The sequence below is a fragment of the Periplaneta americana genome, chromosome 4 (genome assembly GCF_040183065.1).
Source record: "Periplaneta americana isolate PAMFEO1 chromosome 4, P.americana_PAMFEO1_priV1, whole genome shotgun sequence".
Classification (NCBI taxonomy): Eukaryota; Metazoa; Arthropoda; class Insecta; order Blattodea; family Blattidae; genus Periplaneta; species Periplaneta americana.
This window is the reverse complement of record NC_091120.1, coordinates 4,651,021-5,145,681: the sequence shown is the minus strand read 5'-3', so window position 1 is coordinate 5,145,681 and position 494,661 is coordinate 4,651,021. Positions and strand designations below refer to the sequence as shown.

General features: G+C 45.1%; 2 protein-coding genes and 1 long non-coding RNA gene across 6 annotated transcripts in view; all 3 read left to right on the top strand.

Annotated features, from left to right (window-relative positions):
• The window catches only part of LOC138697507 (sulfotransferase 1 family member D1-like), a 56,476-nt gene extending 50,939 nt beyond the window's left edge, over nt 1-5,537 (top strand). For 2 of the 3 annotated variants that reach the window (XM_069822806.1, XM_069822807.1), the window contains exon 7: nt 1-1,698. This exon is cut by the window's left edge and continues 163 nt beyond it. In XM_069822806.1, coding sequence (XP_069678907.1) covers nt 1-137 — 137 coding nt within the window. In that variant the 3' untranslated portion in view covers nt 138-1,698. Of the gene's footprint in view, nt 1,699-4,166 lie in introns of those variants that run through there. The other variant, XM_069822808.1, reaches the window with a different exon arrangement.
• Nucleotides 5,538-8,618: 3,081 nt separating this feature from the next.
• Nucleotides 8,619-22,954, top strand: LOC138697506 (golgin subfamily A member 7). Of its 2 annotated transcripts, XM_069822804.1 has the most exons (6): nt 8,619-8,809; nt 8,901-8,927; nt 9,021-9,173; nt 13,698-13,850; nt 19,611-19,712; nt 22,496-22,954. In XM_069822804.1, the coding sequence occupies exons 1-6, from the start codon at nt 8,801-8,803 to the stop codon at nt 22,538-22,540; spliced, it is 489 nt and encodes a 162-aa protein (XP_069678905.1). In that variant the 5' UTR covers nt 8,619-8,800; the 3' UTR covers nt 22,541-22,954. The 2 variants fall into 2 exon arrangements, with proteins under 2 accessions (XP_069678905.1, XP_069678906.1); XM_069822805.1 differs by lacking the exon at nt 8,901-8,927.
• Nucleotides 22,955-42,518: 19,564 nt separating this feature from the next.
• On the top strand, nt 42,519-458,412 carry LOC138697505 (uncharacterized). Its single transcript, XR_011331580.1, has 6 exons — nt 42,519-43,780; nt 44,747-44,834; nt 46,984-47,071; nt 47,445-47,532; nt 47,847-47,934; nt 458,259-458,412. It is a non-coding gene; the product is annotated as an uncharacterized lncRNA (long non-coding RNA).
• Nucleotides 458,413-494,661: the final 36,249 nt, after the last annotated feature.

The following is a 494,661-nucleotide window of genomic DNA, read 5'->3' as shown; positions in this document are numbered from 1 at the left end:
TCGGCGATGTTCAGCCACTTATAAGAAAGGGAAAAGTGGGAGGATGGAAGGAAGATATGACGCCCTATTTGGCAAATGAGATGGATAGATGGACAATGGAAAAATTGAAGGGCACAGACTTCGTTGTTCCTTCTTAGGTAGTATTGTGAAGCTGAAATATTTTACAGAACATCTCGTAGTATTGTCATTAATTTTGATATTTATTTCATAACTAACAACTCTAGCTTTAAATAAAATTAGATGCAGAGAAATTTTAACGACATCGTAACATCGACTGTAGCGGTTTTAAGAAAAATGTTGGATGTTTCAGATTTGAAGCGATCTTACAATTTTATTCTTAAGTATGTGTGACGTAAAAGCAGCAAAAGATTGTTAATTGAAATTATAATTCAATTCAAAGTTTGCAGGAAAACACCTTTTAATATTAAGTTTAATCGATTTTTCTTCTAGTCTCTAACTTACTATGTGTAACGGAAAACCTAGGTAAAACCTCAGGTATAGATTTCTCATATACGTACACAAGAAAAAATGGTTATATCAAGATGAGTCCGGATGCTTGGTTTCTGAGTAGGGCTTGCAAGTATGATCGTAGTGCACTCCAGTAGGTTTGTTTGCTGGAATTATTACATTTTCCTTAGATGAACTATTCAAAATGTCCACCTCCTGCATGAATACAGGCCGCAGTTCGTCGTGTCATTTAGACCCGAACATGATTGGCCTCCATGCTCACCAGATTTCAACTTAAAGTCGTTGATGTATTCCACTTCTGTATTCAAGTAGGAGGTGGACATTTTGAACAGTTTATGTAAGACATTGGTGTGCGCAAAATTTTGTTAAGGGGTTTCATTATTAAAATTGTTTACAATTTACATTATCGGTAATTTAAATTTTGTGTATTATTATTATTATTATTATTATTATTATTATTATTATTATTACTATTATTATTATTATCAGCTGAGTTTTCAGAGGGGGATGTGAGACTGGTTCCAAGTAAACAATGCACCAACTCATTAGATTGTTGAAGTTTTCAAGATTTGTATGTAGATCTAGTATTTAATTTCAAAATCTCAAAAGCTTCATAGTATAAAATATGCATTTTCCTATATGTCCGAAATCAAATTCATAATATTACAATATTGCCGCTATACTTCAGAGTACCACATATGTACTTATGTACTTACTGTCCAAATTAACACACCTATTTTTTATTGATGGCATAAGGATAGATAAATAAATAAGTACATAAAAAATATGTCCTCTGGACGAAACAATAAATCATTCAATAGAGCAATAACGACATAAGTACTTACGCTGTATTCTGAAGTGAATTGAATACCGATACTTTTTAAAATGCTTGACTTAAATTAAGTAATTATAAATATTAGAATATCGAAAGTCATTTTCAGAAATAGGATGGCCTATATCCAAGGAAAAGTAAACTTCTGGCCACCAGATTTATCTAAATGCATATTTCTATAATGAATCTCATGTGTAATTCTGGAGAAAGTTGTTCTTTATCGTACAGATAAGAACAATAATTGTGAATACTATGTTATCTTGTTTGTTTGTTACTTTTTTATATGTATCTATGTATGTATGTAAAAAGTGCGAATTTTGTTACTGCTGTTTATGTCTGTTCTTTGTTATTGTATCGAGATGTGTTGCTTTGTGACTTAAAATATATCGTTATGCCAATTCTTCAACTTGTTTCTACCCAACAATATATACTTCCTTTTCTTTCCTTCAGTTATCAGTATTTTTACTATAGTTTCAAGAATTATCATAAGTTAAAATTAAGAAAACACTAACGGTAAGTTACTACTTTTTACCGTATAATTACATACGTGTAGTTAGGGTGACCAGACGTTCTCTTTTTTCCAGACATGCCCTCCATTTTAGACCTTTGTCCGGGGTCCGGACGGATTTTTAAAAAATCAAGAAATGCCCCCCTTTTCGTAACTTGTATGCCTGACATTTTTTAATTATCTGATTTGACTCCTTTTTCCAGTAAATTGTCTGTAGGTGGCAGCAGCATCGACGAAATATACTCTTTGCCAACGCTCATAACTCTCTTTGCTCCTCCTTGTTATGATCGTTGCACAGAGGTTCGAGAGATCGAGGTGCGAATGTAAAAATCTAAATAGATATTTCTGTCCTTTTTAATAATTATATTATAGTTTCCTTGACTGTCATAGCTACGTAACTGTAAAATCATCATCATTATTATTATTATTATTATTATTATTATTATTATTATTATTATTATTATTAAGTTTTTTCATGATTATTTTCTAATAAAACAGATATTAACATGCTTTTAAGTATGATATAAAATCTGTACTATAAATATTCTGTAATAGATATTAACGTAATTTAAAGTGTAATATAGGCCTATATCTAAGTACATATTTTCTGTCCTCTTTTTTTGAAACTTTGTGGCCTCTCTTTTATCGATGTGAATCTGGTCACTCTACGTATAGCTGACAGTCCAAGGAGTATCATGACCCTTGTGCTTGTTTATAATACAATCCATATAAGACTTTACCATTTTATTGTGTTATAATTTCTCTTTGGGAGATAGTATAAACTTGGAATTAAATATTATGATCTCTGTGATGCTGGGAGAATTTATATTGGTACCCCTGGCAGAATTGTTGTCCATTGTTGATATTGATATTGGTTATTATTGCAGAACGTATCTAGTGATTTGTTCGCCATAATATCGAAAACGTGCAGTATTCACTTCCACAGCGTGTTTTTGTACTCAAAACGTACTGGATGACAAATTCTCTGGTTAACGGACATTTTGAATAGAATTGGGTGTGCGCAATGTTCCGACCAAGCCAACAAATTTTCGATAGTGAGGAAGCTGGAGGTAACTGGGTCGCTTCTTAGCGAGAGTGGAAAACAGATATTTGAGACAGGTACTCAATGGCACATGTCAGAGAACAGCAAGGAAATCGCGTTTGCGAGCTTATCGAGTGCATGTAGTGCAGAAATTGAAGGAACCAAACTTCCAAAAGCTCGCCAGACAGTGTGTACCCCGGTGGTTAGCGGAATGTTAGTCCATTATGTTTTCGTCCATTCGTAATTTGGTTCTAATTTTACGTTTATCCAGTTATATGTTCGTCCTGCAACAAATTTTGTCCATAAATCTTTCGTCCATGTCATTTTACATAGTATTATGTGACATTTCGTCCTATATCTATTTTGTCCTTACCTGATTTAATCCAAATTTACTTGACATTTTCGTTGCTGTGTTTATTACAAAAAAAAATCACTGAAATAAAACATGAGACTTATTTTCAGTTATTTCAAAAAACAAAAATCATGCATTCATTGCAGCTATTTCTTAGAGAGTGTAATTTCCGTCTTCGGTGTTCTGCGGGTTGCCGTGTAATTTCATTACAGGTTGACCGATTCTCCATCGTCAATATAGCCTATCCTGGTTCGATCCTTATTATAAGAGTGGTGTTGATAACAGTAGCCGTCCTTTATGAGCAGGGGTTTGTACGTTTTTGAAGTAATTACTTTGGGATCCGTACCTGATAATTTTAAGTAAAACTGTATGAATTTCCCTAGCAACATCTGTCCATTTTTTAGTTATCCATTATTTGTATTATATTGTTGGCATCTGTTTAAAATGTGCTTCTAGTATATGAATATCCAAAATCAATCACGATTGGACAATATGTATATTGGACTAAATTTTTGTGGACTAAATAATTTCTGGACGAAAATGCTATGGACTTATTCCACTGGACTTAAATGTGTTGCTCGCAGAAATTTGGACGAAATATTGTATTGGACGAAAATGTTTGGACAAACATTCCTGAAAGCACCCCGGTATACGCGCCATATGACCTGGACAATATGACGTAATTTCAAGTCAAAATGTAGGGGAAAGCATCGACAAGAGAGGAACTGTAAGTTTCAGCTGACACGACATTTGTAAGTAGTTCACCCAAACTTGCTCTGTGTCGATGATATGCCTAAACTAAAAGACAACGCTTATAGGCCTACAAACTTTGATCACCGTGACAGACTGATAAATTACCGAACACCCAATTTACCACGTATTGAGAACGTAGCAATTTTCTTTCTGTGAAAGTAGAACATCAATTCATATCTTTTGAATCTTTTTCCGAGCACATATTTTTCAGGACCTGCGAGGTGTTGTGCAGCGCACAGCAAAGTTCCTGAACCGGCCGCTAAAATATGAAGACTTGAGATGTCTCTGCGATCACTTATATTTTGACTCCATGAAGATCAACCCATCAGTCAACGTGGATGTACCAGCGCACAAAGATTTGGAAGGCGAGATTCAGCCGTTTATGAGAAAAGGCATTGTGGGAAGTTGGAAAGACGACTTATCAACAGAGATGGCTGACAGGATAGATCGTTGGACAGAGGAGAAACTGAAAGGCACAGGTTACGTTGTCGTACAGTAAATAATTATTCAAATCTTCTGTTCATTTGTTCTGGATTTATCAGAAAAAAAGTTTATTAGTCTTCAGTATTTTGTAATGAAACACAAATTTATGTCGTAGCTATCCGGTGTTGGGCTCTATATACCCCATTGCCCCATTTCATATTATTCAAACTCTAGAATTCACATGTAAGTATTCTTGGTATCTCCTTCAATCTATCATTTTAGAAGATTCATAGGAACCAATTATTTGTAAACATTTGCTATTTTTTATTCGTTTTACCCCAGATCACATAATATAGATTGCTCATTCCTACGTTAAAATTGGTTGCATTTTGAAGAGAACAACCACCAGGATCGCCACCCGTCCGCCATGAACGAACACGAGACGGCAGTACAATCGCTAATGCAATTCAAATGAAGTTATGACGTGACTCCTTATGTAATAACTAGATGGCAGCATAGTAAACCTGACAAAAGTTGTTACCGTCAAAGCCTATAACGCAGAGCAATCTGGGTATATATGATCTAGGGTTTCACATATTAAGCTTCCTTTATACAGGAGTGATCATAAATAGACCAAGAATTTATGCACTAAAACTGTCAAAATATTCATGCAACTATGCACTAAAATGTTAGGAATATGCACTTAAATATGCACTAAAATTTAAAAAGAGCTAACTTAGCAACGTTACGCTCCAAGCCTGAAAGATTGAGTGATGCCTCTGAGGCAAAAGGTGGCTACACTATTGATGTGGAATATGTGTAAAAATTAATAATAATTAAAGAAGTTATAATAGCGAAGGATGTTTATATGAGTTTGCTTTTACATAGGAGCCCTATGCAAAGATTATGAAGTTTTGACCAGCTCCTTAGGCTATATCAATCCCAACATCCTGACATTACCCAGAGATAGCAAGTTCTGCAGAACATTATGTTATGACTGCCCATATTATCCTACCTCCATACTTATCAACCTCATCATAAAAATCATTGTCATTTTAATTAAATTCATGTTCATGTTTTATAAGCTACTAGGCAAACCCATCTTTTATAAGCTAATATGTGTTTTCTATTACGTTTTCAGGTTGGCAACATAATCATGTGATCTGTCTATTCCTTCTATTGTATGACTATTATGTTTTGAATTTAAAATAAAGTAAAATGCCAAATGCAATTCAGTATATCCATTTCCTTGGAATTTATTAATTTACATTAGATTAGATAAGAACAGGATAAAAAGAAATTTGACAGTATTTGTTCGTGTAAGTGTGGCTTCTTTAGTTATTACTCCTATGAATAGATGGCGGAGGCAACAGTCAGCGTCGCCAATACATAAATATACCCGCATTATGGAATTCAAAATGTTATACCCCTATAATGATTGTAAAAAGTATTAGATTTAGCAAAAATCCGCTTGATACTCTCAATTATGAGAATAATTTATACTCAATATTCTACATCACTCATAAAACGTCTCTGACATCATTATTTTCTCCAATATCTGTTACCTGTCCCAATAATTTTGCTACCTAATGAGAACTAACGGAACTACGTCAAAGTTTCTCAGTTTGTTGTATCTTTGGTTCGCTTACACGATCATAATATTGGATATCATATATTAATTTTTAAGCTATCAACAGTAATTTCCTTATTAAGACATTTAAAACTTTAATACAAAAATTCTACATCATAAATTCTTATTGTGCCTATTTCAATAGTATATTATCATATAGCAATTGTATTTGGGAAAATAGCAGTAGCATATCCAAGATTCTCATACTACAAAAAAAGGTTTACGCTTTTTAACAGGGTCTGCATAATATGACGCTCACTGTAGACCACTACTAATTCAAGAAAAAATGTTAACCGTCATAAATTTATATATATTCCAATGTCTAATAAAAATTAAGAAAAACCTAATTACTTATCATCCTAAAAGAGAAGTTCACCACTATAATACAAGATACAATATTATTGCCTTTCAGAACCTAGAGTTAGATTAAATAAGTCAAAAAAATTGTTCAATTCTATTGCTATGACATTGTTTAATAAGTTACCACAAAAAGCACTTGATGCAAGACATACAATTTAAATCTGTTTTGTATAACTGATTAATCAACAATCCATTCTATAATATTGGTGAATTTCTTTACACCACGGTAAATGTATTCTAAATTTCTGAGCTGCATTGCTCTGTATTATTACGATTATTATTAGTATTTGTTGTTGTTATTATTATTATTATTGTTTATTGTTAATAAAATAACATTGACAGAAATACAATCTTAGTTCTTCCCTGAAGGAGTAAATACACTCAGGGACAAAAAAAACCGGACACTTTAATATTTGCTGGTATTTTGCAAAACATTATCTTCTCATACAATATTATGGTAGCCGTCTGTTGTTATGGAGACGTGTATACATTTTTGATTGTTTTTTGTTTTATAAACAAGCCATTACAACCAAATATTCCAATTTTGCTTTCGGAGTCTCAGCCATAACAATTTTGTCTCAACCGTTTTGTGCTTCATTATCGTTATCATTCGTTATTTCTTTATTTTTACATTTTCTGAGTTTAAGTGGGGTTGTAACATTTGTCTTAAAACAAGATGCGACCTGAAGATGTGGCTCGAGCTGTAGCCCTTTACGATGATGGACGCAGTGTACGTTACATTGCAAATGTTATGAATATGGGTAGAAGCACAACCCATGATGGCATAAACGGTATAGAGAGACCCTAGAATATACCAGAAGACCAGGTTCGGGTCGTCCAAGAGCTACAAATCCAAATGAAGACAGGTATATGGTGTTGAGAGTTCTTAGGGAGCGCAACCTGCCAGCTACTAGTGTAGCCCAGCAATTTGTTAACACGCATGGACGCCCAATTTCGGCCAAAACAGTTAGAAGGAGGTTGAAAGCAAGTGGACTCATATCAAGTAGACCTGCAACTGGTCCCAGACTTCTCAGGATGCATCGAGTTGAACGACTGCGTTTTGCAAATGATCACAGGGATTGGAGAAATGGACAGTGGAGCTGTGTTTTGTTCACCCATGAGTCCCGTTTCAATCTGTGCTCTCCTGATGGACGTGAAAGAGTTTGGAGAAGGAGGGGAGAACGATTTTCACAGTGTTGCATTTCCGAAAATGTGCCGTATGGAGGTGGTGGAGTGATGGTTTGGACAGGAGTGTGTACGGATGCTCGTACAGAGTTGGTTTTTGTTGAAAATGGAAGACTAACAGCTGATAGGTATATAAATGAATGTTTGGCTGATCATGTTGTGCCATTTGGCCAATTTGTAGGCGATAATTTTGTTTTAATGCATGATAATGCACGGCCGCATATTGCCCATGCGGTCGGAGATTATTTCCAAGAAGTGGGAATCCATGTTCTTCCATGGCCAACAAGGAGTCCAGACATGAACCGAATTGAACACGTGTGGGACATGCTGGGACTGCGTGTTAAGAATAGACACCGAGACCAGAATCGTTACAAGAGTTGAGGCGAGCACTTGGCGAAGAATGGGAACTTATTCCTCAAGAAGACATTGCTAATCAAATTGAGAGCATGCCAAGACGTATGGATGCAGTTATTCAAGCCAGAGGGGGTAATATCCGTTACTAAAAAGAGTTTTTAATGTTTAAGGCACCATAAAATGAAAAAAACAGTTAGACCAAACGATGCCATAGTTATACGCCCTCTGTAATTTTTTGTAAATTTTCTCATCAGAGACTTTTATTTTTTTCAAATGTTGTCGTATAAGGTGCTAAATGGAACATTATTTTGTTTAAATGGGTTTTGTTTCATTTTGAAATAATTGGCAACAAAATAAAAGCAAATATAGAAGTGTCCGGTTTTTTTTGTCCCTGAGTGTATTATTATTATTATTATTATTATTATTATTATTATTATTATTATTATTATTATTGTTATTGTTAGTTCATTAATTTGTATTGTTTGTATTCATTTGTTTCACATTTTAATTCAAATATTGTTTATCTCTTGTAACTTAGTATATTTTATGTCTATTGCAGCGAACTGTTGCTCAGTCATGACATTAATAAACTAACCGTACTCTTTCAGCGCCATCATGTGGCAGGCTTTGGAAGTACACAATGTACTCTCTGGCTCAGTATACCAACTTAACCACAGAGTTGTTTATTTGGATTGATATTGTTGGCAGTAGTGAGCATTTTATTAATGTAGGTTGGATTTGTTGCAAGTTGTCAAAATAAAATACAGAAATATATTGTTTTATTTATACAAATTAATAGTAGACCGCCAAGTGAAGAAATTCGCTAAGATTTCTTTTTGTGTACAAGTGTAAATAAAGGCGTCAAAATTTGTCGAAAGAAAGCAGAAAAGGCCATGCCTATGGTATGTCAAACTTTGATTTTATCAGATTTTATCTACATGTCGTGCCTTGTATTTATTTTTATAACTGAAAATCATTTTTGTTACTCTGTAGCCCCACACTGGCATAATCCAAGGGAAGGTAATATATATTTTTGTACAATGTGTATAAAAAGTGAAACAATTCATATCAAGTTTGATCATGGTTATATTGACCCTAACGTTTGTTTTTCAGAACCACACAAGTACGACCCCACTGGAAGATATGGCTGCTGCACGAGCAGTCAATACTAATAACCAGTGTTTGAAAGTGTTTGTGCAACGAGATTATAGTGAAGGAACCTTAGTGAAATTCCAGACTCGATTTCCAACGGAACTGGAGGATAGGGTGGGTAGTACAAAAGTGTTTAAGGAATTATTTAATTTTTAAGTGTACAGCACTTCAAGATTTGTGTTCTCAGAGGACCAGTTTCTAGTTTGAAAGGTACAAACACAACTAGAGTAAATGTAAGTTAACAAGCCATTTCAGTTCTTTTCAGAAGTCAGAAGTGAAATGAAAATTTGAAATGTGCTGTCCAAGAGTAAATTTATTTATTTATTTACAGCGTCTTAAAATAACTTGTGATATATCCTGCTTAGGTACATAAGCTTTTTGAGAACTATAACCACACAATCAGAGAGAATAATTTAATATTTTGTAGGAGAAAAATTCGCTCCGGCGCCGGGGATCGAACCCGGGTCCTTGGTTCTACGTACCAATCGCTCTGACCACTGAGCTACGCCGAATTCAATCCATAGCACCGGATCGAATTCTCCTCCTTCGATGATTCCCTTTGTGGCCTGACTCCAAGTTAGGCGTATATATGTTGACGTGTATCCAATATGTATGCTATTATACCATTATACTAGGAGCGCACTCAGCTGAGTGACTTGTTGGCCGGGAATCCGCAGTTGACATTGGATACACGTCATTGGATATGGGAACTTATACATTCTATATTTAATACTCTCCCAGAGATTAAGTTTGGCGGTCGAGGTGGCAATAGATTTTTATTTATTAATTTGTTATTAAAGACGTATATCCTACTGCCTGCAGTTGTGTTACGAATGAATTTTCATTCACTGTGTATATTGCTTACGATCAAGACCTGTGATAACACAGGATATACTGGGCTTAAGCAGTCCTAAGGGAGAGAGTTAAATTTCCTGCTCAGTTTCACATTCGGTACAAACGAAAATTTCTTTTGTGGCCACTGTATGATAGAAATGCATGTTACTTGATTTACTGTAAAACAATGAGTGTTTATGTTTCTAATGTGTTCACTAACTCTGCAAAGAATGTTTGTAGGTCTAAACAATTTTTCAGGCTTATTCTTAGTTGTCCTACACTGGGTAATCTTTGTTAGAAAAAAAAAAGACTGACAGTGTGCAAAACAAAAGATGTATAAAAAGGTGTCGTATTTTGTCTCATGAAATATTAGACATTACATGAAGAATGGTTTTAAGTAAAACGTTGCCTTTTACTTTCATTTTTAATGTATAGTAGAATGTTCTCCTTCGAAGAGGTGGAAAAATTCAAATATCTTGGAGCAACAGTAACAAATATAAATGACACTCGGGAGGAAATTAAACGCAGAATAAATATGGGAAATGCGTGTTATTATTCGGTTGAGAAGCTCTTATCATCCAGTCTGCTGTCAAAAAATCTGAAAGTTAGAATTTATAAAACAGTTATATTACTGGTTGTTCTGTATGGTTGTGAAACTTGGACTCTCACTTTGAGAGAGGAACATAGGTTAAGGGTGTTTGAGAATAAGGTGCTTAGGAAAATATTTGGGGCTAAGCGGGATGAAGTTACAGGAGAATGGAGAAAGTTACACAACACAGAACTGCACGCATTGTATTCTTCACCTGACATAATTAGGAACATTAAATCCAGACGTTTGAGATGGGCAGGGCATGTAGCACGTATGGGCGAATCCAGAAATGCATATAGAGTGTTAGTTGGGAGGCCAGAGGGAAAAGACCTTTAGGAAGGCCGAGACGTACATGGGAGGATAATATTAAAATGGATTTGAGGGAGGTGGGGTATGATGATAGAGACTGGATTAATCTTGCACAGGATAGGGACCGCTGGCGGGCTCATGTGAGGGCGGCAATGAACCTTCGGGTTCCTTAAAAGCCATTTGTAAGTAAGTAAGTAAGAATGTTGATTATCTAAAGTAATTGGGATCAGCTATAGTTCAGATATTCTAGTGTTCGAATAACTGGATGTACAAACTATAGAGTGCATAAAATTGGAAGGTTTTTGTAGCTATTTTGTTTCATTTGACTGGCAGATGCACCATGGACTTGACAGGGTTTGTCCTTCAATCTGCAACTCCCTTGTGCCATGCTGCGACTTAAAAACTTTAACCAGCCAGTCTGCAATCTGAAGAGCCATCCAATTTATTATTAAGCTGTACAACCATTTTATTCATTGACTCACCACTAGATAGCCCATATGGAATTACTAGTTCACAGATTTCACTTTCACTTAAAGCCAATTAAAAATTTTATTCATTTAAAGGGTTTTTACAAGCTGAACTAAAGGGAGGGGCTACTCATCAATTAGCACTGGTCAGCTTGATGAGTTATTGACCGAATTTGCTATAATTTTCCTCTATTCAATACCTAATTCCCTCTTTACCCTTTCCTATCCAGTCCTCTGACTGAATTCTTACTTTCTTCGACCCCAACAGCATTAGAGCATTCGAGGCCTAGGGGTTCATTTCCCTTTCCTCCCTCCTCTTTCTACTTTTCTGTTCCTAGTGCTGACCTGCTATGGCACTAAAATCGTCCTCCAGTGGCTTAAGGAGGGAAAGCTGGTGATCAACAAGATCTCCCAGCTAGATCCAATGGACCCGTCGACCAACAGCAGGTGTGGTCCTCCAGACATTCTGGGGGTTGTGTGTGTGAATGAAATAGCCACCAAAACATTAAAATATGGTGTTCACTTAAATCGGCTACAACTTGCCATTTGTCACTGTTTTGCCAAACACCTGCATAGAATTGGAATATATCAGTCCCCTAACTTCCCATTGTGCAACTCAAACCAAGAAATGGATTCGGAACATCTCAAAATCTGTGCTTCAGTGGCTGACCATGATAATATCTTTGAAAAATATTGGAGTGCAAGAGGTCAAATGACTTTATTGTCAAACGCCTGGCATTAGAAAACAACAACAACATTTTTCAAGCTATGTCCTTGATATTTTAATAAAATTTATATATGTTTATTTTATTACATTATTAGACATATCTGAAAATATAAAATGAATTGTAAATTCCTTGATATTTTGTACACATAATCACAGTGTGATAGATAATGATGTGATGAAGTTTCATTTCTGAGAGTCAATTAGTTTCTGAGTTACTAATAAAAATATTCTGAAAAATTAGCATATTTCGAAATGAAATGTGTTGCTCAGTTTTGAGTAAAATGTTTGATTTGTTTTTTTTTTTTTTTTTTTTGCATGACTAGTGGTATATTTGGAAAAAGATCACACATTACTTTTCCTGTATCTTTACTACAAAAGGGGGAAAACATTTTTATAACCACTGCATACCTGAAAATATAAATTTTTCTTTGCTACTATAAATATTTAATTTTTTATTTCAAAAAGTATTCATAAAACGCATGCGCTATTTTGTTAACCATCGGTGTATAGAACACGCAGTAAAATTTGATGTTCCTAGCATCAATGTTGTAAGAGCCTTTACACTTCGAACCTGACGAAATATGCTTTTGAGCACTGCAAAGCATTCAAACTTGCTCTCAACATATAAATAAGAGATTGCTGATTAATTTTTTTTTTAAAGAAAACGAAAATGCGATTTTTGACTGAAAATGACCAATATTTCACCCATTACCCCCCCCCCCCCCCTTAATGCAACAGATGCAATTTCCAGTGACTTCTCAACACGTCCTTTCTTTTTAAGAAAAGTAAACAGTGTCTCTTGTTTTGCCATTGTCCACTGAAATGTTTATGTATATGGTACAACTATTTTAATAAACAAAACTAGCATTGAAAACTACGCCAATAAAATCACAGCACACCTGACTTCTTTAACAGTAATAATCAAGGCTGAAAATTCATAAGGTTTCAATTTCAACCAATCAAGATCAGCTCGTAGCTATGTAAATTGTGCTGCCAACTAGTTTTTCTGAAAATCTCCTACATTAAAGAAAGAAAAAAAAAAACAAGTTACAAGAAAACAAGTACTACCTGAAGATCTACACAACAGAATTTATTTTAATTACTGAAAAGTCATGTCAACTTGAAATATAATGTTGTCTAAATTATACTTTTAGTTTAAAAAATCTGAAATCTCTGGAAAGGACATCCTGGAATCCGGAGGGTGGATTCCCCCTGAATTCATCACTGCATTGGACGTCTTGTAGCTTTCAATGTTTTCCCAAATATATTAAAAATTGAAGCTACATCGTTCCTTTTATGTAAAAACAAATTACACTAGTGCTTTTTTGTGTACAGTTGAAAAAGAGAAAATTCATCTTGTTATTTGTGTGTGTAGTAGATGATTTCATTCATGCATTTCTTTTGATTGATAATAATAATCCTTGGCTGGACAACTCATAGAGGACCAGTTGGCTTTTGAGCTCATGTCCACATGCTTTAGCAGAGGTGAATGATCATTCATCCAAAATATCTTGAAAAAATTTCTTTCCTCATGAGAACACGAATCAGTACTCATTCTGTAACACTTGTCACAATCAATTGTAATATCATTGGCATTATTTTTGTGGTATTCACTTTTATTCTTGTTTCCAGAGGTTTTTAATAAAATGCGAAGTGTAGTAAAAATTATGTTTGTTCTTATTTTAATTAAATGACTGTCTCTTGTATTTCAGATAGAACGACAAGCATTTGAATACACAGTAAATCAGTTGAATGCAATATATGCAGAAGCAGAGAAGGCTGGCTGCAGTACGTACTGTGAAGGATGCATGGCGTGCCTCACAGCGTACCTCATCTACATTTGTACAGAAACACATTATGAGAAGGTAATTAATTCTTAAAAAATGCAAACAGATTTATTTATGCCTATAACTTGACGGTCTTACTAATAAACCGTGTATAGTTTTTATACGAGACTTATGCAGCGTTGAGACAGAAAACGTTACTAATAAACCGTGAATAAGCTATGGACGTATAAACAGGCTGTAACTATACAATGGGAATTGGTTTGCAGTAGTTATGTATACGAAACCCCTTGTTTAAGCGTTGTGTACAGAGAAAAAAATGGCCGCCCCTCTAACAGCTGTTCATATTGTGAATTTTATTAGTAACAACAATGTAATTTATTCGTCACAACAATAATTCCTTTCTACAATTCGCCTTAAACGCTCTCGTCAACAATTGGATTTTCACTCAACACAGTATTCGTTATAGCACTCCACCGACGACAATGACAATTTACTTGGACTATTACGAACAACAATGAACTGTTAATCTTAACTAATATTTACAAAGCACTATTTACAAATCAGAACTGTCAGTTTTCAGTTCACAGTTCTTCTAGTACAGTCCCTCGAGTTCACAGTATCTCGAACCACAGACCTTCAGAGACAGTCCACTGTACTCGAACTCAGGCCCCTCCAACTGCGGTCCACTGCACTCGAACTCAGGTCCCTCCAACTGCGGTCCACTGCACTCGAACTCAGGCCTTCGGATGCTGACGCAGTTGCGGACGCACACTCGAGCCGAACTCCGGTACACAAGACTGGCTTGCTTGCTCTCACTTACTCACTGACTGAATAACTGAAAAACTGCCCGAGTTCGCTGGCGCTTCTTCTTTTATAGCAAAATCATAGTTGCGAGAAATTTCTACAGGTGTGTAGAGAATTATCTGGATATCTCCACTTCGACGCACTTCTGGAAGAGTCGGGAAGGTCCGTTCCCCATTCACTGCGTTAAGTAGCAGCTGCGCGCGCAGCCTCCCCTCGCGTGTAGGCCCCTTTCCCCACTACTCCGCCGCGCGCCGTCCCTCCGTGCTCCGCGCGATCTGCTTTCTTGCGGGACGCTGGTCGTGAGTTCGAATCTCACGTCGCTGTCACAATATCGACTGTCATTTTATGATGATGGATGCCTTGTAACCACAGAAGAACACACCAAAGAGCACAGAATAAGTAGAATAATATTGCTGTAACTTGTGCTCTTTGGCCAAAATATAGTGTAGTAATCGATTAGAGCTAGTTGTACTATCGATATTTCACACTCCACAGTAGAGCGCTCTACTGGATGTAATAGAGAACCTCAGATATTCTATTACCTTTCGTAACGAAGTAATGACGAAACTATGACGTAGCTGTGTAACAGTTATACCTACTGTTATACACGACGTATGTAGTGATTATTAGTAAGGAATTTACACACGACTTATAAACGAGCTACTCATTGTATAAGTGTAAGACAGTTAAACGTCTGTATATAGAGTTTTTATTAGTATGACCGTGAGAGTACAATGTTCTGGACATTTGCTACAAAATCTACAAATGCACTGTTTAACATGTTTTACAAAGTTTTTATTCTCAAAATAAATTTCCACTAGACTAGACGGCATTTCGGAAGGCGGTTAGCTTCTATATGCGCCGTAGCATTTCTGGTATGTGACGTCACATGCTTGTACAGTAGAACCAGTCAGAATCAGTCTATAACAAGCACTTCCCGAGTTCGTTTGTTCATGTGCGAGTGTTTCAATACATTGAATAAGTAAAACTAACATTTACTGTGTGTGTGTAAGGTAAATAAATGGAAGAAGAGACTGTAAAAAGACAAGCATTACACAAGCAGGCGCGGAAAATAGTGTTTAAGGTGTATAATTATTTTAAAAACGTTGACGAGCAGAATGCTGCCGGCCATCTTGCTGCTGGCAGCAACGTTGCCAACATGCGAGAAACGACTGCAGAAGCATGTGGTGTGGGATTGAGAACCGTGCAAAGAATATTGTTAGTGAAGGAAAGAGGGTTTGTTTGGTGTCATGCTTACAGTAATCAACGGCTAAGGTCATTATTGTCTTTTGATAATTTAAATTCTCTCCTGCGCTATTTGTATTGCACGTGCGTGAAGTACGAAGTACGCTGCCTTGCTCTCTCTCTATCTGTCTCTCTCGACACAAACGCTAACAGACAACCGCTTTCCGAATTGCCATCGACTCCAGGAAACTTTTCTGCCTAATACCCTAGATCATATATGTAACAGATAACTCATCGCTATGTTAAAATCGGCAGCACTTTGAAGAGAACAATCTCCAGGATCGCCACCCGTCCGCCGTAAACGAACACGAGATGGCAGTACAGTCGCAAATGCAATTCAAATGGGAATTATGACGTGACTCCTTATGTAACAACTAGATGGCAGCATAGTAAACCTGACAAAAGTTATTAACCTCAAAGCCTGTAAGGCCGACCTATCTGGATATATATGATCTAGGCTAATACACACCAAATCATTCCCTTACAGTGACAGACACTTTTCATTTTTGTTGTTCTAAATTGTTCAGCAATGCGATAATAGAGTAACTTAAAAATATAGAATTTACACAACAAAATACATAAAACCGTGTACAATCTTATTATAAAACAGAATCACTTTGCCATATGCTGCGGTACAGATCAATCAATCTTCTTAATGTATCCAGCTGTTTGCTGACAACATAAAGTCCACTGTAGTCTATTCAGTTGTTGTTTTTCACGAGAAATGAGGGGTATTTTGATTGGTGTTCATTATAGATGCCTGTTGCTAGTAGCCAGAGCTGGGGTGTAGTCAATATATAGGGGAGACTGTTGTACCTTCAGCATAGTGTACCTTTGAACATTTTTTGTTTTTTAATTTTTCTACTATCTAGAGGACTCAAACTGAAGCAGATTGTAGGGAAAGCCACTAAGTAGTTCTGGTCATAGTTTTGGTTTGATTTATTGCAAAGTATGACTTTTGTGAACGAAAGAATTTTTTTAGTACCAAAAGTAAACATTTCGTTCATTGATATATGTTATCTAACATAAAACCAGATTGTATTTTTTACCATCCATTAAGTACAATGTGTTCCGTATCATCTGGTGAGTAATAACATATTTTAATTTCCATGATTTATTCGAATGTCTAGTTTTGGGAGCCATATTTGTTTAAACGTGCACCCTCTTGTACCTTTGAACACAAAACATCTTGTACCATGGAACACAAGGTATACAATACTATTGGTTTTTGTCTTTCTTTCATTTTAAGATCATGTCGCGAAGTAAGTCTGAAATTAAGAGGTCCCCCAGTTGATCCGGATGCCTTGAAGAAAGCTGTTGAAGCAATTCTTGCTCCTCCAGGAAATAAAATCTCAATCAGAGAAGCCTGCTCTGGTTTATGATTGCAAATAAATTTTAAATATGATTGTCAGTTCTTACAACTGTATTCCCACCTATATGCCATGTGTTGCAACTTACAAGAGGGTATGTTCTAAGGTACATGAACCTGTTGTATTTTTTCCATCCTTAATAGATGTGTAGAACAGGAAAATGTATACACGAAGTTGCAAAGGAATCTTCATTAATTATTTAAATTATTTTTTAATTTATAAAATATCATTTCCCAAAATTAAAAAGAAATAAAATGTGAAAAGTGTTTAAAAGTACAACAGTCTCCCCTACTGCAGGACTGTGTCTTCTGCAGCTGCGGTACAGATAAAAATATTTAATTAAAATAATTATCCATGTACTTTTTTTGCACACTATAACAGTTTTTATTTAACAAAAGTGTTGTAACATTGTGTTTGAAAGTCTTCAGATTTTTAATTCTCTTAATATTTTTAGGGAGTTTACTAAATTTCCAAAATAATATGACTATCCAACATTTTATTTAATCTGCACTTTGGAACAACTAAATTAATGTTGAATCTTTTGTACACTACTTTTAACACTTGAATATAAATAATTGTCCACACCTGTGGAGTAACAGTCAGCGCGTCTGGCCGCGAAACCAGGTGGCCCGGGTTCGAATCCCGGTCGAGGTACGTTAACTGGTTGAGGTTTTTTCCGGGGTTTTCCCTCAACCCAATACGAGCAAATGCTGGGTAACTTTCGGTGCTGGACCCCGGACTCATTTCACCGGCATTATCATCTTCATATCATTCAGATGCTGAATAACCTAGATGTTGATACAGCGTCGTAAAATAACCCAATAAAATAAAAGTATAAATAATTGATTAAATGGCGATCTTACTCGCGTTAATTATGTAAGCCGCACATGCTTACATAATTAACACAAGTAAGATCGGCATTTAATCAATTATTAACTAAATTCAGAATTACCTCTCGTATTGTAATTGTGGTCTGGCTCACCATATGAGAAGACTTGAGCCACCCTACACTATAAGAGGCCCTTGCCTTTCAGGGATTATGTGGGCTCATATCATCGTAATTGTGAACGTGAATCACATCTACTCTCATATCAGCATTCTCATAAACAGACAAGAACACAGAGAGAATAGAGTGTTAATATCTTTAAATCTTAAAAAATTCGTTTACAGTGTTCTCTAAGACCACACCCATTAATGATATGCAATTTCTTCTTTTTAAGTATAAAAATATCTTTAACACTAATACTATTACCCATAGAAGTACACCATAGTTCAAGTGAGTCTGAAAAGAAGCATATTATGAGTTTAATAAAAGACAGCATAAGCTTTTTCAAGAACAGTTGGAGGAAGATCAGTTTGGTTTCAGGAAGGGAAAAGGTGCGAGAGATGCAATTGGACTGCTACGAACAATCGGTGAAAGATACCTAGAGAAGAATAAAGAAGTCTAGGTAGTATTTGTGGACCTAGAATAGGCTTTTGACAGAGTGGTTTGGAATAAACTGCTGGGGATTCTAAATGAAATAAGAGTGGATTGGAAAGAGAGGAGGCTGTTCAGTAACCTTTATATGAAACGAGTCAAAGTGGGGATAGGAGAAGAAATGTCAGAAGAAAGTGAAATTGGGAGAGGAGTACGTCAACAATGCCCTCTATCACCTACCCTGTTCAACATCTACTTGGAGGATTTAGTGAAGAACTGTTTTCAGAACATGGAAGGAGTGATAGTAGGAGGAAGAAGAATAAAATACATAAGATTTGCTGATGATACAGCATTGTTAGCAGAAGAGGAGATGATACTGAGGAGTATGCTTTTCGACATATGAAGTTCAAATTTGATATGATATCACTTGTTAACTGTGTCAGAATATAATAAAAATTTGATAAAGGTTGCTTCAAAAATATCAAAGATGAAAATTTCAGCCCTCATTCATTCAGTGTTCTCAAATGATCCATATATTTTAATATTGTCTATCATCTGATTACTTCTTCTGCTCTGAACTCTTCTCCCGTTCACCATTCCTTCCAGTGCATCCTTCAGTAGGCAGTTTCTTCTCAGCCATTGACCTAACCAATTCCTTTTCCTCTTCCTGATCGGTTTCAGCATCATTCTTTCTTCACCCACTCTTTCTAGCATGGCTTCATTTCTTATTTTGTCTGTCCATTTCACATGCTCCATTCATCCATATTTCAAATGCTTCTAGCCAATTCTCTTCACTTCATAACAGGACATCTAGCACACCAAGTATATCATGTGAACTTCAATTTAATCTTTGTTGTGCATTTTCTGTGTTTCATAAAACTTTGGGAATACACTGGAGACTACATGAAGGAGAAGAAAGTTTTATATCCCATTGATTAAATCTCTCTCAGTTACTTCTTATGATATGCTTTGACTCATTGCAATGCTTTATTTTTCTTATAGTGCCTGCGGAAAGTAGCAAAGTTCATAGTGGAGCAAAATGAGCGAGTATACGCACCCCGGGGTCTTCTCATCACAGATCCAACTGAGAGAGGTCTTAGAGTTGTATCCTTTTCATGAAATTGTACGTGGTTATCCATTTTGTGAAATTAATTTGATATTTCGATGATGATGATGGTTGTTATTATTATTATTATTATTATTATTATTATCAGCGCTTTTTTTCAGCCGGAACGGTCTGGAACGCGTTCTGGTAAACTTTTTGCCATTACAAATTCCAACGAGATATATTTTATAAGCGAAATTGAAAATTAAAATTGCTGCCACTGCCGAGTCCAAGAGTTTACATTTTCTCATTATTATCGTTAGTGCAAAAGTAACTCATGCAATCTAGTGCTGCCATCTTCCGTTATTGATCCTGAAACTATAGCTTGAAATCGCAAAATTTCCGTTATTTTTATAATCGATGAGCTCCATTTGGAATTGTAATATAAGGTATGTAGGCCTAATATTTTTAAACCTGAGTTTTTGTTGTATAATGTGATCAAGTGATAGAGTTCCGGTAAACTTTTTTCCAGAAAAAAAGCACTGATTATTATTATTATTATTATTATTATTATTATTATTATTATTATTATTATTATTATTATTATTATTATTATTATTATTATTATTATTATAACGATTAGGGAAAACGCGAAAATTCTACTTGAAGCAGGTAAAGAGATAGGGTTGGAAGTAAATCCCGAAAAGACTAAGTATATGATTATGTCTCGTGATCAGAATATTGTACGAAATGGAACTATAAAAATTGGAGATTTATCCTTCGAAGAGGTGGAAAAATTAAAATATCTTGGAGCAACAGTAACAAATGTAAATGACACTCGGGAGGAAATTAAACGCTGAATAAATATGGGAAATGCCTGTTATTATTCGGTTGAGAAGCTTTTATCATCCAGTCTGCTGTCAAAAATCTGAAAGTTAGAATTTATAAAACAGTTATATTACCGGTTGTTCTGTATGGCTGTGAAACTTGGACTCTCACTTTGAGAGAGGAACAGAGATTGAGGGTTTTTGAGAATAAGGTTCTTAGGAAAATATTTGGGGCTAAGCGGGATGAAGTTACAGGAGAATGGAGAAAGTTACACAACGCAGAACTGCACGCATTGTATTCTTCACCTGACATAATTAGGAACATTAAATCCAGACGTTTGAGATGGGCAGGGCATGTAGCACGTATGGGCGAATCCAAAAATGCATTAGAGTGTTAGTTGGGAGACCGGAGGGAAAAAGACCTTTAGGGAGGCCGAGACGTAGATGGGAGGATTATATTAAAATGGATTTGAGGGAGGTGGGATATGATGATAGAGACTGGATTAATCTTGCACAGGATAGGGACCGATGGCGGGCTTATGTGAGGGCGGCAATGAACCTCCGGGTTCCTTAAAAGCCAGTAAGTAAGTAAGTTATATCACGTACAAAGAATGGAATCAACTTGTTTACTAAAGAAGACATTCCAGATCAGCCCAAAGGACATTGAGCAAAGGAAGACATAAATACCTCCGGTCACATCAAGAGCATCTTGTATTGTATTGTATTTATTAACATTCCATGGTATTCATACTTGCTTACAGCTAGAATATGGAACAAGTCAAAAAACTTAATACTATTATAAAATCTTAATTTATAGTCACAGTCTAGATGAAATATATACAGACGAGATTTACAATATAGTCTACTAGTACAACACATAGTTTTAGTATCAATTTCATGAAGCGTTATTGAATGTCATGAATTCACCCACAGAATAGAAGGCGTGAGAAATTAGGTACTTCTTTAATTTGGCCCTAAATAATCTTATGTTTTGAGTTTCATTTTCTATATCGATAGGGAGGCTATTAAAAATTTTTACTGTCATATAACGCACTCCTTTTTGATAGCACGATAGACTTGCCGATGGAGTATGAAAGTCATTTTTTGACGTGTATTTATGCTATGAACTGTTGAATTAGTTACAAAGTTTTCACGATTACATACGAGGAAGATTATTATTGAAAAGATATACTGACAAACCATGGGCATTATTTGTAGTTTTTTTAAAATAGTCTTACACGATTCCCTAGATTTGGCACCTACTATTATTCTAATTACTCTTTTTTGTAATAGAAATATATTGTTACTATCTGTGGAATTTCCCCAGAATATTATTCCAAAACTCATTACCGAGTGGAAGTATGCAAAGTATATTGTTTTTAAGGTATTGATATTTACTATCTTTTGCATAGATCTAATAGCAAAACAAGCTGAATTTAGTTTGGGGGTAATTTCTTTAATATGATTTTTCCAATTTAACACATGATCGATTTTTAAGCCAAGAAATTTGGTTGTTGTTTTTTCTAATAGGGATCTATTATTAATTATTGCGCTAGAAATTTGCGATGTTGAATTTGGACAGGATTTAAATTGAATTATGTTAGTTTTGTTACAATTTAATACTAATTTATTGACTGAGAACCAGTCACATATTTTGAAGAGAATTTCCTCTGTTGAAGATTGGAATGTGTTGGAGTTATTGGCTGTAATTACTATACTTGTGTCATCTGCAAATAATATGGGATGACCTACATCTTTTATTAGGGGGGCAAGATCATTTGAGACAGAAACAGGCTCAACTGGACCTAAATCTAAACTGTTCGTGATGATGATGATGATGATGATGATTATTATTATTATTATTATTATTATTATTATTATTATACTTAACCTCCACATCATCATCATCATCATCATCACCATAGAATAAATAATAATGACAGCTTCTTTCCCTTTAATAATAATAATAATGTATGTTATTTCTGGATAGTCTGTTAGCCTTAACTTTTGCACAGATAGAAATTTCAATACTAAATGAACCAGCTGCTACTCGGACGTGACTCTCCCTTTCTGAGTCTACAGAAGAATTTTTCATGTGAAATATGTGTGTCGTTCTAAGCCTTTACAACAGAGACATGACATTGTGCTAATAATATGCCCGAGCTCCTTTGTAAGAAGCTCCAGATTCTGTCATGAAAATGGGATATCTGTATTACACCCTTATCCAGAAAATGGAAAAAAAAAAAAAAAGAAAAAAAAGAAACAAAAATATTGATACTGAAAACTTAATAGCTGATTTAAGACCTCCAGTTTGGTCCCAGACAAGAAGTGTATCTTTAGAATTTGCCTGAATGATACTTTCGAAAAGAAATTTTAGGAATTGTTTAATATTCTTCTTCAGAAATGTGAATGAATGCCAATCTTATGTAATCATTTGAGTTTGTAACTACGTGGAAAAATTGAATGGGGGGGGGGGGGGGGAACAAACAAACTTGTGTTCATTTTAATGTTACTATCAATGGCATTTTGAACGTCCTTGTCTGTTTTTACATAAGTCCAGCACATTTATAAAAAAAAATAAACATCTACTTAAATTTATCGAAAGCCTCAAAATGTCTCTACTGGAAACCTTGGAAAACAGGGATGAGAGGTGAAAGTTTGCTTCAGGAAATGTAATGTTAAATACATGAGGAAGGTGTGTGACGTGATTGTAACTATGCCTCCTCTTTTTTGTACCTCAAGGTTGACTGATGCTATGAAATGTGTTTAGATGTCAAATAGTACTGTGTATGGTTGTAGGTACTTGAGCAGTGCAATCATTTCTTAGCACAACCAGGCACTGTTGAACGTAAGATGAAGTCTTAGTTGTATTGAACAAGTTGCACATGTGAAGAAGTTGTACGTGGAGTAAGAAGTTTGGTAGATGTAACCTTCAGGGTTTTAATTTTTTGAGCTTCCTGTGAGGAAAATGTACTTTACTAAGCTAACTCTATTACTCGAAGCTTAGTTTTATTCCCTCCAGCATTTTTGTAACATATCAGTTTGGAAACTTCAAACTGAAGTTATACTTTTTGTGACAAACTTGTTTATTTTAACCGTGAATCAGCCTCTCTTTGTATTTACACTGAAAGTCTGTTATAGCAAAGATGGTTTATAGTGTGAAGTTTACCGGTAAATTAGGTGAAATATTTTTACATACTTTTTACTAACGGTGGGTACTTGATTGTTTATCGTTCACCCATAAGAAGTCAGTTCTGTAGAACAATTTACCGACTGAGTCGTTGCCCAAGGTGCGCCATAGGAGGCTGGTCTGCACTGTACCTGTGATGAGATGATAGAGATTTATTGGGATGCCAAGGGGGAACCAGAGCTCCAGAGAAAACCCCTGTTTCCTGGATTTTGAGCTTCCCCACCCAACACAAGATACAAATCAGGGGTACACCTGACATCAAACCCAGATCCACAAGATTATAAGCCCAGTGCTCTAGCCATTAGGCCACTGTGGTGGCTCATACGATTCTTATATTCATTTTAAATTTGTAACAATATTTATTAATATAAAATTACTCTTAATTTTTATCTTAAAAAATAAATAAGTTAGTATTGTAAAGTTCAAAGATGTTATTTTTTTATTTTACAGAAATATGTATATTTGCATTCTTTGTGCTTCTTTTGAATGTCATAATATGTGTTGAGATGTAGTTAATTATCAGAATTTTTGTATTTTATTTTTAAATGACCTTTGCTAATGTATACAGTTTCATGGAGTTTATTATTGTAAAACTTTGCTCAGAAAATGATTTCTGTTCATTTATCTTTTATCTTTCCACTTCAGATCAATAATATTTAGAATATAATCCAAAAACATGTTTCAATTTCGTGTTGGAACATTCCATTAGTGAAAAAAACCTGTCTAGACAAAAATATTGTAAAACAATAAATAATAATCGAGTAATATTCCTTTGATATAAATTTATAAAGTGCAATATGAGAAATACAATTTCAGATCACAGAATATGCATTAATTTTAATGTATTTTAAAAACAAATTTAAATATTCCTTGAAGATTTGCGTAAGATGATAGGTTTAGTTCTTAGTCTTTAGACAGGCAAACAGTGTGCCACAATTGCCATATACCAGAAGTGTTAGCCTAAATTAATTCTAATATTACTAAGTCATTGTTAATTTTTTCTCTGAAATCGTGAAATTTGTAGGGATGTTTTTAACAATACACGAGAAGTTACTCCAGTGTGAACAGAAAACTAAACTGGAATAATGTACGAAGATTTATTAGATACTTAAGTACAATTGTTAACGTGTAACTATTTGGAAAAAAAAAAAATTGCGTCAATAAGATCGAGGAATTAAATTTATTTGATCTTGAATATCTTCATTTATCATCCATTGGCCATTGGCATAAGCTTGGGGTATTGAGTGGGACTCTTGACCCGAGACTGAATTTGAGCATGGGTTACAGTTCTGTTTGAGTCCATTTCTTAGTTTTTTTTTTTTTTTTTTTTTCAGAGGTTTTCCACCTGTAAGATGAATGTCTGTTAATCCTATGGCGAATCAGCCTCATGTTGCCAAATACATCATTATCACAAATTCAATTAATGCTAAATAACCTAGTAGTTGATACATCATGATGTGGTGTTTAGAAGCTTGCATTAGTGCCTGACATTTTTCAGGAATAAAGCTACTATAAATCGAAAACTAAATAAAATAGAACTTTTGTTTGTGTGGGCATTTTTGCGTGTTTTGAAGTGTTTCGTAAAGATGCAGGTGTGAAGCTTTGTGGAGGACTGATTGAAATGTATCATTTCAACTAGCATAGCTACATTATAAAACTACATATTGCTCTTAAATGATTACCCTGATTTCAGATTGTTATTGCTTTCCACTGATTTCTGATTTTCCTTCATAAGTGATGTGTCACACTCTTTTAAAGTTTTGGTGGATATGTGCTTTAATTTCCAATTCCGCTGCTAGGAGTGCTGTAGCTCCTGCATATATGAAATGGCTTCGCTACAAGAAATGGTACAGTGTGTGCTGTACAGATGTCACGAAAGGATCCCTGCGAGTTCAGGACTATCAGCCTGATATCACACTTGGCGAAGATTCTCCTGCAAATACTGATTCTAAGATGGAAGGACAGTTGGAAAAAGAGTAGTTTTACTTCAGGAAGGGAAAAGGTATGAGCGATGCAATTGGATTGCTACAAACAGCAAAAGATACCTAGAGAATAATAATAATAATAATAATAATAATAATAATAATAATGTTTTATTTTCGCTGGCAGAGTTAAGGCCATAAGGCCTTCTCTTCCACTCAACCAGCCTTAATCAATACAATACATAAATTTAAATTACAAATATTTTCACTACACTTAAAAGGTTCTCCAGCAATAATCTTCACTACACATTTATTTAAAATTAGATAAATCTATAAGGTAAAGTAGTAACTTAATTTATGAGCTAATTTAATTCAATGAATTATAATTAATTTAATATTTGAGATAGCTAGTAAAATGATGAAAATTAATTTAATATAAGCTTACTAGGACTATGTTACAGGGAGAATATATATATTTCTATTTCTATAATGAGAATATTAATGTAATTGCCATTAGAGGTTTTCTAAATCTATTTAGAGAAATTAAAGATAATAATAATAAGAATGGACAGATGTTAGTTTCATTATAAGTAACAAATATTAATCAGCAATTCATCTGTTAAGTAAGAATTTATGTAATTTTGACCTAAATGAAGTTATTGTCCAACAACCCCTTACATCACTCGGAAGCGAGTTCCAATTTCTAGCAACTGAAACTGTATAGGATGAAGAATATAAAGATGTCTTGTGGTAGGGTATAATGAGTAAATTGTTATAATGAGATCTTGTACTTAGCTGATGATATGCGGATAAATTTTGAAAACGAGAAGCCAAATATATTGGGATAGCGGTGCGCAGAATTTGAAATAAGAAATAAGAATAAAGAAGTGTATGTAGTATTTGGAGATCCTAAAGAAAATTGGTGTGGATTGGAAAGAGAAGGCTTTATAAGAAAACGAGTCAAAGTCAGGACAGAAGAAGAAATGTCGGAAGAAAGTGAAATAAGGAGAGGAGTACGACAAGAATGATCTTTACCATCTACCCTGTTCAACATCTGCTTGGAGGATTTAATGAAAAAAAAAAAAACTGTTTTCAAAACATGGGAGGGATGATAGTAGGAGGAAGAATAAAATATATAAGATTTGCTGCTGATATGGCGTTGTTAGCAGAAGAAGAGATGATACTAAGGGATATGCTACTGGAGCTAAATGACAGCTGTGAGCAGTATGGGATGGAGATAAATGCAAACAAGACGAAGACCATGGTCATAGGGAGAAAAATAAAGAAGGTAAACTTGCGAATTCTAAATGAGGCAGTAGAGCAAGTGGACAGCTTCAAATACTTGGGGTGTACTATAAGCAGTAACATGAGCTGCTGCCAGGAAGTCAAAAGGAGGATAGCAATGGCCAACGAAGCTTTTGATGGAAAAAGGAGCATCTTCTGCGGACTTCTGGAAAAAGAAGTAAGGAAGAAAGTAGTGAAGTGCTTTGTGTGGAGTGTGGCATTGTACAGAACAAAAACATGGATAGTATGACGAAGTGAAGAGGAGCATTTTAAAGAGAAGAATGGAGCATGTGAAATGGACAGACAGAAAAGAAATGAGGCTGTGTTGGAAAGAGTGGGTGAAGAAAGAATGATGCTGAAACTGATCAGGAAGAGGAACAGGAATTGGTTGGGTCACTGGCTGAGAAGAAACTGCCTGCTGAAAGATGCACTGGAAGAAATGGAGATTGTGGGTTCGGTCCTGACCCAGGTCGATGGCATTTAAGTGTGTTTAAATGCGACAGGGTCATGTCAGTAGATTTACTGGCATGTAAAAGTACTCGTACGGAACAAAATTCTGGTACACTGGCGATGCTGATATAATCTTGGTAGTTGCGAGTGTCGTTAAATAAACTATGATTTCTTTTTTTTTTTACAAAGAGAAATCAGAAACCAGTGACCAAAGCAATTAAAGTCCGAAATCAGGGTAATAATTTCGGGACACTGCATATGCTACATTTCATCATCTTGGTATCACAGGTATTGAAAATAAACAAAGAAATTGTCACTTCACTGAAACAATATTTTCTCATTAGAAGTACCATAGCTGCCATCATTAGCGTTATTAACGGCATGGAACTCAGTTTGGTATTTAAGGCATTGTGCGTTGTGAATATTCGTTTCACAAACGTTTTAAGTATGGATTCCAGACTTGAATTATGGGCCATAAATAAGATTTATAGATCATTTCACTCATAAAGATGTCAGTCATGCTGATATATTTCAATAACATTAACATTACGATAAAGATTGCTTTCACTGTAATTGTCATTTCTAAAATGCATGGGGAGGCAAGGCACTTTCTGCCCCTTCAGCTTATACAGCCAGGGGCGTCGACCTACCAATGAAATTAATAGAGGAACCTCGCCCCTCTAAATGAACCGGGGATTGCAGAAACAGCTTATGTTACTTAAGTGTGGCATATTGATATATGCTGTTTCTGCAATCCTCGATTCAAATAATTTGAAGAGAAATTCCTCATAATAAAAAAAAAAATAAATTTGTTTGAAAGATAACTAGGATATAAGCCAAAAATGATTATTTCAGTACCATAGAGGGAATGAGTGAACATGTTAGTGATGCAACTCACAATGTCCCCTCCCCTTCTTTCCTTCTGCATTTGAGATCCGTGAATCCCCACACATGATGCAACTTTGTCTATGATCCACAGTAGTTCAAACTCAACAGTAACAGTCATACGTATTACCAAGCAGAAATAATAATAATAATAATAATAATAATAATACGGAATTACCAGCTCATTTAACAATGGATTAGACTGTATTTTTGCCTAATATCAGTTTACAAATTATTAATATTTAACATTTTTTTCATAAACAATTAAATTCACGGAATTTAAAAGTACGGTACTCATCAGCATTCATTTTCCATGATCGTTTTTGTGATGATCGTCATCACAGATATGTGCTTGTTGTGGGATCAGTGATTGCAGTGTAACTATTCATAATGGTTAAATTCTTAAATAATGGTGAAAAAATTAAAAAAATACATTCTTTTTTTGTTTTTACGTTCATAATTATATTTTAACCTTCTACTTTCATTTTATGGTTTCATTTCCTATTTGAGACCTTCAGACTGTGTCACATGAAATATATATATTTTAATGGAGAAAAAAGAAATTGCAAAAAAATTACGGAATGCTCCCTCTTTCTATACAGACGAACCCCATCCTAATCCAAAACCTTCACCGTTCTAAGATACCATCCTATGTAATCAAATGTGGCCAAACTTACGTTGTGAGAATGGGTTGAGACAAATGTCTTTTTTTTTTTTTTTTTTAATGCCGTTTTCTCGACTTTAAAATTTAAAGTAGTTTCTTGAATGTAGGAAAGCTCCTTGCACAACATTTATTGTCAGATTGATCTGAAACTTCTCACAGAAATCAATTAAGTGTTGCAAATCAAGATTTTCAGGTATAACTCCCTGTAAAGTTGATTTGAATAATTTCGAGGGAAAAATTGTTCCGGAGCCGGGTATCGAACCCGGGACCTTTGGTTTAACGTACCAACGCTCTACCACTGAGCTACTCGGGAACTCTAACCGACACTGATCCAATTTTTCCCTCTATATCCACAGACCTCAAAGTGGGCTGACAACCGTCAAGCAACCAACTTCGAGTTAGTGTGCACTCGAAGTTGGTTGCGTGACGGTTGTCAGCCCACTTTGAGGTCTGTGGATATAGAGGGAAAAATTGGATCGGTGTCGGTTAGAGTTCCCAAGTAGCTCAGTGGTAGAGCGTTGGTACGTTAAACCAAAGGTCCCGGGTTCGATACCCGGCTCCGGAACAATTTTTCCCTCGAAATTATTCAATTAAGTGTTGCTAAATAAAATTTAATTACTATTTGTATGAAATATTAATATTAAGTTCCTTCAGAGCAAATTCATATTACACTTAGATTAAAACATTCTGTAGTGGTAAATTCATGAAATTGAAACATTTATTGTGACTCTCTGTTTAGGCTGGCCTCAAGAAGGTAATTTTTATTCCTATTACTATTCGCAACTTTTGAGCAAATATGAACCGAAAATTTTGAAAACTTTGTCATTGCCTTTTTACTGCTGTCAATATAAAATATATTAAAAAAAAATATATAATTTCAAAACTATTATCCACAATGGCACCAAATTTTTACAGATGATAGTATTGTAGGTATGTTTATATAGTTTAAAATTCGTCAATTTTGGATGAAAATTGTAGAAGTTTTAGAAGTGTTCCCTTAATAAAGTGAACTGTCCAAAATAAAACTGCAATGAATGGGAAGACTGCCTCCGTGGTCTGTTGGTCAGCATGCTGGCTTGCAGATCCGAAGGTTCCGGGTTCTATTCCCGGGCTAGGCTTCCGGTGAATTTTTCTTGAAGAAGAAAAATTACCTGGATGTCTAGAGTCTGGAAAATTGTATGAATGTGAGTTTGATTGTGAGAGTGCCGGGTTAATATTAATTAACCAATCATCAAAATATAAAATACATCAGGACTGTTGCTGGGCAGTAACCTGAACACACGTTTCAGCATCACATTGCTGACAAGTAACTCCATCTGTTAGCACAACCATAAAGCATCTAATAGAAGCTATAGAGTTACCAACAACGGAAAAAAAAAAAAAAGAAAAAAAATGAATGGGAACAGAATGTTTTCAGTTGTTGTAGTTGCTGTCAAACTAATAGCTCATGTTCAACTTTGCTGCAGGATCAACAAAGGCCGAACAAAGCAGCGAAAGCAAAAAGGTGGCACATAAGGGCCATAGTTTTCAACAATCTTGGGTTAAGCAGTTTTCATAGGTATTGTATGAAAATTCAAACGATGTTATTTTCTGTAAAATAAGTAAGGAATTTTTTTTGAAACAGCAGTTGAAGTTTTTTTTTCCTACTTTTGCTAAGAGTCCTGTCACCGCCCCCACCCCCATTATTTCAAAGAAGTCGGTGCTTAATATGTATTCAGTCGTAAACTTCATAACCTCTTCCTTAATATGGCATCTAAGACCAGAGATCTGTTTATGAAAGCTACAGTGTGCGTGAGAAAGATAGTGCTATCAAGTTTATTAATGTGACTAAGTACAGTGAAACCTGTTCAAGACGGAAGTGACACGGTCCTAATTTTTGTGTTATTCAGGTGTGAAGTGTGAAGTTAAATGGAATATTTTATCATTTGTTTAAATGAAAAACAAAATGGCATGCCGCAAATTGTAGGAATTACAAAATATTCCATTTAACACTGCTCACATTAAATCAGCTTCCTGTCACTTATTTAATTGGTGAATGATCTTGATGAAAATCTCATTTCCTGTATAAATTGTATCGTAACTCACTCATTAAACACTATAAAGTTTATTAATTACACTAAATTTAATATCTGAGACTATAATACTGTACTGTATATCACAGCACATTATTTAATTGGACTAGGAGCCTAGAAGCCTTGAATTCTGGATTATCTAATTTCTTTGCCAGCTCAAGGGTTTGCTTTGCAGAATAGGTCCAGAAATTGGCATGATCTTTGAAAGGGCAAGAAGAATCCACTCCAACAGTTCATTTATTTCTATGTAACCAGTTGTTTTCTGTTTCCTTTTATGTTTTATATCACGAAATCACTAATACGCTTGCATTCTACCCAGCTACGACAGTATACAGGAGTGAAGCATTGAACATCTTTGAAGGGACTCGTCTGCCTAGTCAATAGGGTAATAAAATTTATGACCATCAGGCCAACACACCCTCGCACCCTCAAAAATTTTGCAAAGAAAACTTGTTTTTATCTTAGTGACCTACATATTTTGTACATTCCTTGAAAGCACATACTGTTTCAAAATATAGTTTACATTAAAGTAGTGTGTCCAAAATATTATTTCCGTTTTGAACAGTAGCAGACAGTTTCCGTTTTATTCAGAAAAAATTACACACAACACACATGAATTTCGCCAGGACCAATAAATTGTTCCGAAATAGACAGGATTCCGGATTATTCAGGTTCCAATTTGAACAGGTTTCACTGTAGTAGCATAAGCCGAAATTAATAAAGTTATGGAAGACGTTGTGACATGTAAGTTGGTAACAGTGTGAGCTCATGTTATAGCAGACTTTTACTGTATGCAAGTGAGGCTGTCTTATGGATAACATTCACCTGTTCTGTTTCAGACGCACAATGTGTTGTCGTTCGATATGTCGTCAGCTTAGTTGAAATTGTAACAATTATCCATTGATATAATCATTGACACGTTGCTGTATTACATTCAGTGTAATATAAGCTTGATGGTGAAGGTTGGAGCTCCAGTTGTGGATGTATTCTATTGTAGAGAAATTGATATACAGGTATCAGGATGATGATTTCGGCATTCTGCCAGTTGCCTTGTTAGTTGGAACAGCTAGTTTCTTACATGTACACGGCTTTCTTCAACTAATGGGTGCATATTTTCTATGAAGACTTGTTTTTTTTTTAACATAAACATCTTTAATTGTGAATTATGTATACAGACATTCTGTGTTTTATTTGAAAAACTCCTAATGGATATTTAATTTTTTTAACTGAAAGTTATTCTGTTAAGCATGTAAGAAGTGTATGACATAGGTTGTATGGAATTGACGTAATCCTAATATACATTTTTTAATGTCTAAACAAGATTGTTGTTATTTATCTTTTGAAAATGTTCCCTGCATGCATTTATCCTCATTAATGCAAAACCTCACTACTGGTTTTACACGTATTCTATTTTATTCTTTCATTGATTTATAACATACCATAGAATGGGAATACTTGCAATAATGTGAAGGTATATTTAATTTCTTATGTTTGTCAACATTTATTACTTTCAACCTTAACTTTTTCATTTGTCATTTGTTTAGCAGAGTGTGTTCTATCTCAAATATGTTGTTTCAAGTGACAATTCTGATTTTTATGAGATTATTTGTAAACTTAAAAGCCATTGTTGTGAAGTGGTGAAACTCAAATTACGATAAACTTCTGCTGTGTATACTTCAGATTACACCTGGAGAACATTTATGAGGTAATAATGGCTGAAATATAATGTAAAGAAAATTTTCTTGTATTTGTGTTGAATAATGAGGTACCATTTTTTTTCTGTAAATTTATAGTTTTATGGATTACTGCTGCTGATGGGGTAACTTGCAACACTGCACACCCACTTTCTTAGCATTTAAAAAGTAACAAAAACAGCTTTCATTCAGAGTTTTACCATAATAATGCATGTTGTAATATGGAAGTGTTATTAATTATATATAAGGCTTAAGTTTTTACATTAGGATGCCAAAGAAACATAAAAACATTCCAGTTTCACTGTACAAATTCTATGAACTTATCATAATGTGAAATTTTGTGTTTTTTCATTATCCACTTTGCGTAAATATAAAAAAGGTATTAAGTGTTGCAAGTGACATAATTTAGCTGCTAATTTGACATTACAGTATTATTTAATTACTTTTGCAATTTACTTCACCAGCAGGGCATCTTGCAACATTTATGTTTTTCCCTTATTTCTAAAAAACCAAAATGAAGAAACAAAATTTGTATATATCGTATTATTCTAGTGATGTGGACTAAATTTTGGGCATGTAGACTTTTTTTTTAAACTAGTTCCAGTATTGTGTAACATGCTGTTGAATCTTACATGTGTTACAAGCATCCCCATTCTACGGTAGCCTTTATACACATTCTATTTTATGAGAACACAGTAACTTATTCGTAAGATCTACTGGTTTCTTTGGTTATGCCTACTCTTCTCAAAATTTTTTTTTGAGAAATATTTATTTACGTTTGTCATAGGAAGAAGGGATTTGTATTTGCAAGAGTTTTCATTCTTTTTCTTTTTCGTCTTCAGCTATAGCCCATTTCAGTTTCACTGTTTCCAACTTTTGCATTGTCTTCTTTGGTCTCTCTGTTCCTCGGTTTTGTGTTTCATATCGTTTTCCGTATTTGATTTTGATGCAATTTGTTGTGATGTAATACCATTGAAATGACATTTTAAAATCACGTGTAAAATTTTTATGTTTTATTTTCAGTTTAATTTTTAAAAATTACAAAAGTAAAGGACAACTCTTGTGTCAATACTATACCATTACGTTCATTATTGACGAGATTATTTTCAGTCCTAGTGTGCTTACAGGATACATTTAACAGTACATTTTTTAAAAATCCCACCATCTCAAGGAGAGTGTTTTAAATTTTGTTGAAACTAGTTCAACCAAATTAAATTGCGTGATCAGGGATACCAGCAGTGTTTACAACTTACCAAGTTCGTAGCTAGGTCTAGTAGGAGGTTTTTTAGTTATCTATTTAACTACTACAATCAGGGTTTCCAGATTGAGTAATTTGTCACATTTTAGGCAACATGAGAGGGGCAATCAGTGAGTAATAAAATTGTGTTTTCACCGTGTCATCCTTTAGGCTAATTCAGAAATCGAATGAGGGAATTTAGGCTAAATGTTATTTCCTTGTACTTGTTTCATCATCATCATCATCATCATCATCATCATCATCATCATCATCATCATCATCATCATCATTGGCGCTACAGCCCTTGGTGGGCCTGGGCCTCCCTTAGTAATTGTCGCCATCCATCTCTATCTTGTGTAGCAGCCTTCCAATTCTTGCACCCCAACTTTCTGGCATCCTCTTCCACTCCATCAATCCACCGCAAGTGCGGTCGACCTCGTCTTCTCTGACCTCCTGGATTTGTTATTACAATTTTTTTGCAAGGTTCACTTGGGTCCATGCGTATTACATGTCCTGCCCACCTCAATCTGCTAGTTTTAACTGTACCTATTGATTATATTTGGCTCTCCTAGAAGTCTATATAATTCATAGTTGCATCTCCTCCTCCAGAGACCTTCCTCAAATGTTGGGCCATAGATCCTTCGCAGAATCTTTCTTTCGAAAATCTCCAGTCTTTTTTCATCATTTTTGGAGATTGACCACGTTTCTGCCGCATATGTCAAAACTGGTCTCACTAATGTTTTGTAAAGAATAACTTTTACTTTCCTGGATAGAGCATGCAAACTAAAGTGATATTTCAAGCCGAAATATGCTCTGTTTGCTGTCATTAATCGATTAGAGATTTCTTTGGACATGTTATTATCGCTAGTGACCACTGATCCTAAATATGTAAAGTTGTCAACTTTCTCAAAATTATAATCTGATATCTGCAGGCTGTCTATTTTGTCACCTATCTTTCCATTATCTGCCAACATATATTTTGTTTTCCTCTCGTTGATGATGAGGCCTATTTCTTTTCCAGCCTGTTCCAAGGAAAGGAACATTTTACTTGTTTACAATATATTTTTCAAAGGTTTTCAGACCATTTTTTAAAACCTTGTTCACTGTTGACAATATCATTGCAACATGATTTAAATTCTCTTCATCTGCGACACATCAGACAAACACACAAAAATTAAATTAATACTGGAGTATGTTCTGTACAGTACATTTTAAATAATTGGAAATTACTTCAAAATTATAACACACTGTGGTCACGGACAGAGGTATAGGCAACAGTTCTGTATAGTGCACAACACTTCATACTGGATAATTAGCAAAGTAACATATTTAGCATGACTTGTGGCTTTTGGGCCATCCCAATCCCCGATCTCCACTACAAGTGTGCGAGTCTTTATATGCTCCATTAGTTATGGACTACAATTATGGTAACAATATGTATCTCAGCCGTAATAACCTCATACAATAGGAAGTGAAACTATAAAGTAATTACATAATTAAAATATGACATTTGATTTATGAAGCATCCGTTTTTGGTACAAGGATAAATCGTTTAACATGTTTCTTACTTGTTATTGTATTTAAATAATTAAAATACAAAAAATTTCGTTGAGCCCCAAATCCCCCTTGAATCAACATTTTAACAAGACGGTGCTCCACCACATTATCACCATTATGTCACCAGTTTCCTTCATAGAAATTTTTTTCTTCGTTGGATTGGAAGAGGTGGACCCAAAGCATGGCCACCAAGATCTCCTGATCTGACTCCGTTGGATTTCTTCGCCTGGGGTTTCTTCAAGGACTTTGTGTATCAACAACATGCAATCCAAAATTTGTTACAATTGGGACAATACATCAGGTTAGGAATTGACTGCATAATGCCTTAAATGTTGCAAAACACTTGGAAGTATTTGGAATATCGTTTGGACATTTGCAGAGCAACAAGAGGTGCTCACATTGAGATATACTGAACTTCATGTAAAACTTGGAGAATTTTATATAACATTACATTTTTCATTTAATTACTCATGGTTAAGCCAGGTTTTTCTTTTATTTCTTGATACCCTAGCCCGGACACGTATATACACATCTAGGCCTATAACCGGTAGCATAAATACAAACTTTAAATAAAACTCGTAGAATACACCCCAAATTCTGAAGACAACGAGCAATGCAAAGAAACATGAGAGACTTTATATTATTACCGGTCATACTAATTTAAGAGTGCTTTCATTTACACCAGTAGCTGCTTCTAGCACAGGGCCAGCATGAGAGCGGCTCCATATAGCAGACCAGAGCTGCTTTCGCTCCGCAAGGTACTTCAATTCCAAGCCAGAGCAGAACGCTCACGCAGTGGCGGACTCGCATTACAGCTACCTCCCCTGCATTAATGTAACAAGAGCCACGGTTGTTCTATTCATTCAGTCTGTCAGTACATAATAGTTTATAAGGATATTACATCAATTCATTGTACATTACAGAATTTATAACACTCTTATTAATTTAATGAAATAAACTTCGATCCATGCACACACACAAATCATTAGGCTTATTTACAAAACCCATACGCACATATTGCAATCTCCTCACCACGGTTCTACGAGAAGGCGTATGGCTTCCACTTCCCCTACTTGCTGTGGACAGAGTTCATCTGCCAATATAATTAAACATCGCTTGATGAATTCACCTTCGTTGAATGTTTTCAATTCCTTTGCAATTTCGTGGCAAATTTTGTAGCTAATTCTCATAGCCGATTCACTAAGTGCATTATTGTCATCCTGTTAATACATAATATATGATGTGATATATGATATGATATGACATGATATGATATGATATGATATGATATGATATATGATATGATATGATATATCATGAACTTTAATATTCTATACTATGATATATCATAATACTTGTATAATTTAAAATTATATATTACTAAATGCATAATAACTTATAATGCAATGTAAATATCAAATAGATACTCTAATATAATGTACCTGAGAAACATTTTCTTTAAGTTGTATTAATTTATGGCGTTCATTACCAACATATTTGTCATATTCAGTAGCATGTTGTAAAGAATAATGTCGTTGCATATTGAACCTCTTAATCAGTTGGGGTGTTTTATGCCAAATTAAACCCTTTGCTAATCCACTGCTCTCTACCAAAAAGAACTCCTCCTCCCATGATACATTAAAGAACCAAGCAAAGCACATTGTAAACCACTGTTCATACAGGAGTCCATCTTAACAGTTGTTAATGAATATATTCTGGAACTCCTTCTTTACATCAAGAAAAATCTTTATGGCTTCACCAGTAGGATGGATAAACATGAGTATAATACTCGGAATAAAGAAAAACTGGACATACCATTTTGCAGACTATCCAAAGTTAAAAGTAGTCCTAACATGTTGGGCTGTAGGATGTTCAACATGTTACCACAGGAAGTGTCACTTGACATATTCAAAGTCAAAGTGAAAACGTGGCTTCTTAGAAACCCATTCTATTCTGTACAAGAATATTTTGAATCAGAAAAGCAAGCTGTTGATATTTTTTAGGTTTCTTTCTCTGAATTGTATTATTATTCTGTAATATATTAGGAAATTCTCATAAATTGTTAATCAAATCAATATCTGTGATCAGTGTGTTACAATTTTCATCTAGATATTAGCCTAATTTTGATAATCTTGACTCTCAATTGTAAACTCTAAGGAGTATTTGTGATCATTTTGTTTTATGTTTAGTGTTGTAATAGAATAATTTTCATTTTGCACTATAATTTCACACGTGTAATTTGACAATGTCATTAGCTTTTGCTATAACGACAGCTAATAAATACTATACTATACTAAAAGCATTGGGAGTAGCGGGACGCTTTAGTGTATGAGCGGAAGCTCCGTCTTCAAAGTTCGCCATCATTCTGCAGAGTCCACCACTGCACCGACACTGAATGACGTACAGTATGCATACGACACAGCGCTCGCAAGACCCGCTCTTTAAAGCTCACAACGCTCATTTCTCAGAATCACATAATGTGCCCAGCCCTGTTCTAGCAGATTCAAATAATTTTCTCATTTTTTAACTTGCATACATTATTGATGAGAAGTTCTGCTTTGGTCAAATCAACAGAACAATAACACCTAATGCCAGGGGCGGCTTGTCATGTGCTACTGTGCTATATGTCACACTCATAATTTTGTCAAAATTATGTTGATGATGTAAACGCGAGTAATATTATTCTGTAAAAACATTACGAATTGGCTCAGTTTTGAGATGACGTTAAGTTGCAAACAATTATACAGTGTCCTGAGTCTCCCTGTATCGAGAGCTGCGCGTGCATTGAATGTTGACGGAGGTTAAAATACCCTTGGGCGAATGGCATTAACACCAGAAACTGGTCAGCAGTGCGCTATTTTCCCAGTATAACCCCAAACCTGTGGTTATACTGAGTGAAATATTCTTGATCTGCCAGCAATTCAATGAGCAGATGCGAACTTACATTAAGTTTAAAAATAAAGAATGTTTAGAAGTGGCTACATTGTAAGTATATAGTTTGTAGAATAATTTTTTCTCTCTGACAATTCAAGGTATGTATCCACGTTTAAAATGGGGTTTCTGGTAAAAATTTCCCATTTTTCGGGTTTTTTTTTTTTTCCATAATATGAAAGCCACATTCTTCTAGTTTCCAAATCTGTATCATTTATGCTCATATTCCTTCCAGAAGTGCCCTATTCGGACAGGGACAGGCGCGCACGTGATTTACTAGCAGGAGGCGTGGCGCGAGCTCTGTGTCCAGCACTAATTTCTTAATTTAAGGGGAGGCAGAGGTGAATATTTCAAAATCCGCCCCCTAAAAACCCCTGTTGGGGACTTGGTCTGTATCTGTGTAACCGATCCGTCATCACGACAAATAAAAACTAACATGCCACATAAGTTAGCATTATTTTAAGAAATACAGGAAACAAGCATGGATAATATTCACCATTCTTAATGATCGTGGGATAGAAAAAAAACGTATGGAATAGAAATTACATGCGTGTAATAAACAATAAGCAAACCATCTTCGATTAATCATTTCAAAACAACGTGAATGTAGCGTGCATTGTGTGGGAAAATAATTTCTTATATGTTGCTCCCAATGTGCATCATTGTTAACTTATGAAAACAAATGAAAATTAACATGGCATATAAACACTATTTGAAGAAAGATAGGAGATATTAAGTAATATTCATCATTCTTAATGATCTTCAGATGGAAAATAACAATGAAATATGTATAAAATAGAAATTACATACAGGTGAGCATATAAAAAGCAGTAAGTAGAATAATTTATTTGATTAATAAGTTTAAATTACTCCAGGTTTAGTGTAAGAGTGGCCTATGTAAAGAGTACCGGGTACTAGGAAAATACCGAATTTTCTGTAAACTAATTTTTTTCCTAGAAAGGTGCACGTATCTCAAAAACTATTTGAGTTAGAGGGCTCAAATTTTCAACACTGGTTTATATGTTTGTTTTGATCAAAGTAGACTATTATCGTCCATTTCTAAAAATTTCAATTTTTTTATTGTAAAATTTATGTAAATAAATGATAATTTTAAGTTCTCAAGAAAAAAATTAATAATTCACAAATATTTGAGAAATGAAAGGCTGAAAATAGTCTACTTTGAACGTATGGTTGTCTAGAGCATGCAGTAAAGAGGACAAGCTTCTAAATTTGATAAATTTTGTGTTCTATGCACCAAAACGTTTGCATGTAAAAAATAAATTTTGAGAGAGTATTTGTTCAAATAGCTCTAGGACAGACAGTATGATACATTAGGTGAATTTTTCTGAGCTCAAAATAACCTGTAAATTTCATTTTGATGCATTTAAAACTTTGGATGTGGGAGGAATGAGAACTTTGGTAAATTTGCTATATTACATATCGCCACTCACGTAAAAGTACCCTTAAATCTAGCTTAAATTACGCGGGTTTTGAGCTGATCACGTAGTAGAGCCTACACGGTTTTGGTTTGCAGTGTTGCCAACTGAATGGAAATTCCGTCAAAACTGACGGAATTTCGACGTAACGGACGGGAAAAGAATGGCTTTGACGGGTGACGGATTTTATGACGGAAATTACGATTTACACGGTCTTTTGACTTTTTTAGCTGTTGTCATTTTTAATTGCTTAATTTTTGGGGGAACGCAGACCAACCCAGCACATCAACTGCAGATGATGTGGATGAATTATTATTTCAATCAGGATTGGTAAGTAAGTTGTGTTAAAATGTGTTTTTTATTTATATATAGATATGAGTGGGTATTTTTTTTTTATTTTGACGGATTCTGATGGATTTTCAGGTGTTAGACTGATGGGGATACAATTTATGTGTTGGCAACACTGTCGGTTTCAACAACAAAGATGTCAGGTTCTATAATTTGAAATCGTGTGTTTGTTTGTGTGAAGTTTGGCTGCTAATTTCAGTGTGAAAATGGGTTCTAGTAGTCGAAATGGAAGAAAGAGAAAGATAAGTTTTCATGGTAATCGGTTTACGACGAAAACTGAAACTGTAAATAGTAATATTACTGTACATATTAGCGATAGTACTGTAAATAATAGTTCTAGTATAGGCATAAATAATAGTAGTATAAGTGAGATCTGTGGTTCTTTCCACTCTAAAATTTCGAGTGTGACATAGATAATAGCATTGTTAGTGATAATTATAATGTGATTTTCGATTCAGACTGCCTTCAAAATTTAATATCAGTGTTAGCTTGCCCCTGTTGTTTGACATGTGGATCTGTGACTGTGAATATTTGTGAACGACAAAGATTTGGTTGGGAACTACAGCATTTCCTAACTTGTACTCATTGTGTCTGCAAAATGCTTCCCAACATCAGAACGGCAGGGGCAAGTTCCAGAAATAAACGGAAGATTGGCATATGCCATGAGGTCTGTAGGCTGTGGACATAGTGAGGCTGTTAGATTTTCGTCCATCATGAATTTACCTCCTCCCAATGTGACACCATATCATGAACATACTAAAGCTCTTGCTACTGCCACCACAGAACTTGCAACTGAAAGCATGAAATCTGCTGCTGAAGAAGTGAGAAAATTAAAAGGTATGGAGTGTGGCAGCAATTTCTGTTGACAGTGGTAAAGTGGTAGATGTTGAAGTCATGTCAAGAAGCTGCGTGGGGTGTAAATTCACTCCCATGAAGATAAAACATCACCAGCTTATCTTGCATGGAAAGCAGACCACAACAGGAACTGTGCCAAAGTTATAGTGGTTCAGCACCCAATATGGAACCAGAGGGGGCCAAAAAATTTTTTCTCCTCTCTGAAGAAGAGAGAGGGCTCCAGTATGTGGATTTTTATTGTGATAGAGACTCAAAACGTTATAGGGTAGTGGTAGAAGCAAATCCATACAATGGAAAAACTATGAACAAATTAGAGTGTGTTGGACACTATCAGAAGAGATTAGGGACTGCTCTCCGAAAACTAGCTAAAGAGAAAAAGTTGGGAGGGAAGGGGAAACTCACGAGCAGCCTCAGCGATAAATTGCAAAATTACTTTGGCATAGCCTTGCGAGAAAATACCACTAGTGTGCAAGCTACGTCCAAAGCAATATCGGCAACATTTTTTCATCTGTCAGCAAATAAGAACCAGCCTTTCCATAGCAAGTGTCCAGAGAGTGTTGACATCTGGTGTTCTTTCAATCAGGCCAAAGCAAAATAGTAGATTATGCAACGAGTCTATAATGGTAGTAATTAAGACGCGAGTATGTTTATGAAACGAGCGCAAGCGAGTTTCATAATTTTCATACGATCGTCTTAATTACCATTATAGGCAAGTTTCATACGACTTTTTATGCTTGTATAAATTCTGAATTATAGACATCAGCTCTTGCAGAGTCCGTATAGGCCATTTTCTATCTGATGCTTTTCCAATTCACTGCGGGCTAAAGCAGGGAGATGCACTATCACCTTTACTTTTTTTTTAACTTCGCTCTAGAATATGCCATTAGGAAAGTTCAGGATAACACAGAGGGTTTGGAATTGAACGGGTTACATCAGCTTCTTGTCTATGCGGATGACGTGAATATGTTAGGAGAAAATCCACAAACAATTAGGGAAAACGCGGAAATTCTTGTTGAAGCAAGTAGAGCGATAGGGTTGGAAGTAAATCCCGAAAAGACTAAGTATATGATTATGTCTCGTGACCAGAATATTGTACGAAATGGAAATATAAAAATTGGAGATTTATCCTTCGAAGAGGTGGAAAAATTCAAATATCTTGGAGCAACAGTAACAAATCTAAATGACACTCAGGAGGAAATTAAACGCAGAATAAATATGGGAAATGCCTGTTATTATTCGGTTGAGAAGCTTTTGTCATCTAGCCTTCTGTCAAAAAGTCTGAAAGTTAGAATTTATAAAATAGTTATATTACCGGTTGTTCTGTATGGTTGTGAAACTTGGACTCTCACTTTGAGAGAGGAACAGAGATTAAGGGTGTTTGAGAATAAGGTACTTAGGAAAATATTTGGGGCTAAGCGGGATGAAGTTACAGAAGAATGGAGAAAGTTACACAACGCAGAGCTGCACGCATTGTATACTTCACCTGACATAATTAGGAACATAAATCCAGACGTTTGAGATGGGCAGGGCATGTAGCACGTATGGGCGAATCCAGAAATGCATATAGAGTGTTAGTTGGGAGGCCGGAGGGAAAAAGACCTTTGGGGAGGCCGAGACGTAGATGGGAAGATAATATTAAAATGGATTTGAGGGAGGTAGGATATAATGGTAGAGACTGGATTAATCTTTCTCGGGATAGGGACCAATGGCGGGCTTATGTGAGGGCGGCAATGAACCTACGGGTTCCTTAAAAGCCAGTAAGTAAGTAAGTAAGTAAAACATCAGCTCAAAAAATTTCTAACTTCAAATTATTCATAAGTATTCATGTTATTCTTATCTGACTGGGGAGCGGAACTGACCTTATGCAATATCTCGTAAATTGTGAGACGTGCGCAGACGCGAAAGTATTGATTTTTTCCGAGAAACCATTGTCATTGACCTTGATATAATCTAGAGAGTAAATGAAACATTAATCTTGATATAACCTTGAAATTGATTTAGACATTGAAAAACGAGATGACAAATTGAATTTATTTGAATATTATTTACAGTTAACGCTAATTATTGTAGTAACAGAACATAACCTTCTGCGACAGTATTGGATTTCCAGCCTCCGTGACGTTTCGCTAGTTGTCTTTCGATTGCATATCCGAGAATAATCGATACTTGCGCTTTCATATTGCTACAATGGTGTTTTCTGATTGGTGGAACACCTGAACTTTAATGAATAGGTGTATTTTAATGAGGTCCATTAAAGGGCTGCTACCAGGTGTATAATTACTACATTTCGGCATAGTCGAGCATAAAATTAATTGCTCTTGTACAAGCATAAGCCAGGGTTGCCCATTGAAATTATGAGAGCAATCAAGTCTGTTTATGAAAGGCTGACAGATCAGAAAATGTTGTCCAAATGTCTCGATGGCGTGACTCAGAATTGCAACGAATCATTCAATGGCATGATATGGTGAAGGTGTCCAAAGGATACATATGTAGGCCTCGATACCCTTAGATTAGTAGTAATGGACGACGTTTGCCATTTCAACTATGGCAACAAAACCCAGGTTAATATTCTCAGGAAATTTAATATTAGTCCTGGGAAATATTCTGTTGCTGTTGTAGCTAGGAGATTTGTGAGAATAAGAAAGTGCAAGATTCAAAGTACACCGAAGCAGAAGAATTGGCAGAGAAAACTCAGGGCAGTGAAGAAAACTTATAAAGAAGGTACTACATATGTAGCAGTAGGATTCTGAAACCATGGTGCAGCATGGGGCTTGGGTATGTTGAAATATCACAAATTTTCATTTGTTTTTTAAATCCGCTACAATTTTTCCTCTAGTTAATTGAAAATATAAACAAACAATTTAGTTACAACTTAATTTTTAAGAAAATTGAAGTTTAAAGTAAATAATAATGCTATATTTTGCAAAAAGTTACCTACTCTTAAAATAAGTGATCACATACTAAGACCGTGTCTCAAAGCTCAAATCCACAATACACACTAGTAACTAGCAACTGGATGACTTGTAAACTACACACTAGGGAGCTTTGGACATGTATGCTGGAAACACGGCCTTCTTCATAGATTATTTTTCTAAAAACCATGACATCACGGTGCAGCACTAAATTAAGAAGGCAGTGTCCTAATGCAGTTTCATTACGAGTTATGTGGAAAAGATGAGGGCTTAATATATTACAGTAGTGTTTAAAACATTGTACAGAAGGTACTAACAATATCAGTGTTCAAAGTTAACGTGTTGTTCTACATTATATTTACATTATTTCACTTCCAAAGCATTTTCAGATTTCATAACCCCAATTTAAAATTATATTAGACTAGATATAAATCCTGAAGAACAGTTCACCATTAATTGACATTACGAGTGTGATATTGAAAGAAAATCGTTTAAGTGCTTCTATCAACAATAACCAATATTTAGAACAACAAATCCTTTATATTTCTGCTTCCAAATTGTTTCAAATTGACCAATGATTTTAAAAGAAATTTTGAAGCTACTGTTCTCAACGCAAGGACTACTTGAAGTACCTCCCAAATCTATTTATGGTCAGTATTCGTTAATCCACTCCGCAACAACATAAAATGGATTTTGTGTTATAATACTTTTGGAGAGTTTAAATTCATTTAAAATTTCATAGTAAGGCTATTAAACGTTATAATAATTGTCTTGTTTCTTTATTCTTGAATACACTCTTTTAACACTTATTATTCTATTCACCATGTAGGAACACGAGTTGCTGCACTGAGAGAAACCATCCAAGGCGAGTGAGCACCCAGTGGTTCTGCGAACTAAACTGTTTACCTGCTGTGATTGTGAGTACATTCGTGTTACCTCTATATTCCTGCTGTCAGGGCTGGGCAAAATACTGACATCCAAATACAAATACAAAAGAATTAAAAAAATTGTATTTGAAATACAAATACAAAATACTTTTAAAAAAATTAAACAAAATACATTTGTATTTCAAATACTCGATACACTATATAGATCTAAAGATATAAGAATATTACTGAAAATCTAAAATATTATTTTAACATTAAAAGTATTTTTACCTGGAAGTTTTATATAAACACTGTAACTGAACATTCTTCCTTTATCCAGACAGCAATGAAATTATGTTACATATGAATAATTACTGCTCCCTTTCAAAAAAACCAATTTCTCAAGAAGTTTATCACATAAGGATCCCCTTGCTTGTGAATGACTACATCCTGCAAAACAGAACAGTCTTTCTACAGACGCAGAGGAACAGAAACTTGTATTATACTTTATAAAAGCTTGTTTCACTGTTGGGTAATTCTCTAGAGAGCATAGGGTTGTCTCTTTGCCATTGAAGAATTGTATGAGCTCATACTCCACAGTAGACAAGTGCTTTTCTTTTTGCTTTTCAAAGTCTGTTGTACTTGAGTTGAAAACATAAAAATTGTTTTCGTCTGAACTGACGAAAGGTGTAGCAGACAACTGCTCAGCTGATTTCACGCACATATTCTGTATCCTCTTCTTATCATTTGGTGAGGCAGTGTCAGGCAGCCATCTCATCTTCAATGATGGGTGGAAGCAAGCTGCCAAAATAGCTCAATTTGCTTCTGGGGTCAGATCAAACATCGCTTTAATTCTTGATGAAAGCGAACTTACTAGGATTGGAGTTACTTGGAATAGATGGCGTAGATTGCTAGATAACAGAATATGTAATAATCTGTTTTTGAGGGAAATTAATGTGGACAAAAGTTGGCCGTAACAGCACGTCTTCTCATTTTGTATTAAATCAAGGGCTACAGCAGTGGGTTTCAGAACTGTACAATATTCTTCAAGGTACTGAAACTCAACATCTTTGAAGGTTGACAATCCCAGTTTTTCACATTTACTGTTTATATCATGTTTGAATTCAATATTTGAGAGATTGAGTCATAAAGAGAATTCCATCGAGTTGGGCAAGGAAACTTTAATTAATATTTCAGACATCTGATCTAATTTCTGAGTATTTGAGTCTCCTAGACGCATTCCATAATGCTGAACATGTAGCAAGTGTTGGGTGATGGATCCTTGATGCTGTTGGAGATTTCTTCATGGCATTGAGGAAATCTGTTGTGGCAAGAAACTAAGTGTATGGCTAGCACATCTGAAATGGGTAGGCAAATAAGACAAAAGTTCATTCTTCAAATTCAAATCCAAAACTTGAAGGACAAGAAGAAGAAAAAAATTATTTTGAGTATTTGAAATACAAAATACATCAATTTTATGTATTTAAATACAAAATACTTTCGAAAATCCCTACGAATTACAAAATACAAAATACAAATGTATTTCAAATACTGCCCAGCCCTGCCTGCTGCCAAGTTGTTTCAAATTGACCAATGATTTTAAAAGAAATTATGAAACTACAGTCCTGAACACAAGAACTAGATTAAGTACCTACCAAATTCGGTGTTTGTTGATTCCCTCTGCAAAAACATAAAATAATAATAATAATAATAATAATAATAATAATAATAATAATAATAATAATGATAATAATAATGATAATAATAATAATAATAATAATAATAATAATAATAATAATGATGATTTATTTAACCTGGCAGAGTTAAGGCCATACGGCCTTCTCTAACACTCAACCAGGATTTTGTGTTATAATAACTTTTGGAGAGTTTAAATTTATTTAAAATTTCATAGTAAGGCTATTATAATTTATTTCGGAATATATATGATAAGAACTTTCTTGTGTTAAATTTTAACATACCTTGTTAACATGTTTCGACCTATTTTCGGTCATCTTCGGAACTGATCGTTGTTGGTATTGGCGCCTCTTGTACGTTAAAAATTTAACACAAAGTTCTTATCATATATATTCTGAAGTGATACAGTGTTAAAAGTTGTGTAATCAAGATGTATAATTTATTGTCTTGGTTCTTCATTCTTGAATACACTCTTTTAACACTTTTTATTCTGTTCACCATGTAGGAATGTGAATTGCCGCACTGAGAGAAACCATCCAAGGCGAGTGAGCACCCAGTGGTTCTGCGAACTAAACTGTTTACCTGCTGTGATTGTGAGTACATTCGTGTTACCTCTATATTCCTAAGTAATGGATTTAATAAACACATCGTGTATATTGAGTATTGTGAGTATATTGTATTCCTGCTACCAAGTTGTTTCAAATTGACCGATGATTTTAAAAGAAATTTTGAAGCTACCGTTTTCAACGCAAGGACTAGATTATGTACCTACCAAATTTATTTATGGTTGGTATTCGTTGATTTCCTCTGCAATAATATAAAATGGATTTTGTGTTATAATAACTTGGAGAGTTTAAATTCATTTAAAATTTCATAGTAAGGCTATTAAACAGTTATAATTTATTGTCTTGAGTCTTCATTCTTGAATACACTCTTTTAACACTTATTATTCTGTTCACCATGTAGGAATGTGAGTTGCTGCACTGAGAGAACCCGTCCAAGGCGGGTGAGCACCCAGCGGTTCTGCGAACTAAACTGTTTACCTGCTGCAATTGTGAGTACATTCGTGTTACCTCTATATTTCTGCTGCCTATTATTTCAAATTGACCGATGATTTTAAAAGAAATTATGAAACTATCATTCTCAACGCAAGACCTAGATTAAGTACCTGCCAAATTTATTTATAGTCGGTGTTTGTTGATTCACTGTGCAACAACATAAAATGGATTTTGTGTTATAACTACTTTTGGAAAGTTTAAATTAATTCAAAATTCCATAGTAAGGCTTAGTAAACAGTTATAATAATTGTCTTGATTCTTCATTCTTGAATACACTTTTTTAACACTTATTATTCTGTTCACCGTGTAGGAACGCGAGTTGCCACACTGAGAGAACTCGTCCAAGGCGAGTGAACACCCGGCGGTTCTGCGAACTAAGCTGTTTACCTGCTGCAATTGTGAGTACATTTGTGTTCCTCTCAGTTGGTCTGTACACTAGGGCGTATCGAAAAAAATCCGAAATTGAAAACATAAGAGTGTACAAAAGTTATTTTGTACTCTATACTATAACCAGTAAAAGAACTACGTCTTTGATTACATTTTTCACCAGAGTCGCAGAAGGTCTAAAGATTATCATATAGGCCGACATAAAGTAAAATTTGTGTTAATTTTTTTATTTCCATAATTTTTAGTTGCATGGTCAATGGAGCTCAAGTCACTTCTTTTCTACAATTTTTAGTTTCTGAAAAGCTATTAAAAAGAAAAACGTGAGTGTTCATTTGGTATCATCGACTTGTGTCTTGGTGGAATAATACAGTAAAATGAGCATTTTGCCTTAAATCTTATTTTCTAACATTTTGTCGGTATTAACGGTTTATGTCGACATATGCCCTTAGTATTATCATTTATCAGTATATAATGAATTGGAGGAATAGTCTATTATGTTGACCATTCAAGATTTTTATGCGTCTGTACTTAAACTAACAGATGTCAACACTGTATTAATGAGGAAGCTTGTAAGATTTATATCTCCATTGTTGTTACTTTCTAGAATATGAAAGAACAGCATTAACAAGTTACTGAAAGTGTTGTTAAGATGTTCTATTGTAGAAAGAAAAAGGTTACTTTTGTTGTTGTTGTTTTCTAATGCCAGGCGTTTGACAGTAAAGTCATTTGACCTCTTGCACTTCAATATTTGAAAATGGCAAGTTGTAGCCGATTTAAGTGAATACAATATTTTAACGTTTTGGTGGCTACTTCATTCACACACAACCACTAGAATGTCTGGAGGACCACACCTGCTGTTGGTCGATGGGTCCATTGGACCTAGCTGGGAGATCTTGTTGATCACCAGCTTTTCCTCTTTAAGCCACTGGAGGACGATTTTAGTGCCATAGCAGGTCAGCACTAGGAACAGAAAAATAGAAAGAGGAGGAAGAAAAGGGAAATGAACCCCTAGGCCTCGAATGCTCTAATGCCGTCGGGGTCGAAGAAAGTAAGAGTTCAGTCAGAGGACTGGATAGGAAAGGGTAAAGAGGGAATTAGATATTGAATAGAGGAAAATTATACCAAATTCAGTTATTGACTCATCAAACTGACCAGTGCTAATTGATGAGTAGCCCCTCCCTTTAGTTCAGCTTGTAAAGTTATGCTTACTAACAGCTGCACCACGGGAAGGTAGGGATGGGACATTGGGTATTTGTCCAGATTGGTTCCTTAAGGCCTTCAATAGGAAGGATTATTGGCTCTCCCCCCTGTATCTGACAGATACCCTTTCGCAGCCTTTTTGTACAAAAGCAATAAAAGCATGTAAATGTTTCTAATAGGAGTATTTTCTGAAAGTATTTCTATTTATAAGATAAAATAAGCAAATTGACTCGCTCTATAGATTTGAATCACAGTAAAATCATGATCTTTAGTGACTGATATTATTATTATTATTATTATTATTATTATTATTATTATTATTATTATCATTATTATTACTTGCTTACAAATGGCTTTTAAGGAACCCGAAGGTTCATTGCCACACTCACATAAGCCCGCCAGCGGTCCCTAACCTGTGCAAGATTAATCCAGTCTCTATCATCATACCCCACCTCCCTCAAATCCACTTTAATATTATCTTCCCATCTACGTCTCGGCTCCCTAAAGGTCTTTATCCCTCCGGCCTCCCAACTAACTCTCAGGGCCGCATCCCATTCCTCGGTATGGCCATTATTTCCGGAATTAGAGACTCAAATATTTCAGGTACCCAAAAATTAAGGCTAGAAAAAAGTGCGGCGGATTTGCGGGATTTTTGCGGTGATTACTGGGGAAGATGCGAGGATGCTACAGTAAAAAGGGCGGGCACCTGAGCCGCTTTGTTTTCCTTGTGTAGAAAAAAGTCTGTTTTGGAAGGTCAAAATGATCATTTTTTGAAATTTTGCCGGCCTCTCCCGTCCAAACGTAGGAGGATAGAGAGTTGTCCATTATACTGGAGATTGAGTTCGACGAGCTGTATTCAACGCACTCACCGGCTTTGTTGTGACCACAAGTACTGCGGAGTTATGGTCGCCAGAAAGTCGAAAATCAGAAAGTGTTCGCGATTGCCATTTTGATGCTATCGTGTAATAAGTAAGTCAAGGGGGAATACAGGGCCGCATCCCGTTCCTCGGTATGGCCATTATTTCCGGAATTAGAGACTCAAATATTTCAGGTATCCAAAAATTAAGGCTAGAAAAAAGTGCGGCGGATTTGCGGGATTTTTGCGGTGATTACTGGGGAAGATGCGAGGATGCTACAGTTAAAAGGGCGGGCCCCTGAGCCGCTTCGTTTTCCTTGTGTAGAAAAAAGTCTGTTTTGGAAGGTCAAAATGACCATTTTTTGAAATTTTGCCGGCCTCTCCCGTCCAAACGCAGGGGAATAGAGAGTTGTCCTTTATACTGGAGATAGAGTTCGACGAGCCCCTGAGCCGCTTCGTTTTCCTTGTGTAGAAAAAAGTCTGTTTTGGAAGGTCAAATTGACCATTTTTTGAAATTTTGCCGACCTCTCAATTCCAAACGCAGGGGAATAGAGAGTTGTCCTTTATACTGGAGATAGAGTACGAGCTGTATTCAACGCACTCATCGGCTTTGTTGTGACCACAAGTACTGCGGAGTTATGGCCGCCAAGGGTGGTTTAAACCCTTCCCCTTTGTTTCTCGAAAATCAGAAAGTGTTCGCGATTGCCATTTTAATGCTATCGTGTAATAAGTAAGTCAAGGGGGAATACAGGGCTGCATCCCGTTTCTCGGTATGGCCATTATTTCCGGAATTAGAGACTCAAATATTTCAGGTACCCAAAAATTAAGGCTAGAAAAAAGTGCGGCGGATTTGCGGGACTTTTGCGGTGATTACTGGGGAAGATGCGAGAATGCTACAGTTAAAAGGGCGGGCCCGTGAGCCGCTTCGTTTTCCTTGTGTAGAAAAAAGTCTGTTTTGGAAGGTCAAAATGACTATTTTTTGAAATTTTGCCGGCCTCTCCCGTCCAAACGCAGGGGAATAGAGAGTTGTCCTTTATACTGGAGATAGAGTTCGACGAGCTGTATTCAACGCACTCATCGGCTTTGTTGTGACCACAAGTACTGCGGAGTTATGGCCGACAGAATGTCGGCGGAAGTTTCTCGAAAATCAGAAAGTGTTCGCGTTATCCATTTTGATGCTATCGTGTAATAAGTAAGTCAAGGGGGAATACAAGGCCGCATCCCGTTCCTCGGTATGGCCATTATTTCCGGAATTAGAGACTCAAATATTTCAGGTACCCAAAAATTAAGGCTAGAAAAAGTGCGGCGGATTTGCGGGATTTTTGCGGTGATTACTGGGGAAGATGCGAGGATGCTACAGTTAAAAGGGCGTGCCCCTGAGCCTCTTCGTTATCCTTGTGTAGAAAAAAGTCTGTTTTGGAAGGTCAAAATGACCATTTTTTGAAATTTTGCCGGCGTCTCCCGTCCAAACGCAGGGGAATAGAGAGTTGTCCTTTATACTGGAGATAGAGTTCGACGAGCTGTATTCAACGCACTCATCGGCTGTGTTGTGACCACAACTACAGCGGAGTTATGGCCGCCAGAATGTCTGCGATTTTCCTCGAAAATCAGAAAGTGTTCGCGATTGCCATTTTGATGCTATCGTGTAATAAGTAAGTCAAGGGGGAATACAGGGCCGCATCCCGTTCCTCGGTATGGCCATTATTTCCGGAATTAGAGACTCAAATATTTCAGGTACCCAAAAATTCTGTTTTGGAAGGTCCAAATGACCATTTTTTGAAATTTTGCCGGCCTCTCCCGTCCAAACGCAGGGGAATAGAGAGTTGTCCTTTATACTGGAGATAGAGTTCGACGAGCTGTATTCAACGCACTCATCGGCTGTGTTGTGACCACAACTACAGCGGAGTTATGGCCGCCAGAAGGTCGGCGGAAGGGTGGTTTAAACACTTCCCCTTTTTTTCTCGAAAATCAGAAAGTGTTCGCGATTGCAATTTTGATGCTATCGTGTAATAAGTAAGTCAAGGGGGAATACAGGGCCGCATCCCGTTCCTCGGTATGGCCATTATTTCCGGAATTAGAGACTCAAATATTTCAGGTACCCAAAAATTAAGGCTATAAGAAAGTGCTGCGGATTTGCGGGATTTTTGCGGTGATTACTGGGGAAGATGCGAGGATGCTACAGTTAAAAGGGCGGGCCCCTGAGCCGCTTCGTTTTCCTTGTGTAGAAAAAAGTCTGTTTTGGAAGGTCAAAATGACCATTTTTTGAAATTTTGCCGGCGTCTCCCGTCCAAACGCAGGGGAATAGAGAGTTGTCCTTTATACTGGAGATAGAGTTCGACGAGCTGTATTCAACGCACTCATCGGCTTTGTTGTGACCACAAGTACTGCGGAGTTATGGCCGCCAGAAAGTCGGCGATAGGGGGGTTAGTGTTCGCCATTGCCATTTTGATGGTATCGTGTAATAAGTAAGTCAAGGGGGAATAGATAGCCGCATCACGTTCCTCGGTATGGCCATTATTTCCGGAATTAGAGACTCAAATATTTCAGGTACCCAAAAATTAAGGCTATAAGAAAGTGCTGCGGATTTGCGGGGTTTTTCCGGTGATTACTGGGGAAGATGCGAGGATGGTACAGTTAAAAGGGCGGGCCCCTGAGCCGCTTCGTTTTCCTTGTGTAGAAAAAAGTCTGTTTTGGAAGGTCCAAATGACCATTTTTTGAAATTTTGCCGGCCTCTCCCGTCCAAACGCAGGGGAATAGAGAGTTTTCCTTTATACTGGAGATAGAGTTCTACGAGCTGTATTCAACGCACTCATCGGCTTTGTTGTGACCACAAGTACTGCGGAGTTATGGCCGCCAGAATGTCTGCGATTTTCCTCGAAAATCAGAAAGTGTTCGCGATTGCCATTTTGATGCTATCGTGTAATAAGTAAGTCAAGGGGGAATACAGGGCCGCATCCCGTTCCTCGGTATGGCCATTATTTCCGGAATTAGAGACTCAAATATTTCAGGTACCCAAAAATTAAGGCTAGAAAAAAGTGCGGCGGATTTGCGGGATTTTTGCGGTGATTACTGGGGAAGATGCGAGGATGCTACAGTTAAAAGGGCGGGCCCCTGAGCCGCTTCGTTTTTCTTTGTGTAGAAAAAAGTCTGTTTTGGAAGGTCCAAATGACCATTTTTTGAAATTTTGCCGGCCTCTCCCGTCCAAACGCAGGGGAATAGAGAGTTGTCCTTTATACTGGAGATAGAGTTCGACGAGCTGTATTCAACGCACTCATCGGCTTTGTTGTGACCACAAGTACTGCGGAGTTATGGCCGCCAGAAAGTCGGCTTAAGGGTGGTTTAAACCCTTCCCCTTTTTTTCTCGAAAATCAGAAAGTGTTCGCGATTGCCATTTTGATGCTATCGTGTAATAAGTAAGTCAAGGGGGAATACAGGGCCGCATCCCGTTCCTCGGTATGGCCATTATTTCCGGAATTAGAGACTCAAATATTTCAGGTACCCAAAAATTAAGGCTAGAAAAAAGTGCGGCGGATTTGCGGGATTTTTGCGGTGATTACTGGGGAAGATGCGAGGATGCTACAGTTAAAAGGGCGGGCCCCTGAGCCGCTTCGTTTTCCTTGTGTAGAAAAAAGTCTGTTTTGGAAGGTCAAAATGACCATTTTTTTAAATTTTGCAGGCCTCTCCCGTCCAAACGCAGGGGAATAGAGAGTTGTTCTTTATACTGGAGATAGAGTTCGACGAGCTGTATTCAACGCACTCATCGGCTTTGTTGTGACCACAAGTACTGCGGAGTTATGGCCGCCAGAAAGTCGGCGGAAGGGTGGTTTAAACCCTTCCCCTTTTTTTCTCGAAAATCAGAAAGTGTTCGCGATTGCAATTTTGATGCTATCGTGTAAGAAGTAAGTCAAGGGGGAATACAGGGCCGCATCCCGTTCCTCGGTATGGCCATTATTTCCGGAATTAGAGACTCAAATATTTCAGGTACCCAAAAATTAAGGCTAGAAAAAAGTGCGCGCATTTGCGGGATTTTTGCGGTGATTACTTGGGAAGATGCGAGGATGCTACAGTTAAAAGGGCGGGCCCCTGAGCCGCTTCGATTTCCTTGTGTAGAAAAAAGTCTGTTTTGGAAGGTCAAAATGACCATTTTTTGAAATTGTGCCGGCCTCTCCCGTCCAAACGCAGGGGAATAGAGAGTTGTCCTTTATACTGGAGATAGAGTTCGACGAGCTGTATTCAACGCACTCATCGGCTTTGTTGTGACCACAAGTACTGCGGAGTTATGGCCGCCAGAAAGTCGGCTTAAGGGTGGTTTAAACCCTTCCCCTTTTTTTCTCGAAAATCAGAAAGTGTTCGCGATTGCCATTTTGATGCTATCGTGTAAGAAGTAAGTCAAGGGGGAATACAGGGCCGCATCCCGTTCCTCGGTATGGCCATTATTTCCGGAATTAGAGACTCAAATATTTCAGGTACCCAAAAATTAAGGCTAGAAAAAAGTGCGCGCATTTGCGGGATTTTTGCGGTGATTACTGGGGAAGATGCGAGGATGCTACAGTTAAAAGGGCGGGCCCCTGAGCCGCTTCGTTTTCCTTGTGTAGAAAAAAGTCTGTTTTGGAAGGTCAAAATGACCATTTTTTGAAATTTTGCCGGCCTCTCCCGTCCAAACGCAGGGGAATAGAGAGTTGTCCTTTATACTGGAGATAGAGTTCGACGAGCTGTATTCAACGCACTCATCGGCTTTGTTGTGACCACAAGTACTGCGGAGTTATGGCCGCCAGAAAGTCGGCGGAAGGGTGGTTTAAACCCTTCCCCTTTTTTTCTCGAAAATCAGAAAGTGTTCGCGATTGCCATTTTGATGCTATCGTGTAAGAAGTAAGTCAAGGGGGAATACAGGGCCGCATCCCGTTCCTCGGTATGGCCATAATTTCCGGAATTAGAGACTGAAATATTTCAGGTACCCAAAAATTAAGGCTAGAAAAAAGTGCGGCGGATTTGCGGGATTTTTGCGGTGATTACTGGGGAAGATGCGAGGATGCTACAGTTAAAAGGGCGGGCCCCTGAGCCGCTTCGTTTTCCTTGTGTAGAAAAAAGTCTGTTTTGGAAGGTCAAAATGACCATTTTTTGAAATTTTGCAGGCCTCTCCCGTCCAAACGCAGGGGAATAGAGAGTTGTCCTTTATACTGGAGATAGAGTTCGACGAGCTGTATTCAACGCACTCATCGGCTTTGTTGTGACCACAAGTACTGCGGAGTTATGGCCGCCAGAAAGTCGGCGGAAGGGTGGTTTAGACCCTTCCCCTTTTTTTCTCGAAAATTAGAAACTGTTCGCGATTGCCATTTTGATGCTATCGTGTAAGAAGTAAGTTAAGGGGGAATACAGGGCCGCATCCCGTTCCTCGGTATGGCCATTATTTCCGGAATTAGAGACTCAAATATTTCAGGTACCCAAAAATTAAGGCTAGGAAAAAGTGCGCGCATTTGTGGGATTTTTGCGGTGATTACTGGGGAAGATGCGAGGATGCTACAGTTAAAAGGGCGGGCCTCTGAGCCGCTTCGTTTTCCTTGTGTAGAAAAAAGTCTGTTTTGGAAGGTCCAAATGACCATTTTTTGAAATTTTGCCGACCTCTCCCGTCCAAACGCAGGGGAATAGAGAGTTGTCCTTTATACTGGAGATAGAGTTCGAAGAGCTGTATTCAACGCACTCATCGGCTTTGTTGTGACCACAAGTACTGCGGAGTTATGGCCGCCAGAAAGTCGGCGGAAGGGTGGTTTAAACCCTTCCCCTTTTTTTCTCGAAAATCAGAAAGTGTTCGCGATTGCATTTTGATGCTATAGTGTAAGAAGTAAGTCAAGGGGGAATACAGGGCCGCATCCCGTTCCTCGGTATGGCCATTATTTCCGGAATTAGAGACTCAAATATTTCAGGTACCCAAAAATTAAGGCTAGAAAAAAGTGCGCGCATTTGCGGGATTTTTGCGGTGATTACTGGGGAAGATGCGAGGATGCTACAGTTAAAAGGGCGGGCCCCTGAGCCGCTTCGTTTTCCTTGTGTAGAAAAAAGTCTGTTTTGGAAGGTCAAAATGACCATTTTTTGAAATTTTGCCGGCCTCTCCCGTCCAAACGCAGGGGAATAGAGAGTTGTCCTTTATACTGGAGATAGAGTTCGACGAGCTGTATTCAACGCACTCATCGGCTTTGTTGTAACCACAAGTACTGCGGAGTTATGGTCGCCAGAAAGTCGGCGGAAGGGTGGTTTTAAACCCTTCCCCTTTTTTTCTCGAAAATCAGAAAGTGTTCGCGATTGCCATTTTGATGCTATCGTGTAAGAAGTAAGTCAAGGGGGAATACAGGGCCGCATCCCGTTCCTCGGTATGGCCATTATTTCCGGAATTAGAGACTCAAATATTTCAGGTACCCAAAAATTAAGGCTAGAAAAAAGTGCGGCGGATTTGCGGGATTTTTGCGGTGATTACTGGGGAAGATGCGAGGATGCTACAGTTAAAAGGGCGGGCCCCTGAGCCGCTTCGTTTTCCTTGTGTAGAAAAAAGTCTGTTTTGGAAGGTCAAAATGACCATTTTTTGAAATTTTGCAGGCCTCTCCCGTGCAAACGCAGGGGAATAGAGAGTTGTCCTTTATACTGGAGATAGAGTTCGACGAGCTGTATTCAACGCACTCATCGGCTTTGTTGTGACCACAAGTACTGCGGAGTTATGGCCGCCAGAAAGTCGGCGGAAGGGTGGTTTAAACCCTTCCCCTTTTTTTCTCGTAAATCAGAAAGTGTTCGCGATTGCCACTTTGATGCTATCGTGTAAGAAGTAAGTCAAGGGGGAATACAGGGCCGCATCCCGTTCCTCGGTATGGCCATTATTTCCGGAATTAGAGACTCAAATATTTCAGCTATCCAAAAATTAAGGCTAGAAAAAAGTGCGCGCATTTGCGGGATTTTTGCGGTGATTACTGGGGAAGATGCGAGGATGCTACAGTTAAAAGGGCGGGCCTCTGAGCCGCTTCGTTTTCCTTGTGTAGAAAAAAGTCTGTTTTGGAAGGTCCAAATGACCATTTTTTGAAATTTTGCCGGCCTCTCCCGTCCAAACGCAGGGGAATAGAGAGTTGTCCTTTATACTGGAGATAGAGTTCGAGGAGCTGTATTCAACGCACTCATCGGCTTTGTTGTGACCACAAGTACTGCGGAGTTATGGCCGCCAGAAAGTCGGCGGAAGGGTGGTTCCTTCCCCTTTTTTTCTCGAAAATCAGAAAGTGTTCGCGATTGCCATTTTGATGCTATCGTGTAAGAAGTAAGTCAAGGGGGAATACAGGGCCGCATCCCGTTCCTCGGTATGGCCATTATTTCCGGAATTAGAGACTCAAATATTTCAGGTACCCAAAAATTAAGGCTAGAAAAAAGTGCGGCGGATTTGCGGGATTTTTGCGGTGATTACTGGGGAAGATGCGAGGATGCTACAGTTAAAAGAGCGGGCCCCTGAGCCGCTTCGTTTTCCTTGTGTAGAAAAAAGTCTGTTTTGGAAGGTCAAAATGACCATTTTTTGAAATTTTGCAGGCCTCTCCCGTGCAAACGCAGGGGAATAGAGAGTTGTCCTTTATACTGGAGATAGAATTCGATGAGCTGTATTCAACGCACTCATCGGCTTTGTTGTGACCACAAGTACTGCGGAGTTATGGCCGCCAGAAAGTCGGCGGAAGGGTCCCCTTTTTTTCTCGAAAATCAGAAAGTGTTCGCGATTGCCATTTTGATGCTATCGTGTAAGAAGTAAGTCAAGGGGGAATACAGGGCCGCATCCCGTTCCTCGGTATGGCCATTATTTCCGGAATTAGAGACTCAAATATTTCAGGTACCCAAAAATTAAGGCTAGAAAAAAGTGCGGCGGATTTGCGGGATTTTTGCGGTGATTACTGGGGAAGATGCGAGGATGCTACAGTTAAAAGGGCGGGCCCCTGAGCCGCTTCGTTTTCCTTGTGTAGAAAAAAGTCTGTTTTGGAAGGTCAAAATGACCATTTTTTGAAATTTTGCCGGCCTCTCCCGTCCAAACGCAGGGGAATAGAGAGTTGTCCTTTATACTGGAGATAGAGTTCGACGAGCTGTATTCAACGCACTCATCGGCTTTGTTGTGACCACAAGTACTGCGGAGTTATGGCCGCCAGAAAGTCGGCGGAAGGGTGGTTTAAACCCTTCCCCTTTTTTTCTCGAAAATCAGAAAGTGTTCGCGATTGCCATTTTGATGCTATCGTGTAAGAAGTAAGTCAAGGGGGAATACAGGGCCGCATCCCGTTCCTCGGTATGGCCATTATTTCCGGAATTAGAGACTCAAATATTTCAGGTACCCAAAAATTAAGGCTAGAAAAAAGTGCGGCGGATTTGCGGGATTTTTGCGGTGATTACTGGGGAAGATGCGAGGATGCTACAGTTAAAAGGGCGGGCCCCTGAGCCGCTTCGTTTTCCTTGTGTAGAAAAAAGTCTGTTTTGGAAGGTCAAAATGACCATTTTTTGAAATTTTGCAGGCCTCTCCCGTCCAAACGCAGGGGAATAGAGAGTTGTCCTTTATACTGGAGATAGAGTTCGACGAGCTGTATTCATCGCACTCATCGGCTTTGTTGTGACCACAAGTACTGCGGAGTTATGGCCGCCAGAAAGTCGGCGGAAGGGTGGTTTAAACCCTTCCCCTTTTTTTCTCGTAAATCAGAAAGTGTTCGCGATTGCCATTTTGATGCTATCGTGTAAGAAGTAAGTCAAGGGGGAATACAGGGCCGCATCCCGTTCCTCGGTATGGCCATTATTTCCGGAATTAGAGACTCAAATATTTCAGGTACCCAAAAATTAAGGCTAGAAAAAAGTGCGCGCATTTGCGGGATTTTTGCGGTGATTACTGGGGAAGATGCGAGGATGGTACAGTTAAAAGGGCGGGCCTCTGAGCCGCTTCGTTTTCCTTGTGTAGAAAAAAGTCTGTTTTGGAAGGTCCAAATGACCATTTTTTGAAATTTTGCCGGCCTCTCCCGTCCAAACGCAGGGGAATAGAGAGTTGTCCTTTATACTGGAGATAGAGTTCGACGAGCTGTATTCAACGCACTCATCGGCTTTGTTGTGACCACAAGTACTGCGGAGTTATGGCCGCCAGAAAGTCGGCGGAAGGGTGGTTCCTTCCCCTTTTTTTCTCGAAAATCAGAAAGTGTTCGCGATTGCCATTTTGATGCTATCGTGTAAGAAGTAAGTCAAGGGGGAATACAGGGCCGCATCCCGTTCCTCGGTATGGCCATTATTTCCGGAATTAGAGACTCAAATATTTCAGGTACCCAAAAATTAAGGCTAGAAAAAAGTGCGGCGGATTTGCGGGATTTTTGCGGTGATTACTGGGGAAGATGCGATGATGCTACAGTTAAAAGGGCGGGCCCCTGAGCCGCTTCGTTTTCCTTGTGTAGAAAAAAGTCTGTTTTGGAAGGTCAAAATGACCATTTTTTGAAATTTTGCAGGCCTCTCCCGTGCAAACGCAGGGGAATAGAGAGTTGTCCTTTATACTGGAGATAGAATTCGATGAGCTGTATTCAACGCACTCATCGGCTTTGTTGTGACCACAAGTACTGCGGAGTTATGGCCGCCAGAAAGTCGGCGGAAGGGTGGTTTAAACCCTTCCCCTTTTTTTCTCGAAAATCAGAAAGTGTTCGCGATTGCCATTTTGATGCTATCGTGTAAGAAGTAAGTCAAGGGGGAATACAGGGCCGCATCCCGTTCCTCGGTATGGCCATTATTTCCGGAATTAGAGACTCAAATATTTCAGGTACCCAAAAATTAAGGCTAGAAAAAAGTGCGGCGGATTTGCGGGATTTTTGCGGTGATTACTGGGGAAGATGCGAGGATGCTACAGTTAAAAGGGCGGGCCCCTGAGCCGCTTCGTTTTCCTTGTGTAGAAAAAAGTCTGTTTTGGAAGGTCAAAATGACCATTTTTTGAAATTTTGCCGGCCTCTCCCGTCCAAACGCAGGGGAATAGAGAGTTGTCCTTTATACTGGAGATAGAGTTCGACGAGCTGTATTCAACGCACTCATCGGCTTTGTTGTGACCACAAGTACTGCGGAGTTATGGCCGCCAGAATGTCGGCGGAAGGGTGGTTTAAACCCTTCCCCTTTTTTTCTCGAAAATCAGAAAGTGTTCGCGATTGCCATTTTGATGCTATCGTGTAAGAAGTAAGTCAAGGGGGAATACAGGGCCGCATCCCGTTCCTCGGTATGGCCATTATTTCCGGAATTAGAGACTCAAATATTTCAGGTACCCAAAAATTAAGGCTAGAAAAAAGTGCGGCGGATTTGCGGGATTTTTGCGGTGATTACTGGGGAAGATGCGAGGATGCTACAGTTAAAAGGGCGGGCCTCTGAGCCGCTTCGTTTTCCTTGTGTAGAAAAAAGTCTGTTTTGGAAGGTCCAAATGACCATTTTTTGAAATTTTGCCGACCTCTCCCGTCCAAACGCAGGGGAATAGAGAGTTGTCCTTTATACTGGAGATAGAGTTCGAAGAGCTGTATTCAACGCACTCATCGGCTTTGTTGTGACCACAAGTACTGCGGAGTTATGGCCGCCAGAAAGTCGGCGGAAGGGTGGTTTAAACCCTTCCCCTTTTTTTCTCGTAAATCAGAAAGTGTTCGCGATTGCCATTTTGTTGCTATCGTGTAAGAAGTAAGTCAAGGGGGAATACAGGGCCGCATCCCGTTCCTCGGTATGGCCATTATTTCCGGAATTAGAGACTCAAATATTTCAGGTACCCAAAAATTAAGGCTAGGAAAAAGTGCGGCGGATTTGCGGGATTTTTGCGGTGATTACTGGGGAAGATGCGAGGATGCTACAGTTAAAAGGGCGGGCCCCTGAGCCGCTTCGTTTTCCTTGTGTAGAAAAAAGTCTGTTTTGGAAGGTCAAAATGACCATTTTTTGAAATTTTGCAGGCCTCTCCCGTCCAAACGCAGGGGAATAGAGAGTTGTCCTTTATACTGGAGATAGAGTTCGACGAGCTGTATTCAACGCACTCATCGGCTTTGTTGTGACCACAAGTACTGCGGAGTTATGGCCGCCAGAAAGTCGGCGGAAGGGTGGTTTAAACCCTTCCCCTTTTTTTCTCGTAAATCAGAAAGTGTTCGCGATTGCCATTTTGATGCTATCGTGTAAGAAGTAAGTCAAGGGGGAATACAGGGCCGCATTCCGTTCCTCGGTATGGCCATTATTTCCGGAATTAGAGACTCAAATATTTCAGGTACCAAAAATTAAGGCTAGAAAAAAGTGCGCGCATTTGCGGGATTTTTGCGGTGATTACTGGGGAAGATGCGAGGATGCTACAGTTAAAAGGGCGGGCCTCTGAGCCGCTTCGTTTTCCTTGTGTAGAAAAAAGTCTGTTTTGGAAGGTCCAAATGACCATTTTTTGAAATTTTGCCGGCCTCTCCCGTCCAAACGCAGGGGAATAGAGAGTTGTGCTTTATACTGGAGATAGAGTTCGACGAGCTGTATTCAACGCACTCATCGGCTTTGTTGTGACCACAAGTACTGCGGAGTTATGGCCGCCAGAAAGTCGGCGGAAGGGTGGTTTAAACCCTTCCCCTTTTTTTCTCGAAAATCAGAAAGTGTTCGCGATTGCCATTTTGATGCTATCGTGTAAGAAGTAAGTCAAGGGGGAATACAGGGCCGCATCCCGTTCCTCGGTTTGGCCATTATTTGCGGAATTAAAGACTCAAATATTTCAGGTACCCAAAAATTAAGGCTAGAAAAAAGTGCGGCGGATTTGCGTGATTTTTGCGGTGATTACTGGGGAAGATGCGAGGATGCTACAGTTAAAAGGGCGGGCCCCTGAGCCGCTTCGTTTTCCTTGTGTAGAAAAAAGTCTGTTTTGGAAGGTCAAAATGACCATTTTTTGAAATTTTGCAGGCCTCTCCCGTGCAAACGCAGGGGAATAGAGAGTTGTCCTTTATACTGGAGATAGAGTTCGACGAGCTGTATTCAACGCACTCATCGGCTTTGTTGTGACCACAAGTACTGCGGAGTTATGGCCGCCAGAAAGTCGGCGGAAGGGTGGTTTAAACCCTTCCCCTTTTTTTCTCGTAAATCAGAAAGTGTTCGCGATTGCCATTTTGATGCTATCGTGTAAGAAGTAAGTCAAGGGGGAATACAGGGCCGCATCCCGTTCCTCGGTATGGCCATTATTTCCGGAATTAGAGACTCAAATATTTCAGGTACCCAAAAATTAAGGCTAGAAAAAAGTGCGGCGGATTTGCGGGATTTTTGCGGTGATTACTGGGGAAGATGCGAGGATGCTACAGTTAAAAGGGCGGGCCCCTGAGCCGCTTCGTTTTCCTTGTGTAGAAAAAAGTCTGTTTTGGAAGGTCAAAATGACCATTTTTTTTAATTTTGCCGGCCTCTCCCGTCCAAACGCAGGGGAATAGAGAGTTGTCCTTTATACTGGAGATAGAGTTCGACGAGCTGTATTCAACGCACTCATCGGCTTTGTTGTGACCACAAGTACTGCGGAGTTATGGCCGCCAGAAAGTCGGCGGAAGGGTGGTTTAAACCCTTCCCCTTTTTTTCTCGAAAATCAGAAAGTGTTCGCGATTGCCATTTTGATGCTATCGTGTAATAAGTAAGTCAAGGGGCAATACAGGGCCGCATCCCGTTCCTCGGTATGGCCATTATTTCCGGAATTAGTGACTCAAATATTTCAGGTACCCAAAAATTAAGGCTAGAAAAAAGTGCGGCGGATTTGCGGGATTTTTGCGGTGATTACTGGGGAAGATGCGAGGATGCTACAGTTAAAAGGGCGGGCCCCTGAGCCGCTTCGTTTTCCTTGTGTAGAAAAAAGTCTGTTTTGGAAGGTCAAAATGACCATTTTTTGAAATTTTGCCGGCCTCTCCCGTCCAAACGCAGGGGAATAGAGAGTTGTCCTTTATACTGGAGATAGAGTTCGACGAGCTGTATTCAACGCACTCATCGGCTTTGTTGTGACCACAAGTACTGCGGAGTTATGGCCGCCAGAAAGTCGGCGGAAGGGTGGTTTACCCTTCCCCTTTTTTTCTCGAAAATCAGAAAGTGTTCGCGATTGCCATTTTGATGCTATCGTGTAAGAAGTAAGTCAAGGGGGAATACAGGGCCGCATCCCGTTCCTCGGTATGGCCATTATTTCCGGAATTAGAGACTCAAATATTTCAGGTACCCAAAAATTAAGGCTAGAAAAAAGTGCGGCGGATTTGCGGGATTTTTGCGGTGATTACTGGGGAAGATGCGAGGATGCTACAGTTAAAAGGGCGGGCCCCTGAGCCGCTTCGTTTTCCTTGTGTAGAAAAAAGTCTGTTTTGGAAGGTCAAAATGACCATTTTTTGAAATTTTGCAGGCCTCTCCCGTCCAAACGCAGGGGAATAGAGAGTTGTCCTTTATACTGGAGATAGAGTTCGACGAGCTGTATTCAACGCACTCATCGGCTTTGTTGTGACCACAAGTACTGCGGAGTTATGGCCGCCAGAAAGTCGGCGGAAGGGTGGTTTAAACCCTTCCCCTTTTTTTCTCGAAAATCAGAAAGTGTTCGCGATTGCCATTTTGATGCTATCGTGTAAGAAGTAAGTCAAGGGGGAATACAGGGCCGCATCCCGTTCCTCGGTATGGCCATAATTTCCGGAATTAGAGACTCAAATATTTCAGGTACCCAAAAATTAAGGCTAGAAAAAAGTGCGGCGGATTTGCGGGATTTTTGCGGTGATTACTGGGGAAGATGCGAGGATGCTACAGTTAAAAGGGCGGGCCCCTGAGCCGCTTCGTTTTCCTTGTGTAGAAAAAAGTCTGTTTTGGAAGGTCAAAATGACCATTTTTTGAAATTTTCCAGGCCTCTCCCGTGCAAACTCAGGGGAATAGAGAGTTGTCCTTTATACTGGAGATAGAATTCGACGAGCTGTATTCAACGCACTCATCGGCTTTGTTGTGACCACAAGTACTGCGGAGTTATGGCCGCCAGAAAGTCGGCGGAAGGGTGGTTTAAACCCTTCCCCTTTTTTTCTCGAAAATCAGAAAGTGTTCGCGATTGCCATTTTGATGCTATCGTGTAAGAAGTAAGTCAAGGGGGAATACAGGGCCGCATCCCGTTCCTCGGTATGGCCATTATTTCCGGAATTAGAGACTCAAATATTTCAGGTACCCAAAAATTAAGGCTAGAAAAAAGTGCGGCGGATTTGCGGGATTTTTGCGGTGATTACTGGGGAAGATGCGAGGATGCTACAGTTAAAAGGGCGGGCCCCTGAGCCGCTTCGTTTTCCTTGTGTAGAAAAAAGTCTGTTTTGGAATGTCAAAATGACCATTTTTTGAAATTTTGCAGGCCTCTCCCGTCCAAACGCAGGGGAATAGAGAGTTGTCCTTTATACTGGAGATAGAGTTCGACGAGCTGTATTCAACGCACTCATCGGCTTTGTTGTGACCACAAGTACTGCGGAGTTATGGCCGCCAGAAAGTCGGCGGAAGGGTGGTTTAAACCCTTCCCCTTTTTTTCTCGAAAATCAGAAAGTGTTCGCGATTGCCATTTTGATGCTATCGTGTAAGAAGTAAGTCAAGGGGGAATACAGGGCCGCATCCCGTTCCTCGGTATGGCCATAATTTCCGGAATTAGAGACTCAAATATTTCAGGTACCCAAAAATTAAGGCTAGAAAAAAGTGCGGCGGATTTGCGGGATTTTTGCGGTGATTACTGGGGAAGATGCGAGGATGCTACAGTTAAAAGGGCGGGCCCCTGAGCCGCTTCGTTTTCCTTGTGTAGAAAAAAGTCTGTTTTGGAAGGTCAAAATGACCATTTTTTGAAATTTTGCAGGCCTCTCCCGTGCAAACGCAGGGGAATAGAGAGTTGTCCTTTATACTGGAGATAGAGTTCGACGAGCTGTATTCAACGCACTCATCGGCTTTGTTGTGACCACAAGTACTGCGGAGTTATGGCCGCCAGAAAGTCGGCGGAAGGGTGGTTTAAACCCTTCCCCTTTTTTTCTCGTAAATCAGAAAGTGTTCGCGATTGCCATTTTGATGCTATCGTGTAATAAGTAAGTCAAGGGGGAATACAGGGCCGCATCCCGTTCCTCGGTATGGCCATTATTTCCGGAATTAGAGACTCAAATATTTCAGGTACCCAAAAATTAAGGCTAGAAAAAAGTGCGGCGGATTTGCGGGATTTTTGCGGTGATTACTGGGGAAGATGCGAGGATGCTACAGTTAAAAGGGCGGGCCTCTGAGCCGCTTCGTTTTCCTTGTGTAGAAAAAAGTCTGTTTTGGAAGGTCCAAATGACCATTTTTTGAAATTTTGCCGGCCTCTCCCGTCCAAACGCAGGGGAATAGAGAGTTGTGCTTTATACTGGAGATAGAGTTCGACGAGCTGTATTCAACGCACTCATCGGCTTTGTTGTGACCACAAGTACTGCGGAGTTATGGCCGCCAGAAAGTCGGCGGAAGGGTGGTTTAAACCCTTCCCCTTTTTTTCTCGAAAATCAGAAAGTGTTCGCGATTGCCATTTTGATGCTATCGTGTAAGAAGTAAGTCAAGGGGGAATACAGGGCCGCATCCCGTTCCTCGGTTTGGCCATTATTTGCGGAATTAAAGACTCAAATATTTCAGGTACCCAAAAATTAAGGCTAGAAAAAAGTGCGGCGGATTTGCGTGATTTTTGCGGTGATTACTGGGGAAGATGCGAGGATGCTACAGTTAAAAGGGCGGGCCCCTGAGCCGCTTCGTTTTCCTTGTGTAGAAAAAAGTCTGTTTTGGAAGGTCAAAATGACCATTTTTTGAAATTTTGCAGGCCTCTCCCGTGCAAACGCAGGGGAATAGAGAGTTGTCCTTTATACTGGAGATAGAGTTCGACGAGCTGTATTCAACGCACTCATCGGCTTTGTTGTGACCACAAGTACTGCGGAGTTATGGCCGCCAGAAAGTCGGCGGAAGGGTGGTTTAAACCCTTCCCCTTTTTTTCTCGTAAATCAGAAAGTGTTCGCGATTGCCATTTTGATGCTATCGTGTAAGAAGTAAGTCAAGGGGGAATACAGGGCCGCATCCCGTTCCTCGGTATGGCCATTATTTCCGGAATTAGAGACTCAAATATTTCAGGTACCCAAAAATTAAGGCTAGAAAAAAGTGCGGCGGATTTGCGGGATTTTTGCGGTGATTACTGGGGAAGATGCGAGGATGCTACAGTTAAAAGGGCGGGCCCCTGAGCCGCTTCGTTTTCCTTGTGTAGAAAAAAGTCTGTTTTGGAAGGTCAAAATGACCATTTTTTTTAATTTTGCCGGCCTCTCCCGTCCAAACGCAGGGGAATAGAGAGTTGTCCTTTATACTGGAGATAGAGTTCGACGAGCTGTATTCAACGCACTCATCGGCTTTGTTGTGACCACAAGTACTGCGGAGTTATGGCCGCCAGAAAGTCGGCGGAAGGGTGGTTTAAACCCTTCCCCTTTTTTTCTCGAAAATCAGAAAGTGTTCGCGATTGCCATTTTGATGCTATCGTGTAAGAAGTAAGTCAAGGGGGAATACAGGGCCGCATCCCGTTCCTCGGTATGGCCATTATTTCCGGAATTAGAGACTCAAATATTTCAGGTACCCAAAAATTAAGGCTAGAAAAAAGTGCGGCGGATTTGCGGGATTTTTGCGGTGATTACTGGGGAAGATGCGAGGATGCTACAGTTAAAAGGGCGGGCCCCTGAGCCGCTTCGTTTTCCTTGTGTAGAAAAAAGTCTGTTTTGGAATGTCAAAATGACCATTTTTTGAAATTTTGCAGGCCTCTCCCGTCCAAACGCAGGGGAATAGAGAGTTGTCCTTTATACTGGAGATAGAGTTCGACGAGCTGTATTCAACGCACTCATCGGCTTTGTTGTGACCACAAGTACTGCGGAGTTATGGCCGCCAGAAAGTCGGCGGAAGGGTGGTTTAAACCCTTCCCCTTTTTTTCTCGAAAATCAGAAAGTGTTCGCGATTGCCATTTTGATGCTATCGTGTAAGAAGTAAGTCAAGGGGGAATACAGGGCCGCATCCCGTTCCTCGGTATGGCCATAATTTCCGGAATTAGAGACTCAAATATTTCAGGTACCCAAAAATTAAGGCTAGAAAAAAGTGCGGCGGATTTGCGGGATTTTTGCGGTGATTACTGGGGAAGATGCGAGGATGCTACAGTTAAAAGGGCGGGCCCCTGAGCCGCTTCGTTTTCCTTGTGTAGAAAAAAGTCTGTTTTGGAAGGTCAAAATGACCATTTTTTGAAATTTTGCAGGCCTCTCCCGTGCAAACGCAGGGGAATAGAGAGTTGTCCTTTATACTGGAGATAGAGTTCGACGAGCTGTATTCAACGCACTCATCGGCTTTGTTGTGACCACAAGTACTGCGGAGTTATGGCCGCCAGAAAGTCGGCGGAAGGGTGGTTTAAACCCTTCCCCTTTTTTTCTCGTAAATCAGAAAGTGTTCGCGATTGCCATTTTGATGCTATCGTGTAAGAAGTAAGTCAAGGGGGAATACAGGGCCGCATCCCGTTCCTCGGTATGGCCATTATTTCCGGAATTAGAGACTCAAATATTTCAGGTACCCAAAAATTAAGGCTAGAAAAAAGTGCGGCGGATTTGCGGGATTTTTGCGGTGATTACTGGGGAAGATGCGAGGATGCTACAGTTAAAAGGGCGGGCCCCTGAGCCGCTTCGTTTTCCTTGTGTAGAAAAAAGTCTGTTTTGGAAGGTCAAAATGACCATTTTTTTTAATTTTGCCGGCCTCTCCCGTCCAAACGCAGGGGAATAGAGAGTTGTCCTTTATACTGGAGATAGAGTTCGACGAGCTGTATTCAACGCACTCATCGGCTTTGTTGTGACCACAAGTACTGCGGAGTTATGGCCGCCAGAAAGTCGGCGGAAGGGTGGTTTAAACCCTTCCCCTTTTTTTCTCGAAAATCAGAAAGTGTTCGCGATTGCCATTTTGATGCTATCGTGTAATAAGTAAGTCAAGGGGCAATACAGGGCCGCATCCCGTTCCTCGGTATGGCCATTATTTCCGGAATTAGAGACTCAAATATTTCAGGTACCCAAAAATTAAGGCTAGAAAAAAGTGCGGCGGATTTGCGGGATTTTTGCGGTGATTACTGGGGAAGATGCGAGGATGCTACAGTTAAAAGGGCGGGCCCCTGAGCCGCTTCGTTTTCCTTGTGTAGAAAAAAGTCTGTTTTGGAAGGTCAAAATGACCATTTTTTGAAATTTTGACGGCCTCTCCCGTCCAAACGCAGGGGAATAGAGAGTTGTCCTTTATACTGGAGATAGAGTTCGACGAGCTGTATTCAACGCACTCATCGGCTTTGTTGTGACCACAAGTACTGCGGAGTTATGGCCGCCAGAAAGTCGGCGGAAGGGTGGTTTACCCTTCCCCTTTTTTTCTCGAAAATCAGAAAGTGTTCGCGATTGCCATTTTGATGCTATCGTGTAAGAAGTAAGTCAAGGGGGAATACAGGGCCGCATCCCGTTCCTCGGTATGGCCATAATTTCCGGAATTAGAGACTCAAATATTTCAGGTACCCAAAAATTAAGGCTAGAAAAAAGTGCGGCGGATTTGCGGGATTTTTGCGGTGATTACTGGGGAAGATGCGAGGATGCTACAGTTAAAAGGGCGGGCCCCTGAGCCGCTTCGTTTTCCTTGTGTAGAAAAAAGTCTGTTTTGGAAGGTCAAAGTGACCATTTTTTGAAATTTTCCAGGCCTCTCCCGTGCAAACTCAGGGGAATAGAGAGTTGTCCTTTATACTGGAGATAGAATTCGACGAGCTGTATTCAACGCACTCATCGGCTTTGTTGTGACCACAAGTACTGCGGAGTTATGGCCGCCAGAAAGTCGGCGGAAGGGTGGTTTAAACCCTTCCCCTTTTTTTCTCGAAAATCAGAAAGTGTTCGCGATTGCCATTTTGATGCTATCGTGTAAGAAGTAAGTCAAGGGGGAATACAGGGCCGCATCCCGTTCCTCGGTATGGCCATTATTTCCGGAATTAGAGACTCAAATATTTCAGGTACCCAAAAATTAAGGCTAGAAAAAAGTGCGGCGGATTTGCGGGATTTTTGCGGTGATTACTGGGGAAGATGCGAGGATGCTACAGTTAAAAGGGCGGGCCCCTGAGCCGCTTCGTTTTCCTTGTGTAGAAAAAAGTCTGTTTTGGAATGTCAAAATGACCATTTTTTGAAATTTTGCAGGCCTCTCCCGTCCAAACGCAGGGGAATAGAGAGTTGTCCTTTATACTGGAGATAGAGTTCGACGAGCTGTATTCAACGCACTCATCGGCTTTGTTGTGACCACAAGTACTGCGGAGTTATGGCCGCCAGAAAGTCGGCGGAAGGGTGGTTTAAACCCTTCCCCTTTTTTTCTCGAAAATCAGAAAGTGTTCGCGATTGCCATTTTGATGCTATCGTGTAAGAAGTAAGTCAAGGGGGAATACAGGGCCGCATCCCGTTCCTCGGTATGGCCATAATTTCCGGAATTAGAGACTCAAATATTTCAGGTACCCAAAAATTAAGGCTAGAAAAAAGTGCGGCGGATTTGCGGGATTTTTGCGGTGATTACTGGGGAAGATGCGAGGATGCTACAGTTAAAAGGGCGGGCCCCTGAGCCGCTTCGTTTTCCTTGTGTAGAAAAAAGTCTGTTTTGGAAGGTCCAAATGACCATTTTTTGAAATTTTGCCGACCTCTCCCGTCCAAACGCAGGGGAATAGAGAGTTGTCCTTTATACTGGAGATAGAGTTCGAAGAGCTGTATTCAACGCACTCATCGGCTTTGTTGTGACCACAAGTACTGCGGAGTTATGGCCGCCAGAAAGTCGGCGGAAGGGTGGTTTAAACCCTTCCCCTTTTTTTCTCGAAAATCAGAAAGTGTTCGCGATTGCCATTTTGATGCTATCGTGTAAGAAGTAAGTCAAGGGGGAATACAGGGCCGCATCCCGTTCCTCGGTATGGCCATTATTTCCGGAATTAGAGACTCAAATATTTCAGGTACCCAAAAATTAAGGCTAGGAAAAAGTGCGGCGGATTTGCGGGATTTTTGCGGTGATTACTGGGGAAGATGCGAGGATGCTACAGTTAAAAGGGCGGGCCCCTGAGCCGCTTCGTTTTCCTTGTGTAGAAAAAAGTCTGTTTTGGAAGGTCAAAATGACCATTTTTTGAAATTTTCCAGGCCTCTCCCGTGCAAACTCAGGGGAATAGAGAGTTGTCCTTTATACTGGAGATAGAATTCGACGAGCTGTATTCAACGCACTCATCGGCTTTGTTGTGACCACAAGTACTGCGGAGTTATGGCCGCCAGAAAGTCGGCGGAAGGGTGGTTTAAACCCTTCCCCTTTTTTTCTCGAAAATCAGAAAGTGTTCGCGATTGCCATTTTGATGCTATCGTGTAAGAAGTAAGTCAAGGGGGAATACAGGGCCGCATCCCGTTCCTCGGTATGGCCATTATTTCCGGAATTAGAGACTCAAATATTTCAGGTACCCAAAAATTAAGGCTAGAAAAAAGTGCGGCGGATTTGCGGGATTTTTGCGGTGATTACTGGGGAAGATGCGAGGATGCTACAGTTAAAAGGGCGGGCCCCTGAGCCGCTTCGTTTTCCTTGTGTAGAAAAAAGTCTGTTTTGGAAGGTCCAAATGACCATTTTTTGAAATTTTGCAGGCCTCTCCCGTCCAAACGCAGGGGAATAGAGAGTTGTCCTTTATACTGGAGATAGAGTTCGACGAGCTGTATTCAACGCACTCATCGGCTTTGTTGTGACCACAAGTACTGCGGAGTTATGGCCGCCAGAAAGTCGGCGGAAGGGTGGTTTAAACCCTTCCCCTTTTTTTCTCGAAAATCAGAAAGTGTTCGCGATTGCCATTTTGATGCTATCGTGTAAGAAGTAAGTCAAGGGGGAATACAGGGCCGCATCCCGTTCCTCGGTATGGCCATTATTTCCGGAATTAGAGACTCAAATATTTCAGGTACCCAAAAATTAAGGCTAGAAAAAAGTGCGGCGGATTTGCGGGATTTTTGCGGTGATTACTGGGGAAGATGCGAGGATGCTACAGTTAAAAGGGCGGGCCTCTGAGCCGCTTCGTTTTCCTTGTGTAGAAAAAAGTCTGTTTTGGAAGGTCCAAATGACCATTTTTTGAAATTTTGCCGACCTCTCCCGTCCAAACGCAGGGGAATAGAGAGTTGTCCTTTATACTGGAGATAGAGTTCGAAGAGCTGTATTCAACGCACTCATCGGCTTTGTTGTGACCACAAGTACTGCGGAGTTATGGCCGCCAGAAAGTCGGCGGAAGGGTGGTTTAAACCCTTCCCCTTTTTTTCTCGTAAATCAGAAAGTGTTCGCGATTGCCATTTTGATGCTATCGTGTAAGAAGTAAGTCAAGGGGGAATACAGGGCCGCATCCCGTTCCTCGGTATGGCCATTATTTCCGGAATTAGAGACTCAAATATTTCAGGTACCCAAAAATTAAGGCTAGAAAAAAGTGCGGCGGATTTGCGGGATTTTTGCGGTGATTACTGGGGAAGATGCGAGGATGCTACAGTTAAAAGGGCGGGCCCCTGAGCCGCTTCGTTTTCCTTGTGTAGAAAAAAGTCTGTTTTGGAATGTCAAAATGACCATTTTTTGAAATTTTGCAGGCCTCTCCCGTCCAAACGCAGGGGAATAGAGAGTTGTCCTTTATACTGGAGATAGAGTTCGACGAGCTGTATTCAACGCACTCATCGGCTTTGTTGTGACCACAAGTACTGCGGAGTTATGGCCGCCAGAAAGTCGGCGGAAGGGTGGTTTAAACCCTTCCCCTTTTTTTCTCGAAAATCAGAAAGTGTTCGCGATTGCCATTTTGATGCTATCGTGTAAGAAGTAAGTCAAGGGGGAATACAGGGCCGCATCCCGTTCCTCGGTATGGCCATAATTTCCGGAATTAGAGACTCAAATATTTCAGGTACCCAAAAATTAAGGCTAGAAAAAAGTGCGGCGGATTTGCGGGATTTTTGCGGTGATTACTGGGGAAGATGCGAGGATGCTACAGTTAAATGACGGGCCCCTGAGCCGCTTCGTTTTCCTTGTGTAGAAAAAAGTCTGTTTTGGAAGGTCAAAATGACCATTTTTTGAAATTTTGCAGGCCTCTCCCGTCCAAACGCAGGGGAATAGAGAGTTGTCCTTTATACTGGAGATAGAGTTCGACGAGCTGTATTCAACGCACTCATCGGCTTTGTTGTGACCACAAGTACTGCGGAGTTATGGCCGCCAGAAAGTCGGCGGAAGGGTGGTTTAAACCCTTCCCCTTTTTTTCTCGTAAATCAGAAACTGTTCGCGATTGCCATTTTGATGCTATCGTGTAAGAAGTAAGTCAAGGGGGAATACAGGGCCGCATTCCGTTCCTCGGTATGGCCATTATTTCCGGAATTAGAGACTCAAATATTTCAGGTACCCAAAAATTAAGGCTAGAAAAAAGTGCGCGCATTTGCGGGATTTTTGCGGTGATTACTGGGGAAGATGCGAGGATGCTACAGTTAAAAGGGCGGGCCTCTGAGCCGCTTCGTTTTCCTTGTGTAGAAAAAAGTCTGTTTTGGAAGGTCCAAATGACCATTTTTTGAAATTTTACCGGCCTCTCCCGTCCAAACGCAGGGGAATAGAGAGTTGTGCTTTATACTGCAGATAGAGTTCGACGAGCTGTATTCAACGCACTCATCGGCTTTGTTGTGACCACAAGTACTGCGGAGTTATGGCCGCCAGAAAGTCGGCGGAAGGGTGGTTTAAACCCTTCCCCTTTTTTTCTCGAAAATCAGAAAGTGTTCGCGATTGCCATTTTGATGCTATCGTGTAAGAAGTAAGTCAAGGGGGAATACAGGGCCGCATCCCGTTCCTCGGTTTGGCCATTATTTGCGGAATTAAAGACTCAAATATTTCAGGTACCCAAAAATTAAGGCTAGAAAAAAGTGCGGCGGATTTGCGGGATTTTTGCGGTGATTACTGTGGAAGATGCGAGGATGCTACAGTTAAAAGGGCGGGCCCCTGAGCCGCTTCGTTTTCCTTGTGTAGAAAAAAGTCTGTTTTGGAAGGTCAAAATGACCATTTTTTTTAATTTTGCCGGCCTCTCCCGTCCAAACGCAGGGGAATAGAGAGTTGTCCTTTATACTGGAGATAGAGTTCGACGAGCTGTATTCAACGCACTCATCGGCTTTGTTGTGACCACAAGTACTGCGGAGTTATGGCCGCCAGAAAGTCGGCGGAAGGGTGGTTTAAACCCTTCCCCTTTTTTTCTCGAAAATCAGAAAGTGTTCGCGATTGCCATTTTGATGCTATCGTGTAATAAGTAAGTCAAGGGGCAATACAGGGCCGCATCCCGTTCCTCGGTATGGCCATTATTTCCGGAATTAGAGACTCAAATATTTCAGGTACCCAAAAATTAAGGCTAGAAAAAAGTGCGGCGGATTTGCGGGATTTTTGCGGTGATTACTGGGGAAGATGCGAGGATGCTACAGTTAAAAGGGCGGGACCCTGAGCCGCTTCGTTTTCCTTGTGTAGAAAAAAGTCTGTTTTGGAAGGTCAAAATGACCATTTTTTGAAATTTTGCAGGCCTCTCCCGTCCAAACGCAGGGGAATAGAGAGTTGTCCTTTATACTGGAGATAGAGTTCGACGAGCTGTATTCAACGCACTCATCGGCTTTGTTGTGACCACAAGTACTGCGGAGTTATGGCCGCCAGAAAGTCGGCGGAAGGGTGGTTTAAACCCTTCCCCTTTTTTTCTCGTAAATCAGAAAGTGTTCGCGATTGCCATTTTGATGCTATCGTGTAAGAAGTAAGTCAAGGGGGAATACAGGGCCGCATCCCGTTCCTCGGTATGGCCATTATTTCCGGAATTAGAGACTCAAATATTTCAGGTACCCAAAAATTAAGTCTAGAAAAAAGTGCGGCGGATTTGCGGGATTTTTGCGGTGATTACTGGGGAAGATGCGAGGATGCTACAGTTAAAAGGGCGGGCCCCTGAGCCGCTTCGTTTTCCTTGTGTAGAAAAAATAGTCTGTTTTCGAAGGTCAAAATGACCATTTTTTGAAATTTTGCAGGCCTCTCCCGTGCAAACTCAGGGGAATAGAGAGTTGTCCTTTATACTGGAGATAGAATTCGACGAGCTGTATTCAACGCACTCATCGGCTTTGTTGTGACCACAAGTACTGCGGAGTTATGGCCGCCAGAAAGTCGGCGGAAGGGTGGTTTTTTTCTCGAAAATCAGAAAGTGTTCGCGATTGCCATTTTGATGCTATCGTGTAAGAAGTAAGTCAAGGGGGAATACAGGGCCGCATCCCGTTCCTCGTTATGGCCATTATTTCCGGAATTAGAGACTCAAATATTTCAGGTACCCAAAAATTAAGGCTAGAAAAAAGTGCGGTGGATTTGCGGGATTTTTGCGGTGATTACTGGGGAAGATGCGAGGATGCTACAGTTAAAAGGGCGGGCCCCTGAGCCGCTTCGTTTTCCTTGTGTAGAAAAAAGTCTGTTTTGGAAGGTCAAAATGACCATTTTTTGAAATTTTGCCGGCCTCTCCCGTCCAAACGCAGGGGAATAGAGAGTTGTCCTTTATACTGGAGATAGAGTTCGACGAGCTGTATTCAACGCACTCATCGGCTTTGTTGTGACCACAAGTACTGCGGAGTTATGGCCGCCAGAAAGTCGGCGGAAGGGTGGTTTAAACCCTTCCCCTTTTTTTCTCGAAAATCAGAAAGTGTTCGCGATTGCCATTTTGATGCTATCGTGTAAGAAGTAAGTCAAGGGGGAATACAGGGCCGCATCCCGTTCCTCGGTATGGCCATAATTTCCGGAATTAGAGACTCAAATATTTCAGGTACCCAAAAATTAAGGCTAGAAAAAAGTGCGGCGGATTTGCGGGATTTTTGCGGTGATTACTGGGGAAGATGCGAGGATGCTACAGTTAAAAGGGCGGGCCCCTGAGCCGCTTCGTTTTCCTTGTGTAGAAAAAAGTCTGTTTTGGAAGGTCCAAATGACCATTTTTTGAAATTTTGCCGACCTCTCCCGTCCAAACGCAGGGGAATAGAGAGTTGTCCTTTATACTGGAGATAGAGTTCGAAGAGCTGTATTCATCGCACTCATCGGCTTTGTTGTGACCACAAGTACTGCGGAGTTATGGCCGCCAGAAAGTCGGCGGAAGGGTGGTTTAAACCCTTCCCCTTTTTTTCTCGAAAATCAGAAAGTGTTCGCGATTGCCATTTTGATGCTATAGTGTAAGAAGTAAGTCAAGGGGGAATACAGGGCCGCATCCCGTTCCTCGGTATGGCCATTATTTCCGGAATTAGAGACTCAAATATTTCAGGTACCCAAAAATTAAGGCTAGAAAAAAGTGCGGCGGATTTGCGGGATTTTTGCGGTGATTACTGGGGAAGATGCGAGGATGCTACAGTTAAAAGGGCGGGCCCCTGAGCCGCTTCGTTTTCCTTGTGTAGAAAAAAGTCTGTTTTGGAAGGTCAAAATGACCATTTTTTGAAATTTTGCAGGCCTCTCCCGTGCAAACGCAGGGGAATAGAGAGTTGTCCTTTATACTGGAGATAGAGTTCGACGAGCTGTATTCAACGCACTCATCGGCTTTGTTGTGACCACAAGTACTGCGGAGTTATGGCCGCCAGAAAGTCGGCGGAAGGGTGGTTTAAACCCTTCCCCTTTTTTTCTCGTAAATCAGAAAGTGTTCGCGATTGCCATTTTGATGGTATCGTGTAAGAAGTAAGTCAAGGGGGAATACAGGGCCGCATCCCGTTCCTCGGTATGGCCATTATTTCCGGAATTAGAGACTCAAATATTTCAGGTACCCAAAAATTAAGGCTAGAAAAAAGTGCGGCGGATTTGCGGGATTTTTGCGGTGATTACTGGGGAAGATGCGAGGATGCTACAGTTAAAAGGGCGGGCCTCTGAGCCGCTTCGTTTTCCTTGTGTAGAAAAAAGTCTGTTTTGGAAGGTCCAAATGACCATTTTTTGAAATTTTGCCGGCCTCTCCCGTCCAAACGCAGGGGAATAGAGAGTTGTCCTTTATACTGGAGATAGAGTTCGACGAGCTGTATTCAACGCACTCATCGGCTTTGTTGTGACCACAAGTACTGCGGAGTTATGGCCGCCAGAAAGTCGGCGGAAGGGTGGTTCCTTCCCCTTTTTTTCTCGAAAATCAGAAAGTGTTCGCGATTGCCATTTTGATGCTATCGTGTAAGAAGTAAGTCAAGGGGGAATACAGGGCCGCATCCCGTTCCTCGGTATGGCCATTATTTCCGGAATTAGAGACTCAAATATTTCAGGTACCCAAAAATTAAGGCTAGAAAAAAGTGCGGCGGATTTGCGGGATTTTTGCGGTGATTACTGGGGAAGATGCGAGGATGCTACAGTTAAAAGGGCGGGCCCCTGAGCCGCTTCGTTTTCCTTGTGTAGAAAAAAGTCTGTTTTGGAAGGTCAAAATGACCATTTTTTGAAATTTTGCAGGCCTCTCCCGTGCAAACGCAGGGGAATAGAGAGTTGTCCTTTATACTGGAGATAGAATTCGATGAGCTGTATTCAACGCACTCATCGGCTTTGTTGTGACCACAAGTACTGCGGAGTTATGGCCGCCAGAAAGTCGGCGGAAGGGTGGTTTAAACCCTTCCCCTTTTTTTCTCGAAAATCAGAAAGTGTTCGCGATTGCCATTTTGATGCTATCGTGTAAGAAGTAAGTCAAGGGGGAATACAGGGCCGCATCCCGTTCCTCGGTATGGCCATTATTTCCGGAATTAGAGACTCAAATATTTCAGGTACCCAAAAATTAAGGCTAGAAAAAAGTGCGGCGGATTTGCGGGATTTTTGCGGTGATTACTGGGGAAGATGCGAGGATGCTACTGTTAAAAGGGCGGGCCCCTGAGCCGCTTCGTTTTCCTTGTGTAGAAAAAAGTCTGTTTTGGAAGGTCAAAATGACCATTTTTTGAAATTTTGCCGGCCTCTCCCGTCCACACGCAGGGGAATAGAGAGTTGTCCTTTACACTGGAGATAGAGTTCGACGAGCTGTATTCAACGCACTCATCGGCTTTGTTGTGACCACAAGTACTGCGGAGTTATGGCCGCCAGAAAGTCGGCGGAAGGGTGGTTTAAACCCTTCCCCTTTTTTTCTCGAAAATCAGAAAGTGTTCGCGATAGCCATTTTGATGCTATCGTGTAAGAAGTAAGTCAAGGGGGAATACAGGGCCGCATCCCGTTCCTCGGTATGGCCATTATTTCCGGAATTAGAGACTCAAATATTTCAGGTACCCAAAAATTAAGGCTAGAAAAAAGTGCGGCGGATTTGCGGGATTTTTGCGGTGATTACTGGGGAAGATGCGAGGATGCTACAGTTAAAAGGGCGGGCCCCTGAGCCGCTTCGTTTTCCTTGTGTAGAAAAAAGTCTGTTTTGGAAGGTCAAAATGACCATTTTTTGAAATTTTGCAGGCCTCTCCCGTCCAAACGCAGGGGAATAGAGAGTTGTCCTTTATACTGGAGATAGAGTTCGACGAGCTGTATTCAACGCACTCATCGGCTTTGTTGTGACCACAAGTACTGCGGAGTTATGGCCGCCAGAAAGTCGGCGGAAGGGTGGTTTAGACCCTTCCCCTTTTTTTCTCGAAAATCAGAAACTGTTCGCGATTGCCATTTTGATGCTATCGTGTAAGAAGTAAGTTAAGGGGGAATACAGGGCCGCATCCCGTTCCTCGGTATGGCCATTATTTCCGGAATTAGAGACTCAAATATTTCAGGTACCCAAAAATTAAGGCTAGAAAAAAGTGCGCGCATTTGTGGGATTTTTGCGGTGATTACTGGGGAAGATGCGAGGATGCTACAGTTAAAAGGGCGGGCCTCTGAGCCGCTTCGTTTTCCTTGTGTAGAAAAAAGTCTGTTTTGGAAGGTCCAAATGACCATTTTTTGAAATTTTGCCGACCTCTCCCGTCCAAACGCAGGGGAATAGAGAGTTGTCCTTTATACTGGAGATAGAGTTCGAAGAGCTGTATTCAACGCACTCATCGGCTTTGTTGTGACCACAAGTACTGCGGAGTTATGGCCGCCAGAAAGTCGGCGGAAGGGTGGTTTAAACCCTTCCCCTTTTTTTCTCGAAAATCAGAAAGTGTTCGCGATTGCCATTTTGATGCTATAGTGTAAGAAGTAAGTCAAGGGGGAATACAGGGCCGCATCCCGTTCCTCGGTATGGCCATTATTTCCGGAATTAGAGACTCAAATATTTCAGGTACCCAAAAATTAAGGCTAGAAAAAAGTGCGGCGGATTTGCGGGATTTTTGCGGTGATTACTGGGGAAGATGCGAGGATGCTACAGTTAAAAGGGCGGGCCCCTGAGCCGCTTCGTTTTCCTTGTGTAGAAAAAAGTCTGTTTTGGAAGGTCAAAATGACCATTTTTTGAAATTTTGCAGGCCTCTCCCGTGCAAACGCAGGGGAATAGAGAGTTGTCCTTTATACTGGAGATAGAGTTCGACGAGCTGTATTCAACGCACTCATCGGCTTTGTTGTGACCACAAGTACTGCGGAGTTATGGCCGCCAGAAAGTCGGCGGAAGGGTGGTTTAAACCCTTCCCCTTTTTTTCTCGTAAATCAGAAAGTGTTCGCGATTGCCATTTTGATGCTATCGTGTAAGAAGTAAGTCAAGGGGGAATACAGGGCCGCATCCCGTTCCTCGGTATGGCCATTATTTCCGGAATTAGAGACTCAAATATTTCAGGTACCCAAAAATTAAGGCTAGAAAAAAGTGCGGCGGATTTGCGGGATTTTTGCGGTGATTAGTGGGGAAGATGCGAGGATGCTACAGTTAAAAGGGCGGGCCCCTGAGCCGCTTCGTTTTCCTTGTGTAGAAAAAAGTCTGTTTTGGAAGGTCAAAATGACCATTTTTTGAAATTTTGCAGGCCTCTCCCGTCCAAACGCAGGGGAATAGAGAGTTGTCCTTTATACTGGAGATAGAGTTCGACGAGCTGTATTCAACGCACTCATCGGCTTTGTTGTGACCACAAGTACTGCGGAGTTATGGCCGCCAGAAAGTCGGCGGAATTCTCGAAAATCAGAAAGTGTTCGCGATTGCCATTTTGATGCTATCGTGTAAGAAGTAAGTCAAGGGGGAATACAGGGCCGCATCCCGTTCCTCGGTATGGCCATTATTTCCGGAATTAGAGACTCAAATATTTCAGGTACCCAAAAATTAAGGCTAGAAAAAAGTGCGGCGGATTTGCGGGATTTTTGCGGTGATTACTGGGGAAGATGCGAGGATGCTACAGTTACAAGGGCGGGCCCCTGAGCCGCTTCGTTTTCCTTGTGTAGAAAAAAGTCTGTTTTGGAAGGTCAAAATGACCATTTTTTTTAATTTTGCCGGCCTCTCCCGTCCAAACGCAGGGGAATAGAGAGTTGTCCTTTATACTGGAGATAGAGTTCGACGAGCTGTATTCAACGCACTCATCGGCTTTGTTGTGACCACAAGTACTGCGGAGTTATGGCCGCCAGAAAGTCGGCGGAAGGGTGGTTTAAACCCTTCCCCTTTTTTTCTCGAAAATCAGAAAGTGTTCGCGATTGCCATTTTGATGCTATCGTGTAATAAGTAAGTCAAGGGGCAATACAGGGCCGCATCCCGTTCCTCGGTATGGCCATTATTTCCGGAATTAGAGACTCAAATATTTCAGGTACCCAAAAATTAAGGCTAGAAAAAAGTGCGGCGGATTTGCGGGATTGTTGCGGTGATTACTGGGGAAGATGCGAGGATGCTACAGTTAAAAGGGCGGGCCCCTGAGCCGCTTCGTTTTCCTTGTGTAGAAAAAAGTCTGTTTTGGAAGGTCAAAATGACCATTTTTTGAAATTTTGCAGGCCTCTCCCGTGCAAACTCAGGGTATAGAGAGTTGTCCTTTATACTGGAGATAGAATTCGACGAGCTGTATTCAACGCACTCATCGGCTTTGTTGTGACCACAAGTACTGCGGAGTTATGGCCGCCAGAAAGTCGGCGGAAGGGTGGTTTTTTTCTCGAAAATCAGAAAGTGTTCGCGATTGCCATTTTGATGCTATCGTGTAAGAAGTAAGTCAAGGGGGAATACAGGGCCGCATCCCGTTCCTCGTTATGGCCATTATTTCCGGAATTAGAGACTCAAATATTTCAGGTACCCAAAAATTAAGGCTAGAAAAAAGTGCGGTGGATTTGCGGGATTTTTGCGGTGATTACTGGGGAAGATGCGAGGATGCTACAGTTAAAAGGGCGGGCCCCTGAGCCGCTTCGTTTTCCTTGTGTAGAAAAAAGTCTGTTTTGGAAGGTCAAAATGACCATTTTTTGAAATTTTGCCGGCCTCTCCCGTCCAAACGCAGGGGAATAGAGAGTTGTCCTTTATACTGGAGATAGAGTTCGACGAGCTGTATTCAACGCACTCATCGGCTTTGTTGTGACCACAAGTACTGCGGAGTTATGGCCGCCAGAAAGTCGGCGGAAGGGTGGTTTAAACCCTTCCCCTTTTTTTCTCGAAAATCAGAAAGTGTTCGCGATTGCCATTTTGATGCTATCGTGTAAGAAGTAAGTCAAGGGGGAATACAGGGCCGCATCCCGTTCCTCGGTATGGCCATTATTTCCGGAATTAGAGACTCAAATATTTCAGGTACCCAAAAATTAAGGCTAGAAAAAAGTGCGGCGGATTTGCGGGATTTTTGCGGTGATTACTGGGGAAGATGCGAGAATGCTACAGTTAAAAGGGCGGGCCCCTGAGCCGCTTCGTTTTCCTTGTGTAGAAAAAAGTCTGTTTTGGAATGTCAAAATGACCATTTTTTGAAAATTTGCCGGCCTCTCCCGTCCACACGCAGGGGAATAGAGAGTTGTCCTTTACACTGGAGATAGAGTTCGACGAGCTGTATTCAACGCACTCATCGGCTTTGTTGTGACCACAAGTACTGCGGAGTTATGGCCGCCAGAAAGTCGGCGGAAGGGTGGTTTAAACCCTTCCCCTTTTTTTCTCGAAAATCAGAAAGTGTTCGCGATAGCCATTTTGATGCTATCGTGTAAGAAGTAAGTCAAGGGGGAATACAGGGCCGCATCCCGTTCCTCGGTATGGCCATTATTTCCGGAATTAGAGACTCAAATATTTCAGGTACCCAAAAATTAAGGCTAGAAAAAAGTGCGGCGGATTTGCGGGATTTTTGCGGTGATTACTGGGGAAGATGCGAGGATGCTACAGTTAAAAGGGCGGGCCCCTGAGCCGCTTCGTTTTCCTTGTGTAGAAAAAAGTCTGTTTTGGAAGGTCAAAATGACCATTTTTTGAAATTTTGCAGGCCTCTCCCGTCCAAACGCAGGGGAATAGAGAGTTGTCCTTTATACTGGAGATAGAGTTCGACGAGCTGTATTCAACGCACTCATCGGCTTTGTTGTGACCACAAGTACTGCGGAGTTATGGCCGCCAGAAAGTCGGCGGAAGGGTGGTTTAGACCCTTCCCCTTTTTTTCTCGAAAATCAGAAACTGTTCGCGATTGCCATTTTGATGCTATCGTGTAAGAAGTAAGTTAAGGGGGAATACAGGGCCGCATCCCGTTCCTCGGTATGGCCATTATTTCCGGAATTAGAGACTCAAATATTTCAGGTACCCAAAAATTAAGGCTAGAAAAAAGTGCGCGCATTTGTGGGATTTTTGCGGTGATTACTGGGGAAGATGCGAGGATGCTACAGTTAAAAGGGCGGGCCTCTGAGCCGCTTCGTTTTCCTTGTGTAGAAAAAAGTCTTTTTTGGAAGGTCCAAATGACCATTTTTTGAAATTTTGCCGACCTCTCCCGTCCAAACGCAGGGGAATAGAGAGTTGTCCTTTATACTGGAGATAGAGTTCGAAGAGCTGTATTCAACGCACTCATCGGCTTTGTTGTGACCACAAGTACTGCGGAGTTATGGCCGCCAGAAAGTCGGCGGAAGGGTGGTTTAAACCCTTCCCCTTTTTTTCTCGAAAATCAGAAAGTGTTCGCGATTGCCATTTTGATGCTATAGTGTAAGAAGTAAGTCAAGGGGGAATACAGGGCCGCATCCCGTTCCTCTGTATGGCCATTATTTCCGGAATTAGAGACTCAAATATTTCAGGTACCCAAAAATTAAGGCTAGAAAAAAGTGCGGCGGATTTGCGGGATTTTTGCGGTGATTACTGGGGAAGATGCGAGGATGCTACAGTTAAAAGGGCGGGCCCCTGAGCCGCTTCGTTTTCCTTGTGTAGAAAAAAGTCTGTTTTGGAAGGTCAAAATGACCATTTTTTGAAATTTTGCAGGCCTCTCCCGTGCAAACGCAGGGGAATAGAGAGTTGTCCTTTATACTGGAGATAGAGTTCGACGAGCTGTATTCAACGCACTCATCGGCTTTGTTGTGACCACAAGTACTGCGGAGTTATGGCCGCCAGAAAGTCGGCGGAAGGGTGGTTTAAACCCTTCCCCTTTTTTTCTCGTAAATCAGAAAGTGTTCGCGATTGCCATTTTGATGCTATCGTGTAAGAAGTAAGTCAAGGGGGAATACAGGGCCGCATCCCGTTCCTCGGTATGGCCATTATTTCCGGAATTAGAGACTCAAATATTTCAGGTACCCAAAAATTAAGGCTAGAAAAAAGTGCGGCGGATTTGCGGGATTTTTGCGGTGATTACTGGGGAAGATGCGAGGATGCTACAGTTAAAAGGGCGGGCCCCTGAGCCGCTTCGTTTTCCTTGTGTAGAAAAAAGTCTGTTTTGGAAGGTCAAAATGACCATTTTTTGAAATTTTGCAGGCCTCTCCCGTCCAAACGCAGGGGAATAGAGAGTTGTCCTTTATACTGGAGATAGAGTTCGACGAGCTGTATTCAACGCACTCATCGGCTTTGTTGTGACCACAAGTACTGCGGAGTTATGGCCGCCAGAAAGTCGGCGGAAGGGTGGTTTAAACCCTTCCCCTTTTTTTCTCGAAAATCAGAAAGTGTTCGCGATAGCCATTTTGATGCTATCGTGTAAGAAGTAAGTCAAGGGGGAATACAGGGCCGCATCCCGTTCCTCGGTATGGCCATTATTTCCGGAATTAGAGACTCAAATATTTCAGCTACCCAAAAATTAAGGCTAGAAAAAAGTGCGCGCATTTGCGGGATTTTTGCGGTGTTTACTGGGGAAGATGCGAGGATGCTACAGTTAAAAGGGCGGGCCCCTGAGCCGCTTCGTTTTCCTTGTGTAGAAAAAAGTCTGTTTTGGAAGGTCCAAATGACCATTTTTTTAAATTTTGCCGGCCTCTCCCGTCCAAACGCAGGGGAATAGAGAGTTGTCCTTTATACTGGATATAGAGTTCGACGAGCTGTATTCAACGCACTCATCGGCTTTGTTGTGACCACAAGTACTGCGGAGTTATATCCGCCAGAAAGTCGGCGGAAGGGTGGTTTAAACCCTTCCCCTTTTTTTCTCGAAAATCAGAAAGTGTTCGCGATTGCCATTTTGATGCTATCGTGTAAGAAGTAAGTCAAGGGGGAATACAGGGCCGCATCCCGTTCCTCGGTATGGCCATTATTTCCGGAATTAGAGACTCAAATATTTCAGGTACCCAAAAATTAAGGCTAGAAAAAAGTGCGGCGGATTTGCGGGATTTTTGCGATGATTACTGGGGAAGATGCGAGGATGCTACAGTTAAAAGGGCGGGCCTCTGAGCCGCTTCGTTTTCCTTGTTTGGAAAAAAGTCTGTTTTGGAAGGTCCAAATGACCATTTTTTGAAATTTTGCCGACCTCTCCCGTCCAAACGCAGGGGAATAGAGAGTTGTCCTTTATACTGGAGATAGAATTCGACGAGCTGTATTCAACGCACTCATCGGCTTTGTTGTGACCACAAGTACTGCGGAGTTATGGCCGCCAGAAAGTCGGGGGAAGGGTGGTTTTTTACCTTCCCCTTTTTTTCTCGAAAATCAGAAAGTGTTCGCGATTGCCATTTTGATGCTATCGTGTAAGAAGTAAGTCAAGGGGGAATACAGGGCCGCATTCCGTTCCTCGGTATGGCCATTATTTCCGGAATTAGAGACTCAAATATTTCAGGTACCCAAAAATTAAGGCTAGAAAAAAGTGCGCGCATTTGCGGGATTTTTGCGGTGATTACTGGGGAAGATGCGAGGATGCTACAGTTAAAAGGGCGGGCCTCTGAGCCGCTTCGTTTTCCTTGTGTAGAAAAAAGTCTGTTTTGGAAGGTCCAAATGACCATTTTTTGAAATTTTGCCGGCCTCTCCCGTCCAAACGCAGGGGAATAGAGAGTTGTGCTTTATACTGGAGATAGAGTTCGACGAGCTGTATTCAACGCACTCATCGGATTTGTTGTGACCACAAGTACTGCGGAGTTATGGCCGCCAGAAAGTCGGCGGAAGGGTGGTTTAAACCCTTCCCCTTTTTTTCTCGAAAATCAGAAAGTGTTCGCGATTGCCATTTTGATGCTATCGTGTAAGAAGTAAGTCAAGGGGGAATACAGGGCCGCATCCCGTTCCTCGGTTTGGCCATTATTTGCGGAATTAAAGACTCAAATATTTCAGGTACCCAAAAATTAAGGCTAGAAAAAAGTGCGGCGGATTTGCGTGATTTTTGCGGTGATTACTGGGGAAGATGCGAGGATGCTACAGTTAAAAGGGCGGGCCCCTGAGCCGCTTCGTTTTCCTTGTGTAGAAAAAAGTCTGTTTTGGAAGGTCAAAATGACCATTTTTTGAAATTTTGCAGGCCTCTCCCGTGCAAACGCAGGGGAATAGAGAGTTGTCCTTTATACTGGAGATAGAGTTCGACGAGCTGTATTCAACGCACTCATCGGCTTTGTTGTGACCACAAGTACTGCGGAGTTATGGCCGCCAGAAAGTCGGCGGAAGGGTGGTTTAAACCCTTCCCCTTTTTTTCTCGAAAATCAGAAAGTGTTCGCGATTGCCATTTTGATGCTATCGTGTAAGAAGTAAGTCAAGGAGGAATACAGGGCCGCATCCCGTTCCTCGGTATGGCCATTATTTCCGGAATTAGAGACTCAAATATTTCAGGTACCCAAAAATTAAGGCTAGAAAAAAGTGCGGCGGATTTGCGGGATTTTTGCGGTGATTACTGGGGAAGATGCGAGGATGCTACAGTTAAAAGGGCGGGCCCCTGAGCCGCTTCGTTTTCCTTGTGTAGAAAAAAGTCTGTTTTGGAAGGTCCAAATGACCATTTTTTGAAATTTTGCAGGCCTCTCCCGTCCAAACACAGGGGAATAGAGAGTTGTCCTTTATACTGGAGATAGAGTTCGACGAGCTGTATTCAACGCACTCATCGGCTTTGTTGTGACCACAAGTAGTGCGGAGTTATGGCCGCCAGAAAGTCGGCGGAAGGGTGGTTTAAACCCTTCCCCTTTTTTTCTCGTAAATCAGAAAGTGTTCGCGATTGCCATTTTGATGCTATCGTGTAAGAAGTAAGTCAAGGGGGAATACAGGGCCGCATCCCGTTCCTCGGTATGGCCATTATTTCCGGAATTAGAGACTCAAATATTTCAGGTACCCAAAAATTAAGGCTAGAAAAAAGTGCGCGCATTTGCGGGATTTTTGCGGTGATTACTGGGGAAGATGCGAGGATGCTACAGTTAAAAGGGCGGGCCCCTGAGCCGCTTCGTTTTCCTTGTGTAAAAAAAGTCTGTTTTGGAAGGTCAAAATGACCATTTTTTTTAATTTTGCCGGCCTCTCCCGTCCAAACGCAGGGGAATAGAGAGTTGTCCTTTATACTGGAGATAGAGTTCGACGAGCTGTATTCAACGCACTCATCGGCTTTGTTGTGACCACAAGTACTGCGGAGTTATGGCAGCCAGAAAGTCGGCGGAAGGGTGTTTTTTTTCTCGAAAATCAGAAAGTGTTCGCGATTGCCATTTTGATGCTATCGTGTAATAAGTAAGTCAAGGGGGAATACAGGGCCGCATCCCGTTCCTCGGTATGGCCATTATTTCCGGAATTAGAGACTCAAATATTTCAGGTACCCAAAAATTAAGGCTAGAAAAAAGTGCGGCGGATTTGCGGGATTTTTGCGGTGATTACTGGGGAAGATGCGAGGATGCTACAGTTAAAAGGGCGGGCCCCTGAGCCGCTTCGTTTTCCTTGTGTAGAAAAAAGTCTGTTTTGGAAGGTCAAAATGACCATTTTTTGAAATTTTGCCGGCCTCTCCCGTCCAAACGCAGGGGAATAGAGAGTTGTCCTTTATACTGGAGATAGAGTTCGACGAGCTGTATTCAACGCACTCATCGGCTTTGTTGTGACCACAAGTACTGCGGAGTTATGGCCGCCAGAAAGTCGGCGGAAGGGTGGTTTAAACCCTTCCCCTTTTTTTCTCGAAAATCAGAAAGTGTTCGCGATTGCCATTTTGATGCTATCGTGTAAGAAGTAAGTCAAGGGGGAATACAGGGCCGCATCCCGTTCCTCGGTATGGCCATAATTTCCGGAATTAGAGACTCAAATATTTCAGGTACCCAAAAATTAAGGCTAGAAAAAAGTGCGGCGGATTTGCGGGATTTTTGCGGTGATTACTGGGGAAGATGCGAGGATGCTACAGTTAAAAGGGCGGGCCCCTGAGCCGCTTCGTTTTCCTTGTGTAGAAAAAAGTCTGTTTTGGAAGGTCAAAATGACCATTTTTTGAAATTTTGCAGGCCTCTCCCGTCCAAACGCAGGGGAATAGAGAGTTGTCCTTTATACTGGAGATAGAGTTCGACGAGCTGTATTCAACGCACTCATCGGCTTTGTTGTGACCACGAGTACTGCGGAGTTATGGCCGCCAGAAAGTCGGCGGAAGGGTGGTTTAAACCCTTCCCCTTTTTTTCTCGAAAATCAGAAAGTGTTCGCGATTGCCATTTTGATGCTATCGTGTAATAAGTAAGTCAAGGGGGAATACAGGGCCGCATCCCGTTCCTCGGTATGGCCATTATTTCCGGAATTAGAGACTCAAATATTTCAGGTACCCGAAAATTAAGGCTAGAAAAAAGTGCGGCGGATTTGCGGGATTTTTGCGGTGATTACTGGGGAAGATGCGAGGATGCTACAGTTAAAAGGGCGGGCCCCTGAGCCGCTTCGTTTTCCTTGTGTAGAAAAAAGTCTGTTTTGGAAGGTCAAAATGACCATTTTTTTTAATTTTGCCGGCCTCTCCCGTCCAAACGCAGGGGAATAGAGAGTTGTCCTTTATACTGGAGATAGAGTTCGACGAGCTGTATTCAACGCACTCATCGGCTTTGTTGTGACCACAAGTACTGCGGAGTTATGGCCGCCAGAAAGTCGGCGGAAGGGTGGTTTAAACCCTTCCCCTTTTTTTCTCGAAAATCAGAAAGTGTTCGCGATTGCCATTTTGATGCTATCGTGTAAGAAGTAAGTCAAGGGGGAATACAGGGCCGCATCCCGTTCCTCGGTATGGCCATAATTTCCGGAATTAGAGACTCAAATATTTCAGGTACCCAAAAATTAAGGCTAGAAAAAAGTGCGGCGGATTTGCGGGATTTTTGCGGTGATTACTGGGGAAGATGCGAGGATGCTACAGTTAAAAGGGCGGGCCCCTGAGCCGCTTCGTTTTCCTTGTGTAGAAAAAAGTCTGTTTTGGAAGGTCAAAATGACCATTTTTTGAAATTTTGCAGGCCTCTCCCGTGCAAACTCAGGGGAATAGAGAGTTGTCCTTTATACTGGAGATAGAATTCGACGAGCTGTATTCAACGCACTCATCGGCTTTGTTGTGACCACAAGTACTGCGGAGTTATGGCCGCCAGAAAGTCGGCGGAAGGGTGGTTTTTTTCTCGAAAATCAGAAAGTGTTCGCGATTGCCATTTTGATGCTATCGTGTAAGAAGTAAGTCAAGGGGGAATACAGGGCCGCATCCCGTTCCTCGGTATGGCCATTATTTCCGGAATTAGAGACTCAAATATTTCAGGTACCCAAAAATTAAGGCTAGAAAAAAGTGCGGCGGATTTGCGGGATTTTTGCGGTGATTACTGGGGAAGATGCGAGGATGCTACAGTTAAAAGGGCGGGCCCCTGAGCCGCTTCGTTTTCCTTGTGTAGAAAAAAGTCTGTTTTGGAAGGTCAAAATGACCATTTTTTGAAATTTTGCCGGCCTCTCCCGTCCAAACGCAGGGGAATAGAGAGTTGTCCTTTATACTGGAGATAGAGTTCGACGAGCTGTATTCAACGCACTCATCGGCTTTGTTGTGACCACAAGTACTGCGGAGTTATGGCCGCCAGAAAGTCGGCGGAAGGGTGGTTTAAACCCTTCCCCTTTTTTTCTCGAAAATCAGAAAGTGTTCGCGATTGCCATTTTGATGCTATCGTGTAAGAAGTAAGTCAAGGGGGAATACAGGGCCGCATCCCGTTCCTCGGTATGGCCATAATTTCCGGAATTAGAGACTCAAATATTTCAGGTACCCAAAAATTAAGGCTAGAAAAAAGTGCGGCGGATTTGCGGGATTTTTGCGGTGATTACTGGGGAAGATGCGAGGATGCTACAGTTAAAAGGGCGGGCCCCTGAGCCGCTTCGTTTTCCTTGTGTAGAAAAAAGTCTGTTTTGGAAGGTCAAAATGACCATTTTTTGAAATTTTGCAGGCCTCTCCCGTGCAAACTCAGGGGAATAGAGAGTTGTCCTTTATACTGGAGATAGAATTCGACGAGCTGTATTCAACGCACTCATCGGCTTTGTTGTGACCACAAGTACTGCGGAGTTATGGCCGCCAGAAAGTCGGCGGAAGGGTGGTTTAAACCCTTCCCCTTTTTTTCTCGAAAATCAGAAAGTGTTCGCGATTGCCATTTTGATGCTATCGTGTAATAAGTAAGTCAAGGGGCAATACAGGGCCGCATCCCGTTCCTCGGTATGGCCATTATTTCCGGAATTAGAGACTCAAATATTTCAGGTACCCAAAAATTAAGGCTAGAAAAAAGTGCGGCGGATTTGCGGGATTTTTGCGGTGATTACTGGGGAAGATGCGAGGATGCTACAGTTAAAAGGGCGGGCCCCTGAGCCGCTTCGTTTTCCTTGTGTAGAAAAAAGTCTGTTTTGGAAGGTCAAAATGACCATTTTTTGAAATTTTGCAGGCCTCTCCCGTGCAAACTCAGGGGAATAGAGAGTTGTCCTTTATACTGGAGATAGAATTCGACGAGCTGTATTCAACGCACTCATCGGCTTTGTTGTGACCACAAGTACTGCGGAGTTATGGCCGCCAGAAAGTCGGCGGAAGGGTGGTTTTTTTCTCGAAAATCAGAAAGTGTTCGCGATTGCCATTTTGATGCTATCGTGTAAGAAGTAAGTAAAGGGGGAATACAGGGCCGCATCCCGTTCCTCGGTATGGCCATTATTTCCGGAATTAGAGACTCAAATATTTCAGGTACCCAAAAATTAAGGCTAGAAAAAAGTGCGGCGGATTTGCGGGATTTTTGCGGTGATTACTGGGGAAGATGCGAGGATGCTACAGTTAAAAGGGCGGGCCCCTGAGCCGCTTCGTTTTCCTTGTGTAGAAAAAAGTCTCTTTTGGAAGGTCAAAATGACCATTTTTTTTAATTTTGCCGGCCTCTCCCGTCCAAACGCAGGGGAATAGAGAGTTGTCCTTTATACTGGAGATAGAGTTCGACGAGCTGTATTCAACGCACTCATCGGCTTTGTTGTGACCACAAGTACAGCGGAGTTGTGGCCGCCAGAAAGTCGGCGGAAGGGTGGTTTAAACCCTTCCCCTTTTTTTCTCGAAAATCAGAAAGTGTTCGCGATTGCCATTTTGATGCTATCGTGTAATAAGTAAGTCAAGGGGGAATACAGGGCCGCATCCCGTTCCTCGGTATGGCCATTATTTCCGGAATTAGAGACTCAAATATTTCAGGTACCCAAAAATTAAGGCTAGAAAAAAGTGCGGTGGATTTGCGGGATTTTTGCGGTGATTACTGGGGAAGATGCGAGGATGCTACAGTTAAAAGGGCGGGCCCCTGAGCCGCTTCGTTTTCCTTGTGTAGAAAAAAGTCTGTTTTGGAAGGTCCAAATGACCATTTTTTGAAATTTTGCCGGCCTCTCCCGTCCAAACGCAGGGGAATAGAGAGTTGTCCTTTATACTGGAGATAGAGTTCGACGACCTGTATTCAACGCACTCATCGGCTTTGTTGTGACCACAAGTACTGAGGAGTTATGGCCGCCAGAAAGTCGGCGGAAGGGTGGTTTAAACCCTTCCCCTTTTTTTCTCGAAAATCAGAAAGTGTTCGCGATTGCCATTTTGATGCTATCGTGTAATAAGTAAGTCAAGGGGGAATACAGGGCCGCATCCCGTTCCTCGGTATGGCCATTATTTCCGGAATTAGAGACTCAAATATTTCAGGTACCCAAAAATTAAGGCTAGAAAAAAGTGCGGCGGATTTGCGGGATTTTTTCGGTGATTACTGGGGAAGATGCGTGAATGCTACAGTTAAAAGGGCGGGCCCCTGAGCCGCTTCGATTTCCTTGTGTAGAAAAAAGTCTGTTTTGGAAGGTCAAAATGACCATTTTTTGAAATTTTGCCGGCCTCTCCCGTCCAAACGCAGGGGAATAGAGAGTTGTCCTTTATACTGGAGATAGAGTTCGACGAGCTGTATTCAACGCACTCATCGGCTTTGTTGTGACCACAAGTACTGCGGAGTTATGGCCGCCAGAAAGTCGGCGGAAGGGTGGTTTAAACCCTTCCCCTTTTTTTCTCGAAAATCAGAAAGTGTTCGCGATTGCCATTTTGATGCTATCGTGTAAGAAGTAAGTCAAGGGGGAATACAGGGCCGCATCCCGTTCCTCGGTATGGCCATTATTTCCGGAATTAGAGACTCAAATATTTCAGGTACCCAAAAATTAAGGCTAGAAAAAAGTGCGGCGGATTTGCGGGATTTTTGCGGTGATTACTGGGGAAGATGCGAGGATGCTACAGTTAAAAGGGCGGGCCCCTGAGCCGCTTCGTTTTCCTTGTGTAGAAAAAAGTCTGTTTTGGAAGGTCCAAATGACCATTTTTTGAAATATTGCAGGCCTCTCCCGTGCAAACGCAGGGGAATAGAGAGTTGTCCTTTATACTGGAAATAGAATTCGACGAGCTATATCAACGCACTCATCGGCTTTGTTGTGACCACAAGTACTGCGGAGTTATGGCCGCCAGAAAGTCGGCGGAAGGGTGGTTTAAACCCTTCCCCTTTTTTTCTCGAAAATCAGAAAGTTTTCGCGATTGCCATTTTGATGCTATCGTGTAAGAAGTAAGTCAAGGGGGAATACAGGGCCGCATCCCGTTCCTCGGTATGGCCATTATTTCCGGAATTAGAGACTCAAATATTTCAGGTACCCAAAAATTAAGGCTAGAAAAAAGTGCGGCGGATTTGCGGGATTTTTGCGGTGATTACTGGGGAAGATGCGAGGATGCTACAGTTAAAAGGGCGGGCCCCTGAGCCGCTTCGTTTTCCTTGTGTAGAAAAAAGTCTGTTTTGGAAGGTCAAAATGACCATTTTTTGAAATTTTGCAGGCCTCTCCCGTCCAAACGCAGGGGATAGAGAGTTCTCCTTTATACTGGAGATAGAGTTCGACGAGCTGTATTCAACGCAATCATCGGCTTTGTTGTGACCACAAGTACTGCGGAGTTATGGCCGCCAGAATGTCGGCGGAAGGGTGGTTTAAACCCTTCCCCTTTTTTTCTCGTAAATCAGAAAGTGTTCGCGATTGCCATTTTGATGCTATCGTGTAAGAAGTAAGTCAAGGGGGAATACAGGGCCGCATCCCGTTCCTCGGTATGGCCATTATTTCCGGAATTAGAGACTCAAATATTTCAGGTACCCAAAAATTAAGGCTAGAAAAAAGTGCGGCGGATTTGCGGGATTTTTGCGGTGATTACTGGGGAAGATGCGAGGATGCTACAGTTAAAAGGGCGGGCCCCTGAGCCGCTTCGTTTTCCTTGTGTAGAAAAAAGTCTGTTTTGGAAGGTCAAAATGACCATTTTTTGAAATTTTGCAGGCCTCTCCCGTGCAAACGCAGGGGAATAGAGAGTTGTCCTTTATACTGGAGATAGAATTCGACGAGCTGTATTCAACGCACTCATCGGCTTTGTTGTGACCACAAGTACTGCGGAGTTATGGCCGCCAGAAAGTCGGCGGAAGGGTGGTTTAAACCCTTCCCCTTTTTTTCTCGAAAATCAGAAAGTGTTCGCGATTGCCATTTTGATGCTATCGTGTAAGAAGTAAGTCAAGGGGGAATACAGGGCCGCATCCCGTTCCTCGGTATGGCCATTATTTCCGGAATTAGAGACTCAAATATTTCAGGTACCCAAAAATTAAGGCTAGAAAAAAGTGCGCGCATTTGCGGGATTTTTGCGGTGATTACTGGGGAAGATGCGAGGATGCTACAGTTAAAAGGGCGGGCCCCTGAGCCGCTTCGTTTTCCTTGTGTAGAAAAAAGTCTGTTTTGGAAGGTCCAAATGACCATTTTTTGAAATTTTGCCGGCCTCTCCCGTCCAAACGCAGGGGAATAGAGAGTTGTCCTTTATACTGGAGATAGAGTTCGACGAGCTGTATTCAACGCACTCATCGGCTTTGTTGTGACCACAAGTACTGCGGAGTTATGGCCGCCAGAAAGTCGGCGGAAAAGTCTCGAAAATCAGAAAGTGTTCGCGATTGCCATTTTGATGCTATCGTGTAAGAAGTAAGTCAAGGGGGAATACAGGGCCGCATCCCGTTCCTCGGTATGGCCATTATTTCCGGAATTAGAGACTCAAATATTTCAGGTACCCAAAAATTAAGGCTAGAAAAAAGTGCGGCGGATTTCCGGGATTTTTGCGGTGATTACTGGGGAAGATGCGAGGATGCTACAGTTAAAAGGGCGGGCCCCTGAGCCGCTTCGTTTTCCTTGTGTAGAAAAAAGTCTGTTTTGGAAGGTCAAAATGACCATTTTTTGAAATTTTGCCGGCCTCTCCCGTCCAAACGCAGGGGAATAGAGAGTTGTCCTTTATACTCGAAAATCAGAAAGTGTTCGCGATTGCCATTTTGATGCTATCGTGTAAGAAGTAAGTCAAGGGGGAATACAGGGCCGCATCCCGTTCCTCGGTATGGCCATTATTTCCGGAAGTAGAGACTCAAATATTTCAGGTACCCAAAAATTAAGGCTAGAAAAAAGTGCGGCGGATTTGCGGGATTTTTGCGGTGATTACTGGGGAAGATGCGAGGATGCTACAGTTAAAAGGGCGGGCCCCTGAGCCGCTTCGTTTTCCTTGTGTAGAAAAAAGTCTGTTTTGGAAGGTCCAAATGATCATTTTTTTTTAATTTTGCCGGCCTCTCCCGTCCAAACGCAGGGGATAGAGAGTTGTCCTTTATACTGGAGATAGAGTTCGACGAGCTGTATTCAACGCACTCATCGGCTTTGTTGTGACCACAAGTACTACGGAGTTATGGCCGCCAGAATGTCGGCGGAAGGGTGGTTTAAACCCTTCCCCTTTTTTACTCGAAAATCAGAAAGTGTTCGCGATTGCCATTTTGATGCTTTCGTGTAATAAGTAAGTCAAGGGGGAAAACAGGGCCGCATCCCGTTCCTCGGTATGGCCATTATTTCCGGAATTAGATACTCAAATATTTCAGGTACCCAAAAATTAAGGCTAGAAAAAAGTGCGGCGGGTTTGCGGGATTTTTGCGGTGATTACTGGGGAAGATGCGAGGATGCCACAGTTAAAAGGGCGGGCCCCTGAGCCGCTTCGTTTTCCTTGTGTAGAAAAAAGTCTGTTTTGGAATGTCAAAATGACCATTTTTTTTAATTTTGCCGGCCTCTCCCGTCCAAACGCAGGGGAATAGAGAGTTGTCCTTTATACTGGAGATAGAGTTCGACGAGCTGTATTCAACGCACTCATCGGCTTTGTTGTGACCACAAGTACTGCGGAGTTATGGCCGCCAGAATGTCGGCGGAAGGGTGGTTTAAACCCTTCCCCTTTTTTTCTCGTAAATCAGAAAGTGTTCGCGATTGCCATTTTGATGCTATCGTGTAAGAAGTAAGTCAAGGGGGAATACAGGGCCGCATCCCGTTCCTCGGTATGGCCATTATTTCCGGAATTAGAGACTCAAATATTTCAGGTACCCAAAAATTAAGGCTAGAAAAAAGTGCGGCGGATTTGCGGGATTTTTGCGGTGATTACTGGGGAAGATGCGAGGATGCTACAGTTAAAAGGGCGGGCCCCTGAGCCGCTTCGTTTCCTTGTGTAGAAAAAATGTCTGTTTTGGAAGGTCCAAATGACCATTTTTTTTAATTTTGCCCTCCTCTCCCGTCCAAACGCAGGGGAATAGAGAGTTGTCCTTTATACTGGAGATAGAGTTCGACGAGCTGTATTCAACGCAATCATCGGCTTTGTTGTGACCACAAGTACTGCGGAGTTATGGCCGCCAGAATGTTTTTCCTCGAAAATCAGAAAGTGTTCGCGATTGCCATTTTGATGCTATCGTGTAATAAGTAAGTTAAGGGGGAATACAGGGCCGCATCCCGTTCCTCGGTATGGCCATTATTTCCGGAATTAGAGACTCAAATATTTCAGGTACCCAAAAATTAAGGCTAGAAAAAAGTGCGGCGGATTTGCGGGATTTTTGCGGTGATTACTGGGGAAGATGCGAGGATGCTACAGTTAAAAGGGCGGGCCCCTGAGCCGCTTCGTTTTCCTTGTGTAGAAAAAAGTCTGTTTTCCAAGGTCAAAATGACAATTTTTTTTAAATTTTGCCGGCATCTCCCGTCCAAACGCAGGGGAATAGAGAGTTGTCCTTAATACTGGAGATAGAGTTCGACGAGCTGTATTCAACGCACTCATCGGCTTTGTTGTGACCACGAGTACTGCGGAGTTATGGCCGCCAGAATGTCGGCGGAAGGCTGGTTTGAACCCTTCCCATTTTTTCTCGAAAATCAGAAAGTGTTCGCGATTGCCATTTTGATGCTATCGTGTAAGAAGTAAGTCAAGGGGGAATACAGGGCCGCATCCCGTTCCTCGGTATGGCCATTATTTCCGGAATTAGAGACTCAAATATTTCAGGTACCCAAAAATTAAGGCTAGAAAAAAGTGCGGCGGATTTGCGGGATTTTTGCGGTGATTACTGGGGAAGATGCGAGGATGCTACAGTTAAAAGGGCGGGCCCCTGAGCCGCTTCGTTTTCCTTGTGTAGAAAAAAGTCTGTTTTGGAAGGTCCAAATGACCATTTTTTGAAATTTTGCCGGCCTCTCCCGTCCAAACGCAGGGGAATAGAGAGTTGTCCTTTATACTGGAGATAGAGTTCGACGAGCTGTATTCAACGCACTCATCGGCTTTGTTGTGACCACAAGTACTGCGGAGTTATGGCCGCCAGAAAGTCGGCGGAAGAGTGGTTTAAACCCTTCCCCTTTTTTTCTCGTAAATCAGAAAGTGTTCGCGATTGCCATTTTGATGCTTTCGTGTAATAAGTAAGTCAAGGGGGAATACAGGGCCGCATCCCGTTCCTCGGTATGGCCATTATTTCCTTAATTAGAGACTCAAATATTTCAGGTACCCAAAAATTATGGCTAGAAAAAAGTGAGGCGGATTTGCGGGATTTTTGCGGTGATTACTGGGGAAGATGCGAGGATGCTACAGATAAAAGGGCGGGCCCCTGAGCCGCTTCGTTTTCCTTATGTAGAAAAAAGTCTGTTTTGGAAGGTCAAAATGACCATTTTTTTTTATTTTGCCGGCCTCTCCCGTCCAAACGCAGGGGAATAGAGAGTTGTCCTTTATACTCGAATATCAGAAAGTGTTCGCGATTGCCATTTTGATGCTATCGTGTAAGAAGTAAGTCAAGGGGGAATACAGGGCCGCATCCCGTTCCTCGGTATGGCCATTATTTCCGGAAGTAGAGACTCAAATATTTCAGGTACCCAAAAATTAAGGCTAGAAAAAAGTGCGGCGGATTTGCGGGATTTTTGCGGTGATTACTGGGGAAGATGCGAAGATGCTACAGTTAAAAGGGCGGGCCCCTGAGCCGCTTCGTTTTCCTTGTGTAGAAAAAAGTCTGTTTTGGAAGGTCCAAATGATCATTTTTTTTTAATTTTGCCGGCCTCTCCCGTCCAAACGCAGGGGATAGAGAGTTGTCCTTTATACTGGAGATAGAGTTCGACGAGCTGTATTCAACGCACTCATCGGCTTTGTTGTGACCACAAGTACTGCGGAGTTATGGCCGCCAGAATGTCGGCGGAAGGGTGGTTTAAACCCTTCCCCTTTTTTACTCGAAAATCAGAAATTGTTCGCGATTGCCATTTTGATGCTTTCGTGTAATAAGTAAGTCAAGGGGGAAAACAGGGACGCATCCCGTTCCTCGGTATGGCCATTATTTCCGGAATTAGATACTCAAATATTTCAGGTACCCAAAAATTAAGGCTAGAAAAAAGTGCGGCGGGTTTGCGGGATTTTTGCGGTGATTACTGGGGAAGATGCGAGGATGCCACAGTTAAAAGGGCGGGCCCCTGAGCCGCTTCGTTTTCCTTGTGTAGAAAAAAGTCTGTTTTGGAAGGTCAAAATGACCATTTTTTTTAATTTTGCCGGCCTCTCCCGTCCAAACGCAGGGGAATAGAGAGTTGTCCTTTATACTGGAGATAGAGTTCGACGAGCTGTATTCAACGCACTCATCGGCTTTGTTGTGACCACAAGTACTGCGGAGTTATGGCCGCCAGAATGTCGGCGGAAGGGTGGTTTAAACCCTTCCCCTTTTTTTCTCGTAAATCAGAAAGTGTTCGCGATTGCCATTTTGATGCTATCGTGTAAGAAGTAAGTCAAGGGGGAATACAGGGCCGCATCCCGTTCCTCGTTATGGCCATTATTTCCGGAATTAGAGACTCAAATATTTCAGGTACCCAAAAATTAAGGCTAGAAAAAAGTCCGGCGGATTTGCGGGATTTTTGCGGTGATTACTGGGGAAGATCCGAGGATGCTACAGTTAAAAGGGCGGGCCCCTGAGCCGCTTCGTTTCCTTGTGTAGAAAAAATGTCTGTTTTGGAAGGTCCAAATGACCATTTTTTTTAATTTTGCCCTCCTCTCCCGTCCAAACGCAGGGGAATAGAGAGTTGTCCTTTATACTGGAGATAGAGTTCGACGAGCTGTATTCAACGCAATCATCGGCTTAGTTGTGACCACAAGTACTGCGGAGTTATGGCCGCCAGAATGTTTTTCCTCGAAAATCAGAAAGTGTTCGGGATTGCCATTTTGATGCTTTCGTGTAATAGGTAAGTCAAGGGGGAATACAGGGCCGCATCCCGTTCCTCGGTATGGCCATTATTTCCTTAATTAGAGACTCAAATATTTCAGGTACCCAAAAATTATGGCTAGAAAAAAGTGAGGCGGATTTGCGGGATTTTTGCGGTGATTACTGGGGAAGATGCGAGGATGCTACAGATAAAAGGGCGGGCCCCTGAGCCGCTTCGTTTTCCTTATGTAGAAAAAAGTCTGTTTTGGAAGGTCAAAATGACCATTTTTTTAAATTTTGCCGGCCTCTCCCGTCCAAACGCAGGGGAATAGAGAGTTGTCCTTTATACTGGAGATAGAGTTCGACGAGCTGTATTCAACGCACTCATCGGCTTTGTTGTGACCACAAGTACTGCGGAGTTATGGCCGCCAGAAAGTCGGCGGAAGGGTGGTTTAAACCCTTCCCCTTTTTTTCTCGAAAATCAGAAAGTGTTCGCGATTGCCATTTTGATGCTATCGTGTAAGAAGTAAGTCAAGGGGGAATACAGGGCCGCATCCCGTTCCTCGGTATGGCCATTATTTCCGGAATTAGAGACTCAAATATTTCAGGTACCCAAAAATTAAGGCTAGAAAAAAGTGCGGCGGATTTGCGGGATTTTTGCCGCCAGAAAGTCGGCGGAAGGGTGGTTTAAACCCTTCCCCTTTTTCTCTCGAAAATCAGAAAGTGTTCGCGATTGCCATTTTGATGTTATCGTGTAATAAGTAAGTCAAGGGGGAATACAAGGCCGCATCCCGTTCCTCGGTATGGCCATTATTTCCGGAATTAGAGACTCAAATATTTCAGGTACCCAAAAATTAAGGCTAGAAAAAAGTGCGGCGGATTTGCCGGATTTTTGCGGTGATTACTGGGGAAGATGCGAGGATGCTACAGTTAAAAGGGCGGGCCCCTGAGCCGCTTCGTTTTCCTTGTGTAGAAAAAAGTCTGTTTTCCAAGGTCAAAATGACCATTTTTTGAAATTTTGCAGGCCTCTCCCGTCCAAACGCAGGGGAATAGAGAGTTGTCCTTTATACTGGAGATAGAGTTCGACGAGCTGTATTCAACGCACTCATCGGCTTTGTTGTGACCACAAGTACTGCGGAGTTATGGCCGCCAGAAAGTCGTAAATCAGAAAGTGTTCGCGATTGCCATTTTGATGCTATCGTGTAAGAAGTAAGTCAAGGGGGAATACAGGGCCGCATTCCGTTCCTCGGTATGGCCATTATTTCCGGAATTAGAGACTCAAATATTTCAGGTACCCAAAAATTAAGGCTAGAAAAAAGTGCGCGCATTTGCGGGATTTTTGCGGTGATTACTGGGGAAGAGCGAGGATGCTACAGTTAAAAGGGCGGGCCTCTGAGCCGCTTCGTTTTCCTTGTGTAGAAAAAAGTCTGTTTTGGAAGGTCCAAATGACCATTTTTTGAAATTTTGCCGGCCTCTCCCGTCCAAACGCAGGGGAATAGAGAGTTGTGCTTTATACTGGAGATAGAGTTCGACGAGCTGTATTCAACGCACTCATCGGCTTTGTTGTGACCACAAGTACTGCGGAGTTATGGCCGCCAGAAAGTCGGCGGAAGGGTGGTTTAAACCCTTCCCCTTTTGTTCTCGAAAATCAGAAAGTGTTCGCGATTGCCATTTTGATGCTATCGTGTAAGAAGTAAGTCAAGGGGGAATACAGGGCCGCATCCCGTTCCTCGGTTTGGCCATTATTTGCGGAATTAAAGACTCAAATATTTCAGGTACCCAAAAATTAAGGCTAGAAAAAAGTGCGGCGGATTTGCGTGATTTTTGCGGTGATTACTGGGGAAGATGCGAGGATGCTACAGTTAAAAGGGCGGGCCCCTGAGCCGCTTCGTTTTCCTTGTGTAGAAAAAAGTCTGTTCTGGAAGGTCAAAATGACCATTTTTTGAAATTTTGCAGGCCTCTCCCGTGCAAACGCAGGGGAATAGAGAGTTGTCCTTTATACTGGAGATAGAGTTCGACGAGCTGTATTCAACGCACTCATCGGCTTTGTTGTGACCACAAGTACTGCGGAGTTATGGCCGCCAGAAAGTCGGCGGAAGGGTGGTTTAAACCCTTCCCCTTTTTTTCTCGTAAATCAGAAAGTGTTCGCGATTGCCATTTTGATGCTATCGTGTAAGAAGTAAGTCAAGGGGGAATACAGGGCCGCATCCCGTTCCTCGGTATGGCCATTATTTCCGGAATTAGAGACTCAAATATTTCAGGTACCCAAAAATTAAGGCTAGAAAAAAGTGCGGCGGATTTGCGGGATTTTTGCGGTGATTACTGGGGAAGATGCGAGGATGCTACAGTTAAAAGGGCGGGCCCCTGAGCCGCTTCGTTTTCCTTGTGTAGAAAAAAGTCTGTTTTGGAAGGTCAAAATGACCATTTTTTGAAATTTTGCAGGCCTCTCCCGTGCAAACTCAGGGGAATAGAGAGTTGTCCTTTATACTGGAGATAGAATTCGACGAGCTGTATTCAACGCACTCATTGGCTTTGTTGTGACCACAAGTACTGCGGAGTTATGGCCGCCAGAAAGTCGGCGGAAGGGTGGTTTTTTTCTCGAAAATCAGAAAGTGTTCGCGATTGCCATTTTGATGCTATCGTGTAAGAAGTAAGTCAAGGGGGAATACAGGGCCGCATCCCGTTCCTCGGTATGGCCATTATTTCCGGAATTAGAGACTCAAATATTTCAGGTACCCAAAAATTAAGGCTAGAAAAAAGTGCGGCGGATTTGCGGGATTTTTGCGGTGATTACTGGGGAAGATGCGAGAATGCTACAGTTAAAAGGGCGGGCCCCTGAGCCGCTTCGTTTTCCTTGTGTAGAAAAAAGTCTGTTTTGGAATGTCAAAATGACCATTTTTTGAAAATTTGCCGGCCTCTCCCGTCCACACGCAGGGGAATAGAGAGTTGTCCTTTATACTGGAGATAGAGTTCGACGAGCTGTATTCAACGCACTCATCGGCTTTGTTGTGACCACAAGTACTGCGGAGTTATGGCCGCCAGAAAGTCGGCGGAAGGGTGGTTTAAACCCTTCCCCTTTTTTTCTCGAAAATCAGAAAGTGTTCGCGATAGCCATTTTGATGCTATCGTGTAAGAAGTAAGTCAAGGGGGAATACAGGGCCGCATCCCGTTCCTCGGTATGGCCATTATTTCCGGAATTAGAGACTCAAATATTTCAGCTACCCAAAAATTAAGGCTAGAAAAAAGTGCGCGCATTTGCGGGATTTTTGCGGTGTTTACTGGGGAAGATGCGAGGATGCTACAGTTAAAAGGGCGGGCCCCTGAGCCGCTTCGTTTTCCTTGTGTAGAAAAAAGTCTGTTTTGGAAGGTCCAAATGACCATTTTTTTAAATTTTGCCGGCCTCTCCCGTCCAAACGCAGGGGAATAGAGAGTTGTCCTTTATACTGGATATAGAGTTCGACGAGCTGTATTCAACGCACTCATCGGCTTTGTTGTGACCACAAGTACTGCGGAGTTATGGCCGCCAGAAAGTCGGCTTAAGGGTGGTTTAAACCCTTCCCCTTTTTTCTCGAAAATCAGAAAGTGTTCGCGATTGCCATTTTGATGCTATCGTGTAAGAAGTAAGTCAAGGGGGAATACAGGGCCGCATCCCGTTCCTCGGTATGGCCATTATTTCCGGAATTAGAGACTCAAATATTTCAGGTACCCAAAAATTAAGGCTAGAAAAAAGTGCGCGCATTTGCGGGATTTTTGCGGTGATCACTGGGGAAGATGCGAGGATGCTACAGTTAAAAGGGCGGGCCCCTGAGCCGCTTCGTTTTCCTTGTGTAGAAAAAAGTCTGTTTTGGAAGGTCAAAATGACCATTTTTTGAAATTTTGCCGGCCTCTCCCGTCCAAACGCAGGGGAATAGAGAGTTGTCCTTTATACTGGAGATAGAGTTCGACGAGCTGTATTCAACGCACTCATCGGCTTTGTTGTGACCACAAGTACTGCGGAGTTATGGCCGCCAGAAAGTCGGCGGAAGGGTGGTTTAAACTCTTCCTTTTTTTTTCTCGTAAATCAGAAAGTGTTCGCGATTGCCATTTTGATGCTATCGTGTAAGAAGTAAGTCAAGGGGGAATACAGGGCCGCATCCCGTTCCTCGGTATGGCCATTATTTCCGGAATTAGAGACTCAAATATTTCAGGTACCCAAAAATTAAGGCTAGAAAAAAGTGCGGCGGATTTGCGGGATTTTTGCGGTGATTACTGGGGAAGATGCGAGGATGCTACAGTTAAAAGGGCGGGCCCCTGAGCCGCTTCGTTTTCCTTGTGTAGAAAAAAGTCTGTTTTGGAAGGTCAAAATGACCAATTTTTGAAATTTTGCAGGCCTCTCCCGTGCAAACTCAGGGGAATAGAGAGTTGTCCTTTATACTGGAGATAGAATTCGACGAGCTGTATTCAACGCACTCATCGGCTTTGTTGTGACCACAAGTACTGCGGAGTTATGGCCGCCAGAAAGTCGGCGGAAGGGTGGTTTAAACCCTTCCCCTTTTTTTCTCGAAAATCAGAAAGTGTTCGCGATTGCCATTTTGATGCTATCGTGTAAGAAGTAAGTCAAGGGGGAATACAGGGCCGCATCCCGTTCCTCGGTATGGCCATTATTTCCGGAATTAGAGACTCAAATATTTCAGGTACCCAAAAATTAAGGCTAGAAAAAAGTGCGGCGGATTTGCGGGATTTTTGCGGTGATTACTGGGGAAGATGCGAGGATGCTACAGTTAAAAGGGCGGGCCCCTGAGCCGCTTCGTTTTCCTTGTGTAGAAAAAGGTCTGTTTTGGAAGGTCAAAATGACCATTTTTTGAAATTTTGCAGGCCTCTCCCGTCCAAACGCAGGGGAATAGAGAGTTGTCCTTTATACTGGAGATAGAGTTCGACGAGCTGTATTCAACGCACTCATCGGCTTTGTTGTGACCACAAGTACTGCGGAGTTATGGCCGCCAGAAAGTCGCCGGAAGGGTGGTTTAAACCCTTCCCCTTTTTTTCTCGAAAATCAGAAAGTGTTCGCGATTGCCATTTTGATGCTATCGTGTAAGAAGTAAGTCAAGGGGGAATACAGGGCCGCATCCCGTTCCTCGGTATGGCCATAATTTCCGGAATTAGAGACTCAAATATTTCAGGTACCCAAAAATTAAGGCTAGAAAAAAGTGCGGCGGATTTGCGGGATTTTTGCGGTGATTACTGGGGAAGATGCGAGGATGCTACAGTTAAAAGGGCGGGCCCCTGAGCCGCTTCGTTTTCCTTGTGTAGAAAAAAGTCTGTTTTGGAAGGTCAAAATGACCATTTTTTGAAATTTTGCAGGCCTCTCCCGTCCAAACGCAGGGGAATAGAGAGTTGTCCTTTATACTGGAGATAGAGTTCGACGAGCTGTATTCAACGCACTCATCGGCTTTGTTGTGACCACAAGTACTGCGGAGTTATGGCCGCCAGAAAGTCGGCGGAAGGGTGGTTTAGACCCTTCCCCTTTTTTTCTCGAAAATCAGAAACTGTTCGCGATTGCCATTTTGATGCTATCGTGTAAGAAGTAAGTTAAGGGGGAATACAGGGCCGCATCCCGTTCCTCGGTATGGCCATTATTTCCGGAATTAGAGACTCAAATATTTCAGGTACCCAAAAATTAAGGCTAGAAAAAAGTGCGCGCATTTGTGGGATTTTTGCGGTGATTACTGGGGAAGATGCGAGGATGCTACAGTTAAAAGGGCGGGCCTCTGAGCCGCTTCGTTTTCCTTGTGTAGAAAAAAGTCTGTTTTGGAAGGTCCAAATGACCATTTTTTGAAATTTTGCCGACCTCTCCCGTCCAAACGCAGGGGAATAGAGAGTTGTCCTTTATACTGGAGATAGAGTTCGAAGAGCTGTATTCAACGCACTCATCGGCTTTGTTGTGACCACAAGTACTGCGGAGTTATGGCCGCCAGAAAGTCGGCGGAAGGGTGGTTTAAACCCTTCCCCTTTTTTTCTCGAAAATCAGAAAGTGTTCGCGATTGCCATTTTGATGCTGTCGTGTAAGAAGTAAGTCAAGGGGGAATACAGGGCCGCATCCCGTTCCTCGGTATGGCCATTATTTCCGGAATTAGAGACTCAAATATTTCAGGTACCCAAAAATTAAGGCTAGAAAAAAGTGCGGCGGATTTGCGGGATTTTTGCGGTGATTACTGGGGAAGATGCGAGGATGCTACAGTTAAAAGGGCGGGCCCCTGAGCCGCTTCGTTTTCCTTGTGTAGAAAAAAGTCTGTTTTGGAAGGTCAAAATGACCATTTTTTGAAATTTTGCAGGCCTCTCCCGTGCAAACGCAGGGGAATAGAGAGTTGTCCTTTATACTGGAGATAGAGTTCGACGAGCTGTATTCAACGCACTCATCGGCTTTGTTGTGACCACAAGTACTGCGGAGTTATGGCCGCCAGAAAGTCGGCGGAAGGGTGGTTTAAACCCTTCCCCTTTTTTTCTCGTAAATCAGAAAGTGTTCGCGATTGCCATTTTGATGCTATCGTGTAAGAAGTAAGTCAAGGGGGAATACAGGGCCGCATCCCGTTCCTCGGTATGGCCATTATTTCCGGAATTAGAGACTCAAATATTTCAGGTACCCAAAAATTAAGGCTAGAAAAAAGTGCGCGCATTTGCGGGATTTTTGCGGTGATTACTGGGGAAGATGCGAGGATGCTACAGTTAAAAGGGCGGGCCTCTGAGCCGCTTCGTTTTCCTTGTGTAGAAAAAAGTCTGTTTTGGAAGGTCCAAATGACCATTTTTTGAAATTTTGCCGGCCTCTCCCGTCCAAACGCAGGGGAATAGAGAGTTGTCCTTTATGCTGGAGATAGAGTTCGACGAGCTGTATTCAACGCACTCATCGGCTTTGTTGTGACCACAAGTACTGCGGAGTTATGGCCGCCAGAAAGTCGGCGGAAGGGTGGTTCCTTCCCCTTTTTTTCTCGAAAATCAGAAAGTGTTCGCGATTGCCATTTTGATGCTATCGTGTAAGAAGTAAGTCAAGGGGGAATACAGGGCCGCATCCCGTTCCTCGGTATGGCCATTATTTCCGGAATTAGAGACTCAAATATTTCAGGTACCCAAAAATTAAGGCTAGAAAAAAGTGCGGCGGATTTGCGGGATTTTTGCGGTGATTACTGGGGAAGATGCGAGGATGCTACAGTTAAAAGGGCGGGCCCCTGAGCCGCTTCGTTTTCCTTGTGTAGAAAAAAGTCTGTTTTGGAAGGTCAAAATGACCATTTTTTGAAATTTTGCAGGCCTCTCCCGTGCAAACGCAGGGGAATAGAGAGTTGTCCTTTATACTGGAGATAGAATTCGATGAGCTGTATTCAACGCACTCATCGGCTTTGTTGTGACCACAAGTACTGCGGAGTTATGGCCGCCAGAAAGTCGGCGGAAGGGTGGTTTAAACCCTTCCCCTTTTTTTCTCGAAAATCAGAAAGTGTTCGCGATTGCCATTTTGATGCTATCGTGTAAGAAGTAAGTCAAGGGGGAATACAGGGCCGCATCCCGTTCCTCGGTATGGCCATTATTTCCGGAATTAGAGACTCAAATATTTCAGGTACCCAAAAATTAAGGCTAGAAAAAAGTGCGGCGGATTTGCGGGATTTTTGCGGTGATTACTGGGGAAGATGCGAGGATGCTACAGTTAAAAGGGCGGGCCCCTGAGCCGCTTCGTTTTCCTTGTGTAGAAAAAAGTCTGTTTTGGAAGGTCAAAATGACCATTTTTTTAAATTTTGCCGGCCTCTCCCGTCCAAACGCAGGGGAATAGAGAGTTGTCCTTTATACTGGAGATAGAGTTCGACGAGCTGTATTCAACGCACTCATCGGCTTTGTTGTGACCACAAGTACTGCGGAGTTATGGCCGCCAGAAAGTCGGCGGAAGGGTGGTTTAAACCCTTCCCCTTTTTTTCTCGAAAATCAGAAAGTGTTCGCGATTGCCATTTTGATGCTATCGTGTAAGAAGTAAGTCAAGGGGGAATACAGGGCCGCATCCCGTTCCTCGGTATGGCCATTATTTCCGGAATTAGAGACTCAAATATTTCAGGTACCCAAAAATTAAGGCTAGAAAAAAGTGCGGCGGATTTGCGGGATTTTTGCGGTGATTACTGGGGAAGATGCGAGAATGCTACAGTTAAAAGGGCGGGCCCCTGAGCCGCTTCGTTTTCCTTGTGTAGAAAAAAGTCTGTTTTGGAATGTCAAAATGACCATTTTTTGAAAATTTGCCGGCCTCTCCCGTCCACACGCAGGGGAATAGAGAGTTGTCCTTTACACTGGAGATAGAGTTCGACGAGCTGTATTCAACGCACTCATCGGCTTTGTTGTGACCACAAGTACTGCGGAGTTATGGCCGCCAGAAAGTCGGCGGAAGGGTGGTTTAAACCCTTCCCCTTTTTTTTCTCGAAAATCAGAAAGTGTTCGCGATAGCCATTTTGATGCTATCGTGTAAGAAGTAAGTCAAGGGGGAATACAGGGCCGCATCCCGTTCCTCGGTATGGCCATTATTTCCGGAATTAGAGACTCAAATATTTCAGCTACCCAAAAATTAAGGCTAGAAAAAAGTGCGCGCATTTGCGGGATTTTTGCGGTGTTTACTGGGGAAGATGCGAGGATGCTACAGTTAAAAGGGCGGGCCCCTGAGCCGCTTCGTTTTCCTTGTGTAGAAAAAAGTCTGTTTTGGAAGGTCCAAATGACCATTTTTTTTAATTTTGCCGGCCTCTCCCGTCCAAACGCAGGGGAATAGAGAGTTGTCCTTTATACTGGAGATAGAGGTCGACGAGCTGTATTCAACGCACTCATCGGCTTTGTTGTGACCACAAGTACTGCGGAGTTATGGCCGCCAGAAAGTCGGCGGAAGGGTGGTTTAAACCCTTCCCCTTTTTTTCTCGTAAATCAGAAAGTGTTCGCGATTGCCATTTTGATGCTATCGTGTAAGAAGTAAGTCAAGGGGGAATACAGGGCCGCATCCCGTTCCTCGGTATGGCCATTATTTCCGGAATTAGAGACTCAAATATTTCAGGTACCCAAAAATTAAGGCTAGAAAAAAGTGCGGCGGATTTGCGGGATTTTTGCGGTGATTACTGGGGAAGATGCGAGGATGCTACAGTTAAAAGGGCGGGGCCCTGAGCCGCTTCGTTTTCCTTGTGTAGAAAAAAGTCTGTTTTGGAAGGTCAAAATGACCATTTTTTGAAATTTTGCAGGCCTCTCCCGTCCAAACGCAGGGGAATAGAGAGTTGTCCTTTATACTGGAGATAGAGTTCGACGAGCTGTATTCAACGCACTCATCGGCTTTGTTGTGACCACAAGTAGTGCGGAGTTATGGCCGCCAGAAAGTCGGCGGAAGGGTGGTTTAAACCCTTCCCCTTTTTTTCTCGTAAATCAGAAAGTGTTCGCGATTGCCATTTTGATGCTATCGTGTAAGATGTAAGTCAAGGGGGAATACAGGGCCGCATCCCGTTCCTCGGTATGGCCATTATTTCCGGAATTAGAGACTCAAATATTTCAGGTACCCAAAAATTAAGGCTAGAAAAAAGTGCGCGCATTTGCGGGATTTTTGCGGTGATTACTGGGGAAGATGCGAGGATGCTACAGTTAAAAGGGCGGGCCCCTGAGCCGCTTCGTTTTCCTTGTGTAAAAAAAGTCTGTTTTGGAAGGTCAAAATGACCATTTTTTTAAATTTTGCCGGCCTCTCCCGTCCAAACGCAGGGGAATAGAGAGTTGTCCTTTATACTGGAGATAGAGTTCGACGAGCTGTATTCAACGCACTCATCGGCTTTGTTGTGACCACAAGTACTGCGGAGTTATGGCAGCCAGAAAGTCGGCGGAAGGGTGTTTTTTTTCTCGAAAATCAGAAAGTGTTCGCGATTGCCATTTTGATGCTATCGTGTAATAAGTAAGGCAAGGGGGAATACAGGGCCGCATCCCGTTCCTCGGTATGGCCATTATTTCCGGAATTAGAGACTCAAATATTTCAGGTACCCAAAAATTAAGGCTAGAAAAAAGTGCGGCGGATTTGCGGGATTTTTGCGGTGATTACTGGGGAAGATGCGAGGATGCTACAGTTAAAAGGGCGGGCCCCTGAGCCGCTTCGTTTTCCTTGTGTAGAAAAAAGTCTGTTTTGGAAGGTCAAAATGACCATTTTTTTTAATTTTGCCGGCCTCTCCCGTCCAAACGCAGGGGAATAGAGAGTTGTCCTTTATACTGGAGATAGAGTTCGACGAGCTGTATTCAACGCACTCATCGGCTTTGTTGTGACCACAAGTACTGCGGAGTTATGGCCGCCAGAAAGTCGGCGGAAGGGTGGTTTAAACCCTTCCCCTTTTTTTCTCGAAAATCAGAAAGTGTTCGCGATTGCCATTTTGATGCTATCGTGTAAGAAGTAAGTCAAGGGGGAATACAGGGCCGCATCCCGTTCCTCGGTTTGGCCATTATTTGCGGAATTAAAGACTCAAATATTTCAGGTACCCAAAAATTAAGGCTAGAAAAAAGTGCGGCGGATTTGCGTGATTTTTGCGGTGATTACTGGGGAAGATGCGAGGATGCTACAGTTAAAAGGGCGGGCCCCTGAGCCGCTTCGTTTTCCTTGTGTAGAAAAAAGTCTGTTTTGGAAGGTCAAAATGACCATTTTTTGAAATTTTGCAGGCCTCTCCCGTGCAAACGCAGGGGAATAGAGAGTTGTCCTTTATACTGGAGATAGAGGTCGACGAGCTGTATTCAACGCACTCATCGGCTTTGTTGTGACCACAAGTACTGCGGAGTTATGGCCGCCAGAAAGTCGGCGGAAGGGTGGTTTAAACCCTTCCCCTTTTTTTCTCGTAAATCAGAAAGTGTTCGCGATTGCCATTTTGATGCTATCGTGTAAGAAGTAAGTCAAGGGGGAATACAGGGCCGCATCCCGTTCCTCGGTATGGCCATTATTTCCTTAATTAGAGACTCAAATATTTCAGGTACCCAAAAATTAAGGCTAGAAAAAAGTGCGCGCATTTGCGGGATTTTTGCGGTGATTACTGGGGAAGATGCGAGGATGCTACAGTTAAAAGGGCGGGCCCCTGAGCCGCTTCGTTTTCCTTGTGTAAAAAAAGTCTGTTTTGGAAGGTCAAAATGACCATTTTTTTAAATTTTGCCGGCCTCTCCCGTCCAAACGCAGGGGAATAGAGAGTTGTCCTTTATACTGGAGATAGAGTTCGACGAGCTGTATTCAACGCACTCATCGGCTTTGTTGTGACCACAAGTACTGCGGAATTATGGCAGCCAGAAAGTCGGCGGAAGGGTGTTTTTTTTCTCGAAAATCAGAAAGTGTTCGCGATTGCCATTTTGATGCTATCGTGTAATAAGTAAGTCAAGGGGGAATACAGGGCCGCATCCCGTTCCTCGGTATGGCCATTATTTCCGGAATTAGAGACTCAAATATTTCAGGTACCCAAAAATTAAGGCTAGAAAAAAGTGCGGCGGATTTGCGGGATTTTTGCGGTGATTACTGGGGAAGATGCGAGGATGCTACAGTTAAAAGGGCGGGCCCCTGAGCCGCTTCGTTTTCCTTGTGTAGAAAAAAGTCTGTTTTGGAAGGTCAAAATGACCATTTTTTTTAATTTTGCCGGCCTCTCCCGTCCAAACGCAGGGGAATAGAGAGTTGTCCTTTATACTGGAGATAGAGTTCGACGAGCTGTATTCAACGCACTCATCGGCTTTGTTGTGACCACAAGTACTGCGGAGTTATGGCCGCCAGAAAGTCGGCGGAAGGGTGGTTTAAACCCTTCCCCTTTTTTTCTCGAAAATCAGAAAGTGTTCGCGATTGCCATTTTGATGCTATCGTGTAATAAGTAAGTCAAGGGGCAATACAGGGCCGCATCCCGTTCCTCGGTATGGCCATTATTTCCGGAATTAGAGACTCAAATATTTCAGGTACCCAAAAATTAAGGCTAGAAAAAAGTGCGGCGGATTTGCGGGATTTTTGCGGTGATTACTGGGGAAGATGCGAGGATGCTACAGTTAAAAGAGCGGGCCCCTGAGCCGCTTCGTTTTCCTTGTGTAGAAAAAAGTCTGTTTTGGAAGGTCAAAATGACCATTTTTTTTAATTTTGCCGGCCTCTCCCGTCCAAACGCAGGGGAATAGAGAGTTGTCCTTTATACTGGAGATAGAGTTCGACGAGCTGTATTCAACGCACTCATCGGCTTTGTTGTGACCACAAGTACTGCGGAGTTATGGCCGCCAGAAAGTCGGCGGAAGGGTGGTTTTTTTCTCGAAAATCAGAAAGTGTTCGCGATTGCCATTTTGATGCTATCGTGTAAGAAGTAAGTCAAGGGGGAATACAGGGCCGCATCCCGTTCCTCGGTATGGCCATTATTTCCGGAATTAGAGACTCAAATATTTCAGGTACCCAAAAATTAAGGCTAGAAAAAAGTGCGGCGGATTTGCGGGATTTTTGCGGTGATTACTGGGGAAGATGCGAGGATGCTACAGTTAAAAGGGCGGGCCCCTGAGCCGCTTCGTTTTCCTTGTGTAGAAAAAAGTCTCTTTTGGAAGGTCAAAATGACCATTTTTTTTAATTTTGCCGGCCTCTCCCGTCCAAACGCAGGGGAATAGAGAGTTGTCCTTTATACTGGAGATAGAGTTCGACGAGCTGTATTCAACGCACTCATCGGCTTTGTTGTGACCACAAGTACAGCGGAGTTGTGGCCGCCAGAAAGTCGGCGGAAGGGTGGTTTAAACCCTTCCCCTTTTTTTCTCGAAAATCAGAAAGTGTTCGCGATTGCCATTTTGATGCTATCGTGTAATAAGTAAGTCAAGGGGGAATACAGGGCCGCATCCCGTTCCTCGGTATGGCCATTATTTCCGGAATTAGAGACTCAAATATTTCAGGTACCCAAAAATTAAGGCTAGAAAAAAGTGCGGTGGATTTGCGGGATTTTTGCGGTGATTACTGGGGAAGATGCGAGGATGCTACAGTTAAAAGGGCGGGCCCCTGAGCCGCTTCGTTTTCCTTGTGTAGAAAAAAGTCTGTTTTGGAAGGTCCAAATGACCATTTTTTGAAATTTTGCCGGCCTCTCCCGTCCAAACGCAGGGGAATAGAGAGTTGTCCTTTATACTGGAGATAGAGTTCGACGACCTGTATTCAACGCACTCATCGGCTTTGTTGTGACCACAAGTACTGCGGAGTTATGGCCGCCAGAAAGTCGGCGGAAGGGTGGTTTAAACCCTTCCCCTTTTTTTCTCGAAAATCAGAAAGTGTTCGCGATTGCCATTTTGATGCTATCGTGTAATAAGTAAGTCAAGGGGGAATACAGGGCCGCATCCCGTTCCTCGGTATGGCCATTATTTCCGGAATTAGAGACTCAAATATTTCAGGTACCCAAAAATTAAGGCTAGAAAAAAGTGCGGCGGATTTGCGGGATTTTTGCGGTGATTACTGGGGAAGATGCGAGGATGCTACAGTTAAAAGGGCGGGCCCCTGAGCCGCTTCGTTTTCCTTGTGTAGAAAAAAGTCTGTTTTGGAAGGTCAAAATGACCATTTTTTGAAATTTTGCCGGCCTCTCCCGTCCAAACGCAGGGGAATAGAGAGTTGTCCTTTATACTCGAAAATCAGAAAGTGTTCGCGATTGCCATTTTGATGCTATCGTGTAAGAAGTAAGTCAAGGGGGAATACAGGGCCGCATCCCGTTCCTCGGTATGGCCATTATTTCCGGAAGTAGAGACTCTAATATTTCAGGTACCCAAAAATTAAGGCTAGAAAAAAGTGCGGCGGATTTGCGGGGTTTTTGCGGTGATTACTGGGGAAGATGCGAGGATGCTACAGTTAAAAGGGCGGGCCCCTGAGCCGCTTCGTTTTCCTTGTGTAGAAAAAAGTCTGTTTTGGAAGGTCAAAATGACCATTTTTTTTAATTTTGCCGGCCTCTCCCGTCCAAACGCAGGGGAATAGAGAGTTGTCCTTTATACTGGAGATAGAGTTCGACGAGCTGTATTCAACGCACTCATCGGCTTTGTTGTGACCACAAGTACTGCGGAGTTATGGCCGCCAGAATGTCGGCGGAAGGGTGGTTTAAACCCTTCCCCTTTTTTTCTCGTAAATCAGAAAGTGTTCGCGATTGCCATTTTGATGCTATCGTGTAAGAAGTAAGTCAAGGGGGAATACAGGGCCGCATCCCGTTCCTCGGTATGGCCATTATTTCCGGAATTAGAGACTCAAATATTTCAGGTACCCAAAAATTAAGGCTAGAAAAAAGTGCGGCGGATTTGCGGGATTTTTGCGGTGATTACTGGGGAAGATGCGAGGATGCTACAGTTAAAAGGGCGGGCCCCTGAGCCGCTTCGTTTCCTTGTGTAGAAAAAATGTCTGTTTTGGAAGGTCCAAATGACCATTTTTTTTAATTTTGCCCTCCTCTCCCGTCCAAACGCAGGGGAATAGAGAGTTGTCCTTTATACTGGAGATAGAGTTCGACGAGCTGTATTCAACGCAATCATCGGCTTTGTTGTGACCACAAGTACTGCGGAGTTATGGCCGCCAGAATGTTTTTCCTCGAAAATCAGAAAGTGTTCGCGATTGCCATTTTGATGCTTTCGTGTAATAAGTAAGTCAAGGGGGAATACAGGGCCGCATCCCGTTCCTCGGTATGGCCATTATTTCCTTAATTAGAGACTCAAATATTTCAGGTACCCAAAAATTATGGCTAGAAAAAAGTGAGGCGGATTTGCGGGATTTTTGCGCTGATTACTGGGGAAGATGCGAGGATGCTACAGATAAAAGGGCGGGCCCCTGAGCCGCTTCGTTTTCCTTATGTAGAAAAAAGTCTGTTTTGGAAGGTCAAAATGACCATTTTTTTTAATTTTCCCGGCCTCTCCCGTCCAAACGCATGGGAATAGAGAGTTGTCCTTTATACTGGAGATAGAGTTCGACGAGCTGTATTCAACGCACTCATCGGCTTTGTTGTGACCACAAGTACTGCGGAGTTATGGCCGCCAGAAAGTCTCGAAAATCAGAAAGTGTTCGCGATTGCCATTTTGATGCTATCGTGTAAGAAGTAAGTCAAGGGGGAATACAGGGCCGCATCCCGTTCCTCGGTATGGCCATTATTTCCGGAATTAGAGACTCAAATATTTCAGGTACCCAAAAATTAAGGCTAGAAAAAAGTGCGGCGGATTTGCGGGATTTTTGCGGTGATTACTGGGGAAGATGCGAGGATGCTACAGTTAAAATTGCGGGCCCCTGAGCCGCTTCGTTTTCCTTGTGTAGAAAAAAGTCTGTTTTGGAAGGTCAAAATGACCATTTTTTTAAATTTTGCCGGCCTCTCCCGTCCAAACGCAGGGGAATAGAGAGTTGTCCTTTATACTCGAAAATCAGAAAGTGTTCGCGATTGCCATTTTGATGCTATCGTGTAAGAAGTAAGTCAAGGGGGAATACAGGGCCGCATCCCGTTCCTCGGTATGGCCATTATTTCCGGAAGTAGAGACTCAAATATTTCAGGTACCCAAAAATTAAGGCTAGAAAAAAGTGCGGCGGATTTGCGGGATTTTTGCGGTGATTACTGGGGAAGATGCGAGGATGCTACAGTTAAAAGGGCGGGCCCCTGAGCCGCTTCGTTTTCCTTGTGTAGAAAAAAGTCTGTTTTGGAAGGTCCAAATGATCATTTTTTTTTAATTTTGCCGGCCTCTCCCGTCCAAACGCAGGGGATAGAGAGTTGTCCTTTATACTGGAGATAGAGTTCGACGAGCTGTATTCAACGCACTCATCGGCTTTGTTGTGACCACAAGTACTACGGAGTTATGGCCGCCAGAATGTCGGCGGAAGGGTGGTTTAAACCCTTCCCCTTTTTTACTCGAAAATCAGAAAGTGTTCGCGATTGCCATTTTGATGCTTTCGTGTAATAAGTAAGTCAAGGGGGAAAACAGGGCCGCATCCCGTTCCTCGGTATGGCCATTATTTCCGGAATTAGATACTCAAATATTTCAGGTACCCAAAAATTAAGGCTAGAAAAAAGTGCGGCGGGTTTGCGGGATTTTTGCGGTGATTACTGGGGAAGATGCGAGGATACCACAGTTAAAAGGGCGGGCCCCTGAGCCGCTTCGTTTTCCTTGTGTAGAAAAAAGTCTGTTTTGGAAGGTCAAAATGACCATTTTTTTTAATTTTGCCGGCCTCTCCCGTCCAAACGCAGGGGAATAGAGAGTTGTCCTTTATACTGGAGATAGAGTTCGACGAGCTGTATTCAACGCACTCATCGGCTTTGTTGTGACCACAAGTACTGCGGAGTTATGGCCGCCAGAATGTCGGCGGAAGGGTGGTTTAAACCCTTCCCCTTTTTTTCTCGTGAATCAGAAAGTGTTCGCGATTGCCATTTTGATGCTATCGTGTAAGAAGTAAGTCAAGGGGGAATACAGGGCCGCATCCCGTTCCTCGGTATGGCCATTATTTCCGGAATTAGAGACTCAAATATTTCAGGTACCCAAAAATTAAGGCTAGAAAAAAGTGCGGCGGATTTGCGGGATTTTTGCGGTGATTACTGGGGAAGATGCGAGGATGCTACAGTTAAAAGGGCGGGCCCCTGAGCCGCTTCGTTTCCTTGTGTAGAAAAAATGTCTGTTTTGGAAGGTCCAAATGACCATTTTTTTTAATTTTGCCCTCCTCTCCCGTCCAAACGCAGGGGAATAGAGAGTTGTCCTTTATACTGGAGATAGAGTTCGACGAGCTGTATTCAACGCAATCATCGGCTTTGTTGTGACCACAAGTACTGCGGAGTTATGGCCGCCAGAATGTTTTTCCTCGAAAATCAGAAAGTGTTCGCGATTGCCATTTTGATGCTTTCGTGTAATAAGTAAGTCAAGGGGGAATACAGGGCCGCATCCCGTTCCTCGGTATGGCCATTATTTCCTTAATTAGAGACTCAAATATTTCAGGTACCCAAAAATTATGGCTAGAAAAAAGTGAGGCGGATTTGCGGGATTTTTGCGGTGATTACTGGGGAAGATGCGAGGATGCTACAGATAAAAGGGCGGGCCCCTGAGCCGCTTCGTTTTCCTTATGTAGAAAAAAGTCTGTTTTGGAAGGTCAAAATGACCATTTTTTTAAATTTTCCCGGCCTCTCCCGTCCAAACGCATGGGAATAGAGAGTTGTCCTTTATACTGGAGATAGAGTTCGACGAGCTGTATTCAACGCACTCATCGGCTTTGTTGTGACCACAAGTACTGCGGAGTTATGGCCGCCAGAAAGTCGGCGGAAGGGTGGTTTAAACCCTTCCCCTTTTTTTCTCGAAAATCAGAAAGTGTTCGCGATTGCCATTTTGATGCTATCGTGTAAGAAGTAAGTCAAGGGGGAATACAGGGCCGCATCCCGTTGCTCGGTATGGCCATTATTTCCGGAATTAGAGACTCAAATATTTCAGGTACCCAAAAATTAAGGCTAGAAAAAAGTGCGGCGGATTTGCGGGATTTTTGCCGCCAGAAAGTCGGCGGAAGGGTGGTTTAAACCCTTCCCCTTTTTCTCTCGAAAATCAGAAAGTGTTCGCGATTGCCATTTTGATGTTATCGTGTAATAAGTAAGTCAAGGGGGAATACAAGGCCGCATCCCGTTCCTCGGTATGGCCATTATTTCCGGAATTAGAGACTCAAATATTTGAGGTACCCAAAAATTAAGGCTAGAAAAAAGTGCGGCGGATTTGCGGGATTTTTGCGGTGATTACTGGGGAAGATGCGAGGATGCTACAGTTAAAAGGGCGGGCCCCTGAGCCGCTTCGTTTTCCTTGTGTAGAAAAAAGTCTGTTTTCCAAGGTCAAAATGACAATTTTTTTAAATTTTGCCGGCATCTCCCGTCCAAACGCAGGGGAATAGAGAGTTGTCCTTAATACTGGAGATAGAGTTCGACGAGCTGTATTCAACGCACTCATCGGCTTTGTTGTGACCACGAGTACTACGGAGTTATGGCCGCCAGAATGTCGGCGGAAGTCTGGTTTGAACCCTTCCCATTTTTTCTCGAAAATCAGAAAGTGTTCGCGATTGCCATTTTGATGCTATCGTGTAATAAGTAAGTTAAGGGGGAATACAGGGCCGCATCCCGTTCCTCGGTATGGCCATTATTTCCGGAATTAGAGACTCAAATATTTCAGGTACCCAAAAATTAAGGCTAGAAAAAAGTGCGGCGGATTTGCGGGATTTTTGCGGTGATTACTGGGGAAGATGCGAGGATGCTACAGTTAAAAGGGCGGGCCCCTGAGCCGCTTCGTTTTCCTTGTGTAGAAAAAAGTCTGTTTTCCAAGGTCAAAATGACAATTTTTTTTAAATTTTGCCGGCATCTCCCGTCCAAACGCAGGGGAATAGAGAGTTGTCCTTAATACTGGAGATAGAGTTCGACGAGCTGTATTCAACGCACTCATCGGCTTTGTTGTGACCACGAGTACTGCGGAGTTATGGCCGCCAGAATGTCGGCGGAAGGCTGGTTTGAACCCTTCCCATTTTTTCTCGAAAATCAGAAAGTGTTCGCGATTGCCATTTTGATGCTATCGTGTAAGAAGTAAGTCAAGGGGGAATACAGGGCCGCATCCCGTTCCTCGGTATGGCCATTATTTCCGGAATTAGAGACTCAAATATTTCAGGTACCCAAAAATTAAGGCTAGAAAAAAGTGCGGCGGATTTGCGGGATTTTTGCGGTGATTACTGGGGAAGATGCGAGGATGCTACAGTTAAAAGGGCGGGCCCCTGAGCCGCTTCGTTTTCCTTGTGTAGAAAAAAGTCTGTTTTGGAAGGTCAAAATGACCATTTTTTGAAATTTTGCAGGCCTCTCCCGTCCAAACGCAGGGGAATAGAGAGTTGTCCTTTATACTGGAGATAGAGTTCGACGAGCTGTATTGAACGCACTCATCGGCTTTGTTGTGACCACAAGTACTGCGGAGTTATGGCCGCCAGAAAGTCGGCGGAAGAGTGGTTTAAACCCTTCCCCTTTTTTTCTCGTAAATCAGAAAGTGTTCGCGATTGCCATTTTGATGCTATCGTGTAAGAAGTAAGTCAAGGGGGAATACAGGGCCGCATCCCGTTCCTCGGTATGGCCATTATTTCCGGAATTAGAGACTCAAATATTTCAGGTACCCAAAAATTAAGGCTAGAAAAAAGTGCGGCGGATTTGCGGGATTTTTGCGGTGATTACTGGGGAAGATGCGAGATGCTACAGTTAAAAGGGCGGGCCCCTGAGCCGCTTCGTTTTCCTTGTGTAGAAAAAAGTCTGTTTTGGAAGGTCAAAATGACCATTTTTTGAAATTTTGCAGGCCTCTCCCGTCCAAACGCCGGGGAATAGAGAGTTGTCCTTTATACTGGAGATAGAGTTCGACGAGCTGTATTCAACGCACTCATCGGCTTTGTTGTGACCACAAGTACTGCGGAGTTATGGCCGCCAGAAAGTCGGCGGAAGGGTGGTTTAAACCCTTCCCCTTTTTTTCTCGAAAATCAGAAAGTGTTCGCGATTGCCATTTTGATGCTATCGTGTAAGAAGTAAGTCAAGGGGGAATACAGGGCCGCATCCCGTTCCTCGGTATGGCCATTATTTCCGGAATTAGAGACTCAAATATTTCAGGTACCCAAAAATTAAGGCTAGAAAAAAGTGCGGCGGATTTGCGGGATTTTTGCGGTGATTACTGGGGAAGATGCGAGGATGCTACAGTTAAAAGGGCGGGCCCCTGAGCCGCTTCGTTTCCTTGTGTAGAAAAAATGTCTGTTTTGGAAGGTCCAAATGACCATTTTTTTTAATTTTGCCCTCCTCTCCCGTCCAAACGCAGGGGAATAGAGAGTTGTCCTTTATAGTGGAGATAGAGTTCGACGAGCTGTATTCAACGCAATCATCGGCTTTGTTGTGACCACAAGTACTGCGGAGTTATGGCGCCAGAATGTTTTTCCTCGAAAATCAGAAAGTGTTCGCGATTGCCATTTTGATGCTTTCGTGTAATAAGTAAGTCAAGGGGGAATACAGGGCCGCATCCCGTTCCTCGGTATGGCCATTATTTCCTTAATTAGAGACTCAAATATTTCAGGTACCCAAAAATTATGGCTAGAAAAAAGTGAGGCGGATTTGCGGGATTTTTGCGGTGATTACTGGGGAAGATGCGAGGATGCTACAGATAAAAGAGCGGGCCCCTGAGCCGCTTCGTTTTCCTTATGTAGAAAAAAGTCTGTTTTGGAAGGTCAAAATGACCATTTTTTTAAATTTTGCCGGCCTCTCCCGTCCAAACGCAGGGGAATAGAGAGTTGTCCTTTATACTCGAATATCAGAAAGTGTTCGCGATTGCCATTTTGATGCTATCGTGTAAGAAGTAAGTCAAGGGGGAATACAGGGCCGCATCCCGTTCCTCGGTATGGCCATTATTTCCGGAAGTAGAGACTCAAATATTTCAGGTACCCAAAAATTAAGGCTAGAAAAAAGTGCGGCGGATTTGCGGGATTTTTGCGGTGATTACTGGGGAAGATGCGAGGATGCTACAGTTAAAAGGGCGGGCCCCTGTGCCGCTTCGTTTTCCTTGTGTAGAAAAAAGTCTGTTTTGGAAGGTCCAAATGATCATTTTTTTAAATTTTGCCGGCCTCTCCCGTCCAAACGCAGGGGATAGAGAGTTGTCCTTTATACTGGAGATAGAGTTCGACGAGCTGTATTCAACGCACTCATCGGCTTTGTTGTGACCACAAGTACTGCGGAGTTATGGCCGCCAGAATGTCGGCGGAAGGGTGGTTTAAACCCTTCCCCTTTTTTTCTCGAAAATCAGAAAGTGTTCGCGATTGCCATTTTGATGCTATCGTGTAAGAAGTAAGTCAAGGGGGAATACAGGGCCGCATCCCGTTCCTCGGTATGGCCATTATTTCCGGAATTAGAGACTCAAATATTTCAGGTACCCAAAAATTAAGGCTAGAAAAAAGTGCGGCGGATTTGCGGGATTTTTGCCGCCAGAAAGTCGGCGGAAGGGTGGTTTAAACCCTTCCCCTTTTTCTCTCGAAAATCAGAAAGTGTTCGCGATTGCCATTTTGATGTTATCGTGTAATAAGTAAGTCAAGGGGGAATACAAGGCCGCATCCCGTTCCTCGGTATGGCCATTATTTCCGGAATTAGAGACTCAAATATTTCAGGTACCCAAAAATTAAGGCTAGAAAAAAGTGCGGCGGATTTGCCGGATTTTTGCGGTGATTACTGGGGAAGATGCGAGGATGCTACAGTTAAAAGGGCGGGCCCCTGAGCCGCTTCGTTTTCCTTGTGTAGAAAAAAGTCTGTTTTCCAAGGTCAAAATGACAATTTTTTTAAATTTTGCCGGCATCTCCCGTCCAAACGCAGGGGAATAGAGAGTTGTCCTTAATACTGGAGATAGAGTTCCACGAGCTGTATCAACGCACTCATCGTCTTTGTTGTGACCACGAGTACTGCGGAGTTATGGCCGCCAGAATGTCGGCGGAAGTCTGTTTTGAACCCTTCCCATTTTTTCTCGAAAATCAGAAAGTGTTCGCGATTGCCATTTTGATGCTATCGTGTAATATGTAAGTTAAGGGGGAATACAGGGCCGCATCCCGTTCCTCGGTATGGCCATTATTTCCGGAATCAGAGACTCAAATATTTCAGGTACCCAAAAATTAAGGCTAGAAAAAAGTGCGGCGGATTTGCGGGATTTTTGCGGTGATTACTGGGGAAGATGCGAGGATGCTACAGTTAAAAGGGCGGGCCCCTGAGCCGCTTCGTTTTCCTTGTGTAGAAAAAAGTCTGTTTTCCAAGGTCAAAATGACAATTTTTTTAAATTTTGCCGGCATCTCCCGTCCAAACGCAGGGGAATAGAGAGTTGTCCTTAATACTGGAGATAGAGTTCGACGAGCTGTATTCAACGCACTCATCGGCGTTGTTGTGACCACGAGTACTGCGGAGTTATGGCCGCCAGAATGTCGGCGGAAGGCTGGTTTGAACCCTTCCCATTTTTTCTCGAAAATCAGAAAGTGTTCGCGATTGCCATTTTGATGCTATCGTGTAAGAAGTAAGTCAAGGGGGAATACAGGGCCGCATCCCGTTCCTCGGTATGGCCATTATTTCCGGAATTAGAGACTCAAATATTTCAGGTACCCAAAAATTAAGGCTAGAAAAAAGTGCGGCGGATTTGCGGGATTTTTGCGGTGATTACTGGGGAAGATGCGAGGATGCTGCAGTTAAAAGGGCGGGCCCCTGAGCCGCTTCGTTTTCCTTGTGTAGAAAAAAGTCTGTTTTGGAAGGTCAAAATGACCATTTTTTGAAATTTTGCCGGCCTCTCCCGTCCAAACGCAGGGGAATAGAGAGTTGTCCTTTATACTGGAGATAGAGTTCGACGAGCTGTATTCAACGCACTCATCGGCTTTGTTGTGACCACAAGTACTGCGGAGTTATGGCCGCCAGAATGTTTTTCCTCGAAAATCAGAAAGTGTTCGCGATTGCCATTTTGATGCTTTCGTGTAATAAGAAAGTCAAGGGGGAATACAGGGCCGCATCCCGTTCCTCGGTATGGCCATTATTTCCGGAATTAGAGACTCAAATATTTCAGGTACCCAAAAATTAAGGCTAGAAAAAAGTGAGGCGGATTTGCGGGATTTTTGCGGTGATTACTGGGGAAGATGCGAGGATGCTACAGTTAAAAGGGCGGGCCCCTGAGCCGCTTCGTTTTCCTTATGTAGAAAAAAGTCTGTTTTGGAAGGTCAAAATGACCATTTTTTTAAATTTTGCCGGCTTCTCCCGTCCAAACGCAGGGGATTAGAGAGTTGTCCTTTATACTGGAGATAGAGTTCGACGAGCTGTATTCAACGCACTCATCGGCTTTGTTGTCACCACAAGTACTGCGGAGTTATGGCCGCCAGAAAGTCGGCGAAAGGGTGGTTTAAACCCTTCCCCTTTTTTTCTCGAAAATCAGAAAGTGTTCGCGATTGCCATTTTGATGCTATCGTGTAATAAGTTAGTCAAGGGGGAATACAGGGCCGCATCCCGTTCCTCGGTATGGCCATTATTTCCGGAATTAGAGACTCAAATATTTCAGGTACCCAAAAATTAAGGCTAGAAAAAAGTGCGGCGGATTTGCGGGATTTTTGCGGTGATTACTGGGGAAGGTGCGAGGATGCTACAGTTAAAAGGGCGGGCCCCTGAGCCGCTTCGTTTTCCTTGTGTAGAAAAAAGTCTGTTTTGGAAGGTCAAAATGACCATTTTTTTAAATTTTGCCGGCCTTTCCCGTCCAAACGCAGGGGAATAGAGAGTTGTCCTTTATACTGGAGATAGAGTTCGACGAGCTGTATTCAACGCACTCATCGGCTTTGTTGTGACCACGAGTACTGCGGAGTTATGGCCGCCAGAACGTCGGCGGAAGTCTGGTTTGAACCCTTCCCATTTTTTCTCGAAAATCAGAAAGTGTTCGCGATTGCCATTTTGATGCTATCGTGTAAGAAGTAAGTCAAGGGGGAATACAGGGCCGCATCCCGTTCCTCGGTATGGCCATTATTTCCGGAAGTAGAGACTCAAATATTTCAGGTACCCAAAAATTAAGGCTAGAAAAAAGTGCGGCGGATTTGCGGGATTTTTGCGGTGATTACTGGGGAAGATGCGAGGATGCTACAGTTAAAAGGGCGGGCCCCTGAGCCGCTTCGTTTTCCTTGTGTAGAAAAAAGTCTGTTTTGGAAGGTCCAAATGATCATTTTTTTAAATTTTGCCGGCCTCTCCCGTCCAAACGCAGGGGATAGAGAGTTGTCCTTTATACTGGAGATAGAGTTCGACGAGCTGTATTCAACGCACTCATCGGCTTTGTTGTGACCACAAGTACTGCGGAGTTATGGCCGCCAGAATGTCGGCGGAAGGGTGGTTTAAACCCTTCCCCTTTTTTACTCGAAAATCAGAAAGTGTTCGCGATTGCCATTTTGATGCTTTCGTGTAATAAGTAAGTCAAGGGGGAAAACAGGGCCGCATCCCGTTCCTCGGTATGGCCATTATTTCCGGAATTAGATACTCAAATATTTCAGGTACCCAAAAATTAAGGCTAGAAAAAAGTGCGGCGGGTTTGCGGGATTTTTGCGGTGATTACTGGGGAAGATGCGAGGATACCACAGTTAAAAGGGCGGGCCCCTGAGCCGCTTCGTTTTCCTTGTGTAGAAAAAAGTCTGTTTTGGAAGGTCAAAATGACCATTTTTTTTAATTTTGCCGGCCTCTCCCGTCCAAACGCAGGGGAATAGAGAGTTGTCCTTTATACTGGAGATAGAGTTCGACGAGCTGTATTCAACGCACTCATCGGCTTTGTTGTGACCACAAGTACTGCGGAGTTATGGCCGCCAGAATGTCGGCGGAAGGGTGGTTTAAACCCTTCCCCTTTTTTTCTCGTAAATCAGAAAGTGTTCGCGATTGCCATTTTGATGCTATCGTGTAAGAAGTAAGTCAAGGGGGAATACAGGGCCGCATCCCGTTCCTCGGTATGGCCATTATTTCCGGAATTAGAGACTCAAATATTTCAGGTACCCAAAAATTAAGGCTAGAAAAAAGTGCGGCGGATTTGCGGGATTTTTGCGGTGATTACTGGGGAAGATGCGAGGATGCTACAGTTAAAAGGGCGGGCCCCTGAGCCGCTTCGTTTCCTTGTGTAGAAAAAATGTCTGTTTTGGAAGGTCCAAATGACCATTTTTTTTAATTTTGCCCTCCTCTCCCGTCCAAACGCAGGGGAATAGAGAGTTGTCCTTTATACTGGAGATAGAGTTCGACGAGCTGTATTCAACGCAATCATCGGCTTTGTTGTGACCACAAGTACTGCGGAGTTATGGCCGCCAGAATGTTTTTCCTCGAAAATCAGAAAGTGTTCGCGATTGCCATTTTGATGCTTTCGTGTAATAAGTAAGTCAAGGGGGAATACAGGGCCGCATCCCGTTCCTCGGTATGGCCATTATTTCCTTAATTAGAGACTCAAATATTTCAGGTACCCAAAAATTATGGCTAGAAAAAAGTGAGGCGGATTTGCGGGATTTTTGCGGTGATTACTGGGGAAGATGCGAGGATGCTACAGATAAAAGGGCGGGCCCCTGAGCCGCTTCGTTTTCCTTATGTAGAAAAAAGTCTGTTTTGGAAGGTCAAAATGACCATTTTTTTAAATTTTCCCGGCCTCTCCCGTCCAAACGCATGGGAATAGAGAGTTGTCCTTTATACTGGAGATAGAGTTCGACGAGCTGTATTCAACGCACTCATCGGCTTTGTTGTGACCACAAGTACTGCGGAGTTATGGCCGCCAGAAAGTCGGCGGAAGGGTGGTTTAAACCCTTCCCCTTTTTTTCTCGAAAATCAGAAAGTGTTCGCGATTGCCATTTTGATGCTATCGTGTAAGAAGTAAGTCAAGGGGGAATACAGGGCCGCATCCCGTTCCTCGGTATGGCCATTATTTCCGGAATTAGAGACTCAAATATTTCAGGTACCCAAAAATTAAGGCTAGGAAAAAGTGCGGCGGATTTGCGGGATTTTTGCCGCCAGAAAGTCGGCGGAAGGGTGGTTTAAACCCTTCCCCTTTTTCTCTCGAAAATCAGAAAGTGTTCGCGATTGCCATTTTGATGTTATCGTGTAATAAGTAAGTCAAGGGGGAATACAAGGCCGCATCCCGTTCCTCGGTATGGCCATTATTTCCGGAATTAGAGACTCAAATATTTGAGGTACCCAAAAATTAAGGCTAGAAAAAAGTGCGGCGGATTTGCGGGATTTTTGCGGTGATTACTGGGGAAGATGCGAGGATGCTACAGTTAAAAGGGCGGGCCCCTGAGCCGCTTCGTTTTCCTTGTGTAGAAAAAAGTCTGTTTTCCAAGGTCAAAATGACAATTTTTTTAAATTTTGCCGGCATCTCCCGTCCAAACGCAGGGGAATAGAGAGTTGTCCTTAATACTGGAGATAGAGTTCGACGAGCTGTATTCAACGCACTCATCGGCTTTGTTGTGACCACGAGTACTACGGAGTTATGGCCGCCAGAATGTCGGCGGAAGTCTGGTTTGAACCCTTCCCATTTTTTCTCGAAAATCAGAAAGTGTTCGCGATTGCCATTTTGATGCTATCGTGTAATAAGTAAGTTAAGGGGGAATACAGGGCCGCATCCCGTTCCTCGGTATGGCCATTATTTCCGGAATTAGAGACTCAAATATTTCAGGTACCCAAAAATTAAGGCTAGAAAAAAGTGCGGCGGATTTGCGGGATTTTTGCGGTGATTACTGGGGAAGATGCGAGGATGCTACAGTTAAAAGGGCGGGCCCCTGAGCCGCTTCGTTTCCTTGTGTAGAAAAAATGTCTGTTTTGGAAGGTCCAAATGACCATTTTTTTTAATTTTGCCCTCCTCTCCCGTCCAAACGCAGGGGAATAGAGAGTTGTCCTTTATAGTGGAGATAGAGTTCGACGAGCTGTATTCAACGCAATCATCGGCTTTGTTGTGACTACAAGTACTGCGGAGTTATGGCGCCAGAATGTTTTTCCTCGAAAATCAGAAAGTGTTCGCGATTGCCATTTTGATGCTTTCGTGTAATAAGTAAGTCAAGGGGGAATACAGGGCCGCATCCCGTTCCTCGGTATGGCCATTATTTCCTTAATTAGAGACTCAAATATTTCAGGTACCCAAAAATTATGGCCAGAAAAAAGTGAGGCGGATTTGCGGGATTTTTGCGGTGATTACTGGGGAAGATGCGAGGATGCTACAGATAAAAGAGCGGGCCCCTGAGCCGCTTCGTTTTCCTTATGTAGAAAAAAGTCTGTTTTGGAAGGTCAAAATGACCATTTTTTTAAATTTTGCCGGCCTCTCCCGTCCAAACGCAGGGGAATAGAGAGTTGTCCTTTATACTCGAATATCAGAAAGTGTTCGCGATTGCCATTTTGATGCTATCGTGTAAGAAGTAAGTCAAGGGGGAATACAGGGCCGCATCCCGTTCCTCGGTATGGCCATTATTTCCGGAAGTAGAGACTCAAATATTTCAGGTACCCAAAAATTAAGGCTAGAAAAAAGTGCGGCGGATTTGCGGGATTTTTGCGGTGATTACTGGGGAAGATGCGAGGATGCTACAGTTAAAAGGGCGGGCCCCTGTGCCGCTTCGTTTTCCTTGTGTAGAAAAAAGTCTGTTTTGGAAGGTCCAAATGATCATTTTTTTAAATTTTGCCGGCCTCTCCCGTCCAAACGCAGGGGATAGAGAGTTGTCCTTTATACTGGAGATAGAGTTCGACGAGCTGTATTCAACGCACTCATCGGCTTTGTTGTGACCACAAGTACTGCGGAGTTATGGCCGCCAGAATGTCGGCGGAAGGGTGGTTTAAACCCTTCCCCTTTTTTTCTCGAAAATCAGAAAGTGTTCGCGATTGCCATTTTGATGCTATCGTGTAAGAAGTAAGTCAAGGGGGAATACAGGGCCGCATCCCGTTCCTCGGTATGGCCATTATTTCCGGAATTAGAGACTCATATATTTCAGGTACCCAAAAATTAAGGCTAGAAAAAAGTGTGGCGGATTTGCGGGATTTTTGCCGCCAGAAAGTCGGCGGAAGGGTGGTTTAAACCCTTCCCCTTTTTCTCTCGAAAATCAGAAAGTGTTCGCGATTGCCATTTTGATGTTATCGTGTAATAAGTAAGTCAAGGGGGAATACAAGGCCGCATCCCGTTCCTCGGTATGGCCATTATTTCCGGAATTAGAGACTCAAATATTTCAGGTACCCAAAAATTAAGGCTAGAAAAAAGTGCGGCGGATTTGCCGGATTTTTGCGGTGATTACTGGGGAAGATGCGAGGATGCTACAGTTAAAAGGGCGGGCCCCTGAGCCGCTTCGTTTTCCTTGTGTAGAAAAAAGTCTGTTTTCCAAGGTCAAAATGACAATTTTTTTAAATTTTGCCGGCATCTCCCGTCCAAACGCAGGGGAATAGAGAGTTGTCCTTAATACTGGAGATAGAGTTCCACGAGCTGTATCAACGCACTCATCGTCTTTGTTGTGACCACGAGTACTGCGGAGTTATGGCCGCCAGAATGTCGGCGGAAGTCTGTTTTGAACCCTTCCCATTTTTTCTCGAAAATCAGAAAGTGTTCGCGATTGCCATTTTGATGCTATCGTGTAATATGTAAGTTAAGGGGGAATACAGGGCCGCATCCCGTTCCTCGGTATGGCCATTATTTCCGGAATTAGAGACTCAAATATTTCAGGTACCCAAAAATTAAGGCTAGAAAAAAGTGCGGCGGATTTGCGGGATTTTTGCGGTGATTACTGGGGAAGATGCGAGGATGCTACAGTTAAAAGGGCGGGCCCGTGAGCCGCTTCGTTTTCCTTGTGTAGAAAAAAGTCTGTTTTCCAAGGTCAAAATGACAATTTTTTTAAATTTTGCCGGCATCTCCCGTCCAAACGCAGGGGAATAGAGAGTTGTCCTTAATACTGGAGATAGAGTTCGACGAGCTGTATTCAACGCACTCATCGGCGTTGTTGTGACCACGAGTACTGCGGAGTTATGGCCGCCAGAATGTCGGCGGAAGGCTGGTTTGAACCCTTCCCATTTTTTCTCGAAAATCAGAAAGTGTTCGCGATTGCCATTTTGATGCTATCGTGTAAGAAGTAAGTCAAGGGGGAATACAGGGCCGCATCCCGTTCCTCGGTATGGCCATTATTTCCGGAATTAGAGACTCAAATATTTCAGGTACCCAAAAATTAAGGCTAGAAAAAAGTGCGGCGGATTTGCGGGATTTTTGCGGTGATTACTGGGGAAGATGCGAGGATGCTGCAGTTAAAAGGGCGGGCCCCTGAGCCGCTTCGTTTTCCTTGTGTAGAAAAAAGTCTGTTTTGGAAGGTCAAAATGACCATTTTTTGAAATTTTGCCGGCCTCTCCCGTCCAAACGCAGGGGAATAGAGAGTTGTCCTTTATACTGGAGATAGAGTTCGACGAGCTGTATTCAACGCACTCATCGGCTTTGTTGTGACCACAAGTACTGCGGAGTTATGGCCGCCAGAATGTTTTTCCTCGAAAATCAGAAAGTGTTCGCGATTGCCATTTTGATGCTTTCGTGTAATAAGAAAGTCAAGGGGGAATACAGGGCCGCATCCCGTTCCTCGGTATGGCCATTATTTCCGGAATTAGAGACTCAAATATTTCAGGTACCCAAAAATTAAGGCTAGAAAAAAGTGAGGCGGATTTGCGGGATTTTTGCGGTGATTACTGGGGAAGATGCGAGGATGCTACAGTTAAAAGGGCGGGCCCCTGAGCCGCTTCGTTTTCCTTATGTAGAAAAAAGTCTGTTTTGGAAGGTCAAAATGACCATTTTTTTAAATTTTGCCGGCTTCTCCCGTCCAAACGCAGGGGATTAGAGAGTTGTCCTTTATACTGGAGATAGAGTTCGACGAGCTGTATTCAACGCACTCATCGGCTTTGTTGTCACCACAAGTACTGCGGAGTTATGGCCGCCAGAAAGTCGGCGGAAGGGTGGTTTAAACCCTTCCCCTTTTTTTCTCGAAAATCAGAAAGTGTTCGCGATTGCCATTTTGATGCTATCGTGTAAGAAGTAAGTCAAGGGGGAATACAGGGCCGCATCCCGTTCCTCGGTATGGCCATTATTTCCGGAAGTAGAGACTCAAATATTTCAGGTACCCAAAAATTAAGGCTAGAAAAAAGTGCGGCGGATTTGCGGGATTTTTGCGGTGATTACTGGGGAAGATGCGAGGATGCTACAGTTAAAAGGGCGGGCCCCTGAGCCGCTTCGTTTTCCTTGTGTAGAAAAAAGTCTGTTTTGGAAGGTCCAAATGATCATTTTTTTAAATTTTGCCGGCCTCTCCCGTCCAAACGCAGGGGATAGAGAGTTGTCCTTTATACTGGAGATAGAGTTCGACGAGCTGTATTCAACGCACTCATCGGCTTTGTTGTGACCACAAGTACTGCGGAGTTATGGCCGCCAGAATGTCGGCGGAAGGGTGGTTTAAACCCTTCCCCTTTTTTACTCGAAAATCAGAAAGTGTTCGCGATTGCCATTTTGATGCTTTCGTGTAATAAGTAAGTCAAGGGGGAAAACAGGGCCGCATCCCGTTCCTCGGTATGGCCATTATTTCCGGAATTAGATACTCAAATATTTCAGGTACCCAAAAATTAAGGCTAGAAAAAAGTGCGGCGGGTTTGCGGGATTTTTGCGGTGATTACTGGGGAAGATGCGAGGATGCCACAGTTAAAAGGGCGGGCCCCTGAGCCGCTTCGTTTTCCTTGTGTAGAAAAAAGTCTGTTTTGGAAGGTCAAAATGACCATTTTTTTTAATTTTGCCGGCCTCTCCCGTCCAAACGCAGGGGAATAGAGAGTTGTCCTTTATACTGGATATAGAGTTCGACGAGCTGTATTCAACGCACTCATCGGCTTTGTTGTGACCACAAGTACTGCGGAGTTATGGCCGCCAGAATGTCGGCGGAAGGGTGGTTTAAACCCTTCCCCTTTTTTTCTCGTAAATCAGAAAGTGTTCGCGATTGCCATTTTGATGCTATCGTGTAAGAAGTAAGTCAAGGGGGAATACAGGGCCGCATCCCGTTCCTCGGTATGGCCATTATTTCCGGAATTAGAGACTCAAATATTTCAGGTACCCAAAAATTAAGGCTAGAAAAAAGTGCGGCGGATTTGCGGGATTTTTGCGGTGATTACTGGGGAAGATGCGAGGATGCTACAGTTAAAAGGGCGGGCCCCTGAGCCGCTTCGTTTCCCTGTGTAGAAAAAATGTCTGTTTTGGAAGGTCCAAATGACCATTTTTTTTAATTTTGCCCTCCTCTCCCGTCCAAACGCAGGGGAATAGAGAGTTGTCCTTTATACTGGAGATAGAGTTCGACGAGCTGTATTCAACGCAATCATCGGCTTTGTTGTGACCACAAGTACTGCGGAGTTATGGCCGCCAGAATGTTTTTCCTCGACAATCAGAAAGTGTTCGCGATTGCCATTTTGATGCTTTCGTGTAATAAGTAAGTCAAGGGGGAATACAGGGCCGCATCCCGTTCCTCGGTATGGCCATTATTTCCTTAATTAGAGACTCAAATATTTCAGGTACCCAAAAATTATGGCTAGAAAAAAGTGAGGCGGATTTGCGGGATTTTTGCGGTGATTACTGGGGAAGATGCGAGGATGCTACAGATAAAAGGGCGGGCCCCTGAGCCGCTTCGTTTTCCTTATGTAGAAAAAAGTCTGGTTTGGAAGGTCAAAATGACCATTTTTTTAAATTTTGCCGGCCTCTCCCGTCCAAACGCAGGGGAATAGAGAGTTGTCCTTTATACTGGAGATAGAGTTCGACGAGCTGTATTCAACGCACTCATCGGCTTTGTTGTGACCACAAGTACTGCGGAGTTATGGCCGCCAGAATGTCGGCGGAAGGGTGGTTTAAATAAACCCTTCCCCTTTTTTTCTCGAAAATCAGAAAGTGTTCGCAATTGCCATTTTGATGCTATCGTGTAATAAGTAAGTCAAGGGGGAATACAGGGCCGCATCCCGTTCCTCGGTATGGCCATTATTTGCGGAATTAGAGACTCAAATATTTCAGGTACCCAAAAATTAAGGCTAGAAAAAAGTGCGGCGGATTTGCGGGATTTTTGCGGTGATTACTGGGGAAGATGCGAGGATGCTACAGTTAAAAGGGCGGGCCCCTGAGCCGCTTCGTTTTCCTTGTGTAGAAAAAAGTCTGTTTTGGAATGTCAAAATGACCATTTTTTGAAATTTTGCAGGCCTCTCCCGTCCAAATGCAGGGGAATAGAGAGTTGTCCTTTATACTGGAGATAGAGTTCGACGAGCTGTATTCAACGCACTCATCGGCTTTGTTGTGACCACAAGTACTGCGGAGTTATGGCCGCCAGAAAGTCGGCGGAAGGGTGGTTTAAACCCTTCCCCTTTTTTTCTCGTAAATCAGAAAGTGTTCGCGATTGCCATTTTGATGCTATCGTGTAAGAAGTAAGTCAAGGGGGAATACAGGGCCGCATCCCGTTCCTCGGTATGGCCATTATTTCCGGAATTAGAGACTCAAATATTTCTGGTACCCAAAAATTAAGGCTAGAAAAAAGTGCGGCGGATTTGCGGGATTTTTGCGGTGATTACTGGGGAAGATGCGAGGATGCTACAGTTAAAAGGGCGGGCCCCTGAGCCGCTTCGTTTTCCTTGTGTAGAAAAAAGTCTGTTTTGGAAAGTCAAAATGACCATTTTTTTAAATTTTGCCGGCCTCTCCCGTCCAAACGCAGGGGAATAGAGAGTTGTCCTTTATACTGGAGATAGAGTTCGACAAGCTGTATTCAACGCACTCATCGGCTTTGTTGTGACCACAAGTACTGCGGAGTTATGGCCGCCAGAAAGTCGGCGGAGGGGTGGTTTAAACCCTTCCCCTTTTTTTCTCGAAAATCAGAAAGTGTTCGCGATTGCCATTTTGATGCTATCGTGTAATAAGTAAGTCAAGGGGGAATACAGGGCCGCATCCCGTTCCTCGGTATGGCCATTATTTCCGGAATTAAGGACTCAAATATTTCAGGTACCCAAAAATTAAGGCTAGAAAAAAGTGCGGCGGATTTGCGGGATTTTTGCGGTGATTACTGGGGAAGATGCGAGGATGCTACAGTTAAAAGGGCGGGCCCCTGAGCCGCTTCGTTTTCCTTGTGTAGAAAAAAGTCTGTTTTGGAAGGTCCAAATGACCATTTTTTTTAAATTTTGCCGGCCTCTCCCGTCCAAACGCAGGGGAATAGAGAGTTGTCCTTTATACTGGAGATAGAGTTCGACGAGCTGTATTCAACGCACTCATCGGCTTTGTTGTGACCACAAGTACTGCGGAGTTATGGCCGCCAGAAAGTCGGCGGAAGGGTGGTTTAAACCCTTTTTTTCTCGAAAATCAGAAAGTGTTCGCGTTTGCCATTTTGATGCTATCGTGTAATAAGTAAGTCAAGGGGGAATACAGGGCCGCATCCCGTTCCTCGGTATGGCCATTATTTCCGGAATTAGAGACTCAAATATTTCAGGTACCCAAAAATTAAGGCTAGAAGAAAGTGCGGCGGATTTGCGGGATTTTTGCGGTGATTACTGGGGAAGATGCGAGGATGCTACAGTTAAAAGGGCGGGCCCCTGAGCCGCTTCGTTTTCCTTGTGTAGAAAAAAGTCTGTTTTGGAAGGTCAAAATGACCATTTTTTGAAATTTTGCCGGCCTCTCCCGTCCAAACGCAGGGGAATAGAGAGTTGTGCTTTATACTGGAGATAGAGTTCGACGAGCTGTATTCAACGCACTCATCGGCTTTGTTGTGACCACAAGTACTGCGGAGTTATGGCCGCCAGAAAGTCGGCGGAAGGGTGGTTTAAACCCTTCCCCTTTTTTTCTCGAAAATCAGAAAGTGTTCGCGATTGCCATTTTGATGCTATCGTGTAATAAGTAAGTCAAGGGGCAATACAGGGCCGCATCCCGTTCCTCGGTATGGCCATTATTTCCGGAATTAGAGACTCAAATATTTCAGGTACCCAAAAATTAAGGCTAGAAAAGAGTGCGGCGGATTTGCGGGATTTTTGCGGTGATTACTGGGGAAGATGCGAGGATGCTACAGTTAACAGGGCGGGCCCCTGAGCCGCTTCGTTTTCCTTGTGTAGAAAAAAGTCTGTTTTGGAATGTCCAAATGACCATTTTTTTAAATTTTGCCTGCCTCTCCCGTCCAAACGCAGGGGAATAGAGAGTTGTCCTTTATACTGGAGATAGAGTTCGACGAGCTGTATTCAACGCACTCATCGGCTTTGTTGTGACCACAAGTACTGCGGAGTTATGGCCGCCAGAAAGTCGGCGGAAGGGTGGTTTAAACCCTTCCCCTTTTTTTCTCGAAAATCAGAAAGTGTTCGCGATTGCCATTTTGATGCTATCGTGTAATAAGTAAGTCAAGGGGGAATACAGGGCCGCATCCCGTTCCTCGGTATGGCCATTATTTCCGGAATTAGAGACTCAAATATTTCAGGTACCCAAAAATTAAGGCTAGAAAAAAGTGCGGCGGATTTGCGGGATTTTTGCGGTGATTACTGGGGAAGATGCGAGCCCCTGAGCCGCTTCGTTTTCCTTGTGTAGAAAAAAGTCTGTTTTGGAAGGTCCAAATGACCATTTTTTGAAATTTTGCAGGCCTCTCCCGTCCAAACGCAGGGGAATAGAGAGTTGTCCTTTATACTGGAGATAGAGTTCGACGAGCTGTATTCAACGCACTCATCGGCTTTGTTGTGACCACAAGTACTGCGGAGTTATGGCCGCCAGAAAGTCGGCGGAAGGGTGGTTTAAACCCTTCCCCTTTTTTTCTCGAAAATCAGAAAGTGTTCGCGTTTGCCATTTTGATGCTATCGTGTAATAAGTAAGTCAAGGGGGAAAACAGGGCCGCATCCCGTTCCTCGGTATGGCCATTATTTCCGGAATTAGAGACTCAAATATTTCAGGTACCCAAAAATTAAGGCTAGAAAAAAGTGCGGCGGATTTGCGGGATTTTTGCGGTGATTACTGGGGAAGATGCGAGGATGCTACAGTTAAAAGGGCGGGCCCCTGAGCCGCTTCGTTTTCCTTGTGTAGAAAAAAGTCTGTTTTGGAAGGTCAAAATGACCATTTTTTGAAATTTTGCAGGCCTCTCCCGTCCAAACGCAGGGGAATAGAGAGTTGTCCTTTATACTGGAGATAGAGTTCGACGAGCTGTATTCAACGCACTCATCGGCTTTGTTGTGACCACAAGTACTGCGGAGTTATGGCCGCCAGAAAGTCGGCGGAAGGGTGGTTTAAACCCATCCCCTTTTTTTCTCGAAAATCAGAAAGTGTTCGCGATTGCCATTTTGATGCTATCGTGTAATAAGTAAGTCAAGGGGGAATACAGGGCCGCATCCCGTTCCTCGGTATGGCCATTATTTCCTGAATTAGAGACTCAAATATTTCAGGTACCCAAAAATTAAGGCTAGAAAAAAGTGCGGCGGATTTGCGGGATTTTTGCGGTGATTAGTGGGGAAGATGCGAGGATGCTACAGTTAAAAGGGCGGGCCCCTGAGCCGCTTCGTTTTCCTTGTGTAGAAAAAAGTCTGTTTTGGAAGGTCAAAATGACCATTTTTTGAAATTTTGCAGGCCTCTCCCGTCCAAACGCAGGGGAATAGAGAGTTGTCCTTTATACTGGAGATAGAGTTCGACGAGCTGTATTCAACGCACTCATCGGCTTTGTTGTGACCACAAGTACTGCGGAGTTATGGCCGCCAGAAAGTCGGCGGAAGGGTGGTTTAAACCCTTCCCCTTTTTTTCTCGAAAATCAGAAAGTGTTCGCGATTGCCATTTTGATGCTATCGTGTAATAAGTAAGTCAAGGGGGAATACAGGGCCGCATCCCGTTCCTCGGTATGGCCATTATTTCCGGAATTAGAGACTCAAATATTTCAGGTACCCAAAAATTAAGGCTAGAAAAAAGTGCGGCGGATTTGCGGGATTTTTGCGGTGATTACTGGGGAAGATGCGAGCCCCTGAGCCGCTTCGTTTTCCTTGTGTAGAAAAAAGTCTGTTTTGGAAGGTCCAAATGACCATTTTTTGAAATTTTGCAGGCCTCTCCCGTCCAAACGCAGGGGAATAGAGAGTTGTCCTTTATACTGGAGATAGAGTTCGACGAGCTGTATTCAACGCACTCATCGGCTTTGTTGTGACCACAAGTACTGCGGAGTTATGGCCGCCAGAAAGTCGGCGGAAGGGTGGTTTAAACCCTTCCCCTTTTTTTCTCGAAAATCAGAAAGTGTTCGCGTTTGCCATTTTGATGCTATCGTGTAATAAGTAAGTCAAGGGGGAAAACAGGGCCGCATCCCGTTCCTCGGTATGGCCATTATTTCCGGAATTAGAGACTCAAATATTTCAGGTACCCAAAAATTAAGGCTAGAAAAAAGTGCGGCGGATTTGCGGGATTTTTGCGGTGATTACTGGGGAAGATGCGAGGATGCTACAGTTAAAAGGGCGGGCCCCTGAGCCGCTTCGTTTTCCTTGTGTAGAAAAAAGTCTGTTTTGGAAGGTCAAAATGACCATTTTTTGAAATTTTGCAGGCCTCTCCCGTCCAAACGCAGGGGAATAGAGAGTTGTCCTTTATACTGGAGATAGAGTTCGACGAGCTGTATTCAACGCACTCATCGGCTTTGTTGTGACCACAAGTACTGCGGAGTTATGGCCGCCAGAAAGTCGGCGGAAGGGTGGTTTAAACCCATCCCCTTTTTTTCTCGAAAATCAGAAAGTGTTCGCGATTGCCATTTTGATGCTATCGTGTAATAAGTAAGTCAAGGGGGAATACAGGGCCGCATCCCGTTCCTCGGTATGGCCATTATTTCCTGAATTAGAGACTCAAATATTTCAGGTACCCAAAAATTAAGGCTAGAAAAAAGTGCGGCGGATTTGCGGGATTTTTGCGGTGATTAGTGGGGAAGATGCGAGGATGCTACAGTTAAAAGGGCGGGCCCCTGAGCCGCTTCGTTTTCCTTGTGTAGAAAAAAGTCTGTTTTGGAAGGTCAAAATGACCATTTTTTGAAATTTTGCAGGCCTCTCCCGTCCAAACGCAGGGGAATAGAGAGTTGTCCTTTATACTGGAGATAGAGTTCGACGAGCTGTATTCAACGCACTCATCGGCTTTGTTGTGACCACAAGTACTGCGGAGTTATGGCCGCCAGAAAGTCGGCGGAAGGGTGGTTTAAACCCTTCCCCTTTTTTTCTCGAAAATCAGAAAGTGTTCGCGATTGCCATTTCAGGTATATTTCAGGTACCCAAAAATTAAGGCTAGAAAAAAGTGCGGCGGATTTGCGGGATTTTTGCGGTGATTACTGGGGAAGATGCGAGGATGCTACAGTTAAAAGGGCGGGCCCCTGAGCCGCTTCGTTTTCCTTGTGTAGAAAAAAGTCTGTTTTGGAAGGTCAAAATGACCATTTTTTTTAATTTTGCCGGCCTTTCACGTCCAAACGCAGGGGAATAGAGAGTTGTCCTTTATACTGGAGATAGAGTTCGACGAGCTGTATTCAACGCACTCATCGGCTTTGTTGTGACCACAAGTACTGCGGAGTTATGGCCGCCAGAATGTCGGCGGAAGGGTGGTTTAAATAAACCCTTCCCCTTTTTTTCTCGAAAATCAGAAAGTGTTCGCGATTGCCATTTTGATGCTATCGTGTAATAAGTAAGTCAAGGGGGAATACAGGGCCGCATCCCGTTCCTCGGTATGGCCATTATTTCCGGAATTAGAGACTCAAATATTTCAGGTACCCAAAAATTAAGGCTAGAAAAGAGTGCGGCGGATTTGCGGGATTTTTGCGGTGATTACTGGGGAAGATGCGAGGATGCTACAGTTAACAGGGCGGGCCCCTGAGCCGCTTCGTTTTCCTTGTGTAGAAAAAAGTCTGTTTTGGAAGGTCAAAATGACCATTTTTTGAAATTTTGCAGGCCTCTCCCGTCCAAACGCAGGGGAATAGAGAGTTGTCCTTTATACTGGAGATAGAGTTCGACGAGCTGTATTCAACGCACTCATCGGCTTTGTTGTGACCACAAGTACTGCGGAGTTATGGCCGCCAGAAAGTCGGCGGAAGGGTGGTTTAAACCCTTCCCCTTTTTTTCTCGAAAATCAGAAAGTGTTCGCGTTTGCCATTTTGATGCTATCGTGTAATAAGTAAGTCAAGGGGGAATACAGGGCCGCATCCCGTTCCTCGGTATGGCCATTATTTCCGGAATTAGAGACTCAAATATTTCAGGTACCCAAAAATTAAGGCTAGAAAAAAGTGCGGCGGATTTGCGGGATTTTTGCGGTGATTACTGGGGAAGATGCGAGGATGCTACAGTTAAAAGGGCGGGCCCCTGAGCCGCTTCGTTTTCCTTGTGTAGAAAAAAGTCTGTTTTGGAAGGTCAAAATGACCATTTTTTGAAATTTTGCAGGCCTCTCCCGTCCAAACGCAGGGGAATAGAGAGTTGTCCTTTATACTGGAGATAGAGTTCGACGAGCTGTATTCAACGCACTCATCGGCTTTGTTGTGACCACAAGTACTGCGGAGTTATGGCCGCCAGAAAGTCGGCGGAAGGGTGGTTTAAACCCTTCCCCTTTTTTTCTCGAAAATCAGAAAGTGTTCGCGATTGCCATTTTGATGCTATCGTGTAATAAGTAAGTCAAGGGGCAATACAGGGCCGCATCCCGTTCCTCGGTATGGCCATTATTTCCGGAATTAGAGACTCAAATATTTCAGGTACCCAAAAATTAAGGCTAGAAAAGAGTGCGGCGGATTTGCGGGATTTTTGCGGTGATTACTGGGGAAGATGCGAGGATGCTACAGTTAACAGGGCGGGCCCCTGAGCCGCTTCGTTTTCCTTGTGTAGAAAAAAGTCTGTTTTGGAATGTCCAAATGACCATTTTTTTAAATTTTGCCTGCCTCTCCCGTCCAAACGCAGGGGAATAGAGAGTTGTCCTTTATACTGGAGATAGAGTTCGACGAGCTGTATTCAACGCACTCATCGGCTTTGTTGTGACCACAAGTACTGCGGAGTTATGGCCGCCAGAAAGTCGGCGGAAGGGTGGTTTAAACCCTTCCCCTTTTTTTCTCGAAAATCAGAAAGTGTTCGCGATTGCCATTTTGATGCTATCGTGTAATAAGTAAGTCAAGGGGGAATACAGGGCCGCATCCCGTTCCTCGGTATGGCCATTATTTCCGGAATTAGAGACTCAAATATTTCAGGTACCCAAAAATTAAGGCTAGAAAAAAGTGCGGCGGATTTGCGGGATTTTTGCGGTGATTACTGGGGAAGATGCGAGCCCCTGAGCCGCTTCGTTTTCCTTGTGTAGAAAAAAGTCTGTTTTGGAAGGTCCAAATAACCATTTTTTGAAATTTTGCAGGCCTCTCCCGTCCAAACGCAGGGGAATAGAGAGTTGTCCTTTATACTGGAGATAGAGTTCGACGAGCTGTATTCAACGCACTCATCGGCTTTGTTGTGACCACAAGTACTGCGGAGTTATGGCCGCCAGAAAGTCGGCGGAAGGGTGGTTTAAACCCTTCCCCTTTTTTTCTCGAAAATCAGAAAGTGTTCGCGTTTGCCATTTTGATGCTATCGTGTAATAAGTAAGTCAAGGGGGAAAACAGGGCCGCATCCCGTTCCTCGGTATGGCCATTATTTCCGGAATTAGAGACTCAAATATTTCAGGTACCCAAAAATTAAGGCTAGAAAAAAGTGCGGCGGATTTGCGGGATTTTTGCGGTGATTACTGGGGAAGATGCGAGGATGCTACAGTTAAAAGGGCGGGCCCCTGAGCCGCTTCGTTTTCCTTGTGTAGAAAAAAGTCTGTATTGGAAGTTCAAAATGACCATTTTTTGAAATTTTGCAGGCCTCTCCCGTCCAAACGCAGGGGAATAGAGAGTTGTCCTTTATACTGGAGATAGAGTTCGACGAGCTGTATTCAACGCACTCATCGGCTTTGTTGTGACCACAAGTACTGCGGAGTTATGGCCGCCAGAAAGTCGGCGGAAGGGTGGTTTAAACCCTTCCCCTTTTTTTCTCGAAAATCAGAAAGTGTTCGCGATTGCCATTTTGATGCTATCGTGTAATAAGTAAGTCAAGGGGGAATACAGGGCCGCATCCCGTTCCTCGGTATGGCCATTATTTCCTGAATTAGAGACTCAAATATTTCAGGTACCCAAAAATTAAGGCTAGAAAAAAGTGCGGCGGATTTGCGGGATTTTTGCGGTGATTACTGGGGAAGATGCGAGGATGCTACAGTTAAAAGGGCGGGCCCCTGAGCCGCTTCGTTTTCCTTGTGTAGAAAAAAGTCTGTTTTGGAAGGTCAAAATGACCATTTTTTGAAATTTTGCAGGCCTCTCCCGTCCAAACGCAGGGGAATAGAGAGTTGTCCTTTATACTGGAGATAGAGTTCGACGAGCTGTATTCAACGCACTCATCGGCTTTGTTGTGACCACAAGTACTGCGGAGTTATGGCCGCCAGAAAGTCGGCGGAAGGGTGGTTTAAACCCTTCCCCTTTTTTTCTCGAAAATCAGAAAGTGTTCGCGATTGCCATTTCAGGTATATTTCAGGTACCCAAAAATTAAGGCTAGAAAAAAGTGCGGCGGATTTGCGGGATTTTTGCGGTGATTACTGGGGAAGATGCGAGGATGCTACAGTTAAAAGGGCGGGCCCCTGAGCCGCTTCGTTTTCCTTGTGTAGAAAAAAGTCTGTTTTGGAAGGTCAAAATGACCATTTTTTTTAATTTTGCCGGCCTTTCACGTCCAAACGCAGGGGAATAGAGAGTTGTCCTTTATACTGGAGATAGAGTTCGACGAGCTGTATTCAACGCACTCATCGGCTTTGTTGTGACCACAAGTACTGCGGAGTTATGGCCGCCAGAATGTCGGCGGAAGGGTGGTTTAAATAAACCCTTCCCCTTTTTTTCTCGAAAATCAGAAAGTGTTCGCGATTGCCATTTTGATGCTATCGTGTAATAAGTAAGTCAAGGGGGAATACAGGGCCGCATCCCGTTCCTCGGTATGGCAATTATTTCCGGAATTAGAGACTCAAATATTTCAGGTACCCAAAAATTAAGGCTAGAAAAAAGTGCGGCGGATTTGCGGGATTTTTGCGGTGATTACTGGGGAAGATGCCAGGATGCTACAGTTAAAAGGGCGGGCCCCTGAGCCGCTTCGTTTTCCTTGTGTAGAAAAAAGTCTGTTTTGGAAGGTCAAAATGACCATTTTTTGAAATTTTGCAGGCCTCTCCCGTCCAAACGCAGGGGAATAGAGAGTTGTCCTTTATACTGGAGATAGAGTTCGACGAGCTGTATTCAACGCACTCATCGGCTTTGTTGTGACCACAAGTACTGCGGAGTTATGGCCGCCAGAATGTCGGCGGAAGGGTGGTTTAAATAAACCCTTCCCCTTTTTTTCTCGAAAATCAGAAAGTGTTCGCGTTTGCCATTTTGATGCTATCGTGTAATAAGTAAGTCAAGGGGGAATACAGGGCCGCATCCCGTTCCTCGGTATGGCCATTATTTCCGGAATTAGAGACTCAAATATTTCAGGTACCCAAAAATTAAGGCTAGAAAAAAGTGCGGCGGATTTGCGGGATTTTTGCGGTGATTACTGGGGAAGATGCGAGGATGCTACAGTTAAAAGGGCGGGCCCCTGAGCCGCTTCGTTTTCCTTGTGTAGAAAAAAGTCTGTTTTGGAAGGTCAAAATGACCATTTTTTGAAATTTTGCAGGCCTCTCCCGTCCAAACGCAGGGGAATAGAGAGTTGTCCTTTATACTGGAGATAGAGTTCGACGAGCTGTATTCAACGCACTCATCGGCTTTGTTGTGACCACAAGTACTGCGGAGTTATGGCCGCCAGAAAGTCGGCGGAAGGGTGGTTTAAACCCTTCCACTTTTTTTCTCGAAAATCAGAAAGTGTTCGCGATTGCCATTTTGATGCTATCGTGTAATAAGTAAGTCAAGGGGGAATACAGGGCCGCATACCGTTCCTCGGTATGGCCATTATTTCCGGAATTAGAGACTCAAATATTTCAGGTACCCAAAAATTAAGGCTAGAAAAAAGTGCGGCGGATTTGCGGGATTTTTGCGGTGATTACTGGGGAAGATGCGAGGATGCTACAGTTAAAAGGGCGGGCCCCTGAGCCGCTTCGTTTTCCTTGTGTAGAAAAAAGTCTGTTTTGGAAGGTCAAAATGACCATTTTTTGAAATTTTGCAGGCCTCTCCCGTCCAAACGCAGGGGAATAGAGAGTTGTCCTTTATACTGGAGATAGAGTTCGACGAGCTGTATTCAACGCACTCATCGGCTTTGTTGTGACCACAAGTACTGCGGAGTTATGGCCGCCAGAAAGTCGGGGGAAGGGTGGTTTTCACCTTCCCCTTTTTTTCTCGTAAATCAGAAAGTGTTCGCGATTGCCATTTTGATGCTATCGTGTAATAAGTAAGTCAAGGGGGAATACAGGGCCGCATCCCGTTCCTCGGTATGGCCATTATTTCCGGAATTAGAGACTCAAATATTTCAGGTACCCAAGAATTAAGGCTAGAAAAAAGTGCGCGCATTTGCGGGATTTTTGCGGTGATTACTGGGGAAGATGCGAGGATGCTACAGTTAAAAGGGCGGGCCCCTGAGCCGCTTCGTTTTCCTTGTGTAGAAAAAAGTCTGTTTTGGAAGGTCCAAATGACCATTTTTTGAAATTTTGCCGGCCTCTCCCGTCCAAACGCAGGGGAATAGAGAGTTGTCCTTTATACTGGAGATAGAGTTCGACGAGCTGTATTCAACGCACTCATCGGCTTTGTTGTGACCACAAGTACTGCGGAGTTATGGCCGCCAGAAAGTCGGCGGAAGGGTGGTTTAAACCCTTCCCCTTTTTTTCTCGAAAATCAGAAAGTGTTCGCGATTGCCATTTTGATGCTATCGTGTAAGAAGTAAGTCAAGGGGGAATACAGGGCCGCATCCCGTTCCTCGGTATGGCCATTATTTCCGGAATTAGAGACTCAAATATTTCAGGTACCCAAAAATTAAGGCTAGAAAAAAGTGCGGCGGATTTGCGGGATTTTTGCGGTGATTACTGGGGAAGATGCGAGGATGCTACAGTTAAAAGGGCGGGCCCCTGAGCCGCTTCGTTTTCCTTGTGTAGAAAAAAGTCTGTTTTGGAAGGTCAAAATGACCATTTTTTGAAATTTTGCAGGCCTCTCCCGTCCAAACGCAGGGGAATAGAGAGTTGTCCTTTATACTGGAGATAGAGTTCGACGAGCTGTATTCAACGCACTCATCGGCTTTGTTGTGACCACAAGTACTGCGGAGTTATGGCCGCCAGAAAGTCGGCGGAAGGGTGGTTTAAACCCTTCCCCTTTTTTTCTCGAAAATCAGAAAGTGTTCGCGTTTGCCATTTTGATGCTATCGTGTAATAAGTAAGTCAAGGGGGAATACAGGGCCGCATCCCGTTCCTCGGTATGGCCATTATTTCCGGAATTAGAGACTCAAATATTTCAGGTACCCAAAAATTAAGGCTAGAAAAAAGTGCGGCGGATTTGCGGGATTTTTGCGGTGATTACTGGGGAAGATGCGAGGATGCTACAGTTAAAAGGGCGGGCCCCTGAGCCGCTTCGTTTTCCTTGTGTAGAAAAAAGTCTGTTTTGGAAGGTCCAAATAACCATTTTTTGAAATTTTGCAGGCCTCTCCCGTCCAAACGCAGGGGAATAGAGAGTTGTCCTTTATACTGGAGATAGAGTTCGACGAGCTGTATTCAACGCACTCATCGGCTTTGTTGTGACCACAAGTACTGCGGAGTTATGGCCGCCAGAATGTCGGCGGAAGGGTGGTTTAAATAAACCCTTCCCCTTTTTTTCTCGAAAATCAGAAAGTGTTCGCGATTGCCATTTTGATGCTATCGTGTAATAAGTAAGTCAAGGGGGAATAGAGGGCCGCATCCCGTTCCTCGGTATGGCCATTATTTCCGGAATTAGAGACTCAAATATTTCAGGTACCCAAAAATTAAGGCTAGAAAAAAGTGCGGCGGATTTGCGGGATTTTTGCGGTGATTACTGGGGAAGATGCGAGGATGCTACAGTTAAAAGGGCGGGCCCCTGAGCCGCTTCGTTTTCCTTGTGTAGAAAAAAGTCTGTTTTGGAAGGTCAAAATGACCATTTTTTGAAATTTTGCAGGCCTCTCCCGTCCAAACGCAGGGGAATAGAGAGTTGTCCTTTATACTGGAGATAGAGTTCGACGAGCTGTATTCAACGCACTCATCGGCTTTGTTGTGACCACAAGTACTGCGGAGTTATGGCCGCCAGAAAGTCGGCGGAAGGGTGGTTTAAACCCTTCCCCTTTTTTTCTCGAAAATCAGAAAGTGTTCGCGTTTGCCATTTTGATGCTATCGTGTAATAAGTAAGTCAAGGGGGAATACAGGGCCGCATCCCGTTCCTCGGTATGGCCATTATTTCCGGAATTAGAGACTCAAATATTTCAGGTACCCAAAAATTAAGGCTAGAAAAAAGTGCGGCGGATTTGCGGGATTTTTGCGGTGATTACTGGGGAAGATGCGAGGATGCTACAGTTAAAAGGGCGGGCCCCTGAGCCGCTTCGTTTTCCTTGTGTAGAAAAAAGTCTGTTTTGGAAGGTCAAAATGACCATTTTTTGAAATTTTGCAGGCCTCTCCCGTCCAAACGCAGGGGAATAGAGAGTTGTCCTTTATACTGGAGATAGAGTTCGACGAGCTGTATTCAACGCACTCATCGGCTTTGTTGTGACCACAAGTACTGCGGAGTTATGGCCGCCAGAAAGTCGGCGGAAGGGTGGTTTAAACCCTTCCCCTTTTTTTCTCGAAAATCAGAAAGTGTTCGCGATTGCCATTTCAGGTATATTTCAGGTACCCAAAAATTAAGGCTAGAAAAAAGTGCGGCGGATTTGCGGGATTTTTGCGGTGATTACTGGGGAAGATGCGAGGATGCTACAGTTAAAAGGGCGGGCCCCTGAGCCGCTTCGTTTTCCTTGTGTAGAAAAAAGTCTGTTTTGGAAGGTCAAAATGACCATTTTTTTTAATTTTGCCGGCCTTTCACGTCCAAACGCAGGGGAATAGAGAGTTGTCCTTTATACTGGAGATAGAGTTCGACGAGCTGTATTCAACGCACTCATCGGCTTTGTTGTGACCACAAGTACTGCGGAGTTATGGCCGCCAGAATGTCGGCGGAAGGGTGGTTTAAATAAACCCTTCCCCTTTTTTTCTCGAAAATCAGAAAGTGTTCGCGATTGCCATTTTGATGCTATCGTGTAATAAGTAAGTCAAGGGGGAATACAGGGCCGCATCCCGTTCCTCGGTATGGCCATTATTTCCGGAATTAGAGACTCAAATATTTCAGGTACCCAAAAATTAAGGCTAGAAAAAAGTGCGGCGGATTTGCGGGATTTTTGCGGTGATTACTGGGGAAGATGCCAGGATGCTACAGTTAAAAGGGCGGGCCCCTGAGCCGCTTCGTTTTCCTTGTGTAGAAAAAAGTCTGTTTTGGAAGGTCAAAATGACCATTTTTTGAAATTTTGCAGGCCTCTCCCGTCCAAACGCAGGGGAATAGAGAGTTGTCCTTTATACTGGAGATAGAGTTCGACGAGCTGTATTCAACGCACTCATCGGCTTTGTTGTGACCACAAGTACTGCGGAGTTATGGCCGCCAGAATGTCGGCGGAAGGGTGGTTTAAATAAACCCTTCCCCTTTTTTTCTCGAAAATCAGAAAGTGTTCGCGATTGCCATTTTGATGCTATCGTGTAATAAGTAAGTCAAGGGGGAATAGAGGGCCGCATCCCGTTCCTCGGTATGGCCATTATTTCCGGAATTAGAGACTCAAATATTTCAGGTACCCAAAAATTAAGGCTAGAAAAAAGTGCGGCGGATTTGCGGGATTTTTGCGGTGATTACTGGGGAAGATGCGAGGATGCTACAGTTAAAAGGGCGGGCCCCTGAGCCGCTTCGTTTTCCTTGTGTAGAAAAAAGTCTGTTTTGGAAGGTCAAAATGACCATTTTTTGAAATTTTGCAGGCCTCTCCCGTCCAAACGCAGGGGAATAGAGAGTTGTCCTTTATACTGGAGATAGAGTTCGACGAGCTGTATTCAACGCACTCATCGGCTTTGTTGTGACCACAAGTACTGCGGAGTTATGGCCGCCAGAAAGTCGGCGGAAGGGTGGTTTAAACCCTTCCCCTTTTTTTCTCGAAAATCAGAAAGTGTTCGCGTTTGCCATTTTGATGCTATCGTGTAATAAGTAAGTCAAGGGGGAATACAGGGCCGCATCCCGTTCCTCGGTATGGCCATTATTTCCGGAATTAGAGACTCAAATATTTCAGGTACCCAAAAATTAAGGCTAGAAAAAAGTGCGGCGGATTTGCGGGATTTTTGCGGTGATTACTGGGGAAGATGCGAGGATGCTACAGTTAAAAGGGCGGGCCCCTGAGCCGCTTCGTTTTCCTTGTGTAGAAAAAAGTCTGTTTTGGAAGGTCAAAATGACCATTTTTTGAAATTTTGCAGGCCTCTCCCGTCCAAACGCAGGGGAATAGAGAGTTGTCCTTTATACTGGAGATAGAGTTCGACGAGCTGTATTCAACGCACTCATCGGCTTTGTTGTGACCACAAGTACTGCGGAGTTATGGCCGCCAGAAAGTCGGCGGAAGGGTGGTTTAAACCCTTCCACTTTTTTTCTCGAAAATCAGAAAGTGTTCGCGATTGCCATTTTGATGCTATCGTGTAATAAGTAAGTCAAGGGGGAATACAGGGCCGCATCCCGTTCCTCGGTATGGCCATTATTTCCGGAATTAGAGACTCAAATATTTCAGGTACCCAAAAATTAAGGCTAGAAAAAAGTGCGGCGGATTTGCGGGATTTTTGCGGTGATTACTGGGGAAGATGCGAGGATGCTACAGTTAAAAGGGCGGGCCCCTGAGCCGCTTCGTTTTCCTTGTGTAGAAAAAAGTCTGTTTTGGAAGGTCAAAATGACCATTTTTTGAAATTTTGCAGGCCTCTCCCGTCCAAACGCAGGGGAATAGAGAGTTGTCCTTTATACTGGAGATAGAGTTCGACGAGCTGTATTCAACGCACTCATCGGCTTTGTTGTGACCACAAGTACTGCGGAGTTATGGCCGCCAGAAAGTCGGGGGAAGGGTGGTTTTCACCTTCCCCTTTTTTTCTCGTAAATCAGAAAGTGTTCGCGATTGCCATTTTGATGCTATCGTGTAATAAGTAAGTCAAGGGGGAATACAGGGCCGCATCCCGTTCCTCGGTATGGCCATTATTTCCGGAATTAGAGACTCAAATATTTCAGGTACCCAAGAATTAAGGCTAGAAAAAAGTGCGCGCATTTGCGGGATTTTTGCGGTGATTACTGGGGAAGATGCGAGGATGCTACAGTTAAAAGGGCGGGCCCCTGAGCCGCTTCGTTTTCCTTGTGTAGAAAAAAGTCTGTTTTGGAAGGTCCAAATGACCATTTTTTGAAATTTTGCCGGCCTCTCCCGTCCAAACGCAGGGGAATAGAGAGTTGTCCTTTATACTGGAGATAGAGTTCGACGAGCTGTATTCAACGCACTCATCGGCTTTGTTGTGACCACAAGTACTGCGGAGTTATGGCCGCCAGAAAGTCGGCGGAAGGGTGGTTTAAACCCTTCCCCTTTTTTTCTCGAAAATCAGAAAGTGTTCGCGATTGCCATTTTGATGCTATCGTGTAAGAAGTAAGTCAAGGGGGAATACAGGGCCGCATCCCGTTCCTCGGTATGGCCATTATTTCCGGAATTAGAGACTCAAATATTTCAGGTACCCAAAAATTAAGGCTAGAAAAAAGTGCGGCGGATTTGCGGGATTTTTGCGGTGATTACTGGGGAAGATGCGAGGATGCTACAGTTAAAAGGGCGGGCCCCTGAGCCGCTTCGTTTTCCTTGTGTAGAAAAAAGTCTGTTTTGGAAGGTCAAAATGACCATTTTTTGAAATTTTGCAGGCCTCTCCCGTCCAAACGCAGGGGAATAGAGAGTTGTCCTTTATACTGGAGATAGAGTTCGACGAGCTGTATTCAACGCACTCATCGGCTTTGTTGTGACCACAAGTACTGCGGAGTTATGGCCGCCAGAAAGTCTGCGGAAGGGTGGTTTAAACCCTTCCCCTTTTTTTCTCGTAAATCAGAAAGTGTTCGCGATTGCCATTTTGATGCTATCGTGTAAGAAGTAAGTCAAGGGGGAATACAGGGCCGCATCCCGTTCCTCGGTATGGCCATTATTTCCGGAATTAGAGACTCAAATATTTCAGGTACCCAAAAATTAAGGCTAGAAAAAAGTGCGGCGGATTTGCGGGATTTTTGCGGTGATTACTGGGGAAGATGCGAGGATGCTACAGTTAAAAGGGCGGGCCCCTGAGCCGCTTCGTTTTCCTTGTGTAGAAAAAAGTCTGTTTTGGAAGGTCAAAATGACCATTTTTTGAAATTTTGCAGGCCTCTCCCGTCCAAACGCAGGGGAATAGAGAGTTGTCCTTTATACTGGAGATAGAGTTCGACGAGCTGTATTCAACGCACTCATCGGCTTTGTTGTGACCACAAGTACTGCGGAGTTATGGCCGCCAGAAAGTCGGCGGAAGGGTGGTTTAAACCCTTCCCCTTTTTTTCTCGAAAATCAGAAAGTGTTCGCGATTGCCATTTCAGGTATATTTCAGGTACCCAAAAATTAAGGCTAGAAAAAAGTGCGGCGGATTTGCGGGATTTTTGCGGTGATTACTGGGGAAGATGCGAGGATGCTACAGTTAAAAGGGCGGGCCCCTGAGCCGCTTCGTTTTCCTTGTGTAGAAAAAAGTCTGTTTTGGAAGGTCAAAATGACCATTTTTTTTAATTTTGCCGGCCTTTCCCGTCCAAACGCAGGGGAATAGAGAGTTGTCCTTTATACTGGAGATAGAGTTCGACGAGCTGTATTCAACGCACTCATCGGCTTTGTTGTGACCACAAGTACTGCGGAGTTATGGCCGCCAGAATGTCGGCGGAAGGGTGGTTTAAATAAACCCTTCCCCTTTTTTTCTCGAAAATCAGAAAGTGTTCGCGATTGCCATTTTGATGCTATCGTGTAATAAGTAAGTCAAGGGGGAATACAGGGCCGCATCCCGTTCCTCGGTATGGCCATTATTTCCGGAATTAGAGACTCAAATATTTCAGGTACCCAAAAATTAAGGCTAGAAAAAAGTGCGGCGGATTTGCGGGATTTTTGCGGTGATTACTGGGGAAGATGCGAGGATGCTACAGTTAAAAGGGCGGGCCCCTGAGCCGCTTCGTTTTCCTTGTGTAGAAAAAAGTCTGTTTTGGAAGGTCAAAATGACCATTTTTTGAAATTTTGCAGGCCTCTCCCGTCCAAACGCAGGGGAATAGAGAGTTGTCCTTTATACTGGAGATAGAGTTCGACGAGCTGTATTCAACGCACTCATCGGCTTTGTTGTGACCACAAGTACTGCGGAGTTATGGCCGCCAGAATGTCGGCGGAAGGGTGGTTTAAATAAACCCTTCCCCTTTTTTTCTCGAAAATCAGAAAGTGTTCGCGTTTGCCATTTTGATGCTATCGTGTAATAAGTAAGTCAAGGGGGAATACAGGGCCGCAACCCGTTCCTCGGTATGGCCATTATTTCCGGAATTAGAGACTCAAATATTTCAGGTACCCAAAAATTAAGGCTAGAAAAAAGTGCGCGCATTTGCGGGATTTATGCGGTGATTACTGGGGAAGATGCGAGGATGCTACAGTTAAAAGGGCGGGCCCCTGAGCCGCTTCGTTTTCCTTGTGTAGAAAAAAGTCTGTTTTGGAAGGTCAAAATGACCATTTTTTGAAATTTTGCCGGCCTCTCCCGTCCAAACGCAGGGGAATAGAGAGTTGTCCTTTATACTGGAGATAGAGTTCGACGAGCTGTATTCAACGCACTCATCGGCTTTGTTGTGACCACAAGTACTGCGGAGTTATGGCCGCCAGAAAGTCGGCGGAAGGGTGGTTTAAACCCTTCCCCTTTTTTTCTCGAAAATCAGAAAGTGTTCGCGATTGCCATTTTGATGCTATCGTGTAATAAGTAAGTCAAGGGGGAATACAGGGCCGCATCCCGTTCCTCGGTATGGCCATTATTTCCGGAATTAGAGACTCAAATATTTCAGGTACCCAAAAATTAAGGCTAGAAAAAAGTGCGGCGGATTTGCGGGATTTTTGCGGTGATTACTGGGGAAGATGCGAGGATGCTACAGTTAAAAGGGCGGGCCCCTGAGCCGCTTCGTTTTCCTTGTGTAGAAAAAAGTCTGTTTTGGAAGGTCAAAATGACCATTTTTTGAAATTTTGCCGGCCTCTCCCGTCCAAACGTAGGGGAATAGAGAGTTGTCCTTTATACTGGAGATAGAGTTCGACGAGCTGTATTCAACGCACTCATCGGCTTTGTTGTGACCACAAGTACTGCGGAGTTATGGCCGCCAGAAAGTCGGCGGAAGGGTGGTTTACCTTCCCCTTTTTTTCTCGAAAATCAGAAAGTGTTCGCGATTGCCATTTTGATGCTATCGTGTAATAAGTAAGTCAAGGGGGAATACAGGGCCGCATCCCGTTCCTCGGTATGGCCATTATTTCCGGAATTAGAGACTCAAATATTTCAGGTACCCAAAAATTAAGGCTAGAAAAAAGTGCGGCGGATTTGCGGGATATTTGCGGTGATTACTGGGGAAGATGCGAGGATACTACAGTTAAAAGGGCGGGCCCCTGAGCCGCTTCGTTTTCCTTGTGTAGAAAAAAGTCTGTTTTGGAAAGTCAAAATGACCATTTTTTTAAATTTTGCCGGCCTCTCCCGTCCAAACGCAGGGGAATAGAGAGTTGTCCTTTATACTGGAGATAGAGTTCGACGAGCTGTATTCAACGCACTCATCGGCTTTGTTGTGACCACAAGTACTGCGGAGTTATGGCCGCCAGAAAGTCGGCGGAAGGGTGGTTTAAACCCTTCCCCTTTTTTTCTCGAAAATCAGAAAGTGTTCGCGATTGCCATTTTGATGCTATCGTGTAATAAGTAAGTCAAGGGGGAATACAGGGCCGCATCCCGTTCCTCGGTATGGCCATTATTTCCGGAATTAGAGACTCAAATATTTCAGGTACCCAAAAATTAAGGCTAGAAAAAAGTGCGGCGGATTTGCGGGATTTTTGCGGTGATTACTGGGGAAGATGCGAGGATGCTACAGTTAAAAGGGCGGGCCCCTGAGCCGCTTCGTTTTCCTTGTGTAGAAAAAAGTCTGTTTTGGAAGGTCAAAATGACCATTTTTTTTAATTTTGCCGGCCTTTCACGTCCAAACGCAGGGGAATAGAGAGTTGTCCTTTATACTGGAGATAGAGTTCGACGAGCTGTATTCAACGCACTCATCGGCTTTGTTGTGACCACAAGTACTGCGGAGTTATGGCCGCCAGAATGTCGGCGGAAGGGTGGTTTAAATAAACCCTTCCCCTTTTTTTCTCGAAAATCAGAAAGTGTTCGCGATTGCCATTTTGATGCTATCGTGTAATAAGTAAGTCAAGGGGGAATACAGGGCCGCATCCCGTTCCTCGGTATGGCCATTATTTCCGGAATTAGAGACTCAAATATTTCAGGTACCCAAAAATTAAGGCTAGAAAAAAGTGCGGCGGATTTGCGGGATTTTTGCGGTGATTACTGGGGAAGATGCCAGGATGCTACAGTTAAAAGGGCGGGCCCCTGAGCCGCTTCGTTTTCCTTGTGTAGAAAAAAGTCTGTTTCGGAAGGTCAAAATGACCATTTTTTGAAATTTTGCAGGCCTCTCCCGTCCAAACGCAGGGGAATAGAGAGTTGTCCTTTATACTGGAGATAGAGTTCGACGAGCTGTATTCAACGCACTCATCGGCTTTGTTGTGACCACAAGTACTGCGGAGTTATGGCCGCCAGAATGTCGGCGGAAGGGTGGTTTAAATAAACCCTTCCCCTTTTTTTCTCGAAAATCAGAAAGTGTTCGCGATTGCCATTTTGATACTATCGTGTAATAAGTAAGTCAAGGGGGAATAGAGGGCCGCATCCCGTTCCTCGGTATGGCCATTATTTCCGGAATTAGAGACTCAAATATTTCAGGTACCCAAAAATTAAGGCTAGAAAAAAGTGCGGCGGATTTGCGGGATTTTTGCGGTGATTACTGGGGAAGATGCGAGGATGCTACAGTTAAAAGGGCGGGCCCCTGAGCCGCTTCGTTTTCCTTGTGTAGAAAAAAGTCTGTTTTGGAAGGTCAAAATGACCATTTTTTGAAATTTTGCAGGCCTCTCCCGTCCAAACGCAGGGGAATAGAGAGTTGTCCTTTATACTGGAGATAGAGTTCGACGAGCTGTATTCAACGCACTCATCGGCTTTGTTGTGACCACAAGTACTGCGGAGTTATGGCCGCCAGAAAGTCGGCGGAAGGGTGGTTTAAACCCTTCCCCTTTTTTTCTCGAAAATCAGAAAGTGTTCGCGTTTGCCATTTTGATGCTATCGTGTAATAAGTAAGTCAAGGGGGAATACAGGGCCGCATCCCGTTCCTCGGTATGGCCATTATTTCCGGAATTAGAGACTCAAATATTTCAGGTACCCAAAAATTAAGGCTAGAAAAAAGTGCGGCGGATTTGCGGGATTTTTGCGGTGATTACTGGGGAAGATGCGAGGATGCTACAGTTAAAAGGGCGGGCCCCTGAGCCGCTTCGTTTTCCTTGTGTAGAAAAAAGTCTGTTTTGGAAGGTCAAAATGACCATTTTTTGAAATTTTGCAGGCCTCTCCCGTCCAAACGCAGGGGAATAGAGAGTTGTCCTTTATACTGGAGATAGAGTTCGACGAGCTGTATTCAACGCACTCATCGGCTTTGTTGTGACCACAAGTACTGCGGAGTTATGGCCGCCAGAAAGTCGGCGGAAGGGTGGTTTAAACCCTTCCACTTTTTTTCTCGAAAATCAGAAAGTGTTCGCGATTGCCATTTTGATGCTATCGTGTAATAAGTAAGTCAAGGGGGAATACAGGGCCGCATCCCGTTCCTCGGTATGGCCATTATTTCCGGAATTAGAGACTCAAATATTTCAGGTACCCAAAAATTAAGGCTAGAAAAAAGTGCGGCGGATTTGCGGGATTTTTGCGGTGATTACTGGGGAAGATGCGAGGATGCTACAGTTAAAAGGGCGGGCCCCTGAGCCGCTTCGTTTTCCTTGTGTAGAAAAAAGTCTGTTTTGGAAGGTCAAAATGACCATTTTTTGAAATTTTGCAGGCCTCTCCCGTCCAAACGCAGGGGAATAGAGAGTTGTCCTTTATACTGGAGATAGAGTTCGACGAGCTGTATTCAACGCACTCATCGGCTTTGTTGTGACCACAAGTACTGCGGAGTTATGGCCGCCAGAAAGTCGGGGGAAGGGTGGTTTTCACCTTCCCCTTTTTTTCTCGTAAATCAGAAAGTGTTCGCGATTGCCATTTTGATGCTATCGTGTAATAAGTAAGTCAAGGGGGAATACAGGGCCGCATCCCGTTCCTCGGTATGGCCATTATTTCCGGAATTAGAGACTCAAATATTTCAGGTACCCAAGAATTAAGGCTAGAAAAAAGTGCGCGCATTTGCGGGATTTTTGCGGTGATTACTGGGGAAGATGCGAGGATGCTACAGTTAAAAGGGCGGGCCCCTGAGCCGCTTCGTTTTCCTTGTGTAGAAAAAAGTCTGTTTTGGAAGGTCCAAATGACCATTTTTTGAAATTTTTGCCGGCCTCTCCCGTCCAAACGCAGGGGAATAGAGAGTTGTCCTATATACTGGAGATAGAGTTCGACGAGCTGTATTCAACGCACTCATCGGCTTTGTTGTGACCACAAGTACTGCGGAGTTATGGCCGCCAGAAAGTCGGCGGAAGGGTGGTTTAAACCCTTCCCCTTTTTTTCTCGAAAATCAGAAAGTGTTCGCGATTGCCATTTTGATGCTATCGTGTAAGAAGTAAGTCAAGGGGGAATACAGGGCCGCATCCCGTTCCTCGGTATGGCCATTATTTCCGGAATTAGAGACTCAAATATTTCAGGTACCCAAAAATTAAGGCTAGAAAAAAGTGCGGCGGATTTGCGGGATTTTTGCGGTGATTACTGGGGAAGATGCGAGGATGCTACAGTTAAAAGGGCGGGCCCCTGAGCCGCTTCGTTTTCCTTGTGTAGAAAAAAGTCTGTTTTGGAAGGTCAAAATGACCATTTTTTGAAATTTTGCAGGCCTCTCCCGTCCAAACGCAGGGGAATAGAGAGTTGTCCTTTATACTGGAGATAGAGTTCGACGAGCTGTATTCAACGCACTCATCGGCTTTGTTGTGACCACAAGTACTGCGGAGTTATGGCCGCCAGAAAGTCGGCGGAAGGGTGGTTTAAACCCTTCCCCTTTTTTTCTCGAAAATCAGAAAGTGTTCGCGATTGCCATTTCAGGTATATTTCAGGTACCCAAAAATTAAGGCTAGAAAAAAGTGCGGCGGATTTGCGGGATTTTTGCGGTGATTACTGGGGAAGATGCGAGGATGCTACAGTTAAAAGGGCGGGCCCCTGAGCCGCTTCGTTTTCCTTGTGTAGAAAAAAGTCTGTTTTGGAAGGTCAAAATGACCATTTTTTTTAATTTTGCCGGCCTTTCCCGTCCAAACGCAGGGGAATAGAGAGTTGTCCTTTATACTGGAGATAGAGTTCGACGAGCTGTATTCAACGCACTCATCGGCTTTGTTGTGACCACAAGTACTGCGGAGTTATGGCCGCCAGAATGTCGGCGGAAGGGTGGTTTAAATAAACCCTTCCCCTTTTTTTCTCGAAAATCAGAAAGTGTTCGCGATTGCCATTTTGATGCTATCGTGTAATAAGTAAGTCAAGGGGGAATACAGGGCCGCATCCCGTTCCTCGGTATGGCCATTATTTCCGGAATTAGAGACTCAAATATTTCAGGTACCCAAAAATTAAGGCTAGAAAAAAGTGCGGCGGATTTGCGGGATTTTTGCGGTGATTACTGGGGAAGATGCGAGGATGCTACAGTTAAAAGGGCGGGCCCCTGAGCCGCTTCGTTTTCCTTGTGTAGAAAAAAGTCTGTTTTGGAAGGTCAAAATGACCATTTTTTGAAATTTTGCAGGCCTCTCCCGTCGAAACGCAGGGGAATAGAGAGTTGTCCTTTATACTGGAGATAGAGTTCGACGAGCTGTATTCAACGCACTCATCGGCTTTGTTGTGACCACAAGTACTGCGGAGTTATGGCCGCCAGAATGTCGGCGGAAGGGTGGTTTAAATAAACCCTTCCCCTTTTTTTCTCGAAAATCAGAAAGTGTTCGCGATTGCCATTTTGATGCTATCGTGTAATAAGTAAGTCAAGGGGGAATACAGGGCCGCAACCCGTTCCTCGGTATGGCCATTATTTCCGGAATTAGAGACTCAAATATTTCAGGTACCCAAAAATTAAGGCTAGAAAAAAGTGCGCGCATTTGCGGGATTTATGCGGTGATTACTGGGGAAGATGCGAGGATGCTACAGTTAAAAGGGCGGGCCCCTGAGCCGCTTCGTTTTCCTTGTGTAGAAAAAAGTCTGTTTTGGAAGGTCAAAATGACCATTTTTTGAAATTTTGCCGGCCTCTCCCGTCCAAACGCAGGGGAATAGAGAGTTGTCCTTTATACTGGAGATAGAGTTCGACGAGCTGTATTCAACGCACTCATCGGCTTTGTTGTGACCACAAGTACTGCGGAGTTATGGCCGCCAGAAAGTCGGCGGAAGGGTGGTTTAAACCCTTCCCCTTTTTTTCTCGAAAATCAGAAAGTGTTCGCGATTGCCATTTTGATGCTATCGTGTAATAAGTAAGTCAAGGGGGAATACAGGGCCGCATCCCGTTCCTCGGTATGGCCATTATTTCCGGAATTAGAGACTCAAATATTTCAGGTACCCAAAAATTAAGGCTAGAAAAAAGTGCGGCGGATTTGCGGGATTTTTGCGGTGATTACTGGGGAAGATGCGAGGATGCTACAGTTAAAAGGGCGGGCCCCTGAGCCGCTTCGTTTTCCTTGTGTAGAAAAAAGTCTGTTTTGGAAGGTCAAAATGACCATTTTTTGAAATTTTGCCGGCCTCTCCCGTCCAAACGTAGGGGAATAGAGAGTTGTCCTTTATACTGGAGATAGAGTTCGACGAGCTGTATTCAACGCACTCATCGGCTTTGTTGTGACCACAAGTACTGCGGAGTTATGGCCGCCAGAAAGTCGGCGGAAGGGTGGTTTAAACCCTTCCCCTTTTTTTCTCGAAAATCAGAAAGTGTTCGCGATTGCCATTTTGATGCTATCGTGTAATAAGTAAGTCAAGGGGGAATACAGGGCCGCATCCCGTTCCTCGGTATGGCCATTATTTCCGGAATTAGAGACTCAAATATTTCAGGTACCCAAAAATTAAGGCTAGAAAAAAGTGCGGCGGATTTGCGGGATTTTTGCGGTGATTACTGGGGAAGATGCGAGGATACTACAGTTAAAAGGGCGGGCCCCTGAGCCGCTTCGTTTTCCTTGTGTAGAAAAAAGTCTGTTTTGGAAAGTCAAAATGACCATTTTTTTAAATTTTGCCGGCCTCTCCCGTCCAAACGCAGGGGAATAGAGAGTTGTCCTTTATACTGGAGATAGAGTTCGACGAGCTGTATTCAACGCACTCATCGGCTTTGTTGTGACCACAAGTACTGCGGAGTTATGGCCGCCAGAAAGTCGGCGGAAGGGTGGTTTAAACCCTTCCCCTTTTTTTCTCGAAAATCAGAAAGTGTTCGCGATTGCCATTTTGATGCTATCGTGTAATAAGTAAGTCAAGGGGGAATACAGGGCCGCATCCCGTTCCTCGGTATGGCCATTATTTCCGGAATTAGAGACTCAAATATTTCAGGTACCCAAAAATTAAGGCTAGAAAAAAGTGCGGCGGATTTGCGGGATTTTTGCGGTGATTACTGGGGAAGATGCGAGGATGCTACAGTTAAAAGGGCGGGCCCCTGAGCCGCTTCGTTTTCCTTGTGTAGAAAAAAGTCTGTTTTGGAAGGTCCAAATGACCATTTTTTGAAATTTTGCCGGCCTCTCCCGTCCAAACGCATTGGAATAGAGAGTTGTCCTTTATACTGGAGATAGAGTTCGACGAGCTGTATTCAACGCACTCATCGGCTTTGTTGTGACCACAAGTACTGCGGAGTTATGGCCGCCAGAAAGTCGGCGGAAGGGTGGTTTAAACCCTTCCCCTTTTTTTCTCGAAAATCAGAAAGTGTTCGCGTTTGCCATTTTGATGCTATCGTGTAATAAGTAAGTCAAGGGGGAATACAGGGCCGCATCCCGATCCTCGGTATGGCCATTATTTCCGGAATTAGAGACTCAAATATTTCAGGTACCCAAAAATTAAGGCTAGAAAAAGTGCGGCGGATTTGCGGGATTTTTGCGGTGATTACTGGGGAAGATGCGAGGATGCTACAGTTAAAAGGGCGGGCCCCTGAGCCGCTTCGTTTTCCTTGTGTAGAAAAAAGTCTGTTTTGGAAGGTCAAAATGACCATTTTTTGAAATTTTGCAGGCCTCTCCCGTCCAAACGCAGGGGAATAGAGAGTTGTCCTTCATACTGGAGATAGAGTTCGACGAGCTGTATTCAACGCACTCATCGGCTTTGTTGTGACCACAAGTACTGCGGAGTTATGGCCGCCAGAAAGTGTTCGCGATTGCCATTTTGATGCTATCGTGTAATAAGTAAGTCAAGGGGGAATACAGGGCCGCATCCCGTTCCTCGGTATGGCCATTATTTCCGGAATTAGAGACTCAAATATTTCATGTACCCAAAAATTAAGGCTAGAAAAAAGTGCGGCGGATTTGCGGGATTTTTGCGGTGATTACTGGGGAAGATGCGAGGATGCTACAGTTAAAAGGGCGGGCCCCTGAGCCGCTTCGTTTTCCTTGTGTAGAAAAAAGTCTGTTTTGGAAGGTCAAAATGACCATTTTTTGAAATTTTGCAGGCCTCTCCCGTCCAAACGCAGGGGAATAGAGAGTTGTCCTTTATACTGGAGATAGAGTTCGACGAGCTGTATTCAACGCACTCATCGGCTTTGTTGTGACCACAAGTACTGCGGAGTTATGGCCGCCAGAAAGTCGGCGGAAGTGTGGTTTAAACCCTTCCCCTTTTTTTCTCAAAAATCAGAAAGTGTTCGCGATTGCCATTTTGATGCTATCGTGTAATAAGTAAGTCAAGGGGGAATACAGGGCCGCATCCCGTTCCTCGGTATGGCCATTATTTCCGGAATTAGAGACTCAAATATTTCAGGTACCCAAAAATTAAGGCTAGAAAAAAGTGCGGCGGATTTGCGGGATTTTTGCGGTGATTACTGGGGAAGATGCGAGGATGCTACAGTTAAAAGGGCGGGCCCCTGAGCCGCTTCGTTTTCCTTGTGTAGAAAAAAGTCTGTTTTGGAAGGTCAAAATGACCATTTTTTGAAATTTTGCCGGCCTCTCCCGTCCAAACGCAGGGGAAAAGAGAGTTGTCCTTTATACTGGAGATAGAGTTCGACGAGCTGTATTCATCGCACTCATCGGCTTTGTTGTGACCACAAGTACTGCGGAGTTATGGCCGCCAGAAAGTCGGCGGAAGGGTGGTTTAAACCCTTCCCCTTTTTTTCTCGAAAATCAGAAAGTGTTCGCGATTGCCATTTTGATGCTATCGTGTAATAAGTAAGTCAAGGGGGAATACAGGGCCGCATCCCGTTCCTCGGTATGGCCATTATTTCCGGAATTAGAGACTCAAATATTTCAGGTACCCAAAAATTAAGGCTAGAAAAAAGTGCAGCGGATTTGCGGGATTTTTGCGGTGATTACTGGGGAAGATGCGAGGATGCTACAGTTAAAAGGGCGGGCCCCTGAGCCGCTTCGTTTTCCTTGTGTAGAAAAAAGTCTGTTTTGGAAGGTCAAAATGACCATTTTTTGAAATTTTGCCGGCCTCTCCCGTCCAAACGCAGGGCAATAGAGAGTTGTCCTTTATACTGGAGATAGAGTTCGACGAGCTGTATTCAACGCACTCATCGGCTTTGTTGTGACCACAAGTACTGCGGAGTTATGGCCGCCAGAATGTCGGCTGAAGGGTGGTTCCCTTCCCCTTTTTTCCTCGAAAATCAGAAAGTGTTCGCGATTGCCATTTTGATGCTATCGTGTAATAAGTAAGTCAAGGGGGAATACAGGGCCGCATCCCGTTCCTCGGTATGGCCATTATTTCCGGAATTAGAGACTCAAATATTTCAGGTACCCAAAAATTAAGGCTAGAAAAAAGTGCGGCGGATTTGCGGGATTTTTGCGGTGATTACTGGGGAAGATGCGAGGATGCTACAGTTAAAAGGGCGGGCCCCTGAGCCGCTTCGTTTTCCTTGTGTAGAAAAAGGTCTGTTTTGGAAGGTCAAAATGACCATTTTTTTAAATTTTGCCGGCCTCTCCCGTCCAAACGCAGGGGAATAGAGAGTTGTCCTTTATACTGGAGATAGAGTTCGACGAGCTGTATTCAACGCACTCATCGGCTTTGTTGAGACCACAAGTACTGCGGAGTTATGGCCGCCAGAAAGTCGGCGGAAGGGTGGTCTAAACCCTTCCCCTTTTTTCCTCGAAAATCAGAAAGTGTTCGCGATTGCCATTTTGATGCTATCGTGTAATAAGTAAGTCAAGGGGGAATACAGGGCCGCATCCCGTTCCTCGGTATGGCCATTATTTCCGGAATTAGAGACTCAAATATTTCAGGTACCCAAAAATTAAGGCTAGAAAAAAGTGCGGCGGATTTGCGGGATTTTTGCGGTGATTACTGGGGAAGATGCGAGGATGCTACAGTTAAAAGGGCGGGCCCCTGAGCCGCTTCGTTTTCCTTGTGTAGAAAAAAGTCTGTTTTGGAAGGTCAAAATGACCATTTTTTGAAATTTTGCCGGCCTCTCCCGTCCAAACGCAGGGGAATAGAGAGTTGTCCTTTATACTGGAGATAGAGTTCGACGAGCTGTATTCAACGCACTCATCGGCTTTGTTGTGACCACAAGTACTGCGGAGTTATGGCCGCCAGAAAGTCGGCGGAAGGGTGGTTTAAACCCTTCCCCTTTTTTCCTCGAAAATCAGAAAGTGTTCGCGATTGCCATTTTGATGCTATCGTGTAATAAGTAAGTCAAGGGGCAATACAGGGCCGCATCCCGTTCCTCGGTATGGCCATTATTTCCGGAATTAGAGACTCAAATATTTCAGGTACCCAAAAATTAAGGCTAGAAAAAAGTGCGGCGGATTTGCGGGATTTTTGCGGTGATTACTGGGGAAGATGCGAGGATGCTACAGTTAAAAGGGCGGACCCCTGAGCCGCTTCGTTTTCCTTGTGTAGAAAAAAGTCTGTTTTGGAAGGTCAAAATGACCATTTTTTTAAATTTTGCCGGCCTCTCCCGTCCAAACGCAGGGGAACAGAGAGTTGTCCTTTATACTGGAGATAGAGTTCGACGAGCTGTATTCAACGCACTCATCGGCTTTGTTGAGACCACAAGTACTGCGGAGTTATGGCCGCCAGAAAGTCGGCGGAAGGGTGGTCTAAACCCTTCCCCTTTTTTCCTCGAAAATCAGAAAGTGTTCGCGATTGCCATTTTGATGCTATCGTGTAAGAAGTAAGTCAAGGGGGAATACAGGGCCGCATCCCGTTCCTCGGTATGGCCATTATTTCCGGAATTAGAGACTCAAATATTTCAGGTACCCAAAAATTAAGGCTAGAAAAAAGTGCGGCGGATTTGCGGGATTTTTGCGGTGATTACTGGGGAAGATGCGAGGATGCTACAGTTAAAAGGGCGGTCCCCTGAGCCGCTTCGTTTTCCTTGTGTAGAAAAAAGTCTGTTTTGGAAGGTCCAAATGACCATTTTTTTAAATTTTGCTGGCCTCTCCCGTCCAAACGCAGTGGAATAGAGAGTTGTCCTTTATACTGGAGATAGAGTTCGACGAGCTGTATTAAACGCACTCATCGGCATTGTTGTGACCACAAGTACTGCGGAGTTATGGCCGCCAGAAAGTCGGCGGAAGGGTGGTTTAAACCCTTCCCCTTTTTTTCTCGAAAATCAGAAAGTGTTCGCGATTGCCATTTTGATGCTATCGTGTAAGAAGTAAGTCAAGGGGGAATACAGGGCCGCATCCCGTTCCTCGGTATGGCCATTATTTCCGGAATTAGAGACTCAAATATTTCAGGTACCCAAAAATTAAGGCTAGAAAAAAGTGCGGCGGATTTGCGGGATTTTTGCGGTGATTACTGGGGAAGATGCGAGGATGCTACAGTTAAAAGGGCGGGCCCCTGAGCCGCTTCGTTTTCCTTGTGTAGAAAAAAGTCTGTTTTGGAAGGTCAAAATGACCATTTTTTGAAATTTTGCCGGCCTCTCCCGTCCAAACGCAGGGGAATAGAGAGTTGTCCTTTATACTGGAGATAGAGTTCGACGAGCTGTATTCAACGCACTCATCGGCTTTGTTGAGACCACAAGTACTGCGGAGTTATGGCCGCCAGAAAGTCGGCGGAAGGGTGGTTTAAACCTTTCCCCTTTTTTTCTCGAAAATCAGAAAGTGTTCGCGATTGCCATTTTGATGCTATCGTGTAAGAAGTAAGTCAAGGGGGAATACAGGGCCGCATCCCGTTCCTCGGTATGGCCATTATTTCCGGAATTAGAGACTCAAATATTTCAGGTACCCAAAAATTAAGGCTAGAAAAAAGTGCGGCGGATTTGCGGGATTTTTGCGGTGATTACTGGGGAAGATGCGAGGATGCTACAGTTAAAAGGGCGGTCCCCTGAGCCGCTTCGTTTTCCTTGTGTAGAAAAAAGTCTGTTTTGGAAGGTCCAAATGACCATTTTTTTAAATTTTGCTGGCCTCTCCCGTCCAAACGCAGTGGAATAGAGAGTTGTCCTTTATACTGGAGATAGAGTTCGACGAGCTGTATTAAACGCACTCATCGGCATTGTTGTGACCACAAGTACTGCGGAGTTATGGCCGCCAGAAAGTCGGCGGAAGGGTGGTTTAAACCCTTCCCCTTTTTTTCTCGAAAATCAGAAAGTGTTCGCGATTGCCATTTTGATGCTATCGTGTAAGAAGTAAGTCAAGGGGGAATACAGGGCCGCATCCCGTTCCTCGGTATGGCCATTATTTCCGGAATTAGAGACTCAAATATTTCAGGTACCCAAAAATTAAGGCTAGAAAAAAGTGCGGCGGATTTGCGGGATTTTTGCGGTGATTACTGGGGAAGATGCGAGGATGCTACAGTTAAAAGGGCGGGCCCCTGAGCCGCTTCGTTTTCCTTGTGTAGAAAAAAGTCTGTTTTGGAAGGTCAAAATGACCATTTTTTGAAATTTTGCCGGCCTCTCCCGTCCAAACGCAGGGGAATAGAGAGTTGTCCTTTATACTGGAGATAGAGTTCGACGAGCTGTATTCAACGCACTCATCGGCTTTGTTGAGACCACAAGTACTGCGGAGTTATGGCCGCCAGAAAGTCGGCGGAAGGGTGGTTTAAACCTTTCCCCTTTTTTTCTCGAAAATCAGAAAGTGTTCGCGATTGCCATTTTGATGCTATCGTGTAAGAAGTAAGTCAAGGGGGAATACAGGGCCGCATCCCGTTCCTCGGTATGGCCATTATTTCCGGAATTAGAGACTCAAATATTTCAGGTACCCAAAAATTAAGGCTAGAAAAAAGTGCGGCGGATTTGCGGGATTTTTGCGGTGATTACTGGGGAAGATGCGAGGATGCTACAGTTAAAAGGGCGGGCCCCTGAGCCGCTTCGTTTTCCTTGTGTAGAAGAAAGTCTGTTTTGGAAGGTCAAAATGACCATTTTTTGAAATTTTGCCGGCCTCTCCCGTCCAAACGCAGGGGAATAGAGAGTTGTCCTTTATACTGGAGATAGAGTTCGACGAGCTGTATTCAACGCACTCATCGGCTTTGTTGTGACCACAAGTACTGCGGAGTTATGGCCGCCAGAAATTCGGCGGAAGGGTGGTTTAAACCCTTTTTTTCTCGAAAATCAGAAAGTGTTCGCGTTTGCCATTTTGATGCTATCGTGTAATAAGTAAGTCAAGGGGGAATACAGGGCCGCATCCCGTTCCTCGGTATGGCCATTATTTCCGGAATTAGAGACTCAAATATTTCAGGTACCCAAAAATTAAGGCTAGAAAAAAGTGCGGCGGATTTGCGGGATTTTTGCGGTGATTACTGGGGAAGATGCGAGGATGCTACAGTTAAAAGGGCGGGCCCCTGAGCCGCTTCGTTTTCCTTGTGTAGAAAAAAGTCTGTTTTGGAAGGTCCAAATGACCATTTTTTTAAATTTTGCTGGCCTCTCCCGTCCAAACGCAGGGGAATAGAGAGTTGTCCTTTATACTGGAGATAGAGTTCGACGAGCTGTATTAAACGCACTCATCGGCTTTGTTGTGACCACAAGTACTGCGGAGTTATGGCCGCCAGAAAGTCGGCGGAAGGGTGGTTTCAACCCTTCCCCTTTTTTTCTCGAAAATCAGAAAGTGTTCGCGATTGCCATTTTGATGCTATCGTGTAAGAAGTAAGTCAAGGGTCAATACAGGGCCGCATCCCGTTCCTCGGTATGGCCATTATTTCCGGAATTAGAGACTCAAATATTTCAGGTACCCAAAAATTAAGGCTAGAAAAAAGTGCGGCGGATTTGCGGGATTTTTGCGGTGATTACTGGGGAAGATGCGAGGATGCTACAGTTAAAAGGGCGGGCCCCTGAGCCGCTTCGTTTTCTTTGTGTAGAAAAAAGTCTGTTTTGGAAGGTCCAAATGACCATTTTTTGAAATTTTGCCGGCCTCTCCCGTCCAAACGCAGGGGAATAGAGAGTTGTCCTTTATACTGGAGATAGAGTTCGACGAGCTGTATTCAACGCACTCATCGGCTTTGTTGTGACCACAAGTACTGCGGAGTTATGGCCGCCAGAATGTCGGCGGAAGGGTGGTTTAAACCCTTCCCCTTTTTTTCTCGAAAATCAGAAAGTGTTCGCGATTGCCATTTTGATGCTATCGTGTAATAAGTAAGTCAAGGGGGAATACAGGGCCGCATCCCGTTCCTCGGTATGGCCATTATTTCCGGAATTAGAGACTCAAATATTTCAGGTACCCAAAAATTAAGGCTAGAAAAAAGTGCGGCGGATTTGCGGGATTTTTGCGGTGATTACTGGGGAAGATGCGAGGATGCTACAGTTAAAAGGGCGGGCCCCTGAGCCGCTTCGTTTTCCTTGTGTAGAAAAAAGTCTGTTTTGGAAGGTCAAAATGACCATTTTTTGAAATTTTGCCGGCCTCTCCCGTCCAAACGCAGAGGAATAGAGAGTTGTCCTTTATACTGGAGATAGAGTTCGACGAGCTGTATTCAACGCACTCATCGGCTTTGTTGTGACCACAAGTACTGCGGAGTTATGGCCGCCAGAAAGTCGGCGGAAGGGTGGTTTAAACCCTTCCCCTTTTTTCCTCGAAAATCAGAAAGTGTTCGCGATTGCCATTTTGATGCTATCGTGTAATAAGTAAGTCAAGGGGCAATACAGGGCCGCATCCCGTTCCTCGGTATGGCCATTATTTCCGGAATTAGAGACTCAAAAATACAGGTACCCAAAAATTAAGGCTAGAAAAAAGTGCGGCGGATTTGCGGGATTTTTGCGGTGATTACTGGGGAAGATGCGAGGATGCTACAGTTAAAAGGGCGGGCCCCTGAGCCGCTTCGTTTTCCTTGTGTAGAAAAAAGTCTGTTTTGGAAGGTCAAAATGACCATTTTTTTAAATTTTGCCGGCCTCTCCCGTCCAAACGCAGGGGAATAGAGAGTTGTCCTTTATACTGGAGATAGAGTTCGACGAGCTGTATTCAACGCACTCATCGGCTTTGTTGAGACCACAAGTACTGCGGAGTTATGGCCGCCAGAAAGTCGGCGGAAGGGTGGTTTAAACCTTTCCCCTTTTTTTCTCGAAAATCAGAAAGTGTTCGCGATTGCCATTTTGATGCTATCGTGTAAGAAGTAAGTCAAGGGGGAATACAGGGCCGCATCCCGTTCCTCGGTATGGCCATTATTTCCGGAATTAGAGACTCAAATATTTCAGGTACCCAAAAATTAAGGCTAGAAAAAAGTGCGGCGGATTTGCGGGATTTTTGCGGTGATTACTGGGGAAGATGCGAGGATGCTACAGTTAAAAGGGCGGTCCCCTGAGCCGCTTCGTTTTCCTTGTGTAGAAAAAAGTCTGTTTTGGAAGGTCCAAATGACCATTTTTTTAAATTTTGCTGGCCTCTCCCGTCCAAACGCAGTGGAATAGAGAGTTGTCCTTTATACTGGAGATAGAGTTCGACGAGCTGTATTAAACGCACTCATCGGCATTGTTGTGACCACAAGTACTGCGGAGTTATGGCCGCCAGAAAGTCGGCGGAAGGGTGGTTTAAACCCTTCCCCTTTTTTTCTCGAAAATCAGAAAGTGTTCGCGATTGCCATTTTGATGCTATCGTGTAAGAAGTAAGTCAAGGGGGAATACAGGGCCGCATCCCGTTCCTCGGTATGGCCATTATTTCCGGAATTAGAGACTCAAATATTTCAGGTACCCAAAAATTAAGGCTAGAAAAAAGTGCGGCGGATTTGCGGGATTTTTGCGGTGATTACTGGGGAAGATGCGAGGATGCTACAGTTAAAAGGGCGGGCCCCTGAGCCGCTTCGTTTTCCTTGTGTAGAAAAAAGTCTGTTTTGGAAGGTCAAAATGACCATTTTTTGAAATTTTGCCGGCCTCTCCCGTCCAAACGCAGGGGAATAGAGAGTTGTCCTTTATACTGGAGATAGAGTTCGACGAGCTGTATTCAACGCACTCATCGGCTTTGTTGAGACCACAAGTACTGCGGAGTTATGGCCGCCAGAAAGTCGGCGGAAGGGTGGTTTAAACCTTTCCCCTTTTTTTCTCGAAAATCAGAAAGTGTTCGCGATTGCCATTTTGATGCTATCGTGTAAGAAGTAAGTCAAGGGGGAATACAGGGCCGCATCCCGTTCCTCGGTATGGCCATTATTTCCGGAATTAGAGACTCAAATATTTCAGGTACCCAAAAATTAAGGCTAGAAAAAAGTGCGGCGGATTTGCGGGATTTTTGCGGTGATTACTGGGGAAGATGCGAGGATGCTACAGTTAAAAGGGCGGGCCCCTGAGCCGCTTCGTTTTCCTTGTGTAGAAGAAAGTCTGTTTTGGAAGGTCAAAATGACCATTTTTTGAAATTTTGCCGGCCTCTCCCGTCCAAACGCAGGGGAATAGAGAGTTGTCCTTTATACTGGAGATAGAGTTCGACGAGCTGTATTCAACGCACTCATCGGCTTTGTTGTGACCACAAGTACTGCGGAGTTATGGCCGCCAGAAATTCGGCGGAAGGGTGGTTTAAACCCTTTTTTTCTCGAAAATCAGAAAGTGTTCGCGTTTGCCATTTTGATGCTATCGTGTAATAAGTAAGTCAAGGGGGAATACAGGGCCGCATCCCGTTCCTCGGTATGGCCATTATTTCCGGAATTAGAGACTCAAATATTTCAGGTACCCAAAAATTAAGGCTAGAAAAAAGTGCGGCGGATTTGCGGGATTTTTGCGGTGATTACTGGGGAAGATGCGAGGATGCTACAGTTAAAAGGGCGGGCCCCTGAGCCGCTTCGTTTTCCTTGTGTAGAAAAAAGTCTGTTTTGGAAGGTCCAAATGACCATTTTTTTAAATTTTGCTGGCCTCTCCCGTCCAAACGCAGGGGAATAGAGAGTTGTCCTTTATACTGGAGATAGAGTTCGACGAGCTGTATTAAACGCACTCATCGGCTTTGTTGTGACCACAAGTACTGCGGAGTTATGGCCGCCAGAAAGTCGGCGGAAGGGTGGTTTCAACCCTTCCCCTTTTTTTCTCGAAAATCAGAAAGTGTTCGCGATTGCCATTTTGATGCTATCGTGTAAGAAGTAAGTCAAGGGTCAATACAGGGCCGCATCCCGTTCCTCGGTATGGCCATTATTTCCGGAATTAGAGACTCAAATATTTCAGGTACCCAAAAATTAAGGCTAGAAAAAAGTGCGGCGGATTTGCGGGATTTTTGCGGTGATTACTGGGGAAGATGCGAGGATGCTACAGTTAAAAGGGCGGGCCCCTGAGCCGCTTCGTTTTCTTTGTGTAGAAAAAAGTCTGTTTTGGAAGGTCCAAATGACCATTTTTTGAAATTTTGCCGGCCTCTCCCGTCCAAACGCAGGGGAATAGAGAGTTGTCCTTTATACTGGAGATAGAGTTCGACGAGCTGTATTCAACGCACTCATCGGCTTTGTTGTGACCACAAGTACTGCGGAGTTATGGCCGCCAGAATGTCGGCGGAAGGGTGGTTTAAACCCTTCCCCTTTTTTTCTCGAAAATCAGAAAGTGTTCGCGATTGCCATTTTGATGCTATCGTGTAATAAGTAAGTCAAGGGGGAATACAGGGCCGCATCCCGTTCCTCGGTATGGCCATTATTTCCGGAATTAGAGACTCAAATATTTCAGGTACCCAAAAATTAAGGCTAGAAAAAAGTGCGGCGGATTTGCGGGATTTTTGCGGTGATTACTGGGGAAGATGCGAGGATGCTACAGTTAAAAGGGCGGGCCCCTGAGCCGCTTCGTTTTCCTTGTGTAGAAAAAAGTCTGTTTTGGAAGGTCAAAATGACCATTTTTTGAAATTTTGCCGGCCTCTCCCGTCCAAACGCAGAGGAATAGAGAGTTGTCCTTTATACTGGAGATAGAGTTCGACGAGCTGTATTCAACGCACTCATCGGCTTTGTTGTGACCACAAGTACTGCGGAGTTATGGCCGCCAGAAAGTCGGCGGAAGGGTGGTTTAAACCCTTCCCCTTTTTTCCTCGAAAATCAGAAAGTGTTCGCGATTGCCATTTTGATGCTATCGTGTAATAAGTAAGTCAAGGGGCAATACAGGGCCGCATCCCGTTCCTCGGTATGGCCATTATTTCCGGAATTAGAGACTCAAAAATACAGGTACCCAAAAATTAAGGCTAGAAAAAAGTGCGGCGGATTTGCGGGATTTTTGCGGTGATTACTGGGGAAGATGCGAGGATGCTACAGTTAAAAGGGCGGGCCCCTGAGCCGCTTCGTTTTCCTTGTGTAGAAAAAAGTCTGTTTTGGAAGGTCAAAATGACCATTTTTTGAAATTTTGCCGGCCTCTCCCGTCCAAACGCAGGGGAATAGAGAGTTGTCCTTTATACTGGAGATAGAGTTCGACGAGCTGTATTCAACGCACTCATCGGCTTTGTTGTGACCACAAGTACTGCGGAGTTATGGCCGCCAGAAAGTCGGCGGAAGGGTGGTTTAAACCCTTCCCCTTTTTTCCTCGAAAATCAGAAAGTGTTCGCGATTGCCATTTTGATGCTATCGTGTAATAAGTAAGTCAAGGGGGAATACAGGGCCGCATCCCGTTCCTCGGTATGGCCATTATTTCCGGAATTAGAGACTCAAATATTTCAGGTACCCAAAAATTAAGGCTAGAAAAAAGTGCGGCGGATTTGCGGGATTTTTGCGGTGATTACTGGGGAAGATGCGAGGATGCTACAGTTAAAAGGGCGGGCCCCTGAGCCGCTTCGTTTTCCTTGTGTAGAAAAAAGTCTGTTTTGGAAGGTCAAAATGACCATTTTTTGAAATTTTGCCGGCCTCTCCCGTCCAAACGCAGGGGAATAGAGAGTTGTCCTTTATACTGGAGATAGAGTTCGACGAGCTGTATTCAACGCACTCATCGGCTTTGTTGAGACCACAAGTACTGCGGAGTTATGGCCGCCAGAAAGTCGGCGGAAGGGTGGTCTAAACCCTTCCCCTTTTTTCCTCGAAAATCAGAAAGTGTTCGCGATTGCCATTTTGATGCTATCGTGTAATAAGTAAGTCAAGGGGGAATACAGGGCCGCATCCCGTTCCTCGGTATGGCCATTATTTCCGGAAGTAGAGACTCAAATATTTCAGGTACCCAAAAATTAAGGCTAGAAAAAAGTGCAGCGGATTTGCGGGATTTTTGCGGTGATTACTGGGGAAGATGCGAGGATGCTACAGTTAAAAGGGCGGGCCCCTGAGCCGCTTCGTTTTCCTTGTGTAGAAAAAAGTCTGTTTTGGAAGGTCAAAATGACCATTTTTTGAAATTTTGCCGGCCTCTCCCGTCCAAACGCAGGGGAATAGAGAGTTGTCCTTTATACTGGAGATAGAGTTCGACGAGCTGTATTCAACGCACTCATCGGCTTTGTTGTCACCACAAGTACTGCGGAGTTATGGCCGCCAGAAAGTCGGCGGAAGGGTGGTTCCCCTTTTTTCCTCGAAAATCAGAAAGTGTTCGCGATTGCCATTTTGATGCTATCGTGTAATAAGTAAGTCAAGGGGGAATACAGGGCCGCATCCCGTTCCTCGGTATGGCCATTATTTCCGGAATTAGAGACTCAAATATTTCAGGTACCCAAAAATTAAGGCTAGAAAAAAGTGCGGCGGATTTGCGGGATTTTTGCGGTGATTACTGGGGAAGATGCGAGGATGCTACAGTTAAAAGGGCGGGCCCCTGAGCCGCTTCGTTTTCCTTGTGTAGAAAAAAGTCTGTTTTGGAAGGTCAAAATGACCATTTTTTGAAATTTTGCCGGCCTCTCCCGTCCAAACGCAGGGGAATAGAGAGTTGTCCTTTATACTGGAGATAGAGTTCGACGAGCTGTATTCAACGCACTCATCGGCTTTGTTGAGACCACAAGTACTGCGGAGTTATGGCCGCCAGAAAGTCGGCGGAAGGGTGGTTTAAACCTTTCCCCTTTTTTTCTCGAAAATCAGAAAGTGTTCGCGATTGCCATTTTGATGCTATCGTGTAATAAGTAAGTCAAGGGGGAATACAGGGCCGCATCCCGTTCCTCGGTATGGCCATTATTTCCGGAATTAGAGACTCAAATATTTCAGGTACCCAAAAATTAAGGCTAGAAAAAAGTGCGGCGGATTTGCGGGATTTTTGCGGTGATTACTGGGGAAGATGCGAGGATGCTACAGTTAAAAGGGCGGGCCCCTGAGCCGCTTCGTTTTCCTTGTGTAGAAAAAAGTCTGTTTTGGAAGGTCAAAATGACCATTTTTTGAAATTTTGCCGGCCTCTCCCGTCCAAACGCAGGGGAATAGAGAGTTGTCCTTTATACTGGAGATAGAGTTCGACGAGCTGTATTCAACGCACTCATCGGCTTTGTTGAGACCACAAGTACTGCGGAGTTATGGCCGCCAGAAAGTCGGCGGAAGGGTGGTCTAAACCCTTCCCCTTTTTTCCTCGAAAATCAGAAAGTGTTCGCGATTGCCATTTTGATGCTATCGTGTAAGAAGTAAGTCAAGGGGGAATAGAGGGCCGCATCCCGTTCCTCGGTATGGCCATTATTTCCGGAAGTAGAGACTCAAATATTTCAGGTACCCAAAAATTAAGGCTAGAAAAAAGTGCGGCGGATTTGCGGGATTTTTGCGGTGATTACTGGGGAAGATGCGAGGATGCTACAGTTAAAAGGGCGGGCCCCTGAGCCGCTTCGTTTTCCTTGTGTAGAAAAAAGTCTGTTTTGGAAGGTCAAAATGACCATTTTTTGAAATTTTGCCGGCCTCTCCCGTCCAAACGCAGGGGAATAGAGAGTTGTCCTTTATACTGGAGATAGAGTTCGACGAGCTGTATTCAACGCACTCATCGGCTTTGTTGTGACCACAAGTACTGCGGAGTTATGGCCGCCAGAAAGTCGGCGGAAGGGTGGTTTAAACCCTTCCCCTTTTTTCCTCGAAAATCAGAAAGTGTTCGCGATTGCCATTTTGATGCTATCGTGTAATAAGTAAGTCAAGGGGCAATACAGGGCCGCATCCCGTTCCTCGGTATGGCCATTATTTCCGGAATTAGAGACTCAAAAATACAGGTACCCAAAAATTAAGGCTAGAAAAAAGTGCGGCGGATTTGCGGGATTTTTGCGGTGATTCCTGGGGAAGATGCGAGGATGCTACAGTTAAAAGGGCGGGCCCCTGAGCCGCTTCGTTTTCCTTGTGTAGAAAAAAGTCTGTTTTGGAAGGTCAAAATGACCATTTTTTGAAATTTTGCCGGCCTCTCCCGTCCAAACGCAGGGGAATAGAGAGTTGTCCTTTATACTGGAGATAGAGTTCGACGAGCTGTATTCAACGCACTCATCGGCTTTGTTGAGACCACAAGTACTGCGGAGTTATGGCAGCCAGAAAGTCGGCGGAAGGGTGGTTTAAACCCTTCCCCTTTTTTCCTCGAAAATCAGAAAGTGTTCGCGATTGCCATTTTGATGCTATCGTGTAATAAGTAAGTCAAGGGGGAATACAGGGCCGCATCCCGTTCCTCGGTATGGCCATTATTTCCGGAAGTAGAGACTCAAATATTTCAGGTACCCAAAAATTAAGGCTAGAAAAAAGTGCGGCAGATTTGCGGGATTTTTGCGGTGATTACTGGGGAAGATGCGAGGATGCTACAGTTAAAAGGGCGGGCCCCTGAGCCGCTTCGTTTTCCTTGTGTAGAAAAAAGTCTGTTTTGGAAGGTCAAAATGACCATTTTTTGAAATTTTGCCGGCCTCTCCCGTCCAAACGCAGGGGAATAGAGAGTTGTCCTTTATACTGGAGATAGAGTTCGACGAGCTGTATTCAACGCACTCATCGGCTTTGTTGTCACCACAAGTACTGCGGAGTTATGGCCGCCAGAAAGTCGGCGGAAGGGTGGTTCCCCTTTTTTCCTCGAAAATCAGAAAGTGTTCGCGATTGCCATTTTGATGCTATCGTGTAATAAGTAAGTCAAGGGGGAATACAGGGCCGCATCCCGTTCCTCGGTATGGCCATTATTTCCGGAATTAGAGACTCAAATATTTCAGGTACCCAAAAATTAAGGCTAGAAAAAAGTGCGGCGGATTTGCGGGATTTTTGCGGTGATTACTGGGGAAGATGCGAGGATGCTACAGTTAAAAGGGCGGGCCCCTGAGCCGCTTCGTTTTCCTTGTGTAGAAAAAAGTCTGTTTTGGAAGGTCAAAATGACCATTTTTTGAAATTTTGCCGGCCTCTCCCGTCCAAACGCAGGGGAATAGAGAGTTGTCCTTTATACTGGAGATAGAGTTCGACGAGCTGTATTCAACGCACTCATCGGCTTTGTTGAGACCACAAGTACTGCGGAGTTATGGCCGCCAGAAAGTCGGCGGAAGGGTGGTTTAAACCCTTCCCCTTTTTTCCTCGAAAATCAGAAAGTGTTCGCGATTGCCATTTTGATGCTATCGTGTAATAAGTAAGTCAAGGGGGAATACAGGGCCGCATCCCGTTCCTCGGTATGGCCATTATTTCCGGAAGTAGAGACTCAAATATTTCAGGTACCCAAAAATTAAGGCTAGAAAAAAGTGCGGCGGATTTGCGGGATTTTTGCGGTGATTACTGGGGAAGATGCGAGGATGCTACAGTTAAAAGGGCGGGCCCCTGAGCCGCTTCGTTTTCCTTGTGTAGAAAAAAGTCTGTTTTGGAAGGTCAAAATGACCATTTTTTGAAATTTTGCCGGCCTCTCCCGTCCAAACGCAGGGGAATAGAGAGTTGTCCTTTATACTGGAGATAGAGTTCGACGAGCTGTATTCAACGCACTCATCGGCTTTGTTGTGACCACAAGTACTGCGGAGTTATGGCCGCCAGAAAGTCGGCGGAAGGGTGGTTTAAACCCTTCCCCTTTTTTCCTCGAAAATCAGAAAGTGTTCGCGATTGCCATTTTGATGCTATCGTGTAATAAGTAAGTCAAGGGGCAATACAGGGCCGCATCCCGTTCCTCGGTATGGCCATTATTTCCGGAATTAGAGACTCAAAAATACAGGTACCCAAAAATTAAGGCTAGAAAAAAGTGCGGCGGATTTGCGGGATTTTTGCGGTGATTACTGGGGAAGATGCGAGGATGCTACAGTTAAAAGGGCGGGCCCCTGAGCCGCTTCGTTTTCCTTGTGTAGAAAAAAGTCTGTTTTGGAAGGTCAAAATGACCATTTTTTTTAATTTTGCCGGCCTCTCCCGTCCAAACGCAGGGGAATAGAGAGTTGTCCTTTATACTGGAGATAGAGTTCGACGAGCTGTATTCAACGCACTCATCGGCTTTGTTGTGACCACAAGTACTGCGGAGTTATGGCCGCCAGAAAGTCGGCGGAAGGGTGGTTTAAACCCTTCCCCTTTTTTCCTCGAAAATCAGAAAGTATTCGCGATTGCCATTTTGATGCTATCGTGTAAGAAGTAAGTCAAGGGGGAATACAGTGCCGCATCCCGTTCCTCGGTATGGCCATTATTTCCGGAAGTAGAGACTCAAATATTTCAGGTACCCAAAAATTAAGGCTAGAAAAAAGTGCGGCGGATTTGCGGGATTTTTGCGGTGATTACTGGGGAAGATGCGAGGATGCTACAGTTAAAAGGGCGGGCCCCTGAGCCGCTTCGTTTTCCTTGTGTAGAAAAAAGTCTGTTTTGGAAGGTCAAAATGACCATTTTTTGAAATTTTGCCGGCCTCTCCCGTCCAAACGCAGGGGAATAGAGAGTTGTCCTTTATACTGGAGATAGAGTTCGACGAGCTGTATTCAACGCACTCATCGGCTTTGTTGTGACCACAAGTACTGCGGAGTTATGGCCGCCAGAAAGTCGGCGGAAGGGTGGTTTAAACCCTTCCCCTTTTTTCCTCGAAAATCAGAAAGTGTTCGCGATTGCCATTTTGATGCTATCGTGTAATAAGTAAGTCAAGGGGCAATACAGGGCCGCATCCCGTTCCTCGGTATGGCCATTATTTCCGGAATTAGAGACTCAAAAATACAGGTACCCAAAAATTAAGTCTAGAAAAAAGTGCGGCGGATTTGCGGGATTTTTGCGGTGATTCCTGGGGAAGATGCGAGGATGCTACAGTTAAAAGGGCGGGCCCCTGAGCCGCTTCGTTTTCCTTGTGTAGAAAAAAGTCTGTTTTGGAAGGTCAAAATGACCATTTTTTGAAATTTTGCCGGCCTCTCCCGTCCAAACGCAGGGGAATAGAGAGTTGTCCTTTATACTGGAGATAGAGTTCGACGAGCTGTATTCAACGCACTCATCGGCTTTGTTGAGACCACAAGTACTGCGGAGTTATGGCAGCCAGAAAGTCGGCGGAAGGGTGGTTTAAACCCTTCCCCTTTTTTCCTCGAAAATCAGAAAGTGTTCGCGATTGCCATTTTGATGCTATCGTGTAATAAGTAAGTCAAGGGGGAATACAGGGCCGCATCCCGTTCCTCGGTATGGCCATTATTTCCGGAAGTAGAGACTCAAATATTTCAGGTACCCAAAAATTAAGGCTAGAAAAAAGTGCGGCAGATTTGCGGGATTTTTGCGGTGATTACTGGGGAAGATGCGAGGATGCTACAGTTAAAAGGGCGGGCCCCTGAGCCGCTTCGTTTTCCTTGTGTAGAAAAAAGTCTGTTTTGGAAGGTCAAAATGACCATTTTTTGAAATTTTGCCGGCCTCTCCCGTCCAAACGCAGGGGAATAGAGAGTTGTCCTTTATACTGGAGATAGAGTTCGACGAGCTGTATTCAACGCACTCATCGGCTTTGTTGTCACCACAAGTACTGCGGAGTTATGGCCGCCAGAAAGTCGGCGGAAGGGTGGTTCCCCTTTTTTCCTCGAAAATCAGAAAGTGTTCGCGATTGCCATTTTGATGCTATCGTGTAATAAGTAAGTCAAGGGGGAATACAGGGCCGCATCCCGTTCCTCGGTATGGCCATTATTTCCGGAATTAGAGACTCAAATATTTCAGGTACCCAAAAATTAAGGCTAGAAAAAAGTGCGGCGGATTTGCGGGATTTTTGCGGTGATTACTGGGGAAGATGCGAGGATGCTACAGTTAAAAGGGCGGGCCCCTGAGCCGCTTCGTTTTCCTTGTGTAGAAAAAAGTCTGTTTTGGAAGGTCAAAATGACCATTTTTTGAAATTTTGCCGGCCTCTCCCGTCCAAACGCAGGGGAATAGAGAGTTGTCCTTTATACTGGAGATAGAGTTCGACGAGCTGTATTCAACGCACTCATCGGCTTTGTTGAGACCACAAGTACTGCGGAGTTATGGCCGCCAGAAAGTCGGCGGAAGGGTGGTTTAAACCCTTCCCCTTTTTTCCTCGAAAATCAGAAAGTGTTCGCGATTGCCATTTTGATGCTATCGTGTAATAAGTAAGTCAAGGGGGAATACAGGGCCGCATCCCGTTCCTCGGTATGGCCATTATTTCCGGAAGTAGAGACTCAAATATTTCAGGTACCCAAAAATTAAGGCTAGAAAAAAGTGCGGCGGATTTGCGGGATTTTTGCGGTGATTACTGGGGAAGATGCGAGGATGCTACAGTTAAAAGGGCGGGCCCCTGAGCCGCTTCGTTTTCCTTGTGTAGAAAAAAGTCTGTTTTGGAAGGCCAAATGACCATTTTTTGAAATTTTGCCGGCCTCTCCCGTCCAAACGCAGGGGAATAGAGAGTTGTCCTTTATACTGGAGATAGAGTTCGACGAGCTGTATTCAACGCACTCATCGGCTTTGTTGTGACCACAAGTACTGCGGAGTTATGGCCGCCAGAAAGTCGGCGGAAGGGTGGTTTAAACCCTTCCCCTTTTTTCCTCGAAAATCAGAAAGTGTTCGCGATTGCCATTTTGATGCTATCGTGTAATAAGTAAGTCAAGGGGCAATACAGGGCCGCATCCCGTTCCTCGGTATGGCCATTATTTCCGGAATTAGAGACTCAAAAATACAGGTACCCAAAAATTAAGGCTAGAAAAAAGTGCGGCGGATTTGCGGGATTTTTGCGGTGATTACTGGGGAAGATGCGAGGATGCTACAGTTAAAAGGGCGGGCCCCTGAGCCGCTTCGTTTTCCTTGTGTAGAAAAAAGTCTGTTTTGGAAGGTCAAAATGACCATTTTTTTTAATTTTGCCGGCCTCTCCCGTCCAAACGCAGGGGAATAGAGAGTTGTCCTTTATACTGGAGATAGAGTTCGACGAGCTGTATTCAACGCACTCATCGGCTTTGTTGTGACCACAAGTACTGCGGAGTTATGGCCGCCAGAAAGTCGGCGGAAGGGTGGTTTAAACCCTTCCCCTTTTTTCCTCGAAAATCAGAAAGTATTCGCGATTGCCATTTTGATGCTATCGTGTAAGAAGTAAGTCAAGGGGGAATACAGTGCCGCATCCCGTTCCTCGGTATGGCCATTATTTCCGGAAGTAGAGACTCAAATATTTCAGGTACCCAAAAATTAAGGCTAGAAAAAAGTGCGGCGGATTTGCGGGATTTTTGCGGTGATTACTGGGGAAGATGCGAGGATGCTACAGTTAAAAGGGCGGGCCCCTGAGCCGCTTCGTTTTCCTTGTGTAGAAAAAAGTCTGTTTTGGAAGGTCAAAATGACCATTTTTTGAAATTTTGCCGGCCTCTCCCGTCCAAACGCAGGGGAATAGAGAGTTGTCCTTTATACTGGAGATAGAGTTCGACGAGCTGTATTCAACGCACTCATCGGCTTTGTTGTGACCACAAGTACTGCGGAGTTATGGCCGCCAGAAAGTCGGCGGAAGGGTGGTTTAAATCCTTCCCCTTTTTTTCTCGAAAATCAGAAAGTGTTCGCGATTGCCATTTTGATGCTATCGTGTAAGAAGTAAGTCAAGGGGGAATACAGGGCCGCATCCCGTTCCTCGGTATGGCCATTATTTCCGGAATTAGAGACTCAAATATTTCAGGTACCCAAAAATTAAGGCTAGAAAAAAGTGCGGCGGATTTGCGGGATTTTTGCGGTGATTACTGGGGAAGATGCGAGGATGCTACAGTTAAAAGGGCGGGCCCCTGAGCCGCTTCGTTTTCCTTGTGTAGAAAAAAGTCTGTTTTGGAAGGTCAAAATGACCATTTTTTGAAATTTTGCCGGCCTCTCCCGTCCAAACGCAGGGGAATAGAGAGTTGTCCTTTATACTGGAGATAGAGTTCGACGAGCTGTATTCAACGCACTCATCGGATTTGTTGTGACCACAAGTACTGCGGAGTTATGGCCGCCAGAATGTCGGCGGAAGGGTGGTTTAAACCCTTCCCCTTTTTTCCTCGAAAATCAGAAAGTGTTCGCGATTGCCATTTTGATGCTATCGTGTAATAAGTAAGTCAAGGGGCAATACAGGGCCGCATCCCGTTCCTCGGTATGGCCATTATTTCCGGAATTAGAGACTCAAATATTTCAGGTACCCAAAAATTAAGGCTAGAAAAAAGTGCGGCGGATTTGCGGGATTTTTGCGGTGATTACTGGGGAAGATGCGAGGATGCTACAGTTAAAAGGGCGGGCCCCTGAGCCGCTTCGTTTTCCTTGTGTAGAAAAAAGTCTGTTTTGGAAGGTCAAAATGACCATTTTTTGAAATTTTGCCGGCCTCTCCCGTCCAAACGCAGGGGAATAGAGAGTTGTCCTTTATACTGGAGATAGAGTTCGACGAGCTGTATTCAACGCACTCATCGGCTTTGTTGAGACCACAAGTACTGCGGAGTTATGGCCGCCAGAAAGTCGGCGGAAGGGTGGTTTAAACCCTTCCCCTTTTTTCCTCGAAAATCAGAAAGTGTTCGCGATTGCCATTTTGATGTTATCGTGTAATAAGTAAGTCAAGGGGCAATACAGGGCCGCATCCCGTTCCTCGGTATGGCCATTATTTCCGGAATTAGAGACTCAAAAATACAGGTACCCAAAAATTAAGGCTAGAAAAAAGTGCGGCGGATTTGCGGGATTTTTGCGGTGATTACTGGGGAAGATGCGAGGATGCTACAGTTAAAAGGGCGGGCCCCTGAGCCGCTTCGTTTTCCTTGTGTAGAAAAAAGTCTGTTTTGGAAGGTCAAAATGACCATTTTTTTTAATTTTGCCGGCCTCTCCCGTCCAAACGCAGGGGAATAGAGAGTTGTCCTTTATACTGGAGATAGAGTTCGACGAGCTGTATTCAACGCACTCATCGGCTTTGTTGTGACCACAAGTACTGCGGAGTTATGGCCGCCAGAAAGTCGGCGGAAGGGTGGTTTAAACCCTTCCCCTTTTTTTCTCGAAAATCAGAAAGTGTTCGCGATTGCCATTTTGATGCTATCGTGTAATAAGTAAGTCAAGGGGGAATACAGGGCCGCATCCCGTTCCTCGGTATGGCCATTATTTCCGGAAGTAGAGACTCAAATATTTCAGGTACCCAAAAATTAAGGCTAGAAAAAAGTGCGGCGGATTTGCGGGATTTTTGCGGTGATTACTGGGGAAGATGCGAGGATGCTACAGTTAAAAGGGCGGGCCCCTGAGGCGCTTCGTTTTCCTTGTGTAGAAAAAAGTCTGTTTTGGAAGGTCAAAATGACCATTTTTTGAAATTTTGCCGGCCTCTCCCGTCCAAACGCAGGGGAATAGAGAGTTGTCCTTTATACTGGAGATAGAGTTCGACGAGCTGTATTCAACGCACTCATCGGCTTTGTTGAGACCACAAGTACTGCGGAGTTATGGCCGCCAGAAAGTCGGCGGAAGGGTGGTCTAAACCCTTCCCCTTTTTTCCTCGAAAATCAGAAAGTGTTCGCGATTGCCATTTTGATGCTATCGTGTAATAAGTAAGTCAAGGGGCAATACAGGGCCGCATCCCGTTCCTCGGTATGGCCATTATTTCCGGAATTAGAGACTCAAAAATACAGGTACCCAAAAATTAAGGCTAGAAAAAAGTGCGGCGGATTTGCGGGATTTTTGCGGTGATTCCTGGGGAAGATGCGAGGATGCTACAGTTAAAAGGGCGGGCCCCTGAGCCGCTTCGTTTTCCTTGTGTAGAAAAAAGTCTGTTTTGGAAGGTCAAAATGACCATTTTTTGAAATTTTGCCGGCCTCTCCCATCCAAACGCAGGGGAATAGAGAGTTGTCCTTTATACTGGAGATAGAGTTCGACGAGCTGTATTCAACGCACTCATCGGCTTTGTTGAGACCACAAGTACTGCGGAGTTATGGCAGCCAGAAAGTCGGCGGAAGGGTGGTTTAAACCCTTCCCCTTTTTTCCTCGAAAATCAGAAAGTGTTCGCGATTGCCATTTTGATGCTATCGTGTAAGAAGTAAGTCAAGGGGGAATACAGGGCCGCATCCCGTTCCTCGGTATGGCCATTATTTCCGGAAGTAGAGACTCAAATATTTCAGGTACCCAAAAATTAAGGCTAGAAAAAAGTGCGGCAGATTTGCGGGATTTTTGCGGTGATTACTGGGGAAGATGCGAGGATGCTACAGTTAAAAGGGCGGGCCCCTGAGCCGCTTCGTTTTCCTTGTGTAGAAAAAAGTCTGTTTTGGAAGGTCAAAATGACCATTTTTTGAAATTTTGCCGGCCTCTCCCGTCCAAACGCAGGGGAATAGAGAGTTGTCCTTTATACTGGAGATAGAGTTCGACGAGCTGTATTCAACGCACTCATCGGCTTTGTTGTCACCACAAGTACTGCGGAGTTATGGCCGCCAGAAAGTCGGCGGAAGGGTGGTTCCCCTTTTTTCCTCGAAAATCAGAAAGTGTTCGCGATTGCCATTTTGATGCTATCGTGTAATAAGTAAGTCAAGGGGGAATACAGGGCCGCATCCCGTTCCTCGGTATGGCCATTATTTCCGGAATTAGAGACTCAAATATTTCAGGTACCCAAAAATTAAGGCTAGAAAAAAGTGCGGCGGATTTGCGGGATTTTTGCGGTGATTACTGGGGAAGATGCGAGGATGCTACAGTTAAAAGGGCGGGCCCCTGAGCCGCTTCGTTTTCCTTGTGTAGAAAAAAGTCTGTTTTGGAAGGTCAAAATGACCATTTTTTGAAATTTTGCCGGCCTCTCCCGTCCAAACGCAGGGGAATAGAGAGTTGTCCTTTATACTGGAGAAAGAGTTCGACGAGCTGTATTCAACGCACTCATCGGCTTTGTTGAGACCACAAGTACTGCGGAGTTATGGCCGCCAGAATGTCGGCGGATGGGTGGTTTAAACCCTTCCCCTTTTTTTCTCGAAAATCAGAAAGTGTTCGCGATTGCCATTTTGATGCTATCGTGTAATAAGTAAGTCAAGGGGGAATACAGGGCCGCATCCCGTTCCTCGGTATGGCCATTATTTCCGGAATTAGAGACTCAAATATTTCAGGTACCCAAAAATTAAGGCTAGAAAAAAGTGCGGCGGATTTGCGGGATTTTTGCGGTGATTACTGGGGAAGATGCGAGGATGCTACAGTTAAAAGGGCGGGCCCCTGAGCCGCTTCGTTTTCCTTGTGTAGAAAAAAGTCTGTTTTGGAAGGTCAAAATGACCATTTTTTGAAATTTTGCCGGCCTCTCCCGTCCAAACGCAGGGGAATAGAGAGTTGTCCTTTATACTGGAGATAGAGTTCGACGAGCTGTATTCAACGCACTCATCGGCTTTGTTGAGACCACAAGTACTGCGGAGTTATGGCCGCCAGAAAGTCGGCGGAAGGGTGGTTTAAACCCTTCCCCTTTTTTCCTCGAAAATCAGAAAGTGTTCGCGATTGCCATTTTGATGCTATCGTGTAATAAGTAAGTCAAGGGGGAATACAGGGCCGCATCCCGTTCCTCGGTATGGCCATTATTTCCGGAAGTAGAGACTCAAATATTTCAGGTACCCAAAAATTAAGGCTAGAAAAAAGTGCGGCGGATTTGCGGGATTTTTGCGGTGATTACTGGGGAAGATGCGAGGATGCTACAGTTAAAAGGGCGGGCCCCTGAGCCGCTTCGTTTTCCTTGTGTAGAAAAAAGTCTGTTTTGGAAGGTCAAAATGACCATTTTTTGAAATTTTGCCGGCCTCTCCCGTCCAAACGCAGGGGAATAGAGAGTTGTCCTTTATACTGGAGATAGAGTTCGACGAGCTGTATTCAACGCACTCATCGGATTTGTTGTGACCACAAGTACTGCGGAGTTATGGCCGCCAGAATGTCGGCGGAAGGGTGGTTTAAACCCTTCCCCTTTTTTCCTCGCAAATCAGAAAGTGTTCGCGATTGCCATTTTGATGCTATCGTGTAATAAGTAAGTCAAGGGGCAATACAGGGCCGCATCCCGTTCCTCGGTATGGCCATTATTTCCGGAATTAGAGACTCAAATATTTCAGGTACCCAAAAATTAAGGCTAGAAAAAAGTGCGGCGGATTTGCGGGATTTTTGCGGTGATTACTGGGGAAGATGCGAGGATGCTACAGTTAAAAGGGCGGGCCCCTGAGGCGCTTCGTTTTCCTTGTGTAGAAAAAAGTCTGTTTTGGAAGGTCAAAATGACCATTTTTTGAAATTTTGCCGGCCTCTCCCGTCCAAACGCAGGGGAATAGAGAGTTGTCCTTTATACTGGAGATAGAGTTCGACGAGCTGTATTCAACGCACTCATCGGCTTTGTTGAGACCACAAGTACTGCGGAGTTATGGCCGCCAGAAAGTCGGCGGAAGGGTGGTTTAAACCCTTCCCCTTTTTTCCTCGAAAATCAGAAAGTGTTCGCGATTGCCATTTTGATGCTATCGTGTAATAAGTAAGTCAAGGGGGAATACAGGGCCGCATCCCGTTCCTCGGTATGGCCATTCTTTCCGGAAGTAGAGACTCATATATTTCAGGTACCCAAAAATTAAGGCTAGAAAAAAGTGCGGCGGATTTGCGGGATTTTTGCGGTGATTACTGGGGAAGATGCGAGGATGCTACAGTTAAAAGGGCGGGCCCCTGAGCCGCTTCGTTTTCCTTGTGTAGAAAAAAGTCTGTTTTGGAAGGTCAAAATGACCATTTTTTGAAATTTTGCCGGCCTCTCCCGTCCAAACGCAGGGGAATAGAGAGTTGTCCTTTATACTGGAGATAGAGTTCGACGAGCTGTATTCAACGCACTCATCGGCTTTGTTGTGACCACAAGTACTGCGGAGTTATGGCCGCCAGAAAGTCGGCGGAAGGGTGGTTTAAACCCTTCCCCTTTTTTCCTCGAAAATCAGAAAGTGTTCGCGATTGCCATTTTGATGCTATCGTGTAATAAGTAAGTCAAGGGGCAATACAGGGCCGCATCCCGTTCCTCGGTATGGCCATTATTTCCGGAATTAGAGACTCAAAAATACAGGTACCCAAAAATTAAGGCTAGAAAAAAGTGCGGCGGATTTGCGGGATTTTTGCGGTGATTACTGGGGAAGATGCGAGGATGCTACAGTTAAAAGGGCGGGCCCCTGAGCCGCTTCGTTTTCCTTGTGTAGAAAAAAGTCTGTTTTGGAAGGTCAAAATGACCATTTTTTTTAATTTTGCCGGCCTCTCCCGTCCAAACGCAGGGGAATAGAGAGTTGTCCTTTATACTGGAGATAGAGTTCGACGAGCTGTATTCAACGCACTCATCGGCTTTGTTGTGACCACAAGTACTGCGGAGTTATGGCCGCCAGAAAGTCGGCGGAAGGGTGGTTTAAACCCTTCCCCTTTTTTCCTCGAAAATCAGAAAGTATTCGCGATTGCCATTTTGATGCTATCGTGTAAGAAGTAAGTCAAGGGGGAATACAGGGCCGCATCCCGTTCCTCGGTATGGCCATTATTTCCGGAAGTAGAGACTCAAATATTTCAGGTACCCAAAAATTAAGGCTAGAAAAAAGTGCGGCGGATTTGCGGGATTTTTGCGGTGATTACTGGGGAAGATGCGAGGATGCTACAGTTAAAAGGGCGGGCCCCTGAGCCGCTTCGTTTTCCTTGTGTAGAAAAAAGTCTGTTTTGGAAGGTCAAAATGACCATTTTTTGAAATTTTGCCGGCCTCTCCCGTCCAAACGCAGGGGAATAGAGAGTTGTCCTTTATACTGGAGATAGAGTTCGACGAGCTGTATTCAACGCACTCATCGGCTTTGTTGTGACCACAAGTACTGCGGAGTTATGGCCGCCAGAAAGTCGGCGGAAGGGTGGTTTAAATCCTTCCCCTTTTTTTCTCGAAAATCAGAAAGTGTTCGCGATTGCCATTTTGATGCTGTCGTGTAATAAGTAAGTCAAGGGGGAATACAGGGCCGCATCCCGTTCCTCGGTATGGCCATTATTTCCGGAATTAGAGACTCAAATATTTCAGGTACCCAAAAATTAAGGCTAGAAAAAAGTGCGGCGGATTTGCGGGATTTTTGCGGTGATTACTGGGGAAGATGCGAGGATGCTACAGTTAAAAGGGCGGGCCCCTGAGCCGCTTCGTTTTCCTTGTGTAGAAAAAAGTCTGTTTTGGAAGGTCAAAATGACCATTTTTTTTAATTTTGCCGGCCTCTCCCGTCCAAACGCAGGGGAATAGAGAGTTGTCCTTTATACTGGAGATAGAGTTCGACGAGCTGTATTCAACGCACTCATCGGATTTGTTGTGACCACAAGTACTGCGGAGTTATGGCCGCCAGAATGTCGGCGGAAGGGTGGTTTAAACCCTTCCCCTTTTTTCCTCGAAAATCAGAAAGTGTTCGCGATTGCCATTTTGATGCTATCGTGTAATAAGTAAGTCAAGGGGGAATACAGGGCCGCATCCCGTTCCTCGGTATGGCCATTATTTCCGGAAGTAGAGACTCAAATATTTCAGGTACCCAAAAATTAAGGCTAGAAAAAAGTGCGGCGGATTTGCGGGATTTTTGCGGTGATTACTGGGGAAGATGCGAGGATGCAACAGTTAAAAGGGCGGGCCCCTGAGCCGCTTCGTTTTCCTTGTGTAGAAAAAAGTCTGTTTTGGAAGGTCAAAATGACCATTTTTTGAAATTTTGCCGGCCTCTCCCGTCCAAACGCAGGGGAATAGAGAGTTGTCCTTTATACTGGAGATAGAGTTCGACGAGCTGTATTCAACGCACTCATCGGATTTGTTGAGACCACAAGTACTGCGGAGTTATGGCCGCCAGAAAGTCGGCGGAAGGGTGGTTTAAACCCTTCCCCTTTTTTCCTCGAAAATCAGAAAGTGTTCGCGATTGCCATTTTGATGCTATCGTGTAATAAGTAAGTCAAGGGGCAATACAGGGCCGCATCCCGTTCCTCGGTATGGCCATTATTTCCGGAATTAGAGACTCAAATATTTCAGGTACCCAAAAATTAAGGCTAGAAAAAAGTGCGGCGGATTTGCGGGATTTTTGCGGTGATTACTGGGGAAGATGCGAGGATGCTACAGTTAAAAGGGCGGGCCCCTGAGCCGCTTCGTTTTCCTTGTGTAGAAAAAAGTCTGTTTTGGAAGGTCAAAATGACCATTTTTTGAAATTTTGCCGGCCTCTCCCGTCCAAACGCAGGGGAATAGAGAGTTGTCCTTCATACTGGAGATAGAGTTCGACGAGCTGTATTCAACGCACTCATCGGCTTTGTTGTGACCACAAGTACTGCGGATTTATGGCCGCCAGAAAGTCGGCGGAAGGGTGGTTTAAACCCTTCCCCTTTTTTTCTCGAAAATCAGAAAGTTTTCGCGATTGCCATTTTGATGCTATCGTGTAAGAAGTAAGTCAAGGGGGAATACAGGGCCGCATCCCGTTCCTCGGTATGGCCATTATTTCCGGAAGTAGAGACTCAAATATTTCAGGTACCCAAAAATTAAGGCTAGAAAAAAGTGCGGCGGATTTGCGGGATTTTTGCGGTGATTACTGGGGAAGATGCGAGGACGCTACAGTTAAAAGGGCGGGCCCCTGAGCCGTTTCGTTTTCCTTGTGTAGAAAAATGTCTGTTTTGTAAGGTCAAAATGACCATTTTTTGAAATTTTGCCGGCCTCTCCCGTCCAAACGCAGGGGAATAGAGAGTTGTCCTTTATACTGGAGATAGAGTTCGACGAGCTGTATTCAACGCACTCATCGGCTTTGTTGTGACCACAAGTACTGCGGAGTTATGGCCGCCAGAAAGTCGGCGGAAGGGTGGTTTAAACCCTTCCCCTTTTTTCCTCGAAAATCAGAAAGTGTTCGCGATTGCCATTTTGATGCTATCGTGTAATAAGTAAGTCAAGGGGGAATACAGGGCCGCATCCCGTTCCTCGGTATGGCCATTATTTCCGGAATTAGAGACTCAAATATTTCAGGTACCCAAAAATTAAGGCTAGAAAAAAGTGCGGCGGATTTGCGGGATTTTTGCGGTGATTACTGGGGAAGATGCGAGGATGCTACAGTTAAAAGGGCGGGCCCCTGAGCCGCTTCGTTTTCCTTGTGTAGAAAAAAGTCTGTTTTGGAAGGTCAAAATGACCATTTTTTTTAATTTTGCTGGCCTCTCCCGTCCAAACGCAGGGGAATAGAGAGGTGTCCTTTATACTGGAGATAGAGTTCGACGAGCTGTATTCAACGCACTCATCGGCTTTGTTGTGACCACAAGTACTGCGGAGTTATGGCCGCCAGAATGTCGGCGGAAGGGTGGTTTCCCTTTTTTCCTCGAAAATCAGAAAGTGTTCGCGATTGCCATTTTGATGCTATCGTGTAATAAGTAAGTCAAGGGGGAATACAGGGCCGCATCCCGTTCCTCGGTATGGCCATTATTTCCGGAATTAGAGACACAAATATTTCAGGTACCCAAAAATAAAGGCTAGAAAAAAGTGCGGCGGATTTGCGGGATTTTTGCGGTGATTACTGGGGAAGATGCGAGGATGCTACAGTTAAAAGGGCGGGCCCCTGAGCCGCTTCGTTTTCCTTGTGTAGAAAAAAGTCTGTTTTGGAAGGTCAAAATGACCATTTTTTGAAATTTTGCCGGCCTCTCCCGTCCAAACGCAGGGGAATAGAGAGTTGTCCTTTATACTGGAGATAGAGTTCGACGAGCTATATTCAACGCACTCATCGGCTTTGTTGTGACCACAAGTACTGCGGAGTTATGGCCGCCAGAATGTCGGCGGAAGGGTGGTTTAAACCCTTCCCCTTTTTTCCTCGAAAATCAGAAAGTGTTCGCGATTGCCATTTTGATGCTATCATGTAAGAAGTAAGTCAAGGGGGAATACAGGGCCGCATCCCGTTCCTCGGTATGGCCATTATTTCCGGAAGTAGAGACTCAAATATTTCAGGTACCCAAAAATTAAGGCTAGAAAAAAGTGCGGCGGATTTGCGGGATTTTTGCGGTGATTACTAGGGAAGATGCGAGGATGCTACAGTTAAAAGGGCGGGCCCCTGAGCCGCTTCGTTTTCCTTGTGTAGAAAAAAGTCTGTTTTGGAAGGTCAAAATGACCATTTTTTGAAATTTTGCCGGCCTCTCCCGTCCAAACGCAGGGGAATAGAGAGTTGTCCTTTATACTGGAGATAGAGTTCGACGAGCTGTATTCAACGCACTCATCGGCTTTGTTGTGACCACAAGTACTGCGGATTTATTGCCGCCAGAAAGTCGGCGGAAGGGTGGTTTAAACCCTTCCCCTTTTTTCCTCGACAATCAGAAAGTGTTCGCGATTGCCATTTTGATGCTATCGTGTAAGAAGTAAGTCAAGGGGGAATACAGGGCCGCATCCCGTTCCTCGGTATGGCCATTATTTCCGGAAGTAGAGACTCAAATATTTCAGGTACACAAAAATTAAGGCTAGAAAAAAGTGCGGCGGATTTGCGGGATTTTTGCGGTGATTACTGGGGAAGATGCGAGGACGCTACAGTTAAAAGGGCGGGCCCCTGAGCCGCTTCGTTTTCCTTGTGTAGAAAAATGTCTGTTTTGTAAGGTCAAAATGACCTTTTTTTTTAATTTTGCGGGCCTCCCCCGTCCAAACGCAGGGGAATAGAGAGTTGTCCTTTATACTGGAGATAGAGTTCGACGAGCTGTATTTAACGCACTCATCGGCTTTGTTGTGACCACAAGTACTGCGGAGTTATGGCCGCCAGAAAGTCGGCGGAAGTGTGGTTTAAACCCTTCCCCTTTTTTCCTCGAAAATCAGAAAGTGTTCGCGATTGCAATTTTGATGCTATCGTGTAAGAAGTAAGTCAAGGGGGAATACAGGGCCGAATCCCGTTCCTCGGTATGGCCATTATTTCCGGAATTAGAGACTCAAATATTTCAGGTACCCAAAAATTAAGGCTAGAAAAAAGTGCGGCGGATTTGCGGGATTTTTGCGGTGATTACTGGGGAAGATGCGAGGATGCTACAGTTAAAAGGGCGGGCCCCTGAGCCGCTTCGTTTTCCTTGTGTAGAAAAAAGTCTGTTTTGGAAGGTCAAAATGACCATTTTTTGAAATTTTACCGGCCTCTCTAGTCCAAACGCAGGGGAATAGAGAGTTGTCCTTTATACTGGAGATAGAGTTCGACGAGCTGTATTCAACGCACTCATCGGCTTTGTTGTGACCACAAGTACTGCGGAGTTATGGCCGCCAGAATGTCGGCGGAAGGGTGGTTTAAACCCTTCCCCTTTTTTCCTCGAAAATCAGAAAGTGTTCGCGATTGCCATTTTGATGCTATCGTGTAATAAGTAAGTCAAGGGGGAATACAGGGCCGCATCCCGTTCCTCGGTATGGCCATTATTTCCGGAATTAGAGACACAAATATTTCAGGTACCCAAAAATTAAGGCTAGAAAAAAGTGCGGCGGATTTGCGGGATTTTTGCGGTGATTACTGGGGAAGATGCGAGGATGCTACAGTTAAAAGGGCGGGCCCCTGAGCCGCTTCGTTTTCCTTGTGTAGAAAAAAGTCTGTTTTGGAAGGTCAAAATGACCATTTTTTGAAATTTTGCCGGCCTCTCCCGTCCAAACGCAGGGGAATAGAGAGTTGTCCTTTATACTGGAGATAGAGTTCGACGAGCTGTATTCAACGCACTCATCGGCTTTGTTGAGACCACAAGTACTGCGGAGTTATGGCCGCCAGAAAGTCGGCGGAAGGGTGGTTTAAACCCTTCCCCTTTTTTCCTCGAAAATCAGAAAGTGTTCGCGATTGCCATTTTGATGCTATCGTGTAATAAGTAAGTCAAGGGGGAATACAGGGCCGCATCCCGTTCCTCGGTATGGCCATTCTTTCCGGAAGTAGAGACTCATATATTTCAGGTACCCAAAAATTAAGGCTAGAAAAAAGTGCGGCGGATTTGCGGGATTTTTGCGGTGATTACTGGGGAAGATGCGAGGATGCTACAGTTAAAAGGGCGGGCCCCTGAGCCGCTTCGTTTTCCTTGTGTAGAAAAAAGTCTGTTTTGGAAGGTCAAAATGACCATTTTTTGAAATTTTGCCGGCCTCTCCCGTCCAAACGCAGGGGAATAGAGAGTTGTCCTTTATACTGGAGATAGAGTTCGACGAGCTGTATTCAACGCACTCATCGGCTTTGTTGTGACCACAAGTACTGCGGAGTTATGGCCGCCAGAAAGTCGGCGGAAGGGTGGTTTAAACCCTTCCCCTTTTTTCCTCGAAAATCAGAAAGTGTTCGCGATTGCCATTTTGATGCTATCGTGTAATAAGTAAGTCAAGGGGCAATACAGGGCCGCATCCCGTTCCTCGGTATGGCCATTATTTCCGGAATTAGAGACTCAAAAATACAGGTACCCAAAAATTAAGGCTAGAAAAAAGTGCGGCGGATTTGCGGGATTTTTGCGGTGATTACTGGGGAAGATGCGAGGATGCTACAGTTAAAAGGGCGGGCCCCTGAGCCGCTTCGTTTTCCTTGTGTAGAAAAAAGTCTGTTTTGGAAGGTCAAAATGACCATTTTTTTTAATTTTGCCGGCCTCTCCCGTCCAAACGCAGGGGAATAGAGAGTTGTCCTTTATACTGGAGATAGAGTTCGACGAGCTGTATTCAACGCACTCATCGGCTTTGTTGTGACCACAAGTACTGCGGAGTTATGGCCGCCAGAAAGTCGGCGGAAGGGTGGTTTAAACCCTTCCCCTTTTTTCCTCGAAAATCAGAAAGTATTCGCGATTGCCATTTTGATGCTATCGTGTAAGAAGTAAGTCAAGGGGGAATACAGGGCCGCATCCCGTTCCTCGGTATGGCCATTATTTCCGGAAGTAGAGACTCAAATATTTCAGGTACCCAAAAATTAAGGCTAGAAAAAAGTGCGGCGGATTTGCGGGATTTTTGCGGTGATTACTGGGGAAGATGCGAGGATGCAACAGTTAAAAGGGCGGGCCCCTGAGCCGCTTCGTTTTCCTTGTGTAGAAAAAAGTCTGTTTTGGAAGGTCAAAATGACCATTTTTTGAAATTTTGCCGGCCTCTCCCGTCCAAACGCAGGGGAATAGAGAGTTGTCCTTTATACTGGAGATAGAGTTCGACGAGCTGTATTCAACGCACTCATCGGATTTGTTGAGACCACAAGTACTGCGGAGTTATGGCCGCCAGAAAGTCGGCGGAAGGGTGGTTTAAACCCTTCCCCTTTTTTCCTCGAAAATCAGAAAGTGTTCGCGATTGCCATTTTGATGCTATCGTGTAATAAGTAAGTCAAGGGGCAATACAGGGCCGCATCCCGTTCCTCGGTATGGCCATTATTTCCGGAATTAGAGACTCAAATATTTCAGGTACCCAAAAATTAAGGCTAGAAAAAAGTGCGGCGGATTTGCGGGATTTTTGCGGTGATTACTGGGGAAGATGCGAGGATGCTACAGTTAAAAGGGCGGGCCCCTGAGCCGCTTCGTTTTCCTTGTGTAGAAAAAAGTCTGTTTTGGAAGGTCAAAATGACCATTTTTTGAAATTTTGCCGGCCTCTCCCGTCCAAACGCAGGGGAATAGAGAGTTGTCCTTCATACTGGAGATAGAGTTCGACGAGCTGTATTCAACGCACTCATCGGCTTTGTTGTGACCACAAGTACTGCGGATTTATGGCCGCCAGAAAGTCGGCGGAAGGGTGGTTTAAACCCTTCCCCTTTTTTTCTCGAAAATCAGAAAGTTTTCGCGATTGCCATTTTGATGCTATCGTGTAAGAAGTAAGTCAAGGGGGAATACAGGGCCGCATCCCGTTCCTCGGTATGGCCATTATTTCCGGAAGTAGAGACTCAAATATTTCAGGTACCCAAAAATTAAGGCTAGAAAAAAGTGCGGCGGATTTGCGGGATTTTTGCGGTGATTACTGGGGAAGATGCGAGGACGCTACAGTTAAAAGGGCGGGCCCCTGAGCCGTTTCGTTTTCCTTGTGTAGAAAAATGTCTGTTTTGTAAGGTCAAAATGACCATTTTTTGAAATTTTGCCGGCCTCTCCCGTCCAAACGCAGGGGAATAGAGAGTTGTCCTTTATACTGGAGATAGAGTTCGACGAGCTGTATTCAACGCACTCATCGGCTTTGTTGTGACCACAAGTACTGCGGAGTTATGGCCGCCAGAAAGTCGGCGGAAGGGTGGTTTAAACCCTTCCCCTTTTTTCCTCGAAAATCAGAAAGTGTTCGCGATTGCCATTTTGATGCTATCGTGTAATAAGTAAGTCAAGGGGGAATACAGGGCCGCATCCCGTTCCTCGGTATGGCCATTATTTCCGGAATTAGAGACTCAAATATTTCAGGTACCCAAAAATTAAGGCTAGAAAAAAGTGCGGCGGATTTGCGGGATTTTTGCGGTGATTACTGGGGAAGATGCGAGGATGCTACAGTTAAAAGGGCGGGCCCCTGAGCCGCTTCGTTTTCCTTGTGTAGAAAAAAGTCTGTTTTGGAAGGTCAAAATGACCATTTTTTTTAATTTTGCTGGCCTCTCCCGTCCAAACGCAGGGGAATAGAGAGGTGTCCTTTATACTGGAGATAGAGTTCGACGAGCTGTATTCAACGCACTCATCGGCTTTGTTGTGACCACAAGTACTGCGGAGTTATGGCCGCCAGAATGTCGGCGGAAGGGTGGTTTCCCTTTTTTCCTCGAAAATCAGAAAGTGTTCGCGATTGCCATTTTGATGCTATCGTGTAATAAGTAAGTCAAGGGGGAATACAGGGCCGCATCCCGTTCCTCGGTATGGCCATTATTTCCGGAATTAGAGACACAAATATTTCAGGTACCCAAAAATAAAGGCTAGAAAAAAGTGCGGCGGATTTGCGGGATTTTTGCGGTGATTACTGGGGAAGATGCGAGGATGCTACAGTTAAAAGGGCGGGCCCCTGAGCCGCTTCGTTTTCCTTGTGTAGAAAAAAGTCTGTTTTGGAAGGTCAAAATGACCATTTTTTGAAATTTTGCCGGCCTCTCCCGTCCAAACGCAGGGGAATAGAGAGTTGTCCTTTATACTGGAGATAGAGTTCGACGAGCTATATTCAACGCACTCATCGGCTTTGTTGTGACCACAAGTACTGCGGAGTTATGGCCGCCAGAATGTCGGCGGAAGGGTGGTTTAAACCCTTCCCCTTTTTTCCTCGAAAATCAGAAAGTGTTCGCGATTGCCATTTTGATGCTATCATGTAAGAAGTAAGTCAAGGGGGAATACAGGGCCGCATCCCGTTCCTCGGTATGGCCATTATTTCCGGAAGTAGAGACTCAAATATTTCAGGTACCCAAAAATTAAGGCTAGAAAAAAGTGCGGCGGATTTGCGGGATTTTTGCGGTGATTACTAGGGAAGATGCGAGGATGCTACAGTTAAAAGGGCGGGCCCCTGAGCCGCTTCGTTTTCCTTGTGTAGAAAAAAGTCTGTTTTGGAAGGTCAAAATGACCATTTTTTGAAATTTTGCCGGCCTCTCCCGTCCAAACGCAGGGGAATAGAGAGTTGTCCTTTATACTGGAGATAGAGTTCGACGAGCTGTATTCAACGCACTCATCGGCTTTGTTGTGACCACAAGTACTGCGGATTTATTGCCGCCAGAAAGTCGGCGGAAGGGTGGTTTAAACCCTTCCCCTTTTTTCCTCGACAATCAGAAAGTGTTCGCGATTGCCATTTTGATGCTATCGTGTAAGAAGTAAGTCAAGGGGGAATACAGGGCCGCATCCCGTTCCTCGGTATGGCCATTATTTCCGGAAGTAGAGACTCAAATATTTCAGGTACACAAAAATTAAGGCTAGAAAAAAGTGCGGCGGATTTGCGGGATTTTTGCGGTGATTACTGGGGAAGATGCGAGGACGCTACAGTTAAAAGGGCGGGCCCCTGAGCCGCTTCGTTTTCCTTGTGTAGAAAAATGTCTGTTTTGTAAGGTCAAAATGACCTTTTTTTTTAATTTTGCGGGCCTCCCCCGTCCAAACGCAGGGGAATAGAGAGTTGTCCTTTATACTGGAGATAGAGTTCGACGAGCTGTATTCAACGCACTCATCGGCTTTGTTGTGACCACAAGTACTGCGGAGTTATGGCCGCCAGAAAGTCGGCGGAAGTGTGGTTTAAACCCTTCCCCTTTTTTCCTCGAAAATCAGAAAGTGTTCGCGATTGCAATTTTGATGCTATCGTGTAAGAAGTAAGTCAAGGGGGAATACAGGGCCGAATCCCGTTCCTCGGTATGGCCATTATTTCCGGAATTAGAGACTCAAATATTTCAGGTACCCAAAAATTAAGGCTAGAAAAAAGTGCGGCGGATTTGCGGGATTTTTGCGGTGATTACTGGGGAAGATGCGAGGATGCTACAGTTAAAAGGGCGGGCCCCTGAGCCGCTTCGTTTTCCTTGTGTAGAAAAAAGTCTGTTTTGGAAGGTCAAAATGACCATTTTTTGAAATTTTACCGGCCTCTCTAGTCCAAACGCAGGGGAATAGAGAGTTGTCCTTTATACTGGAGATAGAGTTCGACGAGCTGTATTCAACGCACTCATCGGCTTTGTTGTGACCACAAGTACTGCGGAGTTATGGCCGCCAGAATGTCGGCGGAAGGGTGGTTTAAACCCTTCCCCTTTTTTCCTCGAAAATCAGAAAGTGTTCGCGATTGCCATTTTGATGCTATCGTGTAATAAGTAAGTCAAGGGGGAATACAGGGCCGCATCCCGTTCCTCGGTATGGCCATTATTTCCGGAATTAGAGACACAAATATTTCAGGTACCCAAAAATTAAGGCTAGAAAAAAGTGCGGCGGATTTGCGGGATTTTTGCGGTGATTACTGGGGAAGATGCGAGGATGCTACAGTTAAAAGGGCGGGCCCCTGAGCCGCTTCGTTTTCCTTGTGTAGAAAAAAGTCTGTTTTGGAAGGTCAAAATGACCATTTTTTGAAATTTTGCCGGCCTCTCCCGTCCAAACGCAGGGGAATAGAGAGTTGTCCTTTATACTGGAGATAGAGTTCGACGAGCTGTATTCAACGCACTCATCGGCTTTGTTGAGACAACAAGTACTGCGGAGTTATGGCCGCCAGAAAGTCGGCGGAAGGGTGGTTTAAACCCTTCCCCTTTTTTTCTCGAAAATCAGAAAGTGTTCGCGATTGCCATTTTGATGCTATCGTGTAATAAGTAAGTCAAGGGGGAATACAGGGCCGCATCCCGTTCCTCGGTATGGCCATTATTTCCGGAATTAGAGACTCAAATATTTCAGGTACCCAAAAATTAAGGCTAGAAAAAAGTGCGGCGGATTTGCGGGATTTTTGCGGTGATTACTGGGGAAGATGCGAGGATGCTACAGTTAAAAGGGCGGGCCCCTGAGCCGCTTCGTTTTCCTTGTGTAGAAAAAAGTCTGTTTTGGAAGGTCAAAATGACCATTTTTTGAAATTTTGCCGGCCTCTCCCGTCCAAACGCAGGGGAATAGAGAGTTGTCCTTTATACTGGAGATAGAGTTCGACGAGCTGTATTCAACGCACTCATCGGCTTTGTTGTGACCACAAGTACTGCGGATTTATGGCCGCCAGAAAGTCGGCGGAAGGGTGGTTTAAACCCTTCCCCTTTTTTTCTCGAAAATCAGAAAGTTTTCGCGATTGCCATTTTGATGCTATCGTGTAAGAAGTAAGTCAAGGGGGAATACAGGGCCGCATTCCGTTCCTCGGTATGGCCATTATTTCCGGAAGTAGAGACTCAAATATTTCAGGTACCCAAAAATTAAGGCTAGAAAAAAGTGCGGCGGATTTGCGGGATTTTTGCGGTGATTACTGGGGAAGATGCGAGGACGCTACAGTTAAAAGGGCGGGCCCCTGAGCCGTTTCGTTTTCCTTGTGTAGAAAAATGTCTGTTTTGTAAGGTCAAAATGACCATTTTTTGAAATTTTGCCGGCCTCTCCCGTCCAAACGCAGGGGAATAGAGAGTTGTCCTTTATACTGGAGATAGAGTTCGACGAGCTGTATTCAACGCACTCATCGGCTTTGTTGTGACCACAAGTACTGCGGAGTTATGGCCGCCAGAAAGTCGGCGGAAGGGTGGTTTAAACCCTTCCCCTTTTTTTCTCGAAAATCAGAAAGTGTTCGCGATTGCCATTTTGATGCTATCGTGTAAGAAGTAAGTCAAGGGGGAATACAGGGCCGCATCCCGTTCCTCGGTATGGCCATTATTTCCGGAATTAGAGACTCAAATATTTCAGGTACCCAAAAATTAAGGCTAGAAAAAAGTGCGGCGGATTTGCGGGATTTTTGCGGTGATTACTGGGGAAGATGCGAGGATGCTACAGTTAAAAGGGCGGGCCCCTGAGCCGCTTCGTTTTCCTTGTGTAGAAAAAAGTCTGTTTTGGAAGGTCAAAATGACCATTTTTTGAAATTTTCCGGCCTCTCCCGTCCAAACGCAGGGGAATAGAGAGTTGTCCTTTATACTGGAGATAGAGTTCGACGAGCTGTATTCAACGCACTCATCGGCTTTGTTGTGACCACAAGTACTGCGGAGTTATGGCCGCCAGAATGTCGGCGGAAGGGTGGTTTAAACCCTTCCCCTTTTTTCCTCGAAAATCAGAAAGTGTTCGCGATTGCCATTTTGATGCTATCGTGTAATAAGTAAGTCAAGGGGGAATACAGGGCCGCATCCCGTTCCTCGGTATGGCCATTATTTCCGGAATTAGAGACTCAAATATTTCAGGTACCCAAAAATTAAGGCTAGAAAAAAGTGCGGCGGATTTGCGGGATTTTTGCGGTGATTACTGGGGAAGATGCGAGGATGCTACAGTTAAAAGGGCGGGCACCTGAGCCGCTTCGTTTTCCTTGTGTAGAAAAAAGTCTGTTTTGGAAGGTCAAAATGACCATTTTTTGAAATTTTGCCGGCCTCTCCCGTCCAAACGCAGGGGAATAGAGAGTTGTCCTTTATACTGGAGATAGAGTTCGACGAGCTGTATTCAACGCACTCATCGGCTTTGTTGAGACCACAAGTACTGCGGAGTTATGGCCACCAGAATGTCGGCGGAAGGGTGGTTTAAACCCTTCCCCTTTTTTTCTCGAAAATCAGAAAGTGTTCGCGATTGCCATTTTGATGCTATCGTGTAATAAGTAAGTCAAGGGGGAATACAGGGCCGCATCCCGTTCCTCGGTATGGCCATTATTTCCGGAATTAGAGACTCAAATATTTCAGGTACCCAAAAATTAAGGCTAGAAAAAAGTGCGGCGGATTTGCGGGATTTTTGCGGTGATTACTGGGGAAGATGCGAGGATGCTACAGTTAAAAGGGCGGGCCCCTGAGCCGCTTCGTTTTCCTTGTGTAGAAAAAAGTCTGTTTTGGAAGGTCAAAATGACCATTTTTTTTAATTTTGCCGGCCTCTCCCGTCCAAACGCAGGGGAATAGAGAGGTGTCCTTTATACTGGAGATAGAGTTCGACGAGCTGTATTCAACGCACTCATCGGCTTTGTTGTGACCACAAGTACTGCGGAGTTATGGCCGCCAGAATGTCGGCGGAAGGGTGGTTTCCCTTTTTTCCTCGAAAATCAGAAAGTGTTCGCGATTGCCATTTTGATGCTATCGTGTAATAAGTAAGTCAAGGGGGAATACAGGGCCGCATCCCGTTCCTCGGTATGGCCATTATTTCCGGAATTAGAGACACAAATATTTCAGGTACCCAAAAATAAAGGCTAGAAAAAAGTGCGGCGGATTTGCGGGATTTTTGCGGTGATTACTGGGGAAGATGCGAGGATGCTACAGTTAAAAGGGCGGGCCCCTGAGCCGCTTCGTTTTCCTTGTGTAGAAAAAAGTCTGTTTTGGAAGGTCAAAATGACCATTTTTTGAAATTTTGCCGGCCTCTCCCGTCCAAACGCAGGGGAATAGAGAGTTGTCCTTTATACTGGAGATAGAGTTCGACGAGCTGTATTCAACGCACTCATCGGCTTTGTTGTGACCACAAGTACTGCGGAGTTATGGCCGCCAGAATGTCGGCGGAAGGGTGGTTTAAACCCTTCCCCTTTTTTCCTCGAAAATCAGAAAGTGTTCGCGATTGCCATTTTGATGCTATCGTGTAAGAAGTAAGTCAAGGGGGAATACAGGGCCGCATCCCGTTCCTCGGTATGGCCATTATTTCCGGAAGTAGAGACTCAAATATTTCAGGTACCCAAAAATTAAGGCTAGAAAAAAGTGCGGCGGATTTGCGGGATTTTTGCGGTGATTACTAGGGAAGATGCGAGGATGCTACAGTTAAAAGGGCGGGCCCCTGAGCCGCTTCGTTTTCCTTGTGTAGAAAAAAGTCTGTTTTGGAAGGTCAAAATGACCATTTTTTGAAATTTTGCCGGCCTCTCCCGTCCAAACGCAGGGGAATAGAGAGTTGTCCTTTATGCTGGAGATAGAGTTCGACGAGCTGTATTCAACGCACTCATCGGCTTTGTTGTGACCACAAGTACTGCGGATTTATTGCCGCCAGAAAGTCGGCGGAAGGGTGGTTTAAACCCTTCCCCTTTTTTCCTCGACAATCAGAAAGTGTTCGCGATTGCCATTTTGATGCTATCGTGTAAGAAGTAAGTCAAGGGGGAATACAGGGCCGCATCCCGTTCCTCGGTATGGCCATTATTTCCGGAAGTAGAGACTCAAATATTTCAGGTACACAAAAATTAAGGCTAGAAAAAAGTGCGGCGGATTTGCGGGATTTTTGCGGTGATTACTGGGGAAGATGCGAGGACGCTACAGTTAAAAGGGCGGGCCCCTGAGCCGCTTCGTTTTCCTTGTGTAGAAAAATGTCTGTTTTGTAAGGTCAAAATGACCTTTTTTTTAATTTTGCGGGCCTCCCCCGTCCAAACGCAGGGGAATAGAGAGTTGTCCTTTATACTGGAGATAGAGTTCGACGAGCTGTATTCAACGCACTCATCGGCTTTGTTGTGACCACAAGTACTGCGGAGTTATGGCCGCCAGAATGTCGGCGGAAGGGTGGTTTAAACCCTTCCCCTTTTTTCCTCGAAAATCAGAAAGTGTTCGCGATTGCCATTTTGATGCTATCGTGTAATAAGTAAGTCAAGGGGGAATACAGGGCCGCATCCCGTTCCTCGGTATGGCCATTATTTCCGGAATTAGAGACACAAATATTTCAGGTACCCAAAAATTAAGGCTAGAAAAAAGTGCGGCGGATTTGCGGGATTTTTGCGGTGATTACTGGGGAAGATGCGAGGATGCTACAGTTAAAAGGGCGGGCCCCTGAGCCGCTTCGTTTTCCTTGTCTAGAAAAAAGTCTGTTTTGGAAATTCAAAATGACCATTTTTTGAAATTTTGCCGGCCTCTCCCGTCCAAACGCAGGGGAATAGAGAGTTGTCCTTTATACTGGAGATAGAGTTCGACGAGCTGTATTTAACGCACTCATCGGCTTTGTTGTGACCACAAGTACTGCGGAGTTATGGCCGCCAGAATGTCGGCGGAAGGGTGGTTTAAACCCTTCCACTTTTTTCCTCGAAAATCAGAAAGTGTTCGCGATTGCCATTTTGATGCTATCGTGTAAGAAGTAAGTCAAGGGGGAATACAGGGCCGCATCCCGTTCCTCGGTATGGCCATTATTTCCGGAAGTAGAGACTCAAATATTTCAGGTACCCAAAAATTAAGGCTAGAAAAAAGTGCGGCGGATTTGCGGGATTTTTGCGGTGATTACTAGGGAAGATGCGAGGATGCTACAGTTAAAAGGGCGGGCCCCTGAGCCGCTTCGTTTTCCTTGTGTAGAAAAAAGTCTGTTTTGGAAGGTCAAAATGACCATTTTTTGAAATTTTGCCGGCCTCTCCCGTCCAAACGCAGGGGAATAGAGAGTTGTCCTTTATACTGGAGATAGAGTTCGACGAGCTGTATTCAACGCACTCATCGGCTTTGTTGTGACCACAAGTACTGCGGATTTATGGCCGCCAGAAAGTCGGCGGAAGGGTGGTTTAAACCCTTCCCCTTTTTTTCTCGAAAATCAGAAAGTGTTCGCGATTGCCATTTTGATGCTATCGTGTAAGAAGTAAGTCAAGGGGGAATACAGGGCCGCATCCCGTTCCTCGGTATGGCCATTATTTCCGGAAGTAGAGACTCAAATATTTCAGGTACCCAAAAATTAAGGCTAGAAAAAAGTGCGGCGGACTTGCCGGATTTTTGCGGTGATTACTGGGGAAGATGCGAGGACGCTACAGTTATAAGGGCGGGCCCCTGAGCCGCTTCGTTTTCCTTGTGTAGAAAAAAGTCTGTTTTGGAAGGTCAAAATGACCATTTTTTTTTAATTTTGCCGGCCTCTCCCGTCCAAACGCAGGGGAATAGAGAGGTGTCCTTTATACTGGAGATAGAGTTCGACGAGCTGTATTCAACGCACTCATCGGCTTTGTTGTGACCACAAGTACTGCGGAGTTATGGCCGCCAGAATGTCGGCGGAAGGGTGGTTTCCCTTTTTTCCTCGAAAATCAGAAAGTGTTCGCGATTGCCATTTTGATGCTATCGTGTAATAAGTAAGTCAAGGGGGAATACAGGGCCGCATCCCGTTCCTCGGTATGGCCATTATTTCCGGAATTAGAGACACAAATATTTCAGGTACCCAAAAATTAAGGCTAGAAAAAAGTGCGGCGGATTTTCGGGATTTTTGCGGTGATTACTGGGGAAGATGCGAGGATGCTACAGTTAAAAGGGCGGGCCCCTGAGCCGCTTCGTTTTCCTTGTGTAGAAAAAAGTCTGTTTTGGAAGGTGAAAATGACCATTTTTTGAAATTTTCCCGGCCTCCAGTCCAAACGCAGGGGAATAGAGAGTTGTCCTTTATACTGGAGATAGAGTTCGTTGAGCTGTATTCAACGCACTCATCGGCTTTGTTGTGACCACAAGTACTGCGGAGTTATGGCCGCCAGAATGTCGGCGGAAGGGTGGTTTAACCTTCCCCTTTTTTCCTCGAAAATCAGAAAGTGTTCGCGATTGCCATTTTGATGCTATCGTGTAAGAAGTAAGTCAAGGGGGAATACAGGGCCGCATCCCGTTCCTCGGTATGGCCATCATTTCCGGAATTAGAGACACAAATATTTCAGGTACCCAAAAATTAAGGCTAGAAAAAAGTGCGGCGGATTTGCGGGATTTTTGCGGTGATTACTGGGGAAGATGCGAGGATGCTACAGTTAAAAGGGCGGGCCCCTGAGCCGCTTCGTTTTCCTTGTGTAGAAAAGAGTCTGTTTTGGAAATTCAAAATGACCATTTTTTGAAATTTTGCCGGCCTCTCCCGTCCAAACGCAGGGGAATAGAGAGTTGTCCTTTATACTGGAGATAGAGTTCGACGAGCTGTATTCAACGCACTCATCGGCATTGTTGTGACCACAAGTACTGCGGAGTTATGGCCGCCAGAATGTCGGCGGAAGGGTGGTTTAAACCCTTCCACTTTTTTCCTCGAAAATCAGAAAGTGTTCGCGATTGCCATTTTGATGCTATCGTGTAAGAAGTAAGTCAAGGGGGAATACAGGGCCGCATCCCGTTCCTCGGTATGGCCGTTATTTCCGGAAGTAGAGACTCAAATATTTCAGGTACCCAAAAATTAAGGCTAGAAAAAAGTGCGGCGGATTTGCGGGATTTTTGCGGTGATTACTAGGGAAGATGCGAGGATGCTACAGTTAAAAGGGCGGGCCCCTGAGCCGCTTCGTTTTCCTTGTGTAGAAAAAAGTCTGTTTTGGAAGGTCAAAATGACCATTTTTTTAAATTTTGCCGGCCTCTCCCGTCCAAACGCAGGGGAATAGAGAGTTGTCCTTTATACTGGAGATAGAGTTCGACGAGCTGTATTCAACGCACTCATCGGCTTTGTTGAGACCACAAGTACTGCGGAGTTATGGCCGCCAGAATGTCGGCGGAAGGGTGGTTTAAACCCTTCCCCTTTTTTTCTCGAAAATCAGAAAGTGTTCGCGATTGCCATTTTGATGCTATCGTGTAATAAGTAAGTCAAGGGGGAATACAGGGCCGCATCCCGTTCCTCGGTGTGGCCATTATTTCCGGAATTAGAGACACAAATATTTCAGGTACCCAAAAATTAAGGCTAGAAAAAAGTGCGGCGGATTTGCGGGATTTTTGCGGTGATTACTGGGGAAGATGCGAGGACGCTACAGTTAAAAGGGCGGGCCCCTGAGCCGCTTCGTTTTCCTTGTGTAGAAAAAAGTCTGTTTTGGAAATTCAAAATGACCATTTTTTGAAATTTTGCCGGCCTCCCCCGTCCAAACGCAGGGGAATAGAGAGTTGTCCTTTATACTGGAGATAGAGTTCGACGAGCTGTATTCAACGCACTCATCGGCTTTGTTGTGACCACAAGTACTGCGGAGTTATGGCCGCCAGAATGTCGGCGGAAGGGTTTACTTCCCCTTTTTTCCTCGAAAATCAGAAAGTGTTCGCGATTGCCATTTTGATGCTATCGTGTAAGAAGTAAGTCAAGGGGGAATACAGGGCCGCATCCCGTTCCTCGGTATGGCCATTATTTCCGGAAGTAGAGACTCAAATATTTCAGGTACCCAAAAATTAAGGCTAGAAAAAAGTGCGGCGGATATGCGGGATTTTTGCGGTGATTACTAGGGAAGATGCGAGGATGCTACAGTTAAAAGGGCGGGCCCCTGAGCCGCTTCGTTTTCCTTGTGTAGAAAAAAGTCTGTTTTGGAAGGTCAAAATGACCATTTTTTGAAATTTTGCCGGCCTCTCCCGTCCAAACGCAGGGGAATAGAGAGTTGTCCTTTATACTGGAGATAGAGTTCGACGAGCTGTATTCAACGCACTCATCGGCTTTGTTGTGACCACAAGTACTGCGGATTTATTGCCGCCAGAAAGTCGGCGGAAGGGTGGTTTAAACCCTTCCACTTTTTTCCTCGAAAATCAGAAAGTGTTCGCGATTGCCATTTTGATGCTATCGTGTAAGAAGTAAGTCAAGGGGGAATACAGGGCCGCATCCCGTTCCTCGGTATGGCCATTATTTCCGGAAGTAGAGACTCAAATATTTCAGGTACCCAAAAATTAAGGCTAGAAAAAAGTGCGGCGGATTTGCGGGATTTTTGCGGTGATTACTAGGGAAGATGCGAGGATGCTACAGTTAAAAGGGCGGGCCCCTGAGCCGCTTCGTTTTCCTTGTGTAGAAAAAAGTCTGTTTTGGAAGGTCAAAATGACCATTTTTTGAAATTTTGCCGGCCTCTCCCGTCCAAACGCAGGGGAATAGAGAGTTGTCCTTTATACTGGAGATAGAGTTCGACGAGCTGTATTCAACGCACTCATCGGCTTTGTTGTGACCACAAGTACTGCGGATTTATGGCCGCCAGAAAGTCGGCGGAAGGGTGGTTTAAACCCTTCCCCTTTTTTTCTCGAAAATCAGAAAGTGTTCGCGATTGCCATTTTGATGCTATCGTGTAAGAAGTAAGTCAAGGGGGAATACAGGGCCGCATCCCGTTCCTCGGTATGGCCATTATTTCCGGAAGTAGAGACTCAAATATTTCAGGTACCCAAAAATTAAGGCTAGAAAAAAGTGCGGCGGACTTGCCGGATTTTTGCGGTGATTACTGGGGAAGATGCGAGGACGCTACAGTTATAAGGGCGGGCCCCTGAGCCGCTTCGTTTTCCTTGTGTAGAAAAAAGTCTGTTTTGGAAGGTCAAAATGACCATTTTTTTTTAATTTTGCCGGCCTCTCCCGTCCAAACGCAGGGGAATAGAGAGGTGTCCTTTATACTGGAGATAGAGTTCGACGAGCTGTATTCAACGCACTCATCGGCTTTGTTGTGACCACAAGTACTGCGGAGTTATGGCCGCCAGAATGTCGGCTGAAGGGTGGTTTCCCTTTTTTCCTCGAAAATCAGAAAGTGTTCGCGATTGCCATTTTGATGCTATCGTGTAATAAGTAACTCAAGGGGGAATACAGGGCCGCATCCCGTTCCTCGGTATGGCCATTATTTCCGGAATTAGAGACACAAATATTTCAGGTACCCAAAAATTAAGGCTAGAAAAAAGTGCGGCGGATTTTCGGGATTTTTGCGGTGATTACTGGGGAAGATGCGAGGATGCTACAGTTAAAAGGGCGGGCCCCTGAGCCGCTTCGTTTTCCTTGTGTAGAAAAGAGTCTGTTTTGGAAATTCAAAATGACCATTTTTTGAAATTTTGCCGGCCTCTCCCGTCCAAACGCAGGGGAATAGAGAGTTGTCCTTTATACTGGAGATAGAGTTCGACGAGCTGTATTCAACGCACTCATCGGCATTGTTGTGACCACAAGTACTGCGGAGTTATGGCCGCCAGAATGTCGGCGGAAGGGTGGTTTAAACCCTTCCACTTTTTTCCTCGAAAATCAGAAAGTGTTCGCGATTGCCATTTTGATGCTATCGTGTAAGAAGTAAGTCAAGGGGGAATACAGGGCCGCATCCCGTTCCTCGGTATGGCCATTATTTCCGGAAGTAGAGACTCAAATATTTCAGGTACCCAAAAATTAAGGCTAGAAAAAAGTGCGGCGGATTTGCGGGATTTTTGCGGTGATTACTAGGGAAGATGCGAGGATGCTACAGTTAAAAGGGCGGGCCCCTGAGCCGCTTCGTTTTCCTTGTGTAGAAAAAAGTCTGTTTTGGAAGGTCAAAATGACCATTTTTTTAAATTTTGCCGGCCTCTCCCGTCCAAACGCAGGGGAATAGAGAGTTGTCCTTTATACTGGAGATAGAGTTCGACGAGCTGTATTCAACGCACTCATCGGCTTTGTTGAGACCACAAGTACTGCGGAGTTATGGCCGCCAGAATGTCGGCGGAAGGGTGGTTTAAACCCTTCCCCTTTTTTTCTCGAAAATCAGAAAGTGTTCGCGATTGCCATTTTGATGCTATCGTGTAATAAGTAAGTCAAGGGGGAATACAGGGCCGCATCCCGTTCCTCGGTGTGGCCATTATTTCCGGAATTAGAGACACAAATATTTCAGGTACCCAAAAATTAAGGCTAGAAAAAAGTGCGGCGGATTTGCGGGATTTTTGTGGTGATTACTGGGGAAGATGCGAGGATGCTACAGTTAAAAGGGCGGGCCCCTGAGCCGCTTCGTTTTCCTTGTGTAGAAAAAAGTCTGTTTTGGAAATTCAAAATGACCATTTTTTGAAATTTTGCCGGCCTCTCCCGTCCAAACGCAGGGGAATAGAGAGTTGTCCTTTATACTGGAGATAGAGTTCGACGAGCTGTATTCAACGCACTCATCGGCTTTGTTGTGACCACAAGTACTGCGGAGTTATGGCCGCCAGAATGTCGGCGGAAGGGTGGTTTAAACCCTTCCCCTTTTTTCCTCGAAAATCAGAAAGTGTTCGCGATTGCCATTTTGATGCTATCGTGTAAGAAGTAAGTCAAGGGGGAATACAGGGCCGCATCCCGTTCCTCGGTATGGCCATTATTTCCGGAAGTAGAGACTCAAATATTTCAGGTACCCAAAAATTAAGGCTAGAAAAAAGTGTGGCGGATTTGCGGGATTTTTGCGGTGATTACTAGGGAAGACGCGAGGATGCTACAGTTAAAAGGGCGGGCCCCTGAGCCGCTTCGTTTTCCTTGTGTAGAAAAAAGTCTGTTTTGGAAGGTCAAAATGACCATTTTTTGAAATTTTGCCGGCCTCTCCCGTCCAAACGCAGGGGAATAGAGAGTTGTCCTTTATACTGGAGATAGAGTTCGACGAGCTGTATTCAACGCACTCATCGGCTTTGTTGTGACCACAAGTACTGCGGAGTTATGGCCGCCAGAATGTCGGCGGAAGGGTGGTTTTCCTCGAAAATCAGAAAGTGTTCGCGATTGCCATTTTGATGCTATCGTGTAAGAAGTAAGTCAAGGGGGAATACAGGGCCGCATCCCGTTCCTCGGTATGGCCATTATTTCCGGAAGTAGAGACTCAAATATTTCAGGTACCCAAAAATTAAGGCTAGAAAAAAGTGCGGCGGACTTGCCGGATTTTTGCGGTGATTACTGGGGAAGATGCGAGGACGCTACAGTTAAAAGGGCTTGCCCCTGAGCCGCTTCGTTTTCCTTGTGTTGAAAAATGTCTGTTTTGTAAGGTCAAAATGACCTTTTTTTTTAATTTTGCCGCCCTCTCCCGTCCAAACGCAGGGGAATAGAGAGTTGTCCTTTATACTGGAGATAGAGTTCGACGAGCTGTATTCAACGCACTCATCGGCTTTGTTGTGACCACAAGTACTGCGGAGTTATGGCCGCCAGAATGTCGGCGGAAGGGTGGTTTAAACCCTTCCCCTTTTTTTCTCGAAAATCAGAAAGTGTTCGCGATTGCAATTTTGATGCTATCGTGTAATAAGTAAGTCAAGGGGGAATACAGGGCCGCATCCCGTTCCTCGGTATGGCCATTATTTCCGGAATTAGAGACTCAAATATTTCAGGTACCCAAAAATTAATGCTAGAAAAAAGTGCGGCGGATTTGCGGGATTTTTGCGGTGATTACTGGGGAAGATGCGAGGATGCTACAGTTAAAAGGGCGGGCCCCTGAGCCGCTTTGTTTTCCTTGTGTAGAAAAAAGTCTGTTTTGGAAGGTCAAAATGACCATTTTTTTAAATTTTGCAGGCCTCTCCCGTGCAAACGCAGGGGAATAGAGAGTTGTCCTTTATACTGGAGATAGAGTTCGACGAGCTGTATTCAACGCACTCATCGGCTTTGTTGTGACCACAAGTACTGCGGAGTTATGGCCGCCAGAAAGTCGGCGGAAGGGTGGTTTAAACCCTTCCCCTTTTTTTCTCGAAAATCAGAAAGTGTTCGCGATTGCCATTTTGATGCTATCGTGTAAGAAGTAAGTCAAGGGGGAATACAGGGCCGCATCCCGTTCCTCGGTATGGCCATTATTTCCGGAAGTAGAGACTCAAATATTTCAGGTACCCAAAAATTAAGGCTAGAAAAAAGTGCGGCGGATTTGCGGGATTTTTCCGGTGATTACTGGGGAAGATGCGAGCACGCTACAGTTAAAAGGGCGGGCCCCTGAGCCGCTTCGTTTTCCTTGTGTAGAAAAATGTCTGTTTTGTAAGGTCAAAATGACCTTTTTTTTAATTTTGCCGGCCTCTCCCGTCCAAACGCAGGGGAATAGAGAGTTGTCCTTTATACTGGAGATAGAGTTCGACGAGCTGTATTCAACGCTCTCATCGGCTTTGTTGTGACCACAAGTACTGCGGAGTTATGGCCGCCAGAAAGTCGGCGGAAGGGTGGTTTAAACCCTTCCCCTTTTTTTCTCGAAAATCAGAAAGTGTTCGCGATTGCAATTTTGATGCTATCGTGTAAGAAGTAAGTCAAGGGGGAATACAGGGCCGCATCCCGTTCCTCGGTATGGCCATTATTTCCGGAATTAGAGACTCAAATATTTCAGGTACCCAAAAATTAAGGCTAGAAAAAAGTGCGGCGGATTTGCGGGATTTTTGCGGTGATTACTGGGGAAGATGCGAGGATGCTACAGTTAAAAGGGCGGGCCCCTGAGCCGCTTCGTTTTCCTTGTGTAGAAAAAAGTCTGTTTTGGAAGGTCAAAATGACCATTTTTTGAAATTTTGCCGGCCTCTCCCGTCCAAACGCAGGGGAATAGAGAGTTGTCCTTTATACTGGAGATAGAGTTCGACGAGCTGTATTCAACGCACTCATCGGCTTTGTTGTGACCACAAGTACTGCGGAGTTATGGCCGCCAGAAAGTCGGCGGAAGGGTGGTTTAAACCCTTCCCCTTTTTTTCTCGAAAATCAGAAAGTGTTCGCGATTGCCATTTTGATGCTATCGTGTAATAAGTAAGTCAAGGGGGAATACAGGGCCGCATCCCGTTCCTCGGTATGGCCATTATTTCCGGAATTAGAGACTCAAATATTTCAGGTACCCAAAAATTAAGGCTAGAATGTCGGCGGAAGGGTGGTTTTCCTTTTTTCCTCGAAAATCAGAAAGTGTTCGCGATTGCCATTTTGATGCTATCGTGTAAGAAGTAAGTCAAGGGGGAATACAGGGCCGCATCCCGTTCCTCGGTATGGCCATTATTTCCGGAATTAGAGACTCAAATATTTCAGGTACCCAAAAATTAAGGCTAGAAAAAAGTGCGGCGGATTTGCGGGATTTTTGCGGTGATTACTTTGGAAGATGCGAGGATGCTACTGTTAAAAGGGCGGGCCCCTGAGCCGCTTCGTTTTCCTTGTGTAGAAAAAAGTCTGTTTTGGAAGGTCAAAATGACCATTTTTTGAAATTTTGCCGGCCTCTGCCGTCCAAACGCAGGGGAATAGAGAGTTGTCCTTTATACTGGAGATAGAGTTCGACGAGCTGTATTCAACGCACTCATCGGCTTTGTTGTGACCACAAGTACTGCGGAGTTATGGCCGCCAGAATGTCGGCGGAAGGGTGGTTTCCCTTTTTTCCTCGAAAATCAGAAAGTGTTCGCGATTGCCATTTTGATGCTATCGTGTAAGAAGTAAGTCAAGGGGGAATACAGGGCCGCATCCCGTTCCTCGGTATGGCCATTATTTCCGGAATTAGAGACACAAATATTTCAGGTACCCAAAAATTAAGGCTAGAAAAAAGTGCGGCGGATTTGCGGGATTTTTGCGGTGATTACTGGGGAAGATGCGAGGATGCTACAGTTAAAAGGGCGGGCCCCTGAGCCGCTTCGTTTTCCTTGTGTAGAAAAAAGTCTGTTTTGGAAGGTCAAAATGACCATTTTTTGAAATTTTGCCGGCCTCTCCCGTCCAAACGCAGGGGAATAGAGAGTTGTCCTTTATACTGGAGATAGAGTTCGACGAGCTGTATTCAACGCACTCATCGGCTTTGTTGTGACCACAAGTACTGCGGAGTTATGGCCGCCAGAATGTCGGCGGAAGGGTGGTTTAAACCCTTCCCCTTTTTTCCTCGAAAATCAGAAAGTGTTCGCGATTGCCATTTTGATGCTATCGTGTAAGAAGTAAGTCAAGGGGGAATACAGGGCCGCATCCCGTTCCTCGGTATGGCCATTATTTCCGGAATTAGAGACTCAAATATTTCAGGTACCCAAAAATTAAGGCTAGAAAAAAGTGCGGCGGATTTGCGGGATTTTTGCGGTGATTACTGGGGAAGATGCGAGGATGCTACAGTTAAAAGGGCGGGCCCATGAGCCGCTTCGTTTTCCTTGTGTAGAAAAAAGTCTGTTTTGGAAGGTCAAAATGACCATTTTTTGAAATTTTGCCGGCCTCTCCCGTCCAAACGCAGGGGAATAGAGAGTTGTCCTTTGTACTGGAGATAGAGTTAGACGAGCTGTATTCAACGCACTCATCGGCTTTGTTGTGACCACAAGTACTGCGGAGTTATGGCCGCCAGAAAGTCGGCGGAAGGGTGGTTTAAACCCTTCCCCTTTTTTTCTCGAAAATCAGAAAGTGTTCGCGATTGCCATTTTGATGCTATCGTGTAAGAAGTAAGTCAAGGGGGAATACAGGGCCGCATCCCGTTCCTCGGTATGGCCATTATTTCCGGAATTAGAGACTCAAATATATCAGGTACCCAAAAATTAAGGCTAGAAAAAAGTGCGGCGGATTTGCGGGATTTTTGCGGTGATTACTGGGGAAGATGCGACGACGCTACAGTTAAAAGGGCGGGCCCCTGAGCCGCTTCGTTTTCCTTGTGTAGAAAAATGTCCGTTTTGTAAGGTCAAAATGACCATATTTTTAAATTTTGCCGGCCTCTCCCGTCCAAACGCAGGGGAATAGAGAGTTGTCCTTTATACTGGAGATAGAGTTCGACGAGCTGTATTCAACGCACTCATCGGCTTTGTTGTGACCACAAGTACTGCGGAGTTATGGCCGCCAGAAAGTCGGCGGAAGGGTGGTTTAAACCCTTCCCCTTTTTTTCTCGAAAATCAGAAAGTTTTCGCGATTGCCATTTTGATGCTATCGTGTAAGAAGTAAGTCAAGGGGGAATACAGGGCCGCATCCCGTTCCTCGGTATGGCCATTATTTCCGGAATTAGAGACTCAAATATTTCAGGTACCCAAAAATTAAGGCTAGAAAAAAGTGCGGCGGATTTGCGGGATTTTTGCGGTGATTACTGGGGAAGATGCGAGGATGCTACAGTTAAAAGGGCGGGCCCCTGAGCCGCTTCGTTTTCCTTGTGTAGAAAAAAGTCTGTTTTGGAAGGTCAAAATGACCATTTTTTGAAATTTTGCCGGCCTCTCCCGTCCAAACGCAGGGGAATAGAGAGTTGTCCTTTATACTGGAGATAGAGTTCGACGAGCTGTATTCAACGCACTCATCGGCTTTGTTGAGACCACAAGTACTGCGGAATTATGGCCGCCAGAATGTCGGCGGAAGGGTGGTTTAAACCCTTCCCCTTTTTTTCTCGAAAATCAGAAAGTGTTCGCGATTGCCATTTTGATGCTATCGTGTAATAAGTAAGTCAAGGGGGAATACAGGGCCGCATCCCGTTCCTCGGTATGGCCATTATTTCCGGAATTAGAGACTCAAATATTTCAGGTACCCAAAAATTAAGGCTAGAAAAAAGTGCGGCGGATTTGCGGGATTTTTGCGGTGATTACTGGGGAAGATGCGAGGATGCTACAGTTAAAAGGGCGGGCCCCTGAGCCGCTTCGTTTTCCTTGTGTAGAAAAAAGTCTGTTTTGGAAGGTCAAAATGACCATTTTTTGAAATTTTGCCGGCCTCTCCCGTCCAAACGCAGGGGAATAGAGAGTTGTCCTTTATACTGGAGATAGAGTTAGACGAGCTGTATTCAACGCACTCATCGGCTTTGTTGTGACCACAAGTACTGCGGAGTTATGGCCGCCAGAAAGTCGGCGGAAGGGTGGTTTAAACCCTTCCCCTTTTTTTCTCGAAAATCAGAAAGTGTTCGCGATTGCCATTTTGATGCTATCGTGTAAGAAGTAAGTCAAGGGGGAATACAGGGCCGCATCCCGTTCCTCGGTATGGCCATTATTTCCGGAATTAGAGACTCAAATATATCAGGTACCCAAAAATTAAGGCTAGAAAAAAGTGCGGCGGACTTGCCGGATTTTTGCGGTGATTACTGGGGAAGATGCGAGGACGCTACAGTTAAAAGGGCGGGCCCCTGAGCCGCTTCGTTTTCCTTGTGTAGAAAAAAGTCTGTTTTGTAAGGTCAAAATGACCTTTTTTTTAATTTTGCCGGCCTCTCCCGTCCAAACGCAGGGGAATAGAGAGTTGTCCTTTATACTGGAGATAGAGTTCGACGAGCTGTATTCAACGCTCTCATCGGCTTTGTTGTGACCACAAGTACTGCGGAGTTATGGCCGCCAGAAAGTCGGCGGAAGGGTGGTTTAAACCCTTCCCCTTTTTTTCTCGAAAATCAGAAAGTGTTCGCGATTGCAATTTTGATGCTATCGTGTAAGAAGTAAGTCAAGGGGGAATACAGGGCCGCATCCCGTTCCTCGGTATGGCCATTATTTCCGGAATTAGAGACTCAAATATTTCAGGTACCCAAAAATTAAGGCTAGAAAAAAGTGCGGCGGATTTGCGGGATTTTTGCGGTGATTACTGGGGAAGATGCGAGGATGCTACAGTTAAAAGGGCGGGCCCCTGAGCCGCTTCGTTTTCCTTGTGTAGAAAAAAGTCTGTTTTGGAAGGTCAAAGTGACCATTTTTTTAAATTTTGCCGGCCTCTCCCGTCCAAACGCAGGGGAATAGAGAGTTGTCCTTTATACTGGAGATAGAGTTCGACGAGCTGTATTCAACGCACTCATCGGCTTTGTTGTGACCACAAGTACTGCGGAGTTATGGCCGCCAGAAAGTCGGCGGAAGGGTGGTTTAAACCCTTCCCCTTTTTTTCTCGAAAATCAGAAAGTGTTCGCGATTGCAATTTTGATGCTATCGTGTAAGAAGTAAGTCAAGGGGGAATACAGGGCCGCATCCCGTTCCTCGGTATGGCCATTATTTCCGGAATTAGAGACTCAAATATTTCAGGTACCCAAAAATTAAGGCTAGAAAAAAGTGCGGCGGATTTGCGGGATTTTTGCGGTGATTACTGGGGAAGATGCGAGGATGCTACAGTTAAAAGGGCGGGCCCCTGAGCCGCTTCGTTTTCCTTGTGTAGAAAAAAGTCTGTTTTGGAAGGTCAAAATGACCATTTTTTGAAATTTTGCCGGCCTCTCCCGTCCAAACGCAGGGGAATAGAGAGTTGTCCTTTATACTGGAGATAGAGTTCGACGAGCTGTATTCAACGCACTCATCGGCTTTGTTGTGACCACAAGTACTGCGGAGTTATGGCCGCCAGAAAGTCGGCGGAAGGGTGGTTTAAACCCTTCCCCTTTTTTTCTCGAAAATCAGAAAGTGTTCGCGATTGCCATTTTGATGCTATCGTGTAATAAGTAAGTCAAGGGGGAATACAGGGCCGCATCCCGTTCCTCGGTATGGCCATTATTTCCGGAATTAGAGACTCAAATATTTCAGGTACCCAAAAATTAAGGCTAGAATGTCGGCGGAAGGGTGGTTTTCCTTTTTTCCTCGAAATCAGAAAGTGTTCGCGATTGCCATTTTGATGCTATCGTGTAAGAAGTAAGTCAAGGGGGAATACAGGGCCGCATCCCGTTCCTCGGTATGGCCATTATTTCCGGAATTAGAGACTCAAATATTTCAGGTACCCAAAAATTAAGGCTAGAAAAAAGTGCGGCGGATTTGCGGGATTTTTGCGGTGATTACTTTGGAAGATGCGAGGATGCTACAGTTAAAAGGGCGGGCCCCTGAGCCGCTTCGTTTTCCTTGTGTAGAAAAAAGTCTGTTTCGGAAGGTCAAAATGACCATTTTTTGAAATTTTGCCGGCCTCTGCCGTCCAAACGCAGGGGAATAGAGAGTTGTCCTTTATACTGGAGATAGAGTTCGACGAGCTGTATTCAACGCACTCATCGGCTTTGTTGTGACCACAAGTACTGCGGAGTTATGGCCGCCAGAATGTCGGCGGAAGGGTGGTTTCCCTTTTTTCCTCGAAAATCAGAAAGTGTTCGCGATTGCCATTTTGATGCTATCGTGTAAGAAGTAAGTCAAGGGGGAATACAGGGCCGCATCCCGTTCCTCGGTATGGCCATTATTTCCGGAATTAGAGACACAAATATTTCAGGTACCCAAAAATTAAGGCTAGAAAAAAGTGCGGCGGATTTGCGGGATTTTTGCGGTGATTACTGGGGAAGATGCGAGGATGCTACAGTTAAAAGGGCGGGCCCCTGAGCCGCTTCGTTTTCCTTGTGTAGAAAAAAGTCTGTTTTGGAAGGTCAAAATGACCATTTTTTGAAATTTTGCCGGCCTCTCCCGTCCAAACGCAGGGGAATAGAGAGTTGTCCTTTATACTGGAGATAGAGTTCGACGAGCTGTATTCAACGCACTCATCGGCTTTGTTGTGACCACAAGTACTGCGGAGTTATGGCCGCCAGAATGTCGGCGGAAGGGTGGTTTAAACCCTTCCCCTTTTTTCCTCGAAAATCAGAAAGTGTTCGCGATTGCCATTTTGATGCTATCGTGTAAGAAGTAAGTCAAGGGGGAATACAGGGCCGCATCCCGTTCCTCGGTATGGCCATTATTTCCGGAATTAGAGACTCAAATATTTCAGGTACCCAAAAATTAAGGCTAGAAAAAAGTGCGGCGGATTTGCGGGATTTTTGCGGTGATTACTGGGGAAGATGCGAGGATGCTACAGTTAAAAGGGCGGGCCCCTGAGCCGCTTCGTTTTCCTTGTGTAGAAAAAAGTCTGTTTTGGAAGGTCAAAGTGACCATTTTTTTAAATTTTGCCGGCCTCTCCCGTCCAAACGCAGGGGAATAGAGAGTTGTCCTTTATACTGGAGATAGAGTTCGACGAGCTGTATTCAACGCACTCATCGGCTTTGTTGTGACCACAAGTACTGCGGAGTTATGGCCGCCAGAAAGTCGGCGGAAGGGTGGTTTAAACCCTTCCCCTTTTTTTCTCGAAAATCAGAAAGTGTTCGCGATTGCAATTTTGATGCTATCGTGTAAGAAGTAAGTCAAGGGGGAATACAGGGCCGCATCCCGTTCCTCGGTATGGCCATTATTTCCGGAATTAGAGACTCAAATATTTCAGGTACCCAAAAATTAAGGCTAGAAAAAAGTGCGGCGGATTTGCGGGATTTTTGCGGTGATTACTGGGGAAGATGCGAGGATGCTACAGTTAAAAGGGCGGGCCCCTGAGCCGCTTCGTTTTCCTTGTGTAGAAAAAAGTCTGTTTTGGAAGGTCAAAATGACCATTTTTTGAAATTTTGCCGGCCTCTCCCGTCCAAACGCAGGGGAATAGAGAGTTGTCCTTTATACTGGAGATAGAGTTCGACGAGCTGTATTCAACGCACTCATCGGCTTTGTTGTGACCACAAGTACTGCGGAGTTATGGCCGCCAGAAAGTCGGCGGAAGGGTGGTTTAAACCCTTCCCCTTTTTTTCTCGAAAATCAGAAAGTGTTCGCGATTGCCATTTTGATGCTATCGTGTAATAAGTAAGTCAAGGGGGAATACAGGGCCGCATCCCGTTCCTCGGTATGGCCATTATTTCCGGAATTAGAGACTCAAATATTTCAGGTACCCAAAAATTAAGGCTAGAATGTCGGCGGAAGGGTGGTTTTCCTTTTTTCCTCGAAATCAGAAAGTGTTCGCGATTGCCATTTTGATGCTATCGTGTAAGAAGTAAGTCAAGGGGGAATACAGGGCCGCATCCCGTTCCTCGGTATGGCCATTATTTCCGGAATTAGAGACTCAAATATTTCAGGTACCCAAAAATTAAGGCTAGAAAAAAGTGCGGCGGATTTGCGGGATTTTTGCGGTGATTACTTTGGAAGATGCGAGGATGCTACAGTTAAAAGGGCGGGCCCCTGAGCCGCTTCGTTTTCCTTGTGTAGAAAAAAGTCTGTTTCGGAAGGTCAAAATGACCATTTTTTGAAATTTTGCCGGCCTCTGCCGTCCAAACGCAGGGGAATAGAGAGTTGTCCTTTATACTGGAGATAGAGTTCGACGAGCTGTATTCAACGCACTCATCGGCTTTGTTGTGACCACAAGTACTGCGGAGTTATGGCCGCCAGAATGTCGGCGGAAGGGTGGTTTCCCTTTTTTCCTCGAAAATCAGAAAGTGTTCGCGATTGCCATTTTGATGCTATCGTGTAAGAAGTAAGTCAAGGGGGAATACAGGGCCGCATCCCGTTCCTCGGTATGGCCATTATTTCCGGAATTAGAGACACAAATATTTCAGGTACCCAAAAATTAAGGCTAGAAAAAAGTGCGGCGGATTTGCGGGATTTTTGCGGTGATTACTGGGGAAGATGCGAGGATGCTACAGTTAAAAGGGCGGGCCCCTGAGCCGCTTCGTTTTCCTTGTGTAGAAAAAAGTCTGTTTTGGAAGGTCAAAATGACCATTTTTTGAAATTTTGCCGGCCTCTCCCGTCCAAACGCAGGGGAATAGAGAGTTGTCCTTTATACTGGAGATAGAGTTCGACGAGCTGTATTCAACGCACTCATCGGCTTTGTTGTGACCACAAGTACTGCGGAGTTATGGCCGCCAGAATGTCGGCGGAAGGGTGGTTTAAACCCTTCCCCTTTTTTCCTCGAAAATCAGAAAGTGTTCGCGATTGCCATTTTGATGCTATCGTGTAAGAAGTAAGTCAAGGGGGAATACAGGGCCGCATCCCGTTCCTCGGTATGGCCATTATTTCCGGAAGTAGAGACTCAAATATTTCAGGTACCCAAAAATTAAGGCTAGAAAAAAGTGCGGCGGATTTGCGGGATTTTTGCGGTGATTACTGGGGAAGATGCGAGGATGCTACAGTTAAAAGGGCGGGCCCCTGAGCCGCTTCGTTTTCCTTGTGTAGAAAAAAGTCTGTTTTGGAAGGTCAAAATGACCATTTTTTGAAAATTTGCCGGCCTCTCCCGTCCAAACGCAGGGGAATAGAGAGTTGTCCTTTATACTGGAGATAGAGTTCGACGAGCTGTATTCAACGCACTCATCGGCTTTGTTGAGACCACAAGTACTGCGGAATTATGGCCGCCAGAATGTCGGCGGAAGGGTGGTTTAAACCCTTCCCCTTTTTTTCTCGAAAATCAGAAAGTGTTCGCGATTGCCATTTTGATGCTATCGTGTAATAAGTAAGTCAAGGGGGAATACAGGGCCGCATCCCGTTCCTCGGTATGGCCATTATTTCCGGAATTAGAGACTCAAATATTTCAGGTACCCAAAAATTAAGGCTAGAAAAAAGTGCGGCGGATTTGCGGGATTTTTGCGGTGATTACTGGGGAAGATGCGAGGATGCTACAGTTAAAAGGGCGGGCCCATGAGCCGCTTCGTTTTCCTTGTGTAGAAAAAAGTCTCTTTTGGAAGGTCAAAATGACCATTTTTTGAAATTTTGCCGGCCTCTCCCGTCCAAACGCAGGGGAATAGAGAGTTGACCTTTATACTGGAGATAGAGTTAGACGAGCTGTATTCAACGCACTCATCGGCTTTGTTGTGACCACAAGTACTGCGGAGTAATGGCCGCCAGAAAGTCGGCGGAAGGGTTTTTTCTCGAAAATCAGAAAGTGTTCGCGATTGCCATTTTGATGCTATCGTGTAAGAAGTAAGTCAAGGGGGAATACAGGGCCGCATCCCGTTCCTCGGTATGGCCATTATTTCCGGAATTAGAGACTCAAATATATCAGGTACCCAAAAATTAAGGCTAGAAAAAAGTGCGGCGGATTTGCGGGATTTTTGCGGTGATTACTGGGGAAGATGCGACGACGCTACAGTTAAAAGGGCGGGCCCCTGAGCCGCTTCGTTTTCCTTGTGTAGAAAAATGTCCGTTTCGTAAGGTCAAAATGACCATATTTTTAAATTTTGCCGGCCTCTCCCGTCCAAACGCAGGGGAATAGAGAGTTGTCCTTTATACTGGAGATAGAGTTCGACGAGCTGTATTCAACGCACTCATCGGCTTTGTTGTGACCACAAGTACTGCGGAGTTATGGCCGCCAGAAAGTCGGCGGAAGGGTGGTTTAAACCCTTCCCCTTTTTTTCTCGAAAATCAGAAAGTGTTCGCGATTGCAATTTTGATGCTATCGTGTAAGAAGTAAGTCAAGGGGGAATACAGGGCCGCATCCCGTTCCTCGGTATGGCCATTATTTCCGGAATTAGAGACTCAAATATTTCAGGTACCCAAAAATTAAGGCTAGAAAAAAGTGCGGCGGATTTGCGGGATTTTTGCGGTGATTACTGGGGAAGATGCGAGGATGCTACAGTTAAAAGGGCGGGCCCCTGAGCCGCTTCGTTTTCCTTGTGTAGAAAAAAGTCTGTTTTGGAAGGTCAAAATGACCATTTTTTTAAATTTTGCCGGCCTCTCCCGTCCAAACGCAGGGGAATAGAGAGTTGTCCTTTATACTGGAGATAGAGTTCGACGAGCTGTATTCAACGCACTCATCGGCTTTGTTGTGACCACAAGTACTGCGGAGTTATGGCCGCCAGAAAGTCGGCGGAAGGGTGGTTTAAACCCTTCCCCTTTTTTTCTCGAAAATCAGAAAGTGTTCGCGATTGCAATTTTGATGCTATCGTGTAAGAAGTAAGTCAAGGGGGAATACAGGGCCGCATCCCGTTCCTCGGTATGGCCATTATTTCCGGAATTAGAGACTCAAATATTTCAGGTACCCAAAAATTAAGGCTAGAAAAAAGTGCGGCGGATTTGCGGGATTTTTGCGGTGATTACTGGGGAAGATGCGAGGATGCTACAGTTAAAAGGGCGGGCCCCTGAGCCGCTTCGTTTTCCTTGTGTAGAAAAAAGTCTGTTTTGGAAGGTCAAAATGACCATTTTTGGAAATTTTGCCGGCCTCTCCCGTCCAAACGCAGGGGGATAGAGAGTTGTCCTTTATACTGGAGATAGAGTTCGACGAGCTGTATTCAACGCACTCATCGGCTTTGTTGTGACCACAAGTACTGCGGAGTTATGGCCGCCAGAATGTCGGCGGAAGGGTGGTTTAAACCCTTCCCCTTTTTTCCTCGAAAATCAGAAAGTGTTCGCGATTGCCATTTTGATGCTATCGTGTAAGAAGTAAGTCAAGGGGGAATACAGGGCCGCATCCCGTTCCTCGGTATGGCCATTATTTCCGGAATTAGAGACTCAAATATTTCAGGTACCCAAAAATTAAGGCTAGAAAAAAGTGCGGCGGATTTGCGGGATTTTTGCGGTGATTACTGGGGAAGATGCGAGGATGCTACAGTTAAAAGGGCGGGCCCCTGAGCCGCTTCGTTTTCCTTGTGTAGAAAAAAGTCTGTTTTGGAAGGTCAAAGTGACCATTTTTTTAAATTTTGCCGGCCTCTCCCGTCCAAACGCAGGGGAATAGAGAGTTGTCCTTTATACTGGAGATAGAGTTCGACGAGCTGTATTCAACGCACTCATCGGCTTTGTTGTGACCACAAGTACTGCGGAGTTATGGCCGCCAGAAAGTCGGCGGAAGGGTGGTTTAAACCCTTCCCCTTTTTTTCTCGAAAATCAGAAAGTGTTCGCGATTGCAATTTTGATGCTATCGTGTAAGAAGTAAGTCAAGGGGGAATACAGGGCCGCATCCCGTTCCTCGGTATGGCCATTATTTCCGGAATTAGAGACTCAAATATTTCAGGTACCCAAAAATTAAGGCTAGAAAAAAGTGCGGCGGATTTGCGGGATTTTTGCGGTGATTACTGGGGAAGATGCGAGGATGCTACAGTTAAAAGGGCGGGCCCCTGAGCCGCTTCGTTTTCCTTGTGTAGAAAAAAGTCTGTTTTGGAAGGTCAAAATGACCATTTTTTGAAATTTTGCCGGCCTCTCCCGTCCAAACGCAGGGGAATAGAGAGTTGTCCTTTATACTGGAGATAGAGTTCGACGAGCTGTATTCAACGCACTCATCGGCTTTGTTGTGACCACAAGTACTGCGGAGTTATGGCCGCCAGAAAGTCGGCGGAAGGGTGGTTTAAACCCTTCCCCTTTTTTTCTCGAAAATCAGAAAGTGTTCGCGATTGCCATTTTGATGCTATCGTGTAATAAGTAAGTCAAGGGGGAATACAGGGCCGCATCCCGTTCCTCGGTATGGCCATTATTTCCGGAATTAGAGACTCAAATATTTCAGGTACCCAAAAATTAAGGCTAGAATGTCGGCGGAAGGGTGGTTTTCCTTTTTTCCTCGAAATCAGAAAGTGTTCGCGATTGCCATTTTGATGCTATCGTGTAAGAAGTAAGTCAAGGGGGAATACAGGGCCGCATCCCGTTCCTCGGTATGGCCATTATTTCCGGAATTAGAGACTCAAATATTTCAGGTACCCAAAAATTAAGGCTAGAAAAAAGTGCGGCGGATTTGCGGGATTTTTGCGGTGATTACTTTGGAAGATGCGAGGATGCTACAGTTAAAAGGGCGGGCCCCTGAGCCGCTTCGTTTTCCTTGTGTAGAAAAAAGTCTGTTTCGGAAGGTCAAAATGACCATTTTTTGAAATTTTGCCGGCCTCTGCCGTCCAAACGCAGGGGAATAGAGAGTTGTCCTTTATACTGGAGATAGAGTTCGACGAGCTGTATTCAACGCACTCATCGGCTTTGTTGTGACCACAAGTACTGCGGAGTTATGGCCGCCAGAATGTCGGCGGAAGGGTGGTTTCCCTTTTTTCCTCGAAAATCAGAAAGTGTTCGCGATTGCCATTTTGATGCTATCGTGTAAGAAGTAAGTCAAGGGGGAATACAGGGCCGCATCCCGTTCCTCGGTATGGCCATTATTTCCGGAATTAGAGACACAAATATTTCAGGTACCCAAAAATTAAGGCTAGAAAAAAGTGCGGCGGATTTGCGGGATTTTTGCGGTGATTACTGGGGAAGATGCGAGGATGCTACAGTTAAAAGGGCGGGCCCCTGAGCCGCTTCGTTTTCCTTGTGTAGAAAAAAGTCTGTTTTGGAAGGTCAAAATGACCATTTTTTGAAATTTTGCCGGCCTCTCCCGTCCAAACGCAGGGGAATAGAGAGTTGTCCTTTATACTGGAGATAGAGTTCGACGAGCTGTATTCAACGCACTCATCGGCTTTGTTGTGACCACAAGTACTGCGGAGTTATGGCCGCCAGAATGTCGGCGGAAGGGTGGTTTAAACCCTTCCCCTTTTTTCCTCGAAAATCAGAAAGTGTTCGCGATTGCCATTTTGATGCTATCGTGTAAGAAGTAAGTCAAGGGGGAATACAGGGCCGCATCCCGTTCCTCGGTATGGCCATTATTTCCGGAAGTAGAGACTCAAATATTTCAGGTACCCAAAAATTAAGGCTAGAAAAAAGTGCGGCGGATTTGCGGGATTTTTGCGGTGATTACTGGGGAAGATGCGAGGATGCTACAGTTAAAAGGGCGGGCCCCTGAGCCGCTTCGTTTTCCTTGTGTAGAAAAAAGTCTGTTTTGGAAGGTCAAAATGACCATTTTTTGAAAATTTGCCGGCCTCTCCCGTCCAAACGCAGGGGAATAGAGAGTTGTCCTTTATACTGGAGATAGAGTTCGACGAGCTGTATTCAACGCACTCATCGGCTTTGTTGAGACCACAAGTACTGCGGAATTATGGCCGCCAGAATGTCGGCGGAAGGGTGGTTTAAACCCTTCCCCTTTTTTTCTCGAAAATCAGAAAGTGTTCGCGATTGCCATTTTGATGCTATCGTGTAATAAGTAAGTCAAGGGGGAATACAGGGCCGCATCCCGTTCCTCGGTATGGCCATTATTTCCGGAATTAGAGACTCAAATATTTCAGGTACCCAAAAATTAAGGCTAGAAAAAAGTGCGGCGGATTTGCGGGATTTTTGCGGTGATTACTGGGGAAGATGCGAGGATGCTACAGTTAAAAGGGCGGGCCCATGAGCCGCTTCGTTTTCCTTGTGTAGAAAAAAGTCTCTTTTGGAAGGTCAAAATGACCATTTTTTGAAATTTTGCCGGCCTCTCCCGTCCAAACGCAGGGGAATAGAGAGTTGACCTTTATACTGGAGATAGAGTTAGACGAGCTGTATTCAACGCACTCATCGGCTTTGTTGTGACCACAAGTACTGCGGAGTAATGGCCGCCAGAAAGTCGGCGGAAGGGTTTTTTCTCGAAAATCAGAAAGTGTTCGCGATTGCCATTTTGATGCTATCGTGTAAGAAGTAAGTCAAGGGGGAATACAGGGCCGCATCCCGTTCCTCGGTATGGCCATTATTTCCGGAATTAGAGACTCAAATATATCAGGTACCCAAAAATTAAGGCTAGAAAAAAGTGCGGCGGATTTGCGGGATTTTTGCGGTGATTACTGGGGAAGATGCGACGACGCTACAGTTAAAAGGGCGGGCCCCTGAGCCGCTTCGTTTTCCTTGTGTAGAAAAATGTCCGTTTCGTAAGGTCAAAATGACCATATTTTTAAATTTTGCCGGCCTCTCCCGTCCAAACGCAGGGGAATAGAGAGTTGTCCTTTATACTGGAGATAGAGTTCGACGAGCTGTATTCAACGCACTCATCGGCTTTGTTGTGACCACAAGTACTGCGGAGTTATGGCCGCCAGAAAGTCGGCGGAAGGGTGGTTTAAACCCTTCCCCTTTTTTTCTCGAAAATCAGAAAGTGTTCGCGATTGCAATTTTGATGCTATCGTGTAAGAAGTAAGTCAAGGGGGAATACAGGGCCGCATCCCGTTCCTCGGTATGGCCATTATTTCCGGAATTAGAGACTCAAATATTTCAGGTACCCAAAAATTAAGGCTAGAAAAAAGTGCGGCGGATTTGCGGGATTTTTGCGGTGATTACTGGGGAAGATGCGAGGATGCTACAGTTAAAAGGGCGGGCCCCTGAGCCGCTTCGTTTTCCTTGTGTAGAAAAAAGTCTGTTTTGGAAGGTCAAAATGACCATTTTTTTAAATTTTGCCGGCCTCTCCCGTCCAAACGCAGGGGAATAGAGAGTTGTCCTTTATACTGGAGATAGAGTTCGACGAGCTGTATTCAACGCACTCATCGGCTTTGTTGTGACCACAAGTACTGCGGAGTTATGGCCGCCAGAAAGTCGGCGGAAGGGTGGTTTAAACCCTTCCCCTTTTTTTCTCGAAAATCAGAAAGTGTTCGCGATTGCAATTTTGATGCTATCGTGTAAGAAGTAAGTCAAGGGGGAATACAGGGCCGCATCCCGTTCCTCGGTATGGCCATTATTTCCGGAATTAGAGACTCAAATATTTCAGGTACCCAAAAATTAAGGCTAGAAAAAAGTGCGGCGGATTTGCGGGATTTTTGCGGTGATTACTGGGGAAGATGCGAGGATGCTACAGTTAAAAGGGCGGGCCCCTGAGCCGCTTCGTTTTCCTTGTGTAGAAAAAAGTCTGTTTTGGAAGGTCAAAATGACCATTTTTTGAAATTTTGCCGGCCTCTCCCGTCCAAACGCAGGGGAATAGAGAGTTGTCCTTTATACTGGAGATAGAGTTCGACGAGCTGTATTCAACGCACTCATCGGCTTTGTTGTGACCACAAGTACTGCGGAGTTATGGCCGCCAGAAAGTCGGCGGAAGGGTGGTTTAAACCCTTCCCCTTTTTTTCTCGAAAATCAGAAAGTGTTCGCGATTGCCATTTTGATGCTATCGTGTAATAAGTAAGTCAAGGGGGAATACAGGGCCGCATCCCGTTCCTCGGTATGGCCATTATTTCCGGAATTAGAGACTCAAATATTTCAGGTACCCAAAAATTAAGGCTAGAATGTCGGCGGAAGGGTGGTTTTCCTTTTTTCCTCGAAATCAGAAAGTGTTCGCGATTGCCATTTTGATGCTATCGTGTAAGAAGTAAGTCAAGGGGGAATACAGGGCCGCATCCCGTTCCTCGGTATGGCCATTATTTCCGGAATTAGAGACTCAAATATTTCAGGTACCCAAAAATTAAGGCTAGAAAAAAGTGCGGCGGATTTGCGGGATTTTTGCGGTGATTACTTTGGAAGATGCGAGGATGCTACAGTTAAAAGGGCGGGCCCCTGAGCCGCTTCGTTTTCCTTGTGTAGAAAAAAGTCTGTTTTGGAAGGTCAAAATGACCATTTTTTGAAATTTTGCCGGCCTCTGCCGTCCAAACGCAGGGGAATAGAGAGTTGTCCTTTATACTGGAGATAGAGTTCGACGAGCTGTATTCAACGCACTCATCGGCTTTGTTGTGACCACAAGTACTGCGGAGTTATGGCCGCCAGAATGTCGGCGGAAGGGTGGTTTCCCTTTTTTCCTCGAAAATCAGAAAGTGTTCGCGATTGCCATTTTGATGCTATCGTGTAAGAAGTAAGTCAAGGGGGAATACAGGGCCGCATCCCGTTCCTCGGTATGGCCATTATTTCCGGAAGTAGAGACTCAAATATTTCAGGTACCCAAAAATTAAGGCTAGAAAAAAGTGCGGCGGATTTGCGGGATTTTTGCGGTGATTACTGGGGAAGATGCGAGGACGCTACAGTTAAAAGGGCGGGCCCCTGAGCCGCTTCGTTTTCCTTGTGTAGAAAAATGTCTGTTTTGTAAGGTCAAAATGACCTTTTTTTTAATTTTGCCGGCCTCTCCCGTCCAAACGCAGGGGAATAGAGAGTTGTCCTTTATACTGGAGATAGAGTTCGACGAGCTGTATTCAACGCTCTCATCGGCTTTGTTGTGACCACAAGTACTGCGGAGTTATGGCCGCCAGAAAGTCGGCGGAAGTGTGGTTTAAACCCTTCCCCTTTTTTTCTCGAAAATCAGAAAGTGTTCGCGATTGCAATTTTGATGCTATCGTGTAAGAAGTAAGTCAAGGGGGAATACAGGGCCGCATCCCGTTCCTCGGTATGGCCATTATTTCCGGAATTAGAGACTCAAATATTTCAGGTACCCAAAAATTAAGGCTAGAAAAAAGTGCGGCGGATTTGCGGGATTTTTGCGGTGATTACTGGGGAAGATGCGAGGATGCTACAGTTAAAAGGGCGGGCCCCTGAGCCGCTTCGTTTTCCTTGTGTAGAAAAAAGTCTGTTTTGGAAGGTCAAAATGACCATTTTTTGAAATTTTCCCGGCCTCCAGTCCAAACGCAGGGGAATAGAGAGTTGTCCTTTATACTGGAGATAGAGTTCGACGAGCTGTATTGAACGCACTCATCGGCTTTGTTGTGACCACAAGTACTGCGGAGTTATGGCCGCCAGAAAGTCGGCGGAAGGGTGGTTTAAACCCTTCCCCTTTTTTTCTCGAAAATCAGAAAGTGTTCGCGATTGCCATTTTGATGCTATCGTGTAATAAGTAAGTCAAGGGGGAATACAGGGCCGCATCCCGTTCCTCGGTATGGCCATTATTTCCGGAAGTAGAGACTCAAATATTTCAGGTACCCAAAAATTAAGGCTAGAAAAAAGTGCGGCGGATTTGCGGGATTTTTGCGGTGATTACTGGGGAAGATGCGAGGATGCTACAGTTAAAAGGGCGGGCCCCTGAGCCGCTTCGTTTTCCTTGTGTAGAAAAAAGTCTGTTTTGGAAATTCAAAATGACCATTTTTTGAAATTTTGCCGGCCTCTCCCGTCCAAACGCAGGGGAATAGAGAGTTGTCCTTTATACTGGAGATAGAAATCGACGAGCTGTATTCAACGCACTCATCGGCTTTGTTGTGACCACAAGTACTGCGGAGTTATGGCCGCCAGAATGTCGGCGGAAGGGTGGTTTAAACCCTTCCCCTTTTTTCCTCGAAAATCAGAAAGTGTTCGCGATTGCCATTTTGATGCTATCGTGTAAGAAGTAAGTCAAGGGGGAACACAGGGCCGCATCCCGTTCCTCGGTATGGCCATTATTTCCGGAAGTAGAGACTCAAATATTTCAGGTACCCAAAAATTAAGGCTAGAAAAAAGTGCGGCGGATTTGCGGGATTTTTGCGGTGATTACTGGGGAAGATGCGAGGATGCTACAGTTAAAAGGGCGGGCCCCTGAGCCGCTTCGTTTTCCTTGTGTAGAAAAAAGTCTGTTTTGGAAGGTCAAAATGACCATTTTTTGAAATTTTGCCGGCCTCTCCCGTCCAAACGCAGGGGAATAGAGAGTTGTCCTTTATACTGGAGATAGAGTTCGACGAGCTGTATTCAACGCACTCATCGGCTATGTTGTGACCACAAGTACTGCGGATTTATGGCCGCCAGAATGTCGGCGGAAGGGTGGTTTAAACCCTTCCCGTTTTTTCTCGAAAATCAGAAAGTGTTCGCGATTGCCATTTTGATGCTATCGTGTAATAAGTAAGTCAAGGGGGAATACAGGGCCGCATCCCGTTCCTCGGTATGGCCATTATTTCCGGAATTAGAGACTCAAATATTTCAGGTACCCAAAAATTAAGGCTAGAAAAAAGTGCGGCGGATTTGCGGGATTTTTGCGGTGATTACTGGGGAAGATGCGAGGATGCTAGAGTTAAAAGGGCGGGCCCATGAGCCGCTTCGTTTTCCTTGTGTAGAAAAAAGTCTCTTTTGGAAGGTCAAAATGACCATTTTTTGAAATTTTGCCGGCCTCTGCCGTCCAAACGCAGGGGAATAGAGAGTTGTCCTTTATACTGGAGATAGAGTTCGACGAGCTGTATTCAACGCACTCATCGGCTTTGTTGTGACCACAAGTACTGCGGAGTTATGGCCGCCAGAATGTCGGCGGAAGGGTGGTTTCCCTTTTTTCCTCGAAAATCAGAAAGTGTTCGCGATTGCCATTTTGATGCTATCGTGTAAGAAGTAAGTCAAGGGGGAATACAGGGCCGCATCCCGTTCCTCGGTATGGCCATTATTTCCGGAATTAGAGACACAAATATTTCAGGTACCCAAAAATTAAGGCTAGAAAAAAGTGCGGCGGATTTGCGGGATTTTTGCGGTGATTACTGGGGAAGATGCGAGGATGCTACAGTTAAAAGGGCGGGCCCCTGAGCCGCTTCGTTTTCCTTGTGTAGAAAAAAGTCTGTTTTGGAAGGTCAAAATGACCATTTTTTGAAATTTTGCCGGCCTCTCCCGTCCAAACGCAGGGGAATAGAGAGTTGTCCTTTATACTGGAGATAGAGTTCGACGAGCTGTATTCAACGCACTCATCGGCTTTGTTGTGACCACAAGTACTGCGGAGTTATGGCCGCCAGAATGTCGGCGGAAGGGTGGTTTAAACCCTTCCCCTTTTTTCCTCGAAAATCAGAAAGTGTTCGCGATTGCCATTTTGATGCTATCGTGTAAGAAGTAAGTCAAGGGGGAATACAGGGCCGCATCCCGTTCCTCGGTATGGCCATTATTTCCGGAAGTAGAGACTCAAATATTTCAGGTACCCAAAAATTAAGGCTAGAAAAAAGTGCGGCGGATTTGCGGGATTTTTGCGGTGATTACTGGGGAAGATGCGAGGATGCTACAGTTAAAAGGGCGGGCCCCTGAGCCGCTTCGTTTTCCTTGTGTAGAAAAAAGTCTGTTTTGGAAGGTCAAAATGACCATTTTTTGAAAATTTGCCGGCCTCTCCCGTCCAAACGCAGGGGAATAGAGAGTTGTCCTTTATACTGGAGATAGAGTTCGACGAGCTGTATTCAACGCACTCATCGGCTTTGTTGAGACCACAAGTACTGCGGAATTATGGCCGCCAGAATGTCGGCGGAAGGGTGGTTTAAACCCTTCCCCTTTTTTTCTCGAAAATCAGAAAGTGTTCGCGATTGCCATTTTGATGCTATCGTGTAATAAGTAAGTCAAGGGGGAATACAGGGCCGCATCCCGTTCCTCGGTATGGCCATTATTTCCGGAATTAGAGACTCAAATATTTCAGGTACCCAAAAATTAAGGCTAGAAAAAAGTGCGGCGGATTTGCGGGATTTTTGCGGTGATTACTGGGGAAGATGCGAGGATGCTACAGTTAAAAGGGCGGGCCCATGAGCCGCTTCGTTTTCCTTGTGTAGAAAAAAGTCTCTTTTGGAAGGTCAAAATGACCATTTTTTGAAATTTTGCCGGCCTCTCCCGTCCAAACGCAGGGGAATAGAGAGTTGACCTTTATACTGGAGATAGAGTTAGACGAGCTGTATTCAACGCACTCATCGGCTTTGTTGTGACCACAAGTACTGCGGAGTTATGGCCGCCAGAAAGTCGGCGGAAGGGTTTTTTCTCGAAAATCAGAAAGTGTTCGCGATTGCCATTTTGATGCTATCGTGTAAGAAGTAAGTCAAGGGGGAATACAGGGCCGCATCCCGTTCCTCGGTATGGCCATTATTTCCGGAATTAGAGACTCAAATATATCAGGTACCCAAAAATTAAGGCTAGAAAAAAGTGCGGCGGATTTGCGGGATTTTTGCGGTGATTACTGGGGAAGATGCGACGACGCTACAGTTAAAAGGGCGGGCCCCTGAGCCGCTTCGTTTTCCTTGTGTAGAAAAATGTCCGTTTCGTAAGGTCAAAATGACCATATTTTTAAATTTTGCCGGCCTCTCCCGTCCAAACGCAGGGGAATAGAGAGTTGTCCTTTATACTGGAGATAGAGTTCGACGAGCTGTATTCAACGCACTCATCGGCTTTGTTGTGACCACAAGTACTGCGGAGTTATGGCCGCCAGAAAGTCGGCGGAAGGGTGGTTTAAACCCTTCCCCTTTTTTTCTCGAAAATCAGAAAGTGTTCGCGATTGCAATTTTGATGCTATCGTGTAAGAAGTAAGTCAAGGGGGAATACAGGGCCGCATCCCGTTCCTCGGTATGGCCATTATTTCCGGAATTAGAGACTCAAATATTTCAGGTACCCAAAAATTAAGGCTAGAAAAAAGTGCGGCGGATTTGCGGGATTTTTGCGGTGATTACTGGGGAAGATGCGAGGATGCTACAGTTAAAAGGGCGGGCCCCTGAGCCGCTTCGTTTTCCTTGTGTAGAAAAAAGTCTGTTTTGGAAGGTCAAAATGACCATTTTTTTAAATTTTGCCGGCCTCTCCCGTCCAAACGCAGGGGAATAGAGAGTTGTCCTTTATACTGGAGATAGAGTTCGACGAGCTGTATTCAACGCACTCATCGGCTTTGTTGTGACCACAAGTACTGCGGAGTTATGGCCGCCAGAATGTCGGCGGAAGGGTGGTTTAAACCCTTCCCCTTTTTTCCTCGAAAATCAGAAAGTGTTCGCGATTGCCATTTTGATGCTATCGTGTAAGAAGTAAGTCAAGGGGGAATACAGGGCCGCATCCCGTTCCTCGGTATGGCCATTATTTCCGGAAGTAGAGACTCAAATATTTCAGGTACCCAAAAATTAAGGCTAGAAAAAAGTGCGGCGGATTTGCGGGATTTTTGCGGTGATTACTGGGGAAGATGCGAGGATGCTACAGTTAAAAGGGCGGGCCCCTGAGCCGCTTCGTTTTCCTTGTGTAGAAAAAAGTCTGTTTTGGAAGGTCAAAATGACCATTTTTTGAAAATTTGCCGGCCTCTCCCGTCCAAACGCAGGGGAATAGAGAGTTGTCCTTTATACTGGAGATAGAGTTCGACGAGCTGTATTCAACGCACTCATCGGCTTTGTTGAGACCACAAGTACTGCGGAATTATGGCCGCCAGAATGTCGGCGGAAGGGTGGTTTAAACCCTTCCCCTTTTTTTCTCGAAAATCAGAAAGTGTTCGCGATTGCCATTTTGATGCTATCGTGTAATAAGTAAGTCAAGGGGGAATACAGGGCCGCATCCCGTTCCTCGGTATGGCCATTATTTCCGGAATTAGAGACTCAAATATTTCAGGTACCCAAAAATTAAGGCTAGAAAAAAGTGCGGCGGATTTGCGGGATTTTTGCGGTGATTACTGGGGAAGATGCGAGGATGCTACAGTTAAAAGGGCGGGCCCATGAGCCGCTTCGTTTTCCTTGTGTAGAAAAAAGTCTCTTTTGGAAGGTCAAAATGACCATTTTTTGAAATTTTGCCGGCCTCTCCCGTCCAAACGCAGGGGAATAGAGAGTTGACCTTTATACTGGAGATAGAGTTAGACGAGCTGTATTCAACGCACTCATCGGCTTTGTTGTGACCACAAGTACTGCGGAGTTATGGCCGCCAGAAAGTCGGCGGAAGGGTTTTTTCTCGAAAATCAGAAAGTGTTCGCGATTGCCATTTTGATGCTATCGTGTAAGAAGTAAGTCAAGGGGGAATACAGGGCCGCATCCCGTTCCTCGGTATGGCCATTATTTCCGGAATTAGAGACTCAAATATATCAGGTACCCAAAAATTAAGGCTAGAAAAAAGTGCGGCGGATTTGCGGGATTTTTGCGGTGATTACTGGGGAAGATGCGACGACGCTACAGTTAAAAGGGCGGGCCCCTGAGCCGCTTCGTTTTCCTTGTGTAGAAAAATGTCCGTTTCGTAAGGTCAAAATGACCATATTTTTAAATTTTGCCGGCCTCTCCCGTCCAAACGCAGGGGAATAGAGAGTTGTCCTTTATACTGGAGATAGAGTTCGACGAGCTGTATTCAACGCACTCATCGGCTTTGTTGTGACCACAAGTACTGCGGAGTTATGGCCGCCAGAAAGTCGGCGGAAGGGTGGTTTAAACCCTTCCCCTTTTTTTCTCGAAAATCAGAAAGTGTTCGCGATTGCAATTTTGATGCTATCGTGTAAGAAGTAAGTCAAGGGGGAATACAGGGCCGCATCCCGTTCCTCGGTATGGCCATTATTTCCGGAATTAGAGACTCAAATATTTCAGGTACCCAAAAATTAAGGCTAGAAAAAAGTGCGGCGGATTTGCGGGATTTTTGCGGTGATTACTGGGGAAGATGCGAGGATGCTACAGTTAAAAGGGCGGGCCCCTGAGCCGCTTCGTTTTCCTTGTGTAGAAAAAAGTCTGTTTTGGAAGGTCAAAATGACCATTTTTTTAAATTTTGCCGGCCTCTCCCGTCCAAACGCAGGGGAATAGAGAGTTGTCCTTTATACTGGAGATAGAGTTCGACGAGCTGTATTCAACGCACTCATCGGCTTTGTTGTGACCACAAGTACTGCGGAGTTATGGCCGCCAGAAAGTCGGCGGAAGGGTGGTTTAAACCCTTCCCCTTTTTTTCTCGAAAATCAGAAAGTGTTCGCGATTGCAATTTTGATGCTATCGTGTAAGAAGTAAGTCAAGGGGGAATACAGGGCCGCATCCCGTTCCTCGGTATGGCCATTATTTCCGGAATTAGAGACTCAAATATTTCAGGTACCCAAAAATTAAGGCTAGAAAAAAGTGCGGCGGATTTGCGGGATTTTTGCGGTGATTACTGGGGAAGATGCGAGGATGCTACAGTTAAAAGGGCGGGCCCCTGAGCCGCTTCGTTTTCCTTGTGTAGAAAAAAGTCTGTTTTGGAAGGTCAAAATGACCATTTTTTGAAATTTTGCCGGCCTCTCCCGTCCAAACGCAGGGGAATAGAGAGTTGTCCTTTATACTGGAGATAGAGTTCGACGAGCTGTATTCAACGCACTCATCGGCTTTGTTGTGACCACAAGTACTGCGGAGTTATGGCCGCCAGAAAGTCGGCGGAAGGGTGGTTTAAACCCTTCCCCTTTTTTTCTCGAAAATCAGAAAGTGTTCGCGATTGCCATTTTGATGCTATCGTGTAATAAGTAAGTCAAGGGGGAATACAGGGCCGCATCCCGTTCCTCGGTATGGCCATTATTTCCGGAATTAGAGACTCAAATATTTCAGGTACCCAAAAATTAAGGCTAGAATGTCGGCGGAAGGGTGGTTTTCCTTTTTTCCTCGAAATCAGAAAGTGTTCGCGATTGCCATTTTGATGCTATCGTGTAAGAAGTAAGTCAAGGGGGAATACAGGGCCGCATCCCGTTCCTCGGTATGGCCATTATTTCCGGAATTAGAGACTCAAATATTTCAGGTACCCAAAAATTAAGGCTAGAAAAAAGTGCGGCGGATTTGCGGGATTTTTGCGGTGATTACTTTGGAAGATGCGAGGATGCTACAGTTAAAAGGGCGGGCCCCTGAGCCGCTTCGTTTTCCTTGTGTAGAAAAAAGTCTGTTTTGGAAGGTCAAAATGACCATTTTTTGAAATTTTGCCGGCCTCTGCCGTCCAAACGCAGGGGAATAGAGAGTTGTCCTTTATACTGGAGATAGAGTTCGACGAGCTGTATTCAACGCACTCATCGGCTTTGTTGTGACCACAAGTACTGCGGAGTTATGGCCGCCAGAATGTCGGCGGAAGGGTGGTTTCCCTTTTTTCCTCGAAAATCAGAAAGTGTTCGCGATTGCCATTTTGATGCTATCGTGTAAGAAGTAAGTCAAGGGGGAATACAGGGCCGCATCCCGTTCCTCGGTATGGCCATTATTTCCGGAAGTAGAGACTCAAATATTTCAGGTACCCAAAAATTAAGGCTAGAAAAAAGTGCGGCGGATTTGCGGGATTTTTGCGGTGATTACTGGGGAAGATGCGAGGACGCTACAGTTAAAAGGGCGGGCCCCTGAGCCGCTTCGTTTTCCTTGTGTAGAAAAATGTCTGTTTTGTAAGGTCAAAATGACCTTTTTTTTAATTTTGCCGGCCTCTCCCGTCCAAACGCAGGGGAATAGAGAGTTGTCCTTTATACTGGAGATAGAGTTCGACGAGCTGTATTCAACGCTCTCATCGGCTTTGTTGTGACCACAAGTACTGCGGAGTTATGGCCGCCAGAAAGTCGGCGGAAGTGTGGTTTAAACCCTTCCCCTTTTTTTCTCGAAAATCAGAAAGTGTTCGCGATTGCAATTTTGATGCTATCGTGTAAGAAGTAAGTCAAGGGGGAATACAGGGCCGCATCCCGTTCCTCGGTATGGCCATTATTTCCGGAATTAGAGACTCAAATATTTCAGGTACCCAAAAATTAAGGCTAGAAAAAAGTGCGGCGGATTTGCGGGATTTTTGCGGTGATTACTGGGGAAGATGCGAGGATGCTACAGTTAAAAGGGCGGGCCCCTGAGCCGCTTCGTTTTCCTTGTGTAGAAAAAAGTCTGTTTTGGAAGGTCAAAATGACCATTTTTTGAAATTTTCCCGGCCTCTCCAGTCCAAACGCAGGGGAATAGAGAGTTGTCCTTTATACTGGAGATAGAGTTCGACGAGCTGTATTGAACGCACTCATCGGCTTTGTTGTGACCACAAGTACTGCGGAGTTATGGCCGCCAGAAAGTCGGCGGAAGGGTGGTTTAAACCCTTCCCCTTTTTTTCTCGAAAATCAGAAAGTGTTCGCGATTGCCATTTTGATGCTATCGTGTAATAAGTAAGTCAAGGGGGAATACAGGGCCGCATCCCGTTCCTCGGTATGGCCATTATTTCCGGAAGTAGAGACTCAAATATTTCAGGTACCCAAAAATTAAGGCTAGAAAAAAGTGCGGCGGATTTGCGGGATTTTTGCGGTGATTACTGGGGAAGATGCGAGGATGCTACAGTTAAAAGGGCGGGCCCCTGAGCCGCTTCGTTTTCCTTGTGTAGAAAAAAGTCTGTTTTGGAAATTCAAAATGACCATTTTTTGAAATTTTGCCGGCCTCTCCCGTCCAAACGCAGGGGAATAGAGAGTTGTCCTTTATACTGGAGATAGAAATCGACGAGCTGTATTCAACGCACTCATCGGCTTTGTTGTGACCACAAGTACTGCGGAGTTATGGCCGCCAGAATGTCGGCGGAAGGGTGGTTTAAACCCTTCCCCTTTTTTCCTCGAAAATCAGAAAGTGTTCGCGATTGCCATTTTGATGCTATCGTGTAAGAAGTAAGTCAAGGGGGAACACAGGGCCGCATCCCGTTCCTCGGTATGGCCATTATTTCCGGAAGTAGAGACTCAAATATTTCAGGTACCCAAAAATTAAGGCTAGAAAAAAGTGCGGCGGATTTGCGGGATTTTTGCGGTGATTACTGGGGAAGATGCGAGGATGCTACAGTTAAAAGGGCGGGCCCCTGAGCCGCTTCGTTTTCCTTGTGTAGAAAAAAGTCTGTTTTGGAAGGTCAAAATGACCATTTTTTGAAATTTTGCCGGCCTCTCCCGTCCAAACGCAGGGGAATAGAGAGTTGTCCTTTATACTGGAGATAGAGTTCGACGAGCTGTATTCAACGCACTCATCGGCTATGTTGTGACCACAAGTACTGCGGATTTATGGCCGCCAGAATGTCGGCGGAAGGGTGGTTTAAACCCTTCCCGTTTTTTCTCGAAAATCAGAAAGTGTTCGCGATTGCCATTTTGATGCTATCGTGTAAGAAGTAAGTCAAGGGGGAATACAGGGCCGCATCCCGTTCCTCGGTATGGCCATTATTTCCGGAAGTAGAGACTCAAATATTTCAGGTACCCAAAAATTAAGGCTAGAAAAAAGTGCGGCGGATTTGCGGGATTTTTGCGGTGATTACTGGGGAAGATGCGAGGACGCTACAGTTAAAAGGGCGGGCCCCTGAGCCGCTTCGTTTTCCTTGTGTAGAAAAATGTCTGTTTTGTAAGGTCAAAATGACCTTTTTTTTAATTTTGCCGGCCTCTCCCGTCCAAACGCAGGGGAATAGAGAGTTGTCCTTTATACTGGAGATAGAGTTCGACGAGCTGTATTCAACGCTCTCATCGGCTTTGTTGTGACCACAAGTACTGCGGAGTTATGGCCGCCAGAAAGTCGGCGGAAGGGTGGTTTAAACCCTTCCCCTTTTTTTCTCGAAAATCAGAAAGTGTTCGCGATTGCAATTTTGATGCTATCGTGTAAGAAGTAAGTCAAGGGGGAATACAGGGCCGCATCCCGTTCCTCGGTATGGCCATTATTTCCGGAATTAGAGACTCAAATATATCAGGTACCCAAAAATTAAGGCTAGAAAAAAGTGCGGCGGACTTGCCGGATTTTTGCGGTGATTACTGGGGAAGATGCGAGGACGCTACAGTTAAAAGGGCGGGCCCCTGAGCCGCTTCGTTTTCCTTGTGTAGAAAAAAGTCTGTTTTGTAAGGTCAAAATGACCTTTTTTTTAATTTTGCCGGCCTCTCCCGTCCAAACGCAGGGGAATAGAGAGTTGTCCTTTATACTGGAGATAGAGTTCGACGAGCTGTATTCAACGCACTCATCGGCTTTGTTGTGACCACAAGTACTGCGGAGTTATGGCCGCCAGAATGTCGGCGGAAGGGTGGTTTAAACCCTTCCCCTTTTTTTCTCGAAAATCAGAAAGTGTTCGCGATTGCAATTTTGATGCTATCGTGTAATAAGTAAGTCAAGGGGGAATACAGGGCCGCATCCCGTTCCTCGGTATGGCCATTATTTCCGGAATTAGAGACTCAAATATTTCAGGTACCCAAAAATTAATGCTAGAAAAAAGTGCGGCGGATTTGCGGGATTTTTGCGGTTATTACTGGGGAAGATGCGAGGATGCTACAGTTAAAAGGGCGGGCCCCTGAGCCGCTTTGTTTTCCTTGTGTAGAAAAAAGTCTGTTTTGGAAGGTCAAAATGACCATTTTTTTAAATTTTGCAGGCCTCTCCCGTGCAAACGCAGGGGAATAGAGAGTTGTCCTTTATACTGGAGATAGAGTTCGACGAGCTGTATTCAACGCACTCATCGGCTTTGTTGTGACCACAAGTACTGCGGAGTTATGGCCGCCAGAAAGTCGGCGGAAGGGTGGTTTAAACCCTTCCCCTTTTTTTCTCGAAAATCAGAAAGTGTTCGCGATTGCCATTTTGATGCTATCGTGTAAGAAGTAAGTCAAGGGGGAATACAGGGCCGCATCCCGTTCCTCGGTATGGCCATTATTTCCGGAAGTAGAGACTCAAATATTTCAGGTACCCAAAAATTAAGGCTAGAAAAAAGTGCGGCGGATTTGCGGGATTTTTGCGGTGATTACTGGGGAAGATGCGAGGACGCTACAGTTAAAAGGGCGGGCCCCTGAGCCGCTTCGTTTTCCTTGTGTAGAAAAATGTCTGTTTTGTAAGGTCAAAATGACCTTTTTTTTAATTTTGCCGGCCTCTCCCGTCCAAACGCAGGGGAATAGAGAGTTGTCCTTTATACTGGAGATAGAGTTCGACGAGCTGTATTCAACGCTCTCATCGGCTTTGTTGTGACCACAAGTACTGCGGAGTTATGGCCGCCAGAAAGTCGGCGGAAGTGTGGTTTAAACCCTTCCCCTTTTTTTCTCGAAAATCAGAAAGTGTTCGCGATTGCAATTTTGATGCTATCGTGTAAGAAGTAAGTCAAGGGGGAATACAGGGCCGCATCCCGTTCCTCGGTATGGCCATTATTTCCGGAATTAGAGACTCAAATATTTCAGGTACCCAAAAATTAAGGCTAGAAAAAAGTGCGGCGGATTTGCGGGATTTTTGCGGTGATTACTGGGGAAGATGCGAGGATGCTACAGTTAAAAGGGCGGGCCCCTGAGCCGCTTCGTTTTCCTTGTGTAGAAAAAAGTCTGTTTTGGAAGGTCAAAATGACCATTTTTTGAAATTTTCCCGGCCTCTCCAGTCCAAACGCAGGGGAATAGAGAGTTGTCCTTTATACTGGAGATAGAGTTCGACGAGCTGTATTCAACGCACTCATCGGCTTTGTTGTGACCACAAGTACTGCGGAGTTATGGCCGCCAGAAAGTCGGCGGAAGGGTGGTTTAAACCCTTCCCCTTTTTTTCTCGAAAATCAGAAAGTGTTCGCGATTGCCATTTTGATCCTATCGTGTAATAAGTAAGTCAAGGGGGAATACAGGGCCGCATCCCGTTCCTCGGTATGGCCATTATTTCCGGAAGTAGAGACTCAAATATTTCAGGTACCCAAAAATTAAGGCTAGAAAAAAGTGCGGCGGATTTGCGGGATTTTTGCGGTGATTACTGGGGAAGATGCGAGGATGCTACAGTTAAAAGGGCGGGCCCCTGAGCCGCTTCGTTTTCCTTGTGTAGAAAAAAGTCTGTTTTGGAAATTCAAAATGACCATTTTTTGAAATTTTGCCGGCCTCTCCCGTCCAAACGCAGGGGAATAGAGAGTTGTCCTTTATACTGGAGATAGAGATCGACGAGCTGTATTCAACGCACTCATCGGCTTTGTTGTGACCACAAGTACTGCGGAGTTATGGCCGCCAGAATGTCGGCGGAAGGGTGGTTTAAACCCTTCCCCTTTTTTCCTCGAAAATCAGAAAGTGTTCGCGATTGCCATTTTGATGCTATCGTGTAAGAAGTAAGTCAAGGGGGAACACAGGGCCGCATCCCGTTCCTCGGTATGGCCATTATTTCCGGAAGTAGAGACTCAAATATTTCAGGTACCCAAAAATTAAGGCTAGAAAAAAGTGCGGCGGATTTGCGGGATTTTTGCGGTGATTACTGGGGAAGATGCGAGGATGCTACAGTTAAAAGGGCGGGCCCCTGAGCCGCTTCGTTTTCCTTGTGTAGAAAAAAGTCTGTTTTGGAAGGTCAAAATGACCATTTTTTGAAATTTTGCCGGCCTCTCCCGTCCAAACGCAGGGGAATAGAGAGTTGTCCTTTATACTGGAGATAGAGTTCGACGAGCTGTATTCAACGCACTCATCGGCTATGTTGTGACCACAAGTACTGCGGATTTATGGCCGCCAGAATGTCGGCGGAAGGGTGGTTTAAACCCTTCCCGTTTTTTCTCGAAAATCAGAAAGTGTTCGCGATTGCCATTTTGATGCTATCGTGTAAGAAGTAAGTCAAGGGGGAATACAGGGCCGCATCCCGTTCCTCGGTATGGCCATTATTTCCGGAAGTAGAGACTCAAATATTTCAGGTACCCAAAAATTAAGGCTAGAAAAAAGTGCGGCGGATTTGCGGGATTTTTGCGGTGATTACTGGGGAAGATGCGAGGACGCTACAGTTAAAAGGGCGGGCCCCTGAGCCGCTTCGTTTTCCTTGTGTAGAAAAATGTCTGTTTTGTAAGGTCAAAATGACCTTTTTTTTAATTTTGCCGGCCTCTCCCGTCCAAACGCAGGGGAATAGAGAGTTGTCCTTTATACTGGAGATAGAGTTCGACGAGCTGTATTCAACGCTCTCATCGGCTTTGTTGTGACCACAAGTACTGCGGAGTTATGGCCGCCAGAAAGTCGGCGGAAGGGTGGTTTAAACCCTTCCCCTTTTTTTCTCGAAAATCAGAAAGTGTTCGCGATTGCAATTTTGATGCTATCGTGTAAGAAGTAAGTCAAGGGGGAATACAGGGCCGCATCCCGTTCCTCGGTATGGCCATTATTTCCGGAATTAGAGACTCAAATATTTCAGGTACCCAAAAATTAAGGCTAGAAAAAAGTGCGGCGGATTTGCGGGATTTTTGCGGTGATTACTGGGGAAGATGCGAGGATGCTACAGTTAAAAGGGCGGGCCCCTGAGCCGCTTCGTTTTCCTTGTGTAGAAAAAAGTCTGTTTTGGAAGGTCAAAATGACCATTTTTTGAAATTTTGCCGGCCTCTCCCGTCCAAACGCAGGGGAATAGAGAGTTGTCCTTTATACTGGAGATAGAGTTCGACGAGCTGTATTCAACGCACTCATCGGCTTTGTTGTGACCACAAGTACTGCGGAGTTATGGCCGCCAGAAAGTCGGCGGAAGGGTGGTTTAAACCCTTCCCCTTTTTTTCTCGAAAATCAGAAAGTGTTCGCGATTGCCATTTTGATGCTATCGTGTAATAAGTAAGTCAAGGGGGAATACAGGGCCGCATCCCGTTCCTCGGTATGGCCATTATTTCCGGAATTAGAGACTCAAATATTTCAGGTACCCAAAAATTAAGGCTAGAATGTCGGCGGAAGGGTGGTTTTCCTTTTTTCCTCGAAATCAGAAAGTGTTCGCGATTGCCATTTTGATGCTATCGTGTAAGAAGTAAGTCAAGGGGGAATACAGGGCCGCATCCCGTTCCTCGGTATGGCCATTATTTCCGGAATTAGAGACTCAAATATTTCAGGTACCCAAAAATTAAGGCTAGAAAAAAGTGCGGCGGATTTGCGGGATTTTTGCGGTGATTACTTTGGAAGATGCGAGGATGCTACAGTTAAAAGGGCGGGCCCCTGAGCCGCTTCGTTTTCCTTGTGTAGAAAAAAGTCTGTTTTGGAAGGTCAAAATGACCATTTTTTGAAATTTTGCCGGCCTCTGCCGTCCAAACGCAGGGGAATAGAGAGTTGTCCTTTATACTGGAGATAGAGTTCGACGAGCTGTATTCAACGCACTCATCGGCTTTGTTGTGACCACAAGTACTGCGGAGTTATGGCCGCCAGAATGTCGGCGGAAGGGTGGTTTCCCTTTTTTCCTCGAAAATCAGAAAGTGTTCGCGATTGCCATTTTGATGCTATCGTGTAAGAAGTAAGTCAAGGGGGAATACAGGGCCGCATCCCGTTCCTCGGTATGGCCATTATTTCCGGAATTAGAGACACAAATATTTCAGGTACCCAAAAATTAAGGCTAGAAAAAAGTGCGGCGGATTTGCGGGATTTTTGCGGTGATTACTGGGGAAGATGCGAGGATGCTACAGTTAAAAGGGCGGGCCCCTGAGCCGCTTCGTTTTCCTTGTGTAGAAAAAAGTCTGTTTTGGAAGGTCAAAATGACCATTTTTTGAAATTTTGCCGGCCTCTCCCGTCCAAACGCAGGGGAATAGAGAGTTGTCCTTTATACTGGAGATAGAGTTCGACGAGCTGTATTCAACGCACTCATCGGCTTTGTTGTGACCACAAGTACTGCGGAGTTATGGCCGCCAGAATGTCGGCGGAAGGGTGGTTTAAACCCTTCCCCTTTTTTCCTCGAAAATCAGAAAGTGTTCGCGATTGCCATTTTGATGCTATCGTGTAAGAAGTAAGTCAAGGGGGAATACAGGGCCGCATCCCATTCCTCGGTATGGCCATTATTTCCGGAAGTAGAGACTCAAATATTTCAGGTACCCAAAAATTAAGGCTAGAAAAAAGTGCGGCGGATTTGCGGGATTTTTGCGGTGATTACTGGGGAAGATGCGAGGATGCTACAGTTAAAAGGGCGGGCCCCTGAGCCGCTTCGTTTTCCTTGTGTAGAAAAAAGTCTGTTTTGGAAGGTCAAAATGACCATTTTTTGAAAATTTGCCGGCCTCTCCCGTCCAAACGCAGGGGAATAGAGAGTTGTCCTTTATACTGGAGATAGAGTTCGACGAGCTGTATTCAACGCACTCATCGGCTTTGTTGAGACCACAAGTACTGCGGAATTATGGCCGCCAGAATGTCGGCGGAAGGGTGGTTTAAACCCTTCCCCTTTTTTTCTCGAAAATCAGAAAGTGTTCGCGATTGCCATTTTGATGCTATCGTGTAATAAGTAAGTCAAGGGGGAATACAGGGCCGCATCCCGTTCCTCGGTATGGCCATTATTTCCGGAATTAGAGACTCAAATATTTCAGGTACCCAAAAATTAAGGCTAGAAAAAAGTGCGGCGGATTTGCGGGATTTTTGCGGTGATTACTGGGGAAGATGCGAGGATGCTACAGTTAAAAGGGCGGGCCCATGAGCCGCTTCGTTTTCCTTGTGTAGAAAAAAGTCTGTTTTGGAAGGTCAAAATGACCATTTTTTGAAATTTTGCCGGCCTCTCCCGTCCAAACGCAGGGGAATAGAGAGTTGTCCTTTATACTGGAGATAGAGTTAGACGAGCTGTATTCAACGCACTCATCGGCTTTGTTGTGACCACAAGTACTGCGGAGTTATGGCCGCCAGAAAGTCGGCGGAAGGGTGGTTTAAACCCTTCCCCTTTTTTTCTCGAAAATCAGAAAGTGTTCGCGATTGCCATTTTGATGCTATCGTGTAAGAAGTAAGTCAAGGGGGAATACAGGGCCGCATCCCGTTCCTCGGTATGGCCATTATTTCCGGAATTAGAGACTCAAATATATCAGGTACCCAAAAATTAAGGCTAGAAAAAAGTGCGGCGGATTTGCGGGATTTTTGCGGTGATTACTGGGGAAGATGCGACGACGCTACAGTTAAAAGGGCGGGCCCCTGAGCCGCTTCGTTTTCCTTGTGTAGAAAAATGTCCGTTTTGTAAGGTCAAAATGACCATATTTTTAAATTTTGCCGGCCTCTCCCGTCCAAACGCAGGGGAATAGAGAGTTGTCCTTTATACTGGAGATAGAGTTCGACGAGCTGTATTCAACGCACTCATCGGCTTTGTTGTGACCACAAGTACTGCGGAGTTATGGCCGCCAGAAAGTCGGCGGAAGGGTGGTTTAAACCCTTCCCCTTTTTTTCTCGAAAATCAGAAAGTGTTCGCGATTGCAATTTTGATGCTATCGTGTAAGAAGTAAGTCAAGGGGGAATACAGGGCCGCATCCCGTTCCTCGGTATGGCCATTATTTCCGGAATTAGAGACTCAAATATTTCAGGTACCCAAAAATTAAGGCTAGAAAAAAGTGCGGCGGATTTGCGGGATTTTTGCGGTGATTACTGGGGAAGATGCGAGGATGCTACAGTTAAAAGGGCGGGCCCCTGAGCCGCTTCGTTTTCCTTGTGTAGAAAAAAGTCTGTTTTGGAAGGTCAAAATGACCATTTTTTTAAATTTTGCCGGCCTCTCCCGTCCAAACGCAGGGGAATAGAGAGTTGTCCTTTATACTGGAGATAGAGTTCGACGAGCTGTATTCAACGCACTCATCGGCTTTGTTGTGACCACAAGTACTGCGGAGTTATGGCCGCCAGAAAGTCGGCGGAAGGGTGGTTTAAACCCTTCCCCTTTTTTTCTCGAAAATCAGAAAGTGTTCGCGATTGCCATTTTGATGCTATCGTGTAATAAGTAAGTCAAGGGGGAATACAGGGCCGCATCCCGTTCCTCGGTATGGCCATTATTTCCGGAATTAGAGACTCAAATATTTCAGGTACCCAAAAATTAAGGCTAGAATGTCGGCGGAAGGGTGGTTTTCCTTTTTTCCTCGAAATCAGAAAGTGTTCGCGATTGCCATTTTGATGCTATCGTGTAAGAAGTAAGTCAAGGGGGAATACAGGGCCGCATCCCGTTCCTCGGTATGGCCATTATTTCCGGAATTAGAGACTCAAATATTTCAGGTACCCAAAAATTAAGGCTAGAAAAAAGTGCGGCGGATTTGCGGGATTTTTGCGGTGATTACTTTGGAAGATGCGAGGATGCTACAGTTAAAAGGGCGGGCCCCTGAGCCGCTTCGTTTTCCTTGTGTAGAAAAAAGTCTGTTTTGGAAGGTCAAAATGACCATTTTTTGAAATTTTGCCGGCCTCTGCCGTCCAAACGCAGGGGAATAGAGAGTTGTCCTTTATACTGGAGATAGAGTTCGACGAGCTGTATTCAACGCACTCATCGGCTTTGTTGTGACCACAAGTACTGCGGAGTTATGGCCGCCAGAATGTCGGCGGAAGGGTGGTTTCCCTTTTTTCCTCGAAAATCAGAAAGTGTTCGCGATTGCCATTTTGATGCTATCGTGTAAGAAGTAAGTCAAGGGGGAATACAGGGCCGCATCCCGTTCCTCTGTATGGCCATTATTTCCGGAATTAGAGACACAAATATTTCAGGTACCCAAAAATTAAGGCTAGAAAAAAGTGCGGCGGATTTGCGGGATTTTTGCGGTGATTACTGGGGAAGATGCGAGGATGCTACAGTTAAAAGGGCGGGCCCCTGAGCCGCTTCGTTTTCCTTGTGTAGAAAAAAGTCTGTTTTGGAAGATCAAAATGACCATTTTTTGAAATTTTGCCGGCCTCTCCCGTCCAAACGCAGGGGAATAGAGAGTTGTCCTTTATACTGGAGATAGAGTTCGACGAGCTGTATTCAACGCACTCATCGGCTTTGTTGTGACCACAAGTACTGCGGAGTTATGGCCGCCAGAATGTCGGCGGAAGGGTGGTTTAAACCCTTCCCCTTTTTTCCTCGAAAATCAGAAAGTGTTCGCGATTGTCATTTTGATGCTATCGTGTAAGAAGTAAGTCAAGGGGGAATACAGGGCCGCATCCCGTTCCTCGGTATGGCCATTATTTCCGGAAGTAGAGACTCAAATATTTCAGGTACCCAAAAATTAAGGCTAGAAAAAAGTGCGGCGGATTTGCGGGATTGTTGCGGTGATTACTTTGGAAGATGCGAGGATGCTACAGTTAAAAGGGCGGGCCCCTGAGCCGCTTCGTTTTCCTTGTGTAGAAAAAAGTCTGTTTTGGAAGGTCAAAATGACCATTTTTTGAAATTTTGCCGGCCTCTGCCGTCCAAACGCAGGGGAATAGAGAGTTGTCCTTTATACTGGAGATAGAGTTCGACGAGCTGTATTCAACGCACTCATCGGCTTTGTTGTGACCACAAGTACTGCGGAGTTATGGCCGCCAGAATGTCGGCGGAAGGGTGGTTTCCCTTTTTTCCTCGAAAATCAGAAAGTGTTCGCGATTGCCATTTTGATGCTATCGTGTAATAAGTAAGGCAAGGGGGAATACAGGGCCGCATCCCGTTCCTCGGTATGGCCATTATTTCCGGAATTAGAGACTCAAATATTTCAGGTACCCAAAAATTAAGGCTAGAAAAAAGTGCGGCGGATTTGCGGGATTTTTGCGGTGATTACTGGGGAAGATGCGAGGATGCTACAGTTAAAAGGACGGGCCCATGAGCCGCTTCGTTTTCCTTGTGTAGAAAAAAGTCTGTTTTGGAAGGTCAAAATGACCATTTTTTGAAATTTTGCCGGCCTCTCCCGTCCAAACGCAGGCGAATAGAGAGTTGTCCTTTATACTGGAGATAGAGTTAGACGAGCTGTATTCATCGCACTCATCGGCTTTGTTGTGACCACAAGTACTGCGGAGTTATGGCCGCCAGAAAGTCGGCGGAAGGGTGGTTTAAACCCTTCCCCTTTTTTTCTCGAAAATCAGAAAGTGTTCGCGATTGCCATTTTGATGCTATCGTGTAAGAAGTAAGTCAAGGGGGAATACAGGGCCGCATCCCGTTCCTCGGTATGGCCATTATTTCCGGAATTAGAGACTCAAATATATCAGGTACCCAAAAATTAAGGCTAGAAAAAAGTGCGGCGGATTTGCGGGATTTTTGCGGTGATTACTGGGGAAGATGCGACGACGCTACAGTTAAAAGGGCGGGCCCCTGAGCCGCTTCGTTTTCCTTGTGTAGAAAAATGTCCGTTTTGTAAGGTCAAAATGACCATATTTTTAAATTTTGCCGGCCTCTCCCGTCCAAACGCAGGGGAATAGAGAGTTGTCCTTTATACTGGAGATAGAGTTCGACGAGCTGTATTCAACGCACTCATCGGCTTTGTTGTGACCACAAGTACTGCGGAGTTATGGCCGCCAGAAAGTCGGCGGAAGGGTGGTTTAAACCCTTCCCCTTTTTTTCTCGAAAATCAGAAAGTTTTCGCGATTGCCATTTTGATGCTATCGTGTAAGAAGTAAGTCAAGGGGGAATACAGGGCCGCATCCCGTTCCTCGGTATGGCCATTATTTCCGGAATTAGAGACTCAAATATTTCAGGTACCCAAAAATTAAGGCTAGAAAAAAGTGCGGCGGATTTGCGGGATTTTTGCGGTGATTACTGGGGAAGATGCGAGGATGCTACAGTTAAAAGGGCGGGCCCCTGAGCCGCTTCGTTTTCCTTGTGTAGAAAAAAGTCTGTTTTGGAAGGTCAAAATGACCATTTTTTGAAATTTTGCCGGCCTCTCCCGTCCAAACGCAGGGGAATAGAGAGTTGTCCTTTATACTGGAGATAGAGTTCGACGAGCTGTATTCAACGCACTCATCGGCTTTGTTGAGACCACAAGTACTGCGGAATTATGGCCGCCAGAATGTCGGCGGAAGGGTGGTTTAAACCCTTCCCCTTTTTTTCTCGAAAATCAGAAAGTGTTCGCGATTGCCATTTTGATGCTATCGTGTAATAAGTAAGTCAAGGGGGAATACAGGGCCGCATCCCGTTCCTCGGTATGGCCATTATTTCCGGAATTAGAGACTCAAATATTTCAGGTACCCAAAAATTAAGGCTAGAAAAAAGTGCGGCGGATTTGCGGGATTTTTGCGGTGATTACTGGGGAAGATGCGAGGATGCTAAAGTTAAAAGGGCGGGCCCCTGAGCCGCTTCGTTTTCCTTGTGTAGAAAAAAGTCTGTTTTGGAAGGTCAAAATGACCATTTTTTGAAATTTTGCCGGCCTCTCCCGTCCAAAAGCAGGGGAATAGAGAGTTGTCCTTTATACTGGAGATAGAGTTAGACGAGCTGTATTCAACGCACTCATCGGCTTTGTTGTGACCACAAGTACTGCGGAGTTATGGCCGCCAGAAAGTCGGCGGAAGGGTGGTTTAAACCCTTCCACTTTTTTTCTCGAAAATCAGAAGGTGTTCGCGATTGCCATTTTGATGCTATCGTGTAAGAAGTAAGTCAAGGGGGAATACAGGGCCGCATCCCGTTCCTCGGTATGGCCATTATTTCCGGAATTAGAGACTCAAATATATCAGGTACCCAAAAATTAAGGCTAGAAAAAAGTGCGGCGGACTTGCCGGATTTTTGCGGTGATTACTGGGGAAGATGCGAGGACGCTACAGTTAAAAGGGCGGGCCCCTGAGCCGCTTCGTTTTCCTTGTGTAGAAAAATGTCTGTTTTGTAAGGTCAAAATGACCTTTTTTTTAATTTTGCCGGCCTCTCCCGTCCAAACGCAGGGGAATAGAGAGTTGTCCTTTATACTGGAGATAGAGTTCGACGAGCTGTATTCAACGCACTCATCGGCTTTGTTGTGACCACAAGTACTGCGGAGTTATGGCCGCCAGAATGTCGGCGGAAGGGTGGTTTAAACCATTCCCCTTTTTTTCTCGAACATCAGAAAGTGTTCGCGATTGCAATTTTGATGCTATCGTGTAAGAAGTAAGTCAAGGGGGAATACAGGGCCGCATCCCGTTCCTCGGTATGGCCATTATTTCCGGAATTAGAGACTCAAATATTTCAGGTACCCAAAAATTAAGGCTAGAAAAAAGTGCGGCGGATTTGCGGGATTTTTGCGGTGATTACTGGGGAAGATGCGAGGATGCTACAGTTAAAAGGGCGGGCCCCTGAGCCGCTTCGTTTTCCTTGTGTAGAAAAAAGTCTGTTTTGGAAGGTCAAAATGACCATTTTTTTAAATTTTGCAGGCCTCTCCCGTGCAAACGCAGGGGAATAGAGAGTTGTCCTTTATACTGGAGATAGAGTTCGACGAGCTGTATTCAACGCACTCATCGGGTTTGTTGTGACCACAAGTACTGCGGAGTTATGGCCGCCAGAAAGTCGGCGGAAGGGTGGTTTAAACCCTTCCCCTTTTTTTCTCGAAAATCAGAAAGTGTTCGCGATTGCCATTTTGATGCTATCGTGTAATAAGTAAGTCAAGGGGGAATACAGGGCCGCATCCCGTTCCTCGGTATGGCCATTATTTCCGGAAGTAGAGACTCAAATATTTCAGGTACCCAAAAATTAAGGCTAGAAAAAAGTGCGGCGGATTTGCGGGATTTTTGCGGTGATTACTGGGGAAGATGCGAGGATGCTACAGTTAAAAGGGCGGGCCCCTGAGCCGCTTCGTTTTCCTTGTGTAGAAAAATGTCTGTTTTGTAAGGTCAAAATGACCTTTTTTTTAATTTTGCCGGCCTCTCCCGTCCAAACGCAGGGGAATAGAGAGTTGTCCTTTATACTGGAGATAGAGTTCGACGAGCTGTATTCAACGCTCTCATCGGCTTTGTTGTGACCACAAGTACTGCGGAGTTATGGCCGCCAGAAAGTCGGCGGAAGGGTGGTTTAAACCCTTCCCCTTTTTTTCTCGAAAATCAGAAAGTGTTCGCGATTGCAATTTTGATGCTATCGTGTAAGAAGTAAGTCAAGGGGGAATACAGGGCCGCATCCCGTTCCTCGGTATGGCCATTATTTCCGGAATTAGAGACTCAAATATTTCAGGTACCCAAAAATTAAGGCTAGAAAAAAGTGCGGCGGATTTGCGGGATTTTTGCGGTGATTACTGGGGAAGATGCGAGGATGCTACAGTTAAAAGGGCGGGCCCCTGAGCCGCTTCGTTTTCCTTGTGTAGAAAAAAGTCTGTTTTGGAAGGTCAAAATGACCATTTTTTGAAATTTTGCCGGCCTCTCCCGTCCAAACGCAGGGGAATAGAGAGTTGTCCTTTATACTGGAGATAGAGTTCGACGAGCTGTATTCAACGCACTCATCGGCTTTGTTGTGACCACAAGTACTGCGGAGTTATGGCCGCCAGAAAGTCGGCGGAAGGGTGGTTTAAACCCTTCCCCTTTTTTTCTCGAAAATCAGAAAGTGTTCGCGATTGCCATTTTGATGCTATCGTGTAATAAGTAAGTCAAGGGGGAATACAGGGCCGCATCCCGTTCCTCGGTATGGCCATTATTTCCGGAATTAGAGACTCAAATATTTCAGGTACCCAAAAATTAAGGCTAGAATGTCGGCGGAAGGGTGGTTTTCCTTTTTTCCTCGAAATCAGAAAGTGTTCGCGATTGCCATTTTGATGCTATCGTGTAAGAAGTAAGTCAAGGGGGAATACAGGGCCGCATCCCGTTCCTCGGTATGGCCATTATTTCCGGAATTAGAGACTCAAATATTTCAGGTACCCAAAAATTAAGGCTAGAAAAAAGTGCGGCGGATTTGCGGGATTTTTGCGGTGATTACTTTGGAAGATGCGAGGATGCTACAGTTAAAAGGGCGGGCCCCTGAGCCGCTTCGTTTTCCTTGTGTAGAAAAAAGTCTGTTTTGGAAGGTCAAAATGACCATTTTTTGAAATTTTGCCGGCCTCTGCCGTCCAAACGCAGGGGAATAGAGAGTTGTCCTTTATACTGGAGATAGAGTTCGACGAGCTGTATTCAACGCACTCATCGGCTTTGTTGTGACCACAAGTACTGCGGAGTTATGGCCGCCAGAATGTCGGCGGAAGGGTGGTTTCCCTTTTTTCCTCGAAAATCAGAAAGTGTTCGCGATTGCCATTTTGATGCTATCGTGTAAGAAGTAAGTCAAGGGGGAATACAGGGCCGCATCCCGTTCCTCGGTATGGCCATTATTTCCGGAATTAGAGACACAAATATTTCAGGTACCCAAAAATTAAGGCTAGAAAAAAGTGCGGCGGATTTGCGGGATTTTTGCGGTGATTACTGGGGAAGATGCGAGGATGCTACAGTTAAAAGGGCGGGCCCCTGAGCCGCTTCGTTTTCCTTGTGTAGAAAAAAGTCTGTTTTGGAAGGTCAAAATGACCATTTTTTGAAATTTTGCCGGCCTCTCCCGTCCAAACGCAGGGGAATAGAGAGTTGTCCTTTATACTGGAGATAGAGTTCGACGAGCTGTATTCAACGCACTCATCGGCTTTGTTGTGACCACAAGTACTGCGGAGTTATGGCCGCCAGAATGTCGGCGGAAGGGTGGTTTAAACCCTTCCCCTTTTTTCCTCGAAAATCAGAAAGTGTTCGCGATTGCCATTTTGATGCTATCGTGTAAGAAGTAAGTCAAGGGGGAATACAGGGCCGCATCCCATTCCTCGGTATGGCCATTATTTCCGGAAGTAGAGACTCAAATATTTCAGGTACCCAAAAATTAAGGCTAGAAAAAAGTGCGGCGGATTTGCGGGATTTTTGCGGTGATTACTGGGGAAGATGCGAGGATGCTACAGTTAAAAGGGCGGGCCCCTGAGCCGCTTCGTTTTCCTTGTGTAGAAAAAAGTCTGTTTTGGAAGGTCAAAATGACCATTTTTTGAAAATTTGCCGGCCTCTCCCGTCCAAACGCAGGGGAATAGAGAGTTGTCCTTTATACTGGAGATAGAGTTCGACGAGCTGTATTCAACGCACTCATCGGCTTTGTTGAGACCACAAGTACTGCGGAATTATGGCCGCCAGAATGTCGGCGGAAGGGTGGTTTAAACCCTTCCCCTTTTTTTCTCGAAAATCAGAAAGTGTTCGCGATTGCCATTTTGATGCTATCGTGTAATAAGTAAGTCAAGGGGGAATACAGGGCCGCATCCCGTTCCTCGGTATGGCCATTATTTCCGGAATTAGAGACTCAAATATTTCAGGTACCCAAAAATTAAGGCTAGAAAATAGTGCGGCGGATTTGCGGGATTTTTGCGGTGATTACTGGGGAAGATGCGAGGATGCTACAGTTAAAAGGGCGGGCCCATGAGCCGCTTCGTTTTCCTTGTGTAGAAAAAAGTCTGTTTTGGAAGGTCAAAATGACCATTTTTTGAAATTTTGCCGGCCTCTCCCGTCCAAACGCAGGGGAATAGAGAGTTGTCCTTTATACTGGAGATAGAGTTAGACGAGCTGTATTCAACGCACTCATCGGCTTTGTTGTGACCACAAGTACTGCGGAGTTATGGCCGCCAGAAAGTCGGCGGAAGGGTGGTTTAAACCCTTCCCCTTTTTTTCTCGAAAATCAGAAAGTGTTCGCGATTGCCATTTTGATGCTATCGTGTAAGAAGTAAGTCAAGGGGGAATACAGGGCCGCATCCCGTTCCTCGGTATGGCCATTATTTCCGGAATTAGAGACTCAAATATATCAGGTACCCAAAAATTAAGGCTAGAAAAAAGTGCGGCGGATTTGCGGGATTTTTGCGGTGATTACTGGGGAAGATGCGACGACGCTACAGTTAAAAGGGCGGGCCCCTGAGCCGCTTCGTTTTCCTTGTGTAGAAAAATGTCCGTTTTGTAAGGTCAAAATGACCATATTTTTAAATTTTGCCGGCCTCTCCCGTCCAAACGCAGGGGAATAGAGAGTTGTCCTTTATACTGGAGATAGAGTTCGACGAGCTGTATTCAACGCACTCATCGGCTTTGTTGTGACCACAAGTACTGCGGAGTTATGGCCGCCAGAAAGTCGGCGGAAGGGTGGTTTAAACCCTTCCCCTTTTTTTCTCGAAAATCAGAAAGTGTTCGCGATTGCAATTTTGATGCTATCGTGTAAGAAGTAAGTCAAGGGGGAATACAGGGCCGCATCCCGTTCCTCGGTATGGCCATTATTTCCGGAATTAGAGACTCAAATATTTCAGGTACCCAAAAATTAAGGCTAGAAAAAAGTGCGGCGGATTTGCGGGATTTTTGCGGTGATTACTGGGGAAGATGCGAGGATGCTACAGTTAAAAGGGCGGGCCCCTTAGCCGCTTCGTTTTCCTTGTGTAGAAAAAAGTCTGTTTTGGAAGGTCAAAATGACCATTTTTTTAAATTTTGCCTGCCTCTCCCGTCCAAACGCAGGGGAATAGAGAGTTGTCCTTTATACTGGAGATAGAGTTCGACGAGCTGTATTCAACGCACTCATCGGCTTTGTTGTGACCACAAGTACTGCGGAGTTATGGCCGCCAGAAAGTCGGCGGAAGGGTGGTTTAAACCCTTCCCCTTTTTTTCTCGAAAATCAGAAAGTGTTCGCGATTGCAATTTTGATGCTATCGTGTAAGAAGTAAGTCAAGGGGGAATACAGGGCCGCATCCCGTTCCTCGGTATGGCCATTATTTCCGGAATTAGAGACTCAAATATTTCAGGTACCCAAAAATTAAGGCTAGAAAAAAGTGCGGCGGATTTGCGGGATTTTTGCGGTGATTACTGGGGAAGATGCGAGGATGCTACAGTTAAAAGGGCGGGCCCCTGAGCCGCTTCGTTTTCCTTGTGTAGAAAAAAGTCTGTTTTGGAAGGTCAAAATGACCATTTTTTGAAATTTTGCCGGCCTCTCCCGTCCAAACGCAGGGGAATAGAGAGTTGTCCTTTATACTGGAGATAGAGTTCGACGAGCTGTATTCAACGCACTCATCGGCTTTGTTGTGACCACAAGTACTGCGGAGTTATGGCCGCCAGAAAGTCGGCGGAAGGGTGGTTTAAACCCTTCCCCTTTTTTTCTCGAAAATCAGAAAGTGTTCGCGATTGCCATTTTGATGCTATCGTGTAATAAGTAAGTCAAGGGGGAATACAGGGCCGCATCCCGTTCCTCGGTATGGCCATTATTTCCGGAATTAGAGACTCAAATATTTCAGGTACCCAAAAATTAAGGCTAGAATGTCGGCGGAAGGGTGGTTTTCCTTTTTTCCTCGAAATCAGAAAGTGTTCGCGATTGCCATTTTGATGCTATCGTGTAAGAAGTAAGTCAAGGGGGAATACAGGGCCGCATCCCGTTCCTCGGTATGGCCATTATTTCCGGAATTAGAGACTCAAATATTTCAGGTACCCAAAAATTAAGGCTAGAAAAAAGTGCGGCGGATTTGCGGGATTTTTGCGGTGATTACTTTGGAAGATGCGAGGATGCTACAGTTAAAAGGGCGGGCCCCTGAGCCGCTTCGTTTTCCTTGTGTAGAAAAAAGTCTGTTTTGGAAGGTCAAAATGACCATTTTTTGAAATTTTGCCGGCCTCTGCCGTCCAAACGCAGGGGAATAGAGAGTTGTCCTTTATACTGGAGATAGAGTTCGACGAGCTGTATTCAACGCACTCATCGGCTTTGTTGTGACCACAAGTACTGCGGAGTTATGGCCGCCAGAATGTCGGCGGAAGGGTGGTTTCCCTTTTTTCCTCGAAAATCAGAAAGTGTTCGCGATTGCCATTTTGATGCTCTCGTGTAAGAAGTAAGTCAAGGGGGAATACAGGGCCGCATCCCGTTCCTCTGTATGGCCATTATTTCCGGAATTAGAGACACAAATATTTCAGGTACCCAAAAATTAAGGCTAGAAAAAAGTGCGGCGGATTTGCGGGATTTTTGCGGTGATTACTGGGGAAGATGCGAGGATGCTACAGTTAAAAGGGCGGGCCCCTGAGCCGCTTCGTTTTCCTTGTGTAGAAAAAAGTCTGTTTTGGAAGATCAAAATGACCATTTTTTGAAATTTTGCCGGCCTCTCCCGTCCAAACGCAGGGGAATAGAGAGTTGTCCTTTATACTGGAGATAGAGTTCGACGAGCTGTATTCAACGCACTCATCGGCTTTGTTGTGACCACAAGTACTGCGGAGTTATGGCCGCCAGAATGTCGGCGGAAGGGTGGTTTAAACCCTTCCCCTTTTTTCCTCGAAAATCAGAAAGTGTTCGCGATTGTCATTTTGATGCTATCGTGTAAGAAGTAAGTCAAGGGGGAATACAGGGCCGCATCCCGTTCCTCGGTATGGCCATTATTTCCGGAAGTAGAGACTCAAATATTTCAGGTACCCAAAAATTAAGGCTAGAAAAAAGTGCGGCGGATTTGCGGGATTGTTGCGGTGATTACTTTGGAAGATGCGAGGATGCTACAGTTAAAAGGGCGGGCCCCTGAGCCGCTTCGTTTTCCTTGTGTAGAAAAAAGTCTGTTTTGGAAGGTCAAAATGACCATTTTTTGAAATTTTGCCGGCCTCTGCCGTCCAAACGCAGGGGAATAGAGAGTTGTCCTTTATACTGGAGATAGAGTTCGACGAGCTGTATTCAACGCACTCATCGGCTTTGTTGTGACCACAAGTACTGCGGAGTTATGGCCGCCAGAATGTCGGCGGAAGGGTGGTTTCCCTTTTTTCCTCGAAAATCAGAAAGTGTTCGCGATTGCCATTTTGATGCTATCGTGTAATAAGTAAGGCAAGGGGGAATACAGGGCCGCATCCCGTTCCTCGGTATGGCCATTATTTCCGGAATTAGAGACTCAAATATTTCAGGTACCCAAAAATTAAGGCTAGAAAAAAGTGCGGCGGATTTGCGGGATTTTTGCGGTGATTACTGGGGAAGATGCGAGGATGCTACAGTTAAAAGGACGGGCCCATGAGCCGCTTCGTTTTCCTTGTGTAGAAAAAAGTCTGTTTTGGAAGGTCAAAATGACCATTTTTTGAAATTTTGCCGGCCTCTCCCGTCCAAACGCAGGCGAATAGAGAGTTGTCCTTTATACTGGAGATAGAGTTAGACGAGCTGTATTCATCGCACTCATCGGCTTTGTTGTGACCACAAGTACTGCGGAGTTATGGCCGCCAGAAAGTCGGCGGAAGGGTGGTTTAAACCCTTCCCCTTTTTTTCTCGAAAATCAGAAAGTGTTCGCGATTGCCATTTTGATGCTATCGTGTAAGAAGTAAGTCAAGGGGGAATACAGGGCCGCATCCCGTTCCTCGGTATGGCCATTATTTCCGGAATTAGAGACTCAAATATATCAGGTACCCAAAAATTAAGGCTAGAAAAAAGTGCGGCGGATTTGCGGGATTTTTGCGGTGATTACTGGGGAAGATGCGACGACGCTACAGTTAAAAGGGCGGGCCCCTGAGCCGCTTCGTTTTCCTTGTGTAGAAAAATGTCCGTTTTGTAAGGTCAAAATGACCATATTTTTAAATTTTGCCGGCCTCTCCCGTCCAAACGCAGGGGAATAGAGAGTTGTCCTTTATACTGGAGATAGAGTTCGACGAGCTGTATTCAACGCACTCATCGGCTTTGTTGTGACCACAAGTACTGCGGAGTTATGGCCGCCAGAAAGTCGGCGGAAGGGTGGTTTAAACCCTTCCCCTTTTTTTCTCGAAAATCAGAAAGTTTTCGCGATTGCCATTTTGATGCTATCGTGTAAGAAGTAAGTCAAGGGGGAATACAGGGCCGCATCCCGTTCCTCGGTATGGCCATTATTTCCGGAATTAGAGACTCAAATATTTCAGGTACCCAAAAATTAAGGCTAGAAAAAAGTGCGGCGGATTTGCGGGATTTTTGCGGTGATTACTGGGGAAGATGCGAGGATGCTACAGTTAAAAGGGCGGGCCCCTGAGCCGCTTCGTTTTCCTTGTGTAGAAAAAAGTCTGTTTTGGAAGGTCAAAATGACCATTTTTTGAAATTTTGCCGGCCTCTCCCGTCCAAACGCAGGGGAATAGAGAGTTGTCCTTTATACTGGAGATAGAGTTCGACGAGCTGTATTCAACGCACTCATCGGCTTTGTTGAGACCACAAGTACTGCGGAATTATGGCCGCCAGAATGTCGGCGGAAGGGTGGTTTAAACCCTTCCCCTTTTTTTCTCGAAAATCAGAAAGTGTTCGCGATTGCCATTTTGATGCTATCGTGTAATAAGTAAGTCAAGGGGGAATACAGGGCCGCATCCCGTTCCTCGGTATGGCCATTATTTCCGGAATTAGAGACTCAAATATTTCAGGTACCCAAAAATTAAGGCTAGAAAAAAGTGCGGCGGATTTGCGGGATTTTTGCGGTGATTACTGGGGAAGATGCGAGGATGCTAAAGTTAAAAGGGCGGGCCCCTGAGCCGCTTCGTTTTCCTTGTGTAGAAAAAAGTCTGTTTTGGAAGGTCAAAATGACCATTTTTTGAAATTTTGCCGGCCTCTCCCGTCCAAAAGCAGGGGAATAGAGAGTTGTCCTTTATACTGGAGATAGAGTTAGACGAGCTGTATTCAACGCACTCATCGGCTTTGTTGTGACCACAAGTACTGCGGAGTTATGGCCGCCAGAAAGTCGGCGGAAGGGTGGTTTAAACCCTTCCCCTTTTTTTCTCGAAAATCAGAAGGTGTTCGCGATTGCCATTTTGATGCTATCGTGTAAGAAGTAAGTCAAGGGGGAATACAGGGCCGCATCCCGTTCCTCGGTATGGCCATTATTTCCGGAATTAGAGACTCAAATATATCAGGTACCCAAAAATTAAGGCTAGAAAAAAGTGCGGCGGACTTGCCGGATTTTTGCGGTGATTACTGGGGAAGATGCGAGGACGCTACAGTTAAAAGGGCGGGCCCCTGAGCCGCTTCGTTTTCCTTGTGTAGAAAAATGTCTGTTTTGTAAGGTCAAAATGACCTTTTTTTTAATTTTGCCGGCCTCTCCCGTCCAAACGCAGGGGAATAGAGAGTTGTCCTTTATACTGGAGATAGAGTTCGACGAGCTGTATTCAACGCACTCATCGGCTTTGTTGTGACCACAAGTACTGCGGAGTTATGGCCGCCAGAATGTCGGCGGAAGGGTGGTTTAAACCCTTCCCCTTTTTTTCTCGAAAATCAGAAAGTGTTCGCGATTGCAATTTTGATGCTATCGTGTAATAAGTAAGTCAAGGGGGAATACAGGGCCGCATCCCGTTCCTCGGTATGGCCATTATTTCCGGAATTAGAGACTCAAATATTTCAGGTACCCAAAAATTAAGGCTAGAAAAAAGTGCGGCGGATTTGCGGGATTTTTGCGGTGATTACTGGGGAAGATGCGAGGATGCTACAGTTAAAAGGGCGGGCCCCTAAGCCGCTTTGTTTTCCTTGTGTAGAAAAAAGTCTGTTTTGGAAGGTCAAAATGACCATTTTTTTAAATTTTGCAGGCCTCTCCCGTGCAAACGCAGGGGAATAGAGAGTTGTCCTTTATACTGGAGATAGAGTTCGACGAGCTGTATTCAACGCACTCATCGGCTTTGTTGTGACCACAAGTACTGCGGAGTTATGGCCGCCAGAAAGTCGGCGGAAGGGTGGTTTAAACCCTTCCCCTTTTTTTCTCGAAAATCAGAAAGTGTTCGCGATTGCCATTTTGATGCTATCGTGTAAGAAGTAAGTCAAGGGGGAATACAGGGCCGCATCCCGTTCCTCGGTATGGCCATTATTTCCGGAAGTAGAGACTCAAATATTTCAGGTACCCAAAAATTAAGGCTAGAAAAAAGTGCGGCGGATTTGCGGGATTTTTGCGGTGATTACTGGGGAAGATGCGAGGACGCTACAGTTAAAAGGGCGGGCCCCTGAGCCGCTTCGTTTTCCTTGTGTAGAAAAATGTCTGTTTTGTAAGGTCAAAATGACCTTTTTTTTAATTTTGTCGGCCTCTCCCGTCCAAACGCAGGGGAATAGAGAGTTGTCCTTTATACTGGAGATAGAGTTCGACGAGCTGTATTCAACGCTCTCATCGGCTTTGTTGTGACCACAAGTACTGCGGAGTTATGGCCGCCAGAAAGTCGGCGGAAGTGTGGTTTAAACCCTTCCCCTTTTTTTCTCGAAAATCAGAAAGTGTTCGCGATTGCAATTTTGATGCTATCGTGTAAGAAGTAAGTCAAGGGGGAATACAGGGCCGCATCCCGTTCCTCGGTATGGCCATTATTTCCGGAATTAGAGACTCAAATATTTCAGGTACCCAAAAATTAAGGCTAGAAAAAAGTGCGGCGGATTTGCGGGATTTTTGCGGTGATTACTGGGGAAGATGCGAGGATGCTACAGTTAAAAGGGCGGGCCCCTGAGCCGCTTCGTTTTCCTTGTGTAGAAAAAAGTCTGTTTTGGAAGGTCAAAATGACCATTTTTTGAAATTTTCCCGGCCTCTCCAGTCCAAACGCAGGGGAATAGAGAGTTGTCCTTTATACTGGAGATAGAGTTCGACGAGCTGTATTCAACGCACTCATCGGGTTTGTTGTGACCACAAGTACTGCGGAGTTATGGCCGCCAGAAAGTCGGCGGAAGGGTGGTTTAAACCCTTCCCCTTTTTTTCTCGAAAATCAGAAAGTGTTCGCGATTGCCATTTTGATGCTATCGTGTAATAAGTAAGTCAAGGGGGAATACAGGGCCGCATCCCGTTCCTCGGTATGGCCATTATTTCCGGAAGTAGAGACTCAAATATTTCAGGTACCCAAAAATTAAGGCTAGAAAAAAGTGCGGCGGATTTGCGGGATTTTTGCGGTGATTACTGGGGAAGATGCGAGGATGCTACAGTTAAAAGGGCGGGCCCCTGAGCCGCTTCGTTTTCCTTGTGTAGAAAAAAGTCTGTTTTGGAAATTCAAAATGACCATTTTTTGAAATTTTGCCGGCCTCTCCCGTCCAAACGCAGGGGAATAGAGAGTTGTCCTTTATACTGGAGATAGAGATCGACGAGCTGTATTCAACGCACTCATCGGCTTTGTTGTGACCACAAGTACTGCGGAGTTATGGCCGCCAGAATGTCGGCGGAAGGGTGGTTTAAACCCTTCCCCTTTTTTCCTCGAAAATCAGAAAGTGTTCGCGATTGCCATTTTGATGCTATCGTGTAAGAAGTAAGTCAAGGGGGAACACAGGGCCGCATCCCGTTCCTCGGTATGGCCATTATTTCCGGAAGTAGAGACTCAAATATTTCAGGTACCCAAAAATTAAGGCTAGAAAAAAGTGCGGCGGATTTGCGGGATTTTTGCGGTGATTACTGGGGAAGATGCGAGGATGCTACAGTTAAAAGGGCGGGCCCCTGAGCCGCTTCGTTTTCCTTGTGTAGAAAAAAGTCTGTTTTGGAAATTCAAAATGACCATTTTTTGAAATTTTGCCGGCCTCTCCCGTCCAAACGCAGGGGAATAGAGAGTTGTCCTTTATACTGGAGATAGAGTTCGACGAGCTGTATTCAACGCTCTCATCGGCTTTGTTGTGACCACAAGTACTGCGGAGTTATGGCCGCCAGAAAGTCGGCGGAAGGGTGGTTTAAACCCTTCCCCTTTTTTTCTCGAAAATCAGAAAGTGTTCGCGATTGCCATTTTGATGCTATCGTGTAATAAGTAAGTCAAGGGGGAATACAGGGCCGCATCCCGTTCGTCGGTATGGCCATTATTTCCGGAATTAGGGACTCAAATATTTCAGGTACCCAAAAATTAAGGCTAGGAAAAAGTGCGGCGGATTTGCGGGATTTTTGCGGTGATTACTGGGGAAGATGCGAGGATGCTACAGTTAAAAGGGCGGGCCCCTGAGCCGCTTCGTTTTCCTTGTGTAGAAAAAAGTCTGTTTTGGAAGGTCCAAATGACCATTTTTTGAAATTTTGCAGGCCTCTCCCGTGCAAACGCGGGGGAATGGAGAGTTGTCCTTTATACTGGAGATAGAGTTCGACGAGCTGTATTCAACGCACTCATCGGCTTTGTTGTGACCACAAGTACTGCGGAGTTATGGCCGCCAGAAAGTCGGCGGAAGGGTGGTTTAAACCCTTCCCCTTTTTTTCTCGAAAATCAGAAAGTGTTCGCGATTGCAATTTTGATGCTATCGTGTAAGAAGTAAGTCAAGGGGGAATACAGGGCCGCATCCCGTTCCTCGGTATGGCCATTATTTCCGGAATTAGAGACTCAAATATTTCAGGTACCCAAAAATTAAGGCTAGAAAAAAGTGCGGCGGATTTGCGGGATTTTTGCGGTGATTACTGGGGAAGATGCGAGGATGCTACAGTTAAAAGGGCGGGCCCCTGAGCCGCTTCGTTTTCCTTGTGTAGAAAAAAGTCTGTTTTGGAAGGTCAAAATGACCATTTTTTTAAATTTTGCCGGCCTCTCCCGTCCAAACGCAGGGGAATAGAGAGTTGTCCTTTATACTGGAGATAGAGTTCGACGAGCTGTATTCAACGCACTCATCGGCTTTGTTGTGACCACAAGTACTGCGGAGTTATGGCCGCCAGAAAGTCGGCGGAAGGGTGGTTTAAACCCTTCCCCTTTTTTTCTCGAAAATCAGAAAGTGTTCGCGATTGCCATTTTGATGCTATCGTGTAATAAGTAAGTCAAAGGGGGAATACAGGGCCGCATCCCGTTCCTCGGTATGGCCATTATTTCCGGAAGTAGAGACTCAAATATTTCAGGTACCCAAAAATTAAGGCTAGAAAAAAGTGCGGCGGATTTGCGGGATTACTGGGGAAGATGCGAGGACGCTACAGTTAAAAGGGCGGGCCCCTGAGCCGCTTCGTTTTCCTTGTGTAGAAAAAAGTCTGTTTTGGAAGGTCAAACTGACCATTTTTTGAAATTTTGCAGGCCTCTCCCGTGCAAACGCAGGGGAATAGAGAGTTGTCCTTTATACTGGAGATAGAGTTCGACGAGCTGTATTCAACGCACTCATCGGCTTTGTTGAGACCACAAGTACTGCGGAGTTATGGCCGCCAGAATGTCGGCGGAAGGGTGGTTTAAACCCTTCCCCTTTTTTTCTCGAAAATCAGAAAGTGTTCGCGATTGCCATTTTGATCCTATCGTGTAATAAGTAAGTCAAGGGGGAATACAGGGCCGCATCCCGTTCCTCGGTATGGCCATTATTTCCGGAATTAGAGACTCAAATATTTCAGGTACCCAAAAATTAAGGCTAGAAAAAAGTGCGGCGGATTTGCGGGATTTTTGCGGTGATTACTGGGGAAGATGCGAGGATGCTACAGTTAAAAGGGCGGGCCCCTGAGCCGCTTCGTTTTCCTTGTGTAGAAAAAAGTCTGTTTTGGAAGGTCAAAATGACCATTTTTTGAAATTTTGCCGGCCTCTCCCGTCCAAACGCAGGGGAATAGAGAGTTGTCCTTTATACTGGAGATAGAGTTAGACGAGCTGTATTCAACGAACTCATCGGCTTTGTTGTGACCACAAGTACTGCGGAGTTATGGCCGCCAGAAAGTCGGCGGAAGGGTGGTTTAAACCCTTCCCCTTTTTTTCTCGAAAATCAGAAAGTGTTCGCGATTGCCATTTTGATGCTATCGTGTAATAAGTAAGTCAAGGGGGAATACAGGGCCGCATCCCGTTCCTCGGTATGGCCATTATTTCCGGAATTAGAGACTCAAATATTTCAGGTACCCAAAAATTAAGGCTAGAAAAAAGTGCGGCGGATTTGCGGGATTACTGGGGAAGATGCGAGGACGCTACAGTTAAAAGGGCGGGCCCCTGAGCCGCTTCGTTTTCCTTGTGTAGAAAAAAGTCTGTTTTGGAAGGTCAAAATGACCATTTTTTGAAATTTTGCAGGCCTCTCCCGTGCAAACGCAGGGGAATAGAGAGTTGTCCTTTATACTGGAGATAGAGTTCGACGAGCTGTATTCAACGCACTCATCGGCTTTGTTGAGACCACAAGTACTGCGGAGTTATGGCCGCCAGAATGTCGGCGGAAGGGTGGTTTAAACCCTTCCCCTTTTTTTCTCGAAAATCAGAAAGTGTTCGCGATTGCCATTTTGATCCTATCGTGTAATAAGTAAGTCAAGGGGGAATACAGGGCCGCATCCCGTTCCTCGGTATGGCCATTATTTCCGGAATTAGAGACTCAAATATTTCAGGTACCCAAAAATTAAGGCTAGAAAAAAGTGCGGCGGATTTGCGGGATTTTTGCTGTGATTACTGGGGAAGATGCGAGGATGCTACAGTTAAAAGGGCGGGCCCCTGAGCCGCTTCGTTTTCCTTGTGTAGAAAAAAGTCTGTTTTGGAAGGTCAAAATGACCATTTTTTGAAATTTTGCCGGCCTCTCCCGTCCAAACGCTGGGGAATAGAGAGTTGTCCTTTATACTGGAGATAGAGTTAGACGAGCTGTATTCAACGCACTCATCGGCTTTGTTGTGACCACAAGTACTGCGGAGTTATGGCCGCCAGAAAGTCGGCGGAAGGGTGGTTTAAACCCTTCCCCTTTTTTTCTCGAAAATCAGAAAGTGTTCGCGATTGCCATTTTGATGCTATCGTGTAATAAGTAAGTCAAGGGGGAATACAGGGCCGCATCCCGTTCCTCGGTATGGCCATTATTTCCGGAATTAGAGACTCAAATATTTCAGGTACCCAAAAATTAAGGCTAGAATGTCGGCGGAAGGGTGGTTTTCCTTTTTTCCTCGAAAATCAGAAAGTGTTCGCGATTGCCATTTTGATGCTATCGTGTAAGAAGTAAGTCAAGGGGGAATACAGGGCCGCATCCCGTTCCTCGGTATGGCCATTATTTCCGGAATTAGAGACTCAAATATTTCAGGTACCCAAAAATTAAGGCTAGAAAAAAGTGCGGCGGATTTGCGGGATTTTTGCGGTGATTACTTTGGAAGATGCGAGGATGCTACAGTTAAAAGGGCGGGCCCCTGAGCCGCTTCGTTTTCCTTGTGTAGAAAAAAGTCTGTTTTGGAAGGTCAAAATGACCATTTTTTGAAATTTTGCCGGCCTCTGCCGTCCAAACGCAGGGGAATAGAGAGTTGTCCTTTATACTGGAGATAGAGTTCGACGAGCTGTATTCAACGCACTCATCGGCTTTGTTGTGACCACAAGTACTGCGGAGTTATGGCCGCCAGAATGTCGGCGGAAGGGTGGTTTCCCTTTTTTCCTCGAAAATCAGAAAGTGTTCGCGATTGCCATTTTGATGCTATCGTGTAAGAAGTAAGTCAAGGGGGAATACAGGGCCGCATCCCGTTCCTCGGTATGGCCATTATTTCCGGAATTAAAGACTCAAATATTTCAGGTACCCAAAAATTAAGGCTAGAAAAAAGTGCGGCGGATTTGCGGGATTTTTGCGGTGATTACTGGGGAAGATGCGAGGACGCTACAGTTAAAAGGGCGGGCCCCTGAGCCGCTTCGTTTTCCTTGTGTAGAAAAATGTCTGTTTTGTAAGGTCAAAATGACCTTTTTTTTAATTTTGCCGGCCTCTCCCGTCCAAACGCAGGGGAATAGAGAGTTGTCCTTTATACTGGAGATAGAGTTCGACGAGCTGTATTCAACGCTCTCATCGGCTTTGTTGTGACCACAAGTACTGCGGAGTTATGGCCGCCAGAAAGTCGGCGGAAGTGTGGTTTAAACCCTTCCCCTTTTTTTCTCGAAAATCAGAAAGTGTTCGCGATTGCAATTTTGATGTTATCGTGTAAGAAGTAAGTCAAGGGGGAATACAGGGCCGCATCCCGTTCCTCGGTATGGCCATTATTTCCGGAATTAGAGACTCAAATATTTCAGGTACCCAAAAATTAAGGCTAGAAAAAAGTGCGGCGGATTTGCGGGATTTTTGCGGTGATTACTGGGGAAGATGCGAGGATGCTACAGTTAAAAGGGCGGGCCCCTGAGCCGCTTCGTTTTCCTTCTGTAGAAAAAAGTCTGTTTTGGAAGGTCAAAATGACCATTTTTTGAAATTTTCCCGGCCTCTCCAGTCCAAACGCAGGGGAATAGAGAGTTGTCCTTTATACTGGAGATAGAGTTCGACGAGCTGTATTCAACGCACTCATCGGCTTTGTTGTGACCACAAGTACTGCGGAGTTATGGCCGCCAGAAAGTCGGCGGAAGGGTGGTTTAAACCCTTCCCCTTTTTTTCTCGAAAATCAGAAAGTGTTCGCGATTGCCATTTTGATGCTATCGTGTAATAAGTAAGTCAAGGGGGAATACAGGGCCGCATCCCGTTCCTCGGTATGGCCATTATTTCCGGAAGTAGAGACTCAAATATTTCAGGTACCCAAAAATTAAGGCTAGAAGAAAGTGCGGCGGATTTGCGGGATTTTTGCGGTGATTACTGGGGAAGATGCGAGGATGCTACAGTTAAAAGGGCGGGCCCCTGAGCCGCTTCGTTTTCCTTGTGTAGAAAAAAGTCTGTTTTGGAAGGTCCAAATGACCATTTTTTGAAATTTTGCAGGCCTCTCCCGTGCAAACGCAGGGGAATGGAGAGTTGTCCTTTATACTGGAGATAGAGTTCGACGAGCTGTATTCAACGCACTCATCGGCTTTGTTGTGACCACAAGTACTGCGGAGTTATGGCCGCCAGAATGTCGGCGGAAGGGTGGTTTAAAACCTTCCCCTTTTTTTCTCGAAAATCAGAAAGTGTTCGCGATTGCAATTTTGATGCTATCGTGTAAGAAGTAAGTCAAGGGGGAATACAGGGCCGCATCCCGTTCCTCGTTATGGCCATTATTTCCGGAATTAGAGACTCAAATATTTCAGGTACCCAAAAATTAAGGCTAGAAAAAAGTGCGGCGGATTTGCGGGATTTTTGCGGTGATTACTGGGGAAGATGCGAGGATGCTACAGTTAAAAGGGCGGGCCCCTGAGCCGCTTCGTTTTCCTTGTGTAGAAAAAAGTCTGTTTTGGAAGGTCAAAATGACCATTTTTTGAAATTTTGCCGGCCTCTCCCGTCCAAACGCAGGGGAATAGAGAGTTGTCCTTTATACTGGAGATAGAGTTCGACGAGCTGTATTCAACGCACTCATCGGCTTTGTTGTGACCACAAGTACTGCGGAGTTATGGCCGCCAGAAAGTCGGCGGAAGGGTGGTTTAAACCCTTCCCCTTTTTTTCTCGAAAATCAGAAAGTGTTCGCGATTGCCATTTTGATGCTATCGTGTAATAAGTAAGTCAAGGGGGAATACAGGGCCGCATCCCGTTCCTCGGTATGGCCATTATTTCCGGAAGTAGAGACTCAAATATTTCAGGTACCCAAAAATTAAGGCTAGAAAAAAGTGCGGCGGATTTGCGGGATTACTGGGGAAGATGCGAGGACGCAACAGTTAAAAGGGCGGGCCCCTGAGCCCCTTCGTTTTCCTTGTGTAGAAAAAAGTCTGTTTTGGAAGGTCAAAATGACCATTTTTTGAAATTTTGCAGGCCTCTCCCGTGCAAACGCAGGGGAATAGAGAGTTGTCCTTTATACTGGAGATAGAGTTCGACGAGCTGTATTCAACGCACTCATCGGCTTTGTTGTGACCACAAGTACTGCGGAGTTATGGCCGCCAGAATGTCGGCGGAAGGGTTTACCTTCCCCTTTTTTTCTCGAAAATCAGAAAGTGTTCGCGATTGCCATTTTGATCCTATCGTGTAATAAGTAAGTCAAGGGGGAATAGAGGGCCGCATCCCGTTCCTCGGTATGGCCATTATTTCCGGAATTAGAGACTCAAATATTTCAGGTACCCAAAAATTAAGGCTAGAAAAAAGTGCGGCGGATTTGCGGGATTTTTGCGGTGATTACTGGGGAAGATGCGAGGATGCTACAGTTAAAAGGGCGGGCCCCTGAGCCGCTTCGTTTTCCTTGTGTAGAAAAAAGTCTGTTTTGGAAGGTCAAAATGACCATTTTTTGAAATTTTGCCGGCCTCTCCCGTCCAAACGCAGGGGAATAGAGAGTTGTCCTTTATACTGGAGATAGAGTTAGACGAGCTGTATTCAACGCACTCATCGGCTTTGTTGTGACCACAAGTACTGCGGAGTTATGGCCGCCAGAAAGTCGGCGGAAGGGTGGTTTAAACCCTTCCCCTTTTTTTCTCGAAAATCAGAAAGTGTTCGCGATTGCCATTTTGATGCTATCGTGTAATAAGTAAGTCAAGGGGGAATACAGGGCCGCATCCCGTTCCTCGGTATGGCCATTATTTCCGGAATTAGAGACTCAAATATTTCAGGTACCCAAAAATTAAGGCTAGAATGTCGGCGGAAGGGTGGTTTTCCTTTTTTCCTCGAAAATCAAAAAGTGTTCGCGATTGCCATTTTGATGCTATCGTGTAAGAAGTAAGTCAAGGGGGAATACAGGGCCGCATCCCGTTCCTCGGTATGGCCATTATTTCCGGAATTAGAGACTCAAATATTTCAGGTACCCAAAAATTAAGGCTAGAAAAAAGTGCGGCGGATTTGCGGGATTTTTGCGGTGATTACTTTGGAAGATGCGAGGATGCTACAGTTAAAAGGGCGGGCCCCTGAGCCGCTTCGTTTTCCTTGTGTAGAAAAAAGTCTGTTTTGGAAGGTCAAAATGACCATTTTTTGAAATTTTGCCGGCCTCTGCCGTCCAAACGCAGGGGAATAGAGAGTTGTCCTTTATACTGGAGATAGAGTTCGACGAGCTGTATTCAACGCACTCATCGGCTTTGTTGTGACCACAAGTACTGCGGAGTTATGGCCGCCAGAATGTCGGCGGAAGGGTGGTTTCCCTTTTTTCCTCGAAAATCAGAAAGTGTTCGCGATTGCCATTTTGATGCTATCGTGTAAGAAGTAAGTCAAGGGGGAATACAGGGCCGCATCCCGTTCCTCGGTATGGCCATTATTTCCGGAATTAAAGACTCAAATATTTCAGGTACCCAAAAATTAAGGCTAGAAAAAAGTGCGGCGGATTTGCGGGATTTTTGCGGTGATTACTGGGGAAGATGCGAGGACGCTACAGTTAAAAGGTGGGGCCCCTGAGCCGCTTCGTTTTCCTTGTGTAGAAAAATGTCTGTTTTGTAAGGTCAAAATGACCTTTTTTTTAATTTTGCCGGCCTCTCCCGTCCGAACGCAGGGGAATAGAGAGTTGTCCTTTATACTGGAGATAGAGTTCGACGAGCTGTATTCAACGCTCTCATCGGCTTTGTTGTGACCACAAGTACTGCGGAGTTATGGCCGCCAGAAAGTCGGCGGAAGTGTGGTTTAAACCCTTCCCCTTTTTTTCTCGAAAATCAGAAAGTGTTCGCGATTGCAATTTTGATGCTATCGTGTAAGAAGTAAGTCAAGGGGGAATACAGGGCCGCATCCCGTTCCTCGGTATGGCCATTATTTCCGGAATTAGAGACTCAAATATTTCAGGTACCCAAAAATTAAGGCTAGAAAAAAGTGCGGCGGATTTGCGGGATTTTTGCGGTGATTACTGGGGAAGATGCGAGGATGCTACAGTTAAAAGGGCGGGCCCCTGAGCCGCTTCGTTTTCCTTGTGTAGAAAAAAGTCTGTTTTGGAAGGTCAAAATGACCATTTTTTGAAATTTTGCCGGCCTCTCCCGTCCAAACGCAGGGGAATAGAGAGTTGTCCTTTATACTGGAGATAGAGTTCGACGAGCTGTATTCAACGCTCTCATCGGCTTTGTTGTGACCACAAGTACTGCGGAGTTATGGCCGCCAGAAAGTCGGCGGAAGGGTGGTTTAAACCCTTCCCCTTTTTTTCTCGAAAATCAGAAAGTGTTCGCGATTGCCATTTTGATGCTATCGTGTAATAAGTAAGTCAAGGGGGAATACAGGGCCGCATCCCGTTCCTCGGTATGGCCATTATTTCCGGAATAAGGACTCAAATATTTCAGGTACCCAAAAATTAAGGCTAGAAAAAAGTGCGGCGGATTTGCGGGATTACTGGGGAAGATGCGAGGACGCTACAGTTAAAAGGGCGGGCCCCTGAGCCGCTTCGTTTTCCTTGTGTAGAAAAAAGTCTGTTTTGGAAGGTCAAAATGACCATTTTTTGAAATTTTGCAGGCCTCTCCCGTGCAAACGCAGGGGAATAGAGAGTTGTCCTTTATACTGGAGATAGAGTTCGACGAGCTGTATTCAACGCACTCATCGGCTTTGTTGAGACCACAAGTACTGCGGAGTTATGGCCGCCAGAATGTCGGCGGAAGGGTGGTTTTTTCTCGAAAATCAGAAAGTGTTCGCGATTGCCATTTTGATCCTATCGTGTAATAAGTAAGTCAAGGGGGAATACAGGGCCGCATCCCGTTCCTCGGTATGGCCATTATTTCCGGAATTAGAGACTCAAATATTTCAGGTACCCAAAAATTAAGGCTAGAAAAAAGTGCGGCGGATTTGCGGGATTTTTGCGGTGATTACTGGGGAAGATGCGAGGATGCTACAGTTAAAAGGGCGGGCCCCTGATCCGCTTCGTTTTCCTTGTGTAGAAAAAAGTCTGTTTTGGAAGGTCAAAATGACCATTTTTTGAAATTTTGCCGGCCTCTCCCGTCCAAACGCAGGGGAATAGAGAGTTGTCCTTTATACTGGAGATAGAGTTAGACGAGCTGTATTCAACGCACTCATCGGCTTTGTTGTGACCACAAGTACTGCGGAGTTATGGCCGCCAGAAAGTCGGCGGAAGGGTGGTTTAAACCCTTCCCCTTTTTTTCTCGAAAATCAGAAAGTGTTCGCGATTGCCATTTTGATGCTATCGTGTAATAAGTAAGTCAAGGGGGAATACAGGGCCGCATCCCGTTCCTCGGTATGGCCATTATTTCCGGAATTAGAGACTCAAATATTTCAGGTACCCAAAAATTAAGGCTAGAAAAAAGTGCGGCGGATTTGCGGGATTTTTGCGGTGATTACTTTGGAAGATGCGAGGATGCTACAGTTAAAAGGGCGGGCCCCTGAGCCGCTTCGTTTTCCTTGTGTAGAAAAAAGTCTGTTTTGGAAGGTCAAAATGACCATTTTTTGAAATTTTGCCGGCCTCTGCCGTCCAAACGCAGGGGAATAGAGAGTTGTCCTTTATACTGGAGATAGAGTTCGACGAGCTGTATTCAACGCACTCATCGGCTTTGTTGTGACCACAAGTACTGCGGAGTTATGGCCGCCAGAATGTCGGCGGAAGGGTGGTTTTAACCCTTCCCCTTTTTTCCTCGAAAATCAGAAAGTGTTCGCGATTGCCATTTTGATGCTATCGTGTAATAAGTAAGTCAAGGGGGAATACAGGGCCGCATCCCGTTCGTCGGTATGGCCATTATTTCCGGAATTAGAGACTCAAATATTTCAGGTACCCAAAAATTAAGGCTAGAAAAAAGTGCGGCGGATTTGCGGGATTTTTGCGGTGATTACTGGGGAAGATGCGAGGATGCTACAGTTAAAAGGGCGGGCCCCTGAGCCGCTTCGTTTTCCTTGTGTAGAAAAAAGTCTGTTTTGGAAGGTCCAAATGACCATTTTTTGAAATTTTGCAGGCCTCTCCCGTGCAAACGCAGGGGAATGGAGAGTTGTCCTTTATACTGGAGATAGAGTTCGACGAGCTGTATTCAACGCACTCATCGGCTTTGTTGTGACCACAAGTACTGCGGAGTTATGGCCGCCAGAAAGTCGGCGGAAGGGTGGTTTAAACCCTTCCCCTTTTTTCCTCGAAAATCAGAAAGTGTTCGCGATTGCCATTTTGATGCTATCGTGTAATAAGTAAGTCAAGGGGCAATACAGGGCCGCATCCCGTTCCTCGGTATGGCCATTATTTCCGGAATTAGAGACTCAAATATTTCAGGTACCCAAAAATTAAGGCTAGAATGTCGGCGGAAGGGTGGTTTTCCTTTTTTCCTCGAAAATCAGAAAGTGTTCGCGATTGCCATTTTGATGCTATCGTGTAAGAAGTAAGTCAAGGGGGAATACAGGGCCGCATCCCGTTCCTCGGTATGGCAATTATTTCCGGAATTAGAGACTCAAATATTTCAGGTACCCAAAAATTAAGGCTAGAAAAAAGTGCGGCGGATTTGCGGGATTTTTGCGGTGATTACTTTGGAAGATGCGAGGATGCTACAGTTAAAAGGGCGGGCCCCTGAGCCGCTTCGTTTTCCTTGTGTAGAAAAAAGTCTGTTTTGGAAGGTCAAAATGACCATTTTTTGAAATTTTGCCGGCCTCTGCCGTCCAAACGCAGGGGAATAGAGAGTTGTCCTTTATACTGGAGATAGAGTTCGACGAGCTGTATTCAACGCACTCATCGGCTTTGTTGTGACCACAAGTACTGCGGAGTTATGGCCGCCAGAATGTCGGCGGAAGGGTGGTTTCCCTTTTTTCCTCGAAAATCAGAAAGTGTTCGCGATTGCCATTTTGATGCTATCGTGTAAGAAGTAAGTCAAGGGGGAATACAGGGCCGCATCCCGTTCCTCGGTATGGCCATTATTTCCGGAATTAAAGACTCAAATATTTCAGGTACCCAAAAATTAAGGCTAGAAAAAAGTGCGGCGGATTTGCGGGATTTTTGCGGTGATTACTGGGGAAGATGCGAGGATGCTACAGTTAAAAGGGCGGGCCCCTGAGCCGCTTCGTTTTCCTTGTGTAGAAAAAAGTCTGTTTTGGAAGGTCAAAATGACCATTTTTTGAAATTTTGCCGGCCTCTCCCGTCCAAACGCAGGGGAATAGAGAGTTGTCCTTTATACCGGAGATAGAGTTCGACGAGCTGTATTCAACGCACTCATCGGCTTTGTTGTGACCACAAGTACTGCGGATTTATGGCCGCCAGAACGTCGGCGGAAGGGTGGTTTAAACCCTTCCCCTTTTTTTCTCGAAAATCAGAAAGTGTTCGCGATTGCCATTTTGATGCTATCGTGTAAGAAGTAAGTCAAGGGGGAATACAGGGCCGTATCCCGTTCCTCGGTATGGCCATTATTTCCGGAAGTAGAGACTCAAATATTTCAGGTACCCAAAAATTAAGGCTAGAAAAAAGTGCGGCGGATTTGCGGGATTTTTGCGGTGATTACTGGGGAAGATGCGAGGATGCTACAGTTAAAAGGGCGGGCCCCTGAGCCGCTTCGTTTTCCTTGTGTAGAAAAAAGTCTGTTTTGGAAGGTCAAAATGACCATTTTTTGAAATTTTGCCGGCCTCTCCCGTCCAAACGCAGGGGAATAGAGAGTTGTCCTTTATACTGGAGATAGAGTTCGACGAGCTGTATTCAACGCACTCATCGGCTTTGTTGTGACCACAAGTACTGCCGAGTTATGGCCGCCAGAATGTCGGCGGAAGGGTGGTTTAAACCCTTCCCCTTTTTTCCTCGAAAATCAGAAAGTGTTCGCGATTGCCATTTTGATGCTATCGTGTAAGAAGTAAGTCAAGGGGGAACACAGGGCCGCATCCCGTTCCTCGGTATGGCCATTATTTCCGGAAGTAGAGACTCAAATATTTCAGGTACCCAAAAATTAAGGCTAGAAAAAAGTGCGGCGGATTTGCGGGATTTTAGCGGTGATTACTGGGGAAGATGCGAGGATGCTACAGTTAAAAGGGCGGGCCCCTGAGCCGCTTCGTTTTCCTTGTGTAGAAAAAAGTCTGTTTTGGAAGGTCAAAATGACCATTTTTTGAAATTTTGCCGGCCTCTCCCGTCCAAACGCAGGGGAATAGAGAGTTGTCCTTTATACTGGAGATAGAGTTCGACGAGCTGTATTCAACGCACTCATCGGCTATGTTGTGACCACAAGTACTGCGGATTTATGGCCGCCAGAAAGTCGGCGGAAGGGTGGTTCGCGATTGCCATTTTGATGCTATCGTGTAATAAGTAAGTCAAGGGGGAATACAGGGCCGCATCCCGTTCCTCGGTATGGCCATTATTTCCGGAATTAGAGACTCAAATATTTCAGGTACCCAAAAATTAAGGCTAGAATGTCGGCGGAAGGGTGGTTTTCCTTTTTTCCTCGAAAATCAGAAAGTGTTCGCGATTGCCATTTTGATGCTATCGTGTAAGAAGTAAGTCAAGGGGGAATACAGGGCCGCATCCCGTTCCTCGGTATGGCCATTATTTCCGGAATTAGAGACTCAAATATTTCAGGTACCCAAAAATTAAGGCTAGAAAAAAGTGCGGCGGATTTGCGGGATTTTTGCGGTGATTACTTTGGAAGATGCGAGGATGCTACAGTTAAAAGGGCGGGCCCCTGAGCCGCTTCGTTTTCCTTGTGTAGAAAAAAGTCTGTTTTGGAAGGTCAAAATGACCATTTTTTGAAATTTTGCCGGCCTCTGCCGTCCAAACGCAGGGGAATAGAGAGTTGTCCTTTATACTGGAGATAGAGTTCGACGAGCTGTATTCAACGCACTCATCGGCTTTGTTGTGACCACAAGTACTGCGGAGTTATGGCCGCCAGAATGTCGGCGGAAGGGTGGTTTTAACCCTTCCCCTTTTTTCCTCGAAAATCAGAAAGTGTTCGCGATTGCCATTTTGATGCTATCGTGTAATAAGTAAGTCAAGGGGGAATACAGGGCCGCATCCCGTTCGTCGGTATGACCATTATTTCCGGAATTAGAGACTCAAATATTTCAGGTACCCAAAAATTAAGGCTAGAAAAAAGTGCGGCGGATTTGCGGGATTTTTGCGGTGATTACTGGGGAAGATGCGAGGATGCTACAGTTAAAAGGGCGGGCCCCTGAGCCGCTTCGTTTTCCTTGTGTAGAAAAAAGTCTGTTTTGGAAGGTCAAAATGACCATTTTTTGAAATTTTGCCGGCCTCTCCAGTCCAAACGCAGGGGAATAGAGAGTTGTCCTTTATACTGGAGATAGAGTTCGACGAGCTGTATTCAACGCACTCATCGGCTTTGTTGTGACCACAAGTACTGCGGAGTTATGGCCGCCAGAATGTCGGCGGAAGGGTGGTTTTAACCCTTCCCCTTTTTTCCTCGAAAATCAGAAAGTGTTCGCGATTGCCATTTTGATGCTATCGTGTAATAAGTAAGTCAAGGGGGAATACAGGGCCGCATCCCGTTCGTCGGTATGGCCATTATTTCCGGAATTAGGGACTCAAATATTTCAGGTACCCAAAAATTAAGGCTAGGAAAAAGTGCGGCGGATTTGCGGGATTTTTGCGGTGATTACTGGGGAAGATGCGAGGATGCTACAGTTAAAAGGGCGGGCCCCTGAGCCGCTTCGTTTTCCTTGTGTAGAAAAAAGTCTGTTTTGGAAGGTCCAAATGACCATTTTTTGAAATTTTGCAGGCCTCTCCCGTGCAAACGCAGGGGAATGGAGAGTTGTCCTTTATACTGGAGATAGAGTTCGACGAGCTGTATTCAACGCACTCATCGGCTTTGTTGTGACCACAAGTACTGCGGAGTTATGGCCGCCAGAAAGTCGGCTGTCTTTTTTTCTCGAAAATCAGAAAGTGTTCGCGATTGCAATTTTGATGCTATCGTGTAAGAAGTAAGTCAAGGGGGAATACAGGGCCGCATCCCGTTCCTCGGTATGGCCATTATTTCCGGAATTAGAGACTCAAATATTTCAGGTACCCAAAAATTAAGGCTAGAAAAAAGTGCGGCGGATTTGCGGGATTACTGGGGAAGATGCGAGGACGCTACAGTTAAAAGGGCGGGCCCCTGAGCCGCTTCGTTTTCCTTGTGTAGAAAAAAGTCTGTTTTGGAAGGTCAAAATGACCATTTTTTGAAATTTTGCAGGCCTCTCCCGTGCAAACGCAGGGGAATAGAGAGTTGTCCTTTATACTGGAGATAGAGTTCGACGAGCTGTATTCAACGCACTCATCGGCTTTGTTGAGACCACAAGTACTGCGGAGTTATGGCCGCCAGAATGTCGGCGGAAGGGTGGTTTAAACCCTTCCCCTTTTTTTCTCGAAAATCAGAAAGTGTTCGCGATTGCCATTTTGATCCTATCGTGTAATAAGTAAGTCAAGGGGGAATACAGGGCCGCATCCCGTTCCTCGGTATGGCCATTATTTCCGGAATTAGAGACTCAAATATTTCAGGTACCCAAAAATTAAGGCTAGAAAAAAGTGCGGCGGATTTGCGGGATTTTTGCGGTGATTACTGGGGAAGATGCGAGGATGCTACAGTTAAAAGGGCGGGCCCCTGAGCCGCTTCGTTTTCCTTGTGTAGAAAAAAGTCTGTTTTGGAAGGTCAAAATGACCATTTTTTGAAATTTTGCCGGCCTCTCCCGTCCAAACGCAGGGGAATAGAGAGTTGTCCTTTATACTGGAGATAGAGTTAGACGAGCTGTATTCAACGCACTCATCGGCTTTGTTGTGACCACAAGTACTGCGGAGTTATGGCCGCCAGAAAGTCGGCGGAAATCAGAAAGTGTTCGCGATTGCCATTTTGATGCTATCGTGTAATAAGTAAGTCAAGGGGGAATACAGGGCCGCATCCCGTTCCTCGGTATGGCCATTATTTCCGGAATTAGAGACTCAAATATTTCAGGTACCCAAAAATTAAGGCTAGAAAAAAGTGCGGCGGATTTGCGGGATTTTTGCGGTGATTACTTTGGAAGATGCGAGGATGCTACAGTTAAAAGGGCGGGCCCCTGAGCCGCTTCGTTTTCCTTGTGTAGAAAAAAGTCTGTTTTGGAAGGTCAAAATGACCATTTTTTGAAATTTTGCCGGCCTCTCCCGTCCAAACGCAGGGGAATAGAGAGTTGTCCTTTATACTGGAGATAGAGTTCGACGAGCTGTATTCAACGCACTCATCGGCTTTGTTGTGACCACAAGTACTGCGGATTTATAGCCGCCAGAACGTCGGCGGAAGGGTGGTTTAAACCCTTCCCCTTTTTTTCTCGAAAATCAGAAAGTGTTCGCGATTGCCATTTTGATGCTATCGTGAAAGAAGTAAGTCAAGGGGGAATACAGGGCCGTATCCCGTTCCTCGGTATGGCCATTATTTCCGGAAGTAGAGACTCAAATATTTCAGGTACCCAAAAATTAAGGCTAGAAAAAAGTGCGGCGGATTTGCGGGATTTTTGCGGTGATTACTGGGGAAGATGCGAGGATGCTACAGTTAAAAGGGCGGGCCCCTGAGCCGCTTCGTTTTCCTTGTGTAGAAAAAAGTCTGTTTTGGAAGGTCAAAATGACCATTTTTTGAAATTTTGCCGGCCTCTCCCGTCCAAACGCAGGGGAATAGAGAGTTGTCCTTTATACTGGAGATAGAGTTCGACGAGCTGTATTCAACGCACTCATCGGCTTTGTTGTGACCACAAGTACTGCGGAGTTATGGCCGCCAGAATGTCGGCGGAAGGGTGGTTTTAACCCTTCCCCTTTTTTCCTCGAAAATCAGAAAGTGTTCGCGATTGCCATTTTGATGCTATCGTGTAATAAGTAAGTCAAGGGGGAATACAGGGCCGCATCCCGTTCGTCGGTATGGCCATTATTTCCGGAATTAGGGACTCAAATATTTCAGGTACCCAAAAATTAAGGCTAGGAAAAAGTGCGGCGGATTTGCGGGATTTTTGCGGTGATTACTGGGGAAGATGCGAGGATGCTACAGTTAAAAGGGCGGGCCCCTGAGCCGCTTCGTTTTCCTTGTGTAGAAAAAAGTCTGTTTTGGAAGGTCCAAATGACCATTTTTTGAAATTTTGCAGGCCTCTCCCGTGCAAACGCAGGGGAATGGAGAGTTGTCCTTTATACTGGAGATAGAGTTCGACGAGCTGTATTCAACGCACTCATCGGCTTTGTTGTGACCACAAGTACTGCGGAGTTATGGCCGCCAGAAAGTCGGCTGTCTTTTTTTCTCGAAAATCAGAAAGTGTTCGCGATTGCAATTTTGATGCTATCGTGTAAGAAGTAAGTCAAGGGGGAATACAGGGCCGCATCCCGTTCCTCGGTATGGCCATTATTTCCGGAATTAGAGACTCAAATATTTCAGGTACCCAAAAATTAAGGCTAGAAAAAAGTGCGGCGGATTTGCGGGATTTTTGCGGTGATTACTGGGGAAGATGCGAGGATGCTACAGTTAAAAGGGCGGGCCCCTGAGCCGCTTCGTTTTCCTTGTGTAGAAAAAAGTCTGTTTTGGAAGGTCAAAATGACCATTTTTTGAAATTTTGCCGGCCTCTCCCGTCCAAACGCAGGGGAATAGAGAGTTGTCCTTTATACTGGAGATAGAGTTCGACGAGCTCTATTCAACGCACTCATCGGCTTTGTTGTGACCACAAGTACTGCGGAGTTATGGCCGCCAGAAAGTCGGCGGAAGGGTGGTTTAAACCCTTCCCCTTTTTTTCTCGAAAATCAGAAAGTGTTCGCGATTGCCATTTTGATGCTATCGTGTAATAAGTAAGTCAAGGGGGAATACAGGGCCGCATCCCGTTCCTCGGTATGGCCATTATTTCCGGAATTAGAGACTCAAATATTTCAGGTACCCAAAAATTAAGGCTAGAAAAAAGTGCGGCGGATTTGCGGGATTACTGGGGAAGATGCGAGGACGCTACAGTTAAAAGGGCGGGCCCCTGAGCCGCTTCGTTTTCCTTGTGTAGAAAAAAGTCTGTTTTGGAAGGTCAAAATGACCATTTTTTGAAATTTTGCACGCCTCTCCCGTGCAAACGCAGGGGAATAGAGAGTTGTCCTTTATACTGGAGATAGAGTTCGACGAGCTGTATTCAACGCACTCATCGGCTTTGTTGAGACCACAAGTACTGCGGAGTTATGGCCGCCAGAATGTCGGCGGAAGGGTGGTTTAAACCCTTCCCCTTTTTTTCTCGAAAATCAGAAAGTGTTCGCGATTGCCATTTTGATCCTATCGTGTAATAAGTAAGTCAAGGGGGAATACAGGGCCGCATCCCGTTCCTCGGTATGGCCATTATTTCCGGAATTAGAGACTCAAATATTTCAGGTACCCAAAAATTAAGGCTAGAAAAAAGTGCGGCGGATTTGCGGGATTTTTGCGGTGATTACTGGGGAAGATGCGAGGATGCTACAGTTAAAAGGGCGGGCCCCTGAGCCGCTTCGTTTTCCTTGTGTAGAAAAAAGTCTGTTTTGGAAGGTCAAAATGACCATTTTTTGAAATTTTGCCGGCCTCTCCCGTCCAAACGCAAGGGAATAGAGAGTTGTCCTTTATACTGGAGATAGATTTAGACGAGCTGTATTCAACGCACTCATCGGCTTTGTTGTGACCACAAGTACTGCGGAGTTATGGCCGCCAGAAAGTCGGCGGAAATCAGAAAGTGTTCGCGATTGCCATTTTGATGCTATCGTGTAATAAGTAAGTCAAGGGGGAATACAGGGCCGCATCCCGTTCCTCGGTATGGCCATTATTTCCGGAATTGGAGACTCAAATATTTCAGGTACCCAAAAATTAAGGCTAGAATGTCGGCGGAAGGGTGGTTTTCCTTTTTTCCTCGAAAATCAGAAAGTGTTCGCGATTGCCATTTTGATGCTATCGTGTAAGAAGTAAGTCAAGGGGGAATACAGGGCCGCATCCCGTTCCTCGGTATGGCCATTATTTCCGGAATTAGAGACTCAAATATTTCAGGTACCCAAAAATTAAGGCTAGAAAAAAGTGCGGCGGATTTGCGGGATTTTTGCGGTGATTACTTTGGAAGATGCGAGGATGCTACAGTTAAAAGGGCGGGCCCCTGAGCCGCTTCGTTTTCCTTGTGTAGAAAAAAGTCTGTTTTGGAAGGTCAAAATGACCATTTTTTGAAATTTTGCCCGCCTCTGCCGTCCAAACGCAGGGGAATAGAGAGTTGTCCTTTATACTGGAGATAGAGTTCGACGAGCTGTATTCAACGCACTCATCGGCTTTGTTGTGACCACAAGTACTGCGGAGTTATGGCCGCCAGAATGTCGGCGGAAGGGTGGTTTTAACCCTTCCCCTTTTTTCCTCGAAAATCAGAAAGTGTTCGCGATTGCCATTTTGATGCTATCGTGTAAGAAGTAAGTCAAGGGGGAATACAGGGCCGCATCCCGTTCCTCGGTATGGCCATTATTTCCGGAATTAAAGACTCAAATATTTCAGGTACCCAAAAATTAAGGCTAGAAAAAAGTGCGGCGGATTTGCGGGATTTTTGCGGTGATTACTGGGGAAGATGCGAGGATGCTACAGTTAAAAGGGCGGGCCCCTGAGCCGCTTCGTTTTCCTTGTGTAGAAAAAAGTCTGTTTTGGAAGGTCAAAATGACCATTTTTTGAAATTTTGCCGGCCTCTCCCGTCCAAACGCAGGGGAATAGAGAGTTGTCCTTTATACTGGAGATAGAGTTCGACGAGCTGTATTCAACGCACTCATCGGCTTTGTTGTGACCACAAGTACTGCGGATTTATGGCCGCCAGAACGTCGGCGGAAGGGTGGTTTAAACCCTTCCCCTTTTTTTCTCGAAAATCAGAAAGTGTTCGCGATTGCCATTTTGATGCTATCGTGTAATAAGTAAGTCAAGGGGGAATACAGGGCCGCATCCCGTTCCTCGGTATGGCCATTATTTCCGGAATTAGAGACTCAAAAATATTTCAGGTACCCAAAAATTAAGGCTAGAAAAAAGTGCGGCGGATTTGCGGGATTTTTGCGGTGATTACTGGGGAAGATGCGAGGACGCTACAGTTAAAAGGGCGGGCCCCTGAGCCGCTTCGTTTTCCTTGTGTAGAAAAATGTCTGTTTTGGAAATTCAAAATGACCATTTTTTTTAATTTTGCCGCCCTCTCCCGTCCAAACGCAGGGGAATAGAGAGTTGTCCTTTATACTGGAGATAGAGTTCGACGAGCTGTATTCAACGCACTCATCGGCTTTGTTGTGACCACAAGTACTGCGGAGTTATGGCCGCAGAAAGTCGGCGGAAGGGTGGTTTAAACCCTTCCCCTTTTTTTCTCGAAAATCAGAAAGTGTTCGCGATTGCCATTTTGATGCTATCGTGTAAGAAGTAAGTCAAGGGGGAATACAGGGCCGCATCCCGTTCCTCGGTATGGCCATTATTTCCGGAATTAGAGACTCAAATATTTCAGGTACCCAAAAATTAAGGCTAGAAAAAAGTGCGGCGGATTTGCGGGATTTTTGCGGTGATTACTGGGGAAGATGCGAGGATGCTACAGTTAAAAGGGCGGGCCCCTGAGCCGCTTCGTTTTCCTTGTGTAGAAAAATGTCTGTTTTGTAAGGTCAAAATGACCATTTTTTTTATTTTTGCCGGCCTCTCCCGTCCAAACGCAGGGGAATAGAGAGTTGTCCTTTATACAGGAGATAGAGTTCGACGAGCTGTATTCAACGCACTCATCGTCTTTGTTGTGACCACAAGTACTGCGGAGTTATGGCCGCCAGAAAGTCGGCGGAAGGGTGGTTTAAACCCTTCCCCTTTTTTTCTCGAAAATCAGAAAGTGTTCGCGATTGCCATTTTGATGCTATCGTGTAAGAAGTAAGTTAAGGGGGAATACAGGGCCGCATCCCGTTCCTCGGTATGGCCATTTTTTTCCGGAATTAGAGACTGAAATATTTCAGGTACCCAAAAATTAAGGCTAGAAAAAAGTGCGGCGGATTTGCGGGATTTTTGCGGTGATTACTGGGGAAGATGCGAGGATGCTACAGTTAAAAGGGCGGGCCCCTGAGCCGCTTCGTTTTGCTTGTGTAGAAAAAAGTCTGTTTTGGAAGGTCAAAATGACCATTTTTTGAAATTTTGCCGGCCTCTCCCGTCCAAACGCAGGGGAATAGAGAGTTGTCCTTTATACTGGAGATAGAGTTCGACGAGCTGTATTCAACGCACTCATCGGCTTTGTTGAGACCACAAGTACTGCGGAGTTATGGCCGCGAGAATGTCGGCGGAAGGGTGTTTTAAACCCTTCCCCTTTTTTTCTCGAAAATCAGAAAGTGTTCGCGATTGCCATTTTGATGCTATCGTGTAAGAAGTAAGGCAAGGGGGAATACAGGTCCGCATCCCGTTCCTCGGTATGGCCATTATTTCCGGAAGTAGAGACTCAAATATTTCAGGTACCCAAATATTAAGGCTAGAAAAAAGTGCGGCGGATTTGCGGGATTTTTGCGGTGATTACTGGGGAAGATGCGAGGATGCTACAGTTAAAAGGGCGGGCCCCTGAGCCGCTTCGTTTTCCTTGTGTAGAAAAAAGTCTGTTTTGGAAGGTCAAAATGATCATTTTTTGAAAATTTGCCGGCCTCTCCCGTCCAAACGCAGGGGAATAGAGAGTTGTCCTTTATACTGGAGATAGAGTTCGACGAGCTGTATTCAACGCACTCATCGGCTTTGTTGTGACCACAAGTACTGCGGAGTTATGGCCGCCAGAAAGTCGGCGGAAGGGTGGTTTAAACCCTTCCCCTTTTTTTCTCGAAAATCAGAAAGTGTTCGCGATTTCCATTTTGATGCTATCGTGTAATAAGTAAGTCAAGGGGGAATACAGGGCCGCATCCCGTTCCTCGGTATGGCCATTATTTCCGGAATTAGAGACTCAAATATTTTAGGTACCCAAAAATTAAGGCTAGAAAAAAGTGCGGCGGATTTGCGGGATTTTTGCGGTCATTACTGGGGAAGATGCGAGGATGCTACAGTTAAAAGGGCGGGCCCCTGAGCCGCTTCGTTTTCCTTCTGTAGAAAAAAGTCTGTTTTGGAAGGTCAAAATGACCATTTTTTGAAATTTTGCCGGCCTCTCCCGTCCAAACGCAGGGGAATAGAGAGTTGTCCTTTATACTGGAGATAGAGTTCGACGAGCTGTATTCAACGCACTCATCGGCTTTGTTGAGACCACAAGTACTGCGGAGTTATGGCCGCCAGAATGTCGGCGGAAGGGTGGTTTAAACCCTTCCCCTTTTTTCCTCGAAAATCAGAAAGTGTTCGCGATTGCCATTTTGATGCTATCGTGTAATAAGTAAGTCAATGGGGAATACAGGGCCGCATCCCGTTCCTCGGTATGGCCATTATTTCCGGAATTAGAGACTCAAATATTTCAGGTACCCAAAAATTAAGGCTAGAAAAAAGTGCGGCGGATTTGCGGGATTTTTGCGGTGATTACTGGGGAAGATGCGAGGATGCTACAGTTAAAAGGGCGGGCCCCTGAGCCGCTTCGTTTTCCTTGTGTAGAAAAAAGTCTGTTTTGGAAGGTCAAAATGACCATTTTTTGAAATTTTGCCGGCCTCTCCCGTCCAAACGCAGGGGAATAGAGAGTTGTCCTTTATACTGGAGATAGAGTTCGACGAGCTGTATTCAACGCACTCATCGGCTTTGTTGTGACCACAAGTACTGCGGATTTATGGCCGCCAGAAAGTCGGCGGAAGGGTGGTTTAAACCCTTCCCCTTTTTTTCTCGAAAATCAGAAAGTGTTCGCGATTGCCATTTTGATGCTATCGTGTAAGAAGTAAGTCAAGGGGGAATACAGGGCCGCATCCCGTTCCTCGGTATGGCCATTATTTCCGGAAGTAGAGACTCAAATATTTCAGGTACCCAAAAATTAAGGCTAGAAAAAAGTGCGGCGGATTTGCGGGATTTTTGCGGTGATTACTGGGGAAGATGCGAGGATGCTACAGTTAAAAGGGCGGGCCCCTGAGCCGCTTCGTTTTCCTTGTGTAGAAAAAAGTCTGTTTTGGAACGTCAAAATGACCATTTTTGGAAATTTTGCCGGCCTCTCCCGTCCAAACGCAGGGGAATAGAGAGTTGTCCTTTATACTGGAGATAGAGTTCGACGAGCTGTATTCAACGCACTTATCGGCTTTGTTGTGACCACAAGTACTGCGGAGTTACGGCCGCCAGAATGTAGGCGGAAGGGTGGTTTGAACCCTTCCCCTTTTTTCCTCGAAAATCAGAAAGTGTTCGCGATTGCCATTTTGATGCTATCGTGTAAGAAGTACGTCAAGGGGGAATACAGGGCCGCATCCCGTTCCTCGGTATGGCCATTATTTCCGGAATTAGAGACTCAAATATTTCAGGTACCCAAAAATTAAGGCTAGAAAAAAGTGCGGCGGATTTGCGGGATTTTTGCGGTGATTACTGGGGAAGATGCGAGGATGCTACAGTTAAAAGGGCGGGCCCCTGAGCCGCTTCGTTTTCCTTGTGTAGAAAAAAGTCTGTTTTGGAAGGTGAAAATGACCATTTTTTGAAATTTTGCCGGCCTCTCCCGTCCAAACGCAGGGGAATAGAGAGTTGTCCTTTATACTGGAGATAGAGTTCGACGAGCTGTATTCATCGCACTCATCGGCTTTGTTGTGACCACAAGTACTGCGGAGTTATGGCCGCCAGAAAGTCGGCGGAAGGGTGGTTTAAACCCTTCCCCTTTTTTTCTCGAAAATCAGAAAGTGTTCGCGATTGCCATTTTCATGCTATCGTGTAATAAGTAAGTCAAGGGGGAATACAGGGCCGCATCCCGTTCCTCGGTATGGCCATTATTTCCGGAATTAGAGACTCAAATATTTCAGGTACCCAAAAATTAAGGCTAGAAAAAAGTGCGGCGGATTTGCGGGATTTTTGCGGTGATTACTGGGGAAGATGCGAGGATGCTACAGTTAAAAGGGCGGGCCCCTGAGCCGCTTCGTTTTGCTTGTGTAGAAAAAAGTCTGTTTTGGAAGGTCAAAATGACCATTTTTTGAAATTTTGCCGGCCTCTCCCGTCCAAACGCAGGGGAATAGAGAGTTGTCCTTTATACTGGAGATAGAGTTAGACGAGCTGTATTCAACGCACTCATCGGCTTTGTTTGACCACAAGTACTGCGGAGTTATGGCCGCCAGAAAGTCGGCGGAAGGGTGGTTTAAACCCTTCCCCTTTTTTTCTCGAAAATCAGAAAGTGTTCGCGATTGCCATTTTGATGCTATCGTGTAATAAGTAAGTCAAGGGGGAATACAGGGCCGCATCCCGTTCCTCGGTATGGCCATTATTTCCGGAATTAGAGACTCAAATATTTCAGGTACCCAAAAATTAAGGCTAGAAAAAAGTGCGGCGGATTTGCGGGATTTTTGCGGTGATTACTGGGGAAGATGCGAGGACGCTACAGTTAAAAGGGCGGGCCCCTGAGCCGCTTCGTTTTCCTTGTGTAGAAAAATGTCTGTTTTGGAAGGTCAAAATGACCATTTTTTTTAATTTTGCCGGCCTCTCCCGTCCAAACGCAGGGGAATAGAGAGTTGTCCTTTATACTGGAGATAGAGTTCGACGAGCTGTATTCAACGCACTCATCGGCTTTGTTGTGACCACAAGTACTGCCGAGTTATGGCCGCCAGAATGTCGGCGGAAGGGTGGTTTAAAACCCTTCCCCTTTTTTTCTCGAAAATCAGAAAGTGTTCGCGATTGCCATTTTGATGCTATCGTGTAATAAGTAAGTCAAGGGGGAATACAGGGCCGCATCCCGTTCCTCGGTATGGCCATTATTTCCGGAATTAGAGACTCAAAAATATTTCAGGTACCCAAAAATTAAGGCTAGAAAAAAGTGCGGCGGATTTGCGGGATTTTTGCGGTGATTACTGGGGAAGATGCGAGGACGCTACAGTTAAAAGGGCGGGCCCCTGAGCCGCTTCGTTTTCCTTGTGTAGAAAAATGTCTGTTTTGGAAGGTCAAAATGACCATTTGTTTTAATTTTGCCGCCCTCTCCCGTCCAAACGCAGGGGAATAGAGAGTTGTCCTTTATACTGGAGATAGAGTTCGACGAGCTGTATTCAACGCACTCATCGGCTTTGTTGTGACCACAAGTACTGCGGAGTTATGGCCGCAGAAAGTCGGCGGAAGGGTGGTTTAAACCCTTCCCCTTTTTTTCTCGAAAATCAGAAAGTGTTCGCGATTGCCATTTTGATGCTATCGTGTAAGAAGTAAGTCAAGGGGGAATACAGGGCCGCATCCCGTTCCTCGGTATGGCCATTATTTCCGGAATTAGAGACTCAAATATTTCAGGTACCCAAAAATTAAGGCTAGAAAAAAGTGCGGCGGATTTGCGGGATTTTTGCGGTGATTACTGGGGAAGATGCGAGGATGCTACAGTTAAAAGGGCGGGCCCCTGAGCCGCTTCGTTTTCCTTGTGTAGAAAAATGCCTGTTTTGTAAGGTCAAAATGACCATTTTTTTTAATTTTGCCGGCCTCTCCCGTCCAAACGCAGGGGAATAGAGAGTTGTCCTTTATACAGGAGATAGAGTTCGACGAGCTGTATTCAACGCACTCATCGTCTTTGTTGTGACCACAAGTACTGCGGAGTTATGGCCGCCAGAAAGTCGGCGGAAGGGTGGTTTAAACCCTTCCCCTTTTTTTCTCGAAAATCAGAAAGTGTTCGCGATTGCCATTTTGATGCTATCGTGTAAGAAGTAAGTTAAGGGGGAATACAGGGCCGCATCCCGTTCCTCGGTATGGCCATTTTTTTCCGGAATTAGAGACTGAAATATTTCAGGTACCCAAAAATTAAGGCTAGAAAAAAGTGCGGCGGATTTGCGGGATTTTTGCGGTGATTACTGGGGAAGATGCGAGGATGCTACAGTTAAAAGGGCGGGCCCCTGAGCCGCTTCGTTTTGCTTGTGTAGAAAAAAGTCTGTTTTGGAAGGTCAAAATGACCATATTTTGAAATTTTGCCGGCCTCTCCCGTCCAAACGCAGGGGAATAGAGAGTTGTCCTTTATACTGGAGATAGAGTTCGACGAGCTGTATTCAACGCACTTATCGGCTTTGTTGTGACCACAAGTACTGCGGAGTTATGGCCGCCAGAATGTCGGCGGAAGGGTGGTTTCCCTTTTTTCCTCGAAAATCAGAAAGTGTTCGCGATTGCCATTTTGATGCTATCGTGTAATAAGTAAGTCAAGGGGGAATACAGGGCCGCATCCCGTTCCTCGGTATGGCCATTATTTCCGGAATTAGAGACACAAATATTTCAGGTACCCAAAAATTAAGGCTAGAAAAAAGTGCGGCGGATTTGCGGGATTTTTGCGGTGATTACTGGGGAAGATGCGAGGATGCTACAGTTAAAAGGGCGGGCACCTGAGCCGCTTCGTTTTCCTTGTGTAGAAAAAAGTCTGTTTTGGAAGGTCAAAATGACCATTTTTTGAAATTTTGCCGGCCTCTCCCGTCCAAACGCAGGGGAATAGAGAGTTGTCCTTTATACTGGAGATAGAGTTCGACGAGCTGTATTCAACGCACTTATCGGCTTTGTTGTGACCACAAGTACTGCGGAGTTATGGCCGCCAGAATGTAGGCGGAAGGGTGGTTTAAACCCTTCCCCTTTTTTCCTCGAAAATCAGAAAGTGTTCGCGATTGCCATTTTGATGCTATCGTGTAAGAAGTAAGTCAACGGGGAATACAGGGCCGCATCCCGTTCCTCGGTATGGCCATTATTTCCGGAAGTAGAGACTCAAATATTTCAGGTACCCAAAAATTAAGGCTAAAAAAAAGTGCGGCGGATTTGCGGGATTTTTGCGGTGATTACTGGGGAAGATGCGAGGATGCTACAGTTAAAAGGGCGGGCCCCTGAGCCACTTCGTTTTCCTTGTGTAGAAAAAAGTCTGTTTTGGAAGGTCAAAATGACCATTTTTTGAAATTTTGCCGGCCTCTCCCGTCCAAACGCATGGGAATAGAGAGTTGTCCTTTATACTGGAGATAGAGTTCGACGAGCTGTATTCAACGCACTCATCGGCTTTGTTGAGACCACAAGTACTGCGGAGTTATGGCCGCCAGAATGTCGGCGGAAGGGTGGTTTAAACCCTTCCCCTTTTTTTCTCGAAAATCAGAAAGTGTTCGCGATTGCCATTTTGATGCTATCGTGTAATAAGTACGTCAAGGGGGAATACAGGGCCGCATCCCGTTCCTCGGTATGGCCATTATTTCCGGAATTAGAGACTCAAATATTTCAGGTACCCAAAAATTAAGGCTAGAAAAAAGTGCGGCGGATTTGCGGGATTTTTGCGGTGATTACTGGGGAAGATGCGAGGATGCTACAGTTAAAAGGGCGGGCCCCTGAGCCGCTTCGTTTTCCTTGTGTAGAAAAAAGTCTGTTTTGGAAGGTGAAAATGACCATTTTTTGAAATTTTGCCGGCCTCTCCCGTCCAAACGCAGGGGAATAGAGAGTTGTCCTTTATACTGGAGATAGAGTTCGACGAGCTGTATTCATCGCACTCATCGGCTTTGTTGTGACCACAAGTACTGCGGAGTTATGGCCGCCAGAAAGTCGGCGGAAGGGTGGTTTAAACCCTTCCCCTTTTTTTCTCGAAAATCAGAAAGTGTTCGCGATTGCCATTTTGATGCTATCGTGTAATAAGTAAGTCAAGGGGGAATACAGGGCCGCATCCCGTTCCTCGGTATGGCCATTATTTCCGGAATTAGAGACTCAAATATTTCAGGTACCCAAAAATTAAGGCTAGAAAAAAGTGCGGCGGATTTGCGGGATTTTTGCGGTGATTACTGGGGAAGATGCGAGGATGCTACAGTTAAAAGGGCGGGCCCCTGAGCCGCTTCGTTTTGCTTGTGTAGAAAAAAGTCTGTTTTGGAAGGTCAAAATGACCATTTTTTGAAATTTTGCCGGCCTCTCCCGTCCAAACGCAGGGGAATAGAGAGTTGTCCTTTATACTGGAGATAGAGTTCGACGAGCTGTATTCAACGCACTCATCGGCTTTGTTGTGACCACAAGTACTGCGGAGTTATGGCCGCCAGAAAGTCGGCGGAAGGGTGGTTTAAACCCTTCCCCTTTTTTTCTCGAAAATCAGAAAGTGTTCGCGATTTCCATTTTGATGCTATGGTGTAATAAGTAAGTCAAGGGAGAATACAGGGCCGCATCCCGTTCCTCGGTATGGCCATTATTTCCGGAATTAGAGACTCAAATATTTTAGGTACCCAAAAATTAAGGCTAGAAAAAAGTGCGGCGGATTTGCGGGATTTTTGCGGTCATTACTGGGGAAGATGCGAGGATGCTACAGTTAAAAGGGCGGGCCCCTGAGCCGCTTCGTTTTCCTTGTGTAGAAAAAAGTCTGTTTTGGAAGGTCAAAATGACCATTTTTTGAAATTTTGCCGGCCTCTCCCGTCCAAACGCAGGGGAATAGAGAGTTGTCCTTTATACTGGAGATAGAGTTCGACGAGCTGTATTCAACGCACTCATCGGCTTTGTTGTGACCACAAGTACTGCGGAGTTATGGCCGCCAGAAAGTCGGCGGAAGGGTGGTTTAAACCCTTCCCCTTTTTTTCTCGAAAATCAGAAAGTGTTCGCGATTTCCATTTTGATGCTATCGTGTAATAAGTAAGTCAAGGGAGAATACAGGGCCGCATCCCGTTCCTCGGTATGGCCATTATTTCCGGAATTAGAGACTCAAATATTTCAGGTACCCAAAAATTAAGGCTAGAAAAAAGTGCGGCGGATTTGCGGGATTTTTGCGGTGATTACTGGGGAAGATGCGAGGATGCTACAGTTAAAAGGGCGGGCCCCTGAGCCGCTTCGTTTTCCTTGTGTAGAAAAAAGTCTGTTTTGGAAGGTCAAAATGACCATTTTTTTAAATTTTGCCGGCCTCTCCCGTCGAAACGCAGGGGAATAGAGAGTTGTCCTTTATACTGGAGATAGAGTTCGACGAGCTGTATTCAACGCACTCATCGGCTTTGTTGTGACCACAAGTACTGCGGATTTATGGCCGCCAGAAAGTCGGCGGAAGGGTGGTTTAAACCCTTCCCCTTTTTTTCTCGAAAATCAGAAAGTGTTCGCGATTGCCATTTTGATGCTATCGTGTAAGAAGTAAGTCAAGGGGGAATACAGGGCCGCATCCCGTTCCTCGGTATGGCCATTATTTCCGGAAGTAGAGACTCAAATATTTCAGGTACCCAAAAATTAAGGCTAGAAAAAAGTGCGGCGGATTTGCGGGATTTTTGCGGTGATTACTGGGGAAGATGCGAGGATGCTACAGTTAAAAGGGCGGGCCCCTGAGCCGCTTCGTTTTCCTTGTGTAGAAAAAAGTCTGTTTTGGAACGTCAAAATGACCATTTTTTGAAATTTTGCCGGCCTCTCCCGTCCAAACGCAGGGGAATAGAGAGTTGTCCTTTATACTGGAGATAGAGTTCGACGAGCTGTATTCAACGCACTCATCGGCTTTGTTGTGACCACAAGTACTGCGGAGTTATGGCCGCCAGAATGTCGGCGGAAGGGTGGTTTAAACCCTTCCCCTTTTTTTTCTCGAAAATCAGAAAGTGTTCGCGATTGCCATTTTGATGCTATCGTGTAATAAGTAAGTCAAGGGGGAATACAGGGCCGCATCCCGTTCCTCGGTATGGCCATTATTTCCGGAATTAGAGACTCAAATATTTCAGGTACCCAAAAATTAAGGCTAAAAAAAAGTGCGGCGGATTTGCGGGATTTTTGCGGTGATTACTGGGGAAGATGCGAGGATGCTACAGTTAAAAGGGCGGGCCCCTGAGCCACTTCGTTTTCCTTGTGTAGAAAAAAGTCTGTTTTGGAAGGTCAAAATGACCATTTTTTGAAATTTTGCCGGCCTCTCCCGTCCAAACGCAGGGGAATAGAGAGTTGTCCTTTATACTGGAGATAGAGTTCGACGAGCTGTATTCAACGCACTCATCGGCTTTGTTGAGACCACAAGTACTGCGGAGTTATGGCCGCCAGAATGTCGGCGGAAGGGTGGTTTAAACCCTTCCCCTTTTTTTCTCGAAAATCAGAAAGTGTTCGCGATTGCCATTTTGATGCTATCGTGTAATAAGTACGTCAAGGGGGAATACAGGGCCGCATCCCGTTCCTCGGTATGGCCATTATTTCCGGAATTAGAGACTCAAATATTTCAGGTACCCAAAAATTAAGGCTAGAAAAAAGTGCGGCGGATTTGCGGGATTTTTGCGGTGATTACTGGGGAAGATGCGAGGATGCTACAGTTAAAAGGGCGGGCCCCTGAGCCGCTTCGTTTTCCTTGTGTAGAAAAAAGTCTGTTTTGGAAGGTCAAAATGACCATTTTTTGAAATTTTGCCGGCCTCTCCCGTCCAAACGCAGGGGAATAGAGAGTTGTCCTTTATACTGGAGATAGAGTTCGACGAGCTGTATTCATCGCACTCATCGGCTTTTTTGTGACCACAAGTACTGCGGAGTTATGGCCGCCAGAATGTCGGCGGAAGGGTGGTTTCCCTTTTTTCCTCGAAAATCAGAAAGTGTTCGCGATTGCCATTTTGATGCTATCGTGTAATAAGTAAGTCAAGGGGGAATACAGGGCCGCATCCCGTTCCTCGGTATGGCTATTATTTCCGCAATTAGAGACACAAATATTTCAGGTACCCAAAAATTAAGGCTAGAAAAAAGTGCGGCGGATTTGTGGGATTTTTGCGGTGATTACTGGGGAAGATGCGAGGATGCTACAGTTAAAAGGGCGGGCACCTGAGCCGCTTCGTTTTCCTTGTGTAGAAAAAAGTCTGTTTTGGAAGGTCAAAATGACCATTTTTTTAAATTTTGCCGGCCTCTCCCGTCCAAACGCAGGGGAATAGAGAGTTGTCCTTTATACTGGAGATAGAGTTCGACGAGCTGTATTCAACGCACTTATCGGCTTTGTTGTGACCACAAGTACTGCGGAGTTATGGCCGCCAGAATGTAGGCGGAAGGGTGGTTTAAACCCTTCCCCTTTTTTCCTCGAAAATCAGAAAGTGTTCGCGATTGCCATTTTGATGCTATCGTGTAAGAAGTAAGTCAAGGGGGAATACAGGGCCGCATCCCGTTCCTCGGTATGGCCATTATTTCCGGAAGTAGAGACTCAAATATTTCAGGTACCCAAAAATTAAGGCTAAAAAAAAGTGCGGCGGATTTGCGGGATTTTTGCGGTGATTACTGGGGAAGATGCGAGGATGCTACAGTTAAAAGGGCGGGCCCCTGAGCCACTTCGTTTTCCTTGTGTAGAAAAAAGTCTGTTTTGGGAGGTCAAAATGACCATTTTTTGAAATTTTGCCGGCCTCTCCCGCCCAAACGCATGGGAATAGAGAGTTGTCCTTTATACTGGAGATAGAGTTCGACGAGCTGTATTCAACGCACTCATCGGCTTTGTTGAGACCACAAGTACTGCGGAGTTATGGCCGCCAGAATGTCGGCGGAAGGGTGGTTTAAACCCTTCCCCTTTTTTTCTCGAAAATCAGAAAGTGTTCGCGATTGCCATTTTGATGCTATCGTGTAATAAGTAAGTCAAGGGGGAATACAGGGCCGCATCCCGTTCCTCGGTATGGCCATTATTTCCGGAATTAGAGACTCAAATATTTCAGGTACCCAAAAATTAAGGCTAGAAAAAAGTGCGGCGGATTTGCGGGATTTTTGCGGTGATTACTGGGGAAGATGCGAGGATGCTACAGTTAAAAGGGCGGGCCCCTGAGCGGCTTCGTTTTCCTTGTGTAGAAAAAAGTCTGTTTTGGAAGGTCAAAATGACCATTTTTTGAAATTTTGCCGGCCTCTCCCGTCCAAACGCAGGGGAATAGAGAGGTGTCCTTTATACTGGAGATAGAGTTCGACGAGCTGTATTCAACGCACTCATCGGCTTTGTTGTGACCACAAGTACTGCGGAGTTATGGCCGCCAGAATGTCGGCGGAAGGCTGGTTTTCCTTTTTTCCTCAAAAATCAGAAAGTGTTCGCGATTGCCATTTTGATGCTATCGTGTAATAAGTAAGTCAAGGGGGAATACAGGGCCGCATCCCGTTCCTCGGTATGGCCATTATTTCCGGAATTAGAGACACAAATATTTCAGGTACCCAAAAATTAAGGCTAGAAAAAAGTGCGGCGGATTTGCGGGATTTTTGCGGTGATTACTGGGGAAGATGCGAGGATGCTACAGTTAAAAGGGCGGGCCCCTGAGCCGCTTCGTTTTCCTTGTGTAGAAAAAAGTCTGTTTTGGAAGGTCAAAATGACCATTTTTTGAAATTTTGCCGGCCTCTCCCGTCCAAACGCAGGGGAATTGAGAGTTGTCCTTTATACTGGTGATAGAGTTCGACGAGCTGTATTCAACGCACTCATCGGCTTTGTTGAGACCACAAGTACTGCGGAGCTATGGCCGCCAGAATGTCGGCGGAAGGGTGGTTTAAACCCTTCCCCTTTTTTTCTCGAAAATCAGAAAGTGTTCGCGATTGCCACTTTGATGCTATCGTGTAATAAGTAAGTCAAGGGGGAATACAGGGCCGCATCCCGTTCCTCGGTATGGCCATTATTTCCGGAATTAGAGACTCAAATATTTCAGGTACCCAAAAATTAAGGCTAGAAAAAAGTGCGGCGGATTTGCGCGATTTTTGCGGTGATTACTGGGGAAGATGCGAGGATGCTACAGTTAAAAGGGCGGGCCCCTGAGCCACTTCGTTTTCCTTGTGTAGAAAAAAGTCTGTTTTGGAAGGTCAAAATGACCATTTTTTGAAATTTTGCCGGCCTCTCCCGTCCAAACGCAGGGGAATAGAGAGGTGTCCTTTATACTGGAGATAGAGTTCGACGAGCTGTATTCAACGCACTCATCGGCTTTGTTGTGACCACAAGTACTGCGGAGTTATGGCCGCCAGAATGTCGGCGGAAGGCTGGTTTTCCTTTTTTCCTCGAAAATCAGAAAGTGTTCGCGATTGCCATTTTGATGCTATCGTGTAATAAGTAAGTCAAGGGGGAATACAGGGCCGCATCCCGTTCCTCGGTATGGCCATTATTTCCGGAATTAGAGACACAAATATTTCAGGTACCCAAAAATTAAGGCTAGAAAAAAGTGCGGCGGATTTGCGGGATTTTTGCGGTGATTACTGGGGAAGATGCGAGGATGCTACAGTTAAAAGGGCGGGCCCCTGAGCCGCTTCGTTTTCCTTGTGTAGAAAAAAGTCTGTTTTGGAAGGTCAAAATGACCATTTTTTGAAATTTTGCCGGCCTCTCCCGTCCAAACGCAGGGGAATAGAGAGTTGTCCTTTATACTGGAGATAGAGTTCGACGAGCTGTATTCAACGCACTCATCGGCTTTGTTGTGACCACAAGTACTGCGGATTTATGGCCGCCAGAACGTCGGCGGAAGGGTGGTTTAAACCCTTCCCCTTTTTTTCTCGAAAATCAGAAAGTGTTCGCGATTGCCATTTTGATGCTATCGTGTAAGAAGTAAGTCAAGGGGGAATACAGGGCCGCATCCCGTTCCTCGGTATGGCCATTATTTCCGGAATTAGAGACTCAAATATTTCAGGTACCCAAAAATTAAGGCTAGAAAAAAGTGCGGCGGATTTGCGCGATTTTTGCGGTGATTACTGGGGAAGATGCGAGGATGCTACAGTTAAAAGGGCGGGCCCCTGACCCGCTTCGTTTTCCTTGTGTAGAAAAAAGTCTGTTTTGGAAGGTCAAAATGACCATTTTTTGAAATTTTGCCGGCCTCTCCCGTCCAAACGCAGGGGAATAGAGAGTTGTCCTTTATACTGGAGATAGAGTTCGACGAGCTGTATTCAACGCACTCATCGGCTTTGTTGTGACCACAAGTACTGCGGATTTATGGCCGCCAGAAAGTCGGCGGAAGGGTGGTTTAAACCCTTCCCCTTTTTTTCTCGAAAATCAGAAAGTGTTCGCTATTGCCATTTTGATGCTATCGTGTAAGAAGTAAGACAAGGGGGAATACAGGGCCGCATCCCGTTCCTCGGTATGGCCATTATTTCCGGAAGTAGAGACTCAAATATTTCAGGTACCCAAAAATTAAGGCTAGAAAAAAGTGCGGCGGATTTGCGGGATTTTTGCGGTGATTACTGGGGAAGATGCGAGGATGCTACAGTTAAAAGGGCGGGCCCCTGAGCCGCTTCGTTTTCCTTGTGTAGAAAAAAGTCTGTTTTGGAAGGTCAAAATGACCATTTTTTGAAATTTTGCCGGCCTCTCCCGTCCAAACGCAGGGGAATAGAGAGGTGTCCTTTATACTGGAGATAGAGTTCGACGAGCTGTATTCAACGCACTCATCGGCTTTGTTGTGACCACAAGTACTGCGGAGTTATGGCCGCCAGAATGTCGGCGGAAGGCTGGTTTTCCTTTTTTCCTCAAAAATCAGAAAGTGTTCGCGATTGCCATTTTGATGCTATCGTGTAATAAGTAAGTCAAGGGGGAATACAGGGCCGCATCCCGTTCCTCGGTATGGCCATTATTTCCGGAATTAGAGACACAAATATTTCAGGTACCCAAAAATTAAGGCTAGAAAAAAGTGCGGCGGATTTGCGGGATTTTTGCGGTGATTACTGGGGAAGATGCGAGGATGCTACAGTTAAAAGGGCGGGCCCCTGAGCCGCTTCGTTTTCCTTGTGTAGAAAAAAGTCTGTTTTGGAAGGTCAAAATGACCATTTTTTGAAATTTTGCCGGCCTCTCCCGTCCAAACGCAGGGGAATTGAGAGTTGTCCTTTATACTGGTGATAGAGTTCGACGAGCTGTATTCAACGCACTCATCGGCTTTGTTGAGACCACAAGTACTGCGGAGCTATGGCCGCCAGAATGTCGGCGGAAGGGTGGTTTAAACCCTTCCCCTTTTTTTCTCGAAAATCAGAAAGTGTTCGCGATTGCCACTTTGATGCTATCGTGTAATAAGTAAGTCAAGGGGGAATACAGGGCCGCATCCCGTTCCTCGGTATGGCCATTATTTCCGGAATTAGAGACTCAAATATTTCAGGTACCCAAAAATTAAGGCTAGAAAAAAGTGCGGCGGATTTGCGCGATTTTTGCGGTGATTACTGGGGAAGATGCGAGGATGCTACAGTTAAAAGGGCGGGCCCCTGAGCCACTTCGTTTTCCTTGTGTAGAAAAAAGTCTGTTTTGGAAGGTCAAAATGACCATTTTTTGAAATTTTGCCGGCCTCTCCCGTCCAAACGCAGGGGAATAGAGAGGTGTCCTTTATACTGGAGATAGAGTTCGACGAGCTGTATTCAACGCACTCATCGGCTTTGTTGTGACCACAAGTACTGCGGAGTTATGGCCGCCAGAATGTCGGCGGAAGGCTGGTTTTCCTTTTTTCCTCGAAAATCAGAAAGTGTTCGCGATTGCCATTTTGATGCTATCGTGTAATAAGTAAGTCAAGGGGGAATACAGGGCCGCATCCCGTTCCTCGGTATGGCCATTATTTCCGGAATTAGAGACACAAATATTTCAGGTACCCAAAAATTAAGGCTAGAAAAAAGTGCGGCGGATTTGCGGGATTTTTGCGGTGATTACTGGGGAAGATGCGAGGATGCTACAGTTAAAAGGGCGGGCCCCTGAGCCGCTTCGTTTTCCTTGTGTAGAAAAAAGTCTGTTTTGGAAGGTCAAAATGACCATTTTTTGAAATTTTGCCGGCCTCTCCCGTCCAAACGCAGGGGAATAGAGAGTTGTCCTTTATACTGGAGATAGAGTTCGACGAGCTGTATTCAACGCACTCATCGGCTTTGTTGTGACCACAAGTACTGCGGATTTATGGCCGCCAGAACGTCGGCGGAAGGGTGGTTTAAACCCTTCCCCTTTTTTTCTCGAAAATCAGAAAGTGTTCGCGATTGCCATTTTGATGCTATCGTGTAAGAAGTAAGTCAAGGGGGAATACAGGGCCGCATCCCGTTCCTCGGTATGGCCATTATTTCCGGAATTAGAGACTCAAATATTTCAGGTACCCAAAAATTAAGGCTAGAAAAAAGTGCGGCGGATTTGCGCGATTTTTGCGGTGATTACTGGGGAAGATGCGAGGATGCTACAGTTAAAAGGGCGGGCCCCTGACCCGCTTCGTTTTCCTTGTGTAGAAAAAAGTCTGTTTTGGAAGGTCAAAATGACCATTTTTTGAAATTTTGCCGGCCTCTCCCGTCCAAACGCAGGGGAATAGAGAGTTGTCCTTTATACTGGAGATAGAGTTCGACGAGCTGTATTCAACGCACTCATCGGCTTTGTTGTGACCACAAGTACTGCGGATTTATGGCCGCCAGAAAGTCGGCGGAAGGGTGGTTTAAACCCTTCCCCTTTTTTTCTCGAAAATCAGAAAGTGTTCGCTATTGCCATTTTGATGCTATCGTGTAAGAAGTAAGACAAGGGGGAATACATGGCCGCATCCCGTTCCTCGGTATGGCCATTATTTCCGGAAGTAGAGACTCAAATATTTCAGGTACCCAAAAATTAAGGCTAGAAAAAAGTGCGGCGGATTTGCGGGATTTTTGCGGTGATTACTGGGGAAGATGCGAGGATGCTACAGTTAAAAGGGCGGGCCCCTGAGCCGCTTCGTTTTCCTTGTGTAGAAAAAAGTCTGTTTTGGAAGGTCAAAATGACCATTTTTTGAAATTTTGCCGGCCTCTCCCGTCCAAACGCAGGGGAATAGAGAGTTGTCCTTTATACTGGAGATAGAGTTCGACAAGCTGTATTCAACGCACTTATCGGCTTTGTTGTGACCACAAGTACTGCGGAGTTATGGCCGCCAGAATGTAGGCGGAAGGGTGGTTTAAACCCTTCCCCTTTTTTCCTCGAAAATCAGAAAGTGTTCGCGATTGCCATTTTGATGCTATCGTGTAAGAAGTAAGTCAACGGGGAATACAGGGCCGCATCCCGTTCCTCGGTATGGCCATTATTTCCGGAAGTAGAGACTCAAATATTTCAGGTACCCAAAAATTAAGGCTAAAAAAAAGTGCGGCGGATTTGCGGGATTTTTGCGGTGATTACTGGGGAAGATGCGAGGATGCTACAGTTAAAAGGGCGGGCCCCTGAGCCACTTCGTTTTCCTTGTGTAGAAAAAAGTCTGTTTTGGAAGGTCAAAATGACCATTTTTTGAAATTTTGCCGGCCTCTCCCGTCCAAACGCAGGGGAATAGAGAGGTGTCCTTTATACTGGAGATAGAGTTCGACGAGCTGTATTCAACGCACTCATCGGCTTTGTTGTGACCACAAGTACTGCGGAGTTATGGCCGCCAGAATGTCGGCGGAAGGCTGGTTTTCCTTTTTTCCTCAAAAATCAGAAAGTGTTCGCGATTGCCATTTTGATGCTATCGTGTAATAAGTAAGTCAAGGGGGAATACAGGGCCGCATCCCGTTCCTCGGTATGGCCATTATTTCCGGAATTAGAGACACAAATATTTCAGGTACCCAAAAATTAAGGCTAGAAAAAAGTGCGGCGGATTTGCGGGATTTTTGCGGTGATTACTGGGGAAGATGCGAGGATGCTACAGTTAAAAGGGCGGGCCCCTGAGCCGCTTCGTTTTCCTTGTGTAGAAAAAAGTCTGTTTTGGAAGGTCAAAATGACCATTTTTTGAAATTTTGCCGGCCTCTCCCGTCCAAACGCAGGGGAATAGAGAGTTGTCCTTTATACTGGAGATAGAGTTCGACGAGCTGTATTCAACGCACTCATCGGCTTTGTTGTGACCACAGGTACTGCGGATTTATGGCCGCCAGAAAGTCGGCGGAAGGGTGGTTTAAACCCTTCCCCTTTTTTTCTCGAAAATCAGAAAGTGTTCGCTATTGCCATTTTGATGCTATCGTGTAAGAAGTAAGACAAGGGGGAATACAGGGCCGCATCCCGTTCCTCGGTATGGCCATTATTTCCGGAAGTAGAGACTCAAATATTTCAGGTACCCAAAAATTAAGGCTAGAAAAAAGTGCGGCGGATTTGCGGGATTTTTGCGGTGATTACTGGGGAAGATGCGAGGATGCTACAGTTAAAAGGGCGAGCCCCTGAGCTGCTTCGTTTTCCTTGTGTAGAAAAAAGTCTGTTTTGGAAGGTCAAAATGACCATTTTTTGAAATTTTGCCGGCCTCTCCCGTCCAAACGCAGGGGAATAGAGAGTTGTCCTTTATACTGGAGATAGAGTTCGACGAGCTGTATTCAACGCACTCATCGGCTTTGTTGAGACCACAAGTACTGCGGTGTTATGGCCGCCAGAATGTCGGCGGAAGGGTGGTTTAAACCCTTCCCCTTTTTTTCTCGAAAATCAGAAAGTGTTCGCGATTGCCATTTTGATGCTATCGTGTAATAAGTAAGTCAAGGGGGAATACAGGGCCGCATCCCGTTCCTCGGTATGGCCATTATTTCCGGAATTAGAGACTCAAATATTTCAGGTACCCAAAAATTAAGGCTAGAAAAAAGTGCGGCGTATTTGCGTGATTTTTGCGGTGATTACTGGGGAAGATGCGAGGATGCTACAGTTAAAAGGGCGGGCCCCTGAGCCGCTTCGTTTTCCTTGTGTAGAAAAAAGTCTGTTTTGGAAGGTCAAAATGACCATTTTTTGAAATTTTGCCGGCCTCTCCCGTCCAAACGCAGGGGAATAGAGAGTTGTCCTTTATACTGGAGATAGAGTTCGACGAGCTGTATTCAACGCACTCATCGGCTTTGTTGTGACCACAAGTACTGCGGAGTTATGGCCGCCAGAATGTCGGCGGAAGGGTGGTTTTCCTTTTTTCCTCGAAAATCAGAAAGTGTTCGCGATTGCCATTTTGATGCTATCGTGTAATAAGTAAGTCAAGGGGGAATACAGGGCCGCATCCCGTTCCTCGGTATGGCCATTATTTCCGGAATTAGAGACTCAAATATTTCAGGTACCCAAAAATTAAGGCTAGAAAAAAGTGCGGCGGATTTGCGGGATTTTTGCGGTGATTACTGGGGAAGATGCGAGGATGCTACAGTTAAAAGGGCGGGCCCCTGAGCCGCTTCGTTTTCCTTGTGTAGAAAAAAGTCTGTTTTGGAATGTCAAATTGACCATTTTTTGAAATTTTGCCGGCCTCTCCCGTCCAAACGCAGGGGAATAGAGAGTTGTCCTTTATACTGGAGATAGAGTTCGACGAGCTGTATTCAACGCACTCATCGGCTTTGTTGTTACCACAAGTACTGCGGAGTTATGGCCGCCAGAATGTCGGCGGAAGGGTGGTTTCCCTTTTTTCCTCGAAAATCAGAAAGTGTTCGCGATTGCCATTTTGATGCTATCGTGTAATAAGTAAGTCAAGGGGGAATACAGGGCCGCATCCCGTTCCTCGGTATGGCCATTATTTCCGGAATTAGAGACACAAATATTTCAGGTACCCAAAAATTAAGGCTAGAAAAAAGTGCGGCGGATTTGCGGGATTTTTGCGGTGATTACTGGGGAAGATGCGAGGATGCTACAGTTAAAAGGGCGGGCCCCTGAGCCGCTTCGTTTTCCTTGTGTAGAAAAAAGTCTGTTTTGGAAGGTCAAAATGACCATTTTTTGAAATTTTGCCGGCCTCTCCCGTCCAAACGCAGGGCAATAGAGAGTTGTCCTTTATACTGGAGATAGAGTTCGACGAGCTGTATTCAACGCACTCATCGGCTTTGTTGAGACCACAAGTACTGCGGAGTTATGGCCGCCAGAATGTCTCGAAAATCAGAAAGTGTTCGCGATTGCCATTTTGATGCTATCGTGTAATAAGTAAGTCAAGGGGGAATACAGGGCCGCATCCCGTTCCTCGGTATGGCCATTATTTCCGGAAGTAGAGACTCAAATATTTCAGGTACCCAAAAATTAAGGCTAGAAAAAAGTGCGACGGATTTGCGGGATTTTTGCGGTGATTACTGGGGAAGATGCGAGGATGCTACAGTTAAAAGGGCGGGCCCCTGAGCCGCTTCGTTTTCCTTGTGTAGAAAAAAGTCTGTTTTGGAAGGTCAAAATGACCATTTTTTGAAATTTTGCCGGCCTCTCCCGTCCAAACGCAGGGGAATAGAGAGTTGTCCTTTATACTGGAGATAGAGTTCGACGAGCTGTATTCAACGCACTCATCGGCTTTGTTGAGACCACAAGTACTGCGGAGTTATGGCCGCCAGAATGTCGGCGGAAGGGTGGTTTAAACCCTTCCCCTTTTTTCCTCGAAAATCAGAAAGTGTTCGCGATTGCCATTTTGATGCTATCGTGTAATAAGTAAGTCATTGGGGAATACAGGGCCGCATCCCGTTCCTCGGTATGGCCATTATTTCCGGAATTAGAGACTCAAATATTTCAGGTACCCAAAAATTAAGGCTAGAAAAAAGTGCGGCGGATTTGCGGGATTTTTGCGGTGATTACTGGGGAAGATGCGAGGATGCTACAGTTAAAAGGGCGGGCCCCTGAGCCGCTTCGTTTTCCTTGTGTAGAAAAAAGTCTGTTTTGGAAGGTCAAAATGACCATTTTTTGAAATTTTGCCGGCCTCTCCCGTCCAAACGCAGGGGAATAGAGAGTTGTCCTTTATACTGGAGATAGAGTTCGACGAGCTGTATTCAACGCAATCATCGGCTTTGTTGTGACCACAAGTACTGCGGAGTTATGGCCGCCAGAATGTCGGCGGAAGGGTGGTTTTCCTTTTTTCCTCGAAAATCAGAAAGTGTTCGCGATTGCCATTTTGATGCTATCGTGTAATAAGTAAGTCAAGGGGGAATACAGGGCCGCATCCCGTTCCTCGGTATGGCCATTATTTCCGGAATTAGAGACACAAATATTTCAGGTACCCAAAAATTAAGGCTAGAAAAAAGTGCGGCGGATTTGCGGGATTTTTGCGGTGATTACTGGGGAAGATGCGAGGATGCTACAGTTAAAAGGGCGGGCCCCTGAGCCGCTTCGTTTTCCTTGTGTAGAAAAAAGTCTGTTTTGGAAGGTCAAAATGACCATTTTTTTAAATTTTGCCGGCCTCTCCCGTCCAAACGCAGGGGAATAGAGAGTTGTCCTTTATACTGGAGATAGAGTTCGACGAGCTGTATTCAACGCACTCATCGGCTTTGTTGAGACCACAAGTACTGCGGAGCTATGGCCGCCAGAATGTCGGCGTAAGGGTGGTTTAAACCCTTCCCCTTTTTTTCTCGAAAATCAGAAAGTGTTCGCGATTGCCACTTTGATGCTATCGTGTAATAAGTAAGTCAAGGGGGAATACAGGGCCGCATCCCGTTCCTCGGTATGGCCATTATTTCCGGAATTAGAGACTCAAATATTTCAGGTACCCAAAAATTAAGGCTAGAAAAAAGTGCGGCGGATTTGCGGGATTTTTGCGGTGATTACTGGGGAAGATGCGAGGATGCTACAGTTAAAAGGGCGGGCCCCTGAGCCGCTTCGTTTTCCTTGTGTAGAAAAAAGTCTGTTTTGGAAGGTCAAAATGACCATTTTTTGAAATTTTGCCGGCCTCTCCCGTCCAAACGCAGGGGAATAGAGAGTTGTCCTTTATACTGGAGATAGAGTTCGACGAGCTGTATTCAACGCACTCATCGGCTTTGTTGAGACCACAAGTACTGCGGAGTTATGGCCGCCAGAATGTCGGCGGAAGGGTGGTTTAAACCCTTCCCCTTTTTTTCTCGAAAGTCAGAAAGTGTTCGCGATTGCCATTTTGATGCTATCGTGTAATAAGTAAGTCAAGGGGGAATACAGGGCCGCATCCCGTTCCTCGGTATGGCCATTATTTCCGGAATTAGAGACTCAAATATTTCAGGTACCCAAAAATTAAGGCTAGAAAAAAGTGCGGCGGATTTGCGTGATTTTTGCGGTGATTACTGGGGAAGATGCGAGGATGCTACAGTTAAAAGGGCGGGCCCCTGAGCCGCTTCGTTTTCCTTGTGTAGAAAAAAGTCTGTTTTGGAAGGTCAAAATGACCATTTTTTGAAATTTTGCCGGCCTCTCCCGTCCAAACGCAGGGGAATAGAGAGTTGTCCTTTATACTGGAGATAGAGTTCGACGAGCTGTATTCAACGCACTCATCGGCTTTGTTGTGACCACAAGTACTGCGGAGTTATGGCCGCCAGAATGTCGGCGGAAGGGTGGTTTTCCTTTTTTCCTCGAAAATCAGAAAGTGTTCGCGATTGCCATTTTGATGCTATCGTGTAATATGTAAGTCAAGGGGGAATACAGGGCCGCATCCCGTTCCTCGGTATGGCCATTATTTCCGGAATTAGAGACACAAATATTTCAGGTACCCAAAAATTAAGGCTAGAAAAAAGTGCGGCGGATTTGCGGGATTTTTGCGGTGATTACTGGGGAAGATGCGAGGATGCTACAGTTAAAAGGGCGGGCCCCTGAGCCGCTTCGTTTTCCTTGTGTAGAAAAAAGTCTGTTTTGGAAGGTCAAAATGACCATTTTTTGAAATTTTGCCGGCCTCTCCCGTCCAAACGCAGGGGAATAGAGAGTTGTCCTTTATACTGGAGATAGAGTTCGACGAGCTGTATTCAACGCACTCATCGGCTTTGTTGTGACCACAAGTACTGCGGAGTTATGGCCGCCAGAATGTCGGCGGAAGGGTGGTTTTCCTTTTTTCCTCGAAAATCAGAAAGTGTTCGCGATTGCCATTTTGATGCTATCGTGTAATAAGTAAGTCAAGGGGGAATACAGGGCCGCATCCCGTTCCTCGGTATGGCCATTATTTCCGGAATTAGAGACTCAAATATTTCAGGTACCCAAAAATTAAGGCTAGAAAAAAGTGCGGCGGATTTGCGGGATTTTTGCGGTGATTACTGGGGAAGATGCGAGGACGCTACAGTTAAAAGGGCGGGCCCCTGAGCCGCTTCGTTTTCCTTGTGTAGAAAAAAGTCTGTTTTGGAATGTCCAAATGACCATTTTTTGAAATTTTGCAGGCCTCTCCCGTGCAAACGCAGGGGAATAGAGAGTTGTCCTTTATACTGGAGATAGAGTTCGACGAGCTGTATTCAACGCACTCATCGGCTTTGTTGTGACCACAAGTACTGCGGAGTTACGGCCGCCAGAAAGTCGGCGGAAGGGTGGTTTAAACCCTTCCCCTTTTTTTCTCGAAAATCAGAAAGTGTTCGCGATTGCCATTTTGATGCTATCGTGTAAGAAGTAAGTCAAGGGGGAATACAGGGCCGCATCCCGTTCCTCGGTATGGCCATTATTTCCGGAATTAGAGACTCAAATATTTCAGGTACCCAAAAATTAAGGGTAGAAAAAAGTGCGGCGGATTTGCGTGATTTTTGCGGTGATTACTGGGGAAGATGCGAGGATGCTACAGTTAAAAGGGCGGGCCCCTGAGCCGCTTCGTTTTCCTTGTGTAGAAAAAAGTCTGTTTTGGAAGGTCAAAATGACCATTTTTTGAAATTTTGCCGGCCTCTCCCGTCCAAACGCAGGGGAATAGAGAGTTGTCCTTTATACTGGAGATAGAGTTCGACGAGCTGTATTCAACGCACTCATCGGCTTTGTTTTGACCACAAGTACTGCGGAGTTATGGCCGCCAGAATGTCGGCGGAAGGGTGGTTTTCCTTTTTTCCTCGAAAATCAGAAAGTGTTCGCGATTGCCATTTTGATGCTATCGTGTAATATGTAAGTCAAGGGGGAATACAGGGCCGCATCCCGTTCCTCGGTATGGCCATTATTTCCGGAATTAGAGACACAAATATTTCAGGTACCCAAAAATTAAGGCTAGAAAAAAGTGCGGCGGATTTGCGGGATTTTTGCGGTGATTACTGGGGAAGATGCGAGGATGCTACAGTTAAAAGGGCGGGCCCCTGAGCCGCTTCGTTTTCCTTGTGTAGAAAAAAGTCTGTTTTGGAAGGTCAAAATGACCATTTTTTGAAATTTTGCCGGCCTCTCCCGTCCAAACGCAGGGGAATAGAGAGTTGTCCTTTATACTGGAGATAGAGTTCGACGAGCTGTATTCAACGCACTCATCGGCTTTGTTGTGACCACAAGTACTGCGGAGTTATGGCCGCCAGAATGTCGGCGGAAGGGTGGTTTTCCTTTTTTCCTCGAAAATCAGAAAGTGTTCGCGATTGCCATTTTGATGCTATCGTGTAATATGTAAGTCAAGGGGGAATACAGGGCCGCATCCCGTTCCTCGGTATGGCCATTATTTCCGGAATTAGAGACACAAATATTTCAGGTACCCAAAAATTAAGGCTAGAAAAAAGTGCGGCGGATTTGCGGGATTTTTGCGGTGATTACTGGGGAAGATGCGAGGATGCTACAGTTAAAAGGGCGGGCCCCTGAGCCGCTTCGTTTTCCTTGTGTAGAAAAAAGTCTGTTTTGGAAGGTCAAAATGACCATTTTTTAAAATTTTGCCGGCCTCTCCCGTCCAAACGCAGGGGAATAGAGAGTTGTCCTTTATACTGGAGATAGAGTTCGACGAGCTGTATTCAACGCACTCATCGGCTTTGTTGAGACCACAAGTACTGCGGAGTTATGGCCGCCAGAATGTCGGCGGAAGGGTGGTTTAAACCCTTCCCCTTTTTTCCTCGAAAATCAGAAAGTGTTCGCGATTGCCATTTTGATGCTATCGTGTAATAAGTAAGTCAAGGGGGAATACAGGGCCGCATCCCGTTCCTCGGTATGGCCATTATTTCCGGAATTAGAGACTCAAATATTTCAGGTACCCAAAAATTAAGGCTAGAAAAAAGTGCGGCGGATTTGCGGGATTTTTGCGGTGATTACTGGGGAAGATGCGAGGATGCTACAGTTAAAAGGGCGGGCCCCTGAGCCGCTTCGTTTTCCTTGTGTAGAAAAAAGTCTGTTTTGGAAGGTCAAAATGACCATTTTTTGAAATTTTGCCGGCCTCTCCCGTCCAAACGCAGGGGAATAGAGAGTTGTCCTTTATACTGGAGATAGAGTTCGACGAGCTGTATTCAACGCACTCATCGGCTTTGTTGTGACCACAAGTACTGCGGATTTATGGCCGCCAGAAAGTCGGCGGAAGGGTGGTTTAAACCTTTCCCCTTTTTTTCTCGAAAATCAGAAAGTGTTCGCGATTGCCATTTTGATGCTATCGTGTAATAAGTAAGTCAAGGGGGAATACAGGGCCGCATCCCGTTCCTCGGTATGGCCATTATTTCCGGAATTAGAGACTCAAATATTTCAGGTACCCAAAAATTAAGGGTAGAAAAAAGTGCGGCGGATTTGCGGGATTTTTGCGGTGATTACTGGGGAAGATGCGAGGACGCTACAGTTAAAAGGGCGGGCCCCTGAGCCGCTTCGTTTTCCTTGTGTAGAAAAAAGTCTGTTTTGGAAGGTCCAAATGACCATTTTTTGAAATTTTGCAGGCCTCTCCCGTGCAAACGCAGGGGAATAGAGAGTTGTCCTTTATACTGGAGATAGAGTTCGACGAGCTGTATTCAACGCACTCATCGGCTTTGTTGTGACCACAAGTACTGCGGAGTTACGGCCGCCAGAAAGTCGGCGGAAGGGTGGTTTAAACCCTTCCCCTTTTTTTCTCGAAAATCAGAAAGTGTTCGCGATTGCCATTTTGATGCTATCGTGTAAGAAGTAAGTCAAGGGGGAATACAGGGCCGCATCCCGTTCCTCGGTATGGCCATTATTTCCGGAATTAGAGACTCAAATATTTCAGGTACCCAAAAATTAAGGGTAGAAAAAAGTGCGGCAGATTTGCGGGATTTTTGCGGTGATTACTGGGGAAGATGCGAGGATGCTACAGTTAAAAGGGCGGGCCCCTGAGCCGCTTCGTTTTCCTTGTGTAGAAAAAAGTCTGTTTTGGAAGGTCAAAATGACCATTTTTTGAAATTTTGCCGGCATCTCCCGTCCAAACGCAGGGGAATAGAGAGTTGTCCTTTATACTGGAGATAGAGTTCGACGAGCTGCATTCAACGCACTCATCGGCTTTGTTGAGACCACAAGTACTGCGGAGTTATGGCCGCCAGAATGTCGGCGGAAGGGTGGTTTAAACCCTTCCCCTTTTTTCCTCGAAAATCAGAAAGTGTCCGCGATTGCCATTTTGATGCTATCGTGTAATAAGTAAGTCAAGGGGGAATACAGGGCCGCATCCCGTTCCTCGGTATGGCCATTATTTCCGGAATTAGAGACTCAAATATTTCAGGTACCCAAAAATTAAGGCTAGAAAAAAGTGCGGCGGATTTGCGGGATTTTTGCGGTGATTACTGGGGAAGATGCGAGGATGCTACAGTTAAAAGGGCGGGCCCCTGAGCCGCTTCGTTTTCCTTGTGTAGAAAAAAGTCTGTTTTGGAAGGTCAAATTGACCATTTTTTGAAATTTTGCCGGCCTCTCCCGTCCAAACGCAGGGGAATGGAGAGTTGTCCTTTACACTGGAGATAGAGTTCGACGAGCGGTATTCAACGCACTCATCGGCTTTGTTGAGACCACAAGTACTGCGGAGTTATGGCCGCCAGAACGTCGGCGGAAGGGTGGTTTAAACCCTTCCCCTTTTTTTCTCGAAAATCAGAAAGTGTTCGCGATTGCCATTTTGATGCTATCGTGTAAGAAGTAAGTCAAGGGGGAATACAGGGCCGCATCCCGTTCCTCGGTATGGCCATTATTTCCGGAAGTAGAGACTCAAATATTTCAGGTACCCAAAAATTAAGGCTAGAAAAAAGTGCGGCGGATTTGCGGGATTTTTGCGGTGATTACTGGGGAAGATGCGAGGATGCTACAGTTAAAAGGGCGGGCCCCTGAGCCGCTTCGTTTTCCTTGTGTAGAAAAAAGTCTGTTTTGGAAGGTCAAAATGACCATTTTTTGAAATTTTGCCGGCCTCTCCCGTCCAAACGCAGGGGAATAGAGAGTTGTCCTTTATACTGGAGATAGAGTTCGACGAGCTGTATTCAACGCACTCATCGGCTTTGTTGTGACCACAAGTACTGCGGAGTTATGGCCGCCAGAAAGTTGGCGGAAGGGTGGTTTAAACCCTTCCCCTTTTTTTCTCGAAAATCAGAAAGTGTTCGCGATTGCCATTTTGATGCTATCGTGTAATAAGTAAGTCAAGGGGGAATACAGGGCCGCATCCCGTTCCTCGGTATGGCCATTATTTCCGGAATTAGAGACTCAAATATTTCAGGTACCCAAAAATTAAGGCTAGAAAAAAGTGCGGCGGATTTGCGGGATTTTCGCGGTGATCACTGGGGAAGATGCGAGGATGCTACATTTAAAAGGGCGGGCCCCTGAGCCGCTTCGTTTTCCTTGTGTAGAAAAAAGTCTGTTTTGGAAGGTCAAAATGACCATTTTTTGAAATTTTGCCGGCCTCTCCCGTCCAAACGCAGGGGAATAGAGAGTTGTCCTTTATACTGGAGATAGAGTTCGACGAGCTGTATTCAACGCACTCATCGGCTTTGTTGTGACCACAAGTACTGCGGATTTATGGCCGCCAGAACGTCGGCGGAAGGGTGGTTTCCCTTTTTTTCTCGAAAATCAGAAAGTGTTCGCGATTGCCATTTTGATGCTATCGTGTAATAAGTAAGTCAAGGGGGAATACAGGGCCGCATCCCGTTCCTCGGTATGGCCATTATTTCCGGAATTAGAGACACAAATATTTCAGGTACCCAAATATTAAGGCTAGAAAAAAGTGCGGCGGATTTGCGGGATTTTTGCGGTGATTACTGGGGAAGATGCGAGGATGCTACAGTTAAAAGGGCGGGCCGCTGAGCCGCTTCGTTTTCCTTGTGTAGAAAAAAGTCTGTTTTGGAAGGTCAAAATGACCATTTTTTTAAATTTTGCCGGCCTCTCCCGTCCAAACGCAGAGGAATAGAGAGTTGTCCTTTATACTGGAGATAGAGTTCGACGAGCTGTATTCAACGCACTCATCGGCTTTGTTGTGACCACAAGTACTGCGGAGTTCCCCTTTTTTCCTCGAAAATCAGAAAGTGTTCGCGATTGCCATTTTGATGCTATCGTGTAATAAGTAAGTCAAGGGGCAATACAGGGCCGCATCCCGTTCCTCGGTATGGCCATTATTTCCGGAATTAGAGACTCAAATATTTCAGGTACCCAAAAATTAAGGCTAGAAAAAAGTGCGGCGGATTTGCGGGATTTTTGCGGTGATTACTGGGGAAGATGCGAGGATGCTACAGTTAAAATGGCGGGCCCCTGAGCCGCTTCGTTTTCCTTGTGTAGAAAAAAGTCTGTTTTGGAAGGTCAAAATGACCATTTTTTGAAATTTTGCCGGCCTCTCCCGTCCAAACGCAGGGGAATAGAGAGTTGTCCTTTATACTGGAGATAGAGTTCGACGAGCTGTATTCAACGCACTCATCGGCTTTGTTGAGACCACAAGTACTGCGGAGTTATGGCCGCCAGAATGTCGGCGGAAGGGTGGTTTACCTTCCCCTTTTTTCCTCGAAAATCAGAAAGTGTTCGCGATTGCCATTTTGAAGCTATCGTGTAATAAGTAAGTCAAGGGGGAATACAGGGCCGCATCCCGTTCCTCGGTATGGCCATTATTTCCGGAATTAGAGACTCAAATATTTCAGGTACCCAAAAATTAAGGCTAGAAAAAAGTGCGGCGGATTTGCGGGATTTTTGCGGTGATTACTGGGGAAGATGCGAGGACGCTACAGTTAAAAGGGCGGGCCCCTGAGCCGCTTCGTTTTCCTTGTGTAGAAAAAAGTCTGTTTTGGAAGGTCCAAATGACCATTTTTTGAAATTTTGCAGGCCTCTCCCGTGCAAACGCAGGGGAATAGAGAGTTGTCCTTTATACTGGAGATAGAGTTCGACGAGCTGTATTCAACGCACTCATCGGCTTTGTTGTGACCACAAGTACTGCGGAGTTATGGCCGCCAGAAAGTCGGCGGAAGGGTGGTTTAAACCCTTCCCCTTTTTTTCTCGAAAATCAGAAAGTGTTCGCGATTGCCATTTTGATGCTATCGTGTAAGAAGTAAGTCAAGGGGGAATACAGGGCCGCATCCCGTTCCTCGGTATGGCCATTATTTCCGGAATTAGAGACTCAAATATTTCAGGTACCCAAAAATTAAGGGTAGAAAAAAGTGCGGCGGATTTGCGGGATTTTTGCGGTGATTACTGGGGAAGATGCGAGGATGCTACAGTTAAAAGGGCGGGCCCCTGAGCCGCTTCGTTTTCCTTGTGTAGAAAAAAGTCTGTTTTGGAAGGTCAAAATGACCATTTTTTTTAATTTTGCCGGCCTCTCCCGTCCAAACGCAGGGGAATAGAGAGTTGTCCTTTATACTGGAGATAGAGTTCGACGAGCTGTATTCAACGCACTCATCGGCTTTGTTGTGACCACAAGTACTGCGGATTTATGGCCGCCAGAACGTCGGCGGAAGGGTGGTTTAAACCCTTCCCCTTTTTTTCTCGAAAATCAGAAAGTGTTCGCGATTGCCATTTTGATGCTATCGTGTAAGAAGTAAGTCAAGGGGGAATACAGGGCCGCATCCCGTTCCTCGGTATGGCCATTATTTCCGGAAGTAGAGACTCAAATATTTCAGGTACCCAAAAATTAAGGCTAGAAAAAAGTGCGGCGGATTTGCGGGATTTTTGCGGTGATTACTGGGGAAGATGCGAGGATGCTACAGTTAAAAGGGCGGGCCCCTGAGCCGCTTCGTTTTCCTTGTGTAGAAAAAAGTCTGTTTTGGAAGGTCAAAATGACCATTTTTTGAAATTTTGCCGGCCTCTCCCGTCCAAACGCAGGGGAATAGAGAGTTGTCCTTTATACTGGAGATAGAGTTCGACGAGCTGTATTCAACGCACTCATCGGCTTTGTTGAGACCACAAGTACTGCGGAGTTATGGCCGCCAGAATGTCGGCGGAAGGGTGGTTTAAACCCTTCCCCTTTTTTCCTCGAAAATCAGAAAGTGTCCGCGATTGCCATTTTGATGCTATCGTGTAATAAGTAAGTCAAGGGGAATACAGGGCCGCATCCCGTTCCTCGGTATGGCCATTATTTCCGGAATTAGAGACTCAAATATTTCAGGTACCCAAAAATTAAGGCTAGAAAAAAGTGCGGCGGATTTGCGGGATTTTTGCGGTGATTACTGGGGAAGATGCGAGGATGCTACAGTTAAAAGGGCGGGCCCCTGAGCCGCTTCGTTTTCCTTGTGTAGAAAAAAGTCTGTTTTGGAAGGTCAAATTGACCATTTTTTGAAATTTTGCCGGCCTCTCCCGTCCAAACGCAGGGGAATAGAGAGTTGTCCTTTATACTGGAGATAGAGTTCGACGAGCTGTATTCAACCCACTCATCGGCTTTGTTGTGACCACAAGTACTGCGGATTTATGGCCGCCAGAACGTCGGCGGAAGGGTGGTTTCCCTTTTTTTCTCGAAAATCAGAAAGTGTTCGCGATTGCCATTTTGATGCTATCGTGTAATAAGTAAGTCAAGTGGGAATACAGGGCCGCATCCCGTTCCTCGGTATGGCCATTATTTCCGGAATTAGAGACTCAAATATTTCAGGTACCCAAAAATTAAGGCTAGAAAAAAGTGCGGCGGATTTGCGGGATATTTGCGGTGATTACTGGGGAAGATGCGAGGATGCTACAGTTAAAAGGGCGGGCCCCTGAGCCGCTTCGTTTTCCTTGTGTAGAAAAAAGTCTGTTTTGGAAGGTCAAAATTACCATTTTTTGAAATTTTGCCGGCCTCTCCCGTCCAAACGCAGGGGAATAGAGAGTTGTCCTTTATACTGGAGATAGAGTTCGACGAGCTGTATTCAACGCACTCATCGGCTTTGTTGTGACCACAAGTACTGCTGAGTTATGGCCGCCAGAAAGTCGGCGGAAGGGTGGTTTAAACCCTTCCCCTTTTTTTCTCGAAAATCAGAAAGTGTTCGCGATTGCCATTTTGATGCTATCGTGTAATAAGTAAGTCAAGGGGGAATACAGGGCCGCATCCCGTTCCTCGGTATGGCCATTATTTCCGGAATTAGAGACTCAAATATTTCAGGTACCCAAAAATTAAGGGTAGAAAAAAGTGCGGCGGATTTGCGGGATTTTTGCGGTGATTACTGGGGAAGATGCGAGGATGCTACAGTTAAAAGGGCGGGCCCCTGAGCCGCTTCGTTTTCCTTGTGTAGAAAAAAGTCTGTTTTGGAAGGTCAAAATGACCATTTTTTGAAATTTTGCCGGCATCTCCCGTCCAAACGCAGGGGAATAGAGAGTTGTCCTTTATACTGGAGATAGAGTTCGACGAGCTGCATTCAACGCACTCATCGGCTTTGTTGAGACCACAAGTACTGCGGAGTTATGGCCGCCAGAATGTCGGCGGAAGGGTGGTTTAAACCCTTCCCCTTTTTTCCTCGAAAATCAGAAAGTGTCCGCGATTGCCATTTTGATGCTATCGTGTAATAAGTAAGTCAAGGGGGAATACAGGGCCGCATCCCGTTCCTCGGTATGGCCATTATTTCCGGAATTAGAGACTCAAATATTTCAGGTACCCAAAAATTAAGGCTAGAAAAAAGTGCGGCGGATTTGCGGGATTTTTGCGGTGATTACTGGGGAAGATGCGAGGATGCTACAGTTAAAAGGGCGGGCCCCTGAGCCGCTTCGTTTTCCTTGTGTAGAAAAAAGTCTGTTTTGGAAGGTCAAATTGACCATTTTTTGAAATTTTGCCGGCCTCTCCCGTCCAAACGCAGGGGAATAGAGAGTTGTCCTTTACACTGGAGATAGAGTTCGACGAGCGGTATTCAACGCACTCATCGGCTTTGTTGTGACCACAAGTACTGCGGAGTTATGGCCGCCAGAAAGTTGGCGGAAGGGTGGTTTAAACCCTTCCCCTTTTTTTCTCGAAAATCAGAAAGTGTTCGCGATTGCCATTTTGATGCTATCGTGTAATAAGTAAGTCAAGGGGGAATACAGGGCCGCATCCCGTTCCTCGGTATGTCCATTATTTCCGGAATTAGAGACTCAAATATTTCAGGTACCCAAAAATTAAGGCTAGAAAAAAGCGCGGCGGATTTGCGGGATTTTTGCGGTGATTACTGGGGAAGATGCGAGGATGCTACAGTTAAAAGGGCGGGCCCCTGAGCCGCTTCGTTTTCCTTGTGTAGAAAAAAGTCTGTTTTGGAAGGTCAAAATGACCATTTTTTGAAATTTTGCCGGCCTCTCCCGTGCAAACGCAGGGGAATAGAGAGTTGTCCTTTATACTGGAGATAGAGTTCGACGAGCTGTATTCAACGCACTCATCGGCTTTGTTGTGACCACAAGTACTGCGGAGTTATGGCCGCCAGAATGTCGGCGGAAGGGTGGTTTACCTTCCCCTTTTTTCCTCGAAAATCAGAAAGTGTTCGCGATTGCCATTTTGAAGCTATCGTGTAATAAGTAAGTCAAGGGGGAATACAGGGCCGCATCCCGTTCCTCGGTATGGCCATTATTTCCGGAATTAGAGACTCAAAAATTTCAGGTACCCAAAAATTAAGGCTAGAAAAAAGTGCGGCGGATTTGCGGGATTTTTGCGGTGATTACTGGGGAAGATGCGAGGACGCTACAGTTAAAAGGGCGGGCCCCTGAGCCGCTTCGTTTTCCTTGTGTAGAAAAAAGTCTGTTTTGGAAGGTCCAAATGACCATTTTTTGAAATTTTGCAGGCCTCTCCCGTGCAAACGCAGGGGAATAGAGAGTTGTCCTTTATACTGGAGATAGAGTTCGACGAGCTGTATTCAACGCACTCATCGGCTTTGTTGTGACCACAAGTACTGCGGAGTTATGGCCGCCAGAAAGTCGGCGGAAGGGTGGTTTAAACCCTTCCCCTTTTTTTCTCGAAAATCAGAAAGTGTTCGCGATTGCCATTTTGATGCTATCGTGTAAGAAGTAAGTCAAGGGGGAATACAGGGCCGCATCCCGTTCCTCGGTATGGCCATTATTTCCGGAATTAGAGACTCAAATATTTCAGGTACCCAAAAATTAAGGGTAGAAAAAAGTGCGGCGGATTTGCGGGATTTTTGCGGTGATTACTGGGGAAGATGCGAGGATGCTACAGTTAAAAGGGCGGGCCCCTGAGCCGCTTCGTTTTCCTTGTGTAGAAAAAAGTCTGTTTTGGAAGGTCAAAATGACCATTTTTTTTAATTTTGCCGGCCTCTCCCGTCCAAACGCAGGGGAATAGAGAGTTGTCCTTTATACTGGAGATAGAGTTCGACGAGCTGTATTCAACGCACTCATCGGCTTTGTTGTGACCACAAGTACTGCGGATTTATGGCCGCCAGAACGTCGGCGGAAGGGTGGTTTAAACCCTTCCCCTTTTTTTCTCGAAAATCAGAAAGTGTTCGCGATTGCCATTTTGATGCTATCGTGTAAGAAGTAAGTCAAGGGGGAATACAGGGCCGCATCCCGTTCCTCGGTATGGCCATTATTTCCGGAAGTAGAGACTCAAATATTTCAGGTACCCAAAAATTAAGGCTAGAAAAAAGTGCGGCGGATTTGCGGGATTTTTGCGGTGATTACTGGGGAAGATGCGAGGATGCTACAGTTAAAAGGGCGGGCCCCTGAGCCGCTTCGTTTTCCTTGTGTAGAAAAAAGTCTGTTTTGGAAGGTCAAAATGACCATTTTTTGAAATTTTGCCGGCCTCTCCCGTCCAAACGCAGGGGAATAGAGAGTTGTCCTTTATACTGGAGATAGAGTTCGACGAGCTGTATTCAACGCACTCATCGGCTTTGTTGAGACCACAAGTACTGCGGAGTTATGGCCGCCAGAATGTCCCCTTTTTTCCTCGAAAATCAGAAAGTGTCCGCGATTGCCATTTTGATGCTATCGTGTAATAAGTAAGTCAAGGGGGAATACAGGGCCGCATCCCGTTCCTCGGTATGGCCATTATTTCCGGAATTAGAGACTCAAATATTTCAGGTACCCAAAAATTAAGGCTAGAAAAAAGTGCGGCGGATTTGCGGGATTTTTGCGGTGATTACTGGGGAAGATGCGAGGATGCTACAGTTAAAAGGGCGGGCCCCTGAGCCGCTTCGTTTTCCTTGTGTAGAAAAAAGTCTGTTTTGGAAGGTCAAATTGACCATTTTTTGAAATTTTGCCGGCCTCTCCCGTCCAAACGCAGGGGAATAGAGAGTTGTCCTTTATACTGGAGATAGAGTTCGACGAGCTGTATTCAACGCACTCATCGGCTTTGTTGTGACCACAAGTACTGCGGATTTATGGCCGCCAGAACGTCGGCGGAAGGGTGGTTTCCCTTTTTTTCTCGAAAATCAGAAAGTGTTCGCGATTGCCATTTTGATGCTATCGTGTAATAAGTAAGTCAAGTGGGAATACAGGGCCGCATCCCGTTCCTCGGTATGGCCATTATTTCCGGAATTAGAGACTCAAATATTTCAGGTACCCAAAAATTAAGGCTAGAAAAAAGTGCGGCGGATTTGCGGGATATTTGCGGTGATTACTGGGGAAGATGCGAGGATGCTACAGTTAAAAGGGCGGGCCCCTGAGCCGCTTCGTTTTCCTTGTGTAGAAAAAAGTCTGTTTTGGAAGGTCAAAATGACCATTTTTTGAAATTTTGCCGGCCTCTCCCGTCCAAACGCAGGGGAATAGAGAGTTGTCCTTTATACTGGAGATAGAGTTCGACGAGCTGTATTCAACGCACTCATCGGCTTTGTTGTGACCACAAGTACTGCTGAGTTATGGCCGCCAGAAAGTCGGCGGAAGGGTGGTTTAAACCCTTCCCCTTTTTTTCTCGAAAATCAGAAAGTGTTCGCGATTGCCATTTTGATGCTATCGTGTAATAAGTAAGTCAAGGGGGAATACAGGGCCGCATCCCGTTCCTCGGTATGGCCATTATTTCCGGAATTAGAGACTCAAATATTTCAGGTACCCAAAAATTAAGGCTAGAAAAAAGTGCGGCGGATTTGCGGGATTTTTGCGGTGATTACTGGGGAAGATGCGAGGATGCTACAGTTAAAAGGGCGGGCCCCTGAGCCGCTTCGTTTTCCTTGTGTAGAAAAAAGTCTGTTTTGGAAGGTCAAAATGACCATTTTTTGAAATTTTGCCGGCATCTCCCGTCCAAACGCAGGGGAATAGAGAGTTGTCCTTTATACTGGAGATAGAGTTCGACGAGCTGCATTCAACGCACTCATCGGCTTTGTTGAGACCACAAGTACTGCGGAGTTATGGCCGCCAGAATGTCGGCGGAAGGGTGGTTTAAACCCTTCCCCTTTTTTCCTCGAAAATCAGAAAGTGTCCGCGATTGCCATTTTGATGCTATCGTGTAATAAGTAAGTCAAGGGGGAATACAGGGCCGCATCCCGTTCCTCGGTATGGCCATTATTTCCGTAATTAGAGACTCAAATATTTCAGGTACCCAAAAATTAAGGCTAGAAAAAAGTGCGGCGGATTTGCGGGATTTTTGCGGTGATTACTGGGGAAGATGCGAGGATGCTACAGTTAAAAGGGCGGGCCCCTGAGCCGCTTCGTTTTCCTTGTGTAGAAAAAAGTCTGTTTTGGAAGGTCAAATTGACCATTTTTTGAAATTTTGCCGGCCTCTCCCGTCCAAACGCAGGGGAATAGAGAGTTGTCCTTTACACTGGAGATAGAGTTCGACGAGCGGTATTCAACGCACTCATCGGCTTTGTTGTGACCACAAGTACTGCGGAGTTATGGCCGCCAGAACGTCGGCGGAAGGGTGGTTTAAACCCTTCCCCTTTTTTTCTCGAAAATCAGAAAGTGTTCGCGATTGCCATTTTGATGCTATCGTGTTAGAAGTAAGTCAAGGGGGAATACAGGGCCGCATCCCGTTCCTCGGTATGGCCATTATTTCCGGAAGTAGAGACTCAAATATTTCAGGTACCCAAAAATTAAGGCTAGAAAAAAGTGCGGCGGATTTGCGGGATTTTTGCGGTGATTACTGGGGAAGATGCGAGGATGCTACAGTTAAAAGGGCGGGCCCCTGAGCCGCTTCGTTTTCCTTGTGTAGAAAAAAGTCTGTTTTGGAAGGTCAAAATGACCATTTTTTGAAATTTTGCCGGCCTCTCCCGTCCAAACGCAGGGGAATAGAGAGTTGTCCTTTATACTGGAGATAGAGTTCGACGAGCTGTATTCAACGCACTCATCGGCTTTGTTGTGACCACAAGTACTGCGGAGTTATGGCCGCCAGAAAGTTGGCGGAAGGGTGGTTTAAACCCTTCCCCTTTTTTTCTCGAAAATCAGAAAGTGTTCGCGATTGCCATTTTGATGCTATCGTGTAATAAGTAAGTCAAGGGGGAATACAGGGCCGCATCCCGTTCCTCGGTATGGCCATTATTTCCGGAATTAGAGACTCAAATATTTCAGGTACCCAAAAATTAAGGCTAGAAAAAAGTGCGGCGGATTTGCGGGATTTTCGCGGTGATCACTGGGGAAGATGCGAGGATGCTACAGTTAAAAGGGCGGGCCCCTGAGCCGCTTCGTTTTCCTTGTGTAGAAAAAAGTCTGTTTTGGAAGGTCAAAATGACCATTTTTTTAAATTTTGCCGGCCTCTCCCGTCCAAACGCAGGGGAATAGAGAGTTGTCCTTTTTACTGTAGATAGAGTTCGACGAGCTGTATTCAACGCACTCATCGGCTTTGTTGAGACCACAAGTACTGCGGAGTTATGGCCGCCAGAATGTCGGCGGAAGGGTGGTTTAAACCCTTCCCCTTTTTTCCTCGAAAATCAGAAAGTGTTCGCGATTGCCATTTTGATGCTATCGTGTAATAAGTAAGTCAAGGGGCAATACAGGGCCGCATCCCGTTCCTCGGTATGGGCATTATTTCCGGAATTAGAGACTCAAATATTTCAGGTACCCAAAAATTAAGGCTAGAAAAAAGTGCGGCGGATTTGCGGGATTTTTGCGGTGATTACTGGGGAAGATGCGAGGATGCTACAGTTAAAAGGGCGGGCCCCTGAGCCGCTTCGTTTTCCTTGTGTAGAAAAAAGTCTGTTTTGGAAGGTCAAAATGACCATTTTTTGAAATTTTGCCGGCCTCTCCCGTCCAAACGCAGGGGAATAGAGAGTTGTCCTTTATACTGGAGATAGAGTTCGACGAGCTGTATTCAACGCACTCATCGGCTTTGTTGTGACCACAAGTACTGCGGATTTATGGCCGCCAGAACGTCGGCGGAAGGGTGGTTTCCCTTTTTTTCTCGAAAATCAGAAAGTGTTCGCGATTGCCATTTTGATGCTATCGTGTAAGAAGTAAGTCAAGGGGGAATACAGGGCCGCATCCCGTTCCTCGGTATGGCCATTATTTCCGGAATTAGAGACACAAATATTTCAGGTACCCAAATATTAAGGCTAGAAAAAAGTGCGGCGGATTTGCGGGATTTTTGCGGTGATTACTGGGGAAGATGCGAGGATGCTACAGTTAAAAGGGCGGGCCGCTGAGCCGCTTCGTTTTCCTTGTGTAGAAAAAAGTCTGTTTTGGAAGGTCAAAATGACCATTTTTTTAAATTTTGCCGGCCTCTCCCGTCCAAACGCAGAGGAATAGAGAGTTGTCCTTTATACTGGAGATAGAGTTCGACGAGCTGTATTCAACGCACTCATCGGCTTTGTTGTGACCACAAGTACTGCGGAGTTCCCCTTTTTTCCTCGAAAATCAGAAAGTGTTCGCGATTGCCATTTTGATGCTATCGTGTAATAAGTAAGTCAAGGGGCAATACAGGGCCGCATCCCGTTCCTCGGTATGGGCATTATTTCCGGAATTAGAGACTCAAATATTTCAGGTACCCAAAAATTAAGGCTAGAAAAAAGTGCGGCGGATTTGCGGGATTTTTGCGGTGATTACTGGGGAAGATGCGAGGATGCTACAGTTAAAAGGGCGGGCCCCTGAGCCGCTTCGTTTTCCTTGTGTAGAAAAAAGTCTGTTTTGGAAGGTCAAAATGACCATTTTTTGAAATTTTGCCGGCCTCTCCCGTCCAAACGCAGGGGAATAGAGAGTTGTCCTTTATACTGGAGATAGAGTTCGACGAGCTGTATTCAACGCACTCATCGGCTTTGTTGAGACCACAAGTACTGCGGAGTTATGGCCGCCAGAATGTCGAAAATCAGAAAGTGTTCGCGATTGCCATTTTGAAGCTATCGTGTAATAAGTAAGTCAAGGGGGAATACAGGGCCGCATCCCGTTCCTCGGTATGGCCATTATTTCCGGAATTAGAGACTCAAATATTTCAGGTACCCAAAAATTAAGGCTAGAAAAAAGTGCGGCGGATTTGCGGGATTTTTGCGGTGATTACTGGGGAAGATGCGAGGACGCTACAGTTAAAAGGGCGGGCCCCTGAGCCGCTTCGTTTTCCTTGTGTAGAAAAAAGTCTGTTTTGGAAGGTCCAAATGACCATTTTTTGAAATTTTGCAGGCCTCTCCCGTGCAAACGCAGGGGAATAGAGAGTTGTCCTTTATACTGGAGATAGAGTTCGACGAGCTGTATTCAACGCACTCATCGGCTTTGTTGTGACCACAAGTACTGCGGAGTTATGGCCGCCAGAAAGTCGGCGGAAGGGTGGTTTAAACCCTTCCCCTTTTTTTCTCGAAAATCAGAAAGTGTTCGCGATTGCCATTTTGATGCTATCGTGTAAGAAGTAAGTCAAGGGGGAATACAGGGCCGCATCCCGTTCCTCGGTATGGCCATTATTTCCGGAAGTAGAGACTCAAATATTTCAGGTACCCAAAAATTAAGGCTAGAAAAAAGTGCGGCGGATTTGCGGGATTTTTGCGGTGATTACTGGGGAAGATGCGAGGATGCTACAGTTAAAAGGGCGGGCCCCTGAGCCGCTTCGTTTTCCTTGTGTAGAAAAAAGTCTGTTTTGGAAGGTCAAAATGACCATTTTTTGAAATTTTGCCGGCCTCTCCCGTCCAAACGCAGGGGAATAGAGAGTTGTCCTTTATACTGGAGATAGAGTTCGACGAGCTGTATTCAACGCACTCATCGGCTTTGTTGAGACCACAAGTACTGCGGAGTTATGGCCGCCAGAATGTCGGCGGAAGGGTGGTTTAAACCCTTCCCCTTTTTTCCTCGAAAATCAGAAAGTGTCCGCGATTGCCATTTTGATGCTATCGTGTAATAAGTAAGTCAAGGGGGAATACAGGGCCGCATCCCGTTCCTCGGTATGGCCATTATTTCCGGAATTAGAGACTCAAATATTTCAGGTACCCAAAAATTAAGGCTAGAAAAAAGTGCGGCGGATTTGCGGGATTTTTGCGGTGATTACTGGGGAAGATGCGAGGATGCTACAGTTAAAAGGGCGGGCCCCTGAGCCGCTTCGTTTTCCTTGTGTAGAAAAAAGTCTGTTTTGGAAGGTCAAATTGACCATTTTTTGAAATTTTGCCGGCCTCTCCCGTCCAAACGCAGGGGAATAGAGAGTTGTCCTTTATACTGGAGATAGAGTTCGACGAGCTGTATTCAACGCACTCATCGGCTTTGTTGTGACCACAAGTACTGCGGATTTATGGCCGCCAGAACGTCGGCGGAAGGGTGGTTTCCCTTTTTTTCTCGAAAATCAGAAAGTGTTCGCGATTGCCATTTTGATGCTATCGTGTAATAAGTAAGTCAAGTGGGAATACAGGGCCGCATCCCGTTCCTCGGTATGGCCATTATTTCCGGAATTAGAGACTCAAATATTTCAGGTACCCAAAAATTAAGGCTAGAAAAAAGTGCGGCGGATTTGCGGGATTTTTGCGGTGATTACTTTGGAAGATGCGAGGACGCTACAGTTAAAAGGGCGGGCCCCTGAGCCGCTTCGTTTTCCTTGTGTAGAAAAAAGTCTGTTTTGGAAGGTCCAAATGACCATTTTTTGAAATTTTGCAGGCCTCTCCCGTGCAAACGCAGGGGAATAGAGAGTTGTCCTTTATACTGGAGATAGAGTTCGACGAGCTGTATTCAACGCACTCATCGGCTTTGTTGTGACCACAAGTACTGCGGAGTTACGGCCGCCAGAAAGTCGGCGGAAGGGTGGTTTTAAACCCTTCCCCTTTTTTTCTCGAAAATCAGAAAGTGTTCGCGATTGCCATTTTGATGCTATCGTGTAAGAAGTAAGTCAAGGGGGAATACAGGGCCGCATCCCGTTCCTCGGTATGGCCATTATTTCCGGAATTAGAGACTCAAATATTTCAGGTACCCAAAAATTAAGGGTAGAAAAAAGTGCGGCAGATTTGCGGGATTTTTGCGGTGATTACTGGGGAAGATGCGAGGATGCTACAGTTAAAAGGGCGGGCCCCTGAGCCGCTTCGTTTTCCTTGTGTAGAAAAAAGTCTGTTTTGGAAGGTCAAAATGACCATTTTTTGAAATTTTGCCGGCCTCTCCCGTCCAAACGCAGGGGAATAGAGAGTTGTCCTTTATACTGGAGATAGAGTTCGACGAGCTGTATTCAACGCACTCATCGGCTTTGTTGTGACCACAAGTACTGCGGAGTTATGGCCGCCAGAAAGTCGGCGGAAGGGTGGTTTAAACCCTTCCCCTTTTTTTCTCGAAAATCAGAAAGTGTTCGCGATTGCCATTTTGATGCTATCGTGTAATAAGTAAGTCAAGGGGGAATACAGGGCCGCATCCCGTTCCTCGGTATGGCCATTATTTCCGGAATTAGAGACTCAAATATTTCAGGTACCCAAAAATTAAGGCTAGAAAAAAGTGCGGCGGATTTGCGGGATTTTTGCGGTGATTACTGGGGAAGATGCGAGGATGCTACAGTTAAAAGGGCGGGCCCCTGAGCCGCTTCGTTTTCCTTGTGTAGAAAAAAGTCTGTTTTGGAAGGTCAAAATGACCATTTTTTGAAATTTTGCAGGCATCTCCCGTCCAAACGCAGGGGAATAGAGAGTTGTCCTTTATACTGGAAGTAGAGTTCGACGAGCTGCATTCAACGCACTCATCGGCTTTGTTGAGACCACAAGTACTGCGGAGTTATGGTCGCCAGAATGTCGGCGGAAGGGTGGTTTAAACCCTTCCCCTTTTTTCCTCGAAAATCAGAAAGTGTCCGCGATTGCCATTTTGATGCTATCGTGTAATAAGTAAGTCAAGGGGGAATACAGGGCCGCATCCCGTTCCTCGGTATGGCCATTATTTCCGGAATTAGAGACTCAAATATTTCAGGTACCCAAAAATTAAGGCTAGAAAAAAGTGCGGCGGATTTGCGGGATTTTTGCGGTGATTACTGGGGAAGATGCGAGGATGCTACAGTTAAAAGGGCGGGCCCCTGAGCCGCTTCGTTTTCCTTGTGTAGAAAAAAGTCTGTTTTGGAAGGTCAAATTGACCATTTTTTGAAATTTTGCCGGCCTCTCCCGTCCAAACGCAGGGGAATAGAGAGTTGTCCTTTACACTGGAGATAGAGTTCGACGAGCGGTATTCAACGCACTCATCGGCTTTGTTGTGACCACAAGTACTGCGGAGTTATGGCCGCCAGAACGTCGGCGGAAGGGTGGTTTCCCTTTTTTTCTCGAAAATCAGAAAGTGTTCGCGATTGCCATTTTGATGCTATCGTGTAAGAAGTAAGTCAAGGGGGAATACAGGGCCGCATCCCGTTCCTCGGTATGGCCATTATTTCCGGAAGTAGAGACTCAAATATTTCAGGTACCCAAAAATTAAGGCTAGAAAAAAGTGCGGCGGATTTGCGGGATTTTTGCGGTGATTACTGGGGAAGATGCGAGGATGCTACAGTTAAAAGGGCGGGCCCCTGAGCCGCTTCGTTTTCCTTGTGTAGAAAAAAGTCTGTTTTGGAAGGTCAAAATGACCATTTTTTGAAATTTTGCCGGCCTCTCCCGTCCAAACGCAGGGGAATAGAGAGTTGTCCTTTATACTGGAGATAGAGTTCGACGAGCTGTATTTAACGCACTCATCGGCTTTGTTGTGACCACAAGTACTGCGGAGTTCCCCTTTTTTCCTCGAAAATCAGAAAGTGTTCGCGATTGCCATTTTGATGCTATCGTGTAATAAGTAAGTCAAGGGGGAATACAGGGCCGCATCCCGTTCCTCGGTATGGCCATTATTTCCGGAATTAGAGACTCAAATATTTCAGGTACCCAAAAATTAAGGCTAGAAAAAAGTGCAGCGGATTTGCGGGATTTTTGCGGTGATTACTGGGGAAGATGCGAGGACGCTACAGTTAAAAGGGCGGGCCCCTGAGCCGCTTCGTTTTCCTTGTGTAGAAAAAAGTCTGTTTTGGAAGGTCCAAATGACCATTTTTTTAAATTTTGCAGGCCTCTCCCGTGCAAACGCAGGGGAATAGAGAGTTGTCCTTTATACTGGAGATAGAGTTCGACGAGCTGTATTCAACGCACTCATCGGCTTTGTTGTGACCACAAGTACTGCGGAGTTATGGCCGCCAGAATGTCGGCGGAAGGGTGGTTTAAACCCTTCCCCTTTTTTTCTCGAAAATCAGAAAGTGTTCGCGGTTGCCATTTTGATGCTATCGTGTAAGAAGTAAGTCAAGGGGGAATACAGGGCCGCATCCCGTTCCTCGGTATGGCCATTATTTCCGGAATTAGAGACTCAAATATTTCAGGTACCCAAAAATTAAGGGTAGAAAAAAGTGCGGCGGATTTGCGGGATTTTTGGGGTGATTACTGGGGAAGATGCGAGGATGCTACAGTTAAAAGGGCGGGCCCCTGAGCCGCTTCGTTTTCCTTGTGTAGAAAAAAGTCTGTTTTGGAAGGTCAAAATGACCATTTTTTTTAATTTTGCCGGCCTCTCCCGTCCAAACGCAGGGGAATAGAGAGTTGTCCTTTATACTGGAGATAGAGTTCGACGAGCTGTATTCAACGCACTCATCGGCTTTGTTGTGACCACAAGTACTGCGGATTTATGGCCGCCAGAACGTCGGCGGAAGGGTGGTTTAAACCCTTCCCCTTTTTTTCTCGAAAATCAGAAAGTGTTCGCGATTGCCATTTTGATGCTATCGTGTAAGAAGTAAGTCAAGGGGGAATACAGGGCCGCATCCCGTTCCTCGGTATGGCCATTATTTCCGGAAGTAGAGACTCAAATATTTCAGGTACCCAAAAATTAAGGCTAGAAAAAAGTGCTGCGGATTTGCGGGATTTTTGCGGTGATTACTGGGGAAGATGCGAGGATGCTACAGTTAAAAGGGCGGGCCCCTGAGCCGCTTCGTTTTCCTTGTGTAGAAAAAAGTCTGTTTTGGAAGGTCAAAATGACCATTTTTTGAAATTTTGCCGGCCTCTCCCGTCCAAACGCAGGGGAATAGAGAGTTGTCCTTTATAATGGAGATAGAGTTCGACGAGCTGTATTCAACGCACTCATCGGATTTGTTGTGACCACAAGTACTGCGGAGTTATGGCCGCCAGAATGTCGGCGGAAGGGTGGTTTTCCTTTTTTCCTCGAAAATCAGAAAGTGTTCGCGATTGCCATTTTGATGCTATCGTGTAATATGTAAGTCAAGGGGGAATACAGGGCCGCATCCCGTTCCTCGGTATGGCCATTATTTCCGGAATTAGAGACACAAATATTTCAGGTACCCAAAAATTAAGGCTAGAAAAAAGTGCGGCGGATTTGCGGGATTTTTGCGGTGATTACTGGGGAAGATGCGAGGATGCTACAGTTAAAAGGGCGGGCCCCTGAGCCGCTTCGTTTTCCTTGTGTAGAAAAAAGTCTGTTTTGGAAGGTCAAAATGACCATTTTTTTAAATTTTGCCGGCCTCTCCCGTCCAAACGCAGGGGAATAGAGAGTTGTCCTTTATACTGGAGATAGAGTTCGACGAGCTGTATTCAACGCACTCATCGGCTTTGTTGTGACCACAAGTACTGCGGAGTTATGGCCGCCAGAATGTCGGCGGAAGGGTGGTTTTCCTTTTTTCCTCGAAAATCAGAAAGTGTTCGCGATTGCCATTTTGATGCTATCGTGTAATAAGTAAGTCAAGGGGGAATACAGGGCCGCATCCCGTTCCTCGGTATGGCCATTATTTCCGGAATTAGAGACACAAATATTTCAGGTACCCAAAAATTAAGGCTAGAAAAAAGTGCGGCGGATTTGCGGGATTTTTGCGGTGATTACTGGGGAAGATGCGAGGATGCTACAGTTAAAAGGGCGGGCCCCTGAGCCGCTTCGTTTTCCTTGTGTAGAAAAAAGTCTGTTTTGGAAGGTCAAAATGACCATTTTTTTAAATTTTGCCGGCCTCTCCCGTCCAAACGCAGGGGAATAGAGAGTTGTCCTTTATACTGGAGATAGAGTTCGACGAGCTGTATTCAACGCACTCATCGGCTTTGTTGAGACCACAAGTACTGCGGAGTTATGGCCGCCAGAATGTCGGCGGAAGGGTGGTTTAAACCCTTCCCCTTTTTTCCTCGAAAATCAGAAAGTGTTCGCGATTGCCATTTTGATGCTATCGTGTAATAAGTAAGTCAAGGGGGAATACAGGGCCGCATCCCGTTCCTCGGTATGGCCATTATTTCCGGAATTAGAGACTCAAATATTTCAGGTACCCAAAAATTAAGGCTAGAAAAAAGTGCGGCGGATTTGCGGGATTTTTGCGGTGATTACTGGGGAAGATGCGAGGATGCTACAGTTAAAAGGGCGGGCCCCTGAGCCGCTTCGTTTTCCTTGTGTAGAAAAAAGTCTGTTTTGGAAGGTCAAAATGACAATTTTTTGAAATTTTGCCGGCCTCTCCCGTCCAAACGCAGGGGAATAGAGAGTTGTCCTTTATACTGGAGATAGAGTTCGACGAGCTGTATTCAACGCACTCATCGGCTTTGTTGTGACCACAAGTACTGCGGATTTATGGCCGCCAGAATGTCGGCGGAAGGGTGGTTTAAACCTTTCCCCTTTTTTTCTCGAAAATCAGAAAGTGTTCGCGATTGCCATTTTGATGCTATCGTGTAATAAGTAAGGCAAGGGGGAATACAGGGCCGCATCCCGTTCCTCGGTATGGCCATTATTTCCGGAATTAGAGACTCAAATATTTCAGGTACCCAAAAATTAAGGCTAGAAAAAAGTGCGGCGGATTTGCGGGATTTTTGCGGTGATTACTGGGGAAGATGCGAGGACGCTACAGTTAAAAGGGCGGGCCCCTGAGCCGCTTCGTTTTCCTTGTGTAGAAAAAAGTCTGTTTTGGAAGGTCCAAATGACCATTTTTTGAAATTTTGCAGGCATATCCCGTGCAAACGCAGGGGAATAGAGAGTTGTCCTTTATACTGGAGATAGAGTTCGACGAGCTGTATTCAACGCACTCATCGGCTTTGTTGTGACCACAAGTACTGCGGAGTTACGGCCGCCAGAATGTCGGCGGAAGGGTGGTTTAAACCCTTCCCCTTTTTTTCTCGAAAATCAGAAAGTGTTCGCGATTGCCATTTTGATGCTATCGTGTAAGAAGTAAGTCAAGGGGGAATACAGGGCCGCAATCCGTTCCTCGGTATGGCCATTATTTCCGGAAGTAGAGACTCAAATATTTCAGGTACCCAAAAATTAAGGCTAGAAAAAAGTGCGGCGGATTTGCGGGATTTTTGCGGTGATTACTGGGGAAGATGCGAGGATGCTACAGTTAAAAGGGCGGGCCCCTGAGCCGCTTCGTTTTCCTTGTGTAGAAAAAAGTCTGTTTTGGAAGGTCAAAATGACCATTTTTTGAAATTTTGCCGGCCTCTCCCGTCCAAACGCAGGGGAATAGAGAGTTGTCCTTTATACTGGAGATAGAGTTCGACGAGCTGTATTCAACGCACTCATCGGCTTTGTTGTGACCACAAGTACTGCGGAGTTATGGCCGCCAGAAAGTCGGCGGAAGGGTGGTTTAAACCCTTCCCCTTTTTTTCTCGAAAATCAGAAAGTGTTCGCGATTGCCATTTTGATGCTATCGTGTAATAAGTAAGTCAAGGGGGAATACAGGGCCGCATCCCGTTCCTCGGTATGGCCATTATTTCCGGAATTAGAGACTCAAATATTTCAGGTACCCAAAAATTAAGGCTAGAAAAAAGTGCGGCGGATTTGCGGGATTTTTGCGGTGATTACTGGGGAAGATGCGAGGATGCTACAGTTAAAAGGGCGGGCCCCTGAGCCGCTTCGTTTTCCTTGTGTAGAAAAAAGTCTGTTTTGGAAGGTCAAAATGACCATTTTTTGAAATTTTGCCGGCATCTCCCGTCCAAACGCAGGGGAATAGAGAGTTGTCCTTTATACTGGAGATAGAGTTCGACGAGCTGCATTCAACGCACTCATCGGCTTTGTTGAGACCACAAGTACTGCGGAGTTATGGCCGCCAGAATGTCGGCGGAAGGGTGGTTTAAACCCTTCCCCTTTTTTCCTCGAAAATCAGAAAGTGTCCGCGATTGCCATTTTGATGCTATCGTGTAATAAGTAAGTCAAGGGGGAATACAGGGCCGCATCCCGTTCCTCGGTATGGCCATTATTTCCGGAATTAGAGACTCAAATATTTCAGGTACCCAAAAATTAAGGCTAGAAAAAAGTGCGGCGGATTTGCGGGATTTTTGCGGTGATTACTGGGGAAGATGCGAGGATGCTACAGTTAAAAGGGCGGGCCCCTGAGCCGCTTCGTTTTCCTTGTGTAGAAAAAAGTCTGTTTTGGAAGGTCAAATTGACCATTTTTTGAAATTTTGCCGGCCTCTCCCGTCCAAACGCAGGGGAATAGAGAGTTGTCCTTTACACTGGAGATAGAGTTCGACGAGCGGTATTCAACGCACTCATCGGCTTTGTTGTGACCACAAGTACTGCGGAGTTATGGCCGCCAGAACGTCGGCGGAAGGGTGGTTTCCCTTTTTTTCTCGAAAATCAGAAAGTGTTCGCGATTGCCATTTTGATGCTATCGTGTAAGAAGTAAGTCAAGGGGGAATACAGGGCCGCATCCCGTTCCTCGGTATGGCCATTATTTCCGAAAGTAGAGACTCAAATATTTCAGGTACCCAAAAATTAAGGCTAGAAAAAAGTGCGGCGGATTTGCGGGATTTTTGCGGTGATTACTGGGGAAGATGCGAGGATGCTACAGTTAAAAGGGCGGGCCCCTGAGCCGCTTCGTTTTCCTTGTGTAGAAAAAAGTCTGTTTTGGAAGGTCAAAATGACCATTTTTTTAAATTTTGCCGGCCTCTCCCGTCCAAACGCAGGGGAATAGAGAGTTGTCCTTTATACTGGAGATAGGGTTCGACGAGCTGTATTTAACGCACTCATCGGCTTTGTTGTGACCACAAGTACTGCGGAGTTCCCCTTTTTTCCTCGAAAATCAGAAAGTGTTCGCGATTGCCATTTTGATGCTATCGTGTAATAAGTAAGTCAAGGGGCAATACAGGGCCGCATCCCGTTCCTCGGTATGGCCATTATTTCCGGAATTAGAGACTCAAATATTTCAGGTACCCAAAAATTAAGGCTAGAAAAAAGTGCCGCGGATTTGCGGGATTTTTGCGGTGATTACTGGGGAAGATGCGAGGACGCTACAGTTAAAAGGGCGGGCCCCTGAGCCGCTTCGTTTTCCTTGTGTAGAAAAAAAGTCTGTTTTGGAAGGTCAAAATGACCATTTTTTGAAATTTTGCCGGCCTCTCCCGTCCAAACGCAGGGGAATAGAGAGTTGTCCTTTATACTGGAGATAGAGTTCGACGAGCTGTATTCAACGCACTCATCGGCTTTGTTGTGACCACAAGTACTGCGGAGTTACGGCCGCCAGAAAGTCGGCGGAAGGGTGGTTTAAACCCTTCCCCTTTTTTTCTCGAAAATCAGAAAGTGTTCGCGATTGCCATTTTGATGCTATCGTGTAAGAAGTAAGTCAAGGGGGAATACAGGGCCGCATCCCGTTCCTCGGTATGGCCATTATTTCCGGAATTAGAGACTCAAATATTTCAGGTACCCAAAAATTAAGGGTAGAAAAAAGTGCGGCAGATTTGCGGGATTTTTGCGGTGATTACTGGGGAAGATGCGAGGATGCTACAGTTAAAAGGGCGGGCCCCTGAGCCGCTTCGTTTTCCTTGTGTAGAAAAAAGTCTGTTTTGGAAGGTCAAAATGACCATTTTTTGAAATTTTGCCGGCCTCTCCCGTCCAAACGCAGGGGAATAGAGAGTTGTCCTTTATACTGGAGATAGAGTTCGACGAGCTGTATTCAACGCACTCATCGGCTTTGTTGTGACCACAAGTACTGCGGATTTATGGCCGCCAGAACGTCGGCGGAAGGGTGGTTTCCCTTTTTTTCTCGAAAATCAGAAAGTGTTCGCGATTGCCATTTTGATGCTATCGTGTAAGAAGTAAGTCAAGGGGGAATACAGGGCCGCATCCCGTTCCTCGGTATGGCCATTATTTCCGGAATTAGAGACTCAAATATTTCAGGTACCCAAAAATTAAGGCTAGAAAAAAGTGCTGCGGATTTGCGGGATTTTTGCGGTGATTACTGGGGAAGATGCGAGGATGCTACAGTTAAAAGGGCGGGCCCCTGAGCCGCTTCGTTTTCCTTGTGTAGAAAAAAGTCTGTTTTGGAAGGTCAAAATGACCATTTTTTTAAATTTTGCCGGCCTCTCCCGTCCAAACGCAGGGGAATAGAGAGTTGTCCTTTATACTGGAGATAGAGTTCGACGAGCTGTATTCAACGCACTCATCGGCTTTGTTGTGACCACAAGTACTGCGGAGTTATGGCCGCCAGAACGTCGGCGGAAGGGTGGTTTCCCTTTTTTTCTCGAAAATCAGAAAGTGTTCGCGATTGCCATTTTGATGCTATCGTGTAAGAAGTAAGTCAAGGGGGAATACAGGGCCGCATCCCGTTCCTCGGTATGGCCATTATTTCCGGAAGTAGAGACTCAAATATTTCAGGTACCCAAAAATTAAGGCTAGAAAAAAGTGCGGCGGATTTGCGGGATTTTTGCGGTGATTACTGGGGAAGATGCGAGGATGCTACAGTTAAAAGGGCGGGCCCCTGAGCCGCTTCGTTTTCCTTGTGTAGAAAAAAGTCTGTTTTGGAAGGTCAAAATGACCATTTTTTTTAATTTTGCCGGCCTCTCCCGTCCAAACGCAGGGGAATAGAGAGTTGTCCTTTATACTGGAGATAGAGTTCGACGAGCTGTATTTAACGCACTCATCGGCTTTGTTGTGACCACAAGTACTGCGGAGTTCCCCTTTTTTCCTCGAAAATCAGAAAGTGTTCGCGATTGCCATTTTGATGCTATCGTGTAATAAGTAAGTCAAGGGGCAATACAGGGCCGCATCCCGTTCCTCGGTATGGCCATTATTTCCGGAATTAGAGACTCAAATATTTCAGGTACCCAAAAATTAAGGCTAGAAAAAAGTGCGGCGGATTTGCGGGATTTTTGCGGTGATTACTGGGGAAGATGCGAGGATGCTACAGTTAAAAGGGCGGGCCCCTGAGCCGCTTCGTTTTCCTTGTGTAGAAAAAAGTCTGTTTTGGAAGGTCAAAATGACCATTTTTTGAAATTTTGCCGGCCTCTCCCGTCCAAACGCAGGGGAATAGAGAGTTGTCCTTTATACTGGAGATAGAGTTCGACGAGCTGTATTCAACGCACTCATCGGCTTTGTTGAGACCACAAGTACTGCGGAGTTATGGCCGCCAGAATGTCGGCGGAAGGGTGGTTTAAACCCTTCCCCTTTTTTCCTCGAAAATCAGAAAGTGTTCGCGATTGACATTTTGATGCTATCGTGTAATAAGTAAGTCAAGGGGGAATACAGGGCCGCATCCCGTTCCTCGGTATGGCCATTATTTCCGGAATTAGAGACTCAAATATTTCAGGTACCCAAAAATTAAGGCTAGAAAAAAGTGCGGCGGATTTGCGGGATTTTTGCGGTGATTACTGGGGAAGATGCGAGGACGCTACATTTAAAAGGGCGGGCCCCTGAGCCGCTTCGTTTTCCTTGTGTAGAAAAAAGTCTGTTTTGGAAGGTCCAAATGACCATTTTTTGAAATTTTGCAGGCCTCTCCCGTGCAAACGCAGGGGAATAGAGAGTTGTCCTTTATACTGGAGATAGAGTTCGACGAGCTGTATTCAACGCACTCATCGGCTTTGTTGTGACCACAAGTACTGCGGAGTTATGGCCGCCAGAAAGTCGGCGGAAGGGTGGTTTAAACCCTTCCCCTTTTTTTCTCGAAAATCAGAAAGTGTTCGCGATTGCCATTTTGATGCTATCGTGTAAGAAGTAAGTCAAGGGGGAATACAGGGCCGCATCCCGTTCCTCGGTATGGCCATTATTTCCGGAAGTAGAGACTCAAATATTTCAGGTACCCAAAAATTAAGGCTAGAAAAAAGTGCGGCGGATTTGCGGGATTTTTGCGGTGATTACTGGGGAAGATGCGAGGATGCTACAGTTAAAAGGGCGGGCCCCTGAGCCGCTTCGTTTTCCTTGTGTAGAAAAAAGTCTGTTTTGGAAGGTCAAAATGACCATTTTTTGAAATTTTGCCGGCCTCTCCCGTCCAAACGCAGGGGAATAGAGAGTTGTCCTTTATACTGGAGATAGAGTTCGACGAGCTGTATTCAACGCACTCATCGGCTTTGTTGTGACCACAAGTACTGCGGAGTTACGGCCGCCAGAAAGTCGGCGGAAGGGTGGTTTCCCCTTTTTTTCTCGAAAATCAGAAAGTGTTCGCGATTGCCATTTTGATGCTATCGTGTAAGAAGTAAGTCAAGGGGGAATACAGGGCCGCATCCCGTTCCTCGGTATGGCCATTATTTCCGGAATTAGAGACTCAAATATTTCAGGTACCCAAAAATTAAGGGTAGAAAAAAGTGCGGCAGATTTGCGGGATTTTTGCGGTGATTACTGGGGAAGATGCGAGGATGCTACAGTTAAAAGGGCGGGCCCCTGAGCCGCTTCGTTTTCCTTGTGTAGAAAAAAGTCTGTTTTGGAAGGTCAAAATGACCATTTTTTGAAATGGTCCAAACGCAGGGGAATAGAGAGTTGTCCTTTATACTGGAGATAGAGTTCGACGAGCTGTATTCAACGCACTCATCGGCTTTGTTGTGACCACAAGTACTGCGGATTTATGGCCGCCAGAACGTCGGCGGAAGGGTGGTTTCCCTTTTTTTCTCGAAAATCAGAAAGTGTTCGCGATTGCCATTTTGATGCTATCGTGTAAGAAGTAAGTCAAGGGGGAATACAGGGCCGCATCCCGTTCCTCGGTATGGCCATTATTTCCGAAAGTAGAGACTCAAATATTTCAGGTACCCAAAAATTAAGGCTAGAAAAAAGTGCGGCGGATTTGCGGGATTTTTGCGGTGATTACTGGGGAAGATGCGAGGATGCTACAGTTAAAAGGGCGGGCCCCTGAGCCGCTTCGTTTTCCTTGTGTAGAAAAAAGTCTGTTTTGGAAGGTCAAAATGACCATTTTTTTAAATTTTGCCGGCCTCTCCCGTCCAAACGCAGGGGAATAGAGAGTTGTCCTTTATACTGGAGATAGGGTTCGACGAGCTGTATTTAACGCACTCATCGGCTTTGTTGTGACCACAAGTACTGCGGAGTTCCCCTTTTTTCCTCGAAAATCAGAAAGTGTTCGCGATTGCCATTTTGATGCTATCGTGTAATAAGTAAGTCAAGGGGCAATACAGGGCCGCATCCCGTTCCTCGGTATGGCCATTATTTCCGGAATTAGAGACTCAAATATTTCAGGTACCCAAAAATTAAGGCTAGAAAAAAGTGCCGCGGATTTGCGGGATTTTTGCGGTGATTACTGGGGAAGATGCGAGGACGCTACAGTTAAAAGGGCGGGCCCCTGAGCCGCTTCGTTTTCCTTGTGTAGAAAAAAAGTCTGTTTTGGAAGGTCAAAATGACCATTTTTTGAAATTTTGCCGGCCTCTCCCGTCCAAACGCAGGGGAATAGAGAGTTGTCCTTTATACTGGAGATAGAGTTCGACGAGCTGTATTCAACGCACTCATCGGCTTTGTTGTGACCACAAGTACTGCGGAGTTACGGCCGCCAGAAAGTCGGCGGAAGGGTGGTTTAAACCCTTCCCCTTTTTTTCTCGAAAATCAGAAAGTGTTCGCGATTGCCATTTTGATGCTATCGTGTAAGAAGTAAGTCAAGGGGGAATACAGGGCCGCATCCCGTTCCTCGGTATGGCCATTATTTCCGGAATTAGAGACTCAAATATTTCAGGTACCCAAAAATTAAGGGTAGAAAAAAGTGCGGCAGATTTGCGGGATTTTTGCGGTGATTACTGGGGAAGATGCGAGGATGCTACAGTTAAAAGGGCGGGCCCCTGAGCCGCTTCGTTTTCCTTGTGTAGAAAAAAGTCTGTTTTGGAAGGTCAAAATGACCATTTTTTGAAATTTTGCCGGCCTCTCCCGTCCAAACGCAGGGGAATAGAGAGTTGTCCTTTATACTGGAGATAGAGTTCGACGAGCTGTATTCAACGCACTCATCGGCTTTGTTGTGACCACAAGTACTGCGGATTTATGGCCGCCAGAACGTCGGCGGAAGGGTGGTTTCCCTTTTTTTCTCGAAAATCAGAAAGTGTTCGCGATTGCCATTTTGATGCTATCGTGTAAGAAGTAAGTCAAGGGGGAATACAGGGCCGCATCCCGTTCCTCGGTATGGCCATTATTTCCGGAATTAGAGACTCAAATATTTCAGGTACCCAAAAATTAAGGCTAGAAAAAAGTGCTGCGGATTTGCGGGATTTTTGCGGTGATTACTGGGGAAGATGCGAGGATGCTACAGTTAAAAGGGCGGGCCCCTGAGCCGCTTCGTTTTCCTTGTGTAGAAAAAAGTCTGTTTTGGAAGGTCAAAATGACCATTTTTTTAAATTTTGCCGGCCTCTCCCGTCCAAACGCAGGGGAATAGAGAGTTGTCCTTTATACTGGAGATAGAGTTCGACGAGCTGTATTCAACGCACTCATCGGCTTTGTTGTGACCACAAGTACTGCGGAGTTATGGCCGCCAGAACGTCGGCGGAAGGGTGGTTTCCCTTTTTTTCTCGAAAATCAGAAAGTGTTCGCGATTGCCATTTTGATGCTATCGTGTAAGAAGTAAGTCAAGGGGGAATACAGGGCCGCATCCCGTTCCTCGGTATGGCCATTATTTCCGGAAGTAGAGACTCAAATATTTCAGGTACCCAAAAATTAAGGCTAGAAAAAAGTGCGGCGGATTTGCGGGATTTTTGCGGTGATTACTGGGGAAGATGCGAGGATGCTACAGTTAAAAGGGCGGGCCCCTGAGCCGCTTCGTTTTCCTTGTGTAGAAAAAAGTCTGTTTTGGAAGGTCAAAATGACCATTTTTTTAAATTTTGCCGGCCTCTCCCGTCCAAACGCAGGGGAATAGAGAGTTGTCCTTTATACTGGAGATAGAGTTCGACGAGCTGTATTTAACGCACTCATCGGCTTTGTTGTGACCACAAGTACTGCGGAGTTCCCCTTTTTTCCTCGAAAATCAGAAAGTGTTCGCGATTGCCATTTTGATGCTATCGTGTAATAAGTAAGTCAAGGGGCAATACAGGGCCGCATCCCGTTCCTCGGTATGGCCATTATTTCCGGAATTAGAGACTCAAATATTTCAGGTACCCAAAAATTAAGGCTAGAAAAAAGTGCGGCGGATTTGCGGGATTTTTGCGGTGATTACTGGGGAAGATGCGAGGATGCTACAGTTAAAAGGGCGGGCCCCTGAGCCGCTTCGTTTTCCTTCTGTAGAAAAAAGTCTGTTTTGGAAGGTCAAAATGACCATTTTTTGAAATTTTGCCGGCCTCTCCCGTCCAAACGCAGGGGAATAGAGAGTTGTCCTTTATACTGGAGATAGAGTTCGACGAGCTGTATTCAACGCACTCATCGGCTTTGTTGAGACCACAAGTACTGCGGAGTTATGGCCGCCAGAATGTCGGCGGAAGGGTGGTTTAAACCCTTCCCCTTTTTTCCTCGAAAATCAGAAAGTGTTCGCGATTGACATTTTGATGCTATCGTGTAATAAGTAAGTCAAGGGGGAATACAGGGCCGCATCCCGTTCCTCGGTATGGCCATTATTTCCGGAATTAGAGACTCAAATATTTCAGGTACCCAAAAATTAAGGCTAGAAAAAAGTGCGGCGGATTTGCGGGATTTTTGCGGTGATTACTGGGGAAGATGCGAGGATGCTACAGTTAAAAGGGCGGGCCCCTGAGCCGCTTCGTTTTCCTTGTGTAGAAAAAAGTCTGTTTTGGAAGGTCAAAATGACCATTTTTTGAAATTTTGCCGGCCTCTCCCGTCCAAACGCAGGGGAATAGAGAGTTGTCCTTTATACTGGAGATAGAGTTCGACGAGCTGTATTCAACGCACTCATCGGCTTTGTTGTGACCACAAGTACTGCGGAGTTACGGCCGCCAGAAAGTCGGCGGAAGGGTGGTTTCCCCTTTTTTTCTCGAAAATCAGAAAGTGTTCGCGATTGCCATTTTGATGCTATCGTGTAAGAAGTAAGTCAAGGGGGAATACAGGGCCGCATCCCGTTCCTCGGTATGGCCATTATTTCCGGAATTAGAGACTCAAATATTTCAGGTACCCAAAAATTAAGGGTAGAAAAAAGTGCGGCAGATTTGCGGGATTTTTGCGGTGATACTGGGGAAGATGCGAGGATGCTACAGTTAAAAGGGCGGGCCCCTGAGCCGCTTCGTTTTCCTTGTGTAGAAAAAAGTCTGTTTTGGAAGGTCAAAATGACCATTTTTTGAAATGGTCCAAACGCAGGGGAATAGAGAGTTGTCCTTTATACTGGAGATAGAGTTCGACGAGCTGTATTCAACGCACTCATCGGCTTTGTTGTGACCACAAGTACTGCGGATTTATGGCCGCCAGAACGTCGGCGGAAGGGTGGTTTCCCTTTTTTTCTCGAAAATCAGAAAGTGTTCGCGATTGCCATTTTGATGCTATCGTGTAAGAAGTAAGTCAAGGGGGAATACAGGGCCGCATCCCGTTCCTCGGTATGGCCATTATTTCCGGAATTAGAGACTCAAATATTTCAGGTACCCAAAAATTAAGGCTAGAAAAAAGTGCGGCGGATTTGCGGGATTTTTGCGGTGATTACTGGGGAAGATGCGAGGATGCTACAGTTAAAAGGGCGGGCCCCTGAGCCGCTTCGTTTTCCTTGTGTAGAAAAAAGTCTGTTTTGGAAGGTCAAAATGACCATTTTTTTAAATTTTGCCGGCCTCTCCCGTCCAAACGCAGGGGAATAGAGAGTTGTCCTTTATACTGGAGATAGAGTTCGACGAGCTGTATTCAACGCACTCATCGGCTTTGTTGTGACCACAAGTACTGCGGATTTATGGCCGCCAGAACGTCGGCGGAAGGGTGGTTTCCCTTTTTTTCTCGAAAATCAGAAAGTGTTCGCGATTGCCATTTTGATGCTATCGTGTAATAAGTAAGTCAAGTGGGAATACAGGGCCGCATCCCGTTCCTCGGTATGGCCATTATTTCCGGAATTAGAGACTCAAATATTTCAGGTACCCAAAAATTAAGGCTAGAAAAAAGTGCGGCGGATTTGCGGGATTTTTGCGGTGATTACTGGGGAAGATGCGAGGATGCTACAGTTAAAAGGGCGGGCCCCTGAGCCGCTTCGTTTTCCTTGTGTAGAAAAAAGTCTGTTTTGGAAGGTCAAAATGACCATTTTTTGAAATTTTGCCGGCATCTCCCGTCCAAACGCAGGGGAATAGAGAGTTGTCCTTTATACTGGAGATAGAGTTCGACGAGCTGCATTCAACGCACTCATCGGCTTTGTTGTGACCACAAGTACTGCGGAGTTATGGCCGCCAGAACGTCGGCGGAAGGGTGGTTTCCCTTTTTTTCTCGAAAATCAGAAAGTGTTCGCGATTGCCATTTTGATGCTATCGTGTAAGAAGTAAGTCAAGGGGGAATACAGGGCCGCATCCCGTTCCTCGGTATGGCCATTATTTCCGGAAGTAGAGACTCAAATATTTCAGGTACCCAAAAATTAAGGCTAGAAGAAAGTGCGGCGGATTTGCGGGATTTTTGCGGTGATTACTGGGGAAGATGCGAGGATGCTACAGTTAAAAGGGCGGGCCCCTGAGCCGCTTCGTTTTCCTTGTGTAGAAAAAAGTCTGTTTTGGAAGGTCAAAATGACCATTTTTTTAAATTTTGCCGGCCTCTCCCGTCCAAACGCAGGGGAATAGAGAGTTGTCCTTTATACTGGAGATAGAGTTCGACGAGCTGTATTCAACGCACTCATCGGCTTTGTTGTGACCACAAGTACTGCGGAGTTCCCCTTTTTTCCTCGAAAATCAGAAAGTGTTCGCGATTGCCATTTTGATGCTATCGTGTAATAAGTAAGTCAAGGGGCAATACAGGGCCGCATCCCGTTCCTCGGTATGGCCATTATTTCCGGAATTAGAGACTCAAATATTTCAGGTACCCAAAAATTAAGGCTAGAAAAAAGTGCGGCGGATTTGCGGGATTTTTGCGGTGATTACTGGGGAAGATGCGAGGACGCTACAGTTAAAAGGGCGGGCCCCTGAGCCGCTTCGTTTTCCTTGTGTAGAAAAAAGTCTGTTTTGGAAGGTCCAAATGACCATTTTTTGAAATTTTGCAGGCCTCTCCCGTGCAAACGCAGGGGAATAGAGAGTTGTCCTTTATACTGGAGATAGAGTTCGACGAGCTGTATTCAACGCACTCATCGGCTTTGTTGTGACCACAAGTACTGCGGAGTTATGGCCGCCAGAAAGTCGGCGGAAGGGTGGTTTAAACCCTTCCCCTTTTTTTCTCGAAAATCAGAAAGTGTTCGCGATTGCCATTTTGATGCTATCGTGTAAGAAGTAAGTCAAGGGGGAATACAGGGCCGCATCCCGTTCCTCGGTATGGCCATTATTTCCGGAATTAGAGACTCAAATATTTCAGGTACCCAAAAATTAAGGGTAGAAAAAAGTGCGGCGGATTTGCGGGATTTTTGCGGTGATTACTGGGGAAGATGCGAGGATGCTACAGTTAAAAGGGCGGGCCCCTGAGCCGCTTCGTTTTCCTTGTGTAGAAAAAAGTCTGTTTTGGAAGGTCAAAATGACAATTTTTTGAAATTTTGCCGGCCTCTCCCGTCCAAACGCAGGGGAATAGAGAGTTGTCCTTTATACTGGAGATAGAGTTCGACGAGCTGTATTCAACGCACTCATCGGCTTTGTTGTGACCACAAGTACTGCGGAGTTATGGCCGCCAGAAAGTCGGCGGAAGGGTGGTTTAAACCCTTCCCCTTTTTTTCTCGAAAATCAGAAAGTGTTCGCGATTGCCATTTTGATGCTATCGTGTAATAAGTAAGTCAAGGGGGAATACAGGGCCGCATCCCGTTCCTCGGTATGGCCATTATTTCCGGAATTAGAGACTCAAATATTTCAGGTACCCAAAAATTAAGGCTAGAAAAAAGTGCGGCGGATTTGCGGGATTTTTGCGGTGATTACTGGGGAAGATGCGAGGATGCTACAGTTAAAAGGGCGGGCCCCTGAGCCGCTTCGTTTTCCTTGTGTAGAAAAAAGTCTGTTTTGGAAGTTCAAATTGACCATTTTTTGAAATTTTTCCGGCCTCTCCCGTCCAAACGCAGGGGAATAGAGAGTTGTCCTTTATACTGGAGATAGAGTTCGACGAGCTGTATTCAACGCACTCATCGGCTTTGTTGTGACCACAAGTACTGCGGATTTATGGCCGCCAGAACGTCGGCGGAAGGGTGGTTTCCCTTTTTTTCTCGAAAATCAGAAAGTGTTCGCGATTGCCATTTTGATGCTATCGTGTAATAAGTAAGTCAAGTGGGAATACAGGGCCGCATCCCGTTCCTCGGTATGGCCATTATTTCCGGAATTAGAGACTCAAATATTTCACGTACCCAAAAATTAAGGCTAGAAAAAAGTGCGGCGGATTTGCGGGATTTTTGCGGTGATTACTGGGGAAGATGCGAGGATGCTACAGTTAAAAGGGCGGGCCCCTGAGCCGCTTCGTTTTCCTTGTGTAGAAAAAAGTCTGTTTTGGAAGGTCAAAATGACCATTTTTTTAAATTTTGCCGGCCTCTCCCGTCCAAACGCAGGGGAATAGAGAGTTGTCCTTTATACTGGAGATAGAGTTCGACGAGCTGTATTCAACGCACTCATCGGCTTTGTTGTGACCACAAGTACTGCGGACTTATGGCCGCCAGAAAGTCGGCGGAAGGGTGGTTTAAACCCTTCCCCTTTTTTTCTCGAAAATCAGAAAGTGTTCGCGATTGCCATTTTGATGCTATCGTGTAAGAAGTAAGTCAAGGGGGAATACAGGGCCGCATCCCGTTCCTCGGTATGGCCATTATTTCCGGAATTAGAGACTCAAATATTTCAGGTACCCAAAAATTAAGGCTAGAAAAAAGTGCGGCGGATTTGCGGGATTTTTGCGGTGATTACTGGGGAAGATGCGAGGATGCTACAGTTAAAAGGGCGGGCCCCTGAGCCGCTTCGTTTTCCTTGTGTAGAAAAAAGTCTGTTTTGGAAGGTCAAAATGACCATTTTTTTTAATTTTGCCGGCCTCTCCCGTCCAAACGCAGGGGAATAGAGAGTTGTCCTTTATACTGGAGATAGAGTTCGACGAGCTGTATTCAACGCACTCATCGGCTTTGTTGTGACCACAAGTACTGCGGATTTATGGCCGCCAGAACGTCGGCGGAAGGGTGGTTTCCCTTTTTTTCTCGAAAATCAGAAAGTGTTCGCGATTGCCATTTTGATGCTATCGTGTAAGAAGTAAGTCAAGGGGGAATACAGGGCCGCATCCCGTTCCTCGGTATGGCCATTATTTCCGGAATTAGAGACTCAAATATTTCAGGTACCCAAAAATTAAGGCTAGAAAAAAGTGCGGCGGATTTGCGGGATTTTTGCGGTGATTACTGGGGAAGATGCGAGGATGCTACAGTTAAAAGGGCGGGCCCCTGAGCCGCTTCGTTTTCCTTGTGTAGAAAAAAGTCTGTTTTGGAAGGTCAAAATGACCATTTTTTTAAATTTTGCCGGCCTCTCCCGTCCAAACGCAGGGGAATAGAGAGTTGTCCTTTATACTGGAGATAGAGTTCGACGAGCTGTATTCAACGCACTCATCGGCTTTGTTGTGACCACAAGTACTGCGGACTTATGGCCGCCAGAAAGTCGGCGGAAGGGTGGTTTAAACCCTTCCCCTTTTTTTCTCGAAAATCAGAAAGTGTTCGCGATTGCCATTTTGATGCTATCGTGTAAGAAGTAAGTCAAGGGGGAATACAGGGCCGCATCCCGTTCCTCGGTATGGCCATTATTTCCGGAATTAGAGACTCAAATATTTCAGGTACCCAAAAATTAAGGCTAGAAAAAAGTGCGGCGGATTTGCGGGATTTTTGCGGTGATTACTGGGGAAGATGCGAGGATGCTACAGTTAAAAGGGCGGGCCCCTGAGCCGCTTCGTTTTCCTTGTGTAGAAAAAATTCTGTTTTGGAAGGTCAAAATGACCATTTTTTGAAATTTTGCCGGCCTCTCCCGTCCAAACGCAGGGGAATAGAGAGTTGTCCTTTATACTGGAGATAGAGTTCGACGAGCTGTATTCAACGCACTCATCGGCTTTGTTGTGACCACAAGTACTGCGGAGTTATGGCCGCCAGAATGTCGGCGGAAGACCCTTCTCCTTTTTTTCTCGAAAATCAGAAAGTGTTCGCGATTGCCATTTTGATGCTATCGTGTAATAAGTAAGTCAAGGGGGAATACAGGGCCGCATCCCGTTCCTCGCTATGGCCATTATTTCCGGAATTAGAGACTCAAATATTTCAGGTACCCAAAAAGTAAGGCTAGAAAAAAGTGCGGCGGATTTGCGGGATTTTTGCGGTGATTACTGGGGAAGATGCGAGGACGCTACAGTTAAAAGGGCGGGCCCCTGAGCCGCTTCGTTTTCCTTGTGTAGAAAAAAGTCTGTTTTGGAAGGTCCAAATGACCATTTTTTGAAATTTTGCAGGCCTCTCCCGTGCAAACGCAGGGGAATAGAGAGTTGTCCTTTATACTGGAGATAGAGTTCGACGAGCTGTATTCAACGCACTCATCGGCTTTGTTGTGACCACAAGTACTGCGGAGTTATGGCCGCCAGAAAGTCGGCGGAAGGGTGGTTTAAACCCTTCCCCTTTTTTTCTCGAAAATCAGAAAGTGTTCGCGATTGCCATTTTGATGCTATCGTGTAAGAAGTAAGTCAAGGGGGAATACAGGGCCGCATCCCGTTCCTCGGTATGGCCATTATTTCCGGAATTAGAGACTCAAATATTTCAGGTACCCAAAAATTAAGGGTAGAAAAAAGTGCGGCGGATTTGCGGGATTTTTGCGGTGATTACTGGGGAAGATCCGAGGATGCTACAGTTAAAAGGGCGGGCCCCTGAGCCGCTTCGTTTTCCTTGTGTAGAAAAAAGTCTGTTTTGGAAGGTCAAAATGACCATTTTTTTTAATTTTGCCGGCCTCTCCCGTCCAAACGCAGGGGAATAGAGAGTTGTCCTTTATACTGGAGATAGAGTTCGACGAGCTGTATTCAACGCACTCATCGGCTTTGTTGTGACCACAAGTACTGCGGATTTATGGCCGCCAGAACGTCGGCGGAAGGGTGGTTTAAACCCTTCCCCTTTTTTTCTCGAAAATCAGAAAGTGTTCGCGATTGCCATTTTGATGCTATCGTGTAAGAAGTAAGTCAAGGGGGAATACAGGGCCGCATCCCGTTCCTCGGTATGGCCATTATTTCCGGAAGTAGAGACTCAAATATTTCAGGTACCCAAAAATTAAGGCTAGAAAAAAGTGCGGCGGATTTGCGGGATTTTTGCGGTGATTACTGGGGAAGATGCGAGGATGCTACAGTTAAAATGGCGGGCCCCTGAGCCGCTTCGTTTTCCTTGTGTAGAAAAAAGTCTGTTTTGGAAGGTCAAAATGACAATTTTTTGAAATTTTGCCGGCCTCTCCCGTCCAAACGCAGGGGAATAGAGAGTTGTCCTTTATACTGGAGATAGAGTTCGACGAGCTGTATTCAACGCACTCATCGGCTTTGTTGTGACCACAAGTACTGCGGAGTTATGGCCGCCAGAAAGTCGGCGGAAGGGTGGTTTAAACCCTTCCCCTTTTTTTCTCGAAAATCAGAAAGTGTTCGCGATTGCCATTTTGATGCTATCGTGTAATAAGTAAGTCAAGGGGGAATACAGGGCCGCATCCCGTTCCTCGGTATGGTCATTATTTCCGGAATTAGAGATTCAAATATTTCAGGTACCCAAAAATTAAGGCTAGAAAAAAGTGCGGCGGATTTGCGGGATTTTTGCGGTGATTACTGGGGAAGATGCGAGGATGCTACAGTTAAAAGGGCGGGCCCCTGAGCCGCTTCGTTTTCCTTGTGTAGAAAAAAGTCTGTTTTGGAAGGTCAAAATGACCATTTTTTGAAATTTTGCCGGCCTCTCCCGTCCAAACGCAGGGGAATAGAGAGTTGTCCTTTATACTGGAGATAGAGTTCGACGAGCTGTATTCAACGCACTCATCGGCTTTGTTGAGACCACAAGTACTGCGGAGTTATGGCCGCCAGAATGTCGGCGGAAGGGTGGTTTAAACCCTTCCCCTTTTTTCCTCGAAAATCAGAAAGTGTCCGCGATTGCCATTTTGATGCTATCGTGTAATAAGTAAGTCAAGGGGGAATACAGGGCCGCATCCCGTTCCTCGGTATGGCCATTATTTCCGGAATTAGAGACTCAAATATTTCAGGTACCCAAAAATTAAGGCTAGAAAAAAGTGCGGCGGATTTGCGGGATTTTTGCGGTGATTACTGGGGAAGATGCGAGAATGCTACAGTTAAAAGGGCGGGCCCCTGAGCCGCTTCGTTTTCCTTGTGTAGAAAAAAGTCTGTTTTGGAAGGTCAAAATGACCATTTTTTGAAATTTTGCCGCCCTCTCCTGTCCAAACGCAGGGGAATAGAGAGTTGTCCTTTATACTGGAGATAGAGTTCGACGAGCTGTATTCAACGCACTCATCGGCTTTGTTGTGACCACAAGTACTGCGGATTTATGGCCGCCAGAAAGTCGGCGGAAGGGTGGTTTAAACCCTTCCCCTTTTTTTCTCGAAAATCAGAAAGTGTTCGCGATTGCCATTTTGATGCTATCGTGTAAGAAGTAAGTCAAGGGGGAATACAGGGCCGCATCCCGTTCCTCGGTATGGCCATTATTTCCGGAAGTAGAGACTCAAATATTTCAGGTACCCAAAAATTAAGGCTAGAAAAAAGTGCGGCGGATTTGCGGGATTTTTGCGGTGATTACTGGGGAAGATGCGAGGACGCTACAGTTAAAAGGGCGGGCCCCTGAGCCGCTTCGTTTTCCTTGTGTAGAAAAAAGTCTGTTTTGGAAGGTCAAAATGACCATTTTTTTAAATTTTGCCGGCCTCTCCCGTCCAAACGCAGAGGAATAGAGAGTTGTCCTTTATACTGGAGATAGAGTTCGACGAGCTGTATTCAACGCACTCATCGGCTTTGTTGTGACCACAAGTACTGCGGACTTATGGCCGCCAGAAAGTCGGCGGAAGGGTGGTTTAAACCCTTCCCCTTTTTTTCTCGAAAATCAGAAAGTGTTCGCGATTGCCATTTTGATGCTATCGTGTAAGAAGTAAGTCAAGGGGGAATACAGGGCCGCATCCCGTTCCTCGGTATGGCCATTATTTCCGGAATTAGAGACTCAAATATTTCAGGTACCCAAAAATTAAGGGTAGAAAAAAGTGCGGCGGATTTGCGGGATTTTTGCGGTGATTACTGGGGAAGATGCGAGGATGCTACAGTTAAAAGGGCGGGCCCCTGAGCCGCTTCGTTTTCCTTGTGTAGAAAAAAGTCTGTTTTGGAAGGTCAAAATGACCATTTTTTTTAATTTTGCCGGCCTCTCCCGTCCAAACGCAGGGGAATAGAGAGTTGTCCTTTATACTGGAGATAGAGTTCGACGAGCTGTATTCAACGCACTCATCGGCTTTGTTGTGACCACAAGTACTGCGGATTTATGGCCGCCAGAACGTCGGCGGAAGGGTGGTTTAAACCCTTCCCCTTTTTTTCTCGAAAATCAGAAAGTGTTCGCGATTGCCATTTTGATGCTATCGTGTAAGAAGTAAGTCAAGGGGGAATACAGGGCCGCATCCCGTTCCTCGGTATGGCCATTATTTCCGGAAGTAGAGACTCAAATATTTCAGGTACCCAAAAATTAAGGCTAGAAAAAAGTGCGGCGGATTTGCGGGATTTTTGCGGTGATTACTGGGGAAGATGCGAGGATGCTACAGTTAAAAGGGCGGGCCCCTGAGCCGCTTCGTTTTCCTTGTGTAGAAAAAAGTCTGTTTTGGAAGGTCAAAATGACCATTTTTTGAAATTTTGCCGGCCTCTCCCGTCCAAACGCAGGGGAATAGAGAGTTGTCCTTTATACTGGAGATAGAGTTCGACGAGCTGTATTCAACGCACTCATCGGCTTTGTTGTGACCACAAGTACTGCGGAGTTATGGCCGCCAGAAAGTCGGCGGAAGGGTGGTTTAAACCCTTCCCCTTTTTTTCTCGAAAATCAGAAAGTGTTCGCGATTGCCATTTTGATGCTATCGTGTAATAAGTAAGTCAAGGGGGAATACAGGGCCGCATCCCGTTCCTCGGTATGGCCATTATTTCCGGAATTAGAGACTCAAATATTTCAGGTACCCAAAAATTAAGGCTAGAAAAAAGTGCGGCGGATTTGCGGGATTTTTGCGGTGATTACTGGGGAAGATGCGAGGATGCTACAGTTAAAAGGGCGGGCCCCTGAGCCGCTTCGTTTTCCTTGTGTAGAAAAAAGTCTGTTTTGGAAGGTCAAATTGACCATTTTTTGAAATTTTGCCGGCCTCTCCCGTCCAAACGCAGGGGAATAGAGAGTTGTCCTTTATACTGGAGATAGAGTTCGACGAGCTGTATTCAACGCACTCATCGGCTTTGTTGTGACCACAAGTACTGCGGATTTATGGCCGCCAGAACGTCGGCGGAAGGGTGGTTTCCCTTTTTTTCTCGAAAATCAGAAAGTGTTCCCGATTGCCATTTTGATGCTATCGTGTAATAAGTAAGTCAAGTGGGAATACAGGGCCGCATCCCGTTCCTCGGTATGGCCATTATTTGCGGAATTAGAGACTCAAATATTTCAGGTACCCAAAAATTAAGGCTAGAAAAAAGTGCGGCGGATTTGCGGGATTTTTGCGGTGATTACTGGGGAAGATGCAAGGATGCTACAGTTAAAAGGGCGGGCCCCTGAGCCGCTTCGTTTTCCTTGTGTAGAAAAAAGTCTGTTTTGGAAGGTCAAAATGACCATTTTTTGAAATTTTGCCGGCCTCTCCCGTCCAAACGCAGGGGAATAGAGAGTTGTCCTTTATACTGGAGATAGAGTTCGACGAGCTGTATTCAACGCACTCATCGGCTTTGTTGTGACCACAAGTACTGCGGACTTATGGCCGCCAGAAAGTCGGCGGAAGGGTGGTTTAAACCCTTCCCCTTTTTTTCTCGAAAATCAGAAAGTGTTCGCGATTGCCATTTTGATGCTATCGTGTAAGAAGTAAGTCAAGGGGGAATACAGGGCCGCATCCCGTTCCTCGGTATGGCCATTATTTCCGGAATTAGAGACTCAAATATTTCAGGTACCCAAAAATTAAGGCTAGAAAAAAGTGCGGCGGATTTGCGGGATTTTTGCGGTGATTACTGGGGAAGATGCGAGGATGCTACAGTTAAAAGGGCGGGCCCCTGAGCCGCTTCGTTTTCCTTGTGTAGAAAAAAGTCTGTTTTGGAAGGTCAAAATGACCATTTTTTTAAATTTTGCCGGCCTCTCCCGTCCAAACGCAGGGGAATAGAGAGTTGTCCTTTATACTGGAGATAGAGTTCGACGAGCTGTATTCAACGCACTCATCGGCTTTGTTGTGACTACAAGTACTGCGGACTTATGGCCGCCAGAAAGTCGGCGGAAGGGTGGTTTAAACCCTTCCCCTTTTTTTCTCGAAAATCAGAAAGTGTTCGCGATTGCCATTTTGATGCTATCGTGTAAGAAGTAAGTCAAGGGGGAATACAGGGCCGCATCCCGTTCCTCGGTATGGCCATTATTTCCGGAATTAGAGACTCAAATATTTCAGGTACCCAAAAATTAAGGCTAGAAAAAAGTGCGGCGGATTTGCGGGATTTTTGCGGTGATTACTGGGGAAGATGCGAGGATGCTACAGTTAAAAGGGCGGGCCCCTGAGCCGCTTCGTTTTCCTTGTGTAGAAAAAAGTCTGTTTTGGAAGGTCAAAATGACCATTTTTTTAAATTTTGCCGGCCTCTCCCGTCCAAACGCAGGGGAATAGAGAGTTGTCCTTTATACTGGAGATAGAGTTCGACGAGCTGTATTCAACGCACTCATCGGCTTTGTTGTGACCACAAGTACTGCGGACTTATGGCCGCCAGAAAGTCGGCGGAAGGGTGGTTTAAACCCTTCCCCTTTTTTTCTCGAAAATCAGAAAGTGTTCGCGATTGCCATTTTGATGCTATCGTGTAAGAAGTAAGTCAAGGGGGAATACAGGGCCGCATCCCGTTCCTCGGTATGGCCATTATTTCCGGAATTAGAGACTCAAATATTTCAGGTACCCAAAAATTAAGGCTAGAAAAAAGTGCGGCGGATTTGCGGGATTTTTGCGGTGATTACTGGGGAAGATGCGAGGATGCTACAGTTAAAAGGGCGGGCCCCTGAGCCGCTTCGTTTTCCTTGTGTAGAAAAAATTCTGTTTTGGAAGGTCAAAATGACCATTTTTTGAAATTTTGCCGGCCTCTCCCGTCCAAACGCAGGGGAATAGAGAGTTGTCCTTTATACTGGAGATAGAGTTCGACGAGCTGTATTCAACGCACTCATCGGCTTTGTTGTGACCACAAGTACTGCGGAGTTATGGCCGCCAGAATGTCGGCGGAAGACCCTTCTCCTTTTTTTCTCGAAAATCAGAAAGTGTTCGCGATTGCCATTTTGATGCTATCGTGTAATAAGTAAGTCAAGGGGGAATACAGGGCCGCATCCCGTTCCTCGCTATGGCCATTATTTCCGGAATTAGAGACTCAAATATTTCAGGTACCCAAAAAGTAAGGCTAGAAAAAAGTGCGGCGGATTTGCGGGATTTTTGCGGTGATTACTGGGGAAGATGCGAGGACGCTACAGTTAAAAGGGCGGGCCCCTGAGCCGCTTCGTTTTCCTTGTGTAGAAAAAAGTCTGTTTTGGAAGGTCCAAATGACCATTTTTTGAAATTTTGCAGGCCTCTCCCGTGCAAACGCAGGGGAATAGAGAGTTGTCCTTTATACTGGAGATAGAGTTCGACGAGCTGTATTCAACGCACTCATCGGCTTTGTTGTGACCACAAGTACTGCGGAGTTATGGCCGCCAGAAAGTCGGCGGAAGGGTGGTTTAAACCCTTCCCCTTTTTTTCTCGAAAATCAGAAAGTGTTCGCGATTGCCATTTTGATGCTATCGTGTAAGAAGTAAGTCAAGGGGGAATACAGGGCCGCATCCCGTTCCTCGGTATGGCCATTATTTCCGGAATTAGAGACTCAAATATTTCAGGTACCCAAAAATTAAGGGTAGAAAAAAGTGCGGCGGATTTGCGGGATTTTTGCGGTGATTACTGGGGAAGATCCGAGGATGCTACAGTTAAAAGGGCGGGCCCCTGAGCCGCTTCGTTTTCCTTGTGTAGAAAAAAGTCTGTTTTGGAAGGTCAAAATGACCATTTTTTTTAATTTTGCCGGCCTCTCCCGTCCAAACGCAGGGGAATAGAGAGTTGTCCTTTATACTGGAGATAGAGTTCGACGAGCTGTATTCAACGCACTCATCGGCTTTGTTGTGACCACAAGTACTGCGGATTTATGGCCGCCAGAACGTCGGCGGAAGGGTGGTTTAAACCCTTCCCCTTTTTTTCTCGAAAATCAGAAAGTGTTCGCGATTGCCATTTTGATGCTATCGTGTAAGAAGTAAGTCAAGGGGGAATACAGGGCCGCATCCCGTTCCTCGGTATGGCCATTATTTCCGGAAGTAGAGACTCAAATATTTCAGGTACCCAAAAATTAAGGCTAGAAAAAAGTGCGGCGGATTTGCGGGATTTTTGCGGTGATTACTGGGGAAGATGCGAGGATGCTACAGTTAAAATGGCGGGCCCCTGAGCCGCTTCGTTTTCCTTGTGTAGAAAAAAGTCTGTTTTGGAAGGTCAAAATGACAATTTTTTGAAATTTTGCCGGCCTCTCCCGTCCAAACGCAGGGGAATAGAGAGTTGTCCTTTATACTGGAGATAGAGTTCGACGAGCTGTATTCAACGCACTCATCGGCTTTGTTGTGACCACAAGTACTGCGGAGTTATGGCCGCCAGAAAGTCGGCGGAAGGGTGGTTTAAACCCTTCCCCTTTTTTTCTCGAAAATCAGAAAGTGTTCGCGATTGCCATTTTGATGCTATCGTGTAATAAGTAAGTCAAGGGGGAATACAGGGCCGCATCCCGTTCCTCGGTATGGTCATTATTTCCGGAATTAGAGATTCAAATATTTCAGGTACCCAAAAATTAAGGCTAGAAAAAAGTGCGGCGGATTTGCGGGATTTTTGCGGTGATTACTGGGGAAGATGCGAGGATGCTACAGTTAAAAGGGCGGGCCCCTGAGCCGCTTCGTTTTCCTTGTGTAGAAAAAAGTCTGTTTTGGAAGGTCAAAATGACCATTTTTTGAAATTTTGCCGGCCTCTCCCGTCCAAACGCAGGGGAATAGAGAGTTGTCCTTTATACTGGAGATAGAGTTCGACGAGCTGTATTCAACGCACTCATCGGCTTTGTTGTGACCACAAGTACTGCGGATTTATGGCCGCCAGAAAGTCGGCGGAAGGGTGGTTTAAACCCTTCCCCTTTTTTTCTCGAAAATCAGAAAGTGTTCGCGATTGCCATTTTGATGCTATCGTGTAAGAAGTAAGTCAAGGGGGAATACAGGGCCGCATCCCGTTCCTCGGTATGGCCATTATTTCCGGAATTAGAGACTCAAATATTTCAGGTACCCAAAAATTAAGGGTAGAAAAAAGTGCGGCGGATTTGCGGGATTTTTGCGGTGATTACTGGGGAAGATGCGAGGATGCTACAGTTAAAAGGGCGGGCCCCTGAGCCGCTTCGTTTTCCTTGTGTAGAAAAAAGTCTGTTTTGGAAGGTCAAAATGACCATTTTTTTTAATTTTGCCGGCCTCTCCCGTCCAAACGCAGGGGAATAGAGAGTTGTCCTTTATACTGGAGATAGAGTTCGACGAGCTGTATTCAACGCACTCATCGGCTCTGTTGTGACCACAAGTACTGCGGATTTATGGCCGCCAGAACGTCGGCGGAAGGGTGGTTTAAACCCTTCCCCTTTTTTTCTCGAAAATCAGAAAGTGTTCGCGATTGCCATTTTGATGCTATCGTGTAAGAAGTAAGTCAAGGGGGAATACAGGGCCGCATCCCGTTCCTCGGTATGGCCATTATTTCCGGAAGTAGAGACTCAAATATTTCAGGTACCCAAAAATTAAGGCTAGAAAAAAGTGCGGCGGATTTGCGGGATTTTTGCGGTGATTACTGGGGAAGATGCGAGGATGCTACAGTTAAAAGGGCGGGCCCCTGAGCCGCTTCGTTTTCCTTGTGTAGAAAAAAGTCTGTTTTGGAAGGTCAAAATGACCATTTTTTTAAATTTTGCCGGCCTCTCCCGTCCAAACGCAGGGGAATAGAGAGTTGTCCTTTATACTGGAGATAGAGTTCGACGAGCTGTATTCAACGCACTCATCGGCTTTGTTGTGACCACAAGTACTGCGGAGTTATGGCCGCCAGAAAGTCGGCGGAAGGGTGGTTTAAACCCTTCCCCTTTTTTTCTCGAAAATCAGAAAGTGTTCGCGATTGCCATTTTGATGCTATCGTGTAATAAGTAAGTCAAGGGGGAATACAGGGCCGCATCCCGTTCCTCGGTATGGCCATTATTTCCGGAATTAGAGACTCAAATATTTCAGGTACCCAAAAATTAAGGCTAGAAAAAAGTGCGGCGGATTTGCGGGATTTTTGCGGTGATTACTGGGGAAGATGCGAGGATGCTACAGTTAAAAGGGCGGGCCCCTGAGCCGCTTCGTTTTCCTTGTGTAGAAAAAAGTCTGTTTTGGAAGGTCAAATTGACCATTTTTTGAAATTTTGCCGGCCTCTCCCGTCCAAACGCAGGGGAATAGAGAGTTGTCCTTTATACTGGAGATAGAGTTCGACGAGCTGTATTCAACGCACTCATCGGCTTTGTTGTGACCACAAGTACTGCGGATTTATGGCCGCCAGAACGTCGGCGGAAGGGTGGTTTCCCTTTTTTTCTCGAAAATCAGAAAGTGTTCCCGATTGCCATTTTGATGCTATCGTGTAATAAGTAAGTCAAGTGGGAATACAGGGCCGCATCCCGTTCCTCGGTATGGCCATTATTTGCGGAATTAGAGACTCAAATATTTCAGGTACCCAAAAATTAAGGCTAGAAAAAAGTGCGGCGGATTTGCGGGATTTTTGCGGTGATTACTGGGGAAGATGCAAGGATGCTACAGTTAAAAGGGCGGGCCCCTGAGCCGCTTCGTTTTCCTTGTGTAGAAAAAAGTCTGTTTTGGAAGGTCAAAATGACCATTTTTTGAAATTTTGCCGGCCTCTCCCGTCCAAACGCAGGGGAATAGAGAGTTGTCCTTTATACTGGAGATAGAGTTCGACGAGCTGTATTCAACGCACTCATCGGCTTTGTTGTGACCACAAGTACTGCGGACTTATGGCCGCCAGAAAGTCGGCGGAAGGGTGGTTTAAACCCTTCCCCTTTTTTTCTCGAAAATCAGAAAGTGTTCGCGATTGCCATTTTGATGCTATCGTGTAAGAAGTAAGTCAAGGGGGAATACAGGGCCGCATCCCGTTCCTCGGTATGGCCATTATTTCCGGAATTAGAGACTCAAATATTTCAGGTACCCAAAAATTAAGGCTAGAAAAAAGTGCGGCGGATTTGCGGGATTTTTGCGGTGATTACTGGGGAAGATGCGAGGATGCTACAGTTAAAAGGGCGGGCCCCTGAGCCGCTTCGTTTTCCTTGTGTAGAAAAAAGTCTGTTTTGGAAGGTCAAAATGACCATTTTTTTTAATTTTGCCGGCCTCTCCCGTCCAAACGCAGGGGAATAGAGAGTTGTCCTTTATACTGGAGATAGAGTTCGACGAGCTGTATTCAACGCACTCATCGGCTTTGTTGTGACCACAAGTACTGCGGAGTTATGGCTGCCAGAACGTCGGCGGAAGGGTGGTTTAAACCCTTCCCCTTTTTTTCTCGAAAATCAGAAAGTGTTCGCGATTGCCATTTTGATGCTATCGTGTAATAAGTAAGTCAAGTGGGAATACAGGGCCGCATCCCGTTCCTCGGTATGGCCATTATTTCCGGAATTAGAGACTCAAATATTTCAGGTACCCAAAAATTAAGGATAGAAAAAAGTGCGGCGGATTTGCGGGATTTTTGCGGTGATTACTGGGGAAGATGCGAGGATGCTACAGTTAAAAGGGCGGGCCCCTGAGCCGCTTCGTTTTCCTTGTGTAGAAAAAAGTCTGTTTTGGAAGGTCAAAATGACCATTTTTTGAAATTTTGCCGGCCTCTCCCGTCCAAACGCAGGGGAATAGAGAGTTGTCCTTTATACTGGAGATAGAGTTCGACGAGCTGTATTCAACGCACTCATCGGCTTTGTTGTGACCACAAGTACTGCGGAGTTATGGCCGCCAGAATGTCGGCGGAAGACCCTTCTCCTTTTTTTCTCGAAAATCAGAAAGTGTTCGCGATTGCCATTTTGATGCTATCGTGTAATAAGTAAGTCAAGGGGGAATACAGGGCCGCATCCCGTTCCTCGGTATGGCCATTATTTCCGGAATTAGAGACTCAAATATTTCAGGTACCCAAAAATTAAGGCTAGAAAAAAGTGCGGCGGATTTGCGGGATTTTTGCGGTGATTACTGGGGAAGATGCGAGGACGCTACAGTTAAAAGGGCGGGCCCCTGAGCCGCTTCGTTTTCCTTGTGTAGAAAAAAGTCTGTTTTGGAAGGTCCAAATGACCATTTTTTGAAATTTTGCAGGCCTCTCCCGTGCAAACGCAGGGGAATAGAGAGTTGTCCTTTATACTGGAGATAGAGTTCGACGAGCTGTATTCAACGCACTCATCGGCTTTGTTGTGACCACAAGTACTGCGGAGTTATGGCCGCCAGAAAGTCGGCGGAAGGGTGGTTTAAACCCTTCCCCTTTTTTTCTCGAAAATCAGAAAGTGTTCGCGATTGCCATTTTGATGCTATCGTGTAAGAAGTAAGTCAAGGGGGAATACAGGGCCGCATCCCGTTCCTCGGTATGGCCATTATTTCCGGAAGTAGAGACTCAAATATTTCAGGTACCCAAAAATTAAGGCTAGAAAAAAGTGCGGCGGATTTGCGGGATTTTTGCGGTGATTACTGGGGAAGATGCGAGGATGCTACAGTTAAAAGGGCGGGCCCCTGAGCCGCTTCGTTTTCCTTGTGTAGAAAAAAGTCTGTTTTGGAAGGTCAAAATGACAATTTTTTGAAATTTTGCCGGCCTCTCCCGTCCAAACGCAGGGGAATAGAGAGTTGTCCTTTATACTGGAGATAGAGTTCGACGAGCTGTATTCAACGCACTCATCGGCTTTGTTGTGACCACAAGTACTGCGGAGTTATGGCCGCCAGAAAGTCGGCGGAAGGGTGGTTTAAACCCTTCCCCTTTTTTTCTCGAAAATCAGAAAGTGTTCGCGATTGCCATTTTGATGCTATCGTGTAATAAGCAAGTCAAGGGGGAATACAGGGCCGCATCCCGTTCCTCGGTATGGTCATTATTTCCGGAATTAGAGATTCAAATATTTCAGGTACCCAAAAATTAAGGCTAGAAAAAAGTGCGGCGGATTTGCGGGATTACTGGGGAAGATGCGAGGACGCTACAGTTAAAAGGGCGGGCCCCTGAGCCGCTTCGTTTTCCTTGTGTAGAAAAAAGTCTGTTTTGGAAGGTCAAAATGACCATTTTTTGAAATTTTGCCGGCCTCTCCCGTCCAAACGCAGGGGAATAGAGAGTTGTCCTTTATACTGGAGATAGAGTTCGACGAGCTGTATTCAACGCACTCATCGGCTTTGTTGAGACCACAAGTACTGCGGAGTTATGGCCGCCAGAATGTCGGCGGAAGGGTGGTTTAAACCCTTCCCCTTTTTTCCTCGAAAATCAGAAAGTGTCCGCGATTGCCATTTTGATGCTATCGTGTAATAAGTAAGTCAAGGGGGAATACAGGGCCGCATCCCGTTCCTCGGTATGGCCATTATTTCCGGAATTAGAGACTCAAATATTTCAGGTACCCAAAAATTAAGGCTAGAAAAAAGTGCGGCGGATTTGCGGGATTTTTGCGGTGATTACTGGGGAAGATGCGAGAATGCTACAGTTAAAAGGGCGGGCCCCTGAGCCGCTTCGTTTTCCTTGTGTAGAAAAAAGTCTGTTTTGGAAGGTCAAAATGACCATTTTTTGAAATTTTGCCGCCCTCTCCCGTCCAAACGCAGGGGAATAGAGAGTTGTCCTTTATACTGGAGATAGAGTTCGACGAGCTGTATTCAACGCACTCATCGGCTTTGTTGTGACCACAAGTACTGCGGATTTATGGCCGCCAGAAAGTCGGCGGAAGGGTGGTTTAAACCCTTCCCCTTTTTTTCTCGAAAATCAGAAAGTGTTCGCGATTGCCATTTTGATGCTATCGTGTAAGAAGTAAGTCAAGGGGGAATACAGGGCCGCATCCCGTTCCTCGGTATGGCCATTATTTCCGGAAGTAGAGACTCAAATATTTCAGGTACCCAAAAATTAAGGCTAGAAAAAAGTGCGGCGGATTTGCGGGATTTTTGCGGTGATTACTGGGGAAGATGCGAGGACGCTACAGTTAAAAGGGCGGGCCCCTGAGCCGCTTCGTTTTCCTTGTGTAGAAAAAAGTCTGTTTTGGAAGGTCCAAATGACCATTTTTTGAAATTTTGCAGGCCTCTCCCGTGCAAACGCAGGGGAATAGAGAGTTGTCCTTTATACTGGAGATAGAGTTCGACGAGCTGTATTCAACGCACTCATCGGCTTTGTTGTGACCACAAGTACTGCGGACTTATGGCCGCCAGAAAGTCGGCGGAAGGGTGGTTTAAACCCTTCCCCTTTTTTTCTCGAAAATCAGAAAGTGTTCGCGATTGCCATTTTGATGCTATCGTGTAAGAAGTAAGTCAAGGGGGAATACATGGCCGCATCCCGTTCCTCGGTATGGCCATAATTTCCGGAATTAGAGACTCAAATATTTCAGGTACCCAAAAATTAAGGCTAGAAAAAAGTGCGGCGGATGTGCGGGATTTTTGCGGTGATTACTGGGGAAGATGCGAGGATGCTACAGTTAAAAGGGCGGGCCCCTGAGCCGCTTCGTTTTCCTTGTGTAGAAAAAAGTCTGTTTTGGAAGGTCAAAATGACCATTTTTTTAAATTTTGCCGGCCTCTCCCGTCCAAACGCAGGGGAATAGAGAGTTGTCCTTTATACTGGAGATAGAGTTCGACGAGCTGTATTCAACGCACTCATCGGCTTTGTTGAGACCACAAGTACTGCGGAGTTATGGCCGCCAGAATGTCGGCGGAAGGGTGGTTTAAACCCTTCCCCTTTTTTTCTCGAAAATCAGAAAGTGTTCGCGATTGCCATTTTGATGCTATCGTGTAATAAGTAAGTCAAGGGGGAATACAGGGCCGCATCCCGTTCCTCGGTATGGCCATTATTTCCGGAATTAGAGACTCAAATATTTCAGGTACCCAAAAATTAAGGCTAGAAAAAAGTGCGGCGGATTTGCGGGATTTTTGCGGTGATTACTGGGGAAGATGCGAGGATGCTACAGTTAAAAGGGCGGGCCCCTGAGCCGCTTCGTTTTCCTTGTGTAGAAAAAAGTCTGTTTTGGAAGGTCAAAATGACAATTTTTTGAAATTTTGCCGGCCTCTCCCGTCCAAACGCAGAGGAATAGAGAGTTGTCCTTTATACTGGAGATAGAGTTCGACGAGCTGTATTCAACGCACTCATCGGCTTTGTTGTGACCACAAGTACTGCGGAGTTATGGCCGCCAGAAAGTCGGCGGAAGGGTGGTTTAAACCCTTCCCCTTTTTTTCTCGAAAATCAGAAAGTGTTCGCGATTGCCATTTTGATGCTATCGTGTAAGAAGTAAGTCAAGGGGGAATACAGGGCCGCATCCCGTTCCTCGGTATGGCCATTATTTCCGGAAGTAGAGACTCAAATATTTCAGGTACCCAAAAATTAAGGGTAGAAAAAAGTGCTGCGGATTTGCGGGATTTTTGCGGTGATTACTGGGGAAGATGCGAGGATGCTACAGTTAAAAGTGCGGGCCCCTGAGCCGCTTCGTTTTCCTTGTGTAGAAAAAAGTCTGTTTTGGAAGGTCAAAATGACCATTTTTTGAAATTTTGCCGGCCTCTCCCGTCCAAACGCAGGGGAATAGAGAGTTGTCCTTTATACTGGAGATAGAGTTCGACGAGCTGTATTCAACGCACTCATCGGCTTTGTTGTGACCACAAGTACTGCGGAGTTATGGCCGCCAGAATGTCGGCGGAAGGGTGGTTTTCCTTTTTTCCTCGACAATCAGAAAGTGTTCGCGATTGCCATTTTGATGCTATCGTGTAATAAGTAAGTCAAGGGGGAATACAGGGCCGCATCCCGTTCCTCGGTATGGCCATTATTTCCGGAATTAGAGACTCAAATATTTCAGGTACCCAAAAATTAAGGCTAGAAAAAAGTGCGGCGGATTTGCGGGATTTTTGCGGTGATTACTGGGGAAGATGCGAGGATCCTACAGTTAAAAGGGCGGGCCCCTGAGCCGCTTCGTTTTCCTTGTGTAGAAAAAAGTCTGTTTTGGAAGGTCAAATTGACCATTTTTTGAAATTTTGCCGGCCTCTCCCGTCCAAACGCAGGGGAATAGAGAGTTGTCCTTTATACTGGAGATAGAGTTCGACGAGCTGTATTCAACGCACTCATCGGCTTTGTTGTGACCACAAGTACTGCGGAGTTATGGCCGCCAGAACGTCGGCGGAAGGGTGGTTTAAACCCTTCCCCTTTTTTTCTCGAAAATCAGAAAGTGTTCGCGATTGCCATTTTGATGCTATCGTGTAATAAGTAAGTCAAGTGGGAATACAGGGCCGCATCCCGTTCCTCGGTATGGCCATTATTTCCGGAATTAGAGACTCAAATATTTCAGGTACCCAAAAATTAAGGCTAGAAAAAAGTGCGGCGGATTTGCGGGATTTTTGCGGTGATTACTGGGGAAGATGCGAGGATGCTACAGTTAAAAGGGCGGGCCCCTGAGCCGCTTCGTTTTCCTTGTGTAGAAAAAAGTCTGTTTTGGAAGGTCAAAATAACCATTTTTTGAAATTTTGCCGGCCTCTCCCGTCCAAACGCAGAGGAATAGAGAGTTGTCCTTTATACTGGAGATAGAGTTCGACGAGCTGTATTCAACGCACTCATCGGCTTTGTTGTGACCACAAGTACTGCGGAGTTATGGCCGCCAGAAAGTCGGCGGAAGGGTGGTTTAAACCCTTCCCCTTTTTTTCTCGAAAATCAGAAAGTGTTCGCGATTGCCATTTTGATGCTATCGTGTAATAAGTAAGTCAAGGGGGAATACAGGGCCGCATCCCGTTCCTCGGTATGGCCATTATTTCCGAAATTAGAGACTCAAATATTTCAGGTACCCAAAAATTAAGGGTAGAAAAAAGTGCGGCGGATTTGCGGGATTTTTGCGGTGATTACTGGGGAAGATGCGAGGATGCTACAGTTAAAATGGCGGGCCCCTGAGCCGCTTCGTTTTCCTTGTGTAGAAAAAAGTCTGTTTTGGAAGGTCAAAATGACCATTTTTTTTTAATTTTGCCGGCCTCTCCCGTCCAAACGCAGGGGAATAGAGAGTTGTCCTTTATACTGGAGATAGAGTTCGACGAGCTGTATTCAACGCACTCATCGGCTTTGTTGTGACCACAAGTACTGCGGATTTATGGCCGCCAGAATGTCGGCGGAAGGGTGGTTTAAACCCTTCCCCTTTTTTTCTCGAAAATCAGAAAGTGTTCGCGATTGCCATTTTGATGCTATCGTGTAAGAAGTAAGTCAAGGGGGAATACAGGGCCGCATCCCGTTCCTCGGTATGGCCATTATTTCCGGAAGTAGAGACTCAAATATTTCAGGTACCCAAAAATTAAGGCTAGAAAAAAGTGCGGCGGATTTGCGGGATTTTTGCGGTGATTACTGGGGAAGATGCGAGGATGCTACAGTTAAAAGGGCGGGCCCCTGAGCCGCTTCGTTTTCCTTGTGTAGAAAAAAGTCTGTTTTGGAAGGTCAAAATGACAATTTTTTGAAATTTTGCCGGCCTCTCCCGTCCAAACGCAGGGGAATAGAGAGTTGTCCTTTATACTGGAGATAGAGTTCGACGAGCTGTATTCAACGCACTCATCGGCTTTGTTGTGACCACAAGTACTGCGGAGTTATGGCCGCCAGAAAGTCGGCGGAAGGGTGGTTTAAACCCTTCCCCTTTTTTTCTCGAAAATCAGAAAGTGTTCGCGATTGCCATTTTGATGCTATCGTGTAATAAGTAAGTCAAGGGGGAATACAGGGCCGGATCCCGTTCCTCGGTATGGTCATTATTTCCGGAATTAGAGACTCAAATATTTCAGGTACCCAAAAATTAAGGCTAGAAAAAAGTGCGGCAGATTTGCGGGATTTTTGCGGTGATTACTGGGGAAGATGCGAGGATGCTACAGTTAAAAGGGCGGGCCCCTGAGCCGCTTCGTTTTCCTTGTGTAGAAAAAAGTCTGTTTTGGAAGGTCAAAATGACCATTTTTTGAAATTTTGCCGGCCTCTCCCGTCCAAACGCAGGGGAATAGAGAGTTGTCCTTTATACTGGAGATAGAGTTCGACGAGCTGTATTCAACGCACTCATCGGCTTTGTTGAGACCACAAGTACTGCGGAGTTATGGCCGCCAGAATGTCGGCGGAAGGGTGGTTTAAACCCTTCCCCTTTTTTTCTCGAAAATCAGAAAGTGTTCGCGATTGCCATTTTGATGCTATCGTGTAATAAGTAAGTCAAGGGGGAATACAGGGCCGCATCCCGTTCCTCGGTATGGCCATTATTTCCGGAATTAGAGACTCAAATATTTCAGGTACCCAAAAATTAAGGCTAGAAAAAAGTGCGGCGGATTTGCGGGATTTTTGCGGTGATTACTGGGGAAGATGCGAGAATGCTACAGTTAAAAGGGCGGGCCCCTGAGCCGCTTCGTTTTCCTTGTGTAGAAAAAAGTCTGTTTTGGAAGGTCAAAATGACCATTTTTTGAAATTTTGCCGCCCTCTCCCGTCCAAACGCAGGGGAATAGAGAGTTGTCCTTTATACTGGAGATAGAGTTCGACGAGCTGTATTCAACGCACTCATCGGCTTTGTTGTGACCACAAGTACTGCGGATTTATGGCCGCCAGAAAGTCGGCGGAAGGGTGGTTTAAACCCTTCCCCTTTTTTTCTCGAAAATCAGAAAGTGTTCGCGATTGCCATTTTGATGCTATCGTGTAAGAAGTAAGTCAAGGGGGAATACAGGGCCGCATCCCGTTCCTCGGTATGGCCATTATTTCCGGAAGTAGAGACTCAAATATTTCAGGTACCCAAAAATTAAGGCTAGAAAAAAGTGCGGCGGATTTGCGGGATTTTTGCGGTGATTACTGGGGAAGATGCGAGGATGCTACAGTTAAAAGGGCGGGCCCCTGAGCCGCTTCGTTTTCCTTGTGTAGAAAAAAGTCTGTTTTGGAAGGTCAAAATGACAATTTTTTGAAATTTTGCCGGCCTCTCCCGTCCAAACGCAGGGGAATAGAGAGTTGTCCTTTATACTGGAGATAGAGTTCGACGAGCTGTATTCAACGCACTCATCGGCTTTGTTGTGACCACAAGTACTGCGGAGTTATGGCCGCCAGAAAGTCGGCGGAAGGGTGGTTTAAACCCTTCCCCTTTTTTTCTCGAAAATCAGAAAGTGTTCGCGATTGCCATTTTGATGCTATCGTGTAATAAGTAAGTCAAGGGGGAATACAGGGCCGCATCCCGTTCCTCGGTATGGTCATTATTTCCGGAATTAGAGACTCAAATATTTCAGGTACCCAAAAATTAAGGCTAGAAAAAAGTGCGGCGGATTTGCGGGATTTTTGCGGTGATTACTGGGGAAGATGCGAGGATGCTACAGTTAAAAGGGCGGGCCCCTGAGCCGCTTCGTTTTCCTTGTGTAGAAAAAAGTCTGTTTTGGAAGGTCAAAATGACCATTTTTTGAAATTTTGCCGGCCTCTCCCGTCCAAACGCAGGGGAATAGAGAGTTGTCCTTTATACTGGAGATAGAGTTCGACGAGCTGTATTCAACGCACTCATCGGCTTTGTTGAGACCACAAGTACTGCGGAGTTATGGCCGCCAGAATGTCGGCGGAAGGGTGGTTTAAACCCTTCCCCTTTTTTCCTCGAAAATCAGAAAGTGTCCGCGATTGCCATTTTGATGCTATCGTGTAATAAGTAAGTCAAGGGGGAATACAGGGCCGCATCCCGTTCCTCGGTATGGCCATTATTTCCGGAATTAGAGACTCAAATATTTCAGGTACCCAAAAATTAAGGCTAGAAAAAAGTGCGGCGGATTTGCGGGATTTTTGCGGTGATTACTGGGGAAGATGCGAGAATGCTACAGTTAAAAGGGCGGGCCCCTGAGCCGCTTCGTTTTCCTTGTGTAGAAAAAAGTCTGTTTTGGAAGGTCAAAATGACCATTTTTTGAAATTTTGCCGCCCTCTCCCGTCCAAACGCAGGGGAATAGAGAGTTGTCCTTTATACTGGAGATAGAGTTCGACGAGCTGTATTCAACGCACTCATCGGCTTTGTTGTGACCACAAGTACTGCGGATTTATGGCCGCCAGAAAGTCGGCGGATGGGTGGTTTAAACCCTTCCCCTTTTTTTCTCGAAAATCAGAAAGTGTTCGCGATTGCCATTTTGATGCTATCGTGTAAGAAGTAAGTCAAGGGGGAATACAGGGCCGCATCCCGTTCCTCGGTATGGCCATAATTTCCGGAATTAGAGACTCAAATATTTCAGGTACCCAAAAATTAAGGCTAGAAAAAAGTGCGGCGGATTTGCGGGATTTTTGCGGTGATTACTGGGGAAGATGCGAGGATGCTACAGTTAAAAGGGCGGGCCCCTGAGCCGCTTCGTTTTCCTTGTGTAGAAAAAAGTCTGTTTTGGAAGGTCAAAATGACCATTTTTTTAAATTTTGCCGGCCTCTCCCGTCCAAACGCAGGGGAATAGAGAGTTGTCCTTTATACTGGAGATAGAGTTCGACGAGCTGTATTCAACGCACTCATCGGCTTTGTTGAGACCACAAGTACTGCGGAGTTATGGCCGCCAGAATGTCGGCGGAAGTTTCTCGAAAATCAGAAAGTGTTCGCGATTGCCATTTTGATGCTATCGTGTAATAAGTAAGTCAAGGGGGAATACAGGGCCGCATCCCGTTCCTCGGTATGGCCATTATTTCCGGAATTAGAGACTCAAATATTTCAGGTACCCAAAAATTAAGGCTAGAAAAAAGTGCGGCGGATTTGCGGGATTTTTGCGGTGATTACTGGGGAAGATGCGAGAATGCTACAGTTAAAAGGGCGGGCCCCTGAGCCGCTTCGTTTTCCTTGTGTAGAAAAAAGTCTGTTTTGGAAGGTCAAAATGACCATTTTTTGAAATTTTGCCGCCCTCTCCCGTCCAAACGCAGGGGAATAGAGAGTTGTCCTTTATACTGGAGATAGAGTTCGACGAGCTGTATTCAACGCACTCATCGGCTTTGTTGTGACCACAAGTACTGCGGATTTATGGCCGCCAGAAAGTCGAAAATCAGAAAGTGTTCGCGATTGCCATTTTGATGCTATCGTGTAAGAAGTAAGTCAAGGGGGAATACATGGCCGCATCCCGTTCCTCGGTATGGCCATAATTTCCGGAATTAGAGACTCAAATATTTCGGGTACCCAAAAATTAAGGCTAGAAAAAAGTGCGGCGGATTTGCGGGATTTTTGCGGTGATTACTGGGGAAGATGCGAGGATGCTACAGTTAAAAGGGCGGGCCCCTGAGCCGCTTCGTTTTCCTTGTGTAGAAAAAAGTCTGTTTTGGAAGGTCAAAATGACCATTTTTTTAAATTTTGCCGGCCTCTCCCGTCCAAACGCAGGGGAATAGAGAGTTGTCCTTTATACTGGAGATAGAGTTCGACGAGCTGTATTCAACGCACTCATCGGCTTTGTTGAGACCACAAGTACTGCGGAGTTATGGCCGCCAGAATGTCGGCGGAAGGGTGGTTTAAACCCTTCCCCTTTTTGTCTCGAAAATCAGAAAGTGTTCGCGATTGCCATTTTGATGCTATCGTGTAATAAGTAAGTCAAGGGGGAATACAGGGCCGCATCCCGTTCCTCGGTATGGCCATTATTTCCGGAATTAGAGACTCAAATATTTCAGGTACCCAAAAATTAAGGCTAGAAAAAAGTGCGGCGGATTTGCGGGATTTTTGCGGTGATTACTGGGGAAGATGCGAGGATGCTACAGTTAAAAGGGCGGGCCCCTGAGCCGCTTCGTTTTCCTTGTGTAGAAAAAAGTCTGTTTTGGAAGGTCAAAATGACCATTTTTTGAAATTTTGCCGGCCTCTCCCGTCCAAACGCAGAGGAATAGAGAGTTGTCCTTTATACTGGAGATAGAGTTCGACGAGCTGTATTCAACGCACTCATCGGCTTTGTTGTGACCACAAGTACTGCGGAGTTATGGCCGCCAGAAAGTCGGCGGAAGGGTGGTTTAAACCCTTCCCCTTTTTTTCTCGAAAATCAGAAAGTGTTCGCGATTGCCATTTTGATGCTATCGTGTAATAAGTAAGTCAAGGGGGAATACAGGGCCGCATCCCGTTCCTCGGTATGGCCATTATTTCCGGAATTAGAGACTCAAATATTTCAGGTACTCAAAAATTAAGGGTAGAAAAAAGTGCGGCGGATTTGCGGGATTTTTGCGGTGATTACTGGGGAAGATGCGAGGATGCTACAGTTAAAAGGGCGGGCCCCTGAGCCGCTTCGTTTTCCTTGTGTAGAAAAAAGTCTGTTTTGGAAGGTCAAAATGACCATTTTTTGAAATTTTGCCGGCCTCTCCCGTCCAAACGCAGGGGAATAGAGAGTTGTCCTTTATACTGGAGATAGAGTTCGACGAGCTGTATTCAACGCACTCATCGGCTTTGTTGTGACCACAAGTACTGCGGATTTATGGCCGCCAGAACGTCGGCGGAAGGGTGGTTTAAACCCTTCCCCTTTTTTTCTCGAAAATCAGAAAGTGTTCGCGATTGCCATTTTGATGCTATCGTGTAAGAAGTAAGTCAAGGGGGAATACAGGGCCGCATCCCGTTCCTCGGTATGGCCATTATTTCCGGAAGTAGAGACTCAAATATTTCAGGTACCCAAAAATTAAGGGTAGAAAAAAGTGCTGCGGATTTGCGGGATTTTTGCGGTGATTACTGGGGAAGATGCGAGGATGCTACAGTTAAAAGGGCGGGCCCCTGAGCCGCTTCGTTTTCCTTGTGTAGAAAAAAGTCTGTTTTGGAAGGTCAAAATGACCATTTTTTGAAATTTTGCCGGCCTCTCCCGTCCAAACGCAGGGGAATAGAGAGTTGTCCTTTATACTGGAGATAGAGTTCGACGAGCTGTATTCAACGCACTCATCGGCTTTGTTGTGACCACAAGTACTGCGGAGTTATGGCCGCCAGAATGTCGGCGGAAGGGTGGTTTTCCTTTTTTCCTCGAAAATCAGAAAGTGTTCGCGATTGCCATTTTGATGCTATCGTGTAATAAGTAAGTCAAGGGGGAATACAGGGCCGCATCCCGTTCCTCGGTATGGCCATTATTTCCGGAATTAGAGACTCAAATATTTCAGGTACCCAAAAATTAAGGCTAGAAAAAAGTGCGGCGGATTTGCGGGATTTTTGCGGTGATTACTGGGGAAGATGCGAGGATGCTACAGTTAAAAGGGCGGGCCCCTGAGCCGCTTCGTTTTCCTTGTGTAGAAAAAAGTCTGTTTTGGAAGGTCAAATTGACCATTTTTTGAAATTTTGCCGGCCTCTCCCGTCCAAACGCAGGGGAATAGAGAGTTGTCCTTTATACTGGAGATAGAGTTCGACGAGCTGTATTCAACGCACTCATCGGCTTTGTTGTGACCACAAGTACTGCGGAGTTATGGCCGCCAGAACGTCGGCGGAAGGGTGGTTTAAACCCTTCCCCTTTTTTTCTCGAAAATCAGAAAGTGTTCGCGATTGCCATTTTGATGCTATCGTGTAATAAGTAAGTCAAGTGGGAATACAGGGCCGCATCCCGTTCCTCGGTATGGCCATTATTTCCGGAATTAGAGACTCAAATATTTCAGGTACCCAAAAATTAAGGCTAGAAAAAAGTGCGGCGGATTTGCGGGATTTTTGCGGTGATTACTGGGGAAGATGCGAGGATGCTACAGTTAAAAGGGCGGGCCCCTGAGCCGCTTCGTTTTCCTTGTGTAGAAAAAAGTCTGTTTTGGAAGGTCAAAATGACCATTTTTTTTTTAATTTTGCCGGCCTCTCCCGTCCAAACGCAGGGGAATAGAGAGTTGTCCTTTATACTGGAGATAGAGTTCGACGAGCTGTATTCAACGCACTCATCGGCTTTGTTGAGACCACAAGTACTGCGGAGTTATGGCCGCCAGAATGTCGGCGGAAGGGTGGTTTAAACCCTTCCCCTTTTTTCCTCGAAAATCAGAAAGTGTCCGCGATTGCCATTTTGATGCTATCGTGTAATAAGTAAGTCAAGGGGGAATACAGGGCCGCATCCCGTTCCTCGGTATGGCCATTATTTCCGGAATTAGAGACTCAAATATTTCAGGTACCCAAAAATTAAGGCTAGAAAAAAGTGCGGCGGATTTGCGGGATTTTTGCGGTGATTACTGGGGAAGATGCGAGAATGCTACAGTTAAAAGGGCGGGCCCCTGAGCCGCTTCGTTTTCCTCGTGTAGAAAAAAGTCTGTTTTGGAAGGTCAAAATGACCATTTTTTGAAATTTTGCCGCCCTCTCCCGTCCAAACGCAGGGGAATAGAGAGTTGTCCTTTATACTGGAGATAGAGTTCGACGAGCTGTATTCAACGCACTCATCGGCTTTGTTGTGACCACAAGTACTGCGGATTTATGGCCGCCAGAAAGTCGGCGGATGGGTGGTTTAAACCCTTCCCCTTTTTTTCTCGAAAATCAGAAAGTGTTCGCGATTGCCATTTTGATGCTATCGTGTAAGAAGTAAGTCAAGGGGGAATACAGGGCCGCATCCCGTTCCTCGGTATGGCCATAATTTCCGGAATTAGAGACTCAAATATTTCAGGTACCCAAAAATTAAGGCTAGAAAACAGTGCGGCGGATTTGCGGGATTTTTGCGGTGATTACTGGGGAAGATGCGAGGATGCTACAGTTAAAAGGGCGGGCCCCTGAGCCGCTTCGTTTTCCTTGTGTAGAAAAAAGTCTGTTTTGGAAGGTCAAAATGACCATTTTTTTAAATTTTGCCGGCCTCTCCCGTCCAAACGCAGGGGAATAGAGAGTTGTCCTTTATACTGGAGATAGAGTTCGACGAGCTGTATTCAACGCACTCATCGGCTTTGTTGAGACCACAAGTACTGCGGAGTTATGGCCGCCAGAATGTCGGCGGAAGGGTGGTTTAAACCCTTCCCCTTTTTTTCTCGAAAATCAGAAAGTGTTCGCGATTGCCATTTTGATGCTATCGTGTAATAAGTAAGTCAAGGGGGAATACAGGGCCGCATCCCGTTCCTCGGTATGGCCATTATTTCCGGAATTAGAGACTCAAATATTTCAGGTACCCAAAAATTAAGGCTAGAAAAAAGTGCGGCGGATTTGCGGGATTTTTGCGGTGATTACTGGGGAAGATGCGAGGATGCTACAGTTAAAAGGGCGGGCCCCTGAGCCGCTTCGTTTTCCTTGTGTAGAAAAAAGTCTGTTTTGGAAGGTCAAAATGACCATTTTTTGAAATTTTGCCGGCCTCTCCCGTCCAAACGCAGGGGAATAGAGAGTTGTCCTTTATACTGGAGATAGAGTTCGACGAGCTGTATTCAACGCACTCATCGGCTTTGTTGTGACCACAAGTACTGCGGATTTATGGCCGCCAGAAAGTCGGCGGAAGGGTGGTTTAAACCCTTCCCCTTTTTTTCTCGAAAATCAGAAAGTGTTCGCGATTGCCATTTTGATGCTATCGTGTAAGAAGTAAGTCAAGGGGGAATACAGGGCCGCATCCCGTTCCTCGGTATGGCCATTATTTCCGGAAGTAGAGACTCAAATATTTCAGGTACCCAAAAATTAAGGGTAGAAAAAAGTGCTGCGGATTTGCGGGATTTTTGCGGTGATTACTGGGGAAGATGCGAGGATGCTACAGTTAAAAGGGCGGGCCCCTGAGCCGCTTCGTTTTCCTTGTGTAGAAAAAAGTCTGTTTTGGAAGGTCAAAATTACCATTTTTTGAAATTTTGCCGGCCTCTCCCGTCCAAACGCAGGGGAATAGAGAGTTGTCCTTTATACTGGAGATAGAGTTCGACGAGCTGTATTCAACGCACTCATCGGCTTTGTTGTGACCACAAGTACTGCGGAGTTATGGCCGCCAGAATGTCGGCGGAAGGGTGGTTTTCCTTTTTTCCTCGAAAATCAGAAAGTGTTCGCGATTGCCATTTTGATGCTATCGTGTAATAAGTAAGTCAAGGGGGAATACAGGGCCGCATCCCGTTCCTCGGTATGGCCATTATTTCCGGAATTAGAGACTCAAATATTTCAGGTACCCAAAAATTAAGGCTAGAAAAAAGTGCGGCGGATTTGCGGGATTTTTGCGGTGATTACTGGGGAAGATGCGAGGATGCTACAGTTAAAAGGGCGGGCCCCTGAGCCGCTTCGTTTTCCTTGTGTAGAAAAAAGTCTGTTTTGGAAGGTCAAATTGACCATTTTTTGAAATTTTGCCGGCCTCTCCCGTCCAAACGCAGGGGAATAGAGAGTTGTCCTTTATACTGGAGATAGAGTTCGACGAGCTGTATTCAACGCACTCATCGGCTTTGTTGTGACCACAAGTACTGCGGAGTTATGGCCGCCAGAACGTCGGCGGAAGGGTGGTTTAAACCCTTCCCCTTTTTTTCTCGAAAATCAGAAAGTGTTCGCGATTGCCATTTTGATGCTATCGTGTAATAAGTAAGTCAAGTGGGAATACAGGGCCGCATCCCGTTCCTCGGTATGGCCATTATTTCCGGAATTAGAGACTCAAATATTTCAGGTACCCAAAAATTAAGGCTAGAAAAAAGTGCGGCGGATTTGCGGGATTTTTGCGGTGATTACTGGGGAAGATGCGAGGATGCTACAGTTAAAAGGGCGGGCCCCTGAGCCGCTTCGTTTTCCTTGTGTAGAAAAAAGTCTGTTTTGGAAGGTCAAAATAACCATTTTTTGAAATTTTGCCGGCCTCTCCCGTCCAAACGCAGAGGAATAGAGAGTTGTCCTTTATACTGGAGATAGAGTTCGACGAGCTGTATTCAACGCACTCATCGGCTTTGTTGTGACCACAAGTACTGCGGATTTATGGCCGCCAGAAAGTCGGCGGAAGGGTGGTTTAAACCCTTCCCCTTTTTTTCTCGAAAATCAGAAAGTGTTCGCGATTGCCATTTTGATGCTATCGTGTAAGAAGTAAGTCAAGGGGGAATACAGGGCCGCATCCCGTTCCTCGGTATGGCCATTATTTCCGGAAGTAGAGACTCAAATATTTCAGGTACCCAAAAATTAAGGCTAGAAAAAAGTGCGGCGGATTTGCGGGATTTTTGCGGTGATTACGGGGGAAGATGCGAAGATGCTACAGTTAAAAGGGCGGGCCCCTGAGCCGCTTCGTTTTCCTTGTGTAGAAAAAAGTCTGTTTTGGAAGGTCAAAATGACCATTTTTTGAAATTTTGCCGGCCTCTCCCGTCCAAACGCAGGGGAATAGTGAGTTGTCCTTTATACTGGAGATAGAGTTCGACGAGCTGTATTCAACGCACTCATCGGCTTTGTTGAGACCACAAGTACTGCGGAGTTATGGCCGCCAGAATGTCGGCGGAAGGGTGGTTTAAACCCTTCCCCTTTTTTCCTCGAAAATCAGAAAGTGTCCGCGATTGCCATTTTGATGCTATCGTGTAATAAGTAAGTCAAGGGGGAATACAGGGCCGCATCCCGTTCCTCGGTATGGCCATTATTTCCGGAATTAGAGACTCAAATATTTCAGGTACCCAAAAATTAAGGGTAGAAAAAAGTGCGGCGGATTTGCGGGATTTTTGCGGTGATTACTGGGGAAGATGCGAGGATGCTACAGTTAAAAGGGCGGGCCCCTGAGCCGCTTCGTTTTCCTTGTGTAGAAAAAAGTCTGTTTTGGAAGGTCAAATTGACCATTTTTTGAAATTTTGCCTGCCTCTCCCGTCCAAACGCAGGGGAATAGAGAGTTGTCCTTTATACTGGAGATAGAGTTCGACGAGCTGTATTCAACGCACTCATCGGCTTTGTTGTGACCACAAGTACTGCGGAGTTATGGCCGCCAGAACGTCGGCGGAAGGGTGGTTTAAACCCTTCCCCTTGTTTTCTCGAAAATCAGAAAGTGTTCGCGATTGCCATTTTGATGCTATCGTGTAATAAGTAAGTCAAGTGGGAATACAGGGCCGCATCCCGTTCCTCGGTATGGCCATTATTTCCGGAATTAGAGACTCAAATATTTCAGGTACCCAAAAATTAAGGCTAGAAAAAAGTGCGGCGGATTTGCGGGATTTTTGCGGTGATTACTGGGGAAGATGCGAGGATGCTACAGTTAAAAGGGCGGGCCCCTGAGCCGCTTCGTTTTCCTTGTGTAGAAAAAAGTCTGTTTTGGAAGGTCAAAATGACCATTTTTTCAAATTTTGCCGGCCTCTCCCGTCCAAACGCAGAGGAATAGAGAGTTGTCCTTTATACTGGAGATAGAGTTCGACGAGCTGTATTCAACGCACTCATCGGCTTTGTTGTGACCACAAGTACTCCGGAGTTATGGCCGCCAGAAAGTCGGCGGAAGGGTGGTTTAAACCCTTCCCCTTTTTTTCTCGAAAATCAGAAAGTGTTCGCGATTGCCATTTTGATGCTATCGTGTAATAAGTAAGTCAAGGGGGAATACAGGGCCGCATCCCGTTCCTCGGTATGGCCATTATTTCCGGAATTAGAGACTCAAATATTTCAGGTACCCAAAAATTAAGGGTAGAAAAAAGTGCGGCGGATTTGCGGGATTTTTGCGGTGATTACTGGGGAAGATGCGAGGATGCTACAGTTAAAAGGGCGGGCCCCTGAGCCGCTTCGTTTTCCTTGTGTAGAAAAAAGTCTGTTTTGGAAGGTCAAAATGACCATTTTTTGAAATTTTGCCGGCCTCTCCCGTCCAAACGCAGGGGAATAGAGAGTTGTCCTTTATACTGGAGATAGAGTTCGACGAGCTGTATTCAATGCACTCATCGGCTTTGTTGTGACCACTAGTACTGCGGATTTATGGCCGCCAGAAAGTCGGCGGAAGGGTGGTTTAAACCCTTCCCCTTTTTTTCTCGAAAATCAGAAAGTGTTCGCGATTGCCATTTTGATGCTATCGTGTAAGAAGTAAGTCAAGGGGGAATACAGGGCCGCATCCCGTTCCTCGGTATGGCCATTATTTCCGGAAGTAGAGACTCAAATATTTCAGGTACCCAAAAATTAAGGCTAGAAAAAAGTGCGGCGGATTTGCGGGATTTTTGCGGTGATTACTGGGGAAGATGCGAGGATGCTACAGTTAAAAGGGCGGGCCCCTGAGCCGCTTCGTTTTCCTTGTGTAGAAAAAATTCTGTTTTGGAAGGTCAAAATGACCATTTTTTGAAATTTTGCCGGCCTTCTCCCGTCCAAACGCAGGGGAATAGAGAGTTGTCCTTTATACTGGAGATAGAGTTCGACGAGCTGTATTCAACGCACTCATCGGCTTTGTTGTGACCACAAGTACTGCGGAGTTATGGCCGCCAGAATGTCGGCGGAAGGGTGGTTTAAACCCTTCCCCTTGTTTTCTCGAAAATCAGAAAGTGTTCGCGATTGCCATTTTGATGCTATCGTGTAATAAGTAAGTCAAGTGGGAATACAGGGCCGCATCCCGTTCCTCGGTATGGCCATTATTTCCGGAATTAGAGACTCAAATATTTCAGGTACCCAAAAATTAAGGCTAGAAAAAAGTGCGGCGGATTTGCGGGATTTTTGCGGTGATTACTGGGGAAGATGCGAGGATGCTACAGTTAAAAGGGCGGGCCCCTGAGCCGCTTCGTTTTCCTTGTGTAGAAAAAAGTCTGTTTTGGAAGGTCAAAATAACCATTTTTTGAAATTTTGCCTGCCTCTCCCGTCCAAACGCAGGGGAATAGAGAGTTGTCCTTTATACTGGAGATAGAGTTCGACGAGCTGTATTCAACGCACTCATCGGCTTTGTTGTGACCACAAGTACTGCGGAGTTATGGCCGCCAGAAAGTCGGCGGAAGGGTGGTTTAAACCCTTCCCCTTTTTTTCTCGAAAATCAGAAAGTGTTCGCGATTGCCATTTTGATGCTATCGTGTAATAAGTAAGTCAAGGGGGAATACAGGGCCGCATCCCGTTCCTCGGTATGGCCATTATTTCCGGAATTAGAGACTCAAATATTTCAGGTACCCAAAAATTAAGGGTAGAAAAAAGTGCGGCGGATTTGCGGGATTTTTGCGGTGATTACTGGGGAAGATGCGAGGATGCTACAGTTAAAAGGGCGGGCCCCTGAGCCGCTTCGTTTTCCTTGTGTAGAAAAAAGTCTGTTTTGGAAGGTCAAAATGACCATTTTTTTTAATTTTGCCGGCCTCTCCCGTCCAAACGCAGGGGAATAGAGAGTTGTCCTTTATACTGGAGATAGAGTTCGACGAGCTGTATTCAACGCACTCATCGGCTTTGTTGTGACCACAAGTACTGCGGATTTATGGCCGCCAGAAAGTCGGCGGAAGGGTGGTTTAAACCCTTCCCCTTTTTTTCTCGAAAATCAGAAAGTGTTCGCGATTGCCATTTTGATGCTATCGTGTAAGAAGTAAGTCAAGGGGGAATACAGGGCCGCATCCCGTTCCTCGGTATGGCCATTATTTCCGGAAGTAGAGACTCAAATATTTCAGGTACCCAAAAATTAAGGCTAGAAAAAAGTGCGGCGGATTTGCGGGATTTTTGCGGTGATTACGGGGGAAGATGCGAGGATGCTACAGTTAAAAGGGCGGGCCCCTGAGCCGCTTCGTTTTCCTTGTGTAGAAAAAAGTCTGTTTTGGAAGGTCAGAATGACCATTTTTTGAAATTTTGCCGGCCTCTCCCGTCCAAACGCAGGGGAATAGAGAGTTGTCCTTTATACTGGAGATAGAGTTCGACGAGCTGTATTCAACGCACTCATCGGCTTTGTTGAGACCACAAGTACTGCGGAGTTATGCCCGACAGAAAATCAGAAAGTGTCCGCGATTGCCATTTTGATGCTATCGTGTAATAAGTAAGTCAAGGGGGAATACAGGGCCGCATCCCGTTCCTCGGTATGGCCATTATTTCCGGAATTAGAGACTCAAATATTTCAGGTACCCAAAAATTAAGGCTAGAAAAAAGTGCGGCGGATTTGCGGGATTTTTGCGGTGATTACTGGGGAAGATGCGAGGATGCTACAGTTAAAAGGGCGGGCCCCTGAGCCGCTTCGTTTTCCTTGTGTAGAAAAAAGTCTGTTTTGGAAGGTCAAATTGACCATTTTTTGAAATTTTGCCGGCCTCTCCCGTCCAAACGCAGGGGAATAGAGAGTTGTCCTTTATACTGGAGATAGAGTTCGACGAGCTGTATTCAACGCACTCATCGGCTTTGTTGTGACCACAAGTACTGCGGAGTTATGGCCGCCAGAACGTCGGCGGAAGGGTGGTTTAAACCCTTCCCCTTGTTTTCTCGAAAATCAGAAAGTGTTCGCGATTGCCATTTTGATGCTATCGTGTAATAAGTAAGTCAAGTGGGAATACAGGGCCGCATCCCGTTCCTCGGTATGGCCATTATTTCCGGAATTAGAGACTCAAATATTTCAGGTACCCAAAAATTAAGGCTAGAAAAAAGTGCGGCGGATTTGCGGGATTTTTGCGGTGATTACTGGGGAAGATGCGAGGATGCTACAGTTAAAAGGGCGGGCCCCTGAGCCGCTTCGTTTTCCTTGTGTAGAAAAAAGTCTGTTTTGGAAGGTCAAAATGACCATTTTTTGAAATTTTGCCGGCCTCTCCCGTCCAAACGCAGAGGAATAGAGAGTTGTCCTTTATACTGGAGATAGAGTTCGACGAGCTGTATTCAACGCACTCATCGGCTTTGTTGTGACCACAAGTACTGCGGAGTTATGGCCGCCAGAAAGTCGGCGGAAGGGTGGTTTAAACCCTTCCCCTTTTTTTCTCGAAAATCAGAAAGTGTTCGCGATTGCCATTTTGATGCTATCGTGTAATAAGTAAGTCAAGGGGGAATACAGGGCCGCATCCCGTTCCTCGGTATGGCCATTATTTCCGGAATTAGAGACTCAAATATTTCAGGTACCCAAAAATTAAGGCTAGAAAAAAGTGCGGCGGATTTGCGGGATTTTTGCGGTGATTACTGGGGAAGATGCGAGGATGCTACAGTTAAAAGGGCGGGCCCCTGAGCCGCTTCGTTTTCCTTGTGTAGAAAAAAGTCTGTTTTGGAAGGTCAAAATGACCATTTTTTGAAATTTTGCCGGCCTCTCCCGTCCAAACGCAGGGGAATAGAGAGTTGTCCTTTATACTGGAGATAGAGTTCGACGAGCTGTATTCAACGCACTCATCGGCTTTGTTGTGACCACAAGTACTGCGGATTTATGGCCGCCAGAAAGTCGGCGGAAGGGTGGTTTAAACCCTTCCCCTTTTTTTCTCGAAAATCAGAAAGTGTTCGCGATTGCCATTTTGATGCTATCGTGTAAGAAGTAAGTCAAGGGGGAATACAGGGCCGCATCCCGTTCCTCGGTATGGCCATTATTTCCGGAAGTAGAGACTCAAATATTTCAGGTACCCAAAAATTAAGGCTGGAAAAAAGTGCGGCGGATTTGCGGGATTTTTGCGGTGATTACTGGGGAAGATGCGAGGATGCTACAGTTAAAAGGGCGGGCCCCTGAGCCGCTTCGTTTTCCTTGTGTAGAAAAAATTCTGTTTTGGAAGGTCAAAATGACCATTTTTTGAAATTTTGCCGGCCTTCTCCCGTCCAAACGCAGGGGAATAGAGAGTTGTCCTTTATACTGGAGATAGAGTTCGACGAGCTGTATTCAACGCACTCATCGGCTTTGTTGTGACCACAAGTACTGCGGAGTTATGGCCGCCAGAATGTCGGCGGAAGGGTGGTTTAAACCCTTCCCCTTGTTTTCTCGAAAATCAGAAAGTGTTCGCGATTGCCATTTTGATGCTATCGTGTAATAAGTAAGTCAAGTGGGAATACAGGGCCGCATCCCGTTCCTCGGTATGGCCATTATTTCCGGAATTAGAGACTCAAATATTTCAGGTACCCAAAAATTAAGGCTAGAAAAAAGTGCGGCGGATTTGCGGGATTTTTGCGGTGATTACTGGGGAAGATGCGAGGATGCTACAGTTAAAAGGGCGGGCCCCTGAGCCGCTTCGTTTTCCTTGTGTAGAAAAAAGTCTGTTTTGGAAGGTCAAAATGACCATTTTTTGAAATTTTGCCGGCCTCTCCCGTCCAAACGCAGGGGAATAGAGAGTTGTCCTTTATACTGGAGATAGAGTTCGACGAGCTGTATTCAACGCACTCATCGGCTTTGTTGTGACCACAAGTACTGCGGAGTTATGGCCGCCAGAATGTCGGCGGAAGGGTGGTTTAAACCCTTCTCCTTTTTTTCTCGAAAATCAGAAAGTGTTCGCGATTGCCATTTTGATGCTATCGTGTAATAAGTAAGTCAAGGGGGAATACAGGGCCGCATCCCGTACCTCGGTATGGCCATTATTTCCGGAATTAGAGACTCAAATATTTCAGGTACCCAAAAATTAAGGGTAGAAAAAAGTGCGGCGGATTTGCGGGATTTTTGCGGTGATTACTGGGGAAGATGCGAGGACGCTACAGTTAAAAGGGCGGGCCCCTGAGCCGCTTCGTTTTCCTTGTGTAGAAAAAAGTCTGTTTTGGAAGGTCAAAATGACCATTTTTTGAAATTTTGCCGGCCTCTCCCGTCCAAACGCAGGGGAATAGAGAGTTGTCCTTTATACTGGAGATAGAGTTCGACGAGCTGTATTCAACGCACTCATCGGCTTTGTTGAGACCACAAGTACTGCGGAGTTATGGCCGCCAGAATGTCGGCGGAAGGGTGGTTTAAACCCTTCCCCTTTTTTTCTCGAAAATCAGAAAGTGTTCGCGATTGCCATTTTGATGCTATCGTGTAAGAAGTAAGTCAAGGGGGAATACAGGGCCGCATCCCGTTCCTCGGTATGGCCATTATTTCCGGAAGTAGAGACTCAAATATTTCAGGTACCCAAAAATTAAGGGTAGAAAAAAGTGCGGCGGATTTGCGGGATTTTTGCGGTGATTACTGGGGAAGATGCGAGGATGCTACAGTTAAAAGGGCGGGCCCCTGAGCCGCTTCGTTTTCCTTGTGTAGAAAAAAGTCTGTTTTGGAAGGTCAAAATGACCATTTTTTGAAATTTTGCCGGCCTCTCCCGTCCAAACGCAGGGGAATAGAGAGTTGTCCTTTATACTGGAGATAGAGTTCGACGAGCTGTATTCAACGCACTCATCGGCTTTGTTGTGACCACAAGTACTGCGGAGTTATGGCCGCCAGAAAGTCGGCGGAAGGGTGGTTTTAAACCCTTCCCCTTTTTTTCTCGAAAATCAGAAAGTGTTCGCGATTGCCATTTTGATGCTATCGTGTAATAAGTAAGTCAAGGGGGAATACAGGGCCGCATCCCGTACCTCGGTATGGCCATTATTTCCGGAATTAGAGACTCAAATATTTCAGGTACCCAAAAATTAAGGGTAGAAAAAAGTGCGGCGGATTTGCGGGATTTTTGCGGTGATTACTGGGGAAGATGCGAGGATGCTACAGTTAAAAGGGCGGGCCCCTGAGCCGCTTCGTTTTCCTTGTGTAGAAAAAAGTCTGTTTTGGAAGGTCAAAATGACCATTTTTTGAAATTTTGCCGGCCTCTCCCGTCCAAACGCAGGGGAATAGAGAGTTGTCCTTTATACTGGAGATAGAGTTCGACGAGCTGTATTCAACGCACTCATCGGCTTTGTTGAGACCACAAGTACTGCGGAGTTATGGCCGCCAGAATGTCGGCGGAAGGGTGGTTTAAACCCTTCTCCTTTTTTTCTCGAAAATCAGAAAGTGTTCGCGATTGCCATTTTGATGCTATCGTGTAATAAGTAAGTCAAGGGGGAATACAGGGCCGCATCCCGTTCCTCGGTATGGCCATTATTTCCGGAAGTAGAGACTCAAATATTTCAGGTACCCAAAAATTAAGGCTCGAAAAATGTGCGGCGGATTTGCGGGATTTTTGCGGTGATTACTGGGGAAGATGCGAGGATGCTACAGTTAAAAGGGCGGGCCCCTGAGCCGCTTCGTTTTCCTTGTGTAGAAAAAAGTCTGTTTTGAAGGTCAAAATGACCATTTTTTGAAATTTTGCCGGCCTCTCCCGTCCAAACGCAGGGGAATAGAGAGTTGTCCTTTATACTGGAGATAGAGTTCGACGAGCTGTATTCAACGCACTCATCGGCTTTGTTGTGACCACAAGTACTGCGGAGTTATGGCCGCCAGAAAGTCGGCGGAAGGGTGGTTTAAACCCTTCCCCTTTTTTTCTCGAAAATCAGAAAGTGTTCGCGATTGCCATTTTGATGCTATCGTGTAATAAGTAAGTCAAGGGGGAATACAGGGCCGCATCCCGTTCCTCGGTATGGCCATTATTTCCGGAATTAGAGACTCAAATATTTCAGGTACCCAAAAATTAAGGCTAGAAAAAAGTGCGGCGGATTTGCGGGATTTTTGCGGTGATTACTGGGGAAGATGTGAGGATGCTACAGTTAAAAGGGCGGGCCCCTGAGCCGCTTCGTTTTCCTTGTGTAGAAAAAAGTCTGTTTTGGAAGGTCAAATTGACCATTTTTTGAAATTTTGCCGGCCTCTCCCGTCCAAACGCAGGGGAATAGAGAGTTGTCCTTTATACTGGAGATAGAGTTCGACGAGCTGTATTCAACGCACTCATCGGCTTTGTTGTGACCACAAGTACTGCGGAGTTATGGCCGCCAGAACGTCTCGAAAATCAGAAAGTGTTCGCGATTGCCATTTTGATGCTATCGTGTAATAAGTAAGTCAAGTGGGAATACAGGGCCGCATCCCGTTCCTCGGTATGGCCATTATTTCCGGAATTAGAGACTCAAATATTTCAGGTACCCAAAAATTAAGGCTAGAAAAAAGTGCGGCGGATTTGCGGGATTTTTGCGGTGATTACTGGGGAAGATGCGAGGATGCTACAGTTAAAAGGGCGGGCCCCTGAGCCGCTTCGTTTTCCTTGTGTAGAAAAAAGTCTGTTTTGGAAGGTCAAAATGACCATTTTTTGAAATTTTGCCGGCCTCTCCCGTCCAAACGCAGGGGAATAGAGAGTTGTCCTTTATACTGGAGATAGAGTTCGACGAGCTGTATTCAACGCACTCATCGGCTTTGTTGTGACCACAAGTACTGCGGATTTATGGCCGCCAGAAAGTCGGCGGAAGGGTGGTTTAAACCCTTCCCCTTTTTTTCTCGAAAATCAGAAAGTGTTCGCGATTGCCATTTTGATGCTATCGTGTAAGAAGTAAGTCAAGGGGGAATACAGGGCCGCATCCCGTTCCTCGGTATGGCCATTATTTCCGGAAGTAGAGACTCAAATATTTCAGGTACCCAAAAATTAAGGCTAGAAAAAAGTGCGGCGGATTTGCGGGATTTTTGCGGTGTTTACTGGGGAAGATGCGAGGATGCTACAGTTAAAAGGGCGGGCCCCTGAGCCGCTTCGTTTTCCTTGTGTAGAAAAAATTCTGTTTTGGAAGGTCAAAATGACCATTTTTTGAAATTTTGCCGGCCTCTCCCGTCCAAACGCAGGGGAATAGAGAGTTGTCCTTTATACTGGAGATAGAGTTCGACGAGCTGTATTCAACGCACTCATCGGCTTTGTTGTTACCACAAGTACTGCGGACTTATGGCCGCCAGAATGTCGGCGGAAGGGTCGTTTAAACCCTTCCCCTTTTTTTTTCGAAAATCAGAAAGTGTTCGCGATTGCCATTTTGATGCTATCGTGTAAGAAGTAAGTCAAGGGGGAATACAGGGCCGCATCCCGTTCCTCGGTATGGCCATTATTTCCGGAATTAGAGACTCAAATATTTCAGGTACCCAAAAATTAAGGCTAGAAAAAAGTGCGGCGGATTTGCGGGATTTTTGCGGTGATTACTGGGGAAGATGCGAGGATGCTACAGTTAAAAGGGCGGGGCCCTGAGCCGCTTCGTTTTCCTTGTGTAGAAAAAAGTCTGTTTTGGAAGGTCAAAATGACCATTTTTTTAAATTTTGCCGGCCTCTCCCGTCCAAACGCAGGGGAATAGAGAGTTGTCCTTTATACTGGAGATAGAGTTCGACGAGTTGTATTCAACGCTCTCATCGGCTTTGTTGAGACCACAAGTACTGCGGAGTTATGGCCGCCAGAATGTCGGCGGAAGGGTGATTTTCTCGAAAATCAGAAAGTGTTCGCGATTGCCATTTTGATGCTATCGTGTAATAAGTAAGTCAAGGGGGAATACAGGGCCGCATCCCGTTCCTCGGTATGGCCATTATTTCCGGAATTAGAGACTCAAATATTTCAGGTACCCAAAAATTAAGGCTAGAAAAAAGTGCGGCGGATTTGCGGGATTTTTGCGGTGATTACTGGGGAAGATGCGAGGATGCTACAGTTAAAAGGGCGGGCCCCTGAGCCGCTTCGTTTTCCTTGTGTAGAAAAAAGTCTGTTTTGGAAAGTCAAAATGACCATTTTTTGAAATTTTGCCGGCCTCTCCCGTCCAAACGCAGAGGAATAGAGAGTTGTCCTTTATACTGGAGATAGAGTTCGACGAGCTGTATTCAACGCACTCATCGGCTTTGTTCCCCTTTTTTTCTCGAAAATCAGAAAGTGTTCGCGATTGCCATTTTGATGCTATCGTGTAATAAGTAAGTCAAGGGGGAATACAGGGCCGCATCCCGTTCCTCGGTATGGCCATTATTTCCGGAATTAGAGACTCAAATATTTCAGGTACCCAAAAATTAAGGCTAGAAAAAAGTGCGGCGGATTTGCGGGATTTTTGCGGTGATTACTGGGGAAGATGCGAGGATGCTACAGTTAAAAGGGCGGGCCCCTGAGCCGCTTCGTTTTCCTTGTGTAGAAAAAAGTCTGTTTTGGAAGGTCAAAATGACCATTTTTTTTAATTTTGCCGGCCTCTCCCGTCCAAACGCAGGGGAATAGAGAGTTGTCCTTTATACTGGAGATAGAGTTCGACGAGCTGTATTCAACGCACTCATCGGCTTTGTTGTGACCACAAGTACTGCGGCGTTATGGCCGCAGAAAGTCGGCGGAAGGGTGGTTTTTTTCTCGAAAATCAGAAAGTGTTCGCGATTGCAATTTTGATGCTATCGTGTAAGAAGTAAGTCAAGGGGGAATACAGGGCCGCATCCCGTTCCTCGGTATGGCCATTATTTCCGGAATTGGAGACTGAAATATTTCAGATACCCAAAAATTAAGGCTAGAAAAAAGTGCGGCGGATTTGCGGGATTTTTGCGGTGATTACGGGGGAAGATGCGAGGATGCTACAGTTAAAAGGGCGGGCCCCTGAGCCGCTTCGTTTTCCTTGTGTAGAAAAAAGTCTGTTGTGGAAGGTCAAAATGACCATTTTTTGAAATTTTGCCGGCCTCTCCCGTCCAAACGCAGGGGAATAGAGAGTTGTCCTTTATACTGGAGATAGAGTTCGACGAGCTGTATTCAACGCACTCATCGGCTTTGTTGAGACCACAAGTACTGCGGAGTTATGGCCGCCAGAATGTCGGCGGAAGGGTGGTTTAAACCCTTCCCCTTTTTTTCTCGAAAATCAGAAAGTGTTCGCGATTGCCATTTTGATGCTATCGTGTAATAAGTAAGTCAAGGGGGAATACAGGGCCGCATCCCGTTCCTCGGTATGGCCATTATTTCCGGAATTAGAGACTCAAATATTTCAGGTACCCAAAAATTAAGGCTAGAAAAAAGTGCGGCGGATTTGCGGGATTTTTGCGGTGATTACTGGGGAAGATGCGAGGATGCTACAGTTAAAAGGGCGGGCCCCTGAGCCGCTTCGTTTTCCTTGTGTAGAAAAAAGTCTGTTTTGGAAGGTCAAAATGACCATTTTTTGAAATTTTGCCGGCCTCTCCCGTCCAAACGCAGGGGAATAGAGAGTTGTCCTTTATACTGGAGATAGAGTTCGACGAGCTGTGTTCAACGCACTCATCGGCTTTGTTGTGACCACAAGTACTGCGGAGTTATGGCCGCCAGAAAGTCGGCGGAAGGGTGGTTCTCTTCCCCTTTTTTTCTCGAAAATCAGAAAGTGTTCGCGATTGCCATTTTGATGCTATCGTGTAATAAGTAAGTCAAGGGGGAATACAGGGCCGCATCCCGTTCCTCGGTATGGCCATTATTTCCGGAATTAGAGACTCAAATATTTCAGGTACCCAAAAATTAAGGCTAGAAGAAAGTGCGGCGGATTTGCGGGATTTTTGCGGTGATTACTGGGGAAGATGCGAGGATGCTACAGTTAAAAGGGCGGGCCCCTGAGCCGCTTCGTTTTCCTTGTGTAGAAAAAAGTCTGTTTTGGAAGGTCAAAATGACCATTTTTTTTAATTTTGCCGGCCTCTCCCGTCCAAACGCAGGGGAATAGAGAGTTGTCCTTTATACTGGAGATAGAGTTCGACGAGCTGTATTCAACGCACTCATCGGCTTTGTTGAGACCACAAGTACTGCGGAGTTATGGCCGCCAGAAAGTCGGCGGAAGGGTTTACCTTCCCCTTTTTTTCTCGAAAATCAGAAAGTGTTCGCGATTGCCATTTTGATGCTATCGTGTAAGAAGTAAGTCAAGGGGGAATACAGGGCCGCATCCCGTTCCTCGGTATGGCCATTATTTCCGGAATTAGAGACTCAAATATTTCAGGTACCCAAAAATTAAGGCTAGAAAAAAGTGCGGCGGATTTGCGGGATTTTTGCGGTGATTACTGGGGAAGATGCGAGGACGCTACAGTTAAAAGGGCGGGCCCCTGAGCCGCTTCGTTTTCCTTGTGTAGAAAAATGTCTGTTTTGTAAGGTCAAAATGACCATTTTTTTTTATTTTGCCGGCCTCTCCCGTCCAAACGCAGGGGAATAGAGAGTTGTCCTTTATACTGGAGATAGTGCTCGACGAGCTGTATTCAACGCACTCATCGGCTTTGTTGTGACCACAAGTACTGCGGAGTTATGGCCGCCAGAAAGTCGGCGGAAGGGTGGTTTAAACCCTTCCCCTTTTTTTCTCGAAAATCAGAAAGTGTTCGCGATTGCCATTTTGATGCTATCGTGTAAGAAGTAAGTCAAGGGGGAATACAGGGCCGCATCCCGTTCTTCTATATGGCCATTATTTCCGGAAATTGAGACTCAAATATTTCAGGTACCCAAAAATTAAGGCTAGAAAAAAGTGCGGCGGATTTGCGGGATTTTTGCGGTGATTACTGGGGAAGATGCGAGGATGCTACAGTTAAAAGGGCGGGCCCCTGAGCCGCTTCGTTTTCCTTGTGTAGAAAAAAGTCTGTTTTGGAAGGTCAAAATGACCATTTTTTGAAATTTTGCCGGCCTCTCCCGTCCAAACGCAGGGGAATAGAGAGTTGTCCTTTATACTGGAGATAGAGTTCGACGAGCTGTATTCAACGCACTCATCGGCTTTGTTGAGACCACAAGTACTGCGGAGTTATGGCCGCCAGAATGTCGGCGGAAGGGTGGTTTAAACCCTTCCCCTTTTTTTCTCGAAAATCAGAAAGTGTTCGCGATTGCCATTTTGATGCTATCGTGTAATAAGTAAGTCAAGGGGGAATACAGGGCCGCATCCCGTTCCTCGGTATGGCCATTATTTCCGGAATTAGAGACTCAAATATTTCAGGTACCCAAAAATTAAGGCTAGAAAAAAGTGCGGCGGATTTGCGGGATTTTTGCGGTGATTACTGGGGAAGATGCGAGGATGCTACAGTTAAAAGGGCGGGCCCCTGAGCCGCTTCGTTTTCCTTGTGTAGAAAAAAGTCTGTTTTGGAAGGTCAAAATACTGCGGATTTATGGCCGCCAGAACGTCGGCGGAAGGGTGGTTTAAACCCTTCCCCTTTTTTTCTCGAAAATCAGAAAGTGTTCGCGATTGCCATTTTGATGCTATCGTGTAAGAAGTAAGTCAAGGGGGAATACAGGGCCGCATCCCGTTCCTCGGTATGGCCATTATTTCCGGAAGTAGAGACTCAAATATTTCAGGTACCCAAAAATTAAGGCTAGAAAAAAGTGCTGCGGATTTGCGGGATTTTTGCGGTGATTACTGGGGAAGATGCGAGGATGCTACAGTTAAAAGGGCGGGCCCCTGAGCCGCTTCGTTTTCCTTGTGTAGAAAAAATTCTGTTTTGGAAGGTCAAAATGACCATTTTTTGAAATTTTGCCGGCCTCTCCCGTCCAAACGCAGGGGAATAGAGAGTTGTCCTTTATACTGGAGATAGAGTTCGACGAGCTGTATTCAACGCACTCATCGGCTTTGTTGTGACCACAAGTACTGCCGAGTTATGGCCGCCAGAAAGTCGGCGGAAGGGTGGTTTAAACCCTTCCCCTTTTTTTCTCGAAAATCAGAAAGTGTTCGCGATTGCCATTTTGATGCTATCGTGTAATAAGTAAGTCAAGGGGGAATACAGGGCCGCATCCCGTTCCTCGGTATGGCCATTATTTCCGGAATTAGAGACTCAAATATTTCAGGTACCCAAAAATTAAGGCTAGAAAAAAGTGCGGCGGATTTGCGGGATTTTTGCGGTGATTACTGGGGAAGATGCGAGGACGCTACAGTTAAAAGGGCGGGCCCCTGAGCCGCTTCGTTTTCCTTGTGTAGAAAAATGTCTGTTTTGTAAGGTCAAAATGACCATTTTTTTTAATTTTGCCGGCCTCTCCCGTCCAAACGCAGGGGAATAGAGAATTGTCCTTTATCCAGGAGATAGAGTTCGACGAGCTGTATTCAACGCACTCATCGGCTTTGTTGTGACCACAAGTACTGCGGAGTTATGGCCGCCAGAAAGTCGGCGGAAGGGTGGTTTAAACCCTTCCCCTTTTTTTCTCGAAAATCAGGAAGCGTTCGCGATTGCGAAATCAGAAAGTGTTCGCGATTGCCATTTTGATGCTATCGTGTAATAAGTAAGTCAAGGGGGAATACAGGGCCGCATCCCGTTCCTCGGTATGGCCATTATTTCCGGAATTAGAGACTCAAATATTTCAGGTACCCAAAAATTAAGGCCAGAAAAAAGTGCGGCGGATTTGCGGGATTTTTGCGGTGATTACTGGGGAAGATGCGAGGATGCTACAGTTAAAAGGGCGGGCCCCTGAGCCGCTTCGTTTTCCTTGTGTAGAAAAAAGTCTGTTTTGGAAGGTCAAAATGACCATTTTTTGAAATTTTGCCGGCCTCTCCCGTCCAAACGCAGGGGAATAGAGAGTTGTCCTTTATACTGGAGATAGAGTTCGACGAGCTGTATTCAACGCACTCATCGGCTTTGTTGAGACCACAAGTACTGCGGAGTTATGGCCGCCAGAATGTCGGCGGAAGGGTGGTTTAAACCCTTCTCCTTTTTTTCTCGAAAATCAGAAAGTGTTCGCGATTGCCATTTTGATGCTATCGTGTAATAAGTAAGACAAGGGGGAATACAGGGCCGCATCCCGTTCCTCGGTATGGCCATTATTTCCGGAAGTAGAGACTCAAATATTTCAGGTACCCAAAAATTAAGGCTAGAAAAAAGTGCGGCGGATTTGCGGGATTTTTGCGGTGATTACTGGGGAAGATGCGAGGATGCTACAGTTAAAAGGGCGGGCCCCTGAGCCGCTTCGTTTTCCTTGTGTAGAAAAAAGTCTGTTTTGGAAGGTCAAAATGACCATTTTTTGAAATTTTGCCGGCCTCTTCCGTCCAAACGCAGGGGAATAGAGAGTTGTCCTTTATACTGGAGATAGAGTTCGACGAGCTGTATTCAACGCACTCATCGGCTTTGTTGTGACCACAAGTACTGCGGATTTATGGCCGCCAGAACGTCTCGAAAATCAGAAAGTGTTCGCGATTGCCATTTTGATGCTATCGTGTAAGAAGTAAGTCAAGGGAGAATACAGGGCCGCATCCCGTTCCTCGGTATGGCCATTATTTCCGGAAGTAGAGACTCAAATATTTCAGGTACCCAAAAATTAAGGGTAGAAAAAAGTGCGGCGGATTTGCGGGATTTTTGCGGTGATTACTGGGGAAGATGCGAGGATGCTACAGTTAAAAGGGCGGGCCCCTGAGCCGCTTCGTTTTCCTTGTGAAGAAAAAAGTCTGTTTTGGAAGGTCAAAATGACCATTTTTTGAAATTTTGCCTGCCTCTCCCGTCCAAACGCAGGGGAATAGAGAGTTGTCCTTTATACTGGAGATAGAGTTCGACGAGCTGTATTCAACGCACTCATCGGCTTTGTTGTGACCACAAGTACTGCGGATTTATGGCCGCCAGAACGTCGGCGGAAGGGTGGTTTGAACCCTTCCCCTTTTTTTCTCGAAAATCAGAAAGTGTTCGCGATTGCCATTTTGATGCTATCGTGTAAGAAGTAAGTCAAGGGGGAATACAGGGCCGCATCCCGTTCCTCGGTATGGCCATTATTTCCGGAAGTAGAGACTCAAATATTTCAGGTACCCAAAAATTAAGGCTAGAAAAAAGTGCGGCGGATTTGCGGGATTTTTGCGGTGATTACTGGGGAAGATGCGAGGATGCTACAGTTAAAAGGGCGGGCCCCTGAGCCGCTTCGTTTTCCTTGTGTAGAAAAAAGTCTGTTTTGGAAGGTCAAAATGACCATTTTTTGAAATTTTGCCGGCCTCTCCCGTCCAAACGCAGGGGAATAGAGAGTTGTCCTTTATACTGGAGATAGAGTTCGACGAGCTGTATTCAACGCACTCATCGGCTTTGTTGTGACCACAAGTACTGCGGAGTTATGGCCGCCAGAAAGTCGGCGGAAGGGTGGTTTAAACCCTTCCCCTTTTTTTCTCGAAAATCAGAAAGTGTTCGCGATTGCCATTTTGATGCTATCGTGTAATAAGTAAGTCAAGGGGGAATACAGGGCCGCATCCCGTTCCTCGGTATGGCCATTATTTCCGGAATTAGAGACTCAAATATTTCAGGTACCCAAAAATTAAGGGTAGAAAAAAGTGCGGCGGATTTGCGGGATTTTTGCGGTGATTACTGGGGAAGATGTGAGGATGCTACAGTTAAAAGGGCGGGCCCCTGAGCCGCTTCGTTTTCCTTGTGTAGAAAAAAGTCTGTTTTGGAAGGTCAAATTGACCATTTTTTTAAATTTTGCCGGCCTCTCCCGTCCAAACGCAGGGGAATAGAGAGTTGTCCTTTATACTGGAGATAGAGTTCGACGAGCTGTATTCAACGCACTCATCGGCTTTGTTGTGACCACAAGTACTGCGGAGTTATGGCCGCCAGAACGTCTCGAAAATCAGAAAGTGTTCGCGATTGCCATTTTGATGCTATCGTGTAATAAGTAAGTCAAGTGGGAATACAGGGCCGCATCCCGTTCCTCGGTATGGCCATTATTTCCGGAATTAGAGACTCAAATATTTCAGGTACCCAAAAATTAAGGCTAGAAAAAAGTGCGGCGGATTTGCGGGATTTTTGCGGTGATTACTGGGGAAGATGCGAGGATGCTACAGTTAAAAGGGCGGGCCCCTGAGCCGCTTCGTTTTCCTTGTGTAGAAAAAAGTCTGTTTTGGAAGGTCAAAATGACCATTTTTTGAAATTTTGCCGGCCTCTCCCGTCCAAACGCAGGGGAATAGAGAGTTGTCCTTTATACTGGAGATAGAGTTCGACGAGCTGTATTCAACGCACTCATCGGCTTTGTTGTGACCACAAGTACTGCGGATTTATGGCCGCCAGAAAGTCGGCGGAAGGGTGGTTTAAACCCTTCCCCTTTTTTTCTCGAAAATCAGAAAGTGTTCGCGATTGCCATTTTGATGCTATCGTGTAAGAAGTAAGTCAAGGGGGAATACAGGGCCGCATCCCGTTCTTCTATATGGCCATTATTTCCGGAAATTGAGACTCAAATATTTCAGGTACCCAAAAATTAAGGCTAGAAAAAAGTGCGGCGGATTTGCGGGATTTTTGCGGTGATTACTGGGGAAGATGCGAGGATGCTACAGTTAAAAGGGCGGGCCCCTGAGCCGCTTCGTTTTCCTTGTGTAGAAAAAAGTCTGTTTTGGAAGGTCAAAATGACCATTTTTTGAAATTTTGCCGGCCTCTCCCGTCCAAACGCAGGGGAATAGAGAGTTGTCCTTTATACTGGAGATAGAGTTCGACGAGCTGTATTCAACGCACTCATCGGCTTTGTTGAGACCACAAGTACTGCGGAGTTATGGCCGCCAGAATGTCGGCGGAAGGGTGGTTTAAACCCTTCCCCTTTTTTTCTCGAAAATCAGAAAGTGTTCGCGATTGCCATTTTGATGCTATCGTGTAATAAGTAAGTCAAGGGGGAATACAGGGCCGCATCCCGTTCCTCGGTATGGCCATTATTTCCGGAATTAGAGACTCAAATATTTCAGGTACCCAAAAATTAAGGCTAGAAAAAAGTGCGGCGGATTTGCGGGATTTTTGCGGTGATTACTGGGGAAGATGCGAGGATGCTACAGTTAAAAGGGCGGGCCCCTGAGCCGCTTCGTTTTCCTTGTGTAGAAAAAAGTCTGTTTTGGAAGGTCAAAATACTGCGGATTTATGGCCGCCAGAACGTCGGCGGAAGGGTGGTTTAAACCCTTCCCCTTTTTTTCTCGAAAATCAGAAAGTGTTCGCGATTGCCATTTTGATGCTATCGTGTAAGAAGTAAGTCAAGGGGGAATACAGGGCCGCATCCCGTTCCTCGGTATGGCCATTATTTCCGGAAGTAGAGACTCAAATATTTCAGGTACCCAAAAATTAAGGCTAGAAAAAAGTGCTGCGGATTTGCGGGATTTTTGCGGTGATTACTGGGGAAGATGCGAGGATGCTACAGTTAAAAGGGCGGGCCCCTGAGCCGCTTCGTTTTCCTTGTGTAGAAAAAATTCTGTTTTGGAAGGTCAAAATGACCATTTTTTGAAATTTTGCCGGCCTCTCCCGTCCAAACGCAGGGGAATAGAGAGTTGTCCTTTATACTGGAGATAGAGTTCGACGAGCTGTATTCAACGCACTCATCGGCTTTGTTGTGACCACAAGTACTGCCGAGTTATGGCCGCCAGAAAGTCGGCGGAAGGGTGGTTTAAACCCTTCCCCTTTTTTTCTCGAAAATCAGAAAGTGTTCGCGATTGCCATTTTGATGCTATCGTGTAATAAGTAAGTCAAGGGGGAATACAGGGCCGCATCCCGTTCCTCGGTATGGCCATTATTTCCGGAATTAGAGACTCAAATATTTCAGGTACCCAAAAATTAAGGCTAGAAAAAAGTGCGGCGGATTTGCGGGATTTTTGCGGTGATTACTGGGGAAGATGCGAGGACGCTACAGTTAAAAGGGCGGGCCCCTGAGCCGCTTCGTTTTCCTTGTGTAGAAAAATGTCTGTTTTGTAAGGTCAAAATGACCATTTTTTTTAATTTTGCCGGCCTCTCCCGTCCAAACGCAGGGGAATAGAGAATTGTCCTTTATCCAGGAGATAGAGTTCGACGAGCTGTATTCAACGCACTCATCGGCTTTGTTGTGACCACAAGTACTGCGGAGTTATGGCCGCCAGAAAGTCGGCGGAAGGGTGGTTTAAACCCTTCCCCTTTTTTTCTCGAAAATCAGGAAGCGTTCGCGATTGCGAAATCAGAAAGTGTTCGCGATTGCCATTTTGATGCTATCGTGTAATAAGTAAGTCAAGGGGGAATACAGGGCCGCATCCCGTTCCTCGGTATGGCCATTATTTCCGGAATTAGAGACTCAAATATTTCAGGTACCCAAAAATTAAGGCCAGAAAAAAGTGCGGCGGATTTGCGGGATTTTTGCGGTGATTACTGGGGAAGATGCGAGGATGCTACAGTTAAAAGGGCGGGCCCCTGAGCCGCTTCGTTTTCCTTGTGTAGAAAAAAGTCTGTTTTGGAAGGTCAAAATGACCATTTTTTGAAATTTTGCCGGCCTCTCCCGTCCAAACGCAGGGGAATAGAGAGTTGTCCTTTATACTGGAGATAGAGTTCGACGAGCTGTATTCAACGCACTCATCGGCTTTGTTGAGACCACAAGTACTGCGGAGTTATGGCCGCCAGAATGTCGGCGGAAGGGTGGTTTAAACCCTTCTCCTTTTTTTCTCGAAAATCAGAAAGTGTTCGCGATTGCCATTTTGATGCTATCGTGTAATAAGTAAGACAAGGGGGAATACAGGGCCGCATCCCGTTCCTCGGTATGGCCATTATTTCCGGAAGTAGAGACTCAAATATTTCAGGTACCCAAAAATTAAGGCTAGAAAAAAGTGCGGCGGATTTGCGGGATTTTTGCGGTGATTACTGGGGAAGATGCGAGGATGCTACAGTTAAAAGGGCGGGCCCCTGAGCCGCTTCGTTTTCCTTGTGTAGAAAAAAGTCTGTTTTGGAAGGTCAAAATGACCATTTTTTGAAATTTTGCCGGCCTCTCCCGTCCAAACGCAGGGGAATAGAGAGTTGTCCTTTATACTGGAGATAGAGTTCGACGAGCTGTATTCAACGCACTCATCGGCTTTGTTGTGACCACAAGTACTGCGGATTTATGGCCGCCAGAACGTCTCGAAAATCAGAAAGTGTTCGCGATTGCCATTTTGATGCTATCGTGTAAGAAGTAAGTCAAGGGAGAATACAGGGCCGCATCCCGTTCCTCGGTATGGCCATTATTTCCGGAAGTAGAGACTCAAATATTTCAGGTACCCAAAAATTAAGGGTAGAAAAAAGTGCGGCGGATTTGCGGGATTTTTGCGGTGATTACTGGGGAAGATGCGAGGATGCTACAGTTAAAAGGGCGGGCCCCTGAGCCGCTTCGTTTTCCTTGTGAAGAAAAAAGTCTGTTTTGGAAGGTCAAAATGACCATTTTTTGAAATTTTGCCTGCCTCTCCCGTCCAAACGCAGGGGAATAGAGAGTTGTCCTTTATACTGGAGATAGAGTTCGACGAGCTGTATTCAACGCACTCATCGGCTTTGTTGTGACCACAAGTACTGCGGATTTATGGCCGCCAGAACGTCGGCGGAAGGGTGGTTTGAACCCTTCCCCTTTTTTTCTCGAAAATCAGAAAGTGTTCGCGATTGCCATTTTGATGCTATCGTGTAAGAAGTAAGTCAAGGGGGAATACAGGGCCGCATCCCGTTCCTCGGTATGGCCATTATTTCCGGAAGTAGAGACTCAAATATTTCAGGTACCCAAAAATTAAGGCTAGAAAAAAGTGCGGCGGATTTGCGGGATTTTTGCGGTGATTACTGGGGAAGATGCGAGGATGCTACAGTTAAAAGGGCGGGCCCCTGAGCCGCTTCGTTTTCCTTGTGTAGAAAAAAGTCTGTTTTGGAAGGTCAAAATGACCATTTTTTGAAATTTTGCCGGCCTCTCCCGTCCAAACGCAGGGGAATAGAGAGTTGTCCTTTATACTGGAGATAGAGTTCGACGAGCTGTATTCAACGCACTCATCGGCTTTGTTGTGACCACAAGTACTGCGGAGTTATGGCCGCCAGAAAGTCGGCGGAAGGGTGGTTTAAACCCTTCCCCTTTTTTTCTCGAAAATCAGAAAGTGTTCGCGATTGCCATTTTGATGCTATCGTGTAATAAGTAAGTCAAGGGGGAATACAGGGCCGCATCCCGTTCCTCGGTATGGCCATTATTTCCGGAATTAGAGACTCAAATATTTCAGGTACCCAAAAATTAAGGGTAGAAAAAAGTGCGGCGGATTTGCGGGATTTTTGCGGTGATTACTGGGGAAGATGTGAGGATGCTACAGTTAAAAGGGCGGGCCCCTGAGCCGCTTCGTTTTCCTTGTGTAGAAAAAAGTCTGTTTTGGAAGGTCAAATTGACCATTTTTTTAAATTTTGCCGGCCTCTCCCGTCCAAACGCAGGGGAATAGAGAGTTGTCCTTTATACTGGAGATAGAGTTCGACGAGCTGTATTCAACGCACTCATCGGCTTTGTTGTGACCACAAGTACTGCGGAGTTATGGCCGCCAGAACGTCTCGAAAATCAGAAAGTGTTCGCGATTGCCATTTTGATGCTATCGTGTAATAAGTAAGTCAAGTGGGAATACAGGGCCGCATCCCGTTCCTCGGTATGGCCATTATTTCCGGAATTAGAGACTCAAATATTTCAGGTACCCAAAAATTAAGGCTAGAAAAAAGTGCGGCGGATTTGCGGGATTTTTGCGGTGATTACTGGGGAAGATGCGAGGATGCTACAGTTAAAAGGGCGGGCCCCTGAGCCGCTTCGTTTTCCTTGTGTAGAAAAAAGTCTGTTTTGGAAGGTCAAAATGACCATTTTTTGAAATTTTGCCGGCCTCTCCCGTCCAAACGCAGGGGAATAGAGAGTTGTCCTTTATACTGGAGATAGAGTTCGACGAGCTGTATTCAACGCACTCATCGGCTTTGTTGTGACCACAAGTACTGCGGATTTATGGCCGCCAGAAAGTCGGCGGAAGGGTGGTTTAAACCCTTCCCCTTTTTTTCTCGAAAATCAGAAAGTGTTCGCGATTGCCATTTTGATGCTATCGTGTAAGAAGTAAGTCAAGGGGGAATACAGGGCCGCATCCCGTTCCTCGGTATGGCCATTATTTCCGGAAGTAGAGACTCAAATATTTCAGGTACCCAAAAATTAAGGCTTGAAAAAAGTGCGGCGGATTTGCGGGATTTTTGCGGTGTTTACTGGGGAAGATGCGAGGATGCTACAGTTAAAAGGGCGGGCCCCTGAGCCGCTTCGTTTTCCTTGTGTAGAAAAAATTCTGTTTTGGAAGGTCAAAATGACCATTTTTTGAAATTTTGCCGGCCTCTCCCGTCCAAACGCAGGGGAATAGAGAGTTGTCCTTTATACTGGAGATAGAGTTCGACGAGCTGTATTCAACGCACTCATCGGCTTTGTTGTTACCACAAGTACTGCGGACTTATGGCCGCCAGAATGTCGGCGGAAGGGTGGTTTAAACCCTTCCCCTTTTTTTCTCGAAAATCAGAAAGTGTTCGCGATTGCCATTTTGATGCTATCGTGTAAGAAGTAAGTCAAGGGGAATACAGGGCCGCATCCCGTTCCTCGGTATGGCCATTATTTCCGGAATTAGAGACTCAAATATTTCAGGTACCCAAAAATTAAGGCTAGAAAAAAGTGCGGCGGATTTGCGGGATTTTTGCGGTGATTACTGGGGAAGATGCGAGGATGCTACAGTTAAAAGGGCGGGCCCCTGAGCCGCTTCGTTTTCCTTGTGTAGAAAAAAGTCTGTTTTGGAAGGTCAAAATGACCATTTTTTTAAATTTTGCCGGCCTCTCCCGTCCAAACGCAGGGGAATAGAGAGTTGTCCTTTATACTGGAGATAGAGTTCGACGAGTTGTATTCAACGCACTCATCGGCTTTGTTGAGACCACAAGTACTGCGGAGTTATGGCCGCCAGAATGTCGGCGGAAGGGTGGTTTAATAAACCCTTCCCCTTTTTTTCTCGAAAATCAGAAAGTGTTCGCGATTGCCATTTTGATGCTATCGTGTAATAAGTAAGTCAAGGGGGAATACAGGGCCGCATCCCGTTCCTCGGTATGGCCATTATTTCCGGAATTAGAGACTCAAATATTTCAGGTACCCAAAAATTAAGGCTAGAAAAAAGTGCGGCGGATTTGCGGGATTTTTGCGGTGATTACTGGGGAAGATGCGAGGATGCTACAGTTAAAAGGGCGGGCCCCTGAGCCGCTTCGTTTTCCTTGTGTAGAAAAAAGTCTGTTTTGGAAAGTCAAAATTACCATTTTTTGAAATTTTGCCGGCCTCTCCCGTCCAAACGCAGAGGAATAGAGAGTTGTCCTTTATACTGGAGATAGAGTTCGACGAGCTGTATTCAACGCACTCATCGGCTTTGTTCCCCTTTTTTTCTCGAAAATCAGAAAGTGTTCGCGATTGCCATTTTGATGCTATCGTGTAATAAGTAAGTCAAGGGGGAATACAGGGCCGCATCCCGTTCCTCGGTATGGCCATTATTTCCGGAATTAGAGACTCAAATATTTCAGGTACCCAAAAATTAAGGCTAGAAAAAAGTGCGGCGGATTTGCGGGATTTTTGCGGTGATTACTGGGGAAGATGCGAGGATGCTACAGTTAAAAGGGCGGGCCCCTGAGCCGCTTCGTTTTCCTTGTGTAGAAAAAAGTCTGTTTTGGAAGGTCAAAATGACCATTTTTTGAAATTTTGCCGGCCTCTCCCGTCCAAACGCAGGGGAATAGAGAGTTGTCCTTTATACTGGAGATAGAGTTCGACGAGCTGTATTCAACGCACTCATCGGCTTTGTTGTGACCACAAGTACTGCGGAGTTATGGCCGCCAGAATGTCGGCGGAAGGATGGTTTCCCTTTTTTCCTCGAAAATCAGAAAGTGTTCGCGATTGCCATTTTGATGCTATCGTGTAATAAGTAAGTCAAGGGGGAATACAGGGCCGCATCCCGTTCCTCGGTATGGCCATTATTTCCGGAAGTAGAGACTCAAATATTTCAGGTACCCAAAAATTAAGGCTAGAAAAAAGTGCGGCGGATTTGCGGGATTTTTGCGGTGATTACTGGGGAAGATGCGAGGATGCTACAGTTAAAAGGGCGGGCCCCTGAGCCGCTTCGTTTTCCTTGTGTAGAAAAAATTCTGTTTTGGAAGGTCAAAATGACCATTTTTTGAAATTTTGCCGGCCTCTCCCGTCCAAACGCAGGGGAATAGAGAGTTGTCCTTTATACTGGAGATAGAGTTCGACGAGCTGTATTCAACGCACTCATCGGCTTTGTTGTGACCACAAGTACTGCCGAGTTATGGCCGCCAGAAAGTCGGCGGAAGGGTGGTTTAAACCCTTCCCCTTTTTTTCTCGAAAATCAGAAAGTGTTCGCGATTGCCATTTTGATGCTATCGTGTAATAAGTAAGTCAAGGGGGAATACAGGGCCGCATCCCGTTCCTCGGTATGGCCATTATTTCCGGAATTAGAGACTCAAATATTTCAGGTACCCAAAAATTAAGGCTAGAAAAAAGTGCGGCGGATTTGCGGGATTTTTGCGGTGATTACTGGGGAAGATGCGAGGACGCTACAGTTAAAAGGGCGGGCCCCTGAGCCGCTTCGTTTTCCTTGTGTAGAAAAATGTCTGTTTTGTAAGGTCAAAATGACCATTTTTTTTTAATTTTGCCGGCCTCTCCCGTCCAAACGCAGGGGAATAGAGAATTGTCCTTTATCCAGGAGATAGAGTTCGACGAGCTGTATTCAACGCACTCATCGGCTTTGTTGTGACCACAAGTACTGCGGAGTTATGGCCGCCAGAAAGTCGGCGGAAGGGTGGTTTAAACCCTTCCCCTTTTTTTCTCGAAAATCAGAAAGCGTTCGCGATTGCGAAATCAGAATGTGTTCGCGATTGCCATTTTGATGCTATCGTGTAATAAGTAAGTCAAGGGGGAATACAGGGCCGCATCCCGTTCCTCGGTATGGCCATTATTTCCGGAATTAGAGACTCAAATATTTCAGGTACCCAAAAATTAAGGCTAGAAAAAAGTGCGGCGGATTTGCGGGATTTTTGCGGTGATTACTGGGGAAGATGCGAGGATGCTACAGTTAAAAGGGCGGGCCCCTGAGCCGCTTCGTTTTCCTTGTGTAGAAAAAAGTCTGTTTTGGAAGGTCAAAATGACCATTTTTTGATATTTTGCCGGCCTCTCCCGTCCAAACGCAGGGGAATAGAGAGTTGTCCTTTATACTGGAGATAGAGTTCGACGAGCTGTGTTCAACGCACTCATCGGCTTTGTTGTGACCACAAGTACTGCGGAGTTATGGCCGCCAGAAAGTCGGCGGAAGGGTGGTTCTCTTCCCCTTTTTTTCTCGAAAATCAGAAAGTGTTCGCGATTGCCATTTTGATGCTATCGTGTAATAAGTAAGTCAAGGGGGAATACAGGGCCGCATCCCGTTCCTCGGTATGGCCATTATTTCCGGAATTAGAGACTCAAATATTTCAGGTACCCAAAAATTAAGGCTAGAAGAAAGTGCGGCGGATTTGCGGGATTTTTGCGGTGATTACTGGGGAAGATGCGAGGATGCTACAGTTAAAAGGGCGGGCCCCTGAGCCGCTTCGTTTTCCTTGTGTAGAAAAAAGTCTGTTTTGGAAGGTCAAAATGACCATTTTTTTTAATTTTGCCGGCCTCTCCCGTCCAAACGCAGGGGAATAGAGAGTTGTCCTTTATACTGGAGATAGAGTTCGACGAGCTGTATTCAACGCACTCATCGGCTTTGTTGAGACCACAAGTACTGCGGAGTTATGGCCGCCAGAAAGTCGGCGGAAGGGTTTACCTTCCCCTTTTTTTTTCGAAAATCAGAAAGTGTTCGCGATTGCCATTTTGATGCTATCGTGTAATAAGTAAGTCAAGGGGGAATACAGGGCCGCATCCCGTTCCTCGGTATGGCCATTATTTCCGGAATTAGAGACTCAAATATTTCAGTTACCCAAAAATTAAGGCTAGAAAAAAGTGCTTCGGATTTGCGGGATTTTTGCGGTGATTACTGGGGAAGATGCGAGGACGCTACAGTTAAAAGGGCGGGCCCCTGAGCCGCTTCGTTTTCCTTGTGTAGAAAAATGTCTGTTTTGTAAGGTCAAAATGACCATTTTTTTTAATTTTGCCGGCCTGTCCCGTCCAAACGCAGGGGAATAGAGAGTTGTCCTTTATACTGGAGATATTGTTCGACGAGCTGTATTCAACGCACTCATCGGCTTTGTTGTGACCACAAGTACTGCGGAGTTATGGCCGCCAGAAAGTCGGCGGAAGGGTGGTTTAAACCCTTCCCCTTTTTTTCTCGAAAATCAGAAAGTGTTCGCGATTGCCATTTTGATGCTATCGTGTAAGAAGTAAGTCAAGGGGGAATACAGGGCCGCATCCCGTTCTTCTATATGGCCATTATTTCTGAAAATTGAGACTCAAATATTTCAGGTACCCAAAAATTAAGGCTAGAAAAAAGTGCGGCGGATTTGCGGGATTTTTGCGGTGATTACTGGGGAAGATGCGAGGATGCTACAGTTAAAAGGGCGGGCCCCTGAGCCGCTTCGTTTTCCTTGTGTAGAAAAATGTCTGTTTTGTAAGGTCAAAATGACCATTTTTTTTAATTTTGCCGGCCTCTCCCGTCCAAACGCAGGGGAATAGAGAGTTGTCCTTTATCCAGGAGATAGAGTTCGACGAGCTGTATTCAACGCACTCATCGGCTTTGTTGTGACCACAAGTACTGCGGAGTTATGGCCGCCAGAAAGTCGGCGGAAGGGTGGTTTAAACCCTTCCCCTTTTTTTCTCGAAAATCAGAAAGTGTTCGCGATTGCGAAATCAGAAAGTGTTCGCGATTGCCATTTTGAAGCTATCGTGTAATAAGTAAGTCAAGGGGGAATACAGGGCCGCATCCCGTTCCTCGGTATGGCCATTATTTCCGGAATTAGAGACACAAATATTTCAGGTACCCAAAAATTAAGGCTAGAAAAAAGTGCGGCGGATTTGCGGGATTTTTGCGGTGATTACTGGGGAAGATGCGAGGATGCTACAGTTAAAAGGGCGGGCCCCTGAGCCGCTTCGTTTTCCTTGTGTAGAAAAAAGTCTGTTTTGGAAGGTCAAAATGACCATTTTTTGAAATTTTGCCGGCCTCTCCCGTCCAAACGCAGGGGAATAGAGAGTTGTCCTTTATACTGGAGATAGAGTTCGACGAGCTGTGTTCAACGCACTCATCGGCTTTGTTGTGACCACAAGTACTGCGGAGTTATGGCCGCCAGAAAGTCGGCGGAAGGGTGGTTCTCTTCCCCTTTTTTTCTCGAAAATCAGAAAGTGTTCGCGATTGCCATTTTGATGCTATCGTGTAATAAGTAAGTCAAGGGGGAATACAGGGCCGCATCCCGTTCCTCGGTATGGCCATTATTTCCGGAATTAGAGACTCAAATATTTCAGGTACCCAAAAATTAAGGCTAGAAGAAAGTGCGGCGGATTTGCGGGATTTTTGCGGTGATTACTGGGGAAGATGCGATGATGCTACAGTTAAAAGGGCGGGCCCCTGAGCCGCTTCGTTTTCCTTGTGTAGAAAAAAGTCTGTTTTGGAAGGTCAAAATGACCATTTTTTTAAATTTTGCCGGCCTCTCCCGTCCAAACGCAGGGGAATAGAGAGTTGTCCTTTATACTGGAGATAGAGTTCGACGAGCTGTATTCAACGCACTCATCGGCTTTGTTGAGACCACAAGTACTGCGGAGTTATGGCCGCCAGAAAGTCGGCGGAAGGGTTTACCTTCCCCTTTTTTTCTCGAAAATCAGAAAGTGTTCGCGATTGCCATTTTGATGCTATCGTGTAAGAAGTAAGTCAAGGGGGAATACAGGGCCGCATCCCGTTCCTCGGTATGGCCATTATTTCCGGAATTAGAGACTCAAATATTTCAGGTACCCAAAAATTAAGGCTAGAAAAAAGTGCGGCGGATTTGCGGGATTTTTGCGGTGATTACTGGGGTAGATGCGAGGATGCTACAGTTAAAAGGGCGGGCCCCTGAGCCGCTTCGTTTTCCTTGTGTAGAAAAAAGTCTGTTTTGGAAGGTCAAAATACTGCGGATTTATGGCCGCCAGAACGTCGGCGGAAGGGTGGTTTAAACCCTTCCCCTTTTTTTCTCGAAAATCAGAAAGTGTTCGCGATTGCCATTTTGATGCTATCGTGTAAGAAGTAAGTCAAGGGGGAATACAGGGCCGCATCCCGTTCCTCGGTATGGCCATTATTTCCGGAAGTAGAGACTCAAATATTTCAGGTACCCAAAAATTAAGGCTAGAAAAAAGTGCGGCGGATTTGCGGGATTTTTGCGGTGATTACTGGGGAAGATGCGAGGATGCTACAGTTAAAAGGGCGGGCCCCTGAGCCGCTTCGTTTTCCTTGTGTAGAAAAAATTCTTTTTTGGAAGGTCAAAATGACCATTTTTTGAAATTTTGCCGGCCTCTCCCGTCCAAACGCAGGGGAATAGAGAGTTGTCCTTTATACTGGAGATAGAGTGCGACGAGCTGTATTCAACGCACTCATCGGCTTTGTTGTGACCACAAGTACTGCCGAGTTATGGCCGCCAGAAAGTCGGCGGAAGGGTGGTTTAAACCCTTCCCCTTTTTTTCTCGAAAATCAGAAAGTGTTCGCGATTGCCATTTTGATGCTATCGTGTAATAAGTAAGTCAAGGGGGAATACAGGGCCGCATCCCGTTCCTCGGTATGGCCATTATTTCCGGAATTAGAGACTCAAATATTTCAGGTACCCAAAAATTAAGGCTAGAAAAAAGTGCGGCGGATTTGCGGGATTTTTGCGGTGATTACTGGGGAAGATGCGAGGATGCTACAGTTAAAAGGGCGGGCCCCTGAGCCGCTTCGTTTTCCTTGTGTAGAAAAAAGTCTGTTTTGGAAAGTCAAAATTACCATTTTTTGAAATTTTGCCGGCCTCTCCCGTCCAAACGCAGAGGAATAGAGAGTTGTCCTTTATACTGGAGATAGAGTTCGACGAGCTGTATTCAACGCACTCATCGGCTTTGTTCCCCTTTTTTTCTCGAAAATCAGAAAGTGTTCGCGATTGCCATTTTGATGCTATCGTGTAATAAGTAAGTCAAGGGGGAATACAGGGCCGCATCCCGTTCCTCGGTATGGCCATTATTTCCGGAATTAGAGACTCAAATATTTCAGGTACCCAAAAATTAAGGCTAGAAAAAAGTGCGGCGGATTTGCGGGATTTTTGCGGTGATTACTGGGGAAGATGCGAGGATGCTACAGTTAAAAGGGCGGGCCCCTGAGCCGCTTCGTTTTCCTTGTGTAGAAAAAAGTCTGTTTTGGAAGGTCAAAATGACCATTTTTTTAAATTTTGCCGGCCTCTCCCGTCCAAACGCAGGGGAATAGAGAGTTGTCCTTTATACTGGAGATAGAGTTCGACGAGCTGTATTCAACGCACTCATCGGCTTTGTTGTGACCACAAGTACTGCGGAGTTATGGCCGCCAGAATGTCGGCGGAAGGATGGTTTCCCTTTTTTCCTCGAAAATCAGAAAGTGTTCGCGATTGCCATTTTGATGCTATCGTGTAATAAGTAAGTCAAGGGGGAATACAGGGCCGCATCCCGTTCCTCGGTATGGCCATTATTTCCGGAATTAGAGACACAAATATTTCAGGTACCCAAAAATTAAGGCTAGAAAAAAGTGCGGCGGATTTGCGGGATTTTTGCGGTGATTACTGGGGAAGATGCGAGGATGCTACAGTTAAAAGGGCGGGCCCCTGAGCCGCTTCGTTTTCCTTGTGTAGAAAAAAGTCTGTTTTGGAAGGTCAAAATGACCATTTTTTGAAATTTTGCCGGCCTCTCCCGTCCAAACGCAGGGGAATAGAGAGTTGTCCTTTATACTGGAGATAGAGTTCGACGAGCTGTATTCAACGCACTCATCGGCTTTGTTGAGACCACAAGTACTGCGGAGTTATGGCCGCCAGAATGTCGGCGGAAGGGTGGTTTAAACCCTTCCCCTTTTTTTCTCGAAAATCAGAAAGTGTTCGCGATTGCCATTTTGATGCTATCGTGTAATAAGTAAGTCAAGGGGGAATACAGGGCCGCATCCCGTTCCTCGGTATGGCCATTATTTCCGGAATTAGAGACTCAAATATTTCAGGTACCCAAAAATTAAGGCTAGAAAAAAGTGCGGCGGATTTGCGGGATTTTTGCGGTGATTACTGGGGAAGATGCGAGGATGCTACAGTTAAAAGGGCGGGCCCCTGAGCCGCTTCGTTTTCCTTGTGTGGAAAAAAGTCTGTTTTGGAAGGTCAAAATACTGCGGATTTATGGCCGCCAGAACGTCGGCGGAAGGGTGGTTTAAACCCTTCCCCTTTTTTTCTCGAAAATCAGAAAGTGTTCGCGATTGCCATTTTGATGCTATCGTGTAATAAGTAAGTCAAGGGGGAATACAGGGCCGCATCCCGTTCCTCGGTATGGCCATTATTTCCGGAATTAGAGACTCAAATATTTCAGGTACCCAAAAATTAAGGCTAGAAAAAAGTGCGGCGGATTTGCGGGATTTTTGCGGTGATTACTGGGGAAGATGCGAGGACGCTACAGTTAAAAGGGCGGGCCCCTGAGCCGCTTCGTTTTCCTTGTGTAGAAAAATGTCTGTTTTGTAAGGTCAAAATGACCATTTTTTTTAATTTTGCCGGCCTCTCCCGTCCAAACGCAGGGGAATAGAGAATTGTCCTTTATCCAGGAGATAGAGTTCGACGAGCTGTATTCAACGCACTCATCGGCTTTGTTGTGACCACAAGTACTGCGGAGTTATGGCCGCCAGAAAGTCGGCGGAAGGGTGGTTTAAACCCTTCCCCTTTTTTTCTCGAAAATCAGAAAGCGTTCGCGATTGCGAAATCAGAAAGTGTTCGCGATTGCCATTTTGATGCTATCGTGTAATAAGTAAGTCAAGGGGGAATACAGGGCCGCATCCCGTTCCTCGGTATGGCCATTATTTCCGGAATTAGAGACTCAAATATTTCAGGTACCCAAAAATTAAGGCTAGAAAAAAGTGCGGCGGATTTGCGGGATTTTTGCGGTGATTACTGGGGAAGATGCGAGGATGCTACAGTTAAAAGGGCGGGCCCCTGAGCCGCTTCGTTTTCCTTGTGTAGAAAAAAGTCTGTTTTGGAAGGTCAAAATGACCATTATTTTATATTTTGCCGGCCTCTCCCGTCCAAACGCAGGGGAATAGAGAGTTGTCCTTTATACTGGAGATAGAGTTCGCCGAGCTGTGTTCAACGCACTCATCGGCTTTGTTGTGACCACAAGTACTGCGGAGTTATGGCCGCCAGAAAGTCGGCGGAAGGGTGGTTCTCTTCCCCTTTTTTTCTCGAAAATCAGAAAGTGTTCGCGATTGCCATTTTGATGCTATCGTGTAATAAGTAAGTCAAGGGGGAATACAGGGCCGCATCCCGTTCCTCGGTATGGCCATTATTTCCGGAATTAGAGACTCAAATATTTCAGGTACCCAAAAATTAAGGCTAGAAGAAAGTGCGGCGGATTTGCGGGATTTTTGCGGTGATTACTGGGGAAGATGCGAGGATGCTACAGTTAAAAGGGCGGGCCCCTGAGCCGCTTCGTTTTCCTTGTGTAGAAAAAAGTCTGTTTTGGAAGGTCAAAATGACCATTTTTTTTAATTTTGCCGGCCTCTCCCGTCCAAACGCAGGGGAATAGAGAGTTGTCCTTTATACTGGAGATAGAGTTCGACGAGCTGTATTCAACGCACTCATCGGCTTTGTTGAGACCACAAGTACTGCGGAGTTATGGCCGCCAGAAAGTCGGCGGAAGGGTTTACCTTCCCCTTTTTTTTTTCGAAAATCAGAAAGTGTTCGCGATTGCCATATTGATGCTATCGTGTAATAAGTAAGTCAAGGGGGAATACAGGGCCGCATCCCGTTCCTCGGTATGGCCATTATTTCCGGAATTAGAGACTCAAATATTTCAGATACCCAAAAATTAAGGCTAGAAAAAAGTGCTTCGGATTTGCGGGATTTTTGCGGTGATTACTGGGGAAGATGCGAGGACGCTACAGTTAAAAGGGCGGGCCCCTGAGCCGCTTCGTTTTCCTTGTGTAGAAAAATGTCTGTTTTGTAAGGTCAAAATGACCATTTTTTTTAATTTTTCCGGCCTGTCCCGTCCAAACGCAGGGGAATAGAGAGTTGTCCTTTATACTGGAGATATTGTTCGACGAGCTGTATTCAACGCACTCATCGGCTTTGTTGTGACCACAAGTACTGCGGAGTTATGGCCGCCAGAAAGTCGGCGGAAGGGTGGTTTAAACCCTTCCCCTTTTTTTCTCGAAAATCAGAAAGTGTTCGCGATTGCCATTTTGATGCTATCGTGTAAGAAGTAAGTCAAGGGGGAATACAGGGCCGCATCCCGTTCTTCTATATGGCCATTATTTCCGGAAATTGAGACTCAAATATTTCAGGTACCCAAAAATTAAGGCTAGAAAAAAGTGCGGCGGATTTGCGGGATTTTTGCGGTGATTACTGGGGAAGATGCGAGGATGCTACAGTTAAAAGGGCGGGCCCCTGAGCCGCTTCGTTTTCCTTGTGTAGAAAAATGTCTGTTTTGTAAGGTCAAAATGACCATTTTTTTTAATTTTGCCGGCCTCTCCCGTCCAAACGCAGGGGAATAGAGAGTTGTCCTTTATCCAGGAGATAGAGTTCGACGAGCTGTATTCAACGCACTCATCGGCTTTGTTGTGACCACAAGTACTGCGGAGTTATGGCCGCCAGAAAGTCGGCGGAAGGGTGGTTTAAACCCTTCCCCTTTTTTTCTCGAAAATCAGAAAGTGTTCGCGATTGCGAAATCAGAAAGTGTTCGCGATTGCCATTTTGATGCTATCGTGTAATAAGTAAGTCAAGGGGGAATACAGGGCCGCATCCCGTTCCTCGGTATGGCCATTATTTCCGGAATTAGAGACTCAAATATTTCAGGTACCCAAAAATTAAGGCTAGAAAAAAGTGCGGCGGATTTGCGGGATTTTTGCGGTGATTACTGGGGAAGATGCGAGGATGCTACAGTTAAAAGGGCGGGCCCCTGAGCCGCTTCGTTTTCCTTGTGTAGAAAAAAGTCTGTTTTGGAAGGTCAAAATGACCATTTTTTGAAATTTTGCCGGCCTCTCCCGTCCAAACGCAGGGGAATAGAGAGTTGTCCTTTATACTGGAGATAGAGTTCGACGAGCTGTGTTCAACGCACTCATCGGCTTTGTTGTGACCACAAGTACTGCGGAGTTATGGCCGCCAGAAAGTCGGCGGAAGGGTGGTTCTCTTCCCCTTTTTTTCTCGAAAATCAGAAAGTGTTCGCGATTGCCATTTTGATGCTATCGTGTAATAAGTAAGTCAAGGGGGAATACAGGGCCGCATCCCGTTCCTCGGTATGGCCATTATTTCCGGAATTAGAGACTCAAATATTTCAGGTACCCAAAAATTAAGGCTAGAAGAAAGTGCGGCGGATTTGCGGGATTTTTGCGGTGATTACTGGGGAAGATGCGAGGATGCTACAGTTAAAAGGGCGGGCCCCTGAGCCGCTTCGTTTTCCTTGTGTAGAAAAAAGTCTGTTTTGGAAGGTCAAAATGACCATTTTTTGAAATTTTGCCGGCCTCTCCCGTCCAAACGCAGGGGAATAGAGAGTTGTCCTTTATACTGGAGATAGAGTTCGACGAGCTGTATTCAACGCACTCATCGGCTTTGTTGAGACCACAAGTACTGCGGAGTTATGGCCGCCAGAAAGTCGGCGGAAGGGTTTACCTTCCCCTTTTTTTCTCGAAAATCAGAAAGTGTTCGCGATTGCCATTTTGATGCTATCGTGTAAGAAGTAAGTCAAGGGGGAATACAGGGCCGCATCCCGTTCCTCGGTATGGCCATTATTTCCGGAATTAGAGACTCAAATATTTCAGGTACCCAAAAATTAAGGCTAGAAAAAAGTGCGGCGGATTTGCGGGATTTTTGCGGTGATTACTGGGGAAGATGCGAGGACGCTACAGTTAAAAGGGCGGGCCCCTGAGCCGCTTCGTTTTCCTTGTGTAGAAAAATGTCTGTTTTGTAAGGTCAAAATGACCATTTTTTTTTATTTTGCCGGCCTCTCCCGTCCAAACGCAGGGGAATAGAGAGTTGTCCTTTATACTGGAGATAGTGCTCGACGAGCTGTATTCAACGCACTCATCGGCTTTGTTGTGACCACAAGTACTGCGGAGTTATGGCCGCCAGAAAGTCGGCGGAAGGGTGGTTTAAACCCTTCCCCTTTTTTTCTCGAAAATCAGAAAGTGTTCGCGATTGCCATTTTGATGCTATCGTGTAAGAAGTAAGTCAAGGGGGAATACAGGGCCGCATCCCGTTCTTCTATATGGCCATTATTTCCGGAAATTGAGACTCAAATATTTCAGGTACCCAAAAATTAAGGCTAGAAAAAAGTGCGGCGGATTTGCGGGATTTTTGCGGTGATTACTGGGGAAGATGCGAGGATGCTACAGTTAAAAGGGCGGGCCCCTGAGCCGCTTCGTTTTCCTTGTGTAGAAAAAAGTCTGTTTTGGAAGGTCAAAATGACCATTTTTTGAAATTTTGCCGGCCTCTCCCGTCCAAACGCAGGGGAATAGAGAGTTGTCCTTTATACTGGAGATAGAGTTCGACGAGCTGTATTCAACGCACTCATCGGCTTTGTTGAGACCACAAGTACTGCGGAGTAATGGCCGCCAGAATGTCGGCGGAAGGGTGGTTTAAACCCTTCCCCTTTTTTTCTCGAAAATCAGAAAGTGTTCGCGATTGCCATTTTGATGCTATCGTGTAATAAGTAAGTCAAGGGGGAATACAGGGCCGCATCCCGTTCCTCGGTATGGCCATTATTTCCGGAATTAGAGACTCAAATATTTCAGGTACCCAAAAATTAAGGCTAGAAAAAAGTGCGGCGGATTTGCGGGATTTTTGCGGTGATTACTGGGGAAGATGCGAGGATGCTACAGTTAAAAGGGCGGGCCCCTGAGCCGCTTCGTTTTCCTTGTGTAGAAAAAAGTCTGTTTTGGAAGGTCAAAATACTGCGGATTTATGGCCGCCAGAACGTCGGCGGAAGGGTGGTTTAAACCCTTCCCCTTTTTTTCTCGAAAATCAGAAAGTGTTCGCGATTGCCATTTTGATGCTATCGTGTAAGAAGTAAGTCAAGGGGGAATACAGGGCCGCATCCCGTTCCTCGGTATGGCCATTATTTCCGGAAGTAGAGACTCAAATATTTCAGGTACCCAAAAATTAAGGCTAGAAAAAAGTGCGGCGGATTTGCGGGATTTTTGCGGTGATTACTGGGGAAGATGCGAGGATGCTACAGTTAAAAGGGCGGGCCCCTGAGCCGCTTCGTTTTCCTTGTGTAGAAAAAATTCTTTTTTGGAAGGTCAAAATGACCATTTTTTGAAATTTTGCCGGCCTCTCCCGTCCAAACGCAGGGGAATAGAGAGTTGTCCTTTATACTGGAGATAGAGTTCGACGAGCTGTATTCAACGCACTCATCGGCTTTGTTGTGACCACAAGTACTGCCGAGTTATGGCCGCCAGAAAGTCGGCGGAAGGGTGGTTTAAACCCTTCCCCTTTTTTTCTCGAAAATCAGAAAGTGTTCGCGATTGCCATTTTGATGCTATCGTGTAATAAGTAAGTCAAGGGGGAATACAGGGCCGCATCCCGTTCCTCGGTATGGCCATTATTTCCGGAATTAGAGACTCAAATATTTCAGGTACCCAAAAATTAAGGCTAGAAAAAAGTGCGGCGGATTTGCGGGATTTTTGCGGTGATTACTGGGGAAGATGCGAGGACGCTACAGTTAAAAGGGCGGGCCCCTGAGCCGCTTCGTTTTCCTTGTGTAGAAAAATGTCTGTTTTGTAAGGTCAAAATGACCATTTTTTTTAATTTTGCCGGCCTCTCCCGTCCAAACGCAGGGGAATAGAGAATTGTCCTTTATCCAGGAGATAGAGTTCGACGAGCTGTATTCAACGCACTCATCGGCTTTGTTGTGACCACAAGTACTGCGGAGTTATGGCCGCCAGAAAGTCGGCGGAAGGGTGGTTTAAACCCTTCCCCTTTTTTTCTCGAAAATCAGAAAGCGTTCGCGATTGCGAAATCAGAAAGTGTTCGCGATTGCCATTTTGATGCTATCGTGTAATAAGTAAGTCAAGGGGGAATACAGGGCCGCATCCCGTTCCTCGGTATGGCCATTATTTCCGGAATTAGAGACTCAAATATTTCAGGTACCCAAAAATTAAGGCTAGAAAAAAGTGCGGCGGATTTGCGGGATTTTTGCGGTGATTACTGGGGAAGATGCGAGGATGCTACAGTTAAAAGGGCGGGCCCCTGAGCCGCTTCGTTTTCCTTGTGTAGAAAAAAGTCTGTTTTGGAAGGTCAAAATGACCATTTTTAGAAATTTTGCCGGCCTCTCCCGTCCAAACGCAGGGGAATAGAGAGTTGTCCTTTATACTGGAGATAGAGTTCGACGAGCTGTATTCAACGCACTCATCGGCTTTGTTGTGACCACAAGTACTGCGGAGTTATGGCCGCAGAAAGTCGGCGGAAGGGTGGTTTTTTTCTCGAAAATCAGAAAGTGTTCGCGATTGCCATTTTGATGCTATCGTGTAAGAAGTAAGTCAAGGGGGAATACAGGGCCGCATCCCGTTCCTCGGTATGGCCATTATTTCCGGAATTGGAGACTGAAATATTTCAGATACCCAAAAATTAAGGCTAGAAAAAAGTGCGGCGGATTTGCGGTCTTTTTGCGGTGATTACGGGGGAAGATGCGAGGATGCTACAGTTAAAAGGGCGGGCCCCTGAGCCGCTTCGTTTTCCTTGTGTAGAAAAAAGTCTGTTGTGGAAGGTCAAAATGACCATTTTTTGAAATTTTGCCGGCCTCTCCCGTCCAAACGCAGGGGAATAGAGAGTTGTCCTTTATACTGGAGATAGAGTTCGACGAGCTGTATTCAACGCACTCATCGGCTTTGTTGAGACCACAAGTACTGCGGAGTTATGGCCGCCAGAATGTCGGCGGAAGGGTGGTTTAAACCCTTCCCCTTTTTTTCTCGAAAATCAGAAAGTGTTCGCGATTGCCATTTTGATGCTATCGTGTAATAAGTAAGTCAAGGGGGAATACAGGGCCGCATCCCGTTCCTCGGTATGGCCATTATTTCCGGAATTAGAGACTCAAATATTTCAGGTACCCAAAAATTAAGGCTAGAAAAAAGTGCGGCGTATTTGCGTGATTTTTGCGGTGATTACTGGGGAAGATGCGAGGATGCTACAGTTAAAAGGGCGGGCCCCTGAGCCGCTTCGTTTTCCTTGTGTAGAAAAAAGTCTGTTTTGGAAGGTCAAAATGACCATTTTTTGAAATTTTGCCGGCCTCTCCCGTCCAAACGCAGGGGAATAGAGAGTTGTCCTTTATACTGGAGATAGAGTTCGACGAGCTGTGTTCAACGCACTCATCGGCTTTGTTGTGACCACAAGTACTGCGGAGTTATGGCCGCCAGAAAGTCGGCGGAAGGGTGGTTCTCTTCCCCTTTTTTTCTCGAAAATCAGAAAGTGTTCGCGATTGCCATTTTGATGCTATCGTGTAATAAGTAAGTCAAGGGGGAATACAGGGCCGCATCCCGTTCCTCGGTATGGCCATTATTTCCGGAATTAGAGACTCAAATATTTCAGGTACCCAAAAATTAAGGCTAGAAGAAAGTGCGGCGGATTTGCGGGATTTTTGCGGTGATTACTGGGGAAGATGCGAGGATGCTACAGTTAAAAGGGCGGGCCCCTGAGCCGCTTCGTTTTCCTTGTGTAGAAAAAAGTCTGTTTTGGAAGGTCAAAATGACCATTTTTTTTTATTTTGCCGGCCTGTCCCGTCCAAACGCAGGGGAATAGAGAGTTGTCCTTTATACTGGAGATAGAGTTCGACGAGCTGTATTCAACGCACTCATCGGCTTTGTTGAGACCACAAGTACTGCGGAGTTATGGCCGCCAGAATGTCGGCGGAAGGGTTTACCTTCCCCTTTTTTTTTCGAAAATCAGAAAGTGTTCGCGATTGCCATTTTGATGCTATCGTGTAATAAGTAAGTCAAGGGGGAATACAGGGCCGCATCCCGTTCCTCGGTATGGCCATTATTTCCGGAATTAGAGACTCAAATATTTCAGTTACCCAAAAATTAAGGCTAGAAAAAAGTGCTTCGGATTTGCGGGATTTTTGCGGTGATTACTGGGGAAGATGCGAGGACGCTACAGTTAAAAGGGCGGGCCCCTGAGCCGCTTCGTTTTCCTTGTGTAGAAAAATGTCTGTTTTGTAAGGTCAAAATGACCATTTTTTTTAATTTTGCCGGCCTCTCCCGTCCAAACGCAGGGAAATAGAGAGTTGTCCTTTATACTGGAGATAGTGTTCGACGAGCTGTATTCAACGCACTCATCGGCTTTGTTGTGACCACAAGTACTGCGGAGTTATGGCCGCCAGAAAGTCGGCGGAAGGGTGGTTTAAACCCTTCCCCTTTTTTTCTCGAAAATCAGAAAGTGTTCGCGATTGCCATTTTGATGCTATCGTGTAAGAAGTAAGTCAAGGGGGAATACAGGGCCGCATCCCGTTCTTCTATATGGCCATTATTTCCGGAAATTGAGACTCAAATATTTCAGGTACCCAAAAATTAAGGCTAGAAAAAAGTGCGGCGGATTTGCGGGATTTTTGCGGTGATTACTGGGGAAGATGCGAGGATGCTACAGTTAAAAGGGCGGGCCCCTGAGCCGCTTCGTTTTCCTTGTGTAGAAAAATGTCTGTTTTGTAAGGTCAAAATGACCATTTTTTTTAATTTTGCCGGCCTCTCCCGTCCAAACGCAGGGGAATAGAGAGTTGTCCTTTATCCAGGAGATAGAGTTCGACGAGCTGTATTCAACGCACTCATCGGCTTTGTTGTGACCACAAGTACTGCGGAGTTATGGCCGCCAGAAAGTCGGCGGAAGGGTGGTTTAAACCCTTCCCCTTTTTTTCTCGAAAATCAGAAAGTGTTCGCGATTGCGAAATCAGAAAGTGTTCGCGATTGCCATTTTGATGCTATCGTGTAATAAGTAAGTCAAGGGGGAATACAGGGCCGCATCCCGTTCCTCGGTATGGCCATTATTTCCGGAATTAGAGACTCAAATATTTCAGGTACCCAAAAATTAAGGCTAGAAAAAAGTGCGGCGGATTTGCGGGATTTTTGCGGTGATTACTGGGGAAGATGCGAGGATGCTACAGTTAAAAGGGCGGGCCCCTGAGCCGCTTCGTTTTCCTTGTGTAGAAAAAAGTATGTTTTGGAAGGTCAAAATACTGCGGATTTATGGCCGCCAGAACGTCGGCGGAAGGGTGGTTTAAACCCTTCCCCTTTTTTTCTCGAAAATCAGAAAGTGTTCGCGATTGCCATTTTGATGCTATCGTGTAAGAAGTAAGTCAAGGGGGAATACAGGGCCGCATCCCGTTCCTCGGTATGGCCATTATTTCCGGAAGTAGAGACTCAAATATTTCAGGTACCCAAAAATTAAGGCTAGAAAAAAGTGCGGCGGATTTGCGGGATTTTTGCGGTGATTACTGGGGAAGATGCGAGGATGCTACAGTTAAAAGGGGGGGCCCCTGAGCCGCTTCGTTTTCCTTGTGTAGAAAAAAGTCTGTTTTGGAAGGTCAAAATGACAATTTTTTGAAATTTTGCCGGCCTCTCCCGTCCAAACGCAGGGGAATAGAGAGTTGTCCTTTATACTGGAGATAGAGTTCGACGAGCTGTATTCAACGCACTCATCGGCTTTGTTGTGACCACAAGTACTGCGGAGTTATGGCCGCCAGAATGTCGGCGGAAGGGTGGTTTAAACCCTTCCCCTTTTTTCCTCGAAAATCAGAAAGTGTTCGCGATTGCCATTTTGATGCTATCGTGTAATAAGTAAGTCAAGGGGCAATACAGGGCCGCATCCCGTTCCTCGGTATGGCCATTATTTCCGGAATTAGAGACTCAAATATTTCAGGTACCCAAAAATTAAGGCTAGAAAAAAGTGCGGCGGATTTGCGGGATTTTTGCGGTGATTACGGGGGAAGATGCGAGGATGCTACAGTTAAAAGGGCGGGCCCCTGAGCCGCTTCGTTTTCCTTGTGTAGAAAAAAGTCTGTTTTGGAAGGTCAAAATGACCATTTTTTGAAATTTTGCCGGCCTCTCCCGTCCAAACGCAGGGGAATAGAGAGTTGTCCTTTATACTGGAGATAGAGTTCGACGAGCTGTATTCAACGCACTCATCGGCTTTGTTGAGACCACAAGTACTGCGGAGTTATGGCCGCCAGAAAGTCGGCGGAAGGGTGGTTTAAACCCTTCCCCCTTTTTTTCTCGAAAATCAGAAAGTGTTCGCGATTGCCATTTTGATGCTATCGTGTAATAAGTAAGTCAAGGGGGAATACAGGGCCGCATCCCGTTCCTCGGTATGGCCATTATTTCCGGAATTAGAGACTCAAATATTTCAGGTACCCAAAAATTAAGGCTAGAAAAAAGTGCGGCGGATTTGCGGGATTTTTGCGGTGATTACTGGGGAAGATGCGAGGACGCTACAGTTAAAAGGGCGGGCCCCTGAGCCGCTTCGTTTTCCTTGTGTAGAAAAATGTCTGTTTTGTAAGGTCAAAATGACCATTTTTTTTAATTTTGCCGGCCTCTCCCGTCCAAACGCAGGGGAATAGAGAGTTGTCCTTTATCCAAGAGATAGAGTTCGACGGGCTGTATTCAACGCACTCATCGGCTTTGTTGTGACCACAAGTACTGCGGAGTTATGGCCGCCAGAAAGTCGGCGGAAGGGTGGTTTAAACCCTTCCCCTTTTTTTCTCGAAAATCAGAAAGTGTTCGCGATTGCGAAATCAGAAAGTGTTCGCGATTGCCATTTTGATGCTATCGTGTAATAAGTAAGTCAAGGGGGAATACAGGGCCGCATCCCGTTCCTCGGTATGGCCATTATTTCCGGAATTAGAGACTCAAATATTTCAGGTACCCAAAAATTAAGGCTAGAAAAAAGTGCGGCGGATTTGCGGGATTTTTGCGGTGATTACTGGGGAAGATGCGAGGATGCTACAGTTAAAAGGGCGGGCCCCTGAGCCGCTTCGTTTTCCTTGTGTAGAAAAAAGTCTGTTTTGGAAGGTCAAAATGACCATTTTTTGAAATTTTGCCGGCCTCTCCCGTCCAAACGCAGGGGAATAGAGAGTTGTCCTTTATACTGGAGATAGAGTTCGACGAGCTGTATTCAACGCACTCATCGGCTTTGTTGTGACCACAAGTACTGCGGATTTATGGCCGCCAGAAAGTCGGCGGAAGGGTGGTTTAAACCCTTCCCCTTTTTTTCTCGAAAATCAGAAAGTGTTCGCGATTGCCATTTTGATGCTATCGTGTAAGAAGTAAGTCAAGGGGGAATACAGGGCCGCATCCCGTTCCTCGGTATGGCCATTATTTCCGGAAGTAGAGACTCAAATATTTCAGGTACCCAAAAATTAAGGGTAGAAAAAAGTGCGGCGGATTTGCGGGATTTTTGCGGTGATTACTGGGGAAGATGCGAGGATGCTACAGTTAAAAGGGCGGGCCCCTGAGCCCCTTCGTTTTCCTTGTGTAGAAAAAAGTCTGTTTTGGAAGGTCAAAATGACCATTTTTAGAAATTTTGCCGGCCTCTCCCGTCCAAACGCAGGGGAATAGAGAGTTGTCCTTTATACTGGAGATAGAGTTCGACGAGCTGTATTCAACGCACTCATCGGCTTTGTTGAGACCACAAGTACTGCGGAGTTATGGCCGCCAGAAAGTCGGCGGAAGGGTGGTTTAAACCCTTCCCCTTTTTTTCTCGAAAATCAGAAAGTGTTCGCGATTGCCATTTTGATGCTATCGTGTAAGAAGTAAGTCAAGGGGGAATACAGGGCCGCATCCCGTTCTTCTATATGGCCATTATTTCCGGAAATTGAGACTCAAATATTTCAGGTACCCAAAAATTAAGGCTAGAAAAAAGTGCGGCGGATTTGCGGGATTTTTGCGGTGATTACTGGGGAAGATGCGAGGATGCTACAGTTAAAAGGGCGGGCCCCTGAGCCGCTTCGTTTTCCTTGTGTAGAAAAATGTCTGTTTTGTAAGGTCAAAATGATCATTTTTTTTAATTTTGCCGGCCTCTCCCGTCCAAACGCAGGGGAATAGAGAGTTGTCCTTTATCCAGGAGATAGAGTTCGACGAGCTGTATTCAACGCACTCATCGGCTTTGTTGTGACCACAAGTACTGCGGAGTTATGGCCGCCAGAAAGTCGGCGGAAGGGTGGTTTAAACCCTTCCCCTTTTTTTCTCGAAAATCAGAAAGTGTTCGCGATTGCGAAATCAGAAAGTGTTCGCGATTGCCATTTTGATGCTATCGTGTAATAAGTAAGTCAAGGGGGAATACAGGGCCGCATCCCGTTCCTCGGTATGGCCATTATTTCCGGAATTAGAGACTCAAATATTTCAGGTACCCAAAAATTAAGGCTAGAAAAAAGTGCGGCGGATTTGCGGGATTTTTGCGGTGATTACTGGGGAAGATGCGAGGATGCTACAGTTAAAAGGGCGGGCCCCTGAGCCGCTTCGTTTTCCTTGTGTAGAAAAAAGTATGTTTTGGAAGGTCAAAATACTGCGGATTTATGGCCGCCAGAACGTCGGCGGAAGGGTGGTTTAAACCCTTCCCCTTTTTTTCTCGAAAATCAGAAAGTGTTCGCGATTGCCATTTTGATGCTATCGTGTAAGAAGTAAGTCAAGGGGGAATACAGGGCCGCATCCCGTTCCTCGGTATGGCCATTATTTCCGGAAGTAGAGACTCAAATATTTCAGGTACCCAAAAATTAAGGCTAGAAAAAAGTGCGGCGGATTTGCGGGATTTTTGCGGTGATTACTGGGGAAGATGCGAGGATGCTACAGTTAAAAGGGCGGGCCCCTGAGCCGCTTCGTTTTCCTTGTGTAGAAAAAAGTCTGTTTTGGAAGGTCAAAATGACAATTTTTTGAAATTTTGCCGGCCTCTCCCGTCCAAACGCAGGGGAATAGAGAGTTGTCCTTTATACTGGAGATAGAGTTCGACGAGCTGTATTCAACGCACTCATCGGCTTTGTTGTGACCACAAGTACTGCGGAGTTATGGCCGCCAGAATGTCGGCGGAAGGGTGGTTTAAACCCTTCCCCTTTTTTCCTCGAAAATCAGAAAGTGTTCGCGATTGCCATTTTGATGCTATCGTGTAATAAGTAAGTCAAGGGGCAATACAGGGCCGCATCCCGTTCCTCGGTATGGCCATTATTTCCGGAATTAGAGACTCAAATATTTCAGGTACCCAAAAATTAAGGCTAGAAAAAAGTGCGGCGGATTTGCGGGATTTTTGCGGTGATTACGGGGGAAGATGCGAGGATGCTACAGTTAAAAGGGCGGGCCCCTGAGCCGCTTCGTTTTCCTTGTGTAGAAAAAAGTCTGTTTTGGAAGGTCAAAATGACCATTTTTTGAAATTTTGCCGGCCTCTCCCGTCCAAACGCAGGGGAATAGAGAGTTGTCCTTTATACTGGAGATAGAGTTCGACGAGCTGTATTCAACGCACTCATCGGCTTTGTTGAGACCACAAGTACTGTGGAGTTATGGCCGCCAGAAAGTCGGCGGAAGGGTGGTTTAAACCCTTCCCCCTTTTTTTCTCGAAAATCAGAAAGTGTTCGCGATTGCCATTTTGATGCTATCGTGTAATAAGTAAGTCAAGGGGGAATACAGGGCCGCATCCCGTTCCTCGGTATGGCCATTATTTCCGGAATTAGAGACTCAAATATTTCAGGTACCCAAAAATTAAGGCTAGAAAAAAGTGCGTCGGATTTGCGGGATTTTTGCGGTGATTACTGGGGAAGATGCGAGGACGCTACAGTTAAAAGGGCGGGCCCCTGAGCCGCTTCGTTTTCCTTGTGTAGAAAAATGTCTGTTTTGTAAGGTCAAAATGACCATTTTTTTTAATTTTGCCGGCCTCTCCCGTCCAAACGCAGGGGAATAGAGAGTTGTCCTTTATCCAGGAGATAGAGTTCGACGAGCTGTATTCAACGCACTCATCGGCTTTGTTGTGACCACAAGTACTGCGGAGTTATGGCCGCCAGAAAGTCGGCGGAAGGGTGGTTTAAACCCTTCCCCTTTTTTTCTCGAAAATCAGAAAGTGTTCGCGATTGCGAAATCAGAAAGTGTTCGCGATTGCCATTTTGATGCTATCGTGTAATAAGTAAGTCAAGGGGGAATACAGGGCCGCATCCCGTTCCTCGGTATGGCCATTATTTCCGGAATTAGAGACTCAAATATTTCAGGTACCCAAAAATTAAGGCTAGAAAAAAGTGCGGCGGATTTGCGGGATTTTTGCGGTGATTACGGGGGAAGATGCGAGGATGCTACAGTTAAAAGGGCGGGCCCCTGAGCCGCTTCGTTTTCCTTGTGTAGAAAAAAGTCTGTTGTGGAAGGTCAAAATGACCATTTTTTGAAATTTTGCCGGCCTCTCCCGTCCAAACGCAGGGGAATAGAGAGTTGTCCTTTATACTGGAGATAGAGTTCGACGAGATGTATTCAACGCACTCATCGGCTTTGTTGAGACCACAAGTACTGCGGAGTTATGGCCGCCAGAATGTCGGCGTAAGGGTGGTTTAAACCCTTCCCCTTTTTTTCTCGAAAATCAGATAGTGTTCGCGATTGCCATTTTGATGCTATCGTGTAATAAGTAAGTCAAGGGGGAATAGAGGGCCGCATCCCGTTCCTCGGTATGGCCATTATTTCCGGAATTAGAGACTCAAATATTTCAGGTACCCAAAAATTAAGGCTAGAAAAAAGTGCGGCGGATTTGCGGGATTTTTGCGGTGATTACTGGGGAAGATGCGAGGATGCTACAGTTAAAAGGGCGGGCCCCTGAGCCGCTTCGTTTTCCTTGTGTAGAAAAAAGTCTGTTTTGGAAGGTCAAAATGACCATTTTTTGAAATTTTGCCGGCCTCTCCCGTCCAAACGCAGGGGAATAGAGAGTTGTCCTTTATACTGGAGATAGAGTTCGACGAGCTGTGTTCAACGCACTCATCGGCTTTGTTGTGACCACAAGTACTGCGGAGTTATGGCCGCCAGAAAGTCGGCGGAAGGGTGGTTCTCTTCCCCTTTTTTTCTCGAAAATCAGAAAGTGTTCGCGATTGCCATTTTGATGCTATCGTGTAATAAGTAAGTCAAGGGGGAATACAGGGCCGCATCCCGTTCCTCGGTATGGCCATTATTTCCGGAATTAGAGACTCAAATATTTCAGGTACCCAAAAATTAAGGCTAGAAGAAAGTGCGGCGGATTTGCGGGATTTTTGCGGTGATTACTGGGGAAGATGCGAGGATGCTACAGTTAAAAGGGCGGGCCCCTGAGCCGCTTCGTTTTCCTTGTGTAGAAAAAAGTCTGTTTTGGAAGGTCAAAATGACAATTTTTTGAAGTTTTGCCGGCCTCTCCCGTCCAAACGCAGGGGAATAGAGAGTTGTCCTTTATACTGGAGATAGAGTTCGACGAGCTGTATTCAACGCACTCATCGGCTTTGTTGAGACCACAAGTACTGCGGAGTTATGGCCGCCAGAATGTCGGCGGAAGGGTGGTTTAAACCCTTCCCCTTTTTTTCTCGAAAATCAGAAAGTGTTCGCGATTGCCATTTTGATGCTATCGTGTAATAAGTAAGTCAAGGGGGAATACAGGGCCGCATCCCGTTCCTCGGTATGGCCATTATTTCCGGAATTAGAGACTCAAATATTTCAGGTACCCAAAAATTAAGGCTAGAAAAAAGTGCGGCGGATTTGCGGGATTTTTGCGGTGATTACTGGGGAAGATGCGAGGATGCTACAGTTAAAAGGGCGGGCCCCTGAGCCGCTTCGTTTTCCTTGTGTAGAAAAAAGTCTGTTTTGGAAGGTCAAAATGACCATTTTTTGAAATTTTGCCGGCCTCTCCCGTCCAAACGCAGGGGAATAGAGAGTTGTCCTTTATACTGGAGATAGAGTTCGACGAGCTGTGTTCAACGCACTCATCGGCTTTGTTGTGACCACAAGTACTGCGGAGTTATGGCCGCCAGAAAGTCGGCGGAAGAGTGGTTCTCTTCCCCTTTTTTTCTCGAAAATCAGAAAGTGTTCGCGATTGCCATTTTGATGCTATCGTGTGATAAGTAAGTCAAGGGGGAATACAGGGCCGCATCCCGTTCCTCGGTATGGCCATTATTTCCGGAATTAGAGACTCAAATATTTCAGGTACCCAAAAATTAAGGCTAGAAGAAAGTGCGGCGGATTTGCGGGATTTTTGCGGTGATTACTGGGGAAGATGCGAGGATGCTACAGTTAAAAGGGCGGGCCCCTGAGCCGCTTCGTTTTCCTTGTGTAGAAAAAAGTCTGTTTTGGAAGGTCAAAATGACAATTTTTTTTAATTTTGCCGGCCTCTCCCGTCCAAACGCAGGGGAATAGAGAGTTGTCTTTTATACTGGAGATAGAGTTCGACGAGCTGTATTCAACGCACTCATCGGCTTTGTTGAGACCACAAGTACTGCGGAGTTATGGCCGCCAGAAAGTCGGCGGAAGGGTTTACCTTCCCCTTTTTTTCTCGAAAATCAGAAAGTGTTCGCGATTGCCATTTTGATGCTATCGTGTAATAAGTAAGTCAAGGGGGAATACAGGGCCGCATCCCGTTCCTCGGTATGGCCATTATTTCCGGAATTAGAGACTCAAATATTTCAGGTACCCAAAAATTAAGGCTAGAAAAAAGTGCGGCGGATTTGCGGGATTTTTGCGGTGATTACTGGGGAAGATGCGAGGACGCTACAGTTAAAAGGGCGGGCCCCTGAGCCGCTTCGTTTTCCTTGTGTAGAAAAATGTCTGTTTTGTAAGGTCAAAATGACCATTTTTTTTAATTTTGCCGGCCTCTCCCGTCCAAACGCAGGGGAATAGAGAGTTGTCCTTTATACTGGAGATAGTGTTCGACGAGCTGTATTCAACGCACTCATCGGCTTTGTTGTGACCACAAGTACTGCGGAGTTATGGCCGCCAGAAAGTCGGCGGAAGGGTGGTTTAAACCCTTCCCCTCTTTTTCTCGAAAATCAGAAAGTGTTCGCGATTGCCATTTTGATGCTATCGTGTAAGAAGTAAGTCAAGGGGGAATACAGGGCCGCATCCCGTTCTTCTATATGGCCATTATTTCCGGAAATTGAGACTCAAATATTTCAGTTACCCAAAAATTAAGGCTAGAAAAAAGTGCGGCGGATTTGCGGGATTTTTGCGGTGATTACTGGGGAAGATGCGAGGACGCTACAGTTAAAAGGGCGGGCCCCTGAGCCGCTTCGTTTTCCTTGTGTAGAAAAATGTCTGTTTTGTAAGGTCAAAATGACCATTTTTTTAATTTTGCCGGCCTCTCCCGTCCAAACGCAGGGGAATAGAGAGTTGTCCTTTATCCAGGAGATAGAGTTCGACGAGCTGTATTCAACGCACTCATCGGCTTTGTTGTGACCACAAGTACTGCGGAGTTATGGCCGCCAGAAAGTCGGCGGAAGGGTGGTTTAAACCCTTCCCCTTTTTTTCTCGAAAATCAGAAAGTGTTCGCGATTGCGAAATCAGAAAGTGTTCGCGATTGCCATTTTGATGCTATCGTGTAATAAGTAAGTCAAGGGGGAATACAGGGCCGCATCCCGTTCCTCGGTATGGCCATTATTTCCGGAATTAGAGACTCAAATATTTCAGGTACCCAAAAATTAAGGCTAGAAAAAAGTGCGGCGGATTTGCGGGATTTTTGCGGTGATTACGGGGGAAGATGCGAGGATGCTACAGTTAAAAGGGCGGGCCCCTGAGCCGCTTCGTTTTCCTTGTGTAGAAAAAAGTCTGTTGTGGAAGGTCAAAATGACCATTTTTTGAAATTTTGCCGGCCTCTCCCGTCCAAACGCAGGGGAATAGAGAGTTGTCCTTTATACTGGAGATAGAGTTCGACGAGCTGTATTCAACGCACTCATCGGCTTTGTTGAGACCACAAGTACTGCGGAGTTATGGCCGCCAGAATGTCGGCGGAAGGGTGGTTTAAACCCTTCCCCTTTTTTTCTCGAAAATCAGATAGTGTTCGCGATTGCCATTTTGATGCTATCGTGTAATAAGTAAGTCAAGGGGGAATACAGGGCCGCATCCCGTTCCTCGGTATGGCCATTATTTCCGGAATTAGAGACTCAAATATTTCAGGTACCCAAAAATTAAGGCTAGAAAAAAGTGCGGCGGATTTGCGGGATTTTTGCGGTGATTACTGGGGAAGATGCGAGGATGCTACAGTTAAAAGGGCGGGCCCCTGAGCCGCTTCGTTTTCCTTGTGTAGAAAAAAGTCTGTTTTGGAAGGTCAAAATGACCATTTTTTGAAATTTTGCCGGCCTCTCCCGTCCAAACGCAGGGGAATAGAGAGTTGTCCTTTATACTGGAGATAGAGTTCGACGAGCTGTGTTCAACGCGCTCATCGGCTTTGTTGTGACCACAAGTACTGCGGAGTTATGGCCGCCAGAAAGTCGGCGGAAGGGTGGTTCTCTTCCCCTTTTTTTCTCGAAAATCAGAAAGTGTTCGCGATTGCCATTTTGATGCTATCGTGTAATAAGTAAGTCAAGGGGGAATACAGGGCCGCATCCCGTTCCTCGATATGGCCATTATTTCCGGAATTAGAGACTCAAATATTTCAGGTACCCAAAAATTAAGGCTAGAAGAAAGTGCGGCGGATTTGCGGGATTTTTGCGGTGATTACTGGGGAAGATGCGAGGATGCTACAGTTAAAAGGGCGGGCCCCTGAGCCGCTTCGTTTTCCTTGTGTAGAAAAAAGTCTGTTTTGGAAGGTCAAAATGACAATTTTTTGAAGTTTTGCCGGCCTCTCCCGTCCAAACGCAGGGGAATAGAGAGTTGTCCTTTATACTGGAGATAGAGTTCGACGAGCTGTATTCAACGCACTCATCGGCTTTGTTGAGACCACAAGTACTGCGGAGTTATGGCCGCCAGAATGTCGGCGGAAGGGTGGTTTAAACCCTTCCCCTTTTTTTCTCGAAAATCAGAAAGTGTTCGCGATTGCCATTTTGATGCTATCGTGTAATAAGTAAGTCAAGGGGGAATACAGGGCCGCATCCCGTTCCTCGGTATGGCCATTATTTCCGGAATTAGAGACTCAAATATTTCAGGTACCCAAAAATTAAGGCTAGAAAAAAGTGCGGCGGATTTGCGGGATTTTTGCGGTGATTACTGGGGAAGATGCGAGGACGCTACAGTTAAAAGAGCGGGCCCCTGAGCCGCTTCGTTTTCCTTGTGTAGAAAAATGTCTGTTTTGTAAGGTCAAAATGACCATTTTTTTTAGTTTTGCCGGCCTCTCCCGTCCAAACGCAGGGGAATAGAGAGTTGTCCTTTATACTGGAGATAGTGTTCGACGAGCTGTATTCAACGCACTCATCGGCTTTGTTGTGACCACAAGTACTGCGGAGTTATGGCCGCCAGAAAGTCGGCGGAAGGGTGGTTTAAACCCTTCCCCTCTTTTTCTCGAAAATCAGAAAGTGTTCGCGATTGCCATTTTGATGCTATCGTGTAAGAAGTAAGTCAAGGGGGAATACAGGGCCGCATCCCGTTCTTCTATATGGCCATTATTTCCGGAAATTGAGACTCAAATATTTCAGTTACCCAAAAATTAAGGCTAGAAAAAAGTGCGGCGGATTTGCGGGATTTTTGCGGTGATTACTGGGGAAGATGCGAGGATGCTACAGTTAAAAGGGCGGGCCCCTGAGCCGCTTCGTTTTCCTTGTGTAGAAAAATGTCTGTTTTGTAAGGTCAAAATGACCATTTTTTTTAATTTTGCCGGCCTCTCCCGTCCAAACGCAGGGGAATAGAGAGTTGTCCTTTATCCAGGAGATAGAGTTCGACGAGCTGTATTCAACGCACTCATCGGCTTTGTTGTGACCACAAGTACTGCGGAGTTATGGCCGCCAGAAAGTCGGCGGAAGGGTGGTTTAAACCCTTCCCCTTTTTTTCTCGAAAATCAGAAAGTGTTCGCGATTGCGAAATCAGAAAGTGTTCGCGATTGCCATTTTGATGCTATCGTGTAATAAGTAAGTCAAGGGGGAATACAGGGCCGCATCCCGTTCCTCGGTATGGCCATTATTTCCGGAATTAGAGACTCAAATATTTCAGGTACCCAAAAATTAAGGCTAGAAAAAAGTGCGGCGGATTTGCGGGATTTTTGCTGTGATTACTGGGGAAGATGCGAGGACGCTACAGTTAAAAGGGCGGGCCCCTGAGCCGCTTCTTTTTCCTTGTGTAGAAAAAAGTCTGTTTTGGAAGGTCCAAATGACCATTTTTTGAAATTTTGCAGGCCTCTCCCGTGCAAACGCAGGGGAATAGAGAGTTGTCCTTTATACTGGAGATAGAGTTCGACGAGCTGTATTCAACGCACTCATCGGCTTTGTTGTGACCACAAGTACTGCGGAGTTATGGCCGCCAGAAAGTCGGCGGAAGGGTGGTTTAAACCCTTCCCCTTTTTTTCTCGAAAATCAGAAAGTGTTCGCGATTGCCATTTTGATGCTATCGCGTAAGAAGTAAGTCAAGGGGGAATACAGGGCCGCATCCCGTTCCTCGGTATGGCCATTATTTCCGGAAGTAGAGACTCAAATATTTCAGGTACCCAAAAATTAAGGCTAGAAAAAAGTGCGGCGGATTTGCGGGATTTTTGCGGTGATTACTGGGGAAGATGCGAGGATGCTACAGTTAAAAGGGCGGGCCCCTGAGCCGCTTCGTTTCCCTTGTGTAGAAAAAAAGTCTGTTTTGGAAGGTCAAAATGACCATTTTTTGAAATTTTGCCGGCCTCTCCCGTCCAAACGCAGGGGAATAGAGAGTTGTCCTTTATACTGGAGATAGAGTTCGACGAGCTGTATTCAACGCACTCATCGGCTTTGTTGTGACCACAAGTACTGCGGACTTATGGCCGCCAGAATGTCGGCGGAAGGGTGGTTTAAACCCTTCCCCTTTTTTTCTCGAAAATCAGAAAGTGTTCGCGATTGCCATTTTGATGCTATCGTGTAAGAAGTAAGTCAAGGGGGAATACAGGGCCGCATCCCCTTCCTCGGTATGGCAATTATTTCCGGAAATAGAGACTCAAATATTTCAGGTACCCAAAAATTAAGGCTAGAAAAAAGTGCGGCGGATTTGCGGGATTTTTGCGGTGATTACTGGGGAAGATGCGAGGATGCTACAGTTAAAAGGGCGGGCCCCTGAGCCGCTTCGTTTTCCTTGTGTAGAAAAAAGTCTGTTTTGGAAGGTCAAAATGACCATTTTTTTTAATTTTGCCGGCCTCTCCCGTCCAAACGCAGGGGAATAGAGAGTTGTCCTTTATACTGGAGATAGAGTTCGACGAGCTGTATTCAACGCAATCATCGGCTTTGTTGAGACCACAAGTACTGCGGAGTTATGGCCGCCAGAAAGTCGGCGGAAGGGTTTACCTTCCCCTTTTTTTCTCGAAAATCAGAAAGTGTTCGCGATTGCCATTTTGATGCTATCGTGTAATAAGTAAGTCAAGGGGGAATACAGGGCCGCATCCCGTTCCTCGGTATGGCCATTATTTCCGGAATTAGAGACTCAAATATTTCAGGTACCCAAAAATTAAGGCTAGAAAAAAGTGCGGCGGATTTGCGGGATTTTTGCGGTGATTACTGGGGAAGATGCGAGGACGCTACAGTTAAAAGGGCGGGCCCCTGAGCCGCTTCGTTTTCCTTGTGTAGAAAAAAGTCTGTTTTGGAAGGTCAAAATGACCATTTTTTGAAATTTTGCCGGCCTCTCCCGTCCAAACGCAGTTGAATAGAGAGTTGTCCTTTATACTGGAGATAGAGTTCGACGAGCTGTATTCAACGCACTCATCGGCTTTGTTGTGACCACAAGTACTGCGGAGTTATGGCCGCCAGAATGTCGGCGGAAGGGTGGTTTAAACCCTTCCCCTTTTTTCCTCGAAAATCAGAAAGTGTTCGCGATTGCCATTTTGATGCTATCGTGTAAGAAGTAAGTCAAGGGGGAATACAGGGCCGCATCCCGTTCCTCGGTATGGCCATTATTTCCGGAATTAGAGACTCAAATATTTCAGGTACCCAAAAATTAAGGCTAGAAAAAAGTGCGGCGGATTTGCGGGATTTTTGCGGTGATTACTGGGGAAGATGCGAGGATGCTACAGTTAAAAGGGCGGGCTCCTGAGCCGCTTCGTTTTCCTTGTGTAGAAAAAAGTCTGTTTTGGAAGGTCAAAATGACCATTTTTTGAAAATTTGCCGGCCTCTCCCGTCCAAACGCAGGGGAATAGAGAGTTGTCCTTTATAATGGAGATAGAGTTCGACGAGCTGTATTCAACGCACTCATCGGATTTGTTGTGACCACAAGTACTGCGGAGTTATGGCCGCCAGAAAGTCGGCGGAAGGGTGGTTTAAACCCTTCCCCTTTTTTTCTCGAAAATCAGAAAGTGTTCGCGATTGCCATTTTGATGCTATCGTGTAATAAGTAAGTCAAGGGGGAATACAGGGCCGCATCCCGTTCCTCGGTATGGCCATTATTTCCGGAAATAGAGACTGAAATATTTCAGGTACCCAAAAATTAAGGCTAGAAAAAAGTGCGGCGGATTTGCGGGATTTTTGCGGTGATTACTGGGGAGGATGCGAGGATGCTACAGTTAAAAGGGCGGGCCCCTGAGCCGCTTCGTTTTCCTTGTGTAGAAAAAAGTCTGTTTTGGAAGGTCAAAATGACCATTTTTTGAAATTTTGCCGGCCTCTCCCGTCCAAACGCAGGGGAATAGAGAGTTGTCCTTTATACTGGAGATAGAGTTCGACGAGCTGTATTCAACGCACTCATCGGCTTTGTTGAGACCACAAGTACTGCGGAGTTATGGCCGCCAGAAAGTCGGCGGAAGGGTTTACCTTCCCCTTTTTTTCTCGAAAATCAGAAAGTGTTCGCGATTGCCATTTTGATGCTATCGTGTAATAAGTAAGTCAAGGGGGAATACAGGGCCGCATCCCGTTCCTCGGTATGGCCATTATTTCCGGAATTAGAGACTCAAATATTTCAGGTACCCAAAAATTAAGGCTAGAAAAAAGTGCGGCGGATTTGCGGGATTTTTGCGGTGATTACTGGGGAAGATGCGAGGATGCTACAGTTAAAAGGGCGGGACCCTGAGCCGCTTCGTTTTCCTTTTGTAGAAAAATGTCTGTTTTGTAAGGTCAAAATGACCATTTTTTTTAATTTTGCCGGCCTCTCCCGTCCACACGCAGGGGAATAGAGAGTTGTCCTTTATACAGGAGATAGCGTTCGACGAGCTGTATTCAACGCACTCATCGGCTTTGTTGTGACCACAAGTACTGCGGAGTTATGGCCGCCAGAAAGTCGGCGGAAGGGTGGTTTAAACCCTTCCCCTTTTTTTCTCGAAAATCAGAAAGTGTTCGCGATTGCCATTTTGATGCTATCGTGTAAGAAGTAAGTCAAGGGGGAATACAGGGCCGCATCCCGTTCCTCGGTATGGCCATTATTTCCGGAATTAGAGACTGAAATATTTCAGGTACCCAAAAATTAAGGCTAGAAAAAAGTGCGGCGGATTTGCGGGATTTTTGCGGTGATTACTGGGGAAGATGCGAGGACGCTACAGTTAAAAGGGCGGGCCCCTGAGCCGCTTCGTTTTCCTTGTGTAGAAAAAAGTCTGTTTGGAAGGTCAAAATGACCATTTTTTGAAATTTTGCCGGCCTCTCCCGTCCAAACGCAGGGGAATAGAGAGTTGTCCTTTATACTGGAGATAGAGTTCGACGAGCTGTGTTCAACGCACTCATCGGCTTTGTTGTGACCACAAGTACTGCGGAGTTATGGCCGCCAGAAAGTCGGCGGAAGGGTGGTTCTCTTCCCCTTTTTTTCTCGAAAATCAGAAAGTGTTCGCGATTGCCATTTTGATGCTATCGTGTAATAAGTAAGTCAAGGGGGAATACAGGGCCGCATCCCGTTCCTCGGTATGGCCATTATTTCCGGAATTAGAGACTCAAATATTTCAGGTACCCAAAAATTAAGGCTAGAAGAAAGTGCGGCGGATTTGCGGGATTTTTGCGGTGATTACTGGGGAAGATGCGAGGATGCTACAGTTAAAAGGGCGGGCCCCTGAGCCGCTTCGTTTTCCTTGTGTAGAAAAAAGTCTGTTTTGGAAGGTCAAAATGACAATTTTTTTGAAATTTTGCCGGCCTCTCCCGTCCAAACGCAGGGGAATAGAGAGTTGTCCTTTATACTGGAGATAGAGTTCGACGAGCTGTATTCAACGCACTCATCGGCTTTGTTGAGACCACAAGTACTGCGGAGTTATGGCCGCCAGAATGTCGGCGGAAGGGTGGTTTAAACCCTTCCCCTTTTTTTCTCGAAAATCAGAAAGTGTTCGCGATTGCCATTTTGATGCTATCGTGTAATAAGTAAGTCAAGGGGGAATACAGGGCCGCATCCCGTTCCTCGGTATGGCCATTATTTCCGGAATTAGAGACTCAAATATTTCAGGTACCCAAAAATTAAGGCTAGAAAAAAGTGCGGCGGATTTGCGGGATTTTTGCGGTGATTACTGGGGAAGATGCGAGGATGCTACAGTTAAAAGGGCGGGCCCCTGAGCCGCTTCGTTTTCCTTGTGTAGAAAAAAGTCTGTTTTGGAAGGTCAAAATGACCATTTTTTGAAATTTTGCCGGCCTCTCCCGTCCAAACGCAGGGGAATAGAGAGTTGTCCTTTATACTGGAGATAGAGTTCGACGAGCTGTGTTCAACGCACTCATCGGCTTTGTTGTGACCACAAGTACTGCGGAGTTATGGCCGCCAGAAAGTCGGCGGAAGGGTGGTTCTCTTCCCCTTTTTTTCTCGAAAATCAGAAAGTGTTCGCGATTGCCATTTTGATGCTATCGTGTAATAAGTAAGTCAAGGGGGAATACAGGGCCGCATCCCGTTCCTCGGTATGGCCATTATTTCCGGAATTAGAGACTCAAATATTTCAGGTACCCAAAAATTAAGGCTAGAAAAAAGTGCGGCGGATTTGCGGGATTTTTGCGGTGATTACTGGGGAAGATGCGAGGATGCTACAGTTAAAAGGGCGGGCCCCTGAGCCGCTTCGTTTTCCTTGTGTAGAAAAAAGTCTGTTTTGGAAGGTCAAAATGACCATTTTTTGAAATTTTGCCGGCCTCTCCCGTCCAAACGCAGGGGAATAGAGAGTTGTCCTTTATACTGGAGATAGAGTTCGACGAGCTGTATTCAACGCACTCATCGGCTTTGTTGTGACCACAAGTACTGCGGATTTATGGCCGCCAGAAAGTCGGCGGAAGGGTGGTTTAAACCCTTCCCCTTTTTTTCTCGAAAATCAGAAAGTGTTCGCGATTGCCATTTTGATGCTATCGTGTAAGAAGTAAGTCAAGGGGGAATACAGGGCCGCATCCCGTTCCTCGGTATGGCCATTATTTCCGGAATTAGAGACTCAAATATTTCAGGTACCCAAAAATTAAGGCTAGAAAAAAGTGCGGCGGATTTGCGGGATTTTTGCTGTGATTACTGGGGAAGATGCGAGGACGCTACAGTTAAAAGGGCGGGCCCCTGAGCCGCTTCGTTTTCCTTGTGTAGAAAAAAGTCTGTTTTGGAAGGTCCAAATGACCATTTTTTGAAATTTTGCAGGCCTCTCCCGTGCAAACGCAGGGGAATAGAGAGTTGTCCTTTATACTGGAGATAGAGTTCGACGAGCTGTATTCAACGCACTCATCGGCTTTGTTGTGACCACAAGTACTGCGGAGTTATGGCCGCCAGAAAGTCGGCGGAAGGGTGGTTTAAACCCTTCCCCTTTTTTTCTCGAAAATCAGAAAGTGTTCGCGATTGCCATTTTGATGCTATCGCGTAAGAAGTAAGTCAAGGGATAATACAGGGCCGCATCCCGTTCCTCGGTATGGCCATTATTTCCGGAAGTAGAGACTCAAATATTTCAGGTACCCAAAAATTAAGGCTAGAAAAAAGTGCGGCGGATTTGCGGGATTTTTGCGGTGATTACTGGGGAAGATGCGAGGATGCTACAGTTAAAAGGGCGGGCCCCTGAGCCGCTTCGTTTTCCTTGTGTAGAAAAAAGTCTGTTTTGGAAGGTCAAAATGACCATTTTTTGAAATTTTGCCGGCCTCTCCCGTCCAAACGCAGGGGAATAGAGAGTTGTCCTTTATACTGGAGATAGAGTTCGACGAGCTGTATTCAACGCACTCATCGGCTTTGTAGTGACCACAAGTACTGCGGACTTATGGCCGCCAGAATGTCGGCGGAAGGGTGGTTTAAACCCTTCCCCTTTTTTTCTCGAAAATCAGAAAGTGTTCGCGATTGCCATTTTGATGCTATCGTGTAAGAAGTAAGTCAAGGGGGAATACAGGGCCGCATCCCGTTCCTCGGTATGGCCATTATTTCCGGAAATAGAGACTCAAATATTTCAGGTACCCAAAAATTAAGGCTAGAAAAAAGTGCGGCGGATTTGCGGGATTTTTGCGGTGATTACTGGGGAAGATGCGAGGATGCTACAGTTAAAAGGGCGGGCCCCTGAGCCGCTTCGTTTTCCTTGTGTAGAAAAAAGTCTGTTTTGGAAGGTCAAAATGACCATTTTTTTTAATTTTGCCGGCCTCTCCCGTCCAAACGCAGGGGAATAGAGAGTTGTCCTTTATACTGGAGATAGAGTTCGACGAGCTGTATTCAACGCACTCATCGGCTTTGTTGAGACCACAAGTACTGCGGAGTTATGGCCGCCAGAAAGTCGGCGGAAGGGTTTACCTTCCCCTTTTTTTCTCGAAAATCAGAAAGTGTTCGCGATTGCCATTTTGATGCTATCGTGTAATAAGTAAGTCAAGGGGGAATACAGGGCCGCATCCCGTTCCTCGGTATGGCCATTATTTCCGGAATTAGAGACTCAAATATTTCAGGTACCCAAAAATTAAGGCTAGAAAAAAGTGCGGCGGATTTGCGGGATTTTTGCGGTGATTACTGGGGAAGATGCGAGGACGCTACAGTTAAAAGGGCGGGCCCCTGAGCCGCTTCGTTTTCCTTGTGTAGAAAAAAGTCTGTTTTGGAAGGTCAAAATGACCATTTTTTGAAATTTTGCCGGCCTCTCCCGTCCAAACGCAGGGGAATAGAGAGTTGTCCTTTATACTGGAGATAGAGTTCGACGAGCTGTATTCAACGCACTCATCGGCTTTGTTGTGACCACAAGTACTGCGGAGTTATGGCCGCCAGAATGTCGGCGGAAGGGTGGTTTAAACCCTTCCCCTTTTTTCCTCGAAAATCAGAAAGTGTTCGCGATTGCCATTTTGATGCTATCGTGTAATAAGTAAGTCAAGGGGGAATACAGGGCCGCATCCCGTTCCTCGGTATGGCCATTATTTCCGGAATTAGAGACTCAAATATTTCAGGTACCCAAAAATTAAGGCTAGAAAAAAGTGCGGCGGATTTGCGGGATTTTTGCGGTGATTACTGGGGAAGATGCGAGGATGCTACAGTTAAAAGGGCGGGCCCCTGAGCCGCTTCGTTTTCCTTGTGTAGAAAAAAGTCTGATTTGGAAGGTCAAAATGACCATTTTTTGAAATTTTGCCGGCCTCTCCCGTCCAAACGCAGGGGAATAGAGAGTTGTCCTTTATACTGGAGATAGAGTTCGACGAGCTGTATTCAACGCACTCATCGGCTTTGTTGTGACCACAAGTACTGCGGATTTATGGCCGCCAGAATGTCGGCGGAAGGGTGGTTTAAACCCTTCCCCTTTATTTCTCGAATATCAGAAAGTGTTCGCGATTGCCATTTTGATGCTATCGTGTAAGAAGTAAGTCAAGGGGGAATACAGGGCCGCATCCCGTTCCTCGGTATGGCCATTATTTCCGGAATTAGAGACTCAAATATTTCAGGTACCCAAAAATTAAGGCTAGAAAAAAGTGCGGCGGATTTGCGGGATTTTTGCGGTGATTACTGGGGAAGATGCGAGGATGCTACAGTTAAAAGGGCGGGCCCCTGAGCCGCTTCGTTTTCCTTGTGTAGAAAAATGTCTGTTTTGTAAGGTCAAAATGACCATTTTTTTTAATTTTGCCGGCCTCTCCCGTCCAAACGCAGGGGAATAGAGAGTTGTCCTTTATACTGGAGATAGAGTTCGACGAGCTGTGTTCAACGCACTCATCGGCTTTGTTGTGACCACAAGTACTGCGGAGTTATGGCCGCCAGAAAGTCGGCGGAAGGGTGGTTCTCTTCCCCTTTTTTTCTCGAAAATCAGAAAGTGTTCGCGATTGCCATTTTGATGCTATCGTGTAATAAGTAAGTCAAGGGGGAATACAGGGCCGCATCCCGTTCCTCGGTATGGCCATTATTTCCGGAATTAGAGACTCAAATATTTCAGGTACCCAAAAATTAAGGCTAGAAAAAAGTGCGGCGGATTTGCGGGATTTTTGCGGTGATTACTGGGGAAGATGCGAGGATGCTACAGTTAAAAGGGCGGGCCCCTGAGCCGCTTCGTTTTCCTTGTGTAGAAAAAAGTCTGTTTTGGAAGGTCAAAATGACCATTTTTTGAAATTTTGCCGGCCTCTCCCGTCCAAACGCAGGGGAATAGAGAGTTGTCCTTTATACTGGAGATAGAGTTCGACGAGCTGTATTCAACGCACTCATCGGCTTTGTTGTGACCACAAGTACTGCGGATTTATGGCCGCCAGAAAGTCGGCGGAAGGGTGGTTTAAACCCTTCCCCTTTTTTTCTCGAAAATCAGAAAGTGTTCGCGATTGCCATTTTGATGCTATCGTGTAAGAAGTAAGTCAAGGGGGAATACAGGGCCGCATCCCGTTCCTCGGTATGGCCATTATTTCCGGAATTAGAGACTCAAATATTTCAGGTACCCAAAAATTAAGGCTAGAAAAAAGTGCGGCGGATTTGCGGGATTTTTGCTGTGATTACTGGGGAAGATGCGAGGACGCTACAGTTAAAAGGGCGGGCCCCTGAGCCGCTTCGTTTTCCTTGTGTAGAAAAAAGTCTGTTTTGGAAGGTCCAAATGACCATTTTTTGAAATTTTGCAGGCCTCTCCCGTGCAAACGCAGGGGAATAGAGAGTTGTCCTTTATACTGGAGATAGAGTTCGACGAGCTGTATTCAACGCACTCATCGGCTTTGTTGTGACCACAAGTACTGCGGAGTTATGGCCGCCAGAAAGTCGGCGGAAGGGTGGTTTAAACCCTTCCCCTTTTTTTCTCGAAAATCAGAAAGTGTTCGCGATTGCCATTTTGATGCTATCGCGTAAGAAGTAAGTCAAGGGATAATACAGGGCCGCATCCCGTTCCTCGGTATGGCCATTATTTCCGGAAGTAGAGACTCAAATATTTCAGGTACCCAAAAATTAAGGCTAGAAAAAAGTGCGGCGGATTTGCGGGATTTTTGCGGTGATTACTGGGGAAGATGCGAGGATGCTACAGTTAAAAGGGCGGGCCCCTGAGCCGCTTCGTTTTCCTTGTGTAGAAAAAAGTCTGTTTTGGAAGGTCAAAATGACCATTTTTTGAAATTTTGCCGGCCTCTCCCGTCCAAACGCAGGGGAATAGAGAGTTGTCCTTTATACTGGAGATAGAGTTCGACGAGCTGTATTCAACGCACTCATCGGCTTTGTAGTGACCACAAGTACTGCGGACTTATGGCCGCCAGAATGTCGGCGGAAGGGTGGTTTAAACCCTTCCCCTTTTTTTCTCGAAAATCAGAAAGTGTTCGCGATTGCCATTTTGATGCTATCGTGTAAGAAGTAAGTCAAGGGGGAATACAGGGCCGCATCCCGTTCCTCGGTATGGCCATTATTTCCGGAAATAGAGACTCAAATATTTCAGGTACCCAAAAATTAAGGCTAGAAAAAAGTGCGGCGGATTTGCGGGATTTTTGCGGTGATTACTGGGGAAGATGCGAGGATGCTACAGTTAAAAGGGCGGGCCCCTGAGCCGCTTCGTTTTCCTTGTGTAGAAAAAAGTCTGTTTTGGAAGGTCAAAATGACCATTTTTTTTAATTTTGCCGGCCTCTCCCGTCCAAACGCAGGGGAATAGAGAGTTGTCCTTTATACTGGAGATAGAGTTCGACGAGCTGTATTCAACGCACTCATCGGCTTTGTTGAGACCACAAGTACTGCGGAGTTATGGCCGCCAGAAAGTCGGCGGAAGGGTTTACCTTCCCCTTTTTTTCTCGAAAATCAGAAAGTGTTCGCGATTGCCATTTTGATGCTATCGTGTAATAAGTAAGTCAAGGGGGAATACAGGGCCGCATCCCGTTCCTCGGTATGGCCATTATTTCCGGAATTAGAGACTCAAATATTTCAGGTACCCAAAAATTAAGGCTAGAAAAAAGTGCGGCGGATTTGCGGGATTTTTGCGGTGATTACTGGGGAAGATGCGAGGACGCTACAGTTAAAAGGGCGGGCCCCTGAGCCGCTTCGTTTTCCTTGTGTAGAAAAAAGTCTGTTTTGGAAGGTCAAAATGACCATTTTTTGAAATTTTGCCGGCCTCTCCCGTCCAAACGCAGGGGAATAGAGAGTTGTCCTTTATACTGGAGATAGAGTTCGACGAGCTGTATTCAACGCACTCATCGGCTTTGTTGTGACCACAAGTACTGCGGAGTTATGGCCGCCAGAATGTCGGCGGAAGGGTGGTTTAAACCCTTCCCCTTTTTTCCTCGAAAATCAGAAAGTGTTCGCGATTGCCATTTTGATGCTATCGTGTAATAAGTAAGTCAAGGGGGAATACAGGGCCGCATCCCGTTCCTCGGTATGGCCATTATTTCCGGAATTAGAGACTCAAATATTTCAGGTACCCAAAAATTAAGGCTAGAAAAAAGTGCGGCGGATTTGCGGGATTTTTGCGGTGATTACTGGGGAAGATGCGAGGATGCTACAGTTAAAAGGGCGGGCCCCTGAGCCGCTTCGTTTTCCTTGTGTAGAAAAAAGTCTGATTTGGAAGGTCAAAATGACCATTTTTTGAAATTTTGCCGGCCTCTCCCGTCCAAACGCAGGGGAATAGAGAGTTGTCCTTTATACTGGAGATAGAGTTCGACGAGCTGTATTCAACGCACTCATCGGCTTTGTTGTGACCACAAGTACTGCGGATTTATGGCCGCCAGAATGTCGGCGGAAGGGTGGTTTAAACCCTTCCCCTTTATTTCTCGAATATCAGAAAGTGTTCGCGATTGCCATTTTGATGCTATCGTGTAAGAAGTAAGTCAAGGGGGAATACAGGGCCGCATCCCGTTCCTCGGTATGGCCATTATTTCCGGAATTAGAGACTCAAATATTTCAGGTACCCAAAAATTAAGGCTAGAAAAAAGTGCGGCGGATTTGCGGGATTTTTGCGGTGATTACTGGGGAAGATGCGAGGATGCTACAGTTAAAAGGGCGGGCCCCTGAGCCGCTTCGTTTTCCTTGTGTAGAAAAAAGTCTGTTTTGTAAGGTCAAAATGACCATTTTTTTTAATTTTGCCGGCCTCTCCCGTCCAAACGCAGGGGAATAGAGAGTTGTCCTTTATACAGGAGATAGCGTTCGACGAGCTGTATTCAACGCACTCATCGGCTTTGTTGTGACCACAAGTACTGCGGAGTTATGGCCGCCAGAAAGTCTGCGGAAGGGTGGTTTAAACCCTTCCCCTTTTTTTCTCGAAAATCAGAAAGTGTTCGCGATTGCCATTTTGATGCTATCGTGTAAGAAGTAAGTCAAGGGGGAATACAGAGCCGCATCCCGTTCCTCGGTATGGCCATTATTTCCGGAATTAGAGACTGAAATATTTCAGGTACCCAAAAATTAAGGCTAGAAAAAAGTGCGGCGGATTTGCGGGATTTTTGCGGTGATTACTGGGGAAGATGCGAGGACGCTACAGTTAAAAGGGCGGGCCCCTGAGCCGCTTCGTTTTCCTTGTATAGAAAAAAGTCTGTTTTGGAAGGTCAAAATGACCATTTTTTGAAATTTTGCCGGCCTCTCCCGTCCAAACGCAGGGGAATAGAGAGTTGTCCTTTATACTGGAGATAGAGTTCGACGAGCTGTATTCAACGCACTCTTCGGCTTTGTTGTGACCACAAGTACTGCGGAGTTATGGCCGCCAGAAAGTGTTCGCGATTGCCATTTTGATGCTATCGTGTAAGAAGTAAGTCAAGGGGGAATACAGGGCCGCATCCCGTTCTTCTATATGGCCATTATTTCCGGAAATTGAGACTCAAATATTTCAGGTACCCAAAAATTAAGGCTAGAAAAAAGTGCGGCGGATTTGCGGGATTTTTGCGGTGATTACTGGGGAAGATGCGAGGATGCTACAGTTATAAGGGCGGGCCCCTGAGCCGCTTCGTTTTCCTTGTGTAGAAAAAAGTCTGATTTGGAAGGTCAAAATGACCATTTTTTTTAATTTTGCCGGCCTCTCCCGTCCAAACGCAGGGGAATAGAGAGTTGTCCTTTATACTGGAGATAGAGTTCGACGAGCTGTATTCAACGCACTCATCGGCTTTGTTGTGACCACAAGTACTGCGGATTTATGGCCGCCAGAATGTCGGCGGAAGGGTGGTTTAAACCCTTCCCCTTTTTTTCTCGAAAATCAGAAAGTGTTCGCGATTGCCATTTTGATGCTATCGTGTAAGAAGTAAGTCAAGGGGGAATACAGGGCCGCATCCCGTTCCTCGGTATGGCCATTATTTCCGGAAATAGAGACTCAAATATTTCAGGTACCCAAAAATTAAGGCTAGAAAAAAGTGCGGCGGCTTTGCGGGATTTTTGCGGTGATTACTGGGGAAGATGCGAGGATGCTACAGTTAAAAGGGCGGGCCCCTGAGCCGCTTCGTTTTCCTTGTGTAGAAAAAAGTCTGTTTGGAAGGTCAAAATGACCATTTTTTGAAATTTTGCCGGCCTCTCCCGTCCAAACGCAGGGGAATAGAGAGTTGTCCTTTATACTGGAGATAGAGTTCGACGAGCTGTATTCAACGCACTCATCGGCTTTGTTGAGACCACAAGTACTGCGGAGTTATGGCCGCCAGAAAGTCGGCGGAAGGGTTTACCTTCCCCTTTTTTTCTCGAAAATCAGAAAGTGTTCGCGATTGCCATTTTGATGCTATCGTGTAATAAGTAAGTTAAGGGGGAATACAGGGCCGCATCCCGTTCCTCGGTATGGCCATTATTTCCGGAATTAGAGACTCAAATATTTCAGGTACCCAAAAATTAAGGCTAGAAAAAAGTGCGGCGGATTTGCGGGATTTTTGCGGTGATTACTGGGGAAGATGCGAGGACGCTACAGTTAAAAGGGCGGGCCCCTGAGCCGCTTCGTTTTCCTTGTGTAGAAAAATGTCTGTTTTGTAAGGTCAAAATGACCATTTTTTTTAATTTTGCCGGCCTCTCCCGTCCAAACGCAGGGGAATAGAGAGTTGTCCTTTATACTGGAGATAGTGTTCGACGAGCTGTATTCAACGCACTCATCGGCTTTGTTGTGACCACAAGTACTGCGGAGTTATGGCCGCCTGAAAGTCGGCGGATGGGTGGTTTAAACCCTTCCCCTTTTTTTCTCGAAAATCAGAAAGTGTTCGCGATTGCCATTTTGATGCTATCGTGTAAGAAGTAAGTCAAGGGGGAATACAGGGCCGCATCCCGTTCCTCGGTATGGCCATTATTTCCGGAATTAGAGACTCAAATATTTCAGGTACCCAAAAATTAAGGCTAGAAAAAAGTGCGGCGGATTTGCGGGATTTTTGCGGTGATTACTGGGGAAGATGCGAGGATGCTACAGTTAAAAGGGCGGGCCCCTGAGCCGCTTCGTTTTCCTTGTGTAGAAAAATGTCTGTTTTGTAAGGTCAAAATGACCATTTTTTTTTATTTTGCCGGCCTCTCCCGTCCAAACGCAGGGGAATAGAGAGTTGTCCTTTATACAGGAGATAGCGTTCGACGAGCTGTATTCAACGCACTCATCGGCTTTGTTGTGACCACAAGTACTGCGGAGTTATGGCCGCCAGAAAGTCGGCGGAAGGGTGGTTTAAACCCTTCCCCTTTTTTTCTCGAAAATCAGAAAGTGTTCGCGATTGCCATTTTGATGCTATCGTGTAAGAAGTAAGTCAAGGGGGAATACAGAGCCGCATCCCGTTCCTCGGTATGGCCATTATTTCCGGAATTAGAGACTGAAATATTTCAGGTACCCAAAAATTAAGGCTAGAAAAAAGTGCGGCGGATTTGCGGGATTTTTGCGGTGATTACTGGGGAAGATGCGAGGACGCTACAGTTAAAAGGGCGGGCCCCTGAGCCGCTTCGTTTTCCTTGTATAGAAAAAAGTCTGTTTTGGAAGGTCAAAATGACCATTTTTTGAAATTTTGCCGGCCTCTCCCGTCCAAACGCAGGGGAATAGAGAGTTGTCCTTTATACTGGAGATAGAGTTCGACGAGCTGTATTCAACGCACTCTTCGGCTTTGTTGTGACCACAAGTACTGCGGAGTTATGGCCGCCAGAAAGTGTTCGCGATTGCCATTTTGATGCTATCGTGTAATAAGTAAGTCAAGGGGGAATACAGGGCCGCATCCCGTTCCTCGGTATGGCCATTATTTCCGGAATTAGAGACTCAAATATTTCAGGTACCCAAAATTTAAGGCTAGAAAAAAGTGCGGCGGATTTGCGGGATTTTTGCGGTGATTACTGGGGAAGATGCGAGGACGCTACAGTTAAAAGGGCGGGCCCCTGAGCCGCTTCGTTTTCCTTGTGTAGAAAAAAGTCTGTTTTGGAAGGTCCACATGACCATTTTTTGAAATTTTGCAGGCCTCTCCCGTGCAAACGCAGGGGAATAGAGAGTTGTCCTTTATACTGGAGATAGAGTTCGACGAGCTGTATTCAACGCACTCATCGGCTTTGTTGTGACCACAAGTACTGCGGAGTGATGGCCGCCAGAAAGTCGGCGGAAGGGTGGTTTAAACCCCTCCCCTTTTTTTCTCGAAAATCAGAAAGTGTTCGCGATTGCCATTTTGATGCTATCGTGTAAGAAGTAAGTCAAGGGGGAATACAGGGCCGCATCCCGTTTTTCTATATGGCCATTATTTCCGGAAATTGAGACTCAAATATTTCAGGTACCCAAAAATTAAGGCTAGAAAAAAGTGCGGCGGATTTGCGGGATTTTTGCGGTGATTACTGGGGAAGATGCGAGGATGCTACAGTTAAAAGGGCGGGCCCCTGAGCCGCTTCGTTTTCCTTGTGTAGAAAAAAGTCTGATTTGGAAGGTCAAAATGACCATTTTTTGAAATTTTGCCGGCCTCTCCCGTCCAAACGCAGGGGAATAGAGAGTTGTCCTTTATACTGGAGATAGAGTTCGACGAGCTGTATTCAACGCACTCATCGGCTTTGTTGTGACCACAAGTACTGCGGATTTATGGCCGCCAGAATGTCGGCGGAAGGGTGGTTTAAACCCTTCCCCTTTTTTTCTCGAAAATCAGAAAGTGTTCGCGATTGCCATTTTGATGCTATCGTGTAAGAAGTAAGTCAAGGGGGAATACAGGGCCGCATCCCGTTCCTCGGTATGGCCATTATTTCCGGAAATAGAGACTCAAATATTTCAGGTACCCAAAAATTAAGGCTAGAAAAAAGTGCGGCGGCTTTGCGGGATTTTTGCGGTGATTACTGGGGAAGATGCGAGGATGCTACAGTTAAAAGGGCGGGCCCCTGAGCCGCTTCGTTTTCCTTGTGTAGAAAAAAGTCTGATTTGGAAGGTCAAAATGACCATTTTTTGAAATTTTGCCGGCCTCTCCCGTGCAAACGCAGGGGAATAGAGAGTTGTCCTTTATACTGGAGATAGAGTTCGACGAGCTGTATTCAACGCACTCATCGGCTTTGTTGTGACCACAAGTACTGCGGAGTGATGGCCGCCAGAAAGTCGGCGGAAGGGTGGTTTAAACCCTTCCCCTTTTTTTCTCGAAAATCAGAAAGTGTTCGCGATTGCCATTTTGATGCTATCGTGTAAGAAGTAAGTCAAGGGGGAATACAGGGCCGCATCCCGTTTTTCTATATGGCCATTATTTCCGGAAATTGAGACTCAAATATTTCAGGTACCCAAAAATTAAGGCTAGAAAAAAGTGCGGCGGATTTGCGGGATTTTTGCGGTGATTACTGGGGAAGATGCGAGGATGCTACAGTTAAAAGGGCGGGCCCCTGAGCCGCTTCGTTTTCCTTGTGTAGAAAAAAGTCTGATTTGGAAGGTCAAAATGACCATTTTTTGAAATTTTGCCGGCCTCTCCCGTCCAAACGCAGGGTAATAGAGAGTTGTCCTTTATACTGGAGATAGAGTTCGACGAGCTGTATTCAACGCACTCATCGGCTTTGTTGTGACCACAAGTACTGCGGATTTATGGCCGCCAGAATGTCGGCGGAAGGGTGGTTTAAACCCTTCCCCTTTTTTTCTCGAAAATCAGAAAGTGTTCGCGATTGCCATTTTGATGCTATCGTGTAAGAAGTAAGTCAAGGGGGAATACAGGGCCGCATCCCGTTCCTCGGTATGGCCATTATTTCCGGAAATAGAGACTCAAATATTTCAGGTACCCAAAAATTAAGGCTAGAAAAAAGTGCGGCGGCTTTGCGGGATTTTTGCGGTGATTACTGGGGAAGATGCGAGGATGCTACAGTTAAAAGGGCGGGCCCCTGAGCCGCTTCGTTTTCCTTGTGTAGAAAAAAGTCTGATTTGGAAGGTCAAAATGACCATTTTTTGAAATTTTGCCGGCCTCTCCCGTCCAAACGCAGGGGAATAGAGAGTTGTCCTTTATACTGGAGATAGAGTTCGACGAGCTGTATTCAACGCACTCATCGGCTTTGTTGAGACCACAAGTACTGCGGAGTTATGGCCGCCAGAAAGTCGGCGGAAGGGTTTACCTTCCCCTTTTTTTCTCGAAAATCAGAAAGTGTTCGCGATTGCCATTTTGATGCTATCGTGTAATAAGTAAGTTAAGGGGGAATACAGGGCCGCATCCCGTTCCTCGGTATGGCCATTATTTCCGGAATTAGAGACTCAAATATTTCAGGTACCCAAAAATTAAGGCTAGAAAAAAGTGCGGCGGATTTGCGGGATTTTTGCGGTGATTACTGGGGAAGATGCGAGGACGCTACAGTTAAAAGGGCGGGCCCCTGAGCCGCTTCGTTTTCCTTGTGTAGAAAAATGTCTGTTTTGTAAGGTCAAAATGACCATTTTTTTTAATTTTGCCGGCCTCTCCCGTCCAAACGCAGGGGAATAGAGAGTTGTCCTTTATACTGGAGATAGTGTTCGACGAGCTGTATTCAACGCACTCATCGGCTTTGTTGTGACCACAAGTACTGCGGAGTTATGGCCGCCTGAAAGTCGGCGGATGGGTGGTTTAAACCCTTCCCCTTTTTTTCTCGAAAATCAGAAAGTGTTCGCGATTGCCATTTTGATGCTATCGTGTAAGAAGTAAGTCAAGGGGGAATACAGGGCCGCATCCCGTTCCTCGGTATGGCCATTATTTCCGGAATTAGAGACTCAAATATTTCAGGTACCCAAAAATTAAGGCTAGAAAAAAGTGCGGCGGATTTGCGGGATTTTTGCGGTGATTACTGGGGAAGATGCGAGGATGCTACAGTTAAAAGGGCGGGCCCCTGAGCCGCTTCGTTTTCCTTGTGTAGAAAAATGTCTGTTTTGTAAGGTCAAAATGACCATTTTTTTTAATTTTGCCGGCCTCTCCCGTCCAAACGCAGGGGAATAGAGAGTTGTCCTTTATACAGGAGATAGCGTTCGACGAGCTGTATTCAACGCACTCATCGGCTTTGTTGTGACCACAAGTACTGCGGAGTTATGGCCGCCAGAAAGTCGGCGGAAGGGTGGTTTAAACCCTTCCCCTTTTTTTCTCGAAAATCAGAAAGTGTTCGCGATTGCCATTTTGATGCTATCGTGTAAGAAGTAAGTCAAGGGGGAATACAGGGCCGCATCCCGTTCCTCGGTATGGCCATTATTTCCGGAAGTAGAGACTCAAATATTTCAGGTACCCAAAAATTAAGGCTAGAAAAAAGTGCGGCGGATTTGCGGGATTTTTGCGGTGATTACTGGGGAAGATGCGAGGACGCTACAGTTAAAAGGGCGGGCCCCTGAGCCGCTTCGTTTTCCTTGTGTAGAAAAAAGTCTGTTTTGGAAGATCAAAATGACCATTTTTTGAAATTTTGCCGGCCTCTCCCGTCCAAACGCAGGGGAATAGAGAGTTGTCCTTTATACTGGAGATAGAGTTCGACGAGCTGTATTCAACGCACTCATCGGCTTTGTTGAGACCACAAGTACTGCGGAGTTATGGCCGCCAGAATGTCGGCGGAAGGGTGGTTTAAACCCTTCCCCTTTTTTTCTCGAAAATCAGAAAGTGTTCGCGATTGCCATTTTGATGCTATCGTGTAAGAAGTAAGTCAAGGGGGAATACAGGGCCGCATCCCGTTCCTCGGTATGGCCATTATTTCCGGAAGTAGAGACTCAAATATTTCAGGTACCCAAAAATTAAGGCTAGAAAAAAGTGCGGCGGATTTGCGGGATTTTTGCGGTGATTACTGGGGAAGATGCGAGGACGCTACAGTTAAAAGGGCGGGCCCCTGAGCTGCTTCGTTTTCCTTGTGTAGAAAAAAGTCTGATTTGGAAGGTCAAAATGACCATTTTTTGAAATTTTGCCGGCCTCTCCCGTCCAAACGCAGGGGAATAGAGAGTTGTCCTTTATACTGGAGATAGAGTTCGACGAGCTGTATTCAACGCACTCATCGGCTTTGTTGTGACCACAAGTACTGCGGATATATGGCCGCCAGAATGTCGGCGGAAGGGTGGTTTAAACCCTTCCCCTTTTTTTCTCGAAAATCAGAAAGTGTTCGCGATTGCCATTTTGATGCTATCGTGTAAGAAGTAAGTCAAGGGGGAATACAGGGCCGCATCCCGTTCCTCGGTATGGCCATTATTTCCGGAATTAGAGACTCAAATATTTCAGGTACCCAAAAATTAAGGCTAGAAAAAAGTGCGGCGGATTTGCGGGATTTTTGCGGTGATTACTGGGGAAGATGCGAGGACGCTACAGTTAAAAGGGCGGGCCCCTGAGCCGCTTCGTTTTCCTTGTGTAGAAAAAAGTCTGTTTTGGAAGATCAAAATGACCATTTTTTGAAATTTTGCCGGCCTCTCCCGTCCAAACGCAGGGGAATAGAGAGTTGTCCTTTATACTGGAGATAGAGTTCGACGAGCTGTATTCAACGCACTCATCGGCTTTGTTTTGACCACAAGTACTGCGGAGTTATAGCCACCAGAAAGTCGGCGGAAGGGTGGTTTAAACCCTTCCCCTTTTTTTCTCGAAAATCAGAAAGTGTTCGCGATTGCCATTTTGATGCTATCGTGTAATAAGTAAGTCAAGGGGGAATACAGGGCCGCATCCCGTTCCTCGGTATGGCCATTATTTCCGGAATTAGAGACTCAAATATTTCAGGTACCCAAAAATTAAGGCTAGAAAAAAGTGCGGCGGATTTGCGGGATTTTTGCGGTGATTACTGGGGAAGATGCGAGGACGCTACAGTTAAAAGGGCGGGCCCCTGAGCCGCTTCGTTTTCCTTGTGTAGAAAAAAGTCTGTTTTGGAAGGTCAAAATGACCATTTTTTTAAATTTTGCAGGCCTCTCCCGTGCAAACGCAGGGGAATAGAGAGTTGTCCTTTATACTGGAGATAGAGTTCGACGAGCTGTATTCAACGCACTCATCGGCTTTGTTGTGACCACAAGTACTGCGGAGTTATGGCCGCCAGAATGTCGGCGGAAGGGTGGTTTAAACCCTTCCCCTTTTTTCCTCGAAAATCAGAAAGTGTTCGCGATTGCCATTTTGATGCTATCGTGTAAGAAGTAAGTCAAGGGGGAATACAGGGCCGCATCCCGTTCCTCGGTATGGCCATTATTTCCGGAAGTAGAGACTCAAATATTTCAGGTACCCAAAAATTAAGGCTAGAAAAAAGTGCGGCGGATTTGCGTGATTTTTGCGGTGATTACTGGGGAAGATGCGAGGACGCTACAGTTAAAAGGGCGGGCCCCTGAGCTGCTTCGTTTTCCTTGTGTAGAAAAAAGTCTGATTTGGAAGGTCAAAATGACCATTTTTTGAAATTTTGCCGGCCTCTCCCGTCCAAACGCAGGGGAATAGAGAGTTGTCCTTTATACTGGAGATAGAGTTCGACGAGCTGTATTCAACGCACTCATCGGCTTTGTTGTGACCACAAGTACTGCGGATATATGGCCGCCAGAATGTCGGCGGAAGGGTGGTTTAAACCCTTCCCCTTTTTTTCTCGAAAATCAGAAAGTGTTCGCGATTGCCATTTTGATGCTATCGTGTAAGAAGTAAGTCAAGGGGGAATACAGGGCCGCATCCCGTTCCTCGGTATGGCCATTATTTCCGGAATTAGAGACTCAAATATTTCAGGTACCCAAAAATTAAGGCTAGAAAAAAGTGCGGCGGATTTGCGGGATTTTTGCGGTGATTACTGGGGAAGATGCGAGGACGCTACAGTTAAAAGGGCGGGCCCCTGAGCCGCTTCGTTTTCCTTGTGTAGAAAAAAGTCTGTTTTGGAAGATCAAAATGACCATTTTTTGAAATTTTGCCGGCCTCTCCCGTCCAAACGCAGGGGAATAGAGAGTTGTCCTTTATACTGGAGATAGAGTTCGACGAGCTGTATTCAACGCACTCATCGGCTTTGTTGAGACCACAAGTACTGCGGAGTTATGGCCGCCAGAATGTCGGCGGAAGGGTGGTTTAAACCCTTCCCCTTTTTTTCTCGAAAATCAGAAAGTGTTCGCGATTGCCATTTTGATGCTATCGTGTAAGAAGTAAGTCAAGGGGGAATACAGGGCCGCATCCCGTTCCTCGGTATGGCCATTATTTCCGGAAGTAGAGACTCAAATATTTCAGGTACCCAAAAATTAAGGCTAGAAAAAAGTGCGGCGGATTTGCGGGATTTTTGCGGTGATTACTGGGGAAGATGCGAGGACGCTACAGTTAAAAGGGCGGGCCCCTGAGCTGCTTCGTTTTCCTTGTGTAGAAAAAAGTCTGATTTGGAAGGTCAAAATGACCATTTTTTGAAATTTTGCCGGCCTCTCCCGTCCAAACGCAGGGGAATAGAGAGTTGTCCTTTATACTGGAGATAGAGTTCGACGAGCTGTATTCAACGCACTCATCGGCTTTGTTGTGACCACAAGTACTGCGGATATATGGCCGCCAGAATGTCGGCGGAAGGGTGGTTTAAACCCTTCCCCTTTTTTTCTCGAAAATCAGAAAGTGTTCGCGATTGCCATTTTGATGCTATCGTGTAAGAAGTAAGTCAAGGGGGAATACAGGGCCGCATCCCGTTCCTCGGTATGGCCATTATTTCCGGAATTAGAGACTCAAATATTTCAGGTACCCAAAAATTAAGGCTAGAAAAAAGTGCGGCGGATTTGCGGGATTTTTGCGGTGATTACTGGGGAAGATGCGAGGACGCTACAGTTAAAAGGGCGGGCCCCTGAGCCGCTTCGTTTTCCTTGTGTAGAAAAAAGTCTGTTTTGGAAGATCAAAATGACCATTTTTTGAAATTTTGCCGGCCTCTCCCGTCCAAACGCAGGGGAATAGAGAGTTGTCCTTTATACTGGAGATAGAGTTCGACGAGCTGTATTCAACGCACTCATCGGCTTTGTTTTGACCACAAGTACTGCGGAGTTATAGCCACCAGAAAGTCGGCGGAAGGGTGGTTTAAACCCTTCCCCTTTTTTTCTCGAAAATCAGAAAGTGTTCGCGATTGCCATTTTGATGCTATCGTGTAATAAGTAAGTCAAGGGGGAATACAGGGCCGCATCCCGTTCCTCGGTATGGCCATTATTTCCGGAATTAGAGACTCAAATATTTCAGGTACCCAAAAATTAAGGCTAGAAAAAAGTGCGGCGGATTTGCGGGATTTTTGCGGTGATTACTGGGGAAGATGCGAGGACGCTACAGTTAAAAGGGCGGGCCCCTGAGCCGCTTCGTTTTCCTTGTGTAGAAAAAAGTCTGTTTTGGAAGGTCAAAATGACCATTTTTTTAAATTTTGCAGGCCTCTCCCGTGCAAACGCAGGGGAATAGAGAGTTGTCCTTTATACTGGAGATAGAGTTCGACGAGCTGTATTCAACGCACTCATCGGCTTTGTTGTGACCACAAGTACTGCGGAGTTATGGCCGCCAGAAAATCGGCGGAAGGGTGGTTTAAACCCTTCCCCTTTTTTTCTCGAAAATCAGAAAGTGTTCGCGATTGCGAAATCAGAAAGTATTCGCGATTGCCATTTTGATGCTATCGTGTAATAAGTAAGTCAAGGGGGAATACAGGGCCGCATCCCGTTCCTCGGTATGGCCATTATTTCCGGAATTAGAGACTCAAATATTTCAGGTACCCAAAAATTAAGGCTAGAAAAAAGTGCGGCGGATTTGCGGGATTTTTGCGGTGATTACTGGGGAAGATGCGAGGATGCTACAGTTAAAAGGGCGGGCCCCTGAGCCGCTTCGTTTTCCTTGTGTAGAAAAAAGTCTGTTTTGGAAGGTCAAAATGACCATTTTTTGAAATTTTGCCGGCCTCTCCCGTCCAAACGCAGGGGAATAGAGAGTTGTCCTTTATACTGGAGATAGAGTTCGACGAGCTGTATTCAACGCACTCATCGGCTTTGTTGTGACCACAAGTACTGCGGAGTTATGGCCGCCAGAATGTCGGCGGAAGGGTGGTTTAAACCCTTCCCCTTTTTTCCTCGAAAATCAGAAAGTGTTCGCGATTGCCATTTTGATGCTATCGTGTAAGAAGTAAGTCAAGGGGGAATACAGGGCCGCATCCCGTTCCTCGGTATGGCCATTATTTCCGGAAGTAGAGACTCAAATATTTCAGGTACCCAAAAATTAAGGCTAGAAAAAAGTGCGGCGGATTTGCGTGATTTTTGCGGTGATTACTGGGGAAGATGCGAGGACGCTACAGTTAAAAGGGCGGGCCCCTGAGCTGCTTCGTTTTCCTTGTGTAGAAAAAAGTCTGATTTGGAAGGTCAAAATGACCATTTTTTGAAATTTTGCCGGCCTCTCCCGTCCAAACGCAGGGGAATAGAGAGTTGTCCTTTATACTGGAGATAGAGTTCGACGAGCTGTATTCAACGCACTCATCGGCTTTGTTGTGACCACAAGTACTGCGGATATATGGCCGCCAGAATGTCGGCGGAAGGGTGGTTTAAACCCTTCCCCTTTTTTTCTCGAAAATCAGAAAGTGTTCGCGATTGCCATTTTGATGCTATCGTGTAAGAAGTAAGTCAAGGGGGAATACAGGGCCGCATCCCGTTCCTCGGTATGGCCATTATTTCCGGAATTAGAGACTCAAATATTTCAGGTACCCAAAAATTAAGGCTAGAAAAAAGTGCGGCGGATTTGCGGGATTTTTGCGGTGATTACTGGGGAAGATGCGAGGACGCTACAGTTAAAAGGGCGGGCCCCTGAGCCGCTTCGTTTTCCTTGTGTAGAAAAAAGTCTGTTTTGGAAGATCAAAATGACCATTTTTTGAAATTTTGCCGGCCTCTCCCGTCCAAACGCAGGGGAATAGAGAGTTGTCCTTTATACTGGAGATAGAGTTCGACGAGCTGTATTCAACGCACTCATCGGCTTTGTTTTGACCACAAGTACTGCGGAGTTATAGCCACCAGAAAGTCGGCGGAAGGGTGGTTTAAACCCTTCCCCTTTTTTTCTCGAAAATCAGAAAGTGTTCGCGATTGCCATTTTGATGCTATCGTGTAATAAGTAAGTCAAGGGGGAATACAGGGCCGCATCCCGTTCCTCGGTATGGCCATTATTTCCGGAATTAGAGACTCAAATATTTCAGGTACCCAAAAATTAAGGCTAGAAAAAAGTGCGGCGGATTTGCGGGATTTTTGCGGTGATTACTGGGGAAGATGCGAGGACGCTACAGTTAAAAGGGCGGGCCCCTGAGCCGCTTCGTTTTCCTTGTGTAGAAAAAAGTCTGTTTTGGAAGGTCAAAATGACCATTTTTTTAAATTTTGCAGGCCTCTCCCGTGCAAACGCAGGGGAATAGAGAGTTGTCCTTTATACTGGAGATAGAGTTCGACGAGCTGTATTCAACGCACTCATCGGCTTTGTTGTGACCACAAGTACTGCGGAGTTATGGCCGCCAGAAAATCGGCGGAAGGGTGGTTTAAACCCTTCCCCTTTTTTTCTCGAAAATCAGAAAGTGTTCGCGATTGCGAAATCAGAAAGTATTCGCGATTGCCATTTTGATGCTATCGTGTAATAAGTAAGTCAAGGGGGAATACAGGGCCGCATCCCGTTCCTCGGTATGGCCATTATTTCCGGAATTAGAGACTCAAATATTTCAGGTACCCAAAAATTAAGGCTAGAAAAAAGTGCGGCGGATTTGCGGGATTTTTGCGGTGATTACTGGGGAAGATGCGAGGATGCTACAGTTAAAAGGGCGGGCCCCTGAGCCGCTTCGTTTTCCTTGTGTAGAAAAAAGTGTGTTTTGGAAGGTCAAAATGACCATTTTTTGAAATTTTGCCGGCCTCTCCCGTCCAAACGCAGGGGAATAGAGAGTTGTCCTTTATACTGGAGATAGAGTTCGACGAGCTGTATTCAACGCACTCATCGGCTTTGTTGTGACCACAAGTACTGCGGAGTTATGGCCGCCAGAATGTCGGCGGAAGGGTGGTTTAAACCCTTCCCCTTTTTTCCTCGAAAATCAGAAAGTGTTCGCGATTGCCATTTTGATGCTATCGTGTAAGAAGTAAGTCAAGGGGGAATACAGGGCCGCATCCCGTTCCTCGGTATGGCCATTATTTCCGGAAGTAGAGACTCAAATATTTCAGGTACCCAAAAATTAAGGCTAGAAAAAAGTGCGGCGGATTTGCGTGATTTTTGCGGTGATTACTGGGGAAGATGCGAGGACGCTACAGTTAAAAGGGCGGGCCCCTGAGCTGCTTCGTTTTCCTTGTGTAGAAAAAAGTCTGATTTGGAAGGTCAAAATGACCATTTTTTGAAATTTTGCCGGCCTCTCCCGTCCAAACGCAGGGGAATAGAGAGTTGTCCTTTATACTGGAGATAGAGTTCGACGAGCTGTATTCAACGCACTCATCGGCTTTGTTGTGACCACAAGTACTGCGGATATATGGCCGCCAGAATGTCGGCGGAAGGGTGGTTTAAACCCTTCCCCTTTTTTTCTCGAAAATCAGAAAGTGTTCGCGATTGCCATTTTGATGCTATCGTGTAAGAAGTAAGTCAAGGGGGAATACAGGGCCGCATCCCGTTCCTCGGTATGGCCATTATTTCCGGAATTAGAGACTCAAATATTTCAGGTACCCAAAAATGAAGGCTAGAAAAAAGTGCGGCGGATTTGCGGGATTTTTGCGGTGATTACTGGGGAAGATGCGAGGATGCTACAGTTAAAAGGGCGGGCCCCTGAGCCGCTTCGTTTTCCTTGTGTAGAAAAAAGTCTGTTTTGGAAGGTCAAAATGACCATTTTTTGAAATTTTGCCGGCCTCTCCCGTCCAAACGCAGGGGAATAGAGAGTTGTCCTTTATACTGGAGATAGAGTTCGACGAGCTGTATTCAACGCACTCATCGGCTTTGTTGAGACCACAAGTACTGCGGAGTTATGGCCGCCAGAATGTCGGCGGAAGGGTTTACCTTCCCCTTTTTTTCTCGAAAATCAGAAAGTGTTCGCGATTGCCATTTTGATGCTATCGTGTAATAAGTAAGTCAAGGGGGAATACAGGGCCGCATCCCGTTCCTCGGTATGGCCATTATTTCCGGAATTAGAGACTCAAATATTTCAGGTACCCAAAAATTAAGGCTAGAAAAAAGTGCGGCGGATTTGCGGGATTTTTGCGGTGATTACTGGGGAAGATGCGAGGGCGCTACAGTTAAAAGGGCGGGCCCCTGAGCCGCTTCGTTTTCCTTGTGTAGAAAAAAGTCTGTTTTGGAAGGTCAAAATGACCATTTTTTTAAATTTTGCAGGCCTCTCCCGTGCAAACGCAGGGGAATAGAGAGTTGTCCTTTATACTGGAGATAGAGTTCGACGAGCTGTATTCAACGCACTCATCGGCTTTGTTGTGACCACAAGTACTGCGGAGTTATGGCCGCCAGAAAATCGGCGGAAGGGTGGTTTAAACCCTTCCCCTTTTTTTCTCGAAAATCAGAAAGTGTTCGCGATTGCGAAATCTGAAAGTATTCGCGATTGCCATTTTGATGCTATCGTGTAATAAGTAAGTCAAGGGGGAATACAGGGCCGCATCCCGTTCCTCGGTATGGCCATTATTTCCGGAATTAGAGACTCAAATATTTCAGGTACCCAAAAATTAAGGCTAGAAAAAAGTGCGGCGCATTTGCGGGATTTTTGCGGTGATTACTGGGGAAGATGCGAGGATGCTACAGTTAAAAGGGCGGGCCCCTGAGCCGCTTCGTTTTCCTTGTGTAGAAAAAAGTCTGTTTTGGAAGGTCAAAATGACCATTTTTTGAAATTTTGCCGGCCTCTCCCGTCCAAACGCAGGGGAATAGAGAGTTGTCCTTTATACTGGAGATAGAGTTCGACGAGCTGTATTCAACGCACTCATCGGCTTTGTTGTGACCACAAGTACTGCGGAGTTATGGCCGCCAGAATGTCGGCGGAAGGGTGGTTTAAACCCTTCCCCTTTTTTCCTCGAAAATCAGAAAGTGTTCGCGATTGCCATTTTGATGCTATCGTGTAAGAAGTAAGTCAAGGGGGAATACAGGGCCGCATCCCGTTCCTCGGTATGGCCATTATTTCCGGAAGTAGAGACTCAAATATTTCAGGTACCCAAAAATTAAGGCTAGAAAAAAGTGCGGCGGATTTGCGGGATTTTTGCGGTGATTACTGGGGAAGATGCGAGGACGCTACAGTTAAAAGGGCGGGCCCCTGAGCTGCTTCGTTTTCCTTGTGTAGAAAAAAGTCTGATTTGGAAGGTCAAAATGACCATTTTTTGAAATTTTGCCGGCCTCTCCCGTCCAAACGCAGGGGAATAGAGAGTTGTCCTTTATACTGGAGATAGAGTTCGACGAGCTGTATTCAACGCACTCATCGGCTTTGTTGTGACCACAAGTACTGCGGATATATGGCCGCCAGAATGTCGGCGGAAGGGTGGTTTAAACCCTTCCCCTTTTTTTCTCGAAAATCAGAAAGTGTTCGCGATTGCCATTTTGATGCTATCGTGTAAGAAGTAAGTCAAGGGGGAATACAGGGCCGCATCCCGTTCCTCGGTATGGCCATTATTTCCGGAATTAGAGACTCAAATATTTCAGGTACCCAAAAATGAAGGCTAGAAAAAAGTGCGGCGGATTTGCGGGATTTTTGCGGTGATTACTGGGGAAGATGCGAGGATGCTACAGTTAAAAGGGCGGGCCCCTGAGCCGCTTCGTTTTCCTTGTGTAGAAAAAAGTCTGTTTTGGAAGGTCAAAATGACCATTTTTTGAAATTTTGCCGGCCTCTCCCGTCCAAACGCAGGGGAATAGAGAGTTGTCCTTTATACTGGAGATAGAGTTCGACGAGCTGTATTCAACGCACTCATCGGCTTTGTTGAGACCACAAGTACTGCGGAGTTATGGCCGCCAGAATGTCGGCGGAAGGGTTTACCTTCCCCTTTTTTTCTCGAAAATCAGAAAGTGTTCGCGATTGCCATTTTGATGCTATCGTGTAATAAGTAAGTCAAGGGGGAATACAGGGCCGCATCCCGTTCCTCGGTATGGCCATTATTTCCGGAATTAGAGACTCAAATATTTCAGGTACCCAAAAATTAAGGCTAGAAAAAAGTGCGGCGGATTTGCGGGATTTTTGCGGTGATTACTGGGGAAGATGCGAGGGCGCTACAGTTAAAAGGGCGGGCCCCTGAGCCGCTTCGTTTTCCTTGTGTAGAAAAAAGTCTGTTTTGGAAGGTCAAAATGACCATTTTTTTAAATTTTGCAGGCCTCTCCCGTGCAAACGCAGGGGAATAGAGAGTTGTCCTTTATACTGGAGATAGAGTTCGACGAGCTGTATTCAACGCACTCATCGGCTTTGTTGTGACCACAAGTACTGCGGAGTTATGGCCGCCAGAATGTCGGCGGAAGGGTGGTTTAAACCCTTCCCCTTTTTTCCTCGAAAATCAGAAAGTGTTCGCGATTGCCATTTTGATGCTATCGTGTAAGAAGCAGGTCAAGGGGGAATACAGGGCCGCATCCCGTTCCTCGGTATGGCCATTATTTCCGGAAGTAGAGACTCAAATATTTCAGGTACCCAAAAATTAAGGCTAGAAAAAAGTGCGGCGGATTTGCGGGATTTTTGCGGTGATTACTGGGGAAGATGCGAGGACGCTACAGTTAAAAGGGCGGGCCCCTGAGCTGCTTCGTTTTCCTTGTGTAGAAAAAAGTCTGATTTGGAAGGTCAAAATGACAATTTTTTGAAATTTTGCCGGCCTCTCCCGTCCAAACGCAGGGGAATAGAGAGTTGTCCTTTATACTGGAGATAGAGTTCGACGAGCTGTATTCAACGCACTCATCGGCTTTGTTGTGACCACAAGTACTGCGGATATATGGCCGCCAGAATGTCGGCGGAAGGGTGGTTTAAACCCTTCCCCTTTTTTTCTCGAAAATCAGAAAGTGTTCGCGATTGCCATTTTGATGCTATCGTGTAAGAAGTAAGTCAAGGGGGAATACAGGGCCGCATCCCGTTCCTCGGTATGGCCATTATTTCCGGAATTAGAGACTCAAATATTTCAGGTACCCAAAAATTAAGGCTAGAAAAAAGTGCGGCGGATTTGCGGGATTTTTGCGGTGATTACTGGGGAAGATGCGAGGACGCTACAGTTAAAAGGGCGGGCCCCTGAGCCGCTTCGTTTTCCTTGTGTAGAAAAAAGTCTGTTTTGGAAGGTCAAAATGACCATTTTTTTTAATTTTGCCGGCCTCTCCCGTCCAAACGCAGGGGAATAGAGAGTTGTCCTTTATACTGGAGATAGAGTTCGACGAGCTGTATTCAACGCACTCATCGGCTTTGTTGAGACCACAAGTACTGCGGAGTTATGGCCGCCAGAATGTCGGCGGAAGGGTTTACCTTCCCCTTTTTTTCTCGAAAATCAGAAAGTGTTCGCGATTGCCATTTTGATGCTATCGTGTAATAAGTAAGTCAAGGGGGAATACAGGGCCGCATCCCGTTCCTCGGTATGGCCATTATTTCCGGAATTAGAGACTCAAATATTTCAGGTACCCAAAAATTAAGGCTAGAAAAAAGTGCGGCGGATTTGCGGGATTTTTGCGGTGATTACTGGGGAAGATGCGAGGACGCTACAGTTAAAAGGGCGGGCCCCTGAGCCGCTTCGTTTTCCTTGTGTAGAAAAAATCTGTTTTGGAAGGTCAAAATGACCATTTTTTTAAATTTTGCAGGCCTCTCCCGTGCAAACGCAGGGGAATAGAGAGTTGTCCTTTATACTGGAGATAGAGTTCGACGAGCTGTATTCAACGCACTCATCGGCTTTGTTGTGACCACAAGTACTGCGGAGTTATGGCCGCCAGAATGTCGGCGGAAGGGTGGTTTAAACCCTTCCCCTTTTTTTCTCGAAAATCAGAAAGTGTTCGCGATTGCCATTTTGATGCTATCGTGTAAGAAGTAAGTCAAGGGGGAATACAGGGCCGCATCCCGTTCCTCGGTATGGCCATTATTTCCGGAATTAGAGACTCAAATATTTCAGGTACCCAAAAATGAAGGCTAGAAAAAAGTGCAGCGGATTTGCGGGATTTTTGCGGTGATTACTGGGGAAGATGCGAGGATGCTACAGTTAAAAGGGCGGGCCCCTGAGCCGCTTCGTTTTCCTTGTGTAGAAAAAAGTCTGTTTTGGAAGGTCAAAATGACCATTTTTTGAAATTTTGCCGGCCTCTCCCGTCCAAACGCAGGGGAATAGAGAGTTGTCCTTTATACTGGAGATAGAGTTCGACGAGCTGTATTCAACGCACTCATCGGCTTTGTTGTGACCACAAGTACTGCGGATTTATGGCCGCCAGAAAGTCGGCGGAAGGGTGGTTTAAACCCTTCCCCTTTTTTTCTCGAAAATCAGAAAGTGTTCGCGATTGCCATTTTGATGCTATCGTGTAATAAGTAAGTCAAGGGGGAATACAGGGCCGCATCCCGTTCCTCGGTATGGCCATTATTTCCGGAATTAGAGACTCAAATATTTCAGGTACCCAAAAATTAAGGCTAGAAAAAAGTGCGGCGGATTTGCGGGATTTTTGCGGTGATTACTGGGGAAGATGCGAGGACGCTACAGTTAAAAGGGCGGGCCCCTGAGCCGCTTCGTTTTCCTTGTGTAGAAAAAAGTCTGTTTTGGAAGGTCCAAATGACCATTTTTTGAAATTTTGCAGGCCTCTCCCGTGCAAACGCAGGGGAATAGAGAGTTGTCCTTTATACTGGAGATAGAGTTCGACGAGCTGTATTCAACGCACTCATCGGCTTTGTTGTGACCACAAGTACTGCGGAGTTATGGCCGCCAGAAAGTCGGCGGAAGGGTGGTTTAAACCCTTCCCGTTTTTTTCTCGAAAATCAGAAAGTATTCGCGATTGCCATTTTGATGCTATCGTGTAAGAAGTAAGTCAAGGGGGAATACAGGGCCGCATCCCGTTCCTCGGTATGGCCATTATTTCCGGAATTAGAGACTCAAATATTTCAGGTACCCAAAAATTAAGGCTAGAAAAAAGTGCGGCGGATTTGCGGGATTTTTGCGGTGATTACTGGGGAAGATGCGAGGATGCAACAGTTAAAAGGGCGGTCCCCTGAGCCGCTTCGTTTTCCTTGTGTAGAAAAATGTCTGTTTTGTAAGGTCAAAATGACCATTTTTTTTAATTTTGCCGGCCTCTCCCGTCCAAACGCAGGGGAATAGAGAGTTGTCCTTTATACAGGAGATAGCGTTCGACGAGCTGTATTCAACGCACTCATCGGCTTTGTTGTGACCACAAGTACTGCGGAGTTATGGCCGCCAGAAAGTCGGCGGAAGGGTGGTTTAAACCCTTCCCCTTTTTTTCTCGAAAATCAGAAAGTGTTCGCGATTGCCATTTTGATGCTATCGTGTAAGAAGTAAGTCAAGGGGGAATACAGGGCCGCATCCCGTTCCTCGGTATGGCCATTATTTCCGGAATTAGAGACTGAAATATTTCAGGTACCCAAAAATTAAGGCTAGAAAAAAGTGCGGCGGATTTGCGGGATTTTTGCGGTGATTACTGGGGAAGATGCGAGGATGCTACAGTTAAAAGGGCGGGCCCCTGAGCCGCTTCGTTTTCCTTGTGTAGAAAAAAGTCTGTTTTGGAAGGTCAAAATGACCATTTTTTGAAATTTTGCCGGCCTCTCCCGTCCAAACGCAGGGGAATAGAGAGTTGTCCTTTATACTGGAGATAGAGTTCGACGAGCTGTATTCAACGCACTCATCGGCTTTGTTGTGACCACAAGTACTGCGGAGTTATGGCCGCCAGAATGTCGGCGGAAGGGTGGTTTAAACCCTTCCCCTTTTTTTCTCGAAAATCAGAAAGTGTTCGCGATTGCCATTTTGATGCTATCGTGTAAGAAGTAAGTCAAGGGGGAATACAGGGCCGCATCCCGTTCCTCGGTATGGCCATTATTTCCGGAATTAGAGACTGAAATATTTCAGGTACCCAAAAATTAAGGCTAGAAAAAAGTGCGGCGGATTTGCGGGATTTTTGCGGTGATTACTGGGGAAGATGCGAGGATGCTACAGTTAAAAGGGCGGGCCCCTGAGCCGCTTCGTTTTCCTTGTGTAGAAAAAAGTCTGTTTTGGAAGGTCAAAATGACCATTTTTTGAAATTTTGCCGGCCTCTCCCGTCCAAACGCAGGGGAAAAGAGAGTTGTCCTTTATACTGGAGATAGAGTTCGACGAGCTGTATTCAACGCACTCATCGGCTTTGTTGTGACCACAAGTACTGCGGAGTTATGGCCGCCAGAATGTCGGCGGAAGGGTGGTTTAAACCCTTCCCCTTTTTTCCTCGAAAATCAGAAAGTGTTCGCGATTGCCATTTTGATGCTATCGTGTAATAAGTAAGTCAAGGGGGAATACAGGGCCGCATCCCGTTCCTCGGTATGGCCATTATTTCCGGAAGTAGAGACTCAAATATTTCAGGTACCCAAAAATTAAGGCTAGAAAAAAGTGCGGCGGATTTGCGGGATTTTTGCGGTGATTACTGGGGAAGATGCGAGGATGCTACAGTTAAAAGGGCGGGCCCCTGAGCCGCTTCGTTTTCCTTGTGTAGAAAAAAGTCTGTTATGGAAGGTCAAAATGACCATTTTTTGAAATTTTGCCGGCCTCTCCCGTCCAAACGCAGGGGAATAGAGAGTTGTCCTTTATACTGGAGATAGAGTTCGACGAGCTGTATTCAACGCACTCATCGGCTTTGTTGTGACCACAAGTACTGCGGATATATGGCCGCCAGAATGTCGGCGGAAGGGTGGTTTAAACACTTCCCCTTTTTTTCTCGAAAATCAGAAAGTGTTCGCGATTGCCATTTTGATGCTATCGTGTAAGAAGTAAGTCAAGGGGGAATACAGGGCCGCATCCCGTTCCTCGGTATGGCCATTATTTCCGGAATTAGAGACTCAAATATTTCAGGTACCCAAAAATGAAGGCTAGAAAAAAGTGCGGCGGATTTGCGGGATTTTTGCGGTGATTACTGGGGAAGATGCGAGGATGCTACAGTTAAAAGGGCGGGCCCCTGAGCCGCTTCGTTTTCCTTGTGTAGAAAAAAGTCTGTTTTGGAAGGTCAAAATGACCATTTTTTGAAATTTTGCCGGCCTCTCCCGTCCAAACGCAGGGGAATAGAGAGTTGTCCTTTATACTGGAGATAGAGTTCGACGAGCTGTATTCAACGCACTCATCGGCTTTGTTGTGACCACAAGTACTGCGGAGTTATGGCCGCCAGAATGTCGGCGGAAGGGTGGTTTAAACCCTTCCCCTTTTTTTCTCGAAAATCAGAAAGTGTTCGCGATTGCCATTTTGATGCTGTCGTGTAATAAGTAAGTCAAGGGGGAATACAGGGCCGCATCCCGTTCCACGGTATGGCCATTATTTCCGGAATTAGAGACTCAAATATTTCAGGTACCCAAAAATTAAGGCTAGAGAAAAGTGCGGCGGATTTGCGGGATTTTTGCGGTGATTACTGGGGAAGATGCGAGGACGCTACAGTTAAAAGGGCGGGCCCCTGAGCCGCTTCGTTTTCCTTGTGTAGAAAAAAGTCTGTTTTGGAAGGTCAAAATGACCATTTTTTGAAATTTTGCCTGCCTCTCCCGTCCAAACGCAGGGGAATAGAGAGTTGTCCTTTATACTGGAGATAGAGTTCGACGAGCTGTATTCAACGCACTCATCGGCTTTGTTGTGACCACAAGTACTGCGGATATATGGCCGCCAGAATGTCGGCGGAAGGGTGGTTTAAACACTTCCCCTTTTTTTCTCGAAAATCAGAAAGTGTTCGCGATTGCCATTTTGATGCTATCGTGTAAGAAGTAAGTCAAGGGGGAATACAGGGCCGCATCCCGTTCCTCGGTATGGCCATTATTTCCGGAAGTAGAGACTCAAATATTTCAGGTACCCAAAAATTAAGGCTAGAAAAAAGTGCGGCGGATTTGCGGGATTTTTGCGGTGATTACTGGGGAAGATGCGAGGATGCTACAGTTAAAAGGGCGGGCCCCTGAGCCGCTTCGTTTTCCTTGTGTAGAAAAAAGTCTGTTTTGGAAGGTCAAAATGACCATTTTTTGAAAATTTGCCGGCCTCTCCCGTCCAAACGCAGGGGAATAGAGAGTTGTCCTTTATACTGGAGATAGAGTTCGACGAGCTGTATTCAACGCACTCATCGGCTTTGTTGAGACCACAAGTACTGCGGAGTTATGGCCGCCAGAATGTCGGCGGAAGGGTGGTTTAAACCCTTCCCCTTTTTTTCTCGAAAATCAGAAAGTGTTCGCGATTGCCATTTTGATGCTATCGTGTAATAAGTAAGTCAAGGGGGAATACAGGGCCGCATCCCGTTCCACGGTATGGCCATTATTTCCGGAATTAGAGACTCAAATATTTCAGGTACCCAAAAATTAAGGCTAGAAAAAAGTGCGGCGGATTTGCGGGATTTTTGCGGTGATTACTGGGGAAGATGCGAGGATGCTACAGTTAAAAGGGCGGGCCCCTGAGCCGCTTCGTTTTCCTTGTGTAGAAAAAAGTCTGTTTTGGAAGGTCAAAATGACAATTTTTTGAAATTTTGCCGGCCTCTCCCGTCCAAACGCAGGGGAATAGAGAGTTGTCCTTTATACTGGAGATAGAGTTCGACGAGCTGTATTCAACGCACTCATCGGCTTTGTTGTGACCACAAGTACTGCGGGGTTATGGCCGCCAGAAAGTCGGCGGAAGGGTGGTTTAAACCCTTCCCCTTTTTTTCTCGAAAATCAGAAAGTGTTCGCGATTGCCATTTTGATGCTATCGTGTAATAAGTAAGTCAAGGGGGAATACAGGGCCGCATCCCGTTCCTCGGTATGGCCATTATTTCCGGAATTAGAGACTCAAATATTTCAGGTACCCAAAAATTAAGGCTAGAAAAAAGTGCGGCGGATTTGCGGGATTTTTGCGGTGATTACTGGGGAAGATGCGAGGATGCTACAGTTAAAAGGGCGGGCCCCTGAGCCGCTTCGTTTTCCTTGTGTAGAAAAAAGTCTGATTTGGAAGGTCAAAATGACCATTTTTTGAAATTTTGCCGGCCTCTCCCGTCCAAACGCAGGGGAATAGAGAGTTGTCCTTTATACTGGAGATAGAGTTCGACGAGCTGTATTCAACGCACTCATCGGCTTTGTTGTGACCACAAGTACTGCGGGGTTATGGCCGCCAGAATGTCGGCGGAAGGGTGTTTTAAACCCTTCCCCTTTTTTTCTCGAAAATCAGAAAGTGTTCGCGATTGCCATTTTGATGCTATCGTGTAATAAGTAAGTCAAGGGGGAATACAGGGCCGCATCCCGTTCCTCGGTATGGCCATTATTTCCGGAATTAGAGACTCAAATATTTCAGGTACCCAAAAATGAAGGCTAGAAAAAAGTGCGGCGGATTTGCGGGATTTTTGCGGTGATTACTGGGGAAGATGCGAGGATGCTACAGTTAAAAGGGCGGGCCCCTGAGCCGCTTCGTTTTCCTTGTGTAGAAAAAAGTCTGTTTTGGAAGGTCAAAATGACCATTTTTTGAAATTTTGCCGGCCTCTCCCGTCCAAACGCAGGGGAATAGAGAGTTGTCCTTTATACTGGAGATAGAGTTCGACGAGCTGTATTCAACGCACTCATCGGCTTTGTTGTGACCACAAGTACTGCGGAGTTATGGCCGCCAGAATGTCGGCGGAAGGGTGGTTTAAACCCTTCCCCTTTTTTTCTCGAAAATCAGAAAGTGTTCGCGATTGCCATTTTGATGCTGTCGTGTAATAAGTAAGTCAAGGGGGAATACAGGGCCGCATCCCGTTCCACGGTATGGCCATTATTTCCGGAATTAGAGACTCAAATATTTCAGGTACCCAAAAATTAAGGCTAGAAAAAAGTGCGGCGGATTTGCGGGATTTTTGCGGTGATTACTGGGGAAGATGCGAGGACGCTACAGTTAAAAGGGCGGGCCCCTGAGCCGCTTCGTTTTCCTTGTGTAGAAAAAAGTCTGTTTTGGAAGGTCAAAATGACCATTTTTTGAAATTTTGCCGGCCTCTCCCGTCCAAACGCAGGGGAATAGAGAGTTGTCCTTTATACTGGAGATAGAGTTCGACGAGCTGTATTCAACGCACTCATCGGCTTTGTTGTGACCACAAGTACTGCGGATATATGGCCGCCAGAATGTCGGCGGAAGGGTGGTTTAAACACTTCCCCTTTTTTTCTCGAAAATCAGAAAGTGTTCGCGATTGCCATTTTGATGCTATCGTGTAAGAAGTAAGTCAAGGGGGAATACAGGGCCGCATCCCGTTCCTCGGTATGGCCATTATTTCCGGAATTAGAGACTCAAATATTTCAGGTACCCAAAAATGAAGGCTAGAAAAAAGTGCGGCGGATTTGCGGGATTTTTGCGGTGATTACTGGGGAAGATGCGAGGATGCTACAGTTAAAAGGGCGGGCCCCTGAGCCGCTTCGTTTTCCTTGTGTAGAAAAAAGTCTGTTTTGGAAGGTCAAAATGACCATTTTTTGAAATTTTGCCGGCCTCTCCCGTCCAAACGCAGGGGAATAGAGAGTTGTCCTTTATACTGGAGATAGAGTTCGACGAGCTGTATTCAACGCACTCATCGGCTTTGTTGTGACCACAAGTACTGCGGAGTTATGGCCGCCAGAATGTCGGCGGAAGGGTGGTTTAAACCCTTCCCCTTTTTTTCTCGAAAATCAGAAAGTGTTCGCGATTGCCATTTTGATGCTATCGTGTAATAAGTAAGTCAAGGGGGAATACAGGGCCGCATCCCGTTCCACGGTATGGCCATTATTTCCGGAATTAGAGACTCAAATATTTCAGGTACCCAAAAATTAAGGCTAGAAAAAAGTGCGGCGGATTTGCGGGATTTTTGCGGTGATTACTGGGGAAGATGCGAGGACGCTACAGTTAAAAGGGCGGGCCCCTGAGCCGCTTCGTTTTCCTTGTGTAGAAAAAAGTCTGTTTTGGAAGGTCAAAATGACCATTTTTTTAAATTTTGCCGGCCTCTCCCGTCCAAACGCAGGGGAATAGAGAGTTGTCCTTTATACTGGAGATAGAGTTCGACGAGCTGTATTCAACGCACTCATCGGCTTTGTTGTGACCACAAGTACTGCGGAGTTATGGCCGCCAGAAAGTCGGCGGAAGGGTGGTTTAAACCCTTCCCCTTTTTTTCTCGAAAATCAGAAAGTGTTCGCGATTGCCATTTTGATGCTATCGTGTAATAAGTAAGTCAAGGGGGAATACAGGGCCGCATCCCGTTCCTCGGTATGGCCATTATTTCCGGAATTAGAGACTCAAATATTTCAGGTACCCAAAAATTAAGGCTAGAAAAAAGTGCGGCGGATTTGCGGGATTTTTGCGGTGATTACTGGGGAAGATGCGAGGACGCTACAGTTAAAAGGGCGGGCCCCTGAGCCGCTTCGTTTTCCTTGTGTAGAAAAAAGTCTGTTTTGGAAGGTCAAAATGACCATTTTTTTTAATTTTGCAGGCCTCTCCCGTGCAAACGCAGGGGAATAGAGAGTTGTCCTTTATACTGGAGATAGAGTTCGACGAGCTGTATTCAACGCACTCATCGGCTTTGTTGTGACCACAAGTACTGCGGAGTTATGGCCGCCAGAATGTCGGCGGAAGGGTGGTTTAAACCCTTCCCCTTTTTTCCTCGAAAATCAGAAAGTGTTCGCGATTGCCATTTTGATGCTATCGTGTAAGAAGTAAGTCAAGGGGGAATACAGGGCCGCATCCCGTTCCTCGGTATGGCCATTATTTCCGGAAGTAGAGACTCAAATATTTCAGGTACCCAAAAATTAAGGCTAGAAAAAAGTGCGGCGGATTTGCGGGATTTTTGCGGTGATTACTGGGGAAGATGCGAGGATGCTACAGTTAAAAGGGCGGGCCCCTGAGCCGCTTCGTTTTCCTTGTGTAGAAAAAAGTCTGTTTTGGAAGGTCAAAATGACAATTTTTTGAAATTTTGCCGGCCTCTCCAGTCCAAACGCAGGGGAATAGAGAGTTGTCCTTTATACTGGAGATAGAGTTCGACGAGCTGTATTCAACGCACTCATCGGCTTTGTTGTGACCACAAGTACTGCGGGGTTATGGCCGCCAGAAAGTCGGCGGAAGGGTGGTTTAAACCCTTCCCCTTTTTTTCTCGAAAATCAGAAAGTGTTCGCGATTGCCATTTTGATGCTATCGTGTAATAAGTAAGTCAAGGGGGAATACAGGGCCGCATCCCGTTCCTCGGTATGGCCATTATTTCCGGAATTAGAGACTCAAATATTTCAGGTACCCAAAAATTAAGGCTAGAAAAAAGTGCGGCGGATTTGCGGGATTTTTGCGGTGATTACTGGGGAAGATGCGAGGATGCTACAGTTAAAAGGGCGGGCCCCTGAGCCGCTTCGTTTTCCTTGTGTAGAAAAAAGTCTGTTTTGGAAGGTCAAAATGACCATTTTTTGAAAATTTGCCGGCCTCTCCCGTCCAAACGCAGGGGAATAGAGAGTTGTCCTTTATACTGGAGATAGAGTTCGACGAGCTGTATTCAACGCACTCATCGGCTTTGTTGAGACCACAAGTACTGCGGAGTTATGGCCGCCAGAATGTCGGCGGAAGGGTGGTTTAAACCCTTCCCCTTTTTTTCTCGATAATCAGAAAGTGTTCGCGATTGCCATTTTGATGCTATCGTGTAATAAGTAAGTCAAGGGGGAATACAGGGCCGCATCCCGTTCCACGGTATGGCCATTATTTCCGGAATTAGAGACTCAAATATTTCAGGTACCCAAAAATTAAGGCTAGAAAAAAGTGCGGCGGATTTGCGGGATTTTTGCGGTGATTACTGGGGAAGATGCGAGGATGCTACAGTTAAAAGGGCGGGCCCCTGAGCCGCTTCGTTTTCCTTGTGTAGAAAAAAGTCTGTTTTGGAAGGTCAAAATGACCATTTTTTGAAATTTTGCCGGCCTCTCCCGTCCAAACGCAGGGGAATAGAGAGTTGTCCTTTATACTGGAGATAGAGTTCGACGAGCTGTATTCAACGCACTCATCGGCTTTGTTGTGACCACAAGTACTGCGGGGTTATGGCCGCCAGAAAGTCGGCGGAAGGGTGGTTTAAACCCTTCCCCTTTTTTTCTCGAAAATCAGAAAGTGTTCGCGATTGCCATTTTGATGCTATCGTGTAATAAGTAAGTCAAGGGGGAATACAGGGCCGCATCCCGTTCCTCGGTATGGCCATTATTTCCGGAATTAGAGACTCAAATATTTCAGGTACCCAAAAATTAAGGCTAGAAAAAAGTGCGGCGGATTTGCGGGATTTTTGCGGTGATTACTGGGGAAGATGCGAGGATGCTACAGTTAAAAGGGCGGGCCCCTGAGCCGCTTCGTTTTCCTTGTGTAGAAAAAAGTCTGATTTGGAAGGTCAAAATGACCATTTTTTGAAATTTTGCCGGCCTCTCCCGTCCAAACGCAGGGGGATAGAGAGTTGTCCTTTATACTGGAGATAGAGTTCGACGAGCTGTATTCAACGCACTCATCGGCTTTGTTGTGACCACAAGTACTGCGGGGTTATGGCCGCCAGAATGTCGGCGGAAGGGTGTTTTAAACCCTTCCCCTTTTTTTCTCGAAAATCAGAAAGTGTTCGCGATTGCCATTTTGATGCTATCGTGTAATAAGTAAGTCAAGGGGGAATACAGGGCCGCATCCCGTTCCACGGTATGGCCATTATTTCCGGAATTAGAGACTCAAATATTTCAGGTACCCAAAAATTAAGGCTAGAAAAAAGTGCGGCGGATTTGCGGGATTTTTGCTGTGATTACTGGGGAAGATGCGAGGATGCTACAGTTAAAAGGGCGGGCCCCTGAGCCGCTTCGTTTTCCTTGTGTAGAAAAAAGTCTGTTTTGGAAGGTCAAAATGACCATTTTTTGAAATTTTGCCGGCCTCTCCCGTCCAAACGCAGGGGAATAGAGAGTTGTCCTTTATACTGGAGATAGAGTTCGACGAGCTGTATTCAACGCACTCATCGGCTTTGTTGTGACCACAAGTACTGCGGAGTTATGGCCGCCAGAATGTCGGCGGAAGGGTGGTTTAAACCCTTCCCCTTTTTTTCTCGAAAATCAGAAAGTGTTCGCGATTGCCATTTTGATGCTATCGTGTAAGAAGTAAGTCAAGGGGGAATACAGGGCCGCATCCCGTTCCTCGGTATGGCCATTATTTCCGGAATTAGAGACTGAAATATTTCAGGTACCCAAAAATTAAGGCTAGAAAAAAGTGCGGCGGATTTGCGGGATTTTTGCGGTGATTACTGGGGAAGATGCGAGGATGCTACAGTTAAAAGGGCGGGCCCCTGAGCCGCTTCGTTTTCCTTGTGTAGAAAAAAGTCTGTTTTGGAAGGTCAAAATGACCATTTTTTGAAATTTTGCCGGCCTCTCCCGTCCAAACGCAGGGGAAAAGAGAGTTGTCCTTTATACTGGAGATAGAGTTCGACGAGCTGTATTCAACGCACTCATCGGCTTTGTTGTGACCACAAGTACTGCGGAGTTATGGCCGCCAGAATGTCGGCGGAAGGGTGGTTTAAACCCTTCCCCTTTTTTCCTCGAAAATCAGAAAGTGTTCGCGATTGCCATTTTGATGCTATCGTGTAATAAGTAAGTCAAGGGGGAATACAGGGCCGCATCCCGTTCCTCGGTATGGCCATTATTTCCGGAAGTAGAGACTCAAATATTTCAGGTACCCAAAAATTAAGGCTAGAAAAAAGTGCGGCGGATTTGCGGGATTTTTGCGGTGATTACTGGGGAAGATGCGAGGATGCTACAGTTAAAAGGGCGGGCCCCTGAGCCGCTTCGTTTTCCTTGTGTAGAAAAAAGTCTGTTATGGAAGGTCAAAATGACCATTTTTTGAAATTTTGCCGGCCTCTCCCGTCCAAACACAGGGGAATAGAGAGTTGTCCTTTATACTGGAGATAGAGTTCGACGAGCTGTATTCAACGCACTCATCGGCTTTGTTGTGACCACAAGTACTGCGGATATATGGCCGCCAGAATGTCGGCGGAAGGGTGGTTTAAACACTTCCCCTTTTTTTCTCGAAAATCAGAAAGTGTTCGCGATTGCCATTTTGATGCTATCGTGTAAGAAGTAAGTCAAGGGGGAATACAGGGCCGCATCCCGTTCCTCGGTATGGCCATTATTTCCGGAATTAGAGACTCAAATATTTCAGGTACCCAAAAATGAAGGCTAGAAAAAAGTGCGGCGGATTTGCGGGATTTTTGCGGTGATTACTGGGGAAGATGCGAGGATGCTACAGTTAAAAGGGCGGGCCCCTGAGCCGCTTCGTTTTCCTTGTGTAGAAAAAAGTCTGTTTTGGAAGGTCAAAATGACCATTTTTTGAAATTTTGCCGGCCTCTCCCGTCCAAACGCAGGGGAATAGAGAGTTGTCCTTTATACTGGAGATAGAGTTCGACGAGCTGTATTCAACGCACTCATCGGCTTTGTTGTGACCACAAGTACTGCGGAGTTATGGCCGCCAGAATGTCGGCGGAAGGGTGGTTTAAACCCTTCCCCTTTTTTTCTCGAAAATCAGAAAGTGTTCGCGATTGCCATTTTGATGCTGTCGTGTAATAAGTAAGTCAAGGGGGAATACAGGGCCGCATCCCGTTCCACGGTATGGCCATTATTTGCGGAATTAGAGACTCAAATATTTCAGGTACCCAAAAATTAAGGCTAGAAAAAAGTGCGGCGGATTTGCGGGATTTTTGCGGTGATTACTGGGGAAGATGCGAGGACGCTACAGTTAAAAGGGCGGGCCCCTGAGCCGCTTCGTTTTCCTTGTGTAGAAAAAAGTCTGTTTTGGAAGGTCAAAATGACCATTTTTTGAAATTTTGCCGGCCTCTCCCGTCCAAACGCAGGGGAATAGAGAGTTGTCCTTTATACTGGAGATAGAGTTCGACGAGCTGTATTCAACGCACTCATCGGCTTTGTTGTGACCACAAGTACTGCGGAGTTATGGCCGCCAGAAAGTCGGCGGAAGGGTGGTTTAAACCCTTCCCCTTTTTTTCTCGAAAATCAGAAAGTGTTCGCGATTGCCATTTTGATGCTATCGTGTAATAAGTAAGTCAAGGGGGAATACAGGGCCGCATCCCGTTCCTCGGTATGGCCATTATTTCCGGAATTAGAGACTCAAATATTTCAGGTACCCAAAAATTAAGGCTAGAAAAAAGTGCGGCGGATTTGCGGGATTTTTGCGGTGATTACTGGGGAAGATGCGAGGACGCTACAGTTAAAAGGGCGGGCCCCTGAGCCGCTTCGTTTTCCTTGTGTAGAAAAAAGTCTGTTTTGGAAGGTCAAAATGACCATTTTTTTTAATTTTGCAGGCCTCTCCCGTGCAAACGCAGGGGAATAGAGAGTTGTCCTTTATACTGGAGATAGAGTTCGACGAGCTGTATTCAACGCACTCATCGGCTTTGTTGTGACCACAAGTACTGCGGAGTTATGGCCGCCAGAATGTCGGCGGAAGGGTGGTTTAAACCCTTCCCCTTTTTTCCTCGAAAATCAGAAAGTGTTCGCGATTGCCATTTTGATGCTATCGTGTAAGAAGTAAGTCAAGGGGGAATACAGGGCCGCATCCCGTTCCTCGGTATGGCCATTATTTCCGGAAGTAGAGACTCAAATATTTCAGGTACCCAAAAATTAAGGCTAGAAAAAAGTGCGGCGGATTTGCGGGATTTTTGCGGTGATTCCTGGGGAAGATGCGAGGATGCTACAGTTAAAAGGGCGGGCCCCTGAGCCGCTTCGTTTTCCTTGTGTAGAAAAAAGTCTGTTTTGGAAGGTCAAAATGACCATTTTTTGAAAATTTGCCGGCCTCTCCCGTCCAAACGCAGGGGAATAGAGAGTTGTCCTTTATACTGGAGATAGAGTTCGACGAGCTGTATTCAACGCACTCATCGGCTTTGTTGAGACCACAAGTACTGCGGAGTTATGGCCGCCAGAATGTCGGCGGAAGGGTGGTTTAAACCCTTCCCCTTTTTTTCTCGAAAATCAGAAAGTGTTCGCGATTGCCATTTTGATGCTATCGTGTAATAAGTAAGTCAAGGGGGAATACAGGGCCGCATCCCGTTCCACGGTATGGCCATTATTTCCGGAATTAGAGACTCAAATATTTCAGGTACCCAAAAATTAAGGCTAGAAAAAAGTGCGGCGGATTTGCGGGATTTTTGCTGTGATTACTGGGGAAGATGCGAGGATGCTACAGTTAAAAGGGCGGGCCCCTGAGCCGCTTCGTTTTCCTTGTGTAGAAAAAAGTCTGTTTTGGAAGGTCAAAATGACCATTTTTTGAAATTTTGCCGGCCTCTCCCGTCCAAACGCAGGGGAATAGAGAGTTGTCCTTTATACTGGAGATAGAGTTCGACGAGCTGTATTCAACGCACTCATCGGCTTTGTTGTGACCACAAGTACTGCGGAGTTATGGCCGCCAGAAAGTCGGCGGAAGGGTGGTTTAAACCCTTCCCCTTTTTTTCTCGAAAATCAGAAAGTGTTCGCGATTGCCATTTTGATGCTATCGTGTAATAAGTAAGTCAAGGGGGAATACAGGGCCGCATCCCGTTCCACGGTATGGCCATTATTTCCGGAATTAGAGACTCAAATATTTCAGGTACCCAAAAATTAAGGCTAGAAAAAAGTGCGGCGGATTTGCGGGATTTTTGCGGTGATTACTGGGGAAGATGCGAGGATGCTACAGTTAAAAGGGCGGGCCCCTGAGCCCCTTCGTTTTCCTTGTGTAGAAAAAAGTCTGTTTTGGAAGGTCAAAATGACCATTTTTTGAAATTTTGCCGGCCTCTCCCGTCCAAACGCAGGGGAATAGAGAGTTGTCCTTTATACTGGAGATAGAGTTCGACGAGCTGTATTCAACGCACTCATCGGCTTTGTTGAGACCACAAGTACTGCGGAGTTATGGCCGCTAGAATGTCGTACCTTCCCCTTTTTTCCTCGAAAATCAGAAAGTGTTCGCGATTGCCATTTTGATGCTATCGTGTAATGAGTAAGTCAAGGGGCAATACAGGGCCGCATCCCGTTCCTCGGTATGGCCATTATTTCCGGAGTTAGAGACTCAAAAATTTCAGGTACCCAAAAATTAAGGCTAGAAAAAAGTGCGGCGGATTTGCGGGATTTTTGCGGTGATTACTGGGGAAGATGCGAGGATGCTACAGTTAAAAGGGCGGGCCCCTGAGCCGCTTCGTTTTCCTTGTGTAGAAAAAAGTCTGTTTTGGAAGGTCAAAATGACCATTTTTTGAAATTTTGCCGGCCTCTCCCGTCCAAACGCAGGGGAATAGAGAGTTGTCCTTTACACTGGAGATAGAGTTCGACGAGCTGTATTCAACGCACTCATCGGCTTTGTTGTGACCACATGTACTGCGGAGTTATGGCCGCCAGAATGTCGGCGGAAGGGTGGTTTAAACCCTTCCCCTTTTTTCCTCGAAAATCAGAAAGTGTTCGCGATTGCCATTTTGATGCTATCGTGTAATAAGTAAGTCAAGGGGGAATACAGGGCCGCATCCCGTTCCTCGGTATGGCCATTATTTCCGGAATTAGAGACTCAAATATTTCAGGTACCCAAAAATTAAGGCTAGAAAAAAGTGCGGCGGATTTGCGGGATTTTTGCGGTGATTACTGGGGAAGATGCGAGGATGCTACAGTTAAAAGGGCGGGGCCCTGAGCCGCTTCGTTTTCCTTGTGTAGAAAAAAGTCTGTTTTGGAAGGTCAAAATGACCATTTTTTGAAATTTTGCCGGCCTCTCCCGTCCAAACGCAGGGGAATAGAGAGTTGTCCTTTATACTGGAGATAGAGTTCGACGAGCTGTATTCAACGCACTCATCGGCTTTGTTGAGACCACAAGTACTGCGGAGTTATGGCCGCCAGAAAGTCCTCGAAAATCAGAAAGTGTTCGCGATTGCCATTTTGATGCTATCGTGTAATAAGTAAGTCAAGGGGCAATACAGGGCCGCATCCCGTTCCTCGGTATGGCCATTATTTCCGGAATTAGAGACTGAAATATTTCAGGTACCCAAAAATTAAGGCTAGAAAAAAGTGCGGCGGATTTGCGGGATTTTTGCGGTGATTACTGGGGAAGATGCGAGGATGCTACAGTTAAAAGGGCGGGCCCCTGAGCCGCTTCGTTTTCCTTGTGTAGAAAAAAGTCTGTTTTGGAAGGTCAAATGACCATTTTTTGAAATTTTGCCGGCCTCTCCCGTCCAAACGCAGGGGAATAGAGAGTTGTCCTTTATACTGGAGATAGAGTTCGACGAGCTGTATTCAACGCACTCATCGGCTTTGTTGTGACCACAAGTACTGCGGAGTTATGGCCGCCAGAATGTCGGCGGAAGGGTGGTTTAAACCCTTCCCCTTTTTTCCTCGAAAATCAGAAAGTGTTCGCGATTGCCATTTTGATGCTATCGTGTAAGAAGTAAGTCAAGGGGGAATACAGGGCCGCATCCCGTTCCTCGGTATGGCCATTATTTCCGGAATTAGAGACTGAAATATTTCAGGTACCCAAAAATTAAGGCTAGAAAAAAGTGCGGCGGATTTGCGGGATTTTTGCGGTGATTACTTGGGAAGATGCGAGGATGCTACAGTTAAAAGGGCGGGCCCCTGAGCCGCTTCGTTTTCCTTGTGTAGAAAAAAGTGTGTTTTGGAAGGTCAAAATGACCATTTTTTTGAAATTTTGCCGGCCTCTCCCGTCCAAACGCAGGGGAATAGAGAGTTGTCCTTTATACTGGAGATAGAGTTCGACGAGCTGTATTCAACGCACTCATCGGCTTTGTTGTGACCACAAGTACTGCGGAGTTATGGCCGCCAGAAAGTCGGCGGAAGGGTGGTTTAAACCCTTCCCCTTTTTTTCTCGAAAATCAGAAAGTGTTCGCGATTGCCATTTTGATGCTATCGTGTAATAAGTAAGTCAAGGGGGAATACAGGGTCGCATCCCGTTCCTCGGTATGGCCATTATTTCCGAAATTAGAGACTCAAATATTTCAGGTACCCAAAAATTAAGGCTAGAAAAAAGTGCGGCGGATTTGCGGGATTTTTGCGGTGATTACTGGGGAAGATTCGAGGATGCTACAGATAAAAGGGCGGGCCCCTGAGCCGCTTCGTTTTCCTTGTGTAGAAAAAAGTCTGTTTTGGAAGGTCAAAATTACCATTTTTTGAAATTTTGCCGGCCTCTCCCGTCCAAACGCAGGGGAATAGAGAGTTGTCCTTTATACTGGAGATAGAGTTCGACGATCTGTATTCAACGCACTCATCGGCTTTGTTGAGACCACAAGTACTGCGGAGTTATGGCCGCCAGAATGTCGGCGGAAGGGTGGTTTAAACCCTTCCCCTTTTTTCCTCGAAAATCAGAAAGTGTTCGCGATTGCCATTTTGATGCTATCGTGTAAGAAGTAAGTCAAGGGGGAATACAGGGCCGCATCCCGTTCCTCGGTATGGCCATTATTTCCGGAATTAGAGACTCAAATATTTCAGGTACCCAAAAATGAAGGCTAGAAAAAAGTGCGGCGGATTTGCGGGATTTTTGCGGTGATTACTGGGGAAGATGCGAGGATGCTACAGTTAAAAGGGCGGGCCCCTGAGCCGCTTCGTTTTCCTTGTGTAGAAAAAAGTCTGTTTTGGAAGGTCAAAATGACCATTTTTTGAAATTTTGCCGGCCTCTCCCGTCCAAACGCAGGGGAATAGAGAGTTGTCCTTTATACTGGAGATAGAGTTCGACGAGCTGTATTCAACGCACTCATCGGCTTTGTTGTGACCACAAGTACTGCGGAGTTATGGCCGCCAGAAAGTCGGCGGAAGGGTGGTTTAAACCCTTCCCCTTTTTTTCTCGAAAATCAGAAAGTGTTCGCGATTGCCATTTTGATGCTATCGTGTAATAAGTAAGTCAAGGGGGAATACAGGGCCGCATCCCGTTCCTCGGTATGGCCATTATTTCCGGAATTAGAGACTCAAATATTTCAGGTACCCAAAAATTAAGGCTAGAAAAAAGTGCGGCGGATTTGCGGGATTTTTGCGGTGATTACTGGGGAAGATGCGAGGACGCTACAGTTAAAAGGGCGGGCCCCTGAGCCGCTTCGTTTTCCTTGTGTAGAAAAAAGTCTGTTTTGGAAGGTCAAAATGACCATTTTTTTTAATTTTGCAGGCCTCTCCCGTGCAAACGCAGGGGAATAGAGAGTTGTCCTTTATACTGGAGATAGAGTTCGACGAGCTGTATTCAACGCACTCATCGGCTTTGTTGTGACCACAAGTACTGCGGAGTTATGGCCGCCAGAATGTCGGCGGAAGGGTGGTTTAAACCCTTCCCCTTTTTTCCTCGAAAATCAGAAAGTGTTCGCGATTGCCATTTTGATGCTATCGTGTAAGAAGTAAGTCAAGGGGGAATACAGGGCCGCATCCCGTTCCTCGGTATGGCCATTATTTCCGGAAGTAGAGACTCAAATATTTCAGGTACCCAAAAATTAAGGCTAGAAAAAAGTGCGGCGGATTTGCGGGATTTTTGCGGTGATTCCTGGGGAAGATGCGAGGATGCTACAGTTAAAAGGGCGGGCCCCTGAGCCGCTTCGTTTTCCTTGTGTAGAAAAAAGTCTGTTTTGGAAGGTCAAAATGACCATTTTTTGAAAATTTGCCGGCCTCTCCCGTCCAAACGCAGGGGAATAGAGAGTTGTCCTTTATACTGGAGATAGAGTTCGACGAGCTGTATTCAACGCACTCATCGGCTTTGTTGAGACCACAAGTACTGCGGAGTTATGGCCGCCAGAATGTCGGCGGAAGGGTGGTTTAAACCCTTCCCCTTTTTTTCTCGAAAATCAGAAAGTGTTCGCGATTGCCATTTTGATGCTATCGTGTAATAAGTAAGTCAAGGGGGAATACAGGGCCGCATCCCGTTCCACGGTATGGCCATTATTTCCGGAATTAGAGACTCAAATATTTCAGGTACCCAAAAATTAAGGCTAGAAAAAAGTGCGGCGGATTTGCGGGATTTTTGCTGTGATTACTGGGGAAGATGCGAGGATGCTACAGTTAAAAGGGCGGGCCCCTGAGCCGCTTCGTTTTCCTTGTGTAGAAAAAAGTCTGTTTTGGAAGGTCAAAATGACCATTTTTTGAAATTTTGCCGGCCTCTCCCGTCCAAACGCAGGGGAATAGAGAGTTGTCCTTTATACTGGAGATAGAGTTCGACGAGCTGTATTCAACGCACTCATCGGCTTTGTTGTGACCACAAGTACTGCGGAGTTATGGCCGCCAGAAAGTCGGCGGAAGGGTGGTTTAAACCCTTCCCCTTTTTTTCTCGAAAATCAGAAAGTGTTCGCGATTGCCATTTTGATGCTATCGTGTAATAAGTAAGTCAAGGGGGAATACAGGGCCGCATCCCGTTCCACGGTATGGCCATTATTTCCGGAATTAGAGACTCAAATATTTCAGGTACCCAAAAATTAAGGCTAGAAAAAAGTGCGGCGGATTTGCGGGATTTTTGCGGTGATTACTGGGGAAGATGCGAGGATGCTACAGTTAAAAGGGCGGGCCCCTGAGCCGCTTCGTTTTCCTTGTGTAGAAAAAAGTCTGTTTTGGAAGGTCAAAATGACCATTTTTTGAAATTTTGCCGGCCTCTCCCGTCCAAACGCAGGGGAATAGAGAGTTGTCCTTTATACTGGAGATAGAGTTCGACGAGCTGTATTCAACGCACTCATCGGCTTTGTTGAGACCACAAGTACTGCGGAGTTATGGCCGCCAGAATGTCGTACCTTCCCCTTTTTTCCTCGAAAATCAGAAAGTGTTCGCGATTGCCATTTTGATGCTATCGTGTAATGAGTAAGTCAAGGGGCAATACAGGGCCGCATCCCGTTCCTCGGTATGGCCATTATTTCCGGAGTTAGAGACTCAAAAATTTCAGGTACCCAAAAATTAAGGCTAGAAAAAAGTGCGGCGGATTTGCGGGATTTTTGCGGTGATTACTGGGGAAGATGCGAGGATGCTACAGTTAAAAGGGCGGGCCCCTGAGCCGCTTCGTTTTCCTTGTGTAGAAAAAAGTCTGTTTTGGAAGGTCAAAATGACCATTTTTTGAAATTTTGCCGGCCTCTCCCGTCCAAACGCAGGGGAATAGAGAGTTGTCCTTTACACTGGAGATAGAGTTCGACGAGCTGTATTCAACGCACTCATCGGCTTTGTTGTGACCACATGTACTGCGGAGTTATGGCCGCCAGAATGTCGGCGGAAGGGTGGTTTAAACCCTTCCCCTTTTTTCCTCGAAAATCAGAAAGTGTTCGCGATTGCCATTTTGATGCTATCGTGTAATAAGTAAGTCAAGGGGGAATACAGGGCCGCATCCCGTTCCTCGGTATGGCCATTATTTCCGGAATTAGAGACTCAAATATTTCAGGTACCCAAAAATTAAGGCTAGAAAAAAGTGCGGCGGATTTGCGGGATTTTTGCGGTGATTACTGGGGAAGATGCGAGGATGCTACAGTTAAAAGGGCGGGGCCCTGAGCCGCTTCGTTTTCCTTGTGTAGAAAAAAGTCTGTTTTGGAAGGTCAAAATGACCATTTTTTGAAATTTTGCCGGCCTCTCCCGTCCAAACGCAGGGGAATAGAGAGTTGTCCTTTATACTGGAGATAGAGTTCGACGAGCTGTATTCAACGCACTCATCGGCTTTGTTGAGACCACAAGTACTGCGGAGTTATGGCCGCCAGAAAGTCCTCGAAAATCAGAAAGTGTTCGCGATTGCCATTTTGATGCTATCGTGTAATAAGTAAGTCAAGGGGCAATACAGGGCCGCATCCCGTTCCTCGGTATGGCCATTATTTCCGGAATTAGAGACTGAAATATTTCAGGTACCCAAAAATTAAGGCTAGAAAAAAGTGCGGCGGATTTGCGGGATTTTTGCGGTGATTACTGGGGAAGATGCGAGGATGCTACAGTTAAAAGGGCGGGCCCCTGAGCCGCTTCGTTTTCCTTGTGTAGAAAAAAGTCTGTTTTGGAAGGTCAAATGACCATTTTTTGAAATTTTGCCGGCCTCTCCCGTCCAAACGCAGGGGAATAGAGAGTTGTCCTTTATACTGGAGATAGAGTTCGACGAGCTGTATTCAACGCACTCATCGGCTTTGTTGTGACCACAAGTACTGCGGAGTTATGGCCGCCAGAATGTCGGCGGAAGGGTGGTTTAAACCCTTCCCCTTTTTTCCTCGAAAATCAGAAAGTGTTCGCGATTGCCATTTTGATGCTATCGTGTAAGAAGTAAGTCAAGGGGGAATACAGGGCCGCATCCCGTTCCTCGGTATGGCCATTATTTCCGGAATTAGAGACTGAAATATTTCAGGTACCCAAAAATTAAGGCTAGAAAAAAGTGCGGCGGATTTGCGGGATTTTTGCGGTGATTACTTGGGAAGATGCGAGGATGCTACAGTTAAAAGGGCGGGCCCCTGAGCCGCTTCGTTTTCCTTGTGTAGAAAAAAGTGTGTTTTGGAAGGTCAAAATGACCATTTTTTTGAAATTTTGCCGGCCTCTCCCGTCCAAACGCAGGGGAATAGAGAGTTGTCCTTTATACTGGAGATAGAGTTCGACGAGCTGTATTCAACGCACTCATCGGCTTTGTTGTGACCACAAGTACTGCGGAGTTATGGCCGCCAGAAAGTCGGCGGAAGGGTGGTTTAAACCCTTCCCCTTTTTTTCTCGAAAATCAGAAAGTGTTCGCGATTGCCATTTTGATGCTATCGTGTAATAAGTAAGTCAAGGGGGAATACAGGGTCGCATCCCGTTCCTCGGTATGGCCATTATTTCCGAAATTAGAGACTCAAATATTTCAGGTACCCAAAAATTAAGGCTAGAAAAAAGTGCGGCGGATTTGCGGGATTTTTGCGGTGATTACTGGGGAAGATTCGAGGATGCTACAGATAAAAGGGCGGGCCCCTGAGCCGCTTCGTTTTCCTTGTGTAGAAAAAAGTCTGTTTTGGAAGGTCAAAATTACCATTTTTTGAAATTTTGCCGGCCTCTCCCGTCCAAACGCAGGGGAATAGAGAGTTGTCCTTTATACTGGAGATAGAGTTCGACGATCTGTATTCAACGCACTCATCGGCTTTGTTGAGACCACAAGTACTGCGGAGTTATGGCCGCCAGAATGTCGGCGGAAGGGTGGTTTAAACCCTTCCCCTTTTTTCCTCGAAAATCAGAAAGTGTTCGCGATTGCCATTTTGATGCTATCGTGTAATAAGTAAGTCAAGGGGCAATACAGGGCCGCATCCCGTTCCTCGGTATGGCCATTATTTCCGGAATTAGAGACTCAAATATTTCAGGTACCCAAAAATTAAGGCTAGAAAAAAGTGCGGTGGATTTGCGGGATTTTTGCGGTGATTACTGGGGAAGATGCGAGGATGCTACAGTTAAAAGGGCGGGCCCCTGAGCCGCTTCGTTTTCCTTGTGTAGAAAAAAGTCTGTTTTGGAAGGTCAAAATGACCATTTTTTGAAATTTTGCCGGCCTCTCCCGTCCAAACGCAGGGGGATAGAGAGTTGTCCTTTATACTGGAGATAGAGTTCGACGAGCTGTATTCAACGCACTCATCGGCTTTGTTGTGACCACAAGTACTGCGGAGTTATGGCCGCCAGAAAGTCGGCGGAAGGGTGGTTCCCCTTTTTTCCTCGAAAATCAGAAAGTGTTCGCGATTGCCATTTTGATGCTATCGTGTAATAAGTAAGTCAATGGGCAATACAGGGCCGCATCCCGTTCCTCGGTATGGCCATTATTTCCGGAATTAGAGACTGAAATATTTCAGGTACCCAAAAATTAAGGCTAGAAAAAGTGCGGCGGATTTGCGGGATTTTTGCGGTGATTACTGGGGAAGATGCGAGGATGCTACAGTTAAAAGGGCGGGCCCCTGAGCCGCTTCGTTTTCCTTGTGTAGAAAAAAGTCTGTTTTGGAAGGTCAAAATGACCATTTTTGGAAATTTTGCCGGCCTCTCCCGTCCAAACGCAGGGGGATAGAGAGTTGTCCTTTATACTGGAGATAGAGTTCGACGAGCTGTATTCAACGCACTCATCGGCTTTGTTGTGACCACAAGTACTGCGGAGTTATGGCCGCCAGAAAGTCGGCGGAAGGGTGGTTTCGTTTCCCTTGTGTAGAAAAAAGTCTGTTTTGGAATGTCAAAATGACCATTTTTTGAAATTTTGCCGGCCTCTCCCGTCCAAACGCAGGGGAATAGAGAGTTGTCGTGTATACTGGAGATAGTGTTCGACGAGCTGTATTCAACGCACTCATCGGCTTTGTTGTGACCACAAGTACTGCGGAGTTATGGTCGCCAGAATGTCCCCTTTTTTTCTCGAAAATCAGAAAGTGTTCGCGATTGCCAATTTGATGCTATCGTGTAAGAAGTAAGTCAAGGTGGAATACAGGGCCGCATTCCATTCCTCGTTATGGCCATTATTTCCGGAAATAGTGGCCATATCGAGGAACGGAATGTATTCTGTTCCCCCTTGACTTACTTCGGACACGATACCAGGAACATGGGAATCTCGAACACAAACTGATTATCGAGAAAAAACACCAAGGCTTTTTTAAACTTCTATTGCGCCTACATTCTCGCCGCCTTATCTCCGCTGTGTACGTAGTGACTAGAAATCTGATAAATGCAGCGAATAGATCTTCACGAAGTCTATCTTTAGTATAAGAGACAACTCTCTGTCTCGAGGCATATGGACGGTAGGGACCGTGATATTTAAAAAAAGTGGTCATTTTGGGCTTCCAAAAACAGAATTTTCTATACACGAGTAGAACGAAGATGCTCAGAGACCCGCGCTTTTCACTGTAGCATCCCCGCATATTCACTAATATTCACGAATAAATTCGATCAAATCCCTTGCAATTTTTGGTAGGCTCGTGCTCTTCTGCTGTGCATTTTTTATTCCTTGCAGTGATATAATTCCTCTTGAAACTGATTGATGTTTGCCATTAGGTATGCATCGACTTTTGAAACGTGAGATTTTTTCAAAATTCTGGCATTTAGTTTTTTTTTGTCTCATCTGGAAGCTCATTTTTTTTATATTTTTTTAAAAATATGTAATTTTTACTCATTATCTAAATAGTCTCGTAATTATTTGGACATTTTTTGTAGTAATAATCGCATTGTACTTTGGATACCTTACACCATCTGCAGTGTCTGTTTCTCGTATTTCACATTTTCTGACATTTATTATCCTTGCAGCGGACAAAATGTAGATTTCAAATTGGGCGAAGGACTTCATTGAGGTACCAAGTTCAATTTCATAATTGTGGCTATGGTGCAAACTGAAATTATTGTTTTAAATTGAATGTAGTTATTGAATTACATGATTATAGTGATATAATTATTCTGATGTGGGATGTGTTGTGAATGTTTGATTTTTCAGTTATGAATATTTTTCCTTTGGCATTCTTCATTTGCTTTGTCTTGTTTATGTATTTCATGATGTCTTTGTTGCATTGTTGATTTGAAACATAGAGATATTAGGGCTGTAACATTGCTTTTGCTTATGTTTGCAGGCTGATTCCTCGGGTAGATGGCAGTATCTCGCTGGATTGCCTGACAGTGATGTTCCCTTCATGTCGCAGACTGGTGTGGTCATATTGGCAGCACTGTCCTCGTGACATGCAACAACTGGACACGTAAGGAGTTGCAATGTGAGGAGAAGGCAAGTTTGAAATAATGAGTGGTTTAGTTAAATAATACCAGTTTATTTCATGAAATGTATTAAACAGCTTAATTGCACTATAAATACATAATAAGATTCATATCACTATGAATACATTTTATTTTGATCATTATTTTGTAATGAACTTACAGTAACATTGATACTAACGATTGAACATTGCTTTAAAATATTCGAAATGCAGTTTTAAGTTAAAAATTCCATTATCGAACCTTGTTTGAAACAGAGTAATTCACATTAGATTTTGTTTGACAAATAATATAACAAAATACAGTACTGAAACCTGTTTGAAAAATATTTATTCCCAATTCACTCTAGTCGCACCCAGGTCACTCTTAACTCGCTCTCACGTTAATCCTAAACACTTGCAAGTCACTCCCAAATCACTCTTAAGTCACTTTCCATTCATTGTCGAGTCGATCTTAAGTCACACCTAAGTCTCTCCCTATTCACTCTTAAGTCACTCCCAATCACTCTCGGTTCCCTCTGAAGTCACTCAAAAGTCATTGTCGATTTGCACAGGAGTCACTCTAGATATACTCCATAGTCAGTCTCGATTCACTCCGAAATCAGTGCCTAGTCACTTCCAAATATTTATGTCACTCTCAAGTCAATCTTAAAACACTCCCAAGTCATTCTTAATACACTCTCGATTAAGTCCAAAGTCAATTTTAAAACTCTCATAAATCAGTTAACACATACATGACTCTCGATTCACTCTTACCTAACTTACTATGAAGTCACTCTGGATTTGCTCGCTATTCACTCTTCATTCACTCCGAAGTCAATCTCGATTCATTCCCATATTACTTCCAAATGAATCTTACAACACTGCCAAGTCACACTTTAATCACTCAAGTCAGTATTGAGTCACTCTTAAGTCACTCTCGATTCACACTCAAGTTACTTTCAAATCACTCCTGTCAGTCCTAAGTCAATGTTAAACACTGCCACGCCACTCAAAAAATCACTCTTCACAACAAATTGATTCACAACAATTTTCAATTGTAAAATATTTTCAGATATTACTAATTATCAATTTTTTTTGGCAAACAGTTTACAATTATTTTATCCACAAATGACAAGAAATGTATAGTATATATCATGTGTATCATTTAGACGAGATACAGGTACCCATTTGTTTTGCAAGAATGTAAGCATATTGTGAATTTACTAATTGTTCACTTTCACGCAAACGACATACGCCATTTATACATACTTAATAAATAGTACGCTTATTGTAATTAAACATAAGTCGATTAAATTTTTGTAATAACATATGTATTAGAACTCTTTTGTAACAATTGTAGGCCTATATGAAAATAAATACATTACACAAGGCAGGCCAACCTAATGAACTATAATCCTTTCAACGAAAGGAAGCATCTACGAATTATGTGGAGGAATTAAAGTGATTATACGAAGAATTTTAACCCTGAAAACTAAACAAAAATTTAAGCATGATTTCTTATATTTGTCACTTCCACTTAACATGGCGTTGCTTTACTCATAATATTAATGTATTTAATCCGCCCTGGCAAGATCAATTCTAATCGTGGAGACAAAAACACCCTCTTTGCAAGGAGTGGGATGCGAAGAGCAGTCACGAAGCGTGAGTTGTTGAGGGTACTATTTCGCATTGTCTGTGATGAGGTGATAGTAGCGATCCTAGTGGTTAGCAACTATCTATGGATGCATATTTACTACGTTTTGAGCTGACTGTGGTAATACTGTTCCTTAACGAATGCTTAACGAATGCTTTTGGAACTAAATTCTTCAATTGGAAATATCAACAGTTTCCTGCTGAACTCCATTTTCTTTTACAGTCAGCCGAGGGGGATAAATCTTGAATTCTATAATGCGAGTATATTTATTTACTATTGGCGACAGTGATTGTTATCTTCGCCACCTAGTCACAGAAGTAATAACTGAAGAAGTCACGCTTACACGAAATTAGAGATCACTATCGATTAGTAGGACCCGGGTATCTTTGAACGCTAGTGTACACACAGTGTGCAAATTGTATATGATAGCCTTTAAAAAATCACCAACAACCACAGTTTCTCCACTTACGTCATTTCGGAGTGTCCAGATAAGGAAGACTTTCTGTTGGAATATTCTTGTCCACCAATCCTTGTAAATTGAATATATTTATAACGCTAAAGAACGAAAAGAGAATGTAAATGATAACTTGAATATTATTTATACAGTTAAAGAACGATAACAGAATATAAATAACGTGAATATTATTTATATCGCTGAAGAACGATCAAAAAATAAAATGAAAACTTGAACCTTCGATTCATTGAGCAAGCACTCTACAGCTGGTCTATGAGACGCAGATATGAATTAGTACCATAGTTCCGGAACTGCTTCTACAAGAACATGCATTGTGTAACATCGCCATGGATGAATATAAAATAGGATGCGAAACTGCGGTCAGCATTATCTGACGGAAGGGGATTCAAATAAGATGATCAGCGCACGACGTCGTGGGTGGTGAACATTAGAACTACGTGTTAGAGAGATTACCCGGAGTTCTCTATTTATCCGTTCCTGTTGGCTCCGGTAAGAATTTTCAGTGGAAGATGCTGTGAGGAATAAAAATGTAAATGTTTCCTTTTAAATTGGGTTGGGAATATCGATGACAGTGGGAGGGAAGAAATATTTTCTACATAGTTTAACATTTTCGTCACCAGGTGCTCTGCTAAATGAATAGAGTAATTAGTTTTTGTTTTCGCTACTTGGTGCGCTGCTAGATGTAAAAAGTTCTAGTCCGTCCAACAGATGGCAACAAGATCAGTTCCTACATTAGCGCCTCTAGCATGTGTTACGGAAAACTCAGTAAGTTACGCATCCTATTACAATTCATCCATGACATCGCCGCGACCCGAAGTGGACTATGAAAATATTCCCGTCGTCGTCGACTTCGTCCCGTCTAATTTCGTCTAGGTGGCATTATCGACTTCGTCTCTTCGTAGTTGAAAAGTCATCTAGGTCTCGTCGTCTTCCACTTCATCTCGTCATCGTCGTCTACTTCGTCTCGTCGTCGAAATCGTCTCGTCTCCGCCGTCTTCATGTACTTCCTTTTCGTCGTCGACTTCGGCCAGGACGCCGGGATCTATGTGCAGGCCTGCGCTTTCAGGATTCCGGGTTCCCGGGAAAACTAACGGGTCCAAGACTCGCAGACCTGGATAAAGAAAAACCAGTTCCAGTTAGGGCTCTGGGACAACACTGTCTTCCGGGTCCAGGACAGCGAGTTCCGGGTTCAGGACTCAGGTTACGGGTGGACACCCAAACTCCTGGTTCCGGTTCCCAAACTCCGGGTTCCGGTTCCCAAACTCCGGGTTCCGGTTCCAAAAATCCGGGTTCCAAAGTACGGGTTTTGGTTCCCAAATTCCGGACTCCGGGTCCCAAATCGAGGGTTGCGGATCCCATATTCCCGGTTCCGGATTCTAAACTCCGCGTTCCGGTTACCATACACCGGGTTCCGGTTTCCAATCTCGTATGTAATCCATCCATCAATGGATCACATATGTAATCCACGTATTTGGATCACATATGTAATCCATCGATAATTGGATTACGTATGTAATCAACACAGATTTGGATTACGTATGTAATCCATACATAATTGGATTACACATGTAATACACACAGATGTGGATTACGTATGTAATCCATTTATAATTGGATTCCACATGTAATCCATCCATAATTGGATTACATATGTAATCCACACAGATTTGGATTACGTACGTAATCCATCCATAATTGGATTACATATGTAATCCATCCATAATTGGATTACAAATGTAATCCACACAGATTTGGATTACGTATGTAATCCATTTATAATTGGATTCCACATGTAATCCATCCATAATTGGATTACATATGTAATCCACACAGATTTGGATTACGTACATAACCCATCTATAATTGGATTACATATGTAATCCATCCATAATTGGATTACAAATGTAATCCACACAGATTTGGATTACGTATGTAATCCATTTGTAATTGGATTACATATGTAATCCATCCATAATTGGATTACATATGTAACCCATACAGATTTGGATTACGTATGTAATCCACCTATAATTGGATTACATATATAATCGACACAGATTTGGATTACGTATGTAATCCATCTATAATTGGGTTGCACATGTAATCCATCCATAATTGGATTACATATGTAATCCACTCAGATTTGGAGTACGTATGTAATCCATCTATAATTGGATTACATATGTAATCCACTCAGATTTGGCTTACGTATGTAATCCATCCATAATTGAATTACATATGTAATCCACACAGATTTGGATTACGTATGTAATCCATCCATAATTGGATTACATATGTAATCCACACAGGTTTAGATTGCATATGTAATCCATCCATAAATGGATTACATATGTAATCCACTCAGATTTGGATTACGTATGTAATCCATCTATAATTTGTTGGGTTGCACATGTAATCCATCTATAATTGGATTGCATATGTAATCCACTCAGATTTAGAGTACGTATGTAATCCATCCATAATTGGATTACATATGTAATCCACTCAGATTTGGCTTACGTATATAATACATCCATAATTAGATCACATGTAATCCACATATTTGGATTGCACATGTAATCCTTCCATAATTGGATTACATATGTAATCCTCACAGATATGGATGGATTATGACACATGTATTCCACACAGATATGGATTTCATACGTAATCCATCCATAATTGGATCACATATGTAATCCAAGAATGTAATCCACACAGAATTTGATTACGTATAAAACCCTAAACTCCGGGTATGATTCCAAACTCCGGGTTCCGGTTTTCAAATTCCGGGCAGGGATGCAAAGCTCTGGGTTCCGGTTCCCAAATTCCGGGTTTAGTTCCCTCTAAACTCCGGGTTGCGGTTGCAAAGCTCCGGGTTCGGGATTCCAAACTCCGGGTTCCAGTTCCACAAACTCCGGGCAGTATTCCAAAACTCCGGGTTCTGCGGTCCCAAACTCCGGGTTCCGGTCACGATCTCTTGGTCCCAGTTTGGAAAATTCCGGTTTCCCGGACTCCGGGTTCCGGGTCCAAAACTCCGGGTACCGGTTACAAAGCTCCGGTTACCTGTTCCCAAACTCCGGGTGCAAAAGTCTAGTTCCGAAATTTCGGGTTCCGGTTCCCAAACTCCGGGCAGCATTCCAAACCTCCGTGTACTGGTGTCGCAAACTCCGGGTTCTGGTCACAAAATCCGGGTTCCGGTCACAAACTCCCGGTTTGGAAATTCCGTGTCCCGGTCCCCAAACTCCGGGTTCCGGGTCAAAAATTCCGGCTTCCGGGTCCAACACTCCGGGTTTCTGGTCCAAAACTCTGGGTTCCGGGTCCAACAGTCCGGGTTATGTGTCCAAAACTCCGGGTTCCGCGTCCAACACTCCGGGTTCCGGGTCCATAACTCCGTGTTCCGGGTCCAACACTCCAGGTTCCCGGGCGGAAACTCCGGGTTCCGGGTCCAAAGCTCCGGTTTCCGGGTCCAAAACTCCGGGGTCCGGGTCCAAAACTCCGGGTTCCACTTCGCATACTATGTGCAGTATTCCAAAACTCCGGGTTCTGGTGTCGCAAACTCCGGGTTCCGGTCGCAAACTCCAGGTCCCGAATTGGAAATTCCGGGTCCCGTTCCCCAAACTCCGGGTTCCGGGTACAAAACTCCGGATTCCGGGTCCATAACTCCGGGTTCCGTGCCCAAAGCTCCGGGTTACGAGTCCAACACTCCGGGTTCCGGGTCCAAAGCTCCGTGTTCCGGGTTTTTACTCCGTACTCCGGTTTCTGGGTCCAACACTCCGAGTTCCGGGTACAACACTCCGGGTTTCGGGTCAAAAACTCCGGGTTCCGGGCCCAAAACGCCGTGTTCCGGGCCCAAAACTACAGTTTCCGTGTCCAAAACTCCGGGCCAAAATCTCCGGGTTCCGGCCCCAAACCTCCGGGTTACGAGTCCAATACTCCGGGTTCCCGGTCCAAAACTCCGGTTCGGGGTCCAAAACTCCGGGTTTCGAGTCCAAAACTCCGGGTTCCGGGTCCATAACTCCGTGTTCCGGGTCCAACACTCCAGGATCCCGGTCGGAAACTCCGGGTTCCGGGTCTAAATCTCCGGGTTCCGGTTCCAAAACTCCGGGTTCCGGGGCCAAAACTCCGTGGTCCGGGTCCAACATTCCTGGTTCCGGGTCCAAAACTCCGTTTCCGGGTCCAAACTCCGGGTTCCGGGGCCAAAACTCCGTGGTCCGGGTCCAAAACTCCGGGTTCCGGGTACAAAACTCCGGGGTACTGGTACAAAAACTCCGGGTTCCGGCCCTAAGCTCCGGGGTCCGGGTCCAAAACTCCGGTGTCCGGGTCCAAAACTCCGGGTTCCACTTCGCATACTATGTGCAGTATTCCAAAACTCCGGGTTCTGGTGTCGCAAACTCCGGGTTCCGGTCGCAAACTCCTGCTCCCGATTTGGAAATGCCGGGTCCCGTTCCCCAAACTCCGGGTTCCGGGTCCATAACTCCGGTTTCCATGCCCAAAGCTCCGGGTTACGGGTCCAACACTCCGGGTTCCGTGTCGAAAACTCCGGGTTCAGTGTCGAAAACTCTGGGTTCCGGGTCCAAAGCTCCGTGTTCCGGTTCTATAGCTCCGTACTCCGAGTTCCGGGTACAACACTCCGGGTTTCGGGTCGAAAACTCCGTGTTCCGGGCCCAAAACGCCGGGTTCCGGGCCCAAATCTACGGCTTCCGTGTCCAAAACTCCGGGTTCCGGGCCAAAAACTCCGGGTTCCGGCCCCAAAGCTCCAGGTTACGGGTCTAACACTCCGGGTTCCGGATCAAAAACTCCGGGGTCGGCGTCCAAAACTCCGGGTTTCGAGTCCAAAACTCCGGGTTCCAGTTCGCATACTCCGTGCAGTATTCCAAAACTCCGGGTTCTGGTGTCGCAAACTCCGGGTTCCGGTCGCAAACTCCTGCTCCCGATTTGGAAATTCCGGGTCCCGTTCCCCAAACTCCGGGTTCCGAGTCCAAAACTCCGCGTTCCGGGTCCAAAACTCCGGGTTCCGTGTCCAAAACTACGAGTTGCAGTTCGCATACTCCGGGCAGTATTAAAAAACTCCGTGTTCTGGTGCCGCAAACTCCGGGTTCCGGTCGCCAATTCCTGGTTCCGATTTGGAAATTCTGGTTCTCGTTCCCCAAACTCCGGGTAGGCGGGTCCAAACGTTTGGGTTCCGGGTCCAAAACTCCGGGTTCCGTTCCCGAAGCTCCGGGTTCCGTGCCCAAAGCTCCGGGTTACGGGTCCAACACTCAGGGTTCCGGATCGAAAACTCCGGGTTCCGGGTCTATAGCTCCGGGTTCCGGGTCCAACACTCCTGGTTTCGGGTCGAAACTCCGGGTTCCTGGCCCAAAACTCCGGTTTCCGTGTCCAAAACTCCGGGTTCCAGGTCCAAAACTTGGGGTTCCGGCCCCAAAGCTCCGGTTTACGGGTCCAACACTCCGGGTTCCGGGTTCAAAACTCCGGGATTCCGGGTCCGAAACTCCGGGTTCCGGGTCAAAAAGTCCGGGTTCCAATTCGCATATTCCGTGCAGTATTCCAAAACTCCGGGTTCTGGTGTCGCAAACTCCGGGTTCCGGTCGCAATCTCCTGCTCCCGATTTGGAAATTCCGCGTCCCGTTTCCCAAACTCCGGGTTTCGGCCCCAAAGCTCCGGGTTACGGGTCCAACACTCCGGGTTCCGTGTCCAAAACTCCGGGTTCCGGGTCCAAAAGTCCTGGTTCCAGTTCGCATATTCCGTGCAGTATTCCAAAACTCCAGGTTCTGTTGTCGCAAACTCCCGGTTCCGGTCGCAAACTCCTGCTCCCGATTTGGAAATTCCGGGTCCCGTTCCCCAAACTCCGGGTTCCGGGTCCAAAACTCCGCGTTCCGGGTCCAAAACTCCGGGTTCTGGGTCCAAAACTCAGGGTTCCGTGTCCAAAACAACGGCTTCCAGTTCGCATACTCCGGGCAGTATTAAAAACTCCGTTTCTGGTGTCGCAAACTCCGGGTTCCGGTCGCAAATTCCTGGTCCCGATTTGGAAATTCCGGGTCTCGTTCCCCAAACTTTGGGTTCCGGGTCCAAACCTCCGGGTTCCGGGTCCAAAAGTTCGGGTTCCGGGTCCCATTCTCCGAGCAGTATTCCAAAACTTTGTTCTGGTGTCGCAAACTCCGGGTTCCGGTCGCAAACTTCTGGTCCTGGTTTGGTAATTTCGGGTGCCGTCTCTAAACTCCGGGTTCCGGGCCCAAAACTCCGGGTTCCGGTTCCGAAACTCCGTGTTCCTGTTCCCAAACTCCGTGTTCCGGTTCTCAAACTCCGGGTTCCGGTTCCTAAAGTCCGTGTTCCGGGTCCCAAACACCGGGTAGGTTTCCAAAACTCCTGGTTCCGGGTCACTAACTCCGCATAGGGATTCCGAAACTCCGGCGTCCGCAACCCATACTCCTTTTTCCCGTATCAAATGTCTGGGTCCATAACTCCAGGTTCCGTTTCCCAATCCCCGGGTCCTGTTCCCAAAATCAGGGTTCCAAACACCGGGTTTTCGGTCCCAAACTTTGGGTTCGTAACCCAGATGGCGGGTTCCTCTTACAAACTCAGGGTTGCGGCTCCTAAACTAATGAAAAAAATTCAAAAACAGAGATTAAAAAAATCAAAAAGATTTTAAAAAAAGGCACTTTTAAAAAAAGGTTTAAAAACAATTCTCAAAAAATTTTTACAACAAATATAAATTATTGTCAAAACAATTTCAAATAATCTTAAATGAAAAAAATTTCGAAAAAAAAATTGCAAAAAAATAATTTTTCAAAAAAAAACATTAAATACAAATTTTTAAAAATTTCAACAAATGAAAGAAAAAATTTTCGAAAATTAAAAAAAACATATTTTGAACAATTTTTTTTTATTTTACAAAAAAAAATGAAAAAATATATGAAATGAAATTTTAAGAAATTTGAGAGAAATATTTTTAAAAAATTCAGAAATAAATTTGAAAATAAAAGTTAAAAAAATATAATTATTAGAAAATAATTTTCAAAATTGAAATTTTTTTAAAAATTTCAACATATACTTGAAATTTTTTTTTAAGATTTTTTAATTTTTTGAAAATTTTATTAGGCCTATTTAAGAATTTTTGAAAATTTGAAAATCCATTTTTTTTAATTTTACAAAAAAAAATAAAACATTGTCAAAATATTTTCAAAAAATGTTAAATAATGAAATTTTCAAAAAATCTTATTTTACAAATAAATTTGCAAATATGATATTAAAAAATTTTTAAAAAATTTTCGAAAACAAATTTAAAATAAATACTTTCAAAAAATTAAAAAAAAAAAAAATTTTAATTTTCAAAATTATTTTCTGAAAAGTTTTTCCGTTTTTTTTTTTGTTTTTGAAAAAATTTTTTTTTTTCAAAATTTTTTTATTTTTTTAAATCAGTTTAAATTTTTTTTCAAATTTCGTTTAATAATTTTTTAAAATTCTGTTCTGAAATTTAATTTTATTTTAATTATTTTTTTGTCAAATTTTTTTTTTTGAAGAGGTTTCCTTGTAAATTTTATTATTTAGAGTTTTGAATATTTTTTGTCTATTTTTTATTTGATCTAAAATGTTTTTGGGAAATTTAAAGAAATTTTTTTAATAACATATTTTGAAGATTTCATTAAGATTTTTTGAGAAGTTTTTAATTTATCTTTTCTTGTAATTTTTTTAATTTTTTTAAAGATAATTTAAAAAAAATTGTCATATTTTCAAAAAATCTTATATAATAAAATTTAAAAAAAATTGTCAAAAAAATTTTGAAAAAAAAAATTTTCAAAAAAAAAAAATTGAAAAAAAAATAATTTTTCAAAAAAATTTTTTTTTAATTTTGAAACAAATTTTAAAAAGAATTTGAATTTAGAAATTTTTTCTGAAAATTTTTAATTGTTTTTACTGTTTTCAAATTTATTTATGATTTTTTTTTTAATATTGCAAATTTTTTTATACGTTATTTCAGAATTTTTTTTATTTTTTTTTTAAATATTTTTTCTTTTTAATTTCTTGTCATTTTTATTGATTTTTTTTTAAATATATATTTTTTTTAATTTTCGAAAAATTTTTTTTTCATTTTTTTATATTTCTTAGATTTATATTTGTTTTTTGAAAATTTTTTTTCAAAAGTTCTTTACGAAATTTTATTATTTAAAATTTAATGAAACTTTTTTGACATTTTTAATATTTTTTTTGTATTTTTTTTTTTTTTTTGAAAAAATTTTTTTCAGTGTTTTAAATTATTTTTTCAAAATAGAAATAATGGAAATCTTTTTTAATTTTCTTCAATTTGTTTTTTGAATTTCAGTTTTGTATAGGAACCTGAGTTTATGACAGGAACCCGCATTTTGGGTTACGAACCCGACGTTGGGACCCGAAATCCGGTGTTTGGAGCCCTGATTTTGGGAACAGCACCCAGATATTGGAAAACGGAATCTGGAGTTTAGCACCGGAACCCGGAGTTTAGCAACCGGAACGCGGAGTTTCGTAACTTGAACCGGTGTTTCGGAACCGGAATCCGCAGTTTTGGACCCGAAACCCGGAGTTTGTGACGCGGAACCCGGAGTTTGGGAACCGGAACCCGGAGTTTGGGAACCGGAACCAGAGTTTCGGACCCGGATGCCGGAGTTTTGGACCCAGAACCCGGAGCTTTGGAACTGGAACCCGGAGTTTGGAATCCGGAACACGGAGCTTGAGAACCGGTTCCCGGAGTTTTGGTAAACGAAAACCGGAATTTTGGACCCGGAACCCGGAGTTCTGTACCCGTAACCCGGAGTTTGGGAACCGTAACCCGGAGATTTGGAACCGTAACCCGAAGTTTCGGTACCGGAGTTTTGGACGCGGACCCCGGAGTTTGGGAAGCGGTACCCAGAGTTTTGGACCCGGAACTCGGAGTATAGGAACCGGAACCAGGAGTTTGTGACCGGAAACCGGAGTTTGCGATCGCATATCCCGGAGTTTCGGAATACTGCCCGGAATTTGGGAACTGGAACCCGGAGTTTGGAATCCGGAACCAGCAGCTTGAGAACCGGAACCCGGAATTTTGGGAACGAACCCGGAATATTGTATCCGGAACCCGGAGTTTTGGACCCGGAACCGGATGTTTTGGAACTGGAACCCGAAGTTTCGAAACCGGAGTTTTTGGACCCGGAACGCTGAGTTGGGGTTCCGGAACCCGGAGTTTCGGAACCGGAACCCGGGGTTTTGACACGAAACCCGAAGTTTTGTATCCGGAACCTGGAGTTTGGGAACCGTAACCCGGAATTTCCAAACCGGAGCCCGGAGTTTGTCCGCAAACCGGAGTTTGTGACCCCAACACCCTGAGTTTTGGACCCGGAACCGGACTTTTGCACCCGAAACCGGAGTTTTGGACCCGGAACACTGAGTTTTGGAACCGGGACCGGAGTTATGGAGCCGGAAGCCGGAGTTTTGGACCCGGATCCCGGAGTTTGTGACCGGAAACCGGAGTTTGCGACCCCAGAACCCGGAGTTTTGGAATACTACCTGGAGTTTGGGAACTGGAACCCGGAATTTTGAATCCGGGACCCGGAGCTTGAGACCCGGTTCGCGGAGTTTTGGGACACGAAACCCGGAACCCGGAGTTTTGGACCCGGAACCCTCAGTTTGGGAACCGTAACCTGGAGTTTTGGAACCGGAACCCGAAGTTTTGGACCAGGAACCAGGAGTTTGTGACCGGAAACCGGAGTTTACGAACCCAGAACCTGGAGTTTTGGAATACTGCCCGGAGTTTTGGAACTGGAACCCGGAGCTTGGGAACCGGAAGCCGGAATTTCGGTACATGAAATCCGGAGTTCTGAACCCGAAACCCGTAGTTTTGGACCCGGACCCCGGAGTTTGAGAAGCGGTACCCAGAGTTTTGGTCCCGGAACCCGGAGTATAGGAACCGGAACCAGGAGTTTGTGACCGGAAACCGGAGTTTGCGATCCCATATCCCGGAGTTTTGGAATACTGCCCGGAATTTGGGAACTGGAACCCGGAGTTTGAAATCCGGAACCAGGAGCTTGAGAACCTGAACCCGGAATTTTGGGAACGAAACCGGAATATTGTATCCGGAACCCGGAGTTTTGGACCCGGAACCCGATGTTTTGGAACCGGAACCCGAAGTTTCGGAACCGGAGTTTTTGGACCCGGAACGCGGAGTTGGGGTTCCGGAACCCGGGGTTTTTGACACGAAACCCGGAGTTTTGTATTCGGAACCTGGAGTTTGGAACCGTAACCCGGAATTTCCAAACCGGAGCCCGGAGTTTGTCCGCAAACCGGAGTTTGTGACCCCAACACCCGGAGTTTTGGACCCGGAACCGGAGTTTTGGACCTGGAACACTGAGTTTTGGAACCGGGACCGGAGTTTTGGAGCCGGAACCCGGAGTTTTGGACTCGGATCCCGGAGTTTGTGACCGGAAATCGGAGTTTTCGACCCCAGAACCCGGAGTTTTGGAATACTACCTGGAGTTTGGGAACTGGAACCCGGAATTTTGAATCCGGAACCCGGAGCTTGAGAACCGGTTCGCGGAGTTTTGGGACACGAAACCCCGAACCCGGAGTTTTGGACCCGGAACCCTCAGTTTGGGAACCGTGACCCGGAGTTTTGGAACCGGAACTCGGAGTTTTGGACCAGGAACCAGGAGTTTGTGACCGGAAACCGGAGTTTACGAACCCAGAACCGGGAGTTTTGGAATACTGCCCGGAGTTTTGGAACTGGAACCTGGAGCTTGGGAACCGGAACCCGGAGCTTGAGAACCAGAAGCCGGAATTTCGGTACATGAAACCCGGAGTTCTGAACCCGAAACCCGGAGTTTTGGAGCCGGAAACCGCAGTTTCTGAACCGGAATTTTTCGACCCGGAACCGGAACCCGGAATTTTGGAACCGGAACCCGGAATTTTGGAACCGGAACCCGGAGTTTGCGACCCCAGCACCTGGAGTTTTGTAATACTGCCCGGGGTTCGGGAACTGGAACCCGGAGTTTGGAATCCGGAACCCGGAGTTTTGGGACACGAAACCCGGAATTTAGGAACCGGAACCCGGAGCTTTGGAACCCTGCCCGGACTTTAAGTTTGGGAGCCCGGAGTTCGGATTCCTACCCGGAGTTTAGGGTTTCATACGTAATCAAATTCTGTGTGGATTACATACGTAATCCAATTATGGATGGATTACATATGGGACCCAAATATGTGGATTACATATGTGATCCAATTTTGGATGGCTTACGTATGAAACCCAAATCTGTGTGGAATACATGTGTATTCCAATTATGGATGGATTACATATGCAATCCAAATCTGTGTGGATTACATATGTAATCCAATTATGGAAGGATTACATGTGCAATCCAAATCTGTGTGGATTACATTTGTAATCCAATTATGGATGGATTACATACGTAAGCCAAATCTGAATGGATTACATATGTGATCCAAGTATGGATGGATTACATACGTAATCCAAATCTGTGTGGATTACATATGTAATCCAATTATGGATGGATTACATGTGCAATCCAATTATAAATGGATTACATACGTAATCCAAATCTGTGTGAATTACATGTGTAATGCAATTATGTATGGATTACATACGTAATCCAAATCTGTGTGGATTACATACGTAATCCAATTATGAACGGATTACATATGTGATCCAAATACTTGGATTACATATGTGATCCATTGATGGATGGATTATATACGAGATTGGAAACCGGAACCCGGAGTATGGTAACCGTAACCCGGAGTTTGGAATCCGGAACCGGGAGTATGGAATCCGGAACCCTCGGTTTGGGACCCGGAGTTTGTGAACCGGAACCCAGAGTTTGGGAACAAGAACCCGAACTTTGGAACCCGGATTATTTGAACCGGAACCTGGAGCTTTGGAGCCGGAGCCCGGTGTTTGGGAGCCGGAACCAGCGGTTAGGGAAGTGTAACCCGGAGTTTGGACCCGGCGTTTTTTGGGAAGCGGAACCCGGAGTTTGGGAAGCGGAAATCGGGGTTTTGCCCGGAAACCATAGTTTGGCATGTTGGAACCCGGATTTTGTGAACCGTTATCTTGAGTTTGGGAACCGGAACCAGGAGTTTGGGCGTCCACCCGTAACCTGAGTCCTGAACCCGGTACTCGCTGTCCTGGATCCGGAAGACAGTGTTGTCCCAGAGCCCTAACTGGAACCGGTTTTTCTTTATCCAGGTATGCGAGTCTTGGACCCGGAACGCAAAGTAGTTTTCCCGGGAACCCGGAATCCTGAAAGCGGTGGCCTGCACATAGATCCCGGCGTCCTGGACAGGGAACCTGGCCGAAGTCGACGACGAAAAGGAAGTACATGACGACGGCGGAGACGAGACGATTTGGACGACGAGACGAAGTAGACGACGATGACGAGATGTAGTGGAAGACGAGACCTAGATGGCTTTTCAACTACGAAGAGACGAAGTCGATAATGCCACCTAGACGAAATTAGACGGGGCGAAGTCGACGACGACAATGACAACGAGAAGTCGACGAAGACGGGACGAAGTCGACGACAAGTACGGGACGATGACGACGTCGGCGAGGAGGCAAAGTGGACGGCAACGACTTGACGAAATCGACAACGACGAAGAAATGAAGTCGACGACGACGGGAATATTTTCATAGTCCACTTCGGGTCGCGGCGATGTCATGGATGAATTGTAATAGGATGCGTAACTTACTGAGTTTTCCGTAACACATGCTTGAGGCGCTAATGTAGGAACTGATCTTGTTGCCATCTGTTGGACGGACTAGAACTTTTTACATCTAGCAGCGCACCAAGTAGCGAAAACAAAAACTAATTACTCTATGCATTTAGCAGAGCACCTGGTGACGAAAATGTTAAACTATGTAGAAAAATATTTCTCATCGATATTCCCAACCCAATTTGAAAGGAAACATTTGCATTTTTATTCCTCACAGCATCTTCCACTGAAAATTCTTACCGGAGCCAACAGGAACGGATAATTAGAGAACTCCGGGTAATCTCTCCAACACGTAGTTCTAATGTTCACCACCCACGACGTCGTGCGCTGATCATCCTATTTGAACCCCCTTCCGTCAGATAATGCTGAACGTAGTTTCGCATCCCATTTTCTATTCATCCATGGCAATGTTACACAATGCATGTTCTTGTAGAAGCAGTTCCGGGACTATGGTACTAATTCATATCTGCGTCTCATAGACCAGCTGTAGAGTGCTTGCTCAATGAATCGAAGGTTCTGAGTTCGGGCCTTGTTCAAGTTTTCATTTTATTTTTTAATCGTTCTTCAGCGATATAAATAATATTCAAATTATCATTCATATTCTGTTCACGTTCTGTAAGCGATATAATTAATATTCAAGTTATAATTTTTTGTATTCTATTTTCGTTCTTTAGCGATATAAATAATATTCACGTTATTTATATTCTGTTATCGTTCTTTAACTGTATAATTAATATTCAAGTAATCATTTACATTCTCTCTTCGTTCTTTAGCGTTATAAATATATTCAATTTACAAGGATTGGTGGACAAGAATATTCCAACAGAAAGTCTTCCTTATCTGGACACTCCGAAATGAGGAGTGATTTTTTGAGTGACGTGGGAGTGTTTAACATTGACTTAGGACTTACAGGAGTGATTTGGGAGTAACTTGAGTGTGAATCGAGAGTGACTTAAGAGTGACTCAAGACTGACTTTTTAAAGTGTGACTTGGGAGTGTTGTAAGATTAATTTGGAAGTGATTTGGGAATGAATCGAGATTGACTTCGGAGTGAATGAAGAGTGACTAGGAAGCAAATCGAGAGTGTCTTCATATTAAGTTAGGTAAGAGTGAATCGAGTCATGTGTGTGTTAACTGATTTATGAGAGTTTTAAAATTGACTTTGGACTTATCGAGAGTGTATTAAGAATGACTTAAGAGTGACATAAATATTTGGGAGTGACTAGGCACTGACTTCGGAGTGAATCGAGATTGACTATGGAGTATATTTAGAGCGATTCATGTGCAAATCGAGAATGGCTTTTGAGTGACTTAAGAGGGAACCGAGAGTGATAGGGAGTGACTAAAGAGTGAATACGGAGAGACTTAGGTGTGACTTAAGATCGACTCGACAATGAATGGAAAGTGACTTAAGAGTGATTTGGGAGTGACTTGCAAGTGTTTAGGATTAACGTGAGAGCGAGTTAAGAGTGACCTGGGTGTGACTAGAGTGAATTGAGAATAAATATTTTTCAAACAGGTTTCAGTACTGTATTTTGTTATATTATTTGTCAAACAAAATCTAATGTGAAGTACTCTGTTTCAAACAAAGTTCGATAATGTAATTTTTCTGTAACTTCAAACTGCATTTCGAATATTTTAAAGCAAGAGAGTACGATGCAATGTTCAATCGTTAGTATCAATGTTACTGTAAGTTCATTACAAAATAATGATCAAAATAAAATGTTGTATTCATAGTGATATGCATCTTATTATGTTTAGATTTATGATTCTATAATAAACCCCATCCAAACCCCAACGATAGACAAGGGCCGCAGCGGTCTGATCTATATTCAATAGGTACTACAGCCGTCAGGAGATCTGTAGAGCTCGCGAAATAAAGAGGGGATGCTGACAGCCATATGGACTGCCTTCACGCACAAAAAATATAGATAGCAGACCCTAGGGACCACTCAGGCGCTGGACGTGTTAAGTCCTATTCACACCAGACTGAAATCTAGTCATACACATGTGTAGTTAGCCTCAATTGCAATGTAAGGTATGAACTCAATGACGTATATGCATGTTATGTTAGCTCACTAGTTAAGTATAAAGTGCAGATCGCTTCCAAGCAAAGAGTCCAAGGGAAGCATTCCTGCTGCATGTCACTTTGTTAATACTGACATTACTTTACTGTCATAAAATACAAAGTATACAGGCGTAGTCAACATTTATATTCAAATGTATATTTAAAAATTATCATCAACATTATACAATATACTTCATAAATATATCCTGTTTCTACATTGCTTATAACGCCACTCATGTAATGTTGTAGTCACTACAGTGAGGATTATTCATTACACATTGCGTCTCCATAATCTATTCCTTCAACACCTTCTCTTTACGAAACACTAGACATAATGACGTCAACATTTTATACTGTGAGCCTCCTATTAACAGTTGTAATATGTTGGGTACTGAAAATCATTGACAATGAAATTAGCCTTTATGCAATTTACAGTATGTCTCTTATAGTTAAGAATTATTTCTCCTCTATTCCTTTATACATATTACGCACACACGTATTTATAGTGCAATTAAGCTGTTTAATACATTTCATGAAATAAACTGGTATTATTTAACTAAACCACTCATTATTTCAAACTTGCCTTCTCCTCACATTGCAACTCTTTACGTGTCCAGCTGTAGCATGTCACGAGGACAGTGCTGCCAATATGACCACACCAGTCTGCGACATGAAGGGAACATCACTGTCAGGCAATCCAGCAAGATACTGCCATCTACCCGAGGAATCAGCCTGCAAACATAAGCAAAAGCAATGTTACAGCTCTAATATCTCTATGTTTCAAATCAACAATGCAACAAAGACATCATGAAATACATAAACAAGGCAAAACAAATGAAGAATGCCAAAGGAAAAATATTCATAACATATCCCACATTTATATCAGTACAATCATGGAATTCAATAACTACATTCAATTTAAAATAAATAATAATATCGGTTTGCAACATAGCCACAATTTTGAACTTGGACTTGGTATCCCAGTGAAGTTTTTTGCCCAATTTTAAATCTATATTTCGTCCGTCGCAAGGATAATAAATGTCAGAAAATGTGAAATACGAGAAACAGACACTGCAGATGGTGTAAGGTATCCAAAGTACAATGCGATTATTACTACAAAAATGTCCAAATAATTACGAGACTATTTAGATAATGAGTGAAAATTACATATTTTTTAAAAAATATAAAAAAATGAGCTTCCACATGAGACAAAAAACCACTAAATGCCAAAATTTTGAAAAAATCTCACGTTTCATAAGTCGATGCATACCTAATGGCAAACAACAATCAGTTTCAAGAGGAATTATATCACTGCAAGGAATAAACAATGCACAGCTGAAAAGCACGAGCCTACGAAAAAGTGCAAGGGATTTGATCGATTTTATTCGTGAATATTAGTGAATATGCGGGGATGCTACAGTGAAAAGCGCGGGTCTCTGAGCACCTTCGTTCTACTCGTGTAGAGAAAATTCTGTTTTTGGAACCCCAAAATGACCACTTTTTTTAAATATCACGGTCCCTACCGTCCATATGCCTTGGGACAGAGAGTTGTCTCTTATACTAAAGATAGACTTCGTGAAGATCTATTCGCTGCATTTATCAGATTTCTTGTCACTACGTATACGGCGGAGATAAGGCGCCGAGAATGTAGGCGCAATAGAAGTTTATAAGCCTTGGTGTTTTTTCTCGATAATCAGTTTGTGTTCGAGATTCCCATTTTCATGGTATCGTGTCCGAAGTAAGTCAAGGGGGAACAGAATACATTCCGTTTCTCGATATGGCCATTATTTCCGGAAATAATGGCCATAACGAGGAACGGGATGCGGCCCTGTATTCCACCTTGACTTACTTCTTACACGATAGCATCGAATTGGCAATCGCGAACACTTTCTGATTTTCGAGAAAAAAAGGGGAAGGGTTTAAAACCACCCTTCCGCCGACATTCTGGCGGCCATAACTCCGCAGTACTTGTGGTCACAACAAAGCCGATGAGTGCGTTGAATACAGCTCGTCGACCTCTATCTCCAGTATAAAGGACAACTCTCTATCCCCCTGCGTTTGGACGGGAGAGGCCGGCAAAATTTCAAAAAATGGTCATTTTGGCCTTCCAAAACAGACTTTTCTCTACACAAGGAAAACGAAGCGGCTCAGAGGCCCGCCCTTTTAACTGTAGCATCCCCGCATCTTCGCCAGTAATCACCGCAAAAATCCGGCAAATCCGCCGCACTTGTTTCTAGCCTTAATTTTTGGGTACCTGAAATATTTCAGTCTCTAATTCCGGAAATAATGGCCATAACGAGGAACGGGATGCGGCCCTGTATTCCACCTTGACTTACTTCTTACACGATAGCATCGAATTGGCAATCGCGAACACTTTCTGATTTTCGAGAAAAAAAGGGGAACCACCCTTCCGCCGACGTTCTGGCGGCCATAACTCCGCAGTACTTGTGGTCACAACAAAGCCGATGAGTGCGTTGAATACAGCTCGTCGACCTCTATCTCCAGTATAAAGGACAACTCTCTATCCCCCTGCCTATGGACGGGAGAGGCCGGCAAAATTTCAAAAATGGTCATTTTGACCTTCCAAAACAGACTTTTCTCTACACAACGAAAACGAAGCGGCTCAGAGGCCCGCCCTTTTAACTGTAGCATCCTCGCATCTTCGCCAGTAATCACCGCAAAAATCCGGCAAATCCGCCGCACGTTTTTCTAGCCTTAATTTTTGGGTACCTGAAATATTTCAGTCTCTAATTCCGGAAATAATGGCCATAACGAGGAACGGGATGCGGCCCTGTATTCCACCTTGACTTACTTCTTACACGATAGCATCGAATTGGCAATCGCGAACACTTTCTGATTTTCGAGAAAATCCTTCCGCCGACGTTCTGGCGGCCATAACTCCGCAGTACTTGTGGTCACAACAAAGCCGATGAGTGCGTTGAATACAGCTCGTCGAACTCTATCTCCAGTATAAAGGACAACTCTCTATCCCCCTGCGTTTGGACGGGAGAGGCCGGCAAAATTTCCAAAAATGGTCATTTTGACCTTCCAAAACAGACTTTTTTCTACACAAGGAAAACAGCGGCTCAGAGGCCCGCCCTTTTAACTGTAGCATCCACCCATCTTCGCCAGTAATCACCGCAAAAATCCGGCAAATCCGCCGCACTTTTTTCTAGCCTTAATTTTTGGGTACCTGAAATATTTCAGCCTCTAATTCCGGAAATAATGGCCATAACGAGGAACGGGATGCGGCCCTGTATTCCACCTTGACTTACTTCTTACACGATAGCATCGAATTGGCAATCGCGAACACTTTCTGATTTCCACCGACATTCTGGCGGCCATAACTCCGCAGTACTTGTGGCCACAACAAACCCGATGAGTGCGTTGAATACAGCTCGTCGAACTCTATCTCCAGTATAAAGGACAACTCTCTATCCCCCTGCGTTTGGACGGGAGAGGCCGGCAAAATTTCTAAAAATGGTCATTTTGACCTTCCAAAACAAACTTTTCTCTACACAAGGAAAACGAAGCGGCTCAGAGGCCCGCCCTTTTAACTGTAGCATCCCCGCATCTTCGCCAGTAATCACCGCAAAAATCCGGCAAATCCGCCGCACTTTTTTCTAGCCTTAATTTTTGGGTACCTGAAATATTTCAGTCTCTATTTCCGGAAATAATGGCCATAACGAGGAACGGGATGCGGCCCTGTATTCCACCTTGACTTACTTCTTACACGATAGCATCGAATTGGCAATCGCGAACACTTTCTGATTTTCGAGAAAAAAAGGGGAAGGGTTTAAACCACCCTTCCGCCGACGTTCTGGCGGCCATAACTCCGCAGTACTTGTGGTCACAACAAATCCGATGAGTGCGTTGAATACAGCTCGTCGAACTATATCTCCAGTATAAAGGACAACTCTCTAGCCCCTTGCGTTTGGACGGGAGAGGCCGGCAAAATTTCAAAAAATGGTCATTTTGACCTTCCAAAACAGACTTTTCTCTATACAAGGAAAACGAAGCGGCTCAGGGGCCCGCCCTTTTAACTGTAGCATCCCCGCATCTTCGCCAGTAGTCACCGCAAAAATCCGGCAAATCCGCCGCACTTGTTTCTAGCCTTAATTTTTGGGTACCTGAAATATTTCAGACTCTAATTCCGGAAATAATGGCCATAACGAGGAACGGGATGCGGCCCTGTATTCCACCTTGACTTATTTCTTACATGATAACATCGAATTGGCAATCGCGAACACTTTCTGATTTTCGAGAAAAAAAGGGGAAGGGTTTAAACCACCCTTCCGCCGACGTTCTGGCGGCCATAACTCCGCAGTACTTGTGGTCACAACAAATCCGATGAGTGCGTTGAATACAGCTCGTCGAACTCTATCTCCAGTATAAAGGACAACTTTCTATCCCCCTGCGTTTGGACGGGAGAGGCCGGCAAAATTTCCAAAAATGGTCATTATGACCTTCCAAAACAGACTTTTCTCTACACAAGGAAAACAGCGGCTCAGAGGCCCGCCCTTTTAATTGTAGCATCCACGCATCTTCGCCAGTAATCACCGCAAAAATCCGGCAAATCCGCCGCACTTTTTTCTAGCCTTAATTTTTGGGTACCTGAAATTTTTCATCCTCTAATTCCGATAAATAATGGCCATAACGAGGAACGGGATGCGGCCCTGTATTCCACCTTGACTTACTTCTTGCACGATAGCATCGAATTGGCAATCGCGAACACTTTCTGATTTTCGAGAAAAAAAGGGGAAGGGTTTAAACCACCCTTCCGCCGACATTCTGGCGGCCATAACTCCGCAGTACTTGTGGTCACAACAAAGCCGATGAGTGCGTTGAATACAACTCGTCGAACTCTATCTCCAGTATAAAGGACAACTCTCTATCCCCCTGCGTTTGGACGGGAGGGGCCGGCAAAATTTCAAAAAATGGTCATTTTGACCTTCCAAAACAGACTTTTCTCTACACAAGGAAAACGAAGCGGCTCAGAGGCCCGCCCTTTTAACTGTAGCATCCCCGCATCTTCGCCAGTAATCACCGCAAAAATCCGGCAAATCCGCCGCACTTTTTTCTAGCCTTAATTTTTGGGTACCTGAAATATTTCAGTCTCTAATTCCGGAAATAATGGCCATAACGAGGAACGGGATGCGGCCCTGTATTCCACCTTGACTTACTTCTTACACGATAGCATCGAATTGGCAATCGCGAACACTTTCTGATTTTCGAGAAAAAAAGGGGAAGGGTTTAAACCACCCTTCCGCCGACGTTCTGGCGGCCATAACTCCGCAGTACTTGTGGTCACAACAAAGCCGATGAGTGCGTTGAATACAGCTCGTCGAACTCTATCTCCAGTATAAAGGACAACTCTCTATCCCCCTGCGTTTGGACGGGAGAGGCCGGCAAAATTTCAAAAAATGGTCATTTTGACCTTCCAAAACAGACTTTTCTCTACACAAGGAAAACGAAGCGGCTCAGAGGCCCGCCCTTTTAACTGTAGCATCCCCGCATCTTCGCCAGTAATCACCGCAAAAATCCGGCAAATCCGCCGCACTTGTTTCTAGCCTTAATTTTTGGGTACCTGAAATATTTCAGTCTCTAATTCCGGAAATAATGGCCATAACGAGGAACGGGATGCGGCCCTGTATTCCACCTTGACTTCCTTCTTACACGATAGCATCGAATTGGCAATCGCGAACACTTTCTGATTTTCGAGAAAAAAAGGGGAAGGGTTTAAACCACCCTTCCGCCGACGTTCTGGCGGCCATAACTCCGCAGTACTTGTGGTCACAACAAAGCCGATGAGTGCGTTGAATACAGCTCGTCGAACTCTATCTCCAGTATAAAGGACAACTCTCTATCCCCCTGCGTTTGGACGGGAGAGGCCGGCAAAATTTCAAAAAATGGTCATTTTGACCTTCCAAAACAGACTTTTCTCTACACAAGGAAAACGAAGCGGCTCAGAGGCCCGCCCTTTTAACTGTAGCATCCCCGCATCTTCGCCACTAATCACCGCAAAAATCCGGCAAATCCGCCGCACTTGTTTCTAGCCTTAATTTTTGGGTACCTGAAATATTTCAGTCTCTAATTCCGGAAATAATGGCCATAACGAGGAACGGGATGCGGCCCTGTATTCCACCTTGACTTACTTCTTACACGATAGCATCGAATTGGCAATCGCGAACACTTTCTGATTTTCGAGAAAAAAAGGGGAAGGGTTTAAACCACCCTTCCGCCGACGTTCTGGCGGCCATTACTCCGCAGTACTTGTGGTCACAACAAAGCCGATGAGTGCGTTGAATACAGCTCGTCGAACTCTATCTCCAGTATAAAGGACAACTCTCTATCCCCCTGCGTTTGGACGGGAGGGGCCGGCAAAATTTCAAAAAATGGTTATTTTGACCTTCCAAAACAGACTTTTCTCTACACAAGGAAAACGAAGCGGCTCAGAGGCCCGCCCTTTTAACTGTAGCATCCCCGCATCTTCGCCACTAATCACCGCAAAAATCCGGCAAATCCGCCGCACTTTTTTCTAGCCTTAATTTTTGGGTACCTGAAATATTTCAGTCTCTAATTCCGGAAATAATGGCCATAACGAGGAACGGGATGCGGCCCTGTATTCCACCTTGACTTACTTCTTACACGATAGCATCGAATTGGCAATCGCGAACACTTTCTGATTTTCGAGAAAAAAAGGGGAAGGGTTTAAACCACCCTTCCGCCGACGTTCTGGCGGCCATAACTCCGCAGTACTTGTGGTCACAACAAAGCCGATGAGTGCGTTGAATACAGCTCGTCGAACTCTATCTCCAGTATAAAGGACAACTCTCTATCCCCCTGCGTTTGGACGGGAGAGGCCGGCAAAATTTCAAAAAAATGGTCATTTTGACCTTCCAAAACAGACTTTTCTCTACACAAGGAAAACGAAGCGGCTCAGAGGCCCGCCCTTTTAACTGTAGCACCCCGCATCTCCGCCAGTAATCACCGCAAAAATCCGGCAAATCCGCCGCACTTGTTTCTAGCCTTAATTTTTGGGTACCTGAAATATTTCAGTCTCTAATTCCGGAAATAATGGCCATAACGAGGAACGGGATGCGGCCCTGTATTCCACCTTGACTTACTTCTTACACGATAGCATCGAATTGGCAATCGCGAACACTTTCTGATTTTCGAGAAAAAAAGGGGAAGGGTTTAAACCACCCTTCCGCCGACGTTCTGGCGGCCATAACTCCGCAGTACTTGTGGTCACAACAAAGCCGATGAGTGCGTTGAATACAGCTCGTCGAACTCTATCTCCAGTATAAAGGACAACTCTCTATCCCCCTGCGTTTGGACGGGAGAGGCCGGCAAAATTTCCAAAAATGGTCATTTTGACCTTCCAAAACAGACTTTTCTCTACACAAGGAAAACGAAGCGGCTCAGAGGCCCGCCCTTTTAACTGTAGCATCCCCGCATCTTCGCCACTAATCACCGCAAAAATCCGGCAAATCCGCCGCACTTTTTTCTAGCCTTAATTTTTGGGTACCTGAAATATTTCAGTCTCTAATTCCGGAAATAATGGCCATAACGAGGAACGGGATGCGGCCCTGTATTCCACCTTGACTTACTTCTTACACGATAGCATCGAATTGGCAATCGCGAACACTTTCTGATTTTCGAGAAAAAAAGGGGAAGGGTTTTAAACCACCCTTCCGCGGACGTTCTGGCGGCCATAACTCCGCAGTACTTGTGGTCACAACAAAGCCGATGAGTGCGTTGAATACAGCTCGTCGAACTCTATCTCCAGTATAAAGGACAACTCTCTATCCCCCTGCGTTTGGACGGGAGAGGCCGGCAAAATTTCCAAAAATGGTCATTTTGACCTTCCAAAACAGACTTTTCTCTACACAAGGAAAACGAAGCGGCTCCGAGGCCCGCCCTTTTAACTGTAGCATCCCCGCATCTTCGCCACTAATAACCGCAAAAATCCGGCAAATCCGCCGCACTTGTTTCTAGCCTTAATTTTTGGGTACCTGAAACATTTCAGTCTCTAATTCCGGAAATAATGGCCATAACGAGGAACGGGATGCGGCCCTGTATTCCACCTTGACTTACTTCTTACACGATAGCATCGAATTGGCAATCGCGAACACTTTCTGATTTTCGAGAAAAAAAGGGGAACCACCCTTCCGCCGACGTTCTGGCGGCCATAACTCCGCAGTACTTGTGGTCACAACAAAGCCGATGAGTGCGTTGAATACAGCTCGTCGACCTCTATCTCCAGTATAAAGGACAACTCTCTATCCCCCTGCCTATGGACGGGAGAGGCCGGCAAAATTTCAAAAATGGTCATTTTGACCTTCCAAAACAGACTTTTCTCTACATAACGAAAACGAAGCGGCTCAGAGGCCCGCCCTTTTAACTGTAGCATCCCCGCATCTTCGCCAGTAATCACCGCAAAAATCCGGCAAATCCGCCGCACGTTTTTCTAGCCTTAATTTTTGGGTACCTGAAATATTTCAGTCTCTAATTCCGGAAATAATGGCCATAACGAGGAACGGGATGCGGCCCTGTATTCCACCTTGACTTACTTCTTACACGATAGCATCGAATTGGCAATCGCGAACACTTTCTGATTTTCGAGAAAATCCTTCCGCCGACGTTCTGGCAGCCATAACTCCGCAGTACTTGTGGTCACAACAAAGCCGATGAGTGCGTTGAATACAGCTCGTCGAACTCTATCTCCAGTATAAAGGACAACTCTCTATCCCCCTGCGTTTGGACGGGAGAGGCCGGCAAAATTTCCAAAAATGGTCATTTTGACCTTCCAAAACAGACTTTTTTCTACACAAGGAAAACAGCGGCTCAGAGGCCCGCCCTTTTAACTGTAGCATCCACCCATCTTCGCCAGTAATCACCGCAAAAATCCGGCAAATCCGCCGCACTTTTTTCTAGCCTTAATTTTTGGGTACCTGAAATATTTCAGCCTCTAATTCCGGAAATAATGGCCATAACGAGGAACGGGATGCGGCCCTGTATTCCACCTTGACTTACTTCTTACACGATAGCAACGAATTGGCAATCGCGAACACTTTCTGATTTCCACCGACATTCTGGCGGCCATAACTCCGCAGTACTTGTGGCCACAACAAACCCGATGAGTGCGTTGAATACAGCTCGTCGAACTCTATCTCCAGTATAAAGGACAACTCTCTATCCCCCTGCGTTTGGACGGGAGAGGCCGGCAAAATTTCTAAAAATGGTCATTTTGACCTTCCAAAACAAACTTTTCTCTACACAAGGAAAACGAAGCGGCTCAGAGGCCCGCCCTTTTAACTGTAGCATCCCCGCATCTTCGCCAGTAATCACCGCAAAAATCCGGCAAATCCGCCGCACTTTTTTCTAGCCTTAATTTTTGGGTACCTGAAATATTTCAGTCTCTATTTCCGGAAATAATGGCCATAACGAGGAACGGGATGCGGCCCTGTATTCCACCTTGACTTACTTCTTACACGATAGCATCGAATTGGCAATCGCGAACACTTTCTGATTTTCGAGAAAAAAAGGGGAAGGGTTTAAACCACCCTTCCGCCGACGTTCTGGCGGCCATAACTCCGCAGTACTTGTGGTCACAACAAATCCGATGAGTGCGTTGAATACAGCTCGTCGAACTATATCTCCAGTATAAAGGACAACTCTCTAGCCCCTTGCGTTTGGACGGGAGAGGCCGGCAAAATTTCAAAAAATGGTCATTTTGACCTTCCAAAACAGACTTTTCTCTATACAAGGAAAACGAAGCGGCTCAGGGGCCCGCCCTTTTAACTGTAGCATCCCCGCATCTTCGCCAGTAGTCACCGCAAAAATCCGGCAAATCCGCCGCACTTGTTTCTAGCCTTAATTTTTGGGTACCTGAAATATTTCAGACTCTAATTCCGGAAATAATGGCCATAACGAGGAACGGGATGCGGCCCTGTATTCCACCTTGACTTATTTCTTACATGATAACATCGAATTGGCAATCGCGAACACTTTCTGATTTTCGAGAAAAAAAGGGGAAGGGTTTAAACCACCCTTCCGCCGACGTTCTGGCGGCCATAACTCCGCAGTACTTGTGGTCACAACAAATCCGATGAGTGCGTTGAATACAGCTCGTCGAACTCTATCTCCAGTATAAAGGACAACTTTCTATCCCCCTGCGTTTGGACGGGAGAGGCCGGCAAAATTTCCAAAAATGGTCATTATGACCTTCCAAAACAGACTTTTCTCTACACAAGGAAAACAGCGGCTCAGAGGCCCGCCCTTTTAATTGTAGCATCCACGCATCTTCGCCAGTAATCACCGCAAAAATCCGGCAAATCCGCCGCACTTTTTTCTAGCCTTAATTTTTGGGTACCTGAAATTTTTCATCCTCTAATTCCGATAAATAATGGCCATAACGAGGAACGGGATGCGGCCCTGTATTCCACCTTGACTTACTTCTTGCACGATAGCATCGAATTGGCAATCGCGAACACTTTCTGATTTTCGAGAAAAAAAGGGGAAGGGTTTAAACCACCCTTCCGCCGACATTCTGGCGGCCATAACTCCGCAGTACTTGTGGTCACAACAAAGCCGATGAGTGCGTTGAATACAACTCGTCGACCTCTATCTCCAGTATAAAGGACAACTCTCTATCCCCCTGCGTTTGGACGGGAGAGGGCGGCAAAATTTCAAAAAATGGTCATTTTGACCTTCCAAAACAGACTTTTCTCTACACAAGGAAAACGAAGCGGCTCAGAGGCCCGCCCTTTTAACTGTAGCATCCCCGCATCTTCACCAGTAACCACCGCAAAAATCCGGCAAATCCGCCGCACTTTTTTCTAGCCTTAATTTTTGGGTACCTGAAATATTTCAGTCTCTAATTCCGGAAATAATGGCCATAACGAGGAACGGGATGCGGCCCTGTATTCCACCTTGACTTACTTCTTACACGATAGCATCGAATTGGCAATCGCGAACACTTTCTGATTTTCGAGAAAAAAAAAGGGGGAAGGGTTTAAACCACCCTTCCGCCGACGTTCTGGCGGCCATAACTCCGCAGTACTTGTGGTCACAACAAAGCCGATGGGTGCGTTGAATACAGCTCGTCGATCTCTATCTCCAGTATAAAGGACAACTCTCTATCCCCCTGCGTTTGGACGGGAGAGGCCGGCAAAATTTCCAAAAATGGTCATTTTGACCTTCCAAAACAGACTTTTCCCTACACAAGGAAAACGAAGCGGCTCAGAGGCCCGCCCTTTTAACTGTAGCATCCCCGCATCTTCGCCAGTAATCACCGCAAAAATCCGGCAAATCCGCCGCACTTGTTTCTAGCCTTAATTTTTGGGTACCTGAAATATTTCAGTCTCTAATTCCGGAAATAATGGCCATAACGAGGAACGGGATGCGGCCCTGTATTCCACCTTGACTTCCTTCTTACACGATAGCATCGAATTGGCAATCGCGAACACTTTCTGATTTTCGAGAAAAAAAGGGGAAGGGTTTAAACCACCCTTCCGCCGACGTTCTGGCGGCCATAACTCCGCAGTACTTGTGGTCACAACAAAGCCGATGAGTGCGTTGAATACAGCTCGTCGAACTCTATCTCCAGTATAAAGGACAACTCTCTATCCCCCTGCGTTTGGACGGGAGGGGCCGGCAAAATTTCAAAAAATGGTCATTTTGACCTTCCAAAACAGACTTTTCTCTACACAAGGAAAACGAAGCGGCTCAGAGGCCCGCCCTTTTAACTGTAGCATCCCCGCATCTTCGCCAGTAATCACCGCAAAAATCCGGCAAATCCGCCGCACTTTTTTCTAGCCTTAATTTTTGGGTACCTGAAATATTTCAGTCTCTAATTCCGGAAATAATGGCCATAACGAGGAACGGGATGCGGCCCTGTATTCCACCTTGACTTACTTCTTACACGATAGCATCGAATTGGCAATCGCGAACACTTTCTGATTTTCGAGAAAAAAAGGGGAAGGGTTTAAACCACCCTTCCGCCGACGTTCTGGCGGCCATAACTCCGCAGTACTTGTGGTCACAACAAAGCCGATGAGTGCGTTGAATACAGCTCGTCGAACTCTATCTCCAGTATAAAGGACAACTCTCTATCCCCCTGCGTTTGGACGGGAGAGGCCGGCAAAATTTCAAAAAATGGTCATTTTGACCTTCCAAAACAGACTTTTCTCTACACAAGGAAAACGAAGCGGCTCAGAGGCCCGCCCTTTTAACTGTAGCATCCCCGCATCTTCGCCAGTAATCACCGCAAAAATCCGGCAAATCCGCCGCACTTGTTTCTAGCCTTAATTTTTGGGTACCTGAAATATTTCAGTCTCTAATTCCGGAAATAATGGCCATAACGAGGAACGGGATGCGGCCCTGTATTCCACCTTGACTTCCTTCTTACACGATAGCATCGAATTGGCAATCGCGAACACTTTCTGATTTTCGAGAAAAAAAGGGGAAGGGTTTAAACCACCCTTCCGCCGACGTTCTGGCGGCCATAACTCCGCAGTACTTGTGGTCACAACAAAGCCGATGAGTGCGTTGAATACAGCTCGTCGAACTCTATCTCCAGTATAAAGGACAACTCTCTATCCCCCTGCGTTTGGACGGGAGAGGCCGGCAAAATTTCAAAAAATGGTCATTTTGACCTTCCAAAACAGACTTTTCTCTACACAAGGAAAACGAAGCGGCTCAGAGGCCCGCCCTTTTAACTGTAGCATCCCCGCATCTTCGCCACTAATCACCGCAAAAATCCGGCAAATCCGCCGCACTTGTTTCTAGCCTTAATTTTTGGGTACCTGAAATATTTCAGTCTCTAATTCCGGAAATAATGGCCATAACGAGGAACGGGATGCGGCCCTGTATTCCACCTTGACTTACTTCTTACACGATAGCATCGAATTGGCAATCGCGAACACTTTCTGATTTTCGAGAAAAAAAGGGGAAGGGTTTAAACCACCCTTCCGCCGACGTTCTGGCGGCCATTACTCCGCAGTACTTGTGGTCACAACAAAGCCGATGAGTGCGTTGAATACAGCTCGTCGAACTCTATCTCCAGTATAAAGGACAACTCTCTATCCCCCTGCGTTTGGACGGGAGGGGCCGGCAAAATTTCAAAAAATGGTCATTTTGACCTTCCAAAACAGACTTTTCTCTACACAAGGAAAACGAAGCGGCTCAGAGGCCCGCCCTTTTAACTGTAGCATCCCCGCATCTTCGCCACTAATCACCGCAAAAATCCGGCAAATCCGCCGCACTTTTTTCTAGCCTTAATTTTTGGGTACCTGAAATATTTCAGTCTCTAATTCCGGAAATAATGGCCATAACGAGGAACGGGATGCGGCCCTGTATTCCACCTTGACTTACTTCTTACACGATAGCATCGAATTGGCAATCGCGAACACTTTCTGATTTTCGAGAAAAAAAGGGGAAGGGTTTAAACCACCCTTCCGCCGACGTTCTGGCGGCCATAACTCCGCAGTACTTGTGGTCACAACAAAGCCGATGAGTGCGTTGAATACAGCTCGTCGAACTCTATCTCCAGTATAAAGGACAACTCTCTATCCCCCTGCGTTTGGACGGGAGAGGCCGGCAAAATTTCAAAAAAATGGTCATTTTGACCTTCCAAAACAGACTTTTCTCTACACAAGGAAAACGAAGCGGCTCAGAGGCCCGCCCTTTTAACTGTAGCACCCCGCATCTCCGCCAGTAATCACCGCAAAAATCCGGCAAATCCGCCGCACTTGTTTCTAGCCTTAATTTTTGGGTACCTGAAATATTTCAGTCTCTAATTCCGGAAATAATGGCCATAACGAGGAACGGGATGCGGCCCTGTATTCCACCTTGACTTACTTCTTACACGATAGCATCGAATTGGCAATCGCGAACACTTTCTGATTTTCGAGAAAAAAAGGGGAAGGGTTTAAACCACCCTTCCGCCGACGTTCTGGCGGCCATAACTCCGCAGTACTTGTGGTCACAACAAAGCCGATGAGTGCGTTGAATACAGCTCGTCGAACTCTATCTCCAGTATAAAGGACAACTCTCTATCCCCCTGCGTTTGGACGGGAGAGGCCGGCAAAATTTCCAAAAATGGTCATTTTGACCTTCCAAAACAGACTTTTCTCTACACAAGGAAAACGAAGCGGCTCAGAGGCCCGCCCTTTTAACTGTAGCATCCCCGCATCTTCGCCACTAATCACCGCAAAAATCCGGCAAATCCGCCGCACTTTTTTCTAGCCTTAATTTTTGGGTACCTGAAATATTTCAGTCTCTAATTCCGGAAATAATGGCCATAACGAGGAACGGGATGCGGCCCTGTATTCCACCTTGACTTACTTCTTACACGATAGCATCGAATTGGCAATCGCGAACACTTTCTGATTTTCGAGAAAAAAAGGGGAAGCCTTCCGCGGACGTTCTGGCGGCCATAACTCCGCAGTACTTGTGGTCACAACAAAGCCGATGAGTGCGTTGAATACAGCTCGTCGAACTCTATCTCCAGTATAAAGGACAACTCTCTATCCCCCTGCGTTTGGACGGGAGAGGCCGGCAAAATTTCCAAAAATGGTCATTTTGACCTTCCAAAACAGACTTTTCTCTACACAAGGAAAACGAAGCGGCTCCGAGGCCCGCCCTTTTAACTGTAGCATCCCCGCATCTTCGCCACTAATAACCGCAAAAATCCGGCAAATCCGCCGCACTTGTTTCTAGCCTTAATTTTTGGGTACCTGAAACATTTCAGTCTCTAATTCCGGAAATAATGGCCATAACGAGGAACGGGATGCGGCCCTGTATTCCACCTTGACTTACTTCTTACACGATAGCATCGAATTGGCAATCGCGAACACTTTCTGATTTTCGAGAAAAAAAGGGGAAGGGTTTAAACCACCCTTCCGCCGACGTTCTGGCGGCCATAACTCCGCAGTACTTGTGGTCACAACAAAGCCGATGAGTGCGTTGAATACAGCTCGTCGAACTCTATCTCCAGTATAAAGGACAACTCTCTATCCCCCTGCGTTTGGACGGGAGAGGCCGGCAAAATTTCAAAAAATGGTCATTTTGACCTTCCAAAACAGACTTTTCTCTACACAAGGAAAACGAAGCGGCTCAGAGGCCCGCCCTTTTAACTGTAGCATCCCCGCATCTCCGCCAGTAATCACCGCAAAAATCCGGCAAATCCGCCGCACTTGTTTCTAGCCTTAATTTTTGGGTACCTGAAATATTTCAGTCTCTAATTCCGGAAATAATGGCCATAACGAGGAACGGGATGCGGCCCTGTATTCCACCTTGACTTACTTCTTACACGATAGCATCGAATTGGCAATCGCGAACACTTTCTGATTTTCGAGAAAAAAAGGGGAAGGGTTTAAACCACCCTTCCGCCGACGTTCTGGCGGCCATAACTCCGCAGTACTTGTGGTCACAACAAAGCCGATGAGTGCGTTGAATACAGCTCGTCGAACTCTATCTCCAGTATAAAGGACAACTCTCTATCCCCCTGCGTTTGGACGGGAGAGGCCGGCAAAATTTCAAAAAATGGTCATTTTGACCTTCCAAAACAGACTTTTCTCTACACAAGGAAAACGAAGCGGCTCAGAGGCCCTCCCTTTTAACTGTAGCATCCCCGCATCTTCGCCACTAATCACCGCAAAAATCCGGCAAATCCGCCGCACTTTTTTCTAGCCTTAATTTTTGGGTACCTGAAATATTTCAGTCTCTAATTCCGGAAATAATGGCCATAACGAGGAACGGGATGCGGCCCTGTATTCCACCTTGACTTACTTCTTACACGATAGCATCGAATTGGCAATCGCGAACACTTTCTGATTTTCGAGAAAAAAAGGGGAAGGGTTTAAACCACCCTTCCGCCGACGTTCTGGCGGCCATAACTCCGCAGTACTTGTGGTCACAACAAAGCCGATGAGTGCGTTGAATACAGCTCGTCGAACTCTATCTCCAGTATAAAGGACAACTCTCTATCCCCCTGCGTTTGGACGGGAGAGGCCGGCAAAATTTCCAAAAATGGTCATTTTGACCTTCCAAAACAGACTTTTCTCTACACAAGGAAAACGAAGCGGCTCAGAGGCCCGCCCTTTTAACTGTAGCAGCCCCGCATCTTCGCCACTAATCACCGCAAAAATACGGCAAATCCGCCGCACTTTTTTCTAGCCTTAATTTTTGGGTACCTGAAATATTTCAGTCTCTAATTCCGGAAATAATGGCCATAACGAGGAACGGGATTCGGCCCTCTATTCCACCTTGACTTACTTCTTACACGATAGCATCGAATTGGCAATTGCGAACACTTTCTGATTTTCGAGAAAAAAAGGGGAAGGGTTTAAACCACCCTTCCGCCGACGTTCTGGCGGCCATAACTCCGCAGTACTTGTGGTCACAACAAAGCCGATGAGTGCGTTGAATACAGCTCGTCGAACTCTATCTCCAGTATAAAGGACAACTCTCTATCCCCCTGCGTTTGGACGGGAGAGGCCGGCAAAATTTCCAAAAATGGTCATTTTGACCTTCCAAAACAGACTTTTCTCTACACAAGGAAAACGAAGCGGCTCAGAGGCCCGCCCTTTTAACTGTAGCATCCCCGCATCTTCGCCACTAATCACCGCAAAAATCCGGCAAATCCGCCGCACTTTTTTCTAGCCTTAATTTTTGGGTACCTGAAATATTTCAGTCTCTAATTCCGGAAATAATGGCCATAACGAGGAACGGGATGCGGCCCTGTATTCCACCTTGACTTACTTCTTACACGATAGCATCGAATTGGCAATCGCGAACACTTTCTGATTTTCGAGAAAAAAAGGGGAAGGGTTTAAACCACCCTTCCGCCGACGTTCTGGCGGCCATAACTCCGCAGTACTTGTGGTCACAACAAAGCCGATGAGTGCGTTGAATACAGCTCGTCGAACTCTATCTCCAGTATAAAGGACAACTCTCTATCCCCCTGCGTTTGGACGGAAGAGGCCGGCAAAATTTCAAAAAATGGTCATTTTGACCTTCCAAAACAGACTTTTCTCTACACAAGGAAAACGAAGCGGCTCAGAGGCCCGCCCTTTTAACTGTAGCATCCCCGCATCTTCGCCACTAATCACCGCAAAAATCCGGCAAATCCGCCGCACTTGTTTCTAGCCTTAATTTTTGGGTACCTGAAACATTTCAGTCTCTAATTCCGGTAATAATGGCCATAACGAGGAACGGGATGCGGCCCTGTATTCCACCTTGACTTACCTCTTACACGATAGCATCGAATTGGCAATCGCGAACACTTTCTGATTTTCGAGAAAAAAAGGGGAAGGGTTTAAACCACCCTTCCGCCGACGTTCTGGCGGCCATAACTCCGCAGTACTTGTGGTCACAACAAAGCCGATGAGTGCGTTGAATACAGCTCGTCGAAGTCTATCTCCAGTATAAAGGACAACTCTCTATCCCCCTGCGTTTGGACGGGAGGGGCCGGCAAAATTTCAAAAAATGGTCATTTTGACCTTCCAAAACAGACTTTTCTCTACACAAGGAAAACGAAGCGGCTCAGAGGCCCGCCCTTTTAACTGTAGCATCCCCGCATCTTCGCCAGTAATCACCGCAAAAATCCGGCAAATCCGCCGCACTTGTTTCTAGCCTTAATTTTTGGGTACCTGAAATATTTCAGTCTCTAATTCCGGAAATAATGGCCATAACGAGGAACGGGATGCGGCCCTGTATTCCACCTTGACTTACTTCTTACACGATAGCATCGAATTGGCAATCGCGAACACTTTCTGATTTTCGAGAAAAAAAGGGGAAGGGTTTAAACCACCCTTCCGCCGACGTTCTGGCGGCCATAACTCCGCAGTACTTGTGGTCACAACAAAGCCGATGAGTGCGTTGAATACAGCTCGTCGAACTCTATCTCCAGTATAAAGGACAACTCTCTATCCCCCTGCGTTTGGACGGGAGAGGCCGGCAAAATTTCAAAAAAATGGTCATTTTGACCTTCCAAAACAGACTTTTCTCTACACAAGGAAAACGAAGCGGCTCAGAGGCCCGCCCTTTTAACTGTAGCATCCCCGCATCTCCGCCAGTAATCACCGCAAAAATCCGGCAAATCCGCCGCACTTGTTTCTAGCCTTAATTTTTGGGTACCTGAAATATTTCAGTCTCTAATTCCGGAAATAATGGCCATAATGAGGAACGGGATGCGGCCCTGTATTCCACCTTGACTTACTTCTTACACGATAGCATCGAATTGGCAATCGCGAACACTTTCTGATTTTCGAGAAAAAAAGGGGAAGGGTTTTAAACCACCCTTCCGCGGACGTTCTGGCGGCCATAACTCCGCAGTACTTGTGGTCACAACAAAGCCGATGAGTGCGTTGAATACAGCTCGTCGAACTCTATCTCCAGTATAAAGGACAACTCTCTATCCCCCTGCGTTTGGACGGGAGAGGCCGGCAAAATTTCCAAAAATGGTCATTTTGACCTTCCAAAACAGACTTTTCTCTACACAAGGAAAACGAAGCGGCTCAGAGGCCCGCCCTTTTAACTGTAGCATCCCCGCATCTTCGCCACTAATAACCGCAAAAATCCGGCAAATCCGCCGCACTTGTTTCTAGCCTTAATTTTTGGGTACCTGAAACATTTCAGTCTCTAATTCCGGAAATAATGGCCATAACGAGGAACGGGATGCGGCCCTGTATTCCACCTTGACTTACTTCTTACACGATAGCATCGAATTGGCAATCGCGAACACTTTCTGATTTTCGAGAAAAAAAGGGGAAGGGTTTAAACCACCCTTCCGCCGACGTTCTGGCGGCCATAACTCCGCAGTACTTGTGGTCACAACAAAGCCGATGAGTGCGTTGAATACAGCTCGTCGAACTCTATCTCCAGTATAAAGGACAACTCTCTATCCCCCTGCGTTTGGACGGGAGAGGCCGGCAAAATTTCCAAAAATGGTCATTTTGACCTTCCAAAACAGACTTTTCTCTACACAAGGAAAACGAAGCGGCTCAGAGGCCCGCCCTTTTAACTGTAGCAGCCCCGCATCTTCGCCACTAATCACCGCAAAAATCCGGCAAATCCGCCGCACTTTTTTCTAGCCTTAATTTTTGGGTACCTGAAATATTTCAGTCTCTAATTCCGGAAATAATGGCCATAACGAGGAACGGGATTCGGCCCTCTATTCCACCTTGACTTACTTCTTACACGATAGCATCGAATTGGCAATTGCGAACACTTTCTGATTTTCGAGAAAAAAAGGGGAAGGGTTTAAACCACCCTTCCGCCGACGTTCTGGCGGCCATAACTCCGCAGTACTTGTGGTCACAACAAAGCCGATGAGTGCGTTGAA

Coding starts and splice junctions, on each gene's coding strand:
- LOC138697506 (XM_069822804.1), top strand. Junction 9,174..13,697: donor CAACGGAACTGGAGGATAGG/GTGGGTAGTACA, acceptor CTTGTATTTCAG/ATAGAACGACAAGCATTTGA. Junction 19,713..22,495: donor CTGAGAGAGGTCTTAGAGTT/GTATCCTTTTCA, acceptor ACTTTTGCACAG/ATAGAAATTTCAATACTAAA.